General features: G+C 38.7%; 7 protein-coding genes and 6 long non-coding RNA genes across 27 annotated transcripts; 6 read left to right on the forward strand and 7 right to left on the reverse strand.

The window, feature by feature from the left end:
* Positions 1-10,525: 10,525 nt before the first annotated feature.
* On the forward strand, positions 10,526-11,642 carry LOC138912593 (uncharacterized). The gene is made up of 3 exons (XR_011418142.1): positions 10,526-10,759; positions 10,821-10,913; positions 11,037-11,642. It is a non-coding gene; the product is annotated as an uncharacterized lncRNA (long non-coding RNA).
* A 23,050-nt stretch (positions 11,643-34,692) lies between these two features.
* On the forward strand, positions 34,693-36,653 carry LOC138912754 (putative nuclease HARBI1). Its single transcript, XM_070214058.1, has 4 exons — positions 34,693-34,872; positions 35,548-35,641; positions 35,699-36,511; positions 36,573-36,653. The coding sequence occupies exons 1-4, from the start codon at positions 34,815-34,817 to the stop codon at positions 36,577-36,579; spliced, it is 972 nt and encodes a 323-aa protein (XP_070070159.1). The 5' UTR covers positions 34,693-34,814; the 3' UTR covers positions 36,580-36,653.
* LOC138912755 (uncharacterized) lies at positions 36,502-37,617 on the reverse strand. Of its 3 annotated transcripts, none has more exons than XM_070214061.1 (3): positions 37,191-37,617; positions 37,052-37,137; positions 36,502-36,978 (listed from the first exon to the last, which is right to left on the reverse strand). In XM_070214061.1, exons 1-3 carry the CDS (start codon positions 37,204-37,206, stop codon positions 36,643-36,645), a joined length of 438 nt encoding a protein of 145 aa, XP_070070162.1. In that variant the 5' UTR covers positions 37,207-37,617; the 3' UTR covers positions 36,502-36,642. The 3 variants fall into 3 exon arrangements, with proteins under 3 accessions (XP_070070162.1, XP_070070161.1, XP_070070160.1); XM_070214060.1 differs by having other exon boundaries at positions 37,043-37,137; XM_070214059.1 differs by having other exon boundaries at positions 37,040-37,137.
* A 4,780-nt stretch (positions 37,618-42,397) lies between these two features.
* On the forward strand, positions 42,398-264,891 carry rl (Mitogen-activated protein kinase rl). Of its 8 annotated transcripts, none has more exons than XM_070212623.1 (8): positions 42,401-42,577; positions 42,692-42,866; positions 95,755-95,881; positions 153,398-153,508; positions 178,856-178,990; positions 197,955-198,239; positions 198,294-198,482; positions 218,112-218,282. In XM_070212623.1, exons 2-8 carry the CDS (start codon positions 42,700-42,702, stop codon positions 218,265-218,267), a joined length of 1,170 nt encoding a protein of 389 aa, XP_070068724.1. In that variant the 5' UTR covers positions 42,401-42,577; positions 42,692-42,699; the 3' UTR covers positions 218,268-218,282. The 8 variants fall into 8 exon arrangements, with proteins under 8 accessions (XP_070068728.1, XP_070068727.1, XP_070068726.1 ...); XM_070212622.1 differs by having other exon boundaries at positions 42,402-42,590; XM_070212624.1 differs by lacking the exon at positions 218,112-218,282 and adding an exon at positions 263,829-264,891 and having other exon boundaries at positions 42,406-42,590.
* Positions 65,028-175,571, reverse strand: LOC138912307 (uncharacterized). Of its 3 annotated transcripts, none has more exons than XR_011417831.1 (4): positions 174,289-175,571; positions 152,909-153,138; positions 90,576-90,763; positions 65,028-65,788 (listed from the first exon to the last, which is right to left on the reverse strand). It is a non-coding gene; the product is annotated as an uncharacterized lncRNA (long non-coding RNA). The 3 variants fall into 3 exon arrangements; XR_011417832.1 differs by lacking the exon at positions 65,028-65,788 and adding an exon at positions 89,218-89,821; XR_011417833.1 differs by lacking the exons at positions 152,909-153,138; positions 174,289-175,571 and adding an exon at positions 101,629-102,062.
* Positions 160,255-161,047, forward strand: LOC138912446 (uncharacterized). The gene is made up of 3 exons (XR_011417994.1): positions 160,255-160,415; positions 160,698-160,813; positions 160,878-161,047. It is a non-coding gene; the product is annotated as an uncharacterized lncRNA (long non-coding RNA).
* On the reverse strand, positions 179,987-181,274 carry LOC138912392 (uncharacterized). The gene is made up of 4 exons (XR_011417922.1): positions 181,018-181,274; positions 180,888-180,962; positions 180,675-180,829; positions 179,987-180,199 (listed from the first exon to the last, which is right to left on the reverse strand). It is a non-coding gene; the product is annotated as an uncharacterized lncRNA (long non-coding RNA).
* LOC138912305 (uncharacterized) lies at positions 255,915-258,246 on the reverse strand. Of its 4 annotated transcripts, none has more exons than XR_011417826.1 (4): positions 257,349-258,231; positions 257,112-257,289; positions 256,659-257,046; positions 255,924-256,597 (listed from the first exon to the last, which is right to left on the reverse strand). It is a non-coding gene; the product is annotated as an uncharacterized lncRNA (long non-coding RNA). The 4 variants fall into 4 exon arrangements; XR_011417825.1 differs by having other exon boundaries at positions 256,111-256,597; positions 257,112-258,109; positions 258,163-258,246; XR_011417827.1 differs by having other exon boundaries at positions 255,915-256,597; positions 256,659-256,913; positions 257,112-258,231.
* A 50,481-nt stretch (positions 264,892-315,372) lies between the features above and the next one.
* LOC138912327 (NHL repeat-containing protein 2) lies at positions 315,373-317,711 on the forward strand. Its single transcript, XM_070212837.1, has 3 exons — positions 315,373-315,580; positions 315,634-316,841; positions 316,904-317,711. The coding sequence occupies exons 1-3, from the start codon at positions 315,394-315,396 to the stop codon at positions 317,675-317,677; spliced, it is 2,169 nt and encodes a 722-aa protein (XP_070068938.1). The 5' UTR covers positions 315,373-315,393; the 3' UTR covers positions 317,678-317,711.
* A 44,157-nt stretch (positions 317,712-361,868) lies between these two features.
* Positions 361,869-363,094, reverse strand: LOC108069817 (uncharacterized). Its single transcript, XM_017160062.3, has one exon. It carries the CDS (start codon positions 362,219-362,221, stop codon positions 361,886-361,888), a length of 336 nt encoding a protein of 111 aa, XP_017015551.3. The 5' UTR covers positions 362,222-363,094; the 3' UTR covers positions 361,869-361,885.
* A 162,749-nt stretch (positions 363,095-525,843) lies between these two features.
* On the reverse strand, positions 525,844-531,582 carry LOC138912662 (uncharacterized). Its single transcript, XM_070213881.1, has 6 exons — positions 531,275-531,582; positions 530,831-530,939; positions 530,325-530,746; positions 529,381-529,849; positions 526,074-526,271; positions 525,844-525,993 (listed from the first exon to the last, which is right to left on the reverse strand). The coding sequence occupies exons 1-6, from the start codon at positions 531,580-531,582 to the stop codon at positions 525,844-525,846; spliced, it is 1,656 nt and encodes a 551-aa protein (XP_070069982.1).
* Positions 531,583-557,159: 25,577 nt separating this feature from the next.
* On the forward strand, positions 557,160-558,532 carry LOC138912464 (uncharacterized). The gene is made up of 4 exons (XR_011418009.1): positions 557,160-557,502; positions 557,558-557,632; positions 557,687-557,841; positions 558,319-558,532. It is a non-coding gene; the product is annotated as an uncharacterized lncRNA (long non-coding RNA).
* Positions 558,533-562,439: 3,907 nt separating this feature from the next.
* On the reverse strand, positions 562,440-563,135 carry LOC138912672 (uncharacterized). Its single transcript, XM_070213888.1, has one exon. It carries the CDS (start codon positions 563,133-563,135, stop codon positions 562,440-562,442), a length of 696 nt encoding a protein of 231 aa, XP_070069989.1.
* Between the last annotated feature and the right edge of the window lie 13,581 nt (positions 563,136-576,716).

Genomic DNA, 576,716 nt, shown 5'->3' on the forward strand with positions numbered 1-576,716 from the left:
GTCGTAGAGGGGTTTCTTATTTATGTATTTTTGGTAGTCCATATATTCTTGGTGGTAATGCTGTGGTGGTTGTCAACTTATTTCTTTCGATCCTTGAGATAAGTTCCATTTTTAATAGTTTGTATACTTATTCGTTACTTCTTGTTTGTAGTCTAGAGATGGGGTCTTTTCTTAGTGTCCTGTATGTGTTTATATACTTTAATATGTACTTCATTTTGTGGTTGTAGTCATCTTTGTTCATAGCTACCGTCTGGTTTCCTTTGTCTGAAGTCAATATTAAAATATCGTCATTTTCTTTCTTCTTGTTTCTCTTTGTCAGTAATAGTTTTGAGGATTTCCTCTCCGTTCGCAATGTATTTTAAGAGAGGAAAGTTTTTCTTCGGGTGCGTGTCATAACGCCCGGTGTCATAGCGCCCGCGGGTGTCATAAGGCCCGTGGCCCTTTCAAAAAATGTCATAGTGCCCCCGGGCGTTATGACACTTTTAAACTAAATTCTAAAAAAATTCTAAAATGCATTTTGAGTTAATGAGAATACCGATAAGAAAATTACTTTTTGTTGTAAAGCGCATTCGAATCAATGAGATTACCGAGAAGAGAGTACCGTTTGTCATGATACCTCTCATGCTTTTTCATATTTTAGTCAGTTAAACATTTCAGGAGTTATGTTCCGGTTCTGATTCAGAAGATAAAGATGTGAAAAATACATAAAAATCGCGAGATTTTTTAGAAAAAAATTTTTTGTCTGCGGTCTGTTTAACAATTTATTGAAATACTTGTAAATAATTTTCAACTATCTGTCTGCAGTACGGGCAGAGCAATAGAGAGTTTTTTGAACGCTGTTCCAGATATTTGAAGCACTCAAAGAATATTTTTGAGTGCCTACATGGTGGAAAAACTACGTCCTGCGGCTTATCAATGCAAATAATACATTTTAGCACGTCAGCCATTTGGCTGACAGGGGTGACAAGTACAGGTGCTGATGCCATGTTAGCTTTGAGTTCTTCAAATGCCTTAATTGCCTCTTCGGACAATTCAAACTTCTTAACGCGGTCTTTCTTCAAACAATCATGAAGAGGTGCCGCTGTTTGGGCATAATTTTGAATAAATCTCCTGTACCAGCCAGTCATTCCCAAAAACCTCCGCATCTGTTTGGGAGAGCTTGGTTGAGGAAATTCCTGGATTGTCTGGATTTTCGAATCGTCCCCCTCCTACTACATAGCCTAGATATCTAGCTTGGCTATAGCAAAACTTACTTTTGTCGACATTTATTGTCAGTTTTACGCGCTGCAAGCAGTTACTGACCTGGCTCAACATATCAGTTTATTTTCAAAAGTAGGTGAACAAACCAGTAGGTCATCGAGGTACACGAATACATTCTCGCGTAGCGAGGCCGGTATTACTTTATCCATTAGTCGGCACATTCTTTGTGCTGCATTGCACAGACCGAACGGCATGACTGTAAACTAATACATCGGTCGGACGGGTACTGTAAACGCTGTTTTCTCTATTTACCAAAAGCGTCTTTTAAATCGATTGCGGAAATTTTCTGTAAACGACTTAACAGACCCTCCATGTGTGGCAACGGGTACGTATCTTTGATTGTCCGGGAATTGACTTGGCGTGCGTCGAGGAAAAGGCGATTTTTCTGGCCTTTCTGTACTAGATCACGCCTAGACCAATCATCCGATCTAGCTCGGCATACACCAGCTTTTGCTTGGCTGAGGAAATCGGATAGTGCCGCTGCTTGATCAGCAGGTCTTCGTCGGTTACTTCTAATACATAGGCCGACAGTGTTTTTGGTGCAGCCCTATGGGCATTAAATTGTGTTAATATAGACGTATATAAGCATATCTGCATACTTAGTTTTCGAGTTTTACGGGTGGTATTTGTGCAATCGCGGTTTGAAAAAAGTAGCTACATTTATTTTTTTGATTTAAAATATCTTTGAGGGTCTGTGCTCAATTGTAACAAAACCTATGCCAAAAAATTGCGTATATGCCCTTCTACATAATTGCATTTACGGTTCCATCATAATTTGAGCCATTGAAGTAATTTGTTCACCTCTATTCCCAACCAACTTGATGCGGTGAACAGGCTTAAAAAACTACAAGGAAAAATGTGTGCCCTAAAATATTTGACAGGCATCTAGAGGCGTCTTTTCCTGAATTTTTGAGATAAATATCACTATTGTACTTCGAAGGATGGAATTTATAGAATTTTTTCCATAAGAACGTAAAAAGTATGCTTATCGTTTTGTATGCTTACTACAGTGTCTACTACTTTCCGCTTAAGCCTGCGATATTCTGCTCGGGTGTCATATAGCTTATGCATTTTTCGTGTGTCCCGTGTGATGTTGTCAATATCTTCTGATCCGTGGAAGATACGCCGTTTTGCCAGATTATACTCCCTCTCTCGTTGTTCTAGGCTCTTATGGGCAGAGATTTGTCTGGGTATGGTTGTCTCTACGGGAATGTGACTGCCTTGGTCCGCCCGGCTGTCGCGGTCTGGCCTGACGGACTCCGCGGAAAAGCCGCTGGGCTAGCGTCTGCATCGCCTCCTACCTTCTCACACACTTTACGAGTGGCGTCATGGAACCTAGTAAGGCAGGGATCTTCTTTTGGATGCTTTCTATAAAAATCCGCTGATCTGCCGCATTTATAGCAGACTAATTCGTGGAGAGGTCCTCTGCATCTCTGTCCGTTTTCTAGCCCCGATCGGGTGTTTCTTCGCTTCCGGATAAATTCTTCCACAGTCACAGTGTCCGGAAAACTCTGTGGTGTTTGGTAATCCTCGAGTTCACTGACCTGCCTGTTCCGCGCGGTCCTGCCGTTACTCCTTAACCAGCGGTCTACTTTAAGTCCTTCCTTTTCAGATCTGTTAGGGACCTAATCGGAGATGTCAGCAACAAACTTCCCATCTGGGCATTTAGATTATCCTTGAAGAGCTCAACAAATTAGTCTTCCTCTAGCTTCTTCTGCAATCGGAAATGCAAGTTAAGATTCGTTCTGTCCTTGTCGCCGTTCCATCAACTCCTTGATTTTCATGAGGTCACTTCCAGATGAAGAAAAAGCACGTTTCATTTCCGTCGTTAGCGAGTAATAATCGAAGACTCAGTCGTCCGCTCGATCCTCCATCAATTGCCAATACCATTTGCTGGCGGCTCCTACCAGTAGACTATGGAATTCGCGGAAAACTTGGCGCTATCCTATAAAGTACTTCTAACCATTCAACTCGGAACAAGAAACTTTCAACGGTCATACCACGGCTGTTTCCGTCAAACTTCAAATTCCATTTGTCCAGCCGAACTTCTTTTGGTGCCTGGAATCCGGGGCTTTGGTCATACTCTGGGTATCGTGCATAACTTTTGTCTGGGCCGTTATTTCGGGACTGGTGGTGCTGGGATGTGTCAGGGCGCCGCTGATCTCGAAGCCGATGCCTCTGGCTATTGAGAATCTCCTGCGATAACGGTTCGAGAGGCGGCGTCGCTTGGTAACACAAGAAACTGTCAGATGGGTGTGCCGGGAACCGATGCGGTTGTGGTAACACCGGCTGCTCCACCCTCATGGATTGTGAGGATCGCAGTTCCACTACTTGCGCCTTTAATGCTTCTATCTGCGCTTGCATGGCTGCCTGCGTTTCATTGTTTTGTTTAATCACCGACCGCATTATCTTCTCTCGGCAGCTTCTAATCGCTTGTCGGGTTGGCCTCATACTGTGGGAGCAAACTTGAACGTCCCTTTGGCTGACCCAGAGGCAAATTTTCTCCCCCTACGAACTGTAGGCTCGCGGAACATACCAAGATTGTCTCTGTCTAGAGAACTGGTTCTCCTCTTGTCGTGGATCGGGTAATACTTCCTGTTGTGGACTGGAAAAGCACTTTCTTCTATGCCCCCTTCATTTGGGCCAAAGATTCCTTTATCTCAAAAATATTGCGACGACCCATCGTCACACATAAAAGAACATTCCAAAAACCACATAATGGACTTTTATTTTCCCAACCACTTTCATCGCGAGCCCAAAACGATATCTGGCCACACTAACGTAGCGATAATCATCGCTATATTCGTGACCCGATAGCGAGTTATCGATGTCGGGATTCTAGACATCGACCGCTCTGGGCACACTCAACGGCGCCTATATAAGCAGAGGCAAGACCCCAGATGAGTCACTTGCGTTCCGACGATCTTCGAGGAAACACATCAGCAAACAAGGAGAAATATCCGGGTAAGTGTTCTGGTAGATAATCTTGGTGGTGGATCCGTAAGAGTGCGGTTTTAAATCGGATCTGCGACCTGGTGACGATCACTGACGACCCGGAGTTGTTTCCTAGAAATCAGCCCAGACCCAGTCGTGATCACTGAGGCGGCCCGGTTTACGTAATTCAGGCCCACCTCAGTGAGTTCCCCCAGACGGCAGGTCGAAACTAACGATGCCCGGCAGACCGGCAGCCCTACCTTCCCGAAACCGACTAGAATTCCAAGTAGATCGTTCCCAACGACCCAGAACACTACGAACCCGACGTACACGACGTACACACGATGAAGCAGTCCACGTACCGGCCCATCCGCAGCGCCAACGCGATCACTCGGCCCATCCGCAGCGCCGACGCGACCTCACGGCACACCCGTAGCGCCGAAACTCGCAACAAGCAGTGGACCCCTTGGCCACGTCACTGACAAGCAGTCAACGACTCGAACAGCTCACATCCTGGCCCTCCGCAGCGCCAGACCACGGAAACAGCTACACGCCGGCCACACCGCACGAAGCAAGCAGTTCATCACTCGCAATTCTGTAGCATCGGATCACGACAGCAAGCAGTTCATCACTTGCACTTCCGTAGCATCAGATCACGACAGCAAGCAGTTCATCACTTGCCCTTCCGTAGCGCCGAATCAACGAAGCAAGCAGCCTCGACTCAGTTATACAGTCACCCGAAAAAAAAACCAGTTTTACAATTACCACGAAATACACGCCTACTTTATAGTTCTATCCCTCTGTGTCATTATCACTTAGTATCATTATTGGGGAAAGGGAGGTAAATCGATCTATAGAGGAAATATAAATATCTATCGCGAGCCCTGACCACGGCGAGCTATACCGCCTCCCAAAACAGGGTCGTTACAATATATATATTTATACCCGTTACTCGTAGAGTAAAAGGGTATACTAGATTCGTGCAAAAGTATGTAACAGGCAGAAGGAAGCGTTTCCGACCCTATAAACTATATATATTCTTGATCAGGATCACTAGCCGAGTCGATCTAGCCATGTCCGTCTGTCCGTCTGTCCGTCTGTCTGTCTGTTCGTCTGTCCGTATGAACGCTGAGATCTCGGAAACTATAAAAGCTAGAAGATTGACACTTTGCATGCAGATTCTAGGAGTTCCTACGCAGCGCAAGTTTGTTTCAAAAGAGTGCCACGCCCCCTCTAACGCCCACAATCCCTTATATACGATTTTAAAAATTTCAATATTTCGGAAAAGTAAAAATGCAGTTTTATGGTGTTTATCAATACCTATCGAAATGTAGAAGAAATTTTTCAAATCGGTCCATTCGTTAAAAAGTTATGCGTGATCAACGTTTTCTATCTCTATCTCCATCTCCCTCGCACTCCCTTTACCTGAGTAACGGGTATCTGATAGTCGGGGCACCCGACTATAACGTTCTCTCTTGTTTTTTTCTTTTTTCACTTGCGTCTTCACTTGCGTCCTTAAGCAATGACCCACCTTTACACTTGTCTACTTTAAACCAAACGTTCACACGTGCTGTTTGCGATTACTAAGTATCTCTTTGGTGAAGAATCTGTCCGATATTTAAGCCCCACAAAAAAACAAATATCCCTAACTGGAGGTATTAGCAGCTTCTACACAACTGGGTTCCACTGAACTAATAGCTCTCCTTCCCTTTTAGTCAGCTTTAACGTTCGCAATGGGGACAAGCTGCACCTAGAAGAAATCCCCCTTCTGCCAGTCGTCGTAAATATGGTTATCTGACCGATCATTCTCGGGATCCACAACTGTCTTCCTATTTCTCTGGACTCGAGCCTATCAAACGACCAGACCATCTAGCCCAGTACGTCGTGTAGCCTTGGCCAGAGAAACTAAAATACGTCCCCCACCCAAATATGTCAAAGGAAGCCGTAAAGCCGTACCCACCTTTTCTGTCCTGGATCGACAGTCGCACAATGATCCGCACCGCAATGGCTAAATGAGTTACCGTAACGTCTGCGCTCTTGCGCAGCCTATTAAACGGCCGGGCTCCGCCTAGTACGTCGTGTAGCGTCGGCCAAAAAGCACATCTAAATTGTATTTACGTTAATTTAAAAAAATTTTTTCTCAAAGGAAACCTCCTATTTGATTTTAAAGAATTTTTGCTCAGTAACTTTTCCTATACTAAAACAAAAAGTATCTATGATTTTAAAAAGGAAACAAAGTATATAGTTATCCCCATTTATGAGACAAGGTCCTGATTGATCAAATCAGACTGTCGCAGAAGTTCTAAACTTTAATTTACCAATAAAAAATTTAGAAAAAAAAGCTAGCATTGCATTTAAATTACTTAAATCCCTTGCTCTATATATAGGTAAGTTATTTCTGGCATTTAAGGACGGAAGTTATGTCATACATAGGTTCGCTAAGCCAAATACTATATGTATCTACATGGTTGAACTTAATTCCTTAAAGAATATGAAATCTTCGTTGGGCGCTAATTTTGTTACATGGGCATATTAGTGCCCTAGTCCTGTAAAGGACTTGGGCCGAGGGAAAGACATCCGACGATCAGGCACCAATTTTGCCGGCATAAGGTCGCCGGATGGGATGGGTTCTTGGTAAGACTATCTCCTCTCCAACATAACGAAAATAAATATTAAAGATGCCTGAAAATTAGTAAAAGTCATAAAGTCCGTCGGTCATTAGTCTACATTGCCCCACAAGCTTAGCTGTCGCTTGATCGTAACACGATCGGGAAATGTTTCGGCCACATTCCCTCCCCTTCACACATTCGTGTGCCAAATGGATCGTCGCGGGCCGCGCAATACGATCCCCTATTGTCAAGGTTGTCCGTCAAAAGTTATGTCATTATTCTTCACCTACTCCACTTATCGCGTCAGCACCCCCTTTTAGAAAACTTAGCATGGTTTTAAGCTCGTTTTCACATTATATTTTATTGAATAAAATATTGGCTAGTGCCATTTAGGAGTAATATTATTATTGGGAATACATATGAATTTAATTGTAATGTACCAACAAAGTTTGTTAGCGGAGAGTATCGAATTTACCACCCGTACAAGGTGCACACTTCAACAAATTGCTGACTATTCACGATTACAAACGTTGCTCTGAGGGCTTCTTGTTCATACAAACACAAGGCTGAAACTCGCCGATGAAAAGTCAATGTTTTATTATATTATATAAAGTACAACCAAAAGGGTATAATGATTGATATAAACTACTGTAATGCCTTGAGGAGGCCTAAAGTTAGAAACTTACTTCAGATAATCAAATGGATGCACGGATATAAATATATATGGTTGATAAAGGAACCGTGTTCCGACAAACTTACCCCTTTAAGTCCTGGGCGATGAGATCTCGACGCGCTGGATCCTTAGCTTTTGAAGACATTAGAAACATTTATATGTCGAGAATTAATAATAATAGAAATAAATGTAAAATATAACCAATGTAACTGAGAGAAACTTGTCATTTCGAATAAAGAATTGAGAGAAAGAACTGTGACCTTCTAAGACTGTTAAAGGGTTTCAAGAGTGTGGCTAGGTGGGAACCATCCTTAGCCGAGTGTGGCACCATTGTTGTTGCAAGATAGAGTTGTGCAGAGTAGTAGAGTGTTCAGGGATTCATTCTTTCGAGAACCTTCGAGCAGGCAACGTGTGTAAATTGCGACTCGCTACGTATCTTAGAAAGACCCAAATGAAAATAAAGTGATGCAACTCGAGAAGCGGCCAAGAAACCCCTTTCTTCGAGATCAGAAGTGGGATTCCCATCGCCACAAGAACATTCTGACAGTGTGTTGCAGGCGATTTTGGAGACACAAAACCGAAACTTCCTAGAGTTGCTGAAAACTGTGCAAACAACATCGACTGCAGCCCCGCAAAATATTTCGTATGTTTAATCCTGATGCGTCTGGAGCCAATGCTGCAGCGTGGTGTAAAACCGTGGATATGATCTTATCCGTGCGTCCACTGGAAGGCGGAGCACTAGTCATGGCACTTAGCAAATCGCTGCTTGGCAACTCTGACTGCGCAAATTTGCTTTAAAGATTTAAAGATTTGTTTTTACACCGCTATGAAGGCATCGAGCCACCGTCTGCCGTATTGCTCAACATTCTCAACGGTCAGCAGGCTGGTAACGTCAATGCTGACGAAGTGGAAGGGAATGAGCCAAGAAGAGCCCAGGCTGCAAAGTTTCGTTTTCACTACAAATATAAAAACTCGGAATGAACTGCAGCAACTCTTAAAGGCATTTTCATTCAACAAAGTGATCGACTACTCTGGGTTGGATCAAGGGCCGGACAGGAAGAAGTTTAAGGCGCAGGCGGAAATCAAATATCATTATTGCGGCAAGATAGGACATAAAGCGTTTGAGTGCCGCAAGAAGAAGGAAGTAGAGAGAAACGTCGCAAAACCAAATCATCATACTGGCAAACCTTTGGCTGGACGATAGAGGTCAGCAGTTACTTGCTTCAAGTGTGGCAATCCTGGTCACATTGCTTCTGTATGTACGTAGGGAACGACATCGGCGAAAAACTTAAACAACGAGAAGCGAGTCGACATGTGTGCAGTGTTGGAGCCAACTAGTATTATGAAGCAAATCGGGTGCCGAATGCTCTTTGGTCAAGGAGAAACTTTGCAACAAGTTGGCAGGTTAAGATGAATAGGTAATAACATTGTTAAAAGCAAATTACAAGTATTGGCAACTGTAAATATTCCCGAATTTAATGTAGAAGTCCTATTTCATGTAGTAATGGATAATTACCTTAAGTACGATATTATTATTGGTCGAGAAATATTGCAGCTAGGTTTTGGGGTCATGATTGATGCTAACAAATTAACAATGTATAGGAATCAATTTGTCAATGTAGTGAGTAATGAAACTTCGATAAGTATCTTAGAAAATCTGGTTAAAGATAATGTGGAATTAGCTGATAATGATAAGATAACATTAAGAAATATTTTAAATGAATTCTCAGATCGATTTATAACTGGCATGCAGAGTTGTGACTAATGCATTAGATTTGTAATGAATTAGCAATTTCATTAGCATTAAAGCAATGTAATGCTAGTGAAATCAGTTTTCATTATCATTAGAAAAAGTAATGCTTTTAATGCATTACTTTTGACAAATATAATGCTAATGAAAATTCAATTCATTATTTTTGACAAATATAATGCTAATGAAAATTCAATGCATTACATTTGACAAATATAATGCTAATGAAAAATATTTCATTACTTTTGAGAAAAAGTAATACCAATGATATTTTTTCATTACAATTAATCAAATAAAAACACCTCTTAAGGAGGTAAAAAACTAGTGACGATCGCACTGTCAACATACAAAAGTTCTGATATCAACATTTGTGACGAAAAATTATTACACTCGTCATTAAATACACTTTCTAATATTTTCTCATTCGAGGGGGCTTTTATCCCCACCGGCCCCAACAGCTCCAAAATTCGAAATTTTCACTTTTTCACTTTCACTACTCTCTCTCCCAAGCCAATTGATTTTCTTAAAGTCTTGGTATGCAATCCTTTAAGTTTTTGCAATACCTTTCGATTGGTGTATTACTCATTACGATCGGACTATCACAGCAGATTTTCAATTTTGCGGCTATATAATAGTAGTCGCCTTTGCACACTCTCCTGGTGCGCTTCGTCACTACATGGACTGCCGTCCATAGTGATAATGCTAATGAAAAAATTTGCATTAAAAATTTCATTAAATATTTTTTAACTATACTTTTTTGATAACGTATTGCAACCGCAAACCATGTCTTCATGCAAATAGGCCTGAAGATTTCGCGATTTCACTTTTATCTTTTTTTGCATTAGTTACGAGTTCATGCTTAACATACAAAACTTCTTAGTGCCAGTGCTGAAGAAGTCGCGGTCCATGAAGGAAAATTAGCTTTTAACGTTTTTCGAGCTTAGGACCGCTGTACTATGCAGTTTCCGAAAATTTCTTGGTGGTAGTTCTTCAGAACTCGCGGTCCATGGAGAAAAAATAGATTTTAACGTTTTTTGAGTTATGGACCGCTGTGCCATTGGTGTTGTCTTCAACCAATGTGGCCCGAAGATTTCGCGGATTGATTTCGATTGTTTTTTGGATCGGTTGCTGTTTGTATTCGTAAAAGCAAGTACATTAGTGCTATGCTTAACTTACAACATATTTTGGCGGTCCGTATTCTATTCGTATTCGGGGTCCGTATTCTATTTAATTTTGTTCAGTTTTAAGTAAGCATCCCAGCAGGCTTTTGCGGTCAAATTCACTAACGAATGACATGCAGTGTCAGATTAAACCATTATATAAAAGCAGTGTCGGAGCAAACATATCATAAAAAGCGGTGTCGGAACACACAAATAAGGAAAAATCAGTGTCGGAGCAAACAAATAAAAAAAAATCAGTGCAAGTTACAAAAAAAAAAAAAACAAGTGAAATGGCGAGTGAAAATAAACCAGTAATTGACGGGATGGACGGATGCAGCAATCAGTCAATGATTACTTCGTTTTCCAACATTTCGTGAGTATTCTTCTTAAACGTTTGAAAAAACGTACTAGTTAATAAAAAAAATTAAAACTAGAGCCAGCACTTCGCATAGTTCCTTGGAAGAAAAGTAGCTTTAGGGCAAGTGCCCTTGATATTAAATGGGAAATATTTTAAAATTATTAAACCGGTAAGTGAAGTGTAAATGCGTCAAGTAAAAGGTGTAAGGCCATTTGTTAAATTAATGAAATTAAAAACACTGATAGAAAAATGGCATAGTTAATTAATATATTATTATATAATCTAATTTTAGGTTTGTAACACATCTCACCAAAAGCAAGCTAGCGGTGTTTTAGCAGCATGCCAGACATGCCCCGCTATTTGAACGACATGGATGAAGACTTGGAATGCCTAAATCGATATCCTATTATTAAAGCGACTTTTTTCAAATACAACACTCCGTTACCATCGTCTGCTCCTGTAGAGCGTCTTTTCAGTTACGCCGGGATGGTCAATGGGAAGAAAAGACAAAATTTTTCGGATGGCCATTTCGAAAAGCTCGTTGTTTTAAAAGCAAACAATGTCTTTTAAATAATTTTAATAAATAAATAATAACAAATAATTTTTAACATAAGAACCTTTGTAAATCACTTCACATGTTAGCTACCTAAGTTCGTACAATTGATAGAAATAAACAGTTTTAATTCAGAACTCTCAAGGAATCGCTCTTCCCTGATGAAAACGAATATATATCAAGACGACAAAAAGATGACCTGAAGCGAAGCCAAGACGGTCATGACGGCCGACTGAGCAAAAACGTGCTTTATCAAACGACGCGACGACGATAAATACTCAATCGAAGAACTATCCAACTTAAACTATATTATGTTTTCTATTAAATAAAGTTTCTCATATTCTATTACTTACAAAATAAAGCCCCACATATATACTTAACAAAATAAAATAGAACATTTTTACTTTTTCCTGGATTCCTGGCAAATCATTTGTATCCTGGCGATTTTGGTTGACAGATTCTTAGGATCTGTCAAATCCAATGATTCCACAATATAGACATTCAATGTAAAACCGCCAAAAGACTATCCTCATTGGATACTTTTCGGCAACTGTGTAGTACAGCGGCCAATACCCCCAAAAAACTTTAAAAACAAATTTTCTTCCATGGACCGCGACTTCTTCAGCACTGTCAAGAAGTTTTGTAAGTTAAGTATGAATGTGTTATAGTTTATAAGTTTAGTATACTAAACTTGTAACTAATGCAACTGTGTAGTACAGCGGCCAATACCCCCAAAAAACTTTAAAAACAAATTTTCTTCCATGGACCGCGACTTCTTCAGCACTGTCAAGAAGTTTTGTAAGTTAAGTATGAATGTGTTATAGTTTATAAGTTTAGTATACTAAACTTGTAACTAATGCAAAAAAAAGATACAAATCAAACCGCGAAACTTTCAGGCCTCTATGGATGAAGACAACCCCTAACCAGCAGAGGTGTTCAGTAAAGGGTACACAAAAAAGATGGCGATTTCAGTAAAAAAATATTTTTCCATTTTGACCAATCTTTTTCATTGAAAAATAAATACACTTGGCGTTGCATTACGACTATTAAGTTCTTGTAAGTCAAGTGCATGTTGTAGTACTGACGTAAAACCTTGCCTTTAAAGTAGCGTCTTATCTTAAAAATGGCTGTATTCAATTGAGATACATATGGTTTGCGGTTGCAATACTTTATCAAAAAAGTATAGTTAAAAAATATTTAATGAAATTTTTAATGCAAATTTTTTCATTAGCATTATTAATTGTAATGAAAAAATATCATTGGTATTACTTTTTCTTAAAAGTAATGAAATATTTTTCATTAGCATTATATTTGTCAAAAGTAATGAATATTCATTAGCATTATATTTGTCAAAAATAATGAATTGAATTTTCATTAGCATTATATTTGTCAAAAGTAATGCATTAAAAACATTACTTTTTCTAATGATAATGTAAACTGATTTCACTAGTATTACATTTTTTAATGATAATGAAAAAGTAATGATAATGCTTAAAGGCACAACTCTGATTGATATCATTCAATAGTTTATTAATATCCAATCGATCATAATTCAATAATTAGATTGTTCAAATCTTAATCGCCTTTTCACTTCTGAAAATAAAAAAAAAGGACGCCGAGTGCCAAAGTTTTAACTATCGCTGTCCATGTTCTATAGCATCGGGGGAACTCAACCAGACCCTATCTACATGGGTCCCATCAAAGACTTACTGAAATTCGCCATAAACCCCGACTTTTTTATGATCTAGTTCGACTGGCCGCCACTCATTCTTGGAAGTATAATTGAAATCGTTTCGTTTTAGGTAGCGAAAATAACCAGTTGGCGTTTGCCTTATCACGAAGCTCTTATTGTTATCAGCACGAAATTACCAAACAAAAACTTCTGGCCCCGAGTTCCAGAAATAACAGTTCTTCGTATAGCTTGGCATTTTTAGATGTCTGATAAAACCGGGAAAATAAAATAATTTGGAATTATGAAAAATTCTTTTGATTAGTTGCCGGTTCAATAACTAAGGATATTTCGGATATAAAGTATTAATTACCCATGTCATCGAAAATAAAGGGGGTCTAATAAAATGTAACAACCTTTTCAATAAAACACTCGGAATTCTTAGCACCTTTTCACTTTCATAACGATTTCTTTGCTAAATTCATTGGCACATTCGTTTAGCTGTGTAAATTAACTCAAAAAGCTCTAAAATTGATAAGCCTTTGACACATTTTTTTATTGGGATAAGATAAATAGTAAAAAAAATAATTTTTGACAAATATATTCTTTTTATCTGGGCAAACAAATATCAAAATTTCAACCACAAGAATGTCAAGGTTTCTTTTAATTGATAAGCGATTTAAGTGGAAAATAAATTTTACAACATAGCAACCTACAAATTAAAAAACATTAAAAACGGTCCCGAGTTCAAAGCCTAAAGGAGAAAAGGGGTTGCCTAAATCATCTGCTAGTTCCCTTCTTTAATATATTCTTTATTCGGTTTAATTTTAGACCTGATAATAGGCTAGATGGCCTTTATCAGTGTTCAAAGTAACACCAAGTACAACAAGAAAGGAAGCTAGCTTCGGCAAGCCGAAGCTTATATACCCTTGCAGATCATTCTATTAATCTACAAATCGCAAAAATGTTAAATTTCTTATTATTTCACATTAATTTTTCGATCGTTTCTATCACAGCTATATGATATAGTGGCATGCCACAAAGGCGTATAACAATAGGAAAATTAGAAATTCGTATATACTAATTGCAGAAGAATAACACTGTGCAGCATTTTTAGTGCTTTTTAAATTTACCTCGATGGATGCTATATTTTTGGATTCGTTACGAATTCCCAAGTTAAACTGCGTTTTCCAAAAAGTTCCCCGACGCAAGGATTCTTAGCAAAAGGACCTCAAAGTTCGAAAAATGCTGAAATTGGCCAACTTTGCGGAGCTCTCAGAGGCAAATGGATGCATGGTTTGATTCTATGTTAAAGTTTTTTAAAAGATACACCCTTTATCTTTTAAACCCTATACTTAAAAAATTTTTAAGATTTTTTTTAAGGCAGAAACAAATTCTAGAAAACATAGTCAAAAAACATAAAAGTATACAGCTGCGGTCAAAATGGTAGTAGTGTTGCCGCCCTGTGTATTTAAAAGTTTGTTGTTGTAATTGATCTTTTCCTGGTAATATTGTATTGATTATAATTTTACTATTAGACTAATTGGATAAGAAAAAATTACAACATCAAACTTTTAAAAAGACAAGGCGGCAACACTGCTACTATTTTGACCGCAGCTGTATGATTTTCAGTTTTTTGACTATGTTTTTTGGAATTTATTTCTGCCTTAAAAAAAATCCTAAAATTATTTTATGTATGGGGTTTGAAAGATAAAGGGTGTATCTTTTAAAAAACTTTAACTTCGAACCAAGCCATGCATCCATTTGCCTCTGAGAGCTCCGCAAAGTTGGTCAATTACAGCATTTTTCGAACTTTGAGGTCCTTTTGCTAAGAATCCTTGCGTCGGGGAACTTTTAGGAAAACGCAGTTTAACTTGGGAATTCGTAACGAATCCAAAAATATAGCATTCATCGAGGTTCATTTTTGATGCTGCATAGTGTAATTAATAGTCAGGGACAAAATCCATTGACATTAATATCGGATCAGATAGATAAATTACGTGGTATCAAATACTTTAGCAATGTGGACATGGCCAGCGGATTTTATCAGATATCGATTCAAACTGATTCCATCGAGAAGATAGCTTTCGTGACTCCATAAGGCCAATATCAGTTCCTTGCTATGCTATATATTTCAAAGAGCGAATGTACGAGCCTTAGGAGATTTGGCATACGCGTATGCAATTCTCTATATTGATGATGTGTTAATAGTCGCAAACTCCAAGGAAGAAGCTTTTACAAGATTAAAAGTTGTGCTTAAAGCCTTGTCTGATACCGGGTTTTCATTTAATATAAAGAAGTGCACATTTTTCAAGACAGGAATAGAGTATCTCGGGTTTTATATTAAAGATGGCGAAATTAAACCAGGAACCGAAAATAATAATTATTTTTATTTCTTTAAACAAAAAAAATTACCCTAAAAAAAAGATTTTCACCAAAATAATTAACTTTGTCAAATCTATGCATTCCCGACATGATTTTTAAATATATGATTTTTATCTTTTCGTTCAATGGTAATCTTTATTTTTGATCAAAAAAAATATGACTCAAAAATAATGATTATTGATGATTTTTATTTTTTTTGCTCAAAATAAAACTCAAAACAGCCTCGTGTCCTCCTGTAAGACTTTTCGCCAATCTGATTTCACAGCCGTTTAAGAGGCTATTAAAACTACCTTTACGATTTTTTGCAAATTTTTTTAACCAGTTTTAAAAAATAACTTATCCTATGAAATTTATTTTATTCCAATCAAAATAAAACTCAAAACAGCCACGCGGTCCTCCTGTAAGACTTTTCGCCAATCTGATTTCACAGCCGTTTAAGAGGCTAATAAAACAACCTCCACGATTTTTTGCAAATTTGTTTAACCACTTTTAAAAAATAACTTAAAACTCATCAGAGCCTCGCGGTCTTCCTCCACTATTTTGTTTACAAACATATTTATTTATTACTTAATTTTACAAATAATAATTTCGATAAAGCCGCATTAGCAAAGTCACACCTTTGATCGGTCACTATCATTTTGAGGTCCGAAAAGATCTTTCCACGCCCACTTGCGTAGCGGGAACTGAATGTAAGACTTTGGCCAGCTGATACAAAAAGGGGAAAGCGTTTCTCCTCCCAATATTCCATTATGTCGCAGGTCAGGCTAATGGGTTTTGGACAATAGTTCTCTATTTCGGCATATTCCTTTCTTATTTGGCCTGTTGGCTCTGCGTCTTCGGCCTCTTTATCCGAAGCTACCACAATTGCTTGCAGGTAATCATCTAGCAAGAATAAGTTATTTTTTAAAAATGGTTAAAAAAATTTGCAAAAAATCGTGGAGGTAGTTTTAATAGCTTCTTAAACGGCTGTGAAATCAAATTGGAGAAAAGTCTTACAGGAGGACCGCGAGGCTGTTTTGAGTTTTATTTTAAGCAAAACAAATAAAAACAAGAGAGAACGTTATAGTCGGGTGCCCCGACTATCAGATACCCGTTACTCAGGTAAAGGGAGTGCGAGGGAGATGGAGATAGAGATAGAAAACGTTGATCACGCATAACTTTTTAACGAATGGTCCGATTTGAAAAATTTCTTCTACATTTCGATAGGTATTGATAAACACAATAAAACTGCATTTTTACTTTTCCAAAATATTAAAATTTTTTAAATCGTATATAAGCGATTGTGGGCGTTAGAGGGGGCGTGGCACCATTTTGAAACAAACTTGCGCTGCGTAGGAACTCCTAAAATCTGCATGCAAAATGCCAATCTTCTAGCTTTTATAGTTTCCGAGATCTCAGCGTTCATACAGACAGACAGACGGACAGACGGACAGACGGACAGACAGACGGACAGACGGACAGACGGACATGGCTAGATCGACTCGGCTAGTGATCCTGATCAAGAATATATATACTTTATGGGGTCGGAAACGCTTCCTTCTCCCTGTTACATACTTTTGCACGAATACAATATACCCTTTTACTCTACGAGTAACGGGTATAATCATCAATAACACTAGTTTACAGCCGAAATGCTCCCCAGCAATTGATGGCAAATTCTGTTAGTGTTGGACCCCTAGATCACGAAAATAGCATTAATTTTTTTTTCGATGGCACAGTTTTTTTTTTAAAGATTTTTTAAAGTTTGAAATGTTAAATTTCGGACTTTTTTCGAATTTCTTCTTATATCCCGGCAGATATCCACCCGATTGGGCCAGTTTTAGTTTTATTTTAAAGTCAATAGATCAGAGCTTAACTTTGCCATACAGATCAATATGATTGGATAACTAATGGCAGCGCAGAAGCTCGACAAAGATGAAAAATGTGTTTTTTGGTCGACTGTAAGTCGGCTGTATATATCGTAAAAACTCGAAATAAATCCGTTGAAAAATCGTAATGGTTACAAACTTAAAGTTTACATCCTACCGAATAAAACAAGCTGGATATGGCCCAAATCCATGGAAAACTGGATTTATGGTGGATTTTTAAAGTTCGGATTTTTCCACTTTTTTCGGTTGACAGAGTCCAAATTTAAGATTTATCATAGGCGGCGACATGTAAACAAAAATGAGTGGTGACGGCAGCCACTTTTAAAAAATAACTTAAAACTCATCAGAGCCTCGCGGTCTTCCTCCACTATTTTGTTTACAAACATATTTATTTATTACTTAATTTTACAAATAATAATTTCGATAAAGCCGCATTAGCAAAGTCACACCTTTGATCGGTCACTATCATTTTGAGGTCCGAAAAGATCTTTCCACGCCCACTTGCGTAGCGGGAACTGAATGTAAGACTTTGGCCAGCTGATACAAAAAGGGGAAAGCGTTTCTCCTCTCAATATTCCATTATGTCGCAGGTCAGGCTAATGGGTTTTGGACAATAGTTCTCTATTTCGGCATATTCCTTTCTTATTTGGCCTGTTGGCTCTGCGTCTTCGGCCTCTTTATCCGAAGCTACCACAATTGCTTGCAGGTAATCATCTAGCAAGAATAAGTTATTTTTTAAAAATGGTTAAAAAAATTTGCAAAAAATCGTGGAGGTAGTTTTAATAGCTTCTTAAACGGCTGTGAAATCAAATTGGAGAAAAGTCTTACAGGAGGACCGCGAGGCTGTTTTGAGTTTTATTTTAAGCAAAACAAATAAAAACAAGAGAGAACGTTATAGTCGGGTGCCCCGACTATCAGATACCCGTTACTCAGGTAAAGGGAGTGCGAGGGAGATGGAGATAGAGATAGAAAACGTTGATCACGCATAACTTTTTAACGAATGGTCCGATTTGAAAAATTTCTTCTACATTTCGATAGGTATTGATAAACACAATAAAACTGCATTTTTACTTTTCCAAAATATTAAAATTTTTTAAATCGTATATAAGCGATTGTGGGCGTTAGAGGGGGCGTGGCACCATTTTGAAACAAACTTGCGCTGCGTAGGAACTCCTAAAATCTGCATGCAAAATGCCAATCTTCTAGCTTTTATAGTTTCCGAGATCTCAGCGTTCATACAGACAGACAGACGGACAGACGGACAGACGGACAGACAGACGGACAGACGGACAGACGGACATGGCTAGATCGACTCGGCTAGTGATCCTGATCAAGAATATATATACTTTATGGGGTCGGAAACGCTTCCTTCTCCCTGTTACATACTTTTGCACGAATACAATATACCCTTTTACTCTACGAGTAACGGGTATAATCATCAATAACACTAGTTTACAGCCGAAATGCTCCCCAGCAATTGATGGCAAATTCTGTTAGTGTTGGACCCCTAGATCACGAAAATAGCATTAATTTTTTTTTCGATGGCACAGTTTTTTTTTTAAAGATTTTTTAAAGTTTGAAATGTTAAATTTCGGACTTTTTTCGAATTTCTTCTTATATCCCGGCAGATATCCACCCGATTGGGCCAGTTTTAGTTTTATTTTAAAGTCAATAGATCAGAGCTTAACTTTGCCATACAGATCAATATGATTGGATAACTAATGGCAGCGCAGAAGCTCGACAAAGATGAAAAATGTGTTTTTTGGTCGACTGTAAGTCGGCTGTATATATCGTAAAAACTCGAAATAAATCCGTTGAAAAATCGTAATGGTTACAAACTTAAAGTTTACATCCTACAGAATAAAACAAGCTGGATATGGCCCAAATCCATGGAAAACTGGATTTATGGTGGATTTTTAAAGTTCGGATTTTTCCACTTTTTTCGGTTGACAGAGTCCAAATTTAAGATTTATCATAGGCGGCGACATGTAAACAAAAATGAGTGGTGACGGCAGCCGGGCCAAAAAATAGCTAAATTTAAAAGCTAGAAAATTATAAAATAAATTTAAGTTCTGAAAATTTCTTTAAAATATAAAATTGCTTGCGTTATGACTGTGAGTATTTTTAATTAAGTACTATCCATTTGGATAAATTATTCTTATGAAAAAAGTAACCTTGATTTCAAAAACTAAATTCACTTTAATAATTTTCTAGCTTTTAAATATCTGATTCAGCTATTTAGTGACCCGGCTGCCAACACCAATTAGTTTTGTTTACATGTCGCCGCCTATGATAAATCTTAAATTTGGACTCTGTCAACCGAAAAAAGTGGAAAAATCCGAACTTTAAAAATCCACCATAAATCCAGTTTTCCATGGATTTGGGCCATATCCAGCTTGTTTTATTCGGTAGGATGTAAACTTTAAGTTTGTAACCATTACGATTTTTCAACGGATTTATTTCGAGTTTTTACGATATATACAGCCGACTTACAGTCGACCAAAAAACACATTTTTCATCTTTGTCGAGCTTCTGCGCTGCCATTAGTTATCCAATCATATTGATCTGTATGGCAAAGTTAAGCTCTGATCTATTGACTTTAAAATAAAACTAAAACTGGCCCAATCGGGTGGATATCTGCCGGGATATAAGAAAAAATTCGAAAAAAGTCCGAAATTTAACATTTCAAACTTTAAAAAATCTTTAAAAAAAAACTGTGCCATCGAAAAAAAAATTAATGCTATTTTCGTGATCTAGGGGTCCAACACTAACAGAATTTGCCATCAATTGCTGGGGAGCACACCAAGAATATTATTTTGTAAACTAGTGTAATCATTATTTTTATTTATTTATTTATTTAAAGTTAGCAAATATCTGCCAACATAAATATAGTACCCTACTCACATCAAGTGGGAGGGGGCAAGGACAGGTAAGTTAGGATGTTTGTTACAATTAAATTAACAGAGCATTCCGAAAATATCAAAAAATACAGTTCATTATATTGCGAACATAAAACGTGAAATGGATCATGTAACTGAAAGTTAGTTTTACAAATATCGAGGGCAATTGGTCGAAAGTTCCGAGTAGACCTTACAGGGATGGAGAAACGAATTTGACCAAGAAGGTAGCTTGAATTTACAAGTCTAGTAATTAATTTGCGCAGGAACATAACACCATGGCAGGTTTGACGATCCTTGAAGGAGGGCAGGTTAAGTAGACGCAGTCTATCCACGTACGATGGCAGGTGTCGATGTGTTTCCCAGTTTAAACCACGTAGAGCAAACAAAAGGAACTGTTTCTGTACCGACTCGATAAGGTCCTGATAAATGGTATATTTGGGTGACCAAACACACGAGCAGTTTTCAAGAATTGGACGAACCAAGGAACTGTATAAATGTTTTGTGGTGTAGGGGTCCTCAAATTCCTTCGACCAACGCTTAACAAAGGCAAAAACCCCTTTTGCTTTACTAACTATGATACCAATGTGATTAGAGAAATTTATGTTGTGGTTGAATAACACTCCAAAGTCTGTAACGGAATTTATGCGTTCAATTTCATTCGACCCAATAGAATATGTAGTGAGGAGAAGCTTCTTCCGATAAAAGGACATAAAGTTACATTTAGAATTGTTCAAAAACAACAAATTTTGGATGCACCATGAATTCAGATTGTTCAGATCAGCTTGCAAAAGTGCCTGGGAATCGGGATTCGATAACGGCAAACAGAGTTTTACGTCGTCAGCATACATCATAACATGAGCAGAGAGAACAACTTGGAGCAAGTCATTTATGAAAATTCCAAACAGTAAGGGTTCTCGGTGGCTCCCTTGCGGAACACCAGAGGTCACGTGAACTTTGAGTTCGGTTCGTCAGGTAGGCTGAGATCCACTTAGTGAACGTGATCGGGAATCCTAATAGTATTATTTTTTCAATAATAACTGATGGTTCACGGAATCGAAAGCTTTACTGAAGTCCGAAAAAATAACATCGGTTTGATTATCATTTTTAAAAGCGCTCTGATGACTGAAGTAAACTCAAGAAGATTTGTAGTCGTTGATCTTCGTTTCATAAAGCCATGCTGAGTTGGGGACATTACTGAGCTGCATTGGTGCTGTGGCTGAGCGGTAATAAGCTGTTCGAAAAACTTGGGGATCGCGCTTAGTTTTGCAATACCACGGTAGTTTTTAATGTCCGACTTGCTTCCCTTTTTTGTAGGGCGCTTGTCGTAAACATTTTCAATTTATAAATTTCCCACTTCAATTTAAAATTCCCGCCAGTTTTTGAAGTTGCCGCCAGGAATTAAAATGGCAGAGCTAAATTCAAATAATTTCTGTTTTTACAACACTGAAATGACGTGTTCGATAAAGACTTTTTGAGCAACTCTCGTTCCACACTTCTTCGATAAACATGCCTGGCTGCCTGATGCATTTCGATTATTCGGTCTTTCCGTTTTAAACCTTGGCCGTGTGAGGATCGTTCTCTCCTGAGCGTATTTTATTTAAACCCAGAGATCTACCCAAACCAAATCGTGGAAAATATCAGACATCCTCAGCCTTTTAAAAGGTTTTCTTTTACCAGTGGGTTCCTGTTGATTAAAGGAAGTAAGTTTTGCTATTAATTCGTGGAAAAACACCTCTTCTTATAAAGTAATGCGTTTTATAGGAACATTCTTGGAAGTCGAGCTTACTCCTTCACGTGCTTGACGGCCCGGGGAAATTTTCCTCCCAGATTTTCGTCTGCATCGTGGAAAATTGAAGTCGAGTTTACTCCTTCACGTGGCTTACGGCCCAGGAAAATTTTCCTCCCAGATTTTCGTCTGCATCGTGGAAAATTGAAGTCGAGTTTACTCCTTCACGTGGCTTACGGCCCAGGAAAATTTTCCTCCCAAATTTTCGTCTGCATTGTGGAAAATTGAAGTCGAGTTTACTCCTTCTACCACCAACGCCACAGGATCGTCAGGATTTTCATCAGCTCTCCACATTCAACATAAAACATCAAACAAAAATCTAATCAAGAAAGTGAACAAAGCTAATTAAGAAAACTGTGCAAATTTCAACCAGCGTTGCCACCTAGCGTCCACGCTGAAAATTCTTGTGAATTCTGGTCCAAACAATTCCGTACAAATTCATGCACGTCAGTGCCAACAACATAGTGCACCTGTGTCTCACATACATACATAGTGCAGCCCTCTGCTGAAAGTGCGCAAGTGGGCAGGCCCAAGCCTGCAACACCCACTTTGTGATTCAGTCCAGTTTTACCAACACAATTTAAATTTAAATCAGTTAAATTCTTATCAACTAAATTCCTATTCGTAATTTAAATTAAATTTCTGTATCGCTAAATTAATCAAAATTTAAATATTTAATAAGCCGTTAACGTAAATTACCTTAAATCCTAGTGTAATCACAGAATTCGTTATGCAGTAAGCAAATCTTGTCATGAGAGCAAGTGTTTAAGCCCCTGGAAGTGATTTTCCCTAATTTATCTTTACATACAGTCAATTGAAATGCAGTTTTCAAATTTATAAGCAAAATTACAGCCAATAATGCAACATATTGAAAGCGCTTTCAACGTTGGATATTTTGGGTAAGTGATCGGCTCCGGTCGTAATGCTACACATTTTGATTGACTGTCCACTATAATATTTCAATAATATTGATATTATAAAACAAATTCCCCCATGACTAAAATACTTGCTCAGTGAATTAAATTAAAGTTCATATTCCAAATTAATTCTTAAATTTTAAATACCTTTGCTTCGATTTAAATTTTCTGTATCAATATGCGTTTAGCATAAATTTTATATGAAATCCTACTTTGTAACTTTAAGATCACCTTTGTTAATTTTACTTTTCTTGTATTAAACCTATTATAAACATGAATTGCTAAATTTGTTCTAATGGACGCTTGCAGCGATGATGATAATTAGGAGTTAGGCGTGTGTCAAAGGGATCACCAATCTGTGTCAGGTTATGCGGCTGTGGTGATCATGGTTGGGTGGGCAATGTCAGCGGCAAACAACATCTTCGTTGCTGACACCGACACACACACATCAGCTGCTGCCATTCCATCTAGGCAGCACCCTTCTTTTCAGGTATTTCCTTCCTCTTTACCCCAATCTTAGTTCTGCCCCCCTACAATTAACCTCAAAGTCAGTTCGCACGCGAATTTAAATAGGATGTTTTATATACATATGCGAGCAAGTAGTACTGTGGATCAAATTGGAAACTCACTCCCTTTACCGACGAAACAAGAGCCGGAACCAGCGCGTGCCCCACTTGAAGCTACACCCACCATCTTTCGTTGCTGTTAGAATCATTCGTGATATGCTACATTTTATGAAGTGGAATGATAAAAGATTCCTTCCAAACTTCAGGGAAAAATGAATGAAGGAGGGATATCTGAAACAGTTTAGATAGCGGTTTGCACAAAGCATCGGCACATTTTTTTAAGATACAGCTCGGTACAAGATCAGGGCCAGAAGAGAAAGACGTCTTGATTGTGTGCAAATTTTGTAAAACATCGTCCCCACTAATTAGGGGTGTGAAAAAGCAGTTGGAATGATTGTGCTTGGAATTCGATTCTGCAACGGTTTAGGTAACTGTTGTAACAATCGAAATTGTGGACTAAAAAATTTAAACGAGCAATTAGATACCTAGAATGGTCGACTTGCAGCCCAGTTCTCTTATATTTCTTAAAAAGTCTAGACATGGTGTTTTTAAGAAAAGAGAGTCGACGAGAGAGTCCTATTTTTTTTGCTCAAAAATAATTATTATGCTCTAAGTAAAATATAAAAATTGAATTTTAATCATTACAAAGTAATTTTTATTATTTAACTTATAATGATTACGGTCCCTGAATTAAACCCAATCCTAGAAAAATAGAAGCTCTTTCCACATTAAGTCAACTACTGCCCCCCAGTTAAGACAATTTATAGGTTGGGCTTCATATTTCAGACAGTTTGTTCCACGATTCTCTGAACAGATGAAACTATTGTATCAGTTAACTTCTAAGGTAAATGGATTTGCTTGGAAGGAGAATCATGAACAAATACTTAAAAAGATTATTGACGTGTTGACAAGTGACCCGGTGCTGACCATATTCAACCCTGAGCTTCCGATCGAGTTGCATACAGACGCCAGCGCGGATGGCTACGGTGCAATGCTCCTTCACAGGATTGACGGAACATGTAGGGTGATCGAGTATTTCAGTAAGTGTACATCGGCTTCAGAATCAAAATATCATTCTTATGAACTAGAGACTTTAGCCGTGTATAATGCTGTCAAACATTTTCGACATTACCTGCATGGTAAAAAGTTCGTCGTCCATACTGACTGCAATTCCTTAAAAGCGAGTCGCACAAAGGCTGAACTGACACCACGAGTACACCGATGGTGGGCGTTCTTGCAGGCATTCGATTTTAGCGTAGAATATAGAAAGGGAACTCAAATGGCACACGTAGACTGCCTATACCGAAATCCTATTCCAGATGTCCCGAAAACGATAAACAAAGTAGTTGAGGTTCGCATTGACTTGGCAGCGATAACGGATAATTGGCTAATCGCTGAACAGCAAAGGGACTTAGGTATAGTTGATATCATGACACAAATAAATGGAGGTGAGATGCAAGTTGATAGAGCTAAGACTTACGAAGTAAGAGCCGGTTTGTTGTACCGCAAAATTCAGAGAAGCGGCAAGACTCGTTGCTTACCAGTGATTTTGAGATCTTTTAGGTGGTCGGTCATTAATCATGTACACGAGGCTATAATGCATCTTGGATGGCAGAAAACTCTAAACAAGGTCTATGAACAATATTGGTTTGAAAGTATGTCGAAGTACGTCAGAAAGTTTGTGGAAAACTGTATAACCTGTAAGCTCTCCAAACCCTCAACAGGCAAAGTACAAATGGAACTGCACCCCATTCCCAAGGTAGAAATTTCCTGGCATACCGCACATATTGATATTACTGGGAAGCTGAGCGGCAAAAATGACTTAAAGGAGTATATCATAGTACAAATAGGCGCATTCACCAAGTATGTTTACCTACATCACACACTGAATTTGGATTCGGAAAATGATATCAACGCAGTAAAGGCAGGTATATCATTTTTTGGGGTTCCTAGCCGTATCATTGCAGATCAAGGTAGGAGCTTTGCCAGCGGTCGTTTCCGTGATTTTTGTTCATCAAATAAAATTCAGTTACATTTAATTGCAACAGGGGCAAGCAGGGCAAACGGCCAAGTGGAGCGCGTGATGAGCACGTTGAAAGGAATGTTGACAGCAGTTGAGACAAGCGAACGCTCTTGGCAGGACTCATTGGTGGACATTCAATTAGCTATGAACTGTACTAGTAATCGGGTGACTAGTTTCAGCCCCTTAGAGTTACAAATAGGAAAGCAGGCAAGACCTTTGGGCACGTTACCCATACTATCTGAACCTAAGATAGATTGTAAGGAAGCTGGGGCAGAAGCTAAATAGAATGTGGATAAAAAAGCAAAATATGACAAGAGTAGAGTTGATCAAAATAAGGCAAAAGTTGTGAAACATAGGATTGGTGATCATGTGTCTAAAAAGTGAGGAACGGCATGAAACGAAATTGGATCCCAAGTACAAGGGACCGTTTGTTGTAACAGAATTGTTGGAAGGTGATCGTTACCTGTTGAAATCATTGACTAGTAAAAGAACATACAAGTATCCGCATGAGAGCTCTGAGTTGCTCAAAGAGAGTGATGGCGTTGAAATGGATGCAGATGATGAGTTGATATCTGTCACCTAAGAGGGGTGCACAGGACATCACACACAGATGCAAAGTTTGATCTAATGAGAGATTGTGGCACTAAAGTGTACTATTTTTACGCTAACTGATACCTGATCACTGATGCAAAATTCTTGCATCATTATTAGTAATCATGTCATGTTCATCAGAACTACCGGAAGAAATCCATCAGTGATCAGTATCATGTTGTTCTGTTAAATGGACCCAATGTTTTTTGTTTTAAAAATTTATTGTACATATTTTTAAAATTATATTAAACATTTACTACTTGTTATACCCGTTACTCGTAGAGTAAAAGGGTATATTGTATTCGTGCAAAAGTATGTAACAGCTAGAAGGAAGCGTTTCCGACCCCATAAAGTATATATATTCTTGATCAGGGTCACTAGCCGAGTCGATCTAGCCATGTCCGTCTGTCCGTCTGTCTGTCCGTATGAACGCTGAGATCTCGGAAACTACAAAAGCTAGAAGGTTAAGATTTTGCACACATATTCTTGGGCCTCCTACGCAGCGCAAGTTTATTTCAGCCGAGCGCCACGCCCCCTCTAACGCCCACAATCGCCCACTAACGATTTTAATATGTGTCCTGCGCCCACATCTTTAAAGATTTCCGAGAAGTATAAATGCGATTTTGTTGTGTATATTTATACCTATCGAAATGTAGAAGACATTTTTCAAATCGGACCATTCATTAAAAAGTTATACGCAATCAAAATTAATATATCTATCTCCCTCGCACTCCCTTTTGCTGAGGTTCAAATATTAGATAGTCGGGACACCAACCCGAGTACAGCGTTCGCACTCCCTTTAGCTGAGTGACGGGTATTAGATAGTCGGGACACCAACCCGACTATAGCGTTCTCTCTTGTTTGGTTATGTTGTCTGATGTCGTGGAGAATATGGACGGAGATCGGAATAGTAAGCTTTTTTAGCATAATCTGCTCATTATTCATTTAATAGGGTCTTCCCACAGAGCTCCATCCACCATCTACCATTCCACATTGGGATGAAAAGCCTTTTTTTTGGCATAAACTCTAATTTTAAAGATACGGATTTCAATTTTTTTGTACATAATATTAAGACCATTGTAAAATTTCGGTTTTTATTAGTTTTTGATTTTGACCACGCCCACATGAACCACCCCCGACCGCGAAGATAATACGGATTTCAATTTTTTTGTACATACAACCCTAGTCAAAAGTATTTTCACAAATTTGAATGTTAACTGTACTCATATTTTGAACTTATAATATAAACATTTTGGCACCTATGGAAAGAGCACTACAATTCCGTTTAAATGACACACAAATTTTCTTAACCCATTAAGCACCCTTTGAAAAGTGGGCAAATTAGACAATTTTTTTCGAAAGTCAAATTTTCAACTTTTTCTCTGGGGCTTAAAACAAAAATGTTTTGATGCAAAGTTGTTCCCCAATCAAAATTAATAATAACTGCAAAAAAAAATTTCAAAATATTTTTCCTTGTATTTTTTATGATTTTTTGAAAAAAGCTATTTTTGCCGCTTTTTCTTCCTTTTCATACAAAATTTTACTGAGAGGTCTCCATTCAAAAAATCATAAAAAATACAAGGAAAAATATTTTGAAAATTTTTTTTTGCAGTTATTATTAATTTTGATTGGGGAACAACTTTGCATCAAAACATTTTTGTTTTAAGCCCCAGAGAAAAAGTTGAAAATTTGACTTTCGAAAAAAATTGTCTAATTTGCCCACTTTTCAAAGGGTGCTTAATGGGTTAAGAAAATTTGTGTGTCATTTAAACGGAATTGTAGTGCTCTTTCCATAGGTGCCAAAATGTTTATATTATAAGTTCAAAATATAAGTACAGTTAACATTAACATTTGTGAAAATACTTTTGACCACCCCAGTATATTAAGACCACTGTAAAATTTCGGTTTTCATTAGTTTTTGATTTTGACCACGCCCACATGAACCACCCCCGACCGCGAAGGTAATTTTAACATACGGATTTCAATTTTTTTGTAGGGGAGAGTGGGGGAATTTCGTCACAGGGGCAATTTCGTCACCTGCAATATCTCGGAATCCATAAGTCGTAAAAATATATAATTTTTTTGTTTTAGTCCTTCAAGACGGCCAGACACAACCAATGCATTTGTTTTGCACAGAAGGCCAAGATAATTAAGCTATAATATTAAATGTGTTTTAACAGTTCAAAAGCTACATTTAGTTCTCGACGAAATTTTTTCTGTATGCCACAATTCAAAAGGAATAAGATACACGATTTTTTATATAATACACAGTGCTATAATGTGCATTTCTGCGTCAGTGATTTTTAACTTCGCGCCTATTTTCGCAAGAAAAATAATTATTTCTAAAAAAGTACGGTCTGGGGAAATTTCGCCACCCTACGCTAAGGGTAAATTCGCACCTATTTTAAATACATATTTTTATATTTGACGAGCTGGCTAATGAACAGACTACCAGCAGCAGCAACAAATATAGGACGTCAACAAAAATGGTACGCTTGATCAGTGTAGCATATTTTCAGGCGTTAAACTCCCTACATTTTTCAGGTGACGAAATTTCCCCAGTTGTATGGTGATTTTACCCCCCTGTGTGGTGAGATTGCCCCAGTATATTGGTTTTACATTTTATTTTTTTATAAATCACCAAGCTAATTAAAAAAATAGGGGAATGTCACATTTTAAAGCTTGGTGCTAACCCCATTCAACAATAAAAATAGAAATATGATAACGTGTCTCAAGATGGACAAAAAATAGCTTTGAAAAAATGCTGACGAAATTCCCCCACTCTCCCCTACATAATATTAAGACCATTGTGAAATTTCGGTTTTCATTAGTTTTTGATTTCTACCACCTCCAGTCAGCCGGACAAATTCCATATATAAATAAAATGAACGTGTTATATTTTTATTTTACTCATCATCTGTATTTAACTCGAAGTCCAAATTTTGTTCGAACTCGAAATGCGGGTTATCAATTACTGCATCAACAGGGGGTGCCTTTAAAAGCGCATTAGAAGACTTGTAGGATTTTCTTTCGAGAGATCTGAAGCCATCTTTCTTTTCAAACGCGCTCCACCATTCTCGTAATTTAAATGGAGCCGACCAGTCTTGTTTTTTTCAGAAAATTTATTTCTGATGCAAGCCAGCTTGCATTTGCATTTTTGAAGCATTTAACATGCCTATTGTGTTTCTTTAGCAGATTACTAACACGAGAAACAAAAGTTTTTAATGTCTTCTTGATGCCAATCAGCGTATTTTCAGATAGTCTATTTTTATTTTTGAGCCTTTCGCACATCCAGTGAACGGTATCGACAAAGCTGCGATTATTCTTTAGCCACACTTCCAGCAGTTCGCCCCTACTAATATCGAGTTGTTCCGAATCTATTTAAATATTACGAAATGGCGCAAGTATGCGCAAAAGTTATTAACTCCATTTAATCATATACACAATAACACATATTACCACATTTGCACTTTTCGCAATCCTGCGTACCCTTGCTAGTTCTACTCCACGAAACACAAATATTTATAGGTAAACTTCTACACAAAACACGGTTCAATAAAACAATTAAAAACAGCACAATACAAAAGCATTTCTAGTGTAAGCCCTCTAAGCAATATTATACATACCTTGACAAAGATTTTCCATAATTTAGCCGAAAAGAATGCGCGATATTTGCAAAAGAATAAATAATTAAACTTTTGTGACACTTCGTAGAAAAATTTTGGCGCAACTTACCTCGAACAGCTGACTTTAGAGACCTGGCAAAAAGCCAGGGATGGTCAAAAAAATATTTCAAAAATAGTTTTATATTACTTAAACATTTCTTTAACGGATAAAAAAAAAAACAATTAAAATTTCACAAAATAATTTTGGACTTTATGCCAAAAAAAAGGCTTTTCAGCCCAATGTGCATTCGTTAAACGGATGGTCCGTAAGGTTTTGCCGTTCCGAAAATTTCCCAGTTAGTCCGCCATCCAATTTTGACGGACTTTGACGGGCTCCTTTATGCGATAGTTAGGCGATGTTTTCTCAGTGCAATCCTGAATTCTTCCTCTTGACTGTAAAAATTGGAATGATGTCTGCGAATTAAGAGTGTACTTTGAACTTCCCAACGCACCAAAAATATAATTCCTATTAAAACTGCTCTGGCTAGCTCTGACAAGCACGTCTACACTAACACTATTCGGATTTGGAATCAACTTCCGCATGAAATAAAATCAATAAGCAATGCACATAGATTTACCATAAAAATTAGGGAACACTTTGCAAACACACAGTAGGAATAATAGTATAATAGTTATATTAAATACAATTAAATAATGTTAATATTAAGAAATGACATACATTTTAGTAAAAAAGTAAATCAAACTGTTTAAATCCCACTGTGACTAGCGCGCTAAGATAAAAGTAGAAATACTGTAGCGTTAGGAATTGATCAAAATAAATATATAATATATAATATAACTCCTATTAAGTTCCAAAGTAACAAATTTTTCATATTAATATTGGCTAGACAGAGGCGTAGTAAGAGCGGAGTGTGGGGTACGGGAGGTTAGGTTCCCCCCCAGTCAGCAATATGTATGCATACTCGTTGTAGGATATGTTATAAACGTACAGATATGTTTTTTAACTATTTTCTTAATATATTTATTGTTTTATTCTACAATAAAATTAGGAGAACGCAATTTTACGACAATTTTCCCGAGTTAAAACCCCCCTTCGTTAATGTTGAGCTGAGCAACTGCTCTTCAGTCAGCTGTTATTGGATGGTAGATGGTGGATGGAGTTCTGTGGGAACACGGGTTTCACATTCGTCAAAAATCCCACCCGTTTCTAACGGATGAACTCTATGGGAAGAGGCTATAAGTGAAATGTACATACATTTTAAGTATGCCTAAGCAGCAGTGTTTAAAATGCTGCAGTCGAAGTAGCAAAAGTCACATCATTTTTCATTTTTCTTGCTTCGACTGCCTGTAATTTTTTAATATGAGCTGTTACTTTTGCTGCTGCTTCTGAAAAAGTCGGCAGTCGCAGTCGAAGCAAAAGCAAAATCCGAGCACTAACGACTGTCGAAGCAAAAGCAAGTCGTTGCTTTCTGATTTTTAGCTTCTGCTGTGCTGTTGCTTTCAGTCGGTAGCAACAGTCGAAGCAGCAGCTAGCAAAACTTTCTGGAAGTTGCTATTGCTTGTGCTGCTGCTGTTGAAAAAATTAAAAGTCAAAGCAAAAGCAAAAACAAATTGTGCCTAGAACAATTAGGTTATGATTACAGAGAACCGAAAAAAAAATAAATTCGTCACATTAAAGAGCTTTTGGTCAACCTTGCTTAAAGAATTCGTGGTATTTTGAGTATTTTTTTTTTAATTTGATGAACTTTTGTTTCTTAGCCAAAAAAACAACAACAGTGAATAGATAGGAGGAAAGTTAGTTTCTTTTGGTGCTAAAAACATGTTCTCAAAAGTTAATTATATGCATACTATGCAACGACTTTAATAAATTTTTGTTGCTTTTTAATGAAAGCAAAAGCAGGCTGCTTAGACTTTTGCTTTTGCTTCGACTGCGACTTCCGATTTTTTCAACAGCAGCAGCAGCAGTCATATCAACTTCCAGAAAGTTTTGCTAGCTGCTACTTCGACTGTTGCTACCGACTGAAAGCAACAGCACAGCAGAAGCTAAAAATCAGAAAGCAACGACTTGCTTTTGCTTCGACAGTCGTTAGTGCTCGGATTTTGCTTTTGCTTCGACTGCGACTGCAGACTTTTTCAGAAGCAGCAGCAAAAGCAAAAGCAGGCTAAATGAAAATTTAGACAGTTTTTTAAACACTGCTAAGCAGTGTTCAAAAAACTGTCTGTATTTTCATTTGGCCTGCTTTAGCTTTGGCTGCTGCTTCTGACGAAGTCGGCAGTCGCAGTCGAAGCAAAAGCAAAATCCGAGATCTGCCGACTGTCGAAGCAACAGCAAGTCGTTGTTTTCTGATTTTCGACTGCTGCTGTGCTGCTGCTTTCAGTCGGTAGCAACAGTCGAAGCAGCAGCTAGCAAAAATTTCTGTAAGTTGCTTTGGCTTCTGAAAAAGTCGGCAGTCGCAGTCGAAGCAAAAGCAAAAGCAAAATACGAGAGCTGCCGACTGTCGAAGCAATATGCTTCTTCTTCTTTAAAGCAGCAGCAAGGAAACATTTTGAGGAGTCGTCGTGTAGTAACTTCAAAATGTTTTTAAAATTATAAGTTAAATAATAAAAAATCTTGGTAATGATTAAATTTCAAATTTATATTTTTTTCAATGAAATTCTTTATTGTTTTTAAAGAAATATAATAAGACTTAGAGCATACAAATAAAATAAAATAAATCAAAAAATAATGATTACACAATGCAACATTCTATATTGTTGAATTCGTTACAAATTCCAAAGTTAAACTGCGTTTTCCAAAAAGTTCCTCGACGCAAGGATCCCCATCCGGAGGTATCACAGGCAATCTGATTCATGGTTTGTTTTAAAAAATACACTCTTTATAAGGGAGAACAGAAAAGCAAACAGCTGCGGTCAAAATAGTAGTAGTGTGGCCGCCCCGTGTTTTTAAAAGTTTGTTGTTGTAATTTATCTTCTCCTGGTAATATTGCATTGATTATAATTGTACTATTAGACTAATTGGATAAGAAAAGTTAGAAAAATTGAAGAAAATCATAATAATTTAAATTTTATCATTACCAAAATTTTTTATTATTTAACTTATAATATTAAAAACATTTTGCAGTTACTACAAGACGACTCCACAAAATGTTTCCTTGCTGCTGCTTTAAAGAAGAAGAACCATATTGCTTCGACAGTCGGCAGCTCTCGTATTTTGCTTTTGCTTCGACTGCGACTGCCGACTTTTTCAGAAGCAGCAGCAAAAGCAACAGAAACTTCCAGAAAGTTTTTCTAGCTGCTGCTACAACTGTTGCTACCGACTGAAAGCAGCATCACAGCAGCAGTCGAAAATCAGAAAGCAGCGACTTGCTGTTGCTTCGTCAGTCGGCAGATCTCGGATTTGGCTTTTGCTTCGACTGCGACTGCCGACTTTTTCAGAAGCAGCAGCAAAACCAACAGCTCATATTAAAAAGTTACAGGCAGCCAAAGCAAGAAAAATTAAAACAAGAAAGGAAGTTAACTTCGGCCAGCCGAAGTTTATATACCCTTGCAGGTATGCCTACTTAAAATGCTGTTTTTACATTGTCAAAAATCAAAACGCCTACTTTCTACAAAAGGTTCAATAGTTTTTCTTAGAGCTGGAAATAACATCGGCGATGTATCGATACATCGATGTTTTCCAAAACATCGAAACATCGAGGTTTCCAAACATCGATGTTCGATGTTTCCTCTTCATCCATCACTACTTCGCAAGGAACGCATTTTTGATCAATTAAGAGAATAATAGTAAAATATACGATACAAATATTGTAGATTTCGACAAAATTTGTTCTTTTGTGTTTTTTCTTTTGTGTAAAACTCGATTGTTTTTTACTTTTGCTTGAATTTAGTTTAAGTTTAAATATTTATAAAATAAAAAGAATTGATTTCAAATATAGCGTAACTTTTTATAATGGATTAAAAACATTTTTTTAAATTAGACCAAAAGATTCGATGTATCGATACATCGATGTTTATTCCCGAAAAACATCGAAACATCGATGATTTTCCAGCTCTAAGTTTTTCTATTATTTTTTTGATTATTCCTATGGGAGCCATAAGATATAGTGGTCCGATTCGGCTCGTTCCGACATATGCAACCTGCAATAGAAAGAAGACTTTTGGGAAAGTTTCATCGCGATAGCTTTAAAACTGAGGGACTAGTTCGCATAGAAACGGACAGACGGACAGACTGACAGACGGACTTGGCTAGATGGACTCGGCTATTGATGCTGATCAAGAATATATATACTTTATGTGGTCGGAAACGTCTCCTTCACTGCGTTGCAAACATCTGACTGAAATTATAATACCCTCTGCAAGGGTATAAATATGTGACTTGCTACTTCGACTGCAGCATTTAAAACACTGTGCCTAAGGGCCGGTTTCTCGAGTGCCGGCTAACATTTCTCGAACAGAAAAAGTGCCTGCTAAGCGATTTTGGCTTTCTCGAGCCAAAATTTGAGAGCTAACTTTGACAGGGACTTGGACTCCCTGTTAATTCTTTTTCGACTCGATAAAGAGACAGCTGATTTCAAAGGTCAACGAAGAAGAGGAAGACAAAATAACACAGCTGTTTTTACGTTTGTTGAAAATATAAGCCACAATGAACAACAATAGAGTTTTGCTTAATTTGGACAGGGATCTTGAGTTTGAAGGTGGAGGCGATGATATCAACTTTAATAATGATCGAGTGTTTAGGGAAAGAAACGATTTTTTTGCTGACTTGGACGAGGACAGCTTTGTACAACGTTTCCGATTGACTAAGGGCCGTTTTCTCGTCCGTCCTGCAAAGTAAAATTTAGCTAATAGAAGGATAAATTTATCCCGGTGGCAAATCAGTTTTCGTTTTCTCGTCCGTCATTTAAAACTCCAAATAAAAGGCGCACTAATTTGAGACTGGGTGGCAGCCCCACAATAGAAGAGTTAACTAATTGTCAAAAATTAATCGAAAAACTATCGAAAAATACCATAAAACAGTCATACTAACAGCTGATGATATAAACAAAATTTCAAACTAATAAAAAACAATGTCAGCAGAAAGAAAGTTTCGCGGTAAAAATTATACCGATGAACAGGACACAATTCTTGTAGAACTGGTGTCTTCGGAATCGCCTCCGGGAGATTGAATTCTTACATGCGTGCAATCTATGGCTCCTATCTTGGACTTTCGGAAACATGGCTATTTTATAAAAATCAACAACGCCGGTACTTCATAAATTGTTTTGAAAAAGACTATAGCAAAATTAACGCCCTCAACAACTCTACTGGCAGTGGCCACGCTAACACCACAAAAATTGCCTACAGTTACAAGAAAACTGCCGCTTGCGTAGAATCTAAGAGCTATTAGAAGCTTAACCCATGTATTATCGTTTCCCGATAATAATGGTTTGTGATTATATGGAATTAGTTAAATCAAATGAATGCACTTACTGCTTTACTTTAAATTCAAGTCGCAAAACATTTTTTTGTAAAACAAATTTCACCGCTTTTTCTTAAGAGAACCCTTTTAACAAATTCTTCATCACTGTAATGTTCGAAGTAATTTCTTTGGTCGTGATATCTGCGCCGATAGGTTCGCACTTCAGACAATTCGACGATATCCCACAGAGTTTGAAGATAAATCGCTCGGGAATTCATTTTAAAATCAATTGGATGACATTAACAATTTTGATTTGTATTTAACTGTAAATTGAATCACCTGTTTTCGAATGAAGAGTGGAACCAGATTGACAACGCTCAAATGTGTGGCAACACTTGCGCACAATCCAACCGCACAAATTTTGCACGTTGGATGAAGTACCGAGACAAAATTTGTCCCTACCTGCGCTAACATAAGGACGAGTAAACCATTTTTTGTTTATCGCTCCGTTGTCCCGGCAGGCAAACTAAAGTACGGACGAGAAAACGGCCCTAAAGCTACATGCAAACATGTATTAGCTAAAGTTAATAGCGCAATATCCACTAATACTAACCGGTAATATTCTTACATCATGTAAAAATACCCATTTAATATAATCAAACTATTATCTAGATCATATGGGATAAAATCAGAGCCCAAATTCTTGTTGGCCCTTCGATTCTATGCAAGCGGCAGCTTCCTTATTACGGCAGGAGACTTCTGTGGTGTCAGCGTTCCCTCTGCATCCCGAGCAGTAAAAGAAGTATCCGAAGCAATTGCAATGCTCAGCAAGGAATATATAAACATGGAATTGATGGGCAAGGAAGACACAACGATGGACTTTTATAACATTGCTAAGTTTCTGCGTATACAATCCCCAGGTGGAGACAACGCGGAACTGTTTCGAAAAAGAAAAGGATACTTTTCATTGAATGTTCAGGCTGTATGCAATGCCATGCTTCTCCTAACAAATTTGGTTGCCAGGTGGCCCGGATCTTCCCACGACAGCACCATATTTAACAACAGTCGCCTTAAGTATTGTCTCGACAACGGCGAATTTAAAAACCATTATATTTTAGGAGATGGAGGGTACAAAACTACTGAATATATGATGACTCCACTTCTTAATCCTAGAAATGAAGCTGAGAGACTATACAATGAGTCACAAATTCGAACTCGCAATACAATCGAACGTTGCTTTGGAGTTCTGAAAAGACGGTTTCCAGTGTTATCCACGGGTATGCGGATTTCTTTGAATACGGCAATTTCTGTTGTAGTCGCATGTGGAGTTTTGCACAATATTGCCATTTTGCAAAATAATCCCATACCTGATGAGGTAGAGAATAACCAGGAAGGAACTCCCAATACAGAAGAAACGGTTCAGGAAAATGGGAACGATGTTACAGGAAGGCATAGACAAATCTTGATTAGTGAATACTTCGCAACGTAAGACTTTTGTTTTGTTTTGGTTTATTATCATTAATAATGAAATTATAACTTATTTCAGACTATGAATTCAGCCTTTTCGGATTTCAGTGTCACAATTTATAAACTTTAGTAAAAATAAAGAAAACATGTTAATCATCAAACTTGAATTTCTTCCTAGCTTCTTTCTCCTCCATCTCCATTTCAAGCAGAGCGTTTTTTAAGTTAATGTTTCGGAGTTCAGCCAGCTGCTTTCCCTTATCCAGCTTGTGACGCTCCATGTCGCATGAATGTTTCTCTGCAGCTCGCTGGTTTTCATTTCGATAGTATTCTTGCTGGAGCTTAAGCAGGGAAAGTCTATCTTCTTCTGCAGCTCTCTTTCGAGGAACACACAGTTTCTGGGACTTCTTATCCTTTAGCTTTGTTGGATTCCATCCTTGAAACCCCACTTCCTTACGCGGCATATCCTCTTGCAGCGCGGGATCTTCCTAAAATTATTAAAGTATGAAAACATAAGTGCTAATATTTAAAAATGTAATTCAGTTTTACAACTTGTAGTACACTGGTATCGGATAAGCTGCAATTACTGTTAACGGAGTTCAAACTAGGTGGTTCTTTATGCTTATCGTCGATCGAACGTAGATATGCTGCAGATTAGACAGTTATTATAAACGTTATTAAAACTATCCATCGTACTTGCCATCGTCGTCAAACATATTTTCCAAACCCGTGGCGCACGTTTGGATTATGGCTCCTATCTTTTCGGAGATTGCGGAAACAGAAGTGGAAGACGCGATTCCTCCACCAGTGCGGTATCTTTCGAGCTTCTCGGCAGCAAATTCACTTCGGGTTTGCTTTTTTAGGTGGTCATATTTGTCCCTCAATGTTTTCCAAGTCCGCTCTATTCCAGATTGGGCAGCGAATTTCTCAGCAAGACGTTCCCAGGCATCTGTTTTCTCCTTCCAGGTTACGGCATCACTCTTCTTATTTTCCAAAATGTGCTTCACACTGTCCACAAGATCAATAAGGATATGCTCCTCCAACAATGAAAAGTTTCTTCCACGAACTTTCTTCCCGAAATATTTCAAAGTTTTACAAACCAAACAGAAACAAATAAGCTAATGCAAAACGAAAACAGCTGTTTTAAGAGTCAAAGCAACCGTGTGCTGCGCTTAACAGCACAATTTTATGTTTAACAGCACTCTGTAATTGCTTCTCGATTAGATAATTTTTTTTGCACAAAAGGCCAAGATAATTAAGCTATAATATTAAATGTGTTTTAATAGTTCAAAAGCTACATTTAGTTCTCGACGAAATTTTTTCTGTATGCCACAATTGAAAAGGGATAAGATACAGGTTTTTTTATATAATACACAGTGCTATAATGTGCATTTCTGCGTTAGTGATGTTTAACTTCGCGCCTAATTTCGGAAGAAAAATAATTATTTCTAAAAAAGTACTGTGTGAGGAAATTTCGCCACTTTATGCTTAGGGTATATTCGCACCTATTTTAGATACATCTTTTTTTATTTGACGAGCTGGCTAACGAACAGACTACCGGCAGCAGCAACAAATATAGGACGTCAACAAAAATGGTACGCTTGATCAGTGTAGCATATTTATAGGCGTAAAATTCCCTACATTTTTCAGGTGACGAAATTGCCCCAGTGGTGTGGCGTTTTTACCCCCCTATGTGGCAGGATTGCCCCAGTATATTGGTTTTGCCAAGGTAACACTAGTTTACAGTCGAAATGCTCCCCAGCAATTGATGGCAAATTCTGTTAGTTTTAGACCCCTAGATCACGAGAATATAACTAATTTTTTTTTCGATGGCAAAGTTTTTTTTTAATGATTTTTTAAAATTTGAAATGTTAAATTTCGTGTTTTTTGGTCGTCTGTAAGTCGGCTGTATTTATCGTAAAAACTCGAAATAAATCCGTTGAAAAATCAAAATGGGTACAAACTTAAAGTTTACATCCTACCGAATAAAACAAGCCGGATTTGACCCAAATCCATGGAAAACTGGATTTATGGTGGATTTTTAAAGTTCGAATTTTTCCACTTTTTTCGGTTGACAGTGTCCAAATTTAAGATTTATCATAGGCGGCGACATGTAAACAAAAATAAGTGGTGAAGGCAGCCGGGTCAAAAAATAGCTAAATTTAAAAGCTAGAAAATTATAAAATAAATTTAATTTCTGAAAATTCTTTCAAAAATATAAAATTGCTTGCGTTATGACTGTGAGTGTTTTTAATTAAGTACTATCCATTTGGATAGTTCATTCTTATGAAAAAAGTAACCTTAATTTCAAAAATTAAATTCACTTTAATAATTTTCTAGCTTTTAAATAACTGATTTATTATTTATTTAGTGACCCGGCTGCCAACACCAATTATTTTTGTTTACATGTCGCCGCCTATGATAAATCTTAGATTTGGACACTGTCAACCGAAAAAAGTGGAAAAATCCGAACTTTAAAAATCCACCATAAATCCAGTTTTCCATGGATTTGGGCCATATCCGGCTTGTTTTATTCGGTAGGATGTAAACTTTAAGTTTGTACCCATTTTGATTTTTCAACGGATTTATTTCGAGTTTTTACGATATATACAGCCGACTTACAGACGACCAAAAAACACATTTTTCATCTTTGTCGAGCTTCTGCGCTGCCATTACTCATCCAATCGTATTGATCTGTATGGCAAAGTTAAGCTCTGATCTATTGACTTTAAAATAAAACTAAAACTGGCCCAGTAGAGTGGATATCTGCCGAGATATAAGAAGAAATTCGAAAAAAGTCCGAAATTTAACATTTCGAACTTTAAAAAATCTTTAAAAAAAACTGTGCCATCGAAAAAAAAATAAGTGCTATTTTTGTGATCTAGGGGTCCAACACTAACAGAATTTGCCATCAATTGCTGGGGAGCACACCAAAAATAGTATTTTGTAAACTAGTGTAATTAATAAAAAGGGGAATGTCACATTTAAAAGCTTGGTGCTACCGCATTCAACAATAAAAATAGAAATATAATAACGTGTCTCAAGATGGACAAAAAATAGCTTTGAAAAAATGCTGACGAAATTGTCCCACTCTCCCCTACAAAATATATTGGGGTGTTAAAGAAAAAAGTACTTCATTGCCAAAAAAATGCAACAAAAAATGTTTTTCTTCAAGCATCGAATGGACATCTGTGTCCACGAACATCGAAGTTTATCCACCTCAGGTCATTAATGGATCAAACTGGCTGTTATAGCCTCTTTCCATAGAGCCATCCGTGTGAAACGCTTGGGATTTTTGACAAATGTGAAATTCGTGTTTCTGACTTGAAAAGCAGATGCTCAACTCAACATAAACGGATGGGGATATCAACTTGGCAAAACTGTCGTAAAATTGCGTTCTTCTAATCATATTGAAGAATAATGCAATAAATAGCATAAGATAATAATTTAAAACATATCTGAGCTTTTATAACATATCCTATAACGAGTATGCATACATATTGCTCTTACTACGCCTCTCTCTAGCCAATATTCATATGGCAAATTTGAAAACCAAGCCAAATGTGTGCTGTTTTGGTAATTTATAGCAACTTTGGAACTTTATAGGAGTACATAGTACACTTTTAATCAATATTACTTAGTGTTGGGGCGAGGGTGGCTTGATTGTAGAAGGTGATGATGAGTCCCAGGGAAATGGATTAAATCCGCGCAGAAAGAAGTTTCGAAAACACGTGTATACAATTTCGGGGTTTTACGCGACGTGCGTGTGTTTATTTGGACACTTGAATAATAGAACTGCTTAAGCATAACTTAGCTTATAAGCTCCAGAGCGGAGAAGAGAGTTACGGAAGAGTTGGAGAGGGAGAGCGAAGGGCAGTGCAAGCGAGCGAGATATGGAAATCTGGAGAAAACTGCCGCTTGACACTGCCTCTCAAAATTAAACGCCCTTTTGGCGTAAACAGTTAGTATTTACAAATTGCAGAAATTATTCTGAGACTTCGCTGCAAACATTGATGTTTTCGTACGCAGAACACCCTAAATTTTGCCCCACTCATAGCAACCTATTTGCAAATGCTTTTCCGCTCATAACAAACTCCAAATAATTGAAAAAATCCCAAAAAACAAAGAGCTGAAGCATTTTTTAATTTTTTTCCGCCATCGATTTGATTTGTTCTCGCTGTCATCGCTCCAATTTTCACAGTCAAGAGGAAGAATTCAGAGTGGCACCGAGATAGCGGACTAACTGGGAAATTTTCGGAACTTCAAAACCTTCCGGAACATTCGTTCAACGGATGGCAGATGGTGGATGGAGCTCTGTGTAGTGGTATCGATAGTTTGCTAGTTCTTCAACGCAGTGAAGGAGGCGTTTCGGACCTAAAAGTTTATATATTCTTGATCAGCACCAATAGCCGAGTCCATCTAGCCATGACCGTCTTGACATCTTAAAAATAAAATTTTAAATAGGCACGCAGAGTCTGGAATCCCTAGAACTGCACCGATAGAGTAAACATTAAACTATAGGAAGCATGCGCGGATCCACGGGGGGTGATATATCACCCCCAGCTCGGGTGAAAAATTAATTAAATTTTGGTATTTAAATAGTATGCAACAATGATATCACCCCCCACAAAAAAATCCTGGATCCGCCACTGATAGGAAGTTACTTTATCTGTAAGGGTATATAAGATTCGGCTGGTTGAAGATAGCTTCCGTTCTTGTTTTTTTTTTTTTTTTGCCGCCTTTTTGGAGAGTTATTACCCTTGCGCAGGCAAAAATCACAATTTTTTCCTTTTCTCTGATGTTAGGCACCGATTCACTGCCTATTCCTCACCTTAATTTTTAAGTAGCGAGAAATTTGGGAGAACTTATTCCTCAGCATTTTTATGCGCTCATTCACTGCTATTTCATCAACTTATTTTCGTAAAGATAGAGATTGAGGGGTTAGTAAGAGAGTCAATTCTGCTAAATTAATCGATTTTTTCAAAAACCGCGAATGTTTAGGGACATGAGAATTTATTTGTGTGGATTATACATTACTTAGCTAAAGATATGTTCTATATCGCTTTTTTTAAAAACCGCGAATTCTTCAGAACAAGTATTTATGTTTTGTTGATCATACATAATTTATCTTAACTAAATATACTTATAGATATCACCAGTTAAAAAAAAAAAATATCAATGATATACGCCATGAAGGCAACCTTGCTCTTCCGGTAAGGTACATCCTGAATAAGAAAATATGAAATAGCTCCCCACATTTTTGGGGCCTTATTTTATTTTCTTGTTTTGCCGCTATTTTAGTTAATTTGTTTATTAAATTAGGGACCTCTTTCATATGATATAACTCCCCAAATTCTGAGACCATCACATACCTTTTAAATAAATTACTTACACTTTTAAATAAATAAATAAAATTGTTGCAATGTAAGGTGTGTTTCAAAATTATACGACACCATAAATTTCTTAAATATATTTTTTTTATTAAAAGTCGTATTAAGGTTATTGTGTTTGTATTTAATTGTTATAACAAAACAAAGAATTTCATGTGAAAACAATATAATATTTTCCTCCGTGGCATAAGTTATAACAAAATCTTAATTTTAAGGTGTTTCATAATTATACGACACCATTGATTTTGCCGGTTCTAATGATCAAACTTACCCGAAATTTTTTTTCTGGTTAAATATAAACTAAAAGATTCGATTTTGAGAGTAATCCAGCTTTGGGTTGGACCTTTGATCCTTCTAATCTTCGGCCCATACATATACCTATCGTAGAAACGTATTCCAATCTTTTTCTACGTACCTCTAATGAAAGAAAATGTTGCTGTTTCGGAATTTGCTCGCTGTTTGAACAGGCTTTTGACAAGCCAATAACGATGCCAAGGACGCAGTGACGTTAACTTGACAACATTTTAATTATTTTCAAATTCAACAGTTTAAGAAAACGTATTTACGCAGTTTTCATAAAATAAAGTTAAATGAGATATAAGTTTACGCACCTATGTACATCTGTTCAGTACTGCATATATTGTACAAATTCTCTGCAAAAACTTAAGTGTTTTTAATTTGGGTTAAAGTTTTCAACGTAAAATCTACATGTAATTGTATTCAAATTTAATAGTTCGGTGTTTTATGCATACACAATATTGCAATATCTTCGAGATCTGATTTTTTATTGCAACTTTGTCAACTTTTGCAGAGAAAACCATGTCAAATATATCGGAATTGAATTCAAATGGATCGGGAATTGAAGGTACCTTATCTATGGAAATGCCCCATCCTAATGCTGAAGTAATAAGAGGACAAATTTTTGAAGTGGGTCCCAGATATAAAAAGCTTGCCTATATAGGCGAAGGAGCTTATGGCATGGTTGTGTAAGTACCATTGAACTCTAACCTGAATACTTAAATTAAAATACGCAGATTGTATACAATTTTATCGCTTGCTTGTTTACTAAAAAAATTTAAATTTTCTTTAAAATTAGGGACCTTATTTCGTCTGTTATTCGAAAAGTGGGCTCTGAGTCCTTATAGCGGATATGTTTGTCAGTCAACTTCATCCTTAGTTAAAATTTAGTCACTCTTTCCATAAAACAGCTGATCATACTAGCAAATTGTTCCTAACTGGGGCCAGGTAGTAGGTAGGGATGTCAAAAATGTATCAAAATATCAATACATAGATATTTTTTGCAAAAAAAAAAAATTTATATCGTGATATTTATTTAGCCAAATAGTTTTAGTTTAGTTTTAGTTAGTTTTTAGCTATTTTTTTTATTATTTTTTGGACCTGTCTTCAGTTGTTAATTTATCCTTTAGGAATGGTAATATGTGACATTATTCTGTACTGAATGCTTAATTTACATGTTAAACTATTAAGTTAAATGCAAAACAGCCAGTAATTAAGGGATAGAGGTACAGAAATACACCTTTAAGAAATAAACGCTAAGAAAAAATGTCCCGAGCGAAATGTCCCAAACGAATCTGGTTAAAACTGCATAAAAAAAACGGCAACAGTTTTTAAGTAAAACCAAAACCATTTCAAAGCGACATGTTTGGACAACATTCTAAAAAAAATCGCATTCAAATATTTCATCAGAATTCACTAAATTCTGTTGTTGAATGAACTTCCCCGAAATCCACTTCTATTTTTGTCCCGAGCGAATACGGCAGTTTTTTAACGATATCTTAAAAACTAAAAATGGAACAAAATCAAGGTTTTTACACAAAATAGAGCTTGGGAAGAGTAAATAGAAAAGCCCATTATTTAAATTAAAATACATTTTTTTTAAATTTTTTTTCAATTTTAAAGATGTGCAAATGTCCCGAGCGACAATATGGAAGTGCCCATATCTTTCTCTCATCTGTGCACAAAAAAATGAAGCGTGTTAAAATTTATTTCGGTGAAATTAAGAAAAACAAACTAAGTGCAAACGATGTTTGAAAACTATTAAATCAAGTGGGAATACATCAAATATGGTATCCCACTTGAAAACCAAACAGTTTTATGTGTGGAACTAATAAAATAAGAAAATATATTGTTTATACTTTTCTAGTGCTTTTACATTAATTTTAGGGCAAAAGTGTTTGTTGTTAGTTTATTTACGCGGCTAAAATTTTGAAACTCAACTGAAAAAAAATATAAAAAGTATCTGATATATCGATGTTTTTTTTGGCGATATATTATATATCATATTAAGGGGTTATATACAGTTGTACCGCACAAAAAAATGAAATTTTACCGATTTTTTTTGACACCAAAAAAAATAATTATTTAAAATGTTTTGCCGGCGTTGTTTAGTACATGTTTCTGGGTACTTATTAAAATTTTTTCATAAAAAAATATTAAATAATAAAAATGTTATGGCCAAATTCCAAGATCGTTTTTTTTCGATGGAGACTTGCGGTGGACATCATATCCCAAGAACGGTTCATCTCAAATCCCCAATTCAAACAAATTTCGTTAGTATATTGTTTTGCCTAGTCGCTGAACGAAGGATTTGTAAAAATTTTGATTAAAAAAATTTGGCGACGGTTTTAACAAAAAATTTCCTTTTTCAAGGTATAACATTTTGGATTTTATGCTCTAAAAAATGAAAATTCTTCGTTCAGCAATTAGCTATTGTTATAATAAATAAGTGGTCGAGATTTGGTGTCGATCGGATTAATAGTTTTTGTACCCGTTACTCGTAGAGTAAAAGGGTATATTAGATTCGTGCAAAAGTATGTAACAGGTAGAAGGAAGCGTTTCCGACCCTATAAACTATATATATTCTTGGTCAGGATCAATAGCCGAGTCGATCTAGCCATGTCCGTCTGTCCGTCTGTCTGTCCGTCTGTCTGTCTGTATGAACGCTGAGATCTCAGAAACTACAATAGCTAGAAGGTTGAGATATTCTTGGGCTAGTATAAATGCAATTTTTATGCATATTTATACCTATCGAAATGTAGAAGATATTTATACCCGTTACTCGTAGAGTAAAAGGGTATACTAGATTCGTGCAAAAGTATGTAACAGGTAGAAGGAAGCGTTTCCGACCCTATAAACTATATATATTCTTGATCAGGATCACTAGCCGAGTCGATCTAGCCATGTCCGTCTGTCTGTCCGTCTGTCTGTCTGTATGAACGCTGTGATCTCGGAAACTATAAAAGCTAGAAGATTGACATTTTGCATGCAGATTCTGGGAGTTCCTACGCAGCGCAAGTTTGTTTCAAAAGGGTGCCACGCCCCCTCTAACGTCCACAATCGCTTATATACGATTTTAAAAATTTCAATATTTCGGAAAAGTAAAAATGCAGTTTTATGGTGATTATCAATACCTATCGAAATGTAGAAGAAATCGGACCATTCGTTAAAAAGTTACGGCGGATCAAAGTTTTTATGCGAAGGAGATGGCACTTCCTTTAGCTGAGTAACGGGTATCTGATAGGCGGGGCACCCGACTATAGCGTTCTCTCTTGTTTTGAAATCGGACCATTCATTAAAAAGTTATACGCAATCAAACTTTCTATATCTATTTCCCTCGCACTCCCATTAGCTGAGTTACGATTATTAGTCGGGACACCAACCCGTTTGCACTCCCTTTAGCTGAGTGACGGGTATTAGATAGTCGGGACACGAACCCGACTATGGCGTTCTCTCTTGTTTAGTAATCGTGTCCACCGCAAAGGTAATTTCGAAAAAACAAGATTCTGAGATAATCGCGTTTAAAGTTTCAAGTTTGTTTGTGGCCGATGTGCAGGTAGTGCGCTATAAATAGCTACAACTTCGGTTCTAAAGCTCCGATCGTTTTGAATTTTTGTGAGAGTATTCTCAACAGTATATACACTACTGGTCAAAAGAATAAGTACACACGTTACACCCTCACTTGCTAAGAGATATCTCTATAGTTATTGAGGCCAGACCTCCCAAACCTTTTTACTTGGAAAGGTTATTCTGTTCTGCAATATTTAAATAAACAATGGATACAGTAAAACCTGTCTAATCCATGTTAGCCCTACATTTGTGCGATAGGTCGGTTTTGGTGTGGTCAAAATAATAAGTACACTTGTGTTACTTATAAATTTTAAAATATTAAATCTAGAATGGGGCTACGGTTAGTATTTTATCTTAAGTTAGGATCATGTTTATAAGAAGTCAGGGCCAATTGGACGATCCAAAAAGTTTCCAAGCCTGGATTTGGTTATTTCAAAGTCATTATCCATGCTAAAATCTGATTTGCAGCTTAAAAGGAACACTTAACACTTAAGTATGGCTTGTGATTCACTAAAATTTCCTTAAAAATACTACTCTGAATAAATAAAATCGATTTGGAAAAAAATGAGTACTTGCACCGTAAAAAATAAGGGAAAAGGGGAAATAAATAAGAAAAAACCAAAGTTACATGCATACATACATACATAGTTAAATTTTAATTTTTTTATTTTTATTTTGATAGTAGATAAAACGACTAAAAAAATTAGATATGTTTCATCATAAAGTGATTTTCTTAATAAAGTATCAGCTCTTTTCAATATTGCTAAGTTTTGCGGATGACGCGTTTGCATCCAGCGTCACCGGAGTGATCTCTTCTGCCTATCCAGCGTCGTTACTCTCGTGTTTAAAAGGGCATTATTTGGCTGTGGAACAGCAGAGCGATTACCGATAGCAGTGGATGCGGCAGATTGAATATTTAGAGTCAGGTCACTAACAGCTGTATCAATATCCAGAGGACAGTTCAGATCAGCAGATTCATCATTCTCAATAAGGATTGTAAGGTAATCCTTAAAACGTCCAATGTTAGCCCGACGAGACAGCAGCCTTGGTGTTGTAAGTCGGGGTGAAGTAGAAGCGCATAAAAGTATTTCAAGCGGAATATGATCTAAGTTCATGAGATTCATGTACAGTCAGAAAGTTGGACGAGATACCTTTATAAATAGCAAAATCGATTGCCGTTGGATTTCGCCTAGCATCAGAAGGAAAGTGAGTTAGTCCTCCTGTAGCTAAGACTTGCAGACTTGAAGACGTAATATGATCAAAAAGTTGAACACCTCTTGGTGCAGAGCGCATACAACCACAAAATTGATTGTGAGCGTTCCAGCCATCAGCTATAAAACGGTTTGAAAATTCGCTAAGGGGCTGTCCATATATTACGTAATCACCTAGGGGGGGGGGAGGGGGTCATTGAAATGATTATGTTTGATTACATGGGGAGGGGGGGGGGGGGGTCTTGCACAATGATTACGTAATCATTTTATATAAATTTTTTTATTTAAAGAATTTATTTAAAAACTTTTTTCCTTTAATTACACTATGCAGCATCAAAAATTAACCTCGATAAATGCTATATTTTTGGATTCGTTACGAATTCCCAAGTTAAACTGCGTTTTCCAAAGAGTTCCCCGACGCAAGGATTCTTAGCAAAAGGACCTCAAAGTTCGAAAAATGCTGAAATTGGCCAACTTTGCGGAGCTCTCAGAGGCAAATGGATGCATGGCTTGGTTTGAAGTTAAAGTTTTTAAAAAGATACACCCTTTATCTTTCAAACCCCATACATAAAATAATTTTAGGATTTTTTTTAAGGCAGAAATAAATTTCAAAAAACATAGTCAAAAAACTAAAAAACATACAGCTGCGGTCAAAATAGTAGTAGTGTCGCCGCCTTGTGTATTTTAAAAGTTTGATGTTGTAATTTTTTCTTATCCAATTAGTCTAATAGGAAAATTATAATCAATACAATATTACCAGGAAAAGATCAATTACAACAACAAACTTTTAAATACACAGGGCGGCAACACTACTACCATTTTGACCGCAGCTGTATACTTTTATGTTTTTTGACTATGTTTTCTAGAACTTGTTTCTGCCTTAAAAAAAATCTTAAAAATTTTGTAAGTATGGGGTTTAAAAGATAAAGAGTGTATCTTTTATAAAACTTTAGCATCTAACCAAACCATGAATCCGTTTGCCTCTGAGAGCTTTAGAAAGTTGGCCAATTTCTGAATTTTTCGAACTTTGAGGTCCTTTTGCTAAGAATCCTTGCGTCGGGGAACTTTTTGGAAAACGCAGTTTAACTTGGGAATTCGTAACGAATCCAAAAATATAGCATCCATCGAGGTAAATTTAAAAAGCACTAAAAATGCTGCACAGTGTTATATCTACAAACTTAGATAGGAAAGCAAAGAAAAAATTTTTTTAGTGGCTGGGCGGCGAAAAAGAAAATGTTTAGTGGTTCAATCACACGAAGGACGCGAAGACCTGGAATGGCTTGACGAAGAGTATGTTGGAGATAATTTCAGCGTAGACGAACCGAATGTGTCATACCAAACTCCATTTATAAACAATATATAAGATTGGGTTGCATCTCCGTTTGAATCCACAGATTAAAACAAAAAAAAATGTTATTCTTGGGATTACGTAATCATTGGGGGGGGGGGGTTGTTTATTGAATGATTACGTTTGATCCCCAGGGGGGGAGGGGGTCAAAAATCACCAAAAACGTGATTACGTAATATATGGACAGCCCCTAAAAAGTTGTCCAAAATCTTGAGCAGTCCATAAAAAGGAGGGGGGCAGTAAATAGAAGCAATCACGATGTCTCCCAAATCCGTGCTTAAGGTAATTGCAGCAGTTTGACATTTTACAGTAGAGTTTGTACTGTAAGGGGAGTACTTCAAGTGAGAACGGATTAAAATAGCAGCACCTCCTCGAAGACGGTCAGAGGGATGATTAGCCGTCAATAAATCATATCCAAAAATTCTGAAATGTGAGCGGCTGTTAAAATGCGTTTCGTTAATTAGCATCACATCAATTGAATTGGCGGTAAGATAGTGCTCTAACTCGAGACTTTTGCCAGTGACACCATTGGCATTCCAAAATGAGAAACGAATGCCTAAACTAGACATGTCTCCTGATCTTAGACGCATCAGAAGGCGAACTGCCGGTAAACTGGTTCATAAGAAGTTCCATCATTTTCATCATCGTTGACATCATCTGGTCAACACGGGAGATAAGTAGTTCAAAGCCAGCACTAGGCTGAGGAGGCTCAGGAACGCGTTGCATTGGCTTGGAAGTGCTAGATCCAGTAGACGGGGAAGGTAAAGCTGGGCCTCAAGCACTTTGGGCAGGAAAAGGGGCAGGAACAAATTTAATTGTTGGTTGTTTTTTGATTGTTCCAGATTTGCGACGAGCAATTGCTTCTAGAAAAGCTGGACATTTGCGGTAGCCTGCACTGTGGTTGGAACCGCAATAAAGCACTTAAATTGATCCTGAGACGTAACAGGGCTTCGAGTTTCATGATCACCACCACATTTTGCACCATTTTCATTTAATCACGGTTTTTATTATTTATAGAATTTAGAAAAAAACTTTTTTGGTTAAAAATAGTACATAACTCTCATAACTTACATTTGCCTACAGCCTGGCTTATAATGTTTTTCCTAAAAGTTTTGACACTCAAGAGGGAGAGTGGGGTCTTTGGCACCAAAAAATCGACCAACTTTCTATAAAAACTGGTTGGATGGATTTAATTCCAACCAATTGTATATTATAAAGTGTCATTTAAATAAAATCCACTAATTTTTGTAGCCGATACTATCGTCTAATATATCGGTGGCAAGGCGATTGCTGGAACACTATTAAAAAAAAGGCGTTTTGCCTTTTCATTCTGCTTTTACATTTCGCTTAAGAGTTAAAAAACCCGCCCCTATGAAACCCTTTTTAAATTTTTTAATTTTAATAATTTTTTTCGATAGTCCAAAGTCAAATATGCGTTTTTCACCTAAAAAATTTGACTTTCGGCTTAAAAACAAAATGTTTAAAGTTAAAAAAAAAACCGCTTCATAGGGTTTTTTTTTATGCAGAAAAATATGCGGTAAGTTTGAAAACGATCGGTTGAGCCGTTTAGAAATCCGATGAACACGGATTTTCAAAACGTGGTTTCGAGAAAAACACACTTAAAGATGCACTTACGTACCTAAAGCCTTAGAGGTTAGGGTACTAGTCTTAGCATAACTTCTAAAGTTTTTGTCCGATTGACTTAAAACTTTTTTGTATAATTTTAAAATGTTAATATACAAGAAAAAAATCGATTTTTTTTTTGCAAGACGAATACAATATGGCCACTTCCATATTGTCGCTCGGAACATTTGCATACCTTTAAGAAAGAGATAGGTATAGATCGTATATAGACAACAAACGCTAAGACCATTCCACGTTCTCAAAAGTACCAACATATTGCTCCAACACCTAATAGCAAACTCTTTTAAAAAGATACTCATTCTCTGAAGACTTTTTAATTTTCCCAATACACAAATCATTGTAAGGAGGCTTAAAACAACAGAGGAGCGCCGCCACAGGGGGAATCAAGGAGCGACACGAACCGAACGAGGTGCGTTATTTACCAGGAGCCTGGAATGGTCTTAGCTTGGATGTAATGTGTTGCTATATATTCGAGTGTTCTTCTTTAGAACTCTGAGCTGGCAAACCACATTTGCCACTTTTGCTACTTTTGTTTTTGAATAACTTTTAAACCTCACTTTTTACAATAACGCTGTCGCACGCGACGTTCGTACGCTTTGCAGGTGAAAAAAACCATCTTCCAAGACTTCTTTTCTTTCGGCACTAGGCTCAAATTAAAGGTCTTGATTAGCATTAAAATATAAGCTAGGGCTGACTTTAGGACATTTTTCGTTTTTAAGATATATAAAGAAAACCAAGACTTTCGCACGCGACACCAATAGAAGTGACATTTTTGATTTCCTGCTTAACTTTCGATTGTAACGAATCGTGAAGGAATATATTTTAATGCAGTAAATTTGATAGTGTTCCTTGCTCTTTCTTCTTTAAAATGTATTTCGTTTGGTTAAAAAATATTGAATATTAAGTTGTTGACCGTTTTGAATGAAACATACCTCATTTTGTTGGATTTTTCCTGTATTTTGGGCCAGAAAAAAAAATCATTAAAAAATATTATTATTAAAAAAAATTCCCATACAAAACAGAGTTTTGAGGGGAGCGTCAGGCCATAGTGGTATGATGACTTTTGTGGTGCCAAAATGTCGACTTTTTTTAGTTTTTCCTTATTTTGTATGTTAATTAAATGGAAAAGTTATTATTTTTTTTTGATTAATGTTAACAAAAGGAAAACGAACAACTTGGCATACTCAGTTTTTTTGAATGTCCTTCAATAAAGGAGCAATTTGCCAATTAAGTCAAAATAGACTGGTGAATGAAGACTTAAGTGGCACACTGTAGGAGTAAGCGGTACTCAGTTGAGCTTAGGAAATAGTAAGGAAATACCAAAAAAATACTAGATTTAGCGGATGAATTCCGATGAACGCCTTTAGCCGCGTCCCAAAGAATAAAAGATTTTATCTTTGGCTGTGTTTGTGCAAAAGCGGTTTGCCAATAACAATTTATAAATGGAAGGAAAACCACAAAAACCAATGGAAAACTGCCTGTAGGAGTTGCTGCAATACATATCGCCACTCCAACAGCGAATTTAAAGCTTGCGACCCAGGACGGCTCAACGTTTTGTAATATTTTAAAATTGGCGGCAGTTGATTTGTTTGCTGAGAGTAAGACCATGCTACATGCATTGCGGATGAACTCCGAAAACTTCGGTCACACTAAAAGATTAATATTTTTCGACTAGTAAAACTCTTAGCCGAACTGAGAACTAGGTTTTAACGTCAAAAAAATCGTTTAGGAACCACTTTAAAAAATACCAAAAAAAACATTTTTTTTTTCCATATAACAGGTATTAACCTGGAAAATTATTCAAAGATACTCCAGTTACTTAGCTTAGTTGAGGATCCATTATGTACAACCTTCGCCTAAGCCGGTCGTGTTTTTCTTGTGCTCCAAAATCTTTTGTTTATCTGACTGATAAAATTTTTCATTTAATCGCTAAATTGCCTACATGTTTTGTGGTCATAAACTCTTTTTTTTTCAAAACAAATCCGTACTCGGACAGTTAATATAATGAAAACTAGAATCGAATATCAGTGCAAAAACATATAGATATATATTTTTTTTCAATCAAGTTTCAAGCTTTTTGGCTTGGTTGACATCCCCAGAGAATTGCCCAGATCCTGCATATCAAGAACATATTCAACATATTTTACAACCGCTCTCAGAGGGTGAAATATAACGATATAACGTCCAAAGGAAGGCCTCAAGGAAGTCATTTGCGACCCTTATTATTTGGCCTGTTGATAAAGAACTTACACACAAAAAAAAAAAACTATGTAAAATCAACATGGAAAATTTTGAGCTCCCTATTTTCAGAAATTTTTATGTATTGTAATGTTTTATTCTTTTGGTCATTGAATGTTATTTAATAGTTAACATATTAGAAAACCTATTTACGAAATTGTCATGTATTTTGTTGTTTTATTCATTTGGCAAATTAATAGTAACGTCTTAATTAATATAGTAGCAAAACAATTTTATTTGTTTGCATGTATTTTGTTGTTTTATTTTTTGGGGCATTGAATAGTTGTACCACAATTAATATCGTAACACAACTATTTTTTCCTTCATGTATTTTGTTGTTTTACAATACAATTATAAATTGTAGGTCAACTATTTTTCTGGACTTATTCTGGACTATTCGTCCGTACTTTAGTTTGCCTGCCGGGACAACAGAGCGATAAACAAAAAATGGTTTACTCGTCCTTATGTTAGCGCAGGTAGCGACAAATTTTGTCTCGGTACTTCATCCACCGTGCCAAATTTGTGCGGTTGGATTGTGCGCAAGTGTTGCCAGACATTTGAGCGTTGTCAATCTGGTTCCACTCTTCATTCGAAAACCGGTGATTCTATTTACAGTTAAATTTAAATCAAAATTGCTAAAGTCATCCAATTGTTTTTAAAATAAATTCCCGAGCGATTTATCTTCAAACTCTGTGGGATATCGTCGAATTGTCTGAAGGCGTAATTACAGTACAGAACTACAGTGATGAAGTTTGAAATTTAGCTGTTAGTATGACTGTTTTATGGTATTTTTCGATAGTTTTTCGATTAATTTTTAATAACTAGTCAACTCTTCTTTTGTGGGGCTGCCACCTAGTCTCAAATTAGTTCATTTTTTATTTGGAGTTTTAAATTTAGCTAATGGAAGGATAAATTTATCCAGGTCGCAAATCGGTTTTCGTTTTCTCGTCCGTCATTTAAAACTCCAAGTAAAAGGCGCACTAATTTGAGACTAGGTGACAGCCCCTCAAGAGAAAAGTTAACTAATTGTCAAAAACTAATCGAAAAACTATCGAAAAATACCACAAAATACCACATATAAACAAAATATCAGAGCTTGCAAGGTTCGGTCAAGCTTTTCAAAGTGTTGGAAAAAAACCTATCATTTACAAACCCTATGAAAACTGGAAGTGAGCTAACACATTCAAAGGGTCTTTTGCTTAACAGACTTTACGCTCAGAGCAAAACCCTTTTTTCAGAGTTATTTTGGTTTCGTTTTCTACTGACTACTTTGCCTGGTCTGTTAAGGAAAACGGTCTTTTGTGAATGTATGAATGCGTGTGTGTGACCTGTTTAGTAATACTTCAGTCGTAACATTGCTTTTTGATTACTAAAATTCAAAAGGGTAAGGGAAAATACGTAATGTGTATTTTCTAAAGCTGAATCTGTAAGATTAGCCCATTTACCATTTAATTCCAATATTCTACATATTTTAAATAGTTTACGATTCCAAAACTCCACATTTGGCATATCTTTCTTATGTCGTAATTAATAACCAAATCCACGTAATAAGAAGCAAATCTCTTTAGCTGCAGGAAAAATTAGAGCTTTTAAACAGGTTAAACCTTCTTTAGCAGTTTAAAATTTTGTTTATGTAGCTTTAAATCAATTGCTAACTATTTAAGAATATCTTCACAACATTATTTGGTTTTATTGAAAATATTTCGAAAGATTTGTAGGAATAGGCTTGGTTGGAATACTTTGAGCCATTTTTTATCCTAAGACTTTATGGCATTTCTTATTAAAGATAGTTCCTTATATAGTCAATAAATATATTGAAGCAAACAAAAAAAAATAGCAGCTAACCTAAATTCAGAATACAATTTTAAATACATTTATATGTACAAAGCAATTTTAGAATTATCTTGATTTCCTATGTACAATTTATGCACATATCACAGCAGGCCTATACTTTCCCTTTCTAGAGAAAACCCATTTTTTTGACTTTTATTTAACAGTAGTCTTATAGAAACCCTTTTAGGTGACTGTTAACTTAAAAGGGTCTCACCGAGTGGTTATTGAAAGACCGATTGCTTTGTTCAGTTGAGCCGAACGGTGGGACCGAAACCGACAAGCAAAACGAAAAAAGGGTTCCGCTCAGAGAGAGAGGTTGTGCGCAACATTTTTTTCGGTTTTGTCGACAGTTATATGCAAGCTCTGCAAAATATAAACAAACTAATAAAAAAACAATGTCGGCAGAAAGAAAGTTTCGCGGTAAAAATTATACCTATGAACAGGAGAAAATTTTTGTAGAACCGGTGTCTTCGGAATCGCTTCCGGGAGATTGCATTTTTACATGCGTGCAATGTGCGTGCAAAATTAAAAACATTTTCTTGAAGATCTTCAATACGCGGGTAATTCATAAATTATTTTGAAAAAGACACTATAGCAAAAGAAACTTCCTTAACAACTCGACTGGCTGTGGCCACTCTAACGCCACAAAAATCGCCTACAGTTATAAGAAAACTGCCGCTTGCGTAGAATCTAAGAGTTATTAGAGGCTTAACCCATGACTATATTATCGTTCCCCTGTAATAATGGTTTTTGATTATATGGAATTAGTTAAATCAAATAAATGCACTTACTTCTTTACTTTCGATTCAAGTCGCAAAACAATTTTTTGTAAAACAAATAGCACTGCTTTTTCGCAAGCGAACCTTTTTAACAAATTCTTCATCACTGTAATGTTCGAAGTAATTTCTTTGGTCTTGATATCTGCGCCGATAGGTTCGCACTTAGGACAATTCGACGATATCCTACAGAGTTTGAAGATAAATCTCTCGGGAATTCATTTGAAAATAAATTGGATGACTTTAACAATTTTGATTTTTATTTAACTGTAAATTGAATCACCTGTTTTCGAATGAAGAGTGGAACAAGATTGACAACGCTCAAATATCTGGCAACACTTGCGCACAATCCAACCGCACAAATTTGGCACAATGGATGAACTACCGAGACAAAATTTATCGCTAACTGCGCTAACATAAGGACGAGTAAACCATTTGTTGTTTACCGAGAAAACGGCCCTTAGGGTGGTTAGAGTATCCGACTCACAATCTCTGGGTCGTGAGTTCATCTTCGGCTTTTGCAGATGATGGATTTCCTTTTTTCTTTTGGGTAAATGTCGATTTTAAGGCCTAGTACTCACTTCAATCAAAAAGACAACGAAACGAAAATTTCTATACAAAAATGACAGGCGGAAAACTTCGTGATCAAAAATTTTTATGGAGATTTTCATTTCGTAGGCTTTTCGATTGAAGTGAGTACTAGGCATAAGTCTATAGATTTTCCTATACGAAAACCATTATTCTGTGGCCTACTGGTTAGAGTGCTTGACTCCGAAGATTGCGGGCTCGATTCGATTCCCAGCGGAGACAAAAAACCTGATTTGCCAGTTAAGTATCTGTGAAGTGTAAGTGTCTATAATTAACTTCCATAGAAATTAATATAACAAATTAATTTAAAAATAAAAATAGTTAAAACAAGAGAGATTGATGTCCCGACTAGGGAGATGGATATATCACATTTGTTTGATTGCGCAAAACTTTTTAATAAATTGTCCGATTTAAAAAATGTTTCCTACATTTCGATAGGTATAAATATACACAACAAAATTGCATATATACTTCTCGGAAATCTTTTAAGATATGGGCGCAGGACACATTTTAAAATCGTTAAAATCGTAAATCGATTGTGGGCGTTAGAGGGGGCGTGCCGCTCGGCTGAAATAAACTTGCGCTGCGTAGGAAGCCAAAAAATATGTGTGGAAAATCTCAACCTTTTAGCTTTTGTAGTTTCCGAAATCTCGGCGTTAATTTTTTTTTTTCGATATGCTCAACAAAAAGTTTATTGGAGGGTGTTATGTGGAACTCAATTCACTTTCACCCATGGTAAAAATAACAAAAGTAGTGAATAAAAAAAAAAAGAGTTGCAGACTATGCGTCTAAGTCTGGAATGAGTCTTCCACAAGCGTGCCGTCCAAGTATCCAATTGTCTGATGGGTGCAATCTCTTTAGTCTTCTTCTGTTCATAGGTCTGGAAAGTCTGAAAGCAAGTCTGTTTGAGTGGGAGACGAGTCTTGATCTGTATCGAATGGTCCTATTGGTGATAGATTTACAAACAGGATTAATTTTGAGATCTCGAAAAATAGTAGTGTTTCTTGTATAGTATGGGGCGTTTATCATATGTCTTAAAATTTTGGATTGGCAGGCGTTCATACGAACAGACGGACGGACAGACGGACGGACAGACGGACGGACAGACGGACATGGTTATATCGACTCCGCTAGTGACCCTGATCAAGAATATATATACTTTATGGGATCGGAAATGCTTCCTTCTAGCTGTTACATACTTTTGCACGATTACAATATACCCTTTTACTCTACTAGTAACGGGTATAAAAATAAATTTAAAAAAAACCAACAATTTTTTTCGGGTAAAATACTATTTTGTAGGTCATCTATTATTTTATAGGTAATTACTCTTTTTTGGGGCATTTTCTATTTTTTTTTTGGTTGGGGCAGTTTTTACTATTAAATAGTTGATTTTACATCGTTTTTTTTGTGTACCTCAAGTTATTAGGTCCGCAACTGTTTTAATGCTGACGATGTTAAATTGTGTTTCTCCATGTCATTGCCGGATTCTTGCTTTCGTCTTTAATTACATCTTGACTATTTACAGACTTGGTGCAAACTCAATAATTGATATCTTAACTTTTGTAAATGTAATGTTATGACTTTTTATTGTTGTAATCCAATGTAATGACAATGTCCTTTAACGTATTTCTACTGTACAAGACGTGGGAGTTTCATTTGAGCATAAACTTTGTTTTAATGATCACATACCACTAATTTATAATAAAGCCTTTTAGCCTTTACGAAGCGTTGCTCAGAGGAGTTTGAAGACCCTTATACAACCAAGCTTTTATAGGTATATGTATCTCTTGTTCTTGTTATATGTATCTCTTGTTCGGCCATCGTTAGAGTATTGTTCATGGTCACCGCAAACGCTAACACTAACCAAAATATGTTGGAGTGTAATTTTCATACACAAATTAATAAATGGTGATGTCGACTCCTCCTTTCTCCCAAGTTCCCTAAACTGGAATGTACCATGCAGGACAATTCGCCGGTTTCGGCCCCTGTCTTTGCCATTGTGCAGGTAAAATTTTGCCCTTAATGACCCTTTTCGTGTTCTTTGTGATAAATATAATTGATATCAGTCATGTCTTGTTATATGGAGTCTCTTCAGTGTCTTATAACACAGGCCTACAGTGTTTTTGGTGCAGCCCTATCGGCATTAAATTGTGTTAATATCAGTGTTGGGAAAGGTACTGTGTTTTTTTACCTAGGTAAGGTAAAAGGTATTGTCAAAAATAAATACCTAGGTAAGGTAAAGGTACTTAAATTTCCCAGTACCTAGGTAAAGGTAAAAGGTATTTATAAGGTATTTTTTATTTTTTATAATTTTTTTTGTTTTGTTCAATGTAATCATTTAAACTTAAAATAAGACTAGTTTTCAGTTTTTAGTCGTCTTAATCAAACAATATCTTTTCATTTCATTTAAATTTAAATGTTTTAATTTTGTGCATATATTTTTAAACCACGCGGCATGAATAATTTTATGCACGTATCACTTCATTAATGTATTTATGAAACCCTCATGTACATATTTGGCGCGCAAAAATTCCGTATGTAGAAACATTGACTATATATTGTGCATATGCATGTATATGCCGTTTGTTTACGTACATACGGCATTTTTGCGCGCCAAATACACTTTGGTTTCATAAATAAATTGATGTAGTGATGGGAACATACATACGTGCACAAAATTATATAAAAAAAGCTGCGATTAGTTTTAACTTCACAAAACAAACAATAGAACGGCTGAATTATTAATGCTGCGTTCCGACTTTTACAATTCTGAAACGAAACGATACAATGAAACGATACTACAGTGTCGCAGTCAGATTTGGCTATTTTAAATCAGAGCAATGTTTAATACCTATGTAAGTACCTTAATAATTCCAAAGGTATATAAAAATAAATACCTAGGTAAGGTAAAAGGTACTCAATTATTTGTATACCTAGGTAAGGTAAAAGGTACCACTAAATTGTACCTAGGTACGTACCTAGGTACGTACCTAGGTACGTACCTAGGTAAAAGTATCTAGGTATGTCCCAACACTGGTTAATATAGACGGATATAAGCATATCTGCATACTTAGTTTTTGAGTTTAACGGGTGGTATTCGTGCAATCGCGGTTTGAAAAAGTAGCAACATTTAATTTTTTGATTTAAAATATCTTCGGGGTCTGTGCTCAGTTGTAACAAAACTTAAAATTGTGGGGGGAGATTTTTTTTAGGCATATTAACCCCTTAAAAATATACGGCTCTGATCTAGTTTTCACTTCCGAAAGATTCACACGGAATCGAATTTCTCAGACCTGTTCCAGGACTCACATCCGAAAGAAATGCACGGATTCAAAAATCCCTCTTTGTTACTCTGTTAACTTTTGAAAAACTCACACGGAAACTTTCCGCCAAGCATTTGACAGGCGGACTTAAATCCGCCAGCATGAAATCAAATTCACTTCCGAGTAAAAACTGGAACAGGCCGGATAATTATTCTATGTTCGGCGCCTATTGCTAACCAAATTAAAAGCCACATTTTTACGAATGTGTCAGATATTTATGTAAAATGGGATTTAAAAACAAGAGGGAACGTCATAGTCGGGTGCCCCGACTATCAGATACCCGTTACAGGTAAAGGGAGTGCGAGGGAGATGGAGATAGAGATAGAAAACGTTGATCACGCATAACTTTTTAACGAATGGTCCGATTTGAAAAAATTCTTCTACATTTCGATAGGTATTGATAAACACAATAAAACTGCATTTTTACTTTTCCAAAATATTAAAATTTTTAAAATCGTATATAAGCGATTGTGGGCGTTAAAGGGGGCGTTGCACCATTTTGAAACAAACTTGCGCTGCGTAGGAACTCCTAAAATCTGCATGCAAAATGCCAATCTTCTAGCTGTTATAGTTTCTGAGATCTCAGCGTTCATACAGACAGACAGACGGACAGACGGACAGACGGACAGACGGACAGACAGACGGACAGACGGACAGACGGACAGACGGACATGGCTAGATCGACTCGGCTAGGGATCCTGATCAAGAATATATATACTTTATGGGGTCGGAAACGCTTCCTTCTCCCTGTTACATACTTTTGCACGAATACAATATACCCTTTTACTCTACGAGTAACGGGTATAATAATTGTTACTTTTCCCGTTCTTAAGGAAAAAATTCTATAAATTTCATTCTTTGACGTACAATGGTCTTATTTGTCTTAAAAGTTCGGATCAGCGGTCGGCAGCGCCCTATTAAGTGAGCATAGGGTTTTGTTCTGCCGGCGCGCTGCTCGCACACGTATAACGTAGAACAGCGGTCTGCACACACACATCGATGAGCTGCCCAGTGCAAATTACTCACACAAATATAAAACAAAATGTCAACGTATGTGTGTGCCGACCGCTGCTCTAGATGCCTGTAAAATATTTTAGGGCACATATTTTTCCTTGTATTTTTTTAAGCCTGTTCACCGCATCAAGTTGGTTGGGAACAGAGGTGAACAAATTACTTCAATGACTCATAGGCTTTGATTGACTCAAATTATGATGGAACCTTAAATACTATTATGTAAAAGGGCATCTAAGCAATTTTTTGGTATAGGTTTTATTATAATTGACTACAGACCCTCAAAGATATCATAAATCAAAACATTAAATGTTGCTATTTTTTTCCAACCGCGATTGCCCGAATACCACCCGTTAAACGCAAAAACTAAGTATGCAGATATGCTTATTTACGTCTATATTAACATATTTTAATGCCAATAGGCCTGCATCTTTAAATAAAGTCCATTTTGTTGACCTGTGTAATGAGTTATTATTGTTATTGTCCTTATATTTGTAAATCAATCGATGTGAGCAGAGACATATCGGTGAAAAATTACCCTTTTGTGGTTTGGTGCTATTGTTGAAAAAAAAATGTATATTAAAATTGTTTAAAAAGCAGTTCATTCCCTGCAGTAAACGGAATCAGTTTTGGTCCTGTAAAATACTAGTTGGGACAGGAAGGTTAACTAGTTCAAGTTATGTCCATTCCCTTGTAACGAACTGGTCCATTTTTCAGGGTAGGGGGGGTAACTTTGCGATTTTTTCTATAAAAACTGGTTGGATGGATTTAATTCAAACCAATTGTTTATTATAAAGTGTCATTTAAATAACATCCACTAATTTTTATAGCCGATACTATCGGCTAATATATCGGTGGCAAAGCGATTGCTGGAACACTATTAATACGGGAAATGATAATTAAATGGAATTAAAACAAACTTACTTTTTTTGAGGCAAGTCGCCCTCTCTAGGACTTGAACCCGGGACCTTTGGATTTGTAGACACACTAACTGATTAAACCATACACGCATCACATTTTGTAATGCCCTAAAAAGGTTTATGAATTTAAGTGTGACATAGTTCAAAAACAGTGATTTTTCACATATATTTTGCCTAAGACAGATTAAACTAAGTTTAAAATAAAACTAAACCATCACCTAGCAAACAAAAGACAAACAAAAATAATTTACAAAGACTGGGGATTGAACCGATAACCTATTCAGTTTGATTGGTTTTGTGTTAAATTTCCCAATACATTTACACCCTAGGAGGCTACGAGGCTAAGACTGTCTTATCGGCCGGTAAGGTGATGGACACCATTTTTTGGGATTCACAAGGGTTGATCTACATCGACTACCTGTAAGAAGGGAAAATCGGCAAAATTAAATATTTTGTTGGTCTTCAATCTTCGTGGTATTCAGTGTTGGGAAAGGTACTGTGTTTTTTTACCTAGGTAAGGTAAAAGGTATTGTCAAAAATAAATACCTAGGTAAGGTAAAGGTACTTAAATTTCCCAGTACCTAGGTAAAGGTAAAAGGTATTTATAAGGTATTTTTTATAATTTTTTTCTTTTGTTCAATGTAATCATTTAAACTTAAAATAAGACTAGTTTTCAGTTTTTAGTCGTCTTAATCAAACAATATCTTTTCATTTCATTTAAATTTAAATGTTTTAATTTTGTGCATATATTTTTAAACCACGCGGCATGAATAATTGTATGCACGTATCACTTCATTAATGTATTTATGAAACCCTCATGTACATATTTGGCGCGCAAAAATTCCGTATGTAGAAACATTGACTATATATTGTGCATATGCATGTATATGCCGTTTGTTTACGTACATACGGCATTTTTGCGCACCAAATACACTTTGGTTTCATAAATAAATTGATGTAGTGATGGGAACATACATACGTGCACAAAATTATATAAAAAAAAACTGCGATTAGTTTTAACTTCACAAAACAAACAATAGAACGGCTGAATTATTAATGCTGCGTTCCGACTATTACAATTCTGAAACGAAACGATACAATGAAACGATACTACAGTGTCGCAGTCAGATTTGGCTATTTTAAATCAGAGCAATGTTTAATACCTATGTAAGTACCTTAATAATTCCAAAGGTATATAAAAATAAATACCTAGGTAAGGTAAAAGGTACTCAATTATTTTTATACCTAGGTAAGGTAAAAGGTACCACTAAATTGTACCTAGGTACGTACCTAGGTAAAAGTATCTAGGTATGTCCCAACACTGGTGGTATTTAGCTAAAACATCATGAGGTGAAAATAGTAGAAAGTACTTTATGATGAGTTATCATTAATAACACATGGTCTTTACTTTATTTTTTATGACTTCTGCAGATTGGTTGCGCTCATGGTCAAATCTGTAAGCAAGAGCTCGATGAGGGCGGCAAAAATGTTAAAATTTTTAAGGAATAATGGAATTGTAGAAGTCAAGGAAGAACAAGAGATGCTCCGACTATCAGATACCTGTTACTTAGCTAAAGGGCGTCATAAAAATTTGATCGGGCATAACTTTTTAACGAATAGTCTGATTTAATAAATTTCTACATTTCGATAGGTATGAGTATACACAACAAAATTGCATTTATACTTCTCTGAATTCTTTAAAGAATAAGATTCAAAATCACTATGGACGGCAGTCCATGTAGTGACGAAGCGCACCAGGAGAGTGTGCGAAGACTACTACTACCGCAAAATTGAAAATCTGCTGTGATAGTCCGATCGTAATGAGTAATACACCAATCGAAAGGTATTGCAAAAACTTAAAGGATTGCATACCAAGACTTTAAGGGCCGGTTTCTCGAGTGCCGGCTAACATTTCTCGAACAGATAAAGTCCCTGCTAAGGCATTTTGGCTTTCTCGAGCATCAATGTGAGAGCTAACTTTGACAGGGACTCGGAGTCCCTGTTAAGCGTTTTCGACTCGATAGAATGACAGCTGATTTCCCAGAGCCAACTAAGAAGAAGAAACGAAATCACAGCTGACTTTTCCTTTGAATTATACCCAAACAGCTGATGAAATAATCGAAGCACGCCATTTTTTGCGCTCTACAGCACAATTCTGTGCGTTAACAGCACTCTGTAATTGTTTCTCGTTCAGATAAATTAAAGCAATTGAGAAAGCGGAATTGCTTTTACGAACAGTTTATCTGGTATTTAAGTTTTTCGAACAGATAGCTATCAGGGACTTTGACAGGGACTCGAGAAACCGGCCCTAAGAAAATCAATTGGCTTGGGAGAGAGAGCGGTGAAAGTAAAAAAGTGAAAATTTCGAAATTTGGAGCTGTTGGGGCCGGTGGGGATAAATGCCCCCTCGCAATGTTTTAGTTGTATTCCTTTTGAAAATACCCGTCGAATGAGGGGTCATTTGTCAAAATCCGACGATCCGTTCAAAAGTTATAGCCAAAATAAGATTTTCTTTGTCTTCCCAAAATGAAAATTTAATTCTGTTTGTCAGTTTGTCAATTTGTCCAAAACATGTTTTTTAAGTTTTGAAAATTTGATATGACGTTCATCACATCGATATGAAAAACTTTTGTTCTACCACTTTTGGAAAAACTCGCTAGTTTAGCGGGAAAACAGCTATAAATAGCTAAAATTCGGAAAGCCGTAACTTCTATACTACTAAAGCTACAGACTTGTGCTGCATCTCGTTTAAAAGGTATTTTTAAATGCTATAAACGCCTTCTATATGCAATTTGTGTAAATCTAATAGTTAAAAAAATATGAACAAAAGACAATTTTTTAAAACTTTTTTTTAGCTTTTTTTTATTTTTCTCAAAAACGGCTCTAACGATTTTCTTTAAACCCTTAAACTGTATAGCCCTTGAGATTCCTTAAATTTTGGTATATAACACATTACTGTAAAAAGTCACGTTTAAAAGTTATTTTTATACGAAAATAGCCACTTTTGCCAGCTCGAACAACTAAAGCTTCCTGAGTATTGAATTTTGTGTGAGGGTATCCGAACTGTATTTTAGGGTCATGGAATCAGTAAATTTGCACTTAAGAGTTCCATATAGGAATTTTTTTGTTCTACGACTTTTGGAAAAAGCCGCTACTTTAGCGGGAAAAAGCTAAAAATGACTAAATTTCGTTAGTTTGTAAGTTCTACACTACTAAAGGTACAGACATGTGCCATACCTCGTTTAAAAGGTATTTTGAAATACTTAAACGCCTTTTTAACTTAATTTGTTTAAATACAATGGCTTACAAATTATTATTGACCAATTTAAATTTAAATGTTTATATTAGCACCTATGAGAGCAAAAGTAAACAAACAAAAACTTCTGATATCAAATAAAAACACCTCTAAACGAGGTAAAAAACTAGTGACGATCGCACCTTCAACGTACAAAAGTTCTGATATCAACTTTTGTGACGAAAAATGATTTTAGATGCGACTAAATAAGTACGTTACCTAAAATTTATTCATTCGGCACGCTACAACAAAAAACTTTCGTGTAGATATTAAATATTTGCTAAAGCGGGCCGAACGAGTAAATTTTAGATAGCGTACTTATTTAGTCGCATCTAAAATCATTTTTCGTCACAAAAGTTGATATCAGAACTTTTGTACGTTGAAGGTGCGATCGTCACTAGTTTTTTACCTCGTTTAGAGGTGTTTTTATTTGATTAAATTTAGAGGGGGCGTGAACGGGTAAAAAATACAAGTAACGGATATAAAAACAATAAACTTACAAAAATGTAGACCTCCGAGTCAAAGACCTATAACCTTATTTAACAGCGAAAGTACGTTTCGTTCTGTTTTATCCCGGTACTAGGGCTATACTAGTTTAAAAAGTATATTAACATTTTGCAACGATTCTCGAAGTCTTTGCAATTGACATTAAAATGATGTGGGAAAAAAGTATAGCTATTCCGATGGCTCTTTATTTATGGCTGCTATGTCTAACCAAACTTTTGCTATTCGTGCCCCCTTCTTCCCTACAATTATACAAATATAAGTTTTAATATTTCAGAGCTGTACGCTCTGAATGGGGGTACAATAGATCTGAACAGGTCGCGGTACACTTACTTTGATTTAATTTAAAATTAATTTAAAACAAATAAATTTAATATCCTGATGAAGTAAGACTATCGGCCCTGTTCTAGTTTTTACTTCCGAAAGATTCACACGGAATCGAATTTTCCAGACCTGTTCCATGACTCACTTCCGAAAGAACTGCACGGATTCAAATATCCCTTGTTGTTACTCTGTTAACTTCCGAAAAATTCACAAGGAAACCATGCGCCAAGCATTTGAGAGGCGGACTTTCCGCCAGCATGAAATGAAATTCACTTCCGAGTGAAAACTGGAACAGGCTGGTATGTCTTTTTGAGTAACATCGGTCACTTTGTTACTTAGGAACTAAAGGAACCATTTCATTTAAAAATACAATAATTATTTTGACATTTAGAAACTTACAGAAAATTACATAAATGCTTAAATAATAGGGAAAGAAAGAGGAAAATTTAAAAAGAAAGAAGAAAATTGAAAACTAATAAAATTAGCTACTGCCCTTCAATGAGGTCATTTCAATAGCGAACGGCCTGAATAAAAAGTGCTTTTCAGTCATCGCACGTTTTAATTTTTTACAGACAATGTTGTCTGTTCTGGCCGAGGAAGCTAATTGCAATTGTTTAGGTAGGTATTTTGTCTCTTTTCTAAGTAAGAATTTATACAGAAATAGCAAGGTTTTTACCTTAATCCGCGACTCAAAGCTTAAATCGAAAATTTTATTTACATGACTTGTAATGTGATTCCTACGGTCTACATTAAATAAAAATCGGTTAATTGAATTGAAGGCAACTTCAATGGCGTTGCATGATCCGAATAATTAGATTCCGTAGAACAATATTGGGATCGCCACTAGCATCCTGATATTTTGCGGAATTAGTTCTTGGGTTAAAGATAATTGCCTCAGTATGCCGCACGCTTTAAGTGAAGTTTTCATCCCAAGTTAAAGTGGAGTTAAATTCTATTCCTAGGTTTGTGGATCGCTCAACAAAGTCTATTTCAACATTTTTTACCTGGATCTTCGGAAGGGAGCTGAAATTAATCAAATTTTTGTATATTAATAGGCATTTGGATTTGGCAATTATTTATATGTTTAATCCAGAGCTTGCAAATAACTGTCAACCGATTTTCCTGAGGCAGTTTAATCTCGACAAAACCGAAAAAAATGTTGCTCACAAACTCTCTCTCTGAGCGGAACCCTTTTTTACCCAGCGGCGAACAGGCGAATGGGGTCTGGAGAAAAAATGCATTACATGTAAAGAAAATGTAACCGATTACAATCGCTGCTTTTCGTTAGAGAAGTTGTAATCAGGGCTCCTATGACTTCGTTTTTTCGTTCGCTAACGATTTCCCTTCGTCAAAAATCACAAACACACATAAAAATTATTGTCTATGTGTTCGTTTTTCGTTTCCCCTCCCTCACGTTTGAGCTTCGGAACTTTAATAATAACAGCATGCATTCTAAATATAGTTTGACGAACTAAAAAAAGCACAGACAATGGCCGAGCGGTTAGCCTTTCCATCCATTATACAATAATACCCATGTTCAATTCCTACATGAGGAAAGACTATTTTTTGTTTTCATAAATGAACATGCATTACAACTCAGCATACGTTTTTCAAATTGTATGTTGAATTTTCTCTAGATTCTCTACATTTTGCATTACAATTTCGGAAAAGTATATTGAACTCGTAATGGAGACCCGAAGGTGATTCGGCCCTAGCATACTTTTCCCATTACTAGTAATGCAAATTTTCTCCCGACCACATTACAAGGCGGCCATGCCTATGGCAAAGTAATCCATGTTGTAATCCATTGTTTCTCTATTACGAGAGGAGAAGTAATGCATTCGTAATCCATTTTGTAATGGCAATTTTCGCCGCTGGGTAGTTTTGCTTGTCGGTTTCGGTCCGACCGTTCGGCTCAACCTAACAAAGCAATCGGTCTTTCAATAACCACTCGGTGAGACCCTTTTAAATTAACAGTCACCTAAAAGGGTTTCTATAAGACTACTGTTAAATAAAAGTCAAAAAAATGGGTTTTCTCTAGAAAGGAAAAAGTATAGGCCTGCTGTGATATGTGCATAAATTTTACATAGGAAATCAAGATAATTCTAAAATTGCATTGTACATATAAATGTATATAAAATTGTATTCTGAATATAGGTTAGCTGCTATTTTTTTGTTTGCTCCAATATATTAATTGACTATATAAGGAACTATCTTTAATAAGAAATGCCATAAAGAAACGAATTACCTTTCAAATGAGCTATACCATAAGAATAAATGAGAACTACCATAAGTCTTAAGATAAAAAATGGCTCAAAGTATTCCAACTAAGCCTATTCCTACAAAATGGATCGCGCGTTCCTTCAAATCTTTCGAAATATTTTGAATAAAACTGAATAATGTTGTGTAGATATTCTTAAATAGTTAGGAATTGATTTAAAGCTACATAAACAAAATTTGAAACTGCTAAAGGAGGTTTAACCTGTTAAAAAGCTCCAATTTTTCTTGCAGCTTAAAAGATTCGCTTCTTATTACGTGGATTTGGTTATTAACGTGGATTTGGTTATTAATTATAAGAAAGATATGCCAAAAGTGGAGTTTTGGAATCGTAAATTATTTAAAATATGTAGAATATTGGAATTAAATGGTAAATGGGCTAATCTTACAGATTAAGCTTTAGAAAATACACATTACGTATTTTCCCTTACCCTTTTGAATTTTAATAATCAAAAAGCCATGTTACGATTAAAGCATTACTGAACAGGTCACACATACACACTCATACATTCACAAAAGACCGTTTTCCTTAACAGACCGAGCAAAGTAGTCAGTAGAAACCGAAACCGAAATAACTCTGAAAAAAAGGGTTTTGCTCTGAGCGTAACATCTGTTAAGCAAAAACCCTTTTAAGGGGTTAGCTCACACCCGGTTGTCATAGGGTTTTTTGTGACAGGTTTTTTCCAAACACTTTGAAAAGGTTGACCGAACCTTGCAAGCTCCGGTTTAATCTCATTGTACCTAATTCTGATACACTCATCTGCATAAAGGTGCACATCACACATAGAAATACATTTAGGAAGGGCTCATTCCAAGTGAAACGTGACAGGCCAATTTGGATCAAATCTCAAAATCAATCGAAACTTTTTTTCGATAGAGGATTGAAATATAAGGATCGTTTTTTATTTTTATACCCCTGCAGAGGGTATTATAATTTCAGTCATATGTTTAACGCAGTTAACTTCCTTTCTTGTTTTTATACCCGTTACTCGTAGAGTAAAAGGGTATATTATATTCGTGCAAAAGTATGTAACAGCTAGAAGGAAGCGTTTCCGACCCCATAAAGTATATATATTCTTGATCAGGGTCACTAGCCGAGTCGATCTAGCCATGTCCGTCTGTATGAACGCTGAGAACGCCCCCTCTAACGCCCACAATCGCTCACTAACGATTTTAAAATGTGTCCTGCGCCCACATCTTTAAAGATTTCCGAGAAGTATAAATGCAATTTTGCAATTTAAACTTGCGCTGCGTAGGAAGCCAAAGAATATGTGTGGGGAATCTCAACCTTCTAGCTTTTGTAGTTTCTGAGATCTCAGCGTTCATGCAGACGGACAGACGGACATGGCTAGATCGACTCGGCTAGTAACCCTGATCATGAATATATAGGGTCGAAAACGCTTCCTTCTACCTGTTACATACTTTTGCACGAATCTAATATACCCTTTTACTCTACGAGTAACGGGTATAACAACGATAAAACGGCAGCATTCAATGTTATATGGTAATATTAGAGTTTGTTTTACATAAAATCAAAGATCACAATTCAAATTCTTGAATAAAAAAAGTTCGTCACAATACCCTACAAGGTACACTTGGAGCAAAAACGGAGTCACTCTCAAAAGGGTCAACCAAAAAAATCGTCAAGTACCAAAAACTTTTGATTAAGATCCCATTTATACAAGCATATATTTATCTGATTTTATTTTCCACCCATCTTCGCTCTGGCTCTACTAAAACACAAATAAATTGAATAAGTTTGCTAGTTTTCGCACCACCTTTTTAGAAAAAATTACCTCATTAATAAATTACGGGACTTCTTACTAATATTACTGTAAATACATTGTCGACACGATAAGAGGAGACGAATACATTTATGAGTGATTCTTTGTGAAACGTATCGAGATTTTCTTCATGGTCTCAAAACGATATCTATTTTTTATGATACTATCACACCATTTAAAAAAGATTTTTAAAAAAGTTAAAAAAAAAATTCATTTGACAGAAGCGAAGATAGCGATGCTATTTTTTTGTTTAATTCATTTATAATTTTAAATTACGTGGGGTAAAAAATAAATAAAAATACTCAAAAATTTTTATTTTTGCCAAGCTTTCAGATGAAAATAACAGCCATAATGGTTCCAATGCAAAATACAGTCCAAACTTTAAAAAAAATATTTCATTCGCGGTTTTCTGCAAATCGGCATTTTTAATCTTTATAAAAAAATAGCATAATGTTCTATACATAATTCTTGTTGACTCCTAAAAGTTTCGTCATGGGACCTCCATTACTTTCTGCATAATTTAATAAAACATTAAAAAACAAAGCAGTCTTTCGTTGTTATACATTAAATTATATTAGACGAACAGTTGCGTTCTTCATAAATTCCGGGAGAACGACCGTTCCCATTTAGGTAAAACCAATAGGAAAAATGCAGTTTTGTATAACAAATAAATCCCTACCAATTTCAACGTGGGACAATAACTTCTTGCTAATTATTTAGTTCTAAAGAAGAACACTCGAATATATAGCAACACATTACATCCAAGCTAAGACCATTCCAGGCTCCTGGTAAATAACGCACCTCGTTCGGTTCATGTCGCTCCTTGATTCCCCCTGTGGCGGCGCTCCACTGTTGTTTTAAGCCTCCTTACAATGATTTGTGTATTGGGAAAATTTAAATGTCTTCAGCGAATGACTATCTTTTTAAAAGAGTTTGCTATTAGGTGTTGGAGAAATATGATGGTGCTTTTGAGAACGTGGAATGGTCTTAGCTTGGATGTAAGGTGTTGCTAACGTGTTGTTCTTCCTTAGAACTACATAAGTAGCAAGAAGTTATTGTCCCACGTTGAAATTGGTAGGGACTTATTTGTTATACAAAACTGCATTTTTCCTATTGGTTTTACCTAAATGGGAACGGTCGTTCTCCCGGAATTCATGAAGAACGAAACTGTTCGTCTAATATAATTTAATGTATAACAACGAAAGACTGCTTTGTTTTTTAATGTTTTATTAAATTGTGCAGAAAGTAATGGAGGTCCCATGACGAAACTTTTAGGAGCCAACAAGAATTATGTATAGAACATTATACTATTTTTTTATAAAGATTAAAAATGATTTGCAGAAAACCACGAATGAAAATTTTTTTTTAAAGTTTGGACCGTATTTTGCATTGGAACCATTATGGTTGTGTTTTTCATCTGAAAGCTTGGCAAAAAAAATAATTTTTGAGTATTTTTATTTATTTTTTATCCAGCGTAATTTAAAATTATAAATGAATTAAACAAAAAAATAGCAACGCCATATCTTCGCTTCTGTCAAATGGATTTTTTTGAAACTTTTTTAAAAATCCTTTTTAAATGGTGTGATAGTGTCATAAAAATTAGATATCGTTTTGAGACCATGAAGAAAATCTCGATACGTTTCACAAAGAATCACTCATATGTATTTTTAGTAAAATAACATAATTTAAAATTGTAAACCCAAATTTGTTTATTATCAATACCTTCACATAAGTAAAATATCTTCATGATGTTAAGGCGCGCGAATGAACCAGGGCTGACGATATTTCAAATTATGAACATTTCTTGCTAACTTAAACTGCGGTTTTCTCAGAAGAGGCACAAAAGGGCAGGCTAATTTTTTCAGAATATGTAGATAAATATCTAAACTTTTTTTTTAAAAAAGAATTAAACGGGGATCTAGGGTGTAACACTACTTTACGACCAAGGATATCCAAAAAATCCCTTTTTTTTGGACCACCTTTAAAAAATTAAAAAAATAGTAATTATGTATCTAAATTTTTTTTTTTTTTTTATTTTAAGAATTGGTTGCTCTTAAAATTTCAATCGTTACTTATACAACTTAGGCCCTTGGGCCCTTTTTTTTTATTGGCTAAAATTATATTTCGAAAAATCCACTTTATAAATCTGTAGTGGGAGAACTATTAATCACAGATCACTCTTTCCTTTTGATTTGTATAGAGAATTTAATTGTTTTTAAAGTTGCATTGCAACATTTAAAAAAAAAAAAAAAAAACATTTTGGCAGGCTTTTTGTTCTAGGCGCCCCACAGTGTAACGGGTATAAAAACAGTCAACGACATCAGACGTACTTTTGTATCGCTCCGCCGAATGATTATAAAATATAGTGAAAATAACCGAATTTAATTGCGAAAAGACGCTCTGGGTAGTCATGGGTACAAGTGCTCGTGTTGCCCATGAAAATTTTAAGATTAGTGTGATAAATTAATAATATAAACTATAAATTATAAATTAAAAGCCAACGTGTCAGAGTGTAAGCTCTGAATATTAATTAAAATGAGCACAGCTCGGCAACAACAACAAGACGAACGTCGTCAATCAGAAACAACGCTTACCTTTGTATAAGAGCTGATGAGTCAATAGTACCTAGGAAAACTGCAACATTGCAAGAGAACACAGCGAGAGCGCGCTCGCTCTCCCCTGCATTACTATGTGCAAGCGGCACAGCACCCAATGAGCCGTAGAGTGCCCAATGCCCGTCCCCCGACCCCTACGACCTTACAAACAATAGTACAACAACTAAGAGCACAATGCCTGTATTTACCACTGTGACTTCGACACTAACAACAACAACCAACAACAACAACAACCAACAACAACACCCAACAACAACTACATCTACTGCAGTCACTCAGGGCCCGGCATCGTCAGTTCTGACCGGCAAGCTACCCTTCCCCCAACAAAAAAAAATACGAAAAACGCTAACGGAACGTTAATACAAACTGGAATCGATCGCTATGTGCAAATAAAAAGAAAATTAAGCCCGCAATCTTCTAGAAAAACCAACGCATCAAAAGTATTAAAATGAAATACTATTACTGTCCCGAAAAATCCGCTGACCAATAATAGATTTTCGATTCTTGGTGACACAAACGAAGATAATGCTGCCAACCAAACAACCACGGCTAAGAAACCAAGGCCACCACCCATATATGTTCGTCACGGAAATTGTGCTGAGCTAGTCAAAAAAATAACTGACCAAATTGGAGCTAACAAGTTCTATAAAACGAGGAACATAAATGTAATAAAAATTCATGTAAACGACGAACAAGATTATCGATCGGTTGCCAAATACCTAGATGAGGGAAAAGCAAATTACTATACCTTTCAACTCAAAAGTAGCAAAGGGCTACAAGGGCTACAATCAAAAGAATGGAATCAACAGTTCAAACCATTAAAATAATAGCTGGGATTAAAGAAAAGGGTTTTAATGCCAAAACGGCTACAAAAATAATAAACAAACAAAATTCCCCAGCCAATGTTCAAGATAGAACTGACGCCTGAAAATAAATAAAAATGAAGTTCACCCAATCTACAAGCTTCAATATCAATTGCACCGCAGAATCACGGTTGAGGAAACCCATAAACGGAATGGACCTGTCGAATACGAATTGTCAAGAATATGATCATACGAGAAAATACTGCAAACTTCGCGCAGTCTGCGTTGTCTGCGGGGATGCACATTTAAATAAATAAGGAGCGCCAATCTGCCAAAAAATGTAGCAACTGTGGGGAAAACCACACGGCCAACTACAGAGGTTGCCGTATTTATAAGCAGATGAAAAACCGCCTAACCCAAAAAATAACTGCAGCTAGAAACCCAGCCAGCCGCCAAAATCTTCCATACATACCATCAACAACGACACCGGGAGTCTCTTTTGCTCAGGCGCTGAGCTACAACAACGGGTCTTACGCTTCAGTTCCAACACCTACATTTAAACAAACCACTCCAGGATTGTTGCAGCAACAGGCATCGAACCATACTTCGGAAAGTATCTGCGTAAACACATCCCAATTACCTAGTGGTATATAGTTAATGCTGGCAACTATAACAAAAACAATGGGAGTAATGCAGCAAACTCTGCAGGAGCTTGTGCGCACTCAAAATCTGCATAGATGATTACTCTTAAAATATCTTTCTGGAATGCGAATGGCATTTCGCAGCACAAATACGAGCTTATGCAGTTCCTTGATCAATATGACATTGACGCCATGCTCATATCAGAGACTCGCATAACAAATAAAAACTATTTTCATCTTACTGGCCATACATTTTATTCGACAAATCATCCTGATGGGAAGGCTCATGGAGGTACTGGAATTTTGATAAAGAATCGCATTAGGCATTACGAGATGCAGACCCAAGGCGGCTACCTATACCTAGCCTCTATATACTGCCCACCGCGCTTCGCTATTACCGAAGCAGAATTCCTAAACTTCTTCGATGTATTGGGTGACCGCTTTATAACAGCTGGTGACTACAATGCACAGCACACCCACTGGGGATTTCGACTCATCAACCTCAAGGGAAAACAACTTTACAACGCTATAATAACTCCACAAAACAAGCTTGATTTTATTTCTCCGGGTAAGCCAACAGATCCAAATAAGAAACCTGACCTGATTGATTTTTCTATCACAAGAAGAGTGCCGCAGGCTCATGTTCGTGTGGAGCACTTATCAGATCTATCATCAGATCATTCGCCCATCTTGCTTCACCTCTACGACCATCCTCAGGTTACAGAACGGTTACATTCTCTAACTACTGGTAAAACAGACTGGCTTAAAATCAGAAAGTATGTAAGTACTCATAGTAATGACCGCCCAAACATTTCCTGTGAAGAAGACCTCGACAATTCAGTTGAACCGTTAGTGAATGTTATTACACTGTCTGCACAACATTCCACGCAACCTATAACATCTAATAAACCATTTAACAGCAGACGTGCTTCTAGGCACATCGAAGAACTGCTATACAATAAGAGAAGACTTCGTCGAGAGTGGCAAGCCCATAGATCCCGAGCCTCCAAGGAGCGCCTAAAAATAGCCAACTGCATGCTCTGCAAGGCACTAGAAGCTGAGAAAAATAGAGATGAATTATCCTCCACTCTCACCAAATAGCAAAAGATATCCACTGTGGAAAGCTAATTCAGGCATATGTCCACCAATAGAAAGTGAATCACTCCTACATATGCAAACAGGAACTTGGGCCTGCAGCAACGAAGAGAGGGCGAATAAATGTCTTCAAACCACTACCAACGAATAGCTTTGAGCTGCCAATAATCTCCAATCCTGAAGATAGCCCGCAAATTATATTCCATCCAGAAGAAGTTACAAGAATCATACAGTCCCAAGACAAAAAGAAAGCGCCGGGTCACGATCTCATCACCCCAAAAATGATTGTAGAACTGCCAAACTGTGCAATACATCTTCTAACCATAATATTTAACAGCATGATGAATTTGGGATATTATCCTCAACAATGGAGGAAGTCTGTCACCATAATGATCCATAAAGCCGGAAAGGACAAGTCCCAGCCATCGTCATATAGGCCAATCAGCCTTCTGCCGTGCCTATCAAAGATATTTGAAAAGCTGCTCCTTAATCGCATCAAGCAAGGTATTGCAAGCCCACAATGCAATACAAATGCACCAATTGTCCTCTTAGAGCAACGCAACACCTAGCAGATCACCTCCTGCTTCTAGAACAATGGCTAGCAGACTGATGCATAAACGTCAACGAACAAAAATGCAAATATGTTCCTTTTACCCTAAACAGACAAAACTGCCCTCGACTATCCCTGAACAACATTATTATGCCACAAACAACTGATATGGTTTCCTAAATATGTGTCCACCTGGATAGACGACTCACTTGGCGTCAGGAATCGCAAGTAAGAATTACTTTTTTAAAAAAATTGACAAATAAGTCTTATTTTTCAATTTTTATTATAAAAGTTGACAAATAACCAGGGACCGTAAATAATGATTATTGACCTATTTTTTGAACCAAAAAATCAGGCACTTAGGATCGACATACGCAAAAAAGGAAAACACCATAGTGATCCTCATTGCTTCATCTATTCATTATCGCCATGATTTTTATTTTTGGGATTTTTATAATATTCTTCAAAAATAACACTATTTTACAAAATAATATTCTTGGTGTGCTCCCCAGCAATTGATGGCAAATTCTGTTAGTGTTGGACCCCTAGATCACAAAAATAGCACTTATTTTTTTTTCGATGGCACAGTTTTTTTTTTAAGATTTTTTAAAGTTCGAAATGTTAAATTTCTGACTTTTTTCGAATTTCTTCTTATATCTCGGCAGATATCCACTCGATTGGGCCAGTTTTAGTTTTATTTTAAAGTCAATAGATCAGAATTTAACTTTGCCATACAGATTAATATGATCGGATGAGTAGTGGCAGCGCAGAAGCTCGACAAAGATGAAAAATGTGTTTTTTGGTCGTCTGTAAGTCGGCTGTATATATCGTAAAAACTCGAAATAAATCCGTTGATAAATCGTAATGGGTACAAACTTAAAGTTTACATCCTACCGAATAAAACAAGTCGAATATGGCCCAAATCCATGGAAAACTGGATTTATGGTGGATTTTTAAAGTTCGGATTTTTCCACTTTTTTCGGTTGACAGAGTCCAAATTTAAGATTTATCATAGGCGGCGACATGTAAACAAAAATAACACAGGCCGACAAAATGTGACATGGGTCGGTGTCCAGGCCTGCCACCATTTTATTTCGATAAATGAGGCTTTTCTAAGCATAAGTTGCCACTACGCCTATAGTCCATCAGCTCTGGTATTTGCGGTATCTTTAATTTAAGAAAATCACAAATTTTCTTCGTCTTTTGGGATATATCTTCAAGAGTGGTCAACCAATTTTGGAAATCTTTTCGGAATTAAATAGTTACATGTCTGTTTTATACGGTCGTTTTGGAAAATTCAATTTAACTCAACCACAAGAGGAGGTGGGCGCATTCAAAATTTTAAAGTCACAGCAAAGTTTAAAAATCTTCATTTGTGAACAGCGCACTGTGGGGCGCCTAGAACAAAAAGCCTGCCAAAATGTTTTTTTTTTTTTTAAGATTTTCCAAAATGTTGCAATGCTACTTTAAAAACAATTCAATTCTCTATACAAATCCAAAGGAAAGAGTGATCTGTGATGAATGGTTCTCCCACTACAGATTTATAAAGTGGATTTATCGAAACATAATTTTAGCCAATAAGAAAAAAAGGTATTTTTACACATCTTTGAAATTTTTCTGAAAGCGCCCAAGGGCCTAAGTTGTATATGTAACGATTGAAATTTTAAGAGCAACCAATTCTTAAAATATTAAAAAAACCATAAAAATTTTAGATACATAATTACTATTTATTTTTAATTTTTTAAAAGGGGTCCAAAAAAATTGGGATTTTTTGGATATTTTTGGACGTAAAGTAGTGTTACACCCTAGATCCCCGTTTAATTCTTTTTTTTAAAAAAAGTTTTGATATTTAACTACATTTTCTGAAAAAATTAGCCTGCCCTTTTGTGCCTCTTCTGAGAAAACTGCAGTTTAAGTTAGCAAGAAATGTTCATAATTTGAAATATCGTCAGCCCTGGTTATCCGCGCGCCCTAACATCATGAAGATATTTTACTTATGTGAAGGTATTGATCAAGATAATGATAAATTAATAAACAAATTTGGGTTTAAAATTTTAAATTATGTTATTTAACTAAAAATACAGATATGAAATAAATACCGGTTTCTACCAGTTTTTTTTGAATAAGCTATATTTCCTTGATTGATTGTATGACATCTATAAGATATCATAGACCAATTAAAAAAAAAAGGTGAGCATAGAGCTAAAATGATAAATTATGCCTTAATCCCAATTTATATGAACCAATATTGAAATAGAACCGAGACATTCCCCTTTGTAATAAGCGTTTATATGGCAGCTATAAGTTATAGTTGATCGATTTGAATAATTTTTTTTTCAAAAATCAAATTAAATTAAAAAAAAATATTGGGAAACTTAGAACCCTATAACTAATTTATTAATATTTTTTTTCTTAAAAAAACAATTTTTTTTTTCTTAAAAATTTTCTACAACAAAAAAATTTAACTAAAAAAATTCACCTTATTATGTTTTTTTACATATTTAATTGCCTTTAAGAATGCCCCATCAAAAGATATTCGCTATAGGGCTCCGCTGATTTAAGGCAGACTTTTGGCTTTTTCGCCCCACTGTGCAGCGTTTAAAAATTGAATAAAAATATTTTCTTCAACAATGCATTTTTCATCCAAAGACACCTTGTGTCCTTACTGTTTAGGACACTCATCAGGTTTTTGTGAATTGCTTTGGAATTTTTAAAATTGTTTTTCTTACTTCGTTCACAGTGACGATTCACAAACAGTGCCCAAACCTGTCACAATTTTAAATCACATATTTCTAAACGATCTAAGTAGTTTTGAATATTGAATGAATATTTTTAAACTTTGCTGTGACTTTAAAATTTTGAATGCGCCCACCTCCTCTTGTGGTTGAGTTAAATTGAATTTTCCAAAACGACCGTATAAAACAGACATGTAACTATTTAATTCCGAAAAGATTTCCAAAATTGGTTGACCACTCTTGAAGATATATCCCAAAAGACGAAGAAAATTTGTGATTTTCTTAAATTAAAGATACCGCAAATACCAGAGCTGATGGACTATAGGCGTAGTGGCAACCTATGCTTAGAAAAGCCTCATTTATCGAAATAAAATGGTGGCAGGCCTGGACACCGACCCATGTCACATTTTGTCGGCCTTTGTAATTGGTGTTGGCAGCCGGGTCACTAAATAGCTAAATCGGTTATTTAAAAGCTAGAAAATTATTAAAGTGAATTTAATTTTTGAAATTAAGGTTACTTTTTTCATAAGAATGAACTATCCAAATGGATAGTACTTAATTAAAAACACTCACAGTCATAACGCAGTCATAAAAGAATTTTCAGAAATTAAATTTATTTTATAATTTTCTAGCTTTTAAATTTAGTTTTTTTTTGACCCGGCTGCCGACACCACTCATTTTTGTTTACATCTTAAATTTGGACTATGTCAACCAAAAAAAGTGGAAAAATCCGAGCTTTAAAAATCCACCATAAATCCAGTTTTCCATGGATTTGGACCATATCCGGCATGTTTTATTCGGTAGGATGTAAACTTTAAGTTTGTACCCATTATGATTTTTCAACGGATTTATTTCGAGTTTTTACGATATATACAGCCGACTTACAGACGACCAAAAAACACATTTTTCATCTTTGTCGAGCTTCTGCGCTGCCACTACTCATCCGATCATATTAATCTGTATGGCAAAGTTAAATTCTGATCTATTGACTTTAAAATAAAACTAAAACTGGCCCAATCGAGTGGATATCTGCCGAGATATAAGAAGAAATTCGAAAAAAGTCCGAAATTTAACATTTCGAACTTTAAAAAATCTTTAAAAAAAAACTGTGCCATCGAAAAAAAAATTAGGTATATTTTCGTGATCTAGGGGTCTAAAACTAACAGAATTTGCCATCAATTGCTGGGGAGCATTTCGGCTGTAAACTAGTGTAATCATTATTTTTGAGTTTTAAAATAAAAATCAAAAATAATCATTATTTCTGATCAGAAAAAATAAAACTCAAAAATAATGATTATTGTTGATTTTTATTTTTTTCGCTCAGAAATAAAACTCACTTGGACGCCACGGCTTTTCTGTGCCGATTTTCGGCGTTTTTTTTGCATAGTCCTATGTAGCGAATGCAGACGTAACACCTCTGAAAAAAAAAAATTGAACTTGGCTTCTGCATCCCGTTAAATGGTATCATTCTTATAGTCAGTAAAGGAGATACTTCTAGCCTTTGTTTATGTTTATGTATTTAAACAAACATTATGTTTATGTATTTAACCATGGATTGCAGTCGAAATGCACTTGTCTTTCTCTCTTACTCTACACGAAATAATTAACCAATGAAGGCCGCCAGCTCGACAATACATACTGGAGCAACATTTAACAAAGAGCCACCGCTGTTTGAAATCCCTAAAATCTAAAGAAGCATTGTCCCTTATTCTTAAGAACAGCTTATCCTCTTCCTCCAAGAATTCGCGGCTTTTGCAAAACTAATTTAAATATCAAACCATGTATAGAAAAGGGTTTTAGGTAAGTAGAAATTGGTTAACAAAGTCTGCAGTATAAGTTGTTCTTAAGAATTCGCGGTTCTTAAAAAATCGATTTCAGATACGTTTTTATTCAGGAATTAAGTAATCAGCACAACTTTCCACCCAAGAAAGACAAAATTAATTAAAATCGTATCTGTATGTTCACTCATTTTAGTCACTCATTTAGACCTATGTCTTTAAGTAGGTTCTATGTTGCAATCGATTTTTTAAAAACCGCGAATTCTTAAGAAGAAGACGACACTCAATCTAAGGACCTTTTTCTATAGTTTGTTTGACATTTTGATCGATTCTTCAAAAACCGCGAATTCTTAAGAAGAAGTGGATGCTTTCTCTAAGGACCTTTTTTTATAGTTCGTTTCACATTTTAATCGATTCTTCAAAAACCGCGAATTCTTAAGAAGAAGATACTTTCTCCAAGGACATTTTTCTTATAAATCGTTTGACATTTTAATCGACTCTTCAAAAACCGCGAATTCTTAAGAAGAAGAGGAGCTGATTGTGTGGATACTTTCTATACCTAGATTAGTGGACTACTGAAGATATGAAAAAGTAGTGGTATTTTGGTAAATGTGGTTCCAGGTTGTGTTGAAGAACTCGCGGCCTTAAGTAGTTCTTGTAGAATGAGAAGGAAAAGAGCATTTAGACTGAAATCCATGTCTTAATACATAAACAACATAAGACATCATAAACATAAACAAAGGCTAGAAGTATCTCCTTTACTGACTAAAACAGCGGTCGGCAGCGCCCTATTAAGTGAGCATAGGGGTTTGTTCTGCCGGCGCGCTGCTCGCACATGTATAACGTAAAACAGCGGTCTGCACACACACATCGATGAGCTGCCCAGTGCAAATTACTCACACAAATATAAAACAAAATGTCAACGTATGTGTGTCCCGACCGCTGGACTAAAAGAATGATACCATTTAACGGGATGCAGAAGCCAAGATCAATTTTTTTTTTCGGAGGTGGTACGTCTACATTCGCTACATAGGACAATGCAAAAAAACGCCGAAAATCGGCACAGCAATGCCGTGGCGTCCAAGTGAGTTTTATTTCTGAGCGAAAAAAATAAAAATCAACAATAATCATTATTTTTGAGTTTTATTTTTTCTGATCAGAAATAATGATTATTTTTGATTTTTATTTTAAAACTCAAAAGTAATGATTATTTTTGAGTTTTATTTGTTTTGCTCAAAAATAATGATTATTGAGTGAGTTTTAAAATAAAACTCTTAATGATTACGGTCCCTGCAAATAACTCTTATGCTTCAATTTTTATTATAAAAATCAACAAATATTTGTCAACTTATATAATAAAAATTGAATTGAAATAACTCTTGAACTGTGGGGTACATTGGTTTAAAATTTATATATGTATAATCTACGCTTTAATACCTTTCTGTTGATATGCCATATGTCCCCAAAATATTCTTGATGATGTAAAAAATATTATTATTATAAAAAATATGTTGGGGACATATGGCATATCAACAGAAAGGTATTAAGGGGTTATATACCTTTTTTGAGCGAAAAAATTGAGGGAACTTTGGATTTTTTTTTGGTGTGTAGCAATTATTTTATGACAGTGAAGTTATTATTTATAGATAGTACATGTTTTTATCGAAACAACAAACCTTTGTTCTTGAAAAAATATGAAAAATTTACGAAGTTATGGCAATTCTTTCGGAACCCTTTTTTTTATAGCGGCTTGCGGTGACCACGATGGAAGTCCAGCAGGTCAACTTATATCAAAAAACCAAAAATTTTTAGTTAGTATAGTATTATATCCAGTTCGTGAACGATTATTTTTAAGAATATTTGCTTTTTTCTGCATACAGTAACAATTTTTCCAAAAAGTTGATTTTTCGAGTTCTAAAAATTTTATTAAAAAATTCTGATCTGCGAAATTAAAATTGGCGCATAAAAACTGAATCGTTCACGAACTCGGCACAATCATTACGAATAATTTAAAAAAAAATTGAAGAAGATCGATCGATCGAATAGTTCTTGCGCAATCGTGGTCACAGCGAAAGCACTTTTGGAAAAACACGACTTTGAGATAATCGCATTCAAAGTTTTACGTTGACGTTGCAACTATTGAAGTCGAGCGCGTCAAAACGCTGTTTTCCTATCGAACTATTATTCGGATCTGTATGAAAATTTGGGAAGATGTTCTCTAGGGGATATACTTTAGGATTCAGCAAAAAAAAAAATTTCGTTTTTTTGAAAAAAAAAAGGTATATAACCCCTTAAAGCGTAGATTATACATATATAAATTTTAAACCAATGTACCCCACAGTTCAAGAGTTATTTCAATTCAATCTTTATTTTATTATAAAAGTTGACAAATAACTCTTATGCTTCAATTTTTATTATAAAAATCAACAAAATTGAAGCATAAGAGTTATTTGTCAACTTTTATAATAAAAATTGAAAAATAAGACTTATTTGTCAATTTTTTTAAAAAAGTAATTCTTACGTACGATCCCTGCCTGGCGTAAACATATCGAAGCTAAGAGAAATCATTTGAAATGTAAAGCCAGCAATCTAATTTGGCTAATAAACGCCCGCTCGCCATTAAAATTAGAGTACGAAATACTTTTGTATAATGCAGTCCTAAAACCAATTTGGACATATGGATACGAGCTATGGGGAAACGCATGTGCCAACAACTTAGAAATAATCCAGAGAGCTCAATCAAAGATATTGAGAACTATAACAGGAGCACCGTGGTATATACGGAATGAAAATATTCATAAAGATCTAAACATAGGCTTAGTTAAAGACGAACTCGACAAAGCGAAAGCAAAGTATAATCTCAAGCTCCAGGCCCAATGCAGTCCTAAAACCAATTTGGACATACGGGTCCGAGCTATGGGGAAACGCATGTGCCAGCAACTTAGAAATTATCCAGAGAGCTCAATCAAAGATATTGAAAACTACAAGAAAGGAAGCTACCTTCGGCCAGCCGAAGCTTATATACCTTTGGAAATAAAAGAATGCTCACTCGGTGCAGTTTCAGGGATTCCAGATTCAGCGTTCCTATTTATTTAAATTTGGTTTTTAAGTAGTCAAGAATCAAAACGCCTACTTTCTATAAAGTTACAATGAATTTTCTTATATTTGTTTGAATATTCCTATGGGAGCCTTAAGATATAGTGTTCCGATCCGGCTCGCTCCGACATATGTACTACCTGCAATAGAAAGAAGACTTTCAGGAAAGTTTCATCGCGATAGCTTTAAAACTGAGAGACTAGTTCGCATAGAAACGGACAGACGGACAGACGGACATGGCTATATAGACTTGGCTATTGGTGATGATCAAGAATATATATACTTTATGTGGTCGGAAACGTCTCCTTCACTGCGTTGCAAACATCTGACTGAAATTATAATACCCTCTACAAGGGTATAATAACAGGTGCACCGTGGTATATACGGAATAGAGCCCTGCATGAATAATTCAATTTTTGTTTTATCATAGTACGCCATGAAATTTCTGATTTGTTTAATTCAATTCTATGTGAAATAAATTGAATGTTTTTCTAATTCTTTTCAAATTGAATTAATGAATGAATTATTTTTATGAATTTTTTGAATTTGCCAAATTTTTTTTTGTGCTTTCTTTTGAGAACAAAAAGGGGAAAATTTTTAATAAATCAATGTTAGTAAATAAAATTCAGGCAGATTTATTCAGAAAATAATGGCTTTTTTCGCAATTCATGCCATTCATTCATTCAATTCTATTAAACTCAAAATTCAAATTAATTCATTCATATAAAACAAAAAATTCAAAATAATTCATTGAATCCATTCATGCAGGGCTCTAATACGGAATGAAAATATTCATATAGATCTAAACGTAGGCTTAGTTAAAGGCGAACTCGACAAAGCGAAAGCAAAGTATAATCTCAAGCTCCAGGCCCTTGCCCTTGCCAGGCCCTCCAGGCTCCTAATGACCTTGCGCGGTCTCTAACCTGGACCCTTAGCTATACACGACTCCGGCGAAGAGACCTCCCCACCCAGCAACATAAGTTGGGGTCGCTATTCTAAACAATTAATTTGTAATTAATTAAAATATATAAACTAGATTAAGATTTGAAAAATTGTCGTTAGTCTCTAAGAAAGAAAATTCAATAAATAAAATACCGTAAAAAAAAATTTTTTTTAAAAATGTATTTTTTTTTGTGCAAGACCCAAATATACTACCAGCTCTATCCGCGGACAACACAACACATTGCTAATAAACAATGATAAACAAAGTTGACTCTGTAAATCAAAAAATAAATTCTTGTTGAAAAACAATTGCGGTTGTGCGTTAGTGATGGGTAAGAACTGCTCATTTTGGTGAACATGTTCACTTGTTCTTTTTTTCCCAATGAGTCAACACACTCAGTTTGCTCACTTGTTCACTTGCTCACTTGTTGACTTGCTAACTTGTTCACTTGGTTACTTGCTCACTTCTTCACTTGTTCAGGCCTTAACTTTTTCACTGTCTCTGTAAAACCGTATGCAAAATGCATCCTTAAAGTAAAAAAAAAAAATACGTTTTTTTTCTATAAAAACTGGTTGAATGGATTTAATTCAAACCTTCAATATTTTTTTAAGTGCCATTTTAATAACATCCACTAAATTTTATAACCGATACTATCGGCCAATATATTGGTGGCCACTGTACCTCCGCTAAAAATGATCGGATTTCCATTTTGTTTTTACATTTCGCTTAAGAATTAAAAACCCGCCCCCTGGGAAGCCATTTTTTAATTTCTTATTTTTTTTCGAAAGTCCCAAGTTATAAATGCGTTTTTCACCTAAAAAATTTGACTTTAAGCTAAAAATAATACTTAAAGATAAAAAATAAAAAAAAACACTTCCCACTTCCATATATTACGTAATCACGTTTTTGGTGATTTTTCAATAAACAATCCCCCGCCCAATGATTACGTAATCCCAAGAAAAAAAATTGGTGTTTTAATCTGTAGATTCAAACGGAGATGCAAGCCAATCTTTAATATTGTTTATAAATGGAGTTTGGTATGACTCATTCGCTTCGTCTACGCTGAAATTATTTCCAACATACTCTTCGTCAAGCCATTCCAGGTCCTGGCATCTTCGTGTAATTAAACCACTAAACATTCTTTTTTTTTTGCCGCCCAGCCACTTAAAAAAAATTTTTTTCTCTGCTTTCCTATTTGCCTATCCAAGTTTTTAGATATAATTAAAGAAAACAAGTTTTTAAATAAATTCTTTAAATAAAAAAATAAATATAAAATGGTTACGTAATCATTGTGCAAGAACCCCTCCCCCCATCCCCATGTAATCAAACATAATCATTTCAATGAATTGTATTTCATCGTTAAGGCGGTGCGCAATGGCCCTAAAGTTTCGCTAAAAATTAAGTGTAAAACTTGGAATTTACCCTATTCTTGTCAGATTTAATATTTATACCCGTTACTCGTAGAGTAAAAGGGTATATTAGATTCGTGCAAAAGTATGTAACAGGTAGAAGGAAGCGTTTCCGACCCTATAAACTATATATATGCTTGATCAGGATCACTAGCCGAGTCGATCTAGCCATGTTCGTCTGTCTGTCTGTATGAACGCTGATTGACATTTTGCTTGCAGATTCTAGGAGTTCCTATGCAGCGCAAGTTTGTTTCAAAAGGGTGCCACGCCCCCTCTAACGCCCACAATCGCTAATATACGATTTTAAAAATTTCAATATTTTGGAAAAGTAAAAATGCAGTTTTATTGTGTTTTTTAATACCTATCGAAATGTAGAAGAAATTTTTTAAATCGGACCATTCCACTATGGGAAAAAAGTCAATTTTTTTTGGCATAAAATCAACTTATTTTACAAATTATTTTTAAAAATTAAATATATTTTGTGAATTTACATACCCTAATTAGCCAAGAACAGTTATCTAAGATTTTTTACTAACAACATTATAGTGTTGATAAGCGAACAAAGTCAGCTCTTCGATTGACTTTGTTGTGTGCATAAATAAGTGAAATATCTTTGCAAACTTTCAGTGCTTATTTTGTGGAGCAACAAAATGGTTTATTATTTCTGATCATGTCAAATCGTAGCAAAGGTATTAATAAATGTATCTTAGATTACATGTTTTGATTATTATGGCTTGTTGTCCAACTGTGAACTGTTTTAAATGTGCATCTTTTTAGCTTAAAGCTAACAAGTTTGTTTGTGTTCCGTGGTGTACAACTTATAAATGGCACAAAGTTGCAAAAAGGTAAAAACGCAAAGTTATTACCAAATGTATCCTTAATATCGCAAAACTAATCATTTTTGCAACTTTTTGCACGTTTCTTAAAAAAAATGACTTAAATCCAGCAACTTATAAACATAAAAAAAAATTTTTTTTTTAATAAAAAAACAATCTAAGTGGCTTTCATTAATCTTCAAAATTGAATTCATGGAAAGGGACAAGTAAAGTGAAAATCCTTGCTGCAAAGGACTCAAATATAAAGAAGCTGAACCCCCTTTAAAGCTAAAATTGGCATCTGCTCTTAGAAAATATTTCACTTTTCTTGTACATGTCACCAATTTTTTTTTTTTTGACAAATTTTAAAAATTTACGTAAACCGAAATTATTTTACCTTCTTACCAACACAAATACAAATTTTTAAAAATCCCTGCCAATCAATTTGAATATGCGGCGTGGGCGGTGGATGAAAACAATGGTACGATTCAAAAAGCAACAAAAACCGAAATTACAGCTTTATCTTAATAGTATGTATACAAAATTTCTAAATTGTATCTCTTAAACTAGAGTTTATGCCAAAAAATAGACTTTTTTCCCATAGTGCATTCGTTAAAAAGTTACGGAGGATCAAAGTTTTTCTCCATCTCCTTCGCACTCCCTTTAGCTGAGTAACGGGTATCTCATAGTCGGGGCACCCGACTATAGCGTTCTCTCTTGTTTTCTTCTTTGCTTAACATGTCAACTCTCTCCTCTCGAATAAAAGAGTCAAGTAGAAATTTATTTCATGAATACTATCAGTTACACGTAGCCTAGCCTGTAGAGCTTCTGTCTCCGAACAACAAGGACGGAGTTCGATCCCCGGCTCACCATACTTTTTTTTGTTACTCACAATAAAATAGAGATTATATATTAAAATTTTGTAGATTATATATAACTTTTGCGTTCGCCAATACAAATTTTGGTCAAAGAAATGCTGGCTTAGGTTATTGACTATTATTTTTTACTTTAAAAGTCATTGATTATCGTTATTATTGTTTAAATATTATTTTTAAGTTGTAATTGTCTCCCAGGGTCTCGAATTTTATCAACGACTTTAAAGCCGTTGCGCCCGCCTAAAACTAATTATTTTTTACTTTTTTTTTTCTTTAATGGATTAAGGATACAAAAAGGCTATATATGAGGGGGTGAGAGCATAGCCTTAGAAATTTCATACAAAATAAGTCCACCCTAATGTACATACCTTTGAATATTTGGAAAAAGGCTTCACCTCTTATCCGCTTGAGAATCACGTTCATCACTAACGAATTTTTTTCACAACTGACGCTCGGGTGATCAGAGAAGTAGGTAGCTGGGTAGCAGTCGTCCTACTTCGTTTTTCTTGTCGCTAACATTCGGTAGCCGAAGGAAGTCAATGACTACTTTTCTATATTCTGGGGCTATTTCTTTTATATATTCAAAGGCGATTTTGCACTTAAATACGGCAAAAAAAAATGAGATTTTCATTTTCCTAGTTTTAAGGGGTTATATACAGTTGTACCGCACAAAAAATGTAATTTTACCGATGTTTTGCCGGCGTTGTTTAGTACATGTTTCTGGGTACTTATTAAAATTTTTTCATAAAAAAATATTAAATATTAAAAATGTTATGGCCAAATTCCAAGATCGTCTTTTTTCGATGGTGACTTGCGGTAAACATCATATCCCAAGAACGGTTCATCTCAAATCCCCAATTCAAAAAAATTTCGTTAGTATATTGTATTGCCTAGTCCCTGAACAAAGGATTTGTAAAAATTTTGATTAAAAAAAAAAATGGCGACGGTTTTAACAAAAAATGCACTTTTTTAAGGTATAACATTTTGGATTTTATGCTCTAAAAAAAGAAGTTTTCAAAAAAATTGAAAATCCTTCGTTCAAGGACTAGCAATTGTTATAATAAATAAGTTTGCTGTCGATCGGATTAATACTTTTTTAGTAATCGTGTCCAACGCAAAGGTAATTTGGAAAAAACGAGATTCTGAGATAATCGCGTTTAAAGTTTCGGATGATGTGCAGGTCGTGCGCTATAAATAGCTACAACTTCGGTTCTAATGCTCCGATCGTTATGAATTTTTGTGAGAGTATTCTCAACAGTATATACTTCAAGAATATGCAATAAAAAAAATCGATTTTTTCATCTATCACAACTGTATATAACCCCTTAAGAAAAATTCGTTCTGAATTTGTTTCATCTAGAAAGGTTTTCTATATTCTATATTTCTATATTTTCTAATAACAAGAATTTTTTTTTTTATTTTTAAAGGTAGGCCGATTAAATAGAGGGATTTCTAAAATTTAGAAATTAATTTTATGAGTGAAGCGGCCGCTAGATGAAGCCAGTAGCTTCACCTCAATCTCTATTTAGCTGAGTAACGGGTATCTGACAGTGAAAGTACTCGACTTGTTTCAACATCTTTTACTTTTTAAATAGGCTCAATACAAACTTTAATGCTTCAAAATACTCATCTAAAACTGAGCACAAGGGTTCAGCAAGCAGCGTAACGCAATCAACTCTCTCGCGAGAGACTGTATTTCCAAAAAAACAACACAATAAAGTTACAGCTTCGAACAAGACACGTTTCATCCTTACTTGCTAAGAGATATCTCTATAGTTATTGAAGAAAATTTAGGAAATTTAAGAGTTAAATTTCATTTTAAGCTGCAAATCAGATTTAAAACGAGGACGGAAGCTAACTTCGGCAAGCCGAAGTTTTAATACCCTTGCAGATTTTACGAATTAAAACTTGACTAGACTAGCAACATGAATTAATAAACAACAAAATATTTTATAATTGAAAAAATAAAATTTTAAAATTTTTCACCCTATTGTTCCTATGGGAGCTATAGGATATAGACGCCCGATCGGCACGCGCGTTTACCCTAATGAAGGTACGCACAAAAAAATACGATTTGGAAAGTTTCATGGGAATAGCTAATATTTTGCGCGAAATATCCTGAAAAACGTCAAATTTTGACCGATTTCACCCTATTGTTCCTATGGGAGCTATAAGATATAGACGTCCGATCGGCACGCGCTTTTACCCTGATCAAGGTACGCACAAAAAAATACGATTTGGAAAGATTCATGCCAATAGCTCTTACACTGAGCGAAATATCTTCATTTTTGTGAAAGCTATATCCGATTGTTCCTATGGGAGCTATAGGATATAGACGTCCGATCGGGTCGGCTTTCAAACTTGATCTGCGTACACATGTTTTAGGACGACTGTGAAAGTTTCAAGGCGCTAGCTTTTAAACTGAGCTCGCAAACGGTATTGAAACAGACGGACAGACGGACAGACGGACAGACGGGCAGACGGACATGGCTATATCGACTCCCCTATTGATCCTGATCAAGAATATATATACTTTATGGGGTCGGAAACGTCTCCTTCACTGCGTTACAAACTTCTGACCAAAATTATAATACCCTCTGCAAGGGTATAAAAAAAAAAACTTTTTTTAAAATGTATTTGTTTTTTTAAGTTTCTTTTAAACGTGATTTTTTACAGTAACATGATGCATACCAAAATTTAAGGAATCTCGTTAGAGCCCTTTTTGAGAAAAATAAAAAAAAGCTAAAAAAAAGTTTAAAAAAATTTGTTTTGTGCATATCTTTTTAAATGTTACATTTACACAAGCTACATATAGGAGGCGCTTAAAGCATTTTAAAATAGCTTTCAAACGAGGTACAGCACAAGTCTCAGTAGTTTAGAAGTTACGTCCTTCCGTATTTTAGCTATTAATAGCTGTTTTCCCGCTAAACTAGCGGGTTTTTCCAAAAATGGTAGAACCAAAGTTCCTTTATCGAGCTGTTGAACATCATATCAAATTTTCAGGACTTTAAAACCATGTTTTGGACAAATCTTTTACAAGGTTGCGCCGTATGCAATTTCTGGGACCATGACTTTTTTACCTTTTTTGGCAGCACAACTTTCCTAATATCAAGAAGAAAGTCCAAATAACGTTTTAGGGAAGTATAAAAAAATTAATATTAAATAATTTTTTTTTATTTTCCATCAAAGTTGGAAAATATGGAAAAAATGGACGTTTCGCAAATAACGCATAACAAAGATAACGCTTACATACGATTTTAAAAATTTCAATATTTCGGAAAAGTAAAAATGCAGTTTTATTGTGTTTATCAAAACCTATCGAAATGCAGAAGAAATTTTTTAAATCGGATAATTCCTTAAAAAGTTACGGCGGATCAAAGTTTTTATCTCCATCTCCCTCGCATTCCCTTTAGCTGAGTAACGGGTATCTGATAGTCAGGTAGACAGGTTTTACTGTAACCATTGTTTATTAAAATATTGCAGGACAGAATAACCTTTCAAAACTTTGGAGGGTTGGCCTCAATAACTGTAGAGATATCTCTTAGCAAGTGAGGAAGTAACGTGTATACTTATTATTTTGACCAGTGGTGTACATCCGCCAAAAACAGTCGTTGCATCGAGCCGCGAACTAACCGCATGTCTTTTTTTCCATTTGAAGAAGAAATAAGAAACATAAAAGAGATAAAAAAAGAAATCAGCAACAATTTATAAAAAATAAAAAAAACAAGAGAGAACGCTATAGTCGGGTTCGTGTCCCGACTGTCTAATACCCGTCACTCGGCTAAAAGGAGTGCGAGGGAGATGGATATATATTTTTGGATTGCGTATAACTTTTTAATGAATGGTCCGATTTAAAAAAATGTCTTCTACATTTCTATAGGTATAAATATACACAACAAAATTGCATTTATACTTCTCGGAAATTTTTAAAGGTGTGGCCGCCAGACACATTTTAAAATCGTTAGTGGGCGGTTTTAGGCGTTAGAAAGGCCGTGGCGTTCGTCTGAAATAAACTTGCGCTGCGTAGGAAGCCCAAGAATATGTGTGGAAAATCTCAACCTTCTAGCTTTTGTAGTTTCTGAGATCTCAGCGTTCATACGGACAGACAGACGGACAGACAGACGGACAGACAGACGGACAGACAGACGGACAGACAGACGGACATGGCTTGATCAACTCGGCTAGTGCCCCTGATCAAGAATATATATACTTTATGGGGTCGGAAACTCTTCCTTCTAGCTGTTACATACTTTTGCACGAATCTAATATACTCTTTTACTCTACGAGTAACGTGCATAAAAATTTTAATTTAAAACAAGAAAGGAAGCTAGCTTAAACCAGCCAAACGTATATACCCTTGCAGACAAAGTAAATACCTAGAGTTAAATGCTCACTTTATCAGTGCAGTTCCAGGGATTCCAGATTCTCCGTGCCTATTTAAAATTTTGTTATTAGGTTGTCAAAAATCCAAACGTCTACTTTCTACAAAGTTACAATGAATTTTCTTATATTTGTTTGATTATTCCTATGGAAGCCTTAAGATATAGTGGTCCGATCCGGCTCGCTCCGACATATGTGATACCTGCAATAGGAAGAAGAAATGGACTCAGGAATTGATGCTGATCAAGTATATATCAGGGCTGTGAACCCATATTATTTTTGCATGGGTTCGGTTCGGGGTTCAAACCTAATCGACAGATAATGTTCCGGCTTGCGAGCCGGTTCAATGATGAGCCGGAGCAGGGTTCAGGTTCGAACCAGGGTTCAAAAAAATAAATTTTCTTTTAATGAAATAATAAAGTCAACATTTATTTTCATGTATTTTAATTGAAATATGTACCATAACATTAAGACTTATAAGTAAAGTTAGAAGATTTATGATTTATAAAGTGTTTACCAGTTAAGGCAAAAAGTATACTCTTTGATTTAATCATGTAATTTTAATTTGGGCATACTGCGAAAAGTTTTGGAAGATGATAGTTATGTATTATTAGATTGTTTGCGTTAGATGCAGTCATTGCATAGACAAAATATTTGCGGATTTTTATTTCCCTTAGTAAATAAACTCTATTTTAATATGATCAGAAAGCCCCCACAATGTTGAATAAAAAAACACGAACACACAATATAAATTTTTCGTGAACCGAACCGAGTATAAAAAAAAAAAGTTCCGGTTTGGATCCGGTTTAATTTTAAAAAAAATTCGGAGCTCCGGTTTACGGTTCGGTTCGTTATCTAAAAAAAAGTGAACCACTCCGGTTCACCGGAATGGTTCACAGCCCTGGTATATATACTTTATGTGGTCGGAAACGTCTCCTTCACTGCGTTGCAAACTTTTGACTGAAATTATAATACCCTTTGCAAAGGTATAAAAAAATGTTTGTGTGTAGCTTTAGTGTCTTGACTCTGCTATTTTGATCTGGGTGTTCGATAACATGACCATGAGGGTGATCCCCCGACCTCGCGCTCGTTTGAGTCCTTGCACTTGTAACGGGTGTTTTTTTAGAGGTATAGAACTTTAAGTTGCAATAAAGCAACGATGGATTATTCGATTGACATGCATTTTTATTCGAAAGATAATCTTGTGGCATTACATTTTATATATGATTTCTGGCATATGACCGCCACGGAGGCTCGGATGTAGTCCAATCTGGACGTCCAATTTTCGATGACTTTTCCCAACATTTGCGGCCGTATATCGGCAATAACACGGCGAATGTTGTCTTCCAAATGGTCAAGCGTTTGTGGCTAATCCGTATAGACCAATGACTTTACATAGCCCCACAAAAACTAGTCTAGTGGTGTTAAACCACAAGATCTTGGAGGCCAATTTACATGTCCAAAACTCGAAATTAGGCAGTCACCAAACGTGTCATTCAATAAATCGAATAAAATAGCACTATTTGCAAGCGTTGTTCAGGCGTGAGTCCATTCATGATGAATTGCTAAACCAATCTGAGAATAAATCACTTGACAGCTGTTAAATAAGTCGCCATCTTGAACAGTGATGCCAACTTAAAGTTCTATTCCTCTAAAAAAAACACCCTTTTATTTGGTCTTCCTTGCTTTGTAAGTTGTCTAGCGAATATAGATTTTCGCCTGAATGTTGTGTGCAGAAAGGGAAATAACTGGAACGCCACGGCCTAGAAAAGGGAGCAGTTAAGAGCAGCGAATAATGAGGCTCTGCGAAATAAGTTAAAATAAAAATGAAATAAGTCCCCGAAAATTGGCAGCTGTTTCATACAGGGACTGCAAATAAGTGTTATGAGTTTATAAAAATTGATAGCCAAAATAGCGTCCAAAAAATAAGGGAAAAAAACCACTTACTTAGTATGGTTCGGCAAATGGGAAAACGTGATAAACCTTTTTTTTCAATTTTTGTTTTGTAAATTAAAAATAAGTTTTATTTTTCAATTTTTAAATTAAAAATTGAAAATAAGTCATATTATTCAATTTTTATTATAAAAATTTGAAAATATGACTTATTTTTAATTTTTATAATAAAAATTGAAAATTAGTCTTATTCTCCAATTTTTATTATATAAATTAAAAATAAGTCTTATTCTCCAATTTTTATTATATAAATTAAAAATAAGTCTTATTCTCCAATTTTTATTATAAAAATTGAAAATAAAAATTTAATGCAAATATCGTTTAAACCAATGGAGTATGGGCTAAATCTAAATCTAATCCTAAAAATTCGCGGAATACATCTTTATATCAATTTTTTAAAAACCGCGAATTCTTAGGGACAAGAGGATATATTTTTGTGTATCTTACATAACTTTACTTCAGATACCTAAATATGTATTCTATGTCGATTCTTTAGAAACCGCGAATTCTTAGGAACTAGAGGATTTATTTGTGTGGATCATACATAACTTAACTTAACTAAATATACTTATAAATAATTGGAAAATTCGCGACTTTCATTTTTAATTACTTTATGCAAAAGCAGACAGATGGACAGGTGCATTTCGACTGGGACATTTATTCTTATCAGTTGGATTTTCTGGTACTAAATGGTTTTTTTTGACGTCATGTACTTCCACCGAACATAGAAGTTACATATATAAAACATTAAAAGGCGCTATAAGTCCTTAAAATATCCTTGGACATAGTCATGTCATAGCTCATATGAAAGGTATGGACTCGAAGATCAATCCTGTTTTTAGATTTTGGCCCATTGGTTTAAAAGATATTTGCATTCAATTTTTATTTTCAATTTTTATAATAAAAATTGGAGAATAAGACTTATTTTCAATTTATATAATAAAAATTGGAGAATAAGACTTATTTTTAATTTATATAATAAAAATTGGAGAATAAGACTTATTTTCAATTTTTATTATAAAAATTATAAAAATTATTCAATTTTTATTATAAAAATTGAAAATAAAACTTATTTTTCAATTTTTTCTATAAAAATCAACAAATAATTATTATTTTCTAATTTTTATTTTAAAAATCATAATAATTACGATCCCTGGTTTCATATGAAATAAGTCCCCTATGGTTTTGTCAATAAATATATATAATACAATTGAGTGTTAAACAGGCCAATATTAATGCATACTTAGATTGTATGAACCGCACGCACTCAACGCCAGAATAGAAGTGAACGAGAATGTCGAGAGAGCAAAAGAACGACGAAAAAATGAGAAAAAGAAGCTCGATGGTCTCGTTACTCTTAGCGGTTTACTTTAGACATCGGAATGTGCGTCTACTTCTCGTACACATACATTCATGCAAACATTAATGTATGCGTGTACATTAGGGCGGTCCAAAAAATGAAATTCTTTTCTCACCCCTTAACATGGTATATTAAAGTATGCAAAAAATGTATGTGAAAACAAAACAATTTTTTTTTCGAGATTTAGACCTTGCGAAACGTCTTCAAAGTTTGCTTTAAAATTACTCATACGAATCTATACGGTAGTTACCCGCTCTCCCGCACTCCCGCATAAAACGTTGTTATTGGCACAGCTAAAACTAACGCTCTCCCGCTTACTCACTCCGCTCACTCCCTCTCGCTCTCGAATCTTTTTTCTTTTTGCACTGTGGTTTGGAATATCGCTATAATGGTTGTCTGTTGTTCAAAGAAATGCATGACAATACTGATCATTTTGCTAAAAGAATATTTTATTTACATTTCCACAACAGACTTAAAACATTTTCTTACAGATTTTTGTGTTTTAAAATGCAAATAGCATTAAAAGTATTCAAAAAAAACTAAACAATCAAATCAATTGATTCTCTTAGCCTTATTTACACGTGCCTTATATTGTTTAAACAAATGAAAATGTTTAAACAATTTGATTCACGGCATCCCCTTCCACCTGCTTTCCTTATCTAAACTAATATATAATTAGAACCCTAAAAAACGGTCAGTAGCAAATTCCACTCACAACAAATTGACATAAAAATCTACAAAAATCACATTAATTACTAAAATAATTACTATCCGCGAGTGAGGTACAAATTAGAACAAAATACGACCCCAAAGTGCCCCAAAATTCGATTTGTTTTTGAAGTGAAACTTCTTTAGGCGCGTTATGCATTTTCGGGGACGGAGTAAAACAAATTCATGACCGTCACGAAAATCTTCTTCTTCCCTATCACATGTGTAATAATGTGTATATATGTATGTGCACTAGGGCGATCCAAAAAATGAAATTCTTTTCTCACCCCTTAACATGGTATATTAAAGTATGCAAAAAATGTATGTGAAAACAAAACAATTTTTTTTTCGAGATTTAGACCTTGCGAAACGTTTTCAAAGTTTGCTTTAAAATTACTCATACGACATGTATAACAGTTCGAATTTGGTCGAAAAAAATCGCTCTCCCATTTCTTGTCTTGTAAAATTATGAATTTCGTTGGAATAATTGGTAAAAAAAAAGGAGAGCAAAATATCAACTGAATTGTTGATATCTATGCCACCTTGATCAGAAAAACTTTTTGATCGAAGGCAACAGTGCGTATGGGTGATTAACTTTGAAACCAATTCGCAGACCTTAAAACACGATTTTTTTAAAAATTGTCTTTTGGTATACCTTGAATACCACAATGCGCACCGTATAAGCGGGTGAAAGTTGGACCTTAAAAATTTCAATACATATGTGGACCGCCCTAGTGTAAATTTATCCATGTGACTTTTGTAAATTTGAACATTCAAATTTCAAGATCCCCAAAGTAAAAAACGAAATAACTCCCCAATCCCAAAACGTTGGCAAAACTAGAAAAAATTTCATTATTTTTTTGGGGACTTATTTCGCAGAGTCAAATACTGAATTTCCCGTGAATAACTCCTCACGCGAACACCGACTGTCTGAAAAAGTTCGTATTTTGTCGACAAGTATAATCAAAGTAAAACTCAATTCTTTTGAAATTTTTTATTGTTCAGATAAATACAAGAAGTCTAGAAAACCGTTTTGCTGTTACAATAAGTTCATCTGATCCTTAACTGTTTTAAATGGATAGCGACTTTCGCAGACTCTTGAAAAAATACCATTTAGATATTTGTTTCGTTTTTCATTCACTTTATACTCTAACCTCTTTTTATCTTTTTAGGTCTGCTGATGACACGATAACTAGCCAAAGGGTTGCAATAAAAAAAATTTCACCGTTTGAGCACCAAACATATTGTCAAAGGACTCTTAGAGAAATAACCATATTGACCAGATTTAAACATGAAAACGTAATTATAAATTTGTTATATTTTAGAAAATATTAATATTATATATAATATTAATAAGGGAAGTTGGACTATTTGATTAGAAAAATGAATACCAGGGCATAAAACCAGAACCGGAACCAATAAACGAAATAAACTGATTCTTAATAGATAACCGGAACAGGTACTAATACCAAAACGAAACTTTCATTTTGAACCGATTGCGTATTGCTGGTACCGGTACGGTGGTGGTACTCATTTACTAAATTCTTAAAAAATCCTGAATAAAAGAACACAAATGTATGTAATTCATACTATGTATGAGCTCCAATTTTTATACCCTTGTAGAGGGTATTATAATTTCAGTCAGATGTTTGCAACGCAGTGAAGGAGACGTTTCCGACCACATAAAGTATATATATTCTTGATCAGCACCAATAGCCGAGTCTATCTAGCCATGTCCGTCTGTCCGTCTGTCCGTTTCTATGCGAACTAGTCTCTCAGTTTTAAAGCTATCGCGATGAAACTTTCCCGAAGGTCTTCTTTCTATTGCAGGTAGTACATATGTCGTAGCGAGCCGGATCGGACCACTATATCTTAAGGCTCCCAAACAAATATAAGAAAATTCATTGTAACTTTGTAGGAAGTAGGCGTTTTGATTCTTGACTACTTAAAAACAAAATTGAAATAAATCGAATCGCTGAATCTGGAATCCCTGGAACTGCACCGAGTGAGTATTCTTTTATCTACAAGGGTATATAAGCTTCGGCTGGCCGAAGGTAGCTTCCTTTCTTGTTCTCTGAGTGACTTCTTCAAGTTTTTTTTAGCAGATGTACTTCTTACGGAAGAAAATGTCGCTGTATAAACACCCTTTGTTTGAACAGGATGTAAATCAGTAACTTTTGGTGCCTTTCTACGTTTTTTGTTGTCCCTTTTCTGGATTTTAAAAATATATGTTTAGTTTTTGCTTATCACTTTTTAAGGGAGGGTCATCGAAATGATTATGTTTGATTACTTGGGGAGGGGGGGTAGTCTTGCACAAACTTACTTTCAGCCTCTTCTAATAGAGAAAAGCCCTCATCCTCATATTTAGGAACGAATAATAGTTTTGGAATTCTATCTGATAATGAAGATACAATGAACTCTACTGGCGATTCACTCTTGTCTGAAGCTGGTCACTGCTCGATGTATTCAGCCAGTGCCTCTGCCCAAACCAATAATAAGAGGTTTCACGGATTTTAAGTAACTGATAGGATTACTAACACCCGTGACTACTGCCTTTCGCCTTAAGACGACTGGGCGATCCTCCTGTAGAATTACTGTGGATGATAGCAGTAGAAGTATTAGATCTTTTATTTAATAAAAAAATATTGGGGGTTGACAAAATACATATATAACAAAAGAGATTTGAAAAATGTCTTCTACACTTCGATAGGTATAGGTATACACAAAAAAATGTATACTTCTCGGAAATCTTTAAAGATGTGCGCGCCAGTCACATTTTAAAATCGTTAGTGTGCGATTGTGGGCATTAGAGGGGGCGTGGCGCTCGGTTGAAATAATGAAATCCCAACCTTCTAGCTTTTGTAGTTTCCGAGATCTCAGCGTTCATCCAGACAGACGGACATCGATATATCGACTCGGCTAGTGATCCTGATCCAGAATATATGTGGGATTTTTAGGTTTACTGTTTATTTGTGGTTAATATTTTAATAAGTATAAAATCAAGTGTATAAAGATATTTTGAATTTCACACGTCTTCCTTCGTCTTCTGGCCCGTCGTCCGTCGTTACTCGTTGTCTTCTCGTCTTTTTTCTTAGTCTTCTCGTCTTTTTTCACTCTTTCTTCTAGTGTTTCGTTTTTGCTTCTTCATATGGGTTATTCAGCTTTTCGTCGTAGGTCACGTTTAGCTCTAAAGGTATTGTCTAGGGTAAACTGGAATTGTGGATGGTCGCTTCCCAAAAGCAGACACATCCCACATTCGGCCATCCTGCTATGCTTTCGCCTCGAATGCATCTTTGTCGTCATCAGGTGTTGACCAGCGCTTTAACTACTCAGCACAAGTCGAGGAATTAATAGGACCATCAAAATTACCGATCTTCTTAACATCGTACGAGTTATTACCTTTGGATTTGACAATCTTGTACGGACCCAAGTAGTTAGGTTTTAATTTCAAGCCGCGTCCAAATTGTGTCCTCTTAGTTGCTACAACATCACCGACGTCATAGTGATTGGCTTGTTTGCGTCCAAAGTTGTAGGTCTTTCTATTTTCGTCGTGGACCTTAGAAATTTGAGTCTTAGCTTTGCTTCTCAAATGGGTTCGATTGTCGCTGTACGTACGCTGCTATCGCCTCCTTGTTGATCAAGTCGTGAAGCTTGACATCTTCTTTGGTACGCATTTTGGAGCTTATCAAAAGCTCAAATGGAGTTGTGGCGATCGATCTAGCAAATGTGGAATTGATCGCCTGCTGAACTTTATCGACGTGCTTGTACCACTTGGTTGAATCGTCAATGCTTAGTTTTGAGAGAACTGAAATTATAGTGGCGTTCAATCTCTCGACTTGCCCGTTCACGCGTGGAAGTCCTGTGGTCGTCTTGATGGCTTTGATGTTTTTCTCGACGCAATACGTTAAGAAGTCCTGCGAAGTAAATGCAGACCCTCGATCGGAAATGATGATTGCAGGGTTGCCAGTTTTGTGATTACGTCGTTCGAGGAAGTCGATTTAGTCGGGTACAGCCAGCAGAATTTGGTAAACGAATCCACAACGGCGAAGATGTGCTTGTAGTCTTTATTGGTCGAGTCTAACGGACTTAAAAAATTCACATGAAAGCTGTGCAGAGGGACGTCTCCCTTGTCCAGTGGATGCAGTAGTCCTTTTTGTTTCCATTTTTTTACGATTGCTAAGAATACACGGGATGCAGCCATCTATGACCTTGTGAATTTTTTAATCTAGACTTGGAATGTAATACTCTGCGCAAATCAGATTCTTGACCTTTTTCGATGCGAAATGCCCCTTATCATGAGCTTTTGTGATGATTTGCCTCTGCATATCCTTGGGCACCACAACTAACTCAGTGTCGGCATAATTCTGTATGAATTTCCTAAAATATCCAGTTAAACCCAAAAAACTTTCTAGTTGCTTCAACGTTTGTAGTGATTTGAATTTGGCCACAGCATCTATCTTCCCAGGGGTTGAATAAATCTTATAATTTTCAATAAAGTGTTCGAGGAATTGTATACGTGTTTTTAAAAAATGACACTTTTTAAGCTTCAACTTAAGACCATATTCTGAACAGGTGTCAATAACCTCCCTCAGGTTACGCAATGAGCTTTCTTCATCCATAGCCGGTATGATGACGTCATCGATGTAAGGCAGAGCGACGCCTTTGCGAGTCAGCTCACGAAAAATTGCGTTTACATGCCACTGGAAAACGCCAGGAGAGTTTGAAAGGCCAAAGGGTACCTTTAAAAACTGATATTGTCCACTTTGAGTGACAAACGATGTGTATTTTCGGCTGGGCTCTTATTGATCCTGCGAAAGTCGATGCAAAATCTTGGAAAGCCGTCACGCTTTTTTACCATTACCACTGGGCTGGTAAACTCGGAGTCAGACACTTCTACGATTCCAGTTTGAAGCCATTCGTCAACCTGCTCCTCTACCAAACGTGTCTCAGCAAAAGGCAAGCGCCTTGGTCTGGCAAATATCGGGGTCTCGTCTTTCAGGATAATGCGCATTTCGATTTTGGTGGTCTTCAGGTGAACCGGTTTGTAGTTGTGTATGATTTTTCGTACTTCGTTTTTGGCAAACATACTTGCTTGCTCGTTGATATTAAGGTCGTTGGAATTCTCTACGACGTCGATTTTCATCACGTTGATTAGATAATTTTGTTCTACCGGACTCGGCATCTTTCGCACTTGCAAACCATCGCGATTGAAAATAATTTCAGCATGTAAACAAAGTTCTTCGCCGACAATCAATTGAAAATGCATGCAACCGATTGAAACAACGTAAAAGTCCAATTCGAACTCGTTATTGTCAATGAAAATCGTCTCTTTGAAAAGTCCAATTGGACGTATATTGTTCGCTTCGCGCTCGCTACCGAAACCAATTAGAGATACACTACAGTCTTGCAGTCTCGGACGTTGTATACCGTTGTACAGATCTTCGCGAACCAGGTTGAATTTGCTTCCGGTGTCGAACAGAGCTTCGCACTTTTCGTTAGCGAGACCAACTTCTTTGCTTGTAAAATTACTTTTAGACCGTACTCGATGGATGTTAACTTTGTTTTTGCTCTCGGCTTTTTCTTCTTCGTTACAATTGCGCGAAATATTTCCGTACTGATTACACTTGAAACATTTAGTGCTGCGTTCTTTGTTTTTGCAATTATTGGACAAGTGTCCTTTCTCACCACAATTGTAGCAAGTAACCTCTTTTTTAAAGTTCTTCTTGGGTGCTGGCAGTTTTTTACTTCGAATCATATCGAATATTCGAATATTTTTTTTTTAAGTTTTTAAATCAATTTATTTAATAAAAATAAAAAATTTTAAAATTGAATTAATTTTTTTTTTTAATTTAAAAATAAATATTTAAAAATGTTTAATAAATTACATAATATAAAACAATTAATAAATAAAATAAATTTAAAATTATTGTTTATTAAATAGACGGTTAAATAAATAGTTGTAAGTTTTTAATTGATTAAAAAATGACTTTTTACTTTTTGTCATTCAGAAATTGTCAAAAAACTTAAAACTTAACTTTTAATCATTAACAATTGTTAAAGGACTAGTAAACAATGATAAAACATAAATTCCATTAAGATCCGATAAGAGTGAGAGAGTAGATCTACTTGCTGCGACGTTTTTTCATAGAAAAAAGCCGAGGCCTTGCTAAAACAAATTCGATATTTTAAAAACTAAAAGTGGCTCCAACTTTTTACAAAAACCGATTGTAACTAACAATATGGCAAAAGTATTAAAATAAAAAAAAAAAATTTTTTTTGTGGGGGCAATAGTTAAAAAATTTTTTAAATCTTAATTTGTTTTTATTTTTAAGAAATTAAAAAAAATTTTTTTTTAGGAAATTTTATTTTGAAAGGAGAGGTTTTAGAGGAATTAATGCAAAAGACATGAAGTCAATTGGATTCATATAACCGGAGATACAGATTTTCAATGAGAGGGTACTTTTTCAAATTTGACAATTTTTGGCACACTTAAAAAAATTCTAACTAAAAAAATAATTTTTTTCGGTCAAATCCTGATACACGTGCTTACTTATTTTCCGAATAGTACGTGTAAAAAAAGTTTCAGGCAAATCAAAAATGTGAATTTTTTTTTTGCCCAAATCTGTTCGGTTTGTAAAAGAACGGCCCATGTATATTCTTGATCAGGGTCACTAGCCGAGTCGATCTCGCCATGTCCGTCTGTCCGTCTGTCTGTCCGTATGAACGCTGAGATCTCGGAAACTACAAAAGCTAGAAGGTAAAGATTTTGCACACATATTCTTGGGCCTCCTACGCAGCGCAAGTTTATTTCAGCCGAGCGCCACGCCCCCTCTAACGCCCACAATCGCCCACTAACGATTTTAAAATGTGTCCTGCGCCCGCATCTTTTAAGATTTCCGTGAAGTATAAATGCAATTTTGTTGTGTTTATTTATACCTATCGAAATGTAAAAGACATTTTTCAAATCGGACCATTCATTAAAAAGTTATACGCAATCAAAATTGTTTATATATCTATCTCACTCGCACTCCCTTTAGCTGAGTTACCATTGTTAGATAGTCGGGACACCAACCCGAGTATAGCGTTTGCACTCTTTTTGGCTGAGTGACGGGTATTAGATAGTCGGGACACCAACACGACTATAGCGTTTTCTTTTGTTTTGAACTCATTTAGGAGAGCAATTTTAAGCGCGTTCCAGGAGCTCAGACCTCTCTCACTCATGATAAACAATTTAGCCGTGCCTCTCAGCGATTTTTTCGCGAATATTAACTTTTGAACGTCATTCCAGCAAATTATTACCGCTTGTTTTTCGAACTCAGTTAACCACGACTCAATTGAAATTGAGTTAGTACCGTCAAATGTGCGAATCAAATCTTCCATGTCGCGAAAACTAAAAGAAAATCTTGGTGCTGCCACCTCGTTGCAAATTTTTATCGACTTCTCTTTGTAAGTACTTTTGACAAAATTCGTCGCGTTTTGCATTCCGTTTTGTTCTGCAAACAAACTCGTCGTTTCGTGTGGATCTGCCGCTTACATATACCTTGTCATCTTCGTCTGAGGAATCAATTTGATTGTGTGCGAGAAGCTTATTTTGCACCAAATTGCGAAATATGTCAAGTCCGACGTCGCCTACGTTGTAGGTGATGTTCAACACATTGCAAATTGAGGTCAGATCGCGTTCGTTTAGATTTTCCTGCACGCACATTTCCTTCGCTAAGTAATTTTCCGAGCTTTCGTCGAAGTCAAAACCGGAAAAATCTCGAAGTCGTTGGCGGTTGCCTCTATCACCCTCGTTCTCAAAAATTTGTTTGTGGAAGGCTAAAATGTTCTCCTTTTTGCCTTAGCGCAAATTTTCACTTATTTGGTCATTTAAGGTCATTTAAAATTATGTTTTAAATTCTTACACATATCGTTTATTTATTCTATTACGTCGTAGTTTTTTGCAGGTTCACTTAGCACGCTTCTTCGGTTTTTCTTTTAATTTCGTTCACTGATCACCGGCGTGATCCCAAATGTAAGATTTTTAGGCTTACTAAATATTTTGAAAGGTATAAAATAAAGTAAAGTCTTCCTTCGTCTTCTGGCCAACGCCTTCGATCTCTTGAAATGCTCGAACTCAACTCGTCCGTCGTTACTCATTTTCTTCTTAGTCTTCTCGTATTTTTTCACTCTTCCTTCTTGTTTCGTTTTTGCTTCTTCATATGGGTTATTCAGCTTTTCGTCGTAGGTCACGTTTAGCTCTAAAGGTATTGTCCAGGGTTAACTGTGGAACTGTGAATGGTCGCTTCCCAAAAGCAGACACATCCCACATATATATACTTTATAAGGTCGGAAACGCTTTCTTTTCCCTGTTACATACTTTTGCACGAATACAATATACACGCTTACTCTACGAGTATCGGGTAACTACGAGTAACTTTCTAACATAAAGACATGTATGTTTAGTGAACGTATTTTAGTTTCTTAGTTCTAGAGGTTGCCATGACTTATTCAAAATTTGACAACGTTTAGGAGTAGATAATGAAATAAAAAAAAATCGGTTTTATTAGTATAAGAAATCCAATAAAATGTCCTTATGAAAACGCTTTAAACCGAAATTAAAGCAAACAGTGAACAATAGATACAATGAATAGTTAAAATTACTTCCATTGAAGATTTAATCCTCAGAATTGTTTTTCCATCAGAAAAATCTCTACAATTTTGGGATTTTCAACTTTGGCGTCGAATTCCAAAGACATGGGCAATGGTTCACAATGGGGACTATTTTTTAGAAATGCCGTGATGTATTGAGAATAGGTTCTACCGAAAATAACAAAGGTTAGTCTAATTATATAGGCCACTTAATTCAAAATGTCGGCAAGCATCGTGTTTTTGTATTCTTAGCCATACCGCGGAACCTGTAAGTGATGGGACATAAGTTTGTATGAGACTTTTACTCAGGAGCACCCAATTATCATGGAAAACTAGAAAGGGTTCGTGGAAATTTTTGGCTGTGTACCTGTGTAATCAGTGTTGTACAGCGTTCGTTTTAGAGGTTTTACATTCGCACTGTTAGAATTAACATTAACATAGCGCAACGCAGATGCTGCACAGCTGCTAGCAAACTTTGCGTTATATTTACAAACTGATAGTAAACAATGAAATTTAGGCTGATAGTAAACAATGAAATTTAGGCGTTCTGCTGCGAACATGCTCCCCCAGTTGGAAGATGACGGCTTTCAACCGGTTTGGTTTCGATTGGCAGAACGGCGATCCTTGCTATGGCTCTCCTTACCAGTGCCTTTGCGGTGCGGATGACGACAACACTTAAAACGCCGTCCCCTCCTGTAATGACGCTGTCCACTCTGCCAAGGGGCCACTTGAGTGGCGGCGCGTTGTCCTCCTTTATCAGGACCATGGTTCCGGGTTGGAGATTTTGCCGAGTCGTCTTCCACTTCCCACGCTCTTGAAGAAGGGACAAGTAGGATGTGCTCCACTTCCTCCAGAACGCTTGCTGCATCTGGCACACCCTTTGCCAGCGACTGAGGTGACCTGCGTTTAGGTGGCTCAAGTCAGGCTCGTCGATCGTTGCGTTCGCCTTGCCCCAGATAAATGGCCGGTGTGAGAATCTCCAAATCGTTAGGATCTTCTGAAATAGAATAAAGAGGTCTTGAGTTGAGCATTGCTGAGATTTGACAGATGAGGGTTCGAAGCTCGTTGAATGAAAGAGTTGAATTTCCAACGACGCGGTAAAAATGGTACTTTGCTGATTTCACCGCGGCCTCCCATAATCCACCGAAATGTGGGGAACGTGGAGGAATGAAATGCCAATTTACTCCCAACGCTGTACAGTTGTTGAAAATCTCGCTTCTCTGTGGATCACTTAGAAATAATTCGCGAAGTTCCTTCAGCTCTTTCCGAGCTCGTAGAAAGTTCGTGGCGTTATCGGTCCATATTGAATGCGGTTTCCCCTTGAAGGCTTATGAAGCGTTTCAATGCTGCGAAAAACGATGATGTCGATAAGTCCTCCACCAATTCCAAATGAACTGCCTTCGTTGCAAAACATATGAAAATTGAGACGTAGCATTTTTCTGGCGCGCGGTGCCTTACTTCCGATTTTGTGTAAAATGGACCGGAAAAGTCAATGCCAGTTACATAAAATGTTGGGCTTGGCTGGACGCGCTCGGCTGGCAGAGGGGCCAGAGGGGCCGCATTCGAAAGCAGCGTATGCATTTATTGATGATACTTGATACAGCTTTGGGCCCTCCAATGGGCCAGTATCGTTGACTAACTGTTGCAAGAGAGAATTGAGGACCAGCATGAAGGAATGTGGCATGGTAGTGCGCGATTATTGCATCGGTAACTGGATGATGCTTAGGCAGCAAAATTGGATGCCTGGCTTCGTACTCGAGGTTTGAATTCTGAATACGACCTCCGACGCGCAGAAGTCCTTCGTCGTCCAAGAACGGGCATAAAGACCGCAGCTTGCTGCTAGGGGGCAGCGGGTTCTTTAAACTTAGCTCTTTGTACTCCTCGCCGAAATGCACAATGTGAATGCTTCTCAGCAAAAGATGCGTTCCGCCTTTGAGATGATCTGGAGTGAGTAGTGCCTTCGGACTTGCTGAATATGATGCTGTGCGCTTGATGAACTTGTTTACGTATGCAAAAATCCGATGCAGCTTTGTGAAGGAATTGCTGAATTTGCAGGACGCTGCCAAATCCAGTCTTTGCGTTGAAATAAGTGTTTTTGAGCGCCTCTCGGGTAGATCAGATGGATGATACACGGCTTGTGGCCAACCTGCACTGTCCAAAGTGGTGATTCTAACAGTTCAAGTGGCTTGCATCCTCTTGACAATATATCCGCCGCGTTTAGCTGTGACGCCACATGATGCCAGATCATTCCCTTTGTACGCTGCTGGATTTGAGCTACCGTGTTGGAAACAAAAATGTTGAAATTAGAAAGGGCTTCTCGTAGTGCTACTGTAGAGTCGCTCCAGCAGTGGTATTTGCGGACGAATTTGAATTCCTTGGCGATGTTTGACATAAGATCGGACAAAAGAAGCGCTGCTGAGCGTTCGAGCTTTGGGATTGTCAGCGTTTTTAAAGGAGAGACCCTGGATTTCGAGCATAACAAATGTGACGAATATACACCCTGCAACTCAGATTGGGTGTATACGCAAGCACGATAAGCAGCAATGCTTGTGTCGCAAAACCCATGTAGCTCAATTGTGGCCAGTGGCTTTAGAATAAATCGCGGAAATGTTAGACAAACCCTTGAAAGCTGAGAAATTAACAGATTCCATTCGTAGTGCATTGCTTGCGGCAAGCATTCGTCCCAGTCCAACCTTTTCTTCCATAGAGCTTGAAGAAATATTTTGAGCTTGGTAACGACGGGTGAGATAAATCCGAGTGGGTCGTAAACCTTGGCTATCATAGACAAGATACTTCGTTTTGTGATTGGTTTATCGGGTGAATTATGTGCGAAGTTAAAGAGTAGGCAATCGGTGCTGGGATCCCAGGCTAAGCCAAGAGCCTTTGCGATGTAGGTGCCATCCTTAAATTCCATAAGCTTTTCATAATATGAATCGCTTTTTCCTTCTAATGCGGCAGGCTCGTTTGAGCACCATTTTCGGATCGGAAAATTTCCCTTTGCCAAAAGCTGTTTTACTTGTAGACGGATGTGGACGGCTTCCTCCACGGAATCTCCTCCTGAAATTAAGTCGTCTACATAAAAATCCTGTCGCACGATTTTCGCAGCTAGTGGAAAGTTTCTTTCTTCGTCGAGAGCCAGCTGCTGCATAGCTCGAATTGCTAGAAAGGCAGCGGGCTTGGTTCCGTACGTTACGGTATCCAACGTGTATGTCCTTATTTCTTCATCGGGATGATCGCGCCATAGGACGCACTGAAGAAATTGCTCTGGGTGAGCTACTCGCACGCATCGATATATCTTGCAAATATCGCCGCACATAGCAACTCTGAGAAGACGAAATTTAATGAGAATGTTAAAGAGTTTGGGCTGTATGGACGGGCCCGTATGTAGCAGATCATTTAGAGATACTCCTGACGTAGATTTGGCTGATCCGTCAAAAACCACACGTAATTTTGTCGTAGAGCTATCAGGTTTCTCAACGCAATGATGCGGCAAATAGAATTGTGGGAAAACATGCTGCTTGGAAGCCAATGACATATGGCCCAGCTCTATGTATTCGCGCATAAAAGCAGAGTACTTCAGTTGGGTTTTAAGGTTTGTTGCCAGTTTCTCCTAACGTGTCAGTGCTGAATTAAGTCGGCAACCTTACAGAGTACTGACCCGACTCAAGTCTAGAGTAGCCCTGTAGAAACTGCTGCTTGCATATTTCGTCGTCAGCGGATGTTGTGGGAGATTCGCCGCAGGAACTGTCGATTTCCCAGAATCTTTTGACAATCTCTGATAAGGAATCATCCTCAAAGTTAGGGACTTTACGAAAGGCGGCGAGAGATGAATAGCTGTTACGAACGAGATAGTGTCCACCTGAAGCCACCCAACCTAGTTTGGTCTTTTGGAGAATGGTAATTTATCTGCCATTCGAATTTGGCTTGCACAGATTAGGTCGAAAAATAGACCGGCCCCAAACAATAAATCTATTCTCTGAGATTTGAAAAACGTGGGATCTGCGAGAGATATGTTTTTAGGAATGCTCCATCCTGAGATGTCGACGCCAAAGTTCGGTTGATAATCTGTTATCGAACGAGTTATAACTGCTGGGAAGGATGTGGTGAATCTCTTGTCACAGGACTGAGCTACAATGTCAGCTGACAAGTTAGATGCGATCGTTGACTCGTCAATTCCTGATATCGATACGGCTGCATGATGAACCTTGATCTGAAGCTGGTTAGCCAGACGCGTGGTGATAAAGTTGAGTTGGGATCCAGAATCCAACAGAGCACGGCATGGTATATATACGCCTGAATGGCTTTTTGCATAAACGATTGCAGTAGGAAGCAATACGTACTCGGAGGACTTGTTGACCACGTTCCTAGAGTTGTCTTCAGGGTAAGTGCCTACGAGAGTGGAAGCTAAATCTGGTATACTTGGCTGGGATGCTATTGCAAGCTGCGATCCAGGTGCACATGAGACAGGTGATTGAGCCGCTATGGGGGCCAAATGCAGCAAAGAATTATGCTTTTGATTGCCTGCAATGACCTGAGCGACATTGCTGCAAGCCATGACCTTTCCGGGGACAATTTAGGCACAGATTTAAACAATTTAGGCACAGATTTAAACGTTTGGCTTCCTTGTGACGTAAGCTTGGGGACAGATTTATGAATAGTGTGCATTTCACGATATAGTGATCCTTAGAATCGCAAAAGGTACAAAGTTGTTGGTTTCTGGTGTTTGTGGCAATGAAAGAGCTTCGATTTGATCTATGGGAGCTTCGGCTCACCTGAAGGCTAGATGTGGGTACCGTAGCGCTGTGAAGATTTTCCATCATGCGACACCTCCGTTCCACAAAGGTTGACATAAGCTGGGCTGGGATGGCAGTGCCTTCTCCCATCTTTCCTGAGTGTTTTGGTCGAGGTTGCGTGAGATGATGTGAATGAGCAGTTCATCGGCCATTGAGGAATGGTTGACATGGTGCTAAGTGCCCGAAGGTGTGAGTTGATTTTGTCACTTAGGCCGCGCAGAGCTTCTGAAGAACGTTTAACGTTTGCCAGTCCAAAAATAGCTCGAACATGGCCCTGAAAATGTAGCAACTTGTTATCAAAACGCTTTGTAAGTAGCTCCAATGTCTTATCGTAATTGGCATCGGCAGGTTTCAAAGATTTGATTGTGCGCCATCCAAGCATGCGCGGAGGTGTTAAAATTTCTCTACATTGCTTAAATCCTCGTTGTTACCGACGACACTGTTGTACATGGCGAGGAAATCTGGCCAATCCTCGTAGCTGCCGCTGAACCTGGGCAAGTGTAATTCTGGTAGCCGAGACTTGCGCTTGTTTAGTTGAGAGGAAACATTGATGCTGCCCTGATAGGCAGGAAGTGTTGTTGAGTTAGCATCTGCGATGTGTGACTTCATAAAGGTATTCATGTAGCGAGTCAGCGAAGACTTTGCTTTCCAATTGGAAATTGCGAACTCGGAGCGTGTATTTGAAGAAAGCTTGAGCAGGTCCACCCTTTCTAGTTTATCTTGCCGCAATTCGAAGTCTTCCTTCATTTTATTAATTGTGTCTATACGAACTATTAAGTCGGCTTCATCGTAGGTGCTCAAGTCGGCGATGCTGAAATGGTCGCCCATTGCCTTCAGTTGGCGCTGAATTGATGCGCACTTGGCCTTGTAGAAGTCAATGTCAGCCAATCCATCATCTTGATTGTTTGCCGGTGGCAAGTTGTCAGGCATCTTAGATGTGGCTCACTGTAGCACGACTAACGGATACAAGAAATTTGCCTTGACGATTTCGAAAGTCAATTTGGGCACAGAAAAACGCGATTACCGTTTTCTGGAAACGATTGTGTGTGTGTGTGTGTGTTTTTTTTATATTTCTTTATTTGGTCTGACTTACAAGTAATTAACAAAAATATATGTTGGATTGGATAGGAAGCTCGGTCGCGCGGGACTGCCGCAAAGCATTGCTTCGCGCGACTTCAGCCGCCTACTCCATCTGCCCGTTCCTCCTTCTCTCCAGACGTCTTAACGTCTTCATGATGTTGGCAGCGAATTCTGCCGTTGCGTCCCAGAAGTCCTGGCTGACCAGCATTGTCGGAACCAGTGTGTGGACCTCCACGCTGACTCCCGTTGCGTCTTGGAGTGCCTTTCGTTCGTGGTAGAACCTGTGGCACTCGAATAGGACGTGCCGGGCATCCTCCTTGACGCCGCTTCCGCACTCTGGGCAGCTGTTTGCCGTGTCGTGCCCGTACTTTTCCAGGTACCCGCGGAAGCACCCGTGACCGCTGAGTACTTGAGTCAGGTAGAAGTCTACCTCCCCGTGCTTTCGACCTATCCAGGGTCTGATGTCCGGTATGAGCTTGTGGGTCCAGCGTCCTTTTGTGGAGTTGTCCCACCTGCTCTGCCACCTTTCCATGCTCCTGGCTCTGGCTTCGGATTTTGCCTCGGACCTCGCTCCTTGCTCCCCGGGCTCGCCTAGGTCGCGGACCTCCTTCGCCTCGCGCACTAGCTCTGGTAGCGGCACTTGGCCAGCAATGACCAGTGCCGCGTCGTCCGAAACCGTCCTAAAGGCGCAGGCAACCCTCAGGGCGCATAGGCGATATGTGGATATGGCTCCTCTCATGTAGCTCTTAAGCTCCGTGGCGTCTGCCCACACTGCGGCTGCGTATAGGAGCTGGGACGTCACAACACTCGCAAGCAGCTTCCTTCTCCCTTGCTTGGGACCTCTGGTGTTGAGGAGTATCCTGGACAAGGCTCTGGCAGTCGCGTTCGCCTTCTCGTGTGCGTACTCCAGGTGCTCCTTGAAGCAGAGCCTGGTGTCCAGTATGACCCCCAGGTATCTGATCGCCCGTTGAGAAGTGATCTTGTTTCCGCCGACCGTTATCTTGGCTGTATCCACCTGTTTCCTGCTTGAGATCAGGACGGCTTCCGTCTTCTGCGAGGCCAACTCTAGACCTGCCACCGCTAGCCATGCCTCGACTGCACGGATCGCTGTGTTGGCTGCCATTTCTGCATCGCAAATCTCCTTTGCCACCACTACCAGCGCGACGTCATCTGCAAAACCAACGATTGTGGTGTTGTCTGGTAGGGACAGGTTTAGCACTCCGTTGTACATGGTGTTCCACAGCAGTGGACCCAGTACTGATCCTTGCGGGACTTCGGCGGTGATCTCGTGGGACCTGGTGCCTTCGGAGGTGTCCAGAAGGAGCCTTTCCTATCGTGTCCAATAGGCAAATCGGTCTAAAGGAGGAGGGATCCCCTGCTGGTTTGCCGGGCTTGACTAGGAGCAATAGTTTTTGCTGCTTCCAGCGCGCGGGGAAGGTACCTTCCGTCAGGCATTTGTTGAAGAGCGCTGCCATCTTCTCGGGGTGCAGGTGTAGTAGGAGCTTGGTTGCTCTGCTAGGGACCATGTCTGGGCCGGGTGCCTTTTTACTGGCCAGCTTCCTTCCCACTTCGACGACTTCTTGTTCAGTGACAGGACAGATGTTGCTTTCGCCGGTCGCCGTCGTCCTGGAGGCTGGTATTGGTTGCCCTCTTGGAAACAGAACTCGCACTATGCCTTCCAGAGCTTCCGGATCAGTAGGTGCATTGTTGCCAGCGTTCACTCGCTTCACCACCATTCTGTAAGCTCCGCCCCACGGATCCTTTTCAGCTTCGTCGCACAACTTGAGGAAGCACACTCTCTTACTCGCTCTTATGTCCTTTTTGAGGGCCTTCCTGGCGGACCTGAACCTGTCGTTGCAGGCGTCGAGGCCCAAGGAGTGGCGGGCTCTTTGGACTTGCCTTCTTAGTCGGAGGCAGCTAGCGCGTAGAATGGCTATTTCCTCGTTCCACCAGAAAACGGGTTGGTGGTGTTTCCGATACTTTTTCCGCTGCTGCATACTTATATCGCAGGCTCTCTCCGTGTCGGCTGCCAGCTTGTTCACTGCGTCGTTGGCGCAATCCATCCCGGTTAGGTTCAGGTTCTCCAGCGCTGCGGCAAAGCCTGGGACACTGAGGGTGTCCTGGCGGTAGGCCTTCCTTGCTAAGGGAGGCGTCGACCTGTGCGCGGATCCCTCTCTGATTGAGACCAGGATGGCTTCGTCGCTTCCCGTGTCGATGTCGCTGATCCTCCAGCGTGCCAGGCGCGCGAGGGAGCTGCTCGCGTACGTGAGGTCGATTATCGATCCCGCTCCGGCTCGGTTAAATGTTTGCTGTGTGCCCTCGTTCAGCAAGGTTATGTCGAGCGCGGCAAAGGCCTCCAGTACCGCGCCCCAATCCTGGGCCCAGGCGTTGAAATCGCCGCCGACCACAACGTTGCAGCGACCTCGAATGTCGCTGCTAAGCACGTCCATGGTTTTTGTGAATTTGGCGAGGGTTAGGCTTGGGGCCAGGTAGCAGCTGTATACCCAGACCCCGTCTATCAGCCCACGCACGAAGCCTTTTGCAGCCCAGACTTCGCTGAGTCTGGTTGCTTCCAAGCCGCACAACCAGATAGCAGCTTTGCCTGTGCGGTCTGCGATCCACTCCCTGCTGGTTCCTGTCCTGTAAGGCTCGCTTAGAATCGCCACCTCTGTCCCTACTTCGCGCACGGTCTGCGTCAGCAAGTCCTGCGCCGTCCTGCAGTGATTCAGGTTGAGTTGAATCAGTTGCATGACGTTTTCGAGGGGGCTGCATCACTGGTCCTCGACGGGCAATTCTTTGTTCCAGCCTGGTGACTCATATCCTTCCTACCAGCCGCCGCGCAGACGAAACACGCCGGCTTGTTGGAGCACTGGGCAGCCTTGTGGCCCTGATCCCCGCATTTGAAGCAGCAACCGCTTCGATCAATTCGGCTTACGCATTTGCTAGCGATGTGCCCGTTCTCCAGACATCTGTAGCACCGCGGGAGACCTCCCCGCTCTTTGATCCTGCAAATGGTCCAGCCGATTCGGACCACGCCCCCTTTGGTTACCACCTTCCCAATGGTGAGTGGTAAGCTGATTACAGCAATCTGGGACTCCGAGTATCCAGGGCGAATGCTCCGAACTTTGACCTTGCCCTCGTCGAAGTCGTATTGCTTTGCCAGAGCCGCGGCAATATCCGACTTTTTGGTCAAGGCGTCCAGGTCTCGGATTTCGAGGACCACCACTTTTGACTCCTCGGATGACGATCGTACTTCCGCCTCTCCCCCGAGCACCTGCGCAATGCTATCCTTCATGGACTCGGCGCTCGTGGTGCTTCCTTTGACCACCTCCAGCAGCAGGTTTCCGTTGTTTGTACGGCGTACCTTGCTGACGCAGCTCCCCAGACCTGAAAGCTTGTCGTCGTCCCTTCTGGTGACCATGGCGAGAATCTCGCTGTACGATTTCCCGTTCGCTGTGACGATAACCGCATCCGGGCGAGTACGCGTCAGCTTCTGTCTTGCCCTCGTGACGGTCCTCCAGGGATTTGCCGCGCTTTCCGGGCCCTCCCTGGGCGCTCCGTTGCTCGTCGACGGCTCCTCCAGCAATGGTTGCTGGGTGCGAGGCTGCTGCTGCTCTTGTGGGCCTCTTCTGGCGGGATTTTTCCCCTTCCTCGCATTCGCGAGCGGTGCTAGGTTCCGTCCAGCACGCGAGTCTCCGTTGGCTGGTGCGGGCTTTGGCGCCTCGGGATCGGTTTGGGTACCGATGGCCTTGTTCCAGACCTTCTGGGTTTGCTGCTCCTTGTCGGCTTTGTTTTGCCCGTTCTCGATGCCTTGCAGACATTTCCGGCAGACTGCCACTCCCTCCGGGTCCTGCTCCTTCTCCCCGCTGGTAGCGTTTAGTCCCTCTGAGATGGTCGTCTGGAGATTCTTCAGTTTCGCCAGTTTCGACTTCATGGCTACCGTTATGTGGCGGACCTGTTTGTCGTTCACATCGCTGAGGACTTCATCCAGGATCTTGCCCAGTTCCGTGACGATGTGTAGGCAGTTTGGCTCCTGGGCTGCCCTACACCTCTTCGGCGGCGTTTTCCGTTGCGCACTGCTTGGACTTGTGTTATCCCGCGACCTTTTCGGCGTTTGGGAATCCGTGTCCTTGTCCGGATGGGCTGCCGCCCCCGCTAGAAGGATCGGGGATCTCGGAATCCTACTGCTCTTCCTGAAGGCCGAGGGGCCTACAGACTCCTCGTCTCTGTTTCCTTGGCTTGGTGCATTACCTGCCGTGGCGGCCAAGTCAGCCACCGCCACTTCAGGGGTTTTGGGAATGTTTTTTAGGGCCTCCAGAATCCTTGCCCTAGCCGCGGGTTCCCCCGCGGGTGGATTTCCACTTGAGTGGCTGCCACCAGGAGTAGTGATGTTTTGCGAAGACATTCCTTTTTGGGTTGCATTATGACCCATGCTGGGCTGCATTTTATACCTTCTGCCAGGTGTGATGACTGCCGGCCACTGTGGCACAGACGCAGACCACGTAGCCGCCCAGTGTGGGACAGACGCTTCGTGGGTTTTTCGGATCGAGGACTCCAACGGTAGTCGCGGATTTCCCCCCGACTTCTCCGAAGGAGGCTATACCGCCTCTGCTCGGTCGCCAGAGCCCCGTTTTTCGGTGTGCCGCGTTAGCGGAGGGGTTGGCAGTTGGTCTGCTCCATGACCTTTAACACCTAAACGTCCTCTACCGTGGGAGGATGTTGACACATGTCTAAACCCGCACTCCTTGCCAGGGAGTTCGAGCAGCCGCCCTCGAATGTGTGCTACACTCGGTCGCCTACCGACATGTGCAACCCGTATGCAATATCATTGCTTCACCGGGCGCCGCACCAACACGACCTCTACCTTTGGGGTCACGATCCGTCATGGCAGGGAGCTTTCGTAAGCTTGCCGTGCGATCAGCTGAGTCCGTTGGCGTTTTACAGCACTACCCGTGCCAGCTGGGCATGGTGCGGCACAAAGCGTGGGAAGCTGGAGTGGAAGTGCAACAACAATATTTACCCGCCATCCGAAAAGCACTCAAGAGAGTGTTTCTTGGTGCCCCTGGATTTCCGAGGAATCTCCCCTCTAACGCCCACAATCGCCCCCTAATGATTTTAAAATGTGCCCTGCGACCGCATCTTTAAAGATTTCCGATTAGTATAAATGCAAATGCACTTTAACCAGATGGTCTGCAAATAAAACTCCTCCCGGTAGGCCTTTTGTGATGTCATCAACGAATAAAAAGAAAAGTAAGGGGCTAAGCAGACATCCTTGCTTAACTCCCATGTTTGTCTCAAACCATTCAGAGAGGGTTTTTCCATCCCATACGGCTGTGCGGTTCTCTAAATAAAGATTTTGAATTACTTCGAGCATTTTGGTTGAGATTCCCCGGTTACTTAGCTTTAGGATTAATGCCCTCCTGTCGATCGTGTCGAAAGCTGTTTTAAAATCAATGAAAATTTGTTTTTCATACAACTCGTCTGCAGCAGATGTGAATGTAAAAATACTATCCACTATCGAGTAGCCTTACCTAAAACCGGCTTGGTACTCGCTTAGAATTTGGTTTCGCTCTACGTACTTGGATGTTCTATCTAGTAGACGTTAAGATTTTTTGGACACTTTCGAGAAAGGATATACCTCTTTAGTTGGCAGCAGCTTTTGGGTCACCTTTCTTAAAGATCGGGAAAATAATGTTCCGCTTGAAACTCTCTGGCGCCATACGGTCTTCAAAAATGCGATTATACACCACCGTTAAAAGTTAAATTAGCTCCGTTGAGGCGGAACTCGATCAAAACCAAAGGCCTTGTTTACTTTGCTCCTTCGGACTGCATTTTGGACTTCGCTGATTTGGTTTCATCATTGGGGTTCTTCCTAATATTCTTGGACGTTGATGCACTATGGTCAGTACAAACAAGTGGCCCTTACGACACCAAGCAAAGCTTGTTACGCGCGGAGCCCTAAACCGTTTTGGGCAAGTAAACGGAATCGCGGACATGGAAAAAATGCGATCTAACAATAGACAGTTTAAAATACATGCTTACAAAGAATTTATAAATTATTTGAAGACAGAAAATACATAAGTTTATTATAATTAGTAGCATTGGGGGTATCAAAAAGTAAGACGAGGCACAGTGAATTATAGTCGTCACACAGAACACGAAAAGGATCATGCAGGGCATAATTAGATCTACATATTGGCAGGGACAAAGGACGAAAACGGCGAACAGTTCTACAGGGTACATTCCAGTTAAGTGAACTAAGAAGGAAAGGGGAGTCGACATCACCATTAATAAGTTTGTGTAAGAACATAACTCCATGACACTTTCTACGATGGTAGAGGGTTGGTAAGTCGAGTAGGCGCAACCTCGCAAGATAAGAGGGCAATCGACTACCTGTGTCCCAGTGTAATCCCCTCAGAGCAAATAAAAGGAATTGTTTTTGGACAGACTCTAGCATATTTTGGTAACAGCTAATTTGAGGACACCATATACAAGAGCAATATTCCATAGACGGACGAACAAGAGAAACATACAAAAGCATTGTTGTGTAAGGATCATCGAACTCCCTTGACTAACGTTTCATAAATGCAAGAAGACTTCTGGCTTTATTAGATACTAGCTGTACCCGGCGCGACATCGTTCGCTTAAAATTAGTTTTGAGTACGGTTGCCAGGACTTTCCCATTTCCACACCACCCCTGAGGTCCAATTAGACCTATTCCACTGAAACTTTCTAGGTTTAATAATGTTAATTAATATGATTACTTTAAAACCTCTGTGTAAACAACATTTTTAGAAGATCCTTTAGGAGCGAGAATAATAAGGCTACTGGCAGAGCTAACTCTAGAGCATGCGACATAAAATTGTCCATGAGAGAAGCAATCTTCTCTAAGATCTAGTCCAGCCAGCTTCAAAGTCTGCCCCTGCGATTTATTTATAGTTATTGCAAAGAAAACTTTTAGAGGGAATTGTAGCCTTTTAAACTGAAACGGCAGACTGGATGGTATTACTGGGATCCTGGGTATTTATAATTTATAATTTATTTATTTATTCCGCCAATGGATTAAATCCTTATCTGGCTAGTAAATTATAAAAAATATTCCCTAAGTGATTGCCTAAGCATATCCTTCTTGGATCCCCAACATAACCGGATGCTGGCTGGTAGGGAGTTAAATAAACGCAAAGCCCTGAAAGTGGCTCATTCCGAGCATAATTGGTCCTAGCAGCACTTTCAAAAAAAGTACGGAGATTCCTGGCTGGGGAATTAAAGGTAATAAAACTTAAAAGGAAAGGACTATCAATGTTACCAATAATTAAGTCGTTCACGAAAAGTAGGCCCGCTATTGAACGCCTGTCTTTAAGACTACAAGTATGTAGAAGGCGGCATTGGGTGGAGTAAGACGGGAATGGATCAGAAAAATGCAACGGCTGGAGTGCAAACTTCAGAAATTTTGTCTGAAGCCGCTCAACCCTATTGCTATGCACTGCGCTTGAGGGATTCCAAATAAATGAAGCATATTCCACCCTTGAGCGAACAATTGCAGAAAACACTGACAGTCTGGCGTAAGCGTCCCTAAACAGTACAGTATTACGTTTGACAAAACCGAACATAGCATATGCTTTGGGCAAGATGTAATTAATGTGGTGATTGAAAAGGAATTTTCTATCAAAGAGGACCCCAAGATCCATAATTTCGTACAGCGCAAGGAGTGGGTGGTCGTAAATATAATACGTGGAAGTAATAGATAATGAACATTTACTATAGCGGACCACATGACATTTGTTTTGATTAAGTAGCAGTTTGTTCCGAGTACACCATAAACACTGTATAAACACTGTTTCGCCCTTCGCGCACCCCGTAAATACTGTTGCTTCGATTACATTCTTATGAAGACCTTTTATCTGCAATCGTGTCCCATTGCATAACTTTGGGGGACTTAAATTTCGCAATAACATTACGGGTGCTCCAATCCTAAGAGACAGATTATGCTGAGGAATTCCTGGAGGATTCAAAGAATTTAAAAATTCAACAGGGTAATGAACAGCATTATCAGCATCAGGAACAGAGTCGACCGATTTATAGGAGACTTCTAAACCATCAAATGAGTTTAGCAATAAATTATTAATAGTGGTTGCTCTTTCATTTTTCGTTGTCAAAATGGCGCGCTCAGATAGCCAATCTAAGCTTTTACATGATATGTTGGAAATGTCAGGAAATATTTTGGATGTAAGATCTTGAACGTTTTTGACTACATTTCCTAAGCGTGATGTTATAACTATTTTTCCATCAACTGTTGGATGGACGCCATTCCCAATTTTTAAAAGAGTTTCGGCAAAAATTCCTGCAGAACTGTCTCCTTTTAAGTGCACTCGCATATTTTTCGTGAGCGCTAGTTTTTTTATCTGTGGCCATAAAAATGAAGATTTTAAACAGGCCTTTATTTCGTCAGCTCTTGTACCTCTTGGCACAACAGGAAGGGTTTGGCGAAAGTCTCCAGCTAGCAGGACTGTAATACCACCCATCAACATAGTATTCTCATTAATATCTTGCAGGGTTCTATTTATGGCTTCAAGCCCACCTTTATGTGACATGGTGCACTCATCCCAAACAATTAACTTACAATCTTTAAACACCGCAGCCATATTACATTGCTTTGAAATAGAGCAATGAGGTGTTTCTAAATTAACTAAATCCAAAGGAAGTTTAAATGTAGAATGAACAGTTCGACCTCCATTGAGCAGGGTAGCAGCTATACCGGAAGATGCTACAGCTAGGGCTATTTTTTTTTTACTTCGAACTTTTGCCAACAATAAGTTTGTCAAGAAGGTTTTACCAGTCCCTCCAGGTGCATCCAAAAAAAATATTTCACCCATCTCAGCCCCAACGCTTTGTAAAATTGTATTGTATACGACTTTTTGCTCGTCTGTAAGCAAATTTTCGTTGTTGGTAAGGAGAATGTTGTTACTTTCATAACTTATTTCTCTTAGATAATCGGTATTATTTTCTTCCAATTCGGCTTCAGGAATAATTGGTGGAGGAAGACCATATTCTTTAAGACATGTTCCACCAATAGACAATACAAAATGTTCAATGCTTATTAGACATTTGTTATAGACTCTTTCCATAATTTCGTCATTAATGTCAGAGTTTACGGGCATTTGTAATGAATAAAGTATGTCTTCCGATAAGAAAGTCTTGTACTTATTCCAAAGAACTAAAGGATCCGAGAGTTGACAAAAAACTAACATAATTCCAAAGAGATCACGTAAGTTTTTTGGAACTTGACAAACGCTAGCTTCTGCCAAAGTTTTGTCCCAATGACTATCATCCTCAAGTAAGCCCAATGCTTTGCAAGCTAATTGAAAAGTACTGTATATTACGCCATTTACAGTTTTTAAATACGAAAATGAAGTTGGACCTCGTACCTCATGGAGTAGAAGTCTAAGAAAATAACATTCACTGTTATGTGGGTGAACGGTATAAACTCTGCCCAAAGCTGAATCCTTTTTAACTCCAGAAAAATGAGGTACGTCACTGCCTCGTTTTCTTCTAAGAAACTTTGTATTGTTCCATGTGTAATAGGATGGAACTTCAACATATAAAAGAGTTTTGGCGAAATCATCAATTTTACAAAGTTCAAAGAAAGCGAGAAGTGTAGTATTCGAAGGAGTGTTTATCTTCTTCGCTAGTTGATTCGGATCATTGGGATTAAAGTACACACGCTGCCCATTTTCTAAATGTACAGACAATTGCATAACTGCTGGAAATCGTTCGTGTATAGGGAAAGCCAGGATTCTCCACACGGCTTCCGAGCTGCTTATATATCTTCCATTTTCATACGTTTTAACTTCATTTCGTCGGTCTTCAAGGGAAAAGGAAGCCTGATCGCTGCCTTTATTGACATATTTGCATACGTATTTTATAGACTTAACTGAACTGCAGGCTTCAACATTTATGTGTGCTTCCATTGCACGTAATAGTACTGAATTATATGGCACAACCCAACGGTTGTCTAAAATATTACCTTTCTTTTCTACAGTAAAGCCACCATCATCTGAAGCCCTTCTTCGATACAGAGGATAACTATCAATTCCTGTTACTGTTTCCTTTGAAAGCTGACGGGGAAATTTTTTTGAACATTTGCCATCTTTCATGCACGGTGAACTACGGTTAAACATTCCGCAAGGTCCATGAATCATATTGGACTTTACGATATTATGTAGCACGGGATCTTTCTGTGGATCTGGAATTTCTGCACATATTGTATCGTCTATTTGATCAGCATAAATTCGATTTTTAAGCCAAAGTAGTATATGAACATGTGGGAGGCCACGTTTTTGCCATTCTACAGTGTACATAAAACATTGAACTTCTCCAAACAATTCGTTCTTAACTAAAAGAGCCTTTAGTGCTTTAACTTTTAAATGAAATACTCGCGCTATTATATCATGGCGGTCATAGGCCATCTGACCGGGTAATAATGACTCTGTAATGTCTTTCCACTTAGGATTGCAAGTAAATGTTATAAATAAATCAGGACGGCCATAGTGCCGAACATATGTCATGGCATCCTGAGTTTTCTCATGCATATAACGTGCAGAACTCGTGACTGAAGATGGTAAAATAACCATTTGGCCCAGCTGAGCTGGATTTACATCTTGTCTACCTATAGCGTCTTTAAGGTGTATATAGCTTTCAGCCCTAAGTTTTTCTTGATTGTTTCGAATAAAATTAAGCCGTTCTGCTTCCATTTTGGCATACATATCGACTAAAAACTGACTTAAAAGAGCTTTGAAATAAATTAAATGATTAATTTCACCCTCCCGAATCATTATTCGGTAACTATAAAAATTTAGTGCCGATACGGTTTTTTTTAAATGTTTTTTTGATAGAGGATCAACTTGCGGTATATTAATTGAATATCCATCCTCTCCATGTGGAAAGAGAAGCGGATACTGCAAAGCGTCATAGGAACGATGTAGTTCATTAATTTTTTGTAATTTTGAATTATGACTTTCAAGAATAATATCTCTCTGTTTGAACTGCTGACCAACAATAAGTAAAGCTACTTCACTTGCTCTTGGTGCATTATAGCAACCCTTGTGAGATCCAGATGGTGTGCGATCAGCATGAATTATCATTTTGTAGTCAGTAGTATTTGCAGGAACTTTGTCAATAGTTGATTTTAAATCTTTAACGAACGGATTAATTTTATGCAACATAGATTGTAAAGCTTTTACCAAATCACGATTCACATCAGACGCATTTTTACATCTCAGTTCTGTTTCCTTTTCATCCTCACCAACAAAATATATTTGAAGGAACTGTGCTTCTTTTTCCTTTGTAGGCCATAGACTGCCAATTAGGTGATATACCTGACCCTGAACCTTAAAAGTTGGCATGAAACCTTTTTCATAAACTTTATTACAGCCGAATGAAGTCATTTGAAATAATGAATTGTATTTTCGTACACGGTCTAAGAAGTGGTCATGCTTGGGATGACCGCCTAGGGTTAGGCTCTTAAGAGGCTCAGGTAATGTTTGAAGTTATTAGCGTAATATTCCTTTTTTTTATCTTTTATTTGTTCTGTATGATCAATCCTGAATTTTTTTTAGCTTCCTTTATTTGGTTGGACTTAGTTCTATCAGAAAATCGAGCTCTCCTTTTGGAAGCTTTTTTTTTTGTGCTAGCCTCAACTAATCTTTGTAACGGCGAATCTGTTAACGGTGATGATTCATACAAAAGAAGTACATCGAAATGTCCATTTTCAAGATCACCAGAAAATTTCAATAATTTAACAGGGTTATCTTCTGAACCATAACCGCTATGAAAATTTCCATTTCAAAAAACATGAAAGCAAACTGAATATACATTAGCAGCTGCTTGAAGCTCACACTCTGTTCCGTAAGTACGGGACTTCATCATTTCTTCTTCATATTGTGCAGAATTTATGAAATTTAGTCCATTAGAGTTTAGTGCGTGCACTTGAAAAAAATCCCAATTGTTAACGACGTGAGCTACAATTTCCTGGCGAATCACTCCAGAGAAATGCTGTGAGCCTTTTAAATGATATGAAATGGCTCTAAACAGGCAAGCACCATCGCCAATTATTTTAACCACCATATGGGGCACCAACTCTCCATTAATACTTAGGTTCTCAATTGACATATTAAAGTTTTAAATTTGTATTAAAGGTCCAAGATCAAATTAAACTTTTACCAAAGTTTTTATATCCAACTTCAATTAAAGAAGTTAAAAAAAATCGATTTAGTTATGTCAACTTAAAAAAGCCAACAGTAACTCGCTAATCAATGTTAAAAAGCAACGTGAAAAGCGTCCAAGCACAGCTTGCTTATATTTAAAGCCAAAATTGACTTCACTGATCAACGTTAAATATTAACGTGAAAAGTGTCCATACATTGTAAGGAAATGGATAACTAATTAATGAAAGTCAACTATGACTTCGCTTCTCAAGAATTTGATTAGCGTCTATACAAAACTTGTATAGTGGAAATAGTGGAAATAGAAAAAATAACTTACGTGTAGGAATTAAAATTAACTTAACGCACAGAAAAATTTTAAAATGTTTGCGCTTCACAATAGCTTTCACTTGCTGCTTAGGCATCCAAAATAAAACTAAACTTCTCGCGCCTGTTTAGCTGTTATTAGTTTCCTTCATTTCCTTGTCCTTAATTTTCAGCTATTTGCGTAGCGGCGGAGCAAGCACAAATACAAACATCGTAAGATGTGGATGTATTGGTTTGTAACCGTGCCTATTACATAAGTTGCTTTTAACTTTTTGTTTTCATATTCCAATTTCGTGAAAGAGATGGAACGCATCTAAGAAGACAGAAAAATGAAAAAAATGAAAAGACAGAGAATGAAAACCCCAGAAAAAGGAAATGCAAGATATGTTAACAATAAAAGGCACCCAAAAAAGGCATTTTTATGGATTTTTTTTTGGTTTTTTTTATTTAAAAAGAAATTGTAATGAAATTAAACTTAAATCTAAGAAAGGGACAAATTAAATTAAACTAAGGACTAAATAAGAAATTAAAAACAAATAAAAAAAAATTAATTAATTTGAAATGTCTTGCTGCTGGAGCTGTTGCTGCAAGCCCTGAATTTGCTGCGCCATCATTGAGCCAGGTTGACTCGGCTGATCTCGCCGCTCTTCCTCGGGGGCTCGCGCCTGCGCCTGTTGCTTTTGGAGCTGCTGTTGCAACATGGCGATTTGCTGCATCAGCTCATCCACAGAAGGGCCAGACTGCAAACTCTGCGACGGCACTGCCAGCAACGGCACTGTCTGCAGCGGTACTGCCTGCAGCGGCACTGCCTGCGGCGGCACTGCCTGCGACGGACTCCATGTTTGGGGCAGGCGCAACACGGAGCTCACATAAGCCTGGAATCTTTCCAAGGCAGCCACCTTGTCCTGAAGGCCCTTTATTTGGCGCTGCTGCTTTTGAATTTTGTTGTGGGCCTCTCGCAGCGTTTGGAATGGCGGCCGATCCTTTCCAGGGTGCGCAGCTTGAGATTGTTGCTGCATTAAAATTTGCTGCTGCATTTGCTGAAGCTGCGTTGGCTGTTGGCTGTTCAATTGTAGCTGGAACAACTCAAGCTGCTGCTTGTGTTGCTCCAGTTGCAATTGCAAATTCTGCTGCTGATGTTGTTGGGGCTGCCATGCAGCCTGGAATGTACCGCTCCTGTTGAAATTCATATTGCTACTGAATAGTCGAAATGTGTAGCCATTAGTTGCCACATTCCTTTTGTCCTATTTACGCTTGCATATGTATTTGTGTGACGGTCACATGATCTGTGGCGACACAAAATGGAAAAACAAATAACCGTGTTTTGGCTTGTGCCTGTCTCATAGACGTACTAAAAACTTGTGGAGGGGGTCATTCAATATTAATATTTGATCAAAGTAATATTAAAATGAAGTCAAAAAAGAATCAAATGTGTACTAAAAAAGGTTTGTTTTCAACAAAATTTTAAACTTAAATTGTAAGTTTTAGCCGTACCCCCTTGCCACACCACTGTCAATCTTATGCTCAGTCTTGTTTCTCTCTCTTTGGGCAAGCTCTGTCAGAGAGTTCGTTGTGCGCATGATCATCCCCTTTTTTGAGTCTACCTATACACTTGCTTCTGATCTCTCATTATCATTGCATCCTTCTCACTCCAAAAATTGGAATTGTAGCAAAGGAGAGCAAGTGTTTTGTAGCAAAGGAGAGCAAGTGTTTTTTTTGTATAGCCCTCTTCTAATTGCCTCCTTCTCACTCCCAAAAATCGAATTGTGGCAAAGGAGAGCAAGTGTATTTTTTGCATACGCCTCTTCTAATACTTGCGATATTAATTTGCTAAATCAATGAAAATATATATAATCATTTTAGATTCCTTAAAAACATATATTAAATTCAGATTGTTTAAACAAATATAATAAACTAGCTGTACCCGGCGCGACTTCGTTCGCTTAAAATTAGTTTTGAGTACGGTTGTCAAGACTTTCCCATTTCCACACCACCCCTGAGGTAGAGAAATTGGCGCGTTTTTTTAATGTGGTATCTCCAATTAGACCTATTCCACTGAAACTTTCAAGGTTTATTAATGTTAATTTATATGATTACTTCAAAACCTCTGTGTAAACAACATTTTTAGAAGATCCTTCAGGAGCGAGAATAATAAGGCTACTGGCAGAGCTAACTCTAGAGCATGCGACATAAAATTGTCCATGAGAGAAGCAATCTTCTCTAAGATCTAGTCCAGCCAGCTTCAAAGTCTGCCCCTGCGATTTATTTATAGTTATTGCAAAGCAAACTTTTAGAGGGAATTGTAGCCTTTTAAACTGAAACGGCAGACTGGATGGTATTAATGGGATCCTGGGTAGAAACACTGTTTCCCCCTTCGCGCATCCCGTAAATACTGTTGCTTCAATTACATTCTTATGAAGACCTTTTATCCGCAATCGTGTCCCATTGCATAACTTTGGGGGACTTAAATATTGCAATAACATTACGTGTGCTCCAATCCTAAGAGACAGATTATACTGAAAAATTCCTGGAGGATTCAAAGAATTTAAAAATTCAAAAGGGTAATGAACAGCATTGTCAGCATCAGGAACAGAGTCGACCGATTTATACGAGACTTCTAAACCATCAAATGAGTTTAGCAATATATTATTAATAGTGGTTGCTCTTTCATTTTTCGTTGTCAAAATGGCGCGTTCAGATAGCCAATCTAAGCTGTTACTTGATATGTTAGAAATGTCAGGAAATATTTTGGATGTAAGGTCTTGAACGTTTTTGACTACATTTCCTAAGCGTTATAACTATTTTTCCATCAGCTGTTTCGTGAGCGCTAGTTTTTTATCTGTGGCCAGCTCTTGCTCCTCGTAGCACAACAGAAAGGGTTTGGCGAAAGTCTCCAGCTAGCAGGACTGTAATACCACCCATCAACATAGTATTCTCTTTAATATCTTGAAGGGTTCTATTTATGGCTTCAAGCCCACCTTTATGTGACATGGTGCACTCATCCCAAACAATTAACTTACAATCTTTAAACACCGCAGCCATATTGCATTGCTTTGAAATAGAGCAATTAGGTGTTTCTAAATTAACTAAATCCAAAGGAAGTTTAATATGTATAATAATTAAAATAGGCCTCTTCTAATTGCCTGCTTCTCACTCCCAAAAATCGAATTGTGGCAATGGAGAGCAAGTGTATTTTTTGCATATGCCTCTTCTAATACTTGCGATATTAATTTGTTAAATCGTCGATGAAAATATATATCATCTTTTTAGATTCCTTAAAAACATATATTAAATTCAGATTGCTTAAACAAATATAATAAATGAATGTGAAGCAAGTAAAAGTGGTGAACTTGTATATTTTTTTTATCAGTTACAATGTTAACAATGCAATTTTAATTTGCGCACAAATATGTATACTTGTTTGTAAATTGTAATTTGTTGTTTTAAAATTTGTGGTTTTGAATGAAACGAAAACATTTGTAGGTATACACAAAAGTAGCGAAGTAACTTTTTATTTTCTGATTCCACATTTGATTGATAATTATTAAAATTAAACTCGTCAAATTTTGCATTAGCTGAAAGGAAATGAATAATTTTATTTGTATTTGAGCACATTATCGACTTTCAAGTAGAAACATAAACACACATTGTGTGTATGTATTGTATTGTACATGTATCGTACAAATCAAAACATATCCAAATATACATACGTATTTGGGCTAAAGTTCGAATCTTAAGATATTTAACTTGGAAACATTTTGGCTTTGTTTTCAGAATTTGCAGTAATTTTTTATCTTCGTCCATGGTGGAAATTAAATAAGGCTCTTACTTCTGCTACAAAATGAAAAATATTTTTTTTTAAATAAAACCTAAGCATTTGATCCACAGGACTGACTATTGATCGAAAATCATATTGATCGGAACAGCAGTTAAAGTTTTTAAAATTCAAAACTAATTTTAACTTAAATTGCCCTTTTCCCCTCCCCCTGCCCCGCAGCACTACCCCACCCCATCGACAGTTTTCTTTGCTGCTGCTCTCTCGGCCGTCGCTCTCTTGCCATCCGCTCTCTGGGTTTCGCTCTCTCGGCGGGCTCCCACGAAATGCAACGCAATAACTTAGGAAATCTAACTAAATTCGGTAAAAATACTTTAAAAAAATGTTAAAAACTTAAAAAATTAAACTTAAGCATTTGGGCCATAGAATAACCATTTACCAAAAAATCATCTCGATCGGAGCAGCGGTTTAGATTTTTTAAATCGAAAAGTTAACTTTAAATGTAGCCCCCAAATTATGGGGGATATCGAAATTTCTTTTAGATTTCTAATTAGGCCCTTTCAAGACCTAAAATTCTGCAAAATCAAAATTTCGAAATTCCAACCACTTTAGAAGCTAAGCTTAAGTAAATCTAATGATTTTTTGCTCTAAATATGGATATTGGAGCTGTTTGGGGCCACTGGGGGGACATGTCGGACCTTAGTGGGCGCCTACGCCCCCAATGGAATACTGTGAAAAAATTTGGCTGCTCTAGCTCTTATGGTTTAGGCTGTGGTCGTATCCCCCTAAAAATCGGTCTTTCATTTTATAATCTTTAGAGATGAAAGTGATCCAAGTAAAAGTTGTGAACTTGTATACTTTTTATCAGTTACAATGTTATCAATGCAATTTTAATTTGCGCACAAATATGTATACTTGTTTGTAAATTGGAATTTGTTGTTTCCAAATTTCTTGTTTTGAATGAAACGAAAACCTTTGTACACACAGTAAAAGATTGGCATCCAATACAAAAACAGCAAAGTAACGTAATATTTTCAGATTCCACATTTGATCGATTATTATTAATTTTAAGCTCAAAAAAATTTTGCATTGGCTGAAAGGAAATAAATCATTTTATTTGTATTTAAGCACATTATCTAATTTCGAATAGAAACATACACACACATTGTGTGTATGTACATGTATTGTACATACATATAAGCAAATCAAAACATATCCAAATATACATATGTACATACGTATTTGGTCAAAAGTTCGAATCTTAAGATTAATATTTAACTTGGAAACATTTTGGCTTTGCTTACAGAATTTGTAGTAATTTTGTATTTTCTTCCATGGTGGAAATTAAAAAAGGTTCTTACTTCTGCTACAAAATGAAAAATAAAACCGAAGCATTTGATCCACAGGACTGACTATTGATCGAAAATCATTTTGATCGGAGTTTAAGTTTTTAAAATCCAAAACAAATTTAACTTAAATTGCCTCTTTCCCCTCCCCTTTCCATGCAGCACTACCCCACCCCATTTCTTGGCTGTTGCTCTCTCGGCCATCGCTCTCTTGCCATCCGCTCTCTGGGTTTCGCTCTCTCGGCGGGCCCCCACAAAATGCAACGCAATAACTTAGGAAATCAAAATAAATTCGTTAAAAATACTTTAAAAAAATGTTAAAAACTTAAAAAATTAAACTTAAGCATTTGGGCCATAGAATAACCATTTACTAAAAAATCATCTCGATCGGAGCAGCGGTTTAGATTTTTTAAATCAAAAAGTTAATTTTAAATGTAGCCCCCAAATTATGGGGGATATCGAAATTTCTTTTAGATTTCTAATTAGGCCCTTTCAAGACCTAAAATTCTGCAAAATCAAAATTTCGAAATTCCAACCACTTTAGAAGCTAAGCTTAAGTAAATCTAATGATTTTTTGCTCTAAATGTGGATTTTGGAGCTGTTTGGGGCCACTGGGGGGACATGTCGGACCTTAGTGGGCGCCTACGCCCCCAATGGAATACTGTGAAAAAATTTGGCTGCTCTAGCTCTTATGGTTTAGGCTGTGGTCGTATCCCCCTAAAAATCGGTCTTTCATTTTATAATCTTTAGAGATAGCTATACCTGAAGCGACTTCGTTCGCTTAATATTAGTTTGGAGTTAGGAAATTGGGTTGTCAGGACTTTCTTATTTCTTTTTTGCGCGTTTTTTGAAAACCTTTGTGTAAACAACCTTTGTAGAAAATCCTTCAAGAGAGAGAATCAGAAGGATACTGGCATATAATAAATGAAAGTGATCCAAGTAAAAGTTGTGAACTTGTATACTTTTTATCAGTTACAATGTTATCAATGCAATTTTAATTTGCGCACAAATATGTATACTTGTTTGTAAATTGGAATTTGTTGTTTCCAAATTTCTTGTTTTGAATGAAACGAAAACCTTTGTACACACAGTAAAAGATTGGCATCCAATACAAAAACAGCAAAGTAACGTAATATTTTCAGATTCCACATTTGATCGATTATTATTAATTTTAAGCTCAAAAAAATTTTGCATTGGCTGAAAGGAAATAAATCATTTTATTTGTATTTAAGCACATTATCTAATTTCGAATAGAAACATACACACACATTGTGTGTATGTACATGTATTGTACATACATATAAGCAAATCAAAACATATCCAAATATACATATGTACATACGTATTTGGTCAAAAGTTCGAATCTTAAGATTAATATTTAACTTGGAAACATTTTGGCTTTGCTTACAGAATTTGTAGTAATTTTGTATTTTCTTCCATGGTGGAAATTAAAAAAGGTTCTTACTTCTGCTACAAAATGAAAAATAAAACCGAAGCATTTGATCCACAGGACTGACTATTGATCGAAAATCATTTTGATCGGAGTTTAAGTTTTTAAAATCCAAAACAAATTTAACTTAAATTGCCTCTTTCCCCTCCCCTTTCCATGCAGCACTACCCCACCCCATTTCTTGGCTGTTGCTCTCTCGGCCATCGCTCTCTTGCCATCCGCTCTCTGGGTTTCGCTCTCTCGGCGGGCCCCCACAAAATGCAACGCAATAACTTAGGAAATCAAAATAAATTCGTTAAAAATACTTTAAAAAAATGTTAAAAACTTAAAAAATTAAACTTAAGCATTTGGGCCATAGAATAACCATTTACTAAAAAATCATCTCGATCGGAGCAGCGGTTTAGATTTTTTAAATCAAAAAGTTAATTTTAAATGTAGCCCCCAAATTATGGGGGATATCGAAATTTCTTTTAGATTTCTAATTAGGCCCTTTCAAGACCTAAAATTCTGCAAAATCAAAATTTCGAAATTCCAACCACTTTAGAAGCTAAGCTTAAGTAAATCTAATGATTTTTTGCTCTAAATGTGGATTTTGGAGCTGTTTGGGGCCACTGGGGGGACATGTCGGACCTTAGTGGGCGCCTACGCCCCCAATGGAATACTGTGAAAAAATTTGGCTGCTCTAGCTCTTATGGTTTAGGCTGTGGTCGTATCCCCCTAAAAATCGGTCTTTCATTTTATAATCTTTAGAGATAGCTATACCTGAAGCGACTTCGTTCGCTTAATATTAGTTTGGAGTTAGGAAATTGGGTTGTCAGGACTTTCTTATTTCTTTTTTGCGCGTTTTTTGAAAACCTTTGTGTAAACAACCTTTGTAGAAAATCCTTCAAGAGAGAGAATCAGAAGGATACTGGCATATAATAAACTAGCTGTACCCGGCGCGACTTCGTTCGCTTAAAATTAGTTTTGAGTACGGTTGTCAAGACTTTCCCATTTCCACACCACCCCTGAGGTAGAGAAATTGGCGCGTTTTTTTAATGTGGTATCTCCAATTAGACCTATTCCACTGAAACTTTCAAGGTTTATTAATGTTAATTTATATGATTACTTCAAAACCTCTGTGTAAACAACATTTTTAGAAGATCCTTCAGGAGCGAGAATAATAAGGCTACTGGCAGAGCTAACTCTAGAGCATGCGACATAAAATTGTCCATGAGAGAAGCAATCTTCTCTAAGATCTAGTCCAGCCAGCTTCAAAGTCTGCCCCTGCGATTTATTTATAGTTATTGCAAAGCAAACTTTTAGAGGGAATTGTAGCCTTTTAAACTGAAACGGCAGACTGGATGGTATTAATGGAATCCTGGGTATAAACACTGTTTCCCCCTTCGCGCACCCCGTAAATACTGTTGCTTCGATTACATTCTTATGAAGACCTTTTATCTGCAATCGTGTCCCATTGCATAACTTTGGGGGACTTAAATTTCGCAATAACATTACGGGTGCTCCAATCCTAAGAGACAGATTATGCTGAGGAATTCCTGGAGGATTCAAAGAATTTAAAAATTCAACAGGGTAATCAGCATTATCAGCATCAGAAACAGAGACTTCTAAACCATCAAATGAGTTTAGCAATAAATTATTTATAGTGGTTGCTCTTTCATTTTTCGCTATTTTTCCATCAACTGTTGGATGGACGCCATTCCAAATTTTTAAAAGAGTTTCGGCAAATATTCCTGCAGAACTGTCGCCTTTAAAGTGCACTCGCATATTTTTCGAGAGCGCTAGTTTTTTTATCTGTGGCCATAAAAATGAAGATTTTAAACAGGCCTTTATTTCGTCAGCTCTTGTACCTCTTGGCACAACAGGAAGGGTTTGGCGAAAGTCTCCAGCTAGCAGGACTGTAATACCACCCATCAACATAGTATTCTCATTAATATCTTACAGGGTTCTATTTATGGCTTCAAGCCCACCTTTATGTGACATGGTGCACTCATCCCAAACAATTAACTTACAATCTTTAAACATCTTTAAAAATTGCAATAGAGCAATATGGTGTTTCTAAATTAACTAAATCCAAAGGAAGTTTAAATGTAGAATGAACAGTGTGACCTCCATTGAGCAGGGTAGCAGCTATACCGGAAGATGCTACAGCTAGGGATATTTTTTTTGAACATCGAACTTTAGCCAACAATAAGTTTGTCAAGAAGGTTTTACCAGTCCCTCCAGGTGCATCCAAAAAAATATTTCACCCATCTCAGCTCCAACGCTTTGTAAAATTGTATTGCATACGACTTTTTGCTCGTTTGTAAGCAAATTTTCGTTGTTGGTAAGGAGAGTGTTGTTACTTTCATAACTTATTTCTCTTAGATAACACTAGTTTACAGCCAAACTGCTCCAAGGCAATTGATGGAAAATTCTGTTAGAGCTCGACCCCCAAATCACGATCACCACCAATTTTTTTTTCGATGGCACAGTTTTTTTTAAAAGATTTTTTAAAGATCAAAATGTTAAATATCGGACTTTTTTCGAATTTCTTCATATATCTCGGAAAATATCCACCCAATTGGGCCAGTTTTTGTTTCATTAAAAAGTCAATAGATCAGAGCTTAACTTTGCCATACAGATCAATATGGTTGGATAAGTAATGGCAGCGCAGCAGCTCGACAAAGATGAAAAATGTGTTTTTTGGTCCTCTGTAAGTCGGCTGTATGTATCGTAAAAACTCGAAATAAATCCGTTGAAAAATCATAATGGGTACAAACTTAAAGTTTACTTCTCACCGAATAAAACAAGCCGAGTATGGCTCAAATCCATGGAAAATTGGATATATAGTGGATTTTTAAAGTTCGGATTTTTCAACTTTTTTCGGTTGACAAAGTTCAAGTTTTAGTTTTATCCTAGGCGGCGACATGTAAACCAAAATGAGTGGTGATGGCAGCCGGGTCAAAAAATAGCTAAATCAGATATTTAAAAGCTAAAAAATTATAAAAATGAATTTAATTTTTAAAAATTCCTTAAAAAATATAAAATTGCTTGTATGAATGAAGCATATCTTCCGATAAGAAAGGCTTTTACTTATTCCAAAGACCTAAAGGATCCGAGAGTTGACAAAAAACTAACATAATTCCAAAGAGATCACATAAGTTTTTTGGAACTTGACAAACGCTAGCTTCTGCCAAAGTTTTGTCCCAATGACTATCATTCTCAAGTAAGCCCAATGTTTTGCAAGCTAATTGAAACGTACTGTATATTACGCCATTTACAGTTCTTAAATACGAAAATGAAGTTGGACCTCGTACCTCATGGAGTAAAAGTCTAAGAAAATACCACTCACTGTTATGTGGGTGAACGGTATAAACTCTGCCCAAAGCTGAATCCTTTTTAACTCCAGAAAAATGAGGTACGTCACTGCCTCGTTTTCTTCTAAGATACTTTGTATATAATAAATGAAAGTGATCCAAGTAAAAGTCGTGAACTTGTATACTTTTTATCAGTTACAATGTTATCAATGCAATTTTAATTTGCGCACAAATATGTATACTTGTTTGTAAATTGGAATTTGATGTTTTCAAATTTCTTGTTTTGAATAGAACGAAAACATTTGTACACACACGAAAAGATTGACATCCCATACAAAAGTAGCGAAGTAACTTATTATTTTGCGATTCCACATTTGATTGATAATTATTAATTTTAAACTCTGCCAACTTTGCATTGGCTGAAAGGAAATAAATCATTTTATTTGTATTTAAGCACATCATCTACTTTCGAATAGAAACATACACACACATTGTGTGTATGTACATGTATTGTACATACATATAAGCAAATCAAAACATATCCAAATATACATACGTATTTGGTCAAATATTCGACTCTTAAGATTAATATTCAACTTGGAAACATATTGGCTTTGCTTACAGAATTTGTAGTAATTTTCTATTTTCTTCCATGGTGGAAATTATATAAGGTTCTTATTTCTGCTACAAAATGAAAAAAAAAACCTAAGCATTTGATCCACAGGACTGACTATTGATCGAAAATCATTTTGATCGGAGTTTAAGTATTTAAAATCCAAAACAAATTTAGCTTAAATTGCCTCTTTCCCCTCCCCTTTCCTTGCAGCACTACCCCTCCCTATTTCTTGGCTGTTGCTCTCTCGGCCGTCGCTCTCTTGGCATCCGCTCTCTGGGTTTCGCTCTCTCGGCAGGCTCCCACAAAATGCAACTTATTGCTTATCGCTAATAAATTCGTTAAAAATACTTTAAAAACAAGAGAGAAGGGAGTGCGAAGGAGATGGAGAAAAAACTTTGATCCGCCGTAACTTTTTAACGAATGGTCCGATTTAAAAAATTTCTTCTACATTTCGATAGGTATTGATGACACAATATGACACAATAAAATTGCGTTTTTACTTTTCCAAAATATTGAAATTTTTAAAATCGTATATAAGCGATTGTGGGCGTTAGAGGGGGCGTGGTACCCTTTTGAAACAAACTTGCGCTGCGTAGGAACTCCTAGAATCTGCATGCAAAATGTCAATCTTCTAGCTTTTATAGTTTCCGAGATCTCAGCGTTCATACAGACAGACAGACGGACAGACAGACGGACAGACAGACGGACAGAGGGACATGGCTAGATCGACTCGGCTAGTGATCCTGATCAAGAATATATATAGTTTATAGGGTCGGAAACGCTTCCTTCTACCTGTTACATACTTTTGCACGAATCTAATATACCATTTTACTCTACGAGTAACGGGTATAAAAATGTTAAAAACTTAAAAAATTCTATGTTATTATATGGTTATGTTTATTGCTTAACTTTATTTGGGCCAAAGAATAACCATTTACCGAAAAATCATCTCGATCGGAGCAGCGGTTTAGATTTTTTAAATCGAAAAGTTAATTTTAAATGTAGCCCCCAAATTATGGGGGATATCGAAATTTCTTTTAGATTTCTAATTAGGCCCTTTCAAGACCTAAAATTCTGCAAAATCAAAATTTCGAAATTCCAACCACTTTAGAAGTTAAGCTTAAGTAAATCTAATGATTTTTTGCTCTAAATATGGATATTGGAGCTGTTTGGGGCCACTGGGAGACATGTCGGACCTTAGTGGGCGCCTACGCCCCCAATGGAATACTGTGAAAAAATTTGGCTGCTCTACCTCTTATGGTTTAGGCTGTGGTCGTATCCCCCTAAAAATCGGTCTTTCATTTTATAATCTTTAGAGATAGTAGATATATGGTCTTTAAAACTAAGTTTATGATTAAATAAAACGCCAAGATCCTGAACTGATAAAATTCGTTCAAGGGCGTTATTTCCAATAGAATAAGATTACAACGATAAAAGGTCATAAAGTTACATTTAGAATAGTTTAAATTTAACATGTTAATCATGCACCACGTATACAAACAGTCAAGATCTAATTGAAGGTCAATAAATGAGTTAGGTAAACACATGGACAAACATAGCTTGACATCGTCTGCATAAATTAATATGGTAGACGATTTTATAACATTAGGTAGATCATTAATCATTAAGCCAAAGAGTAAAGGACCCAGGTGGCTACCCTGTGGCACTCCAGAAGTAACATTAATTATTTTGGAAATTCTATTGTTAAAACAGACCATTTGAGTTCTATTAGAAAGGTAGGAAAGTATCCAGTCAAGTATGTTTGGAGGAAACCCTAAACGGGACAATTTAAAAATAAGAAGTTTATGGTTCACAGAATCAAAAGCTTTAAATTAAAAGCGTGCTTTCGTGCGCGCTCACATTGACAATCAAACCCTGGCTGTCTAAAGTTTTGACGCCGCTTACTTTGCATGGAATGACCCGTGTGACTTCATATATTGCGCATTCGTTGTTTTCGCTTCCTTGCCTCAGACACCTATCCAGCCTATTTCTGTATATTTCCGCCTTTGATTCTCTTTCTCTTATAGCACAATAGTCTATCGTGGAGCAGGCTTGTCCTCTTACGAAAGTAAAGTTGCCATCCGTATCTCTACTCATTCTTCCGTTTAGAATTGCCATATTTGTGGTTTCGCATAGTTCTATTAGCTTAAGACCATTTCCATCCGCTGTTTTGTCGCAGGCTCTTCGAGTCTCGTTGATTATGCTCGCCGTTGAAAATCCAGTCTCCGTTTCGATCTGGTGCTCTCCTATCCTCGCATTCAAGTAGCCTACTATCATGCCGTCGTTTCCATCGTAGTCCTGTAGCCAATTGTAGAGGTCTTCGAAATCTTGCTTCCAGTTGATGCAGTTCAGGTATACGGGCAGTATGGAAAGTTTGGACAGGACAAGGATATTGTGGTAACGCATTGTTGTGTTGTAAAGCTGCAGTTTACTCCAGGGTCCATCTGTTTGCTTATCCCGAGAACCTGTCCTCCACTTGCCCGCCCCCTAGCAAATTTTGTGAATTAGAGTTTTTTCGGGGTTATAGTGTATCCACTTGCCTTGTGTGTTAATTTCTTCTCCCCTGACCATTACTTTGATGCTGTTGTCAACCGTTGCTAGATGGCGTTTTAGCTGGAGTAGCACGTGTTTTTGTTCCTGCCTTTCAATGCTGAGATCTTTTTCGACGAGTATTTTAGTTCCTGCTAGTTTCTTTCCGTGACGTAAGGATTCGTTGACCTTGGATGCGGAGTCCAGCTCAGCAAAATGATGCTTACAAGCCGACGTGTTTTCCTGGAGATCTTGGTAAACTGTGTTGATGCCTGGTGGTGTCTGCTTGGTGCGTCCTTGCCTGGGCCGCGGATTGTGGCACAGTTTCGGGTTTGTTTAGTCTTGCAACGCTGGTAAGAAGACAGACTTCCGAAGCCCGACCTATACATGATGATGGATAATGGCAGTAAAACTATTTAAAGACAATGGGATTCAATACAGCACTTTTCAATTCAAAAACGAGAGAGCTTTCCGAATTGTCATTAGGGGTCTTAATGCTTCAACTGAAGTTGATGAAATCATTGCCAGACTTAAAGAAATGGGCACAAACCTCGGAATGTATATAACCCATGTGGTGAAAAAAAGCAAGGCCAAACGAGACATCTTCTTTGTTGAATTAGAACCAGCAATAACAACAAAGATGTTTATCACATTCGAATAATAGACTATCAAGTGATTACAATAAAACCACAGATTCAAAGAAAGGGCTCTTTAAGGTGTTTTAAATGTCATTCATTTAATCATTTGAAAAACTTTTGCTTCTTTTCACCTAAATGTGCTTGGTGTGCTGGCGACCATGTCACCAAGGAGAAGGATAAATGCCTAGCACTGAAAGAAGATCAGTTAAAGTGCGTCAACTGTGGCTCAAAACATAGGGATTCCTCCCGCAGTTGTCCTGCCTATCTAGAACAGTGTGAGAAACGTAAGTCCAATAGCACTTCACAACGTCAACGTTCTCAAAAGCAAACTGTTGTTGCTCAGCTCCCAAGCCAGAATGCTTGGTTTTCTTTGCGTCCTCCTGTTTCCTCAAGTCATCCATTGACGTCACCAAATTCATTTAAAAATGTATTGCGTCCGCTAAGTCATTTTACCAGCCATTCTTTATTTCGAGTCCATGGATATGCTGTGCACTGCGCCAACCACCCTGATGATAGAAATCGTGGTGGTGCTGCTATCATTATTAAATCGTCCTGGACTATCACCTTAGCACCACAATAACTGAGCCCCATCTGCAAGAAATTGCTACACGTTTGGTCACGTCGTTTGGAAGAATTTCGTTTAGCGCTGTCTACTGTCCTCCTGGTCATCGTCACTCGAGGCCAGCTAAGGAATTTCTGCGCCTTTACGGCTCTGTTGGTAGCCGCTTTATTATTGGAGGTGATTGGAATGCACACCATAGCTTCTTGGGTTGCAGACGGTCTTGCCCTCGTGGAATCACTCTGATGTCTGTTGTCTCTAGCTCAACCATGCAGATTCTGACCACTGGGGGACCCACGCATTTTCCTTCGAGCAATAATCATCTTCCGACTGCCATTGATTTTGCAGTGAATAGAGGTATCCCGTGAAGCCACCTTTCCATCTCTGAATGTTCGTGCCTTTCCTCTGATCATTTCCCGCTCGATATATTTCTCTGTGGCTACCTATCAGGTCATCACCAAAACTAGGCTTTTACCTCGGTAATCGGATATTAGAAGCTTCAGTGCCAGGCTCACTGCTTTGACTGAAGATAACCCTCCGCTTGTCACTGCAGATGACGTTGATTAGTTTGCTCAAGTTTTGGTAGACAAGATCCATCAACCTGCAACCTATTCCGCCGCCAACATGGGCTTCTTCGAAAGTTGAAATTGCAGTCTTGGCCGTACACTTCGCCGCGTTTGGATGAGGACAAGGCATACCCTGCACTTGGCAAGGTTGGAGGGCTGCCGTGTCAGAACTCAGAAAAGTCCTTCGATTGGCCAAATCTAAATTTTTTGTGAATCGTCTCAGAGCCATTGATCCCAACCAGCATCATGGGTTTCTATTATGGAAATAAACACAAAATCTGAAAAGAATACCTCTTCACAGGTTTTCTCTTAAACGAAGCGATGACACTTGGGCCCAAAATGATTCCGATATAGCAGACATATTTGCAGATGATCTGGAAAACCGATTTACTCCGTTCGATTTTGCAACAGACCAGTAAGTTCGAACCACAATTTCTAGATTTGGACTCTCTTTCGGTCCACCTGTTGTGCGACCAGTGGTGGATGAGGTCCGTGATCATATTAAGCGATTGGTTCCCACAAAAGCTCCTGGCATGGATAAAGTAGATGGTAAAGTCACTACCGAACTCTGTCATTGCGGTCATTTTCCATCCCCTTGGAAACGTGCTCTAGTTACAATGGTCCCCAAAAAAGGCAAAGATCCGTACTCCCCCGAGTCCTACAGGCCACTAGGTCGACTCTCCACGTTTTTCAAGATTTTTGAGCGGATCGTACTTAACAGGCTCCTGGATATTTATTATTATTTATTTCCAAAAATTAGTAAATATCTGCCAATATAAACCTAACTCCTACCTCCGCCCGAGTAAAGGAATTTTTTTTACCGATATGCTCCGAGTCACATCAAGTGGGCAGAGGCAAGGATAGGTGATTAAAAATATTTCTTACATTAAAGTCCACGGAACATTCAACAAACAACATAAAATACAATTCATTATATTGAGTACGCAAAACTCGAAAAGGATAGTGCGCTTCAAAATTCGATTTGCAAATTTCAAGAGCAATAGGCCGAAAGTAGCGGGATGCTTTTACGGGGATCGATAACCGTATTTGGCCGAGTAAGAAGCTAGAATTTATAAGTCCAGTGATCAACTTATATATGATGGACGTTGATGCACTACGAGCAGTACAAACAAGTGGCCCAACGATACCAAGCACGTGCTTGTTACGCGCGGGACCCTTTATCAATTAGGGCAAAAATGCGAGTTCGCGAGGAAAAGACATGAAACCAAATACTACAAATACTACAACTAAGATTGAAGCAAATGAGATAAAATTTTAGTTTTCAATACGGGGATAGATGTTGAAGTGCAAATTAAATGATAAAGATTATTATAATTTTTACATAGAACACGAAAAGGCTCATGCAGAGTAAAATTTGATGTACATCGAGGCAAATTAAGAGGGTAATAATTTCGTGTTAGTCTAACGGGAACATTAAAAGTTAAACGGTTTACCAGTTCTACGGAATCAATATCACCTCTTATAAGATTTTGCATAAAAATAGTACCAAGCATTATTCTACGGTTTTCAAGTGTAGGTAAATTAAGCAATAGTAATCTACTCTGGTAGGAAGGTAGCCTTACGTTTTGATCCCAGTTCAAACTACGAAGGGCAAAAAGAAGAAATTTTTTTTGCACCGACTCAATACGGTCGATGTGCACTTGATATTGTGGGCTCCAAACTGAAGAACAATATTCCAAAATAGGACGGACAAGGGAGGTAAATAATAATCTGGTTGTATAAGGGTCATCAAATTCCTTTGACCAACGCTTTATAAACCCAAAAACACTCATAGCTTTATTGACAGTGGCCATTATGTGGCAATCAAATTTAAGTTTTGGGTCGAGAAGAACACCTAAATCGTTAATTGAATATATACGGTCGAGTGGTGTATTTTGAAGAGAATAACTAACAAACGTAGGAGTGCCCCTGTAAAAAGTCATAACGTTGCATTTAAGGCAGTTCAGATTTAAAAGGTTGTACTCACACCATCCCTGAAAACAATCAATATCTGACTGTAAGTTGAAACCGGACCCTACATCTTTATATGATAAACAAAGCTTAACATCGTCAGCGTACATTAGTACACGAGAATGAGCTACGATAGAGGGAAGATCGTTAATAAACAAAGTAAACAGCAAAGGGCCTAAATGACTACCTTGAGGAACTCCAGATGTCACGTTGATCATTTTAGAAACAGCGCTCTTAAATATAACCCTCTGAGTCCTACCATTCAAGTAACTTGAAATCCAAGTTAATAGATTACATGGGAACCCAAGCTGATCTAATTTGAATAAAAGGAGAGAGTGGTTAACAGAGTCAAAGGCCTTACTAAAATCTGTATATATAACGTCAGTCTGCATGTTATTCTTATATCCATTTATTACAATAGATGATAGTTCAAGAAGGTTGGTGGTGGTCGATCTTCGCTTAACAAAACCATGCTGACACGGTGATATTAGTGAGGAACATAAATGCTGCAAATGAGAAGTAATAATACATTCAAATGCTTTAGGAATTGCCGACAATTTAGAAATGCCTCTATAATTCTGAGCATCCGCCTTCGCACCCTTTTTGTGGAGTGGAATAATGAAAGAGTCCTTCCAGATAGTTGGAAAAACTGATGATGAAATAGACAAATGAAAAAGTTTGCGAATCGGTTTACAAATGGTTGAAGCACAAAACTTAAGCACACTCCCAGGGAGTCCATCAGGACCGGGAGAATACGTTGGCGTTGTTGTTGCTAAATCCTTTAAAAGAGAACTTTCGGTAATTACAGGGGTAAAAATACAATTAGCCCTATTTAAGTGGTTAGGGTAGGTAGGGTTTGACCAAGCAGCCGAACTATAAGTAGTTTGGAAAAACTCGGCAAATAAATCCGCAATTTCAGAATCCGACGATGCCTCTTTTGAGTTTAAACGTACCGATGAAGGCAATGCCGAAGACTTTCGCTTGGCATTAACGAAGTTATAAAACTGCTTCGGATCATTTGAAAACTCGAATTTACATCGATTTAAATACATGGAATAGCAATGACTGTTGAGAACATTAAAATCTGAACGAGCCACAACATATTTCGCAAAATCAGATGGCTTTCCCGTTTTTTTATACTTTTTATAAGTGTTGGATTTAAGATTTTTAAGTCTTTGAAGCTCATTGTTAAACCAAGGAGGCCTGTTTAGCTTCGGAGGAAGACTGTCAGGTACGCATTCGTCAAAGAAAGTGTTTAAAACGCTATAGAAAAGTTCAATTGCACTGTCAATATCCATGCAATTGTACAAATCAGTCCAATTATATTGAGAAATCATGTAGTTTAGTTTATTATAGTCACATTTACGAAAGCATCTCCTTTTAGTTTGAGGAACTAAAGGAGAAAGGGTATCAGTACAGGGGAGGCCAATTGTCAATTCCAAAGTTGGATGATATTGGTCTTCAGGTACAACAAGTGCGTCAATTCTAGCTACAGTGACTTCATGCGGATCTAAAACAAAGACTAGATCTAATTGTCTATTTAATGAATTTCGTATAAAGCTTACTTGCTGTAAGTAAGTAAGTCCACAAAATCATGGGCGGATAAAGGAGTAGCGACAAGTGAGTCAGTGGGAAGAGACCAAGAGATATTTGGGAGATTAAAGTCACCCAAAACAATCAAAAGGTCTCTGTTAGAAAGAAAGGATAGAACAGATTTAATAGCAGACAGATGGTGCTCATAAATTATTAAATCAGAGCCAGGAGGAATATAAGAGCAGGTTACAAAAATAGATAAGGATTGAATGGAAACTTTGACACTAACAAATTCAATATCGTTAGGGATATGAATGTTAAGCCTCTCCGATGTTAAACTAGAGTAAAAGCCAAAATATCTTCAGTAAATGCAGAGGAGTCAGCATAAAGCTTTGGTAGCTTCATATTTAGTCCTCTAACATTTTGATAAGCCAAAAATAAACCTGTTAGTTTTTTGGCACAGTGGAAGGCCTATTATTAGGCACAGTGGAAAGCCGATTATTAGGCACAGTGGGAGGCCTGTTATTTGTTCTCGGTTTATTGGGAACAAATTCTTTTATTACCAAATCATCATTAAGCCAAAAGCTTTCAGAAAGTAGTACATTAAACACATCAGGCGGAGCAAATATTTTAAAAGAAGATATCCTACGGGCGTACGAAAATCGAAATTGTTCAACTTCAATGTCCTCGGATGGGAATTTTTCACGTATGAATTCCATAACATCCTCAGATTTGGTATCCGGGGTAAATCTAGAAACAAACAATTGCTTCCTATGTGGAACAACTGAAAGTTTCTTACGCCCCCCAGCAGCAGTCTGAACCTCACTCGGCTGGGACCCAGAAGCGGTTCCTACTGTACCTACGGTCAGCACCGACTTCTGTAGCTCAGGTTGGCATCCAGAAACAGGGTCACCTCCGGAACTGGCTGTTACCATAGGCACAGGTGGCTCGCTTACCCCTGTACCGACCGGAACTGCTGCAGCTACCGAGTTCAATGTTTTGTTATGTTTCACGGTCTTATTAACCGCCCCTGAGCTGGCTTTTTTCCGTTTAGGCGACTCAGTTAATAATAATTTCTTATTATTAAATTGGTCGCAAACTGAGTTGAACCCGTCATTGAGCTGTGTGAAAACTCGTGAAAGGTTTAATAGTCCGTCTCGAGTCTGCCTCATAAAGCTGCTCATTTCGACTGTCATTTCCTTGCAGGACTCACATGCCCACATGAGACCGGTACGCATTTCAATGAAGTCTTTAACTCTGCCAGTAAATCCTGCACATTTGACGTGCATGACCGAATCGCAGAGCCAGCAGATAATAAAAGAATCTTTGGTTGACATCGGAAGAGCACAACTTTTCTTCATACAGATAAGGGCCATTTTATAGGAAAAAAAGATTATTCAAAGAAATAGAAAATAAAATGTGGAAAATATACCTCGAGTAAATTTGGCACTGGGATCAAATTCCAAAACCGCAAAAAACACAAAAGTATAAGAGCGCGAGATCGCGAATTAAGTCGAGAGCAAGAGAGCGCGAGAGAAAAAGTGTTCAATCGACTGAGCGTGGCTTGTGCGGCACCAACAACAAAACGAACGAACAGTTACAATGTAAAGCGAGAGAGAGAGACTATGAGAAAAGCACCCAAGAGTCTACAAGAAATTTGGCAGGTTCCGAGAGAGCGAAATTACAGTTAAAATAGAGCGGAATAGAGAGAGAGAAAAAGAGAGAGAATACAAGAGCAAATTTAGAGAGCGCAAAATAACACCAACAAAGCCAAGATATTAAACAAATCTAATGGAAATTGTTAAAATAACTAAAACCACATACCCGTTAAACAGGGAGATCTATTTAAAACACTAACGCGATTGTTAGGCAAACTTTGTTAGATGCTAAACACAAAACACTTGCGTAAAAAATCACAAAAATAAATCAAAAACTCAGAGCACAGGTAAACACAACCGTTCACAAGCGACGCTAAGGCATCTCTTGTGTAGGAACATCACTCTGTGGCAGGTCCGACGATCCATTAGCGAGGGCAGGTTCAGAAAACGCAGTCTATCGACGTAGGATGGCAGGTGACGTTGTGGTTCCCAGTTTAACCCACGTAAAGCAAACAAAAGGAACACCTTTAATGACGCTCTACCAAACCATCGATTTCTTTTCCGTAGTCGCCACACCGCTGTCGAACACTATTGCGTGAGGGGCTCTGGATGCGCATTTTGTCATTTCTGGACAATTGGATGTTTGCCGTTGACACTCGTGGACATCTTTCTGGACTACGTCTAATTCGTGCTGGTGTCCCACAGGGAAGCGTCCTTGGCCTTGTACACAATTTACACTTCGGATCTCCCAAACCCAGTGGTTCGTGGTACTCTTATTGCCACGTATGCAGATGATACTGCATTCCTAGCTACTGGCAGCACCCCCTCCTCGGCCTCGTGGCGTGTTCAGACTTTCTTGAACGAGTTTAAATGTTGGTCCTCTCTATGGAATATTGCGCTAAACGTTGATACAACGCAACACGCCACCTTTGCTCTTCGACCTGGTCGCTCCCGTAGTCTTTACTTGGTGATAGACTTAAGCAGACAGTATCGAACCTCGGTGTTACCTTAGACCGCCTTCTATGCTGGAACGAAAATGGACAGAATGGACTGGCTACTTCGCTCAGATAGCGAATTATCCCTTCAGGCCAAAGTACGCCTCTTTAAAGCCATTGCTCTCCCGACCCTCAATTGGGGAATTACATGCTGGGGCACCGATTGCGACACGCAATCCAAGCAGAGTTCAGACTTGCATCACAAAAGCATCATTACGTCGAAAATAGCGTTTTATTTCGTGACACAGGAGTATTAACAGTTACTGAGATGATAACTCTGCTCTCGAATCGCTACAGGGATCGGCTCTTGGTGCATTCTAACTGCCTGGCTAGACGTCTTATCACACCAATGGGCCGACGTCGTTTCCGCAGACGACACCCCGCGGACTAATGGATTCTCGGCCGTGATAGACACGAGGGACTTTTGTAATTATTAACCCAGCTGTAGTAAAATGCCACACTGCCTTATGGGAAAATATTCAGTCTTTGAGGAATTAACTTCAGTTTTAAAGATACTAATCTAAAATTTTTGTTATATACTTTTAAGGCTAAGATGTAATTTAGCTTTTTTGTTGCTTTTTGAATCGGACCACATCTTCATCCTACGCCCACGCCGCATATATACATTTGAAGGCAATGATTTAAAGAAAATGTTATTTGTGTTGGTAACTGTAATACAATTTCTGTTTTTGTTTAATTTTGAATTGGACCATGTCTCCATCAACAGCCCACGCCGCCTATTTACTTTAAAAGGCAAGGATCTAAAAAAAAATGTATTTGTTAATAAATATTTCATATTCAACGCCTTTCGCAACAAAACTGAAGTATCTTCTTGTTTGATATTTTTTGCCAAATAGAAGCAGCATGCGAAAGCAATGGCATCGAATTTTCTTTTTCTTTCTCCAATTGAGATGCCAACTTACGCACTTAGGCATTTGGCGTGCGCTTTTCCAAAAATTAAATTTTCATGTTCGACGAAAGCCACAGGGAATGGTTTTCCTTGAATCGATCTATTATTCTATGACATTTTTGCAAATTACGACTAAGAAAGCCAAAAAACTGCTTAATATTTTTTTTTGACTATTGTGTGCTGACTATTGCTTAATTCGATAGGTTTTGATTAACAATTGTTTTGTTTACAACTTCCAATTTTTACCTTGCCTATACTCTCCTATACTCACAAGTTACACACCACAGAAAGCAAAAACAAATTTCTTATTTGTCATCTAAAAACTAAGCAACAACACATTATACAAATGGACAAAAAAGCACATATAATAAACCTTCAGTGTTTATAATTTCTTTCACAAACCTTTAAACTTTCCATATTTAAACTGTTTTGGTTTGTTTACAATAGCCAGAGAAATCGAGGTGCGAAACTACAACGTTTTTCGTCCCTTTTTGTAAACGTGTGACCCTATTTAAAATTTTCGACTTTCTTAAGGGAAAAATAGCGACAAACGCCAAATAAAATTCTTTGAAAATGGATTTCGGGTTCCTTTAAGTATTGTAAATAACCACAGAAGGTCATTATACCCGTTACTCGTAGAGTAAGCATTTCCGACCCTATAAAGTATATATATTCTTGATCAGGGACATATGCACTACCTGCAATAGAAAGAAGACTTTTGGGAAAGTTTCATCGCGATAGCTTTAAAACTGAGGGACTAGTTCTCATAGAAACGGACAGACGAACAGACGGACATGGCTAGATAGACTCGGCTTTGGTGCGGATCAAGAATATATGTATACACTTTATGTGGTCGGAAACGTCTCCTTCATTACGTTGCAAATTTTTGACTAAAATTATAGTGCCCTCTGAAAGGGTATAATGAATTTTTTTATATGTTAAAAATGTTGGGGGTTGTGCACCTATTTGTTCTTGCCATGTTGATGTTTTTATCAAGGACTGAAAATAATTTGAATTTATGCATACCTTTTGTAAGCTAAAACCCGCGTTTTAAAACATTATACAAAGAAATCATCTTCTTTTATTAACTCGATGTGTGTACTCCGTGGTTCTACCCACAAGCACAAATTTGTAAAATTTCGTGCAGAACGGCTGCAATCGCACTTTGAGTGATATTTTTAAGCGAAAAAATATCGCTCACATAATAATCATTATTTCTAAGCGATATTTTTTTTGCTTACAAAATAATCAATAAATGGAGATTTTTATTATACCCGTTACTCGTAGAGTAAAAGGGTATATTGTATTCGTGCAAAAGTATGTAACAGCTAGAAGGAAGCTTTTCCGACCCTATAAAGTATATATATTCTAAATCAGGGTCACTAGCCGAGTCGATATAGCCATGTCCGTCTGTCCGTCTGTCCGTCCGTATGAACGCTGAGATCTCGGAAACTATAAAAGCTAGAAGATTGACATTTTGCATGCAGATTCTAGGAGTTCATACGCAGCGCAAGTTTGTTTCAAAAGGGTGCCACGCCCCCTCTAACGCCCACAATCGCTTGTATACGATTTTAAAAATTTCAATATTTCAGAAAAGTAAAAATGTAGTTTTATTGTGTTTATTAATACCTATCGAAATTTAGAAGAAATTTTTTAAATCGGACCATTCGTTAAAAAGTTACGGCGGATCAAAGTTTTTATCTCCATCTCCTTCGCACTCCCTTTAGCTGAGTAACGGGTATCTGATAGTCGGGGCACCCGACTATAGCGTTATTTCTTGTTTTTTCACTTATAATGATTACGGTCCCTGGTTTTTATACCCGTTTGTTGCGTCTTTGTCAAAAAGTGCTTCCAAAACTGGTCTCCCAAAATAAGTTCAGAAAAACGTGGTTGTGCGGGTTGACTTCACTTGTGTACTCTTTCACTTTTTATTCGGTAATGAACTACAATGGCGTAAGCTTAGATTACATGGGTTTTAACCGGTTCGGCTACCAGTGATGCCGAACCAGCGATGCTGAAATAGTTCGACATGAACATTACCGGCAGAATTAATTCCGCGTATACGTCGGCTCGCAAAACAGCCGACACCAAGGAAGGGCGGAACCATCTATCATCAGCCAAAGTGATGTCTTGAAAGCCATCCCGGACCTTCGGATCCAGGGGCTTGGCCGGAGTTCGGGTCTGCATCTGGTCATCAACCAGCTGTCGCTGTCATTTTCGACGACTTTGAGCGGATTTCGGTGGTGCACACCCGCTCATCGCCTTCGCGGGTGACGGAAAGGTTGAGAGCCTTTGCCAAGGATGCGTGAATGCGACTCACGGGGCAGCAAGGATCCACCAAAGCTCGGACGTCAAACCGTTTCTCCTCAGACCCCACCAAAATGGATGCAGTTGGCAAGATGCTCACAATCGTGCGCTGCAGGATAGCGTGGCAATGTGGACTCTTGGAAGTGCAACAGGGTGTGGTGATTTCCACTGCATACGTGGCACTTGGCCTTACTGCGGCAGGATTGTCCGGAATGCTCGTGAGCTTTGATGCAGGGCATTTAGCCGCCGCCACCGGTTTAAAATGGAAATGGGCTTTTGGCCCACCGACTAGGAAATGTCCGGGGCTGAGAGCTACGAGGTCAGTGGGATCTTCGGACATTGGAGAAATAGGCTTCGAATTTAAACAGGCCTCAATTTTTGATAAGAGGGTAGCTAACTCTTCAAATGTGTACTTCCCGCCAGCCGTTTGCTTGTAGAAGTGTGCCTTTAAGCTTTTGACACCGGCCTCCCATAGCCCTCACATATGAGGCGCGCCAGGAGTGTTAAAGTGCCAAGTCACATTTTGAAGGCTGTAATTGGACAGGATCAAAGACCTCGTGGCTTCAATGAAGTCCTTGGATAGGGACGTGGAGGCTCCCACAAACGGTTTCCCGTTGTCAGAATGTATGTGTTGCGAGGAGAAACGCGAGAAGGCTGCCAGAAACTTCTCAGTGGTGAAGTCTGATGTAGGTTCTAGATGGATGGCTCGGGTACTGAAACACACAAAAACGCAGACATACCCTTTTGTTATCTTACACCCCCGACCGACATAGTTATACCCGTTACTCGTAGAGTAAAAGGGTATACTAGATTCGTGCAAAAGTATGTAACAGCTAGAAGGAAGCGTTTCCGACCCCATAAAGTATATATATTCTTGATCAGGGTCACTAGCCGAGTCGATCTAGCCATGTCCGTCTGTCCGTCTGTCTGTCCGTCTGTCTGTCTGTCTGTCTGTCTGTCTGTATGAACGCTGAGATCTCAGAAACTACAAAAGCTAGAAGGTTGAGATTTCCCACACATATTCTTTGGCTTCCTACGCAGCGCAAGTTTATTTTAGCCGAGCGCCACGCCCCCTCTAACGCCCACAATCGCCCACTAACGATTTTAAAATGGATCCTGCGCCCACATCTTTAAAGATTTCCGAGAAGTATAAATTCAATTTTGTTGTGTATATTTATACCTATCGAAATGTAGAAGACATTTTTCAAATCGGACCATTCATTAAAAAGTTATACGCAATCAAAAATTATATATCTATCTCCCTCGCACTCCCTTTAGCTGAGTTACGATTATTAGTCGGGACACCAACCCGACACAGCGTTCGCACTCCCTTTAGCCGAGTGACGGGTATTAGATAGTCGGGACAACAACCCGACTATAGCGTTCTCTCTTGTTTTTAATATCAAATGGTCCCGCAAAGTCAACGCCCGTGTGGGTAAAAGCTCTGGAAAATGTAGATCTTTCGCAGGGCAAGTCTCCCATCAGCTGAGTTTGCAGCTTTTGTTTGTAAATGGTACACACTCGACAGGAATGAATGGTGACTTTTACCAGATTTCTCAGCTCAGAATCATCAATTGATTACCCCCGTACAAGGATATGCGATGGGTAAAGACCGAAAGTTTGTCAAAAGTGCACCTTGCCGTAATGATGATTGGATGTTTCTCATCATAGCTTAGCATCTCAAATGCTCGTAGACGACCGCTTGCTCTTAAGACACCGTGGCTGTCGACAAAGGGGCTTAAATTGGAGATCGTGCTGGAGACTGGAATATGCTGCTTTTTTCTAATGCCTTGCATTCTGTTGGATCCTCATTGAGTTGGGTGAGCACAATCAGCCTGTCTTGGGCGTTAGACAGCTCTGCAGCAGTAAGTTGCGACTTTACGTTGACATCTTGCTTGCGACACAGTCTTGCAAAGCGGAATACGTAGGCGAGAACGCGTAAGGCCTCTCGAATGCTGAAAACCGCTCCAAAATTTTAGTTTTCGGGGGCGTTTTGGCGACGTTACATTTTATCGGGCGTTGTTCGAGATCTGTTTCGAGCGGGACCGACGAATTGAGTGGCCATTACTCCTGGTTGTGACGCAGCCACTCAGGACCGTGACCAGGACCAAAGGTTGCGGTCCTTGAGCTCATAGACTGATTTACAGAAACGCCCCTGCTCTCTAGATCAGCTGGGTTATCTTCAGATTTCACAGGAAACCACTGTTCTCTGTTGGTGAGCTGATCAACTTTCGCGACTCTGTTGGCAACGAACGTAGTCCAAGTGCATGCTGGCTTGCTTAGCCATGCAAGCACTATTGTGAAGTCTGTCCAATGACATGTCTCATATTAGGTGGGAGGCATTTCGGAGAGAACTGCTGCAGCGAGTTCGGAGAGAAGCACCGCACTAATCGCGGTATGGAAAGGGATTTTACTGGAGCTACTCGGGTTTTGGATAAAAGCAATTGGGTAAAACACCCCTCAGTCGTTTCGACGCGAACGACGCTGCTATCTGCAGCACCATAGGCGCTCTGCGATGCATCGCAAAACCCGTGGTACTGCAGTTTTGCTGCTGGATGAAATTTTACCCATCTTGGAATGCGAACTTCTTTCAAGGTTGGATACGTAGGCTGCTATATATATTTCTGGCCTAGGCCATACTAAGTTTTGCCTGGCGCCAACTGACGTTTTCATTGGGAAGTTTGACATGTTTAAGAAGAAACGTGCTCAGAACGTTTTGACGTACGGCCATAATTTGTGTTGCTTACAGTGACTTGAAAAAATCATTTTGGCAGAAAATGGAACTAACTCGTGAACATTTTCGCGCAATCATTTTTCACTGCTTTCGACGTGAATTAACACGACAAGAGTGCATCGATGAACTTAAATCTTTGTATGGCGATGAAGCACCATCTTATAGCACTGTGAAAAACTGGTATAATGAATTCAATCGTGGCCGACGCTCTCTCGCAGACGAAGGTCGTGAAGGTCGTCCAAAAACAGTCGTTGTTCCAGAGAACATTGACGCCGTGCATGAACTGATAATGCAAGATCGTCATGTGACATACCGTGAGATAGAGGCATCCTTGGGCATTTCTTCCACCAGCATACATTCAATATTGCATGAACACTTGGTCGTAAAAAAAATTTGTTCTCGTTGGATCCCGCACAATTTGACAATCGCTCAAAAAAAGACTCGTGTGGATTGGTGCAAAAAAAATTTTAAAAAATACAATCGCGGTGTTTCAAAAGACGTTTATAAGATCGTCACAGGTGACGAATCATGGATCTATGCTTATGATCCCGAAACAAAACAGCAATCGACCGTGTGGGTCTTCGAAGACGAGCCAAATCCAACGAAAGTTGTTCGTGGAAGAAGCACTTCGAAGCAAATGGTGGCCTGTTTCTTCGGTAAAACAGGTCATGTGGCGACTGTTCCGCTTGAGCAACGTAGGACGGTCAATTCTGAGTGGCATACCACAATTTGTTTGCCTGAAATCTTCGGAGAAATTCGAAAAACGAACAAGAGAAGACGGATAATTCTGCACCATGACAATGCGAGCTCTCACACATCAGCTCAAACCAGCGCCTTTTTGACCGGCCAAAATGTCGAATTGATGGGTCATCCGCCATACAGCCCTGACTTGGCACCCAATGACTTCTTTTTATTCCCGCACATCAAGAGAAAAATGCGTGGTCAACGATTTTCGACGCCAGAAGATGCTGTTGAAGCGTTCAAAAACCATCTTTTAGAGGTGTCTCAATCGGAGTGGAGAAAGTGCTTCGACAATTGGTTTGAGCGCATGCAAAAGTGTATAAGTCTTGCTGGAGAATACTTTACAAAACAATAAAACCATTTTTAATCGTAAATATTCGCATTTTCATTCTCAGGCCAGAAATATATATAGCAGCCTACGTACCCCTTAAGAAAGTCACGCCACTTTGTGACAAGATCAATCGGAAGAGGCTGGTCCCAGCTTAACTCCCGCAGCCAAATTTTTTGCATGAGAATTTTTGCCCGAACAATAAACGGCGATAACCATCCTGCCGGGTCAAACAGTTTGGCTATCTGGGATAAAACCTCTCGTTTGGTGTAGTTTGTTTGGATAGAAATATCCGTCGGCAAAAAAAAGAAACTATCCGATGTCGCGTGCCAACGGATTCCCAGAGTTTTTGCCATACTCCAGAAAATCGGCCCTGATCAAGTGCTCCCTTGGAATACACTGTAAAAGATTCTTCTCATTCGAGGTCCACTTGCAGAGTGGAAAGCTCGCACTCTCAAGGGCACCGCATAGCTTTTTGATGGCTGACACAGCGGACTGCTGCGTGTGGGTGCCAGCTAAAACATCATCGACGTACATAAAGTTTGAAATTATGTCACTTGCCAAAAGATATTGGTCACGTACATCCTGGGCCAGTTGTTGGAACACGCGTATGGCCAAAAAAGGGGCACAGTTAACGCCGAAAGTGACAGTGTTAAACTAATAATCACAGAGTTTTCCCTCTTTATCGCAAAACAGGATTCTTTGAAAATGTGTATGATCAGGATGAACGAGAATCTGCCGATACATCTTGGTGATGTCCGCATTGAAGACGTATTTAAAGAAACGCCATTTGAGGATCTGGGTTGTCAAATCAGATTGCAGTACCGGACCTGTATGAAGGATATCATTTAAGCTGTACCCGTTTGACGATTTATTGGAGGCATTAAACACCACGCGAACCTTTGTGGTGGTACTGTCTGGCTTGAAAACCGCGTGGTGCGGCAAGTAAAAATTGCTGGAGTCGTCCTTTGGAGAGACTGGGTGCATATGACCTAAATCTAAATATTCCTGAATAACTGAGTCATACTGCTCTTTTAAAGGAGCGTTTTTACTCAACCGTACTTCATTCCTAAGGAATTGCGCCAGTGCAATGGACCTTGAATGCCCCAGGTTTATTTTGTTAGGCTCTTTAAAGGGCAAAGAAACAACATACCTCCCATCTTTATCCCTTGTGGTGGTTTGCTGGAAGTTATTTTCACACACCGAGCTGGATTCCTTACCCGGCTTCACTGGAACATCCTCCACCTCCCAGAATTTGCTTAGGATGCCGTCTAGTTGAGATTCGGTGACAGACAACCGTGCTGAGAAGGAAGATATTCGGTTGGTGGGGTTCTTCGCAATTGGGCCGCAAAGAATCCACCCGAATATGGTCTCTTGGCACGAGCTGAGTACCTTATGCCAAAGTGGCAGATCTCTATGAGCGCCGTACTCAGGAGGACTCCTTGCGTGTTCAGCTAAACGACCGTAAATTGTTGTGCATCAATTAGATCCATTTTATGGGTCAGGACCACTTCTGAAGTTTATAGTAGCACAAAACGGGGTTTAATATTAAGCACACTTTATTTATTCGACCGTTCTCTTTTAGTTCTTATTCGCAATTGCCCGATTTTACATAGCGTCGGTTTTAACATTAGATAACGCGAAGTTGGCTGCGATCAGCACTGATATTTAACATTTTGCAGAGTTGCCAGATTGGCAACTATCTAACAACTGATTATTTTAAATGCTAACGACTATTAAACATCTAACCGTTACATTCGAATACTACTTATACATATTTACATAATGGGGTTATACAAACTAATACATATCCATAACCGTGTATACTCGTACACAGGGACCGAAAATAACTGTTATTGTAAATTTTTCTTACCAAAAAAATCATGCACTTAGAAGAGTCCAAAAATTTTTTGAAATACACCATTATTTTTGTAAGCCATTGTAGTTTACAAATCCGTAATGATTTTTATTTATTTGATTTTTATAATAAAAGTCAAAAATAACTGTTATTTGTTGATTTTTATGTATAACAGTTATTCTCTTGACATTTTTGAAAAAATGAAATTATTAAAAAAAACATGCTAACCGAGTTTTATATAACTTACAAAAAATCTTTAAAAAAAGCCAACCGTGCATATTGTATAACTATATTTTTTTAAAATTTGTTTTACCCACAAAATCGCCAAAAATCAAGTTTGAGTTTTATTTTTGATCACGACGAATAACGGTTATTTGACAACTTTTATTATAAAACTCAAAAAATAACAGTTATTCTTTGACTTTTACTTTACAAATCAGAAAATAACTGTTAAAATGTGATTTTTATCATAAAACTCATAACAGTTAGGGTCCCTGCTCGTACATACTAATAATATAATCAGTGACTTATCCAACTACACTACTGAAATATCAGCTAAATGATATTGAGTTGAAAGCTGAAAAACAATGGATTGTTGGCGGATGGGTGCTGGCAAAGTGTTTCAGTTTAAAGCCCAATGTAAAAAATGGATGATGTATGTATATGTGTGTATGTGCATGGATATGTGTGATTTTGTTCAATTTTTGTGTTTTAATTTTTGGTTTGTTATTGTTTTGTGTGTTTTAATTTACAAAGAAAGTTGAAAGGTAATGGATTTTTGGCGGATGGGTGCTGGCAAAGCGTTTTAGTTTAAAACCAATGTGAAAAAATGGATGATGGATGGATATGTGTGTATGTGTATGGATATGTGCGATTTGTTCAATTTTTGTGTTTTAATTTTTGTGGAATTGCAAGGAAAGTGCCAATAGTGTTGTAGATATCAAGAGAGAAATATAAATATAAATATTTCCGCACGAAATCGAGACTTTAGCGGTGCAGCGGGGTTGTGCCGAAAATAAATTAAGTCTTCATACACCAGTCGATTTTGACTTTATTGGCAAATTGCTTCTTTATTGAAGGACATTCAAAAAAAGTGAGTATGCCATGTTGTTCGTTTCCCTTTTGTTAACAATAATCAAAAAAAAAAAATAATAACTTTTCCATTTAATTAACATACATGTACTGTGGGCCAGGAAAAAGAAATCATTAAAAAATATTATTATTAAAAAAATTCCTATACAAAACAGAGTTTTGAGGGGGAGCGTCAGGCCATAGTGGTATGATGACTTTTGTGGTGCCAAAATGTCGACTTTTTTTAGTTTTTCCTTATTTTGTATGTTAATTAAATGGAAAAGTTATTTTTTTTTTTTTTTTTGATTATTGTTAACAAAAGGGAAACGAACAACATGGCATACTCAGTTTTTTTGAATGTCCTTCAATAAAGGAGCAATTTGCCAATTAAGTCAAAATCGACTGGTGTATGAAGACCTAAGTGGCACATTGTATATATATATGATAGTGGGAAAACCTCTTTTGAATTACTTAGCTTGTGGAGGACGATGAAAATATATCCGGCTCGAAGGACCAAATGTTGGGGCGGGTCCTTGCCAAAAAGTGCTTCCAAAACTGGTCTCCCAAAATAAGTTCAGAAAAACGGGGTTGAGCGGGTTGACTTCACTTGTGTACTCTTTCACTTTTTATTCGGTAATGAACTACAATGGCGTAAGCCTAGATTACATGGTTCGGATACCAGTGATGCCGTACCAGCGATGCTGAAATAGTTCGACATGAACACCGTTAAAGAATGTAACAGGTAAAGAAATTGTTTCCGACCCTATACATTTTTTTTTAAATCTAAAAAATACCAAAAGGCTAAAAATAACACGTTTATAACCAAACTACCGGACTTCTATTTTTGGCCAAAGAAAAGCTTTTTTGTCGTGATTTTTGTATTATTTTGAAAGCTTAAGTAGGAGTCAAACATCACAATAATTTAATTTAATTAATTTGATACTATTTAACATATTTTAGATTATTGATATTCGAGACATTCTTCGAGTCGATAGCATAGATCAAATGAGAGATGTTTATATTGTACAGTGCTTGATGGAGACTGATTTGTATAAACTACTTAAAACACAGGTAAGTTAATTGTTTTTAAAACTTCGCAGATTTAATGATTAAAACAGCCGTCGGCGGCGGGCATAGGTTATTGTTTTGAACATCTTCTACCAGATCACGTATAACCGAGGATTAAACATACATATATCTAAAAGAAAGCGCCTGAGCTTGCCTTTTTTCCATACGGGTTTCCCCTAGTAGAAACGTTGTTGCTTATTTTGTACACAATGCATAGGAGAGAGGTTATTTTTATACCCTTGTAGAGGGTATTATAATTTCAGTCAGATGTTTGCAACGCAGTGAAGGAGACGTTTCCGACCACATAAAGTATATATATTCTTGATCAGCACCAATAGCCGAGTCCATCTAGCCATGTCCGTCTGTCCGTCTGTCCGTTTCTATGCGAACTAGTCTCTCAGTTTTAAAGCTATCGCGATGAAACTTTCCCGAAGGTCTTCTTTCTATTGCAGGTAGTACATATGTCGGAGCGAGCCGGATCGGACCACTATATCTTAAGGCTCAAACAAATATACGAAAATTCATTGTAACTTTGTAGGAAGTAGGCGTTTTGATTCTTGACTACTTAAAAACAAGATTTAAATAAATAGAAACGCTGAATCTGAAATCCCTGGAACTGCACCGAGTAAGCATTCTTTAATCTACAAGGGTATATAAGCTTCGGCTGGCCGAAGGTAGCTTTCCTTCTTGTTATATAATGATTTTTATTTCGGACGACTTTTTGTTAGATTGAATTCCAGCCCTTATGGGAAACATAAAAATAATTATTATAATCAACCATATTCTTGGGCATCCTGCAGAGCCCACTCGTACGCCCATAGTCGCTTTAAAAGACTTAAAATATCCTGGCGCCCACATCTTTACAGATTTTGTAAAAGTTTAATTGCTATTGTGTTGTGTTTATTAATACCTATCGAAATGTAGAAGAAAATTTTAAAATCGGACAGCCACTAAAAAGTTATGACCAAAAACTGAAATGGCCGCTAGATGGAGACAGTAGCGGCCGCTAGATGGGGCCCAGTAGCTTTGACGACAGCATATCTCCATGTCCCTCGTGTTCTATCTTGATTTATTTGCAAAGGGCCAATCTACAAACTTCAATATCCATTTCGCTGAGAAATCTTTGTTGAGGAACCTCACAAAGGAAATGGACCCGTCCAGTCCAGAATATGATCAGACGATAAAAACCTACAGTCTTCGCGCAGTATGGGTTGTCTGTCGGAACCCACATCCAACTATGTCCTGTCCTCTAAATAAGGAGGACCAATTTGCCAAAAGATGTAGCTACTGTTTGAAAACCATACTGCCAACTACGAGGGTGCCGTATTTATAAGGAAATGAAACCCAGCCACCCACCAAAACCTTCCATACATACCATTAAAAATAGTTGCGGCTAACATACCATGGAATGTGCTTAATAATACTACGTTCTAAAAATTCTTGAATAAGTACACTGGGCAATACACTACTGGTCAAAATAATAAGTAGGGGAGAGGTCTGTAGGTTGGGACGGTCTGTAAGTTAAGAAACTCAATTTTCTCAAAACTTATCCACTAAAAAAATTGTTTTTATTTTTTTTTTAGTCCTTTTTAGTGACAAAACTTTTGGGGAAAACATTATAAGCCAGGCTCTAGCCAGATTAAAGCTGTGAGAGTCGTGTACCATTTTTCACCAAAAAGTTGTTGTCTACTTTTTTCAAAATTCCATTTAAGATTAATAACGTCCTTAAATTAACTTGTTAAGAGATTTAAAACATTAGTATATTTACTGTTAACTAATTAAAAAAAGAATCAGCTTAATGTGACAGTCAGAAAAAAAGTTATTAATTTATTCCCGAAACATCCCATTTTGTGTAAGTTGAGACACTTTGAGCGTGTAAGTTGAGACACCCGTTTTTCATACAAAAAGGCCTTAGGCCAACAGAGGTCGCTTTCTGCCTAGTACATTTCTTTGATACATTTCTTTTTGTGTGAGTATTATTGACTTTTAAAAGTGTCTCAACTTACAGACCTCTTTTTCAAAACGTCGTTTTTTGGGACTTTTCAAAAAAAATAATTTTTTAGTTTTCCCCAAGGAAAAAAAATTTTTTTTTTGTTTTTTATTAAGCTAATAGACTAACCTTTCGATCAGTACCAAATGCGTAAAGTTTCATAAGTAAATGTCGAAATGGCAGATTAAAAACAAAAGGTGTACCAACCTACAGACCTCTCCCCTACACACGTTTCATTCTCACTTGCTAAGAGATATCTCTATAGTTATTGAGGCCACCTTCCAAACCTTTTTATTTTGACAGTTTATTCTGTTCTGCAATATTTTAATAATCAATGGATACAGTAAAACCTGTCTACTCCATGTTAGCCATACATTTGTGCGAAAGGTCGGTTGTGTTACTTGTGTTACTTATAATTTTTTAAAATATTAAATCTAGAATGGGGCTACGGTTAGTATTTTATCTTAAGTTATAAGAAATCTGGGCCAATTGGACGATCCAAAAAGTTTCCAAGCCTGGATTCGGTTACTTCAAAGTCATCATCCATGTTAAAATCTGATTTGCAGCTTAAAAGGAACTTTAACACTTAAGTATGGCTTGTGATTTCCTAAATTTTCTTTAAAAATACTACTCTTAATAAATAAAATCGATTTGGAAAAATATGAGGTAAATTCTTGTCAAAAACCAAAGTTACATGCGGTTTTAATTTAAAAAAATAGTTACATTTTAAATTCTTAATTTTTTATTTGATAGATAAAACGACTAAAAAAATGAGATATGTTTTATAAAGATCGGTCATATAGTGATCCGATCCGTCTCGCTCCGACATATGTAATACCTGCAATAGGAAGAAGAAATGGACTCAGGTATTGATGCTGATCAAGTATATACACTACTGGTCAAAAGAATAAGTACACACGTTACACCCTCACTTGCTAAGAGATATCTCTATAGTTATTGAGGCCAGACCTCCCAAACCTTTTTATTTAGAAAGGTTATTCTGTTCTGCAATATTTAAATAAACAATGGATACAGTAAACCCTGCCTAATCCATGTTAGCCCTACATTTGTGCGATAGGTCGGTTTTGGTGTGGTCAAAATAATAAGTACACTTGTGTTACTTATAAATTTTAACATATTAAATCTAGAATGGGGCTACGGTTCGTATTTTATCTTAAGTTAGTTTATAAGAAGTCTGGGCCAATTGGACGATCCAAAAAGTTTCCAAGCCTGGATTTGGTTATTTCAAAGTCATCATCCATGCTAAAATCTGATTTGCAGTTTAAAAGGAACACTTAAGTATGGCTTGTGATTCCCTAAAATTTCCTTAAAAATACTACTCTGAATAAATAAAATCGATTTGGAAAAAAATGAGTACTTACACCGTAAAAAATAAGGAAAAAGGGGAAATAAATAAGAAAAAACCAAAGTTACATGCGGTTTTAATTTTACAAAAAATAGTTAAATTTTAAATTCTTAATTTTTTTATTTTTATTTTGATAGTAGATAAAACGACTAAAAAAATGAGATATGTTTTATTAAGATCGGTAAACAACTTAAACCGTACTACATGAATCGCACAACGCCAGATATCTATACATAAATACAAATTTCCCGTCCATACAAGTTTGTATGAAATTCGTTTTTAACGATATAGCAGTTTTGTTATCGTGCACATCGTCAACAGCCATTTAATAATTTGTTGACCGATCTTTATGAAACATATCTCATTTTTTTAGTCGTTTTATCTACTATCAAAATAAAAATAAAAAAATTAAGAATTTAAAAATTAACTATTTTTGCGCACCGCCTAAAACTAATTATTTTTTACTTTTTCTTTCTTTAATGGATTAAGGATACAAAAAGGCTATATATGAAGGGGTGAGAGCATGGCCTTAGAAATTTCATACAAAATAAGTCCACCCTAATGTACATTTATCCATGTCACTTTTGTACATTTGAACTTTCAAATTCCAACACGCCGCCTCAAAAGTTACATTGATATTCACTTCAATTCTTGACATGAGTTTGTGCTTTGTTTCTTTATTTTATTTTTCGTTTTCAATTCTGGGGATACATTAGATCAAGCATTTGATGCAAGAGTAGGGTAAACCCAGTAAAACCCAACTAGATCCATTAAAAAAAATAACATAAGTAAAAGTTTAGACAAATGAAATGAAACAGGAATATAAACTTGATTCAATTACTTAAGATTATCAGTAAATATGAAAATTTAAATTAATTACAAGGACTTCATGAGATCCATACGAAAAATAGACAAGAATATGAATTAAATTCAAATACTTTATATATATGATGGATGTTGATGCACTACGAGCAGTACAAACAAGTGGCCCAACGATACCAAGCACATGCTTGTTACGCGCGGGACCCTTTATCAATTTGGGCAAAAATGCGAGTTCGCGGGGAAAATACATGAAACAACTAGAGACAAGACACATAAAGATTATAATGGCTAAAGCTAAGATTGCAGCAAATGAGATAATATTTTGGTTTTTAATATAGCGCAAATACCAAGCATTATTCTACGGTTTTCAAGTGTAGGTAAATTAAGCAATAGTAATCTACTCTGGTAGGGAGGTAGCTTTACGTTTTGATTCCAGTTCATACTACGAAGGGCAAAAAGGAGAAATTTATTTTGTACCGACTCAATACGGTCGATGTGCACTTGATATTGTGGACTCCAAACTGAAGAACAATATTCCAAAATAGGACGGACAAGGCACAGTGGTTTCCCCCATAGGCCAAAATTTAAAAAATCGATAGAACCCAAAATTGGCAAAGATTATGCAAATTTTCTCTAAAATGCTCAAGCTTTTTCGTGGCATACCAGATTTTTCTGGAAGACTTTCGATACTTTCTAAAAATAGGCCTAAAGTCGTTAGCACGTGTTTAGTTGCAAAGCAAAACTGCGCGCATTACTAACTTTAAAAGCGTGTATTTCTTAAATTACGTGTGCAAATTAATATTCTGTGATGTGGATTTTAAAGTTAAAGGTATTATTTTTAAGTTTCAATATTAATAAAAGCTAACTTGTGTTGTCCTTATTATGAAATTAATTCTTTACTTTCTAATGTTTTTAGCAGCTGTTGTATTCGTCTTTTTATGTTTACTTAAAGTTTTAACTGTGTTCCCCCAAGATTCCCCGATTTATTTTTTATTCAGTGTAATTGTTAATACCTTAAGGTATAAAAAAAGTTAAAGCTAGCTGCAGATACTTGCAGATGTGTCCATAATCAACAATCTACTAACAGCCTCTATTTTTGTCTTTAAGGTCAAATCAGCTGTTTATTGTGTTCTTCATTCGTGTTTTGTGTTTTTATTAGGTTTAAATTGTAATTTTTGTTTTCTTTTGCTATTATTGGATTTTTTGTTTATTATTATTATTGGTTTTTTTATTTTTCAAGTAATTTACAGGTAATAATCAAAACTAACGGATTAATATTTGTGGACGGACAAGAACCCGAAGGCATGGTTTCTTATCCGCTTAAATATGATTTAAATGCAATAATACTTTAATAAAAAAAATTTGAAACTGAAAATAGTTACGTGTTTCAAATTTGGTCCGATATTTTGTATGGAAGCTATAGGACATAGTCGGGCGATATGTCCAATTTTTTGTTGCTATAATTAAAATATTTTTATAGAATTTTGGGAAAAATTTCGTAACGATATAACAACTAGAAGTATTTTTGGCCGCGGCTCCCATACAAGCGAAACCACTGTGCAAGGGAGGTAAATAATAATCTGGTTGTATAAGGGTCATCAAATTCTTTTGACCAACGCTTTATAAACTCAAGAACACTCATAGCTTTATTGACAATGGCCATTATGTGGCAGTCAAATTTAAGTTCTGGGTCGAATAGAACACCTAAATCGTTAATTGAATATATACGGTCGAGTGATGCATTTTGAAGAGATTAACTAATACACGTAGGAGTGCCCCTATAAAATCTTAAAACCATTTCCCAGCGGGAATGTGAGAAGTTGGTTTTTGTGTTCTTGAAATCCTGTTCCTTTTTGCAGGCGGCGGTGTAGGGATAGATAATTTCTGAGCGCTAAATGAGGGTGGGTTTCTGAGTAGCATCAATATCGGGCCATTTATGCGCTGTGTGATTTCTGTGGCACTACGATTATAATATTTTTAAACAAGAAAATCACCAACTTATAATATTCAAAAATCCTATGATTTACACCAAAACCAAAAGACTTGTTCTCACATTTAGTTTTAATTTTTAGTAATTTTAAAAGTCGTAGAAAAAATATTAATAATTGTTAATCAAAAAAATTAAACTATATAACATTATTATCATAATGTCTATAATGATAATATTAATTTATTTTACTCAACATTTTTCAAATAATAATAAGGATGAATGTGGGATTCAACCAAATTATAGAGAAAAGCCACGGTAAGACGATTAAAATATTTGATCACATTTATCAAGGAATTACATTAAATTACAAAGAAAACTATTGTTGCTTTTTACATTTTTAAACATTTTCTGTGAAATAAAATAATTTGATCGTCAGATCGTGGCCTAAGCCATTTTTAAGTGTTGTTAAAATATAAAAATTCGTGTTGGTGGTATTGATAACACGAAAAATGCCTAACATACCAATAATATACGTAACCTTTAATGATTACGGTCCCTGAAAAGTATTTTTTAAACGAAATACTTATTTGGCGCCAAAGTGTGACCGGACTTTACAACGAAATTTTTATCAAATCTGCATTTAGTATTATCAAGTATATGATGCAGGGTCACATCATTTTTAAATTTGTTGGAAAAAGTGAAAAAAAAGTGAAAATAGTTAATTTTAATCTAAAAAACAATAAAAAGGTGAGTGATAAAATGAATTTTGTCTTTTTATAACCTTTATTTCAGCGTTACAAAGGTTAGTATCACAGATATTTTCCCCATTAATAAATATACGCCTCCGGATGCTATCTTCAACACAAATTCTGCATTTCAGTGACACTTGAAATGTTTTTAATCTTTACCAGTGGTAAATGGTGTGAGGTGTTCATTAAATGGTTGTATAAATAGTACTTCAGTACTAACTTAGTTGTTTAACTTAATCAAAATATTACATTTATTTCAGCCAGGCCGACTGAGACTTCTTGGGACCAGAAGTGTTGCGCCTGCGATTGTCATATTTTATTTTTTCTTCTCATAGTTTTTGATATAGATACCCGACATAAAACAACTGAACAGAGGGTAAATGATCGGCCATGGCAAACCAGGCATAATTTCTGGAGAGATCCTTTAATTTTGTGCGGAGACCTAATAATGGTAATTACTCTTATTATTATTCCTGGTCTTACATTCATATCTAAATTATGTTTGATATTTTCAGAAGACAGACAAGAAATGGATATCTAAGTACTGCATTCGGCCAAGCAAAACCCGGGAATGCTTCAGGCATTAAAAATTTGTAGTTCCAATGCTTCGATTGTAAATATTATTAATAAATACACAAACAAATATTACAAAAAACATGATTTTTATTGTGGAAAATCAGATACTGCAAAGCAGTGCAAAACCAAAACTGCGAGGGTCTGGAAAAACCAAAACTGGGAGGGTGTAGAAAAGCAGATATTACAAGTGGAGGAAAACCATAACTGGGTACGTGTGGAAAATCTATAATGCGGGAAGTCGAAAAACCAGTGGATTTTGTCCTGCATTCTTCTGCCAGAGATCCAGATAGAAACCTCATTTCCCCCTTACTTTTTGTGTCACCCCCGTGTATTTTGAAACCAGAGATGGAAGAAATGTAAGGGGTGAATGAGGTTTAGTCCCTTCCGCTTCTATGGAGAAACCTCTTGAAAATATGTTATTTTCCAGAGGAATTTTCCCGGTGGGTTATCACTATGGACGGCAGTCCATGTAGTGACGAAGCGCACCAGGAGAGCCCACCGGGAAAATTCCTCTGGAAAATAACATATTTTCAAGAGGTTTCTCCATGGAAGCGGAAGGGACTAAACCTCATTCATCCCTTACATTTCTTCCATCTCTGGTTTCAAAATACACGGGGGTGACACAAAAAGTAAGGGGGAAATGAGGTTTCTATCTGGATCTCTGGCAGAAGAATGCAGGACAAAATCCACTGGTTTTTCGACTTCCCGCATTATAGATTTTCCACACGTACCCAGTTATGGTTTTCCTCCACTTGCAATATCTGTTTTTCTACACCCTCCCAGTTTTGGTTTTTCCAGACCCTCGCAGTTTTGGTTTTGCACTGCTTTGCAGTATCTGATTTTCCAAAATAAAAATCATGTTTTTTGTAATATTTGTTTGTGTATTTATTAATAATATTTACAATCGAAGCATTGGAACTACAAATTTTTAATGCCTGAAGCATTCCCGGGTTTTGCTTGGCCGAATGCAGTACTTAGATATCCATTTCTTGTCTGTCTTCTGAAAATATCAAACATAATTTAGATATGAATGTAAGACCAGGAATAATAATAAGAGTAATTACCATTATTAGGTCTCCGCACAAAATTAAAGGATCTCTCCAGAAATTATGCCTGGTTTGCCATGGCCGATCATTTACCCTCTGTTCAGTTGTTTTATGTCGGGTATCTATATCAAAAACTATGAGAAGAAAAAATAAAATATGACAAACGCAGGCGCAACACTTCTGGTCCCAAGAAGTCTCAGTCGGCCTGGCTCAAATAAATGTAATATTTTGATTAAGTTAAACAACTAAGTTAGTACTGAAGTACTATTTATACAACCATTTAATGAACACCTCACACCATTTACCACTGGTAAAGATTAAAAACATTTCAAGTGTCACTGAAATGCAGAATTTGTGTTGAAGATAGCATCCGGAGGCGTATATTTATTAATGGCGAAAATATCTGTGATACTAACCTTTGTAACGCTGAAATAAAAGTTATAAAAAGACAAAATTCATTTTATCACTCACCTTATTGTTATACCCTTGCAGAGGGTATTATAATTTTGGTCAGAAGTTTGTAACGCAGTGAAGGAGACGTTTCCGACCCCATAAAGTATATATATTCTTGATCAGGATCAATAGGGGAGTCGATATAGCCATGTCCGTCTGTCCGTCTGTCCGTCTGTCCGTCTGTCCGTCTGTTTCAATACCGTTTGCGAGCTCAGTTTAAAAGCTAGCGCCTTGAAACTTTCACAGTCGTCCTAAAACATGTGTACGCAGATCAAGTTTGAAAGCCGACCCGATCGGACGTCTATATCCTATAGCTCCCATAGGAACAATCGGATATAGCTTTCACAAAAATGAAGATATTTCGCTCAGTGTAAGAGCTATTGGCATGAATCTTTCCAAATCGTATTTTTTTGTGCGTACCTTGATCAGGGTAAAAGCGCGTGCCGATCGGACGTCTATATCTTATAGCTCCCATAGGAACAATAGGGTGAAATCGGTCAAAATTTGACGTTTTTCAGGATATTTCGCGCAAAATATTAGCTATTCCCATGAAACTTTCCAAATCGTATTTTTTTGTGCGTACCTTCATTAGGGTAAACGCGCGTGCCGATCGGGCGTCTATATCCTATAGCTCCCATAGGAACAATAGGGTGAAAAATTTTAAAATTTTATTTTTTCAATTATAAAATATTTTGTTGTTTATTAATTCATGTTGCTAGTCTAGTCAAGTTTTAATTCGTAAAATCTGCAAGGGTATTAAAACTTCGGCTTGCCGAAGTTAGCTTCCGTCCTCGTTTTTTAGATTAAAATTAACTATTTTCACTTTTTTTTCACTTTTTCCAACAAATTTAAAAATGATGTTACCCTGCATTATATTCTTGATAATACCATACAAAATGCAGATAAATGTGGTGTAAATTTCGTTGTAAAGTTGGGTCACACTTTGGCGCCGAATAAATATTTAAACAATACTTTTCAGGGACCGTAATCATTAAAGGTTACGTATATTATAGGTATATTAGGCATTTTTCGTGTTATCAATACCACCTACACGAATTTTTATATTTTAACAACACTTAAAAATGGCTTAGGCCACGATCTGACGATCAAATTATTTTATTTCACAGAAAATGTTTAAAAATTTAAAAAACAACAATAGTTTTCTTTGTAATTTAATGTAATTCCTTGATAAATGTGATCAAATATTTTAATCGTCTTACCGTGGCTTTTCTCTATAATTTGGTTGAATCCCACATTCATCCTTATTATTATTTGAAAAATGTTGAGTAAAATAAATTAATATTATCATTATAGACATTATGATAATAATGTTATATAGTTTAATTTTTTTGATTAACAATTATTAATATTTTTTCTACGACTTTTAAAATTACTAATAATTAAAACTAAATGTGAGAACAAGTCTTTTGGTTTTGGTGTAAATCATAGGATTTTTTAATATTATAAGTTGGTGATTTTTTTTGTTAAAAAATATTATAATCGTAGTGCCACAGAAATCACACAGCGCATAAATGGCCTGATATTGATGCTACTCAGAAACCCACCCTCATTTAACGCTCAGAAATTATCTATCCCTACACCGCCGCCTGCAAAAAGGAACAGGATTTCAAGAACACAAAAACAAACTTCTCACATTCCCGCTGGGAGTGTGCGAAGGCGACTACTATTATATAGCCGCAAAATTGAAAATCTGCTGCGATAGTCCGATCGTAATGAGTAATACACCAATCGAAAGGTATTGCAGAATCTTAAAGGATCAATTGGCTTGGAAGAGAGCAGTGAAAGTGAAAAAGTGCAAATTTCGAAATTTGGAGCTGTTGGGGCCGGTGGGGATAATTGCCCTCTCGCAATGATTTAGTTGTGGTCAAATGATAAAATCCGACGCTCCGTTCAAAAGTTATAGCCAAAATAAGACTTTCTTCGTCTTTCCAAAATGAAAATTTAATTCTGTTTGTCAGTTTGTCCAAAACATGTTTTTTAAGTTTTGAAAATTTGATATGACGTTCATCACATCGATATAAAAAACTTTTGTTCTACCACTTTTGGAAAAACTCGCTAGTTTAGCGGGAAAACAGCTAAAAATAACTAAAATTCGGAAAGCCGTAACTTCTATACTACTAAAGCTACATACTTGTGCTTTGAAAGGTATTTTTAAATGCTATAAACGCCTTCTATATGCAATTTGTGTAAATGTAATAGTTAAAAAGATATGAACAAAAGACAATTTTTTAAAACTTTTTTTTAGCTTTTTTTTATTTATCTCAAAAACGGCTCTAACGATTTTCTTTAAAACTTTAAACTGTATAGCCCTTGAGATTCCTTAAATTTTGGTATATAACACATTTCTGTAAAAAGTCACGTTTTTTTATACAAAAATAGCCACTTTTGCCAGCTCGAACTACTAACGCTCCCTGAGTATTGAATTTTGTGTGAGGGTATCCGAACTGTATTTTAGGGTCATGGAATCAGTAAATTTGCACTTAAGAGTTCCATATAGGAATCTTTTGTTCTACGACTATTGGAAAAAGCCGCTACTTTAGCGGGAAAAAGCTAAAAATAGCTACATTTCCTTAGTTTGTAAGTTCTACACTACTAAAGGTACAGACATGTGCTATACCTAGTTTAAAAGGTATTTTGAAATACTTCAATGCCTTTTTAACTTAATTCGTAAAACTCCCTTTAGCCGAGTGACGGTTATTAGATAGTCGGAACAACAACCCGATTGAATTCAATTGCACTTTCAATATCCATGCAATTGTACAAATCAGTCCAATTATATTGCGAAATCGTGTAATTTAGTTTATTATAGTCACATTTTCGAAAGCATCTCGTTTGAGTTTGAGGAACTAAAGGAGAAAGGGTATCAGTACAGGGAAGGCCAATTGTCAATTCCAATGTTGGATGATATCGGTCTTCAGGTACAACAAGTGCGTCAATTCTAGATACCGTAACTTCTTGCGGATCTAAAACAAATACTAGATCTAATTGTCTATTTAAAGAATTTCGTATAAAGCTTACTTGCTGTAACGATAATTCTAAAAGGGGGGATAAAGGATTAGCTACAAGTGTGTCAGAGGGAAGAGACCAAGAGATATTAGGGAGATTAAAGTCACCCAAAACAATCAAAAGGTCTCTGTTGGAGAGGAAGGATAGAACAGATTTTATAGCAGCCAGATGGTGTTCATAAATGATTAAATCAGAGCCAGGAGGAATATAAGAGCAGGTTACAAAAATAGATAAGGATTGCAGGGAAACATGGACACTAACAAATTCAATTTCGTTAGGGATATGAAAGTTAAGTCTCTCCGATGTTAAAGTAGAGGTAACGGCAATCAGTACACCACCCCCCCAACGCGAGGAGCGATCCGTCCTGTAGGTGTTAAAGTTATTTGACAGAACTTCAGAGTCAGATATCTCTGGTTTCAGCCAAGTTTCCGTAAAAGCCAAAATATCTTCAGTATAAAATATTTTAAAAGACGATATCCTGCGGGCGTACGAAAATCAAAATTGTTCCTCTGCAATGTCCTTGGATGGGAATTTTTCTCGTATAAATTCCAAAACATCCTCAGATTTGGTATCTCGGGTGAACCTAGAAACAAATAATTGATTCCTATGTGGAACAACTGAAAGTTTCTTACGCCCCCCAGCAGCAGTCTGAACCTCACTCGCCTGCGAGCCAGAAACGGTACCTACTGTACCTATGGGTACGGTCGGCCCATAGGATATTCTCCCAACTTGACTTCCGGAAACAGGGACACCTCCGTACCCAGTGGTATCCATTGGCATAGTTGCTGAGTAAACAAAAATTGCTGCACCTACCAGGTTCGGATTTGGGGTAGATGCCACAACTTTATTTACTGCCGTTGAGCTTGCCTTTTTGCGTTTGGGCGACTCGCTTAGTAGTTTTTTATTACTAAATTGGGAGCAAACGGAATCAAACCCTTCATTGAGTTTTTTAATAGCTCCCGAAAGATTTAAAAGGCCGTCTCGAGTCTGCCTCATAGAGCTGGTCATCTCACTTAACAATTTCCTGCAGGACTCGCATGCCCACATTAGACCGGCACGCTGTTCAAGAAAGTCTCTAATTCTGCCATTAAATCCAGCACATTTAACATGCATGATCGTTTCGCAGAACCAGCAGAAGATAAAATCTTCATTAGATGAAGAAAAAAGAATACACTGTGTCATTGAACAGATAAGAGCCATTATATGAAAATTAAAGAAAATAAAATAAAATATGAAAAATACCTCAAGTAAATTTGGCACTGGGATCAAATTCCAAAACCGCAAAGACACAAAGCACAAAAAGTAATAGAGCGCGGATCACGAATTAAATCGAAAGCCAGAGAGCGCGACTGAGCGTCGATAGGAGAGTGCAAATTACACTAACAAAGCAAAGATATTAAACAAATCTAAAGGAAAAGTTAAAATAAACTATAACCACGTACCCGTTAAATGGGTGATCTATTTAAAAACACTAACACGATTGTTAGGCTAAACTTTGTTGATAAACAAACACAAGACACTTGCAAAAAAAACACGAAATAAAGAAAAACTCAGATCACAATGGTAAGCACAACCTTTCACAAGCGACGCTAAATCGATCGACCAATCCTCAAACTTGAACATTAAAATCAGTGCATATTAGAGATCGTTTTACTCTGATAACTCTGCATCTGGGCAGAGTCAGCGCAGACGAGTAAACCATTTTTTGTGTATAGCTCCGTTGTCCCGGCAGGCAAACTAAAGTACGGACGAAAAAACGGCTTTTAATGATTCAAAGTTAAGTTTTAAGTGTTTTGACAATTTCTGAATGACAAAAAGTAAAAAGTCATTTTTTAATCTATTAAAAAATTACAATTATTTATTTAACCCTCCATTAAATAATGAATTTTTAAATAATAAATATTTCAATATGTTAGACTAGTTATACCCTGAGCGACTTCGTTCGCTCAAAATTAGTTTGCAGTTAGGAAATTAGGTTGTCAGGACTTTCTTATATCTTATTTGCGCGTTTGTTGAAAACCTTTGCGAAAACAACCTTTCTAGAAGATTCTTCAAGAGAGAGAATCCGAAGGCTAATAGTAGAGCTATATAATAAATGAATGCGATCTAAGTAAAAGTAGTGAATTTTTATACCTTCTATCAATTACAATGTTATCAATGCAATTTTAATTTGCGCACAAATGTACACACAATTATTGTTTTGAATGAAACGAAAACATTTGTACACACACGAAAAGAAATAAGTAACTTATTATTTTCCGATTCCACAGTTGATTGATAATTATTAATTTTAAACTCTTCCAATTTTGCATTGGCTGAAAGGAAATGAATCATTTTATTTGTATTCAAGCACATTATCTACTTTCGAATAGAAACATACACACACATTGTGTGTATGTACATGTATTGTACATACATATAAGCAAATCAAAACATATCCAAATATACATACAGCTGTGAAAAAAATAATAGCACCACTAACCCAAAAAAAATTTAACTAGTCACCCTACTCACATTTTTTAACTTTTCAAAACGGGTTTTAAATGGTAAGACTAAATATAATTTGAATATGAAAAATAATGTTAGCTTTATAAAAGGTTTCTGGACTTATTTAAGAAAATCTATGCAAAAATGGAAAAACGTACGAAAAAAATAATATCACCACTTCTCTAAAAATAGAATAAAATGTAGAATAATGAGAAATGGGGCCCAAAAGTCATGATACATTTTCAAATTTATTCGGAAATGATTTAAGACGTTTTAGATTAACTGTATAAACTGTCTTTAAAAAAAAACTCGAAGATTTTTGGTTGTGTTATGGTCAAGCGAGTTCACAAGTCAATGTATATTGATTACTGAGTACTTACGAACTCTTTCTTTGCTATCCTGACCGTGATCCTGGCCGGATTTTATTGGTCAAAGATTCATTTAAGAAGTATTTTGTATTCAGTTTAAGCTACCAATTACTATTGTATTACTATTTACATCATAGGATGATTCATGAACGATGTATTCATCCGTATTGATCTTACTTCAAGAAGGAAAAACAAGCCTATGTTAATACTAGGTCCATGCTCAATAAATGGATGTTTTGGTACCATGTTCTTAGTCAATTTAGGTATTTAGAAGACACATGACTTACAAAAAGGATTTCTTCTTACCCAATTTAACTTTTCCTTTATAAGTGTGCGGGCATTCATTTGTAAGTTTTTTTGACGAGCCCTATGCCCTTGTAAATGTGTTTCGCATTTCGGCTAGGATTTTTTTTAAGTGCATGTTTTATAAATTTGTTTATTGAAACATTATCCAACTATTAAAATATTCGCTATTATTTTAAGCACGTGTTTTAGTTTAGTTTTGGCCCTGATAAGATTCTTTGTGCTTTGTGATATAACATTTTGGAAGGAAAAATGGGCCAGGACTCGGTTTTTCTGTGTTATCCTTTAAAGTTTATGCCATTCTTAATGAAGATGATCCAAAACCTAAACAATCCAACCGGTTTTCATGACCGTTTTCCATCCAATATGTTTCTTTTTTGAATATTTTTCTTTTCCGACTTGGAAAATTTTCCACATGTCTTTGTATTGCTAATTGGTAATCAATTTGATGTCTGGATATCAGGAGAAGTTAGTTTTAGTAAAATCTCATAAAATATATCCTTTATACACTCAAAATTTCTGGCTTGCTGACGGACTGGGCCAAATATAGTTCTGCTAAGGCGGAATTTGTCCAGCACAATTCAGACTGTTATCAAAATTACCTGTCTCGTTGTAAGCGTGATCTTAAAAGTAATCCTAAACTTTTTTATTCTTTCGTCAATTCTAAGCGGAAATCTAATTGCTACCCTCATTCTCTTTTTCTTAATAATTTATTTTTTTTAATCGACTTATACGGAATGCAATGGTGTTATTGATAATGATTATCCATACCCACTACCTCATCTGAACTCTATCTTCAAACCAGTGATTAATGTATCTGATGTTCTTCAGAGTCTTGATACTCTTAAGCTCTCTTTTTCACCGGGTCCTGACAAAATACCAAGTTGTATACTGAGGAATTGTTCGTCCTATCTAGCTTTTCCCTTAGCATTAATATTTAATTTGTCGCTAAGTCAAGGAAGATTTCCATCCATATGGAAGGAATCGTTTATTGTTCCATTGTTTAAAAAAATGAACAAGTCAGATATCTCAAATTATCGGGGTATTGCAAAACTCAGTGCAATTCCTAAAAAAATTATTACCTGTCAGTTGCAGCATCATTGCCGGTCTATTATTTCTCCGTGTCAACATGGGTTTACTAGACGTCGCTCTACTTCTACAAACCTACTAGAATTTACATCTTTAATTACTAAAGGCTTCCTGACACATCATCAAACTGATGTGATTTATACTGATTTTTCTAAAGCTTTTGATTCTGTGAACCATAAACTTCTTATTTTTAAACTGTCCCGTTTAGGGTTTCCTCCAAACCTACTTGACTGGATACTTTCCTACCTTTCTAATAGAACTTAAATGGTCTGTTTTAACAATAGAATTTCCAAAATAATTAATGTTACTTCTGGAGTGCCACAGGGTTTTATCAGTTCAGGATCTTCGCGTTTTATTTGATCATAAACTTAGTTTTAAAGACCATATATCTACTATATCTAATAAAGCCAGAAATCTTCTTGCAGTTATGAAACGTTGGTCAAGGGAGTTCGATGATCCTTACACAACAAAGCTTTTGTATGTTTATCTTGTTCTCTTGTTCGTCCGTCTATGGAATATTGCTCTTGTATATGGTCTCCTCAAATTAGCTGTTACCAAAATATGTTAGAGTCTGTCCAACACAATTCCTTTTATTTGCTCTGAGGGGATTACACTGGGACACAGGTAGTCGACTGCCCTCTTATCTTGCGAGGTACCCCCAATGCTACTAATTATAATAAACTTATGTATTTTCTGTCTTCAAATAATTTATAAATTCTTTGTAAGCATGTATTTTGTTAGATCGTATTTTCTCCATGTCCGCGATTCCGCTTACTTGCCCAAAACGGTTTAGGGCTCCGCGCGTAACAAGCTTTGCTTGGTGTCGTAAGGGCCACTTGTTTGTACAGACCATAGTGTATCAACGTCCAAGAAAATACTATTAGCGCATCGTAACGTTTTATTTAAAGAAAACGGAAGTGGTGCTATTATTTTTTTCGTCCTTTTTTTGACTTTTTTTCTTAAAATCTGAAAAAATTATATGTAGACAATATTTTCGATATCCGTATCAATTTTTTCAAATAGGGTGAATACTAATCAAGATAATAAAAAACACTTCTTATATTAAAATCCCCGTTTTCCACATAATTCTTTAATATTAAGAACCTGTGACGAAGTGGTGCTATTATTTTTTTCGCAACTGTATGTACATACGTATTTGGTCAAAAGTTCGAATCTTAAGATTAATATTTAACTTGGAAACATTTTGGCTTTGCTTACAGAATTTGTAGTAATTTTCTATTTTCTTCCATGGTGGAAATTAAATAAGGTTCTTACTTGTGCTACAAAATGAAAAATAAAACCTAAGCATTTGATCCACAGGACTGACTATTGATCGAAAATCATATTGATCGGAGTTTAAGTTTTTACAATCCAAAACAAAATTAACTTAAATTGCCCCTTTCCCCTCCCCTTTCCCTGCAGCACTACCCCACCCCATTTCTTGGCTGTTGCTCTCTCGGCCGTCGCTCTCTTGGCATCCGCTCTCTGGGTTTTGCTCTCTCGGCAGGCTCCCACAAAATGCAACGCAATAACTTAGGAAATCTAAATAATTTCGTTAAAAATACTTTAAAAAAATGTTAAAAACTTTAAAAATTAAACTTAAGCATTTGGGCCATAGAATAACCATTTACCAAAAAATCATCTCGATCGGAGCAGCGGTTTAGATTTTTTAAATCGAAAAGTTAATTTTAAATGTAGCCCCAAAATTATGGGGGATTGTGAAATTTCTTTTAGATTTCTAATTAGGCCCTTTCAAGACCTAAAACTCTGCAAAATCAAAATTTCAAAATTCCAACCACTTTAAAAGTTAAGCTTAAGTAAATCTAATGATTTTTTGCTCTAAATATGGATATTGGAGCTGTTTGGGGCCACTGGGGGGACATGTCGGACCTTAGTGGGCGCCTACGCCCCCAATGGAATACTGTGAAAAAAGTTGGCTGCTCTAGCTCTTATGGTTTAGGCTGTGGTCGTATCCACCTAAAAATCGGTCTTTCATTTTATAATCTTTAGAGATTTTGATTGCGTATAACTTTTTAATAAATGGTCCGATTTGAAAAATGTCTTCTACATTTCGATAGATATAAATATACACAACCAAATTGCTTTAATACTTCTCGGAAATCTTTAAAAATGTGGGCGCAGGACACATTTTAAAATCGTCAGTGGGCGATTGTGGTGGCGTGGTTTAAATAAACTTGCGCTGCGTAGGAAGCCCAACCTTCTAGCTTTTGTAGTTTCCGAGATCTCAGCGTTCATACGGACAGACGACAGACAGACGGACAGACGGACATGGCTAGATCGACTCGGCTAGATTTACTCTACGAGTAACGGGTATAATCACACATTAAAATATCCCGTTAAACCCAAAAAACTTTCTAGTTGCTTCAACGTTTGTGGTGATTTGAATTTGGCCACAGCATCTATCTTCCCAGGGGTTAAATAAATCTTATGATTTTCAATAATATGTTCGAGGAATTGTATACGTGTTTTTAAAAAATGGCACTTTTTAAGCTTCAACTCGAGACCATATTCTGAACAGGTGTCTTTAACCTCCCTCAGGTTACGCAATGAGCTTTCTTCATCCATAGCCGGTATGATGACGTCATCGATGTAAGGCAGAGCGACGCCTTTGCGAGTCAGCTCACGAAAAATTGCGTTTACATGCCGCTGGAAAACGCCAGGAGAGTTTGAAGAGTTTGTGTGACAAAGGATGTGTATTTTCGGCTGGGCTCTAAGACAGGAACATGAAAAAATCCATTTTTCAAATCGATCGTGTGGAAAATCTTGGCATCTTGGAGTCTGTCCAGCTGATCGTCGATTAAAGGCAAGGGTAAATGGTCTTAAACGATAACTTATTGATCCTGCGAAAGTCGATGCAAAATCTTGGAAAGCCGTCACGCTTTTTTACCATTACCACTGGGGTGGTAAACTCGGAGTCAAACACTTCTACGATTCCAGTTTGAAGCCATTCGTCAACCAGATCCTCTACCAAACGTGTCTCAGCAAAAGGCAACCGCCTTGGACTGGCAAATATCTTGGTCTCGTTTTTCAGGATAATGCGCATCTCGATTTTGGTGGTCTTCTTCTTCTTCTTCTTCTTTGCGTACTTCGTTTTTGGCAAACATACTTGCTTGTTCGTTGATATTAAGTTCGTTGGAATTCTCTACGACGTCGATTTTCATAACGTTGATTAGATCATTTTGTTCTACCGGACTCGGCATCTTTCGCTTGCAAACCATCGCGATTAAAAATAATTTCAGCATGTAAACAAAGTTCTTCGCCGACAATCAATTGAAAATCCATGCAACCGATTGGAACAACGTAAAAGTCCAATTCGAACTCGTTATTGTCAATGAAAATCGTCTCTTTGAAAAGTCCAATTGGATGTATTTTGTTCGCTTCGCGCTCGTTACCGAAACCAATTAGAGATACACTACAGTTTTGAAGTCTCGGACGTTGTATACCGTTGTACAGATCTTCGCGAACCAGGTTGAATTTGCTTCCGGTGTCGAACAGAGCTCCTCACTTTTCGTTAGCGAGACCAACTTCTTTGCTTGTAAAATTACTTTTAGACCGTACTCGATGGATGTTAACTTTGTTTTTGCTCTCGGCTTTTTCTTTTTCGTTACAATTGCGCGAAATATGTCCGTACTGGTTACACTTGAAACATTTAGTGCTGCGTTCTTTGTTTTTGCAATTATTGGACAAGTGTTCTTTCTCACCACAATTGTAGCAAGTAACCTCTTTTTTAAAGCTCTTCTTGGGTGCTGCCAGTTTTTTACTTTGAATCACGTCGTCGGTTCGTTTTGGTTTCTCGCGGTTGTACACTTTCTCTTGCTCGTTCTTTGTGACGTAACATTTCAGCTTCTCTTTGAACTCACTGACATTTCTGGCACAGTATAGGAGAGCTTTGTCAATTGAAAAATCGTCTACGCCATCAATTACGTATTGAATCGAAACCGAATCACAAATGTCACCGCGGATTGCCAGATCCTTCATTCGGTACAAGTAAGCGAAACTACACTCGTCCTTTGCGCGTTTGCTTTGCTCAACTGCTCGTGGATTTGTTTGCTCTTTACAATAGTTATACCCGTTTCTCGTAGAGTAAAAGGGTATATTAGATTCGTGCAAAAGTATGTAACAGGTAGAAGGAAGCGTTTCCGACCCTATAAAGTATATATATTCTTGATCAGGGTCACTTCACTAGCCAAGTCGAACTAGCCATGTCCGTCTGTCCGTCTGTCCGTCTGTATGAACGCTGAGATCTCGGAAACGACAAAAGCTAGAAGGTTGAGATTTTCCACACATATTCTGGGCCCTCCTACGCAGCGCAAGTTTATTTCAGCCGAGCGCCACGCCCCCTCTAATGCCCACAATCGCCCACTAACGATTTTAAAATGTGTCTGGCGCCCACACCTTTAAAGATTACCGTGAAGTATAAATGCAATTTATTGTGTATATTTATACCTATCGAAATGTAGAAGAGATTTTTCAAATCGGACCATTCATTAAAAAGTTATACGCAATCAAAATTGTTTATATATCTATCTCACTCGCACTCCCTTTAGCTGAGTTACCATTGTTAGATAGTCGGGACACCAACCCGAGTATAGCGTTTGCACTCCCTTTGGCTGAGTGACGGGTATTAGATAGTCGGGACACCAACACGACTATAGCGTTCTCTTTTGTTTTGAACTCATTTAGGAGAGCAATTTTAAGCGCGTTCCAGGAGCTCAGACCTCTCTCACTCATGATAAACAATTTAGCCGTGCCTCTCAGCGATTTTTTCGCGAATATTAACTTTTGAACGTCATTCCAGCAAATTATTACCGCTTGTTTTTCGAACTCAGTTAACCACGACTCAATTGAAATTGAGTTAGTTCCGTCAAATGTGCGAATCAAATCTTCCATGTCGCGAAAACTAAAAGAAAATCTTGGTGCTGCCACCTCGTTGCAAATTTTTATCGACTTCTCTTTGTAAGTACTTTTGACAAAATTCGTCGCGTTTTGCATTCCGATTTGTTCTGCAAAGAAACTCGTCGTTTCGTGTGGATCTGCCGCTTACTTATACCTTGTCATCTTCGTCTGAGGAATCAATTTGATTGTGTGCGAGAAGCTTTTTTTGCACCAAATTGCGAAATATGTGAAGTCCGACGTCGTCTACGTTGTAGGTGAAAATGCAATGTGTTGAACCATTGCAAATTGAGGCCAGATCGCGTTCGTTTAGATTTTCCTGCACGTACCTTTCCTTTGCTAAGTAATTTTCCGAGCTTTCGTCGAAGTCAAAACCGGAAAAATCTTGAAGTCGTTGGCGGTTGCCTCTATCACCCTCGTTCTCAAAAATGTATTTGTGGAAGGCTAAAATATTAAAATATTAAGTCGTTGAATTAATGTTTTAAATTGTTACACATATCGTTTATTCGTTGCAAATTCTTTTACGTCGTAGTTTTTTGCAGGTTCACTTCGCACGCTTCTTCGGTTTTTCTTTTCATTTCGTTCACTGATACCCGGCGCGCTCCCAAATGTGGGATTTTTAGGTTTACTGTTTATTTGTGGTTAATATTTTGATAAGTATAAAATAAAGTATATAAAGATATTTTGAATTTCACACGTCTTCCTTCGTCTTCTGGCCAACGCCTTCGTTCTCTTGAAAGGCTCGAACTCAACTCGTCCGTTGTTACTCATTTTCTTCTTAGTCTTCTCGTATTTTTTCACTCTTCCTTCTAGTGTTTCGTTTTTGCTTCTTCATATGGGTTATTCAGCCCTTCGTTTTGCACGAATACTTTATACCCTTTTACTCTACGAGTAACGGGTATAAATAGCGGTATCGCCAAATAAATTATGTGGAAGATACGATTGAAACTGCTCCAACTGAAGGTATTTCACCGTTTCTTCAGTTATATTTAAAATTTAATCATAAAAAATACAAGGAAAAATATTTTGAATTTTTGTTTTTTGCAGGTATTATTAACATTGCTTGGGAAAAAACTTAGTATCAAAACCATTTTTGTTTTAAGCCCCAGGAAAAAAGTTTAAAATTTGACTTTTATTAAAAATTGAAATTTTGTTTTTTATTTCTTAATAAGACCAATTGGATTTTTTGTTATATTGTGTATACGAATTTGTTAATCAATATTCAAAGAATAAACACCAAAAATTTGGATTCATTTCCTTTACTAATAACTTTTTAATGCGTACCCAAAGTCAATGGTGGCAAGCATTCACTCAAACTTGCACGTCACTGTAGTTCTAAAAAATAAATATAAATCAAATAATACGGTTACTTGTATTGATGGGCAAGGATAAAACTTGATTGAAACATATTTCTATATGATTTTGCACTGATATTTGGTTATAGTTAGATGGATAAGCTAAGCAATTTGAGTATCCTTGGATAATTTTTCAGAACAATAGCTATAATATGGTATTTTTTCAGTCTTTTTATACCCGTGCAGAGGGTATTATGATTTCAGTCACAAGTTTGCAACGCAGTGAAGGAGACGTTTCCGACCCCATAAAGATCTAGCTATGTCCGTCTGTCCGTCGGTCCGTCTGTCCGTCTGTCTGTCTGTCCGTCTGTCCGTCCGTTTCCACAAACTAGTCTCTCAGTTTTGAAGCTATCGGAATGAAACTTTCCCAAAAGTCTTCTTTCTATTACAGGTAGTATATAAGTCGGAAACGGCCGGATCGGACAACTATATCTTATAGCTCCCATAGGAAAGAACGGAAAAAAACGTACAAAAAATTCTAGCTTCGGTGTTTTTTTAAATATTATCGTCTACTCTTGGAAATGTTATTTTTTAAATATTTATGAGTTTCGAATAAAATTTAGAAAAAGTCGGGACACTGTATCATATAGCTGCCATAGGAACGGTCGGAAAATGAAATGCAAATTAATAGAAACAAGAAAGGAAGTTAACTTCGGCCAGCCGAAGTTTATATACCCTTGCAGGTATGCCTACCTAAAATGTTGTTTTTATACCCTTGTAGAGGGTATTATAATTTCAGTCAGATGTTTGCAACGCAGTGAAGGAGACGTTTCCGACCACATAAAGTATATATATTCTTGATCAGCACCAATAGCCGAGTCTATCTAGCCATGTCCGTCTGTCCGTTTCTATGCGAACTAGTCTCTCAGTTTTAAAGCTATCGCGATGAAACTTTCCCGAAAGTCTTCTTTCTATTGCAGGTAGTACATATGTCGAAGCGAGCCGGATCGGACCACTATATCTTAAGGCTCCCATAGGAAAATTCAAACAAATATAAGAAAATTCATTGTAACTTTGTAGGAAGTAGGCGTTTTGATTCTTGACTACTTAAAAACAAAATTGGAATTCCTGGAACTGCACCGAGTTAGTATTACTTTATCTACAATGGTATATAAGCTTCGGCTGGCCGAAGGTAGCTTCCTTTCTTGTTACATTGTCAAAATCAAAAAACCTACTTTCTATAAAGTTTTTTTTATTATTTTGTTAATTATTCCTATGGCACCCATAAGATATAGTGGTCCGATCCGGCTCGTTCCGACATATGTACGACCTGCAATAGAAAGAAGACTTTTGGGAAAGTTTCATCGCGATAGCTTTAAAACTGAGGGACTAGTTCGCATAGACACGGACAGACGGACAGGACAGATGAACTCGGCTATTGATGCTGATCAAGAATATATATACTTTATGTGGTCGGAAACGTCTCCTTCACTGCGTTGCAAACATCTGACTGCAATTATAATACCCTCTGCAAGGGTATAAAAATACAAAAGAGAACGCTATAGTCGGGTTGGTGTCCCGACTATCTAATACCCGTACCTCAGCTAAAGGGAGTGCGAACGCTCTGGAGTACTCGGGTTGGTGTCCCGATTATCTAATAATTGTAACTCAGCTAAAGGGAGTGCGAGGGAGATATATTAACAATTTTGATTGCGTATAACTTTTTAATGAATGGTCCGATTTGAAAAATGTCTTCTACATTTCGATAGGTATAAATAAACACAACAAAATTGCATTTATACTTCACGGAAATCTTAAAAGATGCGGGCGCAGGACACATTTTAAAATCGTTAGTGGGCGATTGTGGGCGTTAGAGGGGGCGTGGCTCTCGGCTGAAATAAACTTGCGCTGCGTAGGAGGCCCAAGAATATGTGTGGAAAATATTAACCTTCTAGCTTTTGTAGTTTCCGAGATCTCAGCGTTCATACGGACAGACGGACATGGCTAGATCGACTCGGCTAGTGACCCTGATCAAGAATATATAAACTTTATGGGGTCGGAAACGCTTCCTTCTAGCTGTTACATACTTTTACACGAATACAATATACCCTTTTACTCTACGAGTAACGGGTATAATTAAGGGGGGAGATACATATAGAAAAAAAAAAATTCAATTTTTTTTTCCTTAAATGTGTCATGAAAGTTTCACGAAGAAATTCTACCTATTTTGGAACTTATACCAGAATGACGGCTCCCAACTTTCTTGTGCAGAAGATATATTCCATTACTTTAAATGCCTTTTTCTCGAAACCACGTTTTCCTCAGCTGCGGATCGTGTATCTTAAAAAGTAATGCCTTGATCATCATGCTGCTTTTACAGAAATGTTTGTAATGAAATTGGCCACTGTCTAAACCTACTTAATGTAGAAATTTGTACGTTTAAGTATTTTTTGATAGCCAACACAACAAAAAAATTTTGAAAAAAATAGATTTTTAACTTTGAAAGAGTGCCAAAACCATAGTTTTTGACTGTTGCTACTGACTGAAAGCAGCAGCACAGCAGAAGCTAAAAATCAGAAAGCAACGACTTGCTACTGCTTCGACAGTCGGCAGTTCTCGGATATTGCTTTTGCTTTGACTGCGACTGTCGACTTTTTCAAAAGCAGCAGCAAAAGCAACAGCTCATATTAAAAAGTTACAGGCAGTCGAAGCAAGAAAAATTAAAAATTATGTGACTTTTGCTACTTCGACTGTAGCATTTTAGACACTGTTTGTTACAACACGTTAGTGCATTAAATAATATTTTACCTGCGCAACACTTACAAATAGCGAAATTATACATTTAGTGATATTTATATCAAAGTACGCATTTATAGAAGATAATTTGTGTTAAAATTAAAATCGAATACTTTACATATTTTCAATTTTATTTCAGAGGCTGAGTAATGATCACATCTGTTACTTTTTGTACCAGATATTGCGTGGACTGAAGTACATACATTCAGCAAATGTCTTGCACCGGGACTTAAAGCCAAGCAATCTACTCTTAAACAAGACGTGCGATTTAAAAGTATGTAAAAAATTTTAAGTCTTCCCCCGGAATTTCTCTAAAAAATTGTTCCTGCCAGAATATAGAAAAAACGATTTTTTGTTTGCCTTTTAAATTTGTTGAATTTAAATTTAAATTTCATTAAATTTCACGAAGAATTCCGAAGTATTTTAAAAGTTACACCAGGCACCCACCCTCCGTGTGCAATATATATATTTTTAATGAAATAGGCCACTGAACCAATTTAATGCTGAAATTTGTCAGTATAAATATTTTTTATGAAGAAATACCACAAACAAAATAAAAAAAAAATTTAAGTTTTGACTTTAAACAAGAAAGAACGCTATAGTCGGGTGCTAAAGAGAGTTGAGGGAGATGGAGATATAAAACTTTGATCGCGCATAACTTTTTTAACAAACGGTCCGATTTGAAAAATGTATTTTAATGTTTTTTTGCGTTAGCGGGGTCGTGGTTCTCAACTGAAACAAACTTGCGCTGCGTAAAAAACCCAAGAATATGTGTGGGTTATACGAACTTTCTAGCTTTTTGTAGTGCAGTGCACTCGCAATGCTAGAAGTTGAAGTGTTTTTTTCTCCACAAATCACAATGCAAAGTGTTGTTGTCTTTTTCATGACTGTGTGTGACTTCCCTGTAGTTCGCCGGGACTGGTCCCGAACTAGCGAAATCGCCATACACCGGGGGCTTGGGACTAACTCCCGTTCATACCACCCGCAATGTAAATTTCTATCCACTTTTACCACGGCATGTCCTAGGCGGTGGTCATATGGCGAAGTTCTGCATTACCTTTCGCCACAAAAGGGACCGATAGGTGGTCCCATATTATACCCACCTATCGGACCATCTATCGGACCACCTATCGGTCCCTTTTGTGGCGAAAAGGGGTATTAAATGGGACCACCTATCGGTCCCTTTTGTGGCGAAAAGGGGTATGAAATGGGGTTGGTGTTTTCAATACCAAAAAAGCTGAATGCTATGAAACTTCCCAAGAAAAAATACTTTTTGTTAAATTAATTTATTGTATTATAAGTAGACAATTTTTCTATTTTTTTAATTTATATTTATTGAACAAATTCCTCTGCTGACACGTTTTTGTTGAGTTCCTCATTGTTGTTATTATTTGATTTGAATTTATTTTAAAAAATCGTTTCTTTTGCAATTGAATTGCCTTGGAAATCAATATTTCTGCATTACCAGATTCTGAAACAATATCTAAAAAAAATAAGATTTTAGTGTTTTAAAATAAAATGAGAACAGAAACTAACTTCGGCAAGCCAAAGTTTTAATACCCTTGCAGCTTTCAGGAATAAAATTGTGACTAGAAAAGCATAAATATAAAATAAGAATAACCAACAGTTAAATGTAGACTTATTTCACGCTTTTGAAACTTGAACCGACAGACAGACGGACATGGTTAAATGGATTTACTTTATAGGTTTGAAAAGGTCTCCTTTACTGCGTAACAAACTTCTGGACTAAATTATAATTCCCTCTGCATGGGTTTAAATATATATTTTTAGATTTTGTTATACAAGCCTGTTTACATCAAACCATGTTTTAAAAGTGAAAAGCAGAAAAAGACAGAAAGAAATAGGATTAAAGACAGATGGCATTCTAAGTAAATAGATTGAAATTGAATCAAGAAACTAAGTGTATTATAAAAAATACAGTTATAAAAATAACCTACCGTGAAGTGCACCATAGAAATGTGTAAAGGAGTTTACGGCTTTTTTTTCCAGAAAGGCCTTTAACATTAAATCCCAAAACAAACTCATCCGTGAGAACCCTTCGCAAGTTTTTTAAACCCCCTTCTGGCAGCAACAACGATCTCATGGCTTTAATCTAAAAAGGAAGAAAATTTCATAAAAATATTTATAAGGCGCCCTTTAAAAAGACTTACGTAGGAGTCCTTTGCACCACTATTTCTCCTTCTCCTCTTTAACAAATCGACGAATGTGCCTGTTGCTGTTCATGGCTAAATATCACACATTATTAGGTATTTCACTTGCACAACTCATGGTGTTACTCACCTGTTGACGACACTTCAGATCACAACAAAATATAACACTTTAAATGTACAATAAGACAAATTAAATACAATGTTTACAAAATTTGGCGCAAACGTTGGGTTAGTGATGGTAGCGGGGTTGGGTAGTTATGGCAATCCGTTACGATTAATATTGCGACTACCGATATCGTATAATCGATGGCAATAAAAACATTCGCTAATATTATTTTTGTTTAGTTCTATGTATATAAAATTAGGTACTTATATATTTATTTTATATATCTAAGCACCAATAAAATCCGCTTGTTATGGAAGGAAAGAAAACGTTTTGCTACTGAACCACCGCTATTGTTAAAAATATTCCTGCAGCTAAATTGCTCATTATTAAATATAAATAATATAAAAAGAAATAAAATTCTATCTTTTATTATATTATTTTATCTCATTATTAAGTTTTTATTTTATTATTTTAACTTTTTTTAAATTTGTTTTTTATATAAACAAAATAAAGTTGTATTCGTTATTAAAATCATTATATACTTGTCAAAAATTTCATTTTACAATTTTTTTAACTCATATAGAAGTGTTCACATAGAAGTGTTCACTCTCCGATAACTCTTTTGCTCTTGTAAAAAATACACACGCCACCTATTGACCCTTAAGGGACCACTGGGTGGTCGATCCCTTTTCTACCCCGAAAGTGCCACCGGCCCCCTTGAGAACTACAGGGAAGGCAGTTTTGAGCACCCCTGATACAGACGGACAGACAGACATGGCTATATCGACTCGACTGTGACCCTGATCAAGAATATAGATACTTTATAGGGTCGAAAACGCTTCCTTGTGGTCATCCATTGTTACGAGAGTTCTTAAGAAATCGCTTTCCATCGAGGATCATTTTTACGCGGTTGTGGGGACTAGTTCCCTTTAATACCAAATTACTCAGATTTTTGGAATTTTAAATTAGTCTTATTTTGACCAAAAGGGAAAATATACAATGTACAATGTACAATGTACATAAATACATATATCATACACATTTACAATACAATATACATACATCATTTAAAATGTATACTAATAATTAAAATTCATTATTTGTAGTAAGATTAACCAGTTAGAACGAAGTTTAATTAACACGCAAGTGTATTAACATTAGTTGTACAGATTAAAGAGTCTATAACTAATTTAAGAATGACTAATATTATTATAAGTATATGTTATTAAGAGGTATTCAATATTTTAAGTATAATTTATAACTTTGTGGAATATCTTAATGTCTTTCAAAAAAATATTTGTAAAAATTTTTTAATTTTAAATTAAGTATTTTTTTAGGGATTTTAAAATTTAAAAAATTCTGTACATCGGAATACACGCGGTTTATTATTCTCATTATTATTATCCTCATATTGCTTCATAAATTCTTCACGAAGTGGTAAAATAAAATTTTTGTATTTGCAAGACCTACTAGTAATAGGCGTAGTGGCAACTTATGCTTAGAAAAGCCTCATTTATCGAAATAAAATGGTGGCAGGCTGGACACCTACCCATATCACATTTTGTCGGCCTGTGTAATGATTATTTCATCAAAATAATCATTATTTCTGATCGGAAAAAATAAAACTAAAAAATAATGATTATTATTATTTTGGATTTTTATTTTTTTTATCAAAAATAAAACTCACTTGGACGCCACGGGTTTTCTATACCGATTTTGGGCGTTCTTTTTACATAGTCCTATGAAAGGAATGCAGACGCACCACCTCTGACAAAAAGAAGCGTGAACATGGCCTCTGCATCCCGTTAAATGGTATTTTAATTTTAGTCAGTTTATTATTTATTATTTATTATTTATGTATTAAAACATGGATTTCAGTCGAAATGCTTTTTATATATATTATTCATATCTTTTCACTCTGAGCGCGCTCGCACAAATATATATATACACATAAATATATATAAAATATAAATATATATATATATATATATGGGCGGTTCTTTTATAAACCAAACGGATTTGGCCAAAAAAAAAATTCACATTTTTGATTTGCCTGAAACTTTTTTTACGTGTACTATTCGGAAAATAAGTAAACACGTGTATCAGGATTTGGCCGAAAAAAAATTATTTTTTTTAAGAATTTTTTTTAGTTTGCCAAAAAACGTGAAATTTTAAAAAGTACCCTCTAATTGAAAATCTGTATCTCCGGTTGTAGTAATCCGTGTAATAATTAAATTTATTTTATAATAATTTTAAATTTATTTTATTTATTTTTTTTTGTATTATGTAAACTATTAAACATTTTTAAATATTTATTTTTAAAGTTTTTAAAAAAATTAATTAAATTTTATAATATTTTATTTTTATTAACTAAATTTTTTTAAAAACTTTAAAAATAAATATTTTAAAATGTTTAATAAATTACATAATACAAAAAAATAATAAATAAAATAAATTTAAAATTATTGTTTATTAAATGGACGGTTAAATAAATAATTGTAAGTTTTTAATAGATTACAAAATGACTTTTTACTTTTTGTCATTCAGAAATTGTCAAAACACTTAAAAGTTAACTTTTAATCATTAAAAATTGTTAAAGGACTAGTAAACTATGAGAAAACATGAATTCCATAAGGATCCGATAAGAGTGACGTTTTTTCATAGAAAAAAGCCGAGGCCTTGTTAAAACAAATTCGATATTTTAAAAACTAAACATGGCTCCACCTTTTTGACAAAAACCGACTGAAACTAACAATATGTTTGAAGATTGAAAAAAACCTTCTTCCAGGACTTCTTTTCTTTTGGCACTAGGATCAAATTAAAGGTCTTGATTAGCACTAAAATATGTGCTAGGCCTGACTTTGTGCCATTTTTCGTTTTTAAGATATATAAAAAAAAAAACTTTCGCACGCGACACCAAGTTACTTTTTTGACTTCCTGCTTAACTTTCGATTGTAACGAAACGGGAAGGAATATATTTTAATGGGTAAGAATTTCTCACATGCACATATATTAATATCATAATTTTACCACCGTCCCTTCATATAGCTGCCATACAAATCGATAGATTTTCTTATTGTTAAGAAGGTAGGCTTTGAAAATATTGTTTGTTTCAGATTGTAATTTTAATTTTCTTAACAATAACAAAACCCATCTTGGAAATGATGAAAAGGAACAAAAATGTTTCTTCGGGTAACTTAAGTTGGTTATAAGATGGACAATATTGGATAGTTAAGTTTTTTTATAGGATGAATAAGACAGTCAAAACTGCGATACAAAATTTCAAATAATTGAAATTCATACTTATTGGACAACAAAAAATTTAAGAAAATTATTTTCTAACTCCCCCAGTACACATTTAAAAACGTGTAAAGTTGCACGTTGTTCTTCTAAGCCGTTCTCGAGATATACTAATTTGAAGTTTGAGAACATTTTTTAAGTTCTTAACTTCAAAAATTCATAGCGCTCCTAAATGGACACCAAAAAATTTCAAAAAAATCACAGATGATATCCAAGCCAAACTCTACGAGGTACCCGAGTTTGAAGAAAATCTAAAATTTCATATGCGCAGTTGAAAAATTCTTACCCTAATGCAGTTAATTTCATAGTATTTCTTGATCTTGATGATTTCAGTCAGAAGTTTGCAACGCAGTGAAGGGGACGTTTCCGACCCCATAAAGTATATATATTCTTGATCAGCATCACTAGACGAGGCGATCTTGCCATGTCCATCTGTCCGTGTGTCTGTTTCTACGCAAACTAGTCTCTCAGATGAAACTTTCCCAAAAGTCTTCTTTCTATTGCAGGTAGTATATATGTCGGAGACGTCCGGATCGGACAACTATATCTTATAGCTTCCATAGGAAGGAAACGTTAAAAAAATTATAGCTTCGGTGTTTTTTCAAATATTACCTTCTACTCTTGGGAATATTATTTTTTATATATTTATGAATTTCGAATTAAATATTTAAAAAATCGGATCACTATATATATAGCTGCCATAGGAACGGTCGAAAAATTAAATGGAAATTATTAGAAAAAAAATTATATCTTTCTTGATTTTTATTACATTCTCTTCTACTTTGGGTTATGACTATTTTTAAATATTTCCAAATTTCGATTTTAATTTTAACAAGAAAGGAAGCTAGCTTCGACCAGCCGAAGCTTATATAGCCTTGTAGATAAAGCAAACACATATAGTTTAATGCTCACTCGGTGCAGTTCCAGGTATTCCAGATTCAGCGTGCCTATTATTTACATTTTGTTTTTAAGTTGTCAAAAATCAAAACGGCTACTTCCTACAAAGTTACACTGAATTTTCTTATATTTGTTTGAATATTCCTATGGTAGCCATAAGATATAGTGTTCCGATCCGGCTCGTTCCGACATATGTACTACCTTCAATAGAAAGAACACTTTTGGGAAAGTTTCATCGCGATAGCTTAAAAACTGAGGGACTAATTCGCATAGAAACGGACAGACGGACAATGCTAGACTCGGCTATTGATGCTGATCAAGAATATATATACTTTATGTGGTCGGAAACGTCTCCTTCACTGCGTTGCAAACATCTGACTGAAATTATAATACCCTCTGCAAGGGTATACAAAGAATGGAACTTAGGTTCCGTAAAACTAACCCTCTAATATCTCCAGCGAAGAGATCTGTCCTTACTGTTGTTTGGGTAGTAATCTTGAAGAATTGTTAAATATATACTTGTGCACGTCTACACCTTTTTGAGGTAACAGTATGTGGTTATAATTCACTTATTACACTAAGCTATACATATGGTTGAAATTAAGTTTGCATAACAAAAATAATAATATAATTTCTGTGATCTAGCGTTTATCGTGGCACACGACTGTCGCTGGTAGACGGGTCTTCACTCCACTCCGATTTAGTTGTGTCAATGGATTTACACTTTGGGGCCGTTGGCGGTTTATTGTTTCATTCACTTATCTTCTCGGCACACTTATACTGCAAACAAATGACCGGGTTGTACCTTTCGCAATGGATTACATGAAGCGCGGCCATAAAAACAAGAATATAGAACACTTCCGCGATTTGTTGATTGTGGTCTATAATTTGTATTGGGCAATTAGGATCTATTACCTTGGAGTTCTTTCCTCCCATCGTTTTGTTAATTGTTATGGTCAACTAGTTTTTATACCCGTTACTCTTAAAGTAAAAGGGTATATTGTATTCGTGCAAAAGTATGTAACAGGGAGAAGGGACGTTTCCGACCCTAAAAAGTATATATATTCTTGATCAGGGTCACTAGCCGAGTCGATATAGCCATGACCCATGTCTGTCCGTCTGTCTGTCTGTCCGTCTGTCTGTCTGTCCTTCTGTCTGTCCGTCTGTCTGTCCGTCTGTCTGTCCGTCTGTCTGTCCGTCTGTCTTTCCGTTTATCTGTGTGTCTGTCTGTCCGCCTGTCTTTCCGTTTATCTGTGTGTCTGTCTGTCCGCCTGTCTGTCCGTCTGTTTCTCCGTCTGTCTGTCCGTCTGTCTGTCCGTCTGTCTGTCCGTCTGTCTGTCCGTCTGTCTGTCCGTCTGTCTGTATGAACGCTGTGATCTGGGATTACCCACACATATTCTTTGGCTTCCTACGCAGTGCAAGTTTATTTCAGCTGAGCGCCACGCCGCCTCTAACGCCCACAATCGCCCACAAACGATTTTAAAATGTGTCTGGGGCCCACATTTTTAAAGATTTCGGAGAAGTATTAAGGGGGGAGATACATGTAGAACTGTAATTTTTTTAAGTTTTTTGCGATTTTTTTTTTACCAATAAGGAATTGTGCTGGGATTTCGTAACTTGGCATGTTGATTACATTGTTTTTATATAATTTTAACCAATTTTTATTTTGCTTTTATCTTTCAAAATGGCGGCCGTGGGAATTTTTTTTGTCAGGCTATATTAAAAAAAAGTAGGCCAGCTGCGGATCGTCCACAGGTCGCTGTGTAGATCCGATTTTTATGAAACTAAGTTTATTTCGTTAAGAAATAATGTAGAAGCTGTCTGAACCTAATTTTTTTTTTCTTTATGTATCTCCCCCCTTAATGCAATTTTGTTGCGTTTATGTATACATACAAATCGGAAAATTCGTTAAAAAGTTATGCCCGAACAAAGTTTTATATCTCCATCTCCCTCGCACTCCCTTTAGCTAAGTAACGTGTACCTGATAATCGGGGCACCTGACTATGGAGTTCTCTCTTGTTTTTTATTGGATAGCCTCAACATTGCTGTTTATGTATGAAACACTACTTCGTTCATATGGCTGCCTCGGCTAGCTTTACAGTAGCCCGTTCGGTCGATCCAATTTTTAAACACAAATATCGTATTTTCTGATGAGGCCCATATCCACCTCGGTGGTTATGTTCATCAGCAAAACTGTCGCATTTGGGGTTCAGTGAATACACACGTCGTCTTAGGGAAGCCAATGCATCCACAACGTGTGACTGTTTGGTGCGGTATGTGAGCCGCCGTAACCGTAACCGTAAATAGAAGAGGAAGACATAGACGACATTTAATTCCAGCAGGACGGCGCTGCGTGCCACACAGCCGTCACAATCGATCTTTTGTGCGGTACGTTCGAAAATCGCATAATCAGCCGAAACGGCGATGTTAACTGGCCGCCTCGCAGCTGCGATTTGACCCAGTTCGACAATTTTTTTATGGGGTACCGTTAAGGATAAGTGTTACGCCAACCACTCAGACACGATTGACGATCTAAAGCACGAGATTGGAGTCGCCATCAGGGCCATTAGGGGAAAATATATACTCGTTGTTTTTTATTGCGATTTAAAAACTCAAATCTTTCGTGTTGTTAGTTGGTGTTGTCCTAAATGCACCTACCGCCGATCTGATTCCTGAGTTTAGGGAAGTTTTTATACGTTAAGGGTTAAGGGCCGGTTTCTCGAGTGCCGGCTAACACTTCTTAAACAGATAAAGTCCCTGCTAAGGTTATTTGGTTTTCTCGAGTATTAATGTGAGAGCTAGCTTTGACAGGCACTCGGAGTCTCTGTTTAGGGTTTTCGGCAGGGACCGAAAATAACTGTTATTGTAAATATATCATACGAAAGAATCACTCACTTAGAAGGGTAATACATTTTTTTTTAAAACAACACTATTTTTATTAGCCATTGTAGTTTACAAATCCGTAATGATTTTTATTTTTTGATTTTTATAATAAAACTCAAAAAATAACTGTTATTTGTTGATTTTTATGTATAACAGTAATTCCCTTGACATGTTTGGAAAAATGAAATAATTAAAAAATACATGCTAACCGTGTTTTATATAACTTACTGAAAATTTGTTAAAAAACGCAACCGCGAATATTTTATAACTATATTTTTTTAAATTTATTTTACCCACAAAATTGCCATAAATCAAGTTTGAGTTTCATTTTTGATCACGACGAATATCTGTTATTTGTCAACTTTTATTATAAAACTCAAAAAATAACAGTTATTCTTTGAGTTTTACTTTACAAATCAGAAAATAACTGTTAAAGTGTGATTTTTAAAATAAAACTTATAACAGTTACGGTCCCTGGTTTTCGGCTCGATAAAATTACATCTGATTGCCCAAAGCCAACTAAGAAGAAGAAACGAAATCACAGCTGACTTCGCCTCAAAGCACGCTATTTTTTGCGCTTTACAGCACATTCTGTGCGCTAACAGCACTCTGTAATTGTTTTTCGTTCGGATAAATTAAAGGAGACGAGAAAACCGATTTGCCTTTACGAACACTTTATCTGGTCTTTAAGATTTTTGGAGAGAAAGCCATCAGGGACTTTGACAGGGACTCGGGAAACTGGCTCTAACAAGGTGTTTAGGAGCGTTTCCGTACATGGGCAGACAGTAGTCTATTTTTGAGATGAGGCTGGATATTACCATGTGGATTAGCGAGGATGTGTTGCATTTTAGAGAGAAAAGGTGTTTTATATTGTTCAGCTGCTTGTTTAGTTTGGTTTTTAATTTGTTTATGTGGGTGGACCAGTTTTATCTATTGTTTAGGGTTAGACCTAGGATTGTTGTGTTTCAGTGATATTTACGGCGCCTGTTCAGATTTTAGATTTAAAGTTGTGGTTTCGGCATTTGGGGTATGGCATTTTTCAATTGAGAGGGAGGCTCCGGTGTCTGAACACCACTGACCTATTTCCTGGAAGAGGGAAGAGAGGTCAACAATGGTGTTTTTTCTTCGATAATTGGTGGAAGTCGTCTGCGTAACACCACTGACCTATTTCCTGGAAGAGGGAAGAGAGGTCAACAATGGTGTTTTTTCTTCGATAATTGGTGGAAGTCGTCTGCGTAACACCACTGACCTATTTCCTGGAAGAGGGAAGAGAGGTCAACAATGGTGTTTTTTCTTCGATAATTGGTGGAAGTCGTCTGCGTATGCAGTGAATTTGATTTTCCTTGGTAGGGCTATTATTTTTGTTAGGGAATAGAAAAAGAATGACTGAAATGGGTGAACCTGGTGGAATGCCATTATCGGGAGGAAAGCTGCTAGACAGATTTCTGCCGAAAGTTTCTGAAGTTGGATACATAGTTTATGATTCAAGGGCCTAGCTGCCATTCTTGGAGTTTTTGAATTGTTGAGTGGATACCTATTTTGTCGAAAGCCTTGGAAAAGTCCAAGGAGATCCAAGGATCTTGTTGCTAGGTGGTCTACATACTGTCTAAAACTGATTTACCTCTTTTGAGTCCAAACTGGTTGTTGTGAATGAGTTTGTTCGTTAAAACAAACCACCACAACCTTTTTGCAATAATTTTGTCTAGTATTTTGCCTATGCATGGGTTTAAGGATTAAGGCCTGTAATCTAGGATCGATTTGCGGTTTTTGGGGTTTGAGGATAAGAAGGACGAGACTAACTTGTAGGCTTGCGGTATTTGTGACCTTAGAATATTGTTAAAATGATTGAGGACTCTGATTTCGAAGGAGGAAGGTGATTTTTTAATAATGGAATATGAGATGTGGTTCATACCAGGGATGGAACCTTTGACGGAGTAAAGGGCAGACAACATTTCTAAAGAGGATATGTCGTTTCGTTTTCTATACAATTGGCTGGTTTTATTTCGATAAATGAGGATTTTTAAGCATAAGTTGCCACTTCCCATGTAGTCTATCAGCTCTGGTATTTGCGGTTTCTTTAATTTAAAACAAGAAAGGAAGCTACCTTCGACCATCCAAAGCTTATATACCCTTGTAGATAAAGTAATGCTTACTCGGTGCAGTTCCAGGAATTCCAATTTTGTTTTTAAGTAGTCAAGAATCAAAACGCCTACTTCCTACAAAGTTACAATGAATTTTCTTATATTTGTTTGAATTTTTCTATGGAAGCCTTAAGATATAGTGGTCCGATCCGGCTCGCTCCGACACATGGACTACCTGCAATAGAAAGAAGACTTTCGGGAAAGTTTCATCGCGATAGCTTTAAAACTGAGAGACTAGTTCGCATAGAAACCGACAGACGGACAGACGGACATGGCTAGATAGACTCGGCTATTGGTGCTGATCAAGAATATATATACTTTATGTGGTCGGAAACGTCTCCTTCACTGCGTTGCAAACATCTGACTGAAATTATAATACCCTCTACAAGGGTATAAAAATCACAAATTTTCTTCGTTTTTTGGGATATATTTTCAAGAGTGGTTAACCAATTTTGGTAGTCTTTTCGGAATTAAATAGTTTCATGTCTCTTTTATTCGGTCGTTTTGGAAATCTAACTGAATCACAAGAGAAGGTGGGCCGCATTCAAAATTTTTAAGTCACAGCAAAGTCCAAAAATCTTTATTTGTGAATAGCGTTTAAAAATGAAATAAAAGTATTTTCTTCTATAATGCATTTTTGTCCTTAATTTTAAAGATACTCATCAATATTTTGTAAATTTCTTTGGAATTTTTAAAATTGTTTTTCTTACTTCCTTCACAGTGACGATTCACCAACTGTGCCCAAACCTGTTTCATTCCGAAAAGATTACCAAAATTGGTTGACCACTTTTGAAGATATATCCCAAAAGGCAAAGAAAATTTGTGATTTTCTTAAATTTAAGATACTGCAAGTACCAGAGCTGATGGACTATAGGCGTAGTGGCAACTTATGCTTAGAAAAGCCTAATTTATCGAAATAAAATGGTGGCAGGCCTAAGCACCGACCCATATCCCATTTTGTCATATTTAGTAAATCTAGTTAAATATATCCTTCCTACCAAAGAATATCAGCGAATCGTAACGTTTTACTTAAATAAAACTTATATGGTGATATTATTTTAAATAATATTATAAATATTTATAAAAAAAGTATAATATTATTTATAAAAGGGTATATTTTATTAGTGAAAAAGTCCGTTAGTCTGTATGAACGCTGAGATCTCAGACTCTGCAAATGCTAGAAAGTTGGGATTAACATCACATATGATTGGACTTTCTACGTTTTTTAAGATTAAAAAGCAGTATAAATGCAATTTTGTTGTGTTTAAAATTTCCTATAAAAATTTGGAAGAAAATTTTTAAAATTTGGATCATTTATTAAAAAGATATGAACAAAAATGTAAACAACCGCCAAGATGGCGCGAGTAGCTTTGATGACTGCATATCACCCTTTTCCTCGCACTTCCTTCAGCTAAACAAAGCTATCTAATAGTCGAATTTTTCGACTATAGCGCTCTCTCCTGTTTTCATAAAAATTCACTAGTGAACAAGCACTTGGTGCTCCATTTTTGGCCGTGCTTCACTGCAAAAAGTAGTGTGAAATTTCGATTTCTCTGCTGGAAAATAGGCTCAGTGTCGAATCTGACTGACGCGTCGTAACAAAGCCCTGCTTAACTGCGGAGCTTGTCAGACCGAGTTTAACTCCGACTAAATACAACCTTTTATTTTTTATCTGTTTTTTATACGCATTACCCGAAGAGTAAAAGGGTATATTGTACTCGGGGAAAAGTATGTAACAGGTAGAAGGAAGCGTTTCCTACCCTATAAAGTATATGTATTCTTGACCGACGTCTTGGACTTCTTGAAGTCTAAGCCGGCATGACCTCGAGTTAGCTAAAAACTTCTCTATAGCTAAATTAAATGTTTTAACTGAAATAATTTTGTTTCTTCAATTCCTATCGATTGACCAAAAAAAGTGTGCCACGCCCACTCTAACGCCCACAAACCGCGAAAAACTATTGCACCCACAATTTTTCAGCTAGAATATAATGTTTAACTGAAATGTGCTTATTTCGTTAATACCTATTGATTGACCTAAAAAAAGTTTGCCACGCCCACTCTAACGCCCACAAATATGTAGTGGATGTATGGATATAACGGGTGTTTTTTTTAGAGGTATAGAACTTTAAGTTGCAATAAAACAACGATGGATTATTCGATTGACATGAAATTACACTAGTTTACAAAATAATATTCTTGGTGTGCGTCCCAGCAATTAATGGCAAATTCTGTTAGTGCTGGACCCCTAGATCACAAAAATAGCACTTTTTTTTTTTTCGATGGCACAGTTTTTTTTTAAAGATTTTTTAAAGTTCGAAATGTTAAATTTCGGACTTTTTTCGAATTTCTTCTTATATCTCGGCAGATATCCACTCGGTTGGGCCAGTTTTAGTTTTATTTTAAAGTCAATAGATCAGAGCTTAACTTTGCCATACAGATCAATACGATTGGATGAGTAATGGCAGCGCAGAAGCTCGACAAAGATGAAAAATGTGTTTTTTGGTCGTCTGTAAGTCGGCTGTATATATCGTAAAAACTCGAAATAAATCCGTTGAAAAATCATAATGGCTACAAACTTAAACCCTACCGAATAAAACAAGTCGAATATGGCCCCAATCCATGGAAAACTGGATTTATGGTGGATTTTTAAAGTTCGGATTTTTCGGTTGACAGAGTCCAAATTTAAGATTTATCATAGGCGGCGACATGTAAACAAAAATGAGTGGTGACGGCAGCCGGGTCAAAAAATAGCTAAATTTAAAAGCTAGAAAATTATAAATTAAATTTAATTTCTGAAAATTCCTTTAAAAATATAAAATTGCTTGCGTTATGACTGTGAGTATTTTTAACTAAGTACTATCCATTTGGATAGTTCATTCTTATGAAAAAAGTGACCTTAATTAAAATAAATATGATGGAAGTTGATGCACTACGAGCAGTACAAACAAGTGGCCCAACGATACCAAGCACGTGCTTGTTACGCGCGGGACCCTTTATCAAACCAAATACTACAAATACTACAACTAAGATTGAAGCAAATGAGATAAAATTTTAGTTTTTAATACGGGGATAGATGTTGAAGTGCAAATTAAATGATAAAGATTGTTATAATTTTTACATAGAACACGAAAAGGCTCATGCAGAGTAAAATTTGATGTACATCGAGGCAAATTAAGAGGGTAATAATTTCGTGTTAGTCTAACGGGAACATTAAAAGTTAAACGGTTTACCACTTCTACGGAATCAATATCACCTCTTATAAGATTTTGCATAAAAATAGTACCAAGCATTATTCTACGGTTTTCAAGTGTAGGTAAATTAAGCAATAGTAATCTACTCTGGTAGGAAGGTAGCCTTACGTTTTGATCCCAGTTCAAACTACGAAGGGCAAAAAGGAGAAATTTTTTTTGTACCGACTCAATACGGTCGATGTGCACTTGATATTGTGGACTCCAAACTAAAGAACAATATTCCAAAATAGGACGGACAAGGGAGGTAAATAATAATCTGGTTGTATAAGGGTCATCAAATTCTTTTGACCAACGCTTTACAAACCCAAGAACACTCATAGCTTAATTGACAATGGCCATTATGTGGCAGTCAAATTTAAGTTTTGGGTCGAGTAAAACACCTAAATCGTTAATTGAATATATACGGCCGAGTGATGCATTTTGAAGAGATTAACTAATAAACGTAGGAGTACCCCTATAAAAAGTCATAACGTTGCATTTAAGAAAGTTCAAATTTAAAAGGTTGTACTCACACCATCCCTGAAAAGAATAAATATCTGACTGTAAGTTGAAGCCTGACCCTATATCTTTATACGATAAACAAAGCTTAACATCACCAGCGTACACGAGAATGTGCTACGATAGTGGGAAAATGGTTAATAAACAAAGTAAACAGCAAAGGGCCTAAATGACTACCTTGAGGAACTTCAGATGTCACGTAAATTATCTTAGAAACAGCGCTCTTAAATATAACCCTCTGAGACCTACCATTCAAGTAACTTAAAATCCAAGTTAATAAATTACATGGAAACCCCAGCTGATCTAATTTGAATAAAAGGAGAGAGTGGTTAACAGAGTCAAAGGCCTTACTAAAATCTGTATATATTACGTCAGTCTGCATTTTATTCTTAAAACCATTTATCACTATGGACGGCAGTCCATGTAGTGACGAAGCGCACCAGGAGAGTGTGCGAAGGCGACTACTATTATATAGCCGCAAAATTGAAAATCTGCTGTGATAGTCCGATCGTAATGAGTAATACACCAATCGAAAGGTATTGCAGAAACTTAAAGGATTGCATACCAATTGCATACCAAAATCAATTGGCTTGGGAGAGAGAGCAGTGAAAGTGAAAAAGTGCAAATTTCGAAATTTGGAGCTGTTGGGGCCGGTGGGGATAATTGCCCCCTCGCAATGTTTTAGTTGTGTTTTGTCTTTCCAAAATGAAAATTTAATTCTGTTTGTCAGTTTGTCCAAAACATGTTTTTTAAGTTTTGAAAATTTGATATGACGTTCATCACATCGATATAAAAAACTTTTGTTCTACCACTTTTGAAAAAACTCGCTAGTTTAGCGGTAAAACAGCTATAAATAACTAAAATTCGGATTTACTACTAAATCTACAGACTTGTGCTGCATCTCGTTTGAAAGGTATTTTTAAATGTTATAAACGCCTCCTATATGCAATTTGTGTAAATGTAATAGTTAAAAAGATATGAACAAAAGACAATTTTTTAAAACTTTTTTTTTACCTTTTTTTTATTTATCTCAAAAACGGCTCTAACGATTTTCTTTAAAACTTTAAACTGTATAGCCCTTGAGATTCCTTAAATTTTGGTATATAACACATTACTGTAAAAAGTCACGTTTTTTTATACGAAAATAGCCACTTTTGCCAGCTCGAACTACTAACGCTCCCTGAGTGTTGAATTTTGTGTGAACTGTATTTTAGGGTCATGCAATCAGTAAATTTGCACTTAAGAGTTCCATATAGGAATCTTTTGTTCTACGACTTTTGGAAAAAGCCGCTACTTTAGCGGGAAAAAGCTAAAAATAGCTACATTTCCTTAGTTTGTAAGTTGTACACTACTGAAGGTACAGACATGTGCATATAGGAATCTTTTGTTCTACGACTTTTGGAAAAAGCCGCTACTTTAGGGGGAAAAAGCTAAAAATAGCTACATTTCCTTAGTTTGTAAGTTCTACACTACTAAAGGTACAGACATGTGCTATACCTCGTTTAAAAGGTATTTTGTATTTATTTCAACGCCTTTTTAACTTAATTCGTGTAAATACAATAGTTTAAAAATTATGATTTATGACCAATTTAAAATTAAATGTTTATATTAGCACCTATGAGAGCAAAAGTAAACAAACAAAAACTTCTGATATCAAATAAAAACACCTCTTAACGAGGTAAAAAACTATTGACGATCGCACCTTCAACGTACAAAAGTTCTGATATCAACTTTTGTGACGAAAAATGATTTTAGATGCGACTAAATAAGTACGCTACCTAAAATTTATTCATTCGGCACGCTACAACAGAAAACTTTCGTGTAGATATTAAATATTTTCTTGGGCTTCCTACGAAGCGCAAGTTTATTTCAGCCGAGCGCCACGCCCCCTCTAACGCCCACAATCGCCCACTAACAATTTTAAAATGTGTCTGGCGCCCACACCTTTAAAGATTTCCGAGAAGTATAAATGCAATTTTGTTGTGTATAATTATACCTATCGAAATGTAGAAGACATTTTTCAAATCGGACCATTCAATAAAAAGTTAAACGCAATCAAAAAATTGGTATATATCCATCTCCCTCGCACTCCCTTTAGCCGAGTGACGGTTATTAGATAGTCAGGACAACAACCCGATTAAATTCAATTGCACTTTCAATATCCATGCAATTGTACAAATCAGTCCAATTATATTGCGAAATCGTGTAATTTAGTTTATTATAGTCACATTTTCGAAAGCATGTCGTTTGAGTTTGAGGAACTAAAGGAGAAAGGGTATCAGTACAGGGAAGGCCAATTGTCAATTCCAATGTTGGATGATATCGGTCTTCAGGTACAACAAGTGCGTCAATTCTAGATACCGTAATTCAACGAATTCTTAAGGAATCGCGGTCCATCGAGGATATTTAATTCGCGGCTGTGGGGTCTGGCCCCCTATAAAAACAATTTCACATTTAGGTCGAATTTTTCTGAACGCAGATTATTTTGACAATAGATGGTCTGTCCGTCCGTATGAACGCTGAGATCTCGGAAACTACAAAAGCTAGAAGGTTGAGATTTCCCACACGTATTCTTGGGCTTCCTACGCAGCGCAAGTTTATTTTAGAAGAGCGCCACGCCCCCTCTAATGCCCACAATCGGCCATTAACGAACGAAAATTTGTCTGGCGCCCACACCTTTAACGATTTCCGAGGCGTATAAATGCAATTTTGTTGTGTATATTTATTCCTATCGAAATGTAGAAGACATTTTTCAAATCGGACCATTCATTAAAAAGTTATACGCAATCAAAAAAACGTTACATATCCATCTCCCTCGCACTCCCTTTAGCCGAGTGACGGGTATTAGATAGTCGGGACACCAACCCGACTATAGCGTTCTCTCTTGTTTTTTATAGCAAAGCACTCAAAATCATAGAAAAGGCTACTTTATTTTTATAGCAACACACGTAACTTTAAAATTTCATTACAAGAGAACCATGGCAGTCATTTAAATTCTTAAGAATTCGCGGTCCGTCGAGGATAATTTTTTCGCGAATTTTGGGGGTGAGGACCGTAAACTATAGTATTACCGTAATTAGTCCTATACATGGTGAACACATATGTGGCTAGATAAACGCAAATTTACCAAAAAGGAGCAAAAATGAGCAAATTTGGTTAATTATATGGCAACAAGGACACATTTGTAGTTAATTCCTCGTTTTTACTTCTTTGGAACTCTGTGCCATTAAGAAGTTATACTCCACAAACACAATCGCTAGCTCAAATCTATAAAGATACACATATAAAACAGTTCACAGTTGGACAACAAGACACATAAAAGCAAAACTACAGATTTTCCACCAACAATTTTTGGAAGGCGGTTTTCTTCAAATGAAGATGTCTAGAATCGATAAGTATGGTCCATTCAAAAAAATAAATTATGAAAATAAATAGGTTTTAGGCACCAAAATTGGCATTTTTACTTATAGTGCACTATAAAATCCAGAATTCACCAACACTGATCGCATCTGTATGCTTCCCGAATCATAATTATTGTCTTCTAAGTTATCTATTGAGTTACCAAAAAATTCTTAGCTCTCAATCCTATTAAAACGTGCCTGGGCCATAACCTGTTGAATTGCTAAAAAAAAGAAGCCGCCGTGTGTGTGTTCACATGAATATTTTATTTGCAACTAAGTATAAAGGCGAATACAATTATCATACATGGCTGATGATCCGATTTCATAACAGCGAAATGACATAGTGCAAGTCAGCATTGCCAGACATCTCTGTATAAAGGTATTTTATTTTACTCGTGTTTTAATTGATCATCGTTATTTTAAGGTTTCCATTAAATGAGAACTTTGCTAGAGCCACTTTAGCCAAAAATGTATTTTCTTCAGTTCATATTCTGGTCAAATAGGGCAGGATGCGAACGTTAATAACTAATAAAATTATTAAAACCATTAACATATTTTGCAAAAAAAAAGAATAATAATCTACTTTATAGATTTGCGACTTCGGATTGGCTCGAATTGCAGATCCCGAGCATGACCATACAGGATTTTTAACAGAATACGTTGCCACTCGGTGGTATAGGGCACCTGAAATTATGCTAAACTCAAAGGGATACACAAAATCAATAGATATCTGGTCCGTTGGCTGCATTTTGGCTGAAATGTTAAGTAATCGACCAATATTCCCTGGAAAACATTATCTGGATCAGCTTAACCATATTCTTGGTGTATTGGGGTCACCATCACGTGACGACTTGGAGTGTATTATAAATGAAAAGGCAAGAAAATCAACTTATTTAGTTAACATTTGTAAAAGAATATTTTGGCTTTAGGCACGGAACTATTTGGAATCTTTGCCTTTTAAGCCAAATGTACCCTGGCTAAGACTTTTTCCTAATGCTGATGCGTTGGCTCTGGACCTTCTTGGAAAAATGTTAACCTTTAACCCGCACAAACGAATTCCTGTCGAGGAAGCTCTGGCACATCCCTATTTGGAGCAGTATTACGATCCTGGAGATGAGGTATGCAACAAAATATAAAATCACAAAAAAACAAAAAAAAATTCTGTTAAATGACTATGACACAGGGGAGAGTGGGGCACTAATAGGGAGAAAAGTTTGGATAGACATAGCAGCTATAAATAAAGAGCCATTGAAATAAGACTCGTAACACCGAAAAGGCTGTTCTTTTGGCTATAACTTTTTCCTATATCATTTTGAAGTCAATTGCAAAGCCTTCGAGGAACGTTGCAAAATGTCAATATACTTTTTAAACTGGTCTAGCCCCAATAATGGGGTAATAACAGTTCGAAACTTACTTTCGCTGTGAACGGTATAGGGTAAAAGGGATAATTTTCATAAAATTTTATTGGACTCTTAGGACACTAATCCTTTGATCTAAAATGGAGTTAATTTGTTGTGTTTTTTTTTTCTATCCTTTCTTTTCTATTAAAAATGCTTTTATAGCTGTTTGACGCGGAGGTCCATATTTTTGTAGGTTTATTAATTTTCTTCCTTGATTTCTACAATTCTCTTATTCCTCAAAAATTCTACGTTGTCAAATTTTTCTTTTCACTCCCCTAACCGCCTGAGTAGCGGTTTTGGATTTTGATTTAAATTGATTTCGGATTTTGCTCAGTTTGACTGCAATCTGGCTCATCAAACTCTCGGTTACAAATTCGACCATGGGCGCAACCAATACTGCGACTATGACCAATAGTTCTACCAACCTGCAGAAGTCATAAAAAATAAATTAAAGACCATGTGTTATCATATAGTACCCTCAACCATTTTCACCCCAAAAAGAATTTTTGAACGAAAATTAAAGACCAAAATATTTAGTAAGAGAAATGCGTTGGGCATAAAATTTTCCTTCAGAAAATAATTTTTTCAAAAAATCTCGCCAGCGACCAATGTCCAATAAAGTGTCCCGAACAGAGTGAGACGATATTCAGGAATTTGACATTGACGAAAAATGGTTCGTAATTTCTTCAACTGATGGCGCTTTAAGCTTAAACTTTTAATGCATCCCTCTGATGTTCTAAGGAACCTTCAGTAAACACGGCGCGCAATTTAAACGCCCGTTGGCCACTAGGGCCACATACTATTTATGCCCTTGGACTATTTGAGCCCCCTTCTCCCCTATGTTAAAGGCAGTTAAAGCTCTTCTACTTATTATAGGGAAGAGGCCTGTAAGTTGGTGGGGTCCGCAAGTTGAAACACGCATCTTTCTCAGAACATTTCCACTTTTTTTGCTTTTTCTTTAAGGAGGGGAGTAGGGTCTTGCACAAAAAAAAAAAGATTTAAAAAAAAAAAAATTTTCTCGTAGATTAACATTTTAAGATTATACAAAAAAAGTTTTAAGTCAATCGGACAAAACTTTAGAAGTTATGCTAAAATTAGTACCCTAACCTCTAAGACTTTAGGTACGTAAGTGCATCTTTAAGTGTGTTTTTCATAGGTCTGGAAAGTCTGTTAGCAAGTCTGTTTGTGTGGGAGACGAATCTTGATCTGTAGCGAATGGCAGTATTGGTGATAGATTTACAAGCAGGATTAATTTTGAGATCTCGAAAAATAGTAGTGTTTCTTGTATAGTATGGGGCGTTTATCATATGTCTTAAGAATTTGGATTGGCAGGATTCAATTCTTTTTATAGAAGTGTTACAGGCAGTGCCCCAGAAGTGTATACCCCAATGTAGACTAGGCATCAAGGTTGCTTTGAAGTGCCGGATTTTCGCCGTGATCGACAATCCACTGCCCGGTCTAAGAAGCCATCTCATTTTCAACGCTTTTTGCTTTACTGAAGCACAGGTTGCCACAATGTGCTGCTTCCAGGTAATCCGCCTGTCCAGAGTAAGTCAAAGGTACTTAACCGTGTCCGAGTGCTTTTTTGAAGTCCCGTCTAAGGTTAGGCGATAAGTGTTCAGCCTGTTCAATGAAAAGGTTGCATGCTGAGATTTGGCAGGATTAACTGTGATGTTCCACCTCGACGCCCAGGCCTTAAACTCATTTAGCATGTCCAGCTGTCTGTCTGTCGCCTCTCTTCGCAGAGAACTTGTCGCCAGAAATACTGTGTCATCTGCATAGGTAGCTGTTAAAACATTCCTGCCTCTGGGCGACGGAAGGTCTCAGGTGAATATTGTATACAAGACAGGACCCAGCACACTTCCTTGAGCGACTCCAGCAAGAATAGGCCTTGAGGCAGACTTGGATTCTCGAACATCACCCTGAAAGGTTCTACCAATTAGAAATGAGCGAAGGAGATCAAAGTATGTCGGAGGAAGAATGGGTTTCAGCTTATAAAGCAAGCTACAGTGCCAGACTCGATCGAAGGCTTGCTTGACATCTAGAAATACTGCGCAACAATACTTTTTCGCCTCGACTGCTTTAAGGATACGGTTGACCACCCGATGCATTTGCTCAGCAGCGTTATAGAGACTCCTGAAACCAAACTGATGATTTGGAATTGCATCCTGGAACATATGAACAATAAAAAGCCTTTTTAGTAAGATTCGCTGAAAAATCTTAGAGAAGGCTGGCAATAGGCTTATTGGCCGAAAAGAATCTGCACAGCGGGAAGTGATGCCTTTCTTGGGGATCATAACAACATTCGCATGCTTCACTGCTCCGTATAATATTAAAGAACAATCATAGCATTAAAGATACGCGTAAGGAACAAAATAGCTGCTACTGGCAAAGCTTTAGCTACTTTTCCGTCAATGCTGTCATGGCCAGGGGCTTTGTTTGTCTTCAGTCGCTTTATTTGGTCTTTAACTTTTTCTGCATCAATAGGTGAAATTTGAGAAGCTGGACCAGAGGCAACATCATCAAAAGCTTCTGTAACAGCAGTCTCTTCATCTGTGACCAAATCAAAAGGCTTAAATCTTTCTTCCGAAGAATCAGCGAATTCCTTAGCTATTTCACCATCTTTATTTGCCCAGGTACCGTCCGATCGAAGCAAAGGAAACTTCTGGAGAAGTTCAGTTCGAAGCTTCGATCAGCATCTGGATCGATAGCTCTAAGTTTCCGGACGAAAAATTCGGACTTAGCATCATAAAGTGATTTTCTTAATAAAGTATCAGCTCTTTTCAATATTGCTAAGTTTTGCGGATGACGCGTTTGCATCCAGCGTCACCGGAGTGATCTCTTCTGCCTATCCAGCGTCGTTACTCTCGTGTTTAAAAGGGCATTATTTGGCTGTGGAACAGCAGAGCGATTACCGATAGCAGTGGATGCGGCAGATTGAATATTTAGAGTCAGGTCACTAACAGCTGTATCAATATCCAGAGGACAGTTCAGATCAGCAGATTCATCATTCTCAATAAGGATTGTAAGGTAATCCTTAAAACGTCCAATGTTAGCCCGACGAGACAGCAGCCTTGATGTTGTAAGTCGGGGTGAAGTAGAAGCGCATAAAAGTATTTCAAGCGGAATATGATCTAAGTTCATGAGATTCATGTACAGTCAGAAAGTTGGACGAGATACCTTTATAAATAGCAAAATCGATTGCCGTTGGATTTCGCCTAGCATCAGAAGGAAAGTGAGTTAGTCCTCCTGTAGCTAAGACTTGCAGACTTGAAGACGTAATATGATCAAAAAGTTGAACACCTCTTGGTGCAGAGCGGATACAACCACAAAATTGATTGTGAGCGTTCCAGCCATCAGCTTTAAAACGGTTTGAAAATTCGCTAAAAAGTTGTCCAAAATCTTGAGCAGTCCAGAAAAAGGAGGGGGGCAGTAAATAGAAGCAATCACGATGTCTCCCAAATCCGTGCTTAAGGTAATTGCAGCAGTTTGACATTTTACAGTAGAGTTTGTACTGTAAGGGGAGTGCTTCAAGTGAGAGCGGATTAAAGTAGCAGCACCTCCTCGAAGACGGTCAGAGGGATGATTAGCCGTCAATAAATCATATCCAAAAATTCTGAAATGTGAGCGGCTGTTAAAATGCGTTTCGTTAATTAGCATCACATCAATTGAATTGGCGGTAAGATAGTGCTCTAACTCGAGACTTTTGCCAGTGACACCATTGGCATTCCAAAATGAGAAACGAATGCCTAAACTAGACATGTCTCCTGATCTTAGACGCATCAGAAGGCGAACTGCCGGTAAACTGGTTCATAAGAAGTTCCATCATTTTCATCATCGTTGACATCATCTGGTCAACACGGGAGATAAGTAGTTCAAAGCCAGCACTAGGCGGAGGAGGCTCAGGAACGCGTTGCATTGGCTTGGAAGTGCTAGATCCAGTAGACGGGGAAGGTAAAGCTGGGCCTCAAGCACTTTGGGCAGGAAAAGGGGCAGGAACAAATTTAACTGTTGGTTGTTTTTTGATTGTTCCAGATTTGCGACGAGCAATTGCTTCTAGAAAAGCTGGACATTTGCGGTAGCCTGCACTGTGGTTGGAACCGCAATAAAGCACTTAAATTGATCCTGAGACGTAACAGGGCTTCGAGTTTCATGATCACCACCACATTTTGCACCATTTTCATTTAATCACGTTATTTATTATTTATAGAATTTAGAAAAAAACTTTTTTGGTTAAAAATAGTACATAACTCTCATAACTTACATTTGCCTACAGCCTGGCTTATAATGTTTTTCCTAAAAGTTTTGACACTCAAGAGGGAGAGTGGGGTCTTTGGCACCAAAAAATCGACCAACTTTCTATAAAAACTGGTTGGATGGATTTAATTCCAACCAATTGTATATTATAAAGTGTCATTTAAATAAAATCCACTAATTTTTGTAGCCGATACTATCGTCTAATATATCGGTGGCAAGGCGATTGCTGGAACACTATTAAAAAAAAGGCGTTTTGCCTTTTCATTCTGCTTTTACATTTCGCTTAAGAGTTAAAAAACCCGCCCCTATGAAACCCTTTTTAAATTTTTTAATTTTAATAATTTTTTTCGATAGTCCAAAGTCAAATATGCGTTTTTCACCTAAAAAATTTGACTTTCGGCTTAAAAACAAAATGTTTAAAGTTAAAAAAAAAAACCGCTTCATAGGGTTTTTTTTATGCAGAAAAATATGCGGTAAATTTGAAAACATCCGGTTCAGCCGTTTAGAAATCCGATGAACACGGATTTTCAAAACGTGGTTTCGAGAAAAGCACACTTAAAGATGCACATACGTACCTAAAGCCTTAGAGGTTAGGGTACTAGTCTTAGCATAACTTCTAAAGTTTTTGTCCGATTGACTTAAAACTTTTTTGTATAATTTTAAAATGTTAATATACAAGAAAAAAATCGATTTTTTTTTTGCAAGACGAATACAATATGGCCACTTCCATATTGTCGCTCGGAACATTTGCATACCTTTAAGAAAGAGATAGGTATAGATCGTATATAGACAACAAACGCTAAGACCATTCCACGTTCTCAAAAGTACCAACATATTGCTCCAACACCTAATAGCAAACTCTTTTAAAAAGATACTCATTCGCTGAAGACTTTTTAATTTTCCCAATACACAAATCATTGTAAGGAGGCTTAAAACAACAGAGGAGCGCCGCCACAGGGGGAATCAAGGAGCGACACGAACCGAACGAGGTGCGTTATTTACCAGGAGCCTGGAATGGTCTTAGCTTGGATGTAATGTGTTGCTATATATTCGAGTGTTCTTCTTTAGAACTCTGAGCTGGCAAACCACATTTGCCACTTTTGCTACTTTTGTTTTTGAATAACTTTTAAACCTCACTTTTTACAATAACGCTGTCGCACGCGACGTTCGTACGCTTTGCAGGTGAAAAAAACCATCTTCCAAGACTTCTTTTCTTTCGGCACTAGGCTCAAATTAAAGGTCTTGATTAGCATTAAAATATAAGCTAGGGCTGACTTTAGGACATTTTTCGTTTTTAAGATATATAAAGAAAACCAAGACTTTCGCACGCGACACCAATAGAAGTGACATTTTTGATTTCCTGCTTAACTTTCGATTGTAACGAATCGTGAAGGAATATATTTTAATGCAGTAAATTTGATAGTGTTCCTTGCTCTTTCTTCTTTAAAATGTATTTCGTTTGGTTAAAAAATATTGAATATTAAGTTGTTGACCGTTTTGAATGAAACATACCTCATTTTGTTGGATTTTTCCTGTATTTTGGGCCAGAAAAAAAAATCATTAAAAAATATTATTATTAAAAAAAATTCCCATACAAAACAGAGTTTTGAGGGGAGCGTCAGGCCATAGTGGTATGATGACTTTTGTGGTGCCAAAATGTCGACTTTTTTTAGTTTTTCCTTATTTTGTATGTTAATTAAATGGAAAAGTTATTATTTTTTTTTGATTAATGTTAATAAAAGGAAAACGAACAACTTGGCATACTCAGTTTTTTTGAATGTCCTTCAATAAAGGAGCAATTTGCCAATTAAGTCAAAATAGACTGGTGAATGAAGACTTAAGTGGCACACTGTAGAAGTAAGCGGTACTCAGTTGAGCTTAGGAAATAGTCAGGAAATACCAAAAAAATACTAGATTTAGCGGATGAATTCCGATGAACGCCTTTAGCCGCGTCCCAAAGAATAAAAGATTTTATCTTTGGCTGTGTTTGTGCAGAAGCGGTTTGCCAATAACAATTTATAAATGGAAGGAAAACCACAAAAACCAATGGAAAACTGCCTGTAGGAGTTGCTGCAATACATATCGCCACTCCAACAGCGAATTTAAAGCTTGCGACCCAGGTCGGCTCAACGTTTTGTAATATTTTAAAATTGGCGGCAGTTGATTTGTTTGCTGAGAGTAAGACCATGCTACATGCATTGCGGATGAACTCCGAAAACTTCGGTCACACTAAAAGATTAATATTTTTCGACTAGTAAAACTCTTAGCCGAACTGAGAACTAGGTTTTAAGCCTAGTACTCAGTTCGGCTAAGAGTTTTACTAGTCGAAAAATATTAATATTTTAGGGTGACCGAAGTTTTCGGAGTTCATCCGCAATGCATGTAGAATGGTCTTACTCTCAGCAAGCAAATTAACTGGCGCCAATTTTGAAATATTACAAAATGATTAGCCGACCTAGGTCGCAAGCTTTAAATTTGCTGTTGGAATGAGGATATGTATTGCTCCAACTCCTACAGGCAGTTTTCCATTGGTTTTTGGGGTTTTCATTCTATTTATAATATGTTATTGGCACACCGCTTCTGCACAAACACAGCCAAAGATCAAATTTTTTATTCTTTGGGCCGCGGGTAAAGGCGTTCATCAGAATTCATCCGCTAAATCTAGTATTTTAGTGGTATTTTCTTACTATTTCCTTAGCTCAACTGAGTACCGAGGTGGGAAAAGTCCCCGGCTAAGGGCTTTAGCTACCTATTTGCCTCTCGCTTACTCCTATGCTTAGCTAGCAGTTTTCGTCGTACTGAGTACTAGGCTTTAACGTCAAAAAAATCGTTTAGGAACCACTTTAAAAAATACCAAAAAAAACTTTTTTTTGGTCCATATAACAGGTATTAACCTGGAAAATTATTCAAAGATACTCCAGTTACTTAGCTTAGTTGAGGATCCATTATGTACAACCTTCGCCTAAGCCGGTCGTCTTTTTCTTGTGCTCCAAAATCTTTTGTTTATCTGACTGATAAAATTTTTCATTTAATCGCTAAATTGCCTACATGTTTTGTGGTCATAAACTCTTTTTTTTTCAAAACAAATCCGTACTCGGACAGTTAATATAATGAAAACTAGAATCGAATATCAGTGCAAAAACATATAGATATATATTTTTTTTCAATCAAGTTTCAAGCTTTTTGGCTTGGTTGACATCCCCAGAGAATTGCCCAGATCCTGCATATCAAGAACATATTCAACATATTTTACAACCGCTCTCAGAGGGTGAAATATAACGATATAACGTCCAAAGGAAGGCCTCAAGGAAGTCATTTGCGACCCTTATTATTTGGCCTGTTGATAAAGAACTTACACACAAAAAAAAAAAAACTATGTAAAATCAACATGGAAAATTTTGAGTTCCCTATTTTCAGAAATTTTTATGTATTGTAATGTTTTATTCTTTTGGTCATTGAATGTTATTTAATAGTTAACATGTTAGAAAACCTATTTACGAAATTGTCATGTATTTTGTTGTTTTATTCATTTGGCAAATTAATAGTAACGTCTTAATTAATATCGTAGCAAAACAATTTTATTTGTTTGCATGTATTTTCTTGTTTTATTTTTTGGGGCATTGAATAGTTGTACCACAATTAATATCGTAACACAACTATTTTTTCCTTCATGTATTTTTTTGTTTTACAATACAATTATAAATTGTAGGTCAACTATTTTTCTGGACTTATTCTGGACTATTCGTCCGTACTTTAGTTTGCCTGCCGGGACAACAGAGCGATAAACAAAAAATGGTTTACTCGTCCTTATGTTAGCGCAGGTAGCGACAAATTTTGTCTCTGTACTTCATCCACCGTGCCAAATTTGTGCGGTTGGATTGTGCGCAAGTGTTGCCAGACATTTGAGCGTTGTCAATCTGGTTCCACTCTTCATTCGAAAACCGGTGATTCTATTTACAGTTAAATTTAAATCAAAATTGCTAAAGTCATCCAATTGTTTTTAAAATAAATTCCCGAGCGATTTATCTTCAAACTCTGTGGGATATCGTCGAATTGTCTGAAGGCGTAATTACAGTACAGAACTACAGTGATGAAGTTTGAAATTTAGCTGTTAGTATGACTGTTTTATGGTATTTTTCGATAGTTTTTCGATTAATTTTTAATAACTAGTCAACTCTTCTTTTGTGGGGCTGCCACCTAGTCTCAAATTAGTTCATTTTTTATTTGGAGTTTTAAATTTAGCTAATGGAAGGATAAATTTATCCAGGTCGCAAATCGGTTTTCGTTTTCTCGTCCGTCATTTAAAACTCCAAGTAAAAGGCGCACTAATTTGAGACTAGGTGACAGCCCCTCAAGAGAAAAGTTAACTAATTGTCAAAAACTAATCGAAAAACTATCGAAAAATACCACAAAATACCACATATAAACAAAATATCAGAGCTTGCAAGGTTCGGTCAAGCTTTTCAAAGTGTTGGAAAAAAACCTATCATTTACAAACCCTATGAAAACTGGAAGTGAGCTAACACATTCAAAGGGTCTTTTGCTTAACAGACTTTACGCTCAGAGCAAAACCCTTTTTTCAGAGTTATTTTGGTTTCGGTTTCTACTGACTACTTTGCCTGGTCTGTTAAGGAAAACGGTCTTTTGTGAATGTATGAATGCGTGTGTGTGACCTGTTTAGTAATACTTCAGTCGTAACATTGCTTTTTGATTACTAAAATTCAAAAGGGTAAGGGAAAATACGTAATGTGTATTTTCTAAAGCTGAATCTGTAAGATTAGCCCATTTACCATTTAATTCCAATATTCTACATATTTTAAATAGTTTACGATTCCAAAACTCCACATTTGGCATATCTTTCTTATGTCGTAATTAATAACCAAATCCACGTAATAAGAAGCAAATCTCTTTAGCTGCAGGAAAAATTAGAGCTTTTAAACAGGTTAAACCTTCTTTAGCAGTTTAAAATTTTGTTTATGTAGCTTTAAATCAATTGCTAACTATTTAAGAATATCTTCACAACATTATTTGGTTTTATTGAAAATATTTCGAAAGATTTGTAGGAATAGGCTTGGTTGGAATACTTTGAGCCATTTTTTATCCTAAGACTTTATGGCATTTCTTATTAAAGATAGTTCCTTATATAGTCAATAAATATATTGAAGCAAACAAAAAAAAATAGCAGCTAACCTAAATTCAGAATACAATTTTAAATACATTTATATGTACAAAGCAATTTTAGAATTATCTTGATTTCCTATGTACAATTTATGCACATATCACAGCAGGCCTATACTTTCCCTTTCTAGAGAAAACCCATTTTTTTGACTTTTATTTAACAGTAGTCTTATAGAAACCCTTTTAGGTGACTGTTAATTTAAAAGGGTCTCACCGAGTGGTTATTGAAAGACCGATTGCTTTGTTCAGTTGAGCCGAACGGTGGGACCGAAACCGACAAGCAAAACGAAAAAAGGGTTCCGCTCAGAGAGAGAGGTTGTGCGCAACATTTTTTTCGGTTTTGTCGACAGTTATATGCAAGCTCTGCAAAATATAAACAAACTAATAAAAAAACAATGTCGGCAGAAAGAAAGTTTCGCGGTAAAAATTATACCTATGAACAGGAGAAAATTTTTGTAGAACCGGTGTCTTCGGAATCGCTTCCGGGAGATTGCATTTTTACATGCGTGCAATGTGCGTGCAAAATTAAAAACATTTTCTTGAAGATCTTCAATACGCGGGTAATTCATAAATTATTTTGAAAAAGACACTATAGCAAAAGAAACTTCCTTAACAACTCGACTGGCTGTGGCCACTCTAACGCCACAAAAATCGCCTACAGTTATAAGAAAACTGCCGCTTGCGTAGAATCTAAGAGTTATTAGAGGCTTAACCCATGACTATATTATCGTTCCCCTGTAATAATGGTTTTTAATTATATGGAATTAGTTAAATCAAATAAATGCACTTACTTCTTTACTTTCGATTCAAGTCGCAAAACAATTTTTTGTAAAACAAATAGCACTGCTTTTTCGCAAGCGAACCTTTTTAACAAATTCTTCATCACTGTAATGTTCGAAGTAATTTCTTTGGTCTTGATATCTGCGCCGATAGGTTCGCACTTAGGACAATTCGACGATATCCTACAGAGTTTGAAGATAAATCTCTCGGGAATTCATTTGAAAATAAATTGGATGACTTTAACAATTTTGATTTTTATTTAACTGTAAATTGAATCACCTGTTTTCGAATGAAGAGTGGAACAAGATTGACAACGCTCAAATATCTGGCAACACTTGCGCACAATCCAACCGCACAAATTTGGCACAATGGATGAACTACCGAGACAAAATTTATCGCTAACTGCGCTAACATAAGGACGAGTAAACCATTTGTTGTTTACCGAGAAAACGGCCCTTAGGGTGGTTAGAGTATCCGACTCACAATCTCTGGGTCGTGAGTTCATCTTCGGCTTTTGCAGATGATGGATTTCCTTTTTTCTTTTGGGTAAATGTCGATTTTAAGGCCTAGTACTCACTTCAATCAAAAAGACAACGAAACGAAAATTTCTATACAAAAATGACAGGCGGAAAACTTCGTGATCAAAAATTTGTATGGAGATTTTCATTTCGTAGGCTTTTCGATTGAAGTGAGTACTAGGCATAAGTCTATAGATTTTCCTATACGAAAACCATTATTCTGTGGCCTACTGGTTAGAGTGCTTGACTCCGAAGATTGCGGGCTCGATTCGATTCCCAGCGGAGACAAAAAACCTGATTTGCCAGTTAAGTATCTGTGAAGTGTAAGTGTCTATAATTAACTTCCATAGAAATTAATATAACAAATTAATTTAAAAATAAAAATAGTTAAAACAAGAGAGATTGATGTCCCGACTAGGGAGATGGATATATCACATTTGTTTGATTGCGCAAAACTTTTTAATAAATTGTCCGATTTAAAAAATGTTTCCTACATTTCGATAGGTATAAATATACACAACAAAATTGCATATATACTTCTCGGAAATCTTTTAAGATATGGGCGCAGGACACATTTTAAAATCGTTAAAATCGTAAATCGATTGTGGGCGTTAGAGGGGGCGTGCCGCTCGGCTGAAATAAACTTGCGCTGCGTAGGAAGCCAAAAAATATGTGTGGAAAATCTCAACCTTTTAGCTTTTGTAGTTTCCGAAATCTCGGCGTTCATTTTTTTTTTTCGATATGCTCAACAAAAAGTTTATTGGAGGGTGTTATGTGGAACTCAATTCACTTTCACCCATGGTAAAAATAACAAAAGTAGTGAATAAAAAAAAAAGAGTTGCAGACTATGCGTCTAAGTCTGGAATGAGTCTTCCACAAGCGTGCCGTCCAAGTATCCAATTGTCTGATGGGTGCAATCTCTTTAGTCTTCTTCTGTTCATAGGTCTGGAAAGTCTGAAAGCAAGTCTGTTTGAGTGGGAGACGAGTCTTGATCTGTATCGAATGGTCCTATTGGTGATAGATTTACAAACAGGATTAATTTTGAGATCTCGAAAAATAGTAGTGTTTCTTGTATAGTATGGGGCGTTTATCATATGTCTTAAAATTTTGGATTGGCAGGCGTTCATACGAACAGACGGACGGACAGACGGACGGACAGACGGACATGGTTATATCGACTCCGCTAGTGACCCTGATCAAGAATATATATACTTTATGGGATCGGAAATGCTTCCTTCTAGCTGTTACATACTTTTGCACGATTACAATATACCCTTTTACTCTACTAGTAACGGGTATAAAAATAAATTTAAAAAAAACCAACAATTTTTTTCGGGTAAAATACTATTTTGTAGGTCATCTATTATTTTATAGGTAATTACTCTTTTTTGGGGCATTTTCTATTTTTTTTTTGGTTGGGGCAGTTTTTACTATTAAATAGTTGATTTTACATCGTTTTTTTTGTGTACCTCAAGTTATTAGGTCCGCAACTGTTTTAATGCTGACGATGTTAAATTGTGTTTCTCCATGTCATTGCCGGATTCTTGCTTTCGTCTTTAATTACATCTTGACTATTTACAGACTTGGTGCAAACTCAATAATTGATATCTTAACTTTTGTAAATGTAATGTTATGACTTTTTATTGTTGTAATCCAATGTAATGACAATGTCCTTTAACGTATTTCTACTGTACAAGACGTGGGAGTTTCATTTGAGCATAAACTTTGTTTTAATGATCACATACCACTAATTTATAATAAAGCCTTTTAGCCTTTACGAAGCGTTGCTCAGAGGAGTTTGAAGACCCTTATACAACCAAGCTTTTATAGGTATATGTATCTCTTGTTCTTGTTATATGTATCTCTTGTTCGGCCATCGTTAGAGTATTGTTCATGGTCACCGCAAACGCTAACACTAACCAAAATATGTTGGAGTGTAATTTTCATACACAAATTAATAAATGGTGATGTCGACTCCTCCTTTCTCCCAAGTTCCCTAAACTGGAATGTACCATGCAGGACAATTCGCCGGTTTCGGCCCCTGTCTTTGCCATTGTGCAGGTAAAATTTTGCCCTTAATGACCCTTTTCGTGTTCTTTGTGATAAATATAATTGATATCAGTCATGTCTTGTTATATGGAGTCTCTTCAGTGTCTTATAACACAGGCCTACAGTGTTTTTGGTGCAGCCCTATCGGCATTAAATTGTGTTAATATCAGTGTTGGGAAAGGTACTGTGTTTTTTTACCTAGGTAAGGTAAAAGGTATTGTCAAAAATAAATACCTAGGTAAGGTAAAGGTACTTAAATTTCCCAGTACCTAGGTAAAGGTAAAAGGTATTTATAAGGTATTTTTTATTTTTTATAATTTTTTTTGTTTTGTTCAATGTAATCATTTAAACTTAAAATAAGACTAGTTTTCAGTTTTTAGTCGTCTTAATCAAACAATATCTTTTCATTTCATTTAAATTTAAATGTTTTAATTTTGTGCATATATTTTTAAACCACGCGGCATGAATAATTTTATGCACGTATCACTTCATTAATGTATTTATGAAACCCTCATGTACATATTTGGCGCGCAAAAATTCCGTATGTAGAAACATTGACTATATATTGTGCATATGCATGTATATGCCGTTTGTTTACGTACATACGGCATTTTTGCGCGCCAAATACACTTTGGTTTCATAAATAAATTGATGTAGTGATGGGAACATACATACGTGCACAAAATTATATAAAAAAAACTGCGATTAGTTTTAACTTCACAAAACAAACAATAGAACGGCTGAATTATTAATGCTGCGTTCCGACTTTTACAATTCTGAAACGAAACGATACAATGAAACGATACTACAGTGTCGCAGTCAGATTTGGCTATTTTAAATCAGAGCAATGTTTAATACCTATGTAAGTACCTTAATAATTCCAAAGGTATATAAAAATAAATACCTAGGTAAGGTAAAAGGTACTCAATTATTTGTATACCTAGGTAAGGTAAAAGTATCTAGGTATGTCCCAACACTGGTTAATATAGACGGATATAAGCATATCTGCATACTTAGTTTTTGAGTTTAACGGGTGGTATTCGTGCAATCGCGGTTTGAAAAAGTAGCAACATTTAATTTTTTGATTTAAAATATCTTCGGGGTCTGTGCTCAGTTGTAACAAAACTTAAAATTGTGGGGGGAGATTTTTTTTAGGCATATTAACCCCTTAAAAATATACGGCTCTGATCTAGTTTTCACTTCCGAAAGATTCACACGGAATCGAATTTCTCAGACCTGTTCCAGGACTCACATCCGAAAGAAATGCACGGATTCAAAAATCCCTCTTTGTTACTCTGTTAACTTTTGAAAAACTCACACGGAAACTTTCCGCCAAGCATTTGACAGGCGGACTTAAATCCGCCAGCATGAAATCAAATTCACTTCCGAGTAAAAACTGGAACAGGCCGGATAATTATTCTATGTTCGGCGCCTATTGCTAACCAAATTAAAAGCCACATTTTTACGAATGTGTCAGATATTTATGTAAAATGGGATTTAAAAACAAGAGGGAACGTCATAGTCGGGTGCCCCGACTATCAGATACCCGTTACAGGTAAAGGGAGTGCGAGGGAGATGGAGATAGAGATAGAAAACGTTGATCACGCATAACTTTTTAACGAATGGTCCGATTTGAAAAAATTCTTCTACATTTCGATAGGTATTGATAAACACAATAAAACTGCATTTTTACTTTTCCAAAATATTAAAATTTTTAAAATCGTATATAAGCGATTGTGGGCGTTAAAGGGGGCGTTGCACCATTTTGAAACAAACTTGCGCTGCGTAGGAACTCCTAAAATCTGCATGCAAAATGCCAATCTTCTAGCTGTTATAGTTTCTGAGATCTCAGCGTTCATACAGACAGACAGACGGACAGACGGACAGACGGACAGACAGACGGACAGACGGACAGACGGACATGGCTAGATCGACTCGGCTAGGGATCCTGATCAAGAATATATATACTTTATGGGGTCGGAAACGCTTCCTTCTCCCTGTTACATACTTTTGCACGAATACAATATACCCTTTTACTCTACGAGTAACGGGTATAATAATTGTTACTTTTCCCGTTCTTAAGGAAAAAATTCTATAAATTTCATTCTTTGACGTACAATGGTCTTATTTGTCTTAAAAGTTCGGATCAGCGGTCGGCAGCGCCCTATTAAGTGAGCATAGGGTTTTGTTCTGCCGGCGCGCTGCTCGCACACGTATAACGTAGAACAGCGCTCTGCACACACACATCGATGAGCTGCCCAGTGCAAATTACTCACACAAATATAAAACAAAATGTCAACGTATGTGTGTGCCGACCGCTGCTCTAGATGCCTGTAAAATATTTTAGGGCACATATTTTTCTTTGTATTTTTTTAAGCCTGTTCACCGCATCAAGTTGGTTGGGAACAGAGGTGAACAAATTACTTCAATGACTCATAGGCTTTGATTAAATCAAATTAGGATGGAACCTTAAATGCAATTATGTAAAAGGGCATCTAAGCAATTTTTTGGTATAGGTTTTATTATAATTGACTACAGACCCTCAAAGATATCATAAATCAAAACATTAAATGTTGCTATTTTTTTCCAACCGCGATTGCCCGAATACCACCCGTTAAACGCAAAAACTAAGTATGCAGATATGCTTATTTACGTCTATATTAACATATTTTAATGCCAATAGGCCTGCACCTTTAAATAAAGTCCATTTTGTTGACCTGTGTGAGTTATTATTGTTATTGTCTTTATATTTGTAAATCAATCGATGTGAGCAGGGACATATCGGTGAAAAATTACCCTTTTGTGGTTTGGTGCTATTGTTGAAAAAAAAATGTATATTAAAATTGTTTAAAAAGCAGTTCATTCCCTGCAGGAAACGGAATCAGTTTTGGTCCTGTAAAATACTAGTTGGGACAGGAAGGTTAACTAGTTCAAGTTATGTCCATTCCCTTGTAACGAACTGGTCCATTTTTCAGGGTAGGGGGGGTAACTTTGCGATTTTTTCTATAAAAACTGGTTGGATGGATTTAATTCAAACCAATTGTTTATTATAAAGTGTCATTTAAATAACATCCACTAATTTTTATAGCCGATACTATCGGCTAATATATCGGTGGCAAAGCGATTGCTGGAACACTATTAATACGGGAAATGATAATTAAATGGAATTAAAACAAACTTACTTTTTTTGAGGCAAGTCGCCCTCTCTAGGACTTGAACCCGGGACCTTTGGATTTGTAGACACACTAACTGATTAAACCATACACGCATCACATTTTGTAATGCCCTAAAAAGGTTTATGAATTTAAGTGTGACATAGTTCAAAAACAGTGATTTTTCACATATATTTTGCCTAAGACAGATTAAACTAAGTTTAAAATAAAACTAAACCATCACCTAGCAAACAAAAGACAAAAAAAAAATAATTTACAAAGACTGGGGATTGAACCGATAACCTATTCAGTTTGATTGGTTTTGTGTTAAACTTCCCAAGACATTTACACCCTAGGAGGCTACGAGGCTAAGACTGTCTTATCGGCCGGTAAGGTGATGGACACCATTTTTTGGGACTCACAAGGGTTGATCTACATCGACTACCTGTAAGAAGGGAAAATCGGCAAAATTAAATATTTTGTTGGTCTTCAATCTTCGTGGTATTTAGCTAAAACATCATGAGGTGAAAATAGTAGAAAGTACTTTATGATGAGTTATCATTAATAACACATGGTCTTTACTTTATTTTTTATGACTTCTGCAGATTGGTTGCGCTCATGGTCAAATCTGTAAGCAAGAGCTCGATGAGGGCGGCAAAAATGTTAAAATTTTTAAGGAATAATGGAATTGTAGAAGTCAAGGAAGAACAAGAGATGCTCCGACTATCAGATACCTGTTACTTAGCTAAAGGGCGTCATAAAAATTTGATCGGGCATAACTTTTTAACGAATAGTCTGATTTAAAAAATTTCTACATTTCGATAGGTATGAGTATACACAACAAAATTGAATTTATACTTCTCTGAATTCTTTAAAGAATAAGATTCAAAATCACTATGGACGGCAGTCCATGTAGTGACGAAGCGCACCAGGAGAGTGTGCGAAGACTACTACTACCGCAAAATTGAAAATCTGCTGTGATAGTCCGATCGTAATGAGTAATACACCAATCGAAAGGTATTGCAAAAACTTAAAGGATTGCATACCAAGACTTTAAGGGCCGGTTTCTCGAGTGCCGGCTAACATTTCTCGAACAGATAAAGTCCCTGCTAAGGCATTTTGGCTTTCTCGAGCATCAATGTGAGAGCTAACTTTGACAGGGACTCGGAGTCCCTGTTAAGCGTTTTCGACTCGATAGAATGACAGCTGATTTCCCAGAGCCAACTAAGAAGAAGAAACGAAATCACAGCTGACTTTTCCTTTGAATTATACCCAAACAGCTGATGAAATAATCGAAGCACGCCATTTTTTGCGCTCTACAGCACAATTCTGTGCGTTAACAGCACTCTGTAATTGTTTCTCGTTCAGATAAATTAAAGCAATCGAGAAAGCGGAATTGCTTTTACGAACAGTTTATCTGGTATTTAAGTTTTTCGAACAGATAGCTATCAGGGACTTTGACAGGGACTCGAGAAACCGGCCCTAAGAAAATCAATTGGCTTGGGAGAGAGAGCGGTGAAAGTAAAAAAGTGAAAATTTCGAAATTTGGAGCTGTTGGGGCCGGTAGGGATAAATGCCCCCTCGCAATGTTTTAGTTGTATTCCTTTTGAAAATACCCGTCGAATGAGGGGTCATTTGTCAAAATCCGACGCTCCGTTCAAAAGTTATAGCCAAAATAAGATTTTCTTTGTCTTCCCAAAATGAGTCTTCTCAGTTTGTCAATTTGTCCAAAACATGTTTTTTAAGTTTTGAAAATTTGATATGACGTTCATCACATCGATATGAAAAACTTTTGTTCTACCACTTTTGGAAAAACTCGCTAGTTTAGCGGGAAAACAGCTATAAATAGCTAAAATTCGGAAAGCCGTAACTTCTATACTACTAAAGCTACAGACTTGTGCTGCATCTCGTTTAAAAGGTATTTTTAAATGCTATAAACGCCTTCTATATGCAATTTGTGTAAATCTAATAGTTAAAAAAATATGAACAAAAGACAATTTTTTAAAACTTTTTTTTTACCTTTTTTTTATTTTTCTCAAAAACGGCTCTAACGATTTTCTTTAAACCCTTAAACTGTATAGCCCTTGAGATTCCTTAAATTTTGGTATATAACACATTACTGTAAAAAGTCACGTTTAAAAGTTATTTTTATACGAAAATAGCCACTTTTGCCAGCTCGAACAACTAAAGCTTCCTGAGTATTGAATTTTGTGTGAGGGTATCCGAACTGTATTTTAGGGTCATGGAATCAGTAAATTTGCACTTAAGAGTTCCATATAGGAATCTTTTGTTCTACGACTTTTGGAAAAAGCCGCTACTTTAGCGGGAAAAAGCTAAAAATGACTAAATTTCGTTAGTTTGTAAGTTCTACACTACTAAAGGTACAGACATGTGCCATACCTCGTTTAAAAGGTATTTTGAAATACTTAAACGCCTTTTTAACTTAATTTGTTTAAATACAATGGCTTACAAATTATGATTGACCAATTTAAATTTAAATGTTTATATTAGCACCTATGAGAGCAAAAGTAAACAAACAAAAACTTCTGATATCAAATAAAAACACCTCTAAACGAGGTAAAAAACTAGTGACGATCGCACCTTCAACGTACAAAAGTTCTGATATCAACTTTTGTGACGAAAAATGATTTTAGATGCGACTAAATAAGTACGTTACCTAAAATTTATTCATTCGGCACGCTACAACAAAAAACTTTCGTGTAGATATTAAATATTTGCTAAAGCGGGCCGAACGAGTAAATTTTAGATAGCGTACTTATTTAGTCGCATCTAAAATCATTTTTCGTCACAAAAGTTGATATCAGAACTTTTGTACGTTGAAGGTGCGATCGTCACTAGTTTTTTACCTCGTTTAGAGGTGTTTTTATTTGATTAAATTTAGAGGGGGCGTGAACGGGTAAAAAATACAAGTAACGGATATAAAAACAATAAACTTACAAAAATGTAGACCTCCGAGTCAAAGACCTATAACCTTATTTAACAGCGAAAGTACGTTTCGTTCTGTTTTATCCCGGTACTAGGGCTATACTAGTTTAAAAAGTATATTAACATTTTGCAACGATTCTCGAAGTCTTTGCAATTGACATTAAAATGATGTGGGAAAAAAGTATAGCTATTCCGATGGCTCTTTATTTATGGCTGCTATGTCTAACCAAACTTTTACTATTCGTGCCCCCTTCTTCCCTACAATTATACAAATATAAGTTTTAATATTTCAGAGCTGTACGCTCTGAATGGGGGTACAATAGATCTGAACAGGTCGCGGTACACTTACTTTGATTTAATTTAAAATTAATTTAAAACAAATAAATTTAATATCCTGATGAAGTAAGACTATCGGCCCTGTTCTAGTTTTTACTTCCGAAAGATTCACACGGAATCGAATTTTCCAGACCTGTTCCATGACTCACTTCCGAAAGAACTGCACGGATTCAAATATCCCTTGTTGTTACTCTGTTAACTTCCGAAAAATTCACAAGGAAACCATGCGCCAAGCATTTGAGAGGCGGACTTTCCGCCAGCATGAAATGAAATTCACTTCCGAGTGAAAACTGGAACAGGCTGGTATGTCTTTTTGAGTAACATCGGTCACTTTGTTACTTAGGAACTAAAGGAACCATTTCATTTAAAAATACAATAATTATTTTGACATTTAGAAACTTACAGAAAATTACATAAATGCTTAAATAATAGGGAAAGAAAGAGGAAAATTTAAAAAGAAAGAAGAAAATTGAAAACTAATAAAATTAGCTACTGCCCTTCAATGAGGTCATTTCAATAGCGAACGGCCTGAATAAAAAGTGCTTTTCAGTCATCGCACGTTTTAATTTTTTACAGACAATGTTGTCTGTTCTGGCCGAGGAAGCTAATTGCAATTGTTTAGGTAGGTATTTTGTCTCTTTTCTAAGTAAGAATTTATACAGAAATAGCAAGGTTTTTACCTTAATCCGCGACTCAAAGCTTAAATCGAAAATTTTATTTACATGACTTGTAATGTGATTCCTACGGTCTAAAATTAATAAAAATCGTTTAATTGAATTGAAGTTGCCTTCAATTTTGAACAATATTGGGATCGCCACTAGCATCCTGATATTTTGCGGAATTAGTTCTTGGGTTAAAGATAATTGCCTCAGTATGCCGCACGCTTTGAGTGAAGTTTTCATCCCAAGTTAAAGTGGAGTTAAATTCTATTCCTAGGTTTGTGGATCGCTCAACAAAGTCTATTTCAACATTTTTTACCTGGATCTTCGGAAGGGAGCTGAAATTAATCGAATTTTTGTATATTAATAGGCATTTGGATTTGGCAATCTATATCAATATTTGTCTTGATTAAAAAACGGTCAGTAGCAAATTCCACCCAGAACGGATTGACCTAAAAATCTAGAAAAATCACAGTAATTACTAAAATAATTAGGAGCCGCGTAAGGGGTACTTTTTAGAACAAACAAGAAAGGAAGCTACCTTCGGCCAGCCGAAGCTTATATACCCTTGTAGATAAAAGAATACTCACTCGGTGCAGTTCCAGGGATTCCAGATTCAGCGTTTCGATTTATTTCAATTTTGTTTTTAAGTAGTCAAGAATCAAAACGCCTACTTCCTACAAAGTTACAATGAATTTTCTTATATTTGTTTGGGACCCTTAAGATATAGTGGTCCGATCCGGCTGGCTCCGACATATGTACTACCTGCAATAGAAAGAAGGCTTTCGGGAAAGTTTCATCGCGATAGCTTTAAAACTGAGAGACTAGTTCGCATAGAAACGGACAGACGGACAGACGGACAGACGGACAGACGGACAGACGGACAGACGGACAGACGGACATGGCTAGATAGACTCGGCTATTGGTGCTGATCAAGAATATATATACTTTATGTGGTCGGAAACGTCTCCTTCACTGCGTTGCAAACATCTGACTGAAATTATAATACCCTCTACAAGGGTATAAAAACGACCCCAAAGTGCCCCAAAATTCGATTTGTTTTTTTTTTAATTCTTTCTTTAGCCATTTCTCTGTTATAAATGTTGTTAAAATGGTTTAAAAATGTGATGTTCATAAGCTTATGGCATACCCGCAAATAACTGCATTTAAATTTCTTGGAGATTCAGCATCCTTAACCAAGTCCCCAATATTTTCAAATTTGGCTAACCTGATGTGACGTCACGCGTCCCCATATGTTTGTATGTATGTTCTGCTGGCGCATGTATGTATGTACATATGTATGTCCTGCTGTCGCAATTTAAGTGTGACCGCGCAAGGGGAAAATGAAAATACCACAGCCAAAAAAAATCGATTATATCGCAAATCTTTTCTTTTGCGCCTTTTTCTTAAGTAAACGTTAAATTTTAAAATATCGGTAGACCTTACAGAAATCCCATTAAGCTGAATTTTACAGTCGAAATTTTCCTTAAAATTGCTTCTGTTTTTATACCCGTTACTCGTAGAGTAAAAGGGTATATTGTATTCGTGCAAAAGTATGTAACAGCTAGAAGGAAGCGTTTCCGACCCTATAAAGTATATATATTCTTGATCAGGGTCACTAGCCGAGTCGATCTAGCCATGTCCGTCTGTCCGTCTGTCTGTCCGTCTCTCCGTCTGTCCGTCTGTCCGTCTGTATGAACGCTGAGATCTCGGAAAACTACAAAAGCTAGAAGGTTAAGATTTCCCACACATATTCTTTGGCTTCCTACGCAGCGCAAGTTTATTTTAGCCGAGCGCCACGCCCCCTCTAACGCCCACAATCGCCCACTAACGATTTTAAAATGGGTCCCGCGCCCACATCTTTAAAGATTTCCGAGAAGTATAAATGCAATTTTGTTGTGTTGTGTATCGAAATGTGAAAGACATTTTTCAAATCGGACCATTCATTAAAAAGTTATACGCAATCAAAATTTATATATCTATCTCCCTCGCACTCCCTTTAGCTGAGTTACGATTATAGTCGGGACACCAACCCGAGTACAGCGTTCGCTTTAGCTGAGTGACGGGTATTAAATAGTCGGGACACCAACCCGACTATAGAGTTCTCTCTTGTTTTAAAATGCAAAAGCCCGATAAGCAAACTATTTATTAGTTTTCAAATGTTGAGTTATCGACAAACTTTGGATTTGTAAAAAACAAAAACAAACAATGATTTGCTCTGCTATGTAGGGGAGAGTGGGGGAATTTCGTCAGCATTTTTTCAAAGCTATTTTTTGTCCATCTTGAGACACGTTATCATATTTCTATTTTTATTGTTGAATGCGGTTAGCACCAAGCTTTAAAATGTGACATTCCCCTATTTTTTTAATTACCTTGGTGATTTATAAAAAAATAAAATGTAAAACCAATATACTGGGGCAATCTTGCCACACAGGGGGGGCACACCACCGGGGCAATTTCGTCACCTGAAAAATGTAGGGAGTTTAACGCCTGTAAATATGCTACACTGATCAAGCGTACCATTTTTGTTGATGTCCTATATTTGTTGCTGCTGCTGGTAGTCTGTTGGTTAGCCAGCTCGTCAAATATAAAAATATGTATTTAAAATAGGTGCGAATTTACCCTTAGCGTAGGGTGGCGAAATTTCCCCAGACAGTACTTTTTTAGAAATAATTATTTTTCTTCTGAAATTAGGCGCGAAGTTAAAAATCACTGACGCAGAAATGCACATTATAGCACTGTGTATTATATAAAAAATCGTGTATCTTATTCCTTTTGAATTGTGGCATACAGAAACAATTTCGTCGAGAACTAAATGTAGCTTTTGAACTGTTAAAACACATTTAATATTATAGCTTAATTATCTTGGCCTTCTGTGCAAAACAAATGCATTGGTTGTGTCTGGCCGTCTTGGAGGACTAAAACAAAAAAATTATGTATTTTTACGACTTATGGATTCCGAGATATTGCAGGTGACGAAATTGCCCCTGTGACGAAATTCCCCCACTCTCCCCTACACACACACGCACAAAATAAATATATCAAAAAAGTGCGTATTTTACACACACAGCCATTAGATACATATGTATATGCGTGTGTACGTTTGTGTGTGCATTGCAGGTGACTAAGGAATTGAGATTCGCTCAAATTCAAATTCTAGATAATACTGATATCCTTTTGCTAAAAGAATATTTCATTTACATTTCCACAACATACTTACATAAGACATTTTGTAACCGATTTTTGTGAACTAAAATTCAAATCGCATTGATAATATTAAAAGAACATTAAATATTCAAACCAATTGATTCTCTTGCTCTTTATTACACGTGCTCATATTGTTTAAACAAATTCAACTGTTTAAACAATTTGATTCACGGCTTCCCCGCCCACCTGCCTTCCCTATTATTAATATAATTCTAATCAAGGTGAAAAATTAATGTGAAAACAAAAAAACCTGAAACAAAATATAAATGATAAAATGCAGTAATTTGGAATTGCCTTTCTTGATGTCTTTTCTTAAATTAGTCAAATAAATAAAGCAAAACATTGCTCCGCATATTTGTTTCCCTTATAATAGTTGTGTACTGTGGATACCTTCCAAAAACCCCCCGGTAGCAAATTCGCCAAGAGTATTTGGTTTGTACTTACCCATGTGCATAAAATTAGCTTTGCTACATTCTTAGGTAACTAATTAATTATCAAGAATTAAAATCTTTACAAAGAGTAAACATAACTCGGTTTAAATAGTTTCAAAATTGCATCTTTAAAAAACAAAAAATAGAAATAGAAAATAGAAATAGAAAATGTAGAACGAGGTAGCAAGGCCAATATCAACAGGATTTGTTTTAAGGGACCGATAGCGTTCTCTCTTGTTTTTAAAATAAGAATTGGAGACATTAATTTTTTTTAACTGTCGAAGGATAAACATCCCATCACATTTTGAAGCGGTTGTAACATTTCAAGGCGAACTTAAATTAAAAATATTTCCTCAAATTTTTTAAATCTTAATCAAAATTAATATATTGGTTGTTGGAGAGCTATGTAAAACTTTTAGCAATTTTTTTTAAGAAAACAAGTTTTTTTTCCAGAGGTAAACGCTAATCGATTTGGAATTGAATTACATACTTAACGCGGCGTGATAATCCATATTTTGGCAGTTTTTTGCTTTGTTTTCGATAAAGTACTGCTTTGAAATTCATATTTTTGCACTCTTAATTCATACAAAAAAATGCATAAATTTATCTGGGTAAGAGCGGGACAGCAATAGTCAAAACTCTCCGAAATTTAAAAAGAGTTTAATATTTTTAACATGTAAATTTAATCAAATTCGTATCCTATCTATTTTTTTCTTAAATAAATTTTTTTTCAAATAATATTTCTAGGCTTTAATGGCAATGGATTGGGAATTTAATTACATGCTCAACGCAGTATGACATTCTATATTTAAATAATATGTTTTGGACAAAGTACTAATGTTTTGAATGAAATTAGTGTAATAATCAAAGCATGCAAATAACTGTTAACCGTTTTTTTCCTTACGCTCTACTCCCGAGAACAACCGAAAAATAGCATGCCCCTCGTTCTCTCTCTGGCAGCACACTTCGTTTCCTTTCGTTTTGGTTTTCGGTTGAGCCTTTTACGTTGAGCTGTTCGTGAGACGCTCTGTTACGAACCTCGTTCAATGAGAGATACGAATGTCGCTCGCACAGGGAGACTTATGAAAAGACCGATTGACTGAAAAAGTCATCGCAAAAAGTCTTTTCACTAATACAACTATGCAATGTATTCCCTTTGAAAGTACGTGCGAGTGAAAGGGAGAGCAATATCGCCCAAGCACGTTAACGTTAACACATGCGCAAAAGACTTTTTGAAACGTCGTTCAGGAGCAATCAGTCTGTAAGCGAGCCGAGCAAAAGAAAGCCGAAAAAACTGCTCGTCACCTGAGTGCGAGCAAAATTTCTGTACGAACAATTCAATCGGTTGCTCTCTGATTGTTTGCTTAAAGTCTCAGAGAAAAACAGTTATTTGGGGACCGCACGAATCGGTCAACAGTTATTTGCGAGCTATGGTAATAATAATATGTTTTGGACAAAATACTAATGTTTTGAATGAAATTAGTGTAAGGATTTGTGTCGAAAAAGGAATCTGTTTGTTTCTGTTATGTCCATCTGCTAACTTATGCAAACAATCCATAATAATTTCAAAAAGATTTAAAAAAGACATATGTTTTTTTTTAAGTAGTTTTCAAAGGACAAAATATTTTTGTTTTTACGGATATCAAGGGAAAAAGTTCTGATAAAATCTTTTCTCGGTTTATAGAATAAAAATTAGGAATTTTTTAAATTTAAAATAAGTACCAAAGATAGAGCAATGCTTAATTTTCAATTTTAATTTCCGCAGGCGAAGCTGCGGGCTACAGACCCTGCTAGTTATTTATATGTTTAATCTCATTGTACCTAATTCTGATACACTCATCTGCATAAAGGTGCACATGACACATAGAAATACATTTAGGAAGGGCTCATTCCAAGTGAAACGTGACAGGCCAATTTGGATAAAATCTCAAAATCAATCGAAACTTTTTTTTTCGATAGAGGATTGAAATATAAGGATCGTTTTTTTTTTATTCCCCTGCAGAGGGTATTATAATTTCAGTCAGATGTTTGCAACGCAGTTAACTTCCTTTCTTATTTTTATACCCGTTACTCGTAGAGTAAGAGCAAAGAGTATACATACATAGAGAGGACATCCCATATAAAAAAGTCTGTCGTATGGCGGGTTCTAGCGGTGGAACCCGCAGTTTAACCTTAGAATTCGATTCTACTTGGAATCTAGTCGGCCGCGGCACTACTTGCCATTTGGCCCAGTGGATAAGACATCTGACTACCAATCTAAGCGGTACGGGGATCAAATCCCGTTGTAGAATTTCAATTTCTTGCGGGTTTTTTTTTTTTTTTTTTTTTAAGAGTATTTTGTTGGCATTAAAAAACAAACTAGCTTTTCGATTTTTTCTATAAAAACTGGTAAGATGGATTTAATTCAAACCTTTTGTATATTATTGAGTGTCATTTAAATAACATTGAATAATTTCTTTACCACCGCCAAAAATGATTGGATTTCCATTTTTACATTTGTTTTTACATTTCGCTTAAGAATTAAAAAAAACCCGGCCCTGGAAAGCCCGTTCTTTACTTTTTTAATTTCAAGAAATTTTTTTTGATTTTTCAAAGTCAAGAATGCGATTTCAGCTAAAAAATTTGACTTTGGGCTTAACAAAAAAATATTTAAAGTTTAAAAAAAAAACGATTCCCTGGGGGCGGGTTTTTTTATGCAGAAAAATATGCGACAAATTTAAAAACGATCGATGAGCCGTTTAGAAATGCCGATAAACACGGACTTTTAAAAACGTGGTTTCGAGAAAAACATGTCACATGTAAAACACGTATAGAGCACTTTAAAAAGACGTTTTGCGGTGTTCACTGTATCTCCACCAAAAATTGACGAATTTCCATTCTTCTTTTACATTTCGTTAAAGAATAGAAAAAACCCGCCCCCTGGGGAGTTTTATTTTTTATTTTTTTACTTTAAATATTTTATTACGCCGTGCAAAATCAAAAAGAAAAATTTTACTAGTACTAATTACATCCTAACTTCCAAAGTTCTTTTAGATTGACTTAAAACTTTTTTGTATAATCTTAAGATGTAAGGCTTAGTACTCAACCCAACAAAAAGTCGTCCAAAACAAAAAACTTCATATGAAAATCAACGTCAAAAAATTTTGTTTCATATGAAGTTTTTGTTTTAGACGACTTTTTGTTGGGTTGAGTACTAGCCCTTAATCTACAAGAAAAAAATATAAAAAAATTGGATTTCTTTTTTTGCAAGACCCTACCATTAATTATTGTTTAGCTTTTAACTAAAATAATAAAAAAACAAGGGAGAACGCTATAGTCGGGCTGGTGTCCCGACTATTTAATACCCGTCACTCAGCTAAAGGGAGTGCGAACGCTGTACTCGGGTTCGTGTCCCGACTATAATCGTAGCTAAGCTAAAGGGAGTGCGAGGGAGATAGATATATGCAGATATTTTTATTGCGTATAACTTTTTAATGAATGGTCCGACTTGAAAAATGTCTTCTACATTTCGATAGGTATAAATATACACAACAAAATTGCATTTATACTTCTCGAAATTCTTTAAAGATGTGGGCGCAGGACACATTTTAAAATCGTTAGTGGGCGATTGTGGGCGTTAGAGGGGGCGTGGCGCTCGGCTGAAATAAACTTGCGCTGCGTAGGAGGGCCCAGAATATGTGTGGAAAATCTCAACCTTCTAGCTTTTGTAGTTTCCGAGATCTCAGCGTTCATACAGACGGACAGACGGATAGACGGACATGGCTAGTTCGACTTGGCTAGTGACCCTGATCAAGAATATATATACTTTATAGGGTCGGAAACGCTTCCTTCTACCTGTTACATACTTTTGCACGAATCTAATATACCCTTTTACTCTACGAGTAACGGGTATAAATATATATATATTTCGAGACATCAAAAAAAGAAAAAAAAATATATTAGAAAACGTCTGACCCTTGCGGGGATCGAACTCGCATCAACATCGCTGATCAACGCTTTAACCAGCACGACCATTGACCGAGTTGAAAATGTTGGACAGAAAAGCCTTTTCGACTTTTAAATGTTGTTGGCCCTCGATTATCAAAATGACAAAAATGAAATTTTGTCGAAAATGTGTTGCCACGTTCTCGCACACATACACACAAAGCCCACTTACACTTATGCATTGTGTACTCAATAAACGAATTCTAAAAATAGAACAAGCTCTTTCCCCCTTTTCCCCTTGCCGACAACAGTTTGAACAGAACGTCAGAGTTATGCCCTCTCTGTATAATGTATACGCTTTGGTAAAAGGGTATATTGTATTCGTGCAAAAGTATGTAACACCTAGAAGGAAGCGTTTCCGACCCCATAAAGTATATATATTCTTGATCAGGGTCACTAGCCGAGTCGATCTAGCCATGTCCGTTTGTCCGTCTGTATGAACGCTGAGATCGGGACACCAACCCGACTATAGCGTTCTCTCTTGTTTTTTAAACTCCTACCGTTTTTATTTATTTTTAAAAAATCTTTTTGTAAATTAGCTCCGTTTTTTCAGCTAAGCAGCACTTGAGACTCGTTTGAGTTATTTTAATATTTGGTATGCAACTTTGTGGGATATCTTAATATCTTTCAGAAAAATATTTTAACATTTTTTAAAATTTTTTTTCAAATAAATGGTAAGAGTTTAAAAAAAATTAAAAACCGATCCTTATAATTCAATCCTCTATCGAATCGATTGATTCTGAGATTTGACCCAAATTGGCCTGTCACTGTGACCCCCTGTGGGAAGGGTAGAAAATATGACTTAAGCGACCCGGATACCACGGCTTTCGCTCTTTCAGTGAACGGTCGTGTTTTTGTCTTGCGCTCCGAATTTTTGTTCTTTTTGTCCATAAACCATCGTGGTTTAATTCAAAATACCTTACATTTATATAGCTTTTTATGTCCCTAACAACATCCGTTCGCTTCGCGAGATCATAGTGATTGTTTTGTGTTTAAATTAACAAAATTAGTTTGCACGCCCAGTTTCTGTGCAGTGTTTGTTGTTATTCTTTTATCTAATTGCACTCTCCCTTTCTACCAAACGCTGTTTGGAGCGGTAAGAATCTATACGGTAGTTACCCGCTTTCCCGCACTCCCGAATAAAACGTTGTTGTTGGCACAGCTAAAACTAACGCTCTCCCGCTTACTCACTCCCGCTCACTCTCTCCCGCTCTCTTTCTCTCGTAGCTTTTTCTCTTTGCACTGTGGTTCGGAATATTGCGATAATGGCTGTCTGTTGTTCTAAGAAATGCAAGTCGTTGATTTTGGCTGGACAACAGAGTCTTCCTTGCCATTCGTGCGATAGTATTTTTCATGCAAAATGCTTTGGCTATTCGGGCCTGGTTCGCGTTGCAATCGACATGAGAAGTGGCTTGCGCTATTAAGCACTGTAACGGAATTACTTCGAAACAGCCGTAGAAATACGGATCTGCTTGTGGTGCTTAAGCAGTGTTGGGACATACCTAGATACTTTTACCTAGGTACGTACCTAGGTACAATTTAGTGGTACCTTTTACCTTACCTAGGTATAAAAATAATTGAGTACCTTTTACCTTACCTAGATACAGATTTTTATATACCTTTGGAATTATTAAGGTACTTACATAGGTATTAAACATTGCTATGATTTAAAATAGCCAAGTCTGACTGCGACACTGTAGTATCGTTTCATTGTATCGTTTCGTTTCGAAATAGTAATAGTCGGAACGGAGCATTAAAAGTCATTGGAATTCAGCCGTTCTATTGTTTGTTTTGTGAAGTTAAAACTAATCGCAGTTTTATTTTATTTAATTTTGTGCACGTATGTATGTTCCCATCACTACATCAATTTGTTTATGAAACCAAAGTGTATTTGGCGCGCAAAAATGCCGTATGTACGTAAACAAACGGCACAATATATAGTCAATGTTTCTACATACGGAATTTTGCGCGCCAAATATGTACATGAGGGTTTCATAAATACATTAATGAAGTGATACGTGCATACAATTATTCATGCCGCGTGTTTTAAAAATATATGCACAAAATTATAACATTTAAATTTAAATGAAATGAAAAGATATTGTTTGATTAAGACGACTAAAAACTGAAAACTAGTCTTTTTTTAAGTGTAAATGATTACATTGAACAAAACAAAAAAAATTATAAAAAAATAAAAAAACAATATATTTACCTTTTACCTTTACCTAGGTACTGGGAAATTTAAGTACCTTTACCTTACCTAGGTATTTATTTTTGCCCAATACCTTTTACCTTACCTAGGTAAAACAAGAGGGAACGTTATAGTCGGATGCCCCGACTATCAGATACCCGTTACTCAGGTAAAGGGAGTGCGAGGGAGATGGAGATAGAGATAGAAAACGTTGATCACGCATAACTTTTTAACGAATGGTCCGATTTGAAAAATTTCTTCTACATTTCGATAGGTATTGATAAACACAATAAAACTGCATTTTTACTTTTCCAAAATATTAAAATTTTTAAAATCGTATATAAGCGATGGTGGGCGTTAGAGGGGGCGTGGCACCATTTTGAAACAAACTTGCGCTGCGTAGGAATTCCTAGAATCTGCATGCAAAATGCCAATCTTCTAGCTTCTATAGTTTCCGAGATCTCAGCGTTCATACGGACAGACGGACAGACAGACAGACGGACAGACGGACAGACGGACATGGCTAGATCGACTCGGCTAGTGATCCTGATCAAGAATATATATACTTTATGGGGTCGGAAACGCTTCCTTCTACCTGTTACATACTTTTGCACGAATACAATATACCCTTTTACTCTACGAGTAACGGGTATAAAAACACAGTACCTTTCCCAACACTGTGCTTAAGTCGCAGCTCACTAGCCGTATGCTATCGGAGCCCGATTCTCCTAAGCGTAAAAAAATCGCGGTCGATAGACAACCCACGGTAGTCGCTAGTGAAACTCACTTTGGCGATCCTGCAGCAGCACAGCAGTCGATCTCAGCTGCCGCACAAATGGGTACTCAGGTCGAAAACTAAAGAAGATTCGCTTTCCGAATGTAAAGGACTTGAGATTATGCCGCATGAGACACCCGAAAAATCTGTTGAAAAAAATACAGAAATGATTCCAACGCAGCATGTTGACTTAACGTCTGGAGTACCGACTGTAACTGTTAGCGCAGCCATTAATGCTGTAGTACCAAAATGCGTGGTACCTTAAAGGGTCACCTGTGAGCCGTAGCGGAAACAAATTTTTGTTTCTCGGCTGAATCATTACGGCTTATATCCGTAACAAAGTTCAGATTGATGATCTCAAGGTTGAACAATTTAATTTTCCATATACTAGGGAAGAATCATCAATTGAGATCGGTGTTCCCTCTGCTCATTTTGAAACGATGTGCTTAGCCAATTTTTGGCCTGAAGTCATTTTTGTTAAAGAGTGCGAATCTAGAAAAAAGAAAATTCGTTTAAAGGAAGTTGGAAATCAAAAAACTAGATATTTTCCTTTTGCTTTCCGATCAGAATACAAGAGGCTTACAAAGCAAGTTGACCTTATTGTATATTGATAGTTTTTCATTGTCTTCCCATCTTATTCCAGTCCACGTCCGGTGTACCACAAGGAAGTCATCATGGTCCGCTCCTGTGTACATTATTTATTAGTGACCTTCCTCTAGTCCTAACGAACTCACGTGTACTTATGTACGCAGATGACGTTAAGTTGTGCCTGCAATTTAATGATCCCACACAAAGTTTAGCTTTACAATCCGATCTCATTAGTCCAACCAATTATTTAGTACTGCGCTTCAGTTTGGAGTCCCCAATATGGGGTGCATATAGACCGGAATGAGTCTGTGCAAAAAAACTTCTTAATATTTGCCTTACGGGGACTTAACTGGGATACAAGTCTAATACTATCATCCTACTTTAGTGGACTACTTCTAATTAACTTACCACCGTTAGTTAACCGTAAAACTATGCTTGGTATTACGTTTATTAGGAATCCTATTCATGATGATGTGGAGAGTCCCAAGTTGCTGGGTCGCCTGCATTTTTATGTGCCAAATAGATTCACAAAAAACTATATTCGTTTAGTTTTAAATCATTGTATCTCTAATTATGCAATGCATGAACCTTATAGAGTACTCTGCAATGACTATAATAGACTACATCACCTACATATCTACTACCGCCGCACTGCGAATTGATTTTCTTAATGTCTTGGTATGCAATCCTTTAAGTTTTTGTGATATCTTTCGATTGGTGTATTACTCATTACGATCGGACCATCACAGCAGATTTTCATTTCTTCCTGTATATATAGTAGACGCCTTCGCACACTCTCCTGGTACGCTTCGTCACTACGTGGACTGCTTGTAGGGGAGAGTGGGATAACTGGGGCAATTTCGTCACCTGCAATATCTCGGAATCCATAAGTCTTAAAAATATTTAATTTTTTTGTTTTACTTCTTCAAGACAGCATGACACAACCAATGCATTTTTTTGCACAGAAGGCCAAGATAATTAAGCTATAATATTAAATATGTTTTAATAGTTCAAAAGCTACATTTAGTTCTCGACGAAATTTTTTCTGTATGCCACAATTGAAAAGGGATAAGGTACAGGTTTTTTTATATAATACACAGTGCTATAATGTGCATTTCTGCGTTAGTGATTTTTAACTTCGCGCCTAATTTCGGAAGAAAAATAATTTTTATTTAAAAAGTACTGTGTGGGGAAATTTTGCCACTCTATGCTTACGGTAAATGCGCACCTATTTTAAATACATATTTTTTATTTGACGAGCTGGCTAACGAACAGACTACCGGCAGCAGCACCAAATATAGGACGTCAACAAAAATGGTACGCTTGATCAGTGTAGCATATTTACAGGCGTAAAATTCCCTACATTTTTCAGGTGACGAAATTGCTCCAGTGGTGTGGAGATTGACCCAGTATATTTTATTTATTTATTTAAAGTTAGCAAATATCTGCCAACATAAACATAGTACCCTACTCACATCAAGTGGGAGGGGCATGGACAGGTAAGTTAGGATGTTTGTTACAATTAAATTAACAGAGCATTCCGAAAATATCAAAAAATACAGTTCATTATATTGCGAACATAAAACGCGAAATGGATCGTGTAACTTAAAGTTCGTTTTACAAATATCGAGAGCAATTGGTCGAAAGTGCCGAGTAGACCTTACAGCAATGGAGAAACGAATTTGACCAAGAAGGTAGCTTGAATTTACAAGTCCAGTAATTAATTTGTGCAGGAACATAACACCATAAAAGGTCCGACGATCTTTGAGGGAGTGTCGATGAGTTTCCCAGTTTAAACCACGTAGAGCAAACAAAAGGAACTGTTTCTGTACCTATTCGATAAGGTCCTGATAAATGGTATATTGGGGTGACCAAACAGACGAGCAGTATTCAAGAATTGGACGCACCAAGGAAATGTATAAATGTTTTGTGGAGTAGGGGTCCCCAAATAACACTCCAAGGTCTGTAACGGAATTCGACCCAATAGAATATGTAGTGAGGAGAAGCTTCTTCCGATAAAAGGACATAAAGTTACATTTAGAGTTGTTCAAAAACAACAAATTCTGGATGCACCAAGAATCCAGATTGTTCAGAACGGCAAATAGAGTTTTACGTTGTCAGCATACATCATAACATGACCAGAGAGAACAACTTGTGGCAAGTCATTTATGAAAATTCCAAACAGTAAGGGTCCTAGGTGGCTCCCTTGCGGAACACCAGAGGTCACGTGAACAAGGTTTGAGACTGTGCTTTTAAAAGCAATTCTTTGAGTTCGGTTCGTCAGGTAGGCTGAGATCCACTCAGTCAACGTGATCGGGAATCCTAATAGTATTAGTTTTTTCAATAATTACTGATGGTTCACGGAATCGAAAACTTTACTGAAGTCCGTAAAAATAATCTGAAAATTTGATTATCATTTTTAAAAGTGCTTCTGAAGACTGAAGTAAACTCAAGAAGATTTGTAGTCGTTGATCTTCGTTTCATAAAGCCATGCTGAGTTAGGGACATTACTGAGCTGCATTGGTGCTGTAGCTGAGCGGTAATAAGCTGTTCGAAAAACTTGGGGATCGCGCTTAGTTTTGCAATACCACGGTAGTTTTTAATGTCCGACTTGCTTCCCTTTTTATGAAGTGGAATGATAAAGGATTCCTTCCAAACTTCAGGGAAAAATGAATAAAGGAGGGATATCTGAAAAAGTTAGATAGCGGTTTGCACAACGCATCGGCACATTTTTTTTAAGATATAGCTCGGTACAAGATCAGGGCCAGAAGAGAAAGACGTCTTGATTGTTTGCAAATTTTGTAAAACATCGTCCTCACTAATTAGGGGTGTGAAAAAGCAGTTGGAGTGAGGAAGAGGATATGGGTAGGAAGAGGTGTTATCGTAACTAAAAGAAGAGAAATGAGGAAACGAACATATCGAAGGCGGAATATAGTAACCCATAAAACTGTTCTACAATATGTGAGGGATTATCATTTGAATCCATAAAAGACCAATCGAGTTCGGATAAATGCCTATTCATTTCAGCAAAATTAGCTCTTCGAAAACGGCGAAAAGTTGCTGGTTCGATTTCGGGACATGACAGTAAAGGAGCTGATGCTTCTAAAGTAACCTCACGTATAGGATGATACGCATCTTCAGGATTGGAGAGAGGGCTAATTCGAGTTACATATGCGTTTGCGAACTCCGAGGCAAAAATAAGGTCTAAAACTTTGCTAGAGCAGTTCATGACTGAGTTCAGTTGACCTAATGAAAGATCAATAAGACCGTGTACAAACTCATGCGCTGTGGTAGGAACAAGAGCACTTGAATCAGTTGAGGGCATCCAAGAAATGGCGGGTAGATTAAAGTCACCCATAACAATAAGATGATCGTTATCGCCAAGGGTAGTATGAATACTCTGTATTTGTTTCAAATGTTGGAGGTAGAGGCTAATATCAGACCGGGTAGGAATGTTAATCCGAACAGCAACAAACTCTAATGTACTATCCGTACCAATTATCGGAATACGTTGAGAGACAAGATTGGACTTGACGGCAATGAGAATACCACCGCCAAGACGCACAGAGCGTTCACATCTATAGATAACATAATTACCAGCAAATATTTCGCAGTCAGACACAGAAGAATTAAGCCACGTTTCGGTAAAAGCAATCACATTGGCATTAAAGGACACACTGTTCACGTTCAGTTTACTAAGTTTGCCCAATAAACTGCGAACGTTTTGGTAGTGTAGAGAAAAATAATTATCTAGTTTTTTGAAGCATTGGTTGAAGGAATCTGAGGCCCGTGAACTCGAGGATTGAGCTTGTTTACATATTCGTGAACAATAGGGCGGTCCAAAAAATGAAATTCTTCAAAACAATTTTTTTTCGAGATTTAGAGCTTGCGAAACGTCTTCAAAGTTTGCTTTAAAATTACTCATACGACATGTAAAACAGTTCGAATTTGGTCGAAATAATCGTTCTCCCATTTCTTGTCTTGTCATATATACATTACAAGGCAAGGATTTAAAGAAAATGTTATTTGTGTTAATAACTGTAATACAATTTCTGTTTTTGTTAAATTTTGAATTGGACCAAGTCTCCATCAACCGCCAACGCCGCATATTTACTTTAAAAAAAAAATTTATTAATTAATTAATAAATATTTCATATTTAACGCCTTTCGCAACAAAACTGAAGTATCTTCTTGTTTGATATTTTTTGCCAAATAGAAGCACCATGCAAAAGCAATAGCATCGAATTTTCTTTTTCTTTCGCCAATTGAGATGCCACCTTACGCTTTAATCGTGGTCCTGCCTCATTAGAAGTTAGGCATTTGCGACCAGGTTTGTCGCTTGGCAAGCCGTTTTCCAAAAATGAAATTTTCATGCTCGACGATAGCCACAGGGAATGTTTTTCCTTGAATCGGTTTATTATTCTATGACATTTTGGCAAATTACGACTAGGAAAGGCAACAATCTGCTTAATTTTTTTTTGACTATTGTGTGCTGACAATCGTTTAATTTGATTCCGTTCATAGTTTGCAAAACAAATTCCATCACAGCGGATTGTTGCCGGTTGTTGTCGATCCAAACATTAAGCAATGTGTAGTGACAGAACTCGAATGCAACTACAACATGGAGGTTTTACGTAAAACGTGCAAAAACGTGCAAAAAGTATTGATAGGGTTCGATTAGCAATTGTTTTGTTTATAACTTCCTATTTTTACCTTGCCTATACTCTCCTATACTCACAACTTACACTCCACAGAAAGCAAAAATACATTTCTTATTTGTCATCTAAAAACTAAGACCTTAAACAAATGGACAAAAAAACACATGTAATAAAACTTTCAGTGTTTATAATTTATTTAACAATCGTTCACTCTTTGTATCCATATTTAAACTTTTTTGGTTGGCTTACAATAGCCAAAGAAATCGAGGTGTGAAAACTACAAAGTTTTTCGTCCCTTTTTGTAAACGTGTGACCCTATTTCTAACTTTCGAATATTTTAAGGGAAAAAATAGCGAAAAACGCCAAATAAAATTCTTTGAAAATGGATTTTACGTTCCTTTAAGTATTGTAAATAACCACAGACCATTTCATTTATGTAATACTGAAAAACAAAAAAAATGTAAAAATGCCTCACTTTCGAATTTTTTGCCCATAGTGCGCTGCTTAAACTTAAACTTCAAGACGGTAAGTACGGATCGAGAAACATTCAGTTTGCTGCTCAGGTAGTTTTTGACGTCATCTTCAGAAGCACCAGGATTAAGGCGGGAGACAAAAGTTAGTTTTTTTTGTGCAACGCCCGATAAGGGCATGGGTACCCTTTGAGCTACTCCACATAAGGTTGACTGTAATGGACTCGTGTTCGTAATAGCAGGCATCTAAATTATGCCAGAGCCAACTGCAGCAGCATTCAACGTAGATGCCTGGTCAAAGTTGACGGGATGTAGATCAGCAGGTGCGATGGGATCGGGCGGTCCAAAAGAGGCCGCGGCAGGTGTAAGTCCAGGGGAGGCGTCAGTAACAACAGTAGAGGCATTACTGGTAGCCAAGCGGTAGGATTCCAGTGTTGGAACATAACCGGAGCTGACAGCAGTTGAAGCAGTAGATGAATGAGCAGAGGATTGCAGACAAAAAGATGCACCGGTGTCCGGTCCGGAATCGACAGCAACGGGAACGCGGTAAACGGCAAATGTACTAACAACAACACAAGTGTAGAAGTTTGCGGTAAACTCGAGAATAGAGTAGAGGAACAAAGCAAAAACACAAAACGTTTTCTGATTATATTGTAACTAGCTATACCCGGAGCGACCTCGTTCGCGCAAAATTAATTTGCAGTTCGGAAATTAGGTTGTCAGGACTTTCTTATATCTTATTTGCGCGTTTGTTGAAAACCTTTGCGTAAACAACCTTTCTAGAAGATTCTTCCAGAGAGAGAATCCGAAGGCTACTGATAGAGCTATATAATAAATGAATGCGATCTAAGTAAAAGTAGTGAATTTTTATACCTTCTATCAGTTACAATGTTATTAATGCAATTTTAGTTTGCGCACAAATGTACACTTGTTTGTAAATTGGAATTTGTTATTTTTAAATTTATTGTTTTGAATGAAACGAAAACATTTGTACACACACGAAAAGATTGACATCCCATACAAAAGTAGCGAAGTAACTTATTATTTTCCGATTCCACATTTGATTGATAACACTGTGCAGCATTTTTAGTGCTTTTTAAATTTACCTCGATGGATGCTATATTTTTGGATTCGTTACGAATTCCCAAGTTAAACTGCGTTTTCCAAAAAGTTCCCCGACGCAAGGATTCTTAGCAAAAGGACCTCAAAGTTCGAAAAATGCTGAAATTGGCCAACTTTGCGGAGCTCTCAGAGGCAAAAGGATGCATGGTTTGATTCGATGTTAAAGTTTTTTAAAAGATACACCCTTTATCTTTTAAACCCCATACTTAAAAAATTTTTAAGATTTTTTTTTTTATCTTTTAAAAAACTTTAACTTCGAACCAAGCCATGCATCCATTGGCCTCTGAGAGCTCCGCAAGGTTGGTCAATTTCAGCATTTTTCGAACTTTGAGGTCCTTTTGCTAAGAATCCTTGCGTCGGGGAACTCTTTGGAAAACGCAGTTTAACTTGGGAATTCGTAACGAATCCAAAAATATAGCATTCATCGAGGTTAATTTTTGATGCTGCATAGTGTAATTATTAATTTTAAACTCTTCCAATTTTGCATTGGCTGAAAGGAAATGAATAATTTTAATTGTATTTAAGCACATTATGTACTTTCAAGTAGAAACATAAGCACACATTGTGTGTATGTATTGCATTGTACAAATCAAAACATTTCTTAATATGCATATGTACATACGTATTTGATGAAAAGTTAGAATCTTAAGATTAATAATTAACTTGGAAACATTTTGGCTTTGTTTACAGATTTTGTAGTAATTTTTTATCTTCTTCCATGGTGGAAATTAAATAAGGCTCTTACTTCTGCTGCAAAATGAAAAATATTTTTTGAAAAATAAAACCTAGGCATTTGATCTACAGGACTGACTATTGTTCGAAAATCATATTGATCGGAACAATTTTTAACTTAAATTGCCCTTTTCCCCTCCCCCTTCCCTGCAGCACTACCCCTCCCTCTCATCAGTTTTCTTGGCTGCTGCTCTCTCGGCCGTCGCTCTCTTGGCATCCGCTCTCTGGGTTTCGCTCTCTCGGCGGGCTCCCACAAAATGCAACGCAATAACTTAGGAAATCTAAATAAATTCGTTAAAAAAACTTAAAAAAAATGTTAAAAACTTAAAAAATTAAACTTAAGCATTTGGGCCATAGAATAACCATTTACCAAAAAATCATCTCGATCGGAGCAGCGGTTTAGATTTTTTAAATCGAAAAGTTAATTTTAAATGTAGCCCCCAAATTATGGGGGATATCGAAATTTCTTTTAGATTTCTAATTAGGCCTTTCAAGACCTAAAATTCTGCAAAATCAAAATTTCGAAATTCCAACCACTTTAGAAGCTAAGCTTAAGTAAATCTAATGATTTTTTGCTCTAAATATGGATATTGGAGCTGTTTGGGGCCACTGGGGGGACATGTCGGACCTTAGTGGGCGCCTACGCCCCCAATGGAATACTGTGAAAAAATTTGGTTGCTCTAGCTCTTATGGTTTAGGCTGTGGTCGTATCCCCCTAAAAATCGGTCTTTCATTTTATAATCTTTAGAGATTATTCGAATTACGTATAAAGTCACTGTCTTTTAGCTATCAAAACTTGTCAGTATGATAAAGATCACCGAAAAATTGTCCAGATGTCCAGATTTGGCATTAATCGATGTAGTTTACACGGGTAAAGTTCGATCAGATGGAGGAGCGATAAAGTACACGTCCGACTACGATATTGGTTTTAATTTATAATTTCTTTTATAAATCACCAAGGTAATTAAAAAAAAAGGGGAATGTCACATTTTAAAGCTTGGTGCCAACCGCATTCATAATAAAACAAGAGGGAACGTTATAGTCGGGTGCCCCGACTATCAGATACCCGTTACTCAGGTAAAGGGAGTGCGAGGGAGATGGAGATAGAGATAGAAAACGTTGATCACGCATAACTTTTTAACGAATGGTCCGATTTGAAAAATTTCTTCTACATTTCGATAGGTATTGATAAACACAATAAAACTGCATTTTTACTTTTCCAAAATATTAAAATTTTTAAAATCGTATATAAGCGATGGTGGGCGTTAGAGGGGGCGTGGCACCATTTTGAAACAAACTTGCGCTGCGTAGGAATTCCTAGAATCTGCATGCAAAATGCCAATCTTCTAGCTTCTATAGTTTCCGAGATCTCAGCGTTCATACGGACAGACGGACAGACAGACAGACGGACAGACGGACAGACGGACAGACGGACATGGCTAGATCGACTCGGCTAGTGATCCTGATCAAGAATATATATACTTTATGGGGTCGGAAACGCTTCCTTCTACCTGTTACATACTTTTGCACGAATCTAGTATACCCTTTTACTCTACGAGTAACGGGTATAAATAGAAATATGATAACGTGTCTCAAGATGGACAAAAAATAGCTTTGAAAAAATGCTGACGAAATTGCCCCACTCTCCCCTATTTATAATTATCTATTGTAAAAACGTCTTTTTCTCTGCGCGTAACAAGCATTGCTTGGTGTCTTAAGGGCCACTTGCTTGTACTGACCATAGTGCATCAACGTCCAAGAAATTAAAAATAAAAAAAAGGGAGATCACTATAGCCTCGAACAAACCATGTTTCTGAAACACAGACCAACAAATAGTTTCCTAAACTCATCCATTTTTCTGACCAGGCCGTCAACATAAATGCCAAGCCAATTTTATGTTGTAGTTGCTTTATATTAGTTTAGCTTAGTAATTTGCTCGACGATTTTATGGATATGTCGGAGAAATTTGTGATACGACGTGATTTAAAAGACTTGTGTACTCGAGTGTAGTTGAACTTCCGGCTTAACACCCCAATTAAATTATTATTATTTTCTTTCAAAGTCGAGTTTACGCCAGAAAATCGGAATTTTTTCTCATAGTGCAGGGGCTCAGCTATGTACTGACCATAGTGCATCAACGTCCAAGAAATTAAAAATAAAAAAAAGGGACATCACTATAGCCTCGAACAAACCATGTTTCTGAAACACAGACCAACAAACAGTTTCCTAAACTCATCCATTTTTCTGACCAGGCCGTCAACATAAATGCCAAGCCAATTTTATGTTGTAGTTGCTTTATATTAGTTTAGCTTAGTAATTTGCTCGACGATTTTATGGATATGTCGGAGAAATTTGTGATACGACATGATTTAAAAGACTTGTGTACTCGAGTGTAGTTGAACTTCCGGCTTAACACCCCAATTAAATTATTATTATTTTCTTTTAAAGTCGAGTTTACGCCAGAAAATCGGAATTTTTTCTCAAAGTGCAGGGGCTCAGCTATTTTTATGCAAAAAAAATAGGCGTTTGCAAGTTTGAAAATGATCGGTTGAGCTGTTTAGAAATGACGATAAATGAGAAAATTTTAGATAGTGTATGTGTATGTATGTAATTATTTTTCGTCACAAATGTTGATATTATTTCCGACTCTATAAAGTATATATATTCTTGATCAGGATCACTCTGGATGAACGATTAGATCTCGGAAACTACAAAAGAAAGTTGGGACTAACAATTTATATTCTTAGGCTTCCTAGGCGCAAGTTTATTTCAGCCGAGCGCCCACTCTTACGCCCACAATCGCCCTAAACGGCCTTGAAATGTGTCTGGCGCTCACGTCTTAAAAGATGTCAGAAAAGTATATATATGCATTTTTTTGTGTTTATTAATACCTATCGAAATGTAGACGAATTTGTTTTAATCGGACCACTGTGGGAAAAAGTGCGTTTTTTTTGGCATAAAGAAAAACAAAATTGGTAGCCGATCAAAGTCTATCGATTAGCGTGCTCATCTCGAAGAAAAAAGCTCGCTAATTGTACTCCAAAGTATCTCAACGACGCACACAGGAGTGAGCGGCCCGAAAAGTGACGATTTCTTCAAAATGTAATCAATGAGGGTCATATGTGTCGAAAGTAGGGGAGAGTGGGGCAATTATGTCACTTGCAATATTTTGGAATCCATAGGTCGTAAAAATATATAATTTTTTGGTTCTAGTCCTTCAAGACGGCATGACACAACCAATGCATTTTTTTTGCACAGAAGGTCAAGATAATTAAGCTATAATATTAAATGTGTTTTAATAGTTCAAAAGCTACATTTAGTTCTCGACGAAATTTTTTCTGTATGCCACAATTGAAAAGGGATAAGATACAGTTTTTTTTTTATATAATACACAGTGCTATAATGTGCATTTCTGTGTTAGTGATTTTTAACTTCGCGCCTAATTTCGGCAGAAAAATAATTATTTCTAAAAAAGTACTGCGTGGGGAAATTTCGCCCCCCTATGCTTAGGGTAAATTCGCACCCATTTTAAATACATATTTTTTTATTTGACGAGCTGGCTAACGAACAGACTACCAGCAGCAGCAACAAATATAGGACGTCAACAAAAATGGTATGCTTGATCAGTGTAGCATATTTACAGGCGTTAAACTCCCTACATTTTTTTAGGTGACGAAATTGCTCCAGTGGTGTGGCGATTTTACCCCCCTATGTGCCGAGATTGCCCCAGTATATTGGTTTTACGATTATCGACGATTATCATTAATGTTGATATTGGTTTTAATTTATAATTTTTTATAAATCACCAAGGTAATTAAAAAAAAAGGGGAATGTCACATTTTAAAGATTGGTGCTAACCGCATTCAACAATAAAAATAGAAATATGATAACGTGTCTCAAGATGGACAAAAAATAGCTTTGAAAAAATGCTGACGAAATTGCCCCACTCTCCCCTAAATAAAATTCTGCATTAGAAAATGAAAGAATTATGGCCGAAGGTAAAACTCTGTTTTTTCGTTTGTTAAAAATACGATAAATCAATATTTTTTTGTCATTTTGAGTGCTGATTTTTCCAATAAAAACTTTATAAGCCACTTCTCTAGCCCGTGGCTGCAATTGAATTTGCAAATGCAAATAGAGCTTTAAGATCAGTTATTGTGTTGATAAGTGTAATTTTGAATTTAAAATATTAACTGTTTTTAATATTTTTTTAAGGAATTGTTGTAGCTTTGAATTCAATATGGGCACTTCCACCAAATGGTCCACCAAGCCAAAAACCTTGAAACTTGAATAAAACATATTTCCACATAATTTTGCCCCAATATTGGTTTCTAAATAGTTTGTTCCTGAGCTTAACTAAAAATTTGAGGTATAGTTTGATTATTTTTATGACAAACCTTACCAATATACGCAAAAATTAGTTTTTGGCTATTTTTTTTGTTAGCTTTTGGACCGGTCTTCAGTTGTTAATTTATCCTTCAGGAATGGTAATATGTAACATTATTCTGTACTGACTGCTTTATTTACATGTTAAACTATTAGGTTAAATGCAAAACAGCCAGTAATTAAGGGATAGAGGTAAATAAATACACTTTACAAAACGCTAAGAAAAATTGTCCCGAGCGGCATGTCCCGAGCAAATGTGGTTGAAACTACATAAAAAAAAACGGCAAACAATTTTTGAGTAAAACCTAAACCATTTCATAGCGACATGTTTGGACAACATTCTAAAAAAAATCACTTTCAAATATTCCATCAGAATTCGCTAAATTCTGTTGTTGAATGAACTTCCCCGAAATCCACTTCTATATTTGTCCCGAGCGAATACGGAAGTTTTTTAACGATATCTGAAAAACTAAAAGTGGTACAAAATCAAGATTTTTACACGAAATAGAGCTTGGGAAGAGTGAAAAGAAAAGCCCATTATTAAAATTAAAATCAATTTTTTTTCAACTTTAAAAGTGTGTAGTAAAAAGAATCAGCTTAATGTGACAGTCAGAACAAAAGTTATTAATTTTTTCCCGAAACATCCCATTTTGTGTTAGTTGAGACACTTTGAGCGTGTAAGTTGAGACACCCGTTTTTCATACAAAAAGGCCTTAGGCCAACAGAGGTCGTTTTCTGCCTAGTACATTTCTTTGATATTAAGGGAAAAGTGAATGTTCAAAGAGCTTTTGATTTTAATTGTTATTTGGTCTAAGTTCTTAAAAAATGGATGGGAAATAATTTAGGACGAACTAAAATTGATTAAATTAACATAAATAAATAGTTCCTTATAGTTTGGAGTACTTTTTGTGTGAGTATTATTGACTTTAAAAAGTGTCTCAACCTACAGACCTCTTTTTCAAATTGTCATTTTTTGGCACTTTTTAAAAAAAATTATTTTTTAGTTTTCCCAAGGAAAAAAATTTTTTTTTTTTTGCTTTATTTTACAGCTAAAATACTAAGCTCTCGATCGATACCTAACACGTGAAGTTTCAAAAGCGAATGTCCAAATGGGAGACTAAAAACAAAAGGTGTCTCAACCTACAGACCTCTCCCCTATTATTAAAATTAGCGTTTTGATTGTTATTATTTTGATAATTGTTTCTTTGTTGATAACACTATGCAGCATCAAAAATTTACCTCGATGGATGCTATATTTTTAGATTCTTTACGAATTCCAAAGTTAAACTGCGTTTTCCAAAAAGTGCCCCGACGCAAGGATTCTTAGCAAAAGGACCTCAAAGTTCGAAAAACGCTGAAATTGGCCAACTTTCCGGAGCTCTCAGAGGCAAACGAATACATTGTTTGATTTGATGTTAAAGTTTTTTAAAAGATACACTCGTTATCTTTCAAACACTATACTTAGAATAATTTTAGGATTTTTATTAAGGGAGAAACGAACTTTAGAAAACATAGTCAAAAAACACAAAAGCATACAGCTGCGGTCAAAATAGTAGTAATGTTGCCGTCCTGTGTTTTTAAAAGTTTGTTGTTGTCACTTTTCTTATCCAATTGGTCTAATAGTACAATTATAATCAAAACAATATTACCAGAAGAAGATGAATTACAACAACAAACTTTTAAAAACACAGGGCGGCAACACTACTACTATTTTGACCGCAGCTGTATGCTTTTGTGTTTTTTGACTATGTTTTCTGGAATTTATTTCTGCCTTACAAAAATCCTAAAATTATTCTAAGTATGTGGCTTGAAAGATAACGAGTGTATCGTTTAAAAAACTTTAACATCGAATCAAACCATGAATCCGTTTGCCTCTGAGAGCTCCGAAAAGTTGGCCAATTTCTGCATTTTTCAAACTTTGAGGTCGTTTTGCTAAGAATCCTTGCGTCGGGGAACTTTTTGGAAAACGCAGTTTAACTTGGGAATTCGTAACGAATCCTAAAATATAGCATCCATCGAGGTAAATTTAAAAAGCACTAAAAATGCTGAGCAGTGTAAATGTTTGGAAGTGGTTATTGTTTTCTTGATAATTTTCATTTTTTCGGTTTAATCTTAGATGATTCCCTTGATTTTGGTAATTATTTTTATAATATGAATTATAAGAAATAAAATAATCAGATGCCTGACGCGGAGCTGCGCTATATCGACTAGCGAATTGGGCACTCATTTGGTTGGTTTCCATTTCTTGCACTCTAGCTAGTGCGTTTGGCAAGTCTGGTGGATTTAGTGAAAACAAAATTCCCGATATTGGGCCGTTGAGGCCGGTTATGAAAACTCTTAATGCGTTCTGACGATGTTTTAGGTTTGATTCTTTTGTTATGGGATTATCTTTTCCATGGGTCATTATGGTTTTATTTATTAAAAGAGTAAGTTTTTTATTAACGAAATTATAAAAGTCTATTACTGAATGTTTACCTTGAGAAAGGACACTTAATTCTTGTTCGATTATGTGTAGTGGTCTCTTGTCGCTAAACACAAAGTCCAGCCTGGCTAGAATAGCGTCGAGATTTAGTACGGTTCCGTGATTTGTCAGTGCGTCGTTAGCCTTTCCTATGATTTTATTTCTAAGAATTGTTAGAGCTGCGAAATATCTTCGGCTCTTTCGGACATACAATCCCATGGCAGTTTCGGCTGCTTCTCTCCATCCTACGTAGTTTTCTAAGCAGCCTGAAAATTGGGGGACGGACTTAACGACTTCTAATGTCACATCGCATGAAATATCTTCATCTATTTGTTCAACTTTGTATTCTATCACCAAATTAGATTTAGTTCTAGTAATGATTTTAAATTTTTTATCTCCTCTTGTAGGGGATTTACGTTAGAAGCAATTAGTCTGACAATTAAATCTGTTGTTAAGTTCTGATTGGTAGTTGAGTTCACACTCGATTGGGATGTACCAGGGTCATTCATTTTTAATTTTTCGAAATCCTCAATTAATTTATCCAGAATTTTTCTATCACTTTAACCTTACAATTAATATTTTCTGTAACTAAATTCTATTATAACTATTATCACGGTTTTTGTCTTTATTGAGTGGATTTTCCTTCTTGATTGATCTTCTTTCTGGGATGTAGTTCTTTTCTTCGTTGGGTTTCCTTGGGTTGGTCTTCCTTTTTTTACTTGTCTTCTTTCTTGGCTTTAGGTTTTTCGTGGTTCCTTGGCTTTTATTTGCAATTCTTTAGGATTTTTTGTTCTAAATTGTTGTTTTCGTTGGTGTTTTATCCATTTGCTTCACTTAAGTAATTGGAACTTTTTTGTTTGATTTAACTTTTTTAGTATTTCTTATTGATGATTGATTAAACTTGTTGTTTAATTTTTTGGATTTAACTTTTTTTTAATATATTTGTTTGCTTCACTTAACAGCGTTTTGTTTAATTTCTTGATTTAACTTTTTTAATATTTCTTATTGATGATTAATTAAACTTTTTGTTTAATTTTTTGATTTAACTTTTTTAATACATTTGTTTGCTTCACTTAACAGCGTTTTGTTTAATTTCTGGATTTAACTTTTTTAATATTTCTTATTGATGATTGATTAAAACTTTTTACATAGAAACCCTTTTAAATTTTATTTGGTTTTTGGGGTCTACGATTCGATTGCTTTTACGCGAGTTCCGTATTTATTCTTTTGGAACTTTTGAGAACGTAACTGCACTATGAGGATGTTTTAATTTTTCCTCTAAAATTTTGTGAGTAACTACGCGAGTTTCGTAACGATCATTTGGAACTTTTAACTACGTAGCCCCACGTTGGGCGCCAATTATAAAAAACGGTAAAAGGTTTTTATTTTAAAAAACTATAGATTTCCCTTATTAATAAGGTTTCACATCTTTATTATTTGACTTCGATTATAGAGTTTTCGATCTGCACTGAATTGGAGTTCAAGATAAGATTCTAAAGAAGCCTCCGAGTATGAGCTTTTAGAACTTTTCTTTTACAGTTTCCTCAAGCTCAACTTTATAAAAGCTTTTTACTAATTTCAATAATTGTGAAATGGAATTATGCTGCGCTTAGCGAAAAATATTTGGCGACACGATAAGCGTGGGATTGGAGTGGCGTGATTTTGATTCGGATGTTTATGTCTACTTTAACCGTGGGATTGCAGTGGGGTGATTTTGATTCGAATGTTAATGTTTACATTATCTTGAGCTCCAGTTGCCTTTCGTCTGCTACTATAGCTTGAGATTTGAAATCGAAAATTTGTTTACAAATTCTATTGAATCTTAATGCTAAAGTTCATGTTAATTTGGACTTCCGTCCACAGTGATAATGTTCGTCCTTAGCTACTTAGCGCCTAAGCGCCGAAATGTTTATAATCCTCTCTAGATGTTTCGAAAAATATACGGGTGTTTCGCTGAAATCTCTTCCAACTTTCCACCCAACGCCTTTTCCGACGGTTTTTAAATTTGCCGTACTTTGCTAGATTTTTTTAATAAATAAACTAACTTCCAAATGCTTGCCAAGAAACATTTTTTTTAAGACAACACTAATGAAATTTATGAACTATCTGCGCGCTAAAATTTTTATATTTACTTTGGGTTATATTTCACAAGAAATTAAGTTAACTTTGGCAAGCATAATCGGGCAAACGGACGGACATGACCAGAGGGACTCGGCTGTTAGAGCTGATAAAGTATATTTATATAATTTATGTGGACGGAAACGAAAAAGGACGACTGCGTTGCAAACTTTTAACGACCAACCAGACAGTGCACACTGGTTTTTTTTATACATTCCAAAATGTTAATAGAGCGCTGTAACTTGGCAAATTTGATAGATCATTAGAAAGAAAGATCATTATAAAGGTATATGGGCATTTCCAGGGTGACGGACGCGACATTTTTTTAACTTAAACTTAAAAAAAAGGAGTGACGCAGTATACATTTTTTACTTTTTATTTTTTGTTCGATAGCTCAGACGCTCTTGTATTTATGGTAAAAAATCTGTCTGTGATATTATCCGTCCAGCAAGTTCTTAGAAATAAAATAAAATAAGTAAAATACAGACGCGACAAAAATAGAACTGCAATATTGAAAACTTTAGAAAAACCTTAAATTCTGCGAAACTGAAGGGCGTATTTTTTTTTTCGTTTTTTTTTCAGTATAGAGGCTGCTTATATATTACGTAATCACGTTTTTGGTGATTTTTGACCCCCTCCCCCCCCCCCTGGTGATCAAACGTAATCTTTCAATAAACAAGATTACGTAATCCCAAGAATACAATTTTTTTGCTTTAATCTGTGGATTCAAACGGAGATGCTACTAATTTTTAATATTGTTTATAAATGGAGTTTGGTATGACACATTCGGTTCATCTACGCTGAAATTATCTCCAACAAGCCATACCAGGTCTTCGCATCCTCCGTGTGATTGAACCACTAAACATTCTCTTTTTCGCCGCCCAGCCACTAAGCCAGCCACTCTGCTTTCCTATCTAAGTTTGTAGATATAATTAAATAAATTCTTTAAATAAAAAATACATATAAAATGATTACGTAATCATTGTGCAAGATAAATAACCTAGAACTTTACCTTAATGCTGGTGCGGAAAAGTGTTCATCGAAACTATTTAAATACATATAAAGCTACAAATTGTTTGGGTGTTATTTAATGCATTAAAATTATGGGGGACCGTATGATCATTCCTGACCGACACTAAATTCTCGATACAGCACTGTGACATCAATCGCATGTCTTTTAAAAACCGCGCTCCACTCATAACATAATTATTTATTTTGGGGCACAGGCCCCTCTTCTAGACTATTACCAAAAAGTTTTTTTAAGGAACGAAAAAATTAGTTCTCAGTCGAAAACGGTCAACCGAAAACTGAAACTATTCACTACTAACTACCCGTTACTCGTAGAGTAAAAGGGTATATTGTATTCGTGCAAAAGTATGTTAGCTAGAAGGAAGCGTTTCCGACCCCATAAAGTATATATATTCTTGATCAGGGTCACTAGCCGAGTCGATCTAGACATGTCCGTCTGTCTGTCCGTATGAACGCTGAGATCTCGGAAATTTCAGACGAGCGCCACGCCCCCTCTAACCGCCTCTGGTATTAGATAGTCGGGACACGAACCCGACTATAGCGTTCTCTATTGCTTAAAATGCAAAAGCCCGATCAGCAAACTTTTTATTAGTTTTCAAATGTTGAGTTATTTGTTTCACTGCATCCCCTTCCACCTGCCTTCGTTATTACTCGTTACTCGTAGAGTAAAAGGGTATATTGTATTCGTGCAAAAGTATGTAACAGCTAGAAGGAAGCATTTCCGACCCTATAAAGTATATGTATTCTTGATCAGGGTCACTAGCCGAGTCGATATAGCCATGTCCGTCTGTCCGTCTGTCTGTCCGTATGAACGCTGAGATCTCGGAAACTATAAAAGCTAGAAGATTGACATTTTGCATGCAGATTCTAGGAGTTCCTACGCAGCACAAGTTTGTTTAAAAAGGGTGCCACGCCCCCTCTAACGCCCACAATCGCTAATATGCGATTTTAAAAATTTCAATATTTCGGAAAAGTAAAAATGCAGTTTTATGGTGTTTATCAATACCTATCGAAATGTAGAAGAAATTTTTTAAATCGGACCATTCGTTAAAAAGTTACGGCGGATCAAAGTTTTTATCTTCATCTCCTTCGCACCAGAGCATGTAAAAAACAGTTGATCGTTTTTTCGTTTGCTGTCTCGGTCTGAACGAAACCGAAAAAAATTTAAAAATTTGGTTTCGGTCTGAGCGAAACCCTTCATTTCAGTTTGTTTCGGTTTTCGGTTGACCGTTCTCGACTGAAAAAAACATTTTTTCGGTCCTTCAAAAAACCGATTTTTGGGACCGTTTGTATGAAACGGTCCCAAAAAACTGTTAGTAGATGAACAAAACTTTAAAATGCTCAGTAAACAGGGTCTTTTTTGACAGTTCTGCTTTTCCTTTGCCTTACACCTTTAAAAATTTAAGGTAATATATAGAACATATATATGAAAATACATATATGGTAAATTATTAACACCAGGTTCATTACAATTACTGTTACCATTATCTTCTAAAGAATACGCTGTTTTCAAGTTTTATGATAAAGCGCCATTGGTGATGCTGTTATAAGAGCAAAGACATACAAAGGCCATCATCTTCTGAAGAACTCGCGGTTTCTAAAGAACACGCTGTTTTCAAGTTTTATGATGAAACGCCATTGGTGATGCTGTTATACGAGTAAAGATATACAATGGCCATCATCTCCTGAAGAATTTGCGGATTTAAGTCTTGTAAGATATAGCCTCTAAGTGATGGTGTTATACGAGTAAATATACATAATGACTAGAGTCCTGCATGAGTGTACTTGAAAATTAATTTTTAAAATCAGTTAACTTGGATCACTTTTTGTCTTTGATTTTTTCATAGGAAAAAAAAGCGATTGAATATAAAATAAATAGATATAAAATAATTTCGAACCACCTAAATAATTTGCTTAGTACTTTATCACTCCCACTCACTTTTATTCTGTGCTTGTACCACTTGTTTTCCCTTACGAGTGATCAAGTGAAGCAAGTGATCCAAGTTAACTTACTTGAACTCACTCACTCTATTTTCAAAAAATTGACTTGTTTGTCAATTCAAGTGTACTCATGCAGGACTCTAATAATGACCATCATCTTCTGAAGAACTCGCGGTTTTTTATTTTGTTTGACAAAGCGTCTAAGAGATAGTATTATCCGAGTAAATCATCTTCATTTTCCATAATCTTCTGAAGAACTCGCGGTTTTTCATATTTTACATTAGGTAAAAATATAACTGGAAATATTGGTCTGCTAAAGTTCTGTACTTTGCGTTCAAGCTTAAGACACAATAAAATCCAAAATACTCTTTGTTTAAGATTTTTATAAATAAAAATGGAATTATTTATAAAAATTAAATTTAAAACATGTAATTAGGTTAAAAATATTTGGAAAAAACAAACAACATTTTTGGAGTATAAAACATCTTCTGTGTTTAAACACATAGGTATAAAAAGTCAAAAGACCGTTTTTGTTCTCCGTTCAGTTCAAACGGTCTTTGATCAACCGAAACCGAAACCGGTTACTGGTTGAGCAAAGACCGAAAACCCTTTGAAAGGAAATAAACAGTTTCTATATGACTATTTGCTCAAAGGGTCCCAAAGTGAGAGTTATTTTGAGACAGCTAGAAATAGTCAACTGTTTTTTACATACTCTGCTTCGCACTCCCTTTAGCTGAGTAACGGGTATCTGATAGTCTGGGCACCCGACTATAGCGTTCTCTCTTGTTATTAATTGATATTTGATGATCCTAGTTCCTTCTGACCCTCTATGGCATCACCTGGATTTCGCCGGGGTACACGGTGATGCTCTTCTGAAGGCGTAAGCGGCTGTGTAGACGGCGCACTTGTAGACAGCGTCAGTTGTCCGGAGCCTATGGGCGTGGCTGGTGCCACACGGATTTTAGATAAAAACATATTTTAAACGAGTAGTCCAAAAATTTGTTGTAACGTAGATTATTTTGAATGCGGCATATATTTGCAAATTCGACATATTTACATATCTTTAAATTTAAACCATATTTTCGGAATATGTCAACCTTTTCTGACCTTTTTTACCTATTTTTACTAGAAATATATGTTCCCAAGAAGGCATGTAATCGTTAAAACCCAAAATGTAGCCGTACCGCAAATCGATCCAGCCTACTTTATAGAGTTTGTTCTCTCATATGAAGTTTGTACATTCGAAATCAGAACCGTTGGTTACATTAAACCAGGGGTGCTCAAAACTGCCTTATGGCAGTGCAGTTACAAACACAATTAAAAGAAAAACTCACGAACGCGTGTAACGAGTCACACACAGTCATAAAAAAGACAACAACACTTTGCATTGTGAGTTGAGGAGAAAAAAAAGTTCAATGGAATTGTTGTTGGCTTGGCTCGTTACGGACAGCGACACAAAAAGGAACTTGCGTTGTGCCTAGGAGAGTATGGTATGTGCCGCTCCGTATGCTAAGTGCCAAAACAAAAATATTACCCACAAATATTATTTTACTCTGACTCAACGGTCTGTAAACAATACGGTAGTAAGCAATAACAAAGCTAAGAGGGAGATGGATTAGAGCTTGAAAATTATCGATGTCAGTATCGATATTATCGATACTTCTGATATTTTTCAAACATCGATGTTTATCTATAACATCGATGTTTTTCTGACGTTTTATTAGAGAGAAACGAACAGATTTCACTCTTTAATTTTGAGGACCAAAATAACTTTAAATACAAAATCACTTAAAGTAGGGACAAATTACCATACAAGAACCGCGAGTTCTTGGTACTTTATTCTTCTTTGGTCCCATAGATATTATGAAATACTTAAAAGTAGGCGAAAAGGGCATAGGTTATGGCAAAAAATGGCAAATAAAAGAACCGCGAGTTCTTGGGAAGAGGAGAACTTTGGTTTTTTTAGTACCAAAAACAAAATCTTGGTTGCATTCATAGCCTTTGATAAGAATTGCTCGCTTTTCGAAGATCGTTTGAGCGATTTGGACTCAAGGATCCAAAAAAAAAACAACCGCGAATTCTTCAGAAGAGGAGGAATTTTTACCATAGCTCGCTAATAACTGTTGACCGATTCGTGCGGTCCCCAAATAACTGTTTTTCTCTGAGACTTTGAGCAAACAATCAGAGAGCAACCGATTGAATTGTTCGTACAGAAATTTTGCTCGCACTCAGGCGACGAGCAGTTTTTTCGGCTTTCTTTTGCTCGGCTCGTTTACAGACTGATTGCTCCTGAACGACGTTTCAAAAAGTCTTTTGCGCATGTGTTAACGTTAACGTGCTTGGGCGATATTGCAAAGGGAATACATTGTATAGTTGTATTAGTGAAAAGACTTTTTGAGATGACTTTTTCAGTCAATCGGTCTTTTAATAAGTCTCCCTGTGCGAGCGACATTCGTAACTCTCATTGAACGAGGTTCGTAACAGAGCGTCTCACGAACAGCTCAACGTAAAAGGCTCAACCGAAAACCAAAACGAAAGGAAACGAAGTGTGCTGCGCAGAGAGAGAACGAGGGGCATGCTATTTTTCGGTTGTTCTCGGGAGTAGAGCGTAAGGAAAAAAACGGTTAACAGTTATTTGCATGCTTTGATTTTTACTTCTTTATGGTATAGTATCAACTAAAGTAGGGGAAAATAACCATAGGTTGTGGCATAAAATCTAAAATTAAAGAACCGCGATTTCTTGGGGAAAGGAGGAACTCTCGTTCTTTTAATACCAACAACAAACAAAACGATGACCTCAAACGGTCAATTTTGGCAAAGGATCAAAAAAAAAAAGCAACCGGGAATTCTTCAAAAGAGAAAGAATTTGTTCTTCTTTAGTACCAAAAAATGGGATGGAACAAAGGTTTGTTCTATTATTTTACATAAGTATTTCCTCATAAGATATTTAAAAAAAAAATTCTTAAGAAGCCGTGAATGTCTTTGACTAAGAATTGGTGTCGTTCTAGACATGTGACGCAACTCAACTCAATGATCAAAAATAAATAAACCACGGGTTCTTAAGAGGAGGATCCTTTAGTCTGAAATTGCATTTTAATATTGAAAACCGGAAATTTAAATTAAATAAATTAACCGCGATTTTTTCTAATAATAATATTAATAATAATGCAAGTGTATTATGCATGTATATAATAATAATACGTGGTATTAACAGAATTATAAAATAGTTTTTAATTTGTCTTTGCTTTCCTTAAAAACATCGATATTATCGATACGATAATGATAAAGTATCGAAAATATCGATACTGGCATTTATCGATAATTTTCAAGCTCTAAGATGGATATATAAAATTCTTTGATTGCGTATAACTTTTTAATGAATGGCCCGATTTAAAAAATGACTCCTATATTTCGATAGGTATATTTAAACACAAAAAAATTGCATTTATACTTTTCAGAAATCTTTAAAGATGTGGGCGCCAGACACATTTTAAAATCGTTAGTGGGCGATTGTGGGTGTAAGAGGGGGCGTGGCGCTCGCTGAAATAAACTTGCGCTGCGTAGGAAGCCCAAGAATATTTTGTTGTTTCCGAGATCACAGCGTTCATACAGACAGACAGACGGACATGGCTATATCGACTCGGCTAGTGACCCTGATCAAGAATATATATACTTTATAGGGTCGGAAACGCTTTCTTCTCCCTTTTACATACTTTTGCACGAATACCATATACCCTTTTACTCTACGAGTAACGGGTATAAAAATACATCTGAGAAAATAAAACATACAAAGTAGTAAAGTAGTAAAATAACATCCAGCTTAAAGAAATTTATACAGTCATGTGAAGAATAATAGGGACACCGCCAGTTTAACATGTGAAAAATAATAGGGACACTTGCCCACAAAATATTGTAGTTTTTACAATTAAGTATTTTTAACTAATTTATTAATTTAAAAGTAATAAATTACTAATCATAGTAAGATCATAGTAATCATAGAAAATTTTTTAAAATATTGGTCTTTTCTTTCGTAAAGTGATGCAAAAATTCAGGAATTTTATCCAAAACTAATAAAACGTTGTTCACGGAGGAAGTTGGTGGAGCGCAATATTAAAAAAAAAAGTTTAGGCCAGATGCGTTTGTATTTCCTAATTGTAAAAAAGTCTATTTTTTATGAAAAATTATTTAAAATGGCACACAATATATATATATGGGCACTTCCATACTGTCGCTCGGGAAAAAAAAAATTGATTTTATTTTTAATAATGGGCTTTCCTTTTTACTTTTCCCAAGCTCTATTTTGTGTAAAAATCTTGATTTTGTACCACTTTTAGTTCTTAAGATATCGTTAAAAAACTGCCGTATTCGCTCGGGACAAAAATAGAGATGATTTTCGGGAAGTTCATTTAACAATAGAATTTAGCGAATTCTGATGGAATATTTGAATGCGATTTTTTTTAGAATGTTGTCCAAATATGTCGCTGTGAAATGGTTTTGGTTTTACTCAAAAATGGTTTGCCGTTTTTGTTTTATGCAGTTTCAACCACATTCGCTCGGGACATGTCGCTCTGGACATTTTTTCTTAGCGTTTTGTAAAGTGTATTTCTTTGTCTCTATCCCTCAATTACTGGCTTAATAGTTTAACATTTAGATGAAGCATTCAGTACAGAAAAATGTCACATATTAGCATTCCTAAAGGATAAATTCACAACTGAAGACGGGTCCAAAAAATACAAAAAAAAAATAGCCAAAAACTGATTTTTGCGTATATTGGTGGGGTTTGTCATAAAAATAATCAAACTATACTCCAAATTTGTAGTTAAGCTCAGTATCCAACTAATTAGAAACTAATATAGGGGCAAAATCATGTGGAAATATGTTTTATTTAAGTTTCAAGGTTTTTGGCTTGGTGCTCCTTTTGGTGGAAGTGCCCCTGTGTTTAGCCTTTCTTGCTTATGACCAATAGGCACCACCTTGATGTTTTCAACAAAAAACAAGAAACGAAGCTAGCTTCGGCCAGCCGAAGCTTATATACCCTTGCAAATCAATCCTATTAACTTACAAATCGCAAACTTTTTAAATTTCGTATTGTTTTGACATTAATTTTTCTATCCTTCCCTATGGCAGTTATATAATATAGTCGTCCGATTTTAGTTAAATTCATTTCGAAATTCCGAAATATTAAAAGAGAATACAATAAAAATCAACTTAGCTATCTAAACAAAATGGACTTAATTAAAAGATGCAGGCCTATTGGCATATGTTAATATAGACGTATATAAGCATATCTGCATACTTAGTTTTCGCGTTTAACGGGTATTATTTGGGCAATCGCGGTTTGAAAAAATAGCAACATTTAATGTTTTGATTTAAGATATTTTCGAGGGTTTGTGCTTAATTATAATACAACCTATACAAAAAAATTGCTTAGATGCCCTATCGGGAAAAGACTCCTCTAGATGCCTTTCAAATATTTTAGGGCACACATTTTTCCATGTATTTTTTGATGCCTGTTCACCGCATCAAGTTGGTTGGGAATAAAGGTGAACAAATTACTTCAATGGTTCATAGGCTTTGGTTGACTCAAATTATGATGGAACCTTAAGGGGGGAGATACAAATAGTGTAATGTATTCCAGCATGGTTTTATTCAAAGTGTGGCCGTCACTGTTTAGTACAAAGATCTCTTATATCGGATTCACTTGGAAAGATATCGATCATATATACTAAATATCTGCTATATAACACGTCCCTTCTAAAGGTTTTCTTCATATTTACAATGTTTACAATTTCAATGATTACCGATTCTGATATTTGACTATTGTTGCCTGTGACCAAGATGCCTTTCTTGGATTCGTGTAATCCCTAATGTATACTTTTTGCCCCTGATTGAGTGATTCTAGACGCTTTCCTTTATAACCTTCTATGTTTTTCTCCTGCTGTTTTAAAATTCTTGAGCTGACTGTGGGTGGACTCATGAGATCAAATCTAGTCTTCAGACTTCTGCCAAAGAAAAGCTTTGCTGGGGTTTCTCCCGTCGTACAATGAGGTGAATTTCGGTAATCTGCTAAGAATCTGTTTGTAATGGTTTCTAAACTTGACAGTCCTTATAGAGTGTTGCTAAAATGGATTTTTTTTAAGACCTTAACGAAAATCTCCTTCTGTCCGTTCGTGGCAGGATGACCTGGGGCGGTTAAAACATGTTTTATACCATTTATTTCCATGAAAGTTTTAAACTCCTGTCATTAAAATTTACGTTCGTTATCAGTGACTAAGACATCTACTAATCCGTACCTACAAAACATTTCTTTTAACTTTTCTACTGTAAAGTTACTTGTAATTTGTTTTGTGATTACAACTTCGCTCCATTTCGAATACGAGTCGACTACAACCATGAAGTAATGACTTCTGATGGGTCCAGCAAAATCAACATGAATTCGTTTCCATACTGAGTCTTCCGGGCTCCATGGAATTAAGAGACTTTTGCTGGAACTATCCATGAGTTTTTGACATGAGTCGCATTTACTAATCATGTACTCTAACCCTGGCCACCATACGTAGTTTCTGGCAAATGCTTTGGTTTTGACAATGCCTAAATGCGATCTGTGTAAGATTCAAGAACTTCCTTATAAAGTTTCTTGTGTACAATGGTACGATATACTCACATCAAACAGCCGTATTCAATTGATAGCTCTATGTGTTTCTGAATCCTTATCCAAGGATTGAATGGTACCTTGTTCTATTGCCTTTATTACTTTTGACAATGTAGAATCACGTCGGGACAGTCTGGCTATGCATTGAAAATTTAAGTTTAAATGATTATGCTGAGTTACGAAGTTCACATAACTACACTCTTCAATCTTTGTTTTTGTTAATGCAACTTGCGGAGTTCTCGATAAACTATCTGCCTCATTCACTGATCCCTTCACATATTCTACACATAAGCCCACCCTGATAAATTTAAAGCCCATCTTTGGATTCGATCTGACGCCATTACAGGCAATCCTTTATACTCGCCAAAAAGAGTTAGTAGAAGCTTGTGATCAGTACACAACGTAAACCTGTTGCCCAGTAGATACTGGCGAAGTTTGTTAACGGAAAAGACAATTGCTAACGCCTCCTTTTCTACAGTGCTGTAATTTCTTTCACTCGACTGAAGAGCTCGCGAAACAACAGCTATTGGCTTTAAAGAACCATCTTCGAACTCGTGTGAAAGAAAGTATTACACGCATCTGTGGTCAGAACTATTTCCAATTCTGGATTGAAGTGTACCAACACGTGATCAGATTTTGACATTGATTCGTCCAACGGAACTCTACACCTTTTCTGAGAAGCTTATAAATTGGATCCATTTTCTCGGAAAATCTATCTATGAACTTGGAATAGTAATTGACTATTCCGGTGAATGCACGCACTTCAGAAATGTTCCTTGGATTTGGTGCGTTCAGCACACACGAAACTCGTTCCTTGTTTTTGCTGAGACCGTCCTTGTCAATATTGAACATGCAATTTTCTTTATTTAAGTGTAACCCTGCTGACTTAAGCTTTCCTAAAACCTTTCGTAATGTGTGTACATGGGATTTCAAATCTAAACCGGTGATGGTTATGTCATCTTGATAAACGACAACATATGGGATGTTTCGAAGCAAAGACTCCATTGTCTTTTGGAATATGGACGCGGCTGTCTTAATGCCCAATGGCAATCTTTTCACCTTAAAGATTCCTACATGTGTGATCCACATGCATAATGACTGAGATTCCGGATCAAGTAATAACTGATTGTATGCTTGAGATAAATCTAGTTTCGTAAAACGTTAGCCTCCCTGCAATGCAGCGAATATCTCGTCAATTCTTGGAAGTGGGTACCTAAACTCATTGAGATATTTGTTAATGGTAACTTTGTAATCTGCACAAACCCTCAATTCACCATTAGGTTTCAGTATGGGAAGAAGAGGGGTCACCCAATCCGAACTATCTACTTGCTCAAGCATGCCTTGGTCTACTAGCTTTCTAATCATTTGCTCTACCTTTGATTTCCACATAAATGGTAAGGGTGTCGGCTTGTGAAAGATAGGTTTAGCATCCTCCGAATGTCGAAGCTTGTGAAAGATAGGTTTGGCATCCTCCGAATGTCGTAGCTTGACTGTTTCACCATGATACGCTCCTAATTCATCTGAAAAAACTGAAGAAAACGCCTTCTGTATTTGATCTACTAGCGTTTTAGTACTTTCACGGCTGTCTATGTCATTGACTTGCAATAATTCGAAATTGAATGCTCGTAAAAAGGATCTTCCTAATAGAGGCATGTTTTTAGACTGGGTCACGACAAAAATAGAGTTGGCATAGAGGTCTTTGAATTTAATTTGTGCAACAAACTCACCTAGAATCCTTATCGGATTACCATTATAATACACATATGGTGTTTCGCACGATTTTAACTTGGTCGTTTTCATTTCTTAAAATAGATCTACAGGGATCAGGTTACAAATTTTATGCCATCCACTTCAACAGTAAGTGTGTTCACTTCCTCTGAACTTTTACTTATGATACTGAAAATACTATAATTAAAAATTTCGTTATGACTATACAGGTGATTTGGACCAGATACAAAGTTTACATTTTTGTCTTTAGTGGCTTTGCATACAGTTGCAAGATGCCCAATTTTGCCACATTTATGACAAGTACTGTCCTTGTATGTGCACTCCTGTGATGAATAATTTTGCCAACCGCATCTTGAACATGGCTGCAGCTTTTTGCCCTTCGTTTACGAAATTGACCATACCGTCTGACCCGGTCCTGCTTTTCTCCATCGTACACGTGTTAGTCGCCAACTTGGTCTCGTACAGTAACGCCTTCCGTAATGCCACATACAGGGATATAGTCTTCCTCGCAAAATCTTTCGAACAGCTCGTTGGGCATTCCGACGATAAACTTGTCTAGAACAAATGCTTCTAGGTGCTGTCCAAAAGTGCAGCTGAGCGCTAGCTTTTGTACCCTTGCAAACCAAATTGCCACCGATTGTTCAGCGAGTTTACGAGCCATAAGAATTGATTGTTGACAGTGTGTACTGGGTGTGTAGCATGGCGCATAGTTCTTTGTAAGTTTTTCTTGTAGGTAATTCTAGGCTGCAGGGACTGTGTAATACACAATAGGCTTCAGAGCCTACTGACTTCAGTAATGTCGCCTTTTTTGAGTCGTCCAACGTGATCGCCATTTCTGTGAAATGTACCTCCAAACGCTCTAGCCACATCAGCCACGTGGATTCTCTCGGTACGAATTCTGGAAAATTCACGGCCTGCATGATGGTGAGGTTAGATTGAGCCATCGCCGGAACTTGAGCGTCTGCGATCTCTTGTTTATTGTCAGGCATTCTCCGTCCTTGTAATACAAGGATGTTATTCACTTTGTAAAATTCGCGTGGTTAACCTTACAACTTAAGGAATTCGTTTTTGTCGTCGCCAATATGTAATGTATTCCAGCATTGTTTTATTCAAAGTGTGGCCGTCACTGTTTAGTACAAAGATCTCTTATATCGGATACACAAGGAAAGATATCGATCGAAAGCTTAACATACGATATATACTAAATCTGCTATATAACATATAAAAACCAAAAAAAAATCAATTTTTTTTTATTATTTATATTGGTTGTATAACGTTTTAAGAATGTGTCATGAAAGTTTCACGAAGAAATTTGAACTATTTTGGAACATATACCAGGATGATGGCACCCATCTTCATTGTGCAGTAGATATATTTCATTACTTTAAATGCGTTTTTCTCGAAACCATGTTTTCCTCAGCTGCGGATCGTGTATCTCAAAAAGTAATGCCTCGATCATCATGCTGCTTTTACGGAAATGTTTGTAATGAAATTGCCCACTGTCTGAACCTACTTTATATAGAAATACGTTGAAGTATTTTTTGTAAAGCAAAAACAACAAGAAAAATAGGAACAAAATTTATTTTTGACTTTAAAAGAGTGCCCCAACCAGAGTTTTTGAGATATTCTATGTAAGTTAGGTTCAGACAGTTTCTTTGGCACCAAAAAATCGACTAACTTTGCGTTTTTTTCTATAAAAACTGGTTGGATGGATTTAATTCAAATCTTTTGAATATTATTAAGTGTCATTTAATTAACATCCACTAATTTTTATAGCCAATACTATCGGCTTATATATCCGTGGCAAAGCGATTGCTGGAACACTATTAAAAAAGGAGTTTTGCGGTGTCCAATGTAGCTCCGCTAAAAATTATCGGATTTCCATTTTGTTTTTACATTTCGCTTAAGAATTAAAAAAACCCGCCCCCTTTGAAGTTCTTTTGAATATTATTAAGTGTAATTTAATTAACATCCACTAATTTTTATAGCCAATACTATCGGCTGATATATCCGTGGCAAAGCGATTGCTGGAACACTTTTAAAAAAGGAGTTTTGCGGTGTCCAATGTAGCTCCGCTAAAAATTATCGGATTTCCATTTTGTTTTACATTTCGCTTAAGAATTAAAAAAACCCGCCCCCTTTGAGGCATTTTTTTTTAATTTTTATTTTTAAAAATTTTTTTCTATAGTCCAAAGTCAAAAATGAGTTTTTCACCTAAAAAATTTGACTGTCGTCTTAAAAATAAAATGTTTAAAGTTAAAAAATAAAAAATCGCTTTATAGGGGGTTTTTTATGCAGAAAAATATGCGACAAATTTGAAAACGATCGGTTCAGCCGTTTAGAAATGCCGATGAACACGCACTTTCAAAACGTGGTTTCGAGAAAAACGCACTTAACACAATTTTATGCCCATAGGGCATAAACACTGTCGGCGTGTGTAATTTGTTTTCAATTATTTTCCCATTAATTTTTCGATCGTTCCTATGGCAGCTATATGATAATATCATAATGATATAGTTGCTGATTTTTATCAAATTGAAATTCGGATATATTTAAAAAGAGTCATATCCTAGAGTAGAAGAGTATACAGTAAAAACCAAAGAAGCTAGAATTTATTTTTTATTACTTTTCCATTAATTTTTCGATCGTTCCTAGTCGTCCGATTTTTTTATTTATTTAATTCGAAATTCAGAAATATTTAAAAAATAACATCCCCAAGGGTAGGAGGAAATATTTTTTTTCGATTCTTCCTATGGTAGCTATAAGATATAGTTGTCCGATCCGGTCGGTTCCCACTTATAAACTACCTGCAATAAAAAGAAGACTTTTTGGAAAGTTTTTTTGGGACTAGTTTACGTAGAAACGGACGGACAGACTGACATGTCTAGATCGACTCGTCTAGTGATGCTGATCAAGAACAAGTTGCAAACTTCTGACTGAAATCATAATACCCTCTGCACGGGTATAATGATCAGCTATAGTATGGGGCTTAGTCTCCTACAACTTTGTGTGGTCCCGTCTATCGTATTGAAGTCACTAATGACAGCAGAGTCTTATTAATAACAAGAGAGAACGCTATAGTCGGGTTGGTGTCCCGACTATCTAATACCCAGCTAAAGGGAGTGCGAGCGCTGTACTCGGGTTAGTCTCCCGACTATCTAATAATCGTAACTCAGCTAAAGGGAGTGCGAGAGAGATAGATATACAAACAATTTTGATTGCGTATAACATTTTAATGAATGGTCGGACTTGAAACATGTCTTCTACATTTCGATAGGTATATATATATACAACAAAAATGCATTTATACTTCTCGGAAATCTTTAAAGATGTGGGCGCAGGACACATTTTAAAATCGTTAGCGGGCGATTGTGGGCGTTAGAGGGGGCGCTCGGGTGAAATAAGCTTGCGCTGCGTAGGAGGCCCAAGAATATGTGTGGAAAATTTCAACCTTCTAGCTTTTGTAGTTTCCGAGATCTCATCGTTCATACAGACGGACATGGCTAGATCGACTCGGCTAGTGACCCTGATTAAGAATATATATATATACTTTATGGGGTCGGAAACGCTTCCTTCTAGCTGTTTCATACTTTTGCACAAATACAATATACCCTTTTTCTCTACGAGTAACGGGTATAAAAATTCATTGAAGTATTTAGAAAAAATGTAGTTATACCCGTTACTCGTAGAGTAAAAGGGTATATTGTATTCGTGCAAAAGTATGTAACAGGGAGAAGGAAGCGTTTCCGACCCCATAAAGTATATATATTCTTGATCAGGATCACTAGCCGAGTCGATCTAGCCATGTCCGTCTGTCCGTCTGTCTGTCCGTCTGTCCGTCTGTCTGTCTGTATGAACGCTGAGATCTCGGAAACTATAAAAGCTAGAGGATTGACATTCTGCATGCAGATTTTAGGAGTTCCTACGCAGCGCAAGTTTGTTTTAAAATGGTGCCACGCCCCCTATAACGCCCACAATCGTTTATATACGATTTTAAAAATTTTCATATTTTGGTATAAAAATTCATTGAAGTATTTAGAAAAAATGTAGTTATACCCGTTACTCCGTAGAGTAAAAGGGTATATTGTATTCGTGCAAAAGTATGTAACAGGGAGAAGGAAGCGTTTCCGACCCCATAAAGTATATATATTCTTGATCAGGATCACTAGCCGAGTCGATCTAGCCATGTCCGTCTGTCCGTCTGTCCGTCTGTCTGTCCGTCTGTCCGTCTGTCTGTCTGTATGAACGCTGAGATCTCGGAAACTATAAAAGCTAGAGGATTGACATTCTGCATGCAGATTTTAGGAGTTCCTACGCAGCGCAAGTTTGTTTTAAAATGGTGCCACGCCCCCTCTAACGCCCACAATCGTTTATATACGATTTTAAAAATTTTCATATTTTGGAAAAGTAAAAATGCAGTTTTATTGTGTTTATCAATACCTATCGAAATGTAGAAGAAATTTTTCAAATCGGACCATTCGTTAAAAAGTTATGCGTGATCAAAGTTTTCCATCTATATCTCCATCTCCCTCGCACTTCCTTTACCTGAGTAACGGGTATCTGATAGTCGGGGCACCCGACTATAACGTTCTCTCTTGTTTTTGAATACAAACAATTCCAAATTTTAAAAAGTATGAAAATAAGTTGAAAAAATTTTTAAATTTATAAATTTTTAAAAAAATGTATTTATTTATTTATAATTATTAACAATATCATGGAATTTTCGATTATGTACCTATTATTTTTCACACCCAAAATGGGATATATCACTGACATTCTTTTCCCTTATTTTTTTAAGTATTGTTCTTACGAGTTTTTCTTTATATTTAAGAAGTGCATCAACTAAAAAAATATTAGATTCCAGATAGGCCACCACAAGTTGTCTCTTTTATTTTTGACATGACTACATGTACACTACTGTTCAAAATAATAAGTACACACGTTATAGTTATTGAGGCCAGACCTCCCAAACCTTTTTATTTGAAAAGGTCATTCTGTTCTGCAATATTTAGGGCAGGTTTCTCGAGTCCCTGTCAAAGTCCCTGATAGCTATCTGTTCGAAAAACTTAAAAAACTTTTCTCGACACCTTTAATTTATCTGAACGAAAAACAATTGCAGAGTGCTGTTGGCGCACAGAACGTGCTGTAAAGCGCAAAAAATGGCGTGATTTGATTATTCTATCAGCTGTTTGAGTATAATTCAAAGGCAAAGTCAGCTGTGATTTCGTTTCTTCTTCTTAGTTGGCTTTGGGAAATCTGCTGTCGTTTTATCGAGTCAAAAACGCTTAACAGGGACTCCGAGTCCCTGTCAAAGTTAGCTCTCACATTTATGCTCGAGGAAGACAAAATGCCTTAGAAGGGACTTTATCTGCCCTTAAATAAACAATGGATACAGTAAGACCTGTCTAATCCATGTTAGCCCTACATTTGTGAAAGGTCGGTTTTTGTGTGGTCAAAATAAAAAGTACACTTGTGTTACTTATAATTTTTTAAAATATTAAATCTAGAATGGGGCTACGGTTAGTATTTTATCTTAGGTTAGGATCATGTTTATAAGAAGTCTGGGCCAATTGGACGATCCAAAAAGTTTCCAAGCCTGGATTTGGTTGCTTCAAAGTCATCATCCATGTTAAAATCTGATTTGCAGCTTAAAAGGAACTTTAACACTTAAGTATGGCTTGTGATTCCATAAATTCTTTAAAAATACTACTCCTTATAAATAAAATCGATTTGGAAAAAAATTAGTACTTACACCGTAAAAAATGGGGTCGATTCCTTTTCGGCAACATAAATCAAAAATCGACAAATGAGACAACAAGTCACGTTTGGGAAAAATGACGCTGCCTCCGTACATTTTAACTCCTTGTTAAACCTCTTAGTGCTTAAGGATAAAAAAAGATCTTGCAAACAATAAAAATTATTTTAAAAAACAAAAATTTTCTTGTAGACGAACATCTTAAGATTATACAAAAAAGAGTTTAGGTCAATCGGACAAAAACTTTAGAAGTTATGCTAAAACTAGTACCCTAACCTGTAAGACTTTAGGTACGTAAGTGCGTATTTCTCGGAACCACGTTTTGAAAGTCCGTGATCATCGCCATTTCTAAACGGCTCAACCGATCATTTTCAAATTAGTCGCATATTTTTTTGCATAAAAAAAGCCCGCCCCCTGGGAAGCGTTTTTTTTTATTTTTTAACTATAAATATTTTTTTTAAGCCCTAAGTTAAATTTTTTATGTGAAAAACGAATTATTGAATTAAGAAGGGGCAAAAAAAAATTCTTTTAAAAAAAATTTTAAATCGCGCTACCCATGGGGCGGTTTTTTTTTCTTAAGCAAAATAAAAGCAGAATGGAAATCCAATAATTTTTGGAGGAAATACAGTGATCACCGCAAAACGTCTTTTTTATTAATAGTGTTCCAGCAATCGCTTTGCCACCGATATATTAGCCGATAGTATCGGCTATAAAAATTAGATGTTATTTAAATGAAACTTTAAAATATATAATTGGTTTGAATTAAATCACTCCAACCCGGTTTTATAGAAAAAAAAAGTCAAATACGCTATTGTGGGACTTAAAAAATTAATGTATTGCCTGATATTCCGTTAAACTAATTGTCTTTTAATTACTTCCCTTACCTAGTATTAAAATAATTTTATTTTGCAGACTTTGAAGCATGCCATTAATAATTTTTAAATATGTTTTTAACATTTAGCCTGTTGCTGAAGTGCCGTTTCGGATAAATATGGAAAATGATGACATATCTCGAGATGCCTTGAAGTCATTGATTTTCGAAGAAACTTTAAAATTTAAGGAACGACAACCGGAAAATACACTTTAAAAAATTTCAGTAAATGCAATTGCTCTGTTTATGTATCATTTAGGGTCTTTTTCTCATGTTCATGATGTCCACGAAACGATTTTGATTCTATTCGTCCACGAAAGATTACAGTGAATAAGGAGATCCACATTATAAATATCAAATTAACATAATAAGATTTGACCGATTTCTTAATGGTTGCAAATTTTAAATCTAATTATGATTTTATGAAATTTTTGTTTGGCGATTCATATGAAAATTTTTTCTTGAACTACAATGTGAGTTTTGAGCTGTAAGTCCCCCTGACTACCGTAAGAAAAAATATTTTTTGTACGTCGATATATATATTACTGTGAAGGTGAGAAATTGGCCCTTAGTCTTTAATAAAAAATTGTGATTTACGTATTATATATAACACTTTCTTATTATTTTAAATAGTAAGGGCTAGTACTCAACCCAACAAAAAGTCGGCCAAAACAAAAAATTTCATATGATAGCAAATTTTTTGACGTTTTTTTTATATGAAGTTTTTTGTATTGGACGACTTTTTGTTGGGTTGTGTACTAGCCCTAAATCATTTTTAGGCTAATGAATGTAAGCAAAAAACACTAAATTAGATATGAATATAAAAATTTGCCAAAAACTTTAACTGGCAGCAGCAAAATGTTGACCTGAAATACAATGTATCTAAATCCTTTTATATATAAAAAATTTAATATAAACATCTAACCAAACATTATTACTAACATATTTTGTTTAGGTGGTAAAGTTATCTGGTAAACAATATTTAGAGGTCGCTAAGAAATTCTTTTTATTAAAAGTATTGGATATATGCATTCGCAACCTTATTAGTAAATGACTAAGATTTAAAATGTATTTTAACTAAAAAGTATTAATGTGGGCACGTCGAAATTGTAATTTTTAATTAATTTGAAATAATAAAAGTAATTAAACATAATTTTTAGTTTTTTTTAATATTTACCAAAATTGTAAATTATTATCGACGCATATAATAAAAAACTGCGAAAAACTATTTCCATGTTTTGCTGAGGTAAGTATTTGTAGGATCACTCTCTTAGGTAGAATCCTCTTAGAATCCTCACAGAAATTTCTTGCATTTAAATTGTCATTACCATTCGAATTTATTTTACCATACGATTTTTATAGGGTAGAGGCTAGTATATTTTTTGGCAGAATTTTGCAACGCAGTGAATAAGGTGCTTCCGACTATAAAGTATATATATTCTTGATCAACACCAATAGCCAACTCTATCTAGCCATGTCCGGTTATATGCGAACTTATTAACAATGCAATGAAGTAGTTAGGGTAGTAGTTAGTTTTCTTTTCCGAATGTTTCTGTGGGAGAAATGAAGTTTTTGTAATAAGGCTCGATTTAACTTAACCTGGAATAGAAAACAAGAAAGGAAGCTTGCTTCGGCAAGTCGAAGTGTACACACCCTTGCAGTTATATTAAGTACCAAAAGTTTAGACCTCACTCGATTGGTGCTGTTCCTGGGATTTTGAAAAATATTACCTATTAAATTGTTCAAAAATTAAAAGGCCTACTTCCTACAAAGTTTTATATATTTTTTGAGAGTACTTCAATGGGAGCCATAAGATATAGTCGTCCGATCCGGCGCGTTCTAACATATGTATTACCTGCAATAGAAAGAAGACTTTTGGGAAAGTTTCATCGCGATAGCTTTAAAACTGAGGGACTAGTTCGCATAGAAACGGACAGACGGACATGGCTAGATGGACTCGGCTATTGATGCTGATAAAGAATATATATACTTCATGTGGTCGGAAACGTCTCCTTCACTGCGTTGCAAACATCTGACTGAAATTATAATACCCTCTGCAAGGGTATAAAAATGAACTTTATATGTATCCAATAAGAATGAGCGAAATGGACATTGATACAATGATACATTTATATATAAAATGTATAACATACTTTTATATTTTTGTATTTTTAGTAAAATATGATATAAAAAATGTAATTATTCCATTCTTGCCCAAGTCTCCAACAACTCCAGAGAGCGTTCGTTTAAGGGGGGAAATACAACTGAAAATTTATTTTTTTCGAAAAATTTTTTTTTTCCTTAATGTACTCTAAATATGTCTGGGAATAAGCCTTTAAAAGCATAAAATGTCCGGTACTTATTTTCAAAGTAATACGCAATTTAGTGAGTGCGTGTCAAATAGCTGAAATGCACAAAGGTAAACTTTAAACGCTTCTACTGAAAAGTCGTGTTTTCAAAGTCGCCGTGCAATGTACAGGTCAGAGATTTCATTTTAATCGAATTTTAATTTTTGCTTTATGTTTGAAATAAAATTTTCCACAACATGAATAAAAGGATTTTTTATATTTGTTTGTTATAACATGTTTTTTTTACGAACAAAGTCAAAAAAAAGTGTGTCTTTTGAAAATAATTTTTCCAACTTCATTTTTTTACATATGAAATAATTCATGCTGTGCGCTGTATCTCTAAGATTAATGCCCAGTTGCTGTTTTTTGTTTTAGACGTGATCCTGGGCCTGGAGACTGCACAACACAAAGTTCATCCCTCAAAACAAGACTCCACATTATTGATCATAAATGGGCTTAATTACAATATTTTTTAAAAAACTTGACTGATTTTCATTGCCCAATAATTTTCTAATAACATGCAAAAAGAATCGCTAAGATTAATTTAATTCCCTACTTGCAATCCACTCCCAAAGATAGGCCTCATTTTAGGCCTTTTAGGGCCGCTTTCTCGAGTCCCTGTCAAAGTCCCTGATAGCTATCTGTTCGAAAAACTTAAATACCAGATAAACTGTTCGTAAAAGCAAATCCGCTTTCTCGACTGCTTTAATTTATCTGAACGAGAAACAATTACAGAGTGCTGTTAACGCACTGTAAAGTGCAAGAAATGGCATGCTTCGATTATTTCATCAGCTGTTTGGGTATAATTCAAAGGAAAAGTCAACTGTGATTTCGTTTCTTCTTCATAGTTGGCTTTGGGAAATCAGCTGTCATTCTATCGAGCCGAAAACGCTTAACAGGGACTCCGAGTCCCTGTCAAAGTTAGCTCTCACATTTATGCTCGAGAAAGCCAAAATGCCTTAGCAGGGACTTTATCTGTTCGAGAAATGTTAGCCGGCACTCGAGAAACCGGCCCTTAATTGTATTTCCCCCCTTAATGCAGGGGTGTTCATTCCTATGGCACACGAGCACAATTGTTGTTGTAATAGCACTAAGCATACGGCAGTGCACTCGCAATGCTTGCCTATGCACACCCCGAGTCCTCTTTGTGTCGCTGTCCTTAATATATAAGAGCGAGCTAGGCCAACAACAAATTCCATTGAAGTTTTTTTTTCTCCTCAACTCACAATGCAAAGTGTTGTTGTCTTTTTCATGACTGTGTGCGACTTGTTACTCGCATGCGTGTGTTTTTCCTTTAATGGTGTTTGCAACTGCGCTACCATAAGGCAGTTTTGAGCACCCCTGCTTTAATGTTTGAAGATAAAAACGTCATGAGCCTATTTGTTATGACCAAAGGAAATTCTCCACAACGCTTTTTCAAAAAAGTATACGTATCAAGCTCATTTTCGTACTGAATTTTTTCTTCAGACAAGATAATTGGCTTAATTGAAAATAATATTGAAGAGCAAAATCGTAATTATCTGATTGATGCCACTTTTAAAGTTTGTCCATTTGGAGATTTTAAACAACTTTTAATAATTTACATAAAACATATGCAGAGATAAATTATATCTCTTAAATGAACTTAAATAGATTATTGTATTTTTTTCATTGCTTTAGATTTTTTTTTTAACGGTATTTTATTTATCGAATCTTCTCTCTTGGATACTAACGACAAGTTTGCAAATCTTAATCTAGTTTATATATTTTAATAATTTACAAATTAATTTTTTAGAATAACGGCCCTAACTATTGCTGCTGGGTGGGAGCCGGAGTCGTGTATAGCTTGTGGTCCAGATTACAGACCCCGCAAGGTCATTAGGATGGGCCTGGAGCTTGAGATTATACATTGCTTTCGCTTTGTCGAGTTCGTCTTTAATTAAGCCTATGTTTAGATCTTTATGAATATTTTCATTCCGTATATACCACGGTGCTCCTGTTATAGTTCTCAATATCTTTGATTGAGCTCTCTGGATTATTTCTAAATTGCTGGCACATGCGTTTCCAAATTGGTTTTAGGACTGCAGGTATGCCTGTTTTAGGGTAAAAGTAACATGTTTACATTTTTGTTCATTAACGTTTATGCGCCAGTCTGCTAGCCATTGTTCTAGAAGCACGAGGTGATCTGCTAGGTGTTGCGTTGCTCTAAGAGGACATTTAGACCGACTTAGGATGGCAGTATCATAAGCGAAAGTTGATGTTGTTGTGAGAGTGGATGTCCAGAAAGACAGCAGAGCAATATTCTCGCCTTTCAAATGCATTTCGTATCTCGGATGTTATCCGGTTCACTTGTTCAATAGTTCCGTGTTTTTCACGAAATCCGAATTGGTGCATTGGTATTGCATTGTGGGCTTGTAAGTATTGCTTGATGCGACTGATGAGCAGCTTTTCAAATATCTTTGAAAGGCACGGCAGAAGGCTGATTGGCCTATATGACGATGGCTGGGACTTGTCCTTTCCGGCTTTATGGATCAATATGATGACAGACTTCCTCCATTGTTAAGGATAATATCCCAAATTCATCATGCTGTTAAATATTATGGTTAGAAGATGTATTGCACAGTTTGGCAGTTCTACAATCATTTTTGGGGTGATGAGATCGTGACCCGGCGCTTTCTTTTTGTCTTGGGACTGTATGATTCTTGTAACTTCTTCTGGATGGAATATAATTTGCGGGCTAGTTTCAGGATTGGATATTATTGGCAGCACAAAGCTATTCGTTGCAGGAAGTGGTTTGAAGACATTTTCTAACTGCTGTTATCTGTACTGCTGTTGCTTGGATATAAGCCGTAGCGAATGATGGCATCTCGTGCCTAATGCAATTCTTTATCAGAATTCCAGTACCTCCATGAGCCTTCCCATCAGGATGATTTGTCGAATAAAATGTATAGCCAGTAAGATGAAAATAGTTTTTATTTTTTAAGTGATAGTCTATTTACACTGGGGTGGAGTTATGGAGTTATGGGGTTATTGACATAACCCTGTTTTTTTTACATAGGATGTGTATAGGCAACTAGATGTGGGCAAAAGTGGGGTACTTTTAGGGTCTTTGGTATTTCGGAGTATTTTTTTGTATATTTCGGTATATTTTGTATTTATTTCCTATCGTTGAAGGTCCATCCCTAGTCAAATAAACAACACAAACAACAAACACTAGATGTCATTACTTGATATTTGGAGTTAACCAAGTGGAAACACGTTTTTGGAGTAATCGGGTTATAGGCTCACTCGATAGGTTACCCCACACAGTGTGACTAGACTATTAGTCTCTGATATGAGCATGGCGTCAATGTCATATTGATCAAGGAACTGCATAAGCTCGTATTTGTGCTGCGAAATGCCATTCGCATTCCAGAAAGATATTTTAAGAGTAATCATCTAAGATTTTTGTTTAACTAGAAGCTCCAGTAGGAGATTTGCTGCATTGCTCCCATTGTTTTTGTTATAGTTTCCAGCATTAATTCTATACCACTAGGAAATTGGGATGTGTTTACGCAGATACTTACCGAAGTATGTTTTGATGCCTGTTGCTCAAACAATCCTGGAATGGTTAAGACCCGTTGTTGTAGCTCAGCGCCTGAGCAAAAAAGACTCCCGGTGATGGCTGGATTTCTAGCTGCAGTTATTTTTTGGTTAGGCGGTTTTTTCATCTGCTTATAAATACGACAACCTCTGTAGTTGGCCACGTGGCCACAGTTGCTAGGACTGATTGTTCGATGAAGAACGTCGGTAAGAACGCTAGCGATTTCCGCTTGCATCCGCTGCATTCCAGTTGCCAGCAGAGTTAGCTGGGCAGTTAAGATTACAAATGCTTGCTGTAAGTGGTCGCCTTGATATCTGCCTCGTTCCTTGTTGAGGGTTGCTAGTTGATGCTCCAAATTTCTGATGCGGTTATCAGTGGATGACTTGGTTTTCCTGACTACGTTTATTGTAGAATCCAAGATCGACGTTTGGTTTTTGAGTAGCATCATCAACACGTCTTCTCTAGATTTCACTTCATTTATGATCTTGGCATTGTCGTCTGCGTACCTGGCGTCCAGTACGCCAAATAGTGAGTTAGCCAAGTTACGTACTATCAACAGCGATCAACAGCAGCGCCAGTAGGACTGAGACTGTTCTGCCCATCACTACTTTTTCGACGTACAGGTGGCTCATCAGGTTCCAGACGGGATTCCGCTTCGGACCTTTGGCGCTTGCCACCGCTCTCTTCTGGGAATAATGGTGCCAACCGAGTAATGGGCCTCTTAAATATCCCAGATGCTGTTTTTACATCAACAACCCGAACGCGATTATCCGCACCATGATAAGTTTTAATTACTCTTCCCAGTGGCCAATTCATTACTGGTAAATTATCTTCTTTTACCACCACCATTAGTTTTGTGCTTCTGTCTTCCACTTGTGCCGAGCCTGAAGCTCTTGTAAGTACTCGGCTGACCATTGGTTCCAGAATAAATGTGTCAGCCTGGAAACCAATTCCCAGCGCTTTACAAGTGAATTTGGCTTGCGATCGGCATTAATGTCAGGTGGAGCCATTAGTGGTTCGCCAATTAGGAAGTGTCCTGGACTGAGGGCCGCCATGTCTGTGGGATCATTTGATATAGGTGTAATTGGTTTAAGATTGCTTTAGCTTCGACTATTACTGTGTTTAACTCTTCAAACGTCAATGATGCCGTAGAGCTGGTTGTCAATAACAGTTTTTTGGCGGATTTTACGGCTGCCTCCCAGAGGCCTCCGAATGATGGTGCTCGTGGCGGTATGAATTTAAAGTCAACTTGTCTTCTGCTACATTGACTTATAATCTGATCTATAGCCCTTTCCGTGAAGATTGTCGTTTCCAATTCCTTAAGCTGGTTGTTAGCACCAACAAAATTGGTTGCGTTATCGCAATGGATTGTCTGACATCTGCCGCGGCGGCTCAGAAATCTCCTTAAGGCCGGCAAGAATGCCTTTGTGGTTAAATCGCTTACTAATTCAAGATGCACTGCCTTTGTGGAGAAACAGCAAAACACGACGATGTATGCTTCGTCGGGTCTTTTTCCTCGGATTTTGTGATGAATCCAAAAGGGACCACAATAGTCTACGCCGGACTTTAAAAATGGGCGTGCTTGTGTGACTCGTTCAGCTGGGAGGTCTCCCATGATCTGTTGCATCAGCTTGGGCCTTGCTCTAGTGCATCTCACACAGTTGTGAATAATGCTTCTGGACATGATCTTTTCGTTGAGAATCCAGTACTGTTGTCGCACGATTGCTCGTAGTGCTTGAGCCCCGCAATGCATGTGATCCTCATGCGTCTCTCGTAGCAACATTTTTACAATAGGATCATTATACGGCAATAGAATCTGATGCTTAGATTCGTAGGTAAGTGCAGAGTTTTCTAGCTTTCCTCCAACTCTTATAAGGCCATCATTGCCAAGTATGGGAAATAGTGAAACTAGTCGATTTTTCTTGTCCACCGTCCTATAGCGCTGCAGCTGGCTTAACTCTGCAGCAATTCTTTTGCAGTTCCGAGGTGAGTATCGTTGATGTTAGCGATCTGTTCGATTTGTAGCAGAACCGTAACATGTACGCCACTATTCGCTGGAATTTGTAGAACGAATTATTGTGCTTACAGCTGCAGATCTCTTCCCCGATTGTGGTTGGGGAGATCGGCAAACTTATATATTTTGTCCTCCTTTCCAGATCGCTCGGCTTGAGGTCCGGAGTGCTGGTCCACTGGCTTGACGATCCATGTAGAAATAGTAGCCCATAGAACCACAGATTATGGTCGCCTAACTTGCTGGCGAGGATGCCTCTTGACAGAGCGTCAGCTGCATTGTTCGCAGATGAAACGTGACGCCATTGCGCTTGGCTTGTTATTGCCTGAATTTTGTCTATTCTATGGGCCACAAATGTGTGATAGGTAGATGCTGAGCATTAATCTATGATAATACCACCATGGAATCACTCCAGTAGTATCCTGTCACGCTGCTATCGAACGATAGGTCCTTTCTTTCTAACACTGCAGCACATAGTTCCAATCGGGGTAGTGTCTGCTGAGCCTTTGGAGCTACTCGTGATTTCGAACAGAGTAACCTAACTGAGACCTGGTTATTTTTGTATGTTGCCCGAACGTAGATTGCTGCTGCGTACGCACGTTCCGATGCATCAAGAAAGGTGTGTAGCTCTTGGGTGACTGGAATTTTTCCATCATATATGTGACGAGGAATCGTTATCGTATCCAGGGTTAAAAGACCATCCCGGTAATTTTTCCATTCTGTTTGAAGATCCCCCGGTAACTCATCATCCCACTCAAGTTTGGTTTCCCTTGCTGTAAAAAAGATTTTTGCTTTTACTACAACTGGTGCAAATAACCCTAAGGGGTCAAAAATTTGTGCCAACTCCGAGCAGACAACTCTTTTCGTAATCTTGGTCGAGTGGCTCTTTTGAGTCCTTCCGCATAGATGATCTTTCTTAGGCATCCAAATGAGACCCAGCGTTTTTACGCTATAAGGTTCAAACGATTCATCTAGTTTGACATCACTAACAATGTCTTCCTTGGGAATTCCTTGTAACAATTGTTCGTTGTTTGAGCACCATTTTCGGAGTTTAAATCCATTCGGAACTAGGATTTTATTTAGCTTATCGCGAATTTGTTTGCTTTCGGCAATTGAATTAGAGCCAGTGAGGCAGTCGTCCACGTAGAGTTTACCTGATCCCAAGAGGTAAGTGGCCTTTGATATGAGTGCTAAATGGTTTAAGCATTTTGTTGCCATAAACGGAGCGAATGTGGTTTCGTATGTTACAGTCCTCAAGCGATAGTACTTGAGATCTTTTGATGGATTGCTTCTCCAGACGATGAGCTGATAAAACTGATCATCCGGGCTTATCCAGACTTGACGGTACATTTTTTCTATGTCCGCTGTGAGCACATACCTGTGAGTTCTGAAGCGTAGAAGTATCACGAATAACTCACTTTGTACGGTTGGGCCGGCATGCAAGATATCATTGAGAGATTTTCCGATCGATGTTTTGCATGATGCGTCAAATACTACCCGTAATTTTGTGGTAGTGCTGTCCGGTTTGAGGTATGAAGTAATGACTTTTGGGAATTTGTGCTGGACCTATACTTTTCATGTGTCTCAATTTTTCATACTCATCCATGAAGTCGGAATCCAATGCGAGGAACCTTTTCGTAGCTATTTCTCTTGACTCTCCCAGGGCTGAAGATTGTTCAGAGAACGGGAGTTTTACAATGAATTTTCCAACTGCTGCTGTCCTTAAATTTCCCATGAAATGCTTTTCGCAGTATGCTTCTGTGGGAGACCGATGTTTTTCGGTTGTGTCCAAGTTTTCCAATGTCCAAAATTTTTCTATTAAATTGTTGGTTTCTTGTATGGAATTAATCGCGCAGACGGCGGACGAACTGTCAGTAGCATTCACCTTAGCAGCTACGATCCAGCCAAACTTTGTGTTCTGCAGAATTGGACCTTTGGTTGTAAAGTTCTTCTGATTTGGGAGCAGCAAAGAATAATAGTGCTCTGCACCAATGATCAGGTCTATTTTTCCTGGTTTGTCAAAATTGGGGTCCGCCAAGGCCATTCCCTTGCATAACTTTGTAGCCGCTAGCGAAAGTGGCTGGGCTAGCTGATCAGGTATTATTTGGGGTAATAAAGAAGCTTCAACCCGTTGTGTGAAACCACTATGAAGTGATATAACTAGTATGTTGACTCGTGCTTTACTAGTTTTCGGGAGTCCTCCAATGCCTTCAATTCGTAACTTAGCATTGTGGAGCTTTAGTAATAACATTGAAGCCATTCGCTCTGTAATCAGATTTATCTGTAATCCAGAGTCCAGTAGTGCTCTAAAGTTTGCACACTGCCCATTGTTGGCCTGTACTGCAACCTTAGCCTTGGCGAGTAGATTATAATTCTTATTACTCGCCGCCCCTACAATTGGTATACGAGGCTCTACTGTAGTGTCGAGATGAAGCAGAGTATTGTGATCCTTCTTGCACTTAAAACACTTTCGACTGCGGCAGTCCTTTGTTTTGTGATCAGTGCCGAAGCATTTGCCGCACATTTTTTGTTTCAGTACCCAATTCAATCTTTCAGATGTGGGCCTTGATCGGAAGTCTTCACATCTGTATAGAATTCACATGCAGAGAACTTTCCAGTTGTTGAAGACGCACACGTTGAGTTCTTTGGTTCTCTTTTCGACGATTTTTCCGATTTTCCTGTGTTTAGGACTCGTACTCTTTGATCTTAAAAATCTATCATTGCAATGACACTATGGGGAAAAATTCCGTTTTTTTGGCATAAACTCTAGTTTTAAAGATAGGGCCTTGAAAATTATAATATATACTCCTTATGCACAAATAGAATTTCGGTTTTTTCCATTTTTTGAAAAAACCTTACGGTTGTAAAAACACCACCCACAGCCACCCACCCACCACCTCCCCATTATGGTCAACCCCCTAAAAATTTGTAAGAATATTTTTTTTATTAATAAAAAACATTTTTATATAGATAACTTATGTAAGATATAATATTAATAAAATAAAATTTAATTATTCTCCATCGAAACTCTCTGAAACAAGCAAGAAAGTTAAAAAATTGGGTTTGCCATACCTAGACACCAACTTCAATCATTCTTCTTCAGGTTCTGCTTCCAAATAAACACTATCCAAATCAAAGAAATTGATTTCACCATCTTCGTCTTCCTCCGTACTTTCAATATCGTTTGTAACATCGGAATTCATATGCAGCTAAACAGTGATTTATTGAAAAAGGGGCAAAAACGGGCAAAAAGCAATGATAACACCTGTTTCTTTATCATTTTGTTAATACATTTATATTACAACCTTGCGTCGATCGGCGTAGATTCTTAACTAAAGCTTAACAGAACACAATAACTTTTGTTAGTTTTCGGCTAAAAGAGACATACACAAGACATTAAACAACAGGACAATGCAAACAGTTACAACACAATTTGTTTTGAGAAGTATTTAAGCATACCTTGACGTAAATTTTCCATATTTTTGTTTATTTTTTCGCCCTCTGAACACTTTGCACGACGATGGGAAACTTTGGAGTAAAATTAGCGCGCTTTTTTCTTAGAGATGAGCACGTTAATCGATAGACTTTGATAGGCTACAACAAATTATCGGTGGCACGTAAAATTTTTTTTTAAATTGTTCTAATAAGTTTAACCGTTTTACTATTAAAATAAAATATTTGTTTTTTAAATTAGTAACTTTTATTTTTTGCGTTTATGCCAAAAAAACGGACTTTTTCCCCATAGTGCATATTGTAATATATTCTAAGGCCCCTTTGACCATATTGTAATATGTTCTAAGGCCCCTTTGACCATATTGTAATATGTTCTAAGGCCCCTTTGACCATATTGTAATATGTTCTAAGGCGCCCTTTGACCATATTGTAATATGTTCTAAGGCGCCCTTTGACCATATTGTAATATGTTCTAAGGCGCCCTTTGACCATATTATAATATGTTCTAAGGCCCCTTTGACCATATTGTAATATATTCTAAGGCCCCTTTGGCTATATTGTAATATGTTCTAAGACGCCCTTTGAGCATATTGTAATATGTTCTAAGGCCCCTTTGACCATATTGTAATATGTTCTAAGGCCCCTTTGACCATATTGTAATATGTTCTAAGGCGCCCTTTGACCATATTCTAATATGTTCTAAGGCCCCTTTGACATACAATGCATTGTATGTAATGGTTAGGTCTCAGTCGAGCTTGCAAGTGATTGCTCATACCACGCTCGGTTATTCATGTCGAGCTTGTCTGTCAGGAGCACGACTAAAATTGGATCCCATGTGGATATGTCGATGCCTAGACCCTTTAAGGAGGCGAGAGACTCAATTGTTGTTATATATAATTAGTGCAATGACTTTGCGCTATCACAAGATGCCTGTTGATGCAACAATTTGCGAATTACTGTATTTGCAAGCTGTCTTGGCTTGTCATACGAATCAACAAGTATTTCCCATGCTTGTTCATAATTGTCTTCCTTGAGTTCTATATGCCGAATCAACCTTTCCGTACCACAAGTACCACATTTTCTTTATGGTGGGCATGTTGGTTTCATGAACCATGCATGAGAATAAATCGAAGAATTGTCTCCATTTTAACAGTTCTCCATCGAATTTCGGGATGCTTATTCTTGGCAGCTGCACATCAGTGATGCTTGTGGCGCCATGAGCGCCTTTTGCACTTCCACTTGTAACATTCCGTAGGCTTCCTTGTTGTAGCCCTTTTCTATCGGGTTGTCAAATTCTTCATACATTTTTAAATGGACCTCTTGTACTTGTGCCCACAAAGAACTTATGAAGTTAGTGGAGGCTTGACCCTTTATAGTCGCGTACCCCTTTAGCGCCATTCTTAGGGATTCAATAACCTCTCCTTGGCGTCGGCATAGTGAGGCTAGCCTTTTGTCGCTGACTTCTGTCATAGGTGGCTGCCAAGTTTTGGTCGAACTTTCACCCTCCTTGCTGTTACTGGCTAGGAGTACGTCAAGACCTTCCTGAAAGATCTTGGTATATTTCTCGTAAGTCGATCGAAGATCGTTTGCGTACTTCTCGTACTTAGATCCTTTTTGTGAGTCTGGCAGATGAGTCTCATTTTCTTAAAACATTTCCCAGGCTTCATTAATTGCCAATAATCGGGCTTCAAAATATTCAGGCTTTTGTTTCCGTGCAGGTCCATCTTTCTTGAAATAATTGATGCACCTAGCAATGTCATTGCCTATTTTTTGTTGTGCATTTAAAATCTTTTGAATTTCCGATGAAGGATTCTCTTCACCCATGCTGTGAACCATTTTGATCTTGTTCTATGTTTCTGACCAGGTGGTAGTATTTTATTCGCTTACGCTCAATACGCTCCGATTCGCAACCAGATTTGGTCAGAAACTGAACAGTAATGGTGGATAAAGGTGGTCGCCTTGTTGACCGGTCCTTTATTGATCCTGAGTCGATAGGTTCGATCTTAGGTGTCCCTCTGTGGCCACGATGGCACTTGCTGTGAGGATGGTGTTGGGTATCAAAGTGTCGCCTGTTCACAACTTTGAGAATGTGTCCGGGATTGGATTTACGAATCCTTTCCTGCTGGGATCACAAACGATTTACCAAATCTTTGACGGAGCTGATCGCCTTGTTGACCAGTCTTCCAACTTCCTGAGTCGACTTTTCTCAGGCGTCCTTAATCTGTCGCCTTGTTGACGACTTGGGCAAAAGGACTCGTATGGAAGATATCTCCAACGTTGTGTTCTAGGGTGTGATCCCTTGGTGAGATCACGTCGGGGTCACCAAATGTTATTATGTTATCCTTAGCGTGAATGGCGTTACTTCGCCTGGTCACAGGATTTGTGTATCGGGGGGTTGGGTAGCATACAGCACATAAACTGTCTACTGATAAGGTGTCGCACACAGCATTTGGAACTAGGTAGACGGCGGAGAATGGTGCGCAAGATGAGGATCTGAAGACACAGCGACAGCCTCTGTTGATTGCGATGGTAGATGAGTAACAGTCAGTGGTATTCTGGGATTGAGACTGATTTCATTGAACAAACTTAACGGTATTTATAGGTAAAAAAGTGTTTACGTTAACAAATCAAATAAAGTTCTGTCAAATAACTTTAACACCTACAGGACCGATCGCTCCTCGCGTAGGGAGGATGGTGTACTGATTGCCGTTACCTCTACTTTAACATCGGAGAGACTTAACTTAAATATCCCTAACGAAATTGAATTTTTTAATGTCAAAGTTTCCCTGCAATCCTTATCTATTTTTGTAACCTGCTCTTATATTCCTCCCGGCTCTGATTTAATCATTTATGAACACCATCTGTCTGCTATAAAATCTGTTCTATCCTTCCTCTCCAACAGAGACATTTTGATTGTTTTGGGTGACTTCAATCTCCCTAATATCTCTTGGTCTCTTCCCTCTGACTCACTTGTAGCAACACCTTTATCTGCCCAGGATTTTGTGGATGGCCTTTTAGAATTATCGTTACAGCAAATAAGCTTTATACGAAATTCTTTAAATAGACAATTAGATCTAGTATTTGTTTTAGATCCGCATGAAGTTACGGTATCTTGAATTGACGCACTTGTTGTACCTGAAGACCGATATCATCCAACATTGGAATTGACATTTGGCCTTCCCTGTACTGATACCCTTTCTCCTTTAGTTCCTCAAACTAAAACGAGATGCTTTCCAAAATGTAACTTTAATAAATAAAATTACATGATTTCGCAATATAAATGGACTGATTTGTACAATTGCGTGGATATTGAATGTGCAACTGAACTTTTCTATAGCGTTTTAAACACTTTTCTTGATGCATTCCTGACAGGCTTCCTCCAAAGCTAAACAGGCCTCCTTGGTTTAACAATGCGCTTCAAAGACTAGAAAATCTTAAATCCAACACTTATAAAAAGTATAAAAAATCGGGTAAGCCATCTGATTTTTCGAAATATGTTGTGGCTCGTTCAGATTTTAATGTTCTCAATAGTCATTGCTATTCTATGTATTTAAATAAATGTAAATTCGAATTTTCAAATGATCCAAAGCAGTTTTATAACTTTGTTAATGCCAAGCGTAAGTCTTCGGCTTTGCCTTCATCGGTACGTTTAAACTGAAATACAGCATCGTCGGATTCTGAAATTGCGGATTTATTTGCCGAATTTTTCAAAACTACTTCGGCTGCTTGGTCAAATTCTATCTACCCTAACCCCTTAAATAGGGCAAATTGTATTTTTATACCCGTTACTCGTAGAGTAAAAGGGTATATTAGATTCGTGCAAAAGTATGTAACAGCTAGAAGGAAGCGTTTCCGACCCCATAAAGTATATATATTCTTGATCAGGGGCACTAGCCGAGTCGATCTAGCCATGTCCGTCTGTCCGTCTGTCCGTCTGTCCGTCTGTCTGTCTGTCCGTCTGTATGAACGCTGAGATCTCAGAAACTACAAAAGCTACAAGGTTGAGATTTCCCACACATATTCTTTGGCTTCCTACGCAGCGCAAGTTTATTTTAGCCGAGCGCCACGCCCCCTCTAACGCCCACAATCGCCCACTAACGATTTTAAAATGGGTCCTGCGCCCACATCTTTAAAGATTTCCAAAAAGTATAAATGCAATGTTGTTGTGTATACTTATACATATCGAAATGTAGAAGACATTTTTCAAATCGGACCATTCATTAAAAAGTTATACGCAATCAAAATTTATATATCTATCTCCCTCGCACTCCCTTTATCTAAGTTACGATTATTAGTCGGGACACCAACCCGAGTACAGCGTTCGAACTCCCTTTAGCTGAGTGACGCGTATTAGATAGTCGGGACACCAACCCGACTATAGCGTTCTCTCTTGTTACCCAACAAGAACACCAACGTATTCTCCCGGTCCAGATGGACTCCCTGGGTGTGTGCTTAAGTTTTTTGCTTCAACCATTTGTAGACCGATTCTTAAACTTTTTCATTTGTCTATTTCATCATCAGTTTTTCCAACTACACTGGTCGACAAAAAAAAAGCCCAAGAATAAAAGCTACCAAACCTGAAAGGATTTTAGCTGCAGATTACTACCTCATACTTGGAAACTTTCCATCACGTCGAAGTTTTGAGAAATCCGTGGTCAAAGTTCCAAATTTTCGATTTTTAGGCACTTTTTGCTACTTAATAGTAAGAAATTCCTTCGTAGCATAGAGCTACAATTTAGCGGAAAAGGTACTTTGAATCTTTAACTTCAAGATTGTCCAATCACAAAGTTGGGCGACCTCTACTTTTTTAGCTACAATGGATTTTACTGAAGTACTTTTTGTCACTTTTTTTCATCTATAGTAGCCTGATATTTTTAATGTATTGTATGTGTACGGGTCTCAGTTCAACAAGGAAAATATCAGGCTACTATAGATGAAAAAAAGTGACAAAAAGTACTTCTGCAAAATCCATTGTAGCTAAAGATATAGAGGTCGCCCAGCTTTGTGATTGGACACTCTTGAAGTTAAAGGTTCAAGGTACCACTTCCGCCACATTGTGGCTCTGGGCTACGAAAGGTTTTCTTACTATTAGCCGCAAAAAGTGCGGAAAAATCGAAAATTTGGATCTTTGACCACGGATTTCTAAAAACTTCGACGTGATGGAAAGTTTCCAAGTATGAGGTAGCAATCTACAGCTAAAATTCTTTCAGGTTTTGTAGCGTTTATTCTTGGGCCAAGAAAAAGTCTTGATTTTGTCGACCTGTGCTATCTGAAAGGGACTCGTTCATTATTCCACTCCACAAAAAGAGTGCGAAGGCGGATGCCCAAAATTATAGAGGTATTTCTAAATTGTCGGCAATTCTTAAAGCATTTGAACTTTTTATTACTTCTCATTTGCAACATTTATGTTCCTCGCTTATATCACCGTGTCAGCATGGTTTTGTTAAGCGAAGATCGACCATCACCAATCTTCTTGAATTGTCATCTATTGTAATAAATGGTTTTAAGAATAAAATGCAGACTGACGTAATATATACAGTTTTTAGTAAGGCCTTTGACTCTGTTAACCACTCTCTCCTTTTATTCAAATTAGATCAGCTGGGGTTTCCATGTAATCTATTAACTTGGATTTCAAGTTATGGTAGGACTCAGAGGGTTATATTAAGAGCGCTGTTTCTAAGATGATTTACGTGACATCTGAAGTTCCTTAAGGTAGTCATTTAGGCCCTTTGCTGTTTACTTTGTTTATTAACGATCTTCCCACTATCGTAGCACATTCTCGTGTACTAATGTACGCTGATGATGTTAAGCTTTGTTTATCGTATAAAGATATAGGGTCAGGTTTCAACTTACAGTCAGATATTGATTCTTTTCAGGGCTGGTGTGAGTACAACCTTTTAAATTTGAACTGCCTTAAATGCAACGTTATGACTTTTTATAGGGGTACTCCTACGTTTTTTAGTTATTCTCTTCAAATTGCATCACTCGGCCGTATATATTCAATTAACGATTTAGGTGTTTTACTCGACCCAAAACTTAAATTTGACTGCCACATAATGGCCATTGTCAATTAAGCTATGAGTGTTCTTGGGTTTGTAAAGCGTTAATCAAAAGAATTTGATGACCCTTATACAACCAGATTATTATTTACCTCCCTTGTCCGTCCTATTTTGGAATATTGTTCTTTAGTTTGGAGTCCACAATATCAAGTGCACATCGACCGTATTGAGTCGGTACAAAAAAAATTTCTCCTTTTTGCCCTTCGTAGTTTGAACTGGGATCAAAACGTAAGGCTACCTCCCTACCAGAGTAGATTACTTTTGCTTAATTTACCTACACTTGAAAACCGTAGAATAATGCTTGGTACTATTTTTATGAACAATTTTATAACAGGTGATATCGATTCTGTAGAACTGGTAAACCGTTTAACTTTTAATGTTCCCGTTAGACTAACACGAAATTATTACCCTCTTAATTTGCCTCGATGTACATCAAATTTTACTCTGCATGAGCCCTTTCGCATTCTATGTACAAATTATAACAATCTTTATCATTTAATTTGCACTTCAACATCTAACGCTATATTAAAAATCTTAAAAATCATAAATTAAATCTTTATGTGTCCTGTCTCTATTTGTTTCATGTATTTTCCCCGCGACCTCGCATTTTTGCCCTAATTGATAAAGGGTCTTTACATTAAGACTCATCGACCTACATAATATAATTATTATCGCAATTACGAATGTCGAACAAAGAGTCATATATCATGACACTTGCTGCCGATACTGCAATTATACACCTAGACATTCAGTATGCTTAACAGTGGTCAATCTGCCGACGCAGCGAAAATAGCTGACGCCACAATTCGGAAATAGAGCAATAACGTAGCACTGCATATAGCACTTTGACCCACTGCGAGCTATGCAGAATAGCTGTAATTTCATTTTCCCTTTCTACATATTTTGTTAACGTAAACACTTTTGTACCTATAAATACCGTTAAGTTTGTTCAATGAAATCAGTTTCAATCCCAGAATACCACTGACTGTTTCTCATCTACCATCGCAATCAACAGAGGCTGTCGCTGTGTCTTCAGATCCTCATCTTGCGCACCATTCTCCGCCGTCTACCTAGTTCCAAATGCTGTGTGCGACACCTTATCAGTAGACAGTTTATGTGCTGTATGCTACCCAACCCCCCGATACACAAATCCTGTGACCAGGCGAAGTAACGCCACTCACGCTAAGGATAACGTAATAACATTTGGTGACCCCGACGTGATCTCACCAAGGGATCACACCCTAGAACACAACGTTGGAGATATCTTCCATACGAGTCCTTTTGCCCAAGTCGTCAACAAGGCGACAGATTAAGGACGCCTGAGAAAAGTCGACTCAGGAAGTTGGAAGACTGGTCAACAAGGCGATCAGCTCTGTCAAAGATTTGGTAAATCGTTTGTGATCCCAGCAGGAAAGGATTCGTGAATCCAATCCCGGACACATTCTCAAAGTTGTCAACAGGCGACACTTTGATACCCAACACCATCCTCACAGCAAGTGCCATCGTGGCCACAGAGGGACACCTAAGATCGAACCTATCGACTCAGGATCAATAAAGGACCGGTCAACAAGGCGACCACCTTTATCCACCATTACTGTTCAGTTTCTGACCAAATCTGGTTGCGAATCGGAGCGTATTGAGCGAAAGCGAATAAAATACTACCACCTGGTCAGAAACATAGAACAAGATCAAAATGGTTCACAGCATGGGTGAAGAGAATCCTTCATCGGAAATTCAAAAGATTTTAAATGCACAACAAAAAATAGGCAATGACATTGCTAGGTGCATCAATTATTTCAAGAAAGATGGACCTGCACGGAAACAAAAGCCTGAATATTTTGAAGCCCGATTATTGGCAATTAATGAAGCCTGGGAAATGTTTAAAGAAAATGAGACTCATCTGCCAGACTCACAAAAAGGATCTAAGTACGAGAAGTACGCAAACGATCTTCGATCGACTTACGAGAAATATACCAAGATCTTTCAGGAAGGTCTTGACGTACTCCTAGCCAGTAACAGCAAGGAGGGTGAAAGTTCGACCAAAACTTGGCAGCCACCTATGACAGAAGTCAGCGACAAAAGGCTAGCCTCACTATGCCGACGCCAAGGAGAGGTTATTGAATCCCTAAGAATGGCGCTAAAGGGGTACGCGACTATAAAGGGTCAAGCCTCCACTAACTTCATAAGTTCTTTGTGGGCACAAGTACAAGAGGTCCATTTAAAAATGTATGAAGAATTTGACAACCCGATAGAAAAGGGCTACAACAAGGAAGCCTACGGAATGTTACAAGTGGAAGTGCAAAAGGCGCTCATGGCGCCACAAGCATCACTGATGTGCAGCTGCCAAGAATAAGCATCCCGAAATTCGATGGAGAACTGTTAAAATGGAGACAATTCTTCGATTTATTCTCATGCATGGTTCATGAAACCAACATGCCCACCATAAAGAAAATGTGGTACTTGTGGTACGGAAAGGTTGATTCGGCATATAGAACTCAAGGAAGACAATTATGAACAAGCATGGGAAATACTTGTTGATTCGTATGACAAGCCAAGACAGCTTGCAAATACAGTAATTCGCAAATTGTTGCATCAACAGGCATCTTGTGATAGCGCAAAGTCATTGCACTAATTATATATAACAACAATTGAGTCTCTCGCCTCCTTAAAGGGTCTAGGCATCGACATATCCACATGGGATCCAATTTTAGTCGTGCTCCTGACAGACAAGCTCGACATGAATAACCGAGCGTGGTATGAGCAATCACTTGCAAGCTCGACTGAGACCTAACCATTACATACAATGCATTGTATGTCAAAGGGGCCTTAGAACATATTAGAATATGGTCAAAGGGCGCCTTAGAACATATTACAATATGGTCAAAGGGGCCTTAGAACATATTACAATATGGTCAAAGGGGCCTTAGAACATATTACAATATGCTCAAAGGGCGTCTTAGAACATATTACAATATAGCCAAAGGGGCCTTAGAATATATTACAATATGGTCAAAGGGGCCTTAGAACATATTATAATATGGTCAAAGGGCGCCTTAGAACATATTACAATATGGTCAAAGGGCGCCTTAGAACATATTACAATATGGTCAAAGGGCGCCTTAGAACATATTACAATATGGTCAAAGGGGCCTTAGAACATATTACAATATGGTCAAAGGGGCCTTAGAATATATTACAATATGCACTATGGGGAAAAAGTCCGTTTTTTTGGCATAAACGCAAAAAATAAAAGTTACTAATTTAAAAAACAAATATTTTATTTTAATAGTAAAACGGTTAAACTTATTAGAACAATTTAAAAAAAAATTTTACGTGCCACCGATAATTTGTTGTAGCCTATCAAAGTCTATCGATTAACGTGCTCATCTCTAAGAAAAAAGCGCGCTAATTTTACTCCAAAGTTTCCCATCGTCGTGCAAAGTGTTCAGAGGGCGAAAAAATAAACAAAAATATGGAAAATTTACGTCAAGGTATGCTTAAATACTTCTCAAAACAAATTGTGTTGTAACTGTTTGCATTGTCCTGTTGTTTAATGTCTTGTGTATGTCTCTTTTAGCCGAAAACTAACAAAAGTTATTGTGTTCTGTTAAGCTTTAGTTAAGAATCTACGCCGATCGACGCAAGGTTGTAATATAAATGTATTAACAAAATGATAAAGAAACAGGTGTTATCATTGCTTTTTGCCCGTTTTTGCCCCTTTTTCAATAAATCACTGTTTAGCTGCATATGAATTCCGATGTTACAAACGATATTGAAAGTACGGAGGAAGACGAAGATGGTGAAATCAATTTCTTTGATTTGGATAGTGTTTATTTGGAAGCAGAACCTGAAGAAGAATGATTGAAGTTGGTGTCTAGGTATGGCAAACCCAATTTTTTAACTTTCTTGCTTGTTTCAGAGAGTTTCGATGGAGAATAATTAAATTTTATTTTATTAATATTATATCTTACATAAGTTATCTATATAAAAATGTTTTTTATTAATAAAAAAAATATTCTTACAAATTTTTAGGGGGTTGACCATAATGGGGAGGTGGTGGGTGGGTGGCTGTGGGTGGTGTTTTTACAACCGTAAGGTTTTTTCAAAAAATGGAAAAAACCGAAATTCTATTTGTGCATAAGGAGTATATATTATAATTTTCAAGGCCCTATCTTTAAAACTAGAGTTTATGCCAAAAAAACGGAATTTTTCCCCATAGTGCATTGTATGTAATGGCTGGCTCGGTTATTCATGTCGACTTTCTATTGCAGGTAGTACATATGTCGGAGCGAGCCGGATCGGACCACAAATATGAGAATATTCATTGTAACTTTGTAGGAAGAAAGCGTTTTTATTTTTGACAACTTAAAAAGAAAATTTAAAAAATAGACACGCTAAATCTGGAATCCCTGGAACCGCACTGAGTGAGCATTAAACTATTAAACTATATAAACTTCGGCTGGCCGAAGGTAGCTTCCTTTCTTGTTTTCCAACACTTTGAAAAGGTTGACCGAACTTTGCAAGCTCGGATCAAGACAGTGGGCGCCAGTAGAATCTTCTTGTGGAAGTTACAGCGGACGTGAGAAACAAACTTGCTCTGCGTGGGAACTCCCAGAATCCGCATGCAAAATGCCAATTTTCTAGCTTATTTAGTTTCCGAGATCTCAGCCTTCATCCAAACTGACAGACAGACAGACGGACATGGCTAGATCGACATGGCTAGTGATCCTGATCAAGAATATATTTACTTTATATGTTTATACCTTCTACCTATTATAGGGTCTTTCCACAGAGCTCCATCCACTATCCGTTGAACGGATGGTCCGTAAGGTTTTGCCGTTCCAAAAATTTCCCAGTTAGTCCGCCATCCGATTTTGACGGACTTTGACGGGCTCTTTTATGACATATTTAGGCGATGTTTTTTCGGTGCAACTCTGAATTCTTCTTCTTGACTATGGAAAATGGAACAATAACTGCAAGAACCAGAGCTCGTAAAAAAATGCTCAATCATTTTTCTGTACCCTGTCGGGCTCTAATCAAAACACTTAACAATTTTTAAAGTCTGTCTTTGTCTGAGCAAAGACATTTTGTTTTGTTTCACTCGTGTCAGGTGTCCCCACCTTACTGGATGAAAATGTGTCATGAAAGTGTGTCAAAATAACAGTTGGAGACAGTTGATGTTAATGTTAATGAAATGAGTAAGTTCTTCTGACACCAAACACGCATTCTCACGAAGGGTCCTCCTCTTCTGAAGATTTCGCGGTAGGTATTCCTTAGGAACGTATGAATGTTAGTTTCCTTGATACCAAAACGCATTTTCAGAAAGGCTCCTCTTCTTCTAAAGAATTCGCGGTTGATTTATTTTTAAACATTCCGTCGAACTGGCTCAAACTACACTCAGAAAAAAAATCGCCCTAAATTTAAAAAAATCGACATACTTTGAAATTCGCCTTGAAATTCAGAAAAAGTTTCTATTTTTCAGAAATATTTTACTAAAAAAGAGGTAAAATTTACCCTGATTAGATCAACTCCTCTCGTTATCTACTTTTAGAAAAACTTTTTGTTTTTCAGAAATATTTCTTTGAAACTAAGAAAAAATCGCCTTACATTTTGGGAAATCAGCCCAATCGGTAGTCTAGGGGTCTAAAGCGAGCGTATTATTGGTTTTGTGAGATTATATTTGGAAGCGTGTGTTCAACAAACAAAAACACCTCTTAACGAGGTAAAAAACTAGTGACGATCGCACCTTCAACATACAAAAGTTCTGATATCAACATTTGTGACGAAAAATTATTACACTCGTCATTAAATACACTTTATAAAATTTTCTCATCAATATTGGATATCTTTAAAGTGTTTTAAAATAGCTTTAAACGAGGGGGCGTGTATTGTACTTCAAAATACCTTTAACATAAAGTAAAACACAAGTCTGTAGCTTAAGTATTTCCCAAGTTATGGGCTTACGATATTCAGCCATATATAGCTGTTTTCCCGCTAAACTAGCGAGTTTTTCAAAAAGTGGTAGAACTTATGTTTCTTATATCGATCTGTTTAACACCATCAGGGGTGTCACAGAAATCTCTTCCAACCGAAGACGGTTGGGTTTTGCATTGATGCACGTAAGAACTTTAACGGATTTCGGTTGGAAATAATTTCTGTGACACCCCCGCATATAAAATTTTCAGGACTTTAAACCAACGTTTTGGGACAGACTGACATGCGCACAAACTCACAAACAAAATTAAATTTTCATTTTAGGAAAAAGAAGAAAATCTTATTTTGGCTATAACTTTTGAACGGAGCATCGGATTTATATGACCCCTCATTCGACGAGTATTTTCATTAGGAACACAACTAAAACATTGCGAAGGGGCATTTATCCCCAACGGCCCCAACAGCTCCAAAATTCGAAAAAATCCGATCAGGTTAATTTTTTTTTCAAAATTTCGTGCTAATTTGGTGCTAATTTCGGGCCTAATTCGCGAATTTCGTGCTCGAGTGAAAAACATTTTTTTAAATACCCAAAATGCGGGGTGTAGAACGGCAAACGGCCTACACCCCGCATCAAGTTCTGATCATACTAGATGAAAATGAAGTACCACATAATTTCGTGCTAATTTTGTGCTGGCTAAATCCAAAAGCTCAACTTTCGTGCTCAACGGGAAATTTTTTTTTTTAATTTTCAAAATGCGGGGTGTAGAACGGCAAACGGCCTACACCCCGCATCAAGTTCTGATCATACTAGATGAAAATGAAGTACCACATAATTTCGTGCTAATTTTGTGCTGGCTAAATCCAAAAGCCCGACTTTCGTGCTCAACGGGAAAATTTTTTCTTAATTTTCAAAATTCGGGGTGTAGAACGGCAAACGGCCTACACCCCGCATCAAGTTCTGATCATACTAGATGAAAATGAAGTACCACATAATTTCGTGCTAATTTTGTGCTGGCTAAATCCAAAAGCCCGACTTTCGTGCTCAACGGGAAAATTTTTTCTTAATTTTCAAAATTCGGGGTGTAGAACGGCAAACGGCCTACACCCCGCATCAAGTTCTGATCATACTAGATGAAAATGAAGTACCACATAATTTCGTGCTAATTTTGTGCTGGCTAAATCCAAAAGCCCGACTTTCGTGCTCAACGGGAAAATTTTTTCTTAATTTTCAAAATTCGGGGTGTAGAACGGCAAACGGCCTACACCCCGCATCAAGTTCTGATCATACTAGATGAAAATGAAGTACCACATAATTTCGTGCTAATTTTGTGCTGGCTAAATCCAAAAGCCCGACTTTCGTGCTCAACGGGAAAATTTTTTCTTAATTTTCAAAATTCGGGGTGTAGAACGGCAAACGGCCTACACCCCGCATCAAGTTCTGATCATACTAGATGAAAATGAAGTACCACATAATTTCGTGCTAATTTTGTGCTGGCTAAATCCAAAAGCTCAACTTTCGTGCTCAACGGGAAATTTTTTTTTTTAATTTTCAAAATGCGGGGTGTAGAACGGCAAACGGCCTACACCCCGCATCAAGTTCTGATCATACTAGATGAACATGAAGTACCATATAATTGTACCCGTTACTCGTAGAGTAAAAGGGTATATTGTATTCGTTGTATATACGTTGTATATTGTATACGAATACAACTATGTAAATAGTACATTGTATAATAAGTATAAATTAAAAAAATAACGAACAAAAAAACTCTTCTTTTTCCAAAAAAAAATTTCCCAAGACAGACAGCTTAGTAGAGTACTTCGCTTATTTTATTTCGCTATATATTAAAACTTCAGGGAAGAAACAAGCTTCTTTGAAAGATTTTTCCTTTCTAGCGTTATCATTTATTTCCGTCCAGCATCCATTGTTATGGTATAGTACGGCCGTGTAATGTCCTGCAAGAGGCATGTCTAAGACATTAACCTTAGCCGGTATGGCAGTCTTCCTTGTTGACGGTCTGGAAGGAATTGAGTCAGCTTGGTATCGAACGAAACCCTCCAATGAGTATTTTTTCCCAAATCTTTTTAAATCCAAACTTGTGGGTATAGCGCTTAGGGATTCCTCGCACCTTGTGTCTGTCATAGTGCATAGATCTATAATAATGAAGTTTTCTGTAAAGTAAAAGATTTGTTTGAATAAATATGACTAATAATAATAAATTTATCCGTACCAATAATTTCAAAGCTAGTCCTAGCTTTGCCACTGCAAAGTTTGCAATCCTCATCTTTTGACTGCAACATTTCGTCAACAATAAGATCCAACTTGCTAAGGTCATCCGCATTTATCGTTATCGTCCCAAGTATATTTTTGTGACTCATTTCGCAGTTTTTACATGATGATTTTTCCCCAATAATGGGTTGATGAGCTCAGCAGCTACTGTATTACAGTCGACAAGCATTACGTCTGCCTTCCTTTCAGCGACCTTAGGCGCTTGGGTGCTAAGTATAACCGTAGCTCGCTCTGCATAAGTATTGCTAGTGATGCCTGAAGCAGAAATAAGTATTTTATAAGATTTGTATTCAAGATTCGTCGAATACTCTTACCTTTTGCTGACAACCGAATTAAAAACTTGGAGTAAAGCGATTCCCAATGGACGATGCTGTCCCTGACCCATTCAATAGGAATCAACTTCATCATAACTTGACTGAAGCTGTCAAACGCACAAGTATTAGCAATAGAATACTTAGTTCCGTCGATTATGTGGAAGTTTAAATTTGGGGAATTTCCGTTCCTGAGGATCGACTTCTCGGATATTTTATTTTTGGAGCTCATTGTGAGCTGCTCTGGGAGGAAATCAGTCCTGGCGTACAAGGACGTTTTCACGTTATTTCTAGCCATAGCCATTTTTCCTCTCTTTTGCCACTTTTCTGTCTCTCGCATTTCTATAACTCGACTGACCTGGTTATGTTGCTTACTGCATTTCTTGCATATCCTTTTTTGACCATAACCCTCCTCCTCTCCTTCAATAGGAATTGAACAGTTTTTAATGATGTGTACCGCTCGGTCGCAATAAGCACATTTATGGGCACCAGCCGCGTAATTACCGATCACGCATGCTGCGCATTCTAGAATATCAAATGTTTGTGAGTATGATTTATAATCAAAAAAAAACAAGAAAGGTATCTAACTTCGGCAAGCCGCAGTTTATATACCCGTGTAGGTCGTCCTTATAGCAGCTGTATAATATAGCCGTACAGAGTTCAGTCTGTGACTATTATCAACAAAGCAAAATTTGTTCTTTATTATTTTTCATTATTTCTCCGATCGTTCCTATTGTAGCATTATTATAAAGTCATTTGTAAATTAAATTGAAACCTTTAAAAAAACCTTTAATTTTGTTTTAATAATAAAAATAATAATGACTTTGGACACAGTTTTATCCGGATAGAATAGTACGGACGGACAATAGGACATGCCGCAAACGACTCCGCTGTTCCTAACTGATCTGCAAACATCTGACTGAAATTATAATACCCTCTTCACGGGTATATTAATTAGAGTTGATCAAATAGTACCTGTTTCCGGATTGCTATTTTCTAAAGGTTCCAAATTTGATATCGGCGTTTCCGTTTCCATAACTTCTTCGTCACACCGTGGTCGTTTGTTTATATTATTGTGTTCTTTTTCTATTATGCGCTTTCCAGTTATTATTTTTCCTCTACCTTCGCAATCTTGTATCATTGTAGTAACAATTTCTTCCGGTCTCAAATGTGTCTTTTTTCGAAAAACCCTCGTTTTAATCTGATTGTTTTCGGACTCCGATGACGCACTACTCGCCGGAACTCTTCCGAAACCGAAGGTGTCTCTCATTATAGATGTAATGAGGGGAAGGCTTTTACAATCAGCGATGAGTTTTTTGGCCAATTCGGGAAAGTAATAAGCGTTTGCTTCCGATCCTTGCGTACTGACTCCGTCAAGAACCGTCTTATTAATTTCCATGGCCCAAACGAAATAGCTGTTGATAATTTTACTATCCTTCTCTGGGCTAGTGAAGCTGTCATCAAATTCGCTGTCAGACTCACATTCTTGTCAAAAAAAATAGTAGAATTAAAAAAAGTCAATACTTTACAAGTGAGCTATTTTACCTGATGCAATTTCTGTGTTTGTTCCTGTAGCTTTATCTTGAAAAGTTTGAACTGCCTTTAAACACTCCGTTCGGTTGCCATTTTCCATCACTCCGGATGATTCGGCTTGACACATATATAACAAGTGCGTCAAAATAACAGCAGCTTCTTGTAATGAGGTGGAATGAAGAAAACAAGAGATGCCAATCATGTAAATTCTTTTCACAATTGGAAGGTTTTTAGAAAGAAGATCCGCGTATTTTTTCATTACGTGAGCATAGTCAATACGAACATAGCATTCCATTTTCTCTTCATTAAAGCAAGCATTTACGTATTCCGTGAAACTTTTATATCGAGTGAATGCATTAATGACCGCAATTTGTAGGGCTTTCGCGTCGTCTGTCACTACTTCTCTTGGATATGGTGCACCCACGACTTGCACCCAGTGTTGTAACCATATGCCTATACTAAAGGCTGTATGTGACTCGGAGAGCATTTGAAGAACAGATATTTGTCCGTTAGCAGTATGAATCACCAAATTATACAACAGGATTATCCCTATAAATGTTTATAGAAAATTAATTAAAAAAGGCTTAACGTCATTTAAAAAACAGAACAATATTAGACACTACCAGTCAAAGATCCATCGGCTCGAACTATTTTTTTGCTTAATCCTGTGGCATCAAGTGATATTTTCGGATAATTCTCGTCTTCGCAGTAGTCTTTGTAGACATGAAGTTGGCCCACGGAAGAAAATATAACGCTAAATGGGTACGTCGAGATGCTATGAATATAATTCTGCAATGATCCGCTTTTTAATTTATGAAGAGCAACCAAAGGATCTTTATCCACCCGTGTAGTCTGCACATATTCAGTTTTAGCGTCCCTTAAGGCTCGTTGTGAGTAGCATGAAGGCGGAATTTTCTCTCCGGCAATCATGAGACCGTTTGCAAGCTGAGCTTCCATGACAGATGGATATATGTTTGCATCGTGCATGTGTTTCCCAAGCTTGATTCGCTCAGGGTTTCGCAAAGGTCTTTTTCCACATTCACCCTTACATTTTGGCCATTGTATGGTGCACGTAACTACAATTATTTCGTTGCAGAAATTGGTCACGGTTCCTTCTAAAAGCGCTCCACAATCGCAACTTCCTGTAACGTAAATAACACACTCGACATAAAATGTAATTGTGTTTTAAAATTTTAACAAGACCCTTCTTAAAGATTTTCGATTTACAAATACAAATTTTTTTTTAAATTCTAATACATCATAACAGGTGACAGGATTATCAGGAAATACGTTTTAAAGCTATCGCGATCATTTCCTAAAAGTCTTCTTTCTATTGCAAGGGAGCCGGATCGGACCACTATTTCTTATGGTTCCCATAGGAACAAACGGATAAAAAATACTAAAAAACATAGCTTTGTTCGAAGTGGGCCTTTGATTTTTGACAATTTAAAAACAAAATGTAAAATAAAGCAAAAATACATCTGATATACCGATCGGGCACAAGAGATAGCGCGCTTTAAGAAGATGAATTAATCCATAAGTATTTATTTTAGCTGCAAGGGTATATTAACTTCGGATTGTCGAAGTTAACTTCCTTTCTTGTTTCTGGCATTGTTTCTGATAATCCATTGCTTGAAATGAATTTTAAAAAAGATAAAATAAGAATGTTTTTTGAGAAAAATAAATAAAAATACAAAATTTGAACTAATATTGCGTTTTTAAATAAGAAAAAAATATAATATTTTAATAAGTGAAAAAACATTTTTAAAAAATCGACCTGAAGGACATCAATTTCAACGATTATATCTTCGAACCCCCTATTTTGGAAAATCTATGAACTTTAAGAAAAGTAACTAATTTTTGTATTGTATACCTGACATAGTAGCCGATGTATTGTAGACTCGACCACGAGCAAATTTCCATGCACACTTTATTCTGTGCTCCTCCAGCAACTGTTGTGTTAGCGCACTCTGCCAATCTCCTTTTTTAAAAACATCATATGTTCTAGTTTTAATTGATCTGTCCTTTGAATTTTGCTTGTAAATTTTGTCGCGGCTTATGAGAGGTTCAAATTTTTGTTGCGTAAAATGAACTTGATACACCATCGGCTCGACTATTGACCCATCCAAACTGGAAGTAGTGGTGTCGAGCACTGAAACCTACAAAAATTATTAAGTCACAATCTATAAACATGGGATACAAATTTTGATATACGTTTTGCTTTTCCGGCTCTTGGTTCGTTGAAAAACATTTCGTCCTTAATGCAAAAGAGTACAGTGCAAGTCCGGAAGGTGGAGTTTGCTTTTCAATTTTTTTCTTTTCATCAAAGCTGTTGCATATAGTGTCCCACAGACTGTTGTTCTTTGAAACAAGTTTGCCATCATTTAAAAGTTGGTCCTTATGTAGCATTAAAACAGAGATAACATAGTTATCGTCGCAGCGCTTTGGCCTTCCAACTGCTCTTGCTTTTGTTGAGATGGTTTCGTCTGGCGAATCCGGAGATCCTGTTTCATCTATCAAGGCGTTGTCAATCATCTCAATATTCAATGATTATGGTCAATATATAACATTATTATACTGATCACTCAATCAATTTATGTATTATAAACATACCTTAAAGACGCCATTCAAAATACACGGTGATCACATAAGATGGTTAACGTTTCCACAACAAAACTTTCACTGGGGTAAGACACAGTAAGCACCCTTGATCGGTAAAAGGCCGTGTTCTAAGAAAAGTTTCTTACGACATGTTGAGCGCTATTGCTTACCTTTATTTTAGTGTGACCGGATATTTATGGATGCATTATCTAATTCTTAGCGCATAATTCTTACGCCTATGAATTTTAACGGGGTTGGCAGTGCCGACAATTAATGCGTTTATGCGATGCCCAAATCACGCTTTAATTTCGATGTTTTAACTAATCCGCGGGTTGTAATAAACACTGTTAAGTGATTTCGGATAAGAAAGACAATAATTTCTCTGATATCCCAGGGACATCGCCGATCACATTATGCCGAAATATAATATGTTGCAAAGAATGTTATACAAATTTGGTTACAAAATTGAATCTTAGTTTCGAAAGATAATTACTTGCACTTCTCAAAAGTTTTGTATCCATAACAAACCAAAAATCCGTTCGCCTGTAAAACTCTTTCAAAGTTGGTAAAAAACAACATTTTTCAAATTTTCCAACTCTGTGGTCCTTTTTTCTCGAACATTGAATCTTATGCATTTCTTTAAACTGCAAGGAACTTCCTTTCTTGTTCAATATTTAATCAAACAAAAACACATAATTATGTTAAAAAACTTTAACATACAAAAGTTCTGATATCAACTTTTGTGACGAATATTTTTTATTTTCTAAATTTTTCTTAAGCCAACCGACAAACACTCATTTAGGTTTCAATTTGAAAGTGACCCAAAAATTGTATAAAACTATTACTTTTGAACAGATTGCCCGATTGGGACAATACTAGGCCCGTTTGACGCGTATTTCAATTAAGAAAAAAATAATATTTAAATATAAATGCGTTTAGATCCACCCTAAAGCTATTTTTCCAAATTTTCTTTTTTATACTTTCACCGTAATTTATCCTAAGCCCATAGACTTCTAAAAAGTCTTAGTACCAAAATAACAGTACCTTTCGTAAGTTGTATAACTTGATCGGACTATCGTATTGGTTTTCAACTTTGCGGCTATAAATAGTAGTCTCCTCGCGTACACTCTCTGTGCGATTTGTCACTACGTGGACTGCCGAACGCAGTGATAACTAAAATTACTTATATAGACTTTTACGGGTGAGGTCAACTTAGCACAATTTTTAAACTTACCTGTTTTATATTATATAATAAATATTATTTGTGTATCATAAAATTATTAATTTGTTTTTTTTTATTTAATACGAATTTATTTAATTTTATTGCTGAAGAGTCAACAGGAAGGATGAACTATAGAAGTAATAAGAAAGGAAAATTTAACGAATTTAATGCAAGCATTTGTAATCCTTACAGATAATTTACTGAAGAGTGCAGAAGTTTTGTTTGTGTAATAAAAATCTTCTTTGGCATCTTTAACGATAGAATTATGTACAATTCAAAGAATTTAATTTTAGACTAATAACATAAACGGGTACAATTATATGGTACTTCATGTTCATCTAGTATGATCTGAACTTGATGCGGGGTTAGGCCGTTTGCCGTTCTACACCCCGAATTTTGAAAATTAAGAAAAAATTTTCCCGTTGAGCACGAAAGTCGGGCTTTTGGATTTAGCCAGCACAAAATTAGCACGAAATTATGTGGTACTTCATTTTCATCTAGTATGATCAGAACTTGATGCGGGGTGTAGGCCGTTTGCCGTTCTACACCCCGAATTTTGAAAATTAAGAAAAAATTTTCCCGTTGAGCACGAAAGTCGGGCTTTTGGATTTAGCCAGCACAAAATTAGCACGAAATTATGTGGTACTTCATTTTCATCTAGTATGATCAGAACTTGATGCGGGGTGTAGGCCGTTTGCCGTTCTACACCCCGCATTTTGAAAATTAAGAAAAAATTTCCCCGTTGAGCACGAAAGTTGAGCTTTTGGATTTAGCCAGCACAAAATTAGCACGAAATTATGTGGTACTTCATTTTCATCTAGTATGATCAGAACTTGATGCGGGGTGTAGGCCGTTTGCCGTTCTACACCCCGAATTTTGAAAATTAAGAAAAAATTTTCCCGTTGAGCACGAAAGTCGGGCTTTTGGATTTAGCCAGCACAAAATTAGCACGAAATTATGTGGTACTTCATTTTCATCTAGTATGATCAGAACTTGATGCGGGGTGTAGGCCATTTGCCGTTCTACACCCCGCATTTTGGGTATTTAAAAAAATGTTTTTCACTCGAGCACGAAATTCGCGAATTAGGCCCGAAATTAGCACCAATTTAGCACGAAATTTTGAGAAAAAAATTAACCTGATCGGAGTAATGCGGGGTGGGGCTCGACTGACCTTCACCGCTCTCTCCCCCAAGCCAATTGATTTTCTTAAAGTCTTGGTATGCAACCCTTTAAGTTTTTGCAATACCTTTCGATTGGTGTATTAGTCATTACGATTGGACTATCACAGCAGATTTTCAATTTTGCGGCTATATAATAGTAGTCGCCTTCGCACACTCTCCTGGTGCGCTTCGTCACTACATGGACTGCCGTCCATAGTGATAGAGTCTGGTTTTGGCTTACAATCAGACATTGATCATTTTCAAGTATGGTGTGAGTATAACCTCTTAAATTTAAACTGCCTAAAATGCAACGTAATGACCAGCCTACCGTGGTCATCGAAACACTTGGCTCACCTAAAAAATTTAAAGACGAAACTGTATAAGAAGTTCGCGAAAACAGGGCTCCAATCTGATTTTTGCAAATACAGTGTAGCAAATCCAATTATTTCCTGCATAATTCCGAATGCTATAATAGCTACCTGTTACGCTGCAAATATGAATTCCGCAGTAATCCCAAGCTATTTTACTCTTTTGTTAACTCAAAGCGTAAGTCCAAAATGTTTCCACCTTCTCTTCATTTGAACAACATATCAGCGTCAAATGACCAGGGAATCAGTAACCTGTTCGCGGACTTTTTCCAGTCCAGATATTCGCCTTATTCAAATCTCCCAAATTCCGGTTTCAGCTATTCCTATCAGCTAGCCCACACGGACTCCATATATTGCCCTGTAATTGATGAACGTGATGTCAGTCGCAGCCTATCCTCGATAAAGCTGTCTTATTCTCCAGGTCCCGATATGGTGCCCAGCTCCGTACTAAAATATTGCTCAGATCCACTTTCTGTTCCATTAACCATGATTTTCCAAAAATCTATCCATCTCTGCACCTTTCCGGCTGTTTGGAAGGAGTCCTTTATTATTCCACTTCATAAGAAGGGCAGCAAGTCTGATATTATGAACTATCGTGGGATAGCCAAACTAAGTGCTATTCCTAAGCTATTTGAAAAACTCATATGCGATCAATTGCAGCATCAGTGTCGCTCCTTATTATCTCCGAATCAACATGGTTTCACAAAATGTCGTTCAACTACAACTAACCTGCTGGAATTTACGACCTACATTAATAAAGGCTTCCTATCCTCCAATCAAACTGATGTAATTTTCACTGATTTTAGCAAAGCGTTTGATTCAGTGTGCCATGAGCTTCTTATCCACAAGCTGCGCCTTCTTGGTTTCCCACTAACTCTTCTGATGTGGATTCAGTCATACTTTACAGGCCGTTCCCAAAAGGTACAATTTAATAATGTACTTTCAAAAATTGTATCTGTAAGCTCCGGAGTACCTCAAGGTAGCCATCTTGGTCTATTTATTAATGATCTTCCTCAAATTATCGTGGCCTCCAAAGTTCTTATGTATGCGGATGATGTCAAGTTGTGTATGCATATGACATCGCCTGGTTCCCACATGCAGCTCCAGCTTGACTTAAATAACCTTCAATCCTGGTGCCAAGTCAATAAGCTACTGCTTAATCCAGATAAATGTAAATCCATGACATTTTTTCGTTCCAATCCAGCTGTGCGTACATACTCCATTGGCTAATCAGCGCTAGAACGCATTGAAACCGTCCTAGATCTTGGAGCCCTATTTGACCATAAGATATGCTTCAATCGCCATGTCAGCACTATCTCCAATAAAGCTAAGGCCTTATTAGCTTTCATCAAACGCTGGTCCAAGGAATTCGATGATCCGTATATCACAAAGCTCCTGTATGTTTCCTTAGTTCGTCCAACGCTGGAATACTGCTCATGCGTATGGTCTCCACAGTATGAGCACTATCAAGACATGATTGAGTCCGTTCAGAAGCAGTTTCTCCTATTTGCCTTACGTGGTTTGAACTGGGACTCTGGAAGCCGACTACCTTCCTACAAAGACAGGCTGCGACTTTTGAATCTGCCAACTTTAAAGCATCGTCGAATATGTACTGGCGTGATCTTCCTTCACAAGCTCCTTACTGGCGGTGTGGACTCACTTCACCTGATAACGTCCATAAATTGGAACGTTCCTTCTAGACCAACTCGTCGATTTCGGCCATTAGCACTGGAAATTACCAGGTCAAACTACTCCCGTTTTGACCCATTCCGAGTTTTATGCGACAACTATAATGAATTGTACCACTTATTATCCTATGAGTGTTCCTACGATGTAAATTCAACCAGAGTCACTGCGTTCCTGTCTTCCGCAAATAATCAATCATATTGAAAATTTCTTGTATATTTTTTAAGTCCAATGAGCTGTTCATAGCTTTATATATTAAATAAATAAATAAATATAGGGTTACCCCTACCTTTATAAGTTATTCGCTTCAGAATTTGCCACTTGACCGTATATATTCAGTAAATGATTTAGGCGTTCTTCTGGACCCGAAGCTTAAATTTGACTGCCACATAATGTCGACAGTCAATAAAGCTATGAGTGTTCTTGGGTTTATAAAGCGTTGGTCAAAAGAATTTGATGACCCTTATATAACCAAATTATTATTTACCTACCTTGTCCGTCCTATATTGGAATATTGTTCTTCGGTTTGGAGCCCACAATACCAAGTCCACATTGACCGTATAGAGTCGGTACAAAAAAAATTTCTCCTTTTTGCCCTTCGTAGTTTGAACTGGGATCAAAACGTAAGGCTACCTTCCTACCAGAGTAGATTATTATTGCTTAATTTACCGACACTTGCAAATGGTAGAAAAATGCTTGGTACCATATTTATGCATAATCTTATAAGAGGTGATATTGATTCTGTAGAACTTGTTAGCCGCCTAACTTTTAATGTTCCCGTTAGACTAACACGTAATTATCATCCTCTTAATTTACCTCGATGTACATCAAATTTTGGTCTGCACGAGCCCTTTCGCGTTCTATGTAATCAAATAAAAACACCTCTTAACGAGGTAAAAAACTAGTGACGACCGCACCTTCAACATACAAAAGTTCTGATATCAACATTTGTGACGAAAAATTATTACACTCGTCATTAAATTGACTTTCTAATCTTTTCTCATTCGGCCCGCCCTAGCAAACTATTCCAGCCTTTTTCCCTTTACAGGCATTTTCTATTGCAGCGTGACGAATGAGAAAAGATTAGAAAGTCTATTTAATGACGAGTGTAATAATTTTTCGTCACAAATGTTGATATCAGAACTTTTGTATGTTGAAGGTGCGGTCGTCACTAGTTTTTTACCTCGTTAAGAGGTGTTTTTATTTGATATCAGAAGTTTTTGTTTGTTTACATTTGCTCTCATAGGAGCTAATATATACATTTAAATTTAAATTGGTCAATCATAATTTTTAAAATATTGTATTTTAACGAATTAAGTTAAAAAGGCGTTGAAGTATTTCAAAATACCTTTTAAACGAGGTATAGCACATGTCTGTACCTTTAGTAGTGTAGAACTTACAAACTAACGAAATTTAGCTATTTCTAGCTTTTTCCCGCTAAAGTAGCGGCTTTTTCCAAAAGTCGTAGAACAAAAGATTCCTATATGGAACTTTTAAGTGCAAATTTACTGATTTCATGACCCTGAAATACAGTTCGGATACCCTCACACAAAATTCAATACTCAGGGAGCGTTAGTTGTTCTGAGCTGGCAAAAGTGGCTATTTTCGTTTCTGAATAACTTTTAAACGCGATTTTTTACATAAACATGATATATACCAAAATTTAAGGAATCTCAAGGGCTATACAGTTTAAAGTTGTAAGGAAAATCGTTAGAGCCGTTTTTGAGAAAATTAAAAAAAGCTAAAAAAAAAGTTTAAACAAATTTTCTTTTGTTCATATCTTTTTAACTATTACATTTACACAAATTGCATATAGAAGGCGTTTATAGCATTTAAAAATACCTTTCAAACGAGATGCAGCACAAGTCTGTAACATAGTAGTATAGAAGGGGTCTTAATGGGTTAAGAAAATTTGTGTGTCATTTAAACGGAATTGAAGTGCTCTTTCTATAGGTGCCAAAAGTTTATATTATAAGTTCAAAATATAAGTACAGTTAACATTAACATTTGTGAAAATACTTTTGACCACCCCTGTATATATATTTTTGATCAGCACCAATAGCCGAGTCTATCTTGCCATGTCCGTCTGTCTGTCTGTCCGTCTGTCCGAACTAGTCTCTCAGTTTTAAAGCTATCGCGATGAAACTTTCCTGAAAGTCTTCTTCTATTGCAGGTAGTACATATGTCGGAGAGAGCCGGATCGGACCACTATATCTTAAGGCTCCCATAGGAATATTCAAACAAATGTAAGAAAATTTATTGTAACTTTGTAGGAAGTCGGCGTTTTGATTCTTGACTATTTAAAAACAAAATTTAAATAAATAGAAACGCTGAATCTGGAATCCCTGGAACTGCACCGAGTGAGCATTCTTTTATCTACAAGGGTATATAAGCTTCGACTGGCCGAAGGTAGCTTCCTTTCTTGTTTAGAATTTTTTTTTCTAAATATCAAGGCCAGCTGCCTTTGGCTTAAAAAGTATGGCGATTTTCTAAAATTCAGGGCGATTTTTTTTGTGAGTGTAGTTTTTAGAAAACGAACAATTCTTAATCAAGGTAGTGACGCCACGGCCTCATGGAATTTGTTATCCGCGGGGGTGAGCGCAATTCTCTTTGCGCAAAAATCATATGGAACTTATGTTGATGCTCACGCAGATTCCAACCGAATTCCGCCCAAAAAGATTTCTGTGTCACCCGTATTCTGGAAAATCACATTTAATATGGCAAGACACTTTCGTTAGATTCCGAAACAGAGCAAACCGAAATGCTCAGTGTCTGAGCAGATACTTTGAAACAAAAAACACTTTGAGAGTGTCTCCCTATAACTTTCTCCATAGTGTCCTAAGGTAACAGTTCTTTATCTGGCAGCTTGTAAAATGGGGACACTTTTGGGGAGCTCTGACGAGATCAAATCAAATCGATGGCGGGATAAAATAATGGGTGTGTCAAGCCTACGCACGACAGAAGTGAAACTTGTATTATTCTCTTGTTTATCATTTCATTGTCACTTTTTTTCTGTCTTAGGTTAGTTTGAAGATTATATGTTAAATAATTCAAGGACGAAGCATGGATTTGGTTTTTTTCATATTTATTTACAAGTATACAATATTACATAAATAACAATATTACAATTAAAAATTAGAAAAAATTAAATAATTCTATCATTTTTAAGATTTGTTTAATATTCCTCAAAAATATTGATTACACTGGTCGACAAAAAAAAAGCCCAAGCATAAAAGCTACCAAACCTGAAAGGATTTTAGCTGTAGATTACAAACTCATACTTGGAAAATTTCCATCACGTCGAAGTTTTGAGAAATCCGTCGTCAAAGTTCTAAATTTTCGATTTTTAGGCACTTTTTGCTACTTAATAGTAAGAAAATCATTCGTAGCCCAGAGCCACAATTTAGCAGAAAAGGTACTTTGAACCTTTAACTTCAAGATTCTCCAATCACAAAGTTAGGCAACCTCTACTTTAGCTACAATGGATTTCACTGAAGTACTTTTTTTCACTTTTTTTCATCTATAGTAGCCTGATATTTTTAATGTATTGTATGTGTACGGGTCTCAGCTCAACAAGGAAAATATCAGGCTACTATAGATGAAAAAAAGTGACAAAAAGTACTTCTGTAAAATCCATTGTGTCTAAAGATATAGAGGTCGCCCAGCTTTGTGATTAAACACACTTGAAGTTAAAAGTTCAAGGTACCACTTCCGCTAAATTGTGGCTCTGGGATACGAAAGGTTTTCTTACCAAGGTACCACTTCCGCTAAATTGTGGCTCTGGGATACGAAAGGTTTTCTTACTATTAAGCCGCAAAAAATGCCTAAAAATCGAAAATTTGGAACTTTGACCACGGATTTCTAAAAACTTCGACGTGATGGAAAGTTTCAAAGTATGAGGTAGTTCTACAGCTAAAATTCTTTCAGGTGTTGTAGCGTTTATTCTTGGGCCAAGAAAAAGTCTTGATTTTGTCGACCTGTGTTATTTCATTAAAATAATCATTATTTCTGATCGGAAAAAATAAAAACTAAAATTAACTGTTAAATTGTCATGCCTATAAAGTACAAAAAACCAGTTAAATTGTTGATTAAAACTTGAACAAATGTGAGTAGGCTTTTTAAAATAAAAATCTGAAATAACAATTATTTATGGTTCAACAGAAATTTCAGCAATTAAGGGTACGACCCAAAATGGTTCTTGTTGAATTTTCAAACAGATGTTATTCGTTGAAAAGTTTCACGGAACTTAAACATGTAAAATGTAATTTTTTATTGTTACTTACTGTCTAAAATTGTTAGCAAGGTAGGAAGAACTACTAATACCCTTCTAATTTGATTTTCAAGTAAATAATGTGAGCTGATGACAACTCTGGTTTTCAACGATTGAATCGCTGAAATTTCTGAAAGTTGACTTTGTATGGAACAGCTGATTAGCAGCTGACCAAAATTCAACACTTCAGCAATTCAACAGTTTAGGGAACACCCTGAATATACCCTTATACTCTACTCTTTTTTTATGTACGTCAAATTAGCGTCGACCACTTAGCAACAAAAGTGGAACGGTGGAATTTGGAACGCTGGGGCCATTTCTATTTTTTAAATTATTGAATTATACATTAAAATGACCAGGAGGGCAAGTCCAATTATGGGATGCATACATATTAATTGAAAATTCGCTATAAAAATATATATATTTTTGATATTATAGGGTCTTCCCACAGAGCTCTGCACTTCGTAAATATAACTAAAATTAATTAAAAGTGTACTTTGAACTCCTATAAAGTTTCAAAGTTGCTATAAATTACCAAATACAGCACAAATTTGGGTTTGTTTACAAATTTTTCATATTAATATTGGCTAGGCCGAGGCGTACTAAGAGCGGAGTGTGGTGTACGGGAGGTTAGGTTCCCCCCCAGTCAGCAATATGTATGCATACTCGTTGTAGGATATGTTATAAACGTACAGATATGTTTTTAAACTATTTTCTTAATATATTTATTGTTTTATTCTACAATAAAATTAGGAGAACGCAATTTTACGACAATTTTCCCGAGTTAAAATCCCCCTTCGTTAAGGGGTTATATACCTTTTTGAGCGAAAAAGTTGAGGGAACTTTGGATTTTTTTTCATTTTTATTTGTGTAGCAAAAAATATATGCCCTAAAATATTTTACAGGCATCTAAAGGCGTCTTTCACCGAATTTTTAAGACAAATAAGACCATTGTACGTCGAAGGATGGAATTTATAGAATTTTTTCCGTAAGAACTTAAAAAGTAACAACTATTTTTAAATCCCATTTTACATAAATATCTGACACATTCGTAAAAATGTGCCTTTCAATTTGGTTGGCAGTAGGCGCCGAGCATAGACAAATTATATTTTTAAGGGGTTAATATGCCTTAAAAAAAATCCCCACCACAATTTTAAGGCGAGGCCACTGTTATCTTTAAAAAGCCTACTGTGTAAAATCACGACACACTCGTTACGTAAGAGTGACTCTAAAATACTTGTTACTTTTCCCATTCTTACGGAAAAAATTCTATAAATTCCATTTTTCGAAGTACAATAGTGGGATTTATCTCAAAAATTCGGGAAAAGACGCCTCTAGATGCATGTAAAATATGTTAGGGCACATATTTTTCCTTGTATTTTTTTAAGCCTGTTCACCGCATCAAGTTGGTTGTAAATAGAGGTGAACAAATTACTTCAATGGCTCATAGGCTTTTATTAACTCAAATAATGATGGAACCTTAAATGCAATTATGTAGAAGGGCATCTAAGCAATTTTTTGGCATAGGTTTTATTACAACTGAGCACAGACCCTCGAAGATATCTTAAATGAAAATATAAAATGTTGCTACTTTTTTCAAACCGAGATTGCACAAATACCACCCGTTAAACTCGAAAACTAAGTATGCAGATATGCTTATATCCGTCTATATTAACACAATTTAATGCCTATAGGGCTGCACCAAAAACACTGTTGGCCTGTGTAATTTACAAAGTTATGGCAATTCTCTCGGAACCCTTTCTTTTATAGCGGCTTGCGGTGACCACGATTGCACAAGAACAAAAAAAATTTCAAAATATTTTTCCTTGTATTTTTTATGATTTTTTGAAAATAGCTATTTTTGCCGCTTTTTCTTCCTTTTCATACAAAATTTTACTGAGAGGTCTCCATTCAAAAAATCATAAAAAATACAAGGAAAAATATTTTGAAAATTTTTTTTTGCAGTTATTATTAATTTTGATTGGGGAACAACTTTGCATCAAAACATTTTTGTTTTAAGCCCCAGCAAAAAAGTTGATAATTTGACTTTCGCAAAATATGCTCACTTTTCAAAGGGGTCTTAATGGGTTAAGAAAATTTTTGTGTCATTTAAACGGAATTGAAGTGCTCTTTCTATAGGTGCCAAAAGTTTATATTATAAGTTCAAAATATAAGTACAGTTAACATTAACATTTGTGAAAATACTTTTGACCACCCCTGTATATTAAGACCACTGTAAAAATTTCGGTTTTCATTAGTTTTTGATTTTGACCACGCCCACATGAACCACCCCCGACCGCGAAGGTAATTTTAACATACGGATTTCAATTTTTTTGTACAAATTAATCTCTTCGGTGACTGGCCCGGCGGCGGTGCCGCTCCTGGACGGGCCAGTGGTAGACGGGGCACCGGCGGGGTGCTTGTTGTAAGTAAGGGTTATAGCTGTCTGCTAGACAACTATGATCGCTGATGTGCTGGACGAAGAGTAACCACTGCGTGGCTGTCGTTCAGGTGGTTGGGAGCTGGCTGCTGGCAACTATAATCGCTGACGTACTGGATGGGGGCAGCCGCTGCGTAACTCTCTTCCGAGTGGTTGGGGGTTGGCTGCTGGCAACTATAATCGCTGACGTACTGGATGGGGGCAGCCGCTGCGTAACTCTCTTCCGAGTGGTTGGGGGTTGGCTGCTGGGCAACTATGGCCACCGATGAGTCAACTGAAGATTATGGTGAGGGGATGACTGTCCCCCTATGCCCCTGGCCTTCAGTGGACGAATGTAAATAAGTTTGACGGCGATGCCGGAGTAAAGTCAACGAGCAGCGTGCTCTTTATTTAAGACATGAAACAGTACTGTTCTTAAAGACAAAACTTAGAGCTAACAAAAGCTCACAGCGACCACGCAAATATGCAGTGTCTGCCGCTGTGCACGAGCTTCCGGCCCATTGCTAGGTCAGCAATTTCGGCCGGAGCTTATTTTCGAAGTAACTGCGGTCAACGATCTTGATCGGGTTGACCACAGTTAACTGCTCCCCCTTCTAAGTTAAGGCCGCCCTCGGCCGTTTGTAATTCAGCGATAACCTGTCTAATTTGGTCTGCGGATTTTCTTGCCCTAATAAGTCGCTTAAAAGTGAGCCCGATGCAGATGAGTGCGCAGCATATTGCTCCTGCAATAATTGCTGCGAGACTTGTCTGGTTGTTGTCGATCTCTTCTCTAAACTCCTTGATGAACTCCAAGTTTCGTTCTCTTAGGCGGTGAAGATACGGGAGGCTGAGGACATCTCTGCTAGCGGTGATGTTCAACAAGGGGAGACTTGCTGTCCCTGGAGCTCTCTTCCGGGTGTTATCGTGGTTGATGAAGAGTGTGTCATTTATCGTGGCTTGTTTGTCAAAGGTTATGAGGTGTGTGCCATGAGTCCAGGTCTCTGTGCCGTTGTCAACTCGAACTTTGGCCGATCCGTCGTTGATGATTATAATTCCCTCGTCCACATAGGTTATCGGGTGCAGATCACTCTCTTGGACTCGGCAGTGTGCTACCCCATCGGCATGCAATTCCTTGGCGCATGAACTCTCTGAGGCCAGGCGGCAGAACGTGGCCCCCGGTGATACGGAGCAGTTTTTGATCGCGTAAATTTCTCCGCTGCATTCGGCAATGACGTTGTCTATTATCTGCAACATTGTCTCACCATGGGCGACTGGAAAAACTGTAATCTTTTTGCAGGCTAGTTTAATTTTCGGAAATTTTATGATAAAATGTAAAATGTTAGTGGACTGCAGAATTTTTACAGACGAGACGGACAAAATATCTCCTATAGGTGTGTTGGTGGGTCCCTCAAGCCAAACTGTTTTTAAGTCTTCATGATCTAAAATGTTCGGACTAACAATATTAATTTTAGCAAGGGTTACGGCAAGCAATTAATTTTGTAGCTCCGTCATCAGCATTCGGTTTCTAGCAAGCAGTGTCTCGTATAAATGTCCGGTGTCTACTTGTGAGTTTTTGGCTGATTTTTAAAATTGAATTGACGGTAGAGGTTAACTGATTAATTTGGTTTTGGACTTTAGTGTTAATTTGAATTTGTCTATTGCTTGACTCGACTAACTTCATTTCGGTAAATCTGATTTTCTCTAAGTCACCGGCATCCGGTGTCCCTCCCACGACCTTTAGCATTGATCCCAAGAAATCCAAACTCCTAGCTACTCTGTGATGAACGCCCAACGACTCTAACAAGACTTGGAGATGAGCGGTATCCACGCTTAGAAGCTTCTGCATGTGGGATAGTGGAAACATATCAATCATGCTGTTTGTCTCCTCTATTACACGCCCATATTCTGAGAGGTTCGCTGTATGTGTGACGTAAGCGAACTCCTCCCATACTAGGATTTCACCATCCACGATGGGAATGTACTTGGCCTGCGAGTAATCGGTAATGTGGGCCGACGTCAAGGACAGGAATATGCAAAGTATGGGTCCGAACCTGTGAAATTAAACTTTTAGCTATTTCTATGCTTATAGAGGGTTTTCCCACCACCGAAAAAATGAACTTAAAGTTAGGCAAAATATGCGCCAAGTGGCTTGAATCTTAAAGTTAGAAAAAATATGCGCCAAGTGGCTTGAATCTTAAAGTTAGAAAAAATATGCGCCAAGTGGCTTGAAAGTGTAAAAAATAAAAAAAAACATGGAGGACATCGTTGGTGATATTACTTGAGATTGTCCTTGTGGACCACCCTCCCCTTAATGAGGACCGTGGTCCCCAGGTCCGCTTCTACGGCTTTCTCCTCACACAGGGGTGTGAGTTTATTTCCTAGCCTTCTGTTGGATTTTACCAATACCTTTTCCCCAACCTCGAAGACCCTATTCTGCCGGGATGTGTTTTCCCGTTTTCTTAACGCGTCCTGGGCGCTTTTTATTTTTTCTTGGATTTCCATCTGTAAATCTTCCGAGTTCGTCTGTACAACATCAGCTGGTCTTTTGTTAATGACCGAGTGAATTGATTTGTTGTATTTGGCGGTGGCTAATAAAATCAACTCTATGGTATCAGCTATACCTTTGTCAATTTTAATGCATCTAGCGAGTTCTATCAGGGTGCTGTGAAAGCGTTCAACCTGTCCGTTAGATACACTGTGTAAGGGTGGTGCGTTTGCGATGCCAACCCCGAAGTGGTTAGTCAGCATGGCCGAGATCGTATGCGAATTTAGTGAAGGCTCATTGTCGCAATAGATCGTTTTGGCCTTTGGAAAATAGTTCATTAGCTGTAGCACCGCTGGTTTTAGGTCCTCAATTGTTCTAGAGGGAATGGGTTGCACGACTGCGAACTTTGAAAATTTGTCAATGCACGTCAGGAAGTATTTCCTATCTGTTGAGAAAATATCAATGTGTAATATTTCCCCTGCGTGGGATGGAATCGGTGATTCGCCGATTTCCTGTTTTTTGGGGTGCCTATCATACTTGGCCCTTGCGCAGGTCTTGCAATTTTGGACAACTTCGTTGGCCAATTTAGTCATTTTAGGAAAATAATATTCGGAGAGTACCTGTTTGACATTCTCCTGTGCCGATCTGTGTGCCCTATTGTGCTCGGCAGTAATGATTTCCCGTCGCTCCTCGACTGCAAAAATGTCTGTCACTCGGTTTTTGCAATACCAGAATTTGGTGGCTGGGAATTGCCGGACCAATTTATCCTGTACCATTGCTAGCGTATGCAGATCACAATGAATGGCATTTACGCCCCTGGGGACTATGGTGTCCGCGAGCTCTTCTAGCAGCGACTCCGTGCCTGTAAAGTTAATGTTGTGCCGTCTTTTGTTTCCAAAGAGCACGAAGGTGCGTTTAGACGGGAAGCGTGCTTCCTCCAGAGTTATCTGGTTCTGAAAGCAATTTAGTGGCTTCTCTGTTGCTTCGATGGTGTGTGTGAGCGACACTTCACTGTGGATAGTAGCCGCACACGAATGAGCTTCTTCCGCCTCCACAACGTTAAGTTGCTGTCTGGAGAGAGCATCCGCGACGAGATTCTCTTTGCCGGGCATATAAAACATTTTAGCGCCGGACTCGTCGATGCGAGCTTTCCATCGTTTGATTTTCGCGTTCGGATTGGATTCCGATACTGCGAATGTCAATGGCTGATGATCAGTGTATATGTTTATATCTTTTACTGCATACAAATAGTGCCGCAGCTTGGCCAGTGCCCAAACTATGGCTAGGAGCTCCCTCTCGTTTGTGGCGTAATTAACCTCCCTGTCTTTCAACGTCCTTGAGATCATTGTTATTGGGCGTCCCTCCTGGGACAATACTGCGCCAATACCATAGGCCGAGGCATCTGTCGTTAGATCAAATGCCTTTTTGTAGTCGGGGTATCTTAGCATCACGTCGTCGGATGCCAGAATGTTTCGTAGTTTCTGGAACGCTTGTTGTTGCGCCTCAGAGAACTGAACCGGAATGTTTCGTGACCTGTGTCTACTAACTGTTCCGTTTTCCCCTTTCAGGATGTCCGATATAGGTCTTGCTATTGCTGCGAAGTCCTTAATGAAACATCTATAGTAGCTGGCTAGGCCTAGAAATGACCGTACCTCAAAAACACTTTTAGGTTCCGGAAATTCTTTTATGGCTTTTACCTTCTCTGGGTCTGTTGTAGCACCGTTACAAGTGACTATAAACCCAAGGAAGTTCACGCTTTTCTTAAAAAAGCTGGATTTTTCTGGCGATACTCTCATGTTCGCATCGTACAGGCTCTTCAGAACCCAATCTACGTGCTTGACGTGATTGTTTTCATCTTCCGAAAAGATGATTACGTCGTCAACGTAAACATAGCAGAACTTGCCGATTTGTTCCCGTAGGATGTCGTCAATGGTCCTCTGAAAAATGCTGCCTGCATTCTTGAGGCCGAACGGCAGTCTGCGGAACTCATATTTTCCGCCATTCACTGAGAAGGAAGTTTTTTCTCTATCGCGTTCTGCGAGTATTATTTGATGATAACCGGACTTGAGGTCCAGCGTTGAGAAATATTTAGCATTACCCAGGTTGCCTAATATCATGTTTATGTTTGGCATGGGATACTTGTCGGACACGGTTCTTTCGTTTAATTTGCGGAAGTCAATAACTAGTCGCATTTTTCGATTTCCGAGCTCATCGGTCCCTTTTTTATCCACCACCCATATCGGATTGTTGTAAGGATACCGACTTTTGAATTATCCCGTTTCTGAGCAGATCCTCAATCTCTTTGTTGACGAAATCCGCTGCTCCCATGGGGTATGGGTATAATTTCGCGTATATGGGCTCCTCACTAACCGTTCTGATGGTAGCTACCACCGACGTGTTGTAAGGTAAAGCCTCATTGGGGTCCGCAAAGGCCCTTTTCCTGGTCTTTAGCATTTCTAAAAACGCGTTTCTTGCCAATGGCGGTGCATCTGAGCAATTCACGTTAGTGAAGTTTACATCAGCGCACGTATGGAAATCAATCTGCTCTACCTCGGTGCCCCATTTTAGGTGGCCGGAAGCTAAACAGAGTGATGCCCCTGCCTGTTTTAACAGGTCAAGGCCGATTATTCCATCGAATGTATTTAAGTCTGGTAGTATGAAAAAGGTAGCCTTAATGTTAAATATCGAGACAAAACATTTATTTGTGATAGTTGTACCCCCATGGATTGAATGAATGGTGAATGGGGAGTCTACTGGGCGAACGCCTTTCAATCCTTTGTGGGGTCGGATGAAATTTTTTGACGCGCCCGTCAAATCACATAGGTACCCGCTACTCTTCGTCTGATGACGGGTAGCAGGGATCTTCCCCTAAAAAATTTATTGCATCTGAGTCGTACTCTAAGATGGCGTCATCATCAATTTTGGCCGCTGCACTGGAGGCTGCGGTGGTGTATTCTTCGTCAGTTTCGCCCGCGCTCTGCGTGACGTGGTTGACCCTCTGCCTTTTTTGCGGGCCCGATCGATCGGATGCGGCCGGCTTTCTGTTTAGGTAAGCCGGTGCCTGAGAAGGCTTGAGTATTTTGGAAAAAAAGGGTCAATTTCCATGGGTTCGGCAGTATTTTCACGAGACGAGCCACTGCGTGGGGCAGGGTGAACTTGAGCTTTGTGCTGCTTCGTGAAATAGGGATTTTTGGCAGCACCTGTTTGGGTACTATTTTGAGGAGGGGTTTGTTGACGCTCTTGCGCCTTTGGATATTGTTTTTTATCCTTTTCCTCCTGGCTTCTTGCAAAAGAGGCCGCGAAAGAATATCTCTCGTGATTTGCCTCAGCCTCCTGAGCCAAAGCAAGTGCTGTTGGCATGTCCTTGGGCTTCGCCGAGAAGAGGACATCTGTGAGGCTGCGTTTTAATCCCGAGATGAACACTCGAAGTGAATCATCCCGGAATTTTACGCACAGGGCTTCGGAAGCGTCGTGCGACATGGTGGCCTTGTTTGTGAGGAGGGTCAGTTTCTTTTCAACCTCATCATAATAATGTAACAGTGAGAGATTTCCCTGCCTTAGGGTGCCCATTTCCTGTTCTATGACATGCATTGGGCGCTTATCGCTATAGGCAAAATCGAGACGACTTATAACCGCATCGAAGTTGAGTACTGTCCCGAACGACGATAATACCGCGTCGGCGGGTCCCCTAACCTTGCTTCTAATGATTATTACAGCTTGGTAATGGCGAGAGCTGCCATCGAATCGCCTAAAAATGTGATAGGCCGCTACGGCCGCCTGCCGCCAGGAGACGTATGCCTCCTGTGCTCCCGAAAATTCGGGCAAGCATTTTACAGCATCTAGAGGTTCATTACATTGAACAGTGTCTACTATCTCTATGGCTTTATATGGGGGGGTCTGGGCTGAAGCTGGCGGAACGTTGATTGCCGTTACTCGCCTGGCCAATTCCTCAATTTGTTGCATAAGCGCTTGCTCCCTTGCTTGGCTTTGAGCGGTCTGTTCTGCAAGGGCATTTGCAACGACAGCCTGTATAACATTTCGGAGCTGATCGGGGTCCATTTCTGTAGGGGGGGCTGGGGGTCTGAGTATCGGAGTTGAATTGTGGATCCGCCCTGCACTCTCAGACTCTAAGTCGCTAGAGTCTTGCCTATTGTTCCTATACTCGAGAAACGGATTACTCATGTGCAGCTGTGCACAGAAATTCGCGCGCGTAAGCAAAGCTCTACACACACAAAGACACAAAGACGAAGACAAAAAGCTTGGGGATCGTATTTCAAAACTGAATGCCTGTGCCAATTAATATCTTTTACATGGGTCACAAAATTTTAATTTTAAAGGTCCGAATTTACAATTTATTTGGAAGACTTTAAAAATAGTTTTGGCCGAAGGGCCCACTTACATTTTATGTTAGCTCCCACTAATGTAAATCTCCTGGTCGTTGGGCGCCAATTAATCTCTTCGGTGACTGGCCCGGCGGCGGTGCCGCTCCTGGACGGGCCAGTGGTAGACGGGGCACCGGCGGGGTGCTGGTTGTAAGTAAGGGTTATAGCTGTCTGCTAGACAACTATGATCGCTGATGTGCTGGACGAAGAGTAACCACTGCGTGGCTGTCGTTCAGGTGGTTGGGAGCTGGCTGCTGGCAACTATAATCGCTGACGTACTGGATGGGGGCAGCCGCTGCGTAACTCTCTTCCGAGTGGTTGGGGGTTGGCTGCTGGCAACTATAATCGCTGACGTACTGGATGGGGGCAGCCGCTGCGTAACTCTCTTCCGAGTGGTTGGGGGTTGGCTGCTGGGCAACTATGGCCACCGATGAGTCAACTGAAGATTATGGTGAGGGGATGACTGTCCCCCTATGCCCCTGGCCTTAAGCTCAGTGGACGAATGTAAATAAGTTTGACGGCGATGCCGGAGTAAAGTCAACGAGCAGCGTGCTCTTTATTTAAGACATGAAACAGTACTGTTCTTAAAGACAAAACTTAGAGCTAACAAAAGCTCACAGCGGCCACGCAAATATGCAGTGTCTGCCGCTGTGCACGAGCTTCCGGCCCATTGCTAGGTCAGCAATTTCGGCCGGAGCTTATTTTCGAAGTAACTGCGGTCAACGATCTTGATCGGGTTGACCACAGTTAATTTACATAATATTAAGACCATCGTGAAATTTCGGTTTTCATTAGTTTTTGATTTCTACCACCTCCATTCAGCCGGCCAAATTCCATATATAAATAAAAAGAACGTGTTATGTTTTTATTTTACTCATCATCTGTATTTAACTCGAAGTCCAAATTTTGTTCGAACTCGAAATGCGGGTTATCAATTACTGCATCAACAGGGGGTGCCTTTAAAAGCGCATTAGAAGACTTGTAGGATTTTCTTTCGAGAGATCTGAAGCCATCTTTCTTTTCAAACGCGCTCCACCATTCTCGTAATTTAAATGGGGCCGACCAGTCTTGTTTTTTTCAGAAAATTTATTTCTGATGCAAGCCAGCTTGCATTTGCATTTTTGAAGCATTTAACATGCCTATTGTGTTTCTTTAGCAGCTTACTAACATGAGAAACAAAAGTTTTTAATGTCTTCTTGATGCCAATCAGCGTATTTTCAGATAGTCTATTTTTATTTTTGAGCCTTTCGCACATCCAGTGAACGGTATCGACAAAGCTGCGATTATTCTTTAGCCACACTTCCAGCAGTTCGCCCCTACTAATGTCGAGTTGTTCCGAATCTATTTAAATATTACGAAATGGCGCAATTATGCGCAAAAGTTATTAACTCCATTTAATCATATACACAATAACACATATTACCACATTTGCACTTTTCGCAATCCTGCGTACCCTTGCTAGTTCTACTCCACGAAACACAAATATTTATTGGTAAACTTCTACACAAAACATGGTTCAATAAAACAATTAAAAACAGCACAAAACAAAAGCATTTCTAGTATAAGCCCTCTAAGCAATATTATACATACCTTGACAAAGATTTTCCATAATTTAGCCGAAAAGAATGCGCGATATTTGCAAAAGAATAAATACTTAAACTTTTGTGACACTTCGTAGAAAAATTTTGGCGCAACTTACCTCGAACAGCTGACTTTAGAGACCTGGCAAAAAGCCAGGGATGGTCAAAAAAATATTTCAAAAATAGTTTTATATTAGTTAAACATTTCTTTAACGGATAAAAAAAAAACATTTAAAATTTCACAAAATAATTTTGGACTTTATGCCAAAAAAAAGGCTTTTCAGCCCAATGTGCATTCGTTAAACGGATGGTCCGTAAGGTTTTGCCGTTCCGAAAATTTCCCAGTTAGTCCGCCATCCAATTTTGACGGACTTTGACGGGCTCCTTTATGCGATAGTTAGGCGATGTTTTCTCAGTGCAATCCTGAATTCTTCCTCTTGACTGTAAAAATTGGAATGATGACTGCGAATTAAGAGTGTACTTTGAACTTCCCAACGCACCAAAAATATAATTCCTATTAAAACTGCTCTGGCTAGCTCTGACAAGCACGTCTACACTAACACTATTCGGATTTGGAATCAACTTCCGCATGAAATAAAATCAATAAGCAATGCACATAGATTTACCATAAAAATTAGGGAACACTTTGCAAACACACAGTAGGAATAATAGTATAATAGTTATATTAAATACAATTAAATAATGTTAATATTAAGAAATGACATACATTTTAGTAAAAAAATAAATCAAACTGTTTGAAACCATTGTGACTAGCGCGCTAAGATAAAAGTAGAAATACTGTAGCGTTAGGAATTGATCAAAATAAATATATAATATATAATATAACTCCTATAAAGTTCCAAAGTAACAAATTTTTCATATTAATATTGGCTAGGCAGAGGCGTAGTAAGAGCGGAGTGTGGGGTACGGGAGGTTAGGTTCCCCCCCAGTCAGCAATATGTATGCATACTCGTTGTAGGATAAACGTTCAGATATGTTTTTAAATTATTTTCTTAATTCTATAAAATTAGGAAAACGCAATTTTACGACAATTTTCCCGAGTTGAAATCCCCCTTCGTTAATGTTGAGCTGAGCAACTGCTCTTCAGTCAGCTGTTATTGGATGGTAGATGGTGGATGGAGTTCTGTGGGAACTAGGGATGTCGGAATATTTAAAAATATCGTATCGATTATATTTTTTATATAAACAAAAAATCAAAATGATATTTGATATATCAGATATTTTTGATATTTTTGTTTTATTATTATTTTTTTTTAATTTTAAGCTGCATAAGCAATAACCACTAAACATTAACCCACATACGATCTTAAATTATATTTTTATAATTTTTAGTTTATATTTATTAATAAATGAAAGAAATCAATATTTATTTTTCCTTTCTTTTGCTTTTATTTATAATATTAAAATCCCGCGCATTTTTTTTAGCGCGTTTTCTTGAATTCTGATTGCTATCAAAGAGTATAAATATAATATAATACAATATAATATAAAATAATGTATACTCTTTGATGCTATGCTATGCATTTTCACTTGCCGAAAAATAAATTTTAGCGGCGCTCATCTTTCACATATGTATTTTTTCTTGTCCCGATGAAAAGTGAAACCACTTAAAATTATCAAAAAAAATGTGAAAAAAAAATCGATGATATATGATAATTATTCAAAAAAAATATCACTATAAAAATATTTCTTTTTTCGTACAAAATATCGATTTATTGATATTTTGATATATTTTCGACATCCCTAGTGGGAACACGAGTTTCACATTCGTCAAAAAACCCAAGAGGCTATAAGAATGGCCAGTGTTTTAATTTCACCGTTCCACATTAGTTCCTAACTCATCGTCGCTAATTTGACGCTCATAATTAGGTATATGACTATATTTTTTATTAGTGTAACTTTCATCGGAGTAATTTTATTTATCAATTTTGTTTGTCAGTGCTTCCAAATATTTATTAAAATGAATTGCACCGAAGAATTACCGGCTGTCGACATTTTGACATATATAACAGATGAACTTCTTCAAACATACCGTTGCAGTAATGGAGAACAGGAAAAGTTTACGGCAATTACCCAATTTCTTGAACGGTGGAATGAAGACATTTCTATTACCAAACTCAAGACTCTAAATGTTGATTTTGAGTCTGGTAAGAATAAAAAACGTTTCCAGTTTTCTTTAACCACATTATGTTTTCTTTAGATCTTGATTGGTTTAATGTTAGTGGTCCTATGTCGTTAAAGGAACTTCAAGGAAAGATTATAGTTTTAGACTTTTTCACCTATTGTTGCATTAATTGTATGCATGTATTGCCAGAGCTGCATCGTCTGGAAGAACGGTTTCCAATAGAAAGTGGTCTTTTAGTAATTGGCGTTCACAGTCCAAAATTTGAAAATGAACGAATTCCGGCAAATATTTTATCCGCTGTGGACCGATTTGGAATTACTCATCCTATTGTTAACGACTACCGATCCGCCATGTGGCAGACCATAGGCTTACGCTGCTGGCCGTCTCTGTTAATTCTGAGCCCGACTGGTTTACCCATGTTGTTATTGATGGGCGAAGGGCACGGGAAATTCCTAGAGGAATTTGCTGGTGCTGCGTTATCATTTTTCAGTAACCAGGGTAAAATTGACTATGGCAGCTTACCCTTCCAATTAACTAGTAATTGTCAACCTGCATCTAACTTACGTTTTCCTGGTAAGATTGCTCGAAGCCCACAGGGTCGGTATGCGATCGCTGATACTGGAAACAACCGGGTGCTTATAGTTACAAGTAACGGTCTGGTACAACACAGAATTGGAGGACATGAGGCTGGATTTATAAATGGCACTTTAGCGACAGCCCGATTTAATAATCCCCAGGGATTAGCATTTCTTGATGAAAATGCTTTGATTATTGCAGACACTAAAAATCACGCTCTTCGTAAGATTTCGTTAACAAATGAAAAGGTGGAAACTCTTGCTGGCACAGGTCTACAGGGAAACGATCGAATTGGTGGACTCCAAGGTCTTCTGCAACCTTTATCGTCGCCCTGGGATGTTGCTATATTTCGTGCTCGGGACATGGATATGTCCTTTCATCTAGATGAACGAAACGTGCCTGAAAAAACTATTGTTCTCATATCTATGGCTGGAACACACCAGATTTGGGGTTATTTTCCAGAAGGAATTATTTGGTGGAAATTCCGAAAGTTTGAGCCTCTTTGCTGTGTATCATTAATAGGAAACGGTCTCGAGGAGAATCGTAATAATTCCTATCCACAGAATGCTGCATTCGCTCAGCCGTCTGGCCTGGCCATGGCAAAGGATATTTTGTACATAGCTGACAGCGAAAGCTCTAGCATACGGAAAACTTCTATGATCGATGGAAAGGTCATGCCTGTCGTTGGAGGTGATCGGAACCCTCTTGTAAGTGATTTGTACGAACTTTTAAAGTTTTTTAATAAATTTTTGTAAAAAATGTTTTCTAGAACTTATTCGCGTTTGGCGACGTTGACGGTAAATTATTCAACGCAAAGCTTCAGCACCCACTAGGAGTCACGTGCAATGATGCCAATAACAGGCTGTATGTGGCTGATACTTATAATCATAAAATCAAAGTTATTGACACCGATTTAAATACTATTTCAACTTTAAAAATCAAGAGTCAAGAAAAATCTGATCAAATTTTTAAGGAGCCGGCCGGATTGTGCTTGGATACCAATGGGCAAAATTTGTTGGTAGCTGACACTAACAATCATACCATTCATATAATAGATCTGGTGACGCTTAAAGCAAAACCATTTATTTTAGATTTTAGTCAAATTTCGTCGACTTGTGAAACTGATGCTCCACAATGTTTTTTAAAAAAATTGAATAACCACGCAATAGGGACCTTGCCCTTAACTTTGATTAAAACCAGTACGATTTATTTTAGTCTACAGCTTTCCCCCGAACTTGTCTATACAAAAGAAGCTCCTCAAAAGTGGATACTAAAAACTGTATGTCAGTCGGTAAAAGTAAATCCTTCATATGGAACTCTGGTTGATGGAATGTGTAACTTGCAGGTGCAGGCTACTCACCAAGATTACTGGTGTGAAAACAGTGAAATATTTACTATTGAATTCTTATTGAATTTATGTCTCTCAAATTGTTGCCTTATTAAGAAAATTTCAGTTTCTATAAAAAGTGATGAAACTATTGAAGAATATATACCTAGTCACAATGTTAATATTCACATTGACCAATCAAACATCAGCTTATAATAAACTAAAATATTACATTTGTGTTGCTTTAATATGTCTATAAAAATGCTTCGTTATTGAACCCCTATTGCAGGCGAATGGATAGTGTAGGGTAAGGTGACGAACGATGCGTTTTTATATCCTTGCAGAGGGTATTATAATTTCAGTCAGATGTTTGCAACGCAGTGGAGAGGTCGTTTCCGACCACATAACGTATATATATTCTTGATCAGCATCAATAGCCGAGTCCATCTAGCCATGTCCGTCTGTCCGTTTCTATGCGAACTAGTACCTCAGTATTAAAGCTATCACGATGAAACTTTCCCAAGTCTTTTTTTTATAGCAGGTAGTACATATGTTGAAGCGAGCCGGATTGGACCACTATATCTTATGGCTCCCATAGGAATATTCCGAAAAATAATAGAAAAACCATTGTAACTCTGTAGAAATTTGATTTGTGACATTGTAAAAATAACATTTTAGTAGGCATACCAGCAAGGGAATATAACTTCCTTTCTTGTTTGAATGTAACTTTTCTAAAAATCAATATTTTTTAAAAGTGTAAAAGCAGAAAGTTGCTTACATCTACTGATCATATTTCTGTAAAAGTTCGATTCGAAAATCCATCGGAATTAAATCCCACAGTTTTTGGTGTGAGCCATCCTTTCCAACTGACGGCACAACTAAAAACAATACAAAACTACAAAGAAACTGCAGCACTTAATGTTATCTGGTTTTTCACACAAAATCAAATATAACGACTAAAATTTATGAATAAAAAAAATTGTCACCATCGAGTATTACTATAAAAGAGTAGATGTCGATTTGCGTCATGTTTCCCCAGCCCAAACCATAAGACCTAAAATTCTGGAAAAAATTGGGTCTGTTAGAGGAGGTGTGCACTAAGAAAGGTCTTTTTCAACTTCGTCTCCAAAGGACTCCCAGGACTCTCGAAAAATGCGAAATTGCTTGATTAAAACATCAACCATTCCCAAAAGTTTTCAACCAAACAAGTTCATATTTTTATACCCTTGCAGAAGGTATTATAATTTCAGTCAGATGTTTGCAACGCAGTGAAGGAGACGTTTCCGACCACATAAAGTATATATATTCTTGATCAGCATCAATAGCCGAGTCCATCTAGCCATGTCCGTCTGTCCGTTTCTATGCGAACTAGTCCCTCAGTTTTAAAGCTATCGCGATGAAACTTTCCCAAAAGTCTTCTTTCTATTGCAGGTAGTACATATGTCGGAACGAGCCGGATCGGACCACTGTATCTTATGGATGCCATAGGAATACTTAACAAAATAATAGAAAAAACTTTATAGAAAGTAGGCTTTTTGGTTTTTGACAATGTAAAAACAACATTTTAGGTAGGCATACCTGCAAGGGCATATAAACTTCGGCTGGCCGAAGTTAACTTTCTTTCTTGTCCAGAAAGTCCAGAAAATGAGCCCCAACCGACTTTCGGTTAATTAATTAATTAATTTTTCCGCACCGATTATGCGATCGGATCCGTTTTTGGTTTAAACTTTAAAGTATGGATCTATGCTATACAATCAGTAAGGCATTTTTATACCCGTTACTCGTAGAGTAAAAGGGTATATTGTATTCGTGGAAAAGTATGTAACAGGGAGATGGAAGCGTTTCCGACCCTCTTGATCAGGGTCACATATCCTTGGGCTTCCTACGCAGCGCAAGATTATTTCAGCCGAGCGCCACGCCCTCTAACCCCCACAATCGCTCACTAACGATTTTAAATTGTGTCTGGCGCTCACACCTTTAAAGATTTCTCAAAAGTATAAATGCAATTTTGTTGTGTATATTTGTACCTATCGAAATGTAGAAGACATTTTTCAAATCGGACCATTCATTAAAAAGTTATACGCAACCAAACAAATTTTATATATCCATCTCCCTCGCACTCCCTTTAGCCGAGTGACGGATATTAGATAGTCGAGACACCAACCCGACTATAGCGTTCTCGGATTATCTAATGCAATTCTAAGTCAAAGTGTCCATAAAATGGACAAGGAATTTTCATTTTGATTTTAAAAAAAATTTTGGATTGGTTTTCAAGGGGAGAGCAGGGAAAAACTTTTATTCGTCACATTTGCATTTGAGAAACGCAAGGACACACACACACATGGATAAATTAGGATTAAATAACGGATCACCTAAAGGATAAAATTTTAAATAAAATATTTTGCAAAAATTAAAAAAAACATTGCTTTTAAATTGTGTTAAAGACCAGGGGCGCACGAAAAAAATTGTTGGAAAATTTCGTCTCCAAAATTACACCCACTGTTTTCACCCAAAAGAGTTGGAGCTTTAGGTGCTTTTTTTATTTTCCCTATTTCCGGAAATATTTAACTCCAGCTGTTGTTCCCCAGCTAACATTGGGACAAAAAGTCAAGTTAAAGTAGGTAAGCATAGTAAGGAAACATTTTTTTCACGTGAGACTAAAGTTAGGTTAGCTAAGATGAGGAAAAACTGGTACTAAGTTGGGTTAAGACGAGGAAATAGTGAAAACAGCATTGAGATGCTAAAAAAGTGTGCCAAGGGTTAGAACAAAATAGGATGGGTTGCACTTAAAAGAAAACCAGCGCGAAATCGCCATTAAATCAAGAAATTCGCCATGAATTTCTGTCGATGGCGATTTACCGTATTTTTTAGAAAGGAATTTTCTAAAATTTAGAAAAAAAAATTCTGAAAAGCAGAAAAGAAAAAAAGTGTGCCAAGGGTTAGAACAAAGTAGGATGGGTTACACTTAAAAGAAAACCAGCGCGAAATCGCCATTAAATCAAGAAATTCGCCATGAATTTCTGTCGATGGCGATTTACCTTATTTTTTAGAAAGGAATTTTCTAAAATGTAGAAAAAAAAAATTCTGAAAAGCAGAAGCATTTTTCTAGAATCTAGAAAAATATCCATCAAATTGAGAAATTTTCCTAAAATTTAGAAATTACTTTTCTTGAACGGCCGTCAGCCGTCGGGTACACAGGGGGACCAACGGGGGACTCGTCCCCTGCCGTAACTGTGTGCACCGATGGTAGTGCGACTTAGAGGTGGACAACTATCGATAGCACTATCGCCACTATCGATGGTTTGGCACTATCGAGCCACCATCGATGGCAGGAGACCCCTTCGATAGTGGCCCATACACTATCGATAGTGCCATCGATAGTGCGCTTCTTACATCCCTAAAAAAATGTTTCACGCATTTTCTATGTCGGCGTCAATTGCAAAATACGAGGAAAAAGTGAAAAACACGAAAAAATTAATTTAATTAATATGGATCGCTTTTTAAATCTGGGTATGTTTACTATATTATATACATAAATGTTTTGATCTATAATTTGTTAAATTTAAGGTAAACGTCGAGTGTCTTCATCAAGTGCCGACAAGCCGGACTGTGAGTGCTTCTCCAGCACAGACTCTGAAAAAGATTTGGAACCAAATCGACAGAGTAACAAAAAGAAGTCGAAAATTTCACAAGTTTGGAAATATTTTAAAAGGTCCGACGACAAGAAATATGCCAAATGTCTCGATTGTGGCAAGGAATACAAGAAAAGCGGCAATACATCTAACTTGCGCGACCATTTAACAAGGTTCCATCCTGACGTGAAAAGTAAGAGCCCAAAATCGAGCACACAAGTTGTACGTGCTGAGAGGAACGACTCTGCATCTACAAGCAGCAGTCGCAGATCGAGCATGAACTCTGTGGCTTCTTACTTTAAAAAAGCTGTCGTGTATGATTTAAATTCTAAAAGAAAGACCGTCATAGATAAAGCTCTAACTGATATGGTTGCCAAAGATGTGCAGCCCTACAATATTGTAGAAAACGAAGGGTTCGTGCAATACACTTAGGAATTGGATTCTCGGTATAAATTACCCAGCAAGACGCACTTAAGAGATGTGCTGATGTATAATTGTTTTACCGAAACTTCTGCCAAGCTATCAGCAATACTTGTAAATGTTTCGAATATCGCAGTTACGTGTGATTTGTGGACAGCAAGTGCCAATGCTAGTTTTTTGACTGTGATGGGGGATTTCGCATATATCTACGAATTAAAAATAGCATCCTTAGCAACAAAAAAACTTCTAAGCACAACTAATCACTGTTCTGCTGGATATTTTTATTGAGTGGAACATTTTGGAAAAAGTTATATGTATTGTTACCGACAATGCCAGCTCCATGCTTAAAACATGTGAGCTATTGCATATTCCCAATCTGCCATACTTTGCGCATACAATAAATCTCGTGGTGCAAGATGCTCTAAAAGTTGATGACCCAGTGCTTCGAGCTTTAATTACTAAGTGTATATCAATCGTTAGAATTTTTAAGCAAAGCACCATATCAAATGAAAAGCTCAAGAAGGCTCAGAATATACTCTGTTGCAAGAAACACCCACTAGGTGGAATAGTTTTTATTTCATGATTGAGCGTATTATAAAAGTGAACGATGCCATTGCCAAAGTTTTACTATCAACAACGAATGCGCCGCATCCATTTACTGCTGAGGAAATACTTATGCTGAAAGATATTTAAAAAGTATTGGCTTTCATTCAGCAAGCAAGCGAGAAAATTTCTGGCGGAAAATACGTAACGATATCGCTTATTATTCCCATGACATATGGACTTTTTCGGAAAATCGAAGGTGTTGTACCTTTGCTACAAACTCTTCAAGGACAAACTTTTAACAAAGTATTGATGGAATCAATCAAGAAACGTATTTACGTATATGAGCAGAAAACAGTCTGCAGAATGGCTACGCTTTTGGATCCACGGTTCAAAGAAAGTGGACTTCAACATAGCTCAAACGCTGAAGAAGCAGCAAGATTTTTTTAAAATGAGCTGGTAAATTTTCCAGTTAAAGAGACCGCAAGTAATCAACCCGTAGCACCGGATTTAAGTTTACAGGACACTTTGTTCGATTTTTTGGGTGATCGCTCCATTAGTACAGTTGCAAACTCAAGAGCCGATGCAATTTTAATTAAGAGGCAGTATCTGGAAAGGGCAATTGTCGGACAAGACCCTCTATTATGGATGAAGGTATGAATTAATTAATGCCGAGTTATAAATTGCACATAATTAAGTATATTACTTTTTCCAGGTGAATCAAACTGATTTCCCTGACATTGGGAGCCTTTTCTGCAAATACCTTTGCGTTCCGGCTACATCCGTGGAGTCGGAAAGGACCTTCAGCAAGGCGGGCCAAATTATATCAGAGAGGCGAACCCGGCTCAAGGAAAAAAATGTAAACATTCTTTTGTTTTTGAATCGAAACTATTGGCTTAAATAAAGGATATTTTATTGTATTTCAGTTTCAGTCTTTTATTTTTAAAAAGTAGCTTAGTTTAAATAAAGAATACTTTTATAATATATTTGCTTTTAAACAATTTTTTTGTTGGGCCTTACTATCGAGCCACTATCGATGGCACTATCGACACTATCGATGGTTTAAAATAAACTACCGCCGACTATCGATGGCACCCACTATCGATAGTTCTCCACCTCTAGTGCGACTAACCTCTCCCCGTGAGGGCGGCTGGAAGCAGGTCCATAGTCTAGCTATGACTATGGATGCTGACGAATTGTAGTTGGGCGGTCCTGGGTAGGTCTTTAAAGTGCCTACCCTCAAGTCAGGCATGTCGAGCGACCCGTGCCCACTGAATTCAGGTTTGCAGCTGAGGGGTAAATCCAGCAGTGTTTTAACGGAGCCTTACCAGGGACGGGCAACCCTGGGTCGGAAATGACCTTGCCGCGGCTTTGGGCCGGAGTCACGGTTGACTTTTTCATAGAGCCCCCAAAAACCCTCAGGCCCGCCGCGCTTGCCTGGTCGAGCAACGCGGGCGATTATGTATTGAAAATGAAAGCTAACACCGTAGCTTCGGACCTCACGGGGGAGGTTAAACCCCAAACCGATTCCGCTACCATCGAGGAAGGCCCGCGAACAGGATGCTCCGGCTCCGATGGGAACGGAAGGCTGCTAGGTCCAGCACCCGACTAGTCACCAAGAACATCAAGCCACACAACAGCGGAACACAGCCGGGTACCAGCAAGGCAGCCACTGTTACGCATCAGCAGCGCAAGGCCAAGGCCATTCGGGCTCGTTTTATTCTCGGCAAGATTGCCAAGAATGAGGCAGAGGGCAAGACTGACCAGCGCACTATGGGGAAAAATTCCTTTTTTTGGCATAAACTCTAGTTTTAAAGATAGGGCCTTGAAAATTATAATATATACTCCTTATGCACAAATAGAATTTCGGTTTTTTCCATTTTTTGAAAAAACCTTACGGTTGTAAAAACACCACCCACAGCCACCCACCCACCACCTCCCCATTATGGTCAACCCCCTAAAAATTTGTAAGAATATTTTTTTTATTAATAAAAAACATTTTTATATAGATAACTTATGTAAGATATAATATTAATAAAATAAAATTTAATTATTCTCCATCGAAACTCTCTGAAACAAGCAAGAAAGTTAAAAAATTGGGTTTGCCATGCCTAGACACCAACTTCAATCATTCTTCTTCAGGTTCTGCTTCCAAATAAACACTATCCAAATCAAAGAAATTGATTTCACCATCTTCGTCTTCCTCCGTACTTTCAATATCGTTTGTAACATCGGAATTCATATGCAGCTAAACAGTGATTTATTGAAAAAGGGGCAAAAACGGGCAAAAAGCAATGATAACACCTGTTTCTTTATCATTTTGTTAATACATTTATATTACAACCTTGCGTCGATCGGCGTAGATTCTTAACTAAAGCTTAACAGAACACAATAACTTTTGTTAGTTTTCGGCTAAAAGAGACATACACAAGACATTAAACAACAGGACAATGCAAACAGTTACAACACAATTTGTTTTGAGAAGTATTTAAGCATACCTTGACGTAAATTTTCCATATTTTTGTTTATTTTTTCGCCCTCTGAACACTTTGCACGACGATGGGAAACTTTGGAGTAAAATTAGCGCGCTTTTTTCTTAGAGATGAGCACGTTAATCGATAGACTTTGATAGGCTACAACAAATTATCGGTGGCACGTAAAATTTTTTTTTAAATTGTTCTAATAAGTTTAACCGTTAATTAGTAACTTTTATTTTTTGCGTTTATGCCAAAAAAACGGACTTTTTCCCCATAGTGCAGCGCGATGCGGATGACAAGACTCGATGCATTGCGGAGATCGCAGACTTCGAGGAATACATGAGGACGCGCCCGGAGGCCACTCAGGCCAAAACAAAAAGGGACCACTCGCACGCGGCAACCCAAACGGACAAAGGACGCTCAGGGGAGGGCAAGACTGACCTCCTTTGTGAAGAAGGCCAAGAAGTTTAGCGACGTAGCCAAAGACAGCCTCGCGATGGCACTGTTGGACGACCTGCACGACGACTGACGCCTGCTGTCGGAGAAGTGGGAGGAGATCGAGGTCAAGGTGGCCGACATAATAGCTGAAAGGCTATCAGTCGTGCCAAATGGTCCTATCCCTTCATTCGACTCGTCGGACATGGTCAGGGAGCACCGGATGATCAAGTGCGATGACTCGTTCTCAAGGTCCTCCCTGGCGGAATGCATAGCCAAGATTGGAAATGCATGGGAAGGCCTTAGTATTAGGCTCGTCCACGCCATGGAGATTCCTAGGAGGCCGCGCATTTGGTTGCCAACGGAGCAGACTGACCAAGGAAAGGTGCTTTCGCTGCTGAGGACTCAGAACCCAGAAGTGCACACAGAGGACTGAGCGATACTTAAAGTAGAGAAGGAGATGAAGACGAGCCAGCCGTTCCTCTTCCCCATCAACCAGCGCTGCCTGCCGCAGCTTGAGAGGGCCGACTACACCATCCGGTACGGCCTACAGAAGGCCAAGATCAAGGTCTTCCTGGCAGAGCCGGATGATGTTCTCGAGGAGGTCGATGACACCAACAAGCTATTGGATAACCTGGTCATCGACGACAAGACCCCAGACGTAACACCCAACACCGATGCCTAAAGTCGTGCAGATTAACCTGAAGCACAGTACGCATGCTTCAGCCAATCTTGCAGCTCTTCTCAGTGAGAGGCATTGACATAGGCATCGTTCAAGAACCATGGACTCGAGACTTTTATACTAACTCGACAGGTAGGCCGAGAGCAGGTATTATTATAAAGAATAACTGTAACACACTTCTATGCCCCAATCTTAGTACACCGGATCTAGCAGTTGCCAGATTCGTGGCGGCGGATGGGACATCCATGGTAATAGCCTCATCCTACATGGCCACCTGAGCCAGCCATCAAGTTACTGCAATGGGCGGAAGGCACTAAGACGACCCTGGTGGTCGGATGCGACGCTAACGCGAGGCACACACTAAGGGGAAGCTCGGAAACCAACGAAAGGGGGGAGTCTCTTTTTGATAAAATCACCATATTTAATAGAGGTAACACACCTACCTTTCTATTCCCAAAATCTAGGGAATTTCACAGATGGGAAGAGGTGTTAGACCTCACTTTACAGACAGAATTTAGTAAATATAAGGTTGAAAAGTGGTTAGTGTCGAAACAAAATTCCTTTTCAGATCACAGGTACATTTTCTTCGAAATTTCTATTCCGATTAGCAAGCCGGAACCGAAACGTAACCCCCGTAGAACAAACTGGGACAAATTCGGTGAGATAGTCTACTCGAAAGTCAGTAACAGAAGAATACGGGACTAGGACTAGAAGTAGAGGACCTAACAAACATTCTAAACAATGCATATAAGGAAACATGCAAGGTTTCATACTCTAAAAATCAACACCCTCGAAGGTATAAAAGACTCGACTAGACTAAGCAAGGTCCTTGCTAAAGGGTATAACAGCCCAACTCTATTACACAAACAAGTCGGATCAGCGATTACAACAGTGGAAGAATCCATAGAGACACTAGTGGATACACACTTTCCAGGCAACCTTCATTACATGTCTTGCATCAGATTTACACACATACCGTTTCTATGGAAGGAAGCCAAAGTTGTATTTATACCAAAACCAGGAAGAAGAGGTGATATTCTAACAAAGGATTACAGGCCGATCAGCCTCACCTCCTTCCTAATGAAAACGCTGGAACGAATGATCGATATTCATATCCGGGAAACACCGAGAAGCAGCATCTATCGGACGCTCAGCATGCGTACCGAAAGGCAGATCGGCAGAAACGGCACGAGGTAGTCTGCCACATGGAAAAATCGCTACATTTTAACCAATATACGATGGCCACCTTAATAGATATAGAAGGTGGGTTAAACGCCGAATCCATACTGAGCTCCCCCAACTCGATCGGCATTGAAGGAGGCATCAGAGCTTGGATCGGAGTTATGCTCACGAGGAGGACGATAACAGCCGAACTGAGTGGCACTTACCTCACACGCTTTGTGAGAAGAGGCACACCTCAGGGCGGGGTTCTCTCGCCACTGCTCTGGCTTATTAACATGAACGACATATTGAGAGAACTCAATAGCGGAGGAGTAAAAGTAGTAGCCTACGCAGACGACGTAGTGTTGCTAGTATCAGGACCATTCCCAGATGTCATTAGTAACATAATGACGGGGGCCCTTACCCGACTCAATGAATGGGTAAAAACCTGCGGACTAGGTATAAACCCAAGTAAAACCGAACTAATGCTCTTCACGCGAAGAACAAAGATCCCAACATACAGTAAACCAAAAATAGAAGGAATCGAATTCGAGCTATCGGGTAAAGCTAAGTACCTATGAGTGATACTAGACCCGAAGCTCTCGTGGAAACTGAACATCACGGAACGAGTAAGAAAGGCCAGCGTAGCATTCTACTCGTGCAGGAAAATGTTCAGCAAAAACTGGGGTATACACCCTAATATAATATTATGGCTTTACACAGCAGTGGTAAGGCCAATCCTCACATACGGGGCACTAGTCTGGTGGCCAGCCCTGACAAGAGCATACAATATTACCAAGCTGACAAGAATACAGAGATCAGCTTGCGCAGGAGCTACAGAGGCATTAAGATCATGCCCGGCTGCCGCGTTGAACACTATTCTGGATATAATGCCGATAGAACTTTTCATAAAGGATACGGCAGCGCAGAGTGCGGCCAGACTGAAGGCCAGTAAATGCTGGAAAGGCTACCACACAGGGCACTGCCGTATCTTAGAGGACAGCAACTATCTGGCAAAAAACAAAATGGATTATTTGACAGCGGAGATACGATTTGGAAACGAATTCATGACTACCTTTCCATCTATGGGAAGAGTGACAGAGTAACCGGACAAGATGAGGTATCACTCTACACTGACGGCTTCAAGATGGACTGTGGTGTAGGGGCTGGAATTTTCACTGAAAGCTGGGGGAAAGAATCGAAATTCCACCTCCCAGAATCAGCGACAGTTTTTCAGGCTGAGGTACTTGCTATTTTAGAAGCAGCCAAGCTTTCGATTCAGCAATGCCTCAGGAAACCAAGTTAAGGATATACTCTGGTAGCCAAGCGGCTATCAAATCTCTCGCAGCAGCAAGTACCAACTCGACACTAGTAGCGGATTGTAAGTCGGCTCTTAACATACTAGCAACAAACAACCAGTGTTGGGAAAGGTACTGTGTTTTTTTACCTAGGTAAGGTAAAAGGTATTGTCAAAAATAAATACCTAGGTAAGGTAAAGGTACTTAAATTTCCCAGTACCTAGGTAAAGGTAAAAGGTATTTATAAGGTATTTTTTATAATTTTTTTCTTTTGTTCAATGTAATCATTTAAACTTAAAATAAGACTAGTTTTCAGTTTTTAGTCGTCTTAATCAAACAATATCTTTTCATTTCATTTAAATTTAAATGTTTTAATTTTGTGCATATATTTTTAAACCACGCGGCATGAATAATTGTATGCACGTATCACTTCATTAATGTATTTATGAAACCCTCATGTACATATTTGGCGCGCAAAAATTCCGTATGTAGAAACATTGACTATATATTGTGCATATGCATGTATATGCCGTTTGTTTACGTACATACGGCATTTTTGCGCACCAAATACACTTTGGTTTCATAAATAAATTGATGTAGTGATGGGAACATACATACGTGCACAAAATTATATAAAAAAAAACTGCGATTAGTTTTAACTTCACAAAACAAACAATAGAACGGCTGAATTATTAATGCTGCGTTCCGACTATTACAATTCTGAAACGAAACGATACAATGAAACGATACTACAGTGTCGCAGTCAGATTTGGCTATTTTAAATCAGAGCAATGTTTAATACCTATGTAAGTACCTTAATAATTCCAAAGGTATATAAAAATAAATACCTAGGTAAGGTAAAAGGTACTCAATTATTTTTATACCTAGGTAAGGTAAAAGGTACCACTAAATTGTACCTAGGTACGTACCTAGGTAAAAGTATCTAGGTATGTCCCAACACTGCAAACAACCATGAAAAGATAACATGGGTGCCAGGGCACAAAGATATACCAGGAAACGAAAAGGCGGATGAACTTGCACGAATGGGGTCGGCAGACGACTCCTATACAACTAGTCTACCTGAATCCCTAAATACAGTCCAAGCAAGGATTCACGAACACTACAAAACACAAGCTAGTAAAAGTTAATCGGAAAAGCAGGGTCTCAGGAGATCAAAACTCTGCTGGCCAACCGTCAATAGCAAGAGAACTCGAGAGCTAATAACCAAAAGTAAAAAGGATATTAGAAGTATCTCGGCACTCATCACAGGCCATTGGGCCATTGGCACGCAAGCCATGAAGATGGTTTCCGTACAACGCTAATTGCAGAAGCTGCAAAGAAACAGACACACAGGAGACACCTGAGCACACCAGCACTAAACCATATCAGGGCGAGATACTTCTGGGCGTATCAGCTGGAATCATTGGGAGAAATAGGAAAGCAGAGGATAGCTGCAATCCTAGGTTTTCTAAATGACGCAGGCTGATACTGAAGAGAACGCGGACACAACAATTTACGAGGGTGTGGATCCAAACGGAGCTCAGCTCTACTTGGAGGTCCTCCGAGAGAACCTACCTACCTACCTTCTTGAACATAGAATTTTTTCTTTAAATAAAAAAAGACTTTTTTTATTTTCAGAAAATTTTCTTCATTTAAATAAATAGAATACATATTTATTTTACCATTTTATTTCCTAAACAAGAAAGAGAAAAGAAAATAAAAAAGTTGAGTGCGTTAGCAAACTCGAGGTCATTTTTAGAAGTTGAGTTTATAATTCAACAGTCTAGCATTTCAACACACTGCACTCGGTGAGGAGTGAACCTCGGACTTTCTGGGATTTGCAAATTTCGGTAGGTCGTCAACGCTACCTCATCAGCCAGAGAAGAGGATGAGAGCTGAGCGTCGAAACTTCTATTTATACCACATCTAGGAATATGTAATTAAGCATTACATACTTATAGGTGTGACTTTCGTTAAAGCTTCGTCGCTTAACTTCTAAAGTGTGTGAAAGCTATATTGGTTGTCTGTTTGGAAACAATCTGTTTTCCAAGTTTTTCAGACGTGAATAACAACAGCTAATTACTTAATTGTTGTATTCGAAACGTACGCATTTTTAATGCAATTTGCATTATGCGATTGTTATAGGGCGTGTCTCTTTTTTTGTTAGTTAGTGATTTTAATCGACCTATGTTTACAATTGAGTGCGTTAGCGTTTTTTTGCGTGAGTTTCACGATCTAATCCAGGGGTGCTTAAAAACAGCCTTATGGCAGTGCATTTACAAACACAATCAAAAGAAAATCACACGCACGAGTTACCAATAATGGTCGTAGGTCCTTGAATATTCTTTGCAGGGAGTTGGCGAACTTAGCCCAAATTAAACGTCTGTTTGATTCAATGGTAAAATTCAAAGTGAAGTTGTATTTCGAACTCTATTATTTATGGCTTACAAAAGTGCTGATCTTGCGGGACGGCCGTCATTGGAGCGGATGTGTATCGGGCCACGACTCTGGAGTGGCCCCAATACTTAGTGCTGCGTTGACATTCTTCTAGCTGGTGGGCTACTAGGGGTTTCGGCGGGGGCCGCCGAAAGTATATGCTGATTCGGTCTAACTGACGGACTGTCGAAGGGGTTTCGGCGGGGGACCGCCGAGGGTATATGCCGAGGTGGTAACTCCTCCCCCCTCAGACTGAACTACCGACCATAGTGGAGCGTTGGTAGGTGCGAAGGTGGCATGTGGAGCCACGGTTGGTGTGACCGTCGTGATTGGTATAGCTGGTGTGAAAATAGTCGTCCTCCTTGAACAACAGAGTACTGCTGCCACTGCTATCATCAGAACAATTAGCATTGCGTATGTAATAGAGACCTTCACGATACGATGCCGATTCCACGAGTAAACGTTATCAAGTTGGCGATGCCACGATTATTTTTTGTAATTATGTAATCGTGTCAAACGATGCCGAGTATACTAGGCATCGTAGAATCGTACGAGCAGCATCGTAGGATCGCCAACAAATTACTATCTTGCTTTTTAGAATAACAACGGTGCAGAAAGGATCGCAAATTAAATAATCCTTTTGGACCGCGATTTCTTTAGAATCACATAATTAAAGTATTTGTTGGTCATCCATGCTCAATGGATTTCTTATGAAATCTCTGTCCAGGGAGGATATGAAATTCGAAGCTGTGGGGACTAGACTGGGACTGGGTCCCTATTAAATCAATTACAAGCAAATACATGCCAATCATTTTTTAATGTGGACCACTTTTCACCCATTATATTAAAAACTTTACTCTTTGATAATAATTCTGGTCTTAGAACTAACTATTTACAAGCCAAATATATTTCATTGACTCTATTCCTACCCTTCCAGAAATAAATTCTTCAGTTTTTTGTTTGTTTAACACTGTTGCACCACTCGAAAAATTATGAATATTTTATATGAAGTAGATGGTTATAGGACACACAAACTGCTAAAAATTTGCGGTGTTGTCAGACTTGGAAAGTCTTGAACTAATTTTTTTTAAATTTCAATCGCGATTTCTGTTAGCTTATAAGAATGGTAAAAATCCAAAGATTGGCTGACATTCTTGAAGGTTAACACAAAAATTATTGTCATCAAAAAAGTTTTCTCAAGAACCACCGAAGGGAAGATTTTCTTTAGTTGCAGCAGATTACTAGTAAACCAGCGGATCAAAATAATTGAAAAATGGATTTCTTATCCATTAGGTTCCTATCTACCAATCCTCATCTAAAATTTTGTAATATCGCCTGGGACAGTTTTCCCAGGCTTGTTCCCCTATGCCCTTTAAGAAAAGTTTTTCATAAAATTCTGTTTTTACGGTTTTTTTTATTCCCAAATTCAAGAAAACAGTTTCTAAAATTCAGAAAATTTTCTAAAATTAAGAAAAAATGTCATTTTATGGCGATTTTCTGAGATTTAGGGAAACAAAATTTTTGAGTGTAAGGTGAGGTAATATTAGGGTTAATGCGGTGTTAAGGTAAGGTATGTTATGGCTAGAAGGACTAGAATATTAGTGCGTTCTAGGTGGGTTTACTGTTTAGATAAGGTTACGCGGGATTTTACTCTGATATTAATTTTAATTTGAATATATGAAAAAATCAGCAATAAATGCGTTGCTAATAGTAGCGGACAACGTCGCTTCGGCTATTGCTAGTTTGATTATAAAAATTAATCATTAAGAGAAAACAAGAAAAAAACAAGAGAGAATGCTATAGTCGGGTATCTAATACCTGTCACTCAGCTAAAGGGAGTGTGAACGCTGTACTCGGATTGGTGTCCCGACTATCTAATAATCGTAACTCAGCTAAATGGAGTGCGAGGGAATGAATGGTCCTATTTGAAAAATGACTTCTCGGAAATCTTTAAAGATGTGGACGCAGGACACATTTTAAAATCGTAAGTGGGCGTTAGAGGGCGCTCGGCTGAAATAAACTTGCGGTGCGTAGGAGGCCCAAGAATATGTGTGGAAAATCTCAACCTTCTAGCTTTTGTAGTTTTCGAGATCTTAGCGTTCATACAGACGGACAGACGGGCATGGCTAGATCGACTCGGCTAGTGACCCTGACCCTTCTTTCTAGTGAATTCTTAGGATTTAATAATGAAAATGGCATTGTTTGCCACAGATAACGAGCTAAAACTAAAACTATACCTGTCACTCGGCTAAAGGGAGTGCGAGGGAGATCGATATATAAAATTTTTTGATTGCGTATAACTTTTAAATGAATGGTCCGATTTAAAAAATTTCTTCTACATTTCGATAGGTATGAATATACACAACAAAAATACATTTATACTTCTCGGAAATCTTTAAAGATGTGGGCGCTGGACACATTTTAAAATTGTTAGTAGGCGATTGTGGGCGTTAGAGGGGGCGTGGCGCTCGGCTGAAATAAACTTCCGCTGCGTAGGAGGCCCAAGAATATGTGTGGAAAATCTTAACCTTCTAGCTTTTGTAGTTTTCGAGATCTCAGCGTTCATACAGACGGACAGACGGACATGGCTAGATCGACTCGGCTTGATAAACGTTGATGTGGGAGCCTCCGAAAGTTTCAGTTTTTAACGGTTCATAAATCTTAAACGACATAATATTTAATATTGATGTTAATTACACAGGCCGACAAAATGTGACATGGGTCGATGTCCAGGCCTGCCACCATATTATTTCGATAAATTAGGCTTTTCTAAGCATAAGTTGCCACTACGCCTATAGTCCATCAGCTCTGGTATTTGCGGTATCTTTAAATTAAAAAAATCACAAAATTTTTTCGGCTTTTGGGATATATCTTCAAGAGTGGTCAACCAATTTTGGTATTTTTTTCGGAATTAAATAGTTACATGTCTGTTTTATACTGTCGTTTTGGAAAATTCAATCCAACTCAACCACAAGAGGAGGTGGGCGCATTCAAAATTTTAAAGTCACAGCAAAGTTTAAAAATCTTCATTTGTGAACAGCGTTTAAAAATTAAATAAAAATATTTTCTTCTACAATGCATTTTTGATCCAAAGACACCTTATGTCCTTACTGTTTAGGACACTCATCAGGTTTTTGTGAATTGTTTTGGAATTTTTAAAAAAGTTTTTCTTACTTTATATTATGAAAGCAAAGAAACATTTTGGAATGGGTGTTCGGAAGCGAAATAAGAAAAAACAGAAGAAGAGGAAGCGTAGGAGGATGAAAATAAATAGACTATCATCTGTTGTAAGAGAAGCGAGTCGGGAATTGAAAAAACGAAAACCTCAGGATGTGGTTAATGCAATTAAAATTGCACGTAAAGCAACACATATTTCAATCGGATCAAAAAAAAAACGTTAAAGTTCCTCGAATAATTAATGTACCCAAAATGGGGTGTTTTTTACCACTGGTACCCATTTTAACTGCATTAAGTGCTATAGGTAGTTTAGCTTCAGGAACTTCTAGTGTTGGAAAATTAATAACAAACGCAAAAATTGCTAAGCAATAGCTAGAAGAAAATAAAAGACACAACCGAAAGATGGAGGAAGTTTCCGTGGGTTAAGGTCTATACCTTAAACCCCATAAAAATTTTTACGGCTTATACCTAATACCATACAACAGTCGTGGTGGGAGAATGAAGAAACAAAAAAACTAATTGGTCAGCTACCCAAAAGAGCATTAACAAATATAGATATAATGGAATTTGCTCAAAGAAATATACCGCATTTTAGGGGAGTGTTTATGAGAGACTCTCTCCCTAAAACACCTAAAAATAATGAGAGTGGAGTGATTAACGTGGGTGACTCGAAATCAAGGGGTACACATTGGGTAGCTTATTACAAGAAAAACAGCATATTCTATTTTGATAGTTTGGAAATTTACAACCAACAAAAGAAGTTGTGAAGTACTTAGGGGATAAAATCAAATGTAACTATGAACAGGTTCAACGTTTTGGAACATACAATTGTGGACACCTGTGCATTAAATTCCTGCTTTCATTCAAATAAAGTAACTGATTTAATGACATTTAAACAACAAGGTTGGAAAAACAATAAGGGTGGAAAAACAACAACCTTTTGCTTTGGAAATCTCGGTCTGAGAACTGGTATAAAATGAGCTCGGAAATCTGTACAGTCAGAACTTTAACATTAAATTGTCAAGGACAAACTTCTTCGAGGACAAACTTTAAACTAACAACAACAACATCATGAATCAACCAATTCCATCAGAATGTGAGCTGGACGCCATTATGGAGGAGGAAATTCTTCGAGGCGAGGTTTTAAAGGAGTTCAACACGCGAGCATTGAAGCCCTTGCTATCACAAAATAAGATGGGTATAAGGCCGCTGGCAACACTAATCACAATAACGAGATCATGTCTATAATAGAAGAACTGCGAGAGTCTAAAATTATATATTAATTGAATAAATAAGGTTCACAAACTTTAAATGACCTTATAAACAAAATGTCTGTCGACAAGTTTGGTCACTTTTCAGACGAAAAAGAGCATTCAGATATTTAAAAAAAAGATGTTAAAACTGTTGTGGGGTTGTACATTGATGGCGACGAAAACCTGAATACCCAACAGAAACGAATCAAAAATAGTGGGAACCCAATAGATTATTCGGATGCAACGACGAAAAAATATGTCGATGAAAACTTGGAGAAGTTAAAGAGAGACCTTAATACGAAAATAAATACATCCCTTAATCGAAGACTTTCTAAAATAACTTCTTTGGAAAATTTAGTTCAAGTTAATAATGGGAGGGTTGATAATGTTGATAAAATTCTATCCAATATGTTGTGAGGAGTTAAATAACTCATCAAAAATAGCAGCAGGTAGAATAACGGATGGCCGGCCGCTTACGAGAGAGAGTTTGGAGACCGAGAAGTGTAGAGTGAGAGTTTGGAGACTTCGAGGTCAAGAGAGAGAACTCTCACAAAGAGAGTTTGGAGAGTCATGGCAGAGAGTGAGAGAGTGGAGACTTCGCAGGCAGAGCCAAAGTGCCGTGGGTGCAAAAGGAAATAACGGAACTGCACCGGACTTTGGACTCTGCCGTGGACTTTGGACCAGGAGTACAAGTGCCACCTCTCAGCAACAGAGCAGCACACAGGCGTGCCACATGCAACAACAGAATCAGCGGGACGGCAGCAGCATGCAGAAGAACAATTTAAGGCCGTGCGTGAAGGACAAGTGGGTCAAACAGGGACCACGGACTTTGGACCTGGAGTGGAGAGATTCAGCGGGCAGAGCGGAAAAGGAAAATAACGGTTCCCGGAGGCCCTATATAAAGCCGCCGGGCGCTGGCAACTGGATCAGTCGATCACAAGGAATCAGTCCGTCAAGATCAGTCAAGATATCAAAGTGTATAAGTCAGTCAATCAGTGCCAAGTAATCTACAAGTGAAAACACAAGTCAAGTCGTCGGAAGCAGCGCCGTGGGAGCCTACAAGGAGCAAGATCGCTACGTCGAGACGTTCGGGATTGGATCATCAGGAATTTCCGAATTGAGACACAGGTAGCTGAGGTCCGGAGGGCATCACACGGCTAAGTCAAGGCAAACTGTTCCTACTCCTGTCCGACTAAAGCCTCGCATTGCGTCTGTCGTGTCCCTCAGAGTCGGGCAGTCTGCGACAAGAGATCGTGAACTCGGGGCGAGAGCCGCAGGCAGTTTATCATTTCAAGGCGCTGTCCTAGAGTTAACAGGCCAATTGTCATCTCAAGGCGCTGTCCTAGAGAGAACAGGCCATTGGTCATTTCAAGGCGCTGTCCTAGAGCGACTAGGCCCGTCGTGATTTCAAGGCGCTGTCCTAGAGTGAACAGGCCAATTGTCATCTCAAGGCGCTGTCCTAGAGAGAACAGGCCATTGGTCATTTCAAGGCGCTGTCCTAGAGCGACTAGGCCCGTCGTGATTTCAAGGCGCTGTCCTAGAGAGAACCGACCGTTTGTCAGTTCAAGGCGCTGGCCTAGAAAGACCCACGGTTTTACGAGCCGTGACCGGCGTGTCCGTAACCCCAAGAACCAAAAGCCACGCTACGTCCAATCTCACAACCAACGCATCCCGGAGCAGAGCATCGGACATCGAGCTACACGGAAACGTCACGAACGAGCTAGCGGGTGAGGCCAGGGTGGAACGTTCGTTTACACCAGGCGTAAAGCAAGGTGAAGCACTAGGCAGCCTCCAGGTGTGCACCTAGACTGTCAGCGCGATCCGAGCAAGAGCCTAGTGGGACCATCCGGGACAGAGCCAGGGACAGGCGGTTGTGTGTCTATAGGCGTTGCTCTCGTGGAGAGACGAGCATCACTAGGAGGCACCGGGGACCACTAGTGGCGACACCAAGGCCAACCGAGCCATCAAGCCCGCTGTAATCATACCCGAAATAAACCCAATTCGAACCCGTGAATTCTGTGCTTTCTCACTGATCTACTGGGCGGTCACGTTTATATAAATTTGGTGGGACGAACACAAAACTTCTCTGAGCTAGCCGCACGAATCTCTAATAATAAGTTCGTGAATGTCCCAGCAGTGAAAGCAACGTAAAGCGGAATGGGGAAGAAATGGATTTACCGCCTCAAGACCGAGGATTTTGCCTACGTCGCAGAGAGGCTAAACATCGCTCTGGAAGGAAGAACAGACAACAAAAGGAAGGCATTGTCAGAATACTATTCTGAGACGGAGAACGACCCGAAACTTGCCGGGATCTGGGTCGAGCTAGAGGCAGCCTACCACGAGAAAACAGCCCCAAGCATCACATTGACTCCCGCCGAAGGGGAAGACCTATTGGCAAGCCTGAGCATCGACAACATACAAAAAGAGGCACAGAAGAGAGTGCCCAGCCCGGACAAGAAAGAGACAGAGTGCGTACAGAAAACAGCAGCACCGGTACGGACTCCGACTCCGACACCCAGCAAGCTAGATTATGCAAAGGTTGCGAAACAAGTCCGCGAATGGTCGTTTAAGTTCGACGGCATTGAGAAACCGTTCGAGTTTCTGGAGCAAGTGGAGTGGTCCGCAAATACATACGGCCTGGATTTGGATATGATTCCCCGCGCCATGCCAGAATTACTGAAGGGAAGGGCATTGAAGTGGTTCATCTCCAACAACAAACAGTGGCAAACCTGGGCAGAATTCATCCAGAGCTTTAACACATACTTCCTGCCGAGAGACTTTTTCTTCACACTTTCGGACAAAGTCAAGCAGAGGAAGCAAGGCTACGGGGAGACGTTTAAGGACTACATGATCGACATACAGGCAATGATGAGGCCACTTAATTATTCGCCGACAGAGGCCCTCAGCATCATCCGGCAGAACTGCACACCGAACCTAAAGATCGCCCTCAGAGCATACCCAGTGGCAGACCTAGATACACTCATGGACCTAGCCGACGAGTTTGAGGAACTGGAGAAGGAACGGGAGACATTTGCCCAGGAAAACAAATTCGCCACGGCAAAACCAGCAGCTCAGGCACAAACGATGTGCAGACGATGCGAGGACACTGGCGACCAGGGACCCCGTGGGAACAGTCAATGGATACAAGCCCACCGACAGCACGGAACCAACCCACCGTATGAACGCCAGCGGGCGCCGATACAACACCAACAGAGGCAGCCAATAAACCCCTTGTGGAGGCCACCAATCACAACGCAGAGACCACTGGAGAGCACCCACATCACAGACCCCCAGGAGGCCTGCCGAAAGTGCGGCGGCCGCGGACACTGGGAACGCGGTTGCCGAAACCAGCGTTTGTTGTTCTGCTGGGTGTGCGGCAAAGTGGGTATCAGGAGCGTCGAGTGCTGCCAAAGAGCGGGAAATGGTCAGCGATCTCAGCCGCAGAGAGGCGGGCGGGGATCGCAAAATGCTTCCTCTCCAAACTAACTGGCAAGCTGATCGAGGAGGAGCAGTAGTTGTCCGCAGCGGTAACGATTGGTGGAGGCACGTATAAAGCTACAATCGACACCGGGGCAACAGCGAGCTTCATAAGCGAGGAACTGGCGGACAGTCTGGCTGCCCTTGGAAAGATCACAAGAAGGCAAGTTAGGTTGGCAGACGGGAGATGCGGCGGAATCAATGCACAGCTGGAGGTAGAAATCGCATTCGGAAACAAGCGATTGACCATGAGCCTGCTGATACTACCAGGGGTAGTGGATTCGTTAGTGTTAGGATGAAATTTCCTCACGCAAGTCGGAACGGAGATAAAGTGTGCTAAACACGAAATAAAAATACCAGCCAGAATCCGACACAATGGGTGGCTCGAGGAAAAGCTATCAGTGGCAGTCATGCAAGAGACAACTGAGGACAACGACACAACGGAATTCCTGGAGAAAGAGCTAGCGGACTTCAATACCATGACGGGAACATCAAACATGGCAGAGCACCAGATCACGATGAAGGACGACAAACCTATCAAGCTGCGATACTACCCCAAGAATCCAAAAGTTCAAGGGGAAATCAATGCGAAGGTAGACGAGCTTCTTCAAATGGGGTTCATAGAGCATTCAAAGAGCCCATACAGCTCCCCCATCGTGATGGTGAGAAAGAAGACAGGCAAGTGGAGACTATGCGTAGACTTTAGGCAGATCAACGCGAGGTCTGTAAAGGACGCATACCCCATGCCCCGCATAAACTACATCCTAGATCAGCTAAAAGAGGCGCGGTACATCAGCAGCTTGGACCTAAAAGATGGATACTGGCAAATTCTACTGGAGGGAAACAGCAGGCAATGCATTTCACAGTGCCAGGCAAAGGGCTATTCCAGTGGAGGGTAATGCCGTTTGGTCTACACTCGGCGTCCGTAACGTTCCAACGAGTTCTGGACCAAGTAATCGGACCCGAAATGTCACCGCATTCATTCGCCTACCAAGATGACATCATAGTGATCGGACGCACGCTGGAGGAACACACAGGAAACCTAAAAGAAGTGTTCCGACGCCTAAAGGAAGCAAATCTAAGAATTAACCCGGAAAAGTGCCAATTTTTCAAGAAAGAGCTGCTGTACCTAGGACACCGAGTGACTAGCGAAGGAATAGGTACAGATCCGGAGAAAGTAGACACGGAAAGAGTGGAGAAGGTCATATCCTATTCAAGCCGGACGCTCAACGGAGCTGAGAAGAACTACTCAACGACAGAAAAGGATTGCTTCGCAATTGTCTGGGCGATCCGAAAACTCAAGCCGTATCTAGAAGGTTACCACTTTAAAGTAGTAACTGACCATATGGCTCTGAAGTGGCTCAACAGCATAGAAAGTCCTTCAGGAAGGATCGCCAGATGGGCCCTGGAATTGCAACAGTACGACTTTGAGATAGCGTACAGGAAGGGGCAGCTGAACGTGGTGGCAGACGCTCTGTCAAGGAAGCCATTGCCCGAAACGCACAGAGTCATAAAAGAGACATCGGCGGCAGAAGCTTCAGCAGCGTGCAGCTGGTTTCAAGAGTTGTGCGACAAGATAAGGACCCAACCGCAAAAGTACCCGGACTACGTTATGGAAGGCGAGAATCTGTACAGAAGCATACCACATAGAGCGGGCAGTGAGGATGTTGTCACATGGAAGATGTGCGTCCCGAGAGCTCTACGGGAAACGGTGCTGAAAGAAAACCACGACTCACCAGCAGCTGGGTACGTAGGAGGCCAAAGGACAATAGCACGACTGGCAGTCCTATACTACTGGCCAGGTATGCATAGAGACGCCAGAGCCTACGTAAGGAAATGCGAAACCTGCATGAGGTTCAAGCCGAACCAAATGCAGGCGGCGGACAAAATGCTAACCCAAGTGCCAGAGGAACCATGGGGCACAGTATGCGCGGACTTCGTTGGACCCCTACCGCGATCGAAGCACGGCAATTTAATGCTACTGGTGCTCATAGACAGGTTCTCTAAATGGACGGAACTAGTGCCGCTACGCAGTGCGACAGCCGAATCTCTTAAATAGGCGTTTAGGGAACGAATAATTGCAAGGTATGGGGCCCCGAAGGTGGTCATAACGGACAACGGAGTGCAGTTTGCGAGTCGCATGTTCAAAATTTTTCTCGCTGAGATGGGCATTATACAGCAATTCACCGCACCCTATACACCGCAAGAAAACCCGACGGAGCGAGCAAACAGGACGGTCAAAACGATGATTGCACAGTTCGCAGGACAAGATCAGCGAACATGGGACGAAAAGTGGCCTGAGATCATGCTGGCCGTCAACTCAAGCATATCGGAATCCTCTGGATACACCCCATCGTTTCTTACCCAAGGCAGGGAGCCACGACTACCGAGCGCCCTTTACGACAGAGAAACCTTAGGCACCGGACGAGCCACGGAAACCCCTGATGAAAACGCGCAGAAACTAAAGGAGATCTTTGAGATCGTAAGGCGAAATCTGGAGAAGGCCTCCCAGGAACAGGCTAGGTATTACAACCTAAGGAGGAGGCAATGGACGCCGGCGGTGGGCGACGTAGTCTGGGCTAAGGAACACCACCTGTCAAAAGCTGCAGAAGGGTTTGCCGCAAAATTGGCACCTAGGTTCGACGGGCCCTACCAGGTCGTAGACTTCGTCTCACCGGTGATCTGCAAAATACGGAACGTAAACACAAAGAAAGAACGGACCATACATGTAGGCGAGCTCAAACAGCAAAAAACACAAGACACAAGCGAGCAACAGCATCAGGCAGACGCAACCGAGAAACAACAAGATTGAAGACTCCAAGGATACGAGGAAACGCCATGGAACATCCGAGGAAACTCCAGGGAACAGCCGAGGACACGCCAGGGAACCGCAGAGGAAACTCCAGGAAACAGCCGAGGACACGCCAGGGAACCGCCGAGGAAACTCCAGGAAACAGCCGAGGAAACGCCAGTGAATTGCCGAGGAAACTCCAGGGATACGCCGAGGCAACGCCAAGGATACCAGAATACACAAGAACACACAGTACAGGCAGAGGGACAACACCAAAGGGGAAAAAAAAAATATGCGCGGAAGACCTACTCTTCTTATCCCGAAGAAAGGGGGGAGACGGTACAGCTTTGGGGCTATACCGTAGCCAGCTGAGCACTCCGAACAGAAAACAAGCACAACCAAATCACCGGAAAACCCTGAAATGCAAACAAAAGTGAGTGCCGGTCCAGCTAAATTGGCAACTCACCACGTGTAAACAAACCCTTCTACTGACAGAGCGCGACAACCTACAGCGCAGCCGCTGCCGAACCTGTTAAGGGCATTGACCTAAAAACCCAAGGGCAAGGAAGGGCATAGTTGCAGCATCTGAAAAACAAAGAAAGAAAGAAAACACATAAACAAATCCAGTCTAATCGGCACTTACCGAAAAATTGTGCAAATTCACCATGAACTAGAGACGGGGGCGCCTCGATAAGGCGGTCGATTGGCACTGGACGACAGTGCGATCGATGGGCACAAGCTAAATGGAAATATCATGGTAAATATCGCTGCGATCAGGTGGCAACGCTACACCTGCAATATCGATAGCGGATGATATTATGAATATCGGTTTCGAGCGGAACCGCTGGCATAATGATAGCCGATGGTTATCGATGCCCAGTGGGACCAGATGGAGGATCGGCGCGGGAGTTTCAAAATTGCTGCAGAGATGCCGACTAGCGCCGTAGAAACTCTCGGAGTTGAAAGCGTCGAGGAAGCGTCGAGGGAGCAACGATGGAGCAACGAGGGAGCGCCGAGGGAAGCAGCAGAAGCAGCGCAAGGACTCAATGGCTAGGATACACGAGGAAACGCCGGAGAGTAGGAACGAGTCTTCTTAAAAATTTTCCGAAGTAAGGGGGGAATGTGAGGAGTTGAATAACTCATCACAAATAGCAGCAGCTAGAATAACGGATGGCCGGCCGCTTACCAGTTACGCGGCGAATTAGCATAGTAGCGGCGCGGCGAAGAGAGTTTGGAGACCGAGAAGTGTAGAAGAGAGTTTGGAGACCGAGAAGTGTAGAGTAAGAGTTTGGAGACTTCGAGGTCAAGAGAGAGAACTCTCACAAAGAGAGTTTGGAGAGTCATGGCGGAGAGTGACAGAGTGGAGACTTCGCAGGCAGAGCCAAAGTGCCGTGGGTGCAAAAGGAAATAACGGAACTGTACCGGACTTTGGACTCTGCCGTGGACTTTGGACCAGGAGGACAAGTGCCACCTCTCAGCAACAGAGCAGCACACAGGCGTGCCACATGCAACAACAGAATCAGCGGGACGGCAGCAGCATGCAGAAGAACAATTTAAGGCCGTGCGTGAAGAACAAGTGGGTCAAACAGGAACCACGGACTTTGGACCTGGAGTGGAGAGATTCAGCGGGCAGAGCGGAAAAGGGAAATAACGGTTCCCGGAGGCCCTATATAAAGCCGCCGGGCGCTGGCAACTGGATCAGTCGATCACAAGGAATCAGTCCGTTAAGATCAGTCAAGATATCAAAGTGTATAAGTCAGTCAATCAGTGCCAAGTAATCTACAAGTGAAAACACAAGTCAAGTCGTCGGAAGCAGCGCCGTGGGAGCCTACAAGGAGCAAGATCGCTACGTCGAGACGTTCGGGATTGGATTATCAGGAAGGCGCTGTCCTAGAGCGACTAGGCCCGTCGTGATTTCAAGGCGCTGTCCTAGAGAGAACCGACCGTTTGTCAGTTCAAGGCGCTGGCCTAGAAAGACCCACGGTTTTACGAGCCGTGACCGGCGTGTCCGTAACCCCAAGAACCAAAAGCCACGCTACGTCCAATCTCACAACCAACGCATCCCGGAGCAGAGCATCGGACATCGAGCTACACGGAAACGTCACGAACGAGCTAGCGGGTGAGGCCAGGGTGGAACGTTCGTTTACACCAGGCGTAAAGCAAGGTGAAGCACTAGGCAGCCTCCAGGTGTGCACCTAGACTGTCAGCGCGATCCGAGCAAGAGCCTAGTGGGACCATCCGGGACAGAGCCAGGGACAGGCGGTTGTGTGTCTATAGGCGTTGCCCTGTAGAGCGCAGCTCCTGTTCACCCTAGTCTGAGAACGGTGACGCTTCCCTAAGCCCACACGGCTGATCTCCTTGCGAGTCCGAGGCGCTACGTGTGGTCGGCGAGTCAACGCATCGGAGCAGAACATCGCCGAGCGTCCACAGGGAGCTACAAGACCGGAGCACGGAGTCAACGAGGAAGGCGATCACCGAGGCGACGCACCGTCGTGGAGAGACGAGCATCACTAGGAGGCACCGAGGACCACTAGTGGCGACACCAAGGCCAACCGAGCCATCAAGCCCGCTGTAATCATACCCGAAATAAGCCCAATTCGAACCCGTGAATATAAATTTGGTGGGACGAACACATAACTTCTCTGAGCTAGCCGCACGAATCTCGTAGCGAGCAGACCTAAATAATAAGTTCGTTACAATGTTAACAAAGATTAGTAGTATTGAGAACTATGTTTGTAAATATGTTACTCAACCGAAATCAGTTTAAAAATCACAGACAGTTGAAATAGAAGGTACTGCAACTCCAATAGTAAGAAAGTTCTAGTACCAAAAACCATGAGTGATAAATTAGGTATTGTTAAAGAAATTCATGCTCCGTGTCGAAGTAAGTAGCCGTTACTCGTAGAGTAAAAGGGTATATTGTATTCGTGCAAAAGTATGTAACAGCTAGAAGGAAGCATTTCCGTATGAACGCTGAGATCTCGGAAACTATAAAGGCTAGAAGATTGACATTTTGCATGCAGATTCTAGGTGTTCCTACGCAGCGCAAGTTTGTTTCAAAAGGGTGCCACGCCCCCTCTAACGCCCACAATCCCTTATATATGAATTTAAAAATTTCAAAGTAAAAACGCAGTTTTATTGTGTTTATTAATACCTATCGAAGTGTAGAAAAAAATTTTTAAATCGGACCATTCGTTAAAAAGTTACGGCGGATCAAAGTTTTTATCTCCATCTCCTTCGCACTCCCTTTAGCTGAGTAACGGGTATGTAATAGTCGGGGCACCCGACTATAGCGTTCTCTCTTGTTTTAAACGTCGAAGGGTAGTGACAAAGGGTATAAATGATCCATGGCAAGCAGATTTAGTGGAAAATGGGAAAGTATTCACAGCTTAACGGAGGATTTTTTTATATTTTGACTGTTGTGGATTGTTTTAGCAAATATGCCTGGGGAGAAGCATTAAAATCAAAAAGCGCTAAAGATGTCTCAATGGCAATGGAAAAAATTTTCAAATCTGGACGTGGAACACCAAAGAATTTACAAACGGATAACGGAACTGAATTTTTTAACAAACAATTTAACGCGTTGATGAAACAATATGGAATAAACCATTATTCTACCTTTTCAATTGTAAAAGCTTTAATTGTGGAACGCTTCAACAGAAGTTTGAAGGAACTTATGTGGCGTGAATTTAGTTTTAGCGGAACATACAAGTGGGTTGATATGTATAAAAAAATAATTGATATATACAACAAAAGACCACATAGAACTAATAAGGTCGCCCCAATTGACGTCAATTCTTCCAATGAAAAACACATTTTGAAAACAGCCTACAATCATCTCAAAATGTTTAGTGTGGGGAAATTGCGTAATGTAGATTATGTACGCATCAGTAAATATAAACATGTGTTTGAAAAGGGCTATACACCAAATTGGACTACAGAAATTTTTAAAATAATAAGTGTGAGAAACACATACCCTACCACATACTTGTTGGAAGACTTTGAAGGTAATCCAATACAAGGTGGATTCTACAAAGAAGAACTGAAAAAAACTCGTTTCCCAGACAAATATTTAGTGCAAAAAAAATAATAAAGAGAGACGGGAATAAATTTGGTGTACGTTGGTTGAGGTTTTCAAAAAAATATGATATGATATGATATTATCTAAAGATAATATTTTATAGAGCAACTCTTATCCGGATTGAAAATGTTCAAACCCGCATGCACAACTTTAAGCAAAACAAAAGGTGAGTTAAAATACTTTAGTAATTTTATGAATTATATTATCTCTCTCTCTCTTTTTTTTCTCATTTCAGTTGAATATGTTCACCTTTTAGGATCTAATCGTAAATTCTAAAATTAATTATAGTTTTAATTAATCTGATGATGCATTTAGAACTGTGCAATTATTTATATAGGCGAAGGGTACAAAACTAATCAAATAAAATATACTCACCCAATTTATAACAAATATCCAAAAAATTCCCAACACAACCAAATATTATACAGTTAATACTTAATTTATTTGAAATGTAATTGTTATTCGTTTAACTTAATGTTATACTAACAAAATATAAGCATTTATATATATATACTAGCAGGGTCTGTAGCCCGCAGCTTCGCCTGCGGAAATTAAATTTGAAAATTAGGCATTGCTTTATCTTTGGTATTTTGGCTACTTAAAAAAACATGAACTTTTTCCCTACAAATAATAAAATACAAATACAAATAGCTCTCCAACAACCAATATAATAATTTTAATTAAGATTTAAAAAATTTGAGGGAATATTTTTAATTTAAGTTCGCCTTGAAATGTTACAACCGCTTCAAAATGTGATAGGATGTTTATCCTTCGACAGTTAAAAAAAATTAATGTCTCCAATTCTTATTTTAGGCTTATTTTTATTTCATCAGTCCCTTAAAACAAATCCTGTTGATATTGGCCTGGCTACCTCGTTCTACATTTTCTATTTCTATTTTCTATTTCTATTTTTTGTTTTTTAAAGATGCAGTTTTTAAACTATTTATTTAAACTATTACAAACCAAATACTCTTGGCGAATTTGCTACCGGGGGGTTTTTGGAAGGTATCCACAGTAGACAACTATTATAAGGGAAACAAATATGCGGAGCAATGTTTTGCTTTATGTATTTGACTAATTTAAGAAAAGACATCAAGAAAGGCAATTCCAAATTACTGCATTTTATCATTGATATTTTGTTTCAGTATTTTTGTTTTCACATTAATTTTTCATTTTGATTAGAATTATATTGATAACTAGCAGGGTCTGTAGCAGCTTCGCCTGCGGAAATTATAATTGAAAATTAAGCATTGCTTTATCTTTGGTACTTATTTAACATTTAAAAAATTCCTAATTTTTATTCTATAAACCGAGAAAAGATTTTATCAGAACTTTTTCCCTTGATATCCGTAAAAACAAAAATATTTTGTCCTTTGAAAACTACTTAAAAAAACATGTGTCTTTTTTAAATCTTTTTAAAATTATTATGTATTGTTTGCATAAGTTAACAGATGGACAAAACAGAAACAAACATATTCCTTTTTCGACACAAATCCTTACACTAATTTCATTCAAAACATTAGTATTTTGTCCAAAACATATTATTTAAACTAGCAGGGTCTGTAGCCCGCAGCTTCGCCTGCGGAAATTAAAATTGAAAACTAAGCATTGCTTTATCTTTGGTACTTATTTTAAATTAAAAAAATTCCTAATTTTTATTCTATAAACCGAGAAAAGATTTTATCAGAACTTTTTCCCTTGATATCCGTAAAAACAAAAATATTTTGTCCTTTGAAAACTACTTAAAAAAACATGTGTTTTTTTTTAATCTTTTTAAAATTATTATGGATTGTTTGCATAAGTTAACAGATGGACAAAACAGAAACAAACATATTCCTTTTTCGACACAAATCCTTACACTAATTTCATTCAAAACATTAGTATTTTGTCCAAAACATATTATTTGAATATAGAAAATCATACTGCGTTGGGCATGTAATTAAATTCCCAATCCATTGCCATTAAAGCCTAGAAATATTATTTGAAAAAAAATTTATTTAAGAAAAAAATAGATGGGATACGAATTTGATTAAATTTACATGTTAAAAATATTAAACTCTTTTTAAATTTCGGAGAGTTTTGACTATTGCTGTCCCGCTCTTACCCAGATAAATTTATGCATTTTTTTGTATGAATTAAGAGTGCAAAAATATGAATTTCAAAGCAGTACTTTATCGAAAACAAAGCAAAAAACTGCCAAAATATGGATTATCACGCCGCGTTAAGTTTGTAATTCAATTCCAAATCGATTAGCGTTTAACTCTGGAAATAAACTTGTATTCTTAAAAAAAATTGCTAAAAGTTTTACATAGCTCTCCAACAACCAATATAATAATTTTGATTAAGATTTAAAAAATTTGAGGGAATATTTTTAATTTAAGTTCGCCTTGAAATGTGATGATGTGTTTATCGTTCGACAGTTAAAAAAAAAATTAATGTCTTCAATTCTTATTTTAGAAAATGAATGCCAGAGATAGGTGAATTCTAGGCTTATTTTTATTTCATCGGTCCCTTAAAACAAATCCTGTTGATATTGGCCTTGCTACCTCGTTCTACATTTTCTATTTCTATTTTTTGTTTTTTAGAGATGCAATTTTTAAACTATTTAAACCGAGTTATGTTTACTCTTTGTAAAGATGTTAATTCTTGATAAATAATTAGTTAATTAAGAATGTAGCAAAGCTAATTTTATGCACATGGGAAAGTACAAACCAAATACTCTTGGGGAATTTGTTACCGGGGGGTTTTTGGAAGGTATCCACAGTAGACAACTATTATAAGGGAAACAATGTTTTGCTTTATGTATTTGAGTAATTTAAGAAAAGACATCAAGAAAGGCAATTTCAAATTACTGCATTTTACCATTGATATTTTGTTTCAGTATTTATGTTTTCACATTAATTTTTCACCTTGATTAGAATTATATTAATATAATTATATTAATAATAAGTTGCAGGGTCTGTAGCCCGCAGCTTCGCCTGCGGAAATTAAAATTGAAAATTAAGCATTGCTTTATCTTTGGAACTTATTTTAAATTAAAAAAATTCCTAATTTTTATTCTATAAACCGAGAAAAGATTTTATCAGAACTTTTTCCCTTGATATCCGTAAAAACAAAAATATTTTGTCCTTTGAAAACTACTTAAAAAAACATGTGTCTTTTTTAAATCTTTTTAATATTATTATACATTGTTTGCATAAGTTAACAGATGGACAAAACAGAAACAAACCGATTCCTTTTTCGACACAAATCCTTACACTAATTTCATTCAAAACATTAGTATTTTGTCCAAAACATATTATTTAAATATAGAATGTCATACTGCGTTGAGCATGTAATTAAATTCCCAATCCATTGCCATTAAAGCCTAGAAACATTATTTGAAAAAAAATTTCTTTAAGAAAAAAATAGATAGGATACGAATTTGATTAAATTTACATGTTAAAAATATTAAACTCTTTTTCAATTTCGGAGAGTTTTGACTATTGCTGTCTCGCTCTTACCCAGATAAATTTATGCATTTTTTTGTATGAATTAGAGTGCAATAATATGAATTTGAAAGCAGTACTTTATCGAAAACAAAGCAAAAAACTGCCAAAATATGGATTATCACGCCGCGTTAAGTTTGTAATTAAATTCCAAATCGATTAGCGTTTAACTCTGGAAATAAACTTGTATTCTTAAAAAAAATTGCTAAAAGTTTTACATAGCTCTCCAACAACCAATATAATAATTTTGATTAAGATTTAAAAAATTTGAGGGAATATTTTAAATTTAAGTTCGCCTTGAAATGTTACAACCGCTTCAAAATGTGATGGGATGTTTATCCTTCGACAGTTAAAAAAAAAATTAATGTCTCCAATTCTTATTTTAAAAAAATAGGGATAGGATAATTTTAGGCTTATTTTTATTTCATCGGTCCCTTAAAACAAATCCTGTTGATATTGGCCTTGCTACCTCGTTCTACATTTTCTATTTCTATTTTTTGTTTTTAAACTATTTATTTAAACTATTACAAACCAAATACTCTTGGCGAATTTGCTACCGGGGGGTTTTTGGAAGGTATCCACAGTAGACAACTATTATAAGGGAAACAAATATGCGGAGCAATGTTTTGCTTTATGTATTTGATTAATTTAAGAAAAGACATCAAGAAAGGCAATTCCAAATTACTGCATTTTATCATTGATATTTTGTTTCAGTATTTTAGTTTTCACATTAATTTTTCACCTTGATTAGAATTATATTAATAAATAGGGAAGGCAGGGCGGGGAAGCCGTGAATCAAATTGTTTAAACATTTGAATTTGTTTAAACAATTTGAGCACGTATAATAAAGAGCAAAAGAATCAATTGGTTTGAATATTTAATGTTATTTTAATATTATCAATGCGATTTGAATTTTAGTTCACAAAAATCGGTTACAAAATGTCTTATGTAAGTATGTTGTGGAAATGTAAAAGGATATCAGTATTATCTTGAATTTGAATTTGAGCGAATCTCAATTCCTTAGTCAGCTGCAATGCACACACACAAACGTACACACGCATATGGGCCGTTCTTTTACAAACCGAACAGATTTGGCCAAAAAAAAAATTTCACATTTTTGATTTGCCTGAAACTTTTTTTTCACGTACTATTCGGAAAATAAGTAAACACGTGCATCAGGATTTGACCGAAAAAAAATTATTTTCCTAGTTAGAATTTTTTTAAGTGTGCCAAAAAATGTCAAATTTGAAAAAGTACCCTCTCATTGAAAATCTGTATCTCCGGTTATATGAATCCAATTGACTTCATGTCTTTTGCATTAATTCCTCTAAAACCTCTGCTTTCAAAATAAAATTTCTTAAAAAAAATTTTTTAATTTTTTAAAAAATAAAAACAAATTAAGATTTAAAAAAAATTTTTAACTATTGCCCCCACAAAAAAAAATTTTTTTTTTTTATTTTAATACTTGCGCCATATTGTTAGTTACAATCGGTTTTTGTAAAAAGTTGGAGCCACTTTTAGTTTTTAAAATATCGAATTTGTTTTAGCAAGGCCTCGGCTTTTTTCTATGAAAAAACGTCGCAGCATGTAGATCTACTCTCTCACTCTTATCGGATCCTAATGGAATTTATGTTTTCTCATTGTTTACTAGTCCTTTAACAATTGTTAATGATTAAAAGTTAAGTTTTAAGTTTTTTGACAATTTCATTTTTTAATCAATTAAAAACTTACAACTATTTATTTAACCGTCTATTTAATAAACAATAATTTTAAATTTATTTTATTTATTATTTTTTTATATTATGTAATTTATTAAACATTTTTAAATATTTTTTTTTAAGTTTTAAAAAAAATTTATTTAATAAAAATAAAAAATTATAAAATTTAATAAATTTTTTTTTTTAATTTAAAAATAAATATTTAAAAATGTTTAGTAAATTACATAATACAAAAAAATAATAAATAAAATAAATTTAAAATTATTGTTTATTAAATAGACGGTTAAATAAATAGTTGTAAGTTTTTAATTGATTAAAAAATGACTTTTTACTTTTTGTCATTCAGAAATTGTCAAAAAACTTAAAACTTAACTTTTAATCATTAACAATTGTTAAAGGACTAGTAAGCAATGAGAAAACATAAATTCTATTAGGATCCGATGAGAGTGAGAGAGTAGATCTACTTGCTGCGACGTTTTTCATAGAAAAAAGGCGAGGCCTTGCTAAAACAAATTCGATATTTTAAAAACTAAAAGTGGCTCCAACTTTTTACAAAAACCGATTGTAACTAACAATATGGCGCAAGTATTAAAATAAAAATTTTTTTTTGTGGGGGCAATAGTTAAACATTTTTTTTAAGTCTTAATTTGTTTTTATTTTTAAGAAATTAAAAATTTTTTTTTTTAAGAAATTTTATTTTGAAAGCAGAGGTTTTAGAGGAATTAATGCAAAAGACATGAAGTCAATATGATTCATATAACCGGAGATACAGATTTTCAATGAGAGGGTACTTTTTCAAATTTGACAATTTTTGGCACACTTAAAAAAATTCGAACTAAAAAAATAATTTTTTTTCGGTCAAATCCTGATACACGTGTTTACTTATTTTCCGAATAGTACGTGTAAAAAAAGTTTCAGGCAAATCAAAAATGTGAGCCAATAAAAGGTGTTCGGTTTGTAAAAGAACCGCCCATATACATATGTATCTAATGGCTGTGTGTGTAAAATACGCATTTTTTTGATATTTTTATTTTGTGCGTGTGTGTGTACATAGCAGAGCAAATCATTGTTTGTTTTTGTTTTATACAAATCCAAAGTTTGTCGATAACTCAACATTTGAAAACTAATAAATAGTTTGCTGATCGGTCTTTTGCATTTAAAAAACAGAAGCCATTTTAAGTAAAATTCAGCTTAATGGGTTTTCTGTAAGGTCTACCGATATTTTAAAATTTAACGTTTACTTAAGAAAAAGGCGCAAAAGAAAAGATTTGCGATATAATCGATTTTTTAACCGCGAATTTTAAACGGTAGTGTCGTTCCACAAATGTTAGCTGTTGTATTTCATTTTTCCCTTGCGCGGTCACACTTAAAGTGCGACAGCAGGACATACATACATACATACATACATGCGCCAGCAGAACATACATACAAACATATGGGGAGGCCGTGACGTCACATCAGGTTAGCCAAATTTGAAAATATTGGGGACTTGATTAAAGATGCTGAATCTCAAAAAAATTTAAATGCAGTTAGTTGCGGGTATGCCATAAGATTATGAACATCACATTTTTAAACCATTTTAACAACATTTAAAACAGAGAAATGGCAAAAGAAAAAATTAAAAAAAAAAAACAAATCGATTTTTGGGCCACTTTGGGGTCGTTTTTATACCCGTTACTCGTAGAGTAAAAGGGTATACTAGATTCGTGCAAAAGTATGTAACAGCTAGAAGGAAGCGTTTCCGACCCCATAAAGTATATATATTCTTGATCAGGGTCACTAGCCGAGTCGATCTAGCCATGTCCGTCTGTCCGTCTGTCCGTCTGTCCGTCTGTCCGTCTGTATGAACGCTGAGATCTCAGAAACTACAAAAGCTAGAAGGTTGAGATTTCCCACACATATTCTTTGGCTTCCTACGCAGCGCAAGTTTATTTTAGCCGAGCGCCACGCCCCCTCTAACGCCCACAATCGCCCACTAACGATTTTAAAATGGGTCCTGCGCCCACATCTTTAAAGATTTCCGAGAAGTATAAATGCAATTTTGTTGTGTATATTTATACCTATCGAAATGTAGAAGACATTTTTCAAATCGGACCATTCATTAAAAAGTTATACGCTTTATAAATTGTCAACATATATCTATCTCCCTCGCACTCTATTTAGCTGAGTTACGATTATTAGTCGGGACACCAACCCGACACAGCGTTCGCACTCCCTTTAGCTGAGTGACGGGTATTAGATAGTCGGGACACCAACCCGACTATAGCGTTCTCTCTTGTTTGTTTTAATCTCTATGTCACACTCTGCGCTTAATTATTTCCGAATTAATTAGATTTTTCTAGATTTTTAGGTCAATCCGTTCTGGGTGGAATTTGCTACTGACCAAATTTTATCCCTTTAAGACCAGATAAACTGTTCGTAAAAGCAAATCCGCTTTCTCGACTGCTTTAATTTATCTGAACGAGAAACAATTACAGAGTGCTGTTAACGCACTGTAAAGTGCAAAAAATGGCATGCTTCGATTATTTCATCAGCTGTTTGGGTATAATTCTAAGGAAAAGTCAACTGTTATTTCGTTTCTTCTGTATAGTTGGCTTTGGGAAATCAGCTGTCATTCTATCGAGCCGAAAACGCTTAACAGGGACTCCGAGTCCCTGTCAAAGTTAGCTCTCACATTTATGCTCGAGAAAGCCAAAATGCCTTAGCAGGGACTTTATCTGTTCGAGAAATGTTAGCTGGCACTCAAGAAACCGGCCCTTATTCTATTAGATTAGAGATATATTGTTTAAGATTTATATTGTTCAAGATTATATAATTTTTTAAACTTACTAATTAAATAATTATTTTATATCGTTAAATCTAAAATTGTTTCTGTTTTTTGGGATCGGGAGGTAATTCATTATAAAACATTTCAAGTTCAAGTGACTTGTAAAGTAAATCATGTTCAACAATTTCAATTTCTGTTTTTAGGCAGTTGAGTAAAGTTTTTTGTTGCTCAGTCTGGAATTCAAGACTTTCTATTTCATCTACCTGTCTCCCCAAAACAAGTGACTCTCCCTCAAGGAATTGAACATTTGATATGAGTTCCCTTTTTATTAAGCCCTTATGATGATAAGGGAGTGTAGACAATTTATCACCCTCAACTTTTCTCTTCGTATCATTACCATCGAGAATTATTGTTGTCATTTTGTAAGTATTTATGGTAGATCTAAAAACTGATATGCTGCCATACAATCGATTTTCAGTGAAAATAACCTTTTTATATTTTTCAATACCTAGATACTCAAGTGCTGTTCTCGTTACTCCCTTAGATTTCATAAACGATTTGTCCATAGAATCAATTTTATAACAATAATCCTTAGGACTGAGACCAACAAATTTTGACATTGGTCTACCATGAAGCTCATCTTTAAAAACACCTAATACCGCTTTATTGCATATTTTAAAATTATATAAGTTGGCTCTTTCTTCGGAATATCCAGATGTATCAAATTTAAATTCTATATCATTCCGAATATCGTAACTCTAACACTGTAAACCAAAGATACATGGGTTTATCGTATACATATGACATTTTTCTCATTTTAATTGTATAGAAATCATTCTCTAGTTTTGCAGCACTTTGAAAATTAAATTTGGAAATTAATGCTCGTGCACATAATTTTTTACGACCACTTTTATTAATATTATTATTCTGTGGAGGATCCCAATCACAAACTATTTTAATGTCAACGCGATTCTCGATATTTTCGACGGTTTTACCGTAGACTGCATTATTTAATAATTAAAAAAAAACTTTTTCAAATGAATTTTTAGCTTTTTGACGATATTGGGTGTTAAGGGGTATATACGTTTTGAGCTAAGGTTTTTGCTCAAAACGTATCTTCTATGAATTTTTATTAGCTGCAACCCATTAAGCAAACATTGCTGTAAATTTTTATAATGAATGATATAATTTTTTTTTCCGAGGTCGGCAATTAATTTTTTTTCTTTTTCGCTATTAGTGGCTAACTTTGTTGTTGAACAAAACGGTAAATCACTATGTAAATCATGGATAGTCCAAATCCACTTCTAAAATATAACCATAATGTCCATCGCTTGAAATATTTTCTACTATTAAATTTTCTATGTCTATGGGAGACAACCACTTAAACCCTTGGTAAAGTAGGTTGTAAAGGTTGAGACATTGCCCAACCATACAAATTATTTGCATACATTAAAAATGATGACTCTTTACTAGCATCATAATCACATAAATATTTATTATTTGCTTTACTATATCTGTGACAGCATTGTACCAAACCACCCCGAATTCCACTTTGTATAAATTTATACATATCAATATCAGTTATTAACTGTAACTCAATTTGTGTGGTTTTCAGCATTGGCTGTCAAGATAAACCTGGTGTTGTATAAAAATAAGCTGGGTCAAGAGAGTACATTTTTATGCAAATTAAACGAAAATTTTCAAAAACGTCAGTTAATAATAATACATGAGTTTTTAAATAAATCTCTAGATAGTCCTTTAGAGATTTACAGGAAAATTGTGTCCAAACTTTAACAGCATTACTATAATCCTCTTGAGAACATTGCTTTTCAGTAAACTGATTATAAAATTGGTCTCTTGATGGTAAACTAGTTTCCTCTAGTCTATGCTCTGAATCAAGATATTCATATGGGAATACACCCTTCTTCCGCATAAGCCTAAATTCTTTTTTACAATTGAAATGTGATCTTACTGATTTAAGTTAATCATCTTCTAAATTGGACGCTAAGGCATCTAGACTATATGACATAAATCTAAATGTATCTAGAAACCTTATCTTATCTTATCTTATCTTATCTAATGAAGTGCTCCTTGTTTGTGGGAATAAATTTAATATATTCAGGTATAAGTGTTAATTCTTTGATAAACAAGTGACAATCATACTTGGAAAAATTGTGGAAGAAAACTGGGATAAAATTAGCAGGGACCGTAAATAATCATTATTTGAGATTTTTATTTTAAAAGGCCTACTGAGGTTTTTACAAGTTTTAATCAACAATTTAACTGGTTTTTATGCACTTTATAGACATGAACAAATAACAGTTCATTTGCTTTCCAGATTTGTTGAAATGCATATACTTTGTGGACAAGAGTAAAAAGAACGTTATTTTTGACGTTTAAAACAAAATATCACAGTAGTCTTTTTAAAATAAAAATCTCAAATAATGATTATTTACGGTCCCTGAAAATTAGACCTTTTCAAATCTAAATTACATTTAGAATGAGCTGCGACCCTGTATCTACCTGTATAATGACAATGATCTCGAACCCTATCTTCCGCTAAAGCCTTCTCACAAATATGACAATTGAGGGCAAACTCAAAATCATAATCGTCCTCTGGATTCATTACTATGGTAACAACTTTACTCAAATAATTTGTATGAATAGTTTTTAAGTTATTTGCAAGGGAATTGACAAAATTTATAGCTGTGTTCGTTATCAATGTTGCTCAACATGACCAACGTTCGTACTCTATGTTGCTCAACATGATCAACGACCAACAACTCTAGCAGTAGTATTATTGGTAACAGTATCAGGCGTCCAGTTACACCCACGGCAGATACTATTTGCTGATCAGCATATTCTACATAGTCAATGTCAACGGTTGACTCGACGTCTCACTGACCCGCCAAGCAGACAGCACTTTCTGCAGAGTCAACCGACCCAAATATGCACACTGCTACTATAAGCAAAACATTCTGACCTACTCCAGAATACAACCAATTCTACTATTCTTTACACTAAACTTCCGTGTTATCCAAGTATTAGGGGAGAGTGGGGGAATTTCGTCACAGGGGCAATTTCGTCACCTGCAATATCTCGGAATCCATAAGTCCTAAAAATATATAATTTTTTTGTTTTAGTCCTTCAAGACGGCCAGACACAACCAATGCATTTGTTTTGCACAGAAGGGCAAGATAATTAAGCTATAATATTAAATGTGTTTTAACAGTTCAAAAGTTACATTTAGTTCTCGACGAAATTTTTTCTGTATGCCACAATTCAAAAGGAATAAGATACAATATTTTTTATATAATACACAGTGCTATAATGTGCATTTCTGCGTCAGTGATTTTTAACTTCGCGCCTAATTTCGGAAGAAAAATAATTATTTCTAAAAAAGTACTGTCTGGGGAAATTTCGCCACCCTACGCTAAGGGTAAATTCGCACCTATTTTAAATACATATTTTTATATTTGACGAGCTGGCTAACGAACAGACTACCAGCAGCAGCAACAAATATAGGACGTCAACAAAAATGGTACGCTTGATCAGTGTAGCATATTTACAGGCGTTAAACTCCCTACATTTTTCAGGTGACGAAATTGTCCCGGTGGTGTGGTGATTTTACCCCCCTGTGTGGCGAGATTGCCCCAGTATATTGGTTTTACATTTTATTTTTTAATAAATCACTAATGTAATTAAAAAAATAGGGGAATGTCACATTTTAAAGCTTGGTGCTAACCGCATTCAACAATAAAAATAGAAATATGATAACGTGTCTCAAGATGGACAAAAAATAGCTTTGAAAAAATGCTGACGAAATTCCCCCACTCTCCCCTATATAAGCTAGTACCAAATTCACAATAAATCAGTTATCAACACATCTTATAACTCCGCGGTCTTCCTTTCTGCCCTCCGGGAAGAGGACTCGTATACAAACTTATATTGATCCACAAGCCACGCTTGGGATCAAGCAATAATTTTGTCTATAATTATTAAATTTGTTCGAAAATGTTGTTACCAAATGTTGTATTATTCACAACAAAGCGACGAAAAATATTTAATTAAATCAAACCACGTAGTATCAAATTAATAGTGGTGACGGCAAATCAGTATACCCGACCGAATGCAGGGTAGCGCGTTACTTAACGGTCAGCTAATCGTCAGCGCGCCAAACCAAAATCCTACAACAGTAACAACGTTGCTAGCGGCGGACAAGCGAAAACGAAAACGTAAAAAATTCACCGCTGCAGCTGCTTGTATATGAGGGCCTATGTATTGGTTATGTATAGCGGCTGGGATGAATTTTCCCAACTATTAATTTTTCGAGTTTTAACACAATGTAGTGGGGGGCGACAGTGATTGCAATAATTTTCGTAAGAAAACACAAATTAAATGTTGCATCCAAGGGCGGTTCAAATGGGTTATGTAATGTGTATGTGTATATGTATATAATAAATATAATATAAATTGTATTTATTTTTTCTGTAAATGTGTAAGTTTGCAATTTTTTCCTTTTTATTATAATTAATGCATGCACAACTAGCTCTACTATATCGATACGTCTGAGCCAAGAATTGAAAGCGAGGTGCAATTTTTCAGCACAAGACAAGAAACAAATAGATTGTTTTGTTAACAAACTCTAGCTTTCAATTTTTTGCACAAATACCTCGGGTTCTGCGTTGGGGTCTTTTAATCCAGCTGCAACTTTCCTTTTACACATCGAACAGTCACAGGGCAACCCTTGGCAACGGCAGTACTGGCGGATTAAGAGGGTATTTCGCGACCGGCACGATAAATTGAGCAAAGCTGCTATGTATTTAACTTTTTACTCGCCGCGGGCAACGATACACACAATTTTGTGTATTTTTATTAATTTGAATGCAAATCAAGTTTGCTATCACTTGCTGTGTTTTCACTGTGTCACTGTCACTTGTTGCCCTTAATTATTAATAGTTTAAAGTCCACTCGGGAGCGCCATGAAATTTTAGAATAGTTTTTCTAAATATATATAAACAAGAAAACCGAAAAACTTGTGGCAATAAACTTTAATTTTAGGCAAAGCGAAAAACGAGAATGAGAAAAATACGTGTGGTCGATCTAAATCAATTTCAACGATTGCACGACTATATTTTAACAAAGTTCTTAGAGCCTAGCTTAACGACAGTTGACGAAGACGGGGCGAATTCGCAGAGAGGGAGAGAGAACTTTATTGTGCACCCGCCTTCGTCCTAAACTAACTTACACTAAACTTCAAACTTCAAGTACAAATTCAAAATCTCTCAACAACCTTACTCTGGGGGTCTCTGGGCGCTTCGCTGGGGCTCACGGCCCTGTTCGCTTGTCCTCCGTGGCGTACTGTGCGATCATCGTTTTGATGGTGCGGTTGGCTCGCTCTGTAGGGTTCTGTTGGGGAGAGTATGGAGCAGTATGCTGCACTTCCATTCCAGCTTTTTTTCAGAATGCTTTGAAGGCTTTATTGGTTAACTGGGTCCCATTGTCGCAGATAAAAGTTTTTGGGGAACCTAGCCAGGATTCGCTCCCGGAAGGCTTATTCCAGGCTGGTGGCGGTAGCTCGGCGTAGGTATTTATTCGACCCATTTTGTGAAATGATCCAAAAACGCCAGTAACATCGTGTGTCCTTTGCGGGACCCTCTGATTTCCTGGTTAGCATCTTCCCCGCTTGTTTGCGTTGACTCAACTTAAATTGCTGACAGGCTGTGCATTGTCGGACCTAACGATATCATTGATCATATGATAAAATCCGACGCTCCGCTCAAAAGTTATAGCCAAAATACGATTTTCTACGTCTTCTCAAAATGAAAATTTAATTCTGTTTGTCAGTTTGTCCAAAACATGTTTTTTAAGTTTTGAAAATTTGATATGACGTTCATCACATTGATATAAAAAACTTTTGTTCTACCACTTTTGGAAAAACTCGCTAGTTTAGCGGGAAAACAGCTATAAATAGCTAAAATTCGGAAAACCTTCTAACTTCTATACTACTAAAGCTATAAGCGCCTTCTATATATATTTGTATAAATGTAATAGTTAAAAAGATATTAACAAAAGACAATTTTTTAAAACTTGTTTTTAGTTTTTTTTTTTTTTTAACGGCTCTAACGATTTTCTTTAAAACTTTAAACTGTATTGCCCTTGACATTCCTTAAATTTTGGTATATAACACATTACTGTAAAAAGTCACGTTTAAAAGTTATTTTTATACGAAAATAGCCACTTTTGCAAGCTCGAACTACTAACGCTCCCTGAGTATTTAATTTTGTGTGAGGGTATCCGAACTGTATTTTAGGGTCATGGAATCAGTAAATTTGCACTTAAGAGTTCCATATAGGAATCTTTTGTTCTACGACTTTTGGAAAAAGCCGCTACTTTAGCGGGAAAAAGCTGAAAATAGCTACATTTCGTTAGTTTGTAAGTTCTACACTACTACATACTACTACTATACCTCGTTTAAAAGGTATTTTGAAATACTTCAACGCCTTTTTAACTTAATTCGTTAAATAGTTTACAAATTATGATTTATGACCAATTTAAATTTAAATGTTAATATAAGCACTTATAAAAAAGCTAAAAAACCTTGGACCTTTTTATATTTGCTGATTTAACTTTGACAAAGATATCTAAGGTTTTTCATGGTATTCTGGGTTTATTTAAATGTATACATCGCATTTGGTATGTGGGCTCTTCATATTTAGCTACAGTGTTTTATGTTTCGCATTTGTCGTTTTGAGGTTAGGTTTTCAGTCCCATTAGGGTTACATGTGTTAGGTATTTTATTTAAGCAAGGGTTATGGCTGATCTAGCCGGATTCTACCAAGCGATACCGCATCGAGGCCTGCCGAGATTTCTAAGTGCACATACACAGCCCTTTTTGGCCGGACTTGCTTCGCTGGCCACTCGTTGCTGTCTCACTGACTTGGCACTCACCCGTCCCGCTTCCGTACACACGCTCGGAAAAGTTGGTGCTCCGCCGCTGGTCCTGGGCCGGCACAACTATTCCCCAAATCCTTTTGCTGCTCCTTCTCCGCGTCAGTCGTCACTCGACAACTGGGTTCGCCTCGCCTTCAGGTGGGGCAAGCGTCCTGCAGGTTTTCGTCCACGTGGGCTCGTTGAGCGCTTTGCTTCTTCTCCTCGCTTGGGCACTTGCCCGGGAGTGGCAAATCGCCCACTCTTCACGCACCAAATTCCTTGTCCGTGTCAGACCTCTTCCAAAGAACTCCTCGAGTTTCGTTTTGCGAAACTCCTCGCCGTTCTCCTTTTCTGGCTTCTCGAAGTTTCGGCATATCTCCCTTTCGCTCTGTCTCATGGGCGCGTGCTTGATTTCCAACGCGATCATGCGTTCTCTCGCTCGCTCTTATGCGAGGCTTGGTCATGTGACCGCTTTTCGTGGTGAATTTCTTGTTTCTGTGCTTGTATGTGTGTGTCGGTATGGGGTAAGCCTTCCAGGCTAGTGATGCAAGTATCGGTGGCGATGACAGTTTTATTAACTATCGGGTGTGGCCTTGTAGTCTTAAACCTAACTTATAATACTATTTTACCTTATCGCTAGCCTTATTTAATTACTTATATTCTCGATGGGGGTTATATACATTTGGGGATAGGGAGTGGCTATTTGTGGGGATCCAATTGGCTCCTCACATTCCCCTCCTTCTTCGGGGGACGTGACGAGACGGCGATCTCGTCCCTCTTATTTATATGGACTCGGAAATTAGTTTTGGTTAGTTTTGTAGTTAGAGGGGCTAAGCTACGGTGGCACTGGGAACGTTGAGTTTCCCTTGAGGGGAGTGGGGACGTTGGGAAGGCGCACCCTCCAGCAAGTGGCCCCCACTGACTCAAACTTGGCTCCTGTCATAGTGGTCCTTGTGAATTGGCTCTTGCCTCGGCCAGGGTTCTTTTGCGCGTCACTCGACCGCTGGCTTGATTTATTTTAGACGCCGACGAGAGTAAAAAAAAACAAGATGGCTGCGCTGTGGGCTGTCCTGTTCGACCGGTACCGGACTCTGGGTCTCCTTGATTATTGCTAATGCTCCTCCAGCGTCAGGTGTATACCCTGGTCTGGCTGGGGAAGGCAACCACAATTCCTCGGATGACTCTGTCGATACCGAATTCTGATTCCGTCGAAAAGACTCATTTATCAGAAGAGGGGACAAGACTGAATCAATCTTGGCGACCCGTTGGTGTCGCTCCTGGGTACAACGGGATCTGGTCGATTCTCCTGCTATGATTACGATGACTGTACTTGTAGTCGATTGCTTCGGATGTGTGTGACGACGACGAGAGTGAAAAACAAGATGGCTGCGCTGTGGGAAGTATGGAATCCAATATACCCTTTTACTCTACAAGTAACGGGTATAAATATTTTACTTATAACGTCTTTTTAAAATAAACTACCAATTGCGTGCAATCTGGACTTTCATATAAAAATTATTTTTATAAATTAAATTAAATTGTATTTTTAGGAATATTAGAATTATATTACGTTTTACTTTATTATCGTTCGATTGTGCAGTGTTTATTTTTCTGAATATGTTTCACAGAATCCAATTGATCGTTTACAACCGACATTAGGTGTAAAGCAGCTGCAGGCAGTTTGGACCGCTGAGGCAGCAGCCGTTGCCGCAGACGGGCACCATCCCCTCTCTGGAGACGCGACGGCAGAGGAGCGGCGGACCTCGGTAGTCGCGACGGTAGCAGAGGCGCTCGCACACTGTTCCACCCACTTGGACTCGAGTGACGGTGGGGCGACAATGGCCACCACCCAGCCTCTGCCCTTGGGCGGAAAAGGACACTAGAAGCAACGCAGCTACGATCAGTAGGCTACGGTAAAGTTCCATCTTTCCATCTGACTTCCATTGGCTGATGTTGCTGCTGCGTTTTATAGTATTCTGCTTGCAAAGCATACAAAATAACAAAAGGAGCAACCACAATAAGGAAGAGCACTTATTAAAAGGAGGTAGCAATTGTTTCTGTTGTGTGCCAATAACAAAAGAGCGCGCATCTGTTTATACCCGCTACTTGTAGAGTATAAAGATATGCATATTGCACATCAAAGAGTATTTGTATAGAAGAAAATATATGTTTTTATTTTTATACCCGTTACTCACATACTATGGTATTTTTACATGGCTAGGTCGACTGGCCTAGAATTGATCAACTTTATCTTCGTACACATATTTAAGAACAACTGTGAAAGTTTTAGATTGCTAAACTTTTAAACTTTTAAACTGAGCTTGCAAACGGCATCGAAACATACGGACATGGCTGTATCGACTCCTCAATATATTCTAGTTTTCACTTGAAAGGTTATTTTAAACGTCGTTTTTTTGCAGTTCTTTACAATTATCACACCTAGCACCACACAATACTGAAAAAATGGGTTGCCGAGGTCGCAAACAAATATCCTTAGCGATCCTTGTTAAATGATATTTTAAACCCAATCATGTTTTTAGGTAGCTTGGATCAAAGCACTATGTAACATTAAACATTTAGATCGACCTAAAAATCTTAATCGTTTTGAATCAACTTTTGAAAGAGAATATTGGAAGACATTTTCGGAATAGAATGAAAGCATATCAATAAAAATGGTAGTGTAGTCTGCGTGACCGGATTAATAAGAAACGTCCCTTATGTGCACTTTAAACATTGGGCTATGAAAATGTCCAAGACCATCTGCCTTTGAAACTGAACACAAGTTTTATACAAGTATGTAGTATATGAATAGTAGTATAAAATAATATAAATTAATATAAAAAAACATTGAATCTGAACCAAAGTTTTATATCAGGTGTGCAGTATATAAATAGTAGGGGAGTGTAGGGTAATTTGACGAGTAGGGTAATGTGACGAACTCGTTGAATCTCATATATGACGTCACGACAAAAATTCCAAATAAATGTAGTCGTCTCCCCTTATCGTGTCGACAATGTATTTACAGTAATATTAATAAGAAGTCTCCCTACCTTGTGCTTTTAAAATCTCGCGGCCCGCTCTTTCTCTCTTTGCTATGCTTGCTATGCTTGTGTGTGACTCACGTGATCTGATGGCCACGTGATCTGTTACCTCTGACAACCTCTTAGGTTATGTTTGGTCTTGATTTGGGTATACTTTTATGTAAGTTCTCCCGCCTATGTCTTGATTTTGGGTATACTTTTATGTATGTAAGTTCTCACGACTGTGTCTTGATTTTGGGTATACTTTTTATCAGAAGTTTTTGTTTGTTTACTTTTGCTCTCATAGGTGCTAATATAAACATTTAAATTTAAATTGGTCATAAATCATAATTCTTAAACTATTGTATTTTAACGAATTAAGTTAAAAAGGCGTTGAAGTATTTCAAAATACCTTTTAAACGAGGTATAGCACATGTCTGTACCTTTAGTAGTGTAGAACTTAAAAACTAACGAAATTTAGCCATTTTTAGCTATTTTCCCGCTAAAGTAGCGGCTTTTTCCAAAAGTCGTAGAACAAAAGATTCCTATATGGAACTCTTAAGTGCAAATTTACTGATTCCATGACCCTAAAATACAGTTCGGATACCCTCCCACAAAATTCAATACTCAGGGAGCGTTAATTGTTCGAGTGGCTATTTTCGTATAAAAATAACTTTTAAACGTGACTTTTTACAGTAATGTGTTATATACCAAAATTTAAGGAATCTCAAGGGCTATACAGTTTAAGGTTTTAAAGAAAATCGTTAGAGCCGTTTTTGAGAAAAATAAAAAAAAGCTAAAAAAAAAGTTTTAAAAAATTGTCTTTTGTTCATATTTTTTTAATTATTACATTTACACAAATTGCATATAGAAGGCGTTTATAGCATTTAAAAATACCTTTCAAACGAGATGCAGCACAAGTCTGTAGCTTTAGTAGTATAGAAGTTACGGCTTTCCGATTTTTAGCTATTTATAGCTGTTTTCCCGCTAAACTAGCGAGTTTTTTCAAAAGTGGTAGAACAAAAGTTTTTTATATCGATGTGATGAACGTCATATAAAATTTTCAAAACTTAAAAAACATGTATATACATGTATACTTATTATGTAAGTTCTCCCGCCTGTGTCCTGATTTTGGGTATACTTTTATGTAAGTTCTCCCGCCAGTGTCTTGATGTTGGGTATACTTTTTATGTAAGTTCTCCCGCCTGTGTCCTGATTTTGGGTATACTTTTATGTAAGTTCTCCCGCCAGTGTCTTGATGTTGGGTATACTTTTTCTGTAAGTTCTCCCGCCTATGTCTTGCTTGTTGGGTATACTTATTATGTAAGTTCTCCCGCCTGTGTCTTACTTATATATATTTATATTTTATAATTTTGGTTTTAGATTTGCATGTCCCTCGATATTTATTCCTCTCCGTGCGTACCTACTTAAAAATTCGCTCCTAGATGGCTGTACCCAAAAACACAAATCGAAGAAAGTAACCAGATGGGTCTTTAGGCCATATAATCATCTAAAATTCGTAAGCCCCAAGTCCCTGCTCGGGCGCCAGACTGTGAAGTAGTTTCTTAGGCTGGGGTGAAGCTCGGTCACGCCAGGATCTCTTTACAGACAAATTTATAAAGATTGAGACTAGGGTCTTCGATGAGCGGTGGGCTCTCGTGAGATGTAGTGTGTCAGCCACCGGGTTACTGAGTAAAACACAGTTTCGATTTGATTTGGGTATCAACAAAGAACGAAGGGGGGGGGGGGGGTTCGGCGGTAGCGCGTACTGGGTCTGGCTCGCGGCACTCGCCACGAGGAGACCGAGAGGGAATCGATTGGGGGACGCCTGGCAATTCTAGGCCATGTGAATCCGCCAGCACTCGCTGTTGGACCGCGCTATGCGGCCGTCTGGGCCTGACCTCTGACAAAAGATCATGTTAAATATATATAGGTGCTAGCGTTGGAGGGCGCTTTTGGGCCGGTTCAAGTGTGGGAAAGAAAATAAAGTGTATTTTTCTAGGCTTCAAGTTGATCTTTGCTGTTGATTAGAATTTTGGACCTTTTTATATTTGCTGATTTAACTTTGACAAAGATATCTAAGGTTTTTCATGGTATTCTGGGTTTATTTAAATGTATACATCGCATTTGGTATGTGGGCTCTTCATATTTAGCTACAGTGTTTTATGTTTCGCATTTGTCGTTTTGAGGTTAGGTTTTCAGTCCCATTAGGGTTACATGTGTTAGGTATTTTATTTAAGCAAGGGTTATGGCTGATCTAGCCGGATTCTACCAAGCGATACCGCATCGAGGCCTGCCGAGATTTCTAAGTGCACATACACAGCCCTTTTTGGCCGGACTTGCTTCGCTGGCCACTCGTTGCTGTCTCACTGACTTGGCACTCACCCGTCCCGCTTCCGTACACACGCTCGGAAAAGTTGGTGCTCCGCCGCTGGTCCTGGGCCGGCACAACTATTCCCCAAATCCTTTTGCTGCTCCTTCTCCGCGTCAGTCGTCACTCGACAACTGGGTTCGCCTCGCCTTCAGGTGGGGCAAGCGTCCTGCAGGTTTTCGTCCACGTGGGCTCGTTGAGCGCTTTGCTTCTTCTCCTCGCTTGGGCACTTGCCCGGGAGTGGCAAATCGCCCACTCTTCACGCACCAAATTCCTTGTCCGTGTCAGTCGACCTCTTCCAAAGAACTCCTCGAGTTTCGTTTTGCGAAACTCCTCGCCGTTCTCCTTTCCTGGCTTCTCGAAGTTTCGGCATATCTCCCTTTCGCTCTGTCTCATGGGCGCGTGCTTGATTTCCAACGCGATCATGCGTTCTCTCGCTCGCTCTTATGCGAGGCTTGGTCATGTGACCGCTTTTCGTGGTGAATTTCTCGTTTCTGTGCTGGTATGTGTGTGTCGGTGTGGGGTAAGCCTTCCAGGCTAGTGATGCAAGTATCGGTGGCGATGACAGTTTTATTAACTATCGGGTGTGGCCTTGTAGTCTTAAACCTAACTTATAATACTATTTTACCTTATCGCTAGCCTTATTTAATTACTTATATTCTCGATGGGGGTTATATACATTTGGGGATAGGGAGTGGCTATCCCCCACAAATTGGCTCCAATTGGCTCCTCACATTCCCCTCCTTCTTCGGGGGACGTGACGAGACGGCGATCTCGTCCCTCTTATTTATATGGACTCGGAATTCCTCCCCTTCCGATCCACTCGACGTCGTGTGTCCTCTTGTGGGCAAACGTGCTCGACAAGGGAGCAGGGAATTCGTCCCCCGTTCACGTGAACACGCCAGTGTCGCGGCGGCAACTCCCAAATCTTCGTCGGGAGCTGGGTACTGGTTACGGCCTTTAGCGTCGTTGTCCTCCTTGGCTGGTGGCTTCGCTGGTAGCGCTGGTTTCGTTGATACAGGGGCGGCTGCTGGGAAAATAACATTTTATTAGTTTTAGTTTGTTAAAAGGGGGGTTACCGTTTTAGTTTTGGTTAGTTTTGTAGTTAGAGGGGCTAAGCTACGGTGGCACCTGGAACGCTGAGTTTCCCTTGAGGGGAGTGGGGACGTTGGGAAGGCGCACCCTCCAGCAAGTGGCCCCCACTGACTCAAACTTGGCTCCTGTCATAGTGGTCCTTGTGAATTGGCTCTTGCCTCGGCCAGGGTTCTTTTGCGCGTCACTCGACCGCTGGCTTGATTTATTTTAGACGCCGACGAGAGTAGAAAAAAACAAGATGGCTGCGCTGTGGGCTGTCCTGTTCGACCGGTACCGGACTCTGGGTCTCCTTGATTATTGCTAATGCTCCTCCAGCGTCAGGTGTATACCCTGGTCTGGCTGGGGAAGGCAACCACAATTCCTCGGATGACTCTGTCGATACCGAATTCTGATTCCGTCGAAAAGACTCATTTATCAGAAGAGGGGACAAGACTGAATCAATCTTGGCGACCCGTTGGTGTCGCTCCTGGGTACAACGGGATCTGGTCGATTCTCCTGCTATGATTACGATGACTGTACTTGTAGTCGATTGCTTCGGATGTGTGTGACGACGACGAGAGTGAAAAACAAGATGGCTGCGCTGTGGGGAGTATGGATTAGCTTCTCCCTACCTTGTGCTTTTAAAATCTCGCGGCCCGCTCTTTCTTTCTTTGCTATGCTTGCTATGCTTGTGTGTGACTCACGTGATCTGTTGGCCACGTGATCTGTTACCTCTGACAACCTCTTAGGTTATGTTTGGTCTTGATTTGGGTATACTTTTATGTAAGTTCTCCCGCCTATGTCTTGATTTTGGGTATACTTTTATGTATGTAAGTTCTCACGACTGTGTCTTGATTTTGGGTATACTTTTTATGTAAGTTCTCCCGCCTGTGTCTTGATTTTGGAGATACTTTTTATGTAAGTTCTCCCACCTATGTCTTGATGTTGGGTATACTTATTATGTAAGTTCTCCCGCCTGTTTCCTGATTTTGTAAGTTCTCCTGCCTATGTCTTGCTTGTTTGGTATACTTATTATGTAAGTTCGCCCGCCTGTGTCTTGCTTATATATATTTATATTTGATAATTTTGGTTTTAGATTTGCATGTCCTTCGATATTTATTCCTCTCCGTGCGTACCTACTTAAAAATTCGCTCCTAGATGGCTGTACCCAAAAACACAAATCGAAGAAAGTAACCAGATGGGTCTTTAGGCCATATAATCATCTAAAATTCGTAAGCCCCAAGTCCCTGCTCGGGCGCCAGACTGTGAAGTAGTTTCTTAGGCTGGGGTGAAGCTCGGTCACGCCAGGATCTCTTTACAGACAAATTTATAAAGATTGAGACTAGGGTCTTCGATGAGCGGTGGGCTGACGTGAGATGTAGTGTGTCAGCCACCGGGTTACTGAGTAAAACACAGTTTCGATTTGATTTGGGTATCAACAAAGAACGAAGGGGGGGGGGGGTTCGGCGGTAGCGCGTACTGGGTCTGGCTCGCGGCACTCGCCACGAGGAGACCGAGAGGGAATCGATTGGGGGACGCCTGGCAATTCTAGGCCATGTGAATCCGCCAGCACTCGCTGTTGGACCGCGCTATGCGGCCGGCTGGGCCTGACCTCTGACAAAACATCATGTTAAATATATATAGGTGCTAGCGTTGGAGGGCGCTTTTGGGCCGGTTCAAGTGTGGGAAAGAAAATAAAGTGTATTTTTCTAGGCTTCAAGTTGATCTTTGCTGTTGATTAGAATTTTGGACCTTTTTATATTTGCTGATTTAACTTTGACAAAGATATCTAAGGTTTTTCATGGTATTCTGGGTTTATTTAAATGTATACATCGCATTTGGTATGTGGGCTCTTCATATTTAGCTACAGTGTTTTATGTTTCGCATTTGTCGTTTTGAGGTTAGGTTTTCAGTCCCATTAGGGTTACATGTGTTAGGTATTTTATTTAAGCAAGGGTTATGGCTGATCTAGCCGGATTCTACCAAGCGATACCGCATCGAGGCCTGCCGAGATTTCTAAGTGCACATACACAGCCCTTTTTGGCCGGACTTGCTTCGCTGGCCACTCGTTGCTGTCTCACTGACTTGGCACTCACCCGTCCCGCTTCCGTACACACGCTCGGAAAAGTTGGTGCTCCGCCGCTGGTCCTGGGCCGGCACAACTATTCCCCAAATCCTTTTGCTGCTCCTTCTCCGCGTCAGTCGTCACTCGACAACTGGGTTCGCCTCGCCTTCAGGTGGGGCAAGCGTCCTGCAGGTTTTCGTCCACGTGGGCTCGTTGAGCGCTTTGCTTCTTCTCCTCGCTTGGGCACTTGCCCGGGAGTGGCAAATCGCCCACTCTTCACGCACCAAATTCCTTGTCCGTGTCAGTCGACCTCTTCCAAAGAACTCCTCGAGTTTCGTTTTGCGAAACTCCTCGCCGTTCTCCTTTCCTGGCTTCTCGAAGTTTCGGCATATCTCCCTTTCGCTCTGTCTCATGGGCGCGTGCTTGATTTCCAACGCGATCATGCGTTCTCTCGCTCGCTCTTATGCGAGGCTTGGTCATGTGACCGCTTTTCGTGGTGAATTTCTTGTTTCTGTGCTGGTATGTGTGTGTCGGTGTGGGGTAAGCCTTCCAGGCTAGTGATGCAAGTATCGGTGGCGATGTAGTCTTGTAGTCTTAAACCTAACTTATAATACTATTTTACCTTATCGCTAGCCTTATTTAATTACTTATATTCTCGATGGGGGTTATATACATTTGGGGATAGGGAGTGGCTATTTGTGGGGGTCCAATTGGCTCCTCACATTCCCCTCCTTCTTCGGGGGACGTGACGAGACGGCGATCTCGTCCCTCTTATTTATATGGACTCGGAATTCCTCCCCTTCCGATCCACTCGACGTCGTGTGTCCTCTTGTGGGCAAACGTGCTCGACAAGGGAGCAGGGAATTCGTCCCCCGTTCACGTGAACACGCCAGTGTCGCGGCGGCAACTCCCAAATCTTCGTCGGGAGCTGGGTACTGGTTACGGCCTTTAGCGTCGTTGTCCTCCTTGGCTGGTGGCTTCGCTGGTAGCGCTGGTTTCGTTGATACAGGGGCGGCTGCTGGGAAAATAACATTTTATTAGTTTTAGTTTGTTAAAAGGGGGGTTACCGTTTTAGTTTTGGTTAGTTTTGTAGTTAGAGGGGCTAAGCTACGGTGGCACTGGGAACGTTGAGTTTCCCTTGAGGGGAGTGGGGACGTTGGGAAGGCGCACCCTCCAGCAAGTGGCCCCCACTGACTCAAACTTGGCTCCTGTCATAGTGGTCCTTGTGAATTGGCTCTTGCCTCGGCCAGGGTTCTATTGCGCGTCACTCGACCGCTGGCTTGATTTATTTTAGACGCCGACGAGAGTAGAAAAAAACAAGATGGCTGCGCTGTGGGCTGTCCTGTTCGACCGGTACCGGACTCTGGGTCTCCTTGATTATTGCTAATGCTCCTCCAGCGTCAGGTGTATACCCTGGTCTGGCTGGGGAAGGCAACCACAATTCCTCGGCTGACTCTGTCGATACCGAATTCTGATTCCGTCGAAAAGACTCATTTATCAGAAGAGGGGACAAGACTGAATCAATCTTGGCGACCCGTTGGTGTCGCTCCTGGGTACAACGGGATCTGGTCGATTCTCCTGCTATGATTACGATGACTGTACTTGTAGTCGATTGCTTCGGATGTGTGTGACGACGACGAGAGTGAAAAACAAGATGGCTGCGCTGTGGGGAGTATGGATTAGCTTCTCCCTACCTTGTGCTTTTAAAATCTCGAGGCCCGCTCTTTCTCTCTTTGCTATGCTTGCTATGCTTGTGTGTGACTCACGTGATCTGTTGGCCACGTGATCTGTTACCTCTGACAACCTCTTAGGTTATGTTTGGTCTTGATTTGGGTATACTTTTATGTAAGTTCTCCCGCCTATGTCTTGATTTTGGGTATACTTTTATGTATGTAAGTTCTCACGACTGTGTCTTGATTTTGGGTATACTTTTTATGTAAGTTCTCCCGCCTGTGTCTTGATTTTGGGTATACTTTTTATGTAAGTTCTCCCGCCTATGTCTTGATGTTGGGTATACTTATTATGTAAGTTCTCCCGCCTGTTTCCTGATTTTGGGTATACTTTTATGTAAGTTCTCCCGCCAGTGTCTTGATGTTGGGTATACTTTTTATGTAAGTTCTCCCGCCTGTGTCCTGATTTTGGGTATACTTTTATGTAAGTTCTCCCGCCGGTGTCTTGATGTTGGGTATATTTTTTCTGTAAGTTCTCCCGCCTGTGTCTTGCTTATATATATTTATATTTGATAATTTTGGTTTTAGATTTGCATGTCCTTCGATATTTATTCCTCTCCGTGCGTACCTACTTAAAAATTCGCTCCTAGATGGCTGTACCCAAAAACACAAATCGAAGAAAGTAACCAGATGGGTCTTTAGGCCATATAATCATCTAAAATTCGTAAGCCCCAAGTCCCTGCTCGGGCGCCAGACTGTGAAGTAGTTTCTTAGGCTGGGGTGAAGCTCGGTCACGCCAGGATCTCTTTACAGGCAAATTTATAAAGATTGAGACTAGGGTCTTCGATGAGCGGTGGGCTGACGTGAGATGTAGTGTGTCAGCCACCGGGTTACTGAGTAAAACACAGTTTCGATTTGATTTGGGTATCAACAAAGAACGAAGGGGGGGGGGGGGGGGGGGGGTTCGGCGGTAGCGCGTACTGGGTCTGGCTCGCGGCACTCGCCACGAGGAGACCGAGAGGGAATCGATTGGGGGACGCCTGGCAATTCTAGGCCATGTGAATCCGCCAGCACTCGCTGTTGGACCGCGCTATGCGGCCGGCTGGGCCTGACCTCTGACAAAACATCATGTTAAATAAATATAGGTGCTAGCGTTGGAGGGCGCTTTTGGGCCGGTTCAAGTGTGGGAAAGAAAATAAAGTGTATTTTTCTAGGCTTCAAGTTGATCTTTGCTGTTGATTAGAATTTTGGACCTTTTTATATTTGCTGATTTAACTTTGACAAAGATATCTAAGGTTTTTCATGGTATTCTGGGTTTATTTAAATGTATACATCGCATTTGGTATGTGGGCTCTTCATATTTAGCTACAGTGTTTTATGTTTCGCATTTGTCGTTTTGAGGTTAGGTTTTCAGTCCCATTAGGGTTACATGTGTTAGGTATTTTATTTAAGCAAGGGTTATGGCTGATCTAGCCGGATTCTACCAAGCGATACCGCATCGAGGCCTGCCGAGATTTCTAAGTGCACATACACAGCCCTTTTTGGCCGGACTTGCTTCGCTGGCCACTCGTTGCTGTCTCACTGACTTGGCACTCACCCGTCCCGCTTCCGTACACACACACACGCAACCGCTCGGAAAAGTTGGTGCTCCGCCGCTGGTCCTGGGCCGGCACAACTATTCCCCAAATCCTTTTGCTGCTCCTTCTCCGCGTCAGTCGTCACTCGACAACTGGGTTCGCCTCGCCTTCAGGTGGGGCAAGCGTCCTGCAGGTTTTCGTCCACGTGGGCTCGTTGAGCGCTTTGCTTCTTCTCCTCGCTTGGGCACTTGCCCGGGAGTGGCAAATCGCCCACTCTTCACGCACCAAATTCCTTGTCCGTGTCAGTCGACCTCTTCCAAAGAACTCCTCGAGTTTCGTTTTGCGAAACTCCTCGCCGTTCTCCTTTCCTGGCTTCTCGAAGTTTCGGCATATCTCCCTTTCGCTCTGTCTCATGGGCGCGTGCTTGATTTCCACGCGATCATGCGTTCTCTCGCTCGCTCTTATGCGAGGCTTGGTCATGTGACCGCTTTTCGTGGTGAATTTCTTGTTTCTGTGCTGGTATGTGTGTGTCGGTGTGGGGTAAGCCTTCCAGGCTAGTGTTGCAAGTATCGGTGGCGATGACAGTTTTATTAACTATCGGGTGTGGCCTTGTAGTCTTAAACCTAACTTATAATACTATTTTACCTTATCGCTAGCCTTATTTAATTACTTATATTCTCGATGGGGGTTATATACATTTGGGGATAGGGAGTGGCTATTTGTGGGGGTCCAATTGGCCCCTCACATTCCCCTCCTTCTTCGGGGGACGTGACGAGACGGCGATCTCGTCCCTCTTATTTATATGAACTCGGAATTCCTCCCCTTCCGATCCACTCGACGTCGTGTGTCCCCTTGTGGGCAAACGTGCTCGACAAGGGAGCAGGGAATTCGTCCCCCGTTCACGTGAACACGCCAGTGTCGCGGCGGCAACTCCCAAATCTTCGTCGGGAGCTGGGTACTGGTTACGGCCTTTAGCGTCGTTGTCCTCCTTGGCTGGTGGCTTCGCTGGTAGCGCTGGTTTCATTGATACAGGGGCGGCTGCTGGGAAAATAACCTTTTATTAGTTTTAGTTTGTTAAAAGGGGGGTTACCGTTTTAGTTTTGGTTAGTTTTGTAGTTAGAGGGGCTAAGCTACGGTGGCACTGGGAATGTTGAGTTTCCCTTGAGGGGAGTGGGGACGTTGGGAAGGCGCACCCTTCAGCAAGTGGCCCCCACTGACTCAAACTTGGCTCCTGTCATAGTGGTCCTTGTGAATTGGCTCTTGCCTCGGCCAGGGTTCTATTGCGCGTCACTCGACCACTGTCTTGATTTATTTTAGACGCCGACGAGAGTAGAAAAAAACAAGATGGCTGCGCTGTGGGCTGTCCTGTTCGACCGGTACCGGACTCTGGGTCTCCTTGATTATTGCTAATGCTCCTCCAGCGTCAGGTGTATACCCTGGTCTGGCTGGGGAAGGCAACCACAATTCCTCGGATGACTCTGTCGATACCGAATTCTGATTCCGTCGAAAAGACTCATTTATCAGAAGAGGGGACAAGACTGAATCAATCTTGGCGACCCGTTGGTGTCGCTCCTGGGTACAACGGGATCTGGTCGATTCTCCTGCTATGATTACGATGACTGTACTTGTAGTCGATTGCTTCGGATGTGTGTGACGACGACGAGAGTGAAAAACAAGATGGCTGCGCTGTGGGGAGTATGGATTAGCTTCTCCCTACCTTGTGCTTTTAAAATCTCGCGGCCCGCTCTTTCTCTCTTCGCTATGCTTGCTATGCTTGTGTGAGACTCACGTGATCTGTTGGCCACGTGATCTGTTACCTCTGACAACCTCTTAGGTTATGTTTGGTCTTGATTTGGGTATACTTTTATGTAAGTTCTCCCGCCTATGTCTTGGTTTTGGGTATACTTTTATATATGTAAGTTTTCACGACTGTGTCTTGATTTTGGGTATACTTTTTATGTAAGTTCTCCCGCCTGTGTCTTGATTTTGGGTATACTTTTTATGTAAGTTCTCCCGCCTATGTCTTGATGTTGGGTATACTTATTATGTAAGTTCTCCCGCCTGTGTCCTGATTTTGGGTATACTTTTATGTAAGTTCTCCCGCCAGTGTCTTGATGTTGGGTATACTTTTTATGTAAGTTCTCCCGCCTGTGTCCTGATTTTGGGTATACTTTTATGTAAGTTCTCCCGCCAGTGTCTTGATGTTGGGTATACTTTTTCTGTAAGTTCTCCCGCCTATGTCTTGCTTGTTGGGTATACTTATTATGTAAGTTCTCCCGTCTGTGTCTTGCTTATATATATTTATATTTGATAATTTTGGTTTTAGATTTGCATGTCCCTCGATATTTATTCCTCTCCGTGCGTACCTACTTAAAAATTCGCTCCTAGATGGCTGTACCCAAAAACACAAATCGAAGAAAGTAACCAGATGGGTCTTTAGGCCATATAATCATCTAAAATTCGTAAGCCCCAAGTCCCTGCTCGGGCGCCAGACTGTGAAGTAGTTACTTAGGCTGGGGTGAAGCTCGGTCACGCCAGGATCTCTTTACAGACAAATTTATAAAGATTGAGACTAGGGTCTTCGATGAGCGGTGGGCTGACGTGAGATGTAGTGTGTCAGCCACCGGGTTACTGAGTAAAACACAGTTTCGATTTGATTTGGGTATCAACAAAGAACGAAGGGGGGCGGGGGGGGTCGGCGGTAGCGCGTACTGGGTCTGGCTCGCGGCACTCGCCACGAGGAGACCGAGAGGGAATCGATTGGGGGACGCCTGGCAATTCTAGGCCATGTGAATCCGCCAGCACTCGCTGTTGGACCGCGCTATGCGGCCGGCTGGGCCTGACCTCTGACAAAACATCATGTTAAATAAATATAGGTGCTAGCGTTGGAGGGCGCTTTTGGGCCGGTTCAAGTGTGGGAAAGAAAATAAAGTGTATTTTTCTAGGCTTCAAGTTGATCTTTCCTGTTGATTAGAATTTTGGACCTTTTTATATTTGCTGATTTAACTTTGACAAAGATATCTAAGGTTTTTCATGGTATTCTGGGTTTATTTAAATGTATACATCGCATTTGGTATGTGGGCTCTTCATATTTAGCTACAGTGTTTTATGTTTCGCATTTGTCGTTTTGAGGTTAGGTTTTCAGTCCCATTAGGGTTACATGTGTTAGATATTTTATTTAAGCAAGGGTTATGGCTGATCTAGCCGGATTCTACCAAGCGATACCGCATCGAGGCCTGCCGAGATTTCTAAGTGCACATACACAGCCCTTTTTGGCCGGACTTGCTTCGCTGGCCACTCGTTGCTGTCTCACTGACTTGGCACTCACCCGTCCCGCTTCCGTACACACACACACGCAACCGCTCGGAAAAGTTGGTGCTCCGCCGCTGGTCCTGGGCCGGCACAACTATTCCCCAAATCCTTTTGCTGCTCCTTCTCCGCGTCAGTCGTCACTCGACAACTGGGTTCGCCTCGCCTTCAGGTGGGGCAAGCGTCCTGCAGGTTTTCGTCCACGTGGGCTCGTTGAGCGCTTTGCTTCTTCTCCTCGCTTGGGCACTTGCCCGGGAGTGGCAAATCGCCCACTCTTCACGCACCAAATTCCTTGTCCGTGTCAGTCGACCTCTTCCAAAGAACTCCTCGAGTTTCGTTTTGCGAAACTCCTCGCCGTTCTCCTTTCCTGGCTTCTCGAAGTTTCGGCATATCTCCCTTTCGCTTGGCTTGGTCATGTGACCGCTTTTCGTGGTGAATTTCTTGTTTCTGTGCTGGTATGTGTGTGTCAGTGTGGGGTAAGCCTTCCAGGCTAGTGATGCAAGTATCGGTGGCGATGACAGTTTTATTAACTATCGGGTGTGGCCTTGTAGTCTTAAACCTAACTTATAATACTATTTTACCTTATCGCTAGCCTTATTTAATTACTTATATTCTCGATGGGGGTTATATACATTTGGGGATAGGGAGTGGCTATTTGTGGGGAGCCAATTGGCTCCTCACAGATGCGACTAAATAAGTACGCTACCTAAAATTTATTTATTCGGCACGCTACAACAGAAAACTTTCGTGTAGATATTAAATATTTGCTAAAGCGGGCCGAACGAGTAAATTTTAGGTAGCGTACTTATTTAGTCGCATCTAAAATCATTTTTCGTCACAAAAGTTGATATCAGAACTTTTGTACGTTGAAGGTGCGATCGTCACTAGTTTTTTACCTCGTTAATAGGTGTTTTTATTTGATATGTATTTAGGCTAACACATAAATCCGCTGCTCCGGTGCCGGCTTGACCGACAGCGCTGCCCCCGAACGAGATCTCGAGAGAGATAAGTCTCTCGCGTTTAGCTAACCAGCAAACACCCCTAAAAGGGGGAGTGACCCAAATTTTGTAATAAATAAGAAATGTGTTAGGTGACTATTTTAAAATGAATAAAATAAAAGGGAGCAACAACCCAAACTTGTGTATGAGTGATTATTAACCAAAGCGGGGGACCTTCAACACTATCGCAAGACACTCCGTAGCAGAGTATTTATACCCGTTACTCGTAGAGTAAAAGGGTATATTAGATTCGTGCATAAGTATGTAACAGCTAGAAGGAAGCGTTTCCGACCTCATAAAGTATATATATTCTTGATCAGGGGCACTACCCGAGTCGATCTAGCCATGTCCGTCTGTCCGTCTGTCCGTCTGTATGAACGCTGAGATCTCAGAAACTACAAAAGCTAGAAGGTTGAGATTTCCCACACATATTCTTTGGCTTCCTACGCAGCGCAAGTTTATTTTAGCCGAGCGCCACGCCCCCTCTAACACCCACAATCGCCAACTAACGATTTTAAATTGGGTCCTGCGCCCACATCTTTAAAGATTTCAGAGAAGTATAAATGCAATTTTGTTGTGTATATTTATACCTATCGAAATGTAGAAGATATTTTTCCAATCGGACCATTCATTAAAAAGTTATACGCAATCAAAATTTATATATCTATCTCCCTCGCACTCCCTTTAGCTGAGTTACGATTATTAGATTGTTGGGAGACCAACCCGAGTACAGCGTTCGCACTCCCTTTAGCTGAGTGACGGGTATTAGATAGTCAGGACACCAACCCGACTATAGCGTTCTCTCTTGTTTTCTTTAGCTGTAAGCAACTTCCTGCTACCATAGGCAATGACACGATGTCATCTAGATAGGCGAATGCGTGAGGCTATCCTATCCTGTCCTATCACGCTGTCCAGTGCCCTCTGAAATGTAGCAGGAGACGAGTCCAAGCCGAATGGCATTACTTTCCCCTGGAACAGCCCGTGGCCCGGCCAGATGTGTCCTATCCGGGGGTAGGCGTCGGGCACCGAGTGAGCGTTGAGCTAACGGTAGTCCACGCACATGCGCACATCTCCTGTTTTCTTGCCGACGAGGACGATGGGTGCGCTGTGAGGACTCCGGGAGTGCTCGATGCGTCCGTCGCGAAGCACTTCGTTAAATATTTTCTGCATGGCAGGGTTCTTTGGAAAGTACCTCTGCTTGATGGAGCCCATGACAAGCTCTCATCCTTCATGACAATCCCATGTTCGGCAATGTTAGAGGTACCGGTCATATGCTCGAATGGCGCGAGTTCCGCTTTGAGAAAGGCTTGGTTCCGGGATTCCTCGGGTCCTTCATCGATGAGCGTCGCTAGGCTGGCTGTTGCCTCTTGGGTTTGTCTCGGTGGGTAGTCGTTGGTGACTTTCGAAGGGGGTTGTATTTCCGTGCTGCAGTGGCGTCGGCCAAGGTTCTAAATAAAATGAGGTATTCACTGGTGACAGCATGGGTCGGGGTCGCGGGGTTACGATGGTGGTCTCCATTTGTAGAAATGTCGGTGATCGTCGTGGGGTTACGGTAGGCGCGTCGACTTGTATTCGTCGAGCAGCTGTCACGGGTGGTACCGAGCAGCGTGGTGACGGTGTTGGTCCGGCGGCGCTTGGACTGATAGCAGCTACTCGTGGGGTGACAAGGGTGACGTGGGTGGCTTGCTTCTGCTTGTTGGCGGCGGGGTGTAGTAGGAGAGAGACAACTGGGCTTTCCCACACTGGATAGTGGTCTTAATCCCGCAAAGGAAGTCGATTCCGAGGATGATCTCGTCCAAGATGGACTAGCAGTGTGGTCTTAGCCGTATCTCGTCCTAGGGTTACGGTGGTGGTCAACGCGTGGGTGACGTCGGTGGTAGATCCATCTGCCAGGGCAATCCTTACGGGTATTGTTACTCCCAATGTCGTCGGCTATTTTCGCGCTAATGAAGCTCCTGGACAGCACAGTGGCCTGGTTATCTAAATCGTGTATCCTACGCATATCCTCGAGCAAACCCACAAGGACCTCCAGTGTTTTAATAATCATTTAATAATTCTACGAGAATTATTTAAATAATTATACCCATCCGGAAATTGTTCTTCACTCATCCTCGCGCATTGACCAGGACCCACAATGGCCTGGTTGGCTAAATCGTGCACCCTACGTATAACCTCACGCAGCTACAAGGATCCTCGGCGACCGGTAGATTTAATTCGTGCAAACACTACGCATAACCTCACGCAACTACAGGGATTCTCCCGTGGCTTGCACATTTAATCCGCACCGCCTACATCGTGCAAACACTACGCTATTGGCGTAAGATGGGTAACGTATCGTCGCAAGGACGAGCTACAAGCCCTCGCGGCGGAGTTTGGGTTGCAACCAACGGGAATGGTTGAGGAACTGCGAAGTCGGCTTATAGCGTTCTTCACCCAAGATGACCATGAGTAAACAGAGCAGGACCGGATCCGTGAACTAGCCACGATATATCCGGAGGCCCCAACCCCGAGGGACCCCGTGGTCAGTCTCCAGGCCCTCCAGGAGATCTTGAACAGCGCGAAGGTTCTCCCCCGCAGAAGAACTCGAGCGACTGTAGAACAATCTCTTGCCAGAATACCAACTATTTGTTCGGCGACACGACTTCGAGGAGCTAGCTGATCCTCGTGACGATCAGGCCTTGCATCCAACGATGTCTGGCACCGGGTCCCGCAGATCTCAAAGAAATTACCAAGTACCACAGCAAACCACAGGAACCGTGCACTCAGGAAAGGGAAACCCAAGCAACAATACTCAACCTGGCGAGCCCCCGGTCACCCTCGCAACAATCCGAACGGTTCCTAAAGTATCTTGAGGACCAATTGACGTAAGGAACGCCTGTCACCGCTGTGGAGAAGTGGGACACTTCACCCGAGAAAGTCGCAAGCAACAAGTGCTCTTCTGCTGGGTGTGCGGGAGAAGGGGCTTACGCACCCTCGACTGCTGCCGGCCCACGACTTAGGGAAATGAACAGGGTCCTCGCCCGCCGGGGGAACCAGCGAGGACCATGCAACCATCACCCCAGAAGTAAATCCACCTCTACGGTTTGAGGGGGGACGCATCGTAGCCGCGGTCACCATAGAAGGCAAGCTTTTCAACGCTACTATAGACACAGGGGCTTCGAGGAGTTTCATCAGTGAGAGGATCGCGCAGGACATTGGGAGCCCCACCAACCGAAGGGAAGTGCGAACGCATATTTCTCTGCTCTCGAGATTTCCAACTTATTTGCATCCTTTTTCCAGTCAACTTATTCTTCTAAACCCTACAACACCTCAACACCGTATCCCTATTTCATACCGCATGCTAATAACATATTTTTACCCCCTTTCACAGAGAGTGTCGTTCTGGAAGGAATGTCCCCTATTGACATTTCATACTCAGCTGGCCCTGATAAGGTGCCAAGCTGCATTTTAAGACACTGTGCCCAACATCTATTATATCTAATTACACTTCTTTTTAATTTATCAGTCTCTTTGCCCTGGATCTGAAAAGAGTCTTATATAATTCCTCTTTATTAAAAAGGTTCTCGAGTGGACATAGAAAATTACCGTGGCATTGCCAAACTATCAGCTATTCCTAAACTTCTGGAACATCTTATAACTCTTCAATTACAACATCTCTGCAGTTCTTTAATTTCTTCTTCTCAGCATGGGTTTATTAGGCATCGATCAACGACGACTAATCTCCTTGAGTTCTCGCTCTTGATTAATCAAGGTTTTCAGCACCGTCTACAAACCGACGTTATATTCACTGATTTTAGCAAGGCTTTCGACTCGGTAAACCATTCACTGCTTCTGCTTAAACTTTCTTATTTGGGATTCCCAAATAACCTTTTAAAATGGATAGAGTCGTATTTAACAAACTGCACCCAACGAGTCCTCTCTATGAATGAGCTATCTCACACTGTGGATGTCACTTCTGGTGTTCCTCAAGGCAGCCACCTTGGACCGCTACTTTTCATACTTTTTATAAACGACCTACCTCAAGTTATATCATACTCATCTATTTTTATGTACGCCGATGACGTCAAAATTTGTTTCTCCTATTCCGATTGGTACCTTCAGCCTCTCTTCAATTTGACCTCAATGAATTTTATAAGTGGTGCGTCAGTAATCTCCTTTTCCTAAACCATGCTAAATGCAAACTTATGACTTTCTACCGTTCATCCCCGCATCATGTCTCCTACAGCCTTGGCAATCACAACCTCCACCGCATTACCTCCTCAAATGACCTTTGTTACGTACGCCCTCTCCTTCAATTTATTTGATGGAGAAAGATGCACGTAGAAAAACCACAACTAATCTCAAGGCAAAGGGAGGGGGCAATCGACACATTGACTCACCAAAAACAAGCAAAGGAATGTCAACTTGACGTTCTTTTGAATGGCATACGGTCAGAACAACGACCGTAACCCTACACCAGTAGCTAGTAAAGTGCATCAGTCGGGGATTGACACTACCGATAGGGGAAATCATAGGTGGGAACACCTAAATAACCCAACCTATCACGGGGGTCGAGAAAAAGCTCTATACTGGTATAAAAGACCGTAGCCGGATAGTGAAGGGAGACAGAGTTCACTCTGATCTCACAACATTATAGTGTAAGCACTATATTCCCGAAGCCACCAATGACTACAGCCAAGACCAGGAATCCTGAAGATAGTCCTGTTTGCCATTGATGAACCACAACATATCCTGAAGGAAGTCCTATTACAGTGGCTGAATAAATCAACGTCCTCGAAGGAAGTCCTGCTCGCCGTCGATAAACAGCAGCTCTGCATGAAAGAAGTCCATAGGAGCTAGTGAACATATCCTGGGAAGAAATCCTACGGTATCCTCGTCCTGGAAAAGCGTTATTATCATTCATTATCAAGGACTTCACCATGGGTGGAACCAGTTCCAAAGTAGACCACAGTACGGCCAATGTGATCAACACCGTCAAAATAATAGATCACAAGGACGACATTCAGGACGTGAACCATAATCTGAAGATCGTCATCGCTATATTTGTTTTCTTAATCATCCTTAAATTGGTCAAGATTTACAAGCAATCTGTATAAGGACGTCGGGACCAAAAACACGCCCTGGAACAGGCGATATGTCGCCAGGTCTAAAGAAAGATAAAGTGCCAGAACAAGACCCAAAAACTATAACAAAGTGACAAGAATAAAGGCAATTAAATGCCTTAATTACAGACAAACGTGAATCAAAACAAAAAGATAAACAAATTGTGAACTCAAGAATTTATGAATGCAAGTGCAACAACAACGATACAAAGTGAAGTGAGCAAGACATTGGAGACGCCGCTGCCCGCAACTCAACTCAGCAGAGAAGACGTGTGCCGCCGTGGGATACACCGACATACATGCATAAACATACATACCTATCTATATATATATATATATATATATACAATAAGTGATTGTGTTTAAGACCACCTTTTTTTTTGTGTCTTTCACGTATATATATATATATGTTTCTAATTTCTTCAAAAAGCCCAGGATCCAGTGCGTCGAGATCTCATCGCCCAGGACAAAAAGGGGTAAGTTTGTCGGAACACGGTTCCTTTTCAAATACCAAATATATATATATATCCGTGCACCATGATTAACCATCAAGCCCTAGCGGTCACTCTTAGAAAGGAACCCCATTTTCATATTAAAGTCCAGTATCTATTGTCTAAAGTAAATTCGCCTATTACTATAAATGATTCAGAACTTCTAATCATTGAGACCTTCAGTCTGGATTTTTCCCCACTTTTACATTGTACTAATGTAGAAAAAGCCATAGTTTGTGCCACGGTACCCAAGACTACTGTTTATTCTAAATACTTCTCTAATGAATTTCTTGGTGAGGTTAGCACTTTTGTGATCCATCTGATGAACTAATTAGATAAATAATACAATAATTGAAAAGACACACTAATACATTACCAGCTATTTTTATACCCGTTACTCGTAGAGTAAAAGGGTATACTGTATTCGTGCAAAAGTATGTAACAGCTAGAAGGAAGCATTTTCGACCCCATAAAGTATATATATTCTTGATCAGGATCACTAGCCGAGTCGATCTAGCCATGTCCGTCTGTCTGTCCGTATGAACGCTGAGATCTCGGAAACTATAAAAGCTAGAAGATTGGCATTTTGCATCCAGATTCTAGGAGTTCCTACGCAGCGCAAGTTTGTTTCAAAAGGGTGCCACGCCCCCTCTAACGCCCACAATCGCTGATATACGATTTTAAAAATTTCAATATTTCGGAAAAGTAAAAATGCAGTTTTATTGTGTTTATCAATACCTATCGAAATGTAGAAGAAATTCTTTAAATCGGACCATTCGTTAAAAAGTTACGGCGGATCAAATTTTTTATCTCCATCTCCTTCGTAACGGGTATCTGATAGTCGGGGCACCCGACTATAGCGTTCTCTCTTGTTAACTATATCTTTACCTAATATAATAAACATTGACTTTTCAGCGGCGAGTATCAGCCTTGTGTTTGTATGAACAATCACAAGAGCCCTCAGAGCGACGTTTGTAGTCGTGAATAGTCAGCAATTTGCTGACGTGTGCTCCCTGTACGGGTGGTAAATTCGATACCCTCCGCTAACAAACTTTGTTGGTCAATTAGAATTAAACTCATATGTATTCTCCTTAATAATATTACTCATAAATGGCACTTAGCTTTCATAAAGCGATGGTCCAAAGAATTTGACGACCCGTACACTACCAAAACACTGTATGTAGCTTTAGTACGTCCGATTCTGGAATACTGTTCCTGTGTGTGGAGCCCGCAATATAAGGAGCGTCAGAACCTTATTGAATCGGTACAAAAGAAGATTCTGATCTTTGCACTGCTCAATCTTGGATGGGATTCTGGCAGACTACTTCCATCTTATCGAACCAGACTTAAATTAATAGACTTGCCGTCTTTACAACACAGTAGAATTTGCAATGTCATAATGTTTGTCCATAAGCTTCTTTTGGGTCTCGTTGATTCTGAATCACTCCTTTCCTATATTCATTTAAAAGTCCCTTCCAGATTTACTCGTTCATTCCGTCCTTTGCGCTTGCCTTTGTGTAGGTCTAATTATGCCCAACTTCAACCTTTTCGCGCTCTATTTAATAACTACAATAGCCTATATAACATTTTATCTTTTGAATTTCCTATTAGCACTCTTCCGTCTAATATTTTAAGTCACCTCGAATCGTTAGAATTGTAATAAGTTAGTGTATTCCTAGTCAACCATATGGGCATTTCCAGGAAAAAGTTAACCAAACCCCAAAAATTAAAAGTTGGCGGAAAAATTTATTTTTTTATTTAAAAATAGCATTGGTATCTATATTTTGTAAGTCAATTACATTTTCTTTCAAATTAATTTTTTACACGAAGATATGCAGCTTTGAAACACGAGCAACACGTACTGTATATCTCAGCAACATTTTCTTGTGTTTTAGTAATATTGGTATGCCCTCTATGGAAGTCTCGAGATCAAACAACCAAGCCTACATTATAGTTTGAGGCAAATGCTATAAGAAAAAAATGTAAACTTCTTAAGGAATAATGAATTTGATGGCTTTTTTGAAGTTTGTTTTTACAAAATTTTAATGTCGCGTCCGTCATAATTTTTTTTGTGAAGCTTATTGTTTAATTTGCTGCTGTGAAAAACGTCGAAGGCCATGCTTTTCCTTGTCATATACTTTATATAATAATATTTGAATTATTCACAACAAATTTTGCCATCAAAGAGGAGTCAAAATCTGCCAAGTGGGCCACCCCTGTTCCGAAGGTCCGATTTTCATCGAACTTTTTTACTTTTCCGGTTCACAACGAAAATATAAGAACTTCATTTGAACGGTTTTGCGAAATTTTGAGTTTTACCGGAGATATAGGGGTCAAAACATGGCATTTTTGACACTTTTTCGAAAAAGTTGCACTCAGTCATTAATTCATAACTTCGGAACGGTATGAGATATCTTTATGATGTTTTCACTAATCGCTCAAGAATTATTATGGCTTTCCATAAAAAAATGTAAAAAAAAATTAAATTTTTTTTTTCTTAAAAATAAATCAACATTTTTTTTTAGTTTTTATTTTTTTCAGTGTTCTTCACCAGCTATAGAGTTTAAAACCATTTGAAAATGAAGTTTGATTCATTACGAAAAAGATCAAAAAAAAAAAAAGAGGGGCCCGGACAAAGGTTTTTCGCAATATCGATTTGAAGAAGGGCGCACAGCGGATTCCCATACAAAACGACAAAAAGTGCGTCATTGACAGCTGCAGTCGGCTGACGCTACGCGCGCAACGGCATGTGTTGACCAGCCAATTTTCACGAGCAAGCCGTTTTTGTATGGAAAACCGCTGTGCGCCCTTCTTCAAATCGATATTGCGAAAAACCTTTGTCCGGGCCCCTCTTTTTTTTTTTTTGATCTTTTTCGTAATGAATCAAACTTCATTTTCAAATGGTTTTAAACTCTATAGCTGGTGAAGAACACTGAAAAAAATAAAAACTAAAAAAAAATGTTGATTTATTTTTAAGAAAAAAAAAATTTAATTTTTTTTTACATTTTTTTATGGAAAGCCATAATAATTCTTGAGCGATTAGTGAAAACATCATAAAGATATCTCTTACCGTTCCGAAGTTATGAATTTTTGACTGAGTGCAACTTTTTCGAAAAAGTGTCAAAAATGCCATGTTTTGACCCCTATAACTCCGGTAAAACTCAAAATTTCGCAAAACCGTTCAAATGAAGTTCTTATATTTTCGTTGTGAACCGGAAAAGTAAAAAAGTTCGATGAAAATCGGACCTTCGGAACAGGGGTGGCCCACTTGGCAGATTTTGACTCAGAGAAAAAAGCACTTCTTTTTAAAATTTTTGAGAATTTTAAGACGGAAAAAGAAGAAAAAAACCGAGTCAACGCGAGAAAGTATAGGGAGAAATTGTCCTTAAATCCCGATCGTTTGCAAAATTTCAAAGAAAAAGATAAATCCCGAAAGAGAGAATACCGACTGAAACTGAAGAAAATGATGGAGACGGACCCTGAGTTGCAATTTAAGAAAAAGGAAGAGGATAAACTGCGCCAAAGAAAACTTCGTTAGAAGAAAAAGAATACACTAGTGTTTCATACAGCGTACAAGAGTAAGCAGTCCTTGGGAAAGGCAGTGAAGAAAGTGGACAAATCGTTGCCAAACGACATGGAAAAAAAAGGCTGTTTTAAAAGCGGTAGGGAAAAACAATTCTGATTGCAACAAGAATGAAGATCAAGCTCAGACGTCTGCAGATTTTCAGAAAGTTTCAATGCTTAGAGACATTTACCTTAAAGACGACATTAGTGTTCAAGCTGCGGGCAGAAAACATACCTTAAACATTAATGGGGAATTTGTCGCAAAACGTTTCATGATTTTGACCGTGTCGGAAGCTTACGAAATATATAAAAAAGAATCGAAGTCCACAGATTTAGTGAGTAAATCCAAATTTTTCCAGCATAGACCACCGGAAGTTCAACTAATATCAAAGCTGCCTCATAACATGTGCGTGTGTATGTATCATGCTAACATTGGATTTTTGTTGGAGGGATGTACTAAAGTTATACCTTCTTTCCCTCGTGTCTTTAAATCGTTACTGGAATCTATTTGCTGTAACATCAAGAATAAAGAATGCATGCTCAAGATATTGATAAAGATATTGTCGAGGAACTTATTCCGATTAGCTATCTAAAAAAAATAGATGAAGATGTAATGTGGAAAAAGTAGCGTAAAGTAGATGACCGGCTAGCATTAACAATGACAACTGGTCCTGTTTTGGTTCTGTTGGATGAGTTGCAAGCGCTTCTACCGCAGCTTAAAACCCTTTTTTACATAAAACGATCTCAGCAAAGCTATTTTGAGGCTAAGAAAGCGAATATAGCTCCAAGGGAAGTAGTCATCCAAATTGATTTTGCCGAAAATTACAGGCTGATCTCTCAAAACGAAGTCCAAAGCGCACATTTTAACTATAAACAGGTTACGATATTTACTTGCGTAGCTTGGATTTGCGACTAAACTTTATCATTTAGAATAATTAGTGAAAATTTGAGCCACTGCTTCTTAAGCAAACTTTTAAAAGTGCTAAAGGAAAAAGCCGGCTTATTCGAAAATATGTTTATATTTTCTGATGGTAGCAGCTCGCAGTTTAAGAATAAATTTATAGTCCGTAGTTTGGTAGATTTTATATATTATTTTGAATGCGTCAAAATTGAATGGAACTATTTTGCTACGTCTCATGGAAAAGGAGCTGTGGATGGCGTAAGAGCCGTAATCAAAAGAAAAGTTTGGCAAGTAGCTAAGTCCCAAAATAGAATACTATCCAGTCCCTTTGAGTTTTTTCAATGCGCTCAGGAACATTTACACGGAATAAATCTTATCTACATTGGCACCAAAGAAGTGGAGGATTTTGCTCAACCATTACAAGAAAAATGGAAAAATGTTGCACAGGTTCCAGGAATTAGAAAAATACACTATGCATCCAGTAACATAGAATTCGAAATTTTTGTTGGTGTCACAGCCTTTTCAACAAAAAACAAAATTAAATAAAATATATTAAACATGCAACATAATTCGTAAACCAACTTATTACTTAAAGAAAGGTTTATATTCTTTATCAGGTGTATTTTGATTAAATTTCGGCGTTTACCAGAAAAATTTAATAAAATTCTAACCACTAAGGGCCGGTTTCTCGAGTGCCGGCTAACATTTCTCGAACAGATAAAGTCCCTGCTAAGGCATTTTGGCTTTCCCGAGCATAAATGTGAGAGCTAACTTTGACAGGGACTCGGAGCCCCTGTTAAGCGTTTTCGGCTCGATAGAATGACAGCTGATTTCCCAAAGCCAACTATGAAGCAGAAACGAAATCACAGTTGACTTTTCCTTTGAATTATACCCAAACAGCTGATGAAATAATCGAAGCATGCCATTTTTTGCACTTCACAGTGCGTTAACAGCACTCTGTAATTGTTTCTCGTTCAGATAAATTAAAGCAGTCGAGAAAGCGGATTTGCTTTTACGAACAGTTTATCTGGTCTTTAAGTTTTTCGAACAGATAGCTATCAGGGACTTTGACAGGGACTCGAGAAAGCGGCCCTTAGTCAAATAGCTTTCCTAGAACGAGCTATATAAAAACTAAGTTTCTATTAAAAAGAGGTAGATAAGGCTTAAATAATTTAACCAAACTTTACAGTAGGAACTTTAGTAACACGTAAAATATCTCTACAACATATTAACAAAATAAAAAGTTGCAATATTGTTAATATTGTTAAGTAGCAACATGTCGCGACCGTAATTGTCGCATCCGTATTCTTGCACTATTTTTAGAAACAAAACCGCTGAATGTTTTGCCACCGAACTTGCTTTGATGTGTTCGGTTACTCAGCAGGTATACTGGAAAAAAAGCCAAAAAAATACGCCCTCCAGTTTTGCAGGATTTAAGGTTTTTCTAAAGTTTTCAATATTGCAGTTTTATTTTTGTCGCGTCTCTATTTCACTTATTTTATTTTATTTCTAAGAACTGGCTGGACAGATAATCTTCCTTTTTTTCACCATAAATACAAGACATACGCTCTTGTTATTCTATTCTAAAAAAAAAAATAAAAAGTAAAAAATGTATACTGCGTCACTCTTGTTTGTAAGGTTTAAGTTGAAAAAATGTCGCGTCCGTCACCCTGGAAATGCCCATAATTGCTAACCAACTAAATAAATAAATAAATCAATGGAACACTATTGATACTCCCAAACATCCTGGACGAAATCATACTCGGCATCGACTTTCTCTATGGAAGCCAGACCATTATCCAATAAGGAAGGGGCCCGATTGGCTTTATCATATTCCCCGCTAGGACTACCAACAATCCCCAAGCCGTCATCAGAAACATCGCAGATCAGGCTTAACGAAATTTCGGGCTCCACCCAAACAACCGAAGACAACCCAGACCACCAGCAACGAGCCCTAGACAGGGCCACAAGGACCTAAGAACAACGCCTCCAACAGTAGCAACTCAGACCCTAACCTGTTCACCGGCGAGGAGCGGCGCACCGAACGCACACGAACCGCGCCCCACGACAGTTGACAGGAAAACCCCAACAGGATACAACCACTACAGCTCCCAAGCAACAGAAATGTGTACGACCTTCGCCGGCCGTGGATAACTTGGATCACCTTGAGCCCTTGGCTGACGCCGCCATAGCCCGGAAAAGAACCCTTTTCGAAGAGAACCAAGACGTCAGGACCACAGTCCAGCCAGCCGAACCAAGTCAATGAACTATCGGCCAACCTAGCAACCGTCACCACCGAAGAACGCCTGGAACCCTGGATCACCGAGTTCTTAGCAGCCGAGCTGGCACCATTTGACAGCATGTCCGGTAGCTCCCACATCGCGAAACACAAGATCGTCATGAGGGAGGATAAACCTATTAAGCAGAACCTTCCAGGAGTCCGCACAGCGCACCCATCGCCCTCGTCGGGAAAAAGACAGGAGATATGCGCATGTGCGTGGACTATTGTCAGCTCAACGCTCACTCGCTCCCGGATGCGTATCCATTACCCCGGATCGGCCATATCTTGGGACGGCTCCGGAATGCGAAGTTTATCTCAACATTGGACCTCAAAAGCGGCTACTGGCAGATCCCCATGGCTGCAGACAGCCGTGAATGTACTGCTTTCACCGTGCCAGGCCGAGGACTCTTCCACTGAAAGGTAACGCCGTTCGGCTTACACTCAGCCACAGGGACATTCCAAAGGGCACTCGATAGCGTGATTGGACCAGATATGGAGCCACACGCATTCGCCTACTTAGATGATATTCAGCCTGCTATATTTTGTTCTCCCCAACCAGGCCGTAGAACCTCAGCTCCTACGATGACGTCAATCAGAGGACCCCGAGGCTAGGGGAACAATGGTGGTCACCACCAAACGCCTGGCCCGACTTCAAGAGCTGGAGGCCGCGGCCATGGCAGACTGGCCTCCCATGTGGGCCGTTAGCAGTTGGGTAAACGCCGTAGGCTTACCCGCCTTCGACCCAAAAAGGCTGGAGGACAGCCTACGCACAGTGGCGCCTTTTGACTTTTTTTTGGTAATAAATCATAACTTTTGAACCATTGAAGATAATTGAATGATGTAAACGGCAAATGATAGATAACTGATCCACCTTTAAAATTATTGCTTGAGACAGGGAGTGGGCGTGGCAGAGGCGTACTTACAAATCGGCAAAGTTTAATTTAAAAAAAAAATTTTTTTTTTATATTTCATGTTTTTGAAATAATGGTAATTTGGTAAACCTGGTAAATCCAATAGACCTAACATTTCTGGACTATAATTATAGATTCTAACTCTGTGATAAGGTTGTGATTCCATGACCTTAAAATACAGTTTGGATTCGCACATGCTGAATTCAATGCTTAGGCAGCGTAAGTTGTTTTGAGCTGGCAAATGTGGCTATTTTCGTTTCTGAATTACTTTTAAACGTCATTTTCTACAGTAACATAATGTATACCAAAATTTAAGGAATCTCAAGGGCTATACAGTTTGAAGTTTTAAAGGAAATCGTTGAAACCGTTTTTGAGAAAAATAAAAAAGGCTAAAAAAAAAAGTTTACAAAAAATTTGTTTTGTGCACATCTTTTTAAATATTACATTTACACAAATTACATACAGAAGGCGCTTAAAGCATTTTAAAATACCTTTCAAACGAGATACAGCACAGTCTGTAGCTTCAGTAGTTTAGAAGTTACGGCCTTCCGTATTTTAGCTATTTAAAGCTGTTAGAACTAAAGTTTCTTATATCGAGCTGTTGAACATAATATCAAATTTTTAGGACAGTAACACAATGTTTTGGACAAATCTTTCACAAGGTTGCGCCATATGCAATTTCTGGGACCATGACTTTTTTTTACCTTTTTTGGCTCTTAAGCCCGCGGACGCACGGGGACGCAGCTACAACTTTCCTAATATCAAGAAGAAAGTCCAAATAACGTTATACGGAAGTATAAAAAATATAATACGAAATAATTCTTTTTTATTTTCCATCAAAGTTGGAAAATATGGAAAAAATTGACGGTTCGCAAATAACGCATAACTAAGAGATGCGGCTGGCAAACTGCAATATGTTTTACTTTTTTTACTCTTTACTAACACACCAATCAGTGAAAAAAAAAGAAACAAAGCGATTCGATACCTAGTTTTTAAGATATACCCCCCGGAAGTGCGAAAAATTACCTAAAAACTGTGTGTTTTTCAAAGTGAAAAATTGAAAAATGGATATCTTTTACAACAATTTTTTGATTTGAAAAAGGGTTACATATTTGTAATAGTGGATCAATTACCTGTCGATTGGTATGGGTCGCAACTTTCTAGGACAAAGTCGAAAATGTGATCCAAGATCCAAATCGTCGCGTCCGTTCCCCGATCTCTCTGCGACAGACCACCCTACGACAGCCTACCCTGCGATAGCCGGCCGACCCCACGGCACTCCCGGATCGCAGGACGACTCACACGAGCCCGAGGACAGCAGCGTTAGCAGCTCCGGTCGATCCCACTGCACTCACGGATCGCAAGACAGGAGCCCGAGGACCGCAGCTCGAATAGTTCCGTCGTGAAGGGTACCAATCGACACACGGCACGCATCGCTAGACGCATACGCGGGGCCAAGTTCCAGATCAGCATTTTCCCTAACCACGTCACTGTCAATCTCAAATACCCCAAAGAAAAGGAAGGTGTGAAGAGTCGTAAAACGGCTCTCACAAAAGACCTATTTGTAGCCTTGTAAGACACCCTATTTGTAGCCGTGTAAGATAATGTAAATATTAACCCTAAAAATCCCAGCCACGAAGGCCAAAGTAATAGTAATTAGATTTAAACCCACCCTCGCTAAATCATTATCATGAGCGCAACAAATGACGCGACCAACGTCATCAAACGCCCGAGAGCGGCTTAAACCAAGCCACCTGGAAGCTAAGCTCGGCAGCGCCAAATGCTGCCGACGCCGCCGCCGACCGCAGCATTATACGGCCGAGAGCGAGAGCGTCATCAAACGCCCGAGAGCGGCTCGAACCGAACCACTTGGAAGCTAAGCTCGACAGCGCCAAATGCTGCCGACGCCGCCGTCGACTGTAACATCAAACGGCCGAGAGCGAGAGCGATCGATGAAAAAAAGTGACTTCTGTTAAATCCATTGTAGCTAAAAAAATAGAGGTCGCCCAGCTTTGGACACTCTTGAAGTTAAATGTTCAAGGTACCACTTCCGCTAAATTGTGGCTCTGGGCTACGAAAGGTTTTCTTACTATTAAGCCGCAAAAAGTGCCTAAAAATCGAAAATTTGGAAATTTGACCACGGATTTCTAAAAACTTCGACGTGATGGAAAGTTTCCAAGTATGAGGTAGTAATCTACAGCTAAAATCCTTTCAGGTTTTGTAGCGTTTATTCTTGGGCCAAGAAAAAGTCTTGATTTTGTCGACCTGTGTTATTGTTACTCCCAATGTCGTCGGCTATTTTCGCGCTAATGAAGCTCCTGGACAGCACAGTGGCCTGGTTAACTAAATCGTGTATCCTATGCATATCCTCGAGCAAACCCACAAGGACCTCCAGTGTTTTAATAATCATTTAATATTTCTACGAGAATTGTTTAAATAATTCTACCCATCCGGAAATTGTACTTCACACATCCTCGCGCATTGACCAGGACCCACAGTGGCCTGGTTGGCTAAATCGTGCACCCTACGTATAACCTCACGCAGCTATAAGGATCCTCGGCGACCAGTAGATTTAATTCGTGCAAACACTACGCATAACCTCACGCAACTACAGGGATTCTCCCGTGGTTTGCACATTTAATACGTACCGCCTACATCGTGCAAACACTACGATATGGGCGTAAGATGGGTAACGTATCGTCGCAAGGACAAGTTACAAGCCCTCGCGGCGGAGTTTGGGCTGCAACCAACGGAAACTGCGGAAGGCGGCTTTTAGCGTTCTTCACCCGAGATGACCATGAGTAAACAGAGCAGGACCGGATCCGCGAACTAGCCACGATATATCCGGAGGCCCCCAACCCCGAGGGACCCCGTGGTCAGTCTCCAAGCCCTCCAGGAGATCTGGAACAGCGCGAAAGTTTTCCCCCGTACAAGAACTCGAGCGACTGTAGAACAATCTCTTGCCAGAATACCAACTATTTGTTCGGCGACATGACTTCGACGATCTAGCTGATCCTCGTGACCGCGATCAGGCCTTGCATCCAACGATGTCTGGCACCGTGCACTCAGGAAACCCAAGCAACAATACTCAACCTGCCGAGCCCCCGGTCACCCTCGCAACAATCCGAACGGTTCCTAAAGTATCTGGAGGACCAATTGACGTAAGGAACGTAATAGTGGATCAATTACCTGTCGATTGGTATGGGTCGCAACTTTCTAGGACAAAGTCGAAAATGTGATCCAAGATCCAAATCGTCGCGTCCGTTCCCCGATCTCTCTGCGACAGACCACCCTACGACAGCCTACCCTGCGATAGCCGGCCGACCCCACGGCACTCCCGGATCGCAGGACGACTCACACGAGCCCGAGGACAGCAGCGTTAGCAGCTCCGGTCGATCCCACTGCACTCACGGATCGCAAGACAGGAGCCCGAGGACCGCAGCTCGAATAGTTCCGTCGTGAAGGGTACCAATCGACACACGGCACGCATCGCTAGACGCATACGCGGGGCCAAGTTCCAGATCAGCATTTTCCCTAACCACGTCACTGTCAATCTCAAATACCCCAAAGAAAAGGAAGGTGTGAAGAGTGGTTTGCACATTTAATACGTACCGCCTACATCGTGCAAACACTACGATATGGGCGTAAGATGGGTAACGTATCGTCGCAAGGACAAGTTACAAGCCCTCGCGGCGGAGTTTGGGCTGCAACCAACGGAAACTGCGGAAGGCGGCTTTTAGCGTTCTTCACCCGAGATGACCATGAGTAAACAGAGCAGGACCGGATCCGCGAACTAGCCACGATATATCCGGAGGCCCCCAACCCCGAGGGACCCCGTGGTCAGTCTCCAAGCCCTCCAGGAGATCTGGAACAGCGCGAAAGTTTTCCCCCGTACAAGAACTCGAGCGACTGTAGAACAATCTCTTGCCAGAATACCAACTATTTGTTCGGCGACATGACTTCGACGATCTAGCTGATCCTCGTGACCGCGATCAGGCCTTGCATCCAACGATGTCTGGCACCGTGCACTCAGGAAACCCAAGCAACAATACTCAACCTGCCGAGCCCCCGGTCACCCTCGCAACAATCCGAACGGTTCCTAAAGTATCTGGAGGACCAATTGACGTAAGGAACGCCTGTCACCGCTGTGGAGAAGTGGGACACTTCACCCGCCGGGGGAACCAGCGAGGACCATGCAACCATCACCCCAGAAGTAGCCGCGGTCACCATAGAAGGCAAGCTTTTCTACGCTACTATAGACACCGGGGCTTCGAGGAGTTTCATCAGTGAGAGGATCGCGCAGGACATTGGGCGCCCCACCAACCGAAGGGAAGTGCGAACGCGAATTTCTCTTGCGGATGGGTCCACAGCAGACGTCACCCACGCCCTGAGTGCCGGTATAGGTTTGGGAACACTATTGATACTCCCCAACATCCTGGACGAAATCATACTCGGCATCGACTTTCTCTGCGGAAGCCAGACCATTATCCAATAAGGAAGGGGCCCGATTGGCTTTATAATATTCCCCGCTAGGACTACCAACAATCCCCAAGCCGTCATCAGAATCATCGGAGATCAGGCTTAACGAAATTTCGGGCTCCACCCAAACAACCGAAGACAACCCAGACCACCAGCAACGAGCCCTAGACAGGGCCACAAGGACCTAAGAACAACGCCTCCAACAGTAGCAACTCAGACCCTAACCTGTTCACCGGCGAGGAGCGGCGCACCGAACGCACGCGAACCGCGCCCCACGACAGTTGACAGGAAAACCCCAACAGGATACAACCACTACAGCTCCCAAGCAACAGATATGTGTACGACCTTCGCCGGCCGTGGATAACTTGGATCACCTTGAGCCCTTGGCTGACGCCGCCATAGCCCGGAAAAGGAACCCTTTTCGAAGAGAACCAAGACGTCAGGACCACAGTCCAGCCAGCCGAACCAAGTCAATGAACTATCGGCCAACCTAGCAACCGTCACCACCGAAGAACGCCTGGAACCCTGGATCACCGAGTTCTTAGAAGCCGAGCTGGCACCATTTGACAGCATGTCCGGTAGCTCCCACATCGCGTAACACAAGATCGTCATGAGGGAGGACAACCCTATTAAGCTGAGGTACTTCCCGAGGAACCCAGCCATGCAGAATTATTGCGCGACGGTCGCATCGAACCTTCCATGAGTCCGCACAGCGCACCCATCGTCTTCGTCGGGAAAAAGACAGGAGATATGCGCATGTGCGTGGACTATTGTCAGCTCAACGCTCACTCGGTCCCGGATGCGTATCCATTACCCCAGATCGGCCATATCTTGGAACGGCTCCGGAATGCGAAGTTTATCTCAACATTGGACCTCAAAAGCGGCTACTGGCAGATCCCCATGGCTGCAGACAGCCGTGAATGTACTGCTTTCACCGTGCCAGGCCGAGGACTCTTCCTTCAGCTCTGTATAAATGGATTTTTTAATGCTCCCAGGACTGCAATAAACGTACATCCTAGTTTGTGTTTTAAAAAGACTGACTATGCTAAACTAGTTGAATCTTTATCGACAATTAATTGGTCCTATCTTGTTGACCTTCCTGTTGATGATGCAGTTGGGTATTTTTATAAAGTCCTTTATCATCTATTCGATGTACATGTCCCTCTTTCCTCCTTGAAGAATTCGTATAGCTCTCCATGGTTTACTCGTCAACTATCCTATCTAAAAAATAAAAAAAAACTGACTTTTTAAACGGTTCAAAATTTCTTGCTTGCTGACGGACTGGGCCAAATATAGTTCTGCTAAGGCGGAATTTGTCCAGCACAATTCTGACTGTTATCAAAATTACCTGTCTCGTTGTAAGCGTGATTTCAAAAGTAATCCTAAACTTCTTTATTCTTTCGTCAATTCTAAGCGGAAATCTAAATGTTACCCTCATTCTCTTTTTCTTAATAATAATATAGCATCTGATGACGATGATATTTTCAACCTATTTGCTGATTTTTTTCAATCGACTTATATGGAATGCAATGGTGTTATTGATAATGATTATCCATACCCACTACCTCATCTGAACTCTATCTGCAAACCAGTGATTAATGTATCTGATGTTCTTCAGAGTCTTGATACTCTTAAGCTCTCTTTTTCACCGGGTCCTGACAAAATGCCAAGTTGTATACTAAGGAATTGTTCGTCCTATCTAGCTTTTCCCTTAACATTAATATTTAATTTGTCGCTAAGTCAAGGAAGATTTCCATCCATATGAAAGGAATCGTTTATTGTTCCATTGTTTAAAAAAGGGAACAAGTCAGATATCTCAAATTATCGTGGTATTGCAAAACTTAGTGCAATTCCTAAACTTTTCGAAAAAATTATTACCTGTCAGTTGCAGCATCATTGCCGGTCTATTATTTCTCCGTGTCAACATGGCTTTATTAGACGTCGCTCTACTTCTACAAACCTACTAGAATTTACATCTTTAATTACTAAAGGCTTCCTGACACATCATCAAACTGATGTGATTTATACTGATTTTTCTAAAGCTTTTGATTCTGTGAACCATAAACTTCTTATTTTTAAATTATCCCGTTTAGGGTTTCCTCCAAACCTAATTGACTGGATACTTTCCTACCTTTCTAATAGAACTCAAATGGTCTGTATTAACAATAGAATTTCCAAAATAATTAATGTTACTTCTGGAGTGCCACAGGGTAGCCACCTGGGTCCTTTACTCTTTGGCTTAATGATTAATGATCTACCTAATGTTATAAAATCTTCTACCGTATTAATGTATGCAGATGATGTCAAGCTTTGTTTGTCCATGTGTTTACCTAGTTCATTTAATGACCTTCAATTAGATCTTTACTGTTTGTATACGTGGTGCATGATTATCATGTTAAATTTAAACTATTCCAAATGTAACTTTATGACCTTTTATCGCTGTAATCCATCTCTGTTTTCTTACTCTATTGGAAATAACGCCCTTGAACGAATTTTATCAGTTCAGGATCTTGGCGTTATATTTGATCATAAACTTAGTTTTAAAGACCATATATCTACTATATCTAATAAAGCCAGAAGTTTTCTTGCATTTATGAAACGTTGGTCAAGGGAGTTCGATGATCCTTACACAACAAAGCTTTTGTATGTTTCTCTTGTTCCTCCGTCTATGGAATATTGCTCTTGTATATGGTCTCCTCAAATTAGCTGTTACCAAAATATGTTAGAGTCTGTACAAAAACAATTCCTTTTATTTGCTCTGAGGGGATTACACTGGGACACAGGTAGTCGACTGCCCTCTTATCTTGCGAGGTTGCGCCTGCTCGACTTACCAACCCTCTACCATCGTAGAAAGTGTCATGGAGTTTTGTTCTTACACAAACTTATTAATGGTGATGTCGACTCCCCTTTCCTTCTTAGTTCACTTAACTGGAATGTACCCTGTAGAACTGTTCGCCGTTTTCGTCCGTTGTCCCTGCCAATATGTAGATCTAATTATGCCCTGCATGATCCTTTTCGTGTTCTGTGTGACGACTATAATTCACTGTGCCTCGTCTTACTTTTTGATACCCCCAATGCTACTAATTATAATAAACTTATGTATTTTCTGTCTTCAAATAATTTACAACTTCTTTGTAAGCCTGTATTTTAAACTGTCTATTAGATCGTATTTTCTCCATGTCCGCGATTCCGCTTACTTGCCCAAAACGGTTTAGGGCTCCGCGCGTAACAAGCTTTGCTTGGTGCCGTAAGGGCCACTTGTTTGTACTGACCATAGTGCATCAACGTCCAAGAAAGGTAACGCCGTTTATAAATTTATAGTCCGTAGTTTGGTAGATTTTATATATTATTTTGAATGCGTCAAAATTGAATGGAACTATTTTGCTACGTCTCATGGAAAAGGAGCTGTGGATGGCGTAAGAGCCGTAATCAAAAGAAAAGTTTGGCAAGTAGCTAAGTCCCAAAATAGAATACTATCCAGTCCCTTTGAGTTTTTTCAATGCGCTCAGGAACATTTACACGGAATAAATCTTATCTACATTGGCACCAAAGAAGTGGAGGATTTTGCTCAACCATTACAAGAAAAATGGAAAAATGTTGCACAGGTTCCAGGAATTAGAAAAATACACTATGCATCCAGTAACATAGAATTCGAAATTTTTGTTGGTGTCACAGCCTTTTCAACAAAAAACAAAATTAAATAAAATATATTAAACATGCAACATAATTCGTAAACCAACTTATTACTTAAAGAAAGGTTTATATTCTTTATCAGGTGTATTTTGATTAAATTTCGGCGTTTACCAGAAAAATTTAATAAAATTCTAACCACTTAGTCAAATAGCTTTCCTTGAACGAGCTATATAAAAACTAAGTTTCTATTAAAAAGAGGTAGATAAGGCTTAAATAATTTAACCAAACTTTACAGTAGGAACTTTAGTAACACGTAAAATATCTCTACAACATTTTAACAAAATAAAAAGTTGCAATATTTTGTTAAGTAGCAACATGTCGCGACCGTAATTGTCGCATCCGTATTCTTGCACTATTATTAGAAACAAAACCGCTGAATGTTTTGCCACCGAACTTGCTTTGATGTGTTCGGTTACTCAGCAGGTATACTGGAAAAAAAAGCCAAAAAAATACGCCCTCCAGTTTTGCAGGATTTAAGGTTTTTCTAAAGTTTTCAATATTGCAGTTTTATTTTTGTCGCGTCTCTATTTCACTTATTTTATTTTATTTCTAAGAACTGGCTGGACAGATAATCTTCCTTTTTTTCACCATAAATACAAGACAGACGCTCTTGTTATTCTATTCTAAAAAAAAAAAATAAAAAGTAAAAAATGTATACTGCGTCACTCTTGTTTGTAAGGTTTAAGTTGAAAAAATGTCGCGTCCGTCACCCTGGAAATGCCCATAATTGTTAACCAACTAAATAAATAAATAAATCAATGGAACACTATTGATACTCCCAAACATCCTGGACGAAATCATACTCGGCATCGACTTTCTCTATGGAAGCCAGACCATTATCCAATAAGGAAGGGGCCCGATTGGCTTTATAATATTCCCCGCTAGGACTACCAACAATCCCCAAGCCGTCATCAGAATCATCGCAGATCAGGCTTACCGAAATCGCGGGCTCCACCCAAACAACCGAAGACAACCCAGACCAGCAGCAACGAGCCCTAGACAGGGCCACAAGGACCTAAGAACAACGCCTCCAACAGTAGCAACTCAGACCCTAACCTGTTCACCGGCGAGGAACGGCACACCGAACGCACACGAACCGCGCCCCACTACAGTTGACAGGAAAACCCCAACAGGATACAACCACTACAGCTCCCAAGCAACAGAAATGTGTACGACCTTCGCCGGCCGTGGATAACTTGGATCACCTTGAGCCCTTGGCTGACGCCGCCGAAGAACCCCTGGAACCCTGGATCACCGAGTTCTTAGCAGCCGAGCTGGCACCATTTGACAGCATGTCCGGTAGCTCCCACATCGCGAAACACAAGATCGTCATGAGGAAAGATAAACCTATTAAGCAGAACCTTCCAGGAGTCCGCACAGCGCACCCATCGCCCTCGTCGGGAAAAAGACAGGAGATATGCGCATGTGCGTGGACTATTGTCAGCTCAACGCTCACTCGGTCCCGGATGCGTATCCATTACCCCGGATCGGCCATATCTTGGGACGGCTCCGGAATGCGAAGTTTATCTCAACATTGGACCTCAAAAGCGGCTACTGGCAGATCCCCATGGCTGCAGACAGCCGTGAATGTACTGCTTTCACCGTGCCAGGCCGAGGACTCTTCCACTGAAAGGTAACGCCGTTCGGCTTACACTCAGCCACAGGGACATTCCAAAGGGCACTTGATAGCGTGATTGGACCAGATATGGAGCCACACGCATTCGCCTACTTAGATGATATTCAGCCTGCTATATTTTGTTCTCCCCAACCAGGACGTAGAACCTCAGCTCCTACGATGACGTCAATCAGAGGACCCCGCCTGGCCCGACTTCAAGAGCTGGAGGCCGCGGCCATGGCAGACTGGCCTCCCATGTGGGCCGTTAGCAGTTGGGTAAACGCCGTAGGCTTACCCGCCTTCGACCCAAAAAGGCTGGAGGACAGCCTACGCACAGTGGCGCCTTTTGACTTTTTTTTGGTAATAAATCATAACTTTTGAACCATTGAAGATAATTGAATGATGTAAACGGCAAATGATAGATAACTGATCCACCTTTAAAATGATTGCTTGAGACAGGGAGTGGGCGTGGCAGAGGCGTACTTACAAATCGGCAAAGTTGAATTTAAAAAAAGAAATTTTTTTTTATATTTCATGTTTTTGAAATAATGGCCACAATTTGGTAAACCTGGTAAATCCAATAGACCTAACATTTCTGGACTATAATTATAGATTCTAACTCTGTGATAAGGTTGTGATTCCATGACCTTAAAATACAGTTTGGATTCGCACATACTGAATTCAATGCTTAGGCAGCGTAAGTTGTTTTGAGCTGGCAAATGTGGCTATTTTCGTTTCTGAATTACTTTTAAACATCATTTTCTACAGTAACATAATGTATACCAAAATTTAAGGAATCTCAAGGGCTATACAGTTTGAAGTTTTAAAGGAAATCGTTGAAACCGTTTTTGAGAAAAATAAAAAAGGCTAAAAAAAAAAGTTTACAAAAAATTTGTTTTGTGCATATCTTTTTAAATATTACATTTACACAAATTACATACAGAAGGCGCTTAAAGCATTTTAAAATACCTTTCAAACGAGATACAGCACAGTCTGTAGCTTCAGTAGTTTAGAAGTTACGGCCTTCCGTATTTTAGCTATTTATAGCTGTTTTTCCGCTAAACTAGCGGGTTTTTTCCAAAAGTGGTAGAACTAAAGTTTCTTATATCGAGCTGTTGAACATAATATCAAATTTTTAGGACAGTAACACAATGTTTTGGACAAATCCTTCACAAGGTTGCGCCATATGCAATTTCTGGGACCATGACTTTTTTTTACCTTTTTTGGCTCTTAAGCCCGCGGACGCACGGGAACGCAGCTACAACTTTCCTAATATCAAGAAGAAAGTCCAAATAACGTTATACGGAAGTATAAAAAATATAATATGAAATAATTTTTTTTTATTTTCCATCAAAGTTGGAAAATATGCAAAAAATTGACGGTTCGCAAATAACGCATAAATAAGAGATGCGGCTGGAAAACTGCAATATGTTTTACTTTTTTTACTCTTTACTAACACACCAATCAGTGAAAAAAAAAGAAACAAAGCGATTCGATACATAGTTTTTAAGATATACCCCCCGGAAGTGCGAAAAATTACCTAAAAACTGTGAGTAGTATAAAAATGAGAGTTCTGAATCGTATTTAATGAGAGTTCTGGATCAAAAGTGGAGGGGGAGGTAATTAATTATGCTAATTGGGTAATAAATCAGGACAATGTGACAGGTGTTTGGGTAATTAAAGTTAATGGGTGCGTGACGAGTGATCGTTAATTAGGGTCCACAATAGTTATATCCAGCTTTTGTATCTAGGATTTGTATTCAGGAATCAGGAATCCCGAAATTCGGTCCAGAAATCGGGGGAGATATTACTGGGGTGTGACGGGTGATCGTAAATTAGGGTGATAAGTTGCTTATATCTAGGAATTGTATTCAGGAATTCGCTCCCCCGAATTTCGTTTAAGAAATCGGGACCCTAATTAAGCGGGTGAGAAGTTACTGGGGTGTGACGGGTGATCGTAAATTAGGGTGATAAGTTGCTTATATCTAGGATTTGTATTCAGGAATTCGCTCCCCGAATTTCGTTTAAGAAATCGGGACTCGAATTAAGCGGGAAGAAGTTACTGGGGTGTGACGGGTGATCGTAAATTAGGGTCCACAATAGTTATATCCAGCTTTTGTATCTAGGAAATGGGGTCTTTCACCCCAGGGGAGGCATTCTGCTTAAGTGGTTGACGAGTAGGTTGACGGGATCGAACGTGGGAGAAGTTAGAAAAATAGGGTGAAACGAGGGGGGGGAATCTAGTTAAGCGGGTGAGAAGTTACTGGGGTGTGGCAGGTGATCATAGCGATATATTTGTGTTATCCTAGTTAATGGGAGAGAAATTACTGGGGTGTGCCGGGTGTCCTTTGCTTATATGGGTTATCGTAGTTAAACGGGGAGAATATACTGGGGTGTGTCAGGTGATCATAGCGATATATTTGGGTTATCCTAGTTAATGGGGGAGAAATTACTGGGGTGTGGCGGGTGTCCTTTGCTTAGACTCAGAAAATACGAGGGAACTAAATTTAGTGGTGGACAAAAAATTGTTCACGGGCCAAATATGTGTAATCAGAGTGGCAACAGGTTGTTGATAGCAAACGACCTTTTTAGTTGCTCAGTGGCTGTTTCACACGTGCACGGGGTCACTTAATTATCATACTGGATAACATCACGGGATGGTGGGATCAGACAGAAAAACAAGTTGTTGAGAGCAAGCGACACAAACCCTTAAATAGGGGATCCCTTTGCTTGCCACTGAGAAACAATCACCTACCCCAAGCAAGAAGAATATGTAAATTTGAATTTAGCTCATGTTTATTTGGAATTTTGTAATAGGTTTTTTTTTATACACTAAATATGAAAACATTAGTTTAACTCTTAAGTTAAAATATATGAAAGAGTTCTAAATATAGTCCCCAAATTAGTAAAATTAATTAGGGCAATGGATTATGAGAGTAGGCCGGTGGTGTTTCCTGGAGTACGGCGGGTGACCGTTACTTAGATATAAAAAAATACGACGGAAGGGAATTCTATATGCTAATATGGTGTGATCAGGATGGCAACAGGTAGTTGTTAGCGACCCTTTTAGTGGATCAGTGACCTTTTACTTAGCATCAGCACTAGAAAATGTCACGGGCTGTTTACGTCACAGGCTGTTTACACGTTCACATGTGATCACTTTGGTCACTTAATTAGTATAACCAAGAACACCCTTGAACAGAGGTCCCTTTGCTTGGCATTGAAAACATTTATAGAATATTTTTAACTGAAAAGAAACAGCTAAAAGCAAACACCCACCCCAATAGCAAAAGAACATTCAAAAGAAATAGCTGAAAAAAACACCCATCCCCCCCCCCCAAACAAAAGAATATGTTTATTTTAATTTCAAATATATTTTTATTGTTTTATTTATTTTTATTTGTAAATTTAAGGTTAAGATTTTTGTATTTCTTTATTAAATTAATAGCTTTAATTCTAATGTATGGTGCCTGGTGACATTGACAAGTATCCAGGCCCTCTCTTACGTCATCGTCGGCCCAGGGACATGTTAGCATATGTACACCATACCTAGTTTCTCTCTCACCGACTCGATCCATCCCTTGAAGTTTGGAGAAAATCATCTCCAGGGACTGCCGATGATCCTCAAAAATTAAATCACCATTTTCTTTAGGGAAACACACGTGGTTGTTATTCATGATGTTTTGTTGTTTAACTGCTGTATCTTGATGATGTAGTTGTTTCTTGATGATATAGTTGTTTCTTGATGATGTAGTTCTTTCTTGATGATATAGCTGTTTTTTGATGATGTAGTTGTTTCTTGATGATATAGTTGTTTCTTGATGTTGTTATTGCTGTTTAACTGATGTTTCTTGATGTTTAACTGTTATTTGTTCCTTGTTGTTTAACTGATTACTTGTTATTAGCTGATTGTTGTTTAGCTGATTAGTTGATATTAGGTGTTTGTTGTTTAGCTGTTTAACTGTTGTTTATTGCTTGTTGTTTAACTGATTAGTTGTTGTATAGCTGTTTTTTGTTGTTTAACTGATTAGTTGTTATTAGCTGGTTTTTAGTTGTTTAACTGTATAGCTGTTTTGTTGTTTGGTTGATTATTGATGTTCTTTTGTTGCTGATGTTGCTGATCCAGTGGTCTTTCAGTTCGAACTAAAGTTCCTTCACAGTAACTTCTCACAGTAATCCCCCCTTCATATGGGGGATCATGCTATTCCACGACCATCCCTTCCTCGCAATCATCCCCTTTAAGAAGTTTTAGACAAATGCTAAATTTGCTAGAAACTTTTTCCTCATTATGAGTAATTAATATTCAACTAGGCTTTCTATGTAGGCCACACACCCACGTGAGAAAATGTCGCTCACCTTCCACCCATCCACCACATCCCCATGTAGCAATATTGATCACAAGATGTCAGAAAAGGGACTCGCACAAGGGGTACCCAAACCTGCGCACCTGTTACAGTTCCCGACCGCAATAAAAGACACAAGCCTCAAGGCGCGCGCTCATTGATAAGATCATAAACGTTACGCCAATGCCCAAGGCTAACTCTAACACGTGCCATAATAGGGGTTGAAATCGCGATCCCGCAATTAGTCCATTCTCCATTCTCCAAAAAGACTTTGTTTATGTTGTAACACAATAATATATTTATTCATTTATTTTGGGATTCTAAACATGTTTCATTATATATTGAAATTCATTTTCTGGCTCCATCCCGACGATTTGCATAGAAGTGGCAGGCGCATGTTGCTGGTGTCAACTCGGGATTACAGAATGTAAAGTGTTGACCATATTTCATAGTTTTAAGATCATATCCAACTTGATTCATAAACATCGTTTTTGTGTTTAGGAGGAATTGAAAGTCCTCCTTAAAATCTTGAATAAATTTTAAAATAATGTATGCATTGTTTAGAGCACAAACCCCGCCCTTAATATGTGTTTCATAATATGGAAACCGGTTTCCCTTAAACCTGTATAGGGACGGACAATCAATTTCCTCAATATTAATGAGCTGACGATGTTATGATGTTTATTGCTTAACCAAATTGCAGTCTTTCGAGATTTTGTATTTAGTAAAGTGAAATCCTATGGTTGTTTCATTACAAAACTAATATTCAAGTTAGGATCTTGTTCAAATACTATTCTTATTTCTTATAGAATGAAATTAGTAATAGTAATAGTAACTAGTAGTAACTAGTAATATTATCAAAGAAGCCTAGCACATCAACTGAAACAATATCTTTCATCATTATCCTAATGTTAAACAACTCGTTGTACAAGTCCGATTAAAGGGTTATTCTAAACGATCATGTATGAGGAGACAAAAAGCTTGGGTATTTCATGACCTGGTATCCTCAGTTCTGTTGAAATTCTCACATCAATAGAAACAGTTTTTATTGATTCGTTTTGATTTGAAAGATCAATAACAATGATAAGGGGCTTTCAATTTATATTCATTTGGTGCTGATCACGTGACCTTTTCCTCATTATGAGCAATTAATATTAAACTGGGCTTTCTATGTACATACGTGAGAAAGGTCGCACGCCCGCGTGAGAAAATGTAGCTCACCTTTCGTCCATCCTCGACATCCCCCATGCAACAATATTGATCACGTGACTTTTTTCCTCATTATGAGCAATTAATACTCAACTGTGATTCCTTTGTACGTGAGAAAGGTCATACACCCAAAGTATTTAAAGATTGTTAACTAAGACAAACATGTCCGATCATTTTAGGGAAATATGTATCCTATTATTGTAAAACTAGTAAAGAAATTAAAACAACGTCCAATGAAACAAATATCACAAGTTAATGATTCTCGGATGTGGGAAAATATTTTCAAATACAGATTTTTCTTTCCGCCCCAGAACGTGTTAAATTGATTCTAAGGTTATTTCCTTTCAACAAATGGCTAATAAAGATTTCATAAAAAAGACTCGCATAGAGCTTGTAGAAATTTTGTCGTATTTTTTAGATAATTTTGTTTATTAATTTTAATTAATTTATTAATATATAATTGTTTATTAATTTCAATTATTTTACTTATTAATTAATTTATTGAAGTTAATCTTCGTTCTCTATTCTCTTTCTCTATAAAATATCTTTAACATCTAACAACAAATAAAACAGATAGTAACAACTAAAATCCAGCTAATAACAGCTAATAGTAACAAGGCATCAGTTAAAATAATTCTTGAACATATTAATCAATTTCATAGTTATATTTCTTATCATATCTGGTCTCAAATTTATAATGATGTATATAACATTAACTTCCTGACATTTAATTACTTAAAAACCAATGCTTAGAGAAGAAAAACCGCCCTTAAAATGTGTACACAATATGGAAACCGGTTTCCTTAGACCTGTTAAACATAACACATTTTCTCGTCATTGATTAGCTAACAATTATCATAAAACTTAACATAAAAATTTTTAACACACAAAATAATACTAATATTTGAGATATTATTCTTATTATTCAAACCTGCTTAAACATAGAAAACTAATAAATAAATAATGGATGCAAAATGTAGATAGAATATCAATATAAAATACTATTTTACCTACACCTACTCAATACTCATTACATTGTTGTAACGAAACAAAAACAAGAAAGTTAAGTATATCACGCCTATAACTTGATCATAATAATAATAGATCATAATACCATTAAATCTTTCCATTCCGATTATTTGCAAATATCTCCCAACAAGATTAAAAAGTAACATATAATCTCATTCCACAAGTGTATTATATCAGCTATTATTATTTTAGATATTTATTATTTTCATTCTTCCTTCCTATATATCTCGGTTCGTATCGCGGATTCCATCATACATTTTTCACTATCGCCACTTGCTAGCCTTGTATCCCATAACCACAGTTATTAACAATATTACAAGGTCTAAGAATATCAAAGAGGTCAAGTGTATAATAATCCCAATGTCAAGATTGTCAACAACAGTTTGACACAGTCGGAAATAAGAAGAACAATTTCTTATGAATGTATCTATTCATAAAAATAGTATAAAGATGTAGTTAACAGAATATAAATAAAAAACGGTCAGAGGGTTAGTAAAAAATTTGTCATCCATAATTTCAAAGTCATTAAGCAGGAGAACTATTGATAACCAGGTAATAATCCTAAAGTGATGGTTACCGACAGCAATACAGAAAGTGATGATACAAAGGGTTGTACAGCAATATCTATATAAGGTAAAATTCTTGTAAACTTAACATCCATAAACAAATATCATACAAAATCAGCTTAACAGGGATAAAACAATAGAAGGTTGTCCTAACCATAAACTTTTTTATCAGCACACCCCATTATTTTAATCATCGTCTGTTTAAAGGTCAAATGTTGGTCACGATAAATAGCAAATTTGAGTGGAAAAAAAGATGTATTGTTATATGAAATGACAGTTGGGCACTTGAAAATTATAAATATGGAGCCAATCATTGGAAAATCCCTCGAGCTGTTAAACGAGAAATGTGAGAAGTGGATTGAGATGGGATTCATCAAAAAGGAAGAAGTAGCGGAAAGGAGATCGAGTGTGTTCAACAAACATGCTAAAGGAATCTGCGAGTTAATACCTATTGAAAATCTCACCTTTGACCAGCAGGCAAAGCTGGAGACGCTTTTTAATCAAGCAAGAGAGGTCGATTCATCTAAAGTAGAACAATTTATACAGCAGGTAGAAACGATGAAGGCATCGATACTATCATTGGAGGATAATATACTCCTGCTCGAGGAGGAGATTAAATGGTATAGAGAACTCGATATCCACTACAGCTGGATAGAGGAACGAAAACGGAAATCCAATCGGAAATGAGGACGATTTAATATATAAATTACCCCATTACAGAGGAATTTATACTATCCTTTAATAGAGAAAAATAATATAAATATGGAAAGAAAACCTGTTTTTACTCGAAAATTGCCACTGTCTGAACATTTGATGAAACGTCCGTTCCCGTTAAATACAAATAAAAATAAAAATAATTAGAAAACAAAAATGTACACATCTTAAAATGTCGTCTCATTTTGATATTTAGGCTACTTTTATGATAGTATAATCTTTTTACACTTTATAATCTTAACACATACTAAACTACTTGATGATTAAAACATTAAATTTCTTCTAATTGAAACAATTATTCTAGATTCAACTCTTTCTTTCCTTTTCTAACGACGCCTACCACAGCAAACATATCTATTTTCTAGACACTCTTTATATTTCATATATTTCTATTCTCCGACCTGGTTATGATTTTTTTCTTTTAAGGCCTAGTACTCACTTCAATCGAAAAGCTTACAAAATGAAAATCTCCATACAAAATTTTGATCACGAAATTTTCCGCCTGTCATTCTTGTATAGAAATTTTCGTTTCGTTGCCTTTTTGATTCAAGTGAGTACTAGGCTAAAGTCTTTTACTGTGGCTACCTGTAGTTTCAGTAGGTTCAACATATTTCCCTCTCTTTCAATCTAAACAATATACAAAAATGCACTAGTTAAAATAAATATCTGCATATTGAATGCAAAGATTCATAGTATATACATATATATATATATTATTATATTATATATATATATATATTTGAATTAAATATAAAATCATTGCATGATCTAATTTGAAAACATTTCAATTAAGGTCGAATATATTAGATTCATTGTTAATCATATTTACTTTAAATATTTTACGTCATTAAAAAAAGAATTTCATATTTAAATCAAAGATTAAAATATTTAAATTAACTATAATTGTTTAATGTAATAATTTCATATTTAAAATTAATAAAAACCGAAATGGATGAAAAGCATACCGAAAAATCCTTCGTAGATCATTTCATATGCTTACTTAACTTATCAAAAATTAAATGCATTTATCATTTTTATTTTGTTCCCATATATTCAGTGTTTTCATACATTCCATATATCCATCTCCCTCGCACTCCCTTTAGCTGAGTTATGCGTAAGTGATAGTCGGGGCACCCGACTTCTCTCTTGTTTTTATTTTGTTCTCATATATTCAGAGTTTTCATACATTCAGCAGGGATCGTAAAATATCCCTCACAATCTGTCATTTTAATAAAAATCACAACTGCTTTACTGCTTTCTCCTCAAAACATTTTAAATCAGCAATTCATAAGTTTGTAAACGCAGGTCACATCTTTTGTAACTTCTGTTAAGTCTACCATCGACTGTGGATCAAATTATTTATTTCTCCCCATTACTCATCATCTTCTTCAGCTGGTTTTTTATCTCTATCTTTATAATTTTTTTGATTTCCCTTTCTGTTTTAGATAATAAATAATAATAATAAACTTAAGTTTATGATTATTTTTTTTATGATAAAGTTGTATAATGGCATTATCAGATTAATTATAACTATAATTAATTTTAGAATTTACAATTACTGAAACTACGTTAGATGATAAAAGGTGAACATATTCAACTGAAATGAGAAAGAAATAGAGAGAAAAAATATAATTAATAAAATTACTAAGGTATTTTTACTCACCTTTTGTTTTGCTTAAAGTTGTGTATGCGGGTCTGATCATATTCAATCCGAATAAGAGTTGCTCTATAAAATATTATCTTTAGATTCCCAGCTATCATATTTTTTTGAAAACACCAACCAACGTACACGGACTTTATTCCCGTCTCTCTTTATTATTTTTTCCACTAAATATTTGTCTGGGAAACGAGTTTTTTTCAGTTCTTCTTTGTAAAATCCACCTTGTATTGGAGTACCTTCAAAGTCTTCCAACAAGTATGTGGTAGGGTATGTGTTTTTCACACTTATTATTTTAAAAATTTCTGTAGTCCAATTCGGTGTATACCCCTTTTCAAACACATGTTTATATTTACTGATGCGTACATAATCTCCATTACGCAATTTCCCCACACTAAACATTTTGGGATGATTGTAGGCTGTTTTCAAAATGTGTTTTTCATTGGAAGAATTGACGTCAATTGGGGCGACCTTAATTGTTCTATGTGGTCTTTTGTTGTATATATCAATTAATTTTTTATACATATCAACCCACTTGTATGTTCCGCTAAAACTAAATTCACGCCACATAAGTTCCTTCAAACTTCTGTTGAAGCGTTCCACAATTGAAGCTTTTACAATTGAATAGCTAGAATAATGGTTTATTCCATATTGTTTCATTAACGCGTTAAATTGTTTGTTAAAAAATTCAGTTCCATCATCCGTTTGTAAATTTTTTGGTGTTCCATGTCCAGATTTGAAAATTTTTTCCATTGCCATTGAGACATCTTTAGCGCTTTTTGATTTTAATGCTTCTCCCCAGGCATATTTGCTAAAACAATCCACAACAGTCAAAATATAAAAATTTCCTTCGTTAAGCTTTGAATACTTTCCCATTTCCACTAAATCTGCTTGCCAGAGATCATTTATACCCTTTGTCACTACCCTTCGACGTTTAAAATTACGTCGACACGGAGCATGAATTTCTTTAACAATACCCAATTTATCACTCATATTTTTTGGTACTAGAACTTTCTTACTATTGGAGTTGCAGTACCTTCTATTTCAACTGTCTGTGATTTTAAAACTGATTTCGGTTGAGTAACATATTTATAAACATAGCTCTCAATACTATTAATCTTTGTTAACATATTGGATAGGATTTTATCAACATTATCAACCCTCCCATTATTAACTTGAACTAAATTTTCCAAAGAAGTTATTTTAGAAAGTCTTCGATTAAGGGATGTATTTATTTTCGTATTAAGGTCTTTCTTTAACGTCTCCAAGTTTTCATCGACATATTTTTTCGTCGTTGCATCCGAATAATCTATTGGGTTCCCACAATTTTTAATTCGTTTCTGTTGGGTATTCAGGTTTTCGTCGCCATCAATGTACAACCCCACAACAGTTTTAATATCCCTTTTTAAAATATCTGTGTGCTCTTTTTCGTCTGAAAAGTGACCAAACTTGTCGACAGACATTTTGTTTATAAGGTAATTTAAAGTTTGTGAACCTTATTTATTCAATTAGTATATAATTTTAGCCTCTCGCAGTTCTTCTATTATAGACATGATCTCGTTATTGTGATTTGTGTTGCCAGCGGCCTTTGAAGCTATTAAAAGCTGCAATCTTTCAACTAATTCATTGACGTCATCCCAATAAATATAATTGGGTTTTGCTCTTTGTAGGGACATGTATCCAAATCCCTTTTTATTTGATTTTTTTTGTTTTGATTGCTCATGAACTTTTTAATAATGTTTGTATACTTGTATCCTCTAGTTCCTTTTATTCGCTTATTTGGATCAAAATCTATTCTATGTGCACTTGTCTCAGTAATGATATCTTTATAATTTTTCAGGTCTGTGGCACTGAATTGTGTAGGTTTATTATGAACAATCAGAGAATAAAGCCCAGGAGTCAAATCCCACGTGCTTCCACTTGATAATTGAATTTTATTATGACTTATATGTAATTCACTATTCCCCAAATTTAAGGATTTGGGGGTTGATGAACTTTTTCTAGGTCCATAAGCATTGTCCAGAACTTTATTTCTCGATAGACTGCTAATATTAAAATCATAGTCTGCATGAATTAGACTGCTAGCATCTGCTTCTTTTTCTAGCTGTGTTTCTAAAGGTGTTTCTAGCGGTGTTTCCGGCTCTGATCCCAATTCAATATGTGACTGTGAAAAAAATTTATCATCTGAGTCACTAGTAACATCATCATTATAAATTTTTGTTTCTTCATTTCGGCTATTATTATCATCATAATCGTAATCATGATCATCATCGTCATCATACCTTAATTGATTATTCTTAAGCTTTTTACTGGGGGTTTCATTTTTAAATATTTCACTTTTTTGCTTTAGAACCGTTGATTTATCTTCGTTTGTATTCATAAACTTTCGTTTTTTATTTTCACTAACTAGTTCGTTTAAGGGATCTGTTATTGGCTTAAAAGTTTCTTCCAACTCGTAAGCATTTTGTGATTTAAAATGTTTTAAATCATTAAACTTTTTCTTTAATATATTTCTCGTTTTAGTAAGCTGACTTAAAATAAATTGACTCATTTTGGGTACTTTCAAAACTTTCACCACCGTCAGCACAAAAGATGTAATACCAGTTTATGAACTATACTTTACAGGGTTACATTTCATACTAATGAAAGTTATAAAATATATATATTATTTATATGATTTTATTTTTGGCTGAAAAAGAATCATTTTACTGTTGATGCAGTTGTTTACATTTCCTCTTCAAATAAAAGAATTTAATGTGGGTGTGTGTGTGCAAATTAAATTTGATCGTTGTGGTTGATTTAAAAAAAATAATTTTTTATTTTATAATTTTTCTTTATTGGTAAAAAACCTTAATTCACTAACTCACTATCAAGACACTTTTACTTTTGATTCTAAGATTTAACCGTTCGCGGTATCAATCCGATTAAGACTGATCACTTAATCCTGAAATCTTCTCCAACGAACCTCGGCCAGAAGCTTTTTCTTTTTTAAGCTTCTAGAACTTTGATTTTTGTTTAATATAAAAGCTTATGCTGAAACTGTCGCATCTCGTTGTGAAATTAGATTCTGCTGACCGATGCAATTTTGATAAAAAATCGGAACGCAATACTTTGGGCTTTGAGCGTGAGAGTTTGGCTTCAAACGGAAGCTGTTATTTACTTTGCGATAGGTTTATTTATCTTAGCCGGACGGTCAAGCGCGGCCCTCGAAGTTAATGAAAAAGGCGGAGACAGAATCTTAAACAAAGGCAAAGGCAATTTAGCTGGGATTGAATTTAAAAATTTGTTTATTAATTCCATAAATGGAACCGTTTCACGGGCTGGATAACTCTCCCCCTTCTAAAATGGATCGTCCCGATTCATTATGGATTTCGTTTAAATGATCTTTTAATTCTGTTAAAAATATATCTTCGTTAGGTTTTTCAAACTCTGGCCGTTGTTTTTTGGTTACAAACATATTTCTGTATTTAATAATAGGTAGAGAAATCAAATATATAATGATTAAAATTAATAATATAAAGGATATAGATATTTTGGTATTATTAATTTTAATGAATGGATTTAAAATATTTATATTATCTAAAGAGAGTTCTGAGTTATTTGAAAATATATAATCGGATATTTCGTAATTTTTGAAGTGGTTTGTAGTAATATAGTTAAGAATTTTGTTGTCTAAATTGGTATATGAAACGTTATTTATTGTGGTTGTACCATTAAATGTTATTAAGAATGAACCACCTAATTCGGAATTGTTGACGATGTTGTTACCATTTATTAAAATGGCACCATCTTGGATAATGTCTATTTTTTATTCTTTTCTCTTATTTTTTTTACAAATTGATTGTTCACCATTTAATAATCGGGTAAAACATGTTTTCTCTAAACTTAAAGTGCAATAATTATTAAAAAGTTATTTCTTAAATGTAGACATTTCATAATATGTATTTTTGCATTTTGCGACTTGATTACTTATTAATAACACTGTGCAGCATTTTTAGTGCTTTTTAAATTTACCTCGATGGATGCTATATTTTTGGATTCGTTACGAATTCCCAAGTTAAACTGCGTTTTCCAAAAAGTTCCCCGACGCAAGGATTCTTAGCAAAAGGACCTCAAAGTTCGAAAAATGCTGAAATTGGCCAACTTTGCGGAGCTCTCAGAGGCAAATGGATGCATGGTTTGATTCGATGTTAAAGTTTTTTAAAAGATACACCCTTTATCTTTTAAACCCCATACTTAAAAAATTTTTAAGATTTTTTTAAAGGCAGAAACAAATTCTAGAAAACATAGTCAAAAAACATAAAAGTATACAGCAGCGGTCAAAATGGTAGTAGTGTTGCCGCCCTGTGTATTTAAAAGTTTGTTGTTGTAATTGATCTTTTCCTGGTAATATTGTATTGATTATTATTTTACTATTAGACTAATTGGATAAGAAAAAATTACAACATCAAACTTTTAAAAACACAAGGCGGCAACACTGCTACTATATTGACCGCAGCTGTATGTTTTTCAGTTTTTAGACTATGTTTTTTGGAATTTATTTCTGCCTTAAAAAAAATCCTAAAATTATTTTATGTATGGGGTTTGAAAGATTTATTTAATGTTTATTTAATGTTTTTGAAATAAACGTATTTGGTTTATTATCCTGTGTTAGTACTGCCCCGATAGCTACGTCTGATGCGTCTGTAGTTAAAACGAATTTCTTACTATAATCTGGCTGAACTAATTCGACTTGTGCTATTAGATTCTCTTTTAGCTCGTTGAAAGCTTGTACAGCTGATTCGTCAAACTGTATTGCAACTTTAGTAGACATTCTTTTAGAAACCTTTCCATTTTCCCCTCCTAGATATTTTGTTAATGGTTTAGCAATTTTTGCATAGTTACGGACAAATTTCCTGTAATACCCTGTTAAGCCTAGAAAACTTCGGAGTTCTCTAATATTACGTGGAATCGGATATTTTGTAATTGTAGCAATTTTTTCGGGATCCGTTTTAATTACATTATGAGAAACAATGTACCCTAGAAATGTGGTTTCTAATTTAAAGAATTTAGATTTATCAAGAGAAATCTTCATATTTGCTCTTTGTAAAATATTAATTATTTTAATTAAATCAGCATAGTGTTGTTCAATAGTGTTTGAAAAAATAATTATATCGTCCATATAAACATGGCAAGTTTTCCCTACTTGTTCTCTTAGGATATCATCCATGGCTCTTTGAAAAATTCTGGGTGCGTTTGTTAACCCAAAAGGCATTCGTAAAAATTCAAATTTTCCGTTATTAATAGAAAATGCTGTTTTTTCAATATCTGAATCTTTCATTAAAATTTGGTGGAATCCAGATTCCAAATCAATTGTTGAGAAGTATTTAGCCTTTCCTAAATTGGCTTATATTACTGACGGGTCTTGCATCGGGTATCTATCCGGTATAGTGTTTTCGTTTAATTTTTTGTAATCTATTACTAATCTATGTTTGGAACTGCCATCTTCATTTTGACCTTTTTTGGGTACCACTAACACTGGAGAATTATATGGACTTCTACTAGGTCTTATAATATTTTCCTTAAGCATTCTATTGATTTCCGTATTAACGAAATCTGAAACTGATAAGGCATAAGGATATTGTTTACTATAAATTGCCCTGTCGTTTTCGGTGTTTATTTCACTCCGGATATCGGTACGAAATGGGATTTGTAAATTTATTTTTGAGTGTTCCTCCTCGATTATGTCAATTATTTTCTTCTCCAATACTTCTACTCGATTTGTACTGGTCATATTAATATTGTTCATTTTATTTCCCTTTGGCTCATTAGTTTCAATATTTTTTATTCTTTTGTTGACGGAAAAATCTACGTCGGGGTGTTTAGGATTTTTAGATCCAAAACTATTTAATTTTTTGTTGACGGAATTTTCATCGTCGGCGCGTTCAGGATTTGTTGATCCAAAACTATTTAATTTTTTGTTGACGGAAATTTCATCGTCGGCGTTCTCAGGATTTTCGAATCCCAAGCTTTTCTCACTATTTTCCACAAATAATGAATCTGTGTCTTTAGTACTTTTATAATCAAAATATTTTTTAATAATAAATTCTTTTAACGGAAGAATATTATTTTTTTCTTCAATTATACTTATTTCATTTTTTTCCTCATTATCATAATATTTTAACTTTTCTGTTTTCCCTTTATATTCCAAGACTCCCTTTTCTATATTTATTATAGCTCCTATTTTCCTTAGTAAATTAAACCCAATTAGAAGATCAGATTCTAATCCTTCTATTTCATAAAATAAATGTCGTGTTCCAAATATATTTATAATATGGTAATACTTAATAATTGAATACCCATGAACTGTAGTTACTTTTTTATATATTGATAATTCATTTTTATTTTCAAAAATTCCCCTTTTTATATAACAAGCAGTGGCTCCTGTATCTATTAGAATCTTTAACTGCTTCTTGGTTATTCTGTCTACCCTATTTAAATAAGGCATTCCCCTGTAGGGGTCTCGTCTAAAAAATGATCTTCATTAATGTTATTTAATCTAGTTACTTTATTTGCTGGCTGATTAACAGTTCCATCTGGTTCCCTTTTTTGAGCTTGAGTTTGCTCTTTATTTTGATTTGAGCGATAGTAATTTGAACGATTATTATTTTGATAATAATTATTATAATATCTTCCTTGATTATTATTTGCCTGCCAATTATTATTCGGCTGCCAATTATTATTCGGCTGTCGATTGTTATTAGGTTTATTCTGGAGTTGAATCGAATGGTCAACATCCATTGGCTCAACAGCTTGTTGCTTTTGAGTGTTATTTTGGTTATTATTTTGCCAAAAATTTCCCTTTTGTGGCCAGTTATAATTTTGGTTATTACCCCAATGATTGCCCGTTTTATTATTATTATTATTATTCTGTCGTACTTGATCAAATCGTAAGTTGTTTCCCTGGTATTTATTTTGATTTTTAAATCCATTAAATCTGTTTGCAAATTGAGCACGGAAATTGTTTGATTCCAATTCTTGGACCTTTGCCAAAGCATTGGGCAAATCTGGTGGATTTAATGAGAAAAGAGTTTCTGATATAGATCCATTTAGTCCGGATATAAATATTCGTAGAGCGTTGCCCCTTATTGTTTTGTTTGTTTCCTTGGTAATTACACTGTCCTTTCCGTGTGTCATTATGGTCTTGTTTATTAGTAAAGTCATTTTTTTATTAACTTCGTTATAGTATTCTGTAAGTGTCATTCGTCCCTGCCTGAGAATACTTAGTTCTGACTCTAGAATATGCATTGGTCGTTTATCACTATAAACAAAATCCAGTCTAGATAAGATAGCTTGAAAATTTAAAACGGTGCCATGATTGGTAAGAGCATCATGGGCAGCTCCCATAATTTTATTTCGTAAAATTGTTAAAGCGATAAAGTATTGTTCACTTTGAATTTTATAAAGACTCATAACAGTTTTTGCAGCTTCTCTCCAACCTACATATTGTGTTGGTTCCCCGGTAAACTTTGGTAAAGATTTTACCACTTCAAGTGTTGTATCGCACTTTATAGTTGGGTCGATTGTTTGTATTTTATAATCCTCCACAGTGTTTGTATCCGTGGCTAGTCTTCCTTCTAAACCTTCTATTTTCCTGCTTACTTCATTCAACTGAACGTTTATTAATCTATTAATTAATTCCACTGTTAGGCCGCCAGCTGTGGCTATACTACCTGCAGAGAAGTTTGGTGCTGAACCTCCGGTTGCCATTTTTAAATTTAATTCACCGAAACTATCTATTAAATTTTCCAGATTGGTTTTTTTTTTGTTTTTTTTTTTTTTTTAATTCGCAATGGTTTTTTTTTTTTTTTTTTTTTTTAATAATTTGCTTGTCTTTAATTAATTTTCTTTTTAAACCCTTTATTAAAAATAAAATTATATTTATCCTCAGGATACTGTCCGATGGGGTCTTCTTTCAATTTTGTACGATGATCTTCTTGTTGTCGATAGGGAGTTAAAAATTGTTTCCAGTGTTGGCGAGGGATTGCCCTACAGCCCTTCCTTCCTGTCAATTTTTCTTTGGTTCTGATTATTTGTTTGTTGTTTTTTGTTGGTTTTGTATTTTTATTTGTTTTTGTCGTTTCGGATTTATTTTATTTTTATAGTGTTCTTGATGTTTGTGAATTAGATCTTCAGTCCACCAATTAATCAACTTAATGGATTATTTCATTTATTGATTTCCATTAAAAATTTTACACGATCACTGTTTGGTGTTGGATGTTTTAATTTTTCCAATAAAAATTTGAGTTCTTGGCTGCGCGAGTTCCGTTTGTTAATTTAACTTTATTTTTCATTAAATTTTTATTTTTTGGAACTTTTTAAGGACACAGCCCCACGTTGGGCGCCAATTAAATTTGATCGTTGTGGTTGATTTAAAAAAAAAATTTTTTATTTTATAATTTTTCTTTATTGGTAAAAAACCTTAATTCACTAACTCACTATCAAGACACTTTTACTTTTGATTCTAAGATTTAACCGTTCGCGGTATCAATCCGATTAAGACTGATCACTTAATCCTGAAATCTTCTCCAACGAACCTCGGCCAGAAGCTTTTTCTTTTTTAAGCTTCTAGAACTTTGATTTTTGTTTAATATAAAAGCTTATGCTGAAACTGTCGCATCTCGTTGTGAAATTAGATTCTGCTGACCGATGCAATTTTGATAAAAAATCGGAACGCAATACTTTGGGCTTTGAGCGTGAGAGTTTGGCTTCAAACGGAAGCTGTTATTTACTTTGCGATAGGTTTATTTATCTTAGCCGGACGGTCAAGCGCGGCCCTCGAAGTTAATGAAAAAGGCGGAGACAGAATCTTAAACAAAGGCAAAGGCAATTTAGCTGGGATTGAATTAAAAAATTTGTTTATTAATTCCATAAATGGAACCGTTTCACGGGCTGGATAACTTGCATGTTTTATTGAATATAATAAATGATTATGTACAAATGTTATAAATATTACAAAGTGATAAGTGGATTAAACAATTGTATTTAACTCTAGTTGCAGGGAATCATTGCTTCTTTTTATAACTCGATATTCCTTGTCCTTAAGCAACTTCAGATGACCATCTTTCATTCTGTTATATCTCTTAGGTAGATATAGAATATGTTTATCCAGTTCCAAGGCAATGGAGTCCCCATAAACAGTTTTCTTCCTCTGCGCATTGATAATTGGGTAGCTGACGTTTATACCCATCTTGTTTTGTGATAGCAAGGGCTTCAATGCTCGCGTGTTGAACTCCTTTAAAACCCCGCCTCGAAGAATTTCCTCCTCCATAATGGTGTCCAGCTCACTTTCTGATGGAATTGGTTGATTCATCATGTTGTTGTTGGTTTGAAGATTGTCCTCGAAGAAGGTGGTTTAAATGAGAAGCAAGCTGATCGACTTGACAAGTTAATGTTAAAGTTCTGACTGTAAAGACTAAACGATTTCCGAGCTCATTTTATACCAGTTCTCAGACCGAGATTTCCATAGCAACAGGTTGTTGTTTTTCCACCCTTGTTGTTTTCCACCCTTGATGTTTAAAAGTCGTTAAATCAGTTACTTTATGCAACAGGCTGTTGTTTTTCCACCCTTGTTGTTTAAAAGTCGTTAAAGCAGTTACTTTATTTGAATGAAAGCAGGAATTCAATGCACAGGTGTCCACAATTGTATGTTCCAAAACGTTGTACCTGTTCATAGTTATATTTGATTTTATCCCCTAAGTATTGCACAAGTTCTTTTGGTGGTTGTAAATTTCCAAAACTATCAAAATAGAATATGCTGTTTTTGTTGTTGTGGTAAGCTACGCAATGTGTACCCCTTGATTTCGAGTCACCCAAGTTAATCACTCCACTCTCATTATTTTTAGGTGTTTTAGGGAGAGAGTCTCTCATAAACACTCCCCTAAAATGCGGTATATTTCTTTGAGCAAATTCCATTATATCTATATTTGATAATGCTCTTTTGGGTAGCTGACCAATTAGTTTTTTTGTTTCTTCATTCTCCCACCACGACTGTTGTATGGTTTTAGGTATAAGCCGTAACCATTTTTATGGGGTTTTACGTATAGACCTTCACCCACGGAAACTTCTTCCATCTTTCGGTTGTGTCTTTTATTTTCTTCTAGCTGTTGCTTAGCAATTTTTGCGTTTGTTATTAATTTTGCGACACTAGAAGTTCCTCAAGCTAAACTTCCTATAGCACTTAATGCAGTTAAAATGGGTACCAGTGGTAAAAAACCCCCCATTTTGGGAACATTTATTATTCGAGGAACTTTAACGTTTTTCTTATATCCGATTGAATTATGAATTGCTTCACGTGCAATTTTAATTGCATTAACCACATACAGGGGTTTTCGTTTTTTCAATTCCCGACTCGCTTCTCTTACAACTGATGATAGTCTATTTATTTTCATCCTCCTACGCTTCCTCTTCTTCTGTTTTTTCTTATTTCGCTTCCGAACACCCATTCCAAAATGTTTCTTTGCTTTCATAATATTAGTTACAAAGTATGCTGCTGCTCGCTCCTTAAGAGAACTATCCTTCGCCTTTACTCGCTCCCAAGCCTTGTTAATTAATTCAGAATCTGCCTTATGTCGATTGCTTAGATCCTTGTTTTGTGAATAGGCAATATCGTGAACCTTGCAAGCTTCATCCAACTGATTAATTCCGTGATCTCCACGCTGTAATCGCTCCGCAAGCTTTGTACCGGGTCCACAATAGTTATATCCAGGAATGTGAAACTCAATCGGAAGAGAATCTATTAACTTATTAATAAGACCACTTCCACGTTTACGGTGTAAATAATGACTGATGTGATTATAAAAACGTTTCCCCATTATATATTGTCTTTATTCATTGAAGATTTATCACGGAATAAACATATTTATAATAGGATGCGATTAATAAAGCAAAAAAATAACATTATTGTTCGTAACATTGAGAACGTGAATAATGTTAAACAACCACCACGTCACAGTGAATTATTACCAAACACAATTAGAGCTCTTGTGGTTGGTCCATCCAACTGCGGGAAAACTAATGTAATGATAAGTCTTATTGAGAGTCCAAATGGCTTGAGATTTGAAAATATATACGTGTTTTCAAAGAGTCTATACCAACCGAAATATGATTACTTGGAAAAGCTATTTAAACCGATTAAGGGTATGGTCTCAGGGTCTCAGAACGAAACTGTTTTACTGTTATGGACCGAAGCAAAAACTAATTCAATCATGATTTTCGACGATGTGGCTTGTGAGAAACAAGATAATATTCGATCATATTTCTGTATGGGTCGTCACAAAAATATTGATTCTTTTTATTTATGTCAAACATATACACGGATACCAAAACATCTTATACGGGACAATGCAAATGTAATTATTATGTTTAAACAGGATGATTTAAATATGCGATACATATTTCGGGATCATATCATCCCTGACATAAATTATGAGACATTTACGAAAATTTGTCAAAAATGTTGGGAGGATAAATATGGATTTTTATTTATAAGTAAGGATGACAATATTGATAAGGGACGATATAGAAAAGTATTTGACCAATTTATTCTTCTTTAATTTTAATATAAGATTGGGGCGGGGTTGTATGACACCCAGTTGAACAACAGATTTCAAAATGGTTAGATCATTGACTCTATCAGTGAATGGAAATAGTTCCATTATAAACACAGTTTATTTTCCACCAATTGAATTAAACGGGGAATATGAGTGTGCGCTAGTTGAGTTTAACATGTACAACTCAATTCCCAACGTGGATGTAAATAACAACCTCTTTCATATTGGTGATAAAGTTATTATTATTCCCACCGGCTCCTATGAACTCAACGATATTTCTCAATTTATTTACAACAAGTTAAAGGATTATAATCTGGAAAATACAGTGAAAATTGTAAGCAATAATAATACACTTCAAGTGGAAATAATTAGAAGTAAAGAAGATATATACTTTAATAAGGAGAGGTCAATAGGTCATTTGTTTGGTTTTAAGCAAAGAGTGTTAAAGGCAAACCAAAATCACTTGTCCGATAATGCTGTCAACATTTTAAAAATTAATTCCATTCGTTTGGAATGTAATATTGTGAGTGGCTCTTACGTTGATAATATACCAAATCACGTATTACATGAGTTTGCAATTTTGGTTCCACCGGGCTATAAAATGACTGTGACACCACACAATCTCATCTATTTACCTATTAACTGCAGAGAAATAAGTACTCTCTCAATACATATCGTTGATCAGAACGGAGATTTATTGAACTTGCGTGGTGAAAACGTATCAATTCGCATACATATTCGCGCAATAGAATGATAATTTACAATAAAAGCAACGGTATACTTCATCAACCGCGCACTAGCAGTTGTAAAGCTAAAGGATCAGGATTAAATCGAAAGGGTCTTACATTAAAAAACAAATTGTTTTTAAAATCACTGGGCTTCAAAATTCAAATCTGATAATAATAATAATAAGAAGCATTAAAAATGAATGAAATTTTAAATGTTCGTGAGAGACCGTTTTCAGATGAAAGTATTTCGAAAAAGGAATATCATACATATTCCTCGTATCATCAATCATTTAAAGCAAATGATGAAATACGTATTTGTATTCAAAATCAGGACTTGTATGTACTCCCTCACGAAAGCTATCTTAATTTTCAAGGAGTTGTTAAGAGAGTAGCAGCCGATGGTACAAGCACCACTGATAATATCGAGGTTACGTTTCGCAATAATTGTATGGCAAATTTTATTGATGAAATTAGATATGATATAAATGGTCACGAAATTGATAGAACACGGTTTGTTGGCATGAGCAGCACCCTTAAAAATTATCTATCGGAAAGTCGTCAGGAGAGTCGCAAACTTTTAAATGCTGGGTGGAGTGGTGGAAATGATATTATTACAAAAGGTAATTTTAATTTCTCGCTACCCTTAAAAAATGTAATGGGGTTTGCTGAGGATTATAGAAAAGTTTTACTGAATTGTAAGCATGAACTTATACTTTTGCTCACAAAAAATCTGGATGATGTATATGTTAAAAACAAATCAAACACCCAGTGATGCTGCAAAAATTAAAATGTACGATATAATAAAGAGTGGCGTAAATTTACCGATAGCTTTCCGTAGTTGGGATACATACATTAACCCAAAACTGATACAGGGAAATCAACACGTCTGGAGCCTAAAGATAGGAAGTAATAGGGAAAGACCGAGATTTGCTATTATAGCCTTCATGTTGAATGGAGAACTAATTACAAATAATTTATCCAACCTGAAAGTCCACTTGAATTCAGAAACGTATCCATATGATGACTTAAATGTAAACTTTGAAAATGATAAATATGCCCACCTTTATGATATGTATGCAATGTTTCAAAAGAGTTATTACAACCGCCCAGCAGAACCATTTTTATCACCGACAGAATTTAAAAGTAAACCTATTATTGTAGTTGACCTTTCATATCAAAATGAAACAGTTAAATCGGGACCTATCGACGTGAGAATTTCAATCGATTTGAAAAAAGCAAACAATGAAAACACTCAAGCATATTGTCTCCTTATTCACGATCGTTTAGTTGAGTATAGTCCTTTAAGTGGGTTAGTTTAAAGAATTGTCTAACAATATATAAATCACATAAAATGGAGAAAGAACTAGTTGCAATTGATGTACAAGGATTTTTTGATAACAACGACAAGTTCATTCTAAAGGAAATTGGAGTTGTATTTAGCAAAGAAAATAAGTTTAACAATAATTTCGTTATACAACCTCCATTTGATTTCACTCGTCTTAATAACAAGTCCCGAAAAACTGCTCTCTGGCTTACCAAAAACCATCATAAAATTTTTTGGAACGATGGAATAAACAACTTTAAGCAAACAAGAAAATATATTAAACAAATCACAAATCACAAAGGTGGTTTTATGCAAGGGAATTGAAAAGAAACGTTTTCTAGAAATCTTTCCCAGATCACCGCACATAAGAGATGTTGAGGAATTGGGTTGCCCACCATTAAACACCGTAAACATAAACCAATTCCCATTTTGCTCAAAACATATTAAAAGCGGTATTTGTGCTCTGAATAATGCGCACAATATTTTAAATTTTTGCAATGGAACTATGGTCTAACACTTATACATATACAATGGATAACAGACAAAGTGGATTAATAAACCGAATTAATAATTTCACATCCCAATTTGGTGAGGAAATTTTTAAAGAAGATTTAAAATATCTCATTGATACAAGGAATATGTTCATGGATAAAGGAGAAGACGATCTTAACAAAACGGTATATGGTAATCATTTTACGTTTTGTAATAATGGATTCGGCGAAGACGGTTGTGCCTGCTTTTTCTATAAAAATCATCGAGACGGAGCCTTAAAACTAATGTCATCATATTTAGTGTATAAGAAAAGCCTGTTACAAATTTCCAAATAAACATGAGCTAAATTCATGACCTAAATTCAAATTAACATATTCTTTTGTTTGGGGGATGGGTGATTTTTTTCAGCTATTTCTTTCAGGTCAAAAAGTTAAAAAAATAAATAAATATACTTGAATTTAAAATTTACATATTCTTTTTGTCATTGGGGTGGGAGTTTGTTTCTCAGTGGCAAGCAAAGGGATCCCTTTTCAAGGGTGCTTGCTTTCAGCTGTTTCTTTGGGAGTTTGTTTCTCAGTGGCAAGCAAAGGGATCCCTTTTCAAGGGTGGTTGCTTTCAGCTGTTTCTTGACATTCTAACACGTACCCGTGTGAGCACCACACTTTCTTAATCTAAGCAAAGGACACCCGGCACACCCTAGTAATTTCTCCCCCATTAACTAGGATAACCCAAATATATCGCTATGATCACCTGACACACCCCAGTAACTTCTCACCCGCTTAACTAGATTCCCTCCCCTCGTTTCACCCTATTTTTCTAACTTCTCCCACGTTCGATCCCGTCAACCTACTCGTCAACCACTTAAGCAGAATGCCTCCCTTCTTTCACCCCATTTCCTAGATACAAAAGCTGGATATAACTATTGTGGACCCTAATTTACGATCACCCGTCACACCCCAGTAACTTCTTCCCGCTTAATTCGAGTCCCGATTTCCCGAAATTCGGGGAGCGAATTCCTGAATACAAATCCTAGATATAAGCAACTTATCACCCTAATTTACGATCACCCGTCACACCCCAGTAACTTCTCACCCGCTTAATTAGGGTCCCGATTTCTTAAACGAAATTCGGGGGAGCGAATTCCTGAATACAATTCCTAGATATAAGCAACTTATCACCCTAATTTACGATCACCCGTCACACCCCAGTAATATCTCCCCCGATTTCTGGACCGAATTTCGGGATTCCTGATTCCTGAATACAAATCCTAGATACAAAAGCTGGATATAACTATTGTGGACCCTAATTAACGATCACTCGTCACGCACCCATTAACTTTAATTACCCAAACACCTGTCACATTGTCCTGATTTATTACCCAATTAGCATAATTAATTACCTCCCCCTCTACTTTTTGATCCAGAACTCTCATTAAATACGATTCAGAACTCTCATTTTTATACTACTACTTTGTGTTTTTTTAAGTGAAAAATTGTTCAACTTGAAAATGCATATCTCTTACAACAATTTTTTGATTTGAAAAAGGGTTACATATTTGTAATAGTGGATCAATTACCTGTCGATTGGTATGGGTCGCAACTTTCTAGGACAAAGTCGAAAATGTGATCCAAGATCCAAATCGTCGCGTCCGTTCCCGATCTCTCTGCGACAGACCACCCTACGACAGCCTACCCTGCGACAGCCGGCCGACCCCACGGCACTCCCGGATCGCAGGACGACTCACACGAGCCCGAGGACAGCAGCGTTAGCAGCTCCGGTCGATCCCACTGCACTCACGGATCGCAAGACAGGAGCCCGAGGACCGCAGCTCGAATAGTTCCGTCGTGAAGGGTACCAATCGACACACGGCACGCATCGCTAGACGCATACGCGGGGCCAAGTTCCAGATCAGCATTTTCCCTAACCACGTCACTGTCAATCTCAAATACCCCAAAGAAAAGGAAGGTGTGAAGAGTCGTAAAACGGCTCTCACAAAAGACCTATTTGTAGCCTTGTAAGACACCCTATTTGTGGCCGTGTAAGATAATGTAAATATTAACCCTAAAAATCCCAGCCACGAAGGCCAAAGTAATAGTAATTAGATTTAAACCCACCCTCGCTAAATCATTATCATGAGCGCAACAAATGCCGCGACCAACGTCATCAAACGCCCGAGAGCGGCTTAAACCAAGCCACCTGGAAGCTAAGCTCGACAGCGCCAAATGCTGCCGACGCCGCCGCCGACCGCAGCATTATACGGCCGAGAGCGAGAGCGTCATCAAACGCCCAGCTTTGTGATTGGACACTCTTGAAGTTAAATGTTCAAGGTACCACTTCCGCTAAATTGTGGCTCTGGGCTACGAAAGGTTTTCTTACTATTAAGCCGCAAAAAGTGCCTAAAAATCGAAAATTTGGAAATTTGACCACGGATTTCTAAAAACTTCGACGTGATGGAAAGTTTCCAAGTATGAGGTAGTAATCTACAGCTAAAATCCTTTCAGGTTTTGTAGCGTTTATTCTTGGGCCAAGAAAAAGTCTTGATTTTGTCGACCTGTGTTATTGTTACTCCCAATGTCGTCGGCTATTTTCGCGCTAATGAAGCTCCTGGACAGCACAGTGGCCTGGTTAACTAAATCGTGTATCCTATGCATATCCTCGAGCAAACCCACAAGGACCTCCAGTGTTTTAATAATCATTTAATATTTCTACGAGAATTGTTTAAATAATTCTACCCATCCGGAAATTGTACTTCACACATCCTCGCGCATTGACCAGGACCCACAGTGGCCTGGTTAGCTAAATCGTGCACCCTACGTATAACCTCACGCAGCTATAAGGATCCTCGGCGACCAGTAGATTTAATTCGTGCAAACACTACGCATAACCTCACGCAACTACAGGGATTCTCCCGTGGTTTGCACATTTAATACGTACCGCCTACATCGTGCAAACACTACGATATGGGCGTAAGATGGGTAACGTATCGTCGCAAGGACAAGTTACAAGCCCTCGCGGCGGAGTTTGGGCTGCAACCAACGGAAACTGCGGAAGGCGGCTTTTAGCGTTCTTCACCCGAGATGACCATGAGTAAACAGAGCAGGACCGGATCCGCGAACTAGCCACGATATATCCGGAGGCCCCCAACCCCGAGGGACCCCGTGGTCAGTCTTCAAGCCCTCCAGGAGATCTGGAACAGCGCGAAAGTTTTCCCCCGTACAAGAACTCGAGCGACTGTAGAACAATCTCTTGCCAGAATACCAACTATTTGTTCGGCGACATGACTTCGACGATCTAGCTGATCCTCGTGACCGCGATCAGGCCTTGCATCCAACGATGTCTGGCACCGGGTCCCGCAGATCTCAAAGAAATTACCAAGTACCACAGCAAACCACAGGAACCGTGCACTCAGGAAACCCAAGCAACAATACTCAACCTGCCGAGCCCCCGGTCACCCTCGCAACAATCCGAACGGTTCCTAAAGTATCTGGAGGACCAATTGACGTAAGGAACGCCTGTCACCGCTGTGGAGAAGTGGGACACTTCACCCGCCGGGGGAACCAGCGAGGACCATGCAACCATCACCCCAGAAGTAGCCGCGGTCACCATAGAAGGCAAGCTTTTCTACGCTACTATAGACACCGGGGCTTCGAGGAGTTTCATCAGTGAGAGGATCGCGCAGGACATTGGGAGCCCCACCAACCGAAGGGAAGTGCGAACGCGAATTTCTCTTGCGGATGGGTCCACAGCAGACGTCACCCACGCCCTGAGTGCCGGTATAGGTTTGGGAACACTATTGATACTCCCCAACATCCTGGACGAAATCATACTCGGCATCGACTTTCTCTGCGGAAGCCAGACCATTATCCAATAAGGAAGGGGCCCGATTGGCTTTATAATATTCCCCGCTAGGACTACCAACAATCCCCAAGCCGTCATCAGAATCATCGCAGATCAGGCTTACCGAAATCGCGGGCTCCACCCAAACAACCGAAGACAACCCAGACCAGCAGCAACGAGCCCTAGACAGGGCCACAAGGACCTAAGAACAACGCCTCCAACAGTAGCAACTCAGACCCTAACCTGTTCACCGGCGAGGAGCGGCGCACCGAACGCACGCGAACCGCGCCCCACGACAGTTGACAGGAAAACCCCAACAGGATACAACCACTACAGCTCCCAAGCAACAGATATGTGTACGACCTTCGCCGGCCGTGGATAACTTGGATCACCTTGAGCCCTTGGCTGACGCCGCCATAGCCCGGAAAAGGAACCCTTTTCGAAGAGAACCAAGACGTCAGGACCACAGTCCAGCCAGCCGAACCAAGTCAATGAACTATCGGCCAACCTAGCAACCGTCACCACCGAAGAACGCCTGGAACCCTGGATCACCGAGTTCTTAGAAGCCGAGCTGGCACCATTTGACAGCATGTCCGGTAGCTCCCACATCGCGTAACACAAGATCGTCATGAGGGAGGACAACCCTATTAAGCTGAGGTACTTCCCGAGGAACCCAGCCATGCAGAATTATTGCGCGACGGTCGCATCGAACCTTCCATGAGTCCGCACAGCGCACCCATCGTCTTCGTCGGGAAAAAGACAGGAGATATGCGCATGTGCGTGGACTATTGTCAGCTCAACGCTCACTCGGTCCCGGATGCGTATCCATTACCCCAGATCGGCCATATCTTGGAACGGCTCCGGAATGCGAAGTTTATCTCAACATTGGACCTCAAAAGCGGCTACTGGCAGATCCCCATGGCTGCAGACAGCCGTGAATGTACTGCTTTCACCGTGCCAGGCCGAGGACTCTTCCTTCAGCTCTGTATAAATGGATTTTTTAATGCTCCCAGGACTGCAATAAACGTACATCCTAGTTTGTGTTTTAAAAAGACTGACTATGCTAAACTAGTTGAATCTTTATCGACAATTAATTGGTCCTATCTTGTTGACCTTCCTGTTGATGATGCAGTTGGGTATTTTTATAAAGTCCTTTATCATCTATTCGATGTACATGTCCCTCTTTCCTCCTTGAAGAATTCGTATAGCTCTCCATGGTTTACTCGTCAACTATCCTATCTAAAAAATAAAAAAAAACTGACTTTTTAAACGGTTCAAAATTTCTTGCTTGCTGACGGACTGGGCCAAATATAGTTCTGCTAAGGCGGAATTTGTCCAGCACAATTCTGACTGTTATCAAAATTACCTGTCTCGTTGTAAGCGTGATTTCAAAAGTAATCCTAAACTTCTTTATTCTTTCGTCAATTCTAAGCGGAAATCTAAATGTTACCCTCATTCTCTTTTTCTTAATAATAATATAGCATCTGATGACGATGATATTTTCAACCTATTTGCTGATTTTTTTCAATCGACTTATATGGAATGCAATGGTGTTATTGATAATGATTATCCATACCCACTACCTCATCTGAACTCTATCTTCAAACCAGTGATTAATGTATCTGATGTTCTTCAGAGTCTTGATACTCTTAAGCTCTCTTTTTCACCGGGTCCTGACAAAATGCCAAGTTGTATACTAAGGAATTGTTCGTCCTATCTAGCTTTTCCCTTAACATTAATATTTAATTTGTCGCTAAGTCAAGGAAGATTTCCATCCATATGGAAGGAATCGTTTATTGTTCCATTGTTTAAAAAAGGGAACAAGTCAGATATCTCAAATTATCGTGGTATTGCAAAACTTAGTGCAATTCCTAAACTTTTCGAAAAAATTATTACCTGTCAGTTGCAGCATAATTGCCGGTCTATTATTTCTCCGTGTCAACATGGCTTTACTAGACGTCGCTCTACTTCTACAAACCTACTAGAATTTACATCTTTAATTACTAAAGGCTTCCTGACACATCATCAAACTGATGTGATTTTTACTGATTTTTCTAAAGCTTTTGATTCTGTGAACCATAAACTTCTTATTTTTAAATTGTCCCGTTTAGGGTTTCCTCCAAACCTACTTGACTGGATACTTTCCTACCTTTCTAATAGAACTCAAATGGTCTGTTTTAACAATAGAATTTCCAAAATAATTAATGTTACTTCTGGAGTGCCACAGGGTAGCCACCTGGGTCCTTTACTCTTTGGCTTAATGATTAATAATCTACCTAATGTTATAAAATCTTCTACCGTATTAATGTATGCAGATGATGTCAAGCTTTGTTTGTCCATGTGTTTACCTAGTTCATTTAATGACCTTCAATTAGATCTTGACTGTTTGTATACGTGGTGCATGATTATCATGTTAAATTTAAACAATTCCAAATGTAACTTTATGACCTTTTATCGTTGTAATCCATCTCTGTTTTCTTACTCTATTGGAAATAACGCCCTTGAACGAATTTTATCAGTTCAGGATCTTGGCGTTTTATTTGGTCATAAACTTAGTTTTAAAGACCATATATCTACTATATCTAATAAAGCCAGAAGTTTTCTTGCATTTATGAAACGTTGGTCAAGGGAGTTCGATGATCCTTACACAACAAAGCTTTTGTATGTTTCTCTTGTTCGTCCGTCTATGGAATATTGGTATATTGATATGGTCTCCTCAAATTAGCTGTTACCAAAATATGTTAGAGTCTGTCCAAAAACAATTCCTTTTATTTGCTCTGAGGGGATTACACTGGGACACAGGTAGTCGACTGCTCTCTTATCTTGCGAGGTTGCGCCTGCTCGACTTACCAACCCTCTACCATCGTAGAAAGTGTCATGGAGTTATGTTCTTACACAAACTTATTAATGGTGATGTCGACTCCCCTTTCCTTCTTAGTTCACTTAACTGGAATGTACCCTGTAGAACTGTTCGCCGTTTTCGTCCGTTGTCCCTGCCAATATGTAGATCTAATTATGCCCTGCATGATGCTTTTCGTGTTCTGTGTGACGACTATAATTCACTGTGCCTCGTCTTACTTTTTGATACCCCCAATGCTACTAATTATAATAAACTTATGTATTTTCTGTCTTCAAATAATTTATAACTTCTTTGTAAGCCTGTATTTTAAACTGTCTATTAGATCGTATTTTCTCCATGTCCGCGATTCCGCTTACTTGCCCAAAACGGTTTAGGACTCCGCGCGTAACAAGCTTTGCTTGGTGTCGTAAGGGCCACTTGTTTGTACTGACCATAGTGCATCAACGTCCAAGAAAGGTAACGCCGTTCGGCTTACACTCAGCCACAGCGACATTCCAAAGGGCACTCGATAGCGTGATTCGCCTACTTAGATGATATTATAGTCATCAGGACATCGTTGGAAGAACACGTTACCCATACTCGGGAAGTTCTCCCAAGGCTTCGAAGCGCTAATCTGAAGCTTAATCAGGCAAAATGTAAGTTTTTCCAACGAAGTATAGCGTATCTTGGACACGTCATCAGTGAAGCAGGTATACATACAGATTCGGACAAGATCGCGGCCGTCCGGGAACTACAACCTCCCACCAACTGCAAGGAACTCAGACGATGCCTCGGAATAGCGTCTTGGTATCGTCGTTTTGTCGAGAACAACTATAGTGCAGCCACTGTCAACCCTGTCAACGCGCAACAACAGGCCTTTGGCGAACTGGCCTGCCCGGACTTCACCCTCAAGTTTCAACTCCAAACAGACGCGATTGACTTTGGCCTTGGGGCAGTACTAACTCAACAAGTCGAAGGATCCCAACGAGTAATCGCCTACGCCAGTAGGAGGTTGCTTAAAGCAGAGGAGAACTACTCTACCACGGCCTTGAGTGTGGTTCCTGCCTGGACCGCACTGAGTCGATACTCGGCGTCCACCCCGTCCTGGTGGAACGAGTTGGGGCGTTGGCGCTGGTGGACTAGGCTCAAGTGGTCCCACTGAATCTCTCCGTTGTGGTAAGGTGGGAGGGTGTCCTGTTCTGTTAGGTCTTCTTAGTCTTATTGAGTCGTGATGTCGGTGATCTGGGAGTGAGGAAGTACCGGGTTGGTATTCGTGTCACCCTTGGCGTCTGCTTCTGGGTCGTCGCCGCCATCGTTTCCTTGAAAAGGTTTTAAATCGCCTTTATTCGAGTTGCGACGTTTACTCGTTTCCTGGAGCTGGACGCTGAATGAACCTTACTATCTTGAAGGGGTCGTCATACTTTGGGGCTAACTTGGCGTTAAACGCTTCGGAGAGGTGTTGAGTCCGAACCCATACCAAAGTCCCAATGGTAGGTCTTCACTCTCGTCGACGTAGGTTGTAGTATCGACTCTGTTCCCTTGTGGCCTTCTCCATATTTTCCCGTGTGGTTCGAAAGATGTCCTTCAGATGGTTCCGGGAGTGACTTCGTCGAACCAGCTTCCGGGTAACCGGGGTTCCCGACCCTGTACGAGGTATGCCGGACTAAATACGGTACTGTCGGAGACGCTTGTATTGGTGACCAGAGTAATTTCTGGCAGCAATTGATCCCATGTCTTTTGGTCCTCGTTGACGTACTGCGAGATTATGGTTTTGATTGTCCGGTTTGCTCGTTCTGTAGGGTTTTGGTGAGGTGAGTATGGGGCCGTGTGCTGTACCTGAATTCCCGCAGTTTTGCAGAAGGTCTTGAAGGCCCGACTGGCAAATTGCGTCCCGTTGTCGCAAATGAACGTTTTCGGTGCTCCGAATATAGTCAATATTCTTTCTAGAAAGGCTACTTCAAGGCTATCAGACATAGCCTTGCGCAAGGGAATCAACTCTACCCATTTGGTAAAGTGGTCTAGGAATACCAGTCCTTTGCGGGATCGGGGTAGTGGTTCTATGAATTCAGCAGATAGGGTTGAAAACGGTCCGTCGGATTTCCTGGTCAGCATCTTCCCTGCCTGTTTGAGTTGGCTTACTTTGAACCGTTGGCAGGTGGGCATTTGCGGACATATCGAGCTATGTCGCGGAACATCCCGGGCCAATGCAAGCAACCTCCTGCCGGCATAGGCGATGACTCGATGTCATCTAGATAGGCGAATGCGTGAGGCTCCATGTCGTTTGGGAGCTTGAAATTGTCTGGGTTGTCGGTGTGTCATAGCTGGTAGAAAGTTTGTATGAAGCGCTCGATCGCGGTCGCGTGTGATCTCATTGGCCGTGGCCCGTTCGCTCACAGTGGCCAGATCCTCGAAGTCTTTCCGCCTCACAAATAACTGGTATTCCGGTCGAAGGTTCGGGTAGAGTCGCTCCAGTTCCTGCGCCGAAGTAAACTTTGCCCACTGCATCAGGAGTCGGAGCTCAACTATGTAGCCCTTGCAGCACTCGCCCGGTCGCTGGTATCTCGTCCGAATCCTGTCTTCCAATCGTTGGAAGTATTGTGGTAGGAGGAAAAAGTCAAGAAATTCTTTCCTGAAGATTTCCCACGTCACGTCCTGGATCTGGAATGTGCGGTACCAACTTTCCGCTCTTCCCCTAAGCAATCCGGAGATTACCCTGGGGAGTCATGCGGTCTTGAGTCGGTATGCGTCGGCTTATACTTCCAGGCGTTCGACAAATGTGAGCGGGTCGGTTTGTCCGTCGAATAAAATGCCCCAGTTTCGCAGTTTTGCCGCCAAGGTAGCGGAGGATATTTCCTCGCGTGCGGGGGGTCTGCGGTTGTGTTCATTGCGGGTCGGTTGCCAGTCTTAGGGAGGTGCTCCCGGTGTCGACGTCCGGTGTGCTTAGCTTTTGTTCTCGGGGTTCTTGTCCTCCCAGAGGGCTCGGGTATACTCTGTATACAGTTCTCTGGGGTCCTTTGATTACGCGAGCTAGGACTCGGGCTAGGATGCCGAATGTATACAGGACTCTGGGGTCCTTTGATTACGCGAACTAGGATTCGGGTTAGGATGCCGAATGTATACAGGACTCTGGGATCCTTTGATTACGCGAGCTAGGATACTAGGATCCCTTTACTAGGGTTTGCACTGGTGATCGTTGTTCGCGACGATGTTCTCCGCTTGATGGCCGGCGCGTGCTCCTCTTATAGTCGTCGGCCACGTGTCCGTCGTGTTCGGGACAACGTGGGAAGCGAGAGAGGAGGTATCAAAAATTACGTGTGTGTGGTTTTGCGCAACCGCTCATATTTATATTTTCTTTTTTTCCGTTTCCCCAGGAAACAATTTTTTGCGTGCTCCTCTTATGGTCGCCGGCCACGTGTCCGCCGCGTTCGGGACAACGTGGAAAGCGAGAGAGGAGGAAAAATTTTTTTTGCGTTTGTGTGGTTTTTGTGTTCGTGCGCCATGTATGGAAGTTCTTGGCTGGGATATTGTGCTCTTACAACAATTTATTTAAGTTCAAGGACTTAAGGGAGGGGCGAGATAAAATTGGCCCTATTCAGACCCCGTGGCTGGAACTCACAGCGGGCTTGGATCCGATAATCGAGCAGAGCTCCGTCGTCATCTCTACCCGCCACGCGCATCGGAACCCGCAACGAGGCTAGCTCCGTCGTAATCTTTGGCCACCACACGGTCCGACCACGATCGGCAGAAACAGCAAAAAAAAAGAAGAGGGGGGGGGGGGGGTTTTGTGGGTACTGTCACCAGAGATGCCGACCATGGGCCAAAACCTGCAGCGGATTTAGATCCGACAATCGAGGACAAGACAATTTTGAAGTCCTACCTACAGAAAAGAAGCTTCGCAGTGCAATGCAAAGACTTCCTCTCTGATTATCATCCAATAAAAACTGGAGTATCCCAAGGAAGTGTGCTTGGGCCGACATTGTATATTATTTATACAGCAGATCTACCGACAACCACTCTTACAACAACCTCAACCTTTTCTGATGATACGCCATTTTAAGTCGGTCCAAATATCCTCTTATAGCAACGCAACACCTCGTGCTTCTAAAACAATGGTCAGCAGACTGGCGCATAAGTTTAACGAACAAAAATGCAAATAAGTTACATTTACCCTAAACAGACAAACCTGCCCTCCACTTATATATGATGGACGTTGATGCACTACGAGAAGTACAAACAAGTGGCCCAACGACACCAAGCACGTGCTTGTTACGCGCGGGGCCCCTTTGTTACGCGCGGAGCCCCTTTGCAAAAATGCGAGTTCGCGAGGAAGAATACATAAACCAATAAAGACGGGACAAATAATGAAAAAAACATGCAGTTAGGAGTGAAGCAAATGAGTTAAAATGTTAGTTTTTAATACCGGGATAGAAGTTGATGTGCAAATTAAATGATAAAGAACGTTATAGTTATTACATAGAACGCGAAAGGGCTCGTGCAGACCAAAATTTGATGTACATCGAGGTAAATTAAGAGGATGATAATTACGTGTTAGTCTAACGGGAACATTAAAAGTTAGGCGGCTAACAAGTTCTACAGAATCAATATCACCTCTTATAAGATTATGCATAAAAATGGTACTAAGCATTATTCTACGATTTGCAAGTGTCGGTAAATTAAGCAATAATAATCTACTCTGGTAGGAAGGTAGCCTTACGTTTTGATCCCAGTTCAAACTACAAAGGTCAAAAAGGAGAAATTTTTTTTGTACCGACTCTATACGGTCAATGTGGACTTGGTATTGTGGGCTCCAAACCGAAGAACAATATTCCAATATAGGACGGACAAGGGAGGTAAATAATAATTTGGTTATATAAGGGTCATCAAATTCTTTTGACCAACGCTTTATAAACCCAAGAACACTCATAGCTTTATTGACTGTCGACATTATGTGGCAGTCAAATTTAAGCTTCGGGTCCAGAAGAACGCCTAAATCATTTACTGAATATATACGGTCAAGTGGCAAAATCTGAAGCGAATAACTTATAAAGGTAGGGGTAAACCTATAAAAGGTCATTAGGTTGCATTTTAGGCAGTTCAAATTTAAGAGGTTATACTCACACCATACTTAAAAATGATCAATGTCTGATTGTAAGCCAAAACCAGACTCTATATTATTACACAGGCCGACAAAATGTGACATGGGTCGATGTCCAGGCCTTCCACCATTTTATTTCGATAAATTAGGCTTTTCTAAGCATAAGTTGCCACTACGCCTATAGTCCATCAGCTCTGGTATTTGCGGTATCTTTAATTTAAGAAAATCACAAAATTTATTCGGCTTTTGGGATATATCTTCAAGAGTGGTGAAACAATTTTGGTAATCTTTTCCGAATTAAATAGTTACATGTCCCTTTTATACGGTCGTTTTGGAAAATTCAATCTAACTCAACCACAAGAAGAGGTGGGCGCATTCAAAATTTTAAAGTCACAGCAAAGTTTAAAAATCTTCATTTGTGAACAGCGTTTAAAAATTAAATAAAAATATTTTCTTCTACAATGCATTTTTGATCCAAAGACACCTTATGTCCTTAATTTTTAGGACACTCATCAGGTTTTTGTGAATTGTTTTTGAATTTTTAAAATTGTTTTTCTTACTTTCTTCACAGTGACAATTCACAAACAGTGCCCAAACCTGTCACTATTTTACGTAACGCATAACTATTTTTGAGCACAAGTTACCCTTGCTTTAAAAATATTTATACATGGGCGTAAGTTAAAAGCTGGAGGGGGATTACACTTCAGGCATTTCAGCCCCCAAAGATTAGTAGGCTACGCTCATGTGCTTATATTCAAAGCAAAACTACTTAGATCGTTTAGAAATATGTTATTTAAAATTGTGACAGGTTTGGGCACTGTTTGTAAATCGTCACTGTGAAGGAAGGAAGAAAAACAATTTTAAAAATACCAAAACAATTCACAAAAACCTGATGAGTGTCCTAAAAATTAAGGACATAAGGTGTCTTTGGATCAAAAATGCATTGTAGAAGAAAATATTTTTATTTAATTTTTAAACGCTGTTCACAAATGAAGATTTTTAAACTTTGCTGTGACTTTAAAATTTTGAATGCGCCCACCTCCTCTTGTGGTTGAGTTAGATTGAATTTTCCAAAACGACCGTATAAAAGGGACATGTAACTATTTAATTCGGAAAAGATTACCAAAATTGTTTGACCACTCTTGAAGATATATCCCAAAAGCCGAATAAATTTTGTGATTTTCTTAAATTAAAGATACCGCAAATACCAGAGCTGATAGACTATAGGCGTAGTGGCAACTTATGCTTAGAAAAGCCTAATTTATCGAAATAAAATGGTGGCAGGCCTGGACATCGACCCATGTCACATTTTGTCGGCCTGTGTTATATGTCAAACAAAGCTTAACATCATCAGCATACATTAGTACACGAGAATTATCCCTGAACAACATTATTTTGCCACAAACAATTGAAGTAAACATATCGAAGCTAAGAGAAACCATTTGAAACTTAAAGCCAGTAATCTACATTGGCTAATCAAAGCCCGCTCGCCATTATATGAAATTCTTTTGTATAATGCAGTCCTAAAACTAATTTGAACATATGGCTCCGAGCTATGGGGAACGCATGTGCCAGTAACTGAGAAATAATCCAGGGAGCTCAATCAAAGATATTAAGAACTATAACAGGAGCACCGTGGTATATACGGAATGAATATATTTACAAAGATCTAACCCTAGGCTTAGTTAAAGACGAACTCGATTAAGCGAATGCAAAGTACAATCTCAAGCTTCTGGCCCATTCGAATGACCTTGCGCGGTCTTTAACCTGGACCCTTAGATATACACGACTCCGTCGAAGAGACCCCCCCACCCAACAACATTTGTTAGGGCCTTTATTCTAAACAATTAATTTGTAATTATTTAAAATATATAAGCTAGATTAAGAAACTTGTCGTTAGTCTCTAAGAGAGACAATTCGATAAATAAAATACCGATCTAAAAAAAAATGAGGAAGCAATATAAAAGAAAATCCTATGTGTGTCGATAGATAAAGGTATTTTGAATATGCTGTCAAAATTTCAGACCGATCAGTTAAAATTTGTTCGAGTTATGTTTCCGGCCGTCTGAAAAAAAGTCGGTTCGGGAAAAACGCGTTTAAAGTTTTAAATTTTCGACACTTAGACTCTTTTGAGTTCATCTTATGGTATGTTATTTTTAGGACCCAAAAAAAATTTTTTAGGCAAAAAAATTTGTTTTCCCAAAATTTTACATATATGTCCCTCTTTAAGGTTTTTTTTTTTAAATGAGAATAAAATTCAAGAAAACATAGTCAAACCTAAAAGCATACAGCTACGGTCGCTCTGTGTTTTAAAAAGTAATTATTAATAACACTATGCAACATCTAAAATTTATCTCGATGGATGCTATATTTTTAAATTCGTCACGGATTTCCAAGCTAAACTGCGTTTTCTAAAAAGTTCCCCGACGCAAGGATTCTAAGCACAAGGACCTCCAAGTTCGAAAAATGCTGAGATTGGCAACCTTTCCGGAGGACTCAGAGGCAAACGGATTCATGGTTTCTTTTGATGTTAAAGTTTTTTAAAAGCAACACTCTTTATCTTTCAAACCCCATACTTAGGATAATTTTACGACTTTTTTAAGGGAGAAATAAATTCTAGAAAGCAGAGCCAAAAAAACATAAACACATACAGCTGCGGTCAAAATAGTAGTAGTGTTGAAGCCCTGTGTTATTAAAAGTTTTTTTGTTGTAATTTATCTTTTCCTGGTAATATTGAATTGATTACACAGGAGCACAAAACAGAACTTTGTGAAATTTCCACAAGGCATTTCAAGATTTCCATGATAATTTGGTGCTCTTAAGTAAAAGTCCCATACAAACTTATGTCCCATCACCTACAGGTTCCGCGGTATACATAGATAAGAATACTGTTCGGGGCCCAGCTCCTGAGCAATAGTTGTTCCAGTTGTAAGTCCGCACCTCCCAATTGAAAAACCGTCCGTTCGAATTCACTGATTTCTCTTTATTAAGTGGCCCAACAAAAAAATCGGCTTTAAGCCAAGATAACAATCCAAAAACAATATCGATTCTACATTGAAAGTTTGGAATACCGGAATTGGTACTACTAATGTGCGATTTCCACACGCGAACATCCCTCCGCCCATGCAACCCGTTGCAACAATCCTTTCGTTGCCCCCTCATATGCTCAGCATCGACATGCTCCCGAAAGCGTACAACTAAACACGACTGGCAGACCCTCCGTGCTCGGCAAGACTCCTGCGCGTATAACATCAGAGTAAACGTCAGCTCCTAAAATGATACCCACAGTGGGTGGGCGATTAAAAAGCTCATCAGCCAGAGTTAGGTGGTTGAAACTTTGACGAATCTGCGGACCAATTGGAGTATCTGGCGTGCGATGGTTGAGATGCGGGTCAATCTTCAGTTAGACTTCTAGCCGGAAATCTGGGGTCATTATTGATTTGAAATGATCGTGCCATGGAGGCGTTAATCCGAGACACCGGCTCACAAGGATCGATGAGCCCTCTCGTGCCGAATTCTGTCGCCCTATTGTGGACCAGGATCGATGCGGTGGGAAACACTCGGAGGATTCTGTGTTGTAATAGAGCCGTTAGGGATGTTGATTGAGTCATCGATGTCGGTCTTCTTGTATGACGGGGTGACCGTGACCCGGTAGAAGGCGATCTGGACCTAGATCGTGGAAACTCCCGCATGTGTAGCAGTGTATGATGGGACCGTAACACTGACGGCACTTGTTACCACTTCGGCAGGATTCACCCGAATGTTTATGAGCAAGGCAGTTAACACAGTACCCATTGATTAGAACTGCCCGGAGCCGCTTCTCCAAGCTCAATCTCAGAAACCGTACGCACTTCTTGAGAGGGTGGACGCCTCGACAAACTCGGCAGGAGTTAATACCTCGAGTACATTTGCTCTCATTGCTCTCATTGGCTTGTACCTGCTCTCGGCGTGGGTGATCTGAGGACGAAAACCAGATGGATGCAGGATGGTCTGAATAATGAAATGAAAGATAAATGAGTGAAATGGATGATGAATGAGTGAAGTGAAAGATGAATGAGTGAAATGGATAATGAATTAATTGATGATTTTTTATTGACTGGAGATGATTGACGACTAGGAGGACAGGATTTTGATTGACTCCCCGCGACATGGTAAGATCGACCACTCGGGTCTTGTCATCATTTCCCATGTAGACTCGCTGGACTCGAGCCATCCGCCATTCGTTTGAGGGAAGGTTATCCTCCTTTACGACGACGAGATCGCCCACCTCAACATTCCTAGACGGGAATCGCCACTTGTTTCGCAATTCGGTTAAATACTCTCGCTTCAATCTGACACAGAGTTTTTGGCTCTGAGCCTTGATGCGTTGCCAACGATCTGGGATTGAGGCAGCCACTCCCTTAATCTCCAGCTCAGCGACCGAGAGTAGCGGTGCTCCAATGAGGAAATGCCCAGGTGTCAGCGCCAGCTGATCCGCTGGGTCCTCAGACATTGGTACAAATGGCAGACAATTCAGACAACTTTAAAAACTTGTACTTAGACGTAGCCATAGCTTTAAAAGTGAGCTTTCAAAATTTTCACTCCCGCTTCCTACAGCACACCCATGTGAGGCGCACCGGGAGGGATAAAACGCCAATTAAGCGTTTGATGCTGGTATGTATCAACGATTAATCTCCTTGTGAATTCAAGAAAATCAGAGTTGAAGGCTCTAGATGCCCCGACAAAGTTTTTACCATTGTCGGAATGGACTTGACATGGGCAGCCCCGTCGCGCTACAAAGCGGGAAAAAGCAGCAAGAAATGCTTTGGAGGATAGATCGGATGTTGCTTTACGATGGATTGCCTTTGTGGTGAAACATACGAATACATACACATACTCCTTTCTTATACGACACGCGCGGCCAGTAAAACACTTAATTTCGAACGGACCCGCAAAGTCCACACCCGTGTACGTGAAAGGTCTAGAAAAGGTAACTCGCTCTGTTGGAAGATCGCCCATTAGTTGTGATTGCACCTTCTTCTTGTAAATAATGCGTACTTTGCTTGCGCGAATGACGGACTTTACAATATTTTGTAGTCTTGGAATCCAATATTTCGAACGTATTAGACCTATGAAGCGAACAAGGAAACGAGCTAAAATCGGATACCGTTCGTATTAAGACATGGAGTCCGATGCTTGGACCCGTCCACATGCTCGTAGCACACCTCGCTTTTGAATGAAAGGATTGAGATTTACAATGGACAATGGGAGATGCTGTTTTCTCTCAAGAAGCCGACGTTCATCCTGATAACAAGCTTTTTGAGTTTCAAGAGTTATCGTTTCCAAAGCCTCTGCGAGTTCTGACCCTGTAAGCTCTAATGAGGACGATCGGCATGTGTTTCGACAGCGAACCGCATATGCCGTAACGCGCAGTGCCCTTCAAAGGTCGGAGAACCGTAAAAGGAGATCTGGTGGATTAAGTGGGCTAGGAATAGCAACATTAACCTTCACATTGCGTTGTTCGATCGCCGTGTCTGGAAACGACACCCTCGATTCACGCCAGCGACTTTGCGGTGACTATAACCACACTGGACCATGCCACCAAATTTTGTTATTTACAACTCTGTGGCACATACCCCCGACTTGCCAAATCCGCGGGGTTATCCTCTGAGCGGACATGGCGCCAGTTGTCTAGGCTGTCCGTTCGAGCCATGTAGCCACTCTGTTGGCTACGAAAGTAGTCCATTGACATGGAGGCTTGTTCAACCACGCCAAGACGATCGTCGAGTCTGTCCAGAAATACTTTTCGGTGACGTCGTGTCGAAGTTGCGGAACAATGCCTGCTGTCAATTCGGCTAAAAGTACTGCCCCACATAACTCAAGTCGTGGCAGGGCAATTGTTTTCACCGGGGCGACCCGTGTTTTCGCCGCAAGGAGATTGCATACTATGCCTTGACGCGTCTCTACCCGAACATATGTAGCCGCCCCATAGGCTCGTTGTGAAGCATCACAGAAACCGTGGATTTGTGCTCTCGCTTTTGGGCACGTTTGCAACCATCGCGGAATTCGGATTTTATTGATCTCCGAAAAGCTTTGGAGGAAAGATTGCCAGATTGGCGATGGGCTGTGTTATGGGATGACGTGTTATCCCAGGAAAATTTTCTTAGCCATAATTCCTGCATAAACAACTTTGCACGGCTTTGCTGTTTGGGAGAGTATTTCATGCTTCGTGTACGAGGAATGAATGCTGGGGTAAGAAGCAATTAAATAAAAATGGTCACTCTTGCCTTTCCAACGAATCCCCAATGTTTTTGCAGTGTTAGCCTCCTCGATTTCTAAAAAATCCGAATTCAAAAGATGATCAACTGGTACTGTGTTCAACAGAGCCTTGTGGTTGGAAGTCCACTTTCGCAGTGGAAACCCAGCGGACCCAAGAGCGGCACGGAGCTCACGAATCGTGGATATAGCTTCGTTCTCTGAGTGGGATCCCGCTAACACATCATGTTTTGATGTTAAAGTTTTTTAAAAGCAACACTCTTTATCTTTCAAACCCCATACTTAGGATAATTTTACGACTTTTTTAAGGGAGAAATAAATTCTAGAAAGCAGAGCCAAAAAAACATAAACACATACAGCTGCGGTCAAAATAGTAGTAGTGTTGAAGCCCTGTGTTATTAAAAGTTTTTTTGTTGTAATTTATCTTTTCCTGGTAATATTGAATTGATTACACAGGAGCACAAAACAGAACTTTGTGAAATTTCCACAAGGCATTTCAAGATTTCCATGATAATTTGATGCTCTTAAGTAAAAGTCCCATACAAACTTATGTCCCATCACCTACAGGTTACGCGGTATACATAGATAAGAATACTGTTCGGGGCCCAGCTCCTGAGCAATAGTTGTTCCAGTTGTAAGTCCGCACCTCCCAATTGAAAAACCGTCCGTTCGAATTCACTGATTTCTCTTTATTAAGTGGCCCAACAAAAAAATCGGCTTTAAGCCAAGATAACAATCCAAAAACAATATCGATTCTACATTGAAAGTTTGGAATACCGGAATTGGTACTACTAATGTGCGATTTCCACACGCGAACATCCCTCCGCCCATGCAACCCGTTGCAACAATCCTTTCGTTGCCCCCTCATGTGCTCAGCATCGACATGCTCCCGAAAGCGTACAACTAAACACGACTGGCAGACCCTCCGTGCTCGGCAAGACTCCTGCGCGTATAACATCAGAGTAAACGTCAGCTCCTAAAATGATACCCACAGTGGGTGGGCGATTAAAAAGCTCATCAGCCAGAGTTAGGTGGTTGAAACTTTGACGAATCTGCGGACCAATTGGAGTATCTGGCGTGCGATGGTTGAGATGCGGGTCAATCTTCAGTTAGACTTCTAGCCGGAAATCTGGGGTCGTTATTGATTTGAAATGATCGTGCCATGGAGGCGTTAATCCGAGACACCGGCTCACAAGGATCGATGAGCCCTCTCGTGCCGAATTCTGTCGCCCTATTGTGGACCAGGATCGATGCGGTGGGAAACACTCGGAGGATTCTGTGTTGTAATAGAGCCGTTAGGGATGTTGATTGAGTCATCGATGTCGGTCTTCTTGTATGACGGGGTGACCGTGACCCGGTAGAAGGCGATCTGGACCTAGATCGTGGAAACTCCCGCATGTGTAGCAGTGTATGATGGGACCGTAACACTGACGGCACTTGTTACCACTTCGGCAGGATTCACCCGAATGTTTATGAGCAAGGCAGTTAACACAGTACCCATTGATTAGAACTGCCCGGAGCCGCTTCTCCAAGCTCAATCTCAGAAACCGTACGCACTTCTTGAGAGGGTGGACGCCTCGACAAACTCGGCAGGAGTTAATACCTCGAGTACATTTGCTCTCATTGCTCTCATTGGCTTGTACCTGCTCTCGGCGTGGGTGATCTGAGGACGAAAACCAGATGGATGCAGGATGGTCTGAATAATGAAATGAAAGATAAATGAGTGAAATGGATGATGAATGAGTGAAGTGAAAGATGAATGAGTGAAATGGATAATGAATTAATTGATGATTTTTTATTGACTGGAGATGATTGACAACTAGGAGGACAGGATTTTGATTGACTCCCCGCGACATGGTAAGATCGACCACTCGGGTCTTGTCATCATTTCTCATGTAGACTCGCTGGACTCGAGCTATCCGCCATTCGTTTGAGGGAAGGTTATCCTCCTTTACGACGACGAGATCGCCCACCTCAACATTCCTAGACGGGAATCGCCACTTGTTTCGCAATTCGGTTAAATACTCTCGCTTCAATCTGACACAGAGTTTTTGGCTCTGAGCCTTGATGCGTTGCCAACGATCTGGGATTGAGGCAGCCACTCCCTTAATCTCCAGCTCAGCGACCGAGAGTAGCGGTGCTCCAATGAGGAAATGCCCAGGTGTCAGCGCCAGCTGATCCGCTGGGTCCTCAGACATTGGTACAAATGGCAGACAATTCAGACAACTTTAAAAACTTGTACTTAGAAGTAGCCATAGCTTTAAAAGTGAGCTTTCAAAATTTTCACTCCCGCTTCCTACAGCACACCCATGTGAGGCGCACCGGGAGGGATAAAACGCCAATTAAGCGTTTGATGCTGGTATGTATCAACGATTAATCTCCTTGTGAATTCAAGAAAATCAGAGTTGAAGGCTCTAGATGCCCCGACAAAGTTTTTACCATTGTCGGAATGGACTTGACATGGGCAGCCCCGTCGCGCTACAAAGCGGGAAAAAGCAGCACGAAATGCTTTGGAGGATAGATCGGATGTTGCTTTACGATGGATTGCCTTTGTGGTGAAACATACGAATACATACACATACTCCTTTCTTATACGACACGCGCGGCCAGTAAAACACTTAATTTCGAACGGACCCGCAAAGTCCACACCCGTGTACGTGAAAGGTCTAGAAAAGGTAACTCTGTTGGAAGATCGCCCATTAGTTGTGATTGCACCTTCTTCTTGTAAATAATGCGTACTTTGCTTGCGCGAATGACGGACTTTACAATATTTTGTAGTCTTGGAATCCAATATTTCGAACGTATTAGACCTATGAAGCGAACAAGGAAACGAGCTAAAATCGGATACCGTTCGTATTAAGACATGGAGTCCGATGCTTGGACCCGTCCACATGCTCGTAGCACACCTCGCTTTTGAATGAAAGGATTGAGATTTACAATGGACAATGGGAGATGCTGTTTTCTCTCAAGAAGCCGACGTTCATCCTGATAACAAGCTTTTTGAGTTTCAAGAGTTATCGTTTCCAAAGCCTCTGCGAGTTCTGACCCTGTAAGCTCTAATGAGGACGATCGGCATGTGTTTCGACAGCGAACCGCATATGCCGTAACGCGCAGTGCCCTTCAAAGGTCGGAGAACCGTAAAAGGAGATCTGGTGGATTAAGTGGGCTAGGAATAGCAACATTAACCTTCACATTGCGTTGTTCGATCGCCGTGTCTGGAAACGACACCCTCGATTCACGCCAGCGACTTTGCGGTGACTATAACCACACTGGACCATGCCACCAAATTTTGTTATTTACAACTCTGTGGCACATACCCCCGACTTGCCAAATCCGCGGGGTTATCCTCTGAGCGGACATGGCGCCAGTTGTCTAGGCTGTCCGTTCGAGCCATGTAGCCACTCTGTTGGCTACGAAAGTAGTCCATTGACATGGAGGCTTGTTCAACCACGCCAAGACGATCGTCGAGTCTGTCCAGAAATACTTTTCGGTGACGTCGTGTCGAAGTTGCGGAACAATGCCTGCTGTCAATTCGGCTAAAAGTACTGCCCCACATAACTCAAGTCGTGGCAGGGCAATTGTTTTCACCGGGGCGACCCGTGTTTTCGCCGCAAGGAGATTGCATACTATGCCTTGAGGCGTCTCTACCCGAACATATGTAGCCGCCCCATAGGCTCGTTGTGAAGCATCACAGAAACCGTGGATTTGTGCTCTCGCTTTTGGGCACGTTTGCAACCATCGCGGAATTCGGATTTTATTGATCTCCGAAAAGCTTTGGAGGAAAGATTGCCAGATTGGCGATGGGCTGTGTTATGGGATGACGTGTTATCCCAGGAAAATTTTCTTAGCCATAATTCCTGCATAAACAACTTTGCACGGCTTTGCTGTTTGGGAGAGTATTTCATGCTTCGTGTACGAGGAATGAATGCTGGGGTAAGAAGCAATTAAATAAAAATGGTCACTCTTGCCTTTCCAACGAATCCCCAATGTTTTTGCAGTGTTAGCCTCCTCGATTTCTAAAAAATCCGAATTCAAAAGATGATCAACTGGTACTGTGTTCAACAGAGCCTTGTGGTTGGAAGTCCACTTTCGCAGTGGAAACCCAGCGGACCCAAGAGCGGCACGGAGCTCACGAATCGTGGATATAGCTTCGTTCTCTGAGTGGGATCCCGCTAACACATCATCGACGTACATGGACGTCCTTATGATTTCACTGGCTAACGGGTGTGTTTTTTGGACATCCAGTGACAGCTGACGCAGGACCTGGAGTGCCAGAAATGGCGCACAGTTTATACCAAAAGTAACTGTCTTGAGCACATAATCGTTAAGATTACCGTCCTGGTCTCGGAATAATATTCGTTGGAATGGAGTGTGTTGTGGGTCTACTAGGATCTGTCGATACATTTTGGTGATATCGGCATTAAAGACAAATCGAAAGCATTTCCATTTAAGCAACTGGATGGTTAAGTCCGTTTGTAGGACAGACCCTGGATGTAAGATGTCATTCAGACTAACGCCATTTGTTGACTTGCTTGATGCGTTGAGCACCTCTGCTGTTGTACTATCTGGCTTAAAGACTGCGTGATGAGGAAGGTAAAAGTTTTGTGAGCTGCTATCAGCTGGTACTTGGCACATGTGGCACAACTCCTAGTACTCTAGAATGAATTGGTTGACTTGTGGCTTTGTGTTTTTTTTTTTTAAAATGCTCACATACCGTTTCGGGCTCCTCAGCTGCTGGAAGCGGTAGATTCTCCACCCCCCAAAGTTTAGGTTAGGTGAGAATGGTTGGGGATTATAGACTAATCCCCTCACTTAGGCCGCCATGGACCCCTTGTGATACCATATGATCTCAGAAAAGATCCATTTCCCTAGCTCATGGGTTATTGGGTTTTTCGAACCAGTTGGTTCTTTTCCAGAAAACAAAGGAGTTTGGGTATGCTGGTGCCTTGTACGGCTGCAAGGTTTGGAAGCGTGGAAGCCTAGTGTTTGAAAGCGTTTGAGGTTGTGTGCTGGGCAGAAGCACAGGAGGTGTTTAATGTTCTCCTTTTCTTCTATCTGTTTACAGCTGCGACAGTAGTCGTAGCTGCTGAGTCCTAGCTTGCGCGCGTGTGTCCCTAAAAGACAGTGGCCCGTGAGGGCATTGATTAAGAGGGAAACGTCTTTGGTTCTTTTCGGATTATAGTTACCCCAGGTAAACCTGGAGGTGTGGCAAGTTGAGATCGTATTCCAACGTTTATTGGAGAGGGTATACAATCTTTGCTTGAGGAGAAGCTTACAGGTAGCTATGGGCATGCCCACCGTGTCCTTATCGCGAAGGATGTCGGTGGTTGTCCCTTGTCTTGCTAGTTCGTCCGCTATGCAGTTGCCTTCAATGTTACGGTGTCTAGGCACCCAAATGAGGCTGATTCTGAGATAAGTGGCCATCTCGTTCAGAGATTTGCGGCATTCAGAGATAGTAAGTGAGTTAGTTGAGTAGGAGTCGAGGGTCCTGAGGGCTGCTTGACTGTCCGAAAAGATGAAGATGTCTGTGTTGCAGTGTTTTGTTGTATCCAGGTAAGACATGGCTTCCTGGATCGCCATCCCTTCCGCTTGGAAGACACTACAGTGATCTGGTAGTCGAAAAGAGACTTTTATGTCTAGTTCAGGCGAGAAAACTCCCCCTCCTGTTTGCAAGTTAAGCTTGGAGCCATCCGTGTATATATTGACGGCGTTCTCGATCTGGTGAGGGAGGTTTTCCCATTCTGTGCGGGTAGGTATGAGAACCTTTTATCTTTTTTCGAAGTTGACTATGGGTGGGACGTAGTCTGTTCTGTGTGGTATATAACGCTGGTTTGTAAGTATACTGAAGTGACCTGATGAGCCTGTTGACCAGGCCGACGCTTCGCGGAGCCTCAGCGCCGTTGCTGATTCCCAGCTTTTGGCAAGCAGGTCTAGGGTTCTAGGTCAAGAATTGTATTCAATGCTTCAGTGGCGGTTGTGCGAAGCGCCCCACTTATGCAGAGTTCTGCGCTTCTGTGGATCTTGTGTAGATTCTTTAGGTTGCAATTCTTTTCTAGGGAGTGCCACCAGACGATGATTCCATAGAGGAGAATGGGTCTGACTATTGCAGTCTATAGCCGGTGAACTATTACGGCAGAGAAGCCCCACTTTCTCCCTATAGCTTTTTTACAAGCAAAGAGTGCTATGGCCGCTTTGCGTGTGCCGTCAACGATGTTCTCTGCCCAGAGGAGTTTCTTGTCTAGAATGACGCCTAAATACTTTGCTTGGTTGCTAAGAGTAAGGCGAGTTTGGTGTAGTTTTGGGAGAGTTAGATTTGGTATCTTATACTTCCTTGTAAATATAACTAATTCTGTCTTTTCTGGGTTGACACCCAGTCCGCAGCGCGCTTTCCACCCTGATATTGTGGATAGGGCTGTCTCCATCAGGTTGCATAGCGTTTGTGGAAATTTTCCTTGCATTAGGATAACCACGTCGTCCGCATAGGCCACCACTTTTGTTCCCGCTTCCTCAAGAAGTGATAGAAGTTTATAAACAACTATAACCCATAGCAGAGGGGAAAGTACACCGCCTTGCGGTGTTCCTCTACTAACGTTCCTAGTCGATTGTGCTGATCCCATAGTGGAGTACACTACCCTACTGGTGAGTATGGTGTGAATGAGTCCCACTATAGGACGCTCAATGCCTAGTTCCGTCATAGCGCCAGTGATAGCCGTTGGGGTGACATTGTTGAAAGCGCCTTCTATGTCTAGAAAGGCTGCCAGGGAGTATTCCTTGTTATGGAACCCTCTCTCTATATACGATACTAGGGAGTGAAGGGCAGTATCTGTTGATCTGCCTTTACGGTACGCATGTTGTGCATTTGAGAGTAAACTAGGGTTGATAGTTAGTCTGATGTGTGTGTCAATTAGCCTTTCCAGGGTCTTTAACAAGAAGGAGGAGAGGCTTATTGGACGGAAGTCCTTTGGAGAGGTGTGAGAGGGCTTGCCGGCCTTTGGTATAAATATTACTTTAATGTCCAGCCATCTGGATGGTATGTGATTCAGTGCCAGACAGCCGTGGAATATGACCGTCAGCCATGGAAGGGTAGTATCTATTGTTCGTTGAAGTTGTGCAGGGAAAAAGCCGTCAGGGCCAGGTGATTTGAAGGGCTTAAACGAGTTAATCGCCCATTTGATGCGTTCAGGGTTTGAAATGTTGTCTATGCTCTGTTCGTTGAGGCTTTCCACTAAATGGAGGTCCTCTACTGCTTGTGTGTTATTAGGGAAGTGGGTGTCTAGCAGGAGTTCTAAAGTTTCCTGGCTGTTTCCCGTCCAGGTGTCTTCATTGGTTTTTAGGTATCCAACGGTTACTGGAGATTTTGCCAAGATTCTTCTGAGCCTGGACGCTTCCGCTGTAGATTCTATGCTACTGCAGAAGTTGGCCCATTCTCTTCGCTTTGAAGCTCTAATTTCCTTTTTGTAATGGCTTAGCTTCGTATGGTACGTGTTTCAGGAAGCCTCGCTGTTGCTATATTTAGCTCTGTTAAAATGACTTCTGCAGTCGCTTTTAAGGGCCACTATGGTAGTGTTCCACCAAGGCGGTTTGTGTTTTGTTTTGACTGTTCTGCTTGGGCAGGCCTTTTTAATGGCCTCCCCACAGATGTCAGTGAAAGTATTGACTAGGTTTTTGAGTTCATGACTGTCGAGTTCGCGAGTCGGTGGAGTATTTAGGTTTCTATCGAGGAGTTTTTTGTAGTACCCCCAGTTAGTGTGTCTTAGATTTCTTATGCTCTCGGGGGGAGGGCATTCTAGAGATATTGTAAATTCTACATATCGGTGGTCGGAGAAGGAGTGTTTGGCTCCCACTTTCCACTCTTCAAGATGGTTGAGTAGGGTGTCGGATATCAGGGTAAAGTCTAAAACTTCCCTCCTATTTCTAGTGATGAAAGTAGGGTCATTACCTTTGTTGCAGATGAATAAGTTGGATTGAAGGAGATAGTCATAAAGTAACTCACCCCTTTCGTTCGTATTTGTACTTCCCCATTGTGTGTGGTGTGAGTTGGCGTCTCCACCCAGGATGAGTTCCTTAGATGAGTATGTTTGTATGAGTTGTTGTGTTATGATGTTTGGTAGTGGCCCCTCTTGGTCATGAGCCAGGCAAAAAGATGATATGGTGTGATGAGTGTGTGAGTTTAGCTCCAGCCTGACCGTGGTAAGGTCGCCTTTGCTAAACTGTGGGATTAGAAATGTATTAAAGTGTGTCTTAGTGAGAATGCACGTCCTAGGTTTACCCTTACCCTTAATGTGAAAAAGCTTGTATGTGGGGGTTGATAAGCCACAGATGTTGTCACCAACAATCTTAATTAGGAGGATCCAATTTTTACGACTAAGAACGAAAGCTATCAGCTTCGGTTCCAGCCTAAGCGTTAGTAAGAGATGTAGAAAGTGGATCAGGCGAATGATTAACGGACGTGAGTGACGAAAGTTCCTCCATACTCTTGATGCAAAGGACGCCCCCTCTTCGAGCGCAGCGCACGTGCACAAGTCCGCGTCGTGTAAAGACGGCCGTAAGAACTTTATGCTTTTTCATACGCATAGCTTCTTTGAAAATGAGATAATGTTCTTTTAACTATTGCTCATTAACATAAATTATCGCTTCTGAATTGAAACCCAGAAACTGCAAGCTAAGTTGTTTCTTGTGCTCGCGCCTGTACATTCCGATCTTTTCGCGTGGGTTTAACATTTTTATTATTATTACTGGATCCACATGAGTTTGTTGTGATTTCCTTACTCGGAAGATATTGGAAACTTTTGGTGGTGGAGTCAGCTGGAGATTAAAGCATAGCTTGTGATAGAGCGCTTTGAGATCTTCACCTTCTACATAGGGAACGCCATGAACCCTCAGGTCACACGAGCTAGTCTCCCTGCATTGCGTTGCCAGCCTGGACTCCAGTGCACCCAACCTCTCGCCTGCTGCTTGTAGATTTGCCACCTCCCTGTTCAGCGTCTCAACGCGCTCACCCATTCGGTCCTTGATGGAGCGAAGATCGGCAACCTCACGCTCCAACGTCAGGACTCGAGCATCCATTTGCTTTACTTCCCCGGCGATAATGTACAAGCGATCCATAAGGCGGCTGAGCATTCGCTGTTCAGCTTCCCGAACGGCCGTTTTCCGTTGCAAAGTTTTGGAGGACTTAAATTACGTAGCAACATTATGGGGGCCCCAATTTTATGAGAAAGATTATGCAAAGGAAAACCTGGAGGGTTCTGTTTGTTCAGGAACTCGACAGGTAAGTGAACAGCATCTTCTAATACCGTGACTGAGTCAATAGATTTGTATGTTACCTCTTGACCGTCAAATGACTTTAATAGTGAGTCATTTATTGAAGAAGCTCTATCATTCCTTGAAGTTAAAATTGCGCGTTCAGACAACCAATCTAGCGACTTTTCTGCAATGTTTAAAATATCAGGAAATATTTTTGAAGTAAGGTCTGCGACTGAAGTTACTAAAGTTCTCAAGCATGTTGGTATCTTTATCTTTCCCTCAATTGTTGGATATATGCCGTTTCCAATTTGGAGTAATATTTTTGCAAAAAATCCAGCAGATTGATCGCCGTTCAAGTGCACACGCATATTTTTGGTTAAGGCTAGTTGTATCAGGCCACAGAAAAGAAGATTTTAAGCACGATTTTATTTCATCTGCTTTGTATCCGCGGGGCACTACTGGAAGGGTCTGACGAAAATCTCCTGCTAAAAGAACTGTAACGCCACCCATTACAAAGTTATTGTCTCGTATATCCTTCAAAGTCCTATCGAGAGCTTCGTAGCCGCCTTATGCGCCATAGTGCATTCATCCCAAACAATAAGCTTACAGTCTTTCAAAACCATGGCCATATTGGACTGCTTTGAAATTGAGCAATACGGCATTTCCACATTTATTAAATTCAATGGAAGTTTGAATGCAGAATGCGCTGTTCGACCTCCGGTTAGCAAAGTGGCAGCTATTCCAAAAGAAGCGACAGCCAAGGCAATACTTGAAAAAGGAACGTTTTTCCAGTGCCACCAAGAGCATCCAAAAAATATATTCCACCTCGTTCGGCCTCAACACTTTCTTATATGTGCTTATATGCTACGTTTTGCTCGGCATTAAGTGAATTTTCGTCATTAATAATACCTAATTCATTATTTTCATAGTTGATCTCTCTTAAATAATCCCTATTTGCTAATGGTTCATCGACTCTGTTTGGCTCAGGTAAACCGTACTCTGATAAAATATTTCCTCCTATAGAAAGTACGATATCTTCAATTGTAATTAAACACTTGGTGTGCGCACGCTCCAGTAGGGCTGGATCTACACTACCATCTACTCGCATTTGTATTTGGTACACAATATCTTCTAAGAGGCTTGATTTGTGCTTATCCCAAAGACGGAGTGGATCGCTTATTTGGCAAGATACTACCATTATTGCAAATAGTTCTCGCAATTTAGTTGGAATTTGACATTGTGATCTTTTTTAACCCCAGGGAAATTTGGGACGTCAACCCCTCGTTTTCTTCTTTGAAATGATTTGTTATTCCACGTGGGTTCTCGCAAATGAGTCAATTTTGCAAAGCTCAAAAAAGGCAATCTGATTAGCCAATTGATTTGGATTATCTGGATTTAAGTATATCCTTTGACCGTTTTCCAAATCCACAGCTAATTGAGTGATTGCTGGATATCTCTCATGCATGGGAAACGCTAAAATTCTCCATACCGCTTCTGAGCTGCTTATATATCGACCACTTTCATATAATTTTATTTCGTCTCTTACGTTTTCTATTGCAATTGTCGCTTGATCACTCCCTTTATTAATATACTTACAGACATACTTAATAGACTTTACTGAGCTGCAGTATTCTACATTTAAATGGGCTCTAAGAGCACGCGAAAGAGTTGGATTATACGGCACAACCCAACGGTTATCTATAATGTTACCATTGATTACAATAGTAAAATCACTATCTATTGGAGCCCTTCGCCTATATTGTGGGTAACCGTCTTTCCCAGTCAAAGTATCTTTCAAAAACTGCCTTGGAAATCTTTTTTTGCATTTACCTTCATTCATGCAAGGCGATTTCGAATTTGATGCTTCGCAGGGTCCATGAATCATACTTGCCTTGACGATATCATGAAGTAGAGTATCCTTATCAGGATCGGGAATTTCAGCACTTATGATAGAATCAATTTGCTCAGGCATAATATGAGATTTTAGCCAAAGAAGTATGTGTACATGTGGCAGGCCACGCTTTTTCCACTCTATTGAATACATGAAGCACTGGACTTCACCAAATAAATTGCCTTTATCCAATAAAAGCATTAACATTTTTACCTTTAAATGGAAAATTTGACCAATAATGTCATGGCGATCATGGGGTTTTTGACCCCTTTAGGATTTCACGTAAATGTTATAAAGAGATCAGGGCGACCATAGTGTCGAACATACGTCATGGCATCCTGCGTCGCCCAATCAAGCCCCAGATTGGCCTCCCCAGGCAGTCACCAAACGTCATACGAAGCACGTACCCTTGACACAGTGGCCCTCCTTTCCCATATGGAAGGCGTCTGCGTTACAGGAGACACTAACACCTGCGCGAGAAGCATTGCCGATAGAGTACAGATGGCGTGCGATGCATCCATGGAGAAAGCCACGAAAGGCGGCAACGGGCGTAGACCCGTACCTTGGTGGAATGACGAGACAGACAGAGCGAGGAGAGACTGCCTAGCGGCCCGACGCAGGTGCCAGAGAAGCAGAGGACGCGGAAACCATGAGCCGAGCGAAGCAAACTACAGGGCCAAGAGAAAGGTGCTGAAGAACGCCATCAAAGCTAGCAAGGGCAGATGCTTTCAGGAGTTGTGCGAAGCGGCCGATGCAGAACCATTCGGGGCAGCATACAGGATGGTCATGGGCAAGCTCATCAGACAGCCGACCCCTACTGACCACCTACAACTTGGTCAGATAGTGTCTACATTGTTCCCCACACAGCCGCCGCTTACCTGGCAAGCTACTGGAGTAGGCGATACAGTTCTCACCAGCGAAGCCGAAGTACTAGCCGCACTTAGGAAAACCAAGGTTGGTAAAGCCCCTGGTCCCGATGGCATTCCCAATGTTGCGCTGCATACAATTGTGGCAGCTCACCCGAGTATATTCACGGAGATGTACAACAAGTGTCTCACCGAACGAACCTTCCCCACAGGATGGAAGCTGCAGAGATTGGTGCTCATCCCTAAACCCGGCAAGATGAACGACGACGCATCCTCATACAGACCCGATGTATGTTAAATACGATGGGAAAGATATTTGAGCGCATAATCTGCACACACCTCGAAAAGGAGCTCGAAGAGCTCAGAGCTGACCTTGTAGCGGACTACTTTAAGGACAGAGTGCTCACATACTCCTCGGACATCGGTGAGCATGAGTACCAGGTAACAGGTGGAGTACCTCAAGGCTCAGTCCTGGGCCCGACTCTATGGAACGCCATGTACGACGGGATACTAAGGCAGACACTACCTGAAGGATGCACCGTAGTGGGCTTTGCTGATGACATAGCGCTGGTAACAGTAGCTAAGAACCTTGAAGAGGTCACGGAGAGATGCAGCCTTTCGATAGACACTCTTATGAGCTGGCTCGCAGGCAACGGGCTATCGCTTGCCGAGCACAAAACGGAGGCAGTGCTCATAAGCAGCAGGAAGATTGTTGAAAAAGCAACAATTCGAGTCGGTTCAACTTCAATAGCCACAAACGACTCAATCAAGTACCTTGGGGTACTCATCGATCACAGGCTATCGTTCAAGACCCACCTAGCGTATGCAGCAGCCAAAGCATCCAGATCGACAGCATCCATTTCAAGGATGATGGCCAACACTCGAGGACCAAAGCAGCACAGCAGAAGGATCATAGCCACAGTGGTGACCTCGACCATCCTGTACGCCGCGCCCATATGGGCCGAAGCTATGAAGACTGCAACATACAGTCGCCAGTGCAAAGCTGTCTACAGACGCTGCGCACTGCGCATCACGAGCAGCTTCTGCACGGTATCCGAGGAAGCCGCGCTGGTGATAGCCGGTACAATACCATTAGACCTCCTGGCGGCAGAACGAAGGACGGGGACTACAGGAAGCAGGACCCAGCGCAGCAGTACGATTGAAGCTTGGCAAAGGAGGTGGACCAATGTGGACACAGGACGGTGGACGCACAGATTAATCCCCAGTCTCATCCCTTGGCTGCAGAGGAGGCACGGACAGGTAGACTTCTACCTCACTCAGATGATCTCCGGGCACGGATGCTTTAAGGCGTACCTGCATAGGTTCAAGCACGAGCGACCACTGCGGCACAGCAAGCATCGAAGACGCGGAGCACGCATTCTTCATCTGCCCCATATACGCGAGGAACCGAGCAGAAGCTGAATCAAAGACCGAGCGTTTCCTGACAGCGGATAACGTGATAAACTGCATGCTCGAAAACCAGAGGAATTGGGATGCGGTAGCCAATATGGCTGCCGGCATCCTGAAGGACTTAAGGCGTCGAGAACAGAGTCGACGCAACGAGCCATAAGGACGAGCGGCAACCTGACCGCCATCCGTCCCGCGAAGTATAGCTTTGCGGCAGTCCCGCGGGAACGGAACTCTTCAACCTCTTCCTCTTCTACCGTTCATAACTGTATAAATCTATGCTTTCCTAATAAAAAAAAAAAAAAAAAAAAAAAAAAATCCTGAGTCTTTTCATGCATTTATCGTGCGGAACCAGTAAATGTTGAAGGTAAAATAACCATTTGACCAAGTTGGCGTGTATCTGCATCTTGGCGGCCTATTGCATCTTTAAGATGTATATAAGTTTCTGCTCTTAATTTTGCTTGATTGTTTCGAATATAATTTAGTCTTTCACTATCGATTTTTGCGAAAATATATGTCATAAATTGACTAAGCAAAGATCTCGAACGCAATAAATGATTGTCTTCAGATGATCGAACCATTAACCTATAACTATAGAAGTCTAATGCTGACACGGTCTTTTTTAAGTTTTTTTTTGACACTGGATCAATTCGAGGTATGTTAATAGAATATCCATCCTCTCCATGACAAAATAGTAAAGGATATTGTAAACTATCATATAAGCGATGGATTTCACTTATGCTCTGAAGTTTGTTTTCATAACTTTCAATAACAATGTCTCTCTTTTGAAATTGTTCGCCAATTAATACCAAAGCAACTTCTTAGGCTGCAGGAGCATTATAGCGGCGTTTATGAGCATCAGCTGTTTTTTTTTTTTTTAGCGTGAATAACCATTTTAAAATCCTGGCAATTTTTTGGAACTTTTTGTAGTGCAGTTTTGAACCCATTAATATATGGATTACAATTGTGCAGCATTATTTGGAGTGCCTTTACCAAATCATGTTCAACGTCAGAATAATGTTTTCTCCTTAAACTAACTTCTGTTTCATCCTCGCCAACAAAATAAATTTGCAAAAACTCAGCTTCCTTTTGAGGAGCCGGCAAGAGGCTACCAACCAAGTGATACACTTGACCTTGAACTTTAAATGTAGGCATGAACCTATCTTTGACAATTTTCGTACTACCAAATGACGTCATTTGAAAGCAATTGTTGTACTTTCTTATAAACGCCATGAAGTGATTATGGTCAGGATGACTACCCATTATCAAGCTATTTAGGGGCTCTGGTAAATTTTTGTAAGAAGGAAGTTTAAATTTTCCTTCTTTACAACATATACCTTTAGGATCATTTTTCCATTTTAAAGCTCCACAAAATCCGCACTTCTTGTCCATCGCTCCTAATTGAACATACTTATCAGTATCATAGTCTATCGCAGCATTATAATGAAATGCTGAATTTTCTTTTATTACAGCTTTTACGATTTCTTATTAATTTGCGAGTCTTTTATTTTTAGCCTTTTCACGATACTTTTGTGATGCAGGGTTTGATATTTTTTTAGCTGTTCGGTCAGAAAATCGGACTCGCCTTTTTTTTGTTTTTTTGGGGGTGGGTGGAAGATAAAATTCGCTTGGAGAAGGAGAATTCGAGTTTTGCCTGTCTTCTAGTGGAACTAACACATCAAAATGTCCATTGGAAGGATCGCCACTTAAACGCAGTCTTTTTATAGGACTCCCTTCTGTTCCAAAGTGGGTAAGAAAATTTCAATTGTAGTAGATTTCAATAAAAATTGAGTACAATTCCCCTGCAGCCATTAACTCAGAAGTAGCACCATAAGTGTGAGGAAGTATCATTTCACGTTCATAATCTAAAGGATTGGCATAAATGTTTTCTTCAGAATTAGCCGTATAATTAGCGAAATGATTCCGCCGTCCCACAACACTCCTAAGTATGGCCTGGCGTATTTTAGCAGACAAACCTTCATTTCCATTTAAAATGTAGGAAAGTGCTTTAAATAGGCAAGCTCCATCGCCTGTTATTGAAATTATGGAGTGAGGGACTAATACACCGTCTATCCTTAAGTTTTCAATATGCATATTAACCGTATCAAATTCTATCGCAGCATTATTATGTCGTGCAGTTTCAACGTTTTCTGCCTGATTTGTTAGTCTATTATTTTCAACATTTTCACAATACATTTGTAGTGCAGTCTTTAATTTTTTCCCCCTAATTCGGTCAGAAAATCGGACTCGCCTCCTTTTGGTTTTTTTTGGGGTGGGTGGAAGATAAAACTCGCTTGGAGAAGGAGAATTCGTGTCTTCTAGTGGAACTAACACATCAAAATGTCCATTGGAGAGATCGCCACTAAACCGCAGTCTTTTTATAGGACTCCCTTCTGTTCCAAAGTGGGTAAGAAAATTTCCATTGTAGTAGATTTCAATAAAAATTGGGTACAATTCCCCTGCAGCCATTAACTCGGAAGTAGCACCATAAGTGTGAGGGCGCATCATTTCACGTTCATAATCTAAAGGATTGTCATAAATGTTTCCTTCAGAATTAACCGTATAATTTGCGAAATGATTCCACCGTCCCACAACACTCCTAACTATGGCCTGTCGTATTTTAGCAGACAAACTTTCATTTCCATTTAAAATGTAGGAAAGTGCATTAAATAGGCAAGCCCCATCGCCTGTTATTGAAATTATGGAATGAGGGACTAATACACCATCTGTCTTTAGGTTTAACTTAATTAAAAGTTAAACTTCAAAAATTTTCGATTATAAAATGTTTTGTTAAAACCTAACGAAAATTGCAATACATAGAAGTTCACTACGAATGCAAAAGTAAAATTAAATTTGCATTCAGCCTGTAAGATACAGATCGTAGTAAACTTATAATAAGCAAATTTAAGAAACAAACTGATTTATTCAGACGAAGTTATTTGCTTATTTTTAAAACAAACTACTAAAATCGCAATACATAAATGCAAGTAAGTTGACTACGAATGCAAAAATAACTTCAGTTTACATTCAGCCTGCAAAATACAGACTGTAGAAAACTTATAGTCAGCAATTATGTTTTGTTAGAAACTATTGAAAATTGCAATATGTATATAGAAGTTCACTACGAATGCAAAAGTAAAATTAAGTTTGCATTCAGCCTGCAAAATACAGACCGCAGTAAACTTATAATCAGCAATTTTTAAAACAAACTGATTTTTTCAGACGAAGGTATTTGCTTTTTTTAAAACAAACTACTGAAATCGCAATACATAAATGCAAGTAAGTTGACTACGAATGCAAAAATAACTTCAGTTTACATTCAGCCTGCAAAATACAGACTGTAGAAAACTTATAGTCAGCAATTATGTTTTGTTAGAAACTATTGAAAATTGCAATATGTATATAGAAGTTCACTACGAATGCAAAAGTAAAATTAAGTTTGCATTCAGGCTGCAAAATACAGACCGCAGTAAACTTATAATCAGCAATTTAAGAAACAAACTGATTTTTTCAGACGAAGGTATTTGCTTTTTTTTAAAACAAACTACTAAAATCGCCATACATAAATGCAAGTCAGTTGACTACGAATGCAAAAATAACTTCAGTTTGCATTCAACCTGCAAAATGCAGACTGTAGAAAACTTATAATCAACAATTTTACAACGTGATTGTTTTCTTAAAAGGTTTACTACAAATACGAATTTGTCAAAAATTTGTATTCAGCCTGTTAGAACAGACTGCAGTAAACTCTAAAATGATTTAAGAATTAGTTTAATACAAATGCAAACCTAAAAAGGAAAAATTTGCATTAGCCTTTAAAATGCAGGCCTTATATATCTTAGCACTACATACTAACCCGATGTTTACTACGAATGAGTATTTAGCCATCAACTAATTTTTCATCCAGTATATACATATGTAAACAGACTGCAGTAAACTCTCGAGAAAATATAAGCAGCCACAAATAAATAGGTATACTAAAAAGAAGAATACTAATACATGTACAATGTACATTAGGGTGGACTTCTTTAAGGTCAACTGAGCTCAGCATCTTAAATGGTAGGTTTCTGTGTCCAATAAATTTATGCAAAAACAGAAAAATTTTATTTCATCGTTTAGGCGGTGCGCAATGGCCCTAAAGTTTCGCTAAAAATTAAGTGTAAAACTAGGAATTTACCCCATTCCATTTCTTGTCAGATTTTAACATGTCAACTTTTTGGTTTCGCTCAAATAAAAGAGTCAAGTAGAAATGTATTTCATGAATATTAACAGTTGGACGTAGCCTAGCCAGTAGAGCTTCTGTCTCCGAACAAAAAGGATCGAGTTCGATCCCCGACTTACCATTTTTTTTTTGTGACTCACAATGAAATAGAGATTCTATTTTTTACAATTTTAAAGATTAACTATCACTTTTGCGTTCGCCAATAAAAATTTTCCTCAAAGAAATGCTGGCTTAGGATACAACGATATTGACTCTTATTTTTCAGAGACCGTAATATTTATAAGTTGTACTCTAAAAGTCCTTGATTATTCGTTATTATTGTTATTTTTAAGTTGTAATTGTCTCCCAGGGACTCGAATTTTATCAACGACTTCATCCCTTGTTAAAAAGCTCGGGAAAGTGATTAAGATACTTTTTAAAATACTGTCAAAGTATAAAATTAAGTCTACGGCATCTAGATGAATCTGAAATTAGCGTAATAAACTTTAAAGCCGTTGCGCACCGCCTAAAACTAATTATTTTTTACTTTTTCTTTCTTTAATGGATTAAGGATACAAAAAGGCTATATATGAAGGGGTGAGAGCATGGCCTTAGAAATTTCATACAAAATAAGTCCACCCTAATGTACATACATATAATCCGCAGTTTACTACAAATGAAAACTTTCATTTAGCTTGCTTGATACAGGCTGTAGTAAGCTGCAGAAAAATCATAAATTATTTTATTATTTTGCACTCAAACCAATTACACCAGTTTACAAAAAAAAATCGATGAAATATACCATGAATGAAACCTTTGTTTTTCGGTAAAGTACGTCTTCCTGATTAAGAAAATGGCACTTAAAATTTTTTTTATGGATAAAATTTTTTTTAAAGTGTAAAAAACGTCTTTGACCTTTTTTTAATTTCTAACTTGAGTTGTGGTTAACCGATTTCAACCATAATTCACTCATTTTACAGGTAATAGAATGCCCTCCAACTTTCTTATACATTGCATTGAGCGTGTATTTTTAACGAAGCCATTTATGCCAGCATTTTTGCTTTTTTTCTAACTTTTTCAACTTTGACGAAATGTAGCTTCCAAACTAATGAATTGAACTCAATGCAATGTATAAGAAAGTTGGAGGGCATTCTATTACCTGTACAATGAGTGAATTATGGTTGAAATCGGTTAACCACAACTCAAGTTAGAAATTAAAAAAGGGTCAAAAACGTTTTTTACACTTTAAAAAAAATTGTATCCATAAAAAAAATTTTAAGTGCCAATTTCTTATTCAGGAAGACGTACCTTACCGGAAAACAAAGGTTTCATTCATGGTATATTTCATCGATTTTTTTTTGTAAACTGGTGTTATAAACATTAGACTGGGTCGATTTGTATGGGCAAAAAAAGTGATAAATCGTAGGGGGGAACGCAATCTAGGAAGAATTCTAAGCAATATTGCAAAAGAAACTATATCTTGAAAACCACGTTTGACCCTCCGCATTTGCAAAAGAAAAAAACCCAGTATTTGATGAAAAATATCACAGTAGCCCTAAAATTTCTACACTAGAATGGACCTGAAAAACGTAAAAAATCGTTTGGGCGGAAAACAATCTCTGGACATTTCTAAGCCATATTGCCCAAGAATCTATATGCCATAAACCACGTTTGGCCCTCCGCATTTACAAGAGAAAAATACAGGTATTTCGTTTTACTTTTGAGTAAAATATCATAGTAGCCGTGAAATAGTTGTCAATTTTGAATTCTCCCCTTTGTTAAAAATGTTTTGTTCTCTTTAAAGCATTTTTTTAATACTGTTATTTTGTATATTAGTAACGGCTACTATGATATTTTTCTCAAAAATAAAGTGAAATACCAGTATTTTTCTTTTGCAAATGCGGAGGGTCAAACGTGGTTTTAGGCATATAGATTCTTGGCCAATATGTCTTAGAATGGTCCATTGATTATGTTCCGCCAAAACGATTTATATCTTTTTTCGCGTCCATACAAATGTTTCAAAGTTAAGGCTACTGAGATATTTTTCATCAAAAAACCAGTATTGTTCTCTTGCAAATGCGGAGGGTTAAACGTGGTTTCCAAGGCATAGTTTCTTTGGCAATGTTGCTAAGAATAGTCTATAGAATACGTCCCCCCCCTACGATTTGTTGACCTCCAAATCGACCCACCCTAATAAACATACATATGTACACATGTAGGAAATATAGCTTACTCGAAAATTTATTTCAAAAAAGAATAGCCAGGATTCTGGAAATTCTTATAGAGCACTCTACTTTTTCACTTCCTCACTCAAATTTGACTTTTTGGTTTGTGGCCTGCGAAAGTGCGTACAATAACAAACCCAAAACTGTTAAAGTATCATTTGCTGTCTCTTTCTATTGCTGTCCCTTTCTGTAAGTTAGTGTATGCTGCTGAATAGGAATGCTGCTGCTGTGTCTTTCTATTGCTGTCCCTTTCTGCAAGCCAGTGCAAGCACATTTGCTATCAACTCAAGGAAGCAAAGCGAAGTTTCTGGAAGAGGAATGTGCAAGAAAGAATAGAAAGAAGAATATGAATAGAAAGAAAAAGCAGCAGCATTCCTATTCAGCAGCATACACTGGCTTACAAAAAGGGACAGCAATAGAAAGAGGCAGCAAATGATATTTTTTTAACAGTTTTGGTTTTGTTATTGTACGCACTTTTCTAAGGCCACAAAACAAAAAGTCACAACCAAATTAAGAAAAGGAATAACAAAAAGAGAACTAAAAAATTACAAAAACAACTGCTCAAAATAAAAAGACGCACATTTGTTAGTTTTTTTAATGTTTTATTTATTGAAACTGTTTAGCACATTTAATGTGCTATGATTTTGCCATGATTTCGGAGGATAGGGCACCCATTCTTTCCAAATACTCCACCCTTGCAGTCAGGGCCCTAATATCCTGCTGAGCCTGCTGAAAGGAGGTGGTCAGGACTGCCACCTGATTGTGGACCTGTCCCTGCCACTTCCAATAACTTGGCCTCTGTTGCTGGGGAAGCCGCTGATTTGGCTGCGTAATGCGCATTTTGTTGCTGGATTGGCTGCTGTTGTTGTTGCTGCACTTGCTGCTGTTGTTGTTGCTGCACATGCTGTTGTTGTTGGTATGGCTGCTGTTGTTGTTGTTGGTATGGCTGCTGTTGTTGTGGGTTTTGCTGCTGTTGTTGTTGGTTTGGCTGCTGTTGTTGTTGCTGGACTTTGTGTTGAAAGTCCTGTTGCTGTTGCTGTATCTGTGGCGGTTGCTGGCCTAAATGGCGAAGTAGGGCCGCGTTTACCGCCCAGAGCCGGTAAATTTCCATTTGGAACTCGTTAGGTGGCGCCTGGCCACCCGCACGTCCGTCTTGTGCATCACCCATTTTTTAACTGACGAAAATCAAAGCGAGGATCAACTGCTTCTTTTCGCTTGCATATATGTATGCGTCGCCAACATATATTTGTCTCACTCACACCAGAGGTCAAATAGGCACAATTTTGTGTGTGTGAGCTTTTTGTTTATTCTCTACTTATATTAGAAGAAGAAGAAACTCCTCAAAACACGCAAATGTTGTAAAAAGCTTTGGCACAACAATGTAATTCTGGGAAATGAAGTACTTTTGAACAAACATACATATATCCCAAATCATAACATTACATAAATTGTCCAGTTAATTGAAACGCTTTATTTGTATCTGTAAGGTATGCTATGCTTTCTATACCCAATGATAGCAACAATAGATACGATTTCGCTGATTTGAAAGAAATTTTTAAAAATCTATATCAAAACTTAAATTCTTAAGAAAGTTTCGATAAACTTTTCAGTTATTTCTTTTGAGTGCATTGAAGGTAATGTATCTTCGGAAATAGTTTAATTTTATTTCAGGACTGACAAAGCTAATAAAATAAATTAGCAAATTAAATGGGAATTTTAATTTTTGAACGCTAAATTTACATTTAATATTTTAAACACATTGATGTGCATATTCTGTTTTTTAAGAATATTTTTAAGAAAAGAGCTCAAAAACTCAAGCTGCTACATTTTTTCGTAGCCAAATTTTTTCGAGTGTATAAACGTAAACAACGTACGGCCGAATAGTCTCCCCGAAACATTGAAAATTTAGGAACAATTCAATTGTTCACTCAAATTGACAATTTTTTACTCAAAATATAACCAAGTACTCACTTTAAGTAAAAATACTCACTTTGAGTACAACATTTTAAAATAATATACCTTGGAATTAAGTCTTTTTCAAGATTTTTTTCTCAAAAAACGGAATAAATAATGGATAAACAATAAGGTTAAGGTATTAGGCTTTTTTTTCCAAAGTTGTCCACAAAATCAGTACTTCCTCAAATTGAGAATACAAATACTTAATTTGAGAACGTCAGTCTTCTTGAAAAATTCTCTCTGTGTAGAACTCAACATACATAGGTAAATTAAATAACTTTGGGATTGTACAGCAAACCTTAAAAATTTTTGCGGTATGGCTTGAGCTGGTAATATCAAGATGATCAGCGTTGCTAAGTGAATATTACATCTCCTAACTGGAAATTTTTAGAAGTGTATGCAGATACTACATTTATGTTGGAGAGAAATGCATTTGTTTGTACTTATGTATGTCGCAATCGTTTTCGTCAATTTTGTTGTTTGCTGCTGAATATTTCAGCTGGTCTAAAAAAGTAGGCACAACGCATACATACATGCCGAATTGTCAATGTGTGTGTAAGTCGTTGCGTTTTTTACATTTACAACAACAATTTTTCCCTTCTTTCCCCTTAAATACCCTCAAATGAATTATTTAAAATCAAAACAAAAATACCTTATGAATTTAAAAAATTAGCTACACATTTGGATTTAGAATTGCATCCATTCTGGTATCCAAATAGTACAAATTTTTTCAGGTGTTTCTAAACCAGAAAAAAAACATTGGCCGCCTCTCTTTCGCTTCAAATGACTCTCTCTCTGCTCACTACTCTCTCGCTCTGCTTTTGCTGACGTTCGCGAGTGCTGCGTAAAACAAAAACAATGTGCTGCCAAAGAGGCCCCCCGCACCCCGCGAAAACAAAAAGGATAATATAAAATCAACCGTGGGTCCAAAAAAAAAAATACCTTTCTAATTGTATGGCATGGCTCCACATTTTAAAACAAAAACGGATGCGATCGCATAATCGGTGCGGAAAAGTAATTAAGTGCCCTAACCGGAAGTCGGTGGGGCTCATCTTCTGGGCTTTCGAAGATTTCCACAAACAAAGCTTAAAAAAAAAATATCAACTTGTTTGGTTGAAAACTGTGTAAATGGTTGATGTTTTAATCAACCAATTTTGCATTTTTCGAGAGTGCTGGGAGTCTTTAGGAGCCGAATTTTAAAAAATCCTTTCTTAGTGCACACCTCCTCTAACACTCGATTCAGACCCAATTTTTTCCAGAATTTTAGGTCTTATGCTTTGGGCTGGGGGAACATGACGCAAATCGACATCTACTCTTTTAAAGTAATACTCGATGGTTGATAAAGGAACCGTGTTCCGACAAACTTACCCCTTTACTGGACCTGGGCGATGAAATCTCGACGCGCTGGATCCTGGGCTTTTTGAAGCAATTAGAAACATATATATATATATATATGTGCAAAACACTATCGTTAGAACACACATAAAAAAAAATCTCGTTCTTGAACACAATCACTTATTGTATATATATATATATATATATGTAGGTATGTAGGTATGTATGTTTTATGTATGTATGTCGGTGTATCCCACGGCGGCACACGTCTTCTCTGCTGAGGTGGGTTGCGGGCAGCGGCATCTCCGATATCTTGCTCACTTCACTTTGTATCGTTGTTGTTGCACTTGCATTCATAAATGCCTGAGTTCACAATTTGTTTTTCTTTTTGTTTTGATTCACGTTTGTCTGTAATTAAGGCATTTAATTGCCTTTATTCTTGTCACTTTGTTATAGTTTTTGGGTCTTGTTCTGGCACTTTATCGCCTGTTCCAGGGCGTGTTTTTGGTCCCGACGTATCCCGAAGGATGATTAAAAAAAAAAAAAACAGGACTATCTTCAGGATTCCAGGTCTTGGCTGTAGTAATTGAAGGCTTCGGGAATATAGTGCTTACACTATAATGCTGTGAGATCAGAGGGAACTCTGTCTTCCTTCTCTATCCGGCTACGGTCTTTTATACCAGTATAGAGCTTTTTCTCGACCCACGTGATAGGTTGGGTTATTTAGGTGTTCCAACCTTTGATTTCCCCTATCGGTAGTGTCATTGCCCGACTGATGCACTTGGCTAGCTACTGGTGTAGGGTTGCGGTCGTTGTTCTGACCGTATGCCATTCAAAAGAACGTCAAGTTGCACATTCCTTTGCTTGTTTTCGGTGAGTCAATGTGTCGATTGCCACTCTCCCTTTGCCTTGAGATTAGTTGTGGTTTTTCTACGTGCATCTTTCTCCATCAAATAGATTGAAGTAGAGGGCGTACGTAACAGGCTCGAAGTGATCGATACGGACACGCATGGAATGACATCGCAAAAGGAATCTTCGTACGACCAGATAATTGGTGTTTTTTTCTTTTTTTTTATTTATTCAGGCGCCCTTAAACGTGTGGCTTCGACCCACTCCTGCATGTTCATCCGACTGCTCTAACCGGGCTATTGTCAAACTATTAACTATAGGCCTATACGGATAATTATGTTGGTGGGTTTTTTTTTGAAGGAGACTATTGTGCATAGAGGTTATCTGAAAAAAAAAACTTTCCGTCGCTGGACAGAAACATACATACATATACATATATACCTGAAAAAAAAGACAAAAATTACAACAAAAATTAATACCTGTAAAAAGAAAATATGCGCTGTAGTCAGCAAAGAAAAGACAAACACAAAAATATATCGTATTTCCGTGTACGAGCATGGGTGCTGCGGCCAGCCAAAATTTCCCAACCTCTGCGATTGGATTACCATCGCGGTGTCGCTCGAGGTTTTACCTTCAAAATTTTTCCCCTCAGAGAGGACAAATGTTTTTTTTTTTTTTATTTATTGTTTTTATTTTTTTTTTTATTTATTTATTGTTTTTTTTTTTACAAATTCCTGGAGTTCAGGATGAGACGGAGATCTCTCAGGGCTTCTGCGGCCAGCTCCAGATCCCGGCGCGCGAGTTTTGAGGCCGCACGGTTCATGTATTTAACGAGCCGCTGCTCCTCCTTCTGGTGCCTGCGACACAACGAGCTGTTTCTACCACTTGACGAAATAATCCCTGGGCATGCATATTGCTTCTGTTAAAATGCTATCGCCTTGTCGCGGTTTATATAGCGGACCCGCTCTCCCGGATTCCATGTTCCCTGGTCCATGGATAAGATCCATTTTATCCGGTAGGCTTATCTCTGGGTCTCCAGTCTGGATCCCACCCAGTTTCCTTAAGATTGGGTATGCAGTGCCGTGTGTCACCATTTGTGTACCAAACATGGCATAGTAGGGTTCCATGCCTATTGACTCGTGTCGGCCACTCCTAAGGGTACATTCTATTCGGCTTAACTGGGTATCCCAATTTCGCTGATCCGACGCAATCGTTGCCCGCAAAATTTTGAGCACCGATCGGTTTACCCTCTCCGCTGATCTCACGTGTCGAATACCGTAGCGGTTCATTAGCTCGGCAAACATTTGAGACACAAATTGTTTTCCATTGTCAGAGTGTATGTACTCGGGTACTCCGTACTGATGGAAAATTCGGGTCTCGAGGAATTTGACTACCTCTGCTGCCACTGCATGTCATACAAAAATCACTGAGTTTTGGTTCTCGGATACGGCCCCATAAAGTCGATAAACAACCTTTGACCGGCTCGTTCCGTGACCCTTTGTTCTCCCATGGGTGGTCGGATATTTTTGTTGGTGGTCTTGCTGATCTTACAGACCTCGCACTCTTTCACTACCTTTTGCACATCTACTGCCATACCTGGCCAGTAGTAAAACTGTCGCAACTTGGCTAGGGATTTGTGCAAACCCCCATGCCCTGCGGTCATGGCATGATGTGCTCTCCAGACTAAATCAGATCGCAGCTCGGAGGGTACCCAATGCTTCCATGCTCAAGTTTCATCGACGGCATCCCTCGAGCTGAACCCTATCCGCTTGTATACAAAGCCGTCCGTTGTTTGTACGTTTGGGCCTTTTAACACACTTTGGTCCACTGCCTGCACTAATTTCACGTATCCCGGGGATTGGAAAGCCGTCGAGTCCAGGTTAATCTGTATATCTTGTTCTTCCGCTTTTGCTTTCTGTAGCTCGTCCATATGCACTCGTGAGAGAGCATCTGGTACTACGTTTAGTGCTCCTTTACGATGCTCGATGGTGAAGTCGAACGCTTGCAGCTTCAGACTGCATCGTGCTAATCTGCCGGATAGATTATTTTGACCCATCAGCCATTTTAGACTAGCATGATCGGTGATCACTTTGAACGGCATTCCTTCTACGTAAGCGCGGAATTTGGTGATGCTGAGAAGGGCGGCATAGCATTCGAGCTCTGTTATGCTATAATTTGGCTCCTCCTACTCCAGTCGTTGACGCATCACACTGAATGGTGAAGGGCTTTTTAAAGTCAGGGGTGACAAGTACAGGTGCTGATGCCATGTTAGCTTTGAGTTCTTCAAATGCCTTAATTGCCTCTTCGGACAATTCAAACTTCTTAACGCGGTCTTTCTTAAAACAATCATGAAGAGGTGCCGCTGTTTGGGCATAATTTTGAATAAATCTCCTGTACCAGCCAGTCATTCCCAAAAACCTCCGCATCTGTTTGGGGGAGCTTGGTTGAGGAAATTCTTGGATCGACTGGATTTTCGAATCGTCCGTTCGTATGCATCCCCCTCCTACTACATAGCTCAGATATCTAGCTTGGCTATAGCAAAACTTACTTTTGTCGACATTTATTGTCAGTTTTGCACGCTGCAAGCAGTCACTGACCTAGCTCAACATATCCAGGTGTTTTTCAAAAGTAGGTGAATAACCAGTAGGTCGTCGAGGTACACGAATACATTCTCGCGAAGCGACGCCGGTATTACCTTATCCATTAGTCGGCACATTCTTTGTGCTGCATTGCACAGCCCGAACGGCATGACTGTAAACTGATATAGTGGTCTGCCGGGTACTGTAAACGCGGTTTTCTCTCTACTTTTTGTTTCCAAGGGTATTTGCCAAAAAGCGTCTTTTAAATCGATTTCGGAAATATAGTATGTTTCCCGTAAACGACTTAACAGACCCTCGATGTGTGGCAAAGGGTATGCATCTTTGATAGTCCGGGAATTGACTTTGCGAGCGTCGAGGCAAAGGCGATTTTTCTGGCCTTTCTGGACTAGAGTCACTGGTGAACTCCAGCTGCTGTTGCTCTCTTCGATTACACCTGGACCAATCATCTAGCTCGGCATACACCAGCTTTTGCTTGGCTGGGGAAATCGGATAATGCTGCTGCTTGATCGGCAGGTCCTCGTCGGTTACTTCTATTATATGCTGCTCCAAGCTGGTCTTTCCTAAACCTTTATCCAGTCATGATTGGTATGTCTCAATTACTCGCCTCAGCTTACTGTGTTGTTCTGGAGATAGCTGATGAGGCGTGTAAGCGGTTTCGGGCTTAGGAGGGTCGTTCATATCCAAGTCTCCGGTCATTAAGTCGTACTCCGGTGGTACTTCGATGGCCGCAAACTCGTTTCCGCCCTTACCAAGGAATTTTAGGCCAAACGTATCCCAGAAGTTGATTCCGAAATAAAAATGTTGTGTCAGACCTGGTACTATCAGAAATTCCAGATCCTTGGTCTCTCCTTCCCATTCCACGGGTAGGGTTATTGCTCCGACTACTCGAGTTTCGCCGCCACTAGCTGTGCGCACACATTCTTCGCTAAGCTTCCTTATGGGCCGCGTCCTCCTTGTATGCTTACTACCGTGTCTACTACTTTCTGCTTAAGCCTACGATACTCTGCTCGGGTGTCATATAGCTTGTGCATTTTTCGTGTGTCCCGTGTGGTGTTGTCAGTATCTTCTGAGCCGTGGAAAATACGCTGTTTTGCCAGAACATACTCCCTCTCTCGTTGTTCTAGGCTCTTAAGGGGAGAGATTTGTCTGGGCGTGGTTGTCTCTACGGGAACGTGACTCCCTTGGTCCGCCCGGCTGCCCCGGTCTGGCCTGACGGACTCCGCGGAAAAGCCGCGGGGTTAGCATCTGCACCGCCTCACAGTGGTGGAAATTACTGATTTAGCAGCGGTTAATTCAAATTTCAACTCAATTATTGGCGCCAACAATGTTTTGTAATCGATAACTAATATATCCGATAGGCCAAAAAAACTTTCCTTTCGCTTTCCTCTCGATATTCGCACAGCTGTAAAGCTTTAAACACAACATAAGTGTTTCATCAGCTGCCAATAACCGCTCTCCCGCCAATTTTGACCACTCTCTAAAATTTGCAAATAATTCGATTTTATTCATTGCAATTCAACTTTTTGCTATTAATATGGAAAAGGTATGTAATTAACTACAAAATAAGTGTTTGTGACCTGTGATTGTGTTCGTCCCAAAATTGTATGAGGTGTAGTGCACGTAAGAGATATAATGTTTACTAACACACTAAACTTTCGCAGACCAGAACTTTTAAGGATCGACTGGGATCGATATCAATGTTTTTTATAAAAATTACTCAATATTTTGCGCTGTGGAAATGTCCAGCATGAGCCGCATATTTCCTTTAAATATTTTTTTTAGCCTCATTGCCAGTGTCCAAGCGCGTGCTATTTTCAGTATCGCTAATAGAAAATTATGCTTCCAAAAAAAAATTTTTTTTCCACATACGTCTACAACAATATTATGGGTAGATTTATATATATAACAATATTGACTGCGCCAAAATAACTGAGAAAATAAAAAATTTTACTAAAGAAATTAAATATAAAAAACAAAAATAAAAATTCAAAATACAAAAAATTCTGCAAAAATTTGTTGTATATTAATTTTGATTTGTGGTTCGAATCCCTACCATAAAAAATAATCTGTTAAAAAATATCACCATTCTTGCAGAAGATATTAATAAATCGCTGCTAAATCAGTCATTTCTACCACTGTGCGCCTCCTACCTTCTCACACACTCTACAAGTGGCGTCATGGAATTCAGTAAGGCAGGGATCTTCTTTTGGATGCTTTCTATAAAAATCCGCTGATCTGCCGCATTTATAGCAGACTAGTTCGTGCAGTCGTCCTCGGCATCCCTGTCCGTTTTCCAGTCGCCTCCGGTTAAATTCTTCCACAGTTACAGCGTCCGGGAAATCCTGTGGTGTTTGGTACTCCTCGAGTTTACTGACCGGCCTGCTTCGTGATCTGCCGTTACTTCTTAACCAGCGGTCCACTCTAAGTCCTTCCTTTTTCAGCTCTGCTAGGGACCTAATTGGGGATGTCAGCAACAAGCTTCCCATCTGGGTATTGAGATTATCCTTGATGAGCTCAACGAATTTGTCTTCTTCTAGCTTGTTCTGCAATCGGAAATGCAAATTATGCATATCGGATACGTAATCGCTAAAAGATTCGGTTTGTCCTTGTCGCCGTTCCATCAACTCCTTGATTTTCATGAGGTCACTTCCGGATGAAGAAAAAGCGCGTTTCATTTCCGTCGTTAGGGAGTAGTAATCGAAGTTGTAGTCGTCCGCCCGATCCTCAATCAATTGCCAATACCATTTGCTGGCGGCTCCTACCAGTAAACTATGGAATTCGCGGAAAACTTGGCTCGGCTCTATCCGATAAAGCAACTGTAGCCGTTCAACGCGGAACAAGAAACATTCAACGCTCACACGCGCTATCGGCCTAGTACGGCTAACTAAGGGTTGCGAATATAAATCAAAGATAATGAGGGGTGCTGTCTTGCGATTACTAAGTATCTCTTTGGTGAAGAATCCGTTCGATATTTAAGCCCCACAAACAAAAAAACAAATATCCCTAACTAGAGGTATTAGCAGCTTCTACACAACTGGGTTCCACTGAACTAACAGCTCTTCTCCCCTTCTAGTCAGCTTTAATGTTCACAATGGGAACTAGCTGCGCCTATAAGAAAAAACCCCCTCCCGTTAGCAGTGTTGGGACTTACCTAGATACTTTTACCTAGGTACGTACCTAGGTACAATTTAGTGGTACCTTTTACCTTGCCTAGGTATAAAAATAATTGAGTACCTTTTACCTTACCTAGCTACAGATTTTTATATACCTTTGGAATTATGAAGGTACTTACATAGGTATTAATTGCTCTGATTTAAAATAGCCAAATCTGACTGCGACACTGTAGTATCGTTTCATTGTATCGTTTCGTTTCGAAATTGTAATAGTCGGAACGCAGCATTAAAAGTCATTGGAATTCAGGCGTTCTATGGTTTGTTTTGTGAAGTTAAAACTAATCGCAGTTTTATTTTATATAATTTTGTGCACGTATGTATGTTCCCATCACTACATCAATTTATTTATGAAACCAAAGTGTATTTGGCGCGCAAAAATGCCGTATGTACGTAAACAAACGGCATATACATATACATAGTCAATGTTTCTACATACGGAATTTTTGCGCGCCAAATATGTACATGAGGGTTTCATAAATATATTAATGAAGTGATACGTGCATACAATTATTCATGCCGCGTGTTTTAAAAATATATACACAAAATTATTTAAGCTTATATTTATAAATAATTGGATTTAATTTCAACAACTTTAGAGGGTTCATCCAAGCAGTTACACGGACTACGAGGCCATGAAAGCTAAGACAAATATGGAACTTTGTAAGGAAAAGGAAAATTAAAAATCGTTTTTTCGGTTCCTTGAGCTCAGCTTTTATAAAAAATAAAAAAACAATATATTTACCTTTTACCTTTACCTAGGTACTGGGAAATTGAAGTACCTTTACCTTACCTAGGTATTTATTTTTGCCCAATACCTTTTACCTTACCTAGGTACAAAAACACAGTACCTTTCCCAACACTGCCCGTTAGTCATCGGAAATCAGGGTATTTGACCGATCATTCTCGGGCTCCACAACCTGCTGCTTTCTGACCGATCATTCTCGGGATCCACAGCAGTTTTCCTATTTCTCTGGACTCGAGCCTATCAAACGACCGGACCATCTAGCTCAGTACGTGGTGTAGCGTCGGCCAGAGAAACTAAAATACGTCCCCCGCCCAAATATGTCAAAGGATGCCGTAAAGACTCGAGCCTATCAAACGACCAAACTCTTGGCCTAGTACGTCGTGTAGCGTCGGCTTTACGTTCCCTGTCAGTTCCCCCAACCACCTTTTCTGTTCTGGATCGACAATCGCACAATAGATCCGCACCGCAATGGCTAAATGCGTTACCGAAACGTCTGCGCTCCTGCTCTTTCTGGACTCGAGCCTATCAAACGACCGGGCTTCGCCTAGTACGTCGTGTAGCGTCGGCGAAAAAGCACATCTAAATTGTATTTACGTTAATTTCAAAAAAGGGAAAGGTCAGTCGGCACATAGTTATATAGTATTATAAAAGGAAACCTCCTATTTGCTTTAAAGAATTTTTCTTAGTAATTTTACCCATAATAAAACAAAGAATATCTATGATTTTAAAAAGGAAACAATGTATAAAGTCACCCCCTATTCTGAGACAAGTTTCTGACTGATCAAATCTGACTGTCGCAGAAGTTGTAGACTTTAAATTTACAATAAATAATAAAAATTAGCTAGCATTGTTATTAAATTACTTAACTCCCTTGCTCTAGATATAGTCAAGTCATTTCTGGCATTTAAAGATGGAAGCTATGCCATCCCTAGGTACGCTAATCCAAATAGTATAGGAATTTAGATGCTTGATCCTAATTCCTTAAAGAATATGAAATCCTTGCGTTGGGCATATTAGGCATATTAGTGCCCTAGTCCTGAAAAGGACTTGGGCCGAGGGAAAGTCATCCGATGTTCAGGCACCAATTTTTGCCGGCATAAGCTCGCCGGATGGGGTGTGTTCTTGGTAAGACTTTCTCCTCTCCAACATAACGAGAATAAATATTAAGATGCCTGAAAAATAGTAAGCGTCGTAAAGTCCGTCGGTCATCAGTCTACATTGCCCCACAAGCTTAGCTGTTGCTTGATCGTAACACGATCAAGCAATGTTTCGGCCACATTCCCTCCCCTTCACACGTTCGTGTGCCAAATGGATCGTCGCGGGCCGCGCAATACGATCCCCTATTGTCAAGGTTGTCCGTCAAAAGTTGTGTCATTATTCTTCACCTACTCCACTATCGCGTCAGCACCCCCTTTTTGAAAACTTAGCACTTCATGTTTCTAAGTTTGTTTTCACATTATAATTTTATTGGATAAAATATTATCTAGTGCCATTTATTAGTAATATTATTATTAGGAATACATTTGAATGTAATTTTTAGTTGACCAACAAAGTTTGTTAGCAGAGAGTATCGAATTTACCACGCGTCAGCAAATTGCTGACTATTCACGACTACAAATGCGCTCTGACGCTCTTGTGATTGTTCATACAAACACAAGGCTGATACTCGCCGCTGAAAAGTCAATGCTTTATTATATTATATAAAGTACAACCAAAAGGGTATACTGATTGATGTAAACTATTGTAATGCCTTGAGGAGGCCTAAAGTGGAATTTTTACTTCAGATAGATAGTCAAACAAAGGCACGAATATATATATATATATATATATATGGTTGATAACGGAACCGTGTTCCGACAAACTTACCCCTTTACTGGTCCTGGGCGATGAGATATCGACGCGCTGGATCATGGGCTTTTTGAAGAAATTAGAAACATATATATATATATATACGTGCAAAACACTATCGTTAGAACACACATAAAAAAAAATCTCGTTCTGGTTGATAGTCAAACAAAGGCACGAATATATATATATATGGTTGATAAAGGAACCGTGTTCCGACAAACTTACCCCTTTACTGGTCCTGGGCGATGAGATCTCGACGCGCTGGATCCTGGGCTTTTTGAAGAAATTAGAAACATATATATATATATATATATATATATATACGTGCAAAACACTATCGTTAGAACACACATAAAAAATCTCGTTCTTTAACACAATCACTTATTGTAAATATATATATATAAGTATGTATGTATGTTTTATGCATGTATGTCGGTGTATCCCACGGCGGCACACGTCTTCTCTGATGAGGTGGGTTGCGGGCAGCGGCGTCTCAGATATCTTGCTCACTTCACTTTGTATCGTTGTTGTTGCACTTGCATTCATAAATGCCTGAGTTCACAATTTGTTTTTCTTTTTGTTTTGATTCACGTTTGTCTGTAATTAAGGCAATTAATTGCCTTTATTCTTGTCACTTTGTTATAGTTTTTGGGTCTTGTTCTGGCACTTTATCTTTCTTTAGACCTGGCGACATATCGCCTGTTCCAGGGCGTGTTTTTGGTCCCGACGTCCTTGTACAGGTCGCTTGTACATCTTGACCAATTTAAGGATGATTAAGAAAACAAATATAGCGATGACGATCTTCAGATTATGGTTCACGTCCTGAATGTCGTCCTTGTGATCTTTTATTTTGACGGTGTTGGAACTGGTTCCACCCATGGTGAAGTCCTTGATAATGATAATAACGCTTTTCCAGGACGAGGATACCGTAGGATTTCTTCCCAGGATATGTTCACTAGCTCCTATGGACTTCTTTCATGAAGAGTTGCTGTTCATCGACGGCGAGCAGGACTTCCTTCGAGGACGTTGATTTGTTCAGTCACTGTAATAGGACTTCCTTCAGGATATGTTGTGGTTCATCAATGGCAAACAGGACTATCTTAAGGATTCCTGGTCTTGGCTGTAGTCATTGGTGGCTTCGAGTGCTTACACTATAATGTTGTGAGATCAGAGTGAACTCTGTCTCCCTTCTCTATCCGGCTACGGTCTTTTATACCAGTATAGAGCTTTTTCTCGACCCCCGTGATAGGTTGGGTTATTTAGGTGTTCCCACCTTTGATTTCTCCTATCGGTAGTGTCAATGCCCGACTGATGCACTTTGCTAGCTACTGGTGTAGGGTTACGGTCGTTGTTCTGACCGTATGCCATTCAAAAGAACGTCAAGTTGCACAATCCCTTGCTTGTTTTCGGTGATGCAATGTGTCGATTGCCACTCTCCCTTTGCATCCATCAAATAGATTGAAGGAGAGGGCGTACGTAACAACGGCTGGTGATCGATTTCAGGAAACTGAATGAACGAACTATCGCCGACCGTTACCCTATGCCAAGTATTCCTATGATTCTAGCAAACCTAGGCAAGGCAAAACTTTTTACTACCCTAGACCTAAAATCGGGGTACCACCAGATTTATCTGGCTAAAAAAGACCGCGAAAAAAACTGCTTTCTCCATAAACGGACTTTGGACTGAAAAATCCGGGAAGCATCTTTCAAAGGGCGATCGATGACGTACTACGTGAGCAGATTGGGAAGATTTGTTACGTCTACGTAGACGACGTGATAATTTTCTCCGAAAACGCAGCCGACCACGTTATACACATTGACACAGTCTTTAAATGCCTGTGCGAAGCCAACTTGAGAGTGGCACCAGAGAAAACCAAATTCTTCAAAGAAAGTGTTGAATTTTTAGGTTTTATTGTTACTTCAAACGGAGCCAAAACGGACCCGGAAAAGGTAAAAACCATTCAGGAGTACACTGAACCAAAAAATTTGTTCAACTTCAGGTCTTTTCTAGGGTTGGCTAGTTACTACAAGAGTTTTGTCAGGGACTTCGCTACCATAGCCAGACCACTTACCTCCATACTTAAGGGAGAGAATGGCACGGTTAATAAACACATGTCGAAAAAGGTGGCTATCGAATTTGATCAGTCCCAACGCAGAGCGTTCGAACGCCTGCGAGACATTTTGTCGTCAGAAGATGTGATACTAACGTATTTAGATTTTAAACTCCCTTTCGATTTGACCACCGATGCCTCAGCAAGCGGTATCGGTGCGGTACTGTCCCAAAAAGGCAGGCCAATCACAATGATATCTCGTACGTTGATAGACTGTGAACTCAATTACGCAACCAATGAAAGAGAATTATTGGCAATTGTTTGGGCTTTAGGAAAAAGGTATGTAATTAACTACAAAATAAGTGTTTGTGACCTGTGATTGTGTTCGTCCCAAAATTGTATGAGGTGTAGTGCACGTAAGAGATATAATGTTTACTAACACACTAAACTTTCGCAGACCAGAACTTTTAAGGATCGACTGGGATCGATATCAATGTTTTTTATAAAAATTAGTCAATATTTTGCGCTGTGGAAATGTCCAACATGAGCCGCATATTTCCTTTAAATATTTTTTTTAGCCTCATTGCCAGTGTCCAAGCGCGTGCTATTTTCAGTATCGCTAATAGAAAATTATGCTTCCAAAAAAAATTTTTTATGGGTAGATTTATATATATAACAATATTGACTGCGCCAAAATAACTGAGAAAATAAAAAATTTTACTAAAAAAATTAAATATAAAAAACAAAAATAAAAATTCAAAATACAAAAAATTCTGCAAAAATTTGTTGTATATTAATTTTGATTTGTGGTTCGAATCCCTACCATAAAAAATAATCTGTTCAAAAATATCACCATTCTTGCAGAAGATATTAATAAATCGCTGCTAAATCAGTCATTTCTACCACTGTGCGCCTCCTACCTTCTCACACACTCTACAAGTGGCGTCATGGAATTCAGTAAGGCAGGGATCTTCTTTTGGATGCTTTCTATAAAAATCCGCTGATCTGCCGCATTTATAGCAGACTAGTTCGTGCAGTCGTCCTCGGCATCCCTGTCCGTTTTCCAGTCGCCTCCGGTTAAATTCTTCCACAGTTACAGCGTCCGGGAAATCCTGTGGTGTTTGGTACTCCTCGAGTTTACTGACCGGCCTGCTTCGTGATCTGCCGTTACTTCTTAACCAGCGGTCCACTCTAAGTCCTTCCTTTTTCCGCTCAGCTAGGGACCTAATTGGGGATGTCAGCAACAAGCTTCCCATCTGGGTATTGAGATTATCCCTGATGAGCTCAACGAATTTGTCTTCTTCTAGCTTGTTCTGCAATCGGAAATGCAAATTATGCATATCGGATACGTAATCGCTAAAAGATTCGGTTTGTCCTTGTCGCCGTTCCATCAACTCCTTGATTTTCATGAGGTCACTTTCGGATGAAGAAAAAGCGCGTTTCATTTCCGTCGTTAGGGAGTAGTAATCGATGTTGTTGTCGTCCGCCCGATCCTCCATCAATTGCCAATACCATTTGCTGGCGGCTCCTACCAGTAAACTATGGAATTCGCGGAAAACTTGGCTCGGCTCTATCCGATAAAGCAACTGTAGCCGTTCAACGCGGAACAAGAAACATTCAACGTTCACACGCGCTATCGGCCTAGTACGGCTAACTAAGGGTTGCGAATATAAATCAAAGATAATGAGGGGTGCTGTCTTGCGATTACTAAGTATCTCTTTGGTGAAGAATCCGTTCGATATTTAACCCCCACAAACAAAAAAACAACAAGAGAGAACGCTATAGTCGGGTTGGTGTCCCGACTATCCAATACCCGTCACTCAGCTAAAGGAAGTCCGAACGCGGGTTGGTGTCCCGACTAATAATCGTAACTCAGCTAAAGGGAGTGCGAGGGAGATAGATATATGTAGATATTTTGATTGCGTATAACTTTTTAATGAATGGTCCGATTTGAAAAATGTCTTCTACATTTCGATAGGTATAAATATACACAACAAAATTGCATTTATACTTCTCGGAAATCGTTAAAGATGTGGGCGCAGGACCCATTTTAAAATCGTTAGTGGGCGATTGTGGGCGTTAGAGGGGGCGTGGCGCTCGGCTAAAATAAACTTGCGCTGCGTAGGAAGCCAAAGAATATGTGTGGAAAATCTCAACCTTCTAGCTTTTGTGAAAGTTTCCCTGCAAACCTTGTCTATTTTTATTACATGTTCGTATATTCCGCCTGGCTCTGACCTAATAATTTATGAGCAACATCTATCTGCTATTAAATCAATTTTACCCTTTTTTTCCAATAGAGACCTTTTCATTGTTTTGGGTGACTTTAATCTCCCTGATATATCTTGGTCCCCCCCTTCTGACTCACTTGTCGCTTTACCTTTATCCACCCATGATTTTGTGGATGGCCTTTTAGAATTATCGTTACAGCAGGTTAGCTTTATACGAAATTCATTAAATAGACAATTAGATCTTGTGTTTGTTTCAGAGCCGTCTGAAGTCACAGTATCTAGAATTGACGCTCTTGTGGTACCAGAAGACCGATACCATCCAACTATGGAATTGACAATTTGCCTCCCCTACCTTGATACCCTCTCTCCTTTAGTTTCTCCAACTAAAATGAGATGTTTTCGGAAATGTGACTATAATAAACTTAATTTAATGATTTCGCAATACGATTGGACAGATCTTTATAACTGTGTGGACATCGAAAGTGCAACGGAACTTTTCTATAGCGTTCTAAACACTTTTTTTAATGAATGCGTTCCTGATAGGCTTCCTCCCAAGCCGAACAGGCCCCCCTGGTTTACAAATGCGCTTCAAAGACTAAAAAATCTTAAAACAAACACTTATAAAAAGTATAAAAAATCGGGTAAGCCATCTGATTTTTCGAAATATGTGGTGGCTCGATCTGATTTTAATGTTCTTAACAGTCATTGCTATTCCATGTATTTAAATCGTTGTAAATTTGAATTTACAAATGATCCGAAGCAATTTTATAACTTTGTCAACGCAAAGCGTAAGTCATCAGCTTTGCCTTCATCGGTTCGATTTAACTCAATGGAGGCATCGACTGACTCTGAAATTGCTGATTTATTCTCTGACTTTTTCCAAACTACTTATAGCTCTTCTTCATGGTCAGAATCAAATTACCGTAATTCCTTAAATAGGGCAAATTGTATTTTTTCCCCTATAATTACTGAAAGTTCTCTCTTAAGAGATTTAACATCAACAACGCCAACTTATTCTCCCGGTCCTGATGGACTTCCTGGGTGTGTGCTTAAGTTTTGTGCATCAACCATCTGCAAACCTATTCTTAAACTTTTTCAATTGTCTATTTCATCATCAGTTTTTCCAACTATCTGGAAGGATTCTTTTATTATTCCACTTCACAAAAAGGGTGCGAAGGCGGAAGCCCAGAATTATAGAGGTATTTCTAAATTGTCGGCTATTCCAAAAGCCTTTGAACGTATTATCACTTCTCATTTGCAACATTTATGTTCCTCGCTAATATCACCGTGTCAGCACGGTTTTGTTAAGCGAAGATCGACTACCACCAACCTACTTGAATTGTCATCAATTGTAATAAATGGATTTAACAATAAAATGCAGACTGACGTTGTATATACAGATTTCAGTAAAGCCTTTGACTCTGTAAACCACTCTCTTCTTTTATTCAAATTAGATTTGCTTGGGTTTCCATGTAATCTATTAACTTGGATTTCAAGCTATTTGAATGGGAGGACTCAGAGGGTTATATTTAAGAACGCTGTTTCAAAAACGATCCATGTGACATCTGGAGTACCTCAGGGTAGTCATTTGGGCCCTTTGCTGTTTACTTTGTTTATTAACGATCTTCCCTCTATTGTAACACATTCTCGTGTACTAATGTATGCGGATGATGTTAAGCTTTGTTTGACATATAATAATATAGAGTCTGGTTTTGGCTTACAATCAGACATTGATCAATTTCAAGTATGGTGTGAGTATAACCTCTTAAATTTGAACTGCCTAAAATGCAACGTAATGACCTTTTATAGGGTCACCCCTACCTTTATAAGTTATTCGCTTCAGAATTTGCCACTTGACCGTATATATTCAGTAAATGATTTAGGCGTTCTTCTGGACCCGAAGCTTAAATTTGACTGCCACATAATGTCGACAGTCAATAAAGCTATGAGTGTTCTTGGGTTTATAAAGCGTTGGTCAAAAGAATTTGATGACCCTTATATAACCAAATTATTATTTACCTCCCTTGTCCGTCCTATATTGGAATATTGTTCTTCGGTTTGGAGCCCACAATACCAAGTCCACATTGACCGTATAGAGTCGGTACAAAAAAAAGTTCTCCTTTTTGCCCTTCGTAGTTTGAACTGGGATCAAAACGTAAGGCTACCTTCCTACCAGAGTAGATTATTATTGCTTAATTTACCGACACTTGCAAATCGTAGAAAAATGCTTGGTACCATTTTTATGCATAATCTTATAAGAGGTGATATTGATTCTGTAGAGCTTGTTAGCCGCCTAACTTTTAATGTTCCCTTTAGACTAACACGTAATTATCATCCTCTTAATTTACCTCGATGTACATCAAATTTTGGTCTGCACGAGCCCTTTCGCGTTCTATGTAATAACTATAATGTTCTTTATCATTTAATTTGCACATCAACTTCAATCCCGGTATTAAAAACTAACATTTTAACTCATTTGCTTCACTCCTAACTGCATGTTTTTTTTTCATTATTGGTCCCGTCTTTATGGGTTTAATGTATTCTTCCTCGCGAACTCGCATTTTTGCCCAAATTTACAAAAGGGCCCCGCGCGTAACAAGCACGTGCTTGGTGTCGTTGGGCCACTTGTTTGTACTTCTCGTAGTGCATCAACGTCCATCATATTTTGTAGTTTCTGAGATCTCAGCGTTCATACAGACGGACAGACGGACAGAAGGACATGGCTAGATCGACTCGGCTAGTGCCCCTGATCAAGAATATATATACTTTATGGGGTTTGAAACGCTTCCTTCAAGCTGTTACATACTTTTGCACGAATCTAATATACCCTTTTACTCTACGAGTAACGGGTATAAATATCCCTAACTAGAGGTATTAGCAGCTTCTACACAACTGGGTTCCACTGAACTAACAGCTCTTCTCCCCTTCTAGTCAGCTTTAATGTTCACAATGGGAACTAGCTGCCCCTATAAGAAAAATCCCCCTCCCGTTAGTCATCGGAAATCAGGTTATTTGACCAATCATTCTCGGGCTCCACAACCTGCTGCTTTCTGACCGATCATTCTCGGGATCCACAGCAGTTTTCCTATTTCTCTGGACTCGAGCCTATCAAACGACCGGACCATCTAGCTCAGTACGTGGTGTAGCGTCGGCCAGAGAAACTAAAATACGTCCCCCGCCCAAATATGTCAAAGGATGCCGTAAAGACTCGAGCCGATCAAACGACCAAACTCTTGGCCTAGTACGTCGTGTAGCGTTGGCTTTACGTTCCCTGTCAGTTCCCCCAACCACCTTTTCTGTTCTGGATCGACAATCGCACAATAGATCCGCACCGCAATGGCTAAATGCGTTACGGTAACGTCTGCGCTCCTGCTCTTTCTGGACTCGAGCCTATCAAACGACCGGGCTTCGCCTAGTACGTCGTGTAGCGTCGGCGAAAAAGCACATCTAAATTGTATTTACGTTAATTTCAAAAAAGGGAAAGGTCAGTCGGCACATAGTTATATAGTATTATAAAAGGAAACCTCCTATTTGCTTTAAAGAATTTTTCTTAGTAATTTTACCCATAATAAAACAAAGAATATCTATGATTTTAAAAAGGAAACAATGTATAAAGTCACCCCCTATTCTGAGACAAGTTTCTGACTGATCAAATCTGACTGTCGCAGAAGTTGTAGACTTTAAATTTACAATAAATAATAAAAATTAGCTAGCATTGTTATTAAATTACTTAACTCCCTTGCTCTAGATATAGTCAAGTCATTTCTGGCATTTAAAGATGGAAGCTATGCCATCCCTAGGTACGCTAATCCAAATAGTATAGGAATTTAGATGCTTGATCCTAATTCCTTAAAGAATATGAAATCCTTGCGTTGGGCATATTAGGCATATTAGTGCCCTAGTCCTGAAAAGGACTTGGGCCGAGGGAAAGTCATCCGATGTTCAGGCACCAATTTTTGCCGGCATAAGCTCGCCGGATGGGGTGTGTTCTTGGTAAGACTTTCTCCTCTCCAACATAACGAGAATAAATATTAAGATGCCTGAAAAATAGTAAGCGTCGTAAAGTCCGTCGGTCATCAGTCTACATTGCCCCACAAGCTTAGCTGTCGCTTGATCGTAACACGATCAAGCAATGTTTCGGCCACATTTCCTCCCCTTCACACGTTCGTGTGCCAAATGGATCGTCGCGGGCCGCGCAATACGATCCCCTATTGTCAAGGTTGTCCGTCAAAAGTTGTGTCATTATTCTTCACCTACTCCACTATCGCGTCAGCACCCCCTTTTTGAAAACTTAGCACTTCATGTTTCTAAGTTTGTTTTCACATTATAATTTTATTGGATAAAATATTATCTAGTGCCATTTATTAGTAATATTATTATTAGGAATACATTTGAATGTAATTTTTAGTTGACCAACAAAGTTTGTTAGCAGAGAGTATCGAATTTACCACGCGTCAGCAAATTGCTGACTATTCACGACTACAAATGCGCTCTGACGCTCTTGTGATTGTTCATACAAACACAAGGCTGATACTCGCCGCTGAAAAGTCAATGCTTTATTATATTATATAAAGTACAACCAAAAGGGTATACTGATTGATGTAAACTATTGTAATGCCTTGAGGAGGCCTAAAGTGGAATTTTTACTTCAGATAGATAGTCAAACAAAGGCACGAATATATATATATATATATATATATATATATATGGTTGATAACGGAACCGTGTTCCGACAAACTTACCCCTTTACTGGTCCTGGGCGATGAGATATCGACGCGCTGGATCATGGGCTTTTTGAAGAAATTAGAAACATATATATATATATATACGTGCAAAACACTATCGTTAGAACACACATAAAAAAAAATCTCGTTCTGGTTGATAGTCAAACAAAGGCACGAATATATATATATATGGGTGATAAAGGAACCGTGTTCCGACAAACTTACCCCTTTACTGGTCCTGGGCGATGAGATCTCGACGCGCTGGATCCTGGGCTTTTTGAAGAAATTAGAAACATATATATATATATATATATATACGTGCAAAACACTATCGTTAGAACACACATAAAAAATCTCGTTCTTTAACACAATCACTTATTGTAAATATATATATATAAGTATGTATGTATGTTTTATGCATGTATGTCGGTGTATCCCACGGCGGCACACGTCTTCTCTGATGAGGTGGGTTGCGGGCAGCGGCGTCTCAGATATCTTGCTCACTTCACTTTGTATCGTTGTTGTTGCACTTGCATTCATAAATGCCTGAGTTCACAATTTGTTTTTCTTTTTGTTTTGATTCACGTTTGTCTGTAATTAAGGCAATTAATTGCCTTTATTCTTGTCACTTTGTTATAGTTTTTGGGTCTTGTTCTGGCACTTTATCTTTCTTTAGACCTGGCGACATATCGCCTGTTCCAGGGCGTGTTTTTGGTCCCGACGTCCTTGTACAGGTCGCTTGTACATCTTGACCAATTTAAGGATGATTAAGAAAACAAATATAGCGATGACGATCTTCAGATTATGGTTCACGTCCTGAATGTCGTCCTTGTGATCTTTTATTTTGACGGTGTTGGAACTGGTTCCACCCATGGTGAAGTCCTTGATAATGATAATAACGCTTTTCCAGGACGAGGATACCGTAGGATTTCTTCCCAGGATATGTTCACTAGCTCCTATGGACTTCTTTCATGAAGAGTTGCTGTTCATCGACGGCGAGCAGGACTTCCTTCGAGGACGTTGATTTGTTCAGTCACTGTAATAGGACTTCCTTCAGGATATGTTGTGGTTCATCAATGGCAAACAGGACTATCTTAAGGATTCCTGGTCTTGGCTGTAGTCATTGGTGGCTTCGAGTGCTTACACTATAATGTTGTGAGATCAGAGTGAACTCTGTCTCCCTTCTCTATCCGGCTACGGTCTTTTATACCAGTATAGAGCTTTTTCTCGACCCCCGTGATAGGTTGGGTTATTTAGGTGTTCCCACCTTTGATTTCTCCTATCGGTAGTGTCAATGCCCGACTGATGCACTTTGCTAGCTACTGTTGTAGGGTTACGGTCGTTGTTCTGACCGTATGCCATTCAAAAGAACGTCAAGTTGCACAATCCCTTGCTTGTTTTCGGTGATGCAATGTGTCGATTGCCACTCTCCCTTTGCATCCATCAAATAGATTGAAGGAGAGGGCGTACGTAACAACGGCTGGTGATCGATTTCAGGAAACTGAATGAACGAACTATCGCCGACCGTTACCCTATGCCAAGTATTCCTATGATTCTAGCAAACCTAGGCAAGGCAAAACTTTTTACTACCCTAGACCTAAAATCGGGGTACCACCAGATTTATCTGGCTAAAAAAGACCGCGAAAAAACTGCTTTCTCCATAAACGGACTTTGGACTGAAAAATCCGGGAAGCATCTTTCAAAGGGCGATCGATGACGTACTACGTGAGCAGATTGGGAAGATTTGTTACGTCTACGTAGACGACGTGATAATTTTCTCCGAAAACGCAGCCGACCACGTTATACACATTGACACAGTCTTTAAATGCCTGTGCGAAGCCAACATGAGAGTGGCACCAGAGAAAACCAAATTCTTCAAAGAAAGTGTTGAATTTTTAGGTTTTATTGTTACTTCAAACGGAGCCAAAACGGACCCGGAAAAGGTAAAAACCATTCAGGAGTACACTGAACCAAAAAATTTGTTCAACTTCAGGTCTTTTCTAGGGTTGGCTAGTTACTACAAGAGTTTTGTCAGGGACTTCGCTACCATAGCCAGACCACTTACCTCCATACTTAAGGGAGAGAATGGCACGGTTAATAAACACATGTCGAAAAAGGTGGCTATCGAATTTGATCAGTCCCAACGCAGAGCGTTCGAACGCCTGCGAGACATTTTGTCGTCAGAAGATGTGATACTAACGTATCCAGATTTCAAACTCCCTTTCGATTTGACCACCGATGCCTCAGCAAGCGGTATCGGTGCGGTACTGTCCCAAAAAGGCAGGCCAATCACAATGATATCTCGTACGTTGATAGACTGTGAACTCAATTACGCAACCAATGAAAGAGAATTATTGGCAATTGTTTGGGCTTTAGGAAAAAGGTATGTAATTAACTACAAAATAAGTGTTTGTGACCTGTGATTGTGTTCGTCCCAAAATTGTATGAGGTGTAGTGCACGTAAGAGATATAATGTTTACTAACACACTAAACTTTCGCAGACCAGAACTTTTAAGGATCGACTGGGATCGATATCAATGTTTTTTATAAAAATTAGTCAATATTTTGCGCTGTGGAAATGTCCAACATGAGCCGCATATTTCCTTTAAATATTTTTTTTAGCCTCATTGCCAGTGTCCAAGCGCGTGCTATTTTCAGTATCGCTAATAGAAAATTATGCTTCCAAAAAAAATTTTTTATGGGTAGATTTATATATATAACAATATTGACAGCGCCAAAATAACTGAGAAAATAAAAAATTTTACTAAAAAAATTAAATATAAAAAACAAAAATAAAAATTCAAAATACAAAAAATTCTGCAAAAATTTGTTGTATATTAATTTTGATTTGTGGTTCGAATCCCTACCATAAAAAATAATCTGTTCAAAAATATCACCATTCTTGCAGAAGATATTAATAAATCGCTGCTAAATCAGTCATTTCTACCACTGTGCGCCTCCTACCTTCTCACACACTCTACAAGTGGCGTCATGGAATTCAGTAAGGCAGGGATCTTCTTTTGGATGCTTTCTATAAAAATCCGCTGATCTGCCGCATTTATAGCAGACTAGTTCGTGCAGTCGTCCTCGGCATCCCTGTCCGTTTTCCAGTCGCCTCCGGTTAAATTCTTCCACAGTTACAGCGTCCGGGAAATCCTGTGGTGTTTGGTACTCCTCGAGTTTACTGACCGGCCTGCTTCGTGATCTGCCGTTACTTCTTAACCAGCGGTCCACTCTAAGTCCTTCCTTTTTCCGCTCAGCTAGGGACCTAATTGGGGATGTCAGCAACAAGCTTCCCATCTGGGTATTGAGATTATCCCTGATGAGCTCAACGAATTTGTCTTCTTCTAGCTTGTTCTGCAATCGGAAATGCAAATTATGCATATCGGATACGTAATCGCTAAAAGATTCGGTTTGTCCTTGTCGCCGTTCCATCAACTCCTTGATTTTCATGAGGTCACTTTCGGATGAAGAAAAAGCGCGTTTCATTTCCGTCGTTAGGGAGTAGTAATCGATGTTGTTGTCGTCCGCCCGATCCTCCATCAATTGCCAATACCATTTGCTGGCGGCTCCTACCAGTAAACTATGGAATTCGCGGAAAACTTGGCTCGGCTCTATCCGATAAAGCAACTGTAGCCGTTCAACGCGGAACAAGAAACATTCAACGTTCACACGCGCTATCGGCCTAGTACGGCTAACTAAGGGTTGCGAATATAAATCAAAGATAATGAGGGGTGCTGTCTTGCGATTACTAAGTATCTCTTTGGTGAAGAATCCGTTCGATATTTAAGCCCCACAAACAAAAAAACAAATATCCCTAACTAGAGGTATTAGCAGCTTCTACACAACTGGGTTCCACTGAACTAACAGCTCTTCTCCCCTTCTAGTCAGCTTTAATGTTCACAATGGGAACTAGCTGCCCCTATAAGAAAAATCCCCCTCCCGTTAGTCATCGGAAATCAGGTTATTTGACCAATCATTCTCGGGCTCCACAACCTGCTGCTTTCTGACCGATCATTCTCGGGATCCACAGCAGTTTTCCTATTTCTCTGGACTCGAGCCTATCAAACGACCGGACCATCTAGCTCAGTACGTGGTGTAGCGTCGGCCAGAGAAACTAAAATACGTCCCCCGCCCAAATATGTCAAAGGATGCCGTAAAGACTCGAGCCGATCAAACGACCAAACTCTTGGCCTAGTACGTCGTGTAGCGTTGGCTTTACGTTCCCTGTCAGTTCCCCCAACCACCTTTTCTGTTCTGGATCGACAATCGCACAATAGATCCGCACCGCAATGGCTAAATGCGTTACGGTAACGTCTGCGCTCCTGCTCTTTCTGGACTCGAGCCTATCAAACGACCGGGCTTCGCCTAGTACGTCGTGTAGCGTCGGCGAAAAAGCACATCTAAATTGTATTTACGTTAATTTCAAAAAAGGGAAAGGTCAGTCGGCACATAGTTATATAGTATTATAAAAAGAGACCTCCTATTTGCTTTAAAGAATTTTTCTTAGTAATTTTACCCATAATAAATCAAAGGATATCTATGATTTTAAAAAGGAAACAATGTCACCCCCTATTCTGAGACAAGTTTCTGACTGATCAAATCTGACTGTCGCAGAAGTTGTTGACTTTAAATTTACAATAAATAATAAAAATTAGCTAGCATTGTTATTAAATTACTTAACTCCCTTGCTCTAGATATAGTCAAGTCATTTCTGGCATTTAAAGATGGAAGCTATGCCATCCCTAGGTACGCTAATCCAAATGGTATAGGAATTTAGATGCTTGATCCTAATTCCTTAAAGAATATGAAATCCTTGCGTTGGGCGCCAATTCTGTTACGTAGGCATATTAGTGCCCTAGTCCTGAAAAGGACTTGGGCCGAGGGAAAGTCATCCGATGTTCAGGCACCAATTTTTGCCGGCATAAGCTCGCCGGATGGGGTGGGTTCTTGGTAAGACTTTCTCCTCTCCATCATAACGAGAATAAATATTAAGATGCCTGAAAAATAGTAAGCGTCGTAAAGTCCGTCGGTCATCAGTCTACATTGCCCCACAAGCTTAGCTGTTGCTTGATCGTAACACGATCAAGCAATGTTTCGGCCACATTCCCTCCCCTTCACACGTTCGTGTGCCAAATGGATCGTCGCGGGCCGCGCAATACGATCCCCTATTGTCAAGGTTGTCCGTCAAAAGTTATGTCATTATTCTTCACCTACTCCACTATCGCGTCAGCACCCCCTTTTTGAAAACTTAGCACTTCATGTTTCTAAGTTTGTTTTCACATTATAATTTTATTGGATAAAATATTATCTAGTGCCATTTATTAGTAATATTATTATTAGGAATACATTTGAATGTAATTTTTAGTTGACCAACAAAGTTTGTTAGCGGAGAGTATCGAATTTACCACGCGTACAAGGTGCTCACGTCAGCAAATTGCTGACTATTCACGACTACAAATGCGCTCTGACGCTCTTGTGATTGTTCATACAAACAAAAGGCTGATACTCGCCGCCGAAAAAGGTGGCTATCGAATTTGATCAGTCCCAACGCAGAGCGTTCGAACGCCTGCGAGACATTTTGTCGTCAGAAGATGTGATACTAACGTATCCAGATTTCAAACTCCCTTTCGATTTGACCACCGATGCCTCAGCAAGCGGTATCGGTGCGGTACTGTCCCAAAAAGGCAGGCCAATCACAATGATATCTCGTACGTTGATAGACTGTGAACTCAATTACGCAACCAATGAAAGAGAATTATTGGCAATTGTTTGGGCTTTAGGAAAAGGGTATGTAATTAACTACAAAATAAGTGTTTGTGACCTGTGATTGTGTTCGTCCCAAAATTGTATGAGGTGTAGTGCACGTAAGAGATATAATGTTTACTAACACACTAAACTTTCGCAGACCAGAACTTTTAAGGATCGACTGGGATCGATATCAATGTTTTTTATAAAAATTAGTCAATATTTTGCGCTGTGGAAATGTCCAGCATGAGCCGCATATTTTCTTTAAATATTTTTTTTAGCCTCATTGCCAGTGTCCAAGCGCGTGCTATTTTCAGTATCGCTAATAGAAAATTATGCTTCCAAAAAAAATTTTTTATGGGTAGATTTATATATATAACAATATTGACTGCGCCAAAATAACTGAGAAAATAAAAAATTTTACTAAAAAAATTAAATATAAAAAACAAAAATAAAAATTCAAAATACAAAAAATTCTGCAAAAATTTGTTGTATATAAATTTTGATTTGTGGTTCGAATCCCTACCATAAAAAATAATCTGTTAAAAAATATCACCATTCTTGCAGAAGATATTAATAAATCGCTGCTAAATCAGTCATTTCTACCACTGTGCGCCTCCTACCTTCTCACACACTCTACAAGTGGCGTCATGGAATTCAGTAAGGCAGGGATCTTCTTTTGGATGCTTTCTATAAAAATCCGCTGATCTGCCGCATTTATAGCAGACTAGTTCGTGCAGTCGTCCTCGGCATCCCTGTCCGTTTTCCAGTCGCCTCCGGTTAAATTCTTCCACAGTTACAGCGTCCGGGAAATCCTGTGGTGTTTGGTACTCCTCGAGTTTACTGACCGGCCTGCTTCGTGATCTGCCGTTACTTCTTAACCAGCGGTCCACTCTAAGTCCTTCCTTTTTCCGCTCAGCTAGGGACCTAATTGGGGATGTCAGCAACAAGCTTCCCATCTGGGTATTGAGATTATCCCTGATGAGCTCAACGAATTTGTCTTCTTCTAGCTTGTTCTGCAATCGGAAATGCAAATTATGCATATCGGATACGTAATCGCTAAAAGATTCGGTTTGTCCTTGTCGCCGTTCCATCAACTCCTTGATTTTCATGAGGTCACTTTCGGATGAAGAAAAAGCGCGTTTCATTTCCGTCGTTAGGGAGTAGTAATCGATGTTGTTGTCGTCCGCCCGATCCTCCATCAATTGCCAATACCATTTGCTGGCGGCTCCTACCAGTAAACTATGGAATTCGCGGAAAACTTGGCTCGGCTCTATCCGTCCGTCGCGGGCCGCGCAATACGATCCCCTATTGTCAAGGTTGTCCGTCAAAAGTTATGTCATTATTCTTCACCTACTCCACTATCGCGTCAGCACCCCCTTTTTGAAAACTTAGCACTTCATGTTTCTAAGTTTGCTTACCCCTTTACTGGTCCTGGGCGATGAGATATCGACGCGCTGGATCATGGGCTTTTTGAAGAAATTAGAAACATATATATATATATATATATATATATATATATATATATATATATATATATATATATATATATATACGTGCAAAACACTATCGTTAGAACACACATAAAAAATCTCGTTCTTTAACACAATCACTTATTGTAAATATATATATATAAGTATGTATGTATGTTTTATGCATGTATGTCGGTGTATCCCACAGCGGCACACGTCTTCTCTGATGAGGTGGGTTGCGGGCAGCGGCGTCTCAGATATCTTGCTCACTTCACTTTGTATCGTTGTTGTTGCACTTGCATTCATAAATGCCTGAGTTCACAATTTGTTTTTCTTTTTGTTTTGATTCACGTTTGTCTGTAATTAAGGCAATTAATTGCCTTTATTCTAGTCACTTTGTTATAGTTTTTGGGTCTTGTTCTGGCACTTTATCTTTCTTTAGACCTGGCGACATATCGCCTGTTCCAGGGCGTGTTTTTGGTCCCGACGTCCTTGTACAGGTCGCTTGTACATCTTGACCAATTTAAGGATGATTAAGAAAACAAATATAGCGATGACGATCTTCAGATTATGGTTCACGTCCTGAATGTCGTCCTTGTGATCTTTTATTTTGACGGTGTTGGAACTGGTTCCACCCATGGTGAAGTCCTTGATAATGATAATAACGCTTTTCCAGGACGAGGATACCGTAGGATTTCTTCCCAGGATATGTTCACTAGCTCCTATGGACTTCTTTCATGAAGAGTTGCTGTTCATCGACGGCGAGCAGGACTTCCTTCGAGGACGTTGATTTGTTCAGTCACTGTAATAGGACTTCCTTCAGGATATGTTGTGGTTCATCAATGGCAAACAGGACTATCTTCAGGATTCCTGGTCTTGGCTGTAGTCATTGGTGGCTTCGAGTGCTTACACTATAATGTTGTGAGATCAGAGTGAACTCTGTCTGCCTTCTCTATCCGGCTACGGTCTTTTATACCAGTATAGAGCTTTTTCTCGACCCCCGTGATAGGTTGGGTTATTTAGGTGTTCCCACCTTTGATTTCTCCTATTGGTAGTGTCAATGCCCGACTGATGCACTTTGCTAGCTACTGGTGTAGGGTTACGGTCGTTGTTCTGACCGTTCAAAAGAACGTCAAGTTGCACAATCCCTTGCTTGTTTTCGGTGATGCAATGTGTCGATTGCCACTCTCCCTTTGCATTGAGATTAGTTGTGGTTTTTCTTTCTCCATCAAATAGATTGAAGGAGAGGGCGTACGTAACAACGGCTGGTGATCGATTTCAGGAAACTGAATGAACGAACTATCGCCGACCGTTACCCTATGCCAAGTATTCCTATGATTCTAGCGAACCTAGGCAAGGCAAAACTTTTTACTACCCTAGACCTAAAATCGGGGTACCACCAGATTTATCTGGCTAAAAAAGACCGCGAAAAAACTGCTTTCTCCATAAACGGACTTTGGACTGAAAAATCCGGGAAGCATCTTTCAAAGGGCGATCGATGACGTACTACGTGAGCAGATTGGGAAGATTTGTTACGTCTACGTAGACGACGTGATAATTTTCTCCGAAAACGCAGCCGACCACGTTATACACATTGACACAGTCTTTAAATGCCTGTGCGAAGCCAACATGAGAGTGGCACCAGAGAAAACCAAATTCTTCAAAGAAAGTGTTGAATTTTTAGGTTTTATTGTTACTTCAAACGGAGCCAAAACGGACCCGGAAAAGGTAAAAACCATTCAGGAGTACACTGAACCAAAAAATTTGTTCAGCTTCAGGTCTTTTCTAGGGTTGGCTAGTTACTACAGGAGTTTTGTCAGGGACTTCGCTACCATAGCCAGACCACTTACCTCCATACTTAAGGGAGAGAATGGCACGGTTAATAAACACATGTCGAAAAAGGTGGCTATCGAATTTGATCAGTCCCAACGCAGAGCGTTCGAATACTAACGTATCCAGATTTCAAACTCCCTTTCGATTTGACCACCGATGCCTCAGCAAGCGGTATCGGTGCGGTACTGTCCCAAAAAGGCAGGCCAATCACAATGATATCTCGTACGTTGAAAGACTGTGAACTCAATTACGCAACCAATGAAAGAGAATTATTGGCAATTGTTTGGGCTTTAGGAAAACTACAAAACTACCTACACGGCACAAAAGAGATCAGGATTTTTACGGACCATCAACCTCTTACTTTCGCTGTATCCGAGCGAAATACGAATGCTAAAATTAAACGATGGAAAGCATTCATCGAAGAACATAACGCCAAGGTGGAAAATTTTGTGGCCGATGCTTTGTCACGTCAAAACATAAACGCTATACAAAACGAACCCCAATCTGACGTAGCCACTATTCACAGCGAACTTTCCTTAATCCACTGATAAACCCCTAAACTGCTACAGGAATCAAATAATCCTGGAGAAAGCAGAGCAGCCTTTACGGCGACACTTCATAGTTTTCGGGACCGAAAACCGACATATAATCCAATTCAATAACAGGGACTCGCTGTTCGGATTGGTCAAAGAGGTAGTAAACCACTCCGCATGCATCCAACATTCCTTGGTGACCGAATTCCCAGCAACCAAGTTCTGGCATTGCAAAGAATGCAAATGAACAAAAAGAAATAATTATCTGCGAACACAACCGCGCTCACAGGGCAGCCCAGGAAAATGTTAAACGAGTCCTTCAGGATTACTACTTTCCAAATATGTCCAAACTCGCCAACGAAGTGGTTGTAAACTGCAAGACATGCACCAAGGGGAAGTACAGCAGACACCCCAAGAAGCAAGAGTTAGGTACCACACCAACCCCCTCATATGCTGGCGAAATGCTGCATATTGACAAATACTCTACGGATAAGAAATTTTTTTAACATGCATAGATAAATTTTCAAAGTTTGCTGTAGTACATCTATTACTTTCTAGGGCCATAGTCGATGTGCGCAGCCCCATATTACAAATAATAAATTTTTTCCCAAACATTAAAACAATATATTGTGATAATGAGGCGTCTTTCAACTCGGAGACTATAACCTCATTATTAAAAAATCAATATGACATTAACAAGACAATACATTCAGTGACAAGACTGACACCTAAGCAGGCCTTGCACTCAGCTAATGCCGAGCAAAAATTGGGAATAATAGGTAATATTGAAAAGGCACAACAGGCCAATCTAGACAGGTGCAACCCTACTAGGCAAAACAGAATTTTTGAGGTAGGAGAAAAAGTATACCTCAAAAATAACAAAAGGATCGCGGGAATTTTATTGATAACGTTAATTGTTGTTAACGCTAGAGTAACGGATTATGCGCATGCTCAGTATATCCCAATTTCGGACGGAATTGCGTTGGTATGGGAACAGAGAATCTTGCTTCGACATTCAAGTAACTTGTCCGAATTTTCAATTATAGTAGAAGAAACTACTAGGTTGTCTGATCTATTCCAACAGTCTCATATGAAAAAATTGTTAGACGTCGATACCGAACATGTTAGAAGTTTATTGTCTGTCTTAAAAATACACCATAGGATGGCCAGGAGCCTAGACTTCCTAGGCACCGCATTCAAAGTAATTGCGGGCACACCTGGTGCGGCCGACTTCGATATGCTAAAAGTTTCCGAGGCACGTTTAATTGAGTCAAATAACCGGCAGGCTATAATAAATACGCAGACGCAGAATAAAATTAATGAATTAACAATGGCCGTTAATAAAATTATCAAGGCAAAACAAAATAATATAGTTGACACTTCCCACCTGTACGAGGTACTTTTGGCCAGAAATAGAATACTAATAACCGAGATTCAAAACGTAATGCTTACAGTCACACTTGCAAAAGCCAACATCATAAACCAAGCAATTTTTAATCAAAATGATTTAAAGTCTGTATTTGTTGATCACCCCACAGAAGTCCCCATCATTAGCCTACTAGAGGCCTCTAACATTAATAGATGACGGAGTAATTATAATCAACGAGCTCCCAGCTAAGGTTAGCACTGACGACGGCCCTGAAATAGCCACCGACGGCACACACCTCATTACGTTCGAGCGAGTGGCTTTCATCAATGGCACCAAATACTCAAACTAAGCATGCCACTTCTCCAAAGAATTAACACCCAAAACTTGCAGGTTATCCAAGGGCTTAAGGAAGAAGTAAAATCGGCTGGAACTATCGACACCTGGTTCGCGGTTGGCTTGGGAGCCAGTCTTCTCAACAGCTGCTCCTCTCTACTCATCAAGATGCTGAGGAGGAGACGAGACGCACGGGAGATCTAACAAGTCGTTGACAAATTCCAGATGACCGAGCACGGTCATATTCCTAAAGGGGGAGTTGTTAACACTGTTAAGGAGTAATTATAAGTCGATACAGATCTTGGGTGATTTTTATTGTTCTTATTGGTGCACTGTATGGTGAGTTATGTTGATTTTGCTAGTGTCAGCACTTTGCTGCACGAGCGGTCGGCTTGCCGGCCGCGCATAGCTTAAATGTGTTTAAATTTAAAATGTGTTTTTAGTTTTACTTGGACATTCAATAAAAAGCATTTAGCTTGAATTTAAAACACCGGCATTGGCCGTCCGCATTTATATTATTATTTGAAATTGGTTATCGAGCCTTAAGGGCCGTTAGCAACGGAGTTAGTTACTCCCAACGTAATCTTCCTAAGAAGAGAGAAGAGAGCCAGTGGCAACCGCCCAGCTCTTCCACAATAGCAGCCAGCCATGGTGGCAACTGCATCAACACCCCTTCACCCGGACCAGCCACGGTGGCAATTCTCCTCACCTCACCCTCACGGACAGCGGCGAGGAATAGCGCGTGGCTCCAGACTTAAAACATAATTTACATGTATTGTACAATGTACATACATATAAGCAAATCAAAACATATCCAAATATACCAGGGACCGTAACTGTTATAAGTTTTATTTTTAAAATCACACTTTAACAGTTATTTTCTGATTTGTAAAGTGAAACTCAAAGAATAACTGTTATTTTTTGACTTTTATAATAAAAGTTGACAAATAACAGTTATTCGTGGTGTTCAAAAATAAAACTCAAACTTAATTTATGGCGATTTGGTGGGTAAAATAAATTAAAAAAAAATATAGGTATCAAATATGCGCGGTTGCCTTTTTTAACAAATTTTTAGTAAGTTATATAAAACACGGGTATCATGTTTTTTTTTAATTATTTCATTTTTTCAAATAGAAGACTTTTCTCTCGCGCTCTCTTTCGATTTAATTCGCGATCTCGCGCTCTTATACTTTTTGTGTTTTTGTGATTTTGTGGTTTTGGAATTTGATCCCAGTGCCAAATTTACTTGAGGTATTTTTTTATACTTTTATATACTTTTTATTTTATTCTCTTTATTCTCAAACATATTTTTCTTATAATGACTCTTATCTGTACTAAGAAAAATTGGAGGACTGCATCTAATGACCCTTTTGTTTACTGTTGGCTCTGCGAAGCAATGATGCATTCTAAATGTGCAGGATTTATGGCAGAGTTAAAGACTTTATTGAAATGCGGATTGGTCTCATGTGGGTATGTGAGCCCTGCCGGGATTTGGCAGTTGAGATGAGCAGCTTTATGAGGCAGACTCGTGATGGCCTATGTAATCTCTCACGAGTTTTTAAACAGCTCAATGATGGATTTAATTCCGTATGTGAACAATTTAATAATAAAAAATTATTAACCGAGTCGCCCAAACGCAAAAAAGCTAGCTCAACGACAGTAAAGGCGAGTGTTGAATCCTCTTTAAATCCAAACTTGGTAGCTGCTGCAGTTTCTGGTGACACAGGGGTAAGTGAACCACCTGTGACAATGGATACTGCTAGTTCAGGTGTAGTCCCTGTCCCTGTAGCCCCTGTATCTGAATGTCAGGCTCCAGATCCGGCGGTATCAACCAATCCGGAGCCGACCATACCCATAGGTACAGTGGGCGCCGTTTCTGTCGCTCAGCCGAATGAGGTTCAGGCTGCTGCTGGGGGGCGTAAAAATCTCTCAGTTGTACCCAGACGTACAGTAGGTGCCGCTTCTGGCTCTCAGCTGAGTGAGGTTCAGACTGCTGCTGGGGGGCGTAAGAAACTCTCAGTTGTTCCACATAGGAAGCAACTATTTGTTTCAAGATTTACGCCTGATACCACATCTGAGGATGTTTTGGAATTCATTCGTGAAAAATTCCCATCCGAGGATATTGCGGTTGAACAATTTCGATTTTCATACGCCCGTAGGATATCGTCTTTCAAAATTTTTGCTCCGCCTGATGTGTTTAAAGAACTGCTTTCTGAAAGCTTCTGGCTTAATGATGATCTGGTTATAAAAGAATTTGTTCCTAATAAACCGAGAACAAATAATAGGCCTTCCACGGTGCCAAAAAACTGAAAAGTTTATTATTGGCTTACCAAAATGTTAGAGGACTTAACATGAAGCTACCCAAGCTTTATGCTGACTCCTCGGCATTTACGGACGATATCTTAGCTTTTACAGAAACTTGGCTGAAACCAGAGATAACAGACTCTGAAGTTCTTGCAAATAATTTTAATACCTACAGAACTGATCGCCTTTCCCGTAGGGGGGGCGGCATTCTAATTGCTGTTACTTCTACCCTAAATTCTGAGAGAATTCACTCTCATGTCCCTTGTGACATTGAATTTGTTGGTGTGAAAGTTACCCTCCAATCCTTGTCTATCTTTATTACATGTTCCTATATTCCACCTGGCTCTGACCTTATAATTTATGAGCAACATCTAGCAGCTATTAAATCTATTCTATCCTTTCTTTCTAATAGAGACCTTTTGATTGTTTTGGGTGATTTTAATCTCCCGGATATTTCTTGGTCCCCTCCTACTGACTCACTTGTCGCTCTACCTTTATCCGCCCTTGACTTTGTGGATGGCCTTTTAGAATTATCGTTACAGCAAGTTAGCTTTATACGAAATTCATTACATAGACAACTAGATCTTGTGTTTTCTTCAGAGCCGTCTGAAGTCACGGTATCTAGAATTGACGCACTTGTGGTACCAGAAGACCGATACTATCCAACTATGGAATTGACAATTTGCCTCCCCTACCTTGATACCCTCTCTCCTTTAGTCTCTCCAACTAAAATGAGAAGCTTTCGTAAATGTGACTTTAGTAAACTTAACTTAATGATTTCTCAATATAATTGGACAGAATTTTATAACTGTATGGACATCGAAAGTGCCACTGAACTGTTCTATAGCGTTCTAAACACTTTTTTTAATGAATGCGTTCCTGATAGGCTTCCTCCAAAGCCAAACAGGCCCCCTTGGTTTACAAATGCGCTTCAACGACTTAAGAATCTTAAATCAAACACTTATAATAAGTATAAAAAATCGGGTAGGCCATCCGATTTTTCGAAATATGTGGTGGCTCGATCTGATTTTAACGTTCTTAACAGTCATTGCTATTCTATGTATTTAGATCGCTGTAAATTTGAATTTTCAAATGACCCGAAGCAGTTTTATAACTTTGTCAACGCAAAGCGTAAGTCATCAGCTTTGCCTTCATCGGTTCGATTTAACTCAATGGAGACATCGACTGACTCTGAAATTGCTGATTTATTCTCTGACTTTTTCCAAACTACTTATAGCTCTACTTCATGGTCAGAATCAAATTACCGTAATCCCTTAAATAGGGCAAATTATATTTTTTCCCCTATAATTACCGAAAGTTCTCTCTTAAGTGATTTAACATCAACAACGCCAACTTATTCTCCCGGTCCTGATGGACTTCCTGGGTGTGTGCTTAAGTTTTGTGCATCAACCATCTGCAAACCTATTCTTAAACTTTTTCAATTGTCTATTTCATCATCAGTTTTTCCCACTATCTGGAAGGATTCTTTTATTATTCCACTTCACAAAAAGGTATTTCTAAATTGTCGGCTATTCCAAAAGCCTTTGAACGTATTATCACTTCTCATTTGCAACATTTATGTTCCTCGCTAATATCACCGTGTCAGCACGGTTTTTGTTAAGCGAAGATCGACTACCACCAACCTACTTGAATTGTCATCAATTGTAATTAATGGATTTAACAATAAAATGCAGACTGACGTTGTATATACAGATTTCAGTAAAGCCTTTGACTCTGTTAACCACTCTCTTCTTTTATTCAAATTAGATTTGCTTGGGTTTCCATGTAATCTATTAACTTGGATTTCAAGCTATTTGAATGGGAGGACTCAGAGGGTTATATTTAAGAACGCTGTTTCAAAAACGATCCATGTGACATCTGGAGTACCTCAGGGTAGTCATTTGGGCCCTTTGCTGTTTACTTTGTTTATTAACGATCTTCCCTCTATCGTAACACATTCTCGTGTACTAATGTATGCTGATGATGTTAAGCTTTGTTTGACATATAATAATATAGAGTCTGGTTTTGGCTTACAATCAGACATCGATCATTTTCAAGTATGGTGTGAGTATAACCTCTTAAATTTGAACTGCCTAAAATGCAACGTAATGACCTTTTATAGGGTTACCCCTACCTTTATATGTTATTCGCTTCAGAATCTGCCACTTGACCGAATATATTCAGTAAATGATTTAGGCGTTCTTCTGGACCCGAAGCTTAAATTTGACTGCCACATAATGTCGACAGTCAATAAAGCTATGAGTGTTCTTGGGTTTATAAAGCGTTGGTCAAAAGAATTTGATGACCCTTATATAACCAAATTATTATTTACCTCCCTTGTCCGTCCTATATTGGAATATTGTTCTTCGGTTTGGAGCCCACAATACCAAGTCCACATTGACCGTATAGAGTCGGTACAAAAAAAATTTCTCCTTTTTGCCCTTCGTAGTTTGAACTGGGATCAAAACGTTAGGCTACCTTCCTACCAGAGTAGATTATTATTGCTTAATTTACCGACACTTGCAAATCGTAGAATAATGCTTGGTACCATTTTTATGCATAATCTTATAAGAGGTGATATCGATTCTGTAGAACTTGTTAGCCGCCTAACTTTTAATGTTCCCGTTAGACTAACACGTAATTATCATCCTCTTAATTTACCTCGATGTACATCAAATTTTGGTCTGCACGAGCCCTTTCGCGTTCTATGTAATAACTATAACGTTCTTTATCATTTAATTTGCACATCAACTTCTATCCCGGTATTAAAAACTAACATTTTAACTCATTTGCTTCACTCCTAACTGCATGTTTTTTTCATTATTTTGTCCCGTCTTTATTGGTTTATGTATTCTTCCTCGCGAACTCGCATTTTTGCCCAAATTTACAAAAGGGCCCCGCGCGTAACAAGCACGTGCTTGGTGTCGTTGGGCCACTTGTTTGTACTTCTCGTAGTGCATCAACGTCCATCATATATAACTGTTATTCATAAAAATAAAAAAATAACAGTTATTTTTTGAGTTTTATTATAAAAGTCAATAAATAAAAATCTTTACGGATTTGTAAACAACAATGGCTAATAAAAATTGTGGCGTATTTAAAAAATTTTTAAGACCCTTCTAAGCGCGTGATTTTTTTTTTATGAAAAATTTACAATAACAGTTATTTTCGGTCCCTGAAATATGCATATGTATATACGTATTTGGTCAAAAGTTCGAATCTTAAGATTAATATTTAACTTGGAAACATTTTGGCTTTGCTTACAGAATTTGTAGTAATTTTCTATTTTCTTCCATGGTGGAAATTAAATAAGCCTCTTACTTCTGCTACAAAATGAAAAATAAAACCTAAGCATTTGATCCACAGGACTGACTATTGATCGAAAATCATTTTAAATTGCCTCTTTCCCCTCCCCTTTCCCTGCAGCACTACCCCTCCCCATTTCTTGGCTGTTGCTCTCTCGGCCGTCGCTCTCTTGGCATCCGCTCTCTGGGTTTTGCTCTCTAGGCAGGCTCCCGCAAAATGCAACGCAATAACTTAAAAAATCTAAATTAATTCGTTAAAAATACTTAAAAAAATGTTAAAAACTTGAAAAATTAAACTTAAGCATTTGGGACATAGCATAACTATTGAGCGAAAAATCATCTTGATCGGAGCAGCGGTTTAGATTTTTTTAATCATAAAGGTAATTTTAAATGTAGCCCCCAAATTATGGGGGATATCGAAATTTCTTTTAGATTTCTAATTAAGCCTTTACAAGACATAAAATTCTGCAAAATCAAAATTTCGAAATTCCAACTATTTTAGAAGTTAAGCTTAAGTACATCTAATGATTTTTTGCTCTAAATATGGATATTGGAGCTGTTTGGGGCCACTGGGGGGACATGTCGGACCTTAGTGGGCGCCTACGCCCCCAATGAAATACTGTGAAAAAATTTGGCTGCTCTAGCTCTTACGGTTTGGGCTGTGGTCGTATCCGCTTATAAATCGGTCTTTCATTTGTGAGGAGTCGTAAAACTCCCCACAAATCTCGAGGCAGGAGAGCGCCTAGCAACAGCGAAGGCAGCGGGGAGAGCGCGGCGGAAGCGATGGGCCAAGTTGGTCGTCGCGGAGGGTACGCGATAACGCATAAAGGTATCCGTGGCCGGCAAGACTGGAGTTTTCCGCGCCCAATAAAGGAGCCCAGATGGAGGCCTAGAACAGAAGAGACAAGTATGTTCTGGGACAGGGAAGGGTACACGCACGGCAACACACGCGGGACACGGGGGCACTTGCAGCCGCAAGTTGTCTTACGGGGCGCGCGGGGGCCAGGATTCGCACCCCGGAGCATCCAGGGGCATTCACATATTCATCGACATGGAGCTGCAAAGAAAGAATAATCAAAAGGCTGGAAAAACATAAGAAAAACAACGCAAAACTTACCATTTTTTAGGGCACCCACGCGGTAATGAAAAATCGGGATGGGGGCGCTGCGATAGCGGCGGTCGATCGATAGGGAACACGATATGGAAAATACTAGATTTTTCACTATTGGTCACACTGCGACTGAAACGAAAAATGGCAACGCGGAACATCGAAAACTGGAATTGGAGACATGGAAGTGGCAACGCCGCTCACCACGATCGATAAACGCAATTGTGAGTTGGAGCGGAGTTGCCAGACTGCGGAGAGAGAAGTAGTGAATTTCTACGGGAGATGGCGCGGAAATTCAAAATTCCGTCTGGAGGCGAGGATCAGCAACTAAGGAGAGGACTCGTCAAGGAACAAGGAGCGCGAGAGCGGGTCAGAAGAGGGTCAAAACCGCGACTACCGTTACCGGCTGACGCACACCGATGCAAATTCCGTAGGAGGCGTACACGGAGGTCAAGGCCCGTTACCGGTACAAGCCCTGCGAAATAACGGAACAGGAGCGCGGCGGAAGAACAAAGGTTACGCGGAGAGTAGAGCAGAGCGGATCTGCCTATTCAGCAGCAGCAACCTGTTCAACAAGCAAAACGGCAAATCCGAGGCACGTGGAGCCGGACGTCGAGTTGGACGACGCGGATGAGGCGGCTCAGATGCCGGACGACGACGGAGATGTGGTGTCGCTCTCGTCGGATGACGACGACGAGACCTGGGGAGGCTTGGACTCGGTCACCCCGGAGGTGTCCTCGGACGAGGAGGTTCACCTGCGACGAGAGGAGCAGGAGAGGCTCAAATCCCACCGCCTCCAGATGGCAAGGCAGGGGAAGAGCTACATCCCGCTCGGGATGTCGCCACCCACGAATCGCCCGAGGGACTGGCGGCAAATGTTCCTGGCGCGCCGGATCACTCACGCCCGAATGAGGGGGCAAATGAGGCGCCAGGCGGCCGCCGAGATCGCGGTCCAGAGGCTGCTCAAGAGGGCCGAGAAGGAGGAGGCTCGCCTGTGGGAGCCTCAACCACCGACGCCACCACCGGCAGCAACACCAAGACGGTTTGTGTTTTGTTTTGACAGTTCTGCATGGGCAGGCCTTTTTAATGGACTCACCACAGATGTCAGTGAAGGTATTGACTAGGTTTTCTAATTCATGACTGTCTAGTACGTGAGTCGGTGGAGTATTTAGGTTTCTATCGAGGAGTTTTTTGTAGTACCCCCAGTTAGTGCGTCTTAGATTTCTTATGCTCTCGGGGGGAGGACATTCTAGAGATATTGTAAATTCTACATATCGGTGGTCGGAGAAAGAGTGTTCGGCTCCCACTTTCTACTCTTCAAGATGGTTGAGTAGGGTATCAGATATCAGGGTGATGTCTAAGACTTCCCTCCTATTTCTAGTGATGAAAGTAGGGTCATTACCTTTGTTGCAGATGACACGCTAGTTTGTCCGTGTCGTATATGCGGAGTTGCACCTTGTCGAAAGCGTAGTTGACGCCGATGATCTTCCGATCCTTCACCACTTCGGCAAAGGATCTATACCACGTACCGCGGCTGGTTGCGCCACTTCGATCGACCTCTCCCGCTTGTTGCTGTCGCTTGGTATCTTTGCGGGGTCGAAGTCTATGTCCTCCTGGATCTTTTGGTAGTCCTCCTTGGAAGTCTGATCCTCCCGTATGGGGTTGGTGGCTAGACTTTTTAAGATGCGGTTTGCCTTCTTTCGTTCCAGTGGTCCTGCCTGATTTGGTGGTGTCCGCTTGAACTCCTTGGCCCTGGTACTTACCACAAGGTCAGCCCTTGCACCTCTCTCCGGTTGGTTTGGCTAGGGTTGGCCCTTGCGGTTTGTGGGGGCTGCCTGGCTGCGTGGTCCGCTGGCCTTGGCTGGTGTCGATGTTGCATGAGTAGGGGCTTTCGGTACGGTACCCTTGCTTACTTGGTCGTCATTGGTGGTGACTTCCGACTTTTTAAGAGTGTCGGACTCTACGTTTGCTTATTTACTTATCTTTGAATTCTCCATACTAGTTCCCACGAGCTGCGGATAAAGGACAGGTCTACCCGGACAGAGATCCGCTGTACCCGGGTAAGGCTGTTTAGAACAGGCGGTCGCCACTTGCCTGAGCCCACCGTTAGAGACTGAGTCAACAAATAGACTCGGGCTCCCAGCCATATTGACTCTCGGCACGGTTCGAGTGATACCTTAGTCCAGCCCGGGGTGAGATGAGGGTTGGGGGAATAGGAAAGAGGTAGGTAGGCTTATGTGTGGGGAGTGGATTTGTGTGAGCTATTTGTCGGAGGCGGCAGCACAAGCGCGACGTCGGCACTGTCCGGGGCTACTTATTTGCGCTTCATATTGGGGCCTAGCGGTGGCTGGGCCGTGCCAGCATCCACGTTTATTCGTAGCTACCCTGGATAAAACCAGGGCGTTCGCTATCCGCAAGCTGCGACCCGTTCGGTAGCCTCGGCGCCCTCAAAGCCATCCCACTAGCTAATTGGCCGAATCCCCCAAAACCGAGTGAGAAGTTTTCCAACTGGTCATGGTTCTCAACAGAAATTCGAGTAGAAAATGATGAAATCGACGTAGGGACTGGAACAGAAATTACCCATCTAAATATCGTTTCTTGTCTTAAGAGAGTTCCACCAAAATTCGGACGCACGCCCCTTAACAGAATCGACGGGATTATATCGGCTCCGATGAGTACATCAATTGGTGCCCTTTTTGAAAAGGACGGGTTCGCCAACTGGATATTTGGCAGATCCCTCAACGCATCCAATGGAACCTCACGCGAGGGTAGATTCTCTGCCAACTGTGGAAGAACGTAGGCGGAAGTTTGTACTTGAATGCGAGGACGATGAGAGGAGCCCAAACTGAATTGACACATTTTTAGGGATTGGCCAGCAATAGCTTGATTCAGCAGTAAGACTCGTGCTTGCACGTTCGTATAGGGAATCTTTGTAGCCCTGAACAGTTTTTCAGAAATAAAGGTGCCCTCGGACCCAGAGTCGATCAAAGCTCTAACTGTGAAAACCTCGCCGTTGCAGATAACTTGTTAAAGTGCAGTCCCTAGCAAAACGCTTTGCATGTTGCTGACAAAGAAAGAGTTTACGTTTGGAACAATGAGATTGCTGGTACTAGCCGTAGCCGGAACAGAAACGGCTTGGGCTACACCGTCGCAAGAAAAGTATTTTGATTTTGAGCGGGACCAGAAATAATGGTTCAACACATAGATGGACTAGAAGGAGCTTGAAAAGCATCATCGCGGTGAAGAAGCGTATGATGTCGACCCCTGCACTTGTAACAATTGTGTGTACTAGTACACTCACGAAGTTGGTGTCCCCTTGCGAAGAATCTCATACACAACTTTTGCTGTCGGATATAGTAAACTCTCTCTTCCTGATTGTATCTCCTGTTTTAGTTGTGCTCGAGAAGGGATTGCAATTTAGTGGCTTTGCATTTACTTTCATTTCAAAAGCGTGTACGTTTCTCGCAGTAGGAGTGCTCCTGAAATACTGGATACTGCTTTAAAGCTCTTTCAGTGCGACTCCTGATTCTAAACTTATCGGAGCTAGAATAAAGAGAATCTTGAGCTGGCTATTTACTAGCAGCCTTCGATTCTCGAATCGTGACATTAAGTTGTCCCATGCTGACTTGAAACCGTCATTAGTTAGCGGAGATTTGAAGACAATCGCATGAGCCTCTCCAGTAGTCTTTGCGTAGAAGTGGAATAGTTTTTCGACCTCGGTTGGCCTTGGATTGTTAACATATATGGCTGTAAACAGGTCCCTAAATGTGGGCCAGCGCAAATAATCTGCATTGAAGACCTCAGCATCGCAAGGAGGGTGACGGCAGCCGTTTAAAATTATATTGGAAGTGACAACCGAATTGATACTTTGGGATTGCGTTTGAGCCTTCTCTATTTGTTCACACAATTGTGACGCACACTTCTCGTAGACCCCATAGCAATAATCACATTTTGCCTGCACCACTTAGGTGAGAGTATCGGCGCGCTCTAAAGAGATTGCTTCGCAGAATTTTTCTTATTCGCGCTCCACGTTTGCCCGTGAGGCCTGGACTTGGTCACGACGGATTTGGTAGGTATACACAGATGGCTCAGCTGTGTCAGGGGTATAACTTCAAACTGACTTATCCTGTCGGTTACTGCAATCAATTTCGATAATGCCGCCTCTGAAGCCATTTTAATGCTGGATCGAGTAATCCTATGACTTGCAGATGGGACTTCGTCCTTAAACTTGGGAGTAGATGGGTTTATCGATTCACACTAAAATTATAAATTCACACTTTATTATAATTTTGAAGACTAACTGTCACTTTTGCATTCGCCAATAAAAGTTATAGCCAAATAAATGCTGACTATTATTTTAAAGTGGTATTTGTCTGATGATGATTTAGATACATTTTGAAACACTGTCAAAGCATAAAATCAAGGCTACGGCATCTAGATGAATCTGAAATATGCTTTAAAAACTTTGAAGCCGTTGTGCACCGCCTAAAAAGAATTATTTTAAATTTTAAATGGCATTGTTTGTGAATTGTCACTGTGAAGGAAGTAAGAAAAACAATTTTTAAAATTTTAAAACAATACACAAAAACCTGATGAGTGTCCTAAAAATTAGGGACATAAGGTGTCTTTGGATCAAAAATGCATTGTAGAAGAAAATATTTTTATTTTATTTTTTAACGCTGTTCACAAATGAAGATTTTTAAACTTTGCTGTGACTTTAAAATTTTAAATGCGCCCACCTTCTCTTGGGGTTCAGTTAGATTGAATTTTCCAAAACGACCGTATAAAAGAGACATGTAACTATTTAATTCCGAAAAGATTACCAAAATTGGTTGACCACTCTTGAAGATGTATCCCAAAAGACGAAGAAAATTTGTGATTTTCTTAAATTAAAAATACCGCAAATACCAGAGCTGATGGACTATAGGCGTAGTGGCAACTTATGCTTAGAAAAGCCTCATTTATCGAAATTAAATGGTGGCAGGCCTGACCACCGACCCATGTCACATTTCGTCGGCCTGTGTAATCACTAACTTCAATCTGCACTTGTTTTGTTGTCTTTGTGCATCAAACCGGGCATCTACACTTGTGTGTGAGAATCGAACATCGTTTTACCGCCTTCTTCAACTACCCCCGCACCTCTACATAATCACTTGCCTTACACGTAACCATGTCTGTGACTGTTGCTCCATCTATTAAACGTCTGCGTAGCAACAACAACAACTGCAACGGGATAACCAACGAGCGTGTGTCCGATGCGCCGTCATCTCAGCTGCTGGAGATGCTCAACTTTCGTCTTCAAGAGCAAACACAAAAACTTACTGGCCTGGTGCAAGACGCGGAGCAGCGTATTCTTGGTGGCCTTTTGACTCGTCTGGATGGAATCGCAGCTGATCTAAAGCTGGTGGGAGAGCGGGTCGCGAGCGTGGAGGCTGAGGCTGCCGAGATACGATCTGACAGGGATAAGGTGAACGAGCGTATCAACAACCTGGATCATAAGGTCTGCGAACTGTTCACATTGAAGGAGAGAGTTGGCGAGTTAGAAGCCAAACTATCTTCTCAGCAAATGGCAACTCAGGCCTGCGAACTACGCATGCACGGAATACCATTTTTAGAGAGTGAAAATCTGAAGACTCTTTACCACAAACTCTGCTTTTCGCTGCAGCTCACTCCGCCGCCGAAGTTTACCGAAATTTTCCGGGCAAGAAAAACACAAAGATCTTCAGTGGACCCGGTGGACATTATAAAAATGGAAAATTACCACGAAAAAATCACGCTGTTACGCTGCATCGGAGCTTACCGGCGCACGGCTAAACAACAACTTAGCTTACAGCTGATTGGGTTCGACTCACAAGCAGCTCTTTACATTAATGAGCAGCTTTTAAGAGAGCACTACATAATTTTTAAAGAGGCCATGAAACTAAAAAAAGCATAAAATTTTGTCAGCCGTCTTTACTCGCAGAGGCTTTGTGCATGTCCGCTGCGGTGACAATATGTTATACCGCATTGAGAGCATGGATGAGCTTTCAGCGCTCTCTCGTGATCTGGGCGCACAAACACAAACCGCTCTTCCCCTCTCTTCTACATCGGGTACAACTTCTGCTGCTTCATCTAAATCGCATGATAGGGCTGGTGTTCTTAACAGTGAGAGCTTTCGTTTCTAAAATTTTACCTTTATATTTATCTGTAGTATTTATGCCTTTATATTTAATTATTGTTAATTGTCAAAAGTTTGCAACTATCTCGTTATCTCCTAAATTTATCTTTTTTGCTAAAGCGCGCTTCCCAGTGGGTCCTCAACATGTTCGACCAGACTGAAGTAGGTAGTTCCATAGCTGCGAGCTTAATAAGAATCTTAGCTAAACACAAAAAGGGAATTTGATGAGTTTAGGTACTTCTTTGTCCAGTCTAATGTTGATGTTATTTGCGTGTCTGAAACTTGGTTCTTGCCCGATTTTAGTGATTTGTCTATTGCGTGTGATGACTATGTTGTTTATGGTGCAGTTTTAGTCATGCTGGTGGTGTCGCTATTTATGTGAACAAAAAATTGAATTCTACCGTTAAATGTAAGCATACAATCGATAGCGAAATTGAATATTTATTTTTAGAACTTTCAGGAAAGGATCTTTCTTCGAAAGCACTAATAGGATGCATTTACCGGCCGAATCGTACTGTTGACTATTCCCCTTAGTAAATGTTCTGCGTGAAATATATGTTGAATATACAGATGTTATTATTACAGGCGACTTTAATAGCAATATCCTAAACGAAGAACATCTGCTTGATAGCCTCGAATCTATAGGCTTGACTTCAGTTAATTTATACACTCCTACACATTTTACCGACACCTGTGATACTCTTCTTGACATTTTCTTTGTTAATGTCCCTAGTAAGATTTTATTGTAGGACCAAGTCTCTGTACCAGTTTTCTCTAAGCATGACCTCATCTTTCTGACGTATGATTTGACCTTAGCTTATAATTCTGACACTTTCGAATTTAGGGACTACAAAAATATTAACTACACTGAACTGGAAGTAGAATATAATAATTGTGATTGGACGTCCATATATATGTCTCCCAATATCGAGCATCAATTGAACATTTTTAACAGCAACATTGCGTACCTTTATAACAAATGTGTGTTAATAAGGGAAAAAACTATTCATCCAAAGCCAAATCCTTGGCTTACCCATAATATTAAAAAAAAATATAGCGATCCGTGATGCTTTCTACAATAAGTGGAAACGATATAAGACACAATTTTTTAGAATGCAATACACTCGGGAGCGCGATAATGTCCGGCAGATCATCAGATCTGCCAAGTGCGAATTTTATGGGTCCAAATTTCAAAATTTATCTACTAAAAAAACTTGCCGTGAACTTAAAAATATTGGAATTGGTAACACCAAGCAGCTGGCCCAACACCAAGTGAACGTCAACGATTCGAACAGGAAGTTTGTGCAATTCGATGTACCTGAAGCTACATGTAACAAGTACCTGAATGCCTTACCAGACTGTGATAATAGATTTAGTTTTATGTGCGTTAGCCAATGTGATGTTCTTGAATGTTTACTTAAGGTGAAGTCAAACGCTGAAGGCCTGGATGGCATTAGCCCAAAATTTATTAAATTATTATTACCATTACTCCTTAGCCATATAACACACATTATGAACACAGCAATTACCACATCCACTTTTCCCTCTGCATGGAAGTACGCGAAAATTGTACCTATCCCGAAAAGTCAAACGGAACTCAGACCCATATCCCTACTTCCTTACTTGTCAAACATTTTTGAAAACATATTGGTGGCACAGATACAACCCTTTATGGATGACCATTCCATGCTTAGTGAAAAGCAATCTGGTTTTAGGAAAAATAGGAGCTGTGTTAGTGCCATTACTGATGTAGTTGAGGACATTCGATGCAGGCTAGATAAAAACTGGATAACGTTTTTGACTCTACTTGATCACAGCAAGGCTTTCGATACCGTCAACCATAGTATTCCATGCACAAAGCTAAAAAACCTTTTCAATTTTTCCGACTCTGCAGTCATGCTCATGAGGTCCTATCTAACAGGTAGACAACAAGCAGTCGTATCTGGGAGTTGTTGTTCTATACATCGCAACTCCCGAATTTAATAATTGGAAATAGGCCTATCAAATACGAAGAATCGGCAGGCGACCTGGGTATTACCTTTAACAACACGTTAACATGGAGCAAACATATCTCCAGAGCAACTGGGCGAACATATGGGCTTCTGAGACAGCTTTCTACTTCTCAGTCGTCCTTGCCTACCCAACTTCGAATGCTAGTGGCCAAAACAATCTTGGTTGCCACCCTGTTTTACGGTGTTGAGATTTTTGGGCACTGCGACACTCAAGATACTCAAAAATTTACTGTTGCTTGTAATTCGATCGTTCGTTACGTGTTTAATCTTCGTCGCACTGACCACACTTCCCACCTAGTCAATAATGTTCTTGACCTTAGCCTTAGTCAGTGGATTGACCTCAAAACATTAACTTCACCAGTTTACAAAAAAAAATCGATGAAATATACCATGAATGAAACCTTTGTTTTCCGGTAAGGTACGTCTTTCTGATTAAGAAAATGGCACTTAAAATTTTCACACTTTTTTAATTTCTAACTTGAGTTGTGGTTAACCGATTTTCAACCATAAATGACTCATTTTACAGGTAATAGAATTCCCTCCAACTTTGTTATACACTGCATTGAGTTCTATTCATTAGTTTAGAAGCTACATTTCGTCAAAGTTTAAAAAGTTAGAAAAAATTCAAATATGCTGGCATAAATGGCTTCGTTAAAAATACACGCCTAAAACCGAAATTAGTTTTATAACTTCTACTGGTAGAATGTGCTTTGACAAAAAAAACAAGCTATTGATCATTACAATTCACCAGCAAATTAATTTGATATGCATTTTTGAAGCTTGCGACAACGGTGTTTTTTTGGCCGTTTACAGCTGTTAACTGACACAACAGGGCTCTAACAGGGCTGTAATACCGTTTTTTCCAACGTAAAAAATCGATATAAAATCGAACTATTGATTGATTTTTTTATTGATGGTCTTGTTAGTTGACTTAAAGATGTATCTTTAAGTTTAAGTCATAAAACTAATTTCGGTTTTTAGGCGTGTATTTTTAACGATGCCATTTAAGCCAGCATTTTTGCATTTTTTCTCACTTTTACAACTTTGACGAAGTGTAGCTTCTAAACCAATGAATAGAACTCAATGCAGTGTACAAAGTTGGAGGGCATTCTATTACCTGTAAAATGAGTCAATTATGGTTGAAATCGGTTAACCACAACTCAAGTTAGAAATTAAAAAAGTGTGAAAAACCTTTTTTACACTTAAAAAAAAATTTTATCCATAACAAAAATTTTAAGTGCCATTTTCATAATCAGGAAGACGTACCTTACCGGAAAACAAAGGTTTCATTCATGGTATATTTCATCGATTTTTATACCCTTGCAGAGGGTATTATAATTTTGGTCAGAAGTTTGTAACGCAGTGAAGGAGACGTTTCCGACCCCATAAAGTATATATATTCTTGATCAGGATCAATAGGGGAGTCGATATAGCCATGTCCGTCTGTCCGTCTGTCCGTCTGTCCGTCTGACCGTCTGTCCGTCTGTCCGTCTGTCCGTCTGTCCGTCTGTCCGTCTGTATGTCTGTTTCAATACCGTTTGCGAGCTCAGTTTAAAAGCTAGCGCCTTGAAACTTTCACAGTCGTCCTAAAACATGTGTACGCAGATCAAGTTTGAAAGCCGACCCGATCGGACGTCTATATCCTATAGCTCCCATAGGAACAATCGGATATAGCTTTCACAAAAATGAAGATATTTCGCTCAGTGTAAGAGCTATTGGCATGAATCTTTCTAAATCGTATTTTTTTGTGCGTACCTTGATCAGGGTAAAAGCGCGTGCCGATCGGACGTCTATATCTTATAGCTCCCATAGGAACAATAGGGTGAAATCGGTTAAAATTTGACGTTTTTCAGGATATTTCGCGCAAAATATTAGCTATTCCCATGAAACTTTCCAAATCGTATTTTTTTGTGCGTACCTTCATTAGGGTAAACGCGCGTGCCGATCGGGCGTCTATATCCTATAGCTCCCATAGGAACAATAGGGTGAAAAATTTTAAAATTTTATTTTTTCAATTATAAAATATTTTGTTGTTTATTAATTCATGTTGCTAGTCTAGTCAAGTTTTAATTCGTAAAATCTGCAAGGGTATTAAAACTTCGGCTTGCCGAAGTTAGCTTCCGTCCTCGTTTTTTGTAAACTGGTGCTTTTATTCATAAGATTGTGTGCACCCGTGAACCGTCTTACTTGTTTCAGAAACTTCTTCCAGCTCAATCGCAAAGAACACAAAATTTTATTATCCCTCGATATAAAACCTTATGCTCGAAGAGACAATTCTTTATCAATGCAATTCGCCTATGGAACTATCTCCCACATGCTATCAAAACCATTAGAAGCGCGTCTCAATTTAAATCGAAAATCAAAGAATGGATGCTAGCTCAAAATTAGTTGCAAACTTATAATCAAATTATCAACCCGACTTTGTTAGATTTTAAGTATTACTTTTAAATTAAATTATTCTTGTTACTCAATCCGATGTGACTAGCGCAATAAATATAAGTTTTTACTTGTAGCGTTAGTATATAAACAAATAAAATTAAAAAAAAAGAAACTTCGGATAACTTCCAAAACATCCAAGATGATTACATCATAGACATAAAAGGCATAAGTAAAGAAATAACCAAATCCCAAGGTTTAGTTTCTATGGAGATACAGACAACTAAATACATAATTCCACACGATTTTCATATCGTAAATTCGCATTTCCCTATTCCATGCGATGGAATATTAGGCATCGACTTTATTAAAAAAATACATCAGTCAATTAGACTGCAAGCCACCTGAAGATTGGCTTATAATTAGACCCAATAATTTAAAATTTCCAATTAATGTACCAATAGCTTATAGTTCTGGCAATAATTCAATACTTCTGCCAGCAAGATCCCAAGTTATTTGGAAAATTGAACTTAATTCAAAAGAAGACAGTGTATTAATTCCAAATCAGGAAATTCAGTATGGTATTTACGTTGCAAATACCATAGCAACATCCAATAATGCCTTCATAAGGCTAATAAACACAACAAATACCGACCAAGTAGTCAGTACAGATAACCTAACATATGAATCACTTTTGAACTACGATGTAGTCAACACAAACCCAGACAATAGAAAAAAATCCGTACTATCACAACTTTCAAAGAACTTTCTTCCACAGTTCAAGTCACAGCTTTCTAGCTTATGCACCCAGTATAGCGATATATTCGGATTGGAAACCGAATCAATAACCACAAATAATTTTTATAAACAAAAACTGAGATTAAAAGATGATGAACCAGTATATATAAAGAGCTATCGAAGCCCACATAGTCAGGTGAACGAAATACAAAAGCAAGTAGGAAAATTAATCTCTGACGGGATTATCGAACCGTCAGTATCCGAATATAATAGCCCATTGTTACTTCATCCCCCGGGTCAAATGTAAAGAAATGGCGATTAGTAATCGACTACCGCCAGATTAATAAAAAATAACTTTCTGATAAATTCCCATTATTTATTTATTTATTTATTTATTTAATATATAAAGCTATGAACAGCTCATTGGACTTAAAAAATATACAAGAAATTTTCAATATGATTGATTATTTGCGGAAGACAGGAACGCAGTGACTCTGGTTGAATTTACATCGTAGGAACACTCATAGGATAATAAGTGGTACAATTCATTATAGTTGTCGCATAAAACTCGGAATGGGTCAAAACGGGAGTAGTTTGACCTGGTAATTTCCAGTGCTAATGGCCGAAATCGACGAGTTGGTCTAGAAGGAACGTTCCAATTTATGGACGTTATCAGGTGAAGTGAGTCCACACCGCCAGTAAGGAGCTTGTGAAGGAAGATCACGCCAGTACATATTCGACGATGCTTTAAAGTTGGCAGATTCAAAAGTCGCAGCCTGTCTTTGTAGGAAGGTAGTCGGCTTCCAGAGTCCCAGTTCAAACCACGTAAGGCAAATAGGAGAAACTGCTTCTGAACGGACTCAATCATGTCTTGATAGTGCTCATACTGTGGAGACCATACGCATGAGCAGTATTCCAGCGTTGGACGAACTAAGGAAACATACAGGAGCTTTGTGATATACGGATCATCGAATTCCTTGGACCAGCGTTTGATGAAAGCTAATAAGGCCTTAGCTTTATTGGAGATAGTGCTGACATGGCGATTGAAGCATATCTTATGGTCAAATAGGACTCCAAGATCTAGGACAGTTTCAATGCGTTCTAGCGCTGATTGGCCAATGGAGTATGTACGCACAGCTGGATTGGAACGAAAAAATGTCATGGAATTACATTTATCTGGATTAAGCAGTAGCTTGTTGACTTGGCACCAGGATTGAAGGGTTTTTAAGTCAAGCTGGAGCTGCATGTGGGAACCAGGCGATGTCATATGCATACATAACTTGACATCATCCGCATACATAAGAACTTTGGAGGCCACGATAATTTGAGGAAGATCATTAATAAATAGACCAAATAGCAAAGGACCAAGATGGCTACCTTGAGGTACTCCGGAGCTTACAGATACAATTTTTGAAAGTACATTATTAAATTGTACCTTTTGGGAACGGCCTATAAGGTATGACTGAATCCACATCAGAAGAGTTAGTGGGAAACCAAGAAGGCGCAGCTTGTGGATAAGAAGCTCATGGCGCACTGAATCAAACGCTTTGCTAAAATCAGTGAAAATTACATCCGTTAGATTGGAGGATAGGAAGCCTTTATTAATGTAGGTCGTAAATTCCAGCAGGTTAGTTGTAGTTGAACGACATTTTGTGAAACCATGTTGATTCGGAGATAATAAGGAGCGACACTGATGCTGCAATTGATCGCATATGAGTTTTTCAAATAGCTTAGGAATAGCACTTAGTTTGGCTATCCCACGATAGTTCATAATATCAGACTTGCTGCCCTTCTTATGAAGTGGAATAATAAAGGACTCCTTCCAAACAGCCGGAAAGGTGCAGAGATGGATAGATTTTTGGAAAATCATGGTTAATGGAACAGAAAGTGGATCTGCGCAATATTTTAGTACGGAGCTGGGCACCATATCGGGACCTGGAGAATAAGACAGCTTTATCGAGGATAGGCTGCGACTGACATCACGTTCATCAATTACAGGACAATATATGGAGTCCGTGTGGGCTAGCTGATAGGAATAGCTAAAAATCGGAATTTGGGAGATTTGAATAAGGCGAATATGTGGACTGGAAAAAGTCCGCGAACAGGTTACTGATTCCCTGGTCATTTGGCGCTGATATGTTGTTCAAATGAAGAGAAGGTGGAAACATTTTGGACTTACGCTTTGAATTAACAAAAGAGTAAAATAGCTTGGGATTACTGCGGAATTCATATTTGCAGCGTAACAGGTAGCTATTATAGCATTCGGAATTATGCAGGAAATAATTGGATTTGGCTACACTGTATTTGCAAAAATCAGATTGGAGCCCTGTTTTCGCGAACTTCATATACAGTTTCGTCTTTAAATTTTTTAGGTGAGCCAAGTGTTTCGATGACCACGGTGGGCTGGTAGAGGTTTTTTGAATAATGGAAGGAACAAGTTTATCAAATAAGGATTACATAATATTGTAAAAGCTTGATACTGAATTTTCAAGCGAAAGATTTTGGAGTATAGACCAGTCCACTTGGGTCAAGGAAGCCGACAGTAGCGAGTAATCGACTTTCCGGAAGCATCGAGTCCGAATCGCTTTTTCAGAAGTATTTGGGAACTGAACCACACGATTAATGTTAATTTGTAGTGTCGGATGATAGGGGTCTTCAGGACTGGACAGCGGAGTACAGCGCGTTATAGTGGTATCGCAAAAGTCAGATACAAATATAAGGTCTAGGAATCTCCCATTCTGATTGGGTATGGAGTTTACTTGGCCAAGGGATAAGGCGATAAGACCATCTAGGAAATCATTCTGATCGCTGGGAACTAGTGCAGCAAGATCATCATATGGCAGCCAGGATAGTTGAGGAATATTGAAGTCACCCAAAATAATAAGGTGATCTGAAGCATCAGCGGATAAAGAAATGTTCCTAATAGCGGCGAGGTGCTGCAAATATGTAGAAGCTTGGGAACATGGAGGAATATACGACCAAGTTACAAAGAGGTTGGAGCTTTGCAGGCATATTTTTACAGCAATAAACTCAATATCGGCCGTGTCAGCAATGGACAACGCTTGGGACGATAAGTCGGATTTTACGGCAATTAGGACACCACCACCTCGACGAGAGGGGCGGTCACGCCTATAAATGAAATATTTATTGGACATTATTTCACTATCGGATACGGTAGAATTAAGCCAAGTTTCTGTGAAGGCAATAATGCTCGAGTCAAAAGCAGCACTGTTTGCATGCAAACTAGTTAGCTTGCTGAGAAGGCCACGAACATTTTGATAGTGCAAAATGAAATCTAGTTTTTTGGAACCGAAGAATTTTTATTAGAGGATAGTTCCTTACGAGCAAACTCATGGACTACGGTGTCAACTGGCCACAATCCAGGACCTAATGCTCGATGTAAGAAAGATTCCGGAAGAATAATTTTAAAAGAAGCAACTTTTCGCTTATAATTAAAATTGAACTTGGAAATTATGAAATTGTCGGAAGAGACCTGGAACATATCACATAGATGTCCCCTAACTTCATCTTCGGTGGTATCAGGACGAAGCCGAGAGACAAAGATAGCCTTCTTAGTTTCGACTGCCTTTAAGGACACGGCAGCGAGGGGTCTACGAGTACCACGTATGGGACGTGCATCCTGGACGTTCGGATGAGGCTTGGACGGATTTTGAGTACTATTAGAGCTAGTGAAGGGTTGAGTATGGACTTCGGATCTGCTTAGATTGACTGGATCTTCCGGCATAGAATTTGGTGGAATTTGCAAAGCCATAATTGTGGATGATGCTGGCGTATTTAATACACTGTTTCTAGGGAGTGTTCCCGGAGACAGGTTTACTCGCTCAGAGGCTGGAGGCACAAAGTTTAGCACCGGGGCGGGGATGGCTAGTGCAGTTGGAGAAACTAGGTCATGTCCGGTTGGGGTCAGCATCGATGGGAACCCATCTGCCGGCAACTCAAGGTTGTTGTTGTTAGCGATTTTCCTTTTTGGAGATTCGCCCACAATTTTGTACTCACGGAATTGCGATTCAACTTTAGAAACCTTATCAGTTAAGGCGGTAACAAGTTTATGGACATCTCTGAAGTTATCCCGCGTTTGTCTCATGAAGGTGCGCATACAATACGCCGTATCAAGGCAACCGCTGCAGGTCCAAAGAAATCCTATTCTTTTGGAAAGTATCACCTAGAATTGATGATATTTTAGATCAACTAGGTCGAGCTAAATACTTTTCATGTCTTGACTTAATGTCAGGATTCCATCAAATTGAACTAGAAAAAGGTTCAAAAGATATAACGTCTTTTTCAACGAGCAACGGCTCATATCGCTTCACGCGATCACCCTTCCGATTAAAAATAGCTCCTAATTCGTTTCAGAGAATGATGACTATTGCGTTCTCTGGTCTAGAACCTTCTCAAGCTTTCCTTTATATGGATGACTTAATAGTAATTGGTTGTTCCGAAAAACATATGCTTAAGAACTTAACAGATGTTTTTAAGAAATGTAGGAAATACAAACTAAAGTTACATCCAGAAAAATGCTCATTTTTTATGCATGAAGTGACTTTTCTAGGTCATAAATGCACTGATAAAGGAATACTTCCAGATGACAAGAAATACGATGTCATTATGAACTACCCAGTTCCGCACGACGCGGACAGTGCTAGACGTTTCGTAGCATTCTGTAACTATTATAGACGTTTTATAAAAAAATTTCGCCGACTATTCACGGCAAAAAGAATGTTCCTTTTAAATGGACGGATGGGTGTGAAAATGCATTTAAGTGCAAATGCACTTAAAAACAAAACTTATGGAACCTACCTTGCTACAATATCCAGATTTTACTAAAGAATTCTGTATAATAACAGATTCAAGTAAGCAAGCATGTGGAGCGCTTTTAACTCAAAATCATAATGGTCTCCAACTTCCCATTGCATACGCATCAAGAGCATTCACAAAAGGTGAAAGTAACAAATGTACTACTGAGCAGGAATTAGCTGCAATTCATTGGGCGATATTACATTTTAGACCATATATGTATGGAAAACATTTCTTAATAAAAAACAGACCATAGACCTTTAACATACCTTTTCTCAATGATCAATCCCAGTTCTAAACTGACACGTATTAGGCTCGAGCTAGAAGAATACGACTTTACAGTCGAATATTTAAAGGGAAAAGATAATTATGTAGGTGATGCGTTATCAAGGATAACCATCAAAGATCTACAAAATATAACCGGAAATATATTGAAAGTCACTACTAGATATCAAAATAGACAAAAATTCCGCGCGGAAAATCAAGAACAAGAATTGCCTACGCAATCTTTAAATAAAGCTTCTAAGCCCAACGTATACGACGCACAGTGGCACCTTTTGACTTTTTTTTGGTGATAAATCATAACATTTGAACCAGTGAAGATAATTGAATGATGTAAACGGCAAATAATAGATAATTGATCCACCTTTCAAATTATTGCTTGAGACAGGGCGTGGCAGAGGCGTACTTACAAATCGGCAAAGTCAGAATTTAAAAACTGAAAATTTAATACTATTTTGTATTACAACGCGAAAACTTGTGATTGCAGGGAAATTTGATATTTTATTTTGGCGACGACGAAAGGAAGTTTGCGAAATGAGATTCATATGACAACTAACTCTTTAATTTCAATATGTAAACGCTTAAGCCTAACTTAACGAAAGGGGCGAGAGACGGGGCGAATTCGCGAGCGCGATTAAAGCTTTATTGCGCTCCCGCCTTACACTATTCAACATATTTCATTATAAAAGCGCAGGGTGCGCGAACACCACCCCCTCTGAAGGACCACCGTCTTCAGCACGCCACAGGCAGCACCGCCAGCCTATGGACCGCTCGCCGATACGTCGTATCCTTTGTTTTCACGTCCGCCACTTGGACCTTGCCGTCAGCGCCGACGTGCATCGCCACGATCCGACCGATCATCCACTGCTGCGGCGGAAGATTGTCCTCGGCGACGACGACGAGAGCTCCCACGGCGACTTTTGGAACCTCCTGGTGCCACTTGTTTTTCGCCTGGAGGCTCGAGACGTACTCCCGGGACCATCGCTGCCAAAACCTGTGCCTGAGACACGAGACACTGCGCCATCGTCGTGAGGTGCTCTGGGCGGTATGAACGCAAACTCGCATCCTCTTCTTGATGCGAATGTTGCGAAACCGCCCCCCTGCTCCGCCAGACGGGCCCGGAACTCTCTCATGTGGCGATCGGCTCCGACAAAGTTCATCGCTTTGTCGCACCACACCTTCTCCGGAATCCCGCGTCGACTCACGAGCCTTTGGAATGCCAACAAAAACGCATCAGTGGTGAGGTCACACACTAACTCTAAGTGGACCGCTTTGGACGCAAAACATACAAACAATGCCACGTATGATTTGTTCGGCGGCTTACCACGGATACGATACTTTATGTTAAATGGGCCACAAAAATCAACACCACAGATATTAAAAGGGCGGAGAGCTCGAAGTCTGTCTGATGGCAAGTTCCCCATGATTTGCGTCAAGAGTTGCGGCTTGCATCGAAAGCAACGAACCCAAGAACGAACTGTTTTGCGGCAAACTTCCTGCGCAACAGACTTACAAGAGCTCGAGGACCAGCATGACAATTTGTAACGTGCAGGTAGGACACGTAGGTATTAACAAACTGTAAGCCTTTCGACAACAACAACGGAAATTTGGCTTCGTACGGAATATGAGCATTCAATAACGGATCCCCAACTCGCAGCAATGTCAAGGAACACCAACCTAATTGTTTCTCCTGGAGAAAAGGGTTTAGTTTTTGAATATTTGTTGCTACCGGTTTGTTTTTCCGAATTTTGCCTAGGTCGTCACTGAACTTGTGAGATTGGATCACTTCCACTATTTTCTCGAACGCAAAATTCAGTTCTCTTGGAGTAAAACTTTTTTTTTTGCACTTTTGAATAAACTGAAAGACCCATACGAAAACCCTAAGAAGCCTTATGTGCGACGAAAAGGATTATATTTTCTGAAGCACTTAAATGGGCTCTGAGATAACCACAAGCACCAATGCTGATTTGCGTATGTATGCCGACAGTATGTTTCGTTTTGTCGCACGAAGATCCAGGAAAGGGTCATCCAACCGAAACCCGGTAACCATACCACGCCAAGTATTTTAGTTACGTCTGAGTCTGCCGTTAGCGGCATGGCAGCGCTGTCAGATGCGGACAACTCTGGGCAGTTAGAAAACCACTTTGCCAATTCATATCCTGCCACTTGCAATACCTGAGAAACTTCGTCTCGAAGGCTTAACAGGTCTTCAACGCATCTGGCGCCAGTCAACATAAAAGTCATTCTGAATGACCTTGGCGGCTTTTGGACACGAATCCTGCGCGATCTCTCCAAGCCGCATTAAACACCTAATCGCCAGACAGGGTGCTGGCGAAGTTCCATAGGTCACGGTGTTCAGCTTGAAGATTTTAGAGAGTCAGATGGATCTCGTCTCCACACTATGAGCTGAAAGTTTCGGTCAGCTTCGTCAACCATTACTTGACGATACATCTTTTTTACGTCTGCTGCCAGCGCAAACTTGTGAAGTCTGAACCAAAGCAGGGTCGAATACAGTTCCTCTTGAATGGTGGGGCCAACCATCAAGATTTCATTCAACGCGACCTGCGTCGATGTACAGCTCGAGGCGTCGAATACCACTCTCAACTTTGTCGAAGTGCTTTGAGGTCGCAGCACGCATTGGTGCGGAATGAAATAGTGCGGACTGTCTGGAATTTTATTGTTAGTGGATGACATATGGCCCATCGCTTCATATTCTTCCATGAATTCCAGATACATATTTTTTAAAGAAGGATCTTTGGATAATCTTCTTTCAAGCGCCAAAAATCTACATTTCGCAACTTCACATGATGAACCAAGAGTGTTTGGGTCAGATTTGAACGGCAGACGAACCGAAAATCTCCCGGACGACAATCTTTGAGTATTTTTCTCAAAGTGTAGCTCACAAAGTTGCTGCTCAGAAGTATGGACCTTGGCCTTGGGCGGCAAGTCCTCCACAGACCAAAATTTCTGCAGGGCTGTGTCGATTGACTCCAACCTTTCCTTCTGGCAGCTGAGATGTACCAACTTTTCCGTGTTTCTTATTTTTTCTGAGGCACATCTCCCTGAAACTATCCAGCCGAGAACGGTTTTTTGCAAAATGGGAAACTCAGGCCCTTGCTTTATCTGGCCGACTGACAATACTTCAAAGAACGAGTCTGCGCCTATAAGCATATCTATTTTTTGGGGCTTGAAGAAGAATGTATCTGCCAATTGAATATTTTCAGGCACCCTCCAGCCGCTGGTGTTCACCGTTTGATCCGGATGATAACCAGAAATATTTTTTAGTATGTAAAATTCGGACGACAATTGACTGCTACCCACTCGCGACTTAACTATCGTGTGAATTTTTTTTGGTTGCTTCAGCATTAGTTCCATTAATGCCCCGCAAACTCAAACACACGTCCTCTCTCTTAATTTGAAGTCTCTGAGCGAGCTCATCGGTCACAAAATTTACTTGTGAACCAGAATCGAGCAACGCTCGAGCCAAAACTAATTCGCCACTTTTTGTTTGGACGCTCACAATGGCTGTGGCAAGAATAACTTTATCCGATGCAGTCGCATGCATAACATGCGAAGTGGATGGAGTATTCTGCAAGAGCGTGGGCTGAGGAGGAGCTGGCAACGCGAGATTTGATGATGGCGAGTAAATGTGGCGATTGAAGCATATCTTATGGTCAAATAGGACTCCAAGATCTAGGACAGTTTCAATGCGTTCTAGCGCTGATTGGCCAATGGAACGAAAAAATGTCATGGATTTACATTTATCTGGATTAAGCAGTAGCTTGTTGACTTGGCACCAGGATTGAAGGGTTTTTAAGTCAAGCTGGAGCTGCATGTGGGAACCAGGCGATGTCATATGCATACACAACTTGACATCATCCGCATACATAAGAACTTTGGAGGCCATGATAATTTTAGGAAGATCATTAATAAATAGACCAAATAGCAAAGGACCAAGATGGCTACCTTGAGGTACTCCGGAGCTTACAGATACAATTTTTGAAAGTACATTATTAAATTGTACCTTTTGGGAACGGCCTGTAAGGTATGACTGAATCCACATCAGAAGAGTTAGTGGGAAACCAAGAAGGCGCAGCTTGTGGATAAGAAGCTCATGGCACACTGAATCAAACGCTTTGCTAAAATCAGTGAAAATTACATCCGTTTGATTGGAGGATAGGAAGCCTTTATTAATGTAGGTCGTAAATTCCAGCAGGTTTGTTGTAGTTGAACGACATTTTGTGAAACCATGTTGATTCGGAGATAATAAGGAGCGACACTGATGCTGCAATTGATCGCATATGAGTTTTTCAAATAGCTTAGGAATAGCACTTAGTTTGGCTATCCCACGATAGTTCATAATATCAGACTTGCTGCCCTTCTTATGAAGTGGAATAATAAAGGACTCCTTCCAAACAGCCGGAAAGGTGCAGAGATGGATAGATTTTTGGAAAATCATGGTTAATGGAACAGAAAGTGGATCTGCGCAATATTTTAGTACGGAGCTGGGCACCATATCGGGACCTGGAGAATAAGACAGCTTTATCGAGGATAGGCTGCGACTGACATCACGTTCATCAATTACAGGACAATATATGGAGTCCGTGTGGGCTAGCTGATAGGAATAGCTAAAAATCGGAATTTGGGAGATTTGAATAAGGCGAATATGTGGACTGGAAAAAGTCCGCGAACAGGTTACTGATTCCCTGGTCATTTGACGCTGATATGTTGTTCAAATGAAGAGAAGGTGGAAACATTTTGGACTTACGCTTTGAATTAACAAAAGAGTAAAATAGCTTGGGATTACTGCGGAATTCATATTTGCAGCGTAACAGGTAGCTATTATAGCATTCGGAATTATGCAGGAAATAATTGGATTTGGCTACACTGTATTTGCAAAAATCAGATTGGAGCCCTGTTTTCGCGAACTTCATATACAGTTTCGTCTTTAAATTTTTTAGGTGAGCCAAGTGTTTCGATGACCACGGTGGGCTGGTAGAGGTTTTTTGAATAATGGAAGGAACAAGTTTATCAAATAAGGATTACATAATATTGTAAAAGCTTGATACTGAATTTTCAAGCGAAAGATTTTGGAGTATAGACCAGTCCACTTGGGTCAAGGAAGCCGACAGTAGCGAGTAATCGACTTTCCGGAAGCATCGAGTCCGAATCGCTTTTTCAGAAGTATTTGGGAACTGAACCACACTATTAATGTTAATTTGTAGTGTCGGATGATAGGGGTCTTCAGGACTGGACAGCGGAGTACAGCGCGTTATAGTGGTATCGCAAAAGTCAGATACAAATATAAGGTCTAGGAATCTCCCATTCTGATTGGGTATGGAGTTTACTTGGCCAAGGGATAAGGCGATAAGACCATCTAGGAAATCATTCTGATCGCTGGGAACTAGTGCAGCAAGATCATCATATGGCAGCCAGGATAGTTGAGGAATATTGAAGTCACCCAAAATAATAAGGTGATCTGAAGCATCAGCGGATGAAGAAATGTTCCTAATAGCGGCGAGGTGCTGCAAATATGTAGAAGCTTGGGAACATGGAGGAATATACGACCAAGTTACAAAGAGGTTGGAGCTTTGCAGGCATATTTTTACAGCAATAAACTCAATATCGGCCGTGTCAGCAATGGACAACGCTTGGGACGATAAGTCGGATTTTACGGCAATTAGGACACCACCACCTCGACGAGAGGGGCGGTCACGCCTATAAATGAAATATTTATTGGACATTATTTCACTATCGGATACGGTAGAATTAAGCCAAGTTTCTGTGAAGGCAATAATGCTCGAGTCAAAAGCAGCACTGTTTGCATGCAAACTAGTTAGCTTGCTGAGAAGGCCACGAACATTTTGATAGTGCAAAATGAAATCTAGTTTTTTGGAACCGAAGAATTTTTATTAGAGGATAGTTCCTTACGAGCAAACTCATGGACTACGGTGTCAACTGGCCACAATCCAGGACCTAATGCTCGAAGTAAGAAAGATTCCGGAAGAATAATTTTAAAAGAAGCAACTTTTCGCTTATAATTAAAATTGAACTTGGAAATTATGAAATTGTCGGATGAGACCTGGAACATATCACATAGATGTCCCCTAACTTCATCTTCGGTGGTATCAGGACGAAGCCGAGAGACAAAGATAGCCTTCTTAGTTTCGACTGCCTTTAGGGACACGGCAGCGAGGGGTCTACGAGTACCACGTATGGGACGTGCATCCTGGTCGTTCGGATGAGGCTTGGACGGATTTTGAGTACTATTAGAGCTAGTGGAGGGTTGAGTATGGACTTCGGATCTGCCTAGATTGACTGGATCTTTCGGCATAGAATTTGGTGGAATTTGCAAAGCCATAATTGTGGATGATGCTGGCGTATTTAATACACTGTTTCTAGGGAGTGTTTCCGGAGACAGGTTTACTCGCTCAGAGGCTGGAGGCACAAAGTTTAGCACCGGGGCGGGGATGGCTAGTGCAGTTGGAGAAACTAGGTCATGTCCGGTTGGGGTCAGCATCGATGGGAACCCATCTGCCGGCAACTCAAGGTTGTTGTTGTTAGCGATTTTCCTTTTTGGAGATTCGCCCACAATTTTGTACTCACGGAATTGCGATTCAACTTTAGAAACCTTATCAGTTAAGGCGGTAACAAGTTTATGGACATCTCTGAAGTTATCCCGCGTTTGTCTCATGAAGGTGCGCATACAATACGCCGTATCAAGGCAACCGCTGCAGGTCCAAAGAAATCCTATTCTTTTGGAAAGTATTACCTAGAATTGATGATATTTTAGATCAACTAGGTCGAGCTAAATACTTTTCATGTCTTGACTTAATGTCAGGATTCCATCAAATTGAACTAGAAAAAGGTTCAAAGGATATAACGTCTTTTTCAACGAGCAACGGCTCATATCGCTTCACGCGATCACCCTTCCGATTAAAAATAGCTCCTAATTCGTTTCGGAGAATGATGACTATTGCGTTCTCTGGTCTAGAACCTTCTCAAGCTTTCCTTTATATGGATGACTTAATAGTAATTGGTTGTTCCGAAAAACATATGCTTAAGAACTTAACAGATGTTTTTAAGAAATGTAGGAAATACTAACTAAAGTTACATCCAGAAAAATGCTCATTTTTTATGCATGAAGTGACTTTTCTAGGTCATAAATGCACTGATAAAGGAATACTTCCAGATGACAAGAAATACGATGTCATTATGAACTACCCAGTTCCGCACGACGCGGACAGTGCTAGACGTTTCGTAGCATTCTGTAACTATTATAGACGTTTTATAAACAAATTTCGCCGACTATTCACGGCAAAAAGAATGTTCCTTTTAAATGGACGGATGGGTGTGAAAATGCATTTAAGTGCAAATGCACTTAAAAACAAAACTTATGGAACCTACCTTGCTACAATATCCAGATTTTACTAAAGAATTCTGTATAATAACAGATGCAAGTAAGCAAGCATGTGGAGCGCTTTTAACTCAAAACCATAATGGTCTCCAACTTCCCATTGCATACGCATCAAGAGCATTCACAAAAGGTGAAAGTAACAAATGTACTACTGAGCAGGAATTAGCTGCAATTCATTGGGCGATATTACATTTTAGACCATATATGTATGGAAAACATTTCTTAATAAAAACAGACCATAGACCTTTAACATACCTTTTCTCAATGATCGCGAACACCACCCCCTCTGAAGGACCACCGTCTTCAGCACGCCACAGGCAGCACCGCCAGCCTATGGACCGCTCGCCGATACGTCGTATCCTTTGTTTTCACGTCCGCCACTTGGACCTTGCCGTCAGCGCCGACGTGCATCGCCACGATCCGACCGATCATCCACTGCTGCGGCGGAAGATTGTCCTCGGCGACGACGACGAGAGCTCCCACGGCGACGTTTGGAACCTCCTGGTGCCACTTGTTTTTCGCCTGGAGGCTCGAGACGTACTCCCGGGACCATCGCTGCCAAAACCTGTGCCTGAGACACGAGACACTGCGCCATCGTCGTGAGGTGCTCCTTCGGTGCACCTTCTCCGGAATCCCGCGTCGACTCACGAGCCTTTGGAATGCCAACAAAAACGCATCAGTGGTGAGGTCACACACTAACTCTAAGTGGACCGCTTTGGACGCAAAACATACAAACAATGCCACGTATGATTTGTTCGGCGGCTTACCACGGATACGATACTTTATGTTAAATGGGCCACAAAAATCAACACCACAGATATTAAAAGGGCGGAGAGCTCGAAGTCTGTCTGATGGCAAGTTCCCCATGATTTGCGTCAAGAGTTGCGGCTTGCATCGAAAGCAACGAACCCAAGAACGAACTGTTTTGCGGCAAACTTCCTGCGCAACAGACTTACAAGAGCTCGAGGACCAGCATGACAATTTGTAACGTGCAGGTAGGACACGTAGGTATTAACAAACTGTAAGCCTTTCGACAACAACAACGGAAATTTGGCTTCGTACGGAATATGAGCATTCAATAACGGATCCCCAACTCGCAGCAATGTCAAGGAACACCAACCTAATTGTTTCTCCTGGAGAAAAGGGTTTAGTTTTTGAATATTTGTTGCTACCGGTTTGTTTTTCCGAATTTTGCCTAGGTCGTCACTGAACTCGTGAGATTGGATCACTTCCACTATTTTCTCGAACGCAAAATTCAGTTCTCTTGGAGTAAAACTTTTTTTTTTTGCACTTTTGAATAAACTGAAAGACCCATACGAAAACCCTAAGAAGCCTTATGTGCGACGAAAAGGATTATATTTTCTGAAGCACTTAAATGGGCTCTGAGATAACCACAAGCACCAATGCTGATTTGCGTATGTATGCCGACAGTATGTTTCGTTTTGTCGCACGAAGATCCAGGAAAGGGTCATCCAACCGAAATTGAAAGTAATCTTTACCCGGTAACCATACCACGCCAAGTATTTTAGTTACGTCTGAGTCTGCCGTTAGCGGCATGGCAGCGCTGTCAGATGCGGACAACTCTGGGCAGTTAGAAAACCACTTTGCCAATTCATATCCTGCCACTTGCAATACCTGAGAAACTTCGTCTCGAAGGCTTAACAGGTCTTCAACGCATCTGGCGCCAGTAAACATAAAAGTCATTCTGAATGACCTTGGCGGCTTTTGGACACGAATCCTGCGCGATCTCTCCAAGCCGCATTAAACACCTAATCGCCAGACAGGGTGCTGGCGAAGTTCCATAGGTCACGGTGTTCAGCTTGAAGATTTTAGAGAGTCAGATGGATCTCGTCTCCACACTATGAGCTGAAAGTTTCGGTCAGCTTCGTCAACCATTACTTGACGATACATCTTTTTTACGTCTGCTGCCAGCGCAAACTTGTGAAGTCTGAACCAAAGCAGGGTCGAATACAGTTCCTCTTGAATGGTGGGGCCAACCATCAAGATGTCATTCAACGCGACCTGCGTCGATGTACAGCTCGAGGCGTCGAATACCACTCTCAACTTTGTCGAAGTGCTTTGAGGTCGCAGCACGCACTGGTGTGGAATGAAATAGTGCGGACTGTCTGGAATTTTATTGTTAGTGGATGACATATGGCCCATCGCTTCATATTCTTCCATGAATTCCAGATACATATTTTTTAAAGAAGGATCTTTGGATAATCTTCTTTCAAGCGCCAAAAATCTACATTTCGCAACTTCATATGATGAACCAAGAGTGTTTGGGTCAGATTTGAACGGCAGACGAACCGAAAATCTCCCGGACGACAATCTTTGAGTATTTTTCTCAAAGTGTAGCTCACAAAGTTGCTGCTCAGAAGTATGGACCTTGGCCTTGGGCGGCAAGTCCTCCACAGACCAAAATTTCTGCAGGGCTGTGTCGATTGACTCCAACCTTTCCTTCTGGCAGCTGAGATGTACCAACTTTTCCGTGTTTCTTATTTTTTCTGAGGCACATCTCCCTGAAACTATCCAGCCGAGAACGGTTTTTTGCAAAATGGGAAACTCAGGCCCTTGCTTTATCTGGCCGACTGACAATACTTCAAAGAACGAGTCTGCGCCTATAAGCATATCTATTTTTTGGGGCTTGAAGAAGAATGTATCTGCCAATTGAATATTTTCAGGCACCCTCCAGCCGCTGGTGTTCACCGTTTGATCCGGATGATAACCAGAAATATTTTTTAGTATGTAAAATTCTCGCGACTTAACTATCGTGTGAATTTTTTTTGGTTGCTTCAGCTTTAGTTCCATTAATGCCCCGCAAACTCAAACACACGTCCTCTCTCTTAATCTGAAGTCTCTGAGCGAGCTCATCGGTCACAAAATTTACTTGTGAACCAGAATCGAGCAACGCTCGAGCCAAAACTAATTCGCCACTTTTTGTTTGGACGCTCACAATGGCTGTGGCAAGAATAACTTTATCCGATGCAGTCGCATGCATAACATGCGAAGTGGATGGAGTATTCTGCAAGAGCGTGGGCTGAGGAGGAGCTGGCAACGCGAGATTTAATTATGGCGAGTAAATGTGGCGATTGAAGCATATCTTATGGTCAAATAGGACTCCAAGATCTAGGACAGTTTCAATGCGTTCTAGCGCTGATTGGCCAATGGAGTATGTACGCACAGCTGGATTGGAACGAAAAAATGTCATGGATTTACATTTATCTGGATTAAGCAGTAGCTTGTTGACTTGGCACCAGGATTGAAGGGTTTTTAAGTCAAGCTGGAGCTGCATGTGGGAACCAGGCGATGTCATATGCATACACAACTTGACATCATCCGCATACATAAGAACTTTGGAGGCCACGATAATTTGAGGAAGATCATCATTATGGACGGCAGTCCATGTAGTGACGAAGCGCACCAGGAGAGTGTGCGAAGGCGACTACTATTATATAGCCGCAAAATTGAAAATCTGCTGTGATAGTCCGATCGTAATGAGTAATACACCAATCGAAAGGTATTGCAAAAACTTAAAGGATTGCATACCAAGACCTCAAGAAAATCAATTGGTTTGGGAGAGAGAGAGGTGAAAGTGAAAAAGTAAAAATTTCGAATTTTTGAGCTGTTGGGGCCGGTGGGGATAAAAGCCCCCTCGCAATGTATTAGTTGTATTTCTATTGAAAATACCCGTCGAATGAGGGGTCATATGTCAAAATCCGACGCTCCGTTCAAAAGTTATAGCCAAAATACGATTTTCTTCTTCTTTCCAAAATGAAAATTGAATTCTGTTTGTCAGTTTGTCCAAAATATGATTTTTAAGTTCTGAAAATTTGATATGACGTTCATCACATCGATATAAAAAACTTTTGTTCTACCACTTTTGGAAAAACCCGCTAGTTTAGCGGGAAAACAGCTATAAATAGCTAAAATTCGGAAAGCCGTAACTTCTATACTACTAAAGCTACAGACTTGTGCTGCATCTCGTTTGAAAGGTTGTTTTAAATGCTATAAACGCCTTCTATATGCAATTTGTGTAAATGTAATAGTTAAAAAGATATGAACAAAAGAAAATTAGTTTAAACTTTTTTTTAAGCTTTTTTTTATTTTTTTTAAAAACGGCTCTAACGATTTTCCTTACAACTTTAAACTGTATAGCCCTTGAGATTCCTTAAATTTTGGTATATATCATGTTTATGTAAAAAATCGCGTTTAAAAGTTATTCAGAAACGAAAATAGCCACTTTTGCCAGCTCAGAACAACTAACGCTTCCTGAGTGTTTAATTTTGTGCGTGGGTATCCAAACTGTATTTTAGGCTCATAGAATCATTTCAATTGTTTTCAGGAGTTCCAAATAGGAAACTTTTGTTTTACGACTTTTGGAAAAAGCCGCTACTTTAGGGGGAAAAGGCTAAAAGTAGCTACATTTCGTTAGTTTGTAAGTTCTACACTACTAAAGGTACAGACATGTGCTATACCTCGTTTAAAAGGTATTTTGAAATACTTCAACGCCTTTTTAACTTAATTCGTTAAAATACAATAGTTTAAAAATTATGATTTATGACCAATTTAAATTTAAATGTTTATATTAGCACCTATGAGACCAAAAGTAAACAAACAAAAACTTCTGATATCAAATAAAAACACCTCTTAACGAGGTAAAAAACTAGTGACGATCGCACCTTCAACATACAAAAGTTCTGATATCAACATTTGTGACGAAAAAATATTACACTCGTCATTAAATACACTTTCTAAGATTTTCTCATTCGGCACGCTGCAATAGAAAATGCCTATGAAGGTAAAAAGGCTAAAATAGTATGCTAGGGCGGGCCGAATGAGAAAATATTAGAAAGTGTATTTAATGACGAGTGTAATAATTTTTCGTCACAAATGTTGATATCAGAACTTTTGTATGTTGAAGGTGCGATCGTCACTAGTTTTTTACCTCGTTAAGAGGTGTTTTTATTTGATTAATAAATAGACCAAATAGCAAAGGACCAAGATGGCTACCTTGAGGTACTCCGGAGCTTACAGATACAATTTTTGAAAGTACATTATTAAATTGTACCTTTTGGGAACGGCCTGTAAGGTATGACTGAATCCACATCAGAAGAGTTAGTGGGAAACCAAGAAGGCGCAGCTTGTGGATAAGAAGCTCATGGCACACTGAATCAAACGCTTTGCTAAAATCAGTGAAAATTACATCCGTTTGATTGGAGGATAGGAAGCCTTTATTAATGTAGGTCGTAAATTCCAGCAGGTTAGTTGTAGTTGAACGACATTTTGTGAAACCATGTTGATTCGGAGATAATAAGGAGCGACACTGATGCTGCAATTGATCGCATATGAGTTTTTCAAATAGCTTAGGAATAGCACTTAGTTTGGCTATCCCACGATAGTTCATAATATCAGACTTGCTGCCCTTCTTATGAAGTGGAATAATAAAGGACTCCTTCCAAACAGCCGGAAAGGTGCAGAGATGGATAGATTTTTGGAAAATCATGGTTAATGGAACAGAAAGTGGATCTGCGCAATATTTTAGTACGGAGCTGGGCACCATATCGGGACCTGGAGAATAAGACAGCTTTATCGAGGATAGGCTGCGACTGACATCACGTTCATCAATTACAGGACAATATATGGAGTCCGTGTGGGCTAGCTGATAGGAATAGCTAAAAATCGGAATTTGGGAGATTTGAATAAGGCGAATATGTGGACTGGAAAAAGTCCGCGAACAGGTTACTGATTCCCTGGTCATTTGACGCTGATATGTTGTTCAAATGAAGAGAAGGTGGAAACATTTTGGACTTACGCTTTGAATTAACAAAAGAGTAAAATAGCTTGGGATTACTGCGGAATTCATATTTGCAGCGTAACAGGTAGCTATTATAGCATTCGGAATTATGCAGGAAATAATTGGATTTGGCTACACTGTATTTGCAAAAATCAGATTGGAGCCCTGTTTTCGCGAACTTCATATACAGTTTCGTCTTTAAATTTTTTAGGTGAGCCAAGTGTTTCGATGACCACGGTGGGCTGGTAGAGGTTTTTTGAATAATGGAAGGAACAAGTTTATCAAATAAGGATTACATAATATTGTAAAAGCTTGATACTGAATTTTCAAGCGAAAGATTTTGGAGTATAGACCAGTCCACTTGGGTCAAGGAAGCCGACAGTAGCGAGTAATCGACTTTCCGGAAGCATCGAGTCCGAATCGCTTTTTCAGAAGTATTTGGGAACTGAACCACACTATTAATGTTAATTTGTAGTGTCGGATGATAGGGGTCTTCAGGACTGGACAGCGGAGTACAGCGCGTTATAGTGGTATCGCAAAAGTCAGATACAAATATAAGGTCTAGGAATCTCCCATTCTGATTGGGTATGGAGTTTACTTGGCCAAGGGATAAGGCGATAAGACCATCTAGGAAATCATTCTGATCGCTGGGAACTAGTGCAGCAAGATCATCATATGGCAGCCAGGATAGTTGAGGAATATTGAAGTCACCCAAAATAATAAGGTGATCTGAAGCATCAGCGGATGAAGAAATGTTCCTAATAGCGGCGAGGTGCTGCAAATATGTAGAAGCTTGGGAACATGGAGGAATATACGAGCAAGTTACAAAGAGGTTGGAGCTTTGCAGGCATATTTTTACAGCAATAAACTCAATATCGGCCGTGTCAGCAATGGACAACGCTTGGGACGATAAGTCGGATTTTACGGCAATTAGGACACCACCACCTCGACGAGAGGGGCGGTCACGCCTATAAATGAAATATTTATTGGACATTATTTCACTATCGGATACGGTAGAATTAAGCCAAGATTCTGTGAAGGCAATAATGCTCGAGTCAAAAGCAGCACTGTTTGCATGCAAACTAGTTAGCTTGCTGAGAAGGCCACGAACATTTTGATAGTGCAAAATGAAATCTAGTTTTTTGGAACCGAAGAATTTTTATTAGAGGATAGTTCCTTACGAGCAAACTCATGGACTACGGTGTCAACTGGCCACAATCCAGGACCTAATGCTCGAAGTAAGAAAGATTCCGGAAGAATAATTTTAAAAGAAGCAACTTTTCGCTTATAATTAAAATTGAACTTGGAAATTATGAAATTGTCGGATGAGACCTGGAACATATCACATAGATGTCCCCTAACTTCATCTTCGGTGGTATCAGGACGAAGCCGAGAGACAAAGATAGCCTTCTTAGTTTCGACTGCCTTTAGGGACACGGCAGCGAGGGGTCTACGAGTACCACGTATGGGACGTGCATCCTGGACGTTCGGATGAGGCTTGGACGGATTTTGAGTACTATTAGAGCTAGTGGAGGGTTGAGTATGGACTTCGGATCTGCCTAGATTGACTGGATCTTTCGGCATAGAATTTGGTGGAATTTGCAAAGCCATAATTGTGGATGATGCTGGCGTATTTAATACACTGTTTCTAGGGAGTGTTTCCGGAGACAGGTTTACTCGCTCAGAGGCTGGAGGCACAAAGTTTAGCACCGGGGCGGGGATGGCTAGTGCAGTTGGAGAAACTAGGTCATGTCCGGTTGGGGTCAGCATCGATGGGAACCCATCTGCCGGCAACTCAAGGTTGTTGTTGTTAGCGATTTTCCTTTTTGGAGATTCGCCCACAATTTTGTACTCACGGAATTGCGATTCAACTTTAGAAACCTTATCAGTTAAGGCGGTAACAAGTTTATGGACATCTCTGAAGTTATCCCGCGTTTGTCTCATGAAGGTGCGCATACAATACGCCGTATCAAGGCAACCGCTGCAGGTCCAAAGAAATCCTATTCTTTTGGAAAGTATTACCTAGAATTGATGATATTTTAGATCAACTAGGTCGAGCTAAATACTTTTCATGTCTTGACTTAATGTCAGGATTCCATCAAATTGAACTAGAAAAAGGTTCAAAGGATATAACGTCTTTTTCAACGAGCAACGGCTCATATCGCTTCACGCGATCACCCTTCCGATTAAAAATAGCTCCTAATTCGTTTCAGAGAATGATGACTATTGCGTTCTCTGGTCTAGAACCTTCTCAAGCTTTCCTTTATATGGATGACTTAATAGTAATTGGTTGTTCCGAAAAACATATGCTTAAGAACTTACCAGATGTTTTTAAGAAATGTAGGAAATACTAACTAAAGTTACATCCAGAAAAATGCTCATTTTTTATGCATGAAGTGACTTTTCTAGGTCATAAATGCACTGATAAAGGAATACTTCCAGATGACAAGAAATACGATGTCATTATGAACTACCCAGTTCCGCACGACGCGGACAGTGCTAGACGTTTCGTAGCATTCTGTAACTATTATAGACGTTTTATAAAAAAATTTCGCCGACTATTCACGGCAAAAAGAATGTTCCTTTTAAATGGACGGATGGGTGTGAAAATGCATTTAAGTGCAAATGCACTTAAAAACAAAACTTATGGAACCTACCTTGCTATAATATCCAGATTTTACTAAAGAATTCTGTATAATAACAGATGCAAGTAAGCAAGCATGTGGAGCGCTTTTAACTCAAAACCATAATGGTCTCCAACTTCCCATTGCATACGCATCAAGAGCATTCACAAAAGGTGAAAGTAACAAATGTACTACTGAGCAGGAATTAGCTGCAATTCATTGGGCGATATTACATTTTAGACCATATATGTATGGAAAACATTTCTTAATAAAAACAGACCATAGACCTTTAACATACCTTTTCTCAATGATCAATCCCAGTTCTAAACTGACACGTATTAGGCTCGAGCTAGAAGAATACGACTTTACAGTCGATTATTTAAAGGGAAAAGATAATTATGTAGCTGATGCGTTATCAAGGATAACCATCAAAGATCTACAAAATATAACCGGAAATATATTAAAAGTCACTACTAGATATCAAAATAGACAAAAATTCCGCGCGGAAAATCAAGAACAAGAATTGCCTACGCAATCTTTAAATAAAGCTTCTAAGCCCAACGTATACGACGCACAGTGGCACCTTTTGACTTTTTTTTGGTGATAAATCATAACATTTGAACCACTGAAGATAATTGAATGATGTAAACGGCAAATAATAGATAATTGATCCACCTTTCAAATTATTGCTTGAGACAGGGAGTGGGCGTGGCAGAGGCGTACTTACAAATCGGCAAAGTCAGAATTTAAAAACTGAAAATTTAATACTATTTTGTATTACAACGCGAAAACTTGTGATTGCAGGGAAATTTGATATTTTATTTTGGCGACGACGAAAGGGAGTTTGCGCAATGAGATTCATATGACAACTAACTCTTTAATTTCAATATGTAAACGCTTAAGCCTAACTTAACGAAAGGGGCGAGAGACGGGGCGAATTCGCGAGCGCGATTAAAGCTTTATTGCGCTCCCGCCTTACACTATTCAACATATTTCATTATAAAAGCGCAGGGTGCGCGAACACCACCCCCTCTATAGGACCACCGTCTTCAGCGCGCCACAGGCAGCACCGCCAGCCTATGGACCGCTCGCCGATACGTCGTATCCTTTGTTTTCACGTCCGCCACTTGGACCTTGCCGTCAGCGCCGACGTGCATCGCCACGATCCGACCGATCATCCACTGCTGCGGCGGAAGATTGTCCTCGGCGACGACGACGAGAGCTCCCACGGCGACGTTTGGAACCTCCTGGTGCCACTTGTTTTTCGCCTGGAGGCTCGAGACGTACTCCCGGGACCATCGCTGCCAAAACCTGTGCCTGAGACACGAGACACTGCGCCATCGTCGTGAGGTGCTCTGGGCGGTATGAACGCAAACTCGCATCCTCTTCTTGATGCGAATGTTGCGAAACCGCCCCCCTGCTCCGCCAGACGGGCCCGGAACTCTCTCATGTGGCGATCGGCTCCGACAAAGTTCATCGCTTTGTCGCACCACACCTTCTCCGGAATCCCGCGTCGACTCACGAGCCTTTGGAATGCCAACAAAAACGCATCAGTGGTGAGGTCACACACTAACTCTAAGTGGACCGCTTTGGACGCAAAACATACAAACAATGCCACGTATGATTTGTTTGGCGGCTTACCACGGATACGATACTTTATGTTAAATGGGCCACAAAAATCAACACCACAGATATTAAAAGGGCGGAGAGCTCGAAGTCTGTCTGATGGCAAGTTCCCCATGATTTGCGTCAAGAGTTGCGGCTTGCATCGAAAGCAACGAACCCAAGAACGAACTGTTTTGCGGCAAACTTCCTGCGCAACAGACTTACAAGAGCTCGAGGACCAGCATGACAATTTGTAACGTGCAGGTAGGACACGTAGGTATTAACAAACTGTAAGCCTTTCGACAACAACAACGGAAATTTGGCTTCGTACGGAATATGAGCGTTCAATAACGGATCCCCAACTCGCAGCAATGTCAAGGAACACCAACCTAATTGTTTCTCCTGGAGAAAAGGGTTTAGTTTTTGAATATTTGTTGCTACCGGTTTGTTTTTCCGAATTTTGCCTAGGTCGTCACTGAACTCGTGAGATTGGATCACTTCCACTATTTTCTCGAACGCAAAATTCAGTTCTCTTGGAGTAAAACTTTTTTTTTTTTGCACTTTTGAATAAACTGAAAGACCCATACGAAAACCCTAAGAAGCCTTATGTGCGACGAAAAGGATTATATTTTCTGAAGCACTTAAATGGGCTCTGAGATAACCACAAGCACCAATGCTGATTTGCGTATGTATGCCGACAGTATGTTTCGTTTTGTCGCACGAAGATCCAGGAAAGGGTCATCCAACCGAAATTGAAAGTAATCTTTACCCGGTAACCATACCACGCCAAGTATTTTAGTTACGTCTGAGTCTGCCGTTAGCGGCATGGCAGCGCTGTCAGATGCGGACAACTCTGGGCAGTTAGAAAACCACTTTGCCAATTCATATCCTGCCACTTGCAATACCTGAGAAACTTCGTCTCGAAGGCTTAACAGGTCTTCAACGCATCTGGCGCCAGTCAACATAAAAGTCATTCTGAATGACCTTGGCGGCTTTTGGACACGAATCCTGCGCGATCTCTCCAAGCCGCATTAAACACCTAATCGCCAGACAGGGTGCTGGCGAAGTTCCATAGGTCACGGTGTTCAGCTTGAAGATTTTAGAGAGTCAGATGGATCTCGTCTCCACACTATGAGCTGAAAGTTTCGGTCAGCTTCGTCAACCATTACTTGACGATACATCTTTTTTACGTCTGCTGCCAGCGCAAACTTGTGAAGTCTGAACCAAAGCAGGGTCGAATACAGTTCCTCTTGAATGGTGGGGCCAACCATCAAGATGTCATTCAACGCGACCTGCGTCGATGTACAGCTCGAGGCGTCGAATACCACTCTCAACTTTGTCGAAGTGCTTTGAGGTCGCAGCACGCATTGGTGCGGAATAAAATAGTGCGGACTGTCTGGAATTTTATTGTTAGTGGATGACATATGGCCCATCGCTTCATATTCTTCCATGAATTCCAGATACATATTTTTTAAAGAAGGATCTTTGGATAATCTTCTTTCAAGCGCCAAAAATCTACATTTCGCAACTTCATATGATGAACCAAGAGTGTTTGGGTCAGATTTGAACGGCAGACGAACCGAAAATCTCCCGGACGACAATCTTTGAGTATTTTTCTCAAAGTGTTGCTCACAAAGTTGCTGCCACAGACCAAAATTTCTGCAGGGCTGTGTCGATTGACTCCAACCTTTCCTTCTGGCAGCTGAGATGTACCAACTTTTCCGTGTTTCTTATTTTTTCTGAGGCACATCTCCCTGAAACTATCCAGCCGAGAACGGTTTTTTGCAAAATGGGAAACTCAGGCCCTTGCTTTATCTGGCCGACTGACAATACTTCAAAGAACGAGTCTGCGCCTATAAGCATATCTATTTTTTGGGGCTTGAAGAAGAATGTATCTGCCAATTGAATATTTTCAGGCACCCTCCAGCCGCTGGTGTTCACCGTTTGATCCGGATGATAACCAGAAATATTTTTTAGTATGTAAAATTCGGACGACAATTGACTGCTACCCACTCGCGACTTAACTATCGTGTGAATTTTTTTTGGTTGCTTCAGCATTAGTTCCATTAATGCCCCGCAAACTCAAACACACGTCCTCTCTCTTAATCTGAAGTCTCTGAGCGAGCTCATCGGTCACAAAATTTACTTGTGAACCAGAATCGAGCAACGCTCGAGCCAAAACTAATTCGCCACTTTTTGTTTGGACGCTCACAATGGCTGTGGCAAGAATAACTTTATCCGATGCAGTCGCATGCATAACATGCGAAGTGGATGGAGTATTCTGCAAGAGCGTGGGCTGAGGAGGAGCTGGCAACGCGAGATTTGATGATGGCGAGTAAATGTGGCGAGTAAATGTGCAGCAATGTGTGGTGTGAGGACTTACACACCCTGCATCTTTTGGATTTGCATCTTTTTACCGTGTGGCCCTTTCGGAGGCAGTTAATGCATAAGGAGCCTTTTTTGCAAAATCGAATCTATGCTGAACTGTTAGGGAAGCAAAATCAGTGCAATTTCCTCCTTGATGTTCTGCTGAGTTGCAAAACACACATACTTCGGGGTCGTCTATGGCAGCAACAAACGAAAAACTCCTATTTCCATTCTTCTTAGGATAAGCCTGGCTCTGCTGAACAATTTTTGGCTTACACGCTTCTTCGGCAACCATATGCTGATAGCGCTTGATCAGGGCCGACTCACACTCGCTCCAAAGAGGAAGCGAAGTATAATCTAACTGTTCTTCCCATTTTCTTTTAGTTCCTGCATCGACTTTGCCCATTACTAGATGGATGAGGATGGCATTCGTAATACGTTTGTCATCCCCAATGGACAAATGAGAATCGTACAGCGCTGTGACTGTGTCGATCAGGTTTCTCAAGGATGTAGCTGATGGCTGGGAAATCTTTGGCAGATTAAACAGTGTCGATATATTGTCAAAAAAAATTAAACAATCATTATCGTACACCCGCCTTAGGCTAGCCAGGGCTTTTGGGTAAATATTCGCTGTAACTTGGAATGCCCTGAAGTTCCTAGCGCGTCTCCAGCCAAACACGATATTAGATGGTTAAATTTTTCGATATCGTGCAGCGTGTCATCTTTGTCAAGAAAAGTTTCGAAAAGGCTTATAAAATTTTTAAATTCGGAATGTTTTCAGCTAAAGGTTGGAAGAGCGACGCTCGGCAAACGGCATTGGGGTGTGCGCGTTGCCGGCGGAGCGGAATTGTTTGCAACGATTTTGCTATTATCGCAGTCTCTTCTTACTCTTCGCGGCACTCATCATCTCCATTTTTCGCTTCAATTTTATTCTGTATAAGCGAAACATTTTCAATGTGCGTACTTAGGATTTCTAATCGACATTCTAACTCAACCGTATTTAAGGAGAATCGACCCTCCTTTAAATATTTTTGCGTTCGCTCTATACTCTTCATATATCAATCTTGTTGGTTTTTCAACAATTCGATGTCCTTGTTGGTATCGAAGAGTTTATGATTTAATTTATTTTAGTTTTATTTTTTTGAAATTTTATGTATGTAAATGTATACAAAAATATGTTTTTAAATTTATTAAATTTAAAAATAATAACCAACGAGAGGAATAAGCTGAACGCAAGCAGTGTAGGGGAGTTATTTAAAGGAATTGAGGAATTAATTTAAGGAATCCTAATCTAAACTACTATAAAGGTCGTCCCCTAACAAACGGTCACAAACGGCTTCGTCGCACAACTTGAGAAAGCACTCTCTCTTACTCGCTCTTATAGCCACAACATACTTACATAAGACATTTTGTAACCGATTTTTCAAATCGCTTTGATAATATTAAAAGAACATTAAGTATTCAAACCAATTGATTCTCTTGCTCTTTATTACACGTGCCTCATATTGTTTAAACAAATTCAAATGTTTAAACAATTTGATTCACGGCTTCCCCGCTCACCTGCCTTCCTAATCTAAATCAATATTTGTCTTGATTAAAAAAATGGTCAGAAGCAAATTCCACCCAGAACGTATTGACCTAAAAATCTAGAAAAATCACAGTAATTACAGCATACCCGTAAATAACTGCATTTAAATTTCTTGGAGACTCAGCATCCTTATCCAAGTCCCCAATATTTTCAAATTTGGCTAACCTGATGTGACGTCACGCGTCCCCATATGTTTGTATGTATGTTCTGCTGGCGCATGTATGTATGTACATATGTATGTCCTGCTGTCGCAATTTAAGTGTGACCGCGCAAGGGGAAAATGAAAATACCACAGCCAAAAAAAATCGATTATACCGCAAATCTTAAGTAAGGCTTAGTACTCAACCCAACAAAAAGTCGTCCAAAACAAAAAACTTCATATGAAAAACAACGTCAAAAAATTTTGTTTCATATGAAGTTTTTGTTTTGGACGACTTTTTGTTGGGTGGAGTACTAGCCCTAAACGTTAAATTTTAAAATATTGGAAGACCTTACCGAAATCCCATTAGGCTGAATTTTACAGTCGAAATTTTCCTTCAAATTGCTTTTGTTTTTTAAAATGCAAAAGCCCGATAAGCAAACTATTTATTAGTTTTCAAATGTTGAGTTATCGACAAACTTTGGATTTGTATAAAACAAAAACAAACAATGATTTGCTCTGCTATGTACACACAAACGCACAAAATAAATATATCCAAAAAATGCCTATTTTACACACACAGCCATTAGATACATATATGCGTGTGTACGTTTGTGTGTGTGCATTGCAGCTGACTAAGGAGTTGAGAGTCGATCAAATTCAAATTCAAGACAATACTGATATCCTTTTGCTAAAAGAATATTTCATTTACATTTCCACAACATACTTACATAAGACATTTTGTAACCGATTTTTGTGAACTAAAATTCAAATCGTATTGATAATATTAAAAGAACATTAAATATTCAAACAAATTAAATATTCAAACACGTGCCTCATGTTGTTTAAACAAATTCAAATGTCTAAACAATTTGATTCACGGCTTCCCCGTCCACTTGCCTTCCTTATCTAAATCAATATTTGTCTTGATTAAAAAAACGGCCAGTAGCAAATTCCACCCAGAACGGATTGACCCAAAAATCTAGAAAAATCACAGTAATTACTAAAATAATTAGGAGCCGCGTAAGGGGTACTTTGTAGAAAAAAAAACGACCCCAAAGTGCCCCAACATTTGATTTGTTTTTTTTTAATTCTTTCTTTTGCCATTTCTCTGTTATAAATGTTGTTAAAATGGTTTAAAAATGTGGTGTTCATAATCTTATGGCATACCCGCAAATAACTGCATTTAAATTTCTTGGAGATTCAGCATCCTTAACCAAGTCCCGAATATTTTCAAATTTGGCTAACCTGATGTGACGTCACGCGTCCCCATATGTTTGTATGTATGTTCTGCTGGCGCATGTATGTATGTACATAAGTATGTCCTGCTGTCGCATTTTAAGTGTGACCGCGCAAGGGGAAAATGGAAATACCACATCCAAAAAAATCGATTATATCGCAAATCTTAAGTAAACGTTAAATTTTAAAATATCGGAAGGCCTTACAGAAATCCCATTAAGCTGAATTTTACAGTCGAAATTTTCCGTAAAATTGCTTTTGTTTTTTAAAATGCAAAAGCCCGATAAGCAAACTATTTATTAGTTTTCAAATGTTTAGTTATCGACAAACTTTTGATTTGTATAAAACAAAAACAAAAAATGATTTGCTCTGCTATGTACACACACACGCACAAAATAAATATATCAAAAAAAATGCGTATTTTACACACATATACATATATGCGTGTATGTTTTTTTTTTTTTTTTTTTTTTTTTTGTATATTGTCTTATTTGGTCTGACTTACAAGTAATTAACAAAAATATATGTTGGATTGGATAGGAAGCTCGGTCGCGCGGGACTGCCGCAAAGCATTGCTTCGCGCGACTTCAGCCGCCTACTCCATCTGCCCGTTCCTCCTTCTCTCCAGACGTCTTAACGTCTTCATGATGCTGGCAGCGAATTCTTCCGTTGCGTCCCAGAAGTCCTGGCTGACCAGCATTGTTGGAACCAGTGTGTGGACCTCCACGCTGACTCCCGTTGCGTCTTGGAGTGCCTTTCGTTCGTGGTAGAACCTGTGACACTCGAATAGGACGTGCCGGGCATCCTCCTTGACGCCGCTTCCGCACTCTGGGCAGCCGTTTGCCGTGGCGTGCCCGTACTTTTTCAGGTACCCGCGGAAGCATCCGTGTCCGCTGAGTACTGGAGTCAGGTAGAAGTCTACCTCCCCGTGCTTTCGACCTATCCAGGGTCTGATGTCCGGTATGAGCTTGTAGGTCCAGCGTCCTTTTGTGGAGTTGTCCCACCTGCTCTGCCACCTTTCCATGCTCCTGTCTCTGGCTTCGGATTTTGCCTCGGACCTCGCTCCTTGCTCCCCGGGCTCGCCTAGGTCACGGACCTCCTTCGCTTCGCGCACTAGCTCTGGTAGCGGCACTTGGCCAGCAATGACCAGTGCCGCGTCGTCCGAAACCGTCCTAAAGGCGCAGGCAACCCTCAGGGCGCATAGGCGATATGTGGATATGGCTCCTCTCATGTAGCTCTTAAGCTCCGTGGCGTCTGCCCACACTGCGGCTGCGTATAGCAGCTGGGACGTCACAACACTCGCAAGCAGCTTCCTTCTCCCTTGCTTGGGTCCTCTGGTGTTGAGGAGTATCCTGGACAAGGCTCTGGCAGTCGCGTTCGCCTTCTCGTGTGCGTACTCCAGGTGCTCCTTGAAGCAGAGCCTGGTGTCCAGTATGACCCCCAGGTATCTGATCGCCCGTTGAGAAGTGATCTCGTTTCCGCCGACCGTTATCTTGGCTGTATCCACCTGTTTCCTGCTTGAGATCAAGACGGCTTCCGTCTTCTGCGAGGCCAACTCTAGACCTGCCACCGCTAGCCATGCCTCGACTGCACGGATCACTGTGTTGGCTGCCATTTCTGCATCGCAAACCTCTTTTGCCACCACTATCAGCGCGACGTCATCTGCAAAACCAACGATTGTGGTGTTGTCTGGTAGGGACAGGTTTCGCACTCCGTTGTACATGGTGTTCCACAGCAGTGGACCCAGTACTGATCCTTGCGGGACTCCGGCGGTGATCTCGTGGGACCTGGTGCCTTCGGAGGTGTCCAGAAGGAGGACCCTGCTGTCAAAGTAGCTGCGAACTATTTTCAGCAGATATTCGGGGACGTGGAACGCTTTCAGTGCCTCCAGCGTCCGCCCCCAGTCCGCCGAGTTGAAGGCGTTGCGGATATCCAGCGTTACCACTAGGCAGTACTCCTTCGTGCCACCTTTGCACCTGGTGCCCTCGATGGCTTTTTCGGCAAGGCTTTTCACTTTTGTGATCGCGTCCAGGGTTGCCCTCTTCTTCCTGAAGCCAAACTGGCTCGGGGACAGTCCGCCTGCGTGCTCAATTGCTGCCTCCAGCCTGGTCACGATTACCTTCTCGAAGACCTTTCCTATCGAGTCCAATAGGCAAATCGGTCTGAAGGAGGAGGGATCCCCTGCTGGTTTGCCGGGCTTGACGAGGAGCAATAGTTTTTGCTGCTTCCAGCGCCCTGTGAAGGTACCTTCCGTCAGGCATTGGTTGAAGAGCGCTGCCATCTTCTCGGGGTGCAGGTGTAGTAGGAGCTTGGTTGCTCTGCTAGGGACCATGTCTGGGCCGGGTGCCTTTTTACTGGCCAGCTTCCTTCCCACTTCAACGACTTCTTGTTCAGTGACAGGACAGATGTCGCTTTCGCCGGTCGCCGTCGTCCTGGAGGCTGGTATTGGTTGTCCCCTTGGAAACAGGACTCGCACTATGCCTTCCAGAGCTTTCGGATCAGTAGGTGCATTGTTGCCAGCGCTCACTCGTTTCACCACCATTCTGTACGCTCCGCCCCACGGATCCTTTTCGGCTTCGTCGCACAACTTGAGAAAGCACTCTCTCTTACTCGCTCTTATGGCCTTTTTGAGGGCCTTCCTGGCGGACCTGAACCTGCCGTTGCAGGCGTCCAGGCTCAAGGAGTGGCGGGCTCTTTGGACTTGCCTTTTTAGTCGAAGGCAGCTAGCGCGTAGAATGGCTATTTCCTCGTTCCACCAGAAAACGGGTTGGTGGTGTTTCCGATACTTTTTCCGCTGCTGCATACTTATATCGCAGGCTCTCTCCGTGTCGGCTGCCAGCTTGTTCACTGCGTCGTTGGCGCAATCCATCCCGGTTAGGTTCAGGTTCTCCAGCGCTGCGGCAAAGCCTGGGACACTGAGGGTGTCCTGGCGGTAGGCCTTCCTTGCTAAGGGAGGCGTCGACCTGTGCGCGGATCCCTCTCTGATTGAGACCAGGATGGCTTCGTCGTCGCTTCCCGCGTCGATGTCGCTGATCCTCCAGCGTGCCTGGCGCGCGAGGGAGCTGCTCGCGTACGTGAGGTCGATTATCGATCCCGCTCCGGCTCGGTTAAATGTTTGCTGTGTACCCTCGTTCAGCAAAGTTATGTCGAGCGCGGCAAAGGCCTCCAGTACCACGCGTCCTCTGGCGTTTGTCGTTTGTGAGCCCCAATCCTGGGCCCAGGCGTTGAAATCGCCGCCGACCACTACGTTGCAGCGACCTCGAATGTCGCTGCTAAGCACGTCCATGGTTTTTGTGAATTTGGCGAGGGTTAGGCTTGGGGCCAGGTAGCAGCTGTATACCTAGACCCCGTCTATCAGGCCACGCACGAAGCGTTTTGCAGCCCAGACTTCGCTGAGTCTGGTTGCTTCCAAGCCGCACAACCTGATAGCAGCTTTGCCTGTGCGGTCTGCGATCCACTCCCTGCTGGTTCCTGTCCTGTAAGGCTCGCTTAGAATCGCCACCTCTGTCCCTAAGGAATTGAGATTTGCTCAAATTCAAATTCAAGATAATACTGATATCCTTTTGCTAAAAGAATATTTCATTTACATTTCCACAACATACTTACATAAGACATTTTGTAACCGATTTTTGTGAACTAAAATTCAAATCGCTTTGATAATATTAAAAGAACATTAAGTATTCAAACCAATTGATTCTGTTGCTCTTTATTACACGTGCCTCATATTGTTTAAACAAATTCAAATGTTTAAACAATTTGATTCACGGCTTCCCCGCTCACCTGCCTTCCTAATCTAAATCAATATTTGTCTTGATTAAAAAAATGGTCAGAAGCAAATTCCACCCAGAACGCATTGACCTAAAAATCTAGAAAAATCACAGTAATTACAGCATACCCGTAAATAACTGCATTTAAATTTCTTGGAGATTCAGCATCCTTAACCAAGTCCCCAATATTTTCAAATTTGGCTAACCTGATGTGACGTCACGCGTCCCCATATGTTTGTATGTATGGTCTGCTGGCGCATGTATGTATGTACATATGTATGTCCTGCTGTCGCAATTTAAGTGTGACCGCGCAAGGGGAAAATAAAAATACCACAGCCAAAAAAAATCGATTATATCGCAAAACCTAAGTAAACGTTAAATTTTAAATTATCGAAAGACCTTAAAGAAATCCCATTAAACTGAATTTTACAGTAAAAATTTTCCTTAAAATTGCTTTTGTTTTTTAAAATGCAAAAGCCCGATAAGCAAACTATTTATTAGTTTTCAAATGTTGAGTTATCGACAAACTTTTGATTTGTATAAAACAAAAACAAACAATGATTTGCTCTGCTATGTACACACACACGCACAAAATAAATATATCCAAAAAATGCGTATTTTACACACACAGCCATTAGATACATATATGCGTGTGTAAGTGTGTAATTTAAATCGCATTGATAATATTAAAAGAACATTAAATATTCAAACCAATTGATTCTCTTGTTTTTTATTACACGTGCCTCCTATTGTTTAAACGAATTCAAATATTTAAACAATTTTATTCACGGCTTTCTCGCTCACCTGCCTTCCTTATCTCTAAAGATTATAAAATAAAAGACCGATTTTTAGGGGGATACGACCACAGCCTAAACCTTAAGAGCTAGAGCAGCCAAATTTTTTCACAGTATTCCATTGGGGGCGTAGGCGTCCAATATCCATATTTAGAGCAAAAAATCATTAGATTTACTTAAGCTTAACTTCTAAAGTGATTGGAATTTCGAAATTTTGATTTTGCAGAATTTTAGGTCTTGAAAGGGCCTAATTAGAAATCTAAAAGAAATTTCGATATCCCCCATAATTTGGGGGCTACATTAAAAATTAACTTTTCGATTTAAAAAATCTAAACCGCTGCTCCGATCGAGATGATTTTTCGGTTAATGGTTATTCTATGGCCCAAATGCTTAAGTTTAATTTTTTAAGTTTTTAACATTTTTTTAAAGTATTTTTAACGAATTTATTTAGATTTCCTAAGTTATTGCGTCGCATTTTGTGGGAGCCTGCAGAGAGAGCGAAACCCAGAGAGCGGATGCCAAGAGAGCAACAGCCAAGAAATGGGGAGGGGTAGTGCTGCAGGGAAAGGGGAGGGGAAAGAGGCAATTTAACTTAAATTTGTTTTGGATTTTAAAAACTTAAACTCCAATCAAAATGATTTTCGATCAATAGTCAGTCCTGTGGATCAAATGCTTAGGTTTTATTTTTCATTTTGTAGCAGAAGTAAGAACCTTATTTAATTTCCACCATGGAAGAAAGTAGAAAATTACTACAAATTCTGTAAGCAAAGCCAAAATGTTTCCAAGTTAAATATTAATCTTAAGACTTGAACTTTTAACCAAATACGTATGTACATTAGGGTGGACTTATTTTGTATGAAATTTCTAAGGCCATGCTCTCACCCCTTCATGTATAGCCTTTTTGTATCCTTAATCCATTAAAGAAAGAAAAAGTAAAAAATAATTAGTTTTAGGCGGTGCGCAACGGCTTTAAAGTTTATTACGCATATTTCAGATTCATCTAGATGCCGTAGACTTAATTTTATACTTTGACAGTATTTTAAAAAGTATCTTAATCACTTTCCCGAGCTTTTTAACAAGGGATGAAGTCGTTGATAAAATTCGAGTCCCTGGGAGACAATTACAACTTAAAAATAACAATAATAACGAATAATCAAGGACTTTTAGAGTAAAACTTATAAATATTACGGTCTCTGAAAAATAAGAGTCAATATCGTTGTATCCTAAATGCTGGCTTTCTTCTTTGACGAAAATTTTTATTGGCGAACGCAAAAGTGATAGTTAATCTTCAAAATTGTAAAATTGAATCTCTATTTTATTGTGAGTCACAAAAAAAAAAATGATGAGTCGGGGATCGAACTCGGTTTTTTTTGTTCGGAGACAGAAGCTCTACTGGCTAGGCTACGTCCAACTGTTAATATTCATGAAATAAATGTCTACTTGACTCTTTTATTCGAGCGAAACCAAAAAGTTGACATGTTAAAATCTGACAAGAAATGGAATGGGGTAAATTACTAGTTTTACACTTAATTTTCAGCGAAACTTTAGGGCCATTGCGCACCGCCTAAACGATGAAATAAAATTTTTCTGTTTTCGCATAAATTTATTGGACACAGAAACCTACCATTTAAGATGCTGAGCTCAGTTGACCTTAAAGAAGTCCACCCTAATGTACATATGTATATTTGGATATGTTTTGATTTGCTTATATGTATGTACAATACATGTATATACACACAATGTGTGTGTATGTTTCTATTCGAAAGTAGATAATGTGCTTAAATACAAATAAAATGATTTATTTCCTTTCAACCAATGCAAAATTTTTCGACCTTAAAATTAATAATTTTCGATCAAATGTGGAATCTGAAAATAATACGTTACTTTGCTGTTTATGTATTAGATGCCAATCTTTTACTGTGTGTACAAAGGTTTTCGTTTCATTCAAAACAAGAAATTTGAAAACAACAAATTCCAATTTACAAACAAGTATACATATTTGTGCGCAAACTAAAATTGCATTAATAACATTGTAACTGATAGAAGGTATAAAAATTCACTACTTTTACTTAGATCGCATTCATTTATTATATAGCTCTACCAGTGGCCTTCGGATTCTCTCTCTGGAAGAATCTTCTAGAAAGGTGGTTTACGCAAAGGTTTTCAACGCAAAGGTTTTCAAATAAGATATAAGAAAGTCCTGACAACCTAATTTCCTAACTGCAAATTAATTTTGAGCGAACGAAGTCGGTCCGGGTATAGCTAGTTTATTATAATAATTCAATAATTATAATATGCCGAGCGCACGTCGTGTAGGGGACCACACGCCAAGCTCAAACACCAAAAAACGAACGAAGAGAACGGCAAGGCTTGCACCGTTCCAGCGATCGAAAACGAAAACGACGAAAGAGAACTCGAAAGAACGGGCTGCGCTGTCTGTGTGTGTGTGTATGTGTGTACGGCTGGCGGTGCTCAACCCAATGCTAACGGGGAATGATGCACTGACCGATAACTAAGGGCACCGAATATATAAACCTGACGCTTAAAAGCGCGAGAAATGGCGAAAGGCGAGGGAAACTTGAAGAAAATCGCGGCCGAAAATTTGCCGGGAATTTAATTCTCGAATTAGAAATTTTCACACTTCCCAATTTTTTACCCTTTTAATTTTTGCAAAGCTATAATTGGTGTTCACTACGACAAGAAATGGGGGAATTTTATTTTTTGAGCAACCAGGATGCCGACAAATATTTATTTGATTTTGGTCCAAAGCGATTCACTTATGTATTTATAATTCGAAATATGTATATTTGTATGGATGTATGTATGTATCAGAATTATAATCGTTAGTGCATGCAAGTTTCATTTATTTCTTGGTTAGAATGCTCGCTATCTACCGAATTTTTCACACGAATGCAAAAAGTTGAAAGATGGGCCAAAACACAATTTACAAAACGCCACAGATTAACTTTCAACTTTTAGCACTCTATACCTGGTGGGACGATTCTTATCCGTCGGTAACTTCCCTCTTCGAATCCATATGCCTTTCTTCCTGTGCGTAGGGGATTAAAGCGGTGAATTTGGCGATAACGGCGGTTAAGAACTGCAGCGGCCAAAATTTTCCAGCCGTAGCAAAGGCGTATTTCAGTAGGCAGCAACTGATGAATTTCAGCGGCAACAACAATTTCACTGGCCCAGAAATTAAATTGGCGGCAGCAACGACGAAGTAAATGAATAAATTTTAGGTAGCGTACTTATTTAGTCACATCTAAAATCATTTTTCGTCACAAAAGTTAATATCAAAACTTTTGTACGTTGAAGGTGCGATCGTCACTAGTTTTTTACCTCGTTAAGAGGGGTTTTTATTTGATATCAGAAGTTTTTGTTTTTTTAGCTTTTTCATAAGTGCTAATATAAACATTTAAATTTAAATTGGTCATAAATCATAACTTTTAAACTATTGTATTTTAACGAATTAAGTTAATAAGGCGTTGAAGTATTTCAAAATACCTTTTAAACGAGGTATAGCACATGTCTGTACCTTTTGTAGTGTAAAACTTACAAACTAAGGAAATTTTTAGCTTTTTTCCGCTAAAGTAGCGGCTTTTTCCAAAAGTCGTAGAACAAAAGATTCCTATATGGAACTCTTAAGTGCAAATTTACTGATTGTATGACCCTAAAATGCAGTTCGGATACCCTCACACAAAATTCAATACTCAGGGATCGTTAGTAGTTCGAGCTGGCAAAAGTGGCTATTTTCGTTTAAAAAAAACGTGACTTTTTACAGTAATGTGTTATATACCAAAATTTAAAAATTTCAAGGGCTATACAGTTTAAAGTTTTAAAGAAAATCGTTAGAGCCGTTTTTAAAAAAAATAAAAAAAAGCTAAAAAAAAAGTTTTAAAAAATTGTCTTTTGTTTTTATATCGATGTGATGAACGTCATATCAAATTTTCAAAACTTAAAAAACATGTTTTGGACAAACTGACAAACAGAATTTAATTTTCATTTTGGGAAGACGGAGAAAATCTTATTTTGGCTATAACTTTTGAACGGAGCGTCGGATTTTATCATATGACGGGTATTTTCAATAGAAACACAACTAAAACATTGCGAGGGATGCAGCACAAGTCTGTAGCTTCAGTAGTTTAGAAGTTACGGCCTTCCGTATTTTATCTAATTATAGCTGTTTCTCCGCTAAACTAGCGGGTTTTTTCCAAAAGTGGTAGAACTAAAGTTTCTTATACCGAGCTGTTGAACATAATATCAAATTTTCAGGACTTTAACACAATGTTTTGGGCAAATCTTTCACAAGGTTGCGCCATATGCAATTTCTGGGACCATGACTTTTTAACCTTTTTTGGCTCTTAAAACCGAGGACGCACTGGGACGCAGCTACAACTTTCCTAATATCAAGAAGAAAGTCCAAAAAACGTTATACGGAACTGCAATATGTTTTACTTTTTTACTCTTAACTAACACACCAATCAGTGGAAAAAAGAAGCAAAGCGATTCGATACCTAGTTTTTAAGATATACCCCCCGGAAGTGCGAAAAATTACCTAAAAACGGTGTTTTTTTTAAGTGAAAAATTGTTCAACTTCGAAAATGCATATCTTTTACAAAAATGTTTTTTGATTTGAAAAAGGGTTACATATTTGTAATAGTGGATCAATTACCTGTTGATTGGTATGGGTCGCAACTTTCTAGGACAAAGACGAAAAAGTGATTTATTGCACGTTTTTTGGCCCAAGGCGCCACTGTGCGTCGGCATAATTGCAACGAACGGACAGCATATGCATACCCCTCGCGCCTTCACTTGAGAGCGCATAGCAATATATATAAGTATATTCCTTTATACATAAGTATATAGGTACATAGCCGTCTCTCCGCCGCCGCCTGCGAGCAGCGCAGCTACGAGACTTAGCCTTACTTAGACTTAAAGAATATTGTAAAAATCAGAGACACTTCGATTGTTGGAGCGGCACCATTGCTGCTCCGACTTAAATGAATAAAACCGAAAATAGATACAAAACAAGACTTTTTTAATTAACAATTTGGCACCATTGCTGCTCCGACTTAAATGAATAAAACCGAAAATAGATACAAAACAAGACTTTTTTAATTAACAATTTGGAACTACGGGAAGAATCTATTTCAGTAGACTTGATTTTATACTTTGACAGTATTTGGAAAAGTATCTTAATCACTTTCCCGACCTTTTTAACAATGGATGATAAAATTAGAGTCCCTGGGAGACAATTACAACTTAAAAATAACAATAATAATATCAATGACTTTTAGAGTACAACTTATAACTTTTACGGTCCCTGAGAAATAATAGTCAATATCGTTGTATCCTGAGCCAGCATTTCTTTGACGATAATTTTTATTGGCGAACGCAAAAGTGATAGTTAATCTTCAAAATTTTAAAGTCACAAAAAAAAATGGTGAGTCGGGGATCGAGCTCGGTCCTTTTTGTTCGGAGACAGAAGCTCTACAGGCTAGGCTACGTCCAACTGTTAATATTCATGAAATAAATTTCTACTTGACTCATTTATTCGAGCGAAACCAAAAAGTTGACATGTTAAAATCTTACAAGAAACAAAATGGGGTAAGTTCCTAGTTTTACACTTAATTTTTAGCGAAACTTTAGGGCCATTGCGCACCGCCTAAACGATAAAATAAAATTTTTCTGTTTTCGCATAAATTTATTGGACACAGAAACCTACCGTTTAAGATGCTGAGCTCAGTTGACCTTAAAAAAGTCCACCCTAATGTACATATATGTGTTTTATTTATGTAAGATTATAGAATTGGATGAGCTTTCGTACGGACTTGTAGGAACAGTTACGGACGTGAATATGGACTCGTAGTAGGATTTAAATACGGTTAGGACTTACTTAGCTGTAGGTATGGGGGGAACCTCTAAGCAAAGACATTAGAATATGAAGATGGATAACGTCATACGATTTTTTTGCACACAAAATTTTGGTGCTGGCTCTAGAGCTGGCTCCAGGCTCTCTTGCCCAAAAGCCAGCGAGAGAGCGCCCTAGAGCCAACCGATCTCTTTTACGCATACAGCGACATCCGACGACTGTATGAGTGCTCATGTATTCACAAGCATTTCTTCGCTGCAGCGCGCTGGCTTAATATACTTTTTATTTTAAAATTCTAACATTACTAAAAACACTTATTTGTAATGCCTTTTATGATAATTTTTCGAATGTAGTATATTTTTTAGTAATGACGAAATATATGTACGTATATAAAGATCCATAAATTATTTCATACATTACTTCACATTAAAATAATAGTCAATAGGGTATTCAGCGTGCGATGTGTAAACGATTTTTATGAGCCTCAGAAATATTGCGATTGAACAGGTTGAATATTTGTATATAGATTGAAGGGAAACTTCTTTAGGCGCGTTATGCATTTTCGGGGACGGAGTAAAACCAATTCATGACCGTCACGAAAATCTTCTTCTTCTCTATCACCGCTGACGAACGTTCTCTTTGCACTCTGAGCGCTCTCAGAGCGAAGAGAGGAAAGAAGAGATATATGTACAATGTACCTATATATATGTGTATATATGTATTTGCACCATGTGCGAGCGCGCTCAGGGCGAAAAGAAATCTATGTTTTAATTCATAAACAAAAACAAAGGCTGGAAGTATCTCCTTTACTGACTAAAATTGAAATACCATTTAACGGAATTCAGAGGCCAAGTTCAAGCTTGTTTTTGTCAGAGGTAGTACATCTGCATTCGTTTCATAGGACTATGTAAAATGAACGCCCAGAATTTGATAAAAAAAAAAATAAAATCAACAATGATCATTATTTGAGTTTTATTTTTTCCGATTAGAAATAATGATTATTTTCATAAAATAATCATTATTTTTGAGCAAAATTAAAAAAATCTAAAAATAAAAATCATGGTGAAAATGGATAGATTAACCAAAGAGGATGACTATGGCGTTTTCCTTTTTTGCATACGTCGAACCTAAGTGCTTGATTTGTTGCTTAAAAAAATAGATCAATAACACAGGTACACTAGGGTGGTTTTTTTTGTATGAAAAATTCTAAGGTCCTACTCTCACCCCCTTATACTTTGCGCATTGGTGCATTTAAGACATACCAAAAAGAAAAAGTTTAAAAAAATGCGATTTAGTGCTTGCGCATTGACCTTTAAGTTTATCACTCATACGTACTGCCCTTGATCAAAAATTTTAATTTCATATAGGTGGCGTAGACTTGTCATTACTTATTGAGTCTAAACATAAAGGTAACCTTGTCACCTTTACAAACGGGTAAAGAAAAATAAAATTGCTATGACTATATAAGTTCCAATATTTAAGGGAGTCGCACCACAGAATCAAAAAATTTTTTTTTTAATTTATCGCCCCCAAGCTATATGCAGAATATGTGGATAAAAAGCTATAAACATATTTTTAAAAGAAGTAACATGGGGTGACCCTCTTAAGAGTGTATCGTGGCACCGATGTTAATAATAGGTGAAACAGTTTAGAGTTGACAAATTTATGTAGCGGTCTTTATTTAAATCAAATTTTAAATTATAATAGAGAGCTTTAAAAAACTTTGTGTTGCTGCTTCGCTGGTTTTTTCTCAAGTAGAGCTGCCATACTATATGTTGGTAGTGCCATATTCGCATAAGTGGCAATTCGATTTGGCGGCAGGCTTAACAATTTAAATTACAGTGGTAACAATAATTAAAAACAAACAAAGCAATATAATTGTACCGAAAATTCATAAATTTATTTATTTTGTTATATCCTTGCATTATAGGGTATAGGGTATTATAATTTCAGTCAAAAGTTTGCAACGCAGTGAAGGAGACATTTCCGACCCTATAAAGTATATATATTCTTGATGAGCATCACCAGGAGAGTCCATCAAGCCACATCCGTTTGTCTTTTCTTGTTAAGCCCTGTTATTCTTTTCTTCACACGAGTTCTCTTCATTTTGCAAGCTTTTAACCATTAGCGATTTTTCAATTACTGGAATTTCTTCGTCAAAAAACGCAAGCGAAGCCGTTTCATCTGTAAGTTACCATTAATGGTTTAACATTTTTTTTAATGCTACTGAAGACGCAGTTTGATCTATTTTTTCATAGTTTTTCATTCGTCCGATGAACTGAAAATCTAGATACGGCGATTTCTTAGCAATAGTGCAGGTAAACCACACTTTTAAATATTCCGTTACGACAAACACACAAATGTCTTCCAGAGCTATTTTTTCGTCGTTGCTAATGTTAAATTGCCTTTGAAACATAAGTATTTTCATGGAATAAATGGCTCTGGCCATCCACCTTGCCTGGTGAATGCCTCCTGGCGCTTTGATTGATATTGCATTCAGATTTGAATTCAGATTTAGCTTTCCAACCAAAAAACAAGAAAGGAAGCTACCTTCGGCCAGCCGAAGCTTATATACCCTTGTAGATAAAAGAATACTCACTCGGTGCAGTTCCAGGGATTCCAAATTCAGCGTTTCGATTTATTTCAATTTTGTTTTTAAGTAGTCAAGAATCAAAACGCCTACTTCCTACAAAGTTACAATGAATTTTCTTATATTTGTTTGGGAGCCTTAAGATATAGTGGTCCGATCCGGCTGGCTCCGACATATGTACTACCTGCAATAGAAAGAAGACCTTCGGGAAAGTTTCATCGCGATAGCTTTAAAACTGAGAGACTAGTTCGCATAGAAACGGACAGACGGACAGACGGACAGACGGACAGACGGACAGACGGACAGACGGACAGACGGACAGACGGACATGGCTAGATAGACTCGGCTATTGGTGCTGATCAAGAATATATATACTTTATGTGGTCGGAAACGTCTCCTTCACTGCGTTGCAAACATCTGACTGAAATTATAATACCCTCTACAAGGGTATAAAAAGGTGCTCTCCATTTTGTTAACGATTTTGAACGAAATCAAATATTTGACAAGTCTAGATATGGGAAAAGATTTGCCTACCCAAAACTCATACTGGCTTACGTGCCGTATGAGTAATCTTTTGGAAACTTTGAGACCATTGCGCAAGCCCTTACACTTAATTTAAAATTTTTTGGATTTTTGTTTAAGCTATTTTGCACAAATATCTTGTGTTTAAAAGGGTGAGATAAAAATTCCTTATAAAAAACCGCCCTAAGGTACACAGCCAAAAATTTCTACGCACCATTTCTAATTTTCCATGATAATTGGGTGCTCATGAGTAAAAGTCCCACACAAACTTATGTCCCATTACCTACAGGTTCCGCGGTATAACTAAGAATACAAAAAACCGATGTTCGCCGTCATTTCGAATTATGTGGGCTATATAATTTTACTAACGTTTATTATTTTCGCTGAAATCTACTCTCAATACATCACGGCATTTCTAAAAAATAGTCCCCATTGTCAACCATTGCCCATCTCTTTGGAAATCGACGCCAAAGTTGAAAATCCCAAAATTTTCAAGTTTTCTCCGATGAAAAAAGAAATCTGAGAATTAAATCTTAAATGTAACTAATTCAAGTCATGGCAACCTCTAGAGCTAAGAAATTAATAACGTTTACTGAACATACATACATAGAGAAACATACATGTTTACTCGCATTCTATAGAATTATTTAGAAAACCGAAAAACACATAGGGGAAACAAAAAAGGTTTGCGCGCTTTTCTTTCCAAATGGAAGCGCGCGCTGATCAAATCAAATTAAATTGCACAAAATCTTTAAACCAAATTTTATTTTCATACATAAAATTACATAAAATGTCCTTGTATAATATTTAAATATACTCGAAAGTTTGAAAATTAAACCTACCCTGTAAAAATTAATAATAAGTATTTATACATGTATTTGTATAGTTACTATATTACTTACTAAATATACTAAATAATTAATATGTTAAATATTCCATTAAATTGATTAAATAATGTAAATAGTCAATAAATTATATATTATTAATTAATTAAAATAGTTAATATACAAATACATACTTAAACATAATATATATACAATATAGTAATACATATAAAACTGCGTGATTAAATATGAAAATATTTAAATGCAGGTCGATAATATTAGATATGGGCGGTTTTTTTACAAACCGAACACCTTTTCTTGGCTCACATTTTTGATTTGCCTGAAACTTTTTTTACGTGTAGCCAAATAAATGCTGACTATTATTTTAAAGTTGTATTTTTCTCCCAGGGACTTGAATTTTATCAACGACTGCATCCCTTGTTAAAAAGCTCGGGAAAGTGATTTAGATACTTTTTGAAACACTGTCAAAGCATAAAATCAAGGCTACGGCATTGTGAGAAGTCGTAAAACTCCCCACAAATCTCGAAGCAGGAGAGCCCCTAGCAACAGCGAAGGCAGCGAGAATGCGGCAGAATCCAAGGGCATCCAGGTCCTCCGGTAAATACTGGACCTTGGACCCAGCCAAAGCGGAGAGACCGCGAAATAACGGTGTCGCGCTGGACCTTGGACCCACGCCGCCAAAGAGCAATAAGGTCGAACTGTAAAGCCGTGGACTTTGAACCGGCGCAAAGAGGATGCACCGTGAATTAACGGGACATCTTGGACTTTGAACCCGATGCGTGCCGTGTGCAAAGGGAACTAACGGGACACACGTGGACATCGAACCCTAGCGAGCCGTGTGCAGAAAAGGAAATAACGGGACCCCGCCGCAGCCTATAAAAGGACGGCGCAGGCGCAGCTCAAGGCAGTCAGTTGGAGTTCGCGCGACAGTCAGTGCAGTAAGCGCCGCAGTTCATGCAGCCAGGAGGCACGGGACGTGTCGGTCGGAAGACGCGACGCTGGCAGCCGGAGTACAGGACAGACAACCAAGATACGCGAGCGAAAGTGCAAGTGCAACAAGAGAACCAGAGATCAAGAATACAAGTGCGAGGATTCAATCGAGTGCGTGACCGTGAGAGTACCGTAGAAACCGAGTGCTCAACGCCCAGATCAAGATACCAGAGTCAAGACGCTAGGCCAAGGCTGAGACTGCAACGGTGAGATCTGCAGGACACAGAGATTGGAGAGGAGACGAGTACAGGACAGGAGCAGAGTCGAGAGAAGGACGAGCTACCGGCAGGGTAAGCGCGGATCTAGAGTTTGTGCCAGGCGTCGGGGTCACAGTGGACTGACGATAAGGCTGAATCCTCAGATTTGACCTGTCGGGACATTTGTTTCTCAGGCTAGAGCCAGACCGACCCAAGGGAACACGACGGAACAGGTGATCCCAGGATCATTCTGGTCGGACCCGAAAGGAAGGTTGTACAGACTTTTGAGTCCTACAAGCCGGGTGGAACAAGTCCACACGCACCACGAAGGGAGGCGAGAGCAGCGACGCCGTCGAGAAGCGCCGCCGAGAAACGCACGAAGTAAGCCGAGGGAGGAACGTCGCCGACCAGGCAAGCCGCAACAGCCAGCTGACGAAGAATTCCAGCGAAAAGATAAACTTAATAAAGTTTTCCGATTTGTCCCAATCGGATATCTCTGCATTTTCTTGGGTCACGGGCAGTCACGCAATACAAATTTGGTGGGACGAACACACAATATCTCTGAGCTAGTCGCGGCGTTTACGTAGCGATCAAACAGTTGAAAACAGTTCGTTACAGCATCTAGATGAAGCTGAAATATGCGTTAAAAACTTTGAAGCCGTTGCGCAACGCCTAAAACGAATTATTTTTTACTTTCTCTTTTATGGATTAAGGAACCAAAAAGGCAATATATGAAAGGATGAGAGCATGGCCTTAAAAATTTCATACAAAAAAAGTCCACCCTAATGTACACACAAATATGCGTTAAAAACTTTGAAGCCGTTGCGCAACGCCTAAAACGAATTATTTTTTACTTTTTCTTTCTTTTATGGATTAATGAACCAAAAAGGCAATATATGAAAGGATGAGAGCATGGCCTTAAAAATTTCATACAAAAAAGTCCACCCTAATGTACACACACACGCACAAAATAAATATATCCAAAAAATGCGTATTTTACACACACAGCCATTAGATACATATTTGCGTGTGTACGTTTGTGTGTGTGCATTGCAGCTGACTAAGGAATTGAGATTCGCTCAAATTTAAATTCAAGATAATACTGATATCCTTTAGCTAAAAGAATATTTCATTTACATTTCCACAACATACTTACATAAGACATTTTGTAACCGATTTTTGTGACTCTCAATTGATTCTCTTACCCTTTCTTACACGTGCCTCATATTGTTTAAACAAATGGAAATGTTTAAACAATTCGATTCACGGCATCCCCTTTCACCTGCCTTCGTTATCTTCTATCTCTGATCTAATAGAATTGTAGGGATAAAATTTTGTCAGTAGCAAATTCCACCCAAAACGGATTGACCTAAAAATCTAGAAAAATCAAATTAATTCGTGTGACGTAAAGACCCTAAAAATTAATTTAAAAAAAAAAATTTTTTTTTTGCCGTTTCTCTGTTATAAATGTTGTTAAAATGGTTTAAAAATGTGATGTTCATAATCTTATGGCATACCCGCAAATAACTGCATTTAAATTTTTTGGAGATTCAGCCTCCTTAACCAAGTCCCCAATATTTTCAAATTTGGCTAACCTGATGTGACGTCACGGCCTCCCCATATGTTTGTATGTATGTTCTGCTGGCGCATGTATGTATGTATGTATGCCCTGCTGTCGCACCCCTGTAGTTCTCAAGGGGGCCGGTGGCACTTTCGGGGTAGAAAAGGGATCGACCACCCAGTGGTCCCTTAAAGATCAATAGGTGGCGTGTGTATTTTTTACAAGAGCAAAAGAGTTATCGGAGAGGGAACACTTCTATGTGAAAACTTCTATATGAGTTAAAAAAATTGTAAAATGAAATTTTTGACAAGTATATAATGATTTTAATAACGAATACAACTTTATTTTGTTTATATAAAAAACAAATTTAAAAAAAGTTAAAATAATAAAATAAAAACCTAATAATGAGATAAAATAAAATAATAAATGATAGAATTTTATTTCTTTTTATTTTATTTATATTTAATAATGAGCAATTTAGCTGCAGCAATATTTTTAACAATAGCGGTGGTTCAGTAGCAAAACGTTTTCTTTCCTTCCATAACAAGCGGATTTTATTGGTGCTTAGATATATAAAATAAATATATAAGTACCTAATTTTATATACATAGAACTAAACAAAAATAATATTAGCGAATGTTTTTATTGCCATCGATTATACGATATCGGTAGTCGCAATATTAATCGTAACGGATTGCCATAACTACCCAACCCCGCTACCATCACTAACCCAACGTTTGCGCCAAATTTTGTAAACATTGTATTTAATTTGTCTTATTGTACATTTAAAGTGTTATATTTTGTTGTGATCTGAAGTGTCGTCAACAGGTGAGTAACACCATGAGTTGTGCAAGTGAAATACCTAATAATGTGTGATATTTAGCCATGAACAGCAACAGGCACATTCGTCGATTTGTTAAAGAGGAGAAGTAGAAATAGTGGTGCAAAGGACTCCTACGTAAGTCTTTTTTCTTTGATATAAATATTTTAGTGAAATTTTCTTCCTTTTTAGATTAAAGCCATGAGATCGTTGTTGCTGCCAGAAGGGGGTTTAAAAAACTTGCGGAGGGTTCTCACGGATGAGTTTGTTGTGGGATTTAATGTTAGGGGCCTTTCTGGAAAAAAAAGCCGTAAACTCCTTTACACATTTCTATGGTGCACTTCACGGTAGGTTATTTTTATAACTGTATTTTTTATAATACACTTAGTTTCTTGATTCAATTTCAATCTATTTACTTAGAATGCCATCTGTCTTTAATCCTATTTCTTTCTGTCTTTTTCTGCTTTTCACTTTTAAAACATGGTTTGATGTAAAGAGGCTTGTATAACAAAATCTAAAAATATATATTTAAACCCATGCAGAGGGAATTATAATTTAGTCCAGAAGTTTGTTACGCAGTAAAGGAGACCTTTTCAAACCTATAAAGTAAATCCATTTAACCATGTCCGTCTGTCTGTCGGTTCAAGTTTCAAAAGCGTGAAATAAGTCTACATTTAACTGTTGGTTATTCTTATTTTATATTTATGCTTTTCTAGTCACAATTTTATTCCTGAAAGCTGCAAGGGTATTACAACTTTGGCTTGCCGAAGTTAGTTTCTGTTCTCATTTTATTTTAAAACACTAAAATCTTATTTTTTTTTTAGATATTGTTTCAGAATCTGGTAATGCAGAAATATTGATTCCCAAGGCAATTCAATTCCAAAAGAAACGATTTTTTAAAAATAAATTCAAATCAAATAATAACAACAATGAGGAACTCAACAAAAACGTGTCAGCAGAGGAATTTGTTCAATAAATATAAATTAAAAAAATAGAAAAATTGTCTACTTATAATACAATAAATTAATTTAACAAAAAGTATTTTTTCTTGGGAAGTTTCATAGCATTCAGCTTTTTTGGTATTGAAAACACCAACCCCATTTCATACCCCTTTTCGCCACAAAAGGGACCGATAGGTGTTCCCATTTAATACCCATTTTCGCCACAAAAGGGACCGATAGGTGGTCCGATAGATGGTCCGATAGGTGGCCCCTTTTGTGGCGAAAAGGGGTATAATATGGGACCACCTATCGGTCCCTTTTGTGGCGAAAGGTAATGCAGAACTTCGCCATATGACCACCGCCTAGGACATGCCGTGGTAAAAGTGGATAGAAATTTACATTGCGGGTGGTATGAACGGGAGTTAGTCCCAAGCCCCCGGTGTATGGCGATTTCGCTAGTTCGGGACCAGTCCCGGCGAACTACAGGGACTTTAAGTGTGACCGCGCAAGGGGAAAATGGAAATACCACAGCCAACACATTTAAAACGAAACTACCACACCCATAACACGTTTAAAATGCGCGGTTAAAAAATCGATTATACCGAAAATCTTTTCTTTTGCGCCTTTTTCTTAAGTAAACGTTAAATTTTCAAAATATCGGTAGACTTACACAGATCCCATTAAGATGAATTTTACAGTCAAAATTTTCCTTGAAATTCCTTTTATTTTTATAATGCAAAAAACTGATCAGCAAACTATTTATTAGTTTTCAAGGTAGGTAGGTAGGTAGAAGTGGTGAGGTCGTCTCTGAGGACCTCCAAGTAGAGCTGAGCTCCGTTTTGATCCACACCCTCGTAAATTGTTGTCTCCGCGGTCTCTTCAGTACCAGCCTGCGTTATTTAGAAAACCTACACACAAAAAAATTTGCTTGGTAAAATTGACCAACAAAGATAGTTACGTAACTATTAAAATAGTTATGTGTATTTTTCTCTTGCTTTTGGTTTGTGTCTTTGCTAGTTGTGTGTATTTTGTTGTTGTGGAATGACTATTTACTTAGTAGAATTGACAATTTTGCTGGTTGGGGCCTATTTGAAAATTATTACAGTTGATTTTACCAAGTTTTTTTTTTGTGTGTAGGATTGCATTATCCGAAGTACCTCGCCGTGATATGGTTTAGTGCTGGGCAATGACACATCATGTGCTCAGGTGTCTCCTGTGTGTCTGTTTCTTTGCAGCTTCTGCAATTAGCGTTGTACGGAAGCCCCATCTTCATGGCTTGCATGCCAATGGCCCAATGGCCTGTGATAAGTGCCGTGATCCTTTTAATATCCCTTTTGCTTTTGGTTATTAGCTCTCGAGTTCTCTTGCTATTGATGGTTGGCCAGCAGAGCTTTGATCTTCTGAGACCCTGCTTTTCTGACCAACTTTTACTAGTTTTTTTTTTGTAGTGTTCGTGAATCCTTGCTTGGACTGTATTAAGGGATTCAGGTAGACTAGTTGTCTGCCGACCCCATTCGTGCAAGTTCATCCGCCTTTTCGTTTCCTGGTATATCATTGTGCCCTGGCACCCATGTTATCTGTACATGGTTGTTTGTTGCTAGTATGTTAAGAGCCGACTTGCAATCGGCTACTAGTGCCGAGTTGGTTCTTGCTGCCGCGAGAGATTTGATAGCCGCTTGGCTATCAGAGTATATCCGTACCTTGGTATTCCTGAGGCATTGCTGAATCGAAAGCTTGGCTGCTTCTAAAATAGCAAGTACCTCAGCCTGAAAAACTGTCGCTGATTCTGGGAGGTGGAATTTCGATTCTATCCCCCAGCTTTCAGCGAAAATTCCAGCCCCTACACCACAGGCCATCTTGGAGCCGTCAGTGTAGAGAGATACCTCATCTTGTCCGGTTACTCTGTCATTCTCCCACTCTTCCCATAGATGGAAAGGTAGTCGTAAATCCGTTTCCAAATCTTATCTCCGCTGTCATATAGTCCGTTTTGTTCTTTGCCAGATAGTTACTGTCCTCTGAGATACGGCAGTGCCCTGTGTGGTAGCCTTCCCAGCATTTACTTGCCTTCAGTCTGACCGCACTCTGCGCTGCCGTATCCTTTATGAAAAGTTCTATAGGCATTATATCCAGAATAGTGTTTAACGCGGCAGCCGGGCATGACCTTAATGCCCCTATAGCTCCTGCGCAAGCCGATCTCTGTATTCTTGTCAGCTTGGTAATATTGTATGCTCTTGGCAGAGCTGGCCACCAGACTAGTGCCCCGTATGTGAGAATTGGCCTTACCAATGCTGTGTAAAGCCATAATATTATCTTAGGGTGTATACCCCAGTTTTTGCCGAATATTTTCCTGCACGAGTAGAATGCTATGCTGGCCTTTCTTACTCGTTCCGTGATGTTGATAATATGATAAGCCAGAGCAGTGGCGATAAAACCCCGCCCTGAGGTGTGCCTCTCCTCACAAAGCGTGTGAGGTAAGTGCCACTCAGTTCGGCTGTTATCGTCCTGCTCGTGAGCATAACTCCGATCCAGGCTCTGATGTCTCCTTCAATGCCGATCGAGTTGAGGGAGCTCAGTATGGATTCGGCGTTTACATTATTGAACGCGCCTTCTATATCTAAGAAGGATGGCCATTGTATATTGGTTAAAATGTAGCGATTTTTCTATGTGGCAGACTACTTCGTGTAGTGCCGTTTCTGTCGATCTGCCCTTTCGATACGCATGCTGAGCGTCCGATAGATGCTGTTTCTCGGTGTTTTCCCGGATATGAATATCGATCATTCGTTCCAGCGTTTTCATTAGGAAGGAGGTGAGGCTGATCGGCCTGTAGTCCTTTGCTAGGATGTGACCCCTTCTTCCTGGTTTTAGTATAAATACAACTTTGGCTTCCTTCCATAGAAGCGGTATGTGTGTTAGTCTGATGCAAGCCGTGTAAATGCATCTTCCACTGTTGTAGTCGCTGATCCGTCTTGTTTGTGTAATAGAGTTGGGCTGTTATACCCTTTAGCAAGGACCTTGCTTAGTCTAGCCGAGTCTTTTGTTCCTTCGAGCGATTCGCAGTAAGTCCTCCAAGAGTCTTTCTTGGCTGCGTATATCGCTTTTTTGTATGCTTTTTGTGCTTCTTTGTATGGCTCCCATTCCTTGGTAGCATAGCTGGAGTTATAGGCTTTTCTTGCCCTCTTTCTCAGAGTGCAAAGCTCTTTAGTCCACCATAAAGGGTGTTGTTTCTTAGAGTATGAAACCTTGCATGTTTCCTTATATGCATTGCTTAGAATTTTTGTTAGGTCCTCTACTTCTTGTCCAGGGTCGACGTAAAGGTTTGTACCCATATTCTTCTGCTGCTAACTTTTGAGTAGACAATCTTACCGAATTTATCCTAGTTTGTTCTGGGGGGGTTACGTTTCGGTTCCGGTTTGCTAATCGGAATCGAAATTTCAAAGAAAATGTACCTGTTATTTGAAAAGGAATTTTGTTTCGACACTATCCACTTTTCAACCTTATATCTACTAAATTCTGTCTGTAAAGTGAGGTCTAACACCTCTTCCCATCTCTGAAATTCCCTAGTTTTTGGGAATAGAAAGGTAGGTGTGTTACCTCTATTACATATGGTGATTTTATCAAAAAAAAGACTCATCCCTTTCGTTGGTTTCCGAGCTTCCCCTTAGTGTGTGCCTCGCGTTAGCGTCGCATCCGAGCACCAGGGTCGTCTTAGTGCCTTCCGCCCATTGCAGTAGCTTGATGGCTGGCTCAGGTGGCCATGTAGGATGAGGCTATCACCATGGATGTCCCATCCGCCGCCACGAATCTGGCAACTGCTAGATCCGGTGTACTAAGATTGGGGCATAGAAGTGCGTTATAGTGCGTTATAGTTATTATAATAATACCTGCTCTCGGCCTACCTGTCGAGTTAGTATAAAAGAGTGTATACAGTGCGGCAGGCAGCGCTGGTTGATGGGGAAGAGGAACGGCTGGCTCGTCTTCATCTCCTTCTCTACTTTAAGTATCGCTCAGTCCTCTGTGTGCACTTCTGGGTTCTGAGCCCTCAGCAGCGACAGCACCTTTCCTTGGTCAGTCTGATCCTTTGGCAACCAAATGCGAGCCCGCGGCCTCCTTGGAATCTCCCTGGCATGGACGAGCCTAATGCTAGGGCCGTCCCATGCATTTCCAATCTTGGATATACATTCCGCCAGGAAGGACCTCGAGAACGAGTCATCGCACTTGATCATCCGGTGCCCTCTGACCATGTCCGACGAGTCGAAGGAGGGGATCGGACCATTTGGCACGGCTGATAGCCTTTCAGCTATCATGTCGGCCACCTTGACCTCGATCTCCTTCCACTTCTCCGACAGCAGGCGTCCGTCGTCGTGCAGGTCGTCCACCAGTGCCATCGCGAGGCTGTCTCTGGCTACGTCGCTAAATTTCTTGGCCTTCTTCAAAAAGGAGGTCGGTCTTGGCCTGCCCTGAGCGTTCTTTGCCCGTTTGGGTGCGCTCTCGCTTGCCTCGTGCGAGCGGTCCCTTTTTGTCTTCGCTTGGGTGGCCTTCGGGCGCGTCCTCATGAAACGGGCCCGACTGACCTTGGCCTTGCGCTGCTGATGCGTGACAGTGGCAGCCTTGCTGGTACCCGGCTGGGTTCCGCTATTGTGTGGGTGGGTGTTATTGTTGTCTAAAGGGGTGCTGGACTTAGCAGCCCCTTCCGTTCCCATCGGAGCCGAAGCACCCTGGCTGGGTGTTCGTGACCCGACGGCTGACGGCCATAGTTTTCAAACGTTGAGATATTGACCAATTGTTGATTTCTAAAAAACATTATTTCGCTTCGTTGCACACTAGAGCCCTGCATGAATCAACAGTATGCTTAAATATTTCGAAACATACGAATCCCTTATGTCAACTGTATATATGTTTCGAAACGTCTGGAAATGATTCGAAACATTCTAAGGTGTTTCGAAACATTGGGGAGGCCTAGCTTTAACAGTATATCAGTTTATTTTGTTTGTCTAAAAGTGCTTTCCAAAATGGACGTTGATTTGCCAAGTGGCTCCAGCAGTTCTGTGAGTATATTTTGAAATTTAATAAAAGAGTCACCATGATAATTTTGCATAACTAGGCCCTCCAAAAAATTCAAGAAAAAAGCCATGCTATATTAAAAGCTAAACTTGTTTCAGGGAAATTTACGTTTAGCGAGAAGAATGGTCGCAGTAAGGTTTGGCAGGTTTTCGGAAAAATTTTAGACGATAACAAGCAAGAGGTCAGTGGATTAGTTGCGTGTCGCACTTGCCTATCTTGCATGAAGTATTTCGGGAATACATCAAATCTTGTGAGACATAAGTGCTACAAGCAAAGAAAACCCTCCTCTGATGTACCTGCAGCCACTTCTTTAGACGCGGAAACAAAATCAAAAACAAGAGAGAACGCTATAGTCGGGTTGTTGTCCCGACTATCTAATACCCGTCACTCAGCTAAAGGGAGTGCGAACGCTGTGTCGGGTTGGTGTCCCGACTAATAATCGTAACTCAGCTAAAGGAAGTGCGAGGGAGATAGATATATAATTTTTGATTGCGTATAACTTTTTAATGAATGGTCCGATTTGAAAAATGTCTTCTACATTTCGATAGTTATAAATATACACAACAAAATTGCATTTATACTTCTCGGAAATCTTTAAAGATGTGGGCGCAGGACCCATTTTAAAATCGTTAGTGGGCGATTGTGGGCGTTAGAGGGGGCGGGGCGCTCGGCTAAAATAAACTTGCGCTGCGTAGGAAGCCAATGAATATGTGTGGGAAATCTCAACCTTCTAGCTTTTGTAGTTTCTGAGATCTCAGCGTTCATACAGACGGACAGACAGACAGACGGACAGACGGACAGACGGACATGGCTAGATCGACTCGGCTAGTGACCCTGATCAAGAATATATATACTTTATGGGGTCGGAAACGCTTCCTTCTAGCTGTTACATACTTTTGCACGAATCTAGTATACCCTTTTACTCTACGAGTAACGGGTATAATTACCAAAGCAATGACAAAATGGACCCTGAAAAACTGCAGGTCCTTTAACATGGTTGCTGACGAAGGGCTGCTGAACCTGGCAGAAATTTTCGTTGACATCGGAGCGCGGCACGGTTCAAATATCAACATTAAAACATGCATGCCTCATCCCACAACGATCTCAAGAAATATCAAAGACCTTTACGAAGCAGAATTATCGAAGATAAAACTAGAATTGACGAACATTAATGAAAACGGATTTTCAATAACATGCGATATATGGACGGACATGTTCCTCAAAAGGTCATACCTCGGCATTACAACTCACTACATTTGTGAAGACAAATTAGTAAACCGGCTGTTAACAATGATATCAATGGACGGAGAATCCTGCACAGGTATTTATGTAAAATTAGTAAGAAATTCTTTATCTTATATATTAACTCCTAGGCCTTAAGAAGTTCAACCTTGCTATAGAAAAAACTATTATAGTCACCGATCGAGAATCTAATATGGTAGCAGGTTTTAGAGGGTATGATCATTTATTCTGTATGAACCACCTATTGAACAACATAATTGAAAAAGCGTTCAAGATCCACCCTGAACTAGAACTACTATTATCTAAATCGAGTAAATTAGTAAAATATTTTAAGAAGTCAGGAGGAAATGTAAATTTAAACTCCAGCTTGAAAAGTGTCTGTCCTACAAGATGGAATACCATATTTTATACCCTTAAATCTATTGAAAAAAACTGGCATGAAATAACTTCTATATTAGTCCGGAAAAATGAATTTGAGAGGATTATGGACCTTAACTTGAGGGATCTGAGCTCAATAGTTAAAGTTTTAACGCCCTTTAAAGAAACTTCTAAGGTTTTTGAGGGAGAATTATACCCTTCTCTGCATTTCGTAATACCATATATTGGTAAACTAAAAAAATCTTGTAGCGACAACGCAACAACTACAGAAATCGCTGAAAAAATGAAAACATTTTTGAAGCACGCTTTGGACAATGTGGTCTCTCCATACATTACAAAATTTCACAAGTTGGCCCATTTTTTGTTTCCTCCAACAAATCAAATGATAAAATTCAGCGACCAGGATAAAAAGGAAACAATGGAAATCTGTAAGGGAATGATGAAGCAGTACCTTGATAATACCAACTATGCTGGCGTTGAAGCCAATATAGAACATATTTTCATGGAATATATTCCACAACAAAACCGCAATAATACACAGGATAGAATCAATAATGAAATTAATTTATACATAAATATGGAAGATCCATATACTAGCGAATTTAATGTTTTGTCGTGGTGGGAGAGCAGCAAATCGCAATTTCCGTCGCTATATAAACTGTCTCAAAAAGTATTTGCCATACCCGCCAGTAGCGGCTCATCGGAGAGGGCTTTTTCACGAGCAAGGCATTTGCTGAGTGAAAAAAGGAGCACCATAGGGAACAATCCGAGCTTGGTGAATGAAATTATGTTTTTAAACAGCAATCTAAATTTTAGTGAAACAACATAAAATAAAATATTTGTGAAAACCATAAATTAAAATACAATTTTGTTTAATTTCCAAACCTGCTAATACAAAATTATCTATTACAGCTTTAGTTTATAAGTCACGTTTGGAGACCGAATCGTCAGTATCACACTGTTGTAGATGTTTCGAATCATTTGAATCTTACTGTAAAAATGTTTCGAAACATAAAATGTCTCGAAAACTGTTGATTCATGCAGGGCTCTATTGCACACACACATGGACGAAATATATATAAGCCACAAAATTTGTTTTTTATAAACACAATCCCTAGATATGTGCGTGTGTCTGCATTGCAGCTGACTAAGAAAGTTAGATTCGCTTAAATTCAAATTAATGATAATACTGATATCCTTTTGCATACAAAAAATTGCATTTACATTTCTACGACAAATCGACGACATTTCTTATAGATTTTTGTGTTTTAAAATGCAAATAGCATTGAAAGTATTAAAAAAACAAGAAAGGAAGCTACCTTCGGCCAGCCGAAGCTTATATACCCTTGTAGATAAAAGAATACTCACTCGGTGCAGTTCCAGGGATTCCAGATTCAGCGTTTCGATTTATTTCAATTTTGTTTTTAAGTAGTCAAGAATCAAAACGCCTACTTCCTACAAAGTTACAATGAATTTTCTTATATTTGTTTGGGAGCCTTAAGATATAGTGGTCCGATCCGGCTGGCTCCGACATATGTACTACCTGCAATAGAAAGAAGACCTTCGGGAAAGTTTCATCGCGATAGCTTTAAAACTGAGAGACTAGTTCGCATAGAAACGGACAGACGGACAGACGGACAGACGGACATGGCTAGATAGACTCGGCTATTGGTGCTGATCAAGAATATATATACTTTATGTGGTCGGAAACGTCTCCTTCACTGCGTTGCAAACATCTGACTGAAATTATAATACCCTCTACAAGGGTATAAAAAACGAAATATTCAAATCAATTGATTCTTTTTCCCTTTCTTACACGTGCCTCATATTGTTTAAACAAATGGAGCATCCCCCTCCACCTGCCTTCCTTATCTTTTATCTCTGAACTATTAGAATTCTAAGGATAAAATTTGGTCAGTAGCAAATTCCACCCAGAACGGATTGACCTAAAAATTTAGAAAAATCAAATTAATTCGGAAATAATTTGGCGCAGAGTGTGACGTAAAGATTAAAACAAAAAACGACCCCAAAGTACCCCAAAAATCGATTTGTTTTTTTTTAATTTTTTTTGCCATTTTTCTGTTATAAATGTTGTTAAAATGGTTTAAAAATGTGAGGGTCATAATTTTATAGCATACCCGCAAATAACTGCATTTAAATTTTTTGGAGATTCTGCATCCTTAACCAAGTCCCCAATATTTTCAAATTTGGCTAACCTGATGTGACGTCACGGCCTCCCCATATGTTTGTATGTATGTCCTGCTTGCGCATGTATGTGTCGGAGACAGGGGTCTCTTAGTCGCTTCGCGTATTGGTTTGTCCGTCATGACTTCCTTTTACACTTGGGTCTTTTTAAGATGCGTAGCGAGTTGCAATTGTTCCTGTTGCCCGTTCGAAGGTTCTCGAAAGAATGAATCATGAACACTCTACTGCTTTGCACAACTCTACGTTGCAACAACAATGGCCCCACACTCGGCTAAGGTGCGTTCCCACCTAGCCACGCTCTTAAAACCCTTAAACGGTCTAAGAAGGTCACACTTCCTTTTCTCAATACTTTATTTAAAATGACAGGTTTCTCTCAGTTAAATTTAATAATGATTTGTATTATTACTAATTCTCTCGACACGGCTATCCTGACTATCGCACGTCCTCGTGTGCATGACCTAACATTGGATTGGCATCACATTTTGCTAATCTGAAACAAATTTGAAGTTACTCATTAACTTAAATCATGACTTTTTTTTTTTTAAATCCCTCAATACACCTCTTGTGTCTTCAAATGACAGTTTGGCAGGATAACTCTTTCTTATTAGTAGCTTGTACTCTTCTGCGCAAACCCGACCATTTGGCTTACAATTTATCACAACACAGTGCAGGCTCTTGCCGCCACTTGGGGGCTGTCCATATATTACGTAATCACCTAGGGGGGGGAGGGGGTCATTGAAATGATTATGTTTGATTACATGGGGGGGGGGGGCTTGCACAATGATTACGTAATCATTTTATATAAATTTTTTTATTTAAAGAATTTATTTAAAAACTTTTTTCCTTTAATTATATCTACAAACTTAGATAGGAAAGCAGAGAAAAAATTTTTTCAGTGGCTGGGCGGCGAAAAAGAAAATGTTTAGTGGTTCAATCACACGAAGGACGCGAAGACCTGGAATGGCTTGACGAAGAGTATGTTGGAGATAATTTCAGCGTAGACGAACCGAATGTGTCGTACCAAACTCCATTTATAAACAATATATAAGATTGGGTTGCATCTCCGTTTGAATCCACAGATTAAAACAAAAAAAATTTGATTCTTGGGATTACGTAATCATTGGGGGGGGGGGGGTTGTTTATTGAATGATTACGTTTGATCACCAGGGGGGGAGGGGGTCAAAAATCACCAAAAACGTGATTACGTAATATATGGACAGCCCCTTGCGACGATATGCACCGCATATCACCTCATTAGATCAAACTTAGCCTCTGTGTGTGATGTCCTGTGCACCCCTCTTAGGTGACAGATCTCAACTAATCTTCTGCGTCTATTTCAACGCCATCACTCTCTTTGAGCAACTCAGATGCAACTTGATTATCTGGTAGTTTTCGCAAGCTCTCATGCGGATACTTGTATGTTCTTTTACTAGTCAATGATTTCAACAGGTTACGATCACCTTCGTACAATTCTGTTACGGTTTGGAGAGCTTACAGGTTATACAGTTTTCCACAAACTTTCTGACGTACTTCGACATACTTTCAAACCAATATTGTTCGTAGACCTTGTTTAGAGTTTTCTGCCATCCAAGATGCATTATAGCCTCGTGTACATGATTAATGATCGACCACCTAAAAGATCTCGGAATCACTGGTAAGCAACGAGTCTTGCCGCTTCTCTGAATTTTGCGATACAACAAACCGGCTCTTACTTTGTAAGTTTTAGCTCTATCAACTTGCATCTCACCTCCATTTATTTGTGTCATGATATCAACTATACCTAAGTCCCTTTGCTGTTCAGCGATTAGCCAATTATCCGTTATCGCTGCCTAGTCAATGCGAACCTCAACTACTTTGTTTATCGTTTTCGGGACATCTGGAATAGGATTTCGGGATAGGCAGTCTACGTGTGCCATTTGAGTTCCCTTTCTATATTCTACGCTAAAATCGAATGCCTGCAAGAACGCCCACCATCGGTGTTCTCGTGTTGTCAGTTCAGCCTTTGTGCGACTCGCTTTTAAGGAATTGCAGTCAGTATGGCGAAGAACTTTCTACCATGCAGGTAATGTCGAAAATGTTTGACAGCATTATACACGGTTAAAGTCTCTAGTTCATAAGAATGATATTTTGATTCTGAAGCCGATGTACACTTACTAAAATACTCGATCACCCTACATGTGCCGTCAATCCTATGAAGGAGCATTGCACCGTAGCCATCCGCGCTGGCGTCTGTAAGCAACTCGATCGGAAGCTCAGGGTTGAATATGGTCAGCACCGGGTCACTTGTCAACACGTCAATAATCTTTTTACGTATTTGTTCATGATTTTCCTTCCAAGCAAATCCATTTGCCTTAGAAGTTAATTGATACAATGGTTTCATCTGTTCAGAGAATCGTGGAACAAACTTTCTGAAATATGAAGCCAAACCTATAAATTGTCTTAACTACGTGGCAGTAGTTGGTTGACTTAATGCGGATAGAGCTTCTATTTTTCTAGGATTGGGTTTAATTTCGCCATATTTAATATAAAACCCTAGATACTCTACTCCTGTCTTGAAGAATGTGCACTTCTTTATATTGAATGAAAAGCCGGCATCTGACAAGGCTTTAAGAACAACTTTCAATCTTGTAAAAGCTTCTTCTTTGGAGTTGGCGACTATTAACACATAATCAATATAGACAATTGCATACGAGTATGCCAAATCACTTAAGGCTCGTACAATCGCAATTTGAAATACTGACGAAGCGTTCTTCAAACCGAATGGCATAGCAAGGAACTCATATTGGCCTTCTGGAGTCACGAAAGCTGTCTTCTCGAAGCAATCAGTGTGAATCGGTATCTGATAAAATCCGCTGGCCAAGTCCAAACTGCTAAAATATTTACTACCACGTAATCTATCTATCTGATCTGCTATTAATGGCAATGGATATTTATCAGACACCGTATTCGCATTTTATTCGCGAAAATCAATGCATAGTCTATCACTGCCATCTTTCTTTTTAACTAAAAGCATCGGACTAGCGAATGGAGAGCTACTTGGGCGGATGACATTGCTTTCAATCATTTGTTGAATTTTGTCCCTGACTATTAGTTTTTCTTCTGCACTTAGTCTATACGGACGTCTTTGTACAGTCTTATGTTCATCAATTAGACGAATTTCTAATTCTCCTGTAGTTATACGCCTGTATGGCTTGCCAGTTATAAATCGATCTGAGAATTCATTTAAAATATTTCTAAATATTATCTTATCATTTTCAGCTAATTCCACATTATCGTTAAGCAGATTTTCTAAGATACTTATCGAAGTTTCATTACTCACTACATTGACAATTTGATTCCTATACATTGTTAATTTGTTAGCATCAATCATGACACCAAGACCTAGCTGCAATATTTCTCGACCAATTATAATATCGTACTTAAGGTAATTATCCTTAACTACATGAAATAGGACTTCTACATTAAATTCGGAAATATTTACAGTTGCTAATACTTGTAAGTTGCTTTTAACAATGTTGTCACCTATTCCTCTTAGCACTAGCCAGCTTGTTGCAAAGTTTCTCCTTGACCAAAGAGCATTCGGCACCCGAATCGAAGAAGAAGATAAAGCTCTCACCCATTTGCTTCATAATACTAGTTGGCTCCAACACTGCACACATGTCGACTCGCTTCTCGTTGTTGAAGTTGTTCGCCGATGTCGTTCCCTTCATACATATAGATGCAATGTGACCAGGATTGCCACACTTGAAACAAGTAACTGCTGACCTCTCTCGTCCAGCCAAAGGTTTGCCAGCATGATGATTTGGTTTTGCGACGTTTCATACTTCTTCCTTCTTCTTGCGGCACTCAAACGCTTTATGTCCTATCTTGCCGCAATAATGACATTTGATTTGCGCCTGCGCTTTAAACTTCTTCCTGTCCGGCCCTTGATCCAATCCAGAGTAGTCGCTCACTTTGTTGAATGCAAACGCCTTTAAGAGCTGCTGCAGTTCATTCCGAGTTTTTATGTTTGCAGCGAAAACGGAACTTTGCAGCCTGGGCTCGATTTGGGACCTGTGGGCCAACACTAATGAAACTGCTATCTCCTCTTGGCTCATTCCTTTCCACTTCGTCAGCAGTGACGTCACCAGCCTGCTGCCATATACTGACAAGGACTCGTTTGCACTCGGCCGTCCGTTGAGAATGTTGAGCAATACGTCAGACGGTGGCTCGATGCCTTCATAGCGGTGTAAAAACAAATCCTTAAATTCCAGCAACGACATTCCAGCGAAGCAAATTTGTGACAGCCATTGCGAAGAGTTTCCAAGCAACGACTTGCTAAGCGCCATGACGAGTGCTCCGCCTTCCAGTGGACGCTCGGATAAGATCATATCCACGGTTTTACACCACGCACCACGCATCGGCTCCAGGCGCATCAGGATTAAACATTGGCAATCTCACCGAAATATTTTGCAAGGCTCCAGTCGATGTTGTTTGCACAGTTTTCAGCAACTCTAGAAAGTTTCGGTTTTGTGTCTCTAAAATCGCCTGCAACAGACTGTCAGAATGTTCTTGTGGCGATGGGGATCCCACTTCTGATGTCGGAAACAGGGGTCTCTTAGTCGCTTCGCGTATTGGTTTGTCCGTCATAACTTCCTTTTTTGGGTCTTTTTAAGATGCGTAGCGAGTTGCAATTGTTCCTGTTGCCCGTTCGAAGGTTCTCGAAAGAATGAATCCTGAACACTCTACTGCTTTGCAGAACTCTACGTTGCAACAACAATTGCGCTACACTCGGCTAAGGTGGGTTCCCACCTTAAGAGCCTCAAGAGCCACGCTCTTGAAACCCTTAAACGGTCTAAGAAGGTCACACTTCCTTTTCTCAATACTTTATTTAAAATGACAGGTGTCTCTCAGTTAAATTTAACATTGATTTGTATTATTACTAATCCTCTCGACATATGTATGTATGTATGTCCTGCTGTCGCACTTTAAGTGTGCGCAAGGGGAAAATAAAAATGCCACAGCCAACACATTTAAAACGAAACTACAATACTCATTATACGTTTAAAATGCGCGGTTAAAAAATCGATTATATCGCAAATCTTTTCTTTTGCGCCTTTTTCTTAAGTAAACGTTAAGTTTTAAAATATCGGTAGACCTTACACAAATCCCATTAAGATGAATTTTACAGTCAAAATTTTCCTTTAAATGGCTTTTGTTTTTATACCCGTTACTCGTAGAGTAAAAGGGTATATTGTATTCGTGCAAAAGTATGTTAGCTAGAAGGAAGCGTTTCCGACCCCATAAAGTATATATATTCTTGATCAGGGTCACTAGCCGAGTCGATCTAGCCATGTCCGTCTGTCTGTCTGTCGGAAACTACAATAGCTAGAAGCTTAAGATTTTCCACACATATTCTTGGGCGTGCTACGCAGCGCAAGTTTATTTCAGACGAGCGCCACGCCCCCTCTAACCCCCTCTGGTATTAGATAGTCGGGACACGAACCCGACTATAGCGTTCTCTATTGTTTAAAATGCAAAAGCCCGATCACCAAACTATTTATTAGTTTTCAAATGTTGAGTTTTTTGATTCACTGCATCCCCTTCCACCTGCCATCGTTATTATACCCGTTACTCGTAGAGTAAAAGGGTATATTGTATTCGTGCAAAAGTATGTAACAGCTAGAAGGAAGCATTTCCGACCCTATAAAGTATATATATTCTTGACCAGGGTCACTAGCCGAGTCGATATAGCCACGTCCGTCTGTCCGTCTGTCTGTCCGTATGAACGCTGAGATCTCGGAAACTGTAAAAGCTAGAAGATTGACATTTTGCATGCAGATTCTAGGAGTTCATACGCAGCGCAAGTTTGTTTCAAAAGGGTGCCACGCCCCCTCTAACGCCCACAATCGCTAATATGATTTTATAAATTTCAATATTTCGGAAAAGTAAAAAAGCAGTTTTATGTTGTTTATCAATACCCATCGAAATGTAGAAGAAATTTTTTAAATCGGACCATTCGTTAAAAAGTTACGGCGGATGAAAGTTTTTATCTCCATCTCCTTCGCACTCCCTTTAGCTGAGTAACGAGCATCTGATAGTCGGGGCACCCGACTATAGCGTTCTCACGTGTCTTCTATCTCAGATCTAATAGAATTGTAAGGATAAAATTTGGTCAGTAGCAAATTAAACCCAGAACGGATTGACCTAGAAATCTAGGAAAATCAAATTAATTCGGAAATAATTACGCGCAGAACCCCAAATCCCCAAAGTGCCCCAAAAATCGATTTGTTTTTTTTTTCATTTTTTCTTTTGCCATTTCTCTGTTATAAATGTTGTTAAAATGGTTTAAAAATGTGATGCTAAATGCATTTTAATTGTTTAGATATTCAGCATCCTTAGCCAAGTCCCCAATATTTTCAAATTTGACTAACTTGATGTGACGTCACGGCTTCCCCATATGTTTGTATGTATGTTCTGCTGGCGCATGTATGTATGTATGTATGTCCTGCTGTCGCCGCGCAAGGGGAAAATGAAAATACCACAGCCAACACATTTAAAACGAAACTACCACACTCATAACACTTTTAAAATGAGCGTTTAAAAAATCGATTATATCGCAACCTTGCGCCTTTTTCTTAAGTAAACGTTAAATTTTAAAATACCGGTAGACCTTACCCAAATCCCATTAAGATGAATTTTACAGTCGAAATTTTCCTTGAAATGCCTTTTATTTTTTTAATGCAAAAAACTGATCAGCAAACTATTTATTAGTTTTCAAACGTTGAGATATTGACAAATTGTTGATTTGTAAAAAAAATTATTTCGCTCCGTTGCACACACACATGGTCGAAATACATAAAAGCCACAAATGAGTTTTTTATAAACAGAATCCTTAGATATGTGCGTCTGTGTGCATTGCAGCTGACTAAGGAAGTTAGATTCGCTTAAATTCAAATTAATGATAATACTGATATCCTTTTGCATACAAAAAATTGCATTTACATTTCTACGACAAATCGACGACATTTCTTATAGATTTTTGTGTTTTAAAATGCAAATAGCATTAAAAGTATTCAAAAAAACTAAATATTCAAATCAATTGATTCTCTTACCCTTTCTTACACGTGCCTCATATTGTTTAAACAAATGGAAATGTTTAAACAATTTGAGTCACGGCATCCCCCTCCACCTGCCTTCTTTATCTTCTATCTCTGAACTAATAGAATTCTAAGGATAAAATTTGGTCAGTCGCAAATTCCACCCACAACGGATTGACCTAAAAATCTAGAAAAATTAAATTAATTCGGAAATAATTAGACGCAGAGTATGACGTAAAGATTAAAACAAAAAACGACCCCAAAGTGCCCCAAAAATCGATTTGTCTTTGTTTTTAATTTTTTCTTTTGCCATTTCTCTGTTATAAATGTTGTTAAAATGGTTTAAAAATGTAATGTTCATAATCTTATGGCATACCCGCAAATAAATGCATTTAAATTTTTTGGAGATTCAGCATCCTTAACAAAGTCCCCAATATTTTCAAATTTGGCTAACCTGATGTGACGTCACGGCCTTCCCATATGTTTGTATGTATGTTCTGCTGACGCATGTATGTATGTATGTCCTGCTGTCGCACTTTAAGTGTGCCACACTCATAACACATTTAAAATGCGCGGTTAAAAAATCGATTATATCGCAAATCTTTTCTTTTGCGCCTTTTTCTTAAGTAAACGTTAAATTTTAAAATATCGGTAGACCTTACAGAAATCCCATTAAGATGAATTTTACAGTCGAAATTTTCCTTGAAATCCCTTTTATTTTTATAATGCAAAATGCAAAAAGCCTCGCTGTTGCTATATTTAGCTCTGTTAAAATGACTTCTGCAGTCGCTTTTAAGGGCCGCTAGGGTAGTGTTCCACCAAGGCGGTTTGTGTTTTGTTTTGACTGTTCTGCTTTGGCAGGCCTTTTTAATGGCCTCCCCACAGATGACAGTGAAAGTATTGACTAGGTTTTCTAGTTCATGACTGTCGAGTACGCGAGTCGGTGGAGTATTTAAGTTTCTATCGAGGAGTTTTTTGTAGTACCCCCAGTTAGTGCGTCTTAGATTTCTTATGCTCTCGGGGGGAGGGCATTCTAGAGATATTGTAAATTCTACATATCGGTGGTCGGAGAAGGAGTGTTCGGCTCCCACTTTCCACTCTTCAAGATGGTTGAGCAACTTTGTTGCAGATGAATAAGTTGAATTGAAGGAGATAGTCATGAAGTAACTCACCCCTTTCGTTCGTATTTGTACTTCCCCATTGTGTGTGGTGTGAGTTGGCGTCTCCACCCAGGATGAGTATGTTTGTATGAGTTGTTGTGTTATGATGTTTGGTAGTGGCCCCTCTTGGTCATGATCCAGGTAAAACGATGATATGGTGTGATGAGTGTGTGAGTTTAGCTCCAGCCTGACCGTGGTAAGGTCGCCTTCGCTAAACTGTGGGATTAGAAATGTATTAAAGTGTGTCTTAGTGAGAATGCAGGTCCTAGGTTTACCCTTACCCTTAATGTGAAAAAGCTTGTATGTGGGTTGATAAGCCACAGATGTTGTCACCAACAATCCATGGCTCTTGGATGAGGACTATGTCTATTTTGCCCGTTGCCAGGCGGTTGAGGAGGGCAGCAGATGCTGCCTTGCTGTGGTGCAGATTAATCTGTAGATACTGCACCATTTTGCGGGCTGGGCTCGGGCTGGGTACCCTCTACTTCCTCCACAATGTCCTGGAGCACACTGCGGGTGCTCAACTGCTTCAGAGTCTCTGTGAGCTCCGAATCGGTCGACACGTACCCTGTGTGGAGTGACTCCTCGTGCTCCATCTCGTCGTCGCTTGGGGGTTCGTAGGACGCACATGCAGCCAGATTATCTGCCGCTAGTTTGTCCGTGTCGTATATGCGGAGTGTCGCCTTGTCGAAACCGTAGTTGACACGGTTCTGTGATGCTGCCAGGGGTTCCAGGCATGCCTGGTTGAGGAGAATCACTACGTTCATGGTGACGCGTTCAGTCTTCTCAACCTTCACCACCTTCCAACCTTCTGTTGGGAGCTTGGGGTTGAACCTTGTCAAGCGGCTAAGAATAGCCTCTGGCTCAGAGGGTTCAGACGGCAACCACACCCTCGCCCTTGGTCTGGACGGGATATCCGCTGCCACGCAGACGGCTAGCTTGGCCCCGGGGTAGACCTCGCCAACTTTGGTAATGGCAGCCTTGTAGAGCGCTGCCGATCTCTCGTCCTCACAGGCGATCAACTTTACGTTGCCCTGGTACCACCCTGCATCTGTGCAGTCAGGTGGTGGTCCTGGGTTTTCGTCCAGCACTTTCAAGGCCACCGTCGCAAGTGCCCGCCTAACCTGACCCCACTGGTTCCTTGGGATCCTGCCGC

This window comes from Drosophila takahashii, chromosome 2R, assembly GCF_030179915.1.
Source record: "Drosophila takahashii strain IR98-3 E-12201 chromosome 2R, DtakHiC1v2, whole genome shotgun sequence".
Lineage (NCBI taxonomy): Eukaryota > Metazoa > Arthropoda > Insecta > Diptera > Drosophilidae > Drosophila > Drosophila takahashii.

What these genes read in the sequence shown, in the direction of transcription:
- LOC138912755 (XM_070214059.1), bottom strand. An exon ending in ATACCAGTGTACTACAAGTT is followed by an intron (nt 36,979 to 37,039) that starts GTAAAACTGAAT and finishes TAATAATTTTAG; the next exon opens with GAAGATCCCGCGCTGCAAGA.
- LOC138912754 (XM_070214058.1), top strand. Translation starts at nt 34,815, where the DNA reads ATGGCTCCTATCTTGGACTTTCGGAAACATGGCTATTTTATAAAAATC. An exon ending in TATAAAAATCAACAACGCCG is followed by an intron (nt 34,873 to 35,547) that starts GTACTTCATAAA and finishes TTGTCCCGGCAG; the next exon opens with GCAAACTAAAGTACGGACGA. An exon ending in ATATCCACTAATACTAACCG is followed by an intron (nt 35,642 to 35,698) that starts GTAATATTCTTA and finishes ACTATTATCTAG; the next exon opens with ATCATATGGGATAAAATCAG.
- LOC138912327 (XM_070212837.1), top strand. Translation starts at nt 315,394, where the DNA reads ATGAATTGCACCGAAGAATTACCGGCTGTCGACATTTTGACATATATA. An exon ending in AAATGTTGATTTTGAGTCTG is followed by an intron (nt 315,581 to 315,633) that starts GTAAGAATAAAA and finishes TGTTTTCTTTAG; the next exon opens with ATCTTGATTGGTTTAATGTT. An exon ending in GAGGTGATCGGAACCCTCTT is followed by an intron (nt 316,842 to 316,903) that starts GTAAGTGATTTG and finishes AATGTTTTCTAG; the next exon opens with AACTTATTCGCGTTTGGCGA.
- LOC138912672 (XM_070213888.1), bottom strand. Translation starts at nt 563,135, where the DNA reads ATGGGAACGGAAGGGGCTGCTAAGTCCAGCACCCCTTTAGACAACAAT.
- rl (XM_070212623.1), top strand. Translation starts at nt 42,700, where the DNA reads ATGTCAAATATATCGGAATTGAATTCAAATGGATCGGGAATTGAAGGT. An exon ending in AGTGTATTATAAATGAAAAG is followed by an intron (nt 198,240 to 198,293) that starts GCAAGAAAATCA and finishes TTTTGGCTTTAG; the next exon opens with GCACGGAACTATTTGGAATC. An exon ending in ATTACGATCCTGGAGATGAG is followed by an intron (nt 198,483 to 218,111) that starts GTATGCAACAAA and finishes CGAATTTTCCAG; the next exon opens with ACCTGTTCCATGACTCACTT.
- LOC108069817 (XM_017160062.3), bottom strand. Translation starts at nt 362,221, where the DNA reads ATGCTTTGCAAGCAGAATACTATAAAACGCAGCAGCAACATCAGCCAA.
- LOC138912662 (XM_070213881.1), bottom strand. Translation starts at nt 531,582, where the DNA reads ATGGCTTTGCAAATTCCACCAAATTCTATGCCGAAAGATCCAGTCAAT. An exon ending in GACAATTTCATAATTTCCAA is followed by an intron (nt 530,940 to 531,274) that starts GTTCAATTTTAA and finishes TTTCATTTATAG; the next exon opens with GCGTGACCGCCCCTCTCGTC. An exon ending in TCCTTGACCCAAGTGGACTG is followed by an intron (nt 529,850 to 530,324) that starts GTCTATACTCCA and finishes TCCGATTTTTAG; the next exon opens with CTATTCCTATCAGCTAGCCC.